The sequence below is a fragment of the Lates calcarifer genome, linkage group LG9, assembly GCF_001640805.2.
Source record: "Lates calcarifer isolate ASB-BC8 linkage group LG9, TLL_Latcal_v3, whole genome shotgun sequence".
NCBI classification, from domain to species: Eukaryota; Metazoa; Chordata; class Actinopteri; family Centropomidae; genus Lates; species Lates calcarifer.
Genome location: NC_066841.1, coordinates 3,170,053 through 3,662,282, shown reverse-complemented (window position 1 = coordinate 3,662,282; position 492,230 = coordinate 3,170,053). Strand labels below are relative to the sequence as shown.

The following is a 492,230-nucleotide window of genomic DNA, read 5'->3' as shown; positions in this document are numbered from 1 at the left end:
AAAATGTCAAAAATGTCATAGTATAGTAAGGTATGAAAATGGTCAAAAAATGTCATAGTATAGTATGGAAAAAATGTCTAGTATAGTAAGGTGGTCAAAAAATGTCATCAAAAAATGTCATAGTATAGTAAGGTATGAAAAGTCAAAAAATGTCATAGTATAGTAAGGTGTCAAAAAATGTCAAAAAATGTCATAGTATAGTAAGGTAAAAATGGTCAAAAAAATGTCATAGTATAGTAAGGTGTCAAAAAATGTCAAAAATGTCATAGTATAGTAAGGTGAAAAGTCAAAAAATGTCATAGTAAGGTGTCAAAAATGGTCAAAAATGTCATAGTATAGTAAGGTAAAAAATGGTCAAAAAATGTCATAGTATAGTAAGGTAAAAATGGTCAAAAAATGTCATAGTATAGTAAGGTGTCAAAAATGGTCAAAAAATGTCATAGTATAGTAAGGTGTCAAAAATGGTCAAAAATGTCATAGTATAGTATCAAAAATGTCATAGTATAGTAAAAAAATGTCATAGTATAGTAAGGGAAAATGTCAAAAAATGTCATAGTATAGTAAGTCAAAAATGGTCAAAAAATGTCATAGTATAGTAAGGTATGAAAATGGTCAAAAAATGTCATAGTATAGTAAAAAAGTCAAAAAATGTCAAAAACAAAAATGTCATAGTATAGTAAGGTAAAATGGTCAAAAAATGTCATAGTATAGTAAGGTGTCAAAATGGTCAAAAATGTCATAGTATAGTTGTCAAAAACCAAAAAATGTCATAGTATAGTAAGGTTGTGGTCAAAAAATGTCATAGTATAGTAAGGTGTCAAAAATCAAAAAATGTCATAGTATAGTAAGGTATGAAAATTGGTCAAAAAATGTCATAGTATAGTAAGGTGTCAAAAATGGAAAAATGTCATAGTATAGTAAGGTATGAAAATGGTCAAAAATGTCATAGTATAGTAGGGTCAAAAACCATGAAAAAATGTCATAGTATAGTAAGGTGAAAATGAAAAATAGTATAGTAACAAAAAAAAAATGTCATAGTATAGTAAGGTGTCAAAAATGGTCAAAAAAATGTCATAGTATAGTAAAAAAATGGTCAAAAAATGTCATAGTATAGTAAGGTGTCAAAAATGGTCAAAAAATGTCATAGTATAGTAAGTATGAAAAGTCAAAAAAATGTCATAGTATAGTAAGGTATGAAAATTGGTCAAAAAATGTCATAGTATAGTAAGGTGTCAAAAATGAAAAATGTCATAGTAGTAAGGTGTCAAAAAGGTCAAAAATGTCATAGTATAATGTCAAAAATGTCAGTATAGTAAGGTGTAAAAATGTCATAGTATAGTCGATGTCTTGTCAAATAGTATAATGTCATGTGTCATAGTATAGTAAGGTGTCAAAAATGGTCAAAAAATGTCATAGTATAGTAAGTCAAAAATGGTCAAAAAAATGTCAAAATGTCAAAAACATGTCAAAAATGTCATAGTATAGTAAGGTGTCAAAATGGTCAAAAAATGTCATAGTATAGTAAGGGAAAATGGTCAAAAAATGTCATAGTATAGTAATGTCAAAAATGTCAAAAAATGTCATAGTATAGTAAGGTGTCAAAAATCAAAATGTCATAGTAGTAAGGTATGAAAATTGGTCAAAAAATGTCATAGTATAGTAATGTCAAAAATGTCAAAAATGTCATAGTATAGTAAGGTGTCAAAAATGGTCAAAAATGTCATAGTATAGTAGGGGTCAAAAAATGAAAAAATGTCATAGTATAGTAAGGTGTCAAAATGAAAAAATGTCATAGTATAGTAAGGTGTCAAAAATGGTCAAAAAATGTCATAGTATAGTAAGGTATGAAAATTGGTCAAAAAATGTCATAGTATAGTATCAAAAAAAAAAAATGTCATAGTATAGTAAGGTGTCAAAAATGGTCAAAAAATGTCATAGTATAGTAAGGTTGAAAATGGTCAAAAAATGTCATAGTATAGTAAGGTGTCAAAAATGGTCAAAAAATGTCATAGTATAGTAAGTGTCAAAAATGGTCAAAATGTCATAGTATAGTAAGGTGAAAAAAAAAATGTCATAGTATAGTAAGGAAAAGTCAAAAAATGTCATAGTATAGTAAGGGTCAAAAATGGTCAAAAATGTCATGTCATAGTATAGTAAAAAGTCATAGTATAGTAAATGAAAATTGTCAAAAAATGTCATAGTATAGTAAGGGTCAAAAACCAAAAATGTCATAGTATAAAGGTGTCAAAAATGGAAAAATGTCATAGTATAGTAAGGTGTCAAAAATCAAAAAATGTCAAAAGTAATGTCAAAAAATGGTCAAAAAATGTCATAGTATAGGGGTCAAAAACCAAAAAAATGTCATAGTATAGTAAGGTGTCAAAAATGGTCAAAAAATGTCATAGTAGAGTAAGGTAAAAAATGGTCAAAAAATGTCATAGTATAGTAAGGGTCAAAAATGGTCAAAAAATGTCATAGTATAGTAAGGTGTCAAAAATGGTCAAAAAATGTCAAGTAAAAAAATTGGTCAAAAAATGTCATAGTATAGTAAGGTATGAAAATCAAAAATGTCATAGTATAGTAAGGTGTCAAAAATGGTCAAAAAATGTCATAGTATAGTAAGGTGTCAAAAATGGTCTAGTATAGTAAGGTATGAAAATTGGTCAAAAAAATGTCTGTCAAAAATGGTCCAAAAATGTCATAGTATAGTAAGGTGTCAAAAATGGTCAAAAAATGTCATAGTATAGTAGGTCAAAAACCAAAAATGTCATAGTATAGTAAGGTGTCAAAATGGTCAAAAATGTCATAGTATAGTAAGGTGTCAAAAATGGTCAAAAATGTCATAGTAGTAAGGGTGTCAAAAAAAGTATAAGTCAAAAAATGTCAATAGTAAGGTGTCAAAAATGTCAAAAATGTCATAGTATAGTAAGGTATGAAAATTGGTCAAAAAAATGTCATAGTATAGTAAAGGTTCAAAAATGGTCAAAAAATGTCATAGTATAGTAAGGTGTCAAAAAAAAATGTCATAGTATAGTAAAAAAAAGTCAAAAAATGTCATAGTATAGTAAGGTGTCAAAAGGTCAAAAAATGTCATAGTATAGTAAGGTGTCGTCAAAAAATGTCTATATGTCATAGTATAGTAACAAAAAAAAAAATGTCAAAATCAAAAATGTCATAGTATAGTATGGGGTCAAAACCATGAAAAAATGTCATAGTATAGAGGTGTCAAAAATGGTCAAAAATGTCGTCAAACAAAAAATGTCATAGTATAGTAAGGTGTCAAAAATGGTCAAAAAATGTCATAGTAGTAAAAAAAGTCAAAAAATGTCATAGTATAGTAAGGTGTCAAAAATGGTCCAAAAAATGTCATAGTTATAGTAAGGTGTCAAAAATGGTCAAAAAATGTCATAGTATAGTAAGGTGTCAAAAATGGTAAAATTGGTCAAAAATGTCATAGTATAGTTTATGTAAAAAAAATTGGTCAAAAAAATGTCATAGTATAGTAAGGGTCAGAAAATGTCAAAAAATTCATATAGTATTAGTGTCAAGGTCATGAAAATTTGTGTCAAAAATGTATTAGTTATAGTAAGGTGTCATGAAAATGGTCCAAAAAATGTCATAGTTATAGTAAGGTGGTCAAATATAGTGTCAAAAAATGTCATAGTATAGTAATGGTATGAAAATTGGTCAGAAAAATGTCATAGTATAGTAATGGGGTCATAAAAACATGGTAAAAATTCATTAGTATAGTAAGGTGTCAAAAATTGTCAATAAATGTCATTAGTTATAGTAAGGTTGTCAAAAATTGGTCAAAAAATGTCATAGTATAGTAAGTAGTGTCAAAATTGGTCAAAAATTCATAGTATAGTAAGGTAAAAATGGTCAAAAAATGTCATAGTATAGTAAGGTGGTCAAAAAATGGTCAAAAATGTCATAGTATGGTAAGGAGTTCAAAAATTGTCAAAAAATGTCATAGTATAGTAAGGATGTCAAAAATTGGTCAAAAAATGTCATAGTATAGTAAGGTGTCAAAAATGGTCAAAAAATGTCATAGTATAGTAATGGGGTCAAAAAAATGCAAAAAATGTCATAGTATAGTAAGCATGAAAAATTTGGTCAAAAAATGTCATAGTATAGTAAGGGGTCATGAAAATGTCAAAAAATGTCATAGTATAGTAAGGTGTCAAAAATGGTCAAAAAATGTCATAGTATAGTAAGGTGTCAAAAATGGTCAAAAAATGTCAATAGTATAGTAAGGTGAAAAATGTCAAAAAATGTCATAGTATAGTAATGGGGTCAAAAACATGGTTCAAAAAAAATGTCAAAAATGTCATAGTATAGTAAGGTGTCAAAAATGGTCAAAAAATGTCATAGTATAGTAAGGTATGAAAATGGTCAAAAAATGTCATAGTATAGTAAGGGTCAAAAATGGTCAAAAAATGTCATAGTATAGTAAGGTATGAAAATGGTCAAAAAATGTCATAGTATAGTATGGGTCAAAAACATGAAAAAATGTCATAGTATAGTAAGGTGTCAAAAATGGTCAAAAAATGTCATAGTATAGTAAGGTGTCAAAAATGGTCAAAAAATGTCATAGTATAGTAAGGTATGAAAATTGGTCAAAAAATGTCATAGTATAGTAAGGTGTCAAAAATGGTCAAAAATGTCATAGTATAGTATAGGTGTCAAAAACATGGTCAAAAAATGTCATAGTATAGTAAGGTGTCAAAAATGGTCAAAAAATGTCATAGTATAGTAAGGTGTCAAAAATGGTCAAAAAATGTCATAGTATAGTAAGGTATGTCAAAAATTGGTCAAAAAATGTCATAGTATAGTAAGGTATGGTCAAAAAATGGTCAAAAAATGTCATAGTATAGTAGTTAAATGGTCAAATGTCAAAAATTATGGTCAAAAAATGTCATAGTATAGTAAGGTGTCATGAAAATTGGTCAAAAAATGTCATAGTATAGTAAGGTGAATGGTCAAAAAGTCATGTTATGGTCAAAAATGAAAAATGTCATAGTATAGTAAGGTCATGAAAATTTGGTCAAAAAATGTCATAGTATAGTAAGGGGTCAAAAACCATGAAAAAATGTCAGGGTCAACTGTTGTACTTGTGTTTTTCAGGTCTAGTCTTTGAACTGCTGCAGCCTGGAGAGAAATAGCAGCTCTCACCTTACTGACCAAAGAGGTACGTGTCCTGAAGATTGTCCCAGTGTGAAACACTTCTAACCTGTGGGAAAAACAGAACATTTGCTATCTTCTTCTGTCTTAAATTGTTACAATTCAGTATCAAAGAAAAACTGAGAAATATCTTCAGTTCAATCTTTTCAACTGTTGACGTGTATTTATCTTTAATTTCCTCCAGGTGTCGCCACTTTGTCCACGACTGCAGAGACCAGACCAGGATCATGACAGAGCGGCCTCCAGGTAATTTACAAACATTAAATCGTTTATGTTCAATAACTGGCTTCAGTCTGAATCAAAAAGAGACTCGACTCATCAACTAATTCATTAAGTTTATTTACATTTTATGTATGAAGAGTTCAAAGAAAAGGAAAAATGTAAACATCAGACAAAATGAGAGAAACACAAACTAATCTTTTTCCTTAGAATCTTAAAAAGTAGTTATGACTTGTTAGAAGCGTCTCAATGTTTTAAATGAATGTTCTGTGTTTTTCAGGTGGATTCTCAGAAACAACTGGTTCACCAAAGGTGAAGGTAAGAAAATATTTTTATTTAATTAGAACTGTCCCTATTCCTTTTTGATAGTTAATTACAACATTTTAGTAGGAGTGCTGCTACTGCTGCAGTCTTGTTAAAAAATTAATCAGCTATTTCTCTTAACTATTTACATTAGTTTGTTTTTCTAATTATTACAGTCACATTAGAGACAATGACTGTGTCCCTGTCTGAAGATTAAAATAGCCCCAAAACTATTTATTAAAAATAATGTGTAATGTTTACAGTAATGTGTTAATGTTATACATAATTTCTACTCTTAGAAATTAGAGGTAATGCAATATTGTAGTATTAATAGAAGTAACTTGTAATATTCAGACATGGACACAGTCATAGTCATTGCTGTAATAATTAGAACCAAACAATGTAAATAGTTTAGAAAAATAGTTGATTAATTTCTTCAACAAGACTGTAGTAGCAGCACTCCTACTAAAATGTTGTAATTAACTATCAAAAAAGGACTGAGGACAGTTTGGAGCAGGAAGATTAGATTTATTGATCAGTTGATTAACGTGTTCTGTCTCTGCAGGAGGAGGAGAACAAGACAGCAGCTGAACTTCTGGACCTGGAGTGGATCACAAAAAACAACAGAGAGATGGAGTTGTTAGCCAAACATATACACTCTATACATCACAGACCTCCAGCATCTTGCTGCTCATCCCCTTGTTCAGGAGGGCCCCCCTTACCCTACCCTACCCTCCCTGTAATGTTGTTATGAGCTCATTTTAAAAAGATGAACATGTCTCTATGATGCTTCTTTAAGATGCATCATAGAGACATGTTAGTCTAGGTGCTCATAACAACATTACAGTCTTTGCTTTAGCTCCCACCTGCTGAATAATAACATGTAATGTAGTTAGAACTACATCATCCAAACACTAACATGTCTCCATCAAACATCTTCAAGAACATTTAACTGCTATAATGACATAAAGCAGTTAAATGCTCTTAAAGAAGCTTTAAAAGACATGTTAGTCTTTGGAAAGTGTGCTCACAACTACATTGTGTGTTGGGTGGGAGAATAAAGCAGAGCACCTCCTAGTGGTCAAACATCTGTCATTATCTTTGCTGTAGTTTAACTGTTGTCTGGAACAAAATAAACTATTCTTAAAAATGTTTTGAGTTGAGTTTATGTTTTGTCAAACATGTAATTTTATTGAGCTAAATGATTCTGAATTAAACATGCACCTCTATTATGGGTTATAATTACAGATGATTTATATTAATGATTACTTCTTTTATTATGGGTTATTATTTAATGTTATCCATTACTTCTATTATTATGGACTATAACATTACTTAAAATATTAATCATTACTTCTACAACTACAAATATATTATAGATTACTTTTAATATTAATTACCTGTAGTATTTAAAAAATACTTCTATAATAACTCCATTGTCATGGACTATTCAGTTATTAGAAAATTACTTAACAGATTACTTGTAATATTAAATACTGATACACAAGTCATTACCTCTATTATTAAAAATTACTTAAAGTATTACTCATTATTTCCATTACAGCAGCTAAAATGTATTAACACATGTTCCAGACAGCAGGTTTAAAAGTGTAACTACAGCTGAGATAATGACAGAGCCCGAATGAAAACAATAAACTAACACTGACCTGTAAACCTTCGTGTCTGTCTCTTCTCTGCAATTTCCAGGGTGAAGTTTGAGTCCTGGGAAGAAAAATCAGACACAACATACATTAATATAAAAGCTCCAACTGTTCCAACCATCAATAAGAGAAAACACCAATGAAGTTCAAACTATCAAAAGATTAAAAAATAATAATAATAAATCCAGAAAGAAACCAGCGTAAATCATTTGGTTTTTTCTTCTTTCCCATTAATCATCTGGTGACACTGTGTATAAACCTACTTCCAGCAGCTACAACAGTATCATGCTGCTGACACACTGATGCTTCAGTATTAATCATGTAATGATGTCATTTATAATAACACATCACTCAGACGGACCAAACCAGTACTTTTACTTAAATGCCTTAACTACATTTTGCTGTTAATACTTATATACTTTTGCTTAAGTGGGATTTTTCAGAATCAGAATCCTTTATTAATCCCTTGCGGGATATTGATTAATTGACTTCAGGAATTCATGCAGGACTTGTAGTGCATTATTTTTACATTGCTATATTGGTACTTTAAGTGAACTGAATTCATTTACCTTGTTGATTATGTAACATGTCACTGATGTCCTCTGGCTCTGGGTTCCTGGCTGACTCATGGAGATCCAGCGAGGCCTCTGCACCTTCTGTGTGTCTTTGTCTCTGGACTTCATTCTCTCCTCTCGTAGACGTGATGCTTGAGCACGGGCTCACCAGGAGTCTGGTCTACAGACACAGTGTTGTTTAAACCCTGAGGAGAACAACAAACCACAATTAAACACTTGTGACAAAAGGGTTGTGTTGCACACATGAATCACACAGAACTCAGGATGAACAGATTCTATGAAACAGGATGGTTTTAATCTTAAAGAATAAGAAGGCAGAGCAATAATGTGGCTAGTCTTCAGTGGCTTTACTAATACTAGGTCCAACTACTGACTCATCGGCCTTAAAACAGAGTAGGCCTACAATATATTCAGCAGCGATCATGGTGTTATATAAAAAAACACAGTAGCCCAACATCATCAAGTAATTCTAAATAACTTTCTTTAAAATCGTCAAACTCCAGAATTCAAAGCAATTTAAAATAAACTTATAAAAAGCTTTAAGACTTATTAATTCTAATCTATCAAAGTATGACAACACATTCTCTGATTTTTATTGAAATTCATCACTGTCTACAGGTTCACTGACAAAACTAACATCATGTGCTATGGATGACCCGGACTGGACTCAAAACTAAAATGAAATACAAAATGACCAGAGAGAGACAAAAAACTGAGACGCTAAACCGCTACAATGAAACAAAAAATAATCACAACGAAATGTAAAATGACCACGAACCAACACAAAACTATAAACACAAACAGAAACGTAAGGAGACACAATCTAATGCAAAACAACTACAAAAAAAATATTGCCTATAAACAGATGTACAGCCAGGCAGAGACGGAAAACAATGCAAAATGACCACAAACGTTAAAGATAACAAGAAGATATTAGGCCGCCACGATCGGACTCTAAATGCTCAGGATAGGACACAAAATGACGGCAAGCAGAAGCAAAATGGCGACGAAAATTCTAGCAAACCACCAAGAAATGCACATTATATTATTACCAGTCTACCTGAAGAGCCCACAACTCAAGGCAATGACGCTTTAGCCACAGAAACACAAACACACTGTTATCCACGCAGTAAACACGACTGAAATGAAACAAGGCCAAATTCTATCGTTCGAAGAGACAGCTACAGCTAAAGCTAAAGCTAACGCTAGTGCTAGCGCTAACGCTCACCGCTATTAGTTAGCTCGTTAGCCTTACCTTCACGCAGGTGTGTTTCAGCGTCATTCGACAAAACTGCTCCAAACTGTTGTTTCGGCGTCCAAACTTCTTCGGTAATGTAATATCTCAAATCGTTAACAAACCAAAGCGCCGAAGCGACGACTCAAACATTTGTTTTACTCGGTGTTTTCACTCGTTCTTCCAACTTTGCTTCCCCGCCGCCTTGCTGCCCAGCCGTGGCTCACGTTCAATGACGACACACGTCAGCCAACGTCCACGAACGTCAGCCAACGTCTGCAGGTAAACGCTGATTGGTGGAGTGATTCTGCTCCGCCTCCTAACAGCTTCTGAATTAAACAAACAAAAAACTTAATACAACACATGATACAGTTTCTTAAATAACATAAAACATTCACACATTCCAGAGACATAAAATTCACCGCACATTTAAAATGAATCAATGTGTGTTCATAGTGTTTAGTTTTTATGTATGGCTCTTTGAACTGGCTTCATATGAGATGGTGAAGTGAATAAATCCAACCTGTGCAAGTTGGCCTACCTTATCCAAGGGTTTAATTCTGGGCCCCACCATCCTCCTGATTCTTGTATTCCAGACTTTTGTTTTGCATCTTGTCTTCATCAGTTTGTAACACATTAGCATAACGCCCACATATCTGCAGGGCCTGTGTCCACAGGCAGCTGCTGTTTTTGTGCACTTGTTCCAGACTATGACAAAAGACACACACCTGACATCAGGACAGACATGAAAAATATCAAATATCACCATTTTTTGATGCCTGTGTTTTACTATTTCAATGCCAATATTTCCTTTTTCAGTTCAGGTTTTGTGTAGAAAACAAGTATCAGTATCTAAATTTTACTGCCAGTGTTCTAGCCCCATCAAGGAAGACCTTGTTTTTAACCCTTCAGTGAATCAATGTCCAGGCAAATATTCACTGTTGGGGGAGGTTCCCATTTAATCAAGAATTCAACTTAGACCAAGTTACTTTCACATTGTAAACAGAACCTGTATGATGATATGATGGCTGACTTGGCTTTCTGGTGTGGCTGCCCAGTGTCCAAGTGGTAAAATTTGTGACATCTCCCTGTCACCTCTTCATGATCAGCATGTATGCCCAACATGAACTTCACCTGCCACATTACTCTACACTGTCACTCATGGGAAACTTGACAGAGACTACAAATATAAACAGCTGAAATACACAGACATACATGTACATTATCATTAAAAAATATAATCACATGATCAATAAATAGCTCAAAATAACTGAGTATTCACTCACGACAACTGCCATATCAAGACAGCTGTAATTTATCATGTCAGGTTAAGTAAAGAAACTGATGTCTTTACCTCATGGGTTTAAAAATCAATATGATCATTACATTTTCAACCAAACTGATCTACAGTACTATATAATTTCAAAAAGTCATTTCAATGTATGCCAACGCATCTTTTGAAATAAATATGTCTACTTAAGAAACATATTCATGTTTGGCTACCTGAGACTAAAAGGGATCGTTTGGATTATTTGATGTGGGCTTGTATGAGGCTTGACTACGTTTTTGCCCCAGGCAGCGTCCACAGCAGTGCATGGCTCAGCTTCTGTACCTGTACTCCTGCACGCTTCTCTAAAGTGGGAAAACACTGATCCAAATCTACTGCGGACAATAAACTGACTATGGCTAAATACCTCATAAAACCCCACTTCAAATAATCCAAACTATCCCCCTAAATGTTGCCATAAAGTAACATTTAAAAATATAACAAAAGAAGCTTCAGTAACAGTTTTTCTCCAAATGTAGGAACCAAAGAAAAGTTACAATGAGGAGGATTTTAGATTTTTTTTTAATTCACTTTGGTCCCGTCTTCAGTGCTTTGGACTGCTGGTGATGTCGATAGCCTCATTCTGCAGCTGAACCGAGGCTGGTGGGTTACTGCTGCTCAGTCTAGGCTGTCTGTGAGGTGAGTTCAGTCTAGTAGGACTGAGTGAGCAGCTCCTGGTACTGCAGTCCAGTAGCCAGAGAGCGAGCCATGTGTCTAGAGGTGTGTTTCATGTGTCTGGCTGCTCTGATGGCTCTGTTCAGAGAGGAGTCCAAGGAGTACTGCTTATCAGCAGACAGGGAGCGTCTCCTCCTCCCCCTCACCTCCCCGTGACCTCTGACCCCTGACGATGTGCCAGTGCTGTTGCCAGGAGCCACATAGAGGTGCGGTGAATACATCCTGAAGAGAGGGTAAGGTTGATGACAAAAAACAAAATTAGTGTGACGGTTTAGGTGGAACTCAAAGTGTGAAACAAAATGTACTACATGTTATGGAGGTGCAGGTGGTGACAATGGCCACTGATGGCATCTGACCAGCACTACTTGTTCAGGGCAGTCTGGACACTGCAGTGAGTCACTATCGGCCGATGGGGTCAGGGTTAGTTGGTTACAATGCTAACTTCAGTAAAAGTGACGGAAATCTGAAGTTGATGGCCTAAGGTAGAAGGAGATGAGTTCAACCCTCTGAGTGACTGGTATTGGTTTTGGATAATTGGAAATTGCAAGTCACCTGGTCAGGTTAGAATTAGCTTAGGATAAGGGGCTAGGGGAATTAATTATGCCAATAAGTGTTCTCACACACAAAGAGAGAAGTACAAGTGTGTGTGAGAGAGGTTACTTACAGGAGTGGTGGTGGGCACACTGGCATGCACTGCAGCAGTGCAGGAGGAGCGTCAGTGAATCTGCTCCTCATTGCTCTGTCAGGGGACTCAGCTGGTTGGTAGCTTGTGTGTGTGGGGGAGTCTGAGTCTGTGAATCACAGCAAGTCAGGAGCTCCATTAACACTTTAGATAATTAAACTTATTTCATTTACTGGAGACTGAAATAATTTATGTGCTGAGCTCAGACTGACTTATGAATTTTGTGTTCCTCATACTGAACAACAAATTCAAATTTTGCAGTGGAAGTTGAACACAGTTCTTTAAAACAATGTGTCTGTGCAGCATTGCATCAGACAAACCTGGCTTAGTGCCTCTGTGTGCTTCAGGGCGTCCACAGAGAGGACAGTGACGACAGCGAGATGAGGAATGGGTCGGCTCTCTGTTGCCACCAGCTGGCCCTAACAGCACAAGACAGACAGACGCACAAAAACTGATGAGGACAAAATAGCAACACTGGTTTCAAATGCATTAAAAAAAAGAGATTTTATTCGCTTTGCCTGAATATAAATTAAGTCAAACTTCCTGATGAGGGTGAAAGGAGCCTTCTTACGTTCAGATCGCTGATGTGAGAAACAGTGGAGACAAACAGGAGCTTGATGATTTCTGCTGTCATGTTCATCTGTTTTAGACACATGTATAGACCCGGCAGGATGCTGCCCTGCAACACAGACAGACACACACAAGGCTTAAGAAAAGCTTGGGGAGCAAATACAAGAATAACAGAAGGGAAAACACTGAATTGTGATTAAATTAATTTTAATTCCACAGTCTTTGGTCAAATTTGCTGAGCTCTCATTTAGTGTTCAATCAATTTGCTCAATGTGTGAGCAAGACACTAAACTCCAACGTGCTAAGTCACCACACCTCAGTCAGCTAAAATATCTGAAGTTACCTAAAACATTGACTGGATCTCTGATTGGTGTGAGGAAGTTGATAAATCAAATTGTCTGCAGTAGAGGGATAGACATACTTACTCGCTCTGTGGACAGTATGTGTGTGTGAAGAGTAGCTGTCAGGTGGTACAGTGGATGTTTGAGTAAATCTGGACACCTGAGGCTGGGACTGAGGTGTAGGGGGCTCCAGCTCTGAACCCGTCACTGAAAACAAAAATATTCTATGCATTAAATGTGATGTGTCACTGTGCAAATGGTGGATGTGTTTTCTACTAGCTGGGTTCTTATTATTTATCTTATGATAAAATGTAAGGCGATAACATTTAGGGCAACACATTTATGTATGTCAGTTAATAAACTGTTTCTTCACAATGTCTTTCAATAAAAGACCTTCTATACGTATGCTAGTAGTAACATGATGTTAAGGGTAAAATGTAAATTCAGATCAACTTACAGAGGTCACGTGGGTTTTGTTTGTCTGCACAAGACAATGTCGTTCTGTTTTTCTGTCTTTCTCTTCCTCCCCTGCTGACATCACTCTGACATCTCTCCTCAAGCCTAAACAATGGGAGGGGATCAAATTAAGTACATGTTAGAAAACAACATAGAAAAGTAGGTAAGTATAAATGTATAGTGTTAAACCCTTAACTGCAGGGTTCCTTGTTAAATTTATAAGCTTTGTCCTATTGCTTTGTTCTGCAGAGAAACTGTTTTGGACAAAGACAAGCCTGGAGTTGTCTGAGCTTTGTTTCTGTAGAACAGATGGACTGTGAGGTTACACCTGAAAGATAAAAACCAACCTGACGTGAGGTGTTGAGGTGTGGGGAGCGTGGCGCTCCTGAGCTGATGGAGTGGCTCTCGTGGCGCTGAGAGATTTCTTATTCCCCAGACAGCTTTCTATTCTCTCCCTCAGCCTGGTGACCTCAGCCTGCAGTGTCTGGATTGTATCACTAAAAATACAAACACAAAAGCATTAAAACAAAATGCTTAAAATCAAATGAAACAGTGCAATTGTAGTAACTTTTGCATTTAATACCTATGACTTGGTTTTTCATCACCACACACATTCAAGGTCAAACCATTTAAAGTCCAGGAAATGAGAGTGCTGAAGTGCTGCACAGGTGATTTAAGCTATCTATGCAGGTGTCAGTCCAAATGTACATACACACACACTCTGAGTACTCATGCAGCACCACACCATGCAGAAAAAAATACCTCCTAATACGCAACCACATTCAATAGCAGCAGATTCTGTAATAAAATACATAAAAGAATATGATAACAGAAACATTAAGGATATTCAGCATTTCAGTTTCAGGTTACAGTAGCTTGTAGCTCTAACAGTGTATTTTCTGGAACTCTTTGCTCACACAGGTTTTGTTCACTTCATGCTCCATCCAGGAGTCTCTGCAGGGAGACATAAACCTCGCCTTGTTTACACAATTATTACCATGGCAGCTGCTGCTACACACACACGCACACACTCACTTGCGATTTGCCACCTGTCTGGAGCCCAGTGCTCTGAGGGAATCGTCATGGTGATACCGTGCAGTGGGGGAGGAGCTTAGATGGGAACTGTGGAGGGAATGAATGGATTCTGCATACTGGTCACTCTGTCTGTCCTCAGACACAGTGTGAGCTGCAGAAACAAGAGAATAATAACATAGTAAGCATTAGTATTGATTTCATAGATTTAAAAGACATAATATTCTTTATTTTTAGGCTAGCACTAAGTGCTTTAAATGTTGCGAGAACTTGGAGACTCACTGTTGTCACTCTCCAGCCCAAACTCACTGGTTCCACTGTCGGCCCTGGTTTGTTCTGTCTGACTGACCCAGCGCTGCGGAGAGCAGGAGAAGGTGCGTCTCCTCTGCTTCTGTCTGCTTCTGTCTGGCTGGTCGGGGCTGATCTTGGAGGCCCCTCTGGACTCTGTGGCTGTGTGACTGTGTGACAGTGAGGAAGCAGGAGATGGTGCTGAGACATGGCCTGTCTGAGGTTTCCCTGTGTTACCTTCCTGATGGACTGAAACACTGAAACAAGGAAGAATATTCCATCATACAAAGACAGGAAACAAATGAATAACAAAATGAGTCAGGATTTAGAGTTGTAGGATCAGACATCATGGTGCTCTGTATGTGAGTCACAGGGGTGGGGGTGGGACATAAGGTAAAATTTATGGTGCAGTAAATGTGTGTGGATGCAGAGAAGCAGTGTTGGACCTCCTCACCTCTGCGATGCCCTCTGGTGGAGAGGACTAGGAGCTGCAGGAGTCAGACGGCTGCTCTCTGAACCAACAAACCCACTGTCTGTCTCTGGAGAGATGATCCCATCCTGGTCAACACAACACAGAGCAAAGATAATGCAAGATTTATCTATGCACAGGCTATTAAACCATATGACACAGCTTTCTTAGAGGAATCAAAACTAAAGCTAAAATACTGTTTTATTAATCACCAGTGACCTTTCTTACAAATCTTTGGTGGATTGTTGCTGTGTTATAAAAGCTACAAAAAGAGTGACTGTTACAGTGATTTCAAGAAGGAACTACTAAACATACAGAAAGTGCTTTCTGGGCAATCTAATCATGAGGTGATGTAAGTGTGCACAGACTGAGCTGAATGTTTAGTGGCTTAAAGGTACAAGCTCAGTTTTGTTTTTTAAAACAATCATATTCTTTATATGCTAATGCTGTTTTAATTAAGTTATATCTAATCAAAATCAAAATTAATCAAAAAAAAAAAAATCTCTATCACATCTCTAAAAATTTAATGAAATGTTTTGATATTTATGAAAGCTCAGATCAGACACTGCAGAAAATGTTTCTACATTTTAAAAGCATATTACATTTTGAAGCTCTAGACTTGCACCTTACAAAAGCCTGAAATAAAATATTCTGATGCCTAAACTGTGCACATATGGAAATGCTGAGGGACTGCCCCATCTCCCCATGCCACATTTGTGAGTGGAATCAGTGTCGAATCAGTGACAGACTGTTATCTTACTCTGACAATCCACAATATAAACTCACCTGAGAAAGTACTCTTCGGCTCCCAGTTTGGAGTTTGGAGTTCCTCCTCTCAGATGCAGTGATCTCACCCAGGCTGCTCAGGCTGCTACTGTGAGACTTTCCCCTGTCTAAGCTCCCGCGGTTAATGGGAGGATGAACGGGGAGTGAGGTGGACTGACTGGAGGCCCTGCACAAAGGTGGACTGGACCTGCTGGTTCGCTGTTTGCTGATGCCAACAAGAGACTCCTGATGGTCTGATTTGGCTTTCCTGTCAACACAGAAGTAGAAACAAATAAGACCAGTGGAGCTGCTGAAATTAGCTTCCTCTCAAAAATGCCTTTGTATGTATATGTTTGGGGGTTTTTTGTATGGATTTTTTCATGTCTAATTTCTAGTTTCAAGAAAGTGGATGAAACAGCAGTAAGCTTTTAACAGTAAGGATATAAAAAAACAGAACAATCATTACTGTTCAGCTGATGAAACTGTCTCTCTGACTCTGAGGACTAACCTCTGTGGAAGACTTTTCTGGACTTCTATGTTTCCAGTTCTTTGACCCTGTCTCTCGGTCTCCTCATCCCCAGACTCTATGTCAGTTCCTAAAGAGAGGAGAGCTTCTTCCCTAAGTCTGTGGTCAAACACTTTGGGAAGTTCCTTGAAGCTTTGGTAGCTAAACAGTAGGAGGAAAACAGTGAAGGTGAAATAATGAAACATTGATAAAAATCCCATAGCAAAGATTTTTTACCAAATGAACATCGTAACAACAGAAACATCACTCACTGATCCATTAATGTGGCAAAGTCTTGTTCAACACGTCTGTGTTTGCCATTCAGAGGTTTGAGATACAGAGAATCCAGACTGTCCTCATGATCCATCTCTGCCTCCTCTTCATCCCTCTCTTCACTGGCTGAGCTCACCTCCACCTCCACTGCCCTTCCTGGATCAACCAGCAAAGGCACAGGTGGGCTCTGGAAGGAATTGAAATTCAACTGTGTTTATGAACCAGTGAAGGTCAAATGATGTGAAATGCCAGTGGGCTGGCAGCTGCACAGCTACTGTTTGTTGAGCTGAAGCCATTATCTTTCATTGATATAAGGTTTACCAATCAGACTGCATATAAAACTAGATGATTAGTGACCAGCACCAGAGCAAACATTGTATCATTTTACATCTACAGCAGTTCTAGCATTAAGGTTAAAAGTTAAAGATACAATTCACTAACTGACAAATCTTCTAAGCATTCCTCATTTCTGAAGTTGATCTTGAGCAAAGTGCAAATCAAAATTCAAGGTCCACTATATCTTACATGGTTCTTATCAGGAAAACAAACAGTACACAGTAATGTTTTTTCTACAGGTTTTTCTCCATGGGTGGACATAACACTAACAAATGTGGATGTTCTCTACCCTGTGGCATGACATGCTGATAACCTACAAGGTTTCACACTTCTGAATGTGCATAGGTACAGAGCACAGAGTGATGGTGGTACCTGTGGATGAGTCAGAGTTTCTGCCCCCTCAGAGGGAACAGATGAAGGGGTGGGTTGAAGGAGGTGGAGAAGGACGAGTCTCACAGGTGGGCTGTTCCTGTCGCATCTGTTCCACCCGCTCCTTCAGCTCATCCATATGCAAACCACACTGATAAATCAGCCCCTCCAGCTCCCTGAGACATACCCATGCATGCACAAACATGTAGACAAACATTATTAAAAACAAAATTGACTGAATGCACATGAGTACAAAATATAAATATATGGCAAATTTATCTTTGACATAACTCACCGTTCAGGGTCAAAGTGGCTGATTTCTGCCCCTCGCTGCTGCAGGACTTTGTGCTCATCCTTTGCCAACAGGTAGCCCCTTTCTAAAGAGTTGAGCCCCTCAGCAAGCTGTGACAGACCCTGAAGGACAGCATTGCTTCATTAGTTTGGATATGAGGTGACCATTAGAAGTAACTCTTGGATAAACTGTTTGTCGCTTTTACCTTCATCTGTTCAGAAGGTTGGAGTTTTTCTTTCTTTAGGAGATCCTCAAAAGTCTGCAGCTGAAAGAAAAACAGCAAAACCGTGATCTCTCGATTACTTTCCTTAATTACATCATCCAGCACATCTGTCAGGAGCTTCACTCCCATTGATAGTTGTAATAGCTCAGTTACCTGCTGGAGGAACTTGTCAGCCTGATTGTAGAGAATCTTAGCCAGCTGCTGTCCCACCTGATGGCCTGTTCATTTGACAGGTGCAGAGCAAAGAAGAGCTATATGATGCAACGCTTGCAGCAGCAGCTGAATGAATGATGAAAGCTTGGTTGTTTGCATGTAGATGAAAGGATTCTGTGACAATACTGAATTATACAGCAATAAGTCAGAGGAGCAGTAGTGACTCAGACAGCTGAGGGAAAGTATAATATGTGGCATATAAAATGACAAATTTGACAGCAGAGGTAGATATTGGATAGGATGAACATACTCTGATGAGCGCTGTGTCCATTTGGATGAAGAGAAGCAGAGTTGATCTCTGCTCTCTGAGCCTGAGGAAAGTCCAGGGTCATGAACCTTGAAGCATTGTGGCTCTGTACTGACTGCACCGAGCGGCCAGGCTTTGGAGGGTCAGAGTACAGGTTCACCTGGTGGAAATGTAAAAAGTATGTTACATATCTAAAACATATCACGCTATACTGTATGTCATCTATAATAATTAGCCCACCTGCTTACAGTTGAACTTCTAAACTTGCGGACACCGAGCAGAAATCTTTCTCCTCTACCAGAGAGGTGAAATCAGTGACTTTAACTACTTTCACATATCATGACTTTAACATTTCTGGGTCAGTGATTAAGTTCTTATTCTAGAAATGGGATTTTGGATCAGGTTTAAGTACAGCCTGCACAATGCACATTTGATACTGATGACTAGAATACTTTAAAACATGTTAGATTATCTTATAAAACCTGAATGTCTTTGCAGAAAAAAAGATAATTGTACCACTTGAGAAAACTAGTAAAAAAGATTCAGATTCAGTCAGATTAACTTAATGTTTTGTGAAAAAGAAATGTATCAAATTCCCTCAGACAATTAATTCACTGCAACATACAGGTGTAGCAGTGAAGGCTAACATCTCCACCTACTGCCCTAAAGTTGTATGTTTTCACTTAATCTTTTTTTGCCTCTTCAGTGTGACTGACTCTGTGAAGCCACAACAACTATTCAGCTCAACACATTGGGAAGCTATAAAAGTCATTTCAGTGTAGGAAAGACAAACTGACTGTGAGCTGGACTGTAAATAAGGGGTTAAACATACACTGAGTGGTTGCCTGCCCACTCCTTGATAGCACACACACAGAATTAATGAAAATGAGAATGAGTGGATGCCCCTCCCCAATCAGCATTCAAAGCAGTAAATTATAATGACCTTAAACTGACCTCAACAGTCCTTAACACACACAACACACACACACAGGGTGCAGCATACATAAAAGCTTGAGATGTATTTCACCCACTGAGCCACTTAGGCTGCTTTTTTCCCTACCATTATTTTCAGGTTGCTTCCAATTTACTAGGTAGTTAAGAGGCAAGACACTGAAAAAATGGGTCAGAAAGATAGATTGAACTAAATTAACTGCATGTACACTGAGCCATAGAAAGAAACTGAAGGAGTGCAGATGAAACCTACAAGATTTTATTTATGATTTGTGAGACTAAAATGTTTTGTTGAGTAATTTTTAATCCAAATGATCAAGAAAACACAGTTCTGTGTCAGTTACATGAGCTTGTAATGAAAATGATGGCATACGTTGATTCAGGACTCACAACAACATAAAAAAACAGGAAAGCCTCTTATTTTGAAAATAATCTCACAGTACACCCCAGCCTGTTTGATGCTCTACGTGCTGACAGAGGGAGGTGGAGACAGATGGTAGTTCAGCGTTGTAGTGACAGAGATGGAGGAGAGGTGGGGAACTCGGTAAGCTGATTTTAATTGGTGCTGATTGTGGAGCACTGCTGCTCAAACAGAAATGGGCCAATAATTCTTTAAAGGAGCTCCTTCATAACACTTCTTCAGCACTCCTCCTTCATTTCTTTCTCATCCCACTTTTCTGAGACTTCATTCGTTCTGACATACTGCCCTGTCTGTGATGTGCAGACAGACAGATGTGCAGAGAGAACTGAATGAAATGATCAATGGGCGTTTTAAAAGCCACACAATGATAGTTTGTCTGTTCAGTCAATAGATAATGTTTGAGCTACATATTTACAGCAGCAGACAAACATGTTAAAGCTTTAACACTGAATGCTAAACCTCACAAAGCAGAGCAGGCTAAAATAGCACTGACCACAAGCTGAAACACATTTCATGTGGACTGGAGTCTTTCTGTCAATTACTAGTCTCCTGAACTTTCTGTAACCTCCTGGTTTTTACCGTACAGGATTTACACACCAACACTCTAAATACCTTTGGCTCCTAAATATGACTGTACAGATAATACACAAGCACCCACCGCTTTTCACTTCCTTTTTTTTGTGCAACCAGAGTTTGCACATTAAACAGTATCTACAGTACCTGACGCCCCTCACTGAAACATAAGGGACAAAATGAAGTGTTTAATCTCATTATATATAAATAATTTAATATATATAATTTAATCTTAAATCGTAAAAACGCAGAGGAAGAAGTTCTGACTGGCATTGTTTCTTATTTTGAAATCAATAGTGTTTTCACTGTTGCTGTTCAGTGCTGTACCTTTATTTAATCAAAGCACCAATGATGAATGTAGTAGTGCCAGTAATAATCCATCAACGCTATCTCAATTTTAAAAATTAATTAAATAGTAAAAAATGCACATAATTGAAGAATATAACCATCCATCATTTTAAGGTTTTCTCATAACTTGGAGGTGACTTAAAACACCACAAATAAATCTCTTATGGCACTGATATGTACTGTTTTTTAAAACCCAGATCCACTGCACTGCTCGCCTTTAAATCGTGATAAATTGAAGCTTTATCTCTACATCGACTACCTTAGCTTCCAGACGCAGACGATCAATGGTGTTCTCTGCCTCAGCGTACTTAGTCAGCAGTCTGTTGTAGTCCTCCTGCAGCAAGAGGAGAGAGAAATAAGAAAGTAAGAGGAATGAAAAAACAAACAAAACAAAGTGCAAAAGAAGCATGTGAAGAAAGAACAAAAAGACAAGAACAAAGTTGGGGAGGCAAGGGCAAAGTCAGAGAGGATGGAGCATGGTTTAGGTACAGTCTAATTCACAAGTCTGAGACAGTACATTAAGTGAACACCCAATCCTTACACTTCTATTTACTTTTGGTCTGGAGCTGTTTTTCAAGGTCCCCTTCGTTTAAAAGAAGTGAAATCTTAATGCTACAACAAAAAAATCTGTTTAGACAATATATTGTTCTGCAGTGTGGAGAACATTTACAAAAAAGTCACCCTGAAAAGTGAGGCCTATCCATCCTGGGAGGGTAATTCATACATTACTGACTGAAAAAAAGTCATTTGTGTTGTCTCAAGGTCTCGGTGATCTGTAGACCTTATTCTACTTTATATCTACTAATATAAAGTCTTTGTAATTGCCTGGGTGCAGTAGACTGATGAACAATAAAGGGGCAAAATACACAAGACCAGGGTTATGCCGATAACCTTGTACAATACAAGACCTCAACACAAAGAAATTTCACTGGAATCTGGTTACCATAGTGACTGTTTCTGGTTGATGTTTCCTCTTCTACTTCTATGAAAACAGGCATCAGAATTTCATTTGGAAAATGTCCACTAAGACTTTTTAGGAAATTCTTTTTAGCTTTTTAGGGAGATGCAGGATTTCTCAGTGTTATCCTGGAGGCCATTAACACCTTGCACTGGTCCTCAGACAAGTAGTGAGAGAATATATTTTATTAACAAGACCTAAGATGTCGAATTAATGGTATATCAAAATTGTAGCACTGAGTCTGTGCCAGGGTGTCACAAGTTCCTTGTTTCTAAATCCCACTGTAGTTTACCTGCTAAACCAGTTTACTGCTTTTCAGAATACATCCACGCTATGCTGGCTAATTTTTAAAACGGTCTCAATGCATGAAAAAATCCTGCATGCTAGTATTTAAAGGTTGTTTTTGTCAGGATCTCATCCAGAGTAACACCTCTCATCTGTAAGTCTCTACCTGTAGCTGTTCGAGCAGCGTGGTGGCCTGCTGGCGGCATCTGAACTCCTGAGGCACGATGGAGTTGGGGGCACTGATTGGTGGTCTATTAGAGTCTGATGGCACAGTAGATCCATCGGTGGTGTTCAGTAGGACTTCTTTAACAATGTCAGCAGGGGACTTAAACACTATCGGAGGCTCAGGGGACAGGGAATCCCTCTTATAAGAGCGTCTGCTCTTGGGGGGCTTGTAACCATCTTTGGGGAAACGGACCCTGGGCTCCACCTTAGAGAAGTCTGGTGTGGGGTAACTCAGAGACCCGTTTCTGGAAATACAATAAAATTCATGGTTAATACTTTTTATGAAAAAACTACAATCATTACATATGTATGAAACAGCCACAACATAAGGAGAGGTCAAAACAGAAGGTAATGGGAATGTCCCCCACCTGGAATCATTTACTTCAGCAGTCCTGGCTCTGGGTGTCCTCAGCTCTCTGTCTGGACTCTGTCTGGATGTGAGGGAGTCTGCCCTGACAGTGCTGTGGGAGTGAATCCTCAAATGTGTAGCTCCAGGAGAGGGCTGGCTCATTTTCCTCTGCTTGTCTGACTTCACTGATCCCTTTAAAGGCCCATTACAAACTCCACTACAATTTGCCATCACTTGCTCAGAAGAGACAGCTGCTGTCTGAAGCCCCCTCAGCTCCTGTGTTTCAGATTTTCGAGGACAACGAGGACTGGACTTTAGGTGTATGTGACTGCTGTGTGATTCTGGAAGACTTTCCATGGAGCCCATCTCTGGAAAGATTTCAGCTTCAATCCCTGGAGCAGCAGCTATTTCCTCAGCAGTAAAGTGGAGAGGGTAAGGGAAAGTAGGGGCTGTGACAGCCAAGGCAGACTGGGATACTGGGCAGTGATGGTTGGACATTTTCATAGCTCCAAACTCTCCTAATGTGCTAGATTTATCATGTTTCTTTCTCTTGTTTTCACTCTTCTTCCCTTCTTTCTTTCCATCTTTCTCATCTTCTGTCATGTCCAGGTATTTGTCCCTCTTTAAGAGATGCTCTTTTTTCTGCTGTATCTTTCTGTGCCTGACCTCCTCACCCTCTATCTGTGTCTGTCTTAAGCTACTCATCCTGCCATCACCTGCCAAAGACAAAAAGGTAGAAAGAAATGGGAAGAAAATGATACACAGCCATGAATTGTCTAACATGACCATATGAGTTTGCATGTTGTAGCTCCATGACTACAAAAATATTTTTCAAAACATCCTGTACAATTGGTAGATTTTGTGATGCATTTAAATGCTGTTCCAGGCAGAAATAGATTTCCACTCATTTCCATATTGCATGAAATCAATTTACAAATCTCTTGAAACTGTATTAGTCTCATCACAATGAACAAGTCTGAAATTATTTTTATATCTGTTACATCACTGTGGTATGGTAGTACATGTTATCTGAGAAAATCTGAGGAATATCTTTTTTTTTTTTATCTTTCTTTTGTTTCTACCATATATACTGTGTGTGAATGTTTGTGTTGCACTGATGAGTTTATGTTTTCTTATGTCTCTGCCGTGACAAACTATAACTGCAAACACACATTGCAACAATCAAAAAAAAATATGCCAATTGTCAATAGATTTTCACATTGCACAAATATGTATGGAAACCAATTGCTGTCTGGAATTGTGGGAAAAAACTACAATCAATAATAAAAGTTGCTAAAACAGGCAGGTGTAAAGAAGTGAAAAAAGATAATAATCAAAGACTCACAGGGTGACAGTATTTGTACATCCTCTCCTGGTGTCTGAGTGTGGGATAGATGTTCACTCAGTTGGTAACTATGCTCCTCAGGTGGTGTGTCCCTCTCGGCCCCAGTAAGATCTGCCTCCTCTGGGGTAACAGGTGTAGGATTACATTCTGTACCTGCATCACCACAAGTTTGCTCCAGCTCCACAATCTCCAGTGCCTCTGAAAGTCCAATGATGCCATTGTCATCCATCTGGCTGACGAAGTCATCCTCTCTCCCGGCCTGTTCTCCATCCTCATCCTCCCACACGTCCTCAGATATTACAGAGCTGGCAGGTGAAGCTCGGTTGGGGGCAGGGGTCCAGAACAGAACCCCTGCTGTGGTATTTTTTCTTGTCTCCATTCACCCTTCAGCCAACTGTTGCCACGCCCCGGTCTCCGCTCTGACCTCAGTTACTGTCTCAGCCGGGTACAGGAGCCCTCTGCATCTTATCCTGTTGATCTGGCTCTGCAGTGAGGTCCACTTTCAAAGCCATGGCTACAGAGGTTCACAGGTCATGTCGGTAAGCTGTTGGCAGTCCAGAGGTGCAGCTAAGGAGGACTCATCTGTCAGTCTTCAGTATTAAGGAAGAGGCGATCTCTTTGACTCTTGTTGATGCAGTTCCTGAAAAAACAACAGAACCAGTTATTAAGTATTAATACCCCTCTAAAGCATGAAACTGATGGACAGAGGTCTCCACTAGTAATCAATTAAAGAAGAAAAACAGGTACATGGGCAAGTTAATAAAAGAAAACACTCAAAGTCTATAATGAAATATACCAAAATCCAAAAGACTGTCACAACATAGTTTTGAATGAGATGAACTGCTTTAATTTAGTGCTTTGAAACCACACAATAAAACCTGAACTGATTAGTTCATTAATTTGTCAAAAAGGCAAACAATTGATGTTTAATCAAGCAATATATTTTTGTTTAGTCAGACAAAACAAGCAGTCTGAAGAAATCACAAGGAAAACTGATTAACTGAGAAAGAAAATTATCTTTGATTGCAGCCCTAAAGCAGATAATAGGAATTTGCTGCAGAAAACACTTATTTGTGATTTCAAACTGACTTTGCAGTGCTTCTTTTTATCAGTCAAAAATAACAGCAGCCTGGTAGATCAGATAGCACCCACATATCTAAAACAAGCCAAAGTTTAATGGAGTGATTTAAGAGCTGAGGAAGGCATCAGTCTGTCTTTTTACTCGCACACAGCTGCTCTCCTCTGTTAACATCTATACTCCATATATCAGTATTTTAACTGTGTCCCACTGCACACACTGCATTTCCCATAAATACTTTGTGTATCATTCTCTAACAGGAGGAACTGTTGCTGTGTGAAGTCCTGGGGGAACAATGAACAGGATTAATGCTGTAATAAGGCAAAGCAATGATTTTAAACAAAAATTAAATGAATAAAAAATAACTTTGATCTTGTAGTAATAAAAAACAAAAATAATTCACAGAACATCACAGTAGTGCTTTAACTTTTCAAGACAGGTTGAGGCCCAGGCTATTAAAAACAAAACAGATTTCCATTTAAAAGCATTTAGGTCAGCTCTACCCTGAAGCCATTCATTTTCATTGACAGACTTGACTGCAATATTTCCAAGCACTGCGCAGTCAATGCATTTCATCTGAGGTATCATTAAAAATACATAAGAATTTGTGATTTTTACAAACCAGTATGACAGGTGTCGAGACAGAGCTGTAGAAGTGGATCAAATGGACTGTAAAAAACAGTAAATCCAGCAATATAACACTTTAACAATGTTTAAACTTGACACTGTATATTGGGATTTGTTTAACTTGTTCTGTTAGATAATTTATCAGAGATGACGCAGATAAAAATGGGTCACTGATTCATTAAAAGTTTTTACTTGTGTAGTATTTCTTAATTTCTTTCACTGTAGTAATGTGCAGTTGTTTTCAGTGTCTATGTAATAGTTTCCACAGTGTTTTGTTTGGCTGTTCAGGATGGGTTGCTGATTTCATGTTTTGTTAAAACGTAGCAATCATGAAATAATGAGCGTTATGGATTTTTTTAACAACTAACTCGACATGACAAGCAACTTAAAGATGTTACCTTGGGCTCTGGAAAACTGGAAGGACATTCTTCACAGTTTTCTGGCATTTTATGGACTAACAATTGATTAAACAAATAAACACAGATGAATTGATGATGAATAAGAATTAGTAACAAAAGAAAATAAAATTAAGGATTACTTCACATATCTCTTGAATACATTGATGTGGGTTAATTTATTCATCATTATACATCCTGCGCGTGCTGGCGATGTTGATGGGATGTGTTTCATTTTGTCTAACATCTAATGACAGGTGTGCCACTTAAGGACTTGTTTCCAAGGTGACATGAAGTCTGTGTTAGTCTGCACCACAGATAGGCATTCACTTTTATTGCCCACTACTCAAATCCTGTGCTATCAGGTCAGACCATTCAGCATTTACTAACATCACATAATTCACCTTTATACTTTTATCTCACGTGTCCTCACCATTGGTTTTAGACAACCATATCATACATGTAACAGACCTCAGATTAGACTATTAGTTCCCAACATCACATCATGTTCCCCAAGTATTTGCCTGGAGTTGCAACACTCACTATGGCAACTCCACAACATGAACTCTGGCTGTGCTTTCAGCGTCTGCAATAAAACATCTCTGACAAGTCTTAACATACTGTGGGCCGGCTATACTCCCATTGCCACAGAGAGAAGCATCACTAATGAATTCATACATGATTATAGCATCTAACTTATCATAAAAAGACATAAAGCCTGTCTATATTTAAACATTACTTAACAATACATTACAATTATTTAACACAGCATGCATTAGACACATGATTATAAATTGCATTGCTTTTTTAAATCAGCACTGGCACCCGGCAGGTAAAAAACAACAACCGCACAGCACCTAGTCGAAGATCTAAACAAGAGTTATCAGATAAACATGCTGTCAACTTAATGCAAGGGATTCAGCATTAAAAATAGCAGAGTGAAGTACAAGACATACTACACAGTACTGCAGTACTGCACTCTCATTATGAAAAGTGGTCACCATGTGTTGCGGCTTCTTTCATCAACATCCCAGATTACCAAAAGAAGATTATTAGCCGAGGTACTTCTTACATTGTCTCTTGTCCAACACACAAACCTCTCTCACACACACACACACCCGTCAGGGGAGTATGTTTTTTTTTGTCCAGAAATCCAGACACGCTCATATGCATGCACAGACGCTTGTTTTGATTGTGTTTGAAGTAAACACAAGCCTCAACAGATTTGCGTCGTGCTCCCTCTACAACCTTTTCATACACAAATCCACAGCGAGTCTCCATGCTGACCAACATGGCAAACTCACCATGCATTTAAAGTAGACCACAAGGAATGAGAGCGTGCAACTCTGTGGATAAAAAACTTAAGAGGGAGATTTAGAAAAACAATAACTCCAGAATAGAAAGAGTGAGAGATCACAGTCTACACTCTTTTCCTACTCTAACACACAAGAGACTCAAGGCAAGGAGCAAATTCCTAGCACAAAACAAGCAAGAAATTATGAGCTGTTGTTCCCCAAGTCTTTGGGGAAGTAAAACCAAAGCCCAAATTCTAAATAACTGTTAAAATTCTGAGCTATAAAGCAAAAAAACAACTCACCTGTTGCTCTGCCCACACTGCCTGTTCATTCCCAGGGGAACTAAGGGTTAATCTCAGCTGCCAGATGGGTTGAATTAAGCTGCTCTAAAGCCCTTACAGGGGGGTTTCACCAAATGTAAACAGACACTGATCATCAGTATACACACAGGACATGAAGCTAGCCCAGCTCCTCATAGACAGACAGACAGACAGCAGGGCTCTAATCTCCTGACTGTCAGGCGAGCTCAGGCTGCATCCAGGACAGGTGGAGATGTAGAAACAAGAGACAGAGAGGAGCGGGAAAGCAGGGGAGAGAGAAGGAATGACAGAATGAGAGAGAGGAAGAAAAGACAAGGACAGACAGAGGAGAGGAGGAGAGGGAGAACTTCTACCCGGCTCTACTTTCATTCTCAGACCCACCAAAGCTGTCACAGAAACAGTCAGCCTGGCCATCAGGGACACCACATGAATTTTCACACGGTGACACCAGCTGAATTTTGAGCACAGTGAACACAAGTGTAGCTGGAGCTGCCCCAGAGGCTGGCAGAGCTACTGCAGGCTGTTTAGGATGGCCTAGTGACTAAGATATGACAGCTAATCTCTTTAGGAGAAGGCAGAGGGAGGACTGAGGACACAGGATACACTATGCAGAGGTGACTGGTGAAGAATTAGAATTTGAAGACATCACTTCAAGTCTGGGAAATTGATTGGAGATTTTTCACCATTCTCTTACATTAAACAATTAACTGATCAATCAAAATAAGTAACTGACATCATAATCAATGAAATAAAAGTGTTAGTTGCAGCTCTGACTGAAAAAATGAAAATGAAAATATTACATCACTAAGCTACACTTATAATAAAATAAAGTTTATTAATATTATTACTTGCAGGAGCCTGCATTTCCTCGTCAACTACCATTTAATCAGACTGAAATTTTGTCCTAACCTTGGATGTTTTTAAAAGTACTGACAGTTGTGTGGTCTGATCTTTTCATTACTGTTTCTTTCATCAGATATTTCCTGACTATTAAATATTTTAAATATCAGACTGTGTTTTATTCATACACAGTTCCTGTAGAGCTGCTTTCTGTTTTTATCAAGTAAAATGAAACATTACATTTGTGAAGTCTGGCTTATGAAATGGTTTGTGAAATGGGAACACAAAATTTTGAGGAAAATAATTCTTACAACCCTGTGTGAAAAATTGAAAAAAGAATGACTTTGGTATCAGTGCCAAAAGTCAGGTATCATATTGGTACCTGGATTGTTCTGCCATGAGGGGAATTCAGCTCCACTCACTCATAAAATCCTGTTAAATTTTGGCTGCAGACACCAAGTTTTCTCTCCAGTTACTTTATCCATCAGAGGTCACATTGTATTCTAAAAATCTGTGCAGCCAGTTGGAGTAGAGCAGCTGTGTCTGGTTTACAAAAAATCCGTTTCCTGCCCAGACCATGTGAAAACATGTTGTCTTGCCATGTGAGTCTCTTACACTGAAGCCAGATACACGGTTTCATGCAACACCAGAGTAGAAGAGAAGCTACAGCAACAGTACCCTTTTAAAATATATATATTGTATCCAAGTTGGCTGCATTCAAACATGTCCCATGCTTTGAAACAACAAGAAGCTCCAGTGACTTGACCAGCTTAACAACATCCAAGCACCAACTGTTAACCAAGTCCAACCAGTCGGGCTGGTGGGCTGAGGATCACAGAGCAAGCCTTTTCTGAACATGATGCACATAAACAAAACCCACTGAAATCCAAACACAAAGCAGCTGTAAAGGGAAAGTAACTTTGATAACTCATGAATCAACAGCATTGCAGCTGCAAACTCACCCTATACAGTACACAGATCAATTTATTCCGTCGACACAGCAGGCTTGGTTTTTTGCAGAGGTTTCACTGGCAGCACCAGGGGTCGGTTGCCTTGAAAACCGCAAAACTAAAAAGACTGAAAAGACCCACCCCTGTGTCACCATGGCACACACACCACAACAAACCACCACCGACACTTTCAACAGGTTACTGAGGTTTTCCTAAAACACGCTCAAGCACTATACATTAGTTAAACACTCGAAATTAGCAACTTATTTGTGTTTTATCAACTGCGGAGTAACGTTAGAGACAACGGTTGTTAACTGAAAGCTAGCTAACGTTACAGCGGTCGGTGCCAGTTTTCAAAGTTCGTTATCGTTACCATCACTTACTCACACAACTTAGACATCAAAACCGAGCACAAACAAACCACATTAAGACGACTTTCAATCATGTCATGTTTGTACCTTAATTTTGAAGGTGTACCTCGTGTTAATTTATCCCCAAAACCAGGGTTTCTGATTTTTATGAGGCTAATTACCAGTCCTGTGGAGTGTGGCACTGATTTAACTGGCAGAGTAGTTACCCGAGGCAAAATAAGTGAGAATTTCCTAGTCCTGCGTTTAGCCTTTCAGGCATTTTTCCCTGCTTAACAAACCGCGAACGAATCCCGCTTTTCACCCCATAGTGTCCTCCCACGCTAACGTTAACCTCTCATAAGCTTAGTCTAAACATTATCATTTAATTTGTGTAGCTTACTGCGGGTGCTGTTACCTGACAGGCAATATTCCGGATAAAATTTTAAAAAATATTCTAGAGAGCTTGGAGCCAAAAACTGCATTGTGATTGGTTATGAGGCTGCCCAGGGGCGGGACTTAGCCCAGATTGGGAATACAACACTGGGGGATGCAGTCCATCAAAGTAGCCACAAGAGGGCACCATTTTACAACTTTTCGGTGTCATACGACTGTTAGGGCTGTAACTCATCTTTTCTTTCCTGTGTAAAAAACAAACAAACAAACAACCCCCCCCCCTAAATTTAGAGGCAAATGGTCATCAGTTAAATATTTTAATATTTTTAAGCTTTTTCATTGCATTCATTCAGTAGTTCTAAGATACATTTTTAAAACATTCTTAAATGTATTAACATTATGTAACAGCAAAAATATCATTTGCCCCTTTCTGTTTGAGCATGACAGTGCTCCTGATTACAAAGCCACATACATAAAGAAACTGTTCTCTCACTTTTGGTGTGGAAGAACTTCACTGGCTAACGCAGAACCCCAACCTCACCCCCAATCAATACCTTTAGGGTGAAAGCCAACAGGGAACTAGGCCTTATCACACACATACAACATCAGTGGCCAACATCACTAATGCTCTTGAGGCGAATAGAAGCAATCTGAGGGAAAGCTTAGAGAAGAGAGGCTGTTACAGCAGAACAGTGGCTGTGGTTTTGAATGGTATGTTCACATCACGTAGGGTGTGATGTTTGTCTGTCTGCATGTAGTGTATTGTGTGAAGCATGTATAGAGCTTCTCCATGAGGTTTTTGCATATCATGCAGTGTCAGTAAGGCTGAGAGACAGAACTGAGGGAAACAGAGAGACAGATAACTATAAGGCTGACATCAATCAGCCTGCCTTCTCATATCTCAGAGAACTCCTACAGCAGTCTGTCTCATTCAACCTTTACCTCCACAAAAGGAAAACAGTATCCCATCCTGGTAAGAGGCAACAACAAAAGTCAAAGTTAAACTACAGAAGATTTCTTTTTGGCATTATGGCAGAGTTTCATATGATCTCTGGCACTGAATCAAGCTATCGTAAGCAGATCTGGCAGAGGTAGTCTGTCTGTTTATAGCTTTCAGGAAAATAAAAAGACAGAGCTGCAGACTCTGCTGCACCAGGTAAAAAGATGTCAGAGCTGTTTTCTGATTTGGGAAAACCAAAATATGGCAAACAAATTCAACAGCAAATTAATAATCATAACTCAAGTGCTGTCACCACAAGACAAAGCTGATGACATGATGATTTTTAATCATGGTATTTTTCAGAAGAAATGGTCCAGTCCAGCCACATGCAGGTTAGGTGAACTCCAAAGTAGAGTTGCAATCAACTGATATGCTCATTACAATTTCCCAGAATCCAGGGGCATGTCTTCAAGTTGCTTGTTGTTGTGCAGGCCAGTCAAGTTCTTCCACACCAAACTGGGAAAAGCATTTCTTTATGTAAAGCTGGAGGCACAGTGTTGTCTAAAAAATCATTGCATGCTGTATCAGCATCCTTCATTGGTAAATGAAGGAGATGCTAACCCTAACCCTAACCCTTTGGCCTGACAGTACAGTACATCTATCTACACTGCCATGTATCCTTCAAAATAAAGGACAGCTCGCTAGTTTTTGTGCAGTTATCTTTATTGAAAAATTAAACACACTTTCTGTATAAACAGCATGTCATTGTACAACACTCCTCATTAAAATGTGCAGGAAGCAGGCAAAAATGATGGATGGACTGACTGACAGGCAAACAAGAGCAAAAGGAGGCAGCTGAAGAGCGTTGCAGGGCAGGAGAATGAACACTAACCAAATGAACTTGTGCAGCTAATAAAGCAGGAGGCACACTCAGTGAAACAGAAAAACATTATTAATAGAGTCAACAGGTGGTGTTGGCTGGTTTGAGCCTGACCTTTGCAGGAAAGCAGTTGTTTTTGTTGGTATCGTGCCCTGTTGCAGCATGAGCAACAAGTCAATGTCTGAGCTGTCGTGTCTCATGTTGGAGCCAAGGCCAACACCTCCCTGTCATGGCGTCTGATTAATGAGACTGTCAGCAGCTTCTATCGCTTCCCTCCATCATCCCTCCCTCCTGGACGGCCCTTTAATATCAGGTCAAAGAGAGGGCCGAGCCGCTATCGACACATGTCTATAAGACGGGGTCATTAGGGAGTGAAGTCACGAAAAGTTTTCAATGAGGATTCTGCAGTTAAAATATGTTTATGTGTCTAAAATCAATAAATGCAGGGTTAATATAATAATGTGACGTTTCCTGAAGAGCTTCGTTCATCAGTTTTCACATTTGACTTCTTCTGAGACATGTTTGCATTTATCTACATTTCACCTGAGCAGGGAGCCAGAAGCAGGGAGAAGTTCAGTCTTACTTAAGGGAACTTTGGCATTGATGGACATGGATTGGAATGAATTAATTGATTCACAGGTCACTATGTGACATCAATAAATAAACATAATGATAAAACGGGTAAGAATACCGCAACTGTACTCGCTCTCCATTACTGCAGCAGTTCTGGGGAAATCATCTCAACTTTTCATTAAACATATTTAAATTTTGAGATTTATAAGGGCTTGGTATCGAACCTTAAGCTAGCCTAGCCCTTACTCTTTGATGAGATAATAAATCATAGTTCTCCCAATTTTTATAGTCACTGTCTCACGCAAAACACTGGACATCCCTCAACAAGTTGTAAATATTCCCCAGAATATAGTCCCCTGATAAATGCACTATTTGCTCCGGTTTGAATAAAGTTTGCTAAAAACTACAGCTCCCAGCTGTTTTAGGAAATGACTGAGCCTTCACACAGCCAGTCACTGTATATTTGTTAACATCATCCTTAACATTTAAAGGTAAAAAACCACAACCATACAATACGTTTTCACTGGACAGATTTACCATCACAAGGTTGGCCGCCGCAGTGTGCGACGGTGACATTCTTCTCCTCTCCTCTTTCCTTGTCTCGTCTCCTCTCTCTGAAGGGAGGTGTAATGTGCGATGCATAAATGCTGGATTCAGAGAACAAAAGCCTGTGATTCTTTCCAGATTAGATTGTTTAACAGAGTAATTCCAGTGAGAGGACGCACTCCAGCTTCATCTGCCTCAGTGTCTTTCTCTGTCTCTCTCTCTGTCTTTCTATCCATCTCATTCTGTCTCTCAACAACACACTCCATGTACACACACACATACTGTAGATGCATCCTGAATTTTAAGTTTGTTAATGGCTGAAGAGAGTACATTCTCTTCCAGAGATTGTTTGTACTGTGTCCTGACTGTGCATACAATTAACATTTATCTTAATCATATTAATAGATGCACTCAAAAGCCTCAGAAAACTTAGAGATGGAAACTATTTGCATATATAAATGAGCTTTTCCATGTTTCCCTTCATTATAAGCGGCTGCTGGAGTTTAATACAGAAGCTGACGGTGTATTCATCAGCCTTTTCACTCATTAATGGATGTCACCCACAAAAATGTTCTATAAATCCTGCAGCAGGATTCACAGTGTTGCTGTTAAAACCTTATCTGTTACAATTTTGTTTTGATTTACAGGTTCAGGTCCATTTATCTTATCTTGCTTCACTTTTTCAGTTTTATCAAGTCACTGCTTTTATGGCGACTGTCTCCCACCTCCTCGTTCTGTGAGGCAGGAGGAAATTTATGAAACTCTGCAGCCACCTTAAAATACTTTTTTTTCTGTGGTGAAAGTTCACCTTTCCTGATCCTGTGCTCAAACTTTTTCATTTTCTGACAAGTCTGAATGCCAGAGAGTGAGGTGTACAAACCCCACCACCTTAAACCTGCTTGGGAATTACATGGTTGTCTACAGTTAGACAGGATGTTTGTTAGGGATGCACTGAAATTTCTAGGTTCTTTCAGCTTTTGGTTTTGAGGTTTGTTTAGGCAGAAAGCGAAGTGAATTTTTGCCTCACATTATTCGCCCTAAACAGCCAGTGTACCAAATGTACAGTATATTGGCTGTAAGTTAGCTAGCACCGGACACACCAACCATGTGAGTGGCAGTGTGCCTCTGTGTGTTTGTGTTCAGTTCAGCTTCTGACTGATCTGAGAACTCACCAGAAACTCTGGCTATTTCTGATATTCCCCCCAGTCTCTCTCCTTTTTCCTTTTGTCTTTGTATGTTTATGAAGCAGTTTCATAGACCCTTGGGATACACACAAAGTTTTTGTTTTCAACTTGGAATGTTGAATTTTTGTTTTGCATTCTGTCTGAACAGACAGTTACTCTCAGCCCTCTCATCAATCCCATTGCCAGCAGCAGCAGGCAGCTGTTTTCAGTAAACAAGCTATGATAAACTCACTGTACACTAACTGCCTGGCACCAAACAACAGACAAGTAAAAATGTTCACGTTGTAACTAGTTGGTAAAAAAAAGTAGAACATCTAGCAGCTAAAGAGACAGATATGTTTCACACAAGCTGGTGGAGACCAAAGCCGAGGTAAAAGGAGGGAAAATATTCATCAGTTTGAAAGAAAGACGAGTCAAATGAATCAAAGACTGAATGAACAACATAATACAGACAAAAATAACAGCTTCAAAAAGTTTTTTTCTCTTCTTACTTGTCACTTGTAAAAATGGCAACAGAACAAAATGTGGCCTTTTGCCTGTCAAGAAATCATAGATTTCTATATATATTCTTAATTGGACGTTATGGGTACAGACATACTGGACATGGGTGTGACCTTTGAAAAAGGCCTACCAGTGCATCCCTAACATTGTTTTTTATTCATTAGAGGGTGACATTTTGGAGGTACACAGCAGGGATATGCTGCAAAAACAGCTTGTTCTTCTCTCAGTTGTCACCAGAAAGATTCAGGAGTGTTTGATAGCAGTTTCTCACAGAGCTGCCCTGTTGGCATTCTTCAAAAAGCCCAGACTACCAGACTACCGCTTCACTTCCTTGTGTGTGTCTCATACAGCAGTTCCACTGATGACATTTACATTTGTCTTTATTTGCTGTCTCCTTGTTTTGAGGGTATTTTTTCTCTGTTCATCCATTAACTTGCAGACAGATGCACGCCACTCGCATTAAACACATACATAACCCACATCCATGCACAGAACACTTAGATTAATTACCCCAATTACTCCATATTTCTACCTGCAGCCTAATGTGAGTCTCTGGAGTGACACAGAGGATATTTGCTGTACATTCTCTCCATGCTTGCACTCTTCCTGAGATGAAGCAAATCATCTGCACAACAACAATCACTTCTCATTTGTTACTTGAGTCACTCTCTCATTTTCATTCTCTGTCTTCCTCTCTCTCGCTCCATCTCTCACTCTACCTGATTGCTTATCTCCTAATTGCTTTTCTATAAATGGATAAAATGTGTGCATGTGCAGACTCACGTTCTATGTGTGAGCATGTGCGGAGGAGTGTTTCTTAAATCTTTGGCAGTGTCGTCCTCTAAATGTCTCATTACTCCCCTCTTCGGCGTAATTGCTGCACCGAGCGTGGCTTCAGCAAACCCCCCAGGGTGAATATAATTAAAACTATGAAATTACAAAATAAAATCATCAATTGCTATTCAGCAGGGGCAGCAGCAGGAGAAAAGCTGAGTGGTCTAAGTGAAAAACTGAGGATGGAGTTTCTCCACATAAACTGGCCAAATCTGGAAACATATCTATCTTATCCAGTTTGTGACACATGAAAACTGTTTCAGAATTGCTCTCCAGAGTGAATGAATCTGAACATGACAACCTTGTGTTTTAGAGTGCACTTGGAAACATGACTGCAGTAGAGGTGTTACAGTTATAAACCTTCCTTTGATTTTCATGACATCAAATCGAATTTGATTCTATTTTTGGTTGGCAACAGCCAATCAATGTATTTACTTCTTCAAATTGTCATAATACATAAGTAAGTGGCGGGGTCCGCCATTCATGCATTGGCTTCACATTCTCAGAGCCGCATTAAGTTACTGCTAATGCAAACTGAATATTATCTGCTGCTGTTTCACAATAATAGTATTCAATTAGCAAAACACAAGGTGTCTTTTCCTATGAAACAGTCAGAAAGATGCATATTATGAATAATAATGTAAGAAGAAGGAGTTTAGATGAAGAGCTGCAGGTGACAGGCTAACCACCTCCAACTCCTCCACAAGCTAAACTACTCTTTTTACTGTGCCCTCCTGTTGTCTAGAAAATGATGATGCTGATTTTTTTTGCCAGTGGAAATAGAAAAAAAGAATGACATTGTCGAGTTTAGCTGTCTCAGTGTGGATGTAGTCTCAAATGATACAGATACACATGGAGAAGGGAAAAGGAAACAGGAAATGTTGTACATTTGTGGGATACCCAAATGAAAATTTCAGTCATTCACATGTACAGGTTTTTTTGTCCGATTGTACAAATATGAGCATGTAATGTGTATTTTGTTATGTTTGTCACTTCCTTGTTGTGAAAAGGTGGTAATATGCTGACGGGCCAGTAGCATCGCTGTGAAATTTGTAGATTTCTGTTTCTCCATGAATGTCTGAATTACTATAATCTTTGAAATATATTACTACCAGTTGATGATGCAACAGAGGTTACGGGTTTTATAATTTATATAGGAGTATCTTTATGTGTACAGTATATATGCATCTGTATCTACATTTGTTCATTTTTACATATACAAATCCAGGCTTGCAATGAGCTTGAATCAGTCTTAGATGTGTAGTTGTCTCTCAGATAGAAGCAAAATATAAATAAAATGAACTGACCATGGGACGTGGGAGTGCTACAAGAAGTTCCAGTGGTTTTCAAATGGTTGTAAATCCACTAGTTTTAACACGGAGAGAACAAACGAAAGGTATGGGTTTCACTATTTTCCATTGTAGTGCATAAGGTCTCACAGTGGGGAGGTAACACGTTGAGGAGAATCCTGAACAAAGTCCACAGTGGAAATAATATCTTATAAATTTGAGCATCATGTGTCCAGATTCAGGGGTTAAATGGGAAAGAAGAAGGGCTCAGAGATCAGGTGGTGGTTTGTTTACGTCTCTCTAAAAGAATTGTGCCATTTAAATCAATAGACGCTTGAATATCTCCCCATTATCTTCTCCTTGAACTGCTCTTGACTTGGTGCTGCTGCTCTCGTAATCGTCCTCTCTCCTCCTCCTCTCAGCTATAGCGCCACATTGAACTCGGTCACCAGGAAGTCCACGTAGTCCCTCTCTTTGGTCTTGAAGGCCTCGGCGATGAGGCGTGCAGCGTCCCTGTGCTCGCGGCCCCTCAGGGAAACCCCGTTCACCTCCAGGATCACCTGACCCACCTTCAGCTGGCCGCAGTTATGAGCTGAGCCACCCCTCTGAGGGAGAGAGACAGACAAAGAAGGATAAGAGAACATTGTCGTTTTAATTCAAAACGCTAAGTGGTAAAATACACTGTAAATGGGCCACATGTGGGAACATCTCAAACAATACAAACAGATTTCATTAAGTGACACATTCAAGTGGTTTAAGAGAACTTGCTCAGTTCACCAGTATTTTAAATAAAGTTAAGTCAGTCAAAGTTTTCCTCTGCTGCTTTTCGACAGCAGAACTTGCAGTGATTCTGCATTCTGCTCTTTACACTCAGGTGATATTTTTAGTGAATGCAGCTTGCCCACACATGGAGCAGAACAGGAAGCCTGACAGTATATAGAAATTTGGGGGTGTTGTTTATACTAACAATCACATCTCACAAATGTGCACCTACTCATGAACAGGTGGCATTCATCAAGTCGAAATGAGCAACTTTCTAAATCTGTCTTGGAACACCCGTCCAAGCCTCAGGAACAGGTTTGGCATGAGAATGTTAAAAAGTCCCTGCATGCATAAATCTATTGTAATGATCAGCAATTCAAAGCCCTATCACCACCACCAGCAGCAGAATAACAAAAACCTCCAAAAAACTTCCCCATCTCAAACAGCACCAGGAACATATAAACACAATATTATATCTGGAAACATCAAATAAATAAGTAAATAAGATTAACATAGATTAACTCACCTGATAAAAGTTTCAGCTTTAATGAAATGTATGACATAAAACGGAGCATGGATATATGTCATTTTGGCTTGGTTTAAGAGATATGGTCACAGTTGAGATAGTTGTGATGTGTTGTGAGATAAATTGGCAGCATAAAGAATATTTTTCATACCAGCAGGACAGAGCAGTCTTTGATCAGTGTCATCAAAAAAGTGGTTAATGTTGTCAAAGTTTGGTTTGTGTTTCTCTCAGAGGAAAAAAACTTGTGTCTGTGATCAAATGCAGTCATCATTGCAAAAGTCTCCAAGGTAAAAACAATCATTACATCCAAGAACTGTGAGTAACTGCAGCTCAGGTCCAGGCCAGGCTGCCAGAAAGAAGTCCACTTGTTACCTCTGTAGCTCAGAGAGCCTACAAAGAGTTTTTACAAGCGTTTGAGATCCCTACTTTTGTTCTATTACACCAAGGTAAATGAAGTCCTCTCAGTGCCCGAGTTAGAATTTAAACATTGTGCCATAAATGTGACAGGGACTTCATTAGCATACAGAAAGAGAGACACCCTGTCACAGAAATACACACTCACAACCACACAGGCACATTAATACACACACACACACACACACCTCTGCAGTCTGGCCCTCACACACACTGAAGGCTCAGCAGTAAATGTATGCAGCCTCATGCCTTTAGCAAGAAAGTGTGTGATCAACAAAATGAAATGCTTTCTCCTGACCTGCAACACTCCGACTGTCACAGTTACATCCTCACACATCTCATCTGTGATTAGAAAACTGTTGTCTGTTGACACCCTGAGCCTGTTCAGAAACACACACAAGTCTCAGCTCCTTGGCAGTAACATGAGAAGACACATGAAAGAACCAGCAAACCTCTGCCCAATAAGTCCCAGATGGATCTATGAATCCTTGGCCACAGTCTGAACTGCTGAACTGAAGGGGTTAGTTTCTGACAACTCACTTCACAAAGTAGGTCTGCTGCATACTTGATTGTTTCTGTAATAAAAAATCATATCTGCTCACATCCCTAGAGGACAGCTGTAAGTGAAGAAGTCATGACTGCTGTGGCTGTGGCTCAGGAGATAGAGCAGGTCGGCCACTAATCAGAGCCATGAGTGCACATCATGTATGTATGATAGAGAAGTGGTGTGTATATATAGAAGTGCTGTGTGAATGGGTGAATGTGACTCTTGGTGTAAAGTGCTTTGAGTGGTCATTAACACTAGGAAAGCACTATATAAATGCAGTCCATTTACCATTATCTTTCCTCCCCCTCCAGTCTGAAGTGGAAGCACCGCATTCTTAATCACAGTCAAGTCTGCCTGTACCAGTCTTCATCAACATCACTTTCACTGTACATTTATTCTGGATGTCTTTCGGTTTATGTGATAAAATAGTGTGCTTTTAATGTTAAGACACACCAAATAAGATACAAAATCATGTTTCCTTTTGTGCCAGATTAATGTTTTCCTCCCTGCAACTCAGACAGCTGACAGCTGACCTCATTATGTGCAAATATGATGCTAAAATCACTGGCAGTGTTTTTCACACCAGGACTGCATCGTCACCCCTCTTATTTACAGAACCTACAACAATTACCCTGAGCTAGTGGAGCAGTCGCTCGTCGTGATGGGAAGATGGCTGTGATAACTGGCTGTCGCCTCAGGAGGGGTGATGGGGACTGATAACAGCTGGCTGGCTAGCAGTGGCTTACTCATCTGTACTTCATCCTCTGCAGCTGTGATTGAGGCGACCTGAGGTGAGAGCCCTTGTGCCCACAGAGATAGGAAATACAGAAGCCAGTACCACTGTGCTCACTTCCAATGGAGCAGAGACACAGTATTGTTCAGGGCTTTGGCTTTGATGTGATGCCATCATCTGTCCCCCGGATAGAATCGATTCCCGTCGGAAAGCCAGAAACAAAACCAACCTTTTTTTTTTTCCAAAGCAAATTTATCATTCTGATGCTCGGTCCTGACTGGGAGAAGTACAGAGGTTGTGTGCCTTGCTCAAGGGCCTAATAACATTGAGTTAGCTCTCCCCAGGTGACAGAGCAAAGTTTTAACAACTCACTTTTTCACACCTTGAAAACTGAATGTGCAGAAACTCTCCCCTCCTTTTCTATAACAAGTGACCTCGAGGCTGCCATGTTATTAATGTCTTTAAATAACTGTGAAGCCATACAGTGTTATTGTTAAGGGATGTAGCAGCGGTGTCTTGTAACTCGTGGCTTTGTCTCACTTGTGATCGATAGAGTTTGGATCGCAACAAATAAAGTTTGGATGAAATCTGTGCAATAATTTAACCTGATTAACATTTCAGTCAGCTTGCCTGAATGGTTTAAATGAACCTTATCGCTGAGCTTATGAAATCAGTTTTAACCTTGTCTCAAGCTTTGTCCCTAAAAAACAGTGACAGCGGACGAGAAGAGCACTAATTTCTCCTGCTATTATCCACTGCAATCAGCTGCCTTTTTAATTTTTATTAGTCCTCTCAGAGACAGTGACACTGACAGGGGCTGGTTAGGGGTTTCAGTGGCTGTATCTCTTAAACATAAGATTGCTCTCTGTACTTGAAGTGAGGTTTCCTAACATGGATATCAAATGAATGTACACAAAGCTGCAGTGCTGGTCCTCTTGAAAAAGGACAAGCCGTTGGTGTGTGCTCTTTTGTTTCAGTGTTTCGGTGGCTTGGTATATTTTTTGCACAACAGGATATGTCTCTCAATTTTAGCTGGCTATCTCTTGAAAAGCTGAGCTTCAAGAGGCTATACCGGGCCACTGCTAACGTATACAGCTTTGTTTTTGTCAGAATGTTCCACTCAAGTCAAAGAGACACTATCTGATAATACCACAAGATTTGAAAATGCCACTTCCTTTGAGTGTTTTCTATCTTATCTTCAAGGTTGTGATTTTCCTCTTCATGAAAGAGCCGCTGCTTTGTTATCACTGAGTGAATGGAGCTAAGAAACATTGTCCACTGAGGCCAATATAATTATGTAGCAAAGAAGCAGCTCTCATACAAAATTAGCCAAGCTGTGTCCTCATTTAAAGAGACAAAAACAGAAACACGTACACATATAGAGAGAAGTTTAAAAGGGAGAGACACTGGGGGCCTCCATGTGTTTGGGGATTTGCATTACAAGCACTGGTGGGAACAGCAGTTTGGGATTAAAAACACATTTGTTTACATGGTCTCGATGCAAGCCTTCCCACAACTACACAGCCACCAAACACTCAAGTACTGCACCTATCCAAAACCCCATCCCTCCTCCCCTTAGTAACAATGCTCTCACCTCTTTTGCATCCTTCACTCACACTTGCCGTCCTTTCTTCCAGTGCACTCTTTGATTTTGAATGTGCTGATTTCCAATCCTTTTATCCCTCCCCTTGCAATCAGCAACTCCTTTTTATTTCAATCACCACCTCTGTGGAGTCGGAGGCTGGGAGACAGCTTTGAACACGGTGTGGACTGTAGTCTGTTGCTGCCCACTGCTCTGATCTTTAAATTGTAAATCCCTGGTTCTCTGTGGTTAGGAAATGATTAGTGCGACAGATAGTACTGAGCTATTGTGAGGCTTTGTTGACTTGCAAATTACCATGGCAAATAGATAAATGCACACGCAGTAAAGGCAATAGCTTTCTTCAGGGGTGACTAAACTGTCAGATCTAGCTGAGCATTCAGTATTTGGATTTCACTCTGCACAGCCAGGAGATATGAATTTACAGTATTTTTGTAAAAATCTCCATTCAGCCTCATCTTTAAATTAAACATTAACATACCTGAACTGAGCCTAATCTTTAGCTTTTATATAAAAAGTGCTATATAATCTGCTGATAGTGCCTTCTGCCTTATCCTAATATCAACACACATCACGACAACTGCCTCACACTGAAAAAATAACTGCAGTGAACTGCCTGCAGTCTCCAGGCAGTCAAGCCTATTCATGGAGGCCATTAATGCTGTAATCATCTTTGTGAGAGCCCCAGCGAGGACAAAATTAGCAAGAATCTCAGCGTGGGTTTGGCTGCAGTGTGACTCCATATAAAGCCTTAAAGGACATCAAATCCCACCTGGAAGGTGCACATGGTTCCATCACAGCAGAGAATCAAAAAGACACAAACACACAGCTGACAGTATAAGCCAGACTTAATAGGGATGCTGTGTTAAACAGAGGGGAGCCTGGTGGTGGTATTATTTCATGTTATTTTGTTTTTCTACCTAACTCACCTGTATTGTGACGATTCGTGGCAGCGGCTGGCGAGTATTGGCTCCACCTTCAATGGCAATACCCAGGGTGCTGGCACTCTTTGCCACCCTCACTAGTGTAGAGGTGGGCTCCAACAGACCCGGCTAACGGGACAAGACAAGTTAGAATATAAGAAGAACATATTTATGCATGTTTATAAACCAAATTTATTCATAACATTACACAGCCTCCCTCCATCTGCCTCCCCTTTGTGCCACTATGGATACATATGTCTTTCTGCACTTGTTTGTCCAAGTAAGAGCTTTGTTTTCTCTGAGGACACATACCCAAGAGTCTTCATAAAGGCCATGACTCTATATTAACATATACATTTTCAGTCCTGATGGCATATTCATGAAGAATGAGCAATCTTGTTAAAGAGCTTCACAAGTCAGAGGACAAAAGAAATACATCTCTAACAAAGCATCTATGTAATTGTTTTCCATTATTTAGTTGCCTTTCTGTTCCACTGGCTTCTGTATCTCAGTGGGGTTTTCTCCTTTTTTCATCTGTATGTTAATTTGAACCACGTTAGTCCATTTTCTAAGATAAATGCCCGTGGTGGTCTTGTGGTTAAGATGCATACCATATAACTGCAGCATCCCCAGTGCGACTGCAGCTGTGGGCCTTCTTTGTTCCATGTCATAACGCCACCCCCTCTCTGTGCCCCATGTTTTCTGTCACTATCTATTCTAACTTTATCTGTTTGTCATTTGGAGTTGGCAGGTAGTACACAGGGGATTTATGAGAGCATGTTTGCTGCAAACAGCTGCCCTCTGGCTCCTGAAATTGGTTGTGATACTGTACCATGCAGAAGGTGTGCTGTAAAACTAAAACTACGTCCTACAGCCTCCTATGTTGATTCTTCTTTCTCTGCAAACATATCTGTAGTTTCGTGAATGCAGTATAATATTAATTAGAGAAGCTTCAGTTAAGATAAATTGTGGACACACTGCTATAGCCTCATGTGAGATGTAGTTGTTGAATGTCTCCATTTATCTTGGACAGAAAACCCCAGAAACACATTCAGTTTTCCAGGAAAGACGATGAGAAAACACAACTAAAGGCTACAGAAGCTGGTGGAAGCTAGCTACCAGAGGAGTCTGCTCTGTAACACAGACATTTCCTAGTTCACCTTCGCTTCAGCATTCAATAAAATGTGATGTGTAGTTTGCAATATTGCCTTTCATGACTCTGGGCCGCATTTACATACTTGCCCACAGCAGCCTATAATTCTGCACCAGCTAACCTGTTGTGTGTTTTTACTGACACAAGAATGAGTAGGCTGTAAAAAAGATTAAACAAACGTCTTCTTTAAGTTTATTTGGGGAAGTTTTTATGAGCACATCACTTTGCTCTTTTCAGCACCCTCTTGCTTGACACTCCAGAACAAACAGAAGGTAAATGCTTTGCTCCTTAGCAGTAAAATGCAGCTTATTTTACGATACAAAGTCCATTCAGCCCTCACTACTCCTGCCTGATAATTCTGATCTAAAACAGACATTGAACTTAACAGCCCTTTCATCATAAACGACTTGGCCTCTCCCATCCTTACTAGTTTTTTTTTTCCATCAGTCAATAACAATCAGAGAGAGATTTGAGAGTTTCATTACGCTACACTGCAGTGAGTGATGAAATAAATGATGGAGCATGTGACTGAATGAATGTCATGAGTGAGAAATAAACAAATGGAGTGAAACAAAGGAAACCGTCTGTGTGAGCAAACAGAGGGAGGAGAGAAGAGATCACAGTTAGGATTTAGGACAGATTCTGGAGGAGGATTAGCAATAAAGCACATTGATTGATTGAACCTGTAACTAATGGTTTATTTTCAGCTCCCACACACGCACACACACATGCCTGTACTTCTACATTTGTGAGGACATATGGCAACATAACAATGCATTCCCTATGCCCTAACTCCAACTTCAATTTTCAACTTAAATCTAATTTTACTTTTAACATTAAAACCAGGTCCAAACCCTCAGAGAGCTTTTTGAAGAAGTAAGGATCAGACATCACTGACTCTGGGCTGCATGTACATACTTGCCCACAGCAGCCTATAAGAAAACTGCAATTACAAATGCAAAACAGGAAGATGAGGACTGAACTGAATCATGGTTTTGGAGAATCATTACACCCCTGGACATCACTTTACAAATGTGTCCTAACTTTCAAAAGTCTCTTCATTCTCAAAAAAATGTCCTAAATCTCAAAAAAAATTCTAAAAATGTCCTCAAGTTCCAAATATGGGTGTCTACTTTCTAAAAATGTCTTCATTTTTCAGAATTTCAGTCACTCTTAAGGTCTAAAACTCTACTTAGTCCTCACAAAGACAGAAATACAACACTGACACCTGGGTTACTTCTATTCCCCACAGTGTAACAAGTAATCCACTCATCCTTCACAGCTGTTCTGATAACGCCCCCTCACCGGTTTGGAGGGGTTGTCCCCCCCACCTCCCTGGGTGTCGCGGGGGAGGCGTGTGCGTGAGGAATGGGGGCTGCTGTCTTTGCTGATGTGTCCTGACTCAGCTATGTCCACGCCACTGTCCTCACTGAGGGTCTGGCCGCTGTCTGACAGCTGAGACAGGGCACCACCTGAGGAGGGGAGCAGGCAGACATGATGTCAGGGAATCTCAACGATGTAAGGAATCCAACACTTTCATTTTGATTGGTTTGACCCTTTCTCAAACGGCACTAGTAGCATTTTAGATTAGTTCTGAAATTTAAAAAATCTTATTTCAAGATTTAATACAAGATTAAAATGTTATTAAGATTAGTGCATTCAGTGGAAATCGTAGAAAGTGTTCTGGATAATTGCTCATTTAAGCACATTACGCACAAGTAAATACATATCTGATCTATCATAATCATCTTCTTCATAACTGAAACTGCACATGTCCTCATTTAGAGCAGGGAGTGACAATCAGCCAGTGACTAGTCCCAACTACAGTGTTTAATGTCAGGATTGTATCAAGAGGGAGAAAGATCAGGTGACAAATACTAGATTTAGTGCTTCAAAGCTTTGATGTATGAACATTTCTTGTGTGTGTTTCTTGGAAACAGTGGAGTTGGTTGTTTATCAACATAACTAAAAGAGGATCCTGATCTATCGTGATATCAAATTTACTGAGGGCAAAGGTTTTGGAAATCTTCTCAGTTTTTCACTCTTTTTTGGCATTTTATAAACTAAAGGACAATGTCAGAATTATTGAATTTACAGATTAATCAATGACCTAAACATTTCATTAGTTGCAGCCCTAAATGTTAATAATTTGAAGACACAAATGACAAAAGCTGAACCCTTGAAACACGTTAGGTTTGTACATTTGATCTCCTGAGCTCTATGTTCCTCACCTCGAGCTTGCGGCAGTGGCCGCACTTCATTGACATCAGGTTCTGCGTTGGGCCTGTGAACCTCCACTGTAACAAACTGTTGTTTAGAGCCAGGAGAGGAGGCAGGGGAGGCTTTGGACATGGACACTGGTTTAAGGGGCAGAGATGGGGGTGGATGAGGTGCAGGGAGTGGAGGTGGAGGTGGAGGTGAAGGGGACGGGGGAGTGGGTTTGGTGCCTCGGTTTGGGGACTGGACCCTGGGAAAAGGGCCGATGTTGTGCTGGGTGACCATAGACAACTGAGCAGCTGCTATTTGTTCTTTCTTGGACGGTACCGAAGGATCTCTCTTTCTGATGGCCACATAGTCCCGAGACGGGTCCCTGGGATGTTCTCGTTTGTGGTGTAGTGAGGGTGAGGCAGGGGCGTGTCCTGGATCTTTGCTTTGGTTGTGGGAAGTCGGGGCTGTGAAGTACAAGCCTGAGTGGGAGGATTCGGACGAGGGGCATTTGTTGAGCTGATCTCGTCTACTCGGGCGCCTCTGCACCCCTGGTGGGGGCGGAGGCTTGAAGGAGGGGGGAGATTCAGCAGTGGTGGACTGTACATCATCCTGAAGTGAGAGGATATATTCATCATCATCGATTAGGGGTGTAACAAAATCTTGTAGCACAATATACTGCAACATAAAATGTATGTATGCATCATAAAGCTGAAATCTTCAATGTCATAAATCTGATCAGTTCTGACTAATTTTAGTTTAGTAGCAAAAATTACATTTGTAAGAGCATATTGAACATTAACCTTATATTGTACCAACACAAGATTGTTACAACCCTATTATGTAGCATGCAGAGGAAACACTTAAAAACAAAGTTTAAACCCAGTGTTCATATTATTTCCTCATCATTCTCACCAATTTTCACTCACACAACTGCATTAGACACCTGTTTAACCACTCCACCACTTTTAGTGACAGTGATAGTTGACTTGAAGGTGTTTAACACTTCCAAACCATGTTGAACACGTCGCTGCTTGTTCGTTTGATAGCGCTGGTATCCTGCGTTTCCAGGTAAGAGTGCTCAAACTCAAACAGTGGAATGAACGACACTGAGACATGAGGGGCTTACCAGTGTATGGAGACATAAAATGAGTGTGAAAGACAGTTTACAAAAGAAAAGTAAGGTATGACTGGGGTGGCAGGTAGCCTTGGACGTCAGCAGACTACAAGTTTTCTCCTGACCTTTCTCTCATCTGCTGTGGTTCAGAATAAACAAATGATAGCTCCTGTTGCTTTGGAAACTGAGGTCACCAAGCATTTTTTTTCTTTTGTGTAATCTATGGTGCAACCATAAGCTCTTCTTTCTCACAGAGCTGAAGAGGTAGCAGGTGAATTGGACAGGCCAGGTGGCATATCAGCCTCTCCACTCCCCTTTCCACACAACAAAGAAAAGATGACGAAAGGCTACACCAGCTCTTAATCTCACCAAGCTCAACTTTTCCTTCTTTCTCTTTTCTTATTTGGTGCAAACACTTGTTACACTCCTCATCAGTCTACAATACAAAGCCTGCAGGTCAGCCATGTCTCAAGTACCTCCATCCACCCCCGCTTCCACTCCCCTCCCATCTTTAAAAAAAACAAAACATTTTCTTCCCACCCCTCCTCACTTCTCCCCTGTGTCGTATCCATCTTTATCAGGCTAAAGCCGGGGCCTGCCGGCCCACCAGGCTCACCAGAGAGATGTCGGTCAGCAGCGTGTTCAGACTCTCAGGAGGATCCTCCTCATTACTCTCCACCACGCCGTCGTTCTGGGAGATGAAGTGCAGAGGGGAAAGAGGAGAGGGGTGATGAAAGATAGCAAAGACAGAAAAACAGATGGGGGGGGAGAAAGTGATTAAAGTGTGAGGGAGAAAGCTAGTGAGCAGATGCTAAACACAGATGTGTGTTTATCACAAAACAAATGCCAAATTAGATTTGGTGGATGTTCCACATTTCCCAGAAAAGAGGAAAGACGTCAATATCTGTTTGCATTTGCTTGCCAGTCTCGAAGTCTGTAAGGAAGACAAGCCATGCACACGCACACACATACACACAGCCGTCATGTTTTCTACAAGCAAAACACACATGCTGTGAAATCGATAAAGAACCATCAGCTCAGTTCAAAGCAGGATTTGGCAGCTCAATCCCACCGGTGTGGTGGAGAGGAGGTAATTTGTGGCAGATCTGTGAGGACTTTCAGAGCAGGGGAGCTGAGTTCAGAGGAACATTGCCCTTCATTTAACTCTGCCACTAAACCAAAACAAAAGCCCCATCAATTCAGCTTAATTACCCCTCGTTGCTGCATGGGGAGCACTTAGAGGACAATTTATTTATCACAAGAGTCTATCAGCTTTTTACATGTGGAGACACTGCTCTGCACTGTAAGCAATCAGAGCGTGTGGTGCTTGTGTGTGTGTATGATCGTGTTCACCCACAGTCACCCTCCACAGTGTGTGTATGTGTGTGTGTCTGTGTGGATGTGTGTGTGGCTCCCTCTTCCCAGGAATAATATTAGACAATTCTGCAAAACACGGCTCACACCCTGTGGCGGGTGCATCGTTCGGTGCAAATGCAGGAAGCAGTGTCATCTTTATGTAGGATGGTGGTTTGTTATCATGTAAGACAACTGATCCTGCGTTCACCTCATGAGGCTCAGACAGAAAGACAACCATGTCAGAATTTTTTCCCCTTCTCTTGCCTAGTTTGACAAGACATGCTCCGTGACACTTAGTACGCCATGTTGTGTTAACATTCCTGATCCTGGAGGTCTGACCCTGTCTGTCCCTGTTGGCCCTGCTCACAGACTACAAGCTATAATTGGTTCTACATGTAGTCTGACAGTGTTTTGGCTGAGACACAGCAGGAGTTTAAGGCGCCATGATGACCTAAAGTGGCGTAACACCTGACTTTAAAGACAAATGTGCCATGTAGGTTGAACACAGTGAACTAGGCTGAACTCTTCGGCTCTGATTCACTTCCTATTCTAATGACTTAGGCATATTATAGGATCATAATCTGCGGAGGCTTATTAATTTATTGTGAAAATAAAACTGACCCTAAATCTGACCCAAGACTCTTTATCTGCCCACAGATTCATCATTGTTGAAGTTGTTTTGTGGCCCTGGCAGCTTGGCCGTGTTTGGACTCGGCAGGGTTACATTCAGATCTAAAATACGACAAGATGACGCACTAGTGTTGGCATGTGGCTACAGTAATCGATGAAAAGATGAAGTATAATCCAGGAGGGACAGTTTGAGTAATACTGTACATCCATGAGCTTTAAAGAATATTAAAGGCTGCACAGTGCCAAAACACTCCACTGTGACTTACAGTGCAATGAGACAGAGTTTTAGGACTCTGAAAAGTTATCACAGCAGGAAACAGTTTCACTCTTCATCATAACAACTGAAAGGTAAACAGCAGAATTACTACATTCATGTTGCCAGGTACTTGACCTGTAATGTGTTCTTGGATGTGTTTAATCTAATTTGGTCTGTCTGAACACAGTCTGAGACACCAGAGCCTTGTGTTCACAATCTGTTTCAGACCAGTTATTAATGTTGGCTGAAATTGCTGAAAAAACGAAAAACGACACAAAACATTGCCATCGAGAAAAAAATGTGTTTTGCAGAATCATCCTACAGCAACATTGTGTTTGGCCAGGACGTTAGTACTCTTCAAACAGCTGCTGTGTTTGTGTGTCTATTTTCACAATGTGTGTATGTGTGTGCGTGTGTGTGAGCACATGCATTGGTATGCAGTTGACTACATACCTGGCTTTGACTGCGGTTCAGAAATCCTGTATTTTTATCCTCCCAAACCCACCCAGCTCTCTAATCTGCTTTACACAGCAGTGGTAGCAGTCACACATGGGTCCAAAACACCACAAATAGACACAAACAGGCACACACAGACACACGGGAAGAATACAGACCAGCACACACACACACACACACACACACACACGTAAATGTCGCTTCTCGAAGGGGAAAGCAGAAAGGCAGGCGAAGCCCATCTGAGACATCTGAATGAGAATGACTGTTTGGTGGAAAAATCTGCAGACAGTCAACAGCTTATCTCTATTGTCAGCTTAGACACTGTGTGTGTGTTTCTGTGTGTGTGTGTGTGTGTGTATGTGTGTGTGTGTGTAAATCAGCTCTTCATCCACAACCAAACACTTGCATGCGGACACATTTACTTCATATTAACACATCTGTGTTGGAGCTGAGCATATCCGTATCTAAAACAAACTAAACTACAGTTTTTTAAAAGGCACCTTTGATGGGCTGAGTAACGAAAGCCAAGCAGTGAGAAATATGGCTTCTTTCCCGTCTCTCCCTGGGCTATGGCGTTGAATAATGGCCAGAAAAGTGGTTTTGCAGAACTTTATGTCACAGTGTAGTTGACCTTTGACATTTCAGATATAAAATTTCATCACTTCATCATTTTATCCTTCACATTTGTGTGAAATCTTGTCATAATTAGCACATGAATTCTCAAGTTATGGCCAAAAATGTGTTCTGTGAAGTCACAGTGATCTTGACCTTTGACCTTTAACCACCGAATCCAGATCAAAGTGAATGTTTGTGTCAAATTTGAAGAAATTCCCTCCAGGCGACAGTGAGATATCACGTTCAGAAAGAGACAGATGGACAGATGGGACAACCTAAAAACATAATGTCTCCGACCACAACCATCGCAAGTGTAGAAGCATAAAAATGGTGGGAGGCTGTGCAAATGAATCCCAAGTTAAATTATTTTCTTAGCAAGTATCTGATGCTATTTACAGACAGGGTATGTACATTCATAAACCTGTTTACCCCAGCTGTTATTTTTGCATTTCTGTAGCTGTGATCTCATCCTCACAAAAACAGCCAGATGAGGAGCGACAGTCTCACAGTCACAACATGAACTGAACTCTTAACACCTCTGAGTGCATCACTCGCTGCGCTACAGTTCCTTTCAAATTAAGGTAGAGAGAGAAATAATGAGAGAGAAAAAAACACTCCAAGCAAACTCACTGCAAGACCACAAACCAAGGACAGAGTTAGAGTGTGTGTCTGATACACACAGTTAACTTTGGTCTAGTGTGTATCCTGTGTGTGAGATTTCCTACCTCCATCATATCTATGAGCCAGAGAAGTCTTTCCTACAAAGGGGTGAGATGGGGGAGGGATTTTGGGTGTGAGGTGGAAGACAAACACAGCCTATCAAACATCAGCAAAAGGACTTCTCAATCTCAACAGGGAGGCAGTGAAACGTGTCATTGTTCAGCCTGACAAAGTCCACACCAGAAACAGATCTTTTCCACAGCAGAATCTGTTATAACCCATGGAGATACATCACACTGCTCTCGCTCCCTCACACACACACACACACACACAGCTGAGGAATGGAAAGAAAGTGAGAGCAGACAGCCAAATAGAGAAGGAGCCTATCACAATCGGAACGCAGACAGTGAGGCAGACCAGAATACGGCCACTCTCAAGTCTATCTATCAACATTTTTTGTGCTGGGCTGAACCTTCAAAACATGGAAGAAAAACCTCAGATGACTGCAGCAGGAATATTAATTCAAAAGTAAAGAGAGATATTTTCACCCAGACATATCAAATAAACTAGAAAAAACTATCTCAAAGCCAGTACATACTGCAAGAGAGAGAGAGTCAACAAGAGCTAGATGGTTATTCCACTAAAAAACCCAGCCTACCCGTGCAGAGCTGAGGGTGGTGTTGGTCATGAAACTGGCCGAAGATGAGGTCAGGGTATCTGGGTACGACACCATAGACAGGGTATCTGGCTGCAGGGCTGTGGCTCCAGCTGTGCCCTGCCGTGCTTTGAGAGCCTGAATTTCACGTCGCAGTACCATCCCATCAAAACACTCCAGATCCTGCGGGGTGACCAGGCCTCGCACCTCTGACAGCAGAGAGAACTGAGGAGAGGAAGGTATAGAGGGGAGAAACAAGAGGGGAGGCATAGGTATGATGTAACAGACTTCAGTGGGTTTCACTAATTAAAGGACAACTCCGTTTAACCAGAAACATTGCATAATTGCTACCAGACTCCATTGACAAAAACAGTCATTTTACAGAGCAGAACACAGGAGCTGCTCGAACACCACCGCCTTGATTGATTGGTTTGTTTGTGTTATTGTGTGACTTTCAGTGGTGGAAGAAGTGTTCAGATCCTGTATGTAAGTTAAAAAAAACAACAAAAAAAAACAACACAATAAGACAATCAAGTCAAGGTTGGTGTCTGGGTTGGAACAAAATCAGAGCACCTAATCCCACTGAATTTTCAGATTTTTTGTTGACCATAAGTCTCAAGAGAAATGTGGACCAGTTAATGCTCATTATTGTATTGAACTTGTTTGTGTGTTTTATTTTTAAAACAAATGTGGTTATTAAAAGAAGAAAAGGGGATGGGTGTATAAATGTAGAGCACCATTCATTCATTTTATAACTTGTATATTTTATGGTGATTTAAACAAACAAACTTTAACTCATTAAACTATGCTTTACTCTTTTATGCGTAATGCTGGTGGGATTAAACTGAAATTCTCCAACTAAATTTAAATGATGATTTGAATGATCATCATCAAACCCTACTCTTATTGAGATTAATTCTTCTTGTACTCTTGTAAAAAATAAACCAAAAACAACCCATCCAGTAAGAAAGTTGTATAGCAGCTCTAAATGCAGTACAAGGCAGCTGCAAAAGCTCTCTGTGGGAGTATGATACAGCAGTGTACTGGAGAAATTTGGAAATAAAATGCCTTTGATTTATTCTGTCTTTTATAAGGTGAACTATTGCAGACTGTGAGAAAACCAAGAGACTTTTAAGAGCTGGGGTAGAAGGAAAAACAAAACAGAACTGTAAGCATCGGCAAAAAGCCTGGGCATAAATCTCAGAAGGGCTCAGAAACTTCAATACAAAGCTCACAGCAATCACACACACAAACTGTACATGAGTACAGATTCCTGCAAAAAGAAAATTGATTCTCTTTTGATCTTTTTCTTTCCTTTCTCAGACTGATACAAGCCTCCTTTATCTTCACCTTTGCATGCGTGTTGAGCAGCTCAAACAACGCCATGACCAGCTGCTCCACGCCGATGTGTCCGTCCCGATACTCCTCCACGTAGTAACCCATGGTCTGCCGCTCCACCTCCGTCAGCAGGTGGCGCGCCTGCTCCTCCAGCATGGCCCGGGATTGGTTCACCAGGCTGGACAGGGTCACCTGTGAGCCCGCCACGCCCTTATAAAACCCAGGCTGGTGTAGATGGAGGAAGGAAAAAGACAAGAGATGGAGAATGGACAATTACCACCTTGGTTATTGCACTTTTACAATTCTCATTTATTACATTTTTGGGAGGTGATGGAGAGAGGAAAAAAAGTCGAAATGAAGAGGTCGAGAACAGGTCAGGGAGAGGAGCAGTGACGGCAGTAAAGTGGGATTAGATGATGTTTTAGACCAAGAGAAGGGAAGGACAAAAGAAGACAAGGGTGAGGGTGGAAAGGAGGAATGAAAAATGGGAAAAGACTGAGGAGAACAACATGAAAAGAAAAGGAGGAGGAAAATATTGATTGTGGGTGGAAGAAATGCAATGATAAGATTGAGGAGGAATGGTAGAAAAAAGGAAGAGAGATGTGAGGAAACAAGAGGAATTGGGAGGACAGGGAAGTGAAACTGGGAGAGCAAGGGGAAAAAGGGATGGAAAAGCATTGGATGGAAGAAATGGGGAGAGGAGGAGGACAGGCAGATGTGAACGAGACAACTACAGGGAGGAAGGCGGTTAATGGAGGAGGAGAGCACACGAAAAGAAGAGGGAAGAAGTGATGAATAGAGAGGAAAGAGGGGAGATATCGGGAAATAACCCCAAAGACCCAGAGGTGATGGGGGAGCAGGAGGAGGGTCAGGAGACAAAGGAAACCGATGAGGGTGGACAGAAAAAGAACAAGAACATAAATTACACCCACATACACTGAACTAACCATCAGTCTTTTCATCCCAAATGTATAAATTATCATCCTTCTTCCTGCTGTCCTACCATTGGCCATTATCATTAATGCTTTGTGGTGCTAACACCACAGCTTGGAGCAGGACAGAAATTGTGCTGTTCACACATGTGGGTGGCAGGTTTTTGTTTTTTTCTCTTACAGCTTTTATATCCATCTCCTGTGTGCCAGCTGGCTCCTCTGCCAATCAGAAAGACGACACGCTGACACTTGAGAAACTGATGAGCTGCCAATATCCCTTCTCCACTCCATATCTGCTCCTTCTTTTTCTCACTGCCTGTTCCTTTTCTTTCCTCGGTTATCTGCTCACTAGCATGCAGCTTTTCTTTAATTAACTCCTTAATCAAAGAAACCACTTCAAAGTCACAGCTTCGGGGTCTGCGTCTGCCTGCGTTCATATGAGACGGAAACAGGAGGAAGAAACAGGCCCGCCGCCGTCTTCCCCTCCTCCGCCTCCACTCTTTGCCTTCACCTCATCCTCAACTCTTGCCCGCACTCGTCCGTCTGTATTATCAGCAGTTGTTCTAGTGTCCTGGACTGAGCAGAGCCAACAACTGTTTAATGCCCAAGGTGAACTCTGATGCTACTCAGCCTGAATCTTAATCACGTCAATGCTTACTACGAGAATTTCTCCAAAGCATCCGCGTCCTGGTTACTTAACTCAAGGGCGCCATGGAGTGAACCGACAGGACCACACGACGCATGTGAGCAGTCAGTCTGTCTCTTGCTGTCGTATTAGAGGGCAGATTGCCACTTGAGGGAGCTAATGAAATCGGTCGTCACTCAACTGGAGTGGAACACCTGCAGTTTCCTGCTAACGAGGTCTGCTCGAGAAAGGCGATACATGAGGATGTGGGGGGGGGCTTTTACTGTAAGACGACGATTCTACAGTTAATGGACATCCTGTAATGCTGGTCTGTTTGATGGACCCGGTCCATCTCTGAGGTCATTCTCTGGCTGGGTTTGTCAAATACCAGATAAGCTGATTGGCCCTTTTATCACAGTGACCAACAACAACAATGACCACCATCGACATCCAATCGATAAAGAGAAAATCAGATAAAGCCAGATCAAAAATTGGCTGCGTGAAGACCTGGAAATGTCACAAGCTTTATCTCTGCCACAGCTTGACTCAGTTTAACAAAACAAGAAGTAAAAAAAACTGAGATAAAGTTTAAAAAAAAAAAAAAGACAGAGAGGCATTTTTCCAACAGTTATGAGACTTTATTCTCCTCTGTGTTTTCTTGAAGCACACCTCCATTAGTCTCAACATTAACTCCAGGAACACAAAACCCTCTCTTTCCCTGCATTCTGCTGCCCTCAGGGTCACACTGTACAGCACACTGAGCTTCCACTGTGTCTTACTCGTCTGTAAACACCGCTCAGAGTATCTCAGACTTGTATGCAAACGCTTCCTAATAAACAAGCAAATGGCTGGCTGAGCCTCTGAGTTGAATAGGCCCACATGGTGGGTCAACAACCAAAAAGAAACAGGATGATAAATCCTGCCAGGGTTGAAAATACTGGTACAGTGTGTATAGACATACATATGTATATACATGCACTGATCAGCCATAACAACCCCAAGAGGTCCTGTGTCCATGCCCTGACAGATCAGAGCTGATTTGGCAGCATGAAGGGGAACCTAGACCCCATTAGTCATGTCATTTTAATGTTGTGGCTGATCCACGTATTAACATGTTTATATGTATATATACATAAGTAAAGTGGCAGGAATTATCACCGAGTAAACACAGACCAAGAAAAGCCAAAGCAAAGATACTGCCAGTTCAGGGTGTGTGTTTTTAAGTTTCTTTACCGCACAGTAACAAAACTAGATTTGAATTAGATTACTGAATATAATAAACAGTGGGTAAACAGATGTGGAAAATCACTGGGAAGAAAGAAAATGAAAGATTGCCAAACCAATGTTATGAAAATCAATTGCACATGGTGGTGGCACAAATTGGATCTAACCTCACAGGGCAGATCTTGGTATTAAAACCTGAGCAACAAGTGTACCTCTGCCATGTTGTAATTTTACAACCTCAGAAACACTTACACACTTAAATTAGCTTCTCAATTCCATCGCTGATCACTGACAGAACTGTAAGGTAAAAACTTTACAAGGGTTTCTGCAAAGCCAGAAAGTTATAACAGACATATTTACTGCATCACTGGCACTGTGCACAGTGAAGCTGACAGACACCTACATTCTCAGGGTGACTGTGCTCTGATTTAATCACATTACGAGATATAATGCTGCTCCATCAGATGGAGAAATAAGAGTCAATCTCTGATAACAATAACCATAAAAGAATATGTTCAAGTCATTGAGTCAGATCTCATCCGTTGCTCAATGACGAGGCTCAAACCAGTCTCGATCTCATTCTGCACACATCACCATGATGTGAAATTGACCCTGTTCTTATCACAATTTAAGACTGCTAATCAGCCTCAACAAGGTGACAGATAGTGGTCACTTATCACTGCAACAGTCTCTCAACCCTCTGTGCTTTAATCCTGCGTGTGTATTATTTTGCTCAGAGCAGCCACATCACAAATTCTTTCATAAATCAGAAAATAAATCATTAGTGAATTAATCAATATCTGTGACTGGATGAGGATTTAGTGCTTTAGGAAATCACCTGATGTTCTTAGAAGACATGGCTGATTTACAGTGTGTCATAAAATACATGACCTTTTGGTTACCTCGAATCACAACATCGCTGCTGCCAGTGACTGATGACATTTATTATACACTGGACTGATAAACAGAAATGGAGATAATGTGTGCACAAGTAAAATTAGTATTGACAGATGTTACTTGGCATTCACATTCAGGCACTTTCATGCCATTCATGTCTAATGAGTCAAATGATTTGATTAGAGATCTTTACAAACTGTCCTGACTTTGCTGAAAGATATGTTTAGCAGGCTGCACATTTCAAGTACCTCTCAGCAGACCAGTTTACAGCAGGTTAGATATGTAATAAGTGAATCCGTCTTCATTACAGAAACAGTGTGCATTACAGCTTTACACTGTACACTCATTTATTATTTGAACACAACAACCAAAACAGTTATATAAGTACAGGCTCTAAAGTGCTGACTTAACAGACACAACATCCATCTACTGCAATAAATTCTGATTCAGTCATCGTGTTTTTACATCCTGTTTGCTCTCCTGACACAGGACAATACAATGCCTCCAACAGCTGTAGATCAACTGATGATTTAATAAACAAAATACTAAACTAAAACATGACTTGATCCTGTGAACCAGCTCCTTTCATCTTCAACAGGATGCACGAGTAAACACAGACACAAACACAACTCAATAATCCAAATTTAATACAGAGCACTGCTTTGAGCTACATGCTAACATGCTTTTTTTTTTTTTTAGCAGGTATAGCATTATAGCAGGTTATAATGTTTATGAATGTTACCTCTTAGTTAAGCATGCAAACATTTTGCTGCTAATTATCAATAAAATAGAGCTGAGGCTTATGGGAATGTCTTAAGTTTTTAAGGTGTGATAAAACAAAATATTGGTTGAAAAGTGAGTATGAGTATGAATCTCTGTACAAAATTTCTTGGCAATCCATCTAAAAGCTGTGGAGTCGTTTCAGTCTGGACAGTGGTGGGTCATGCCACTAAAATGGCTAAGACTGGTTAGAATGCACAACATGACTTTTATAGATGATAAACATGTCAAGGACATGTAGAGGACTGCCATAAAACTTGTGATAAATGTTCTCACTGAGGTGGTACAGCACGTATAAGTGGAAAGAAAAGAAATTTTTACTGTGACACTAGTGTAATTTGGACAAATGTGAGACACTTGTGTTGAAACTATTTACAATTTTTCCAAAATATGAAATGAAACGCACCTTAGAGCTTAAGATTCAGACAACTCCCTCTGAAAAAGACAAGAAACTCGGCTTGTTATAGGCACAGACCTGCTGCCAAGATGGCGCTCAAATAGCGCCCAAATGATTCAACATCTCGTAAGAGAGACGTAACTTTTACAGGCTCTTAAAATCCTCATAAGACTCGCTGTCAAAGTATTTATAAAGTATTCATATTGCTCCTGAGCTCTCTCCAACAGTTGATGTGCTTTCTGCTCTTTGGTTCAGTCTGAGAAGCTGTGTGTAGATGTATTTCAGCTGCAGGCTTTGGATTGTTGCTGCAGTCATATTGGATGTATCAGTGTGCATCAGTGCAGAGGAAGTGCTGCTTGGCTGACAGGTATGATCTGATGGTTTTGAAATCACACTTGTACAAGCTTCACTGCAACAGCAGCAGCTCATGGCCGGCAGAGATGAAATCTGGACTGCATGTACTTGATATTATTTGTATTAATACAGCAAACAGACTGTAGATATCCCTGTGTGTTCTTAAGCAACAATTGCCTCAGTAGTTTGTCAACAGAGAGGCTGTCCAAACATTTCCTTAGCATGTCATGGTTGCTGTGTTGCCAAAATGGCAATGGTTTAACAAATGACACTTGTAGTATGACTCTCTTTCTACTTTATCCTCATAATTGCTATTTTCCACGTTATAACAAGAGCTAACTGTCTTGCCTGTATTGATTTTATTTGTCAGACTATTCGCTATATTTTCACATTTATTCATTAAAATCAAATCTTAAATGTGTTTAAATGTTTCACAACAGACAACTACCATAAAGTTGTTCTTGTATGCCATTACAATGTAGAGAATACATTTCTGAATGCACCCATGACAGGTGGTTTTGGTACAAAGTGCTGTTCATACTGACAAGCACCATGCCAACAATCTGTGTACAAATAATCCATTGTTTACCTCTCAAAAAATCTATGCTTCGTGATTCTCAGAAAATTGGAATAGTCTTAAAGTGCACAAGCCATGATCTGTCCAATTAACCCCCTTAATTACCCATAAATGGCAAATTAAATTACAACAGCAAATATTGACAAGAACATAAGTCGGTCTGTCATTCAATTATCTGTAAAAGAAAATGGAAAAGTCAGAAAAGAATTTAACTTAACTGTGTGTGAAATAGAGCCGCCCTGTTTGGTCTAATGATCTTAATTTGTGTGAGGAGCAGCAGGATTACATCGTTCATAGGCAGCAAAACAAACAAAAACAAAACCACCACTAACATAAAGACGTTGCTGTTAATGATTACAAGTGTAACCTCCTACCACCTCTGATTAAGCTGCCATATTTTAGTGTAATACTTTCCACTGCTGCGACACGCTATGTTCTGTACTTTTAATTTTCAAATCTGAAAGAAACTCATTTTTAAGAGCTGGATTTGGATTTGTGCGGCACAATTTACACCCCACCTCAATGTGTTTATCATCCCATTCAAGCCAGAAGATTTCACTGAGCCATTACTCACAAGATCTTTTAATGCAGCCTCAACCTTTCTTTTCCTTTCAAGTGGTGGGAATCCAGCGTAATCACACCTTTTTTGTTTACTGCCCATGTCGCTTTGTAAAACTCTTAAAAACCCTCTGAAAAATACAATGAATCCATCATGAATTCTGGGCGCTAGCAGGCAGAGTGGTCAAAAGTACCTTGCTGTTGCAAAACAAGAGCGCTCTGAGAATTACATTTGTCGTTTGCCAGATAGCTTTGGGAACCATCAGTTCTCAAAGTTCAGTTTTCAAAGGATTTATCTTGATGATAAATCTTGAGGTTCAGCTTGAAGCTTTCAGTTTTGCGTAGCAGCAGTTTTTGAAATCAAGGAGTTTATCTTTGAATGTTTACAGGTTTCAGAACGACCACTTCAAGGACTTCAGTTTTGGCTGTATGTGCAGTCATTCTAACATTTATGTTGTTATTTTTCTTGAACTGTTTCCTATCACAACCTCTAAATTTAAGTGATCACAAGCAAACTGTGTTTGACAGGACAAAAGCAATATTTGCCCTGGTTATTTGCTGTAATACATTTTGTTGTCTCTCAAACAACATTCATTTGTTGTAGATCGGGGCCCAAATGGGGTCAGAGCAGAATTAATGATTGAGAATTGCTGTGTGACCTATCCTTAATTAATTAGCTTATCGGTCTGGTTTGGCCTTTGGGCTGCAATTACAGGATGGAGAGAGAGAAGGACGGGTGTGTACGTGTGTGTGGAAGGACAGATGATGTGACCGTGGAGATGTCCTGAATCTACAGGCACCAGCTGGGAAAGAGATGAGAGCAGGATGCAGAGAAATTATATGATGAACACAAACCTCTTTGCTTGTTTAAGCAACACAATCACTGGCAGATCATTCGATGAGAGATTAATATTTATGCCGGGGATGTGTTGACACAGTGTGAGGTCGACTCTAACAGAGGATCTCTGGCTCACATGGAGAAGCCGCAGAGCTGTGAATTATCACCTCCCCCTAACTGAAGAGCTCTAAAGCCCTGCTGCTACATATCTTTCCAATTTAATGCCCTCTCTCTCCTTTTCTTTCATTGTGTGTGTGTGTGTGTGTCTCTCTCTCTCTCTCTCACGCAGAGATACACACTGTAATAGAGTACATACACGTTTGAACACAAGCACAGAGCAGCAGTCGATCCACCTACGTGTCCTTTAGTTGTTTTGGTGTATCCTGACTCTCATAATAAAAACTGTAGTTTTATTCTCAACATTTCCAAAAAGCACTTGGTTCTTAAAAATTTCTTGGAGATTTCCTCTGATAGCTGCTGGTACATAGATCATAGTTATGACAAAGCATATATATACATATAGAAAAGCATCTGGAAACTTAAATACCATTGCGCTCAATGCCAATTGTGTTGGATGGGGTTGAGCCCTGATCTCAACCCCATCCCAGAGCGAGAAGACGATTAAGCAATTAGGGTCAATAACTATGGAGGCAGGAGAAAATAAGCAAAATGGCCTCCACAATGGAGATACAACAAGCCAGCCAAGCATTAAAGCACTGCCTCTCATGCACAAACATGTGGAAATGCATGCAAACATACAGTGCACAGCTAGAAGATCAAAAGGTAACTCTTTCAACAAATAACATGAACTTGAACAAGGTCAGTCCATAGGATGAGGGTCTGAAAAGGACACAGCATGGTTCCAATAATATCGTACTGTTGACACTTTAATAACAGTCAGCATCAAAAACACTACATGACCATGAGGAGTAGTTGTAAAGGGATTGCAGAGGACAACTGAGCAGGTAAAAACTGCTGGCTTACAGACATTGACACAGCCACACGTGGAGAGGGGAGGACAGGACACCACTGTACCAACGGAGAGCTGCTGACAAACCATTTACAGTATAAGTCAGGTTATTCTGCTCCTTTATGTCATGGTGTTTGGATAGATATTTAATGCTAGGAATCCAAAGAAAGATGAACAGTCAGGTTTCACTTATTCTATGAAATATCTCGACTCTGTTTACTAAATGGATTAGTACAAATGTTTTTACAGACATCCATGGTCCCCGGAGGATGATTTCTAATGATTCTGGTGATCCCCTGACTTTTCCTTGTTGCACCACAATGAGGTTGACATCTGTGGTTTTGTCTCAACAACTGCTGGATGGATCACCATTAAAATTTGTTGTACCCCTTGGGATAAATTCTAATTGTTTTGGTTGTTGGAAAGGCCCGTGAATTGCATCCATATGAGCTGCTGCCTTGCTCGGCTTCAGCAGCACTATTGAGAGTCAGCTTATCAGGCAATTAACAGGACAATTAATCATGCTCTGCATATCTAAATGGTTGTTTGTTTGATTTGACTAATGCCTTTGATGTGTGCTCTGTTACAAACCACACACACAAGTGTGCACTCCCCACTGCCTCTACTAAAATAGACAATAAACAAAGGACATCCCTTCTCTGAAGCCTGATTCTCTAACTGAGTCCATTTCACTACCACCTCAACCAACAGTATTCAGAGCACAAGAGTGAGAACTGACTCCACATTGGTGGTAGTTTACAGCTAATGCCATCATCGGGTCAACTTTTAATTTGTCCTATCCTTTGTTTATGAGCAAACTGTTTATGACTAAATTAGCAACAGCTGAGGCTGTACTTTGTGTTTAGTGCTAATGAGAAAATGATAGTTGCTAACAAACTAAGATGCTGAACATGCTAAATCCTCTTGGCATCAACATAATAGCACTGTCACTGTGACTGTTAACGTGCTGATGTGAGCACCCACTACCCTGCTCTGCTGTGAACAGGAAAAATAATGGCTACAGAATGGAGTGAAATTAATTAGGTAAGCATTCGTATTGTCATGATGCTTCTTTGACAGCCACAATGGAAAAGAGAGGAGAAGACCTTACAAATATGGGCAATGAATCCCATGACAATGATTTTGTTTCCTTTTCTGTTCTCTCCTCATTCCAGAGATTTCTAAATGAACTGTCAGTGTAACGTCTCACACCTGATGAGCCTTTTATATGAGGGTCTGCTTCTAAATCTGTGTGGATTGCACAGTGTCTTATAAAGGTTATTGATCTTCTACATCACCTCAACTGGGACATCAGGATGGACAAACTGTATCAGCATGCATGTGTTTTTCTGAATTAGATTAATGAAAGGATATTTTCCAGTATCACAAATCAGAAATGTCACAGTATGTTTGCATCTGTGGATGTGAAAGGAAATCTCTTCAACAGATTTTAGTATCAAATCGCATCAGATCTCATTGTATATGTGTGTGACTGTGATACACAGACTCTAAGAGGGCAGATGCACTGGGGCAGTTTTGAGGTATTTTGCCTTATTCAATTTGCAAAGACACCAGTCATGTAACTACAACATCAAAGACTCAGATTGAACTTGGGACTTTTGTCACCTCAATTTCACAGTGAGCTGTGAATTAAGCAGCAATGCCGAACAAACAATCTAAAAAGCATTTCTGCAAAAATATTACAGGTCCCACGCATGATACTCTCCAGAGGAGAAGTTTTAAAAAACATTGCTGAAGGTAGTATGGTACAAGGACAGCTTTTCAAGGTAGAGAACACAGTAAACATGTATTTCTGACCTTCTTTACAATACAATCTTTAGTTTCTTTACACGGTTAGTCCCAGCTCAACAGCTGCAGTGAGGCACCTCTCACAGTTCTGATGGTTTTTCATCACATGGAACTTGACTTATTTCTCTGCACACACTGGATAGGAGACTGGGATGGGAAGGCAAGTGTCCTGTAAATTCCTGGAGAGGATGAAGGCAACCAAGTGGTCATAAATTCTCCAGGCTGACTAGAGGAGGCTGCTGGAGAGCAGAAATGCTTTTTCACACACGACCCTGTAACACTCCAGCTACTGCACACAGGAAATCCACAGATCATATTAGTTGTACAGATGCTGTTGTAGCTGCAATGCTCTTACTGGCACTACTAATATAGTATCATAGTGTAAGTGTTCATCGTAAGCGTTAATGGTGGAAACTGTCCTCACAAAAAAAATGACTTTGGTCATTCTGGTCTTTAGTTTAAATGCTTTTAAATGAGCTATACTTATATTTCCTTCTTGATTATCTGCTAATCTTTAAGTTGTACTGTGAAGAGAGAAAACATAGAAAATAACAGAAAGAACTGAGAGGGTTTCTAGTAGTTTTACTTGTGACTAAAACACCAGAGTGTGCAGTTGCATGCTAGATTCTTTTAACCATGAGGACACGCTTGACCAAGCAGTTCAAATTACATAATTCCACCAGATCTTATCCATACAATTGAGAGGCACTGATAAACAACCTATTTTTCTTATTAGGTACATACCAATCTGTTGGTTTGGTGAGTAAATGGATTCAGCAACCTCTGTGTAGTGGGAATACTGCAACACTTATTAATGTATATGTATATTCCTGCAGAATTACTCAGGTAGAAGTTCCCCAGATACAATCTAATCTAGGTTCTTCTGTCTGAAAAGGGCACCTTTGACAAAAAGGCCACTGCTGTGCACACCAGTGCTTGTGTTAAAAGGCTAACAGTTTTAAAGCCGCATCTATAATTTACTTTTAAACCCTCTTTGGACCCCAGCCTGGAGGAAATGTATTTCTTGTATTCTCAAAAATACCCCCAACCTCCATCTTAACTCACTCTAATCTCTCTTACGGTGTTTCTACGTGGCGTCAGGCGAAGACTGTCCAACAGAGCCTCCTTAATGAAAAGTGAGCTCTCTCTTTCACCTTCCTACCCTCACTCTCACCTCCCCTTTTCCCCTTCCATCAGCTGCTGTCTCTTCCAACTTTCTTCCTCTTATTTCTCCATTCCAGCACACTCCCTCTTGCTTTACAAAGTCACAGTCAAAGTCAACAGTAAAGGCAATGGAAGTACACTGTGTGATGAGTGAGTTAAGGACACTTCATGGTATAGGGTAATAACAAGCCTGGTTTTGCTGATGGGGTGTGTTTGAAAGCCTTGGGGGAATTATAGGGGCTATTTGTAAGAGCAAGAGCCTCAGCCATTGTTCTGTTTACAATTCACGAGGTTAGAGTACGCCCTCCTAGCAACACTACGTCTTCGGGGCAGACTGGACGCTACACTGAGTCATTATCGGAAAGTGACGAGACTAGACTGGTAAGTGAAGCTGTTAATGCTACTGTTGGCTGTTTAGACTTATTTTTTATGTGCTGATGATTTTAGATTTTTATTTTGAATTGTGATCACTGTGCTCGTTATTCAAACATTTAAAAAGTTGGAACCAACAAATGTTTGACCTCTTTGCTTGATAAACAACTTAAATAAACACATATGTGCTGTGCTGTGTTCAGTGCTGGAACAATTTCTGTGTTTTTTTATTTTGCTTGATCAGGTTTTTTGATTGAATGAAACTTCAATTTGGGTTATATTTAATAAAAATAACATTTAAAAAATAAGGTATGTTAAGTGATACTGTGAGAATATGGGAGGTTTTCTTAGCCAAGACTTCAAAATGTGTGTTGGACAGGTAAAAGGTAAGACTTGACAGATACTGCTCAAACAGCGGTGTCAACGACCGCTGCATCACTGCAACTCTTAAATACCATTTTCCAGGCCAAAGGTGGTGTTAACAGACAATCCGACATACAGATAGATAATTATATCCCAAGAGAAAAGACTCATCACGCTGAAACATACACACACAAAAAGCAAATTACTCACCTTTCCTGGTGCAGAAGCTCCTTGGTCTAATGAGAAGCTGCACAGAAGCAGAGGAAGAAGACAAATTAATCACTGAAGGACAGCGAAGTCCTCATTCATATATGCACATATAAATAATAATGTCACTGGTCTATTGATTAAAATGTAATCACTATTATGGAAAGACAAAGAACTAGCACAGCTGGATGAAAAAATATAAAGGTAATAAAATTATTAAAATGTAAACTCTGTAATAATACATAACCTGACTACAAACTGCAGCTTCATTATTATACTGTGTTAATGATAGATATGCTTTTCTATTATTTACAACCTGCATCTGACCTGTGACATCATGTTTTTTTAGTGCCGAGTAAGGGATAATTTATTGGACTGAAGGTATCTTTACACTGCTTTTACATACACTCATACACACATGCACAATGTGAAGTTATTTATATTTTGATTTTTTTTTTTTTATATATCTTGGAGCTAGGAATGGAAAAGAGGATTTGAAATATCTTGACTGACAGCTTTTCATCTTTTTGAATATATTTCTCATTTATCACAGGCTGATAAATGCAGAGTAGCACAGATTTTTAAATCTCTCGTCATGGCTCCCATGTTCCTTAGAGAGAATGCTGAGCAGAAAAGGCATTTTTACAGGAAACGTTAAATGTGCATGTCCTCCAGTCAGGCTTTTCAATAAAATTAAAGTGCAGACATTGAAATGCATGTCACAGACACACACCAATACACTCACTCTCTCTCTGAGTACAGTATTTTGAAAAGTGTGTAATTTTTTCAGCACCAGTCTTTACATCCTCAAGTGCCCACGAAGTAATAGGCTCTAAATCCACGAGTAAACGTGACAACTCAAAGTGCTGCCCTCAGGGCCAGAAATAATGAAAATATATAATTAAACCAGAGTTCGAAGAATACTGCAATCCCACCTGCAACGGCACATTAAACTCAGCGTGGAGACCTGTTTTGGGATTCAAATTCAATTAGCCCAGTTGACTTCTGAGACCAAAACAGCCAGTTATTCTCTTTTCTTACTGATTTTTAAAATGTCTCCTCCCTGGCCGCTCCTCCCTGTACTGTCAGATAATTGGCACTTTTTAAGGATTAGATGCTAAACCAAATACTGTGAATGTGCGCAGCACTATAATCTCACTGAAATATATGCAAATTAAAATATGCAACATGGCAACCCAGGCAGTACAGAACAAATTCTTCAGTAAAACTTTATTCCTAGCTGCAACATTACCCAAAGTTTCAACTCTTAACTTAATTACCTGCTCTTGGCACAATTTTTCTTATTCAAAACTGTGAAAAAATGTGAAATAAATCCATAAATAATGAAAATTTATTCATGGAGTTTCTCTAAGTTTATGTATGCAACATAGTAAAGACAAAAAATGATTAGTAAAACAGAGAATACATTTTTTTTTCCTGCCCTCTGGTGAGTATTTTATATCATTACTTAAAATTTGATGAAAAGTGAAACAGTTTCTGAAGCTAGAGACAAGCTAAAGACACAAAATTCTTAATAACACATTGTTTCAAGCACCTAGTCTTTCAAGGAGGCAACTGTTTTACTTGCATTTTCCAATTCTTCCTTTTTAAATTATTAAAATTTTCAAATTAAACTTCAATACTCTGTAGGAATTATGTAAATGTATTCATGACATTCACGTAAATTCATTCATAGTTTTGAATGACATTTTAACTCCAGATGAAACAAACAAAAAAAAAAACCATGCTGTTGTTTCAGGTATGTCTTATTAGTTTTTGTGCAGAGACACCAGAGTGGAAAAAAAGAGTACACACAGAGAACAACATCTGTCTCAACTGTGCTGCCTCTGCAAGAAACACTGTAATAACCATTGCGAGACGTCTCTGGGGGGGGGAATTTGACAGAAATTAATTGTCGATGTAAACGTTAAATGCATTTTAAAGCTGTGTTTGTTTTGGAGAATTACAAGTTCTGACTTGTTGGGCTGTCGTGTTGGGTGTTACGGAGTTGATGAGAAAATTAGTCTGGCATTTACATCAGACTTTAATTTGGTTGTTGGGGATCACATTTATTCCAGGTCATGAGCTGCAGATGAGTCGCTCAGGTGTGGCATTTTTAGAGGAGCTCTGGCATTTTTCAAACAAAGCTGCATGTTTTTTTTTTCCGCAAACGGTTGTGAGTGAGAGTCCCGCCATCACCGAGACAGACGTCTGATCACAACAGTCCGGTAAAGACTGTGGAGTCTACTTTACTCTAAGGCAGGGGGGATGTTTTTCAGTCTTTTTCCTGCTGGACTGTAAACAGGAAAAAGATAAGCTTTTCATCAGTGAAACTATCGTAGTTTCAAATTTGTTTTAAATAATCAGGAAAGAATAAAATCTTCTGTGATGTCTTCAGTGATCTGTGGTTTTAAATCCAAGCTAGCAGCCCATACACTGTGAAAATAAAATGTGAAACTTCCCTCTGTTGTGTTAACAATGTGACAGTTCTTGATAGTTCCTTACTCGTTGGTAAATCCCTTAACATCTGAAAGTCTCTGTGCTACGTGCAAAGAGACAGGCTTAGTAAATGACAGAGTTACTAACCTGACGAAAATGATCTGTGTTGAAAAGCCTAACAAACAGTTAAAAGAATGACTCAGGTAAATGAATTTACATTGACAGGTTATTGTCTTGCTCATATGCAGTTGTTTTAATCATCTTATGTGTGGCAAATGATACAATAGAATTATTTTGTATTACAAAGGTTTCAGAGATGATTCTGATCTCTGATTTACAGCCCAAAATGAAATGTTCTGGACAAGACCTGACTTAAAGGATTACTTCATCATAAGAAATATGCTTATTTGCTTTTTTGCTGACAGTTAGATGAGAAGATCGATACCACTCTAATGTCTGTGGCCTTAACAGAATCTGGAAACAGGGGGAGTCTTGTCATCATTGTGAAGCTGCCAATTTCACACTTTGGATTCTGCACAGATTAAACAAAAGAAATTTAATGTGTTAAATATTAAGCGTCAGAGGTGCTGGGAGGTGGATTTTGTTAGCACTGGACAAAGCTGGGCTAGCTTTCAGTCTTGTGCTAAACTAAGCTAACCATCTCCTGGCTGTAGCTTCATATTCAATGGACAGACACAAGAGTGGTATCAATCTACTTGTCTAACTCCGGGCAAGAAAGCAAATTAGAGTTCTGTCCTAAAATGGCAAACTATTCCTTTAAATTTCCTCTGGCTTGAACTGTGTTAGGGTTGATATTATCAGTTAACTTGTTTTTATCTCTCACAAGAGAGCATTTTGAAAAACAAAAACCATTTTATTTTTACTACCACTGTGTTATTTTATTACCTTCATTTTGTTTTATGTGCTTTAATGTGTTTTTTTCTCTGTGGGTGGCTGAGTTCAAGAGGAAACTGAAGTTTATTTATTATTTTAACAGGATTTATCTTCATTCATTCAGTTATTCATCATTCATTCAGCACTGAATTTCTGTGTTGACGATGATTAATAATTCACCTGAATGAACCAACATTTTCCACTTGATGTTTTAATTTCTCAAAATGTAACTTTGTTGCTTGTTACCTTAGAAATTAATACAACGTAAAAACGGATTAGTGAGTGGAACTCTTGAATCACATTTTCTAAGCGGGTTTAGAAACTCACCCTGCCACGCTGCTGTTGGCAGAGCTCTCTGCGATCTGCGAGCTGGCAATCCACTTGGTCTCACCCACCACCGTCCTGGCATGCGGCAGGCGGCCCACGTCTTTCACCGTCATCATCAGGTGCCGCGACGACTTCAGGACCCTGACGGCTTCATCGTGCGGGATGCTCAGGAAGCTGCGGCCGTTCACCTCCAAGATCTGGTCGCCAACCTGCACGGACGGGAGGGAAGAGAGAGGCGTGGCGGGAGGGGCTGAGCAAGGCGGCGAGGATGGACCAGGTAGAGACTGTCACATGCACAGGTTCATAGATCAAGGGTCAGAGAGAGGTGATGTAAAAGATGGAGGTGGTGGAGGTGTGTAAAATGTTTAATGGATCAGAGTGGGATAATAAGGCTGTAGGTTTCTTGTTAAAAGTTGTGGCTCTCTCAGGTTAGGCAGCGAACAGAAATAATTACACAAAGATAAAAGTATTCTCTTCTCGCTGACAGGTTCAAGACCAGACCTGTTAAATATGTGATTGAAAACGCTCATATGTAATTTCACATTCTATCAAGGGGCTGAGCCTGGAGGCAGTGGCAGAAGGAGTATAATCATGTCCATACTAATGGTTGAGGTCAACTCACTGAGGTGTATCAGAGATCCTCATCTGTGCGAAAGCAAAAGCACCATCTCAGCCTCACACTGCTCGTTTCTGGCGCTCTGAATCTGTACATCTGCCTCGCTTGGCTTAATCTCTGCAGTATCAGTTGTGACTCAGATGCAATCTGTCCATAATATTATCTCTGTGATAGAGGTGTGCACCACTGCAAATGTTTCTGTAAACATGGAAAAATTTCTGAGCATGTTCTCCACGTTTGTCATATATAATATCATATAATAATAATATCATCACCTTACATAAATATTGTGTAAACTGCAATATAAGTGCAAATAATTCTTTCATTTCAACATCTTATATTAAGTGACCATTAGTATGAAAGTCACAGTGCAGAAACTGTGGTAACAAATCATCCTGTGTCCAAATGTAAAGAAAGATTGTGGGTTAAGAAATTAACGTCAGGTAGTTTGGTCATCCTCGTGCCTTACACTGACTATTAACTTTATCTGTCACTATAATAGTGTCATAAATTAGCTACAGGGGATGAGCTCGCCACTCCCACTTTACAAAACAGCAAAGAGTCACTGGTCTTGTAAATTACATTGTTTGGCATTTAGACTTGATGTAGTGCTTAGCATTTTACAAAATTCCCCAAATGTCACTTTCTGCCTTTTTGTTTTATTCCCATTTTACTCTGGTCAACCAACCGAGCCTCATAGTCATTTCAATGTTCTCTCTGAGCTGCAGCAAATGCAAACTAGAGATTAAAGACATTCAGAATCTCATACGTTTTAGTTTTTTGGGTGTTTTCCAACAAGTGGAGGTGACCCAACAGCAAATCTGTCACTGCTAATGCACAGCAGCACCTCTACAGCACAGGGGTAGCTGAGGACACCCTCCATATAAACTGCCGCCTTCATCAGCCCCTACAATGGCACAATGTGTATTAATTTGTAGTATGGCCATTTGATTGCAAATAAGGGACACATAATCAAAACTGTAGTTACAAATGCAATCAATCAATCAACCCTAACAAGCGCCACTGCAGTGAGGACACACGTCTGCCACAGCAAACACTTCTTATTCATGCTGTCAGGCTGAGCTGAATCCTCAGGGATGAGACACAGATTTTAAGACAGATTACAAGCTGTTTGTTCCAGCTGTTTGCTTTACAAAAAAGAGTCAATAATGTGTTTCTTATGGACTTTTCACAGTATTTGACAAACTCAAAGCTTAGTTTACTTTAGTGTGAGTTCCACTTGGTTTATCTCAGTTTCATTGGGCACTGACAAAGCTAGAGAACAAACATGGCTGTGAAATGTACACAAAAGAAGCACAGACAAACACAACAGTCATTATCCTCTCTCTAGTATCTCTGTCAATTGAAGAAAAATGAAACTCAGACTTCAGAGTGGTCGTGAGTGGTAAAAAAAATCAGATGTTTCAGTGTTTTCGGAGCCGTAGCCATTATTCTACACTAGTTTTTGGCAAAATGGGTCCCATTTTATAGATCTCATTTTCTACAGTTGTGTGACACTTCACTTCAGTGATAAATGTCCAAAAGCTAAATTTTCTGCTCACTATTGCGTATACTACTGAGCGTCTATTATATACAGGGCAGTGAAAGAGTGCACGAGGGAGTGACACAGCCCATGACCCAAGTCAGCAGCTGGCAAGAGGGTCCCTGTACCTCCAGCAGAGATGGCAGAACCAGAGGCACTCCATCAATCAAACCTTTATGGAATAGTGGCTACTGAAGCCTCTCCTAAGTAAAAAGCAACAGTACAACCGTGTATTTAGAGTTTGCCAAAAGCAGCAGGGTCAGGGAAACTGTCAGATTTGATGGAACGATAACTGCAGCTAAATACTGACAGGTCACAGAAGGGCACCTGCTAACATCCTCAGATGGGGGTGAAGGTTCACCTTTCAGTGACAAAGACGTGAGGTACACAGTCGAGAAAATGCTGGTGTGGCCTTGGGATATATCTCTACTGCATGTGTCCTTGAATGGCCCACCAAAAGTCCAGGTGTCCAGGTGCATAAGGTTTGTAAAGAGTTACCAGAGAGGACTTGGGTCAGTAACTGCTGATGGTCTCACTGTAACACTATCATATCTTACTGGGACACTTTAATGTAACAGAGCCATTGTTAGAAACTGTGCCTTTCCTCCTATGACAAGTCAAAACAAGGTATTTACATCTGTTTGTATGTTCAGCCCAGATAACATTTTGGCCTGCGCTGCTGTTATCAGCCCTGTACTTCGCACCACCGCAGTGTGTCAGCAGCAGTTAAGTCGAGTCAGATTACTGCACCTATTGTATTTGACAAATGAATGGAACTTTGATTCTGACTCTAATTACGCGCTGATTGAGTTTTATGACCCTGCACGCCTCATTCAAAACCACACTGTTAATTACAGAGGAACGGAACAGAGAACGCCAATATACAGCATTAATCTTGTTCTAAATTTCATTATTATTCTAATGGTTCAGGATGGATTATTCAATATTTGGAATGTGAACTCCTTCACAAGTTATTTGTCGTGTTCTCTTCCATAGGAACAAGAAAAAAATAAAGCAAAAACAACCACATTGTGTAAATAAAGACAGTAGATATCTGCACACACTCACTCATGTGGTTAAAGTTGAGTCACTTGACTGTGCTGCTGCATCTCCTACCGCCATCACATCGCCACTAACATCTTTCCTTCCCTCTCACTCACTCTCTCTCTCTCTCCATCTCTTTCTCTCTTCTCATTATTCTGCTCCTCTGTGCTCTCCTCCTCTCCCTCATTATACTTCTATTTGAGAGTAGATGGGCCCTGTCCTGAGTCACAAGCACTTCATTTTTCATGATCAATCTCTGCACCACACCAGAGGCGCAGTCGCAGCGCTGCATTGTGGGCAATTAAACAACAACCAATAGCAATGATGTTTACGATTAAAGTGCTAATCAATGGTGCTATGTAACAATAACACATTCTTCATACAGAGAGGAAAACAACTCAGGCGGCAGAGTGTAGTTCGATTGGCCGTGGTGACACGCCTCACAAAGTTTTACAAAAACTCTCCCAATTATAAACTCTGCGTGTCCAAACTGATTCTCCCTGCAGCTGTGAACACACATCTGGATGTGACAGAGGATTCACCAGGACCACGCAGGAGAAAAAAATCTTATTGTTAGAAAATCACATAAAAAGTCCAAAAATAATGTAATGCCATGTATTCTCTGTGAGTCACACCGTTGCATCATACATTCCCACTAGAGTAACAAATGTTTATTACTCCGCAGCTGAAAATAACTCCCAGCACATGTACTGCTATTTGAATAGTGTTTGCTACAGACTACAGTACCCAGTTGTTTTAGGAAATTAATTAGCCTTTTTTTAAACAAGGAGACTATCATCTTGTTTTTAAAGATTTACATCTGTACCAGCATCCAGGGGTTAAATACAAAGTCAGAATTCATTTCAGGCTAATGTTTTGAGACTGAGCTAACATCCACAGTCACATACTGACTCTCATTCATCAGAGGGGGCAGTGACTGACTGACTCAAGCAGCTTCACTAGAGAGAGCAACACTTTAATCAGCCAGCAGATAAGTCTATAAGCTCTACAACATAATCCACAATAATAATACTAATAAGTTTGCTAATTCTGAAGTTACAGAGTGACTAAAAAAAAAGTAATCATCAAGTGACTAGTAAAAAGATTAAGCCAAAAAACTACAGAACCACTAACAATTATTGTCTCTCTCCACTGTGCTGCCTTACAAATAATCCTTAAAAGAAAAGGATTCTCTCCATTTGTAGACAGATTTAAATGCAAATTAAAGTGCATCACTTGGCAAGTGGTAAGTGATGAATCATATCCCCTGCCTTCTTCTGCTCAGACTAATTGCGCCTAAAAAATCTATTCTGGCTCCTTCCTCCGCTCGCTTTTCTTTGTGCCTTCACAAGATGACTTTGTGATCGCAGTGACATGGTGGTCCTGATGCCTGTTCTCCTTAACAATGATTCACTTTGTACAGAATTACAGATTTTTCTCTAATTCTTTTTTTAAATAATGGTATAGTCTATAACTTAACCACTGTACTCCTGCAGCAAGAATGAACAGAGAGACCTGTTTATTAGGATTAGTCATCTCAGTATTTGGAATTTTTTCTATGTAGTGAAACAACACAACAACATAGGTTTTGTTTTCAATAGAAAAAGCCAACCAAACTTTCTAAATGGTGGAATACTGAGAGCAACCCCCACTGATAACTGTGCAGATTCTTGTGTTCGTATATGTGAAGTACTATCATGTTTTGATCTGTATTCCATAAAAGAAGACCCTACAGTACAGCCATGTGTTTATGCATCCACAACAGTATTTTATAAATGTCAAAAAGGATCTCAGACGGTGCAAATGTGGACTGTGACGTCTGTTTGAAACACTGCCGCAGAGCAGTGACAGCAGACAGTCGAGATGAGCAGACAGACTGTTACACTCCCTTTGAATTGTCTCACTTGAGCCATTTGATCAGGACAATTGTCAAAGATTCCTCTGACATTATCAGCGCTGTGTGATGAACAGTCTGGGTCAGACGGCTCAGGGTTGAATGGTGGTGAACACACAGAGGGGAGATAGAGGGATAAAGTGTCAGCTCCATACCACTGATCCCTAAAGCTACATTAAGAACAGTGAATTGGTTTTATCTGGCCTTTTGGAGCCTCGTTCACCTAAATGCTTCCTTTTCTAGCATTCCATCTCTTTGTCCTGGAGAGTGTTGTATTCAGACATATCCAGACTCCAGATCCAGAAAAAAATCATGGCAATGCAATCAACCTCTGTACAATACCTGGCAAAATGCTTAGTTTGTTAATGATAAACAGTTTTCAAGCAGGAAAGAAACCTTTAACTCTTGTTTTTAGCATAAAAAGCTGTTTTAATCAGACACAAGCCATCTATTTGGAGTAATCCAGAGAACTTTGCAGAGTAAAACCCTGAAACTCCTCCAATATACAACACTGCCTAATTTCTGGCTCTTAATCAGCAGAGTTATCCAGATCACTCATTAAACCTGCCTCCTGGAACAGACCAATGAAGTCTGACTACTTATTAGTTTGAAGCCAGACTCTGTCGTTGTCGATTCAGTCCTAGGGGTGAAAACTGCGACCACTGCTAAGGAGAAAAAGTGTGCTTGATCACACAGCAAAGCTAGTGAAGAGCGCTGCAGTGGGTGCTTATGGATATTTCAAGCATAAAGCGACATAAACAAAAACATCTATTAAAAGGGTTGAATTTGGTTAAAATTCTGCAGTATTACCAGCTGTATCCTTAGCAGTCTAGAGGAGAAGTTGTGCATCAAACTTTAGTTTCGCCAAAAGCTGTCTCTGGCAGGAAAGCACTTTTTTGCTACTGAAGTTAGCATGCTAACCTGCTAGCCCCCGTTCATCACTGTAGCTTCCAGTCTGCCCTCAGTCCAACATGAGAGGATGAAGATGTAGCGGTGTCCAGAGGGCGTATTCTAACCTGGTAACAATGGTACGTAAACAGCTGTTCATGCTAATGCTGGCTGTGTAGTGATAGCAAAAACGTACATATAGCATCTTTAAGTTTAACCTAAATGACTAAAAAACTTTCACCTTTAATCCATACATCTAGGTACCTCAGACTGTGTTTAGGAGCTTTGTTCTGGATGCTTCCTCAACACAGTCAGGGACATTCTCACAATAATAAAACTGTGGTCAAATGTGTCTCTAACCAGCTGAGAATCTGTCTCGAGTGATGATACTGTATCTCAATCACAGTAGTTCGATCATCATAGACACTTTTTTTTTCCTAGAGGAAGTGAGAATCAGTGTGTGGGCTGCCTGTCTCCAGTACATGCCTCTCATACTTCAGCTCTCCTGACATTTCCTCCTCCTTGCTCCTGTCTCCTGGCAGAGTGAGGAGAACAGTGGAGAGATTAGATATCGACTAGTATGCATCCGTCCAAATCCTTTATACCTTTGTCTTCTTAAATGGGCAGAATTTGTAATAGATTAGAGTTTTAGATGAACTGTAGCTTCTCCCAGAACGAGAGGGGATGAATACGTGGAGTTTGCCAAAGTCCAGACAACACATTTATCTTCAGTTTGAGACCTTCCCTGGAAATGATTAAACTTTAATTGGACCCCTTGGCTCCTGTACCTTTCTGTGTATCGCTCGTTATAATCTGTGCAGCTTTTAACAAGTCATTTCTTGATTTATTTTACTATTTTAGCAGTCTGCTGTGCCTTTCATTAAATATGATTCTCCCCCTCCTGTTATCCCTTCTTCGTGTTTAATTTCTCCTCTCTACTCGGTTTCCTCTTTCCGTCCTCCTTTGTCTTTCCTTCCTCCTCACCCTCTATATCTCCCTCACACTCTCTTCCCTTCCACAATTTTTTTCCTTCCTCTAATTATATCTCTTCAGCTTTGTCCTTTCTATGCCCAGCTCCCACTGCAGCTATTGACTATCAGGGTCAATCTGATAACTTACTAAATTCATGAACTCTAACCATGCAGCCTTTTTGCATTGTGTCACATCTGAATAAAGCAGGCAAGGCTCACAAATCACAGAGATACTGTTGTCAGTGGCTCAGTTCATCCTCATACACCAGAATGAGAGCTGATATTGATTGTTTTCTGGTGTACGGATTCACAGCAATGAACTATGATACTTTACTCAAAAGGTCACCACATTTTTTCCAGCTGACAGAAACACTCCAGAAAGCAGATAATTGTAACATAGTGGAGGACTCTTAAGTCACATTGTATTCTTATAACTTTTATTTATTAGAAATAAATATGAAATATGCAGAAATAAATAAATAAGAGCTACATGTGTCAGTTTTTGTCTTTGCACCAAATAAACAAAGAAATGTAATCTTGTAACCTTGTCCCATAGTATCGTACTTTCAGAGGTATATACGCTTACACACTATACCACCATCCTTGCAGATGTGCATAATGCACACTTACATTAACTGGGCATGATCTTCAGCAAAAACAATAAAGTAGAATTATAACTGAATTTGTCCTGAAACCACAAAACCAATCACTACAAGTATACCTCTCAACGTAAACACAGGAAGCTTTAAATCTTTAAATTTAACAACCAGTGTCCTTATGACTGATATAAGACCACACTGAAGAGCAGTAGTAACATTTAAGGTGCTTTGCTCTATACATATATTTAACCTAAATGTCAATATGAAACATTAAGGAGGCTTTTAGGGAAGCCGACTGGCGAGTTATGTTCACTAGACATCAGTGATAACTGTTAAATGTTTGTATTGAAGTCTTTGTGTATGCTTTTGTACACAGGGAAATAAAATACTGACAATATATACATTTATACACTGATAAATCTCTTTGGAAAACCTTTCACCACTGCTCCTCTTTAAAAACAAGCTGATCTGCGAAGCAGGAAGAACATCTTAATGATGCAACTCTGACAGCAGTGAAGCGAGACACACTGAGTGAAATCTGAGTGTGTAAGCCTGACTGACTGATCCTGCATGAGCATACTAATGACTCACACATCCAGACTGCTTCAAATAATCCCTATGCCACACACTGATGTGTTAAACTGCATCATATGGAGTGGCCCAAAGCTAAGATTGGTGTGAAGAGCCAGACCGTGTGCATCAGACCAGCAGGGAACTCTTTCTGCTGCTTGTCACCGGGTCTTAACAAAGAGTTCAAGCTGGTAGGAGGATGGTGGCTCACAAAAACAGATCCATTAAATGAGCCTCAGTCTGTGGAGCCTCTTGTAGAGTTTGGAAAAGAGCTACTCAGAAATGTTTGGATAACATCTGCTCTGAAACAGTGCTCTTCTGGTGAGCCTGCTGATGTAACACAGGAACACAGAAAATCCTCACATCTCACTTTCACTGGAAACAGGGACATTAATGTTTGACAAACTGCTTAAACGAGTAATTGATTATTGAACTGAAACGTTTTCATTACCACTTATAACTATTAAACAGCACCTAGTGAAATAACCTTTAATATTGAGCTAATTATTTTCTCAGATGTTCACTCAGTAGTCTGCATGTTAAATGCTCCATGTTTCCTTTGACCAACCATGTAAGTTCAACTTTATAGAGGTCTGTGGCGACTTCCTGAACTGGTGTGGGTTCACTGTATGTCTAGACACCCTGAGGAAAGCAAGTGTGCGTTGGTGTATTTTTAGCCATGTTAGCAGCATGGCTCCAGGTAAAGGCCTGTCCACCACTTTGGACCAGTTTGAAATATCTCAAGAGCTATTACATGAATTGCCATGAAATTTTGTACACACATTTCATAGTTTACAGAGGCTGATTCCTACTGACTTTGGTGATGCCCTGACTGTTCCTCAGATTTTCATGGTCCCCAAGATATGAACTGTAATAACTTTGATCCTGAACATAATCTTTTTAAAATGTAAATTGTTCCATATTCTTGTTTACGATCTAATACTTCTTAAAAAACATGTTAGTATGTTGATGTCAGCATTGAGCTCAAAGTAACAACCTCACTGAGCTGCTAGCATGACTGTAGACTCTTAGTCTTGTTATGATAGATGGAATTAGATTTTATGCAAAACTCTACCCATTTATTTAAAATTCCAAATGTCAAAATGATTTACTGTGAATCAGATAAATCACTGAACTAATTATTTCAGAGACAGAAAGCTTAGCTTTAGTTTTCACAGTTCCTCTGAACATTTAGTTCTGTTTAAACTGAAGTGTCTGCAGATTTAATTAATTTAATTTAATTTTATAATCGTGTTCATGGCAATTGGAACTGAGACTAAGATTTACATCACTGTTTTTAAAAAATTAGAAAATGAAAGCTGTCCCCTGGTGAATTTAAAGATAGTGTGTATGATTTTGAATGTTTCACAGGAAGGTCAGTACATAAACAAGACTAAGACTTCATTTGCATATAAGACAAAATATTTTAAAAACAGAACTCAACACTATATAAGGGCTTTGAAATCAGATAACATGCCTTACAGACACCCAGTTATACAGCCTGCAGATCATATATCTTTTCTCTTTGGTTGTTCATGGAGACCTGACAGCCTGCTCTCTCAAAAGTTTCCTGAAATGAGCACAAAGCCTTAGAGAAATACATTTCCTTGCTAGAAAGTATTTCAGAGAGGAGACAGGTCTAGAAACAGTGGTTTGACATTAAAATAGAGCAGTGAGCGAGGAGGTTTTGGCCTTCAGCTCTGACAACTCTCAACTGTCATCTTGTTTAAACAAGTTCATGACTCTGAATGAAGTCTTATTTTTAGCATAATTTTTCATTTTTTAACGCATGACTAAAACCTTAGACCCCAAACCAAATTCTTAATGAGAGTTTTAGGAGTTTAGACCTCATGTAATACGATCACAGACGAGTATGCTGATCACCTACTTTGACCAATAATCCTGTTAAACATTTAAGGGGATTCAGTTCTTGGTTCATTGGAAGCTGTGGCAAAGAAAGTCATGACATCATTTTAATTTCTGAGGGTTGTTTTCCTTCCACTGGCTACAGGCCCTGTAAATCTTTAGAGAACAACAAACCTCTCCAGGATTATAAAGAGGGAAAACAGCTGACAGAACATTTTTCTGTATTTGGTTGAAAAGCAACAATAGACATACAAACAGCAAAATTAAAGACACAGCATCGGTGCAACACAATATTTATGGATAAAAGAATAATGTCCATGTTAGACCGTCTGTGTCTTATAGGTCTTAGTGTCTTATACGCAGGACAAATTACACATGAGATCTGTAGGCTGCTTTCTGTCAGAGCCTCTGGGTGATTTACTGAATCACAGTGTTTACCTCCCAAATCGTCTGTTCGTTCAAGTAAACCAGCGGTAAACTTTCATTATCTGTTCACTATTCTGCTCTACTCTTGTTTCATACAATGGTTTCAACAAAAGGCCAGTGTGTACGACAAAGGTTCTTTACGATCCAGTGAACAGTGCGCTCAGTGCTGCTGAGAGCTCAGTTCAGTCACACTCGCTGCTCAGTCTGACAAACTACCGTACCCAGAACAACCCAAGGTTTCTCTTTCTAAGAATGAGCTATAACACAGTGGAGTGATAGAGACAAATGTGGGTCAGCTATAACCAATCAGTCTAATCTCATTTCATAAGAAATATGAGCTTTCTGGAAACATCTGTTGAGGTTAATTCAGGCCCTGAAAATCAATTTTCTTAATCAGCTTCTTAGGAGAAGTGATGGTGTTCCACATGAACGCACCACTGTCTGTCAAAAGTTCTTTTTTTAAGTGACAAAATCACCAGACACATACAGTTATAGACAATTGCTGTGCTGTGATTCAGGCTGTATTAACTTGTTAAATGACTCACTCAGTGTAGCTAAAGGTTTGTCCAAAAACTTTTCAGAAAAAAATTGCTAAAGGAGTCTGACATTCAGGCTGACCAATGGTCCGATAGTTTATAAGGCTGGTCCCCCTGCTGCAGCCCAGCAAATAATAAACATATTCACACATATCCATAGCTAGGTACCTTAATCAAGCTGGTATCACTTTATTGAAAGTGCAGCAGATAGTTGATTTACAATTAAAATATGTTTTCACTGCACTCCTCTGTTTCGTCCTTTTTCATATGGATCTTGGGAACCACAAGTCAAATGCATTTCCCATGGCAAAGCACAGGAGTCCTATATTCAGTGATAAGGTCTGATAGTCCCTTTAGTGAAATATTAGCCTTGACAGGGTCCAGTAAAGGAATGCTTTCTCCTTTCATTAAATACTGGCACTGGACCAAAGTGTGCAGGGCCATCTTTTGTCCATATTTGAAATTTTGGTCTTCTCACACCTCAGCATTGTGTCATGACTGTAGTAATCTTTCCAAAAATATTCACTTGTTGTGAGAAAACTATGCACTAAAATCAAATGAATCCCCTGGAAAAGAAAACATGCATTTTCCAGTTAATGTTATTGGAAATGAGAAAGCATGCCACATTAACTGGCAAGTCTGTGGTCTGATATCGGTGAGAGGTACTCATGCATTTCAAATAAATATTTTCTCCAAGATAAACATAAAAAAACACGTGTGCACTGTCCAGAAATACCAAAAACGGTCTCAAAGGAGAAAAAAATGGAATTCAGTAAGTATTTGTTCCATCGGTGTTATTGGATATTTCAGTGTGACACATGTGCGTATATTGCAGTTCAGTTGGCAAACATGACCATCAGAATACAGTAACTAACAGTCACTTCCAGGGAAAATGTGCAGTTTGCATTTATAAACTGTACCTTCTCAAAACCCTCAGAGCCTTTTCCATTTGTCCTCTGTGCCAACTGCATGACGGAGCAGTTGCGGTGACTTTGTAGTCTGTGCCAACAGATACGAATACAATTACTAGAATTTGGCTCAGTGGGGCGATTGATAATGTGGAGAGCGCTCTGCAGGAGCCACATCACAGAGAAACAGATGGGCTGTATTCTTGCTTGCTCCCTTATCCTGACTCCTAATGTGAGACAACATCTGAGCGTGTGTTCATATCACCCAGAGCAGGTCTCAATGTGTGTGTGGTGGAGAGACAGTTCACATAAAACTTATTTGAACTGGCTTATAAGTTATGTACAGCAATGCCTCAAAGATTTCAGTGTTTTTATGATTATCCACGTTGTGCAGAAGGAGTGAATTAGGCTGTGACTTTTCACTATATTCAACTAAACCTAATCAATAGGTTGAGCAACATTTTACTCAACATTTGTAAAGAGGGTTTTCACTGTGTTGATCCTCAGTGCTCAGAACAAAAGGGTGATATAGAGTTCTTTCTGATAACACAGCAAATTTACAGTGGGTGCTAACTCCTGATCATTAAGCACACAGCGTGAAGAATGTGATGATGTAAACCAAGCTAGAAGTTCAATGAGTTATACATTTTTTGAATGGGCACCTTTCCTTTTTATTATCATACTTCTTTTAGTATTTTTCTATCGATGTTTGTGTCCTTATGGTACAGTATAGTTCACGTTGTGTCACGATTCTCCATACTGTAAATCAACTTTGTTGTCTATTCTCAGAGGGACAGAGAAATTTGACTTCACTTTATTTGTTGAGTATAAAATAGAATTAAACAAAATTAAAATGTTTCATTGCTGAGTTATAATTATGTTAAGTGCATTAAAGCAGATAAGAACCAAACAAAAACAGAGTAAAAAGCCTAAAACAGCAATAGTGAGAAGAAGAGAGAGAGAAATGAAACAGCAGAGTGGGCAAACTGGCATGGTTTTTCATGTGAAGAGCAGCAGTTATTTACTCCTCAATGGTCCCTGGCGATTTGGGAAATGAGGAAGCCCAGGTGCCTGTCAACAGGCCAGACTTTGATCAATGAGCCTCTGGGTAGCAATCACACTTTTCTGTTGTGTGTGGTCCACAGTTGGTCCATTTTGTATTTGAATTTCATGTTTATTAAAGCTGGAAACAAGGAACTGCCTCCTCTTTTCTTCCGACACAGCAGGGTCTTTCTACTGGTGCGGGCACACAGTCATATATCTATAATAAGTAGAAATAAATGGCTTGCTTTGCCTTTTAAGTGCTTTCCAGCTGTGCAGCCAGAAATAGTGTAATGTGGAGCCCATTTCCACTTCACACAGCAGAAGCACAGAAGCAGGGTATATACTGTACGTGGACCTGCAGCCTGGATGTACCTGCAAAGCACAAGGCCTTGATACTTTATACAGGCTTTGTGGTGGATCAGCAGGTTTTTATGGTGTGAAAATTAGTTTGTGAATTGTTTATTTTACAAGGACAAATACAAACACAAGGACGGTGCCTATTGCATTGTGTTTTAAATCTTTTTTAGCTAATGTCGGCTAGTTGCTAATACGTGTCCTTGGAGCAGGCAGGTGCACAAACACTTGAAGTTTGATGCTCAGCAGTGTTTGTTGTTCTTTTTACCAGGGATTTAATCAGCACTGTTTATTCTTTACCAGCCTTCAGGATCATTGCCACATACGTACGTATGTTTAGCTACCACAGCTTATATAACGTGGATGTTATTATGTACTTTGCTTTCTATTTTTACATGATATTTATCTAACATTCTCTATTATTAATAACAACCAAGATAGATAGACTGCAATGAAAAAACAGAGCCCAAAGTACAACCTTAATGCAACAAAAGTAATTTTTTTACCTACGACCACTGGTATAAATTTAATTATCCGTGTTTTCCAGTTAAGGCTAATTGCATGAACAAGGCTATAAAAGAACCTGTGAACACCACAGCTTTCTCAATTTAGGCCTGAATTGTGTCTAATGCAGCATTATTCACATGGTAAATAATAAGTAAGAAACCAGACTTTGAGAGGGTACAAGAGCATCAATAGGCAACTGAACATAAGGCACAGTTGGAACAAGGATTATCTATAAAAAGTGATGTTTCAGTGAGTGATCATACAATGTGAAAGACACTGAATGGAGTCAGTTTCTACAGACAGAATCCAAGAAGAAAATGATTTCTCTCAAAACTGCAAGAATAAAATTTGCCAAATAATATGAAAAGAAGCTTGATGAATACTTCCATGGTCAGATGAAACCAAAATAAATTATCTGGATCAGTGCAAATACAGTGCCGAGTGTGAAACATGGAGGTGGGAGTGTGCTGATATGGGGCTGCACTGTGAATATAAGTTTGTGTACTCAAACACTGAATGAAAAGATGATTCCTGGTGTCGAGAAACTTGACAGAAGAGGGATTTTCCAACGTGATCAAACCAAACACAAAAATCACACAGCTTTTACAGAAGAAGGATCTGGAACTCCTCTGCATTGTATTTGTATTTACACTTGTACAATGTAAAAGGATCAGAGGTGCATGATCCTTTTTCTGTTTTAATAATAATTTTATAAAGTTTGTTTGTTGTATTAACTGTGCTTATTTGAACCCTGAATTAAATCAACATTTAAAAGAAATCATTAATGTCATGAGGAGCTAAAACGCTGCAGGTAACATTTGAACTGTGAATATCTGCCCTGTCTGCATGTTTAATATTGATGATGTTTGTGCTCTTGGATTTTCATAATTCTGTCTGCATTTGTTAAATCCTGTTTTGATGTTTCCTTCAACAGCAGCAGCACAGAGGGAAGAAAAATTCCCCTCGAGGGACAATAAATCTCTTTTCCTCTGCTTTGGCTACATTACATTAGTCTAAGTTGTTCTTATCAGCAGCTCTTTGACACATAATTTCAGACAGATCTTGTTCTAAGGTTTTTTCCCTCTTTTCCTGCCCTTTTATTGTAAAACACACTATGTACAGTACTGTAGGAAATTCCCTTTATCAGCTATACCATCACCGAAAATTACCATTATACCCTTGCATTCTACAATCACAGCAATTGAGAGAGAGATGTTGAATCTGTACAGGTCACTGCTCCAGGTATCACTATATTTGAACCCAATGATTAACACTTAAAATAATCAGGTGTGTATGCAGAAAACACAGAATAACTGAGATGTGAGAGGAGATGGTGGCCTTTTGGCCCATATGATAAAACAGAAACAGACAACACAGAACAGGTTGTTTGATTTCAACTATTGACTCTTTGACAACATTTCTGCTTTACACTTGATGTTATCCAGCAGGACTCATCTTTTCTTACCAGCAGATTAAAGCTCAACATGCTAAGCCACTTAAGTTTTGCATGTATCTGAGAAATTTTTCAGTCTGTTACTTCTCTTACAACTGTTGTAAAAGTCGAGATGAAAGGAGCACAAAGTCTGACTGGAGGATAAAACTGGCTTAATTTTGATATGGCAATGCAAGGGAGCAGAGGGTGGGAAAAGATAGTACAAATTAGAGTTATATTGAATGTTTCCTCGCTGTTAAACATCTTGGTACTTTTTACTTTTGTATCCCTATAGATCAGATTGCCGACTATCTTTGATGGGAGCTCAGACATGTAGCTCTATATTTCCCCACTGAATAGAGTATGTGGATAGCAGAAATAATCAGGGGAAGCATCCTGCCTCAGATATTCAATACTATTTAAGGAGAAATGCTCTTTTAAAGATTACTTTCATGGCATTTCTGCTTTATTAGACCGCTCAGAGTGAAAAGAGGCAGAGAGGAAATGTAACAAAACAACAAAAGGATCCAGGTCAATTCTAAACCTATTATGGCAGAGCCACCAGGACAGCCCAGAAGCTGCCTTTTCAGATTTTATTTCATATCCTTTTATCTTTTTCTATGAACTGGAGGTGAAATGAATCAAAGTAAATTTTGATTTCAGTACTTTAACATGCTTGCCGTGTTTGGAAATGCTTTTTGTCATGAGTAAAAGAAAAGTGCACAACTCCCTCTAACATCAAAAGCTGGTCATCATCAAACATGATCGAAGATGGCTTTTCTCTCTCTGACGTCTTTTTATAAGATGACAGAAGTCAAAATTTGTTTTGAATCACTAGTTAGTATTATTCCACACATGATGTGGACTAATAAAGAACTGAATAAAAAAGGGAGCCTAAAATCAATCCCTGAGGGACTCCAGGGAGTTTTTAACTTAAAAAAAAAAAAATTTCAGTTCTTCATTAAATTTCTCACTGCTGGGCCAAGAATCCAGGCAATCACTGGAGATGTGTGATCTTCAGAACTGAACTTTTACTCTGTCATCAATTTAAGCATTCTTAAAAACCATTATATTGCAATAATGCTTCTTTGTTGTCTAGAACAAAATGTTTAAAGCTTTTTTTTAATATGCATGCACACACCCAGAGCTTGTATCTCGCCAAGTGTTTTCTTTGTACAGATTTGTTTTGTGCTCTTTCAGCAGGATTGCTTCATCATCAGAGTGGATGGAAAAATCACCTCTGTGCAAATTGAAAATACTTGGCCTTAATCCATCTACGTGTTTGGTACTCTCTTTGGTCCATGTGCATACACAGCTTATATATGAGTGTTTGGATTTGAGTGAAAGAGAAAAAAAGCTAGAAGAGGTTTATTCTAACTAAATCTCCTTAATTATGAGTTTACCAAATGCTTGATGAACCAACAACAACAGGAAAGGGAAGCAGTTAAATACATCCTACAAAATTTGAATAGTGTCCACTTGCCTTTCTGATTAGCTTCATGTGTTGGAACCACAGCTCGGCATGACCTTTTCCCCTCGGCTTTAATTAAATTAAACTGAATCAGGCAGATGTCAACAAAAGGGCACTGGGCAGGACTGACCTTTCTCCTCCCTTAAACCACAGTCAGCAGGCCAAGGTGCAATATGGGAGCTTTCAGTGACTAGACATAGTCTGTCCCTGGAGTCAACCAAATTCACATACATATATTCAAATGCTCACATTTGCATGTGGACCTTAACTTCATGAATTCCTGCAACTGTTTTTTATCAACGTCCTTTCTCGCTGCAAGCACTCGCCAAAATTAACAACAAAGGTTTTCACATGACTTCCTGTTGAAATATAGTGCGGCAGGAGAGCAAAGCAACGTGGTAACATTTACACAGCCTAGTTTTCATTTTCTCTGAGAATGAAGGGCGAGGCAGTGACATCTTGGTGCTGTGATGATTATAGAAGCCTGGAGTGATATAAGCCATCCATCACAGTCACACTGGCCAGATGAAAACCGGCATATAGACACAGACAGTGAAGGCAGTCAGCTGCAGGGTAAGGAGCTGAAGCATAAGCACCAGTGTCATGGACAGTTATGAGGAAGCATCTCCTCCCGTTGAGCACTGATAATCAGAGGCATCTTTAGCTTGTACGAGTCTGTGCCCTGAGGATGTTTGCAACACTATTTAGGATGCACAATGGATCCCTCTGAAGTATCACACAAAGAGGACTCAAATTCAAAGTCAGCTTCTTGGCTCTTTTTGTGATTGGAGAAAGGTTTGCTCAGAATAGGAACAAAGTGGTTTATACTAAAGGTGAATATCTCGATCACAGTTATCGATTTTATGGTAATTATGATGTCCAAGACCTGGTTCACTTTGATCCTGTTCTCAACAGTCACGTAATAACTAAACAATCCGTTTATCTAGAAATAAAGATTCATTCCATGTAACATGTTAAACAACGAAGAACTTGTTGCTGATTCTGAATAACATAACTTAACAATCCAGCTCTCTTTAATCCAAACTATTTAAGACTTATGTGTCTCATGAGTGACAAACAGTTGGCTGCAGGGTGAGCGATAAACTTAAAAATAACAGGATGAGAGAACAAATCAACAAATCACAAGGTTACAGTACTCCATCATGCCAGTATACTCAGCCAATACCACTGCATTAATCAAATTCCACTTTAACACATAACCACCATGATGACCACCTTTATTCATAACAATGAAGCAAAGCCAAGCCAGGGTAACGCAGAAGCCAAAGCACCTGTCTGTTGGCTCCTACATCATTTGCTGTTTCACAAATTAACTGTTGCAACATATGTAAAAGGACATGGTCTACCATCAAAATGTTTTTATAGCAGCTTACACTCACACAGGTCTGCAGGGTCAAAACTGGGCCTCACACTCATCCAGCTCAGTTAGAAGTTCAGAATGTGTCATTATAATTAGAAAGAAAACTACACGAAGGAGAATGTATTTCTATTAAGAGGCAGATCAGCCAGACGTGTTGTTTTTAGTAAATTATCCATTATAGCAATACACTTTAAGTAATTGTGTCAGAAATATATCTATCTATCTATCTATCTATATATATATATATATATATATATATACACAGACATTTCCAAGGCTGGGACCAATTATTGTTTGGAGTTTTTGCTTGATAAATGTCCTGAATGATTAATCAATTGATTTATCAATTCATCATTTCAGCTCTAATGTTCAGCTTCACAGCAAATCAAATTTCTTTTAAAAGGTTTTCAAATGGTACCAGTTTTGTTTTGATAAAATTGTATCCAGACATCCATGAGCCCGATTTTCTGAGAATCCTTTCTCACTCTGCAAAAAAGTCTCAATAAAGGCCTAATTTTTACTTCTGATGATGTTTGTATTCACAACATATGAAACCTACTTTTGATTTGTTTTTACACTTTTCTTTGTTCTGGGAAGCCGCCTGAAAGCAGCATCAGAGTCCACCACAGATTTCCCTTGGGAGAGTAAAGGAAACTCTTACTCTTATTTATCCCTCTGAAACAACACTCTGTCTGGTGAGGGTGCAGCTCAACCAGGCTGTGCTGCTGACACTAAGGAGGGTGCTATAGGATGCTTTCATATATATGACCACACAGGGATCCTGCTGTACAGGATCACACTGTTACACACAATCTGGTGTCCTTTTAGAAGAGGATGTATCTGATCTGAGAGCAGTGCAGCTTTGCCTCCCTGCTGGGAGCTGAACTCTGGTCTCTGGAGACAGCAGCATCTACAGTGCTGCCATTTGCCCTGTGCAAATATAGAAACACTGACAGCAAGGCATGAATAAATCAACATTAGCACCATTTTATGGTTACACATTTGTAGTTTTGATTTCATCAAATGGAAGGGTAAAGAGAGTTGTTTCAACTCTCCAGGTTCTCCATCAACTATTTCAGAAACAGGCAAACGGACAGCTCAAAGTATTCCTTTCACTATATGTCAGAGACAGATTCAATTTGTTCCGCTTCAGACATATAACATACTTCTACTTGTACCCAGTTATTTATCATTTACAGTTAGATATAAAATGATAAGGCTGAAGTGTGAATTATAGTTCACTCGGCTACAAACATTTCAACCTGTGAAATTTACAAATACAATCTCCTGCGGCACCCAGTGTGTATCACCTCAGTCTTCCCCCTATATAGCGATAGAGAAGTGTTTGTATTTTGAGTTGTGACACAGGATTAATGCTTTGTTTAAATGAAGAACGTCTCACTCCGACTCAGAACTTCACACAAAAAACTAAATGCCACATCAACAAATTCATATATGTAGCATGCACTGAGACATCATCTTGCAACAGTGACTTACATCAACAATTCAGTTTCACATTGTTTGTGTCTGGTAAAAGCAAAATGATATTAATTCACACAGCTGCTGTTCATGTCACATCTCTAAAACAAACACGCTGGCCGAGCAGCACATGAAGGCAACCTCTGGTGAGTGGGATGAGTTCAGTTAATTACAGACTATAATTTTGTTTCATACTTGGTTTAACAATAGCAGGCATTTAGTTACACATTTCCATTGGACCTAAAGCAGGCAGCTAGATTTTGTTTTTTATATTCCATACACTTACATACACTGAATATAAATTCCTGTGTAACTGAACATTGTTTACAGAACAGATATTTTAATGATCTCGCCTAGGGCACTAACAATCCCAGAAACTCCAGTGACTGTGCTGCTGATGTCAACAGGAGGGTTATCTTGTATAATTATCTCCTTGGAGATATGATATCTTCTACAGATATGCTCCTGACCCATTTAAAACACTAATTTCTGTGTATTATTTTTCAGTATTAGTGTGTCTCACCTACTTCCTGCCAACCCAAGTGAGTGAGTGCACACACACACACACACACAAACAAACCAAACTGTGTCTGAATGTGGGAGGTTGTCTATGGCTGTGAACTTTCTCCTTCACTTACTCTTTCTCTGGCCTGCCCCCTCATTCTGTCAAGACAGCACCCAGCATTTGGCCCTGCAGGTAAAGCCACGCGTCCACTGGAGCATCCAAATCAACAAAAGCCTGGGTGAAACACATCGCGCCAGACAGGACGATGTGCTTTATTTAGATTTTTTTTTTCCTCCACTGAACCAAGTGTGAATGTTCTTGGTCAGTATTTCTACTCCAAATACCCAGCTACCAGGCACCAAACCACAAGGGGGGAGGGAATTAGGGCAAAACAAACAAACAAAAAAGCGATCTAAGCTTTAGAAACTCAGGTTCAATAGCTTTTACAACAAATTCCTTAAAATGCACAGCACAGCACAAGATGCAGCATTAAGCATTTCATACATACGAAATAAAGAACAGAAAAAACCTGTGTCATATCACGGTCTATTAAAACCTTTTCTGCCTCCTGTCCTTCCTTTCAGCTCTTTTTAATAATACGCCTCTCTACTTGCAAACACTCTACATCAAGATGCCATGCCGAGTGTGTGTGTGTGTGTGTGTGTGAGCCCTTTAATAGGTGTCTGTGTAATTGGCTGGTTGATGGGCTGATCACTAACAGGCATGAGATGAAGGGCTCAGAGGAGACGTCCATCTTCACTCTCCTCTGTTGCCATGTCACCATGACAAACACACCAGTAAGCAAACCAACCAAAGCTTGAAAGATCAGCATGTATCCAGATTTTATCTGTACATCATTCTTTCATTTTGAAAGAAGCCTCTACAAAGTCAGCTAATTCCCTTATCACTATAACAACAGCAAAAGATTGTTTTTGAATGTAGAGCGCTCTACACATTCTGTGATTATACTATAATATCTAACAGCCCTTTCTTAAAACATCTCCCCCTGCTCAGTACTGACGTTTTGAAAATCAATCATTCATTCATTAATTTCTTCAACACCAACTGCCACTTCCCACAGGAAACACTCCCTTTATTCTGAGGTATCCAAATTCAACTCTTTTAACTTTTAAGTGCACAAGCTGTTTCAATAAAACACTGTTTATTTTTCAGGATCTGATGCTAAATTTAAAGGGAGTATAGTCGCAGCATGGCATATCCAACAAATACCACAGGTTCTTTTTAATTTGTTCACATCTTAAAGCAATTATTTTTGACAGCCCATATGGTGAGGAGGAAGGAGGAGAGTAATTTGTTAAAGAATAGTCTAAAGTAATGGAAATGTAATTGTGTAAAGAAAGTGGCTTTTTGCAAAAACTCTCTCACTGTTGTCATGTCATTGTTACAGAATCTCTGAGAAAGTCTCTTTAAAGGAAATTCCACCACTGGTCAGAGATGCCTGTTTTCTAGACAGAGTGAACAGTAGATGTGAGGAGCAAATCTGATCCAAGAATACAGGTCTTCCCCTCTCTGCTCTAATCTGATTCTATCTAATCGTTGACAGGCCTGGTGCTGATACACCCTGATCCCTGATGGCTCCTTGGCACTTTTAATGTATTGCATTAACTCTCCACCAGCTGCTCTGCACCTGACCCTGAGGTCAGACTTCTTTGTAAGGACAGCAGGTGAACAGAACCATTTCCCTCTCAGGAATCAATGTTTTTGTAATGTGAAAAACTTTTCTTCTTCTTTCTGAAAATAATAACCATGATGATAATTCTGTATGGATGCTTAATTAGCACAAGTTCCCACTTTATTGCTAATAACTTGCTAATGATATGTTCCAAGAGGCACCAGGGATTGTTACTGAGTTACTAGGATCCTCTGGGTTGTTGCTAAGATTGTACCAGATGACTGCTTGGGCATTAGAGTGTTATCTGGTGCCCAAGGCCTTCAGTAGTATTTCTAAGTAAACTCTAGGTTCTTAGGTGTTTTTTAATTGGTTGCTAAATGGTTGCTTGGATGTTACTGTGCATCTCTACATGTATGCACATGTTTCCATCTATGGCCATCAACTTCAAGCTTTTGTCCAGCACATACAGTATTCTGGACTCGACTGAATGTATGTAGGGTGACATAAATAATGCAATACAACTGTTTAGAGAACCATGGTACACAGTTGACATGACATGAAGTAATATGGCCAGGCTCAGATTTTAATATACCATACATGTATTAAACGCCAACACTGTGTGAGAAGAGACTGAGAAGAGGCTGGGCATGAGTGAGAGAGAGCGTTATCGTGTATTCCTCAGTAAGATCACCAACGAAGATCTTTCTAATCTAAACTGTCGCAGATTTTATATGATGTTAGATCAAAGTGAGACAGTGAGTCAAAGTGATACCTTGAGTCCTCCACACTCTGCTGCTGATCCCTGGTCCACACCAGTGATGTAAATACCCAAAGCATATTCTGCTCCCCCCCGGATCATCAGTCCGAGAGACCGTCCGTCATCCAAAACCAAGTTGACCTATTAAAGACAGACACAGAAACAAGGGCAGAAGCAGGGGTTAAATATTTGAGATAGTGTGAACCAGACACTCATTAAATATCAACATTTTAAAATGATATTTGCAGCCTCAATTGTGTTGCTTGACGTGCTGCCAGATTTGCCCATGGTGTCGAGCTGTTCACAGTGAAATGGAGATGCGAAACACAATGCAGGGAGGAAATGACAGCCCTGCTCTGAGCTGGGATTTGCGGGCAGAAAATAAAGAGCCTCAAGAGCTACTTAGATGTGGTGACTCACAGCCAATAATGAGGAGGCTGAATCTGCTCTGATTGGAGGAACGACGGTTTGAATTGGTCAATCAGTTTGTTTACGAGGCTCATATGCAATCTGAAAAATGCATTCGTCTATTTATTCATAACATTTTTGCCATTGCTAATTACAACTACTACAATACTCTTAACACTACTATTATGTGTTTCATTGCTAGTCACCTCCACAAGGACTCAGTAATGAGGCAGAAGAAATTTGCTCATAATCCATCTCTTAGATTAAGGAGTGAAGATATTATAACTCATACCCATATGGATTAATGACATCGTCCACTCCCACTATTCTGCTTTCTGCACAAAATCAGACATAACTTTACAAAGTAAAATATGATGCATTTCACGGCAGAGTGGACCTGACACATCCCTCTGAGAATCACTCCAGCAAAGACCTGGAGCAGCACTTGACATACAAAGGAGGAAATTACCTAGACTAAAAGCATCAATGAAGAATTCTTCTCAGACTTTTAGGGTCCTCTAGACACATTATTGCTCGGTTTACAGTCAGCATGCAGCTATCTCTCTCTAAAGAGGGATCTGAAGGATTGCAACAGGTACAAAAATCCAGCCTAAAATCTACACAAATGTAACGTAAACCAGCCAACGTTTTTAGCCAGAGCTGTGTCTTTGTGTTTCTTGTATTAATGATGTTTTGAACTGCATGATTTGTTGCAATCATGCCAGTTTTACCAAAGGTACATTTTTCAGATAATGTGGCAGATAATCTGCTCCCACACACAGTATATAATGGAGTGGCTATAGATATTAAACTCCCTCCCATACCTTGATCTATGAAGGCTTTTAAAATACTTATTTGTGCACTGTTCTGGAGGCTATAGAGTTTGACAAAGGGTTTGTTTGTTTGATAAAACTGCTTATTTTAACCCACTGGCAGTGACTCTGGCAGGTATTATCTGCTCATCTTTGTTTGATGCCTCTGGGTCATAACATCAGCAGTGTCCCTTTACTCTGAAGACATTTGCTTTGGCCCTGGAGCCTATAGCTCTCTTAATTCACTAATCTATTAATGTCAGAGCCATTTTTGTTCGTGGCACACAAGATAACATGCTGATGATTCTTAAATCTTTAGTTACAATAATTAACTTTACTTTTTTCGGGCTCAATAATATCTTAGGATTTTTCCTGTTTTCCACACTTGGTGCCCAAGTGTCTTCACCTGTTTCACACCGAAGCGGTTGTCATTTTCCCATTGAGTGCTGGCAAATCCACCACTATGTTAGCTATCTGCAAAGATGCAAGTACACCTGGCTTTTAATGGGAATGGGAGACAGCACTCTCATTAGTTTATTGCATGTTATGCCCAAAATACACCCATGATTAATTAAGAGACCAAGTACAACCCTTCAGAATCATGTGCCTGGTGCTGTGACCTTGTTTTCCACCATTAAACCAGCAAAAGTAGATTTGTACACACCTTAAGTGCACTTGCTCCATGTGCTTTAGATCACAGCCTTAGACTGTTAAAATGGAGTCCTTAATCTTGGAGAACTGAATAATAGCTCTCAATGACATTAACAGGTGGTCTTGCCTACCTAGCCTCAAGTAGAAATGAATATATTCAATTCTTCAATTTAAAAGCTTCTCCTCCATCTTTCACTAATGGCTACTTGGATGAACTCAACTCAGCATTTCCAAAATATGTACATTTGGAAAGCAAAGAAACCACATTAAAATTTACATTGTCCCCTGGGGAAGGCTCAGCAGTGTGCCAAAATGTAAATTGTACTTCTCCATCACAATGAAGCCCTTCATTACTTGGTTTGATCCTAATGCAGCCGCCTCTTGCCAAGACTGAAAAGGGGAATACATATATCTCATATCTTTATTAAAGAATGTCTGTTTTGTCCCTCTTATTTTCCTGCTGCTGTAGGTTTGGCATCTGGCACAGAAATCTCACTTTCATTCAGTGCATATGGCGCTGCAGTCCCTTTTTTAATAAGTGTCTGCCTACTGGAGGTGAGCCAGCCACCTTTACTCAGTGGGAATATGGAGGCATTCATGTTCTCTTTGACATTTATGCAGGACATGGAGAAGAGTTTTAATTACCATCTCATCCCTTACTCATCCTTCTTTTATTGGCACCACAAAGCAGCTCTTAAGGCTCATAGTGTTCCCTGGCATCAGCTGTTATCATGGAATCAGTTCAGGATGATCTCTCTGTCTAAGGAGTCCCAGTGGTCCACTGTCTGTGAATTCTACCTCAGATTGCATTGCTTACAAAACAGAGAGCCTTTGTTTGGGATAGATAAGTGCATTTAATCACAGACAGGATTCCTGATTATATTGTACATGTTATAATAAGAAAAAAATAGCACTGTGTGTTTGAAAAGAGAAACTGAGTCATTTCCCCTTGTTAATGTCATGAGAGAAGAGCAGCACCTGTAACTATAATGACATGTAGTGCATGCCCAGGAGGCAACTGTGGCAGCTTTGGACAGTGTTTCTAGGAATCAGAACACCAAAGGAATAAATGTAGTTTGAGCCTGTTACTAACTGACATGACAGGACTCTGAATGCTTTTGTTACAGATCCCTCGTGGGACTGGGTTCTCCAGATTCACAAACTAATTTGAGTTTAGCAGACTGCGAATTCTCCACAAGCTGTTCTGTCACTGTAAGACGAGTTTGACACATGCCAGCCAACATCACTCGCAGCATAGGAAAGTAATAGCAGTAGTAGCTCTGACCTTCACATGCTATATATCAAAGACACTGTGTTCTGGTTTGTTTAATGCAGAGCTGCTGGTGATTCTGAAAGAAAGTGGATTGAAAATGTTCAGATGACACAGGTTAAGACTGACTTATCACATATTCACTGAAAATACCTGAGTATCAGAAATGGATATTGATTTATTTTTGAACAGTAGTGGGAGGAATAAAGAAGCTATAATAGCCAAACTAAATTCAGGATTAATATTTTCACAATGTTATCTGCATGGTATTAACTACAGCCTGTATTAATGCAACTGAAGCAGTTAAGATTAATGTGTGGCTCTCAGCTGCTGAAAAATTGAAAGTTCTGGTGTAATAAATCTTTTAAACAGCTCTGACAGCTCCCTCCCTGCAGGTCATGAGGTGGTGACAGGGTGGAGTTTTGTGGGTGGGTGGGTGAAGGTCCAATTACTAGTTATTGTTTTTGCAGTGTCCATCATTTTCTGTCCATCACTTAGTCTAACTATATAATTTACTTTTACTCTTGAGACTACTTTTACTCCAACCAGAGCAGTCTTTAAAAGCCATTAAAACTGTGGTTTGAAAGACGATTCTGCAAATGTGAGACCTATTTGTCATCTCAAATATGCAGACACTCAGTTTTGGTGGCAAGTTTATTGGACATTTCACGTTTCCAAAACAAATGCAGCGTTTTCCCGGAATACAAATGGTTATTCAGTCATGCACAAAAACATGGTGCTGCAGTTATGGGGTCAGAGAGTGAATAGCTACATGACACAGCTGAGTAGAGATTAGAGTCCAGAGACACGGTGCCTCATCAGCAGAGGGGGAAAAAAAAACTCTCCTTAACTAGGCTGAACATGAACAGACACAGTAAAAAGACTTAAAATCCTTGTCTCAGTTTTAAGGTCGGTTCACAGCATGATGCCTCATACAGAGGCAAAATTTTAGTTGATGCCTTCAGAAAAAGTTTTTAGGATATTTGTTACTGTATTTATGATTTATGGATGAAACACTTCTAGACTCTGTTGCTTACTTTAGCTTAATTTAGCTTGCCTTTTCACATTCGTCATGAATATTTGATTTTACATTTTTCTTTTCTAGCACTAACTTCTGAAGTTTTAAGAAATTATCCATGCAAGTAACATGTTGGTTACAGAAAATGTTAAAAGTGCCTAATGGATGTAAGGGAGTGCAAATGTTTTGAATGAATTAATGTCATGGCTGACTCTGAAAGATTTTAAATCATGACTCATCATACACAATCCTGGGTACATGTTATTCAAACTTTGAATATTTTTACTTCTCCCCTGATAATATTATTCCTTTGAATGTGCAGCTGAGATTTTTTTTTTTTTAAAGGAGAAACTCCACACATTATTCCAACACTCCAGTGTTTAGCTGCCCACATGAAGTCTCACCTTCTTCTCGTCTCCCTCCTGCAGTAGCTGCATGTTGCTGCGTCGCTGGCTGTCAGTTCTTCTCAGTGTGGCACTGCGATGCTCAGGCAGGTCTGGAGGTGGAGACACACTTCGGCCCTGAGGGTCAACCCACGTATAAACATGATTGGTGACGTAGCCGCCAGGAATCCGCCCGACTGAACGCACAGAGAGGTTAAGCTTTTTACTGCCCTTCAGCACCTGAGGAGAAGAGGAGAGGAGGAGAGGAGAGGAGGAGAGGAGGAGAGGAGAGGAGGAGGAGGAGAGGAATTCAGGCCACATTATAAACACAACTCAAAAATGTATATTTCCCAGAACAACATACATGAGTTCAGGTTTAGGGAGCAAAGACTACAAACAAATCAACGAATCTAATTTTAGAAGGCCACATACATACTTGCATGAGATTATATCAGTGTAGCTGTGTTTCTCTTTAATAGTGAATATTAAAGAAAATGGGCCAAAAGGAATATGTGGCAGAAAATTAAAGATCACAGAGAAACAGGCAAATTTTGCAGTGCTTCTCCACCTCCCAAAAACCCCCAAATGACCAGACTCTCTCTCTCTCTCTCACACACACACACACACAATAACAAACACATTTCTAACACATTCCTACTGAAAATTGCTGTTAGCTGTGCCTCATTGCCTTCTGATAGCCTGCTGTATGTGCAGTCCCTCTGCAGATCAATGTATTCCCGTGTGCCCGCTGGTCTGGAGAAATCAAACTGAATGGGGTTGAAAGTCTAACTGATCAAACAATCTGTGTGCACCACCAACACGGCCTTCATCTCAGACCAAAAACTGTCACAGACGTTTCTGATTTACTGATATTACTCCAAGACAGTGCACTCACGTCATGGGTGTGACGCTTTAACTGGTCAGTTTAGGAGTTTTAAAAGGAACAGGAAGTTCTCAGTGTGGAGGTGTTTCATATACAGTATTATGCTATTACATCCTCCAGCTTCTACTGGGGTAACTTCAAGTGTTTCCACATGTTAAACAGGTTCATGAAGCACATAATCAAAGGTTTAGAGCTAAATGTAGTTGGGTACAAAGCCTTCATTACTGCAGCCTAAGGTTCACGTCGTCATTTTATCGTCATACATAGTACAACAATGACGACACATCAGACATCATACTTATTATTTCTGTACTGTGTGGAAAATCAAAGTAAGCAGGTATCAATCTACTTCGTGAATCACATAAGATAATTATTACTTGAGTGCTGTCTGGATATTGCAGGACTGAAGGCCCATCTCCCATGATCCAATACAGTGGATGCAGTGAGATCCATGACCAACACATGAGCATTCCTGCCACTCGTAGCCTTTACTCACAGACAGAGGGGATAAAACTACTTGTATACAGAAAACCACAAACAGTGTGAAGTCCAAAAAGATAATTATCTTTTTAATTTTATTACTCTGGAAAAATTTTAGTGTTGATGACAAAAGTGTCACATCTCTCTGAGCCACCAGACATCACCAGGAGGTGGTGGGACACTAAATTATGAAAAAGCAAAAAGGAGGTGAAATTTCCAAGAAAAAAAGAAAACAAACAAACAAGAGAATCTAAATAAAATGTGAAAGGCAGAGAGACAGTTCTGGGAAGATAGCAGAATACAAAAGTTTAAGTAATAAATATTTCAAAAGTTTAGCTGGTGGTCTGACATCCATCAACGCTTGGCTTGATTTCCTGATAGTACAAAGTGGTAAAGTATATTGAATTCTTGTATACTAACTGCAAAAACGGCACAATGTGAAATATGTGGGACGTACTGCACACTATTATTATGAAACTAGGACAGAGCTATACACAGCCAGTTTCTCTCTTAGCCACTTTGCCAGCCAGCTAAAGAGCATCTCTTTGATTTATAGTCCTAAACAGGCTGTATCATGGCGCGTGCTGGTCTGAGAAATTTAACTGCATTTAGAGGAAATGGAGGAAGAAGGCAAAATGAGCAGTGTTTAGATGCAATGAGAAGCAGGGGGGCCAGGAGTTAGAGCAACATGACACACAAGAAGAGAAGGAAAGATGGAGGGTAATGGAGGCAGCGGAGGGAGGGCAGCAGGTTTAACAGGCTGCTCCATCCTGTGAATAAGAAACAGTGGTAATTGACGAAGCAGCTGTGGTACAGTGGTCCTAATACATCGTCCCTGGAGGAAAGTGCTGATTGTGACACTGGGCTGATGAAGCTCAGCCCTGCTTGCAATCAGAACAAACAGCACCGGGAAAGTAATGGAATATATATAGCGGCGCATAATGGGAAATGGCAATGGCAGGTAAACTGCTTTCAGACGATGCTGCGGAAAAAAACAATACGCTCTCATGAGAGTCCAGGCAATCCATTTCATACACAAAAGCTGACTGCACAAAGCTCAGCTGTAGAGGCCATCCAATTCCATCACTTAGAAATGTGGGAGGTTTAAAGGTAGCCAGTGTCAGGGAAATTATAGTGTAGGAAAATACTTGACATGAGGCATGAGGGATTACAGCAAAAAGCCTGTTTATGTAAGGAGTCTGCATTAAATGGCCCCAATGGTACTTTACTACTTTAATACTTTTTCTGTATTAAACCAGACAACAATCTTTCCTTAACCTGTGCTTTGAGTGCCCAAACATAAATATGGAAATGTTTAATGATAGTAATTGTGTAGTGCAAGATCAATTATTTAAAAAAAAAATTGTGATCATAACCCCGTAATCTGGTAACAATTACATTACCTACAGAATGTATTTGCTGCAGTCTAGTTGTATACAAAAGTAATTTATTTATTACAAATTGAGTATCTAAACCTCTAATGAAAGTCAATGAGATGTATGTAGACTGCTGTACAAACTGAACATGAATTACTGTAATAATATCTGACAAAAAGAAAAATAAAGATCAATTTTTTTGTTAACAATGGGGCTAATTAGATGTGACACAAAGATATCTTTCACGTTTTTCAACAGTGAAAAAACTGAAGAGTTACTGATTGCAAATTCACTATTTATTCGAGGGGAAGCAGTCAATGCATGTCCCACAGTGTTCACAGTCTTCTCTATTTAAAAGCTATTTAAGAAAAGTAGGATTTGTTATCCAGCTCCGTTTTTTTCACAAAAAGAAAGAACTCACTAAATGTGTCTCAACCTACCTGATGTCCTTTTCAAGAACACAAAGTCTCATCTTTCATGAGGACTCAGTTGAGGTTTTGGTTTGGACAGGTGGATTTATGAGAGTTTAAGAAAATGCTCCACCAGTCCTCTGTTAAAAGCATTTCTTCTTTTGCTGCTGGCAGATGATTTGGCTGCAGAGTTGAAACCACTCAACGCTAATTGTTCTTGCTAATTGCACATTTGATAAGTTGTCAAGAACACAGATAACAAACAAGCGCATCAAGACGTGCAAACTCAGTACACACAGTCACACACAAACAAACACATCAACCTGCTAAGACACAGATCAGATGTATGAAAGTGATACAGACTTGGAAAAGTACGAGAAACCAAAAAAGCAGCCGGGCAAATCGCCTTTTACCCTGGTTTATTTACTGCTGTCAGAAAAGATCTGTCAACCACAGGAGATCTGTTTTACACACACAAAAACACACACTGGTGATATTTGTAAGAAAAATCCACTGTTACGAATTCACTTCCACAGTACTACACAAACACAACTTCATGCTAAAATGCTCCATATAAAATATGTCGTACATCACACATGCTTGTAAAGAATGAGGGAAAAAAGTCTCACATTGCATCAATGTGAAAATAACTGCACTAATGCATTTCCTTTATCAAAATGTTATCAAGTAAAGTGGAAGAAAACCCTGATTGTTCTAAATCCAATCAATTACGAACCAATTAACGAACAAACACGCCCACAGGTAAATATACTCAGTCGAACACGTAGGCATGTGAAAAAGGGGCTTTAACAAACATAATCTTAACTCATATTGTTGTTACCACCATTAAACTGATCAGTTAACTGGAAAAGAAACCTGGGAATGTTTCTTCCTGTATCGACTGAGTGACCAAACGCTTACAATAAGTCACATACCAGTCACATAAACACACACACAAAAGGACCCAGGACCCAAAAGGAGCAGCTATCATGGCTGAATGCTGAAACCAATTGCAGAAGTGCTGTAAGATGCATCTTCTCTAATGCCCTGTTCGCACATACAGACTCAAACACCCGAGACGCGACAGCATGCCGTTCATTGTGAATTCAACCTTGAAAACATACTGGCACCACCCAGCACTACTCAAGGACGGAGAAGTGCTTCTTCGCTGCTTCTCTGTGCTGTATTGGCTCTGTTGCTGCCAGACACAGCTCATACTGATTGTTGACTGTTGACTGACTGTTGATGTGCAATATTTATCTTACTGGTTGATCTATTTTTACCTTATTTACTGTTTTCATAGCATCAAGTTCAGATGTTAAAGACGTAATCGCAATGTATTTGTGCAATGTGTGCAAAGAAAGATATTCTCTTATAAAAGCAGCACAACATGACAAAGGTTCAATTTGATGTGCAGTAAATGTCCTCTGATGGGCGAGAGCAACTATCTGGCAACAGGCAATTTAGCTCTTTGTGATTCTTTTATAAAACAGGATGGATGAAACAGAGCTGAGTACGGAGATGATATGCTCAACGCAAGCATGCAAGCTAATGACAAAAGACAAGAGAGAGCCTGCCACTTTAAATTCGTATGTGTGAAAGAGGTATAATGGCGATGAGATGCTGCTTCCAAAAATTTTAAAAGACTGCAGTGATGTGTAAAAATAAATAATGCAATCTTAAATACAAACACAGCAGAAAGCAAAAAGACACCAAACAAAATTAGGAGTACATCTCAGTTTAAAAAGGGTTAGGAGATTAAAGTGACTGGTTACTTTTCTCGCACTGCTACATTGTGGGTTGGGCATAGTGTGTTTGTTCAATTACCACAGCCAGCAGTGACGGCAGGCCTAGTGAGCTCTGGAGAACAAGCGAGCTGTAACAAAAGTGGAATGTGTTTGTTTGATGGCTTGTTGGAAACGTGAGTGCGGCTGGGAGGAAAGCGGATCTGTCAGTGGTGTGAATGGATCATAGCCATCGATGCTGTGCAGCGTTGGCACAATTTTCAAAGTCCGATCCATCTATCAGCTGCGTATGTTTGTGCCTTTGGGGGGAAGTCAAAGCGTGTAACCGGCAGCGAGCGTGCCTGTGAGCCTGTCGATGAAGTGTTTCCCTGACGCTGAGCGAGAGCAAAGAATAAACGCAGGAATCTCGTGTTCTTGTTTCCACATTGGTTCAGTTTGCACGTGTTACTCTGACAAGCAGACCCACAACGTGCCCGTTTCACAGCACACATTGCAGTCACAATACAGCAACAATATGTTTTTACTGTTGGAGGCTAAAGCGCATTAGATATGAAATGTCATTACGAGGTTTAGTTAACAAGCAAGCAGTAAAGGTGGCTACAGTTCAGGTCTGGTGGAACATCAGCAGACAACACACCAGATGTCTCCAGATGCTGTCTGGGTAAGACACAAACTGCAAATGCTTTAACAGCAAATATCAAATAGGATCTTTATTCAGTTTTTTGCCAGCTACTAGCATTTGTCAACCTGCATCTTACTCTCTTATTTTTAGCCCAACTGGAGCCTCTCTTTATCACACCATTGTTTGTTTAACATGAAAACTTAGAAGTATTTCTCATGTTGCATGAGAGCTGCCCAGTTCTCAAGGCACTACTTTCCATGTTTTATTTCGGTTAGACTTAGACTACAGATTGATTTTTGATGATTTGTATTGAGTTCAAGTTCGTTTGCTTGTGCTCACTTTCCTAATCAATGCCATTCTTGCCAGAGTCTGTGTTTCCCAAAACTCCACAACAGATAAAGTGAGTGAACAACCAATAGTCAATAAAGACAAAAATATGACAGTAACACCCTGGTTGACAAATACCAGAAGTTTCATTTCGACTACCTTCTGTATACTGACTGACACACTCGTGACTTGGTGTGTACTGTTTTACCACGTGTGTGAGCCTGCACATGGTCGTTTGTTGGCCATAAAGAAGCAGTTAGGCCCCAGATGAAGTAAACACTTAGAAGGATTAATGAGTAATTGACAAGGCCGCCAACATAGAGACTTAATGGAGCCAAGTCATCAATCACAGGGATTAGCCAGAGGAAAACATCCACAATGCTCTGCCCAAGCCATCTCCGCTAATCCTCCCATTCCCCAATCCATCTCTCACTCTCTGTTTCTCTCGTTAATTTGAATAAATGCCCTGGACCACCTGTACACACACACACTCACACACACATACACACATCACTGCAGGACGCACACAAGATACAAACGACAATGTGACAAGAGTAAATGTGCAGAGTCAAAATGTAGTGATTAACAGATCAGTATAATGTCCACTGCAGTTTTTCCATCTCTCTTTCATTTCAATATTTTCTGCTGTTGAACCCATCCTCCCACCACACTTTAGGAAGTCACTCCCTGAGATATGCATCATAATGCCTACGGTGCTGCTATACTATTGCTATTCATCATTTTCACTGTGAACAGAGAGAGAGATTGATGCTGACTTTCTCCAAATGACAGGGTGGATGCAACAAGAGAGTATAGCTGTTATCACTGTGACTGTGCTGGAGGGAAGGTAACAAAGCAAAATCTAATGAAAGACTTCAAAAAAAGAACTGTCAACACTTACATTTGTAGGAAAGAAAAGGTGGAAAATTACAAATAAAAGGCACAAAACCAGAAAGGTGAGACAGTGGTGAAGACCTGTTGATTGTTTATTGGACCTTTTCCTTTACAGGACCTTGACAGTCCTATATTAGATGGCTACATTAGTACTAGGCATATTTAAATCTATTTAAATGTTGTTAATTGTTTTTTGTATTGTACTTAGCATCACACATTTTCTATTAATCTTTTATAATTGCCTTTTCCCACCCGGCTCCTAATGCATAGGCCATCTGAGAACAGGGTGCTCTCTCTTTCTCTCTTCCATTTTCCTCTTCTTTCTTTTTTTTTACTTGCAGGCCTGGGATGTCTTTTCTGGAGGAGTTTTTCATTGTTTCAGGCTTTGGTGGGACCATGTGCTGTAGTGGGCCTTATGATATTATACTGTATGTAATAATGGGTTATATAAGTAAACCCGATTTGACTTGAGATAATCTGGATTTCTGGAGAAAGCGAAAAGGGTTTTATAATTTTAACATATATCATAGCACATACAGTATCTGTTGGTGAGTTGTGAGTGAAAAGCCATTAAAAAGCAAACTCCAAACAAAAGGAACAGAGGATGAGATTTCAGCGTCTCCCTGCTGTGAGACGACACTGCTACAAAAGTTTCAAAGGGACACACACAGATGGCTAATAAGTCCTAATTGCACGGTCATCAACTGGGACACCGAAGTGCTTGAAATTGTTCAAAAAGAAACAGTGTGTCAGGATGGCTGGCGTGGCCATGGATCAATCTACCCCCCACTCATTCCTTTAGACCAGCTCGTTAATCAAACCTCGCCTCCTATAGCTCCTCTCCTCCCTCTCATATCTCCTGTATTGAACGCCATATCTCTCAGTGGCTGTTATTTACGACGCCTCCTCCCGGACACAGATGCCCGACGTCTCTCAGTGATATTTACTCAAACAGAGAGAGAGAGCAAGAGAAAGAGAGAGGACAGATAATGAGAGCAGCAACAGCAGATTCATTGCTCAGCCTCCGCTTAAGTTACTGACATCTCCTTTGCTGTTCTTTGCATCTTGAAGTAAAAAGAAATCTTTCACTGTTCCACATTGTATGACTGGGAACAACAATAAGAAGAGTGACCCAACTCAGACTCTTTATATTCAGAATCCCGTTGGAGCCCTTTTATTGTGCATGTGTGTTTTTGCTTTGTTATCTGAGTGGTCATAACTCTTTGTATCAACCTCATCATTATATTAATGGGCCCTCTCTTGTTCTGAACTGTACAAAAATGGATTCTTTGCCTGCAGGTAATCGAGGCTGCCAATGTCGTCTGTTTCCGTAGCTCGCACTGAATCAATTAAAGCGCTCCTCCGCTTGTAGTCGCATTGATGTACCTCCGCATTCTGACGAGAGCTCCGCCTGAAGCCATCGGAAAAGTGTCTGAGATATCAAATGGGATAGTTTTAAGTAATTATCAATGCTTGGGCTAGGAGCTTTGCTAAAGGATATTTCCGGACAAACTGAATTACAACAGTTACAACAATTCAGGGAGGGGTAAAGAAGTGAGGGTGCTTAACTTAGAGTGAAAATGTAAATCAGGCAAAATGTGTTCTTTTATGAAGCATAATGGAGCCAGACGCATGCCTCATTTTCTAATTTTAAGATTTCAGGCAGAAGAAAAATTATACGATATCAGATTAGGTCTTAAAAATGCTTACATCATTACCTCTGTGTTTCTGGTCCTCTTCTATTTCTTTGTTTTTGGTTTGCTCTGCAGAAAAAATGTCCACCATCTACCATGAAAAAACTTTACTCTGAACTTATCTGTCACACAATTATGGCATAATTTGTCACCAAATACTTACAAGGGAATAGCCTTTGTAACATAAACTGCCATAATGATTAAACTCATTGTGTAATTGTGTAATTGAAATGGCTGTAACTCAGTGGTCATGAAATGTTTAACAATTCACCCTTGTTAAACCTGAATATTCCCAGACAGGATTAAGGTGCTCTGCAAAACACACAGCTGCCAGCACTGCCGGTACGGTTTGTAGAGGTATGTGCTTTGTAGTCTATATTGTACATGTGCATTTGTGGAATCCTAAAGGAGACAGAAGACAAAAGTAATGTTTTATAATGATATAAATTGTTCTGATGGGTTTACGGAGGATGTGGATGGCTGTGGTTCATTTGTGGCATTTACCAGCTGTAACCAGTACAACACACTGCAACTGAACAAGTAGAGGATACAGTGTGTCGCTGAAGGACATTTTCCACAAACAGAACATATGCATTCACAGCTGAAGATAATCACACATTAGAGGTCAAACAAGTGATTATTCTGCTTTTCAAACCAACTGGCCATCTTCACTGCCCACGAATGTACCAATAGTTTCTCCATCTGAAGGCTTTATTCATCTGCCCTCATTTCCTTAAGAGACACGTCTGCAGGCAAGAGACACAAATTATGGAAAACAGGAACTACAGCACCTAGGCAGGATCTAGTGCATGTCTGAATAGTGCATAAGACGGTCTTATTACGCACTGCTAAACTGTGAGTGTCTGCAAGTGTGTGAGTATTTACTGTATGTCTGTGTGTGTTTTTCTGTGTCTGCAGGTGTGTGTGTGTTTATCTTTGTTTTCAGGCAAGTTTGTTTGTGTGTGGGAAGATCACAAAACTGCGGAGGTTGTAAAGTTTTTACTGTGCTACCTGGGTAAAAACTTTTTCATGCCTGAAGAGCTGCTGCATGACTAACAAGTGTAGATAATCACATTATGCATCACTATACATGCATGTACACTGTAAATATGAAAACCTTTTCTGAATTTCTGTTTCACTAAAATTAATCTGCATTACTCTTTTCCATTACAACATATAAATCCAGAGCTGACGGTTCAAATACCTTCATGCTACTGACAAATATGATAAGTGGGCTATCGTTAGGTACCATATACACCACATATCTAATCAGTGTCAAGTCATTAAGTTAATAAGCATGCTAATTTACAAAGCAAAGCTTCTCCAGAGAGGGTTTATAAGTTCAGAGTAGAGACACAGCTTTATATGATCAAAGTAGATCAGGGAGGCTGATCAAGAGATGAGAAGTGTGGCTTAATTTTAGCTCAACATATAATAGTTGTGGCAAGAAACAGTTCAATTTTAATGAACTATTAAAGATCCATACACATTTTTCCACAAAACGTTCATGACAAATTCTCTGAATTACAAGTGATCCTTGTCCCTCATTAAAGAAATTCCAGAGTCATGGATATGCTAATTTAACTAGAAGCAACCAGACTTCACTGTAAAGTCTGTTCTCCGTGGATGTGCACAATAGATTTCATGTTTCCGCATCACATTTTGATAACTTTCATACTGGATCATGATTGGCTTCCAGATTAGATGTGACGTCACAAAACTTTCCCTTTCAGAAGATAAATGAAACCAGTGAAACATATTTCTGAGTGATGGGGGACTTCAAACATTCATGGCATAAATTCAAGAGTCAAGTCAAGTCCTCTGGCTTCATCGTGCAACAATCAAACACACTCTAGTCTTTCAAATCTAAACTCATAGAAGACAGTGTGACTGTGAGTGTTGGTGGTAACCATGGCGTTAAGAGTTGGCTAACGAGCTAGCTGGTTAACTAGCTAACACTAATGTTAACTAAGTAAAAAAATACTGACAAGAAGTTTTGTTAGGAACAGTATCAGAAATCAACTATCAACTAAACAGCACTGGTTTCCCTCAGAGGCTTAGACACTAAAGGAGCTTTGTGTTTCTATACTATAAATATTAACATTTACATTTGCATGATTTCTAACTATACAAAGGGATTACTTTTGCAATTTCAGTTGGAATACACATCTAAAATGAGAAGTATCATTTAAAAAATTTCAAATAGGTCTGATCTACAGTTGCTTTTATCCCAGAGAGCAGAGAGGAAATAAGAGGCTGCAGGCTTCTCATCAACATGCCAGTCAAACAGCAAGCTGAGTCCACAAGAGGTACCTGGGGTCTAACATCACTGGGGAGGATGGCATATACCACACACACACACACACACACACTTCAGGTACAAAGGCCCACACAAAAAGAAAAAAAGAAAAGGTCTGCTTCACAATGTTCTTTTATGCAAGCGGACACACACATGAATATACACATATACACCACTCCAACACATGCATAATTTATGCAGCCTTTGTCATAGGTCACCTTTGATGTTGCACACAGCACTGTTGCCATGTGACACTGAAAACAAATAAAGCAACAAATAATTACACAATAATGCAAGCCAGTGAACGATGAAATAACCAAAGGGTCCTGTGTATGGAGTTTTATTATGTGCATAATTTTAAGGAGGTTTGGTTAAGAGTGGGTGTGTTTTTACCAAATGAAATTAGCCCAAAAAATTGGTACTTTTAAAAAGAGCACTTGCTCCAGTGTTTGATAATGACAACATTTTCACAGAAGGCATGAAATAATGAATAATGAACCTCAAGTGTATACAATTTAAAACACTCACTATTTATTTTCCATTAATAAAACATGAATTCATTGATACTTATTTAGAAAAGAAATTTGCATGCTAACATCAGCATGCTAACAACGACAATGTTAATATGCTGATATTTATCAGGTATAACGTTCAAGATGTTTACTATCTTAGATACAGTTAGCATGCTAAGAATTGCTACTTAGCATCAGTGCAATGGGATTATCAGTTCTACAGGAATCTGTCAGTCATAAACAAAAGTATTGGAGAATATAAAATTTTGACCTGGTAATGTCACTTGAGTATAAGTGAAAGGATCACCAAAGTCAGTGGAATTCATGTCTGCACAAAATGTTCTGACAGTCCATTCAATAGTGGTTAAGAAGTGGTGGGCTGACTGACTAAAAGACCAGTAGACTGGCAGTGCCAGTGTGGTTACAAAATACAATTTGTAGGTGAACCTTAAAAAAATCTGATTGTTTTTCTGTTCAAATAGAAAACGACAGACCTATGAAAGAACATATGAAATGACTGGATTCCTATCACACTGAACAAACATGATTTCCCACAGCACATAATAGAAAGCATACCATAACACGAGGGCATCTGGACCTCTGTAGCTTCAACAGTATTTGATTTACTGTGTGTTTGATTTAGGTTCATACAGCAGAGAGGAGTGTGGAGACAGAAAAGATGGAAGGGCATGCAAATGAGTATGAGGGAGGAAGAGAGGAGACAGATTCATTTTTTACTCCCCTGAAGTCTTACATGTCTTTTGTTAGAGAAAATGACGAAGCACATGAAGGACTCACAGCAGTAAAACTGTAAGAGCTCTGCATTATCCTGCATTAACATTGCATCATTTACCAAACATGTGCTGTTAGAGGGAAAGTAACTGCAGCAGAAAAGCTTTCTTGCATCTATAAGCTGCTGCACCAAACCATCATCATCAGTCAATCATAAATAGATTACACTTTTGTTTTTCTATAGAATATTGATTTAATCTGTTAAATAAAATCATCCTTGCGTGGTGGGCATTTCCCAAGCAAATATGATATTTACTATGAAATATTGGAAACCTAGTCAGCCATGCTGTAAATTAATCAGTACTGATGACTGACAGGAGACCAAGAGCCTCTGCTAAACCCACAGATTCAGCACCAGTCGGTTTATCTTCCATATTTTTTCACTCTCATTTTTCCTCCAGTTCTTCCTTCCTGTCAGCCATAGTAAAGGCAGAGAGCGAGAGCCCTGAAGTTGTTCCAGAGGAATAATGGTGAGGCTTTCAGCTCCCCTCAAAACCCAGGATAAAGAGAGGCAGGTACAGCCAAACATTACACAAGCATTCAGGTAATAAACATGCCTGATCATCCTCTGCCAAGAATGACATCAAAGTCAACTTGATCTACTCTCTGCTGAACATTTTTGACAGGGATGTCTTTCTGAGACATGAAGAGCTGTGACAGGGCAAAGCTGCATCGTCAAAACAAAACACTGAGAACGAGAACAAGTGCCTGTTCTAAGAAATCCTTGAAAAACACTTTCTTTATGGGCTCCCTGTTCCCCATGTGCCAAGCAAGTTAAAAGCCATTTAGTGCTTTTATTCAATATGAGTTTATGAACATGCTGAGGCTTTTTATGGGGCCAGTAGTAGGCTGGGTGAGTAGTCAGAATCCTGCAGTCAGCACTAATAAATAACCACGGCTCAGGACCAAGTAGGAGTCGATGCCATCCAGGTCCGTGGAGGACACTTAAGGGTCGCAGCCAATTAAAATATACAGCTGAGTGGGACAGGTGGTCATGAATAATGCTGCACAAACCACTGCATTCCTTAGCTTCTTTAAGCAGGTTTACCACCTGTGTCCGCCCACCATCATCAAGCTGCTGCAGCAGTAATAAATAAACAATAATAAGAATAAGAATAATAAATTGAACACTGAGGAAAATGTCTGTGACATCGTAGATTACACCCTCATCTTAATAAAGTCACTCTTGCTTTTACTATACTATCTAAAAAATAACCAATAACCATTTTCATTGCATCTGCACAGTTTTATTGATGGTGTGGAATTAGCTAGATGTAACTCAGTCACTAGGCTGAACACCAGACCACCAGACCTACAGGATTTAAATAACTGAGCAAATTAGGGATGTGGGTGGTGAATCAGATGTCTGGACCCAGGCGATCGTGGCATCAAGTCCAAATTAACAAAATGCCATCCAGAACAACAGTGTTTTAAGCATTTTCTGATCTGGTGCCTGGCGTTGCAGGACAGCATCATTTGTCTGTGCCTCCTAAAACTGCTGCAAATCATTGTTTAGAAATTAAATCTGTTATATAACCTAACAGTGCTGTAGTTAAGGTTTGCTTAGGCTTAACTAGGGAAACCACTTGATTAGCAAAAGATTGTGATTTGGGTTAAAATTAATTACACCTGCAGTACAGAACTTTTGTCTCCCCCTTCTGGCAGTGTGAGTAATTACTTAAGTCCCACACTCCAGCTTTACAGTGGTCTGCGGTAAAATTACCACTTAAAGTCAGGTTCTGTTTCTGAAGGTGGGTGTTTTAAAACTCACACATGATTCATGCCAACCTGCTCCACAGATGTTTATGAATGAGTTGCATAATAACAAGAACAACAAGGTAGTGGTGCAATTAATTGGAAAATAACATTCAATCTATCATTGTGGTAAATGTCTTTGCAGAGGACAATACATAGAGTTCTTGAGATTTGATCTTTGCGTTCTTCAATCTCATTTGTCACTGTGAGGTAATTAGCTTCTCTGCCCTGCCATTAGGAGATGTTTAAGCTCTCAGTGATTTCAAATGCTCAACTCAACTGCTACATCTAAACTGTAAGTCTTCTATCTTACAGCCAATCAAGCAATGCAGAGAGAGCGATGTTCCACACCACCGACACAGGTTCTCAAATCAGAAATGCGTCATTATCATGTCTGTCTCATTTCCTGTTCCATTCCTGGGCCTGGTTTTATCAGCTGAAGTCACTCTTAGCAGAAATAAACATCTTAATAGTCAGACTATGACACGAGAAAAGAGCCTCTTTACTGTAGATGTTTTTGTTCATTTTCTCTCATTCGACAACAATATAAAAAGCTCATCCATTAGGAGGCTGTACTGCTGTTCATATACAGACATTTTGACACGTCATAAAAGCAGACTAATGACAATAACCGTGGCTTCGCTCTTTTTAAGAGTCCCAGTAAGTCATGACAGTGAACTGCATGCACAATACCAGGACCTTGTAACTTAAGCAGCTAAACAGCCATCACTCATTTTATTATTTTCTCACTGTAACTTGTCAAAATGTCTTCTGTGAAGAAAGCCCATTGTCATACTTCCTCTGAATAATGGAGCGGCAGCTTTTTCCTTTGCAACTATTTCCAGGTGTGTGACGTATTTTAGCTTAAAATAAGTTTATTCAAGCAGAACTTCTGTTACTTCTAAAACATACTTTGGAGAGACTGAACAAGTTTATGTAAAGCCCCATTCGGACTGGATTTATTTCTCTAGGGAATATTACCTGTACTGCTCAGTGATTATTTTAATCCTGTCTCAAGGATGTATGTGGGTAAATTTTTACTGGAAATAAGTATTTTAAAGTGCAGTTTTCTCCACAGGCTAATAGCTGTTTTTCTTATCATTTTATATGCTCACTGTGAGATTTGACTTTTTCTGTCTATAATGTTAACGCCAACATAGAGGTCTATTTAGGAACCAGTAATACAACAGAAGAAATTAAAGCCATCAGGAGCAAAAATGTTTTGTTGTAATGTCAGCTGCAAGTAGGTGCTGGTGTTCTCTTTTGGTTAGTACTGCAGAGTGTCAACATCTGCTGCAGATCACATCCTGTAAATTCACAATAGTTAAAATACCACCCGGAACAATGAGCTAAATTACCGAGGAGCACAGTGAATATTTGATTCCCCATCTCCCCCCGTACTGTCACAGTGTTTCGGTCCGAATGGAGCTGAGCTAAAGCTATTAGATCATTTTTTTGTGTAATGACACCATTAAAACTTAGATTCATGCAATATACTACCTCAACCCTGCAGATCAGCAGTTTGTGACAAAGACGCATCACAACCAAGACAAACCCACAAACAAATATAATCACTTCTCAGGTGTTTTTAACACTAATCATACATGATCATTACAGTTAATAACTGCATATGGCATAATCAGAAATATGGTGAAAAGTGCCCCTTGACAATCAGTATATTTCATAAAATTAGACCATTAGTATCAAGGCTAATTATTTAGAGGCTTGCCTGACTCTATTAATGGAGCAAAGCCTGTGAGCTGGTTCATGCAGATACCTTAAGTGCACTGCCTATCACACATGACAGTTTCTACTCACTGCATTATTCATCCACTCAATGGGGCAGTGTACTGTATTTAAGCCTTGAGTTCTCTGCTCACTACTTTCCTATGCAACGCACTGCTCACCAGAACACTCACTGCAGTTGGTACCGCTGTTCATCTAGCTTTTCATTAGCGCCACCTCCTCCCCAGCCTCCACCTGTAGGCTTTAAGACCAGCTTACCCAGAACTGTCAGACCCCAGTCTCTGCTGTGCTGAGCTTGGTGTATTGTGGGAAGTGACAAGGTCAGAGTCTTATATCAACTCTGTACATATTCTGCATTCACGTAACAATCCATTGACTGACTGAAATACCCTTGACACAGTATTTTTACTAGATTACAAAGATAGTGCTGTACTATGGCAATCCCCCTCAAGCCATTTTTTGTGTATTATATATCTAATGCCATGTGTAATCGGGAGGGAGCAGGATACAAATAATTTCCAGTGTTCTCAGCACCACTGGCACAAATATTTTATGTGTGTGAAAAATAAATCTGTCAAATTCCCTCTCTGACCCTGTTTGACATGTATCTCTGCGCACTCCACTGCGCACTGTCCTGGGAATTCAAAGGCCTCTGAGAAGGCTGCACTGCAGTAACCTCCTCAGGGCGTCCAGATCCTGTCAAACAACCCCTCCAGCATCCTGCGGTTCTGCTCTGTCTTACAAGCGGCTATCTCCCCGCAATGCACAGCTGTTTTTCATGCTTTCAGTGCTCAGCTATGCAGAAAATTAACTCCAGCGGCTACAGCACATGCACACAGGCCAATCAAAACACAATCTCCATTTCTATCCATTTCCTCTCTAGCCATCTCTCTTCCTCTCTCCCCCTCTTTCTCTCCTGTCCTTCCGTCCTTTCTCCATCAAACATCCATGTACACCTCCGCATCAGCAGCAGTCAATCACCTGTACTGTACACTATTTCATTTGCAGACATGCATTGGCTCCTCTACACTTCATTACATATCAAGTCTCTCACACTGTGTAGCCACTCTAAACTGCTCAATATTCACCAGGTTTGCTCCGTGAAAATCGTTGATCTTTGTCATCAGTCAAGGATGTCAGCTGAAGTATGGGACTTTTTTTGTTGTTGTTTTTCGTCTTTATTTGCTGCATCATTGTGCACAGAACAACAAAACAGCATACCAGGCTACAAAGTTGGACAAAAGTGATGACAGGTAGATTTTAGGACTTAAGTATGGGTCAGCTGCTCTTGTGGATACCCATTATCAAAAAACCAGGTGCTTAAGCACCTGACCATGTACTGTAATTGCAATGCTCCCAATTCAAATCCTGCTGGGGGTATTTGCTGCATGTCATAGTAGACTATTTTAGCAGTCTGGTCTGCTATGGACCCGTGTGCAACACACTGCAGTGTGATGAGGAGGAGGCCAGGTACAGCATATTCATTAAATGAACAATATTAAAAAAAAATAATTAAAGAAAGGAACCACTAGCACATCACACTGATTCAACTTGGTAAAATTCCAATTGGGGAACAGCCTCTGTATCCACTCCACTGTTTAGCATCATCTCTCAAACATTTTGCCTCAGAAGTGCAAGTGATGCCAGGTGGGTCTTCACCAGTGCACACACACAAACACACATATACACAGGGTGTTTCATTCTGTCGTCAGCTGTCTCTGTCTTCCTCCACACACACTCATGCCAGTGGCAGTTCTAAAAAGACGTGGGAGGACAGGGGATGTAGAAACAGATGGGTGCTGGCACCAGCTGAAACCAGGAGTCTGACACTAATGGGCCCGAAGAGACACAGAGAGGGACGGCCCCATATGGGCCTGATACCACTCAACCAACCAGCAGCAAAACACAGATTTAGAAGCAACACAGTCAGGCTGCCGAAACTGTTCCACACCTCTGATCTGATTTACAGAAAAGTCTTGGCCCAAAATTTGATTTCACAAGTGTGTGAGTGTGTGTGAGTTTATAAAACTGGAGGTGGTTGTGTGAATGATTCCACCTCTAATGCAGTTCCATACATAGTTTAAGGAGCTGTGTTAAAGGGCCATACCCGTGTTTTTGCAGATTTCACCCCATTTGTTATAAATCCCATATACAATACATTACAGCTGACCATTTTCCAAAGTGTGTTTTTAGTCATTTTGTGTTATTCTTTCCTTCCAGGCTGACATTAGGTACCACTCTTTTCGGTGCAGTGGTAAAATCAACTTGTACAGACTTGAATATTGTTTTAGACTACTATTAGCCTGCATTAAATCCAATTGTTGTATATGTAAATCTATATTTAGGTATGGATTTCTTCCCTTTAAAAGTAACAGTTGTTTTTAAAGTATTTACAACTGGAGTTCACAGAATGACATCAAGTGAGGTTACATATTTGTTATTTATCATAATTAATCTGGGTATTTTGCCAACCTGCAACTGGCTCCAAAAACAAATCAGCTATTGGAACCCAACCACCATAACCCATCAAAAGTTTCTGCATTAATTACTGTAAAACTCAGCTTATGTTAAGTTTGACAACAGAAGCAGACATGAAGTACAGTACATTGGGATTGATTAACTAGGGTCAGGAAGGAGACTGTGGTGCATCGTGAATTGATTTGAGTTTTTCATTTGAGAAAGAAACCAAACAAATTATCCATTAAAATATCAGTAATATGTTTAATAAACCTAAATGTTGAGTGTGGAGTTTACTAATAATACAAGGTCATTATCAGCATAGATACTGACCCAGTTTATTAGATTGTGCAGCCATAATATTTTTTGACCGACTGACCGATGAATTAATCTATCCAAATGTTTTCCAAAGTTTTACCATCCTTTAGCAGAAGAATGTAGGCATGCAAAAGGAACTCTTGAAATCTTGTGCTGACCAAGAAAGACCATGATGTATTTGTGAATATTACTATGATGCCAGATGTGCCTTTCATTTCTCACTCTGTCAGTTTCCATTCATTCCCCGTAAAAATAAACCAAACAACGTGAAAATCTCTGAGTCTGCCAAGACCTCAAGGATCAATTATTCATACCAATTCTTGGTATTAAATATTTCTAATGTACCAAAGCTGTGTTTTCCAGCAATACAGCAACACTAACATAGCTTCCAAAGACGAATACACACAAACCACAAATACCAAATATATATATTCTACATGTATATACTCATCAAATACCATAAGTATGTAGAGCTGTATGTTAAATATGAAGAGCAACCTTGAAACTGATTCATTAGCTCGACGGATGCTATCCAATGAGGAGACTTAATTAACCAAAACATAATTAAAAGAACAATTGAAGCATATTATTGCTCAGATTGCTTCGCCAACAGCTATTTTGCTCAGAAGGTGTGAGAGAAAGATGCAGAGTGGGAAAGGAACCAAACCTTGATATGAAATTCATTTGAAATTTGATATAATAAAGATATCCTGATAACTCTCCTCATTAACACACAAAGAAAACTGCTGTTCTCCAGGGTTGGCAGTGATTAAACAGGATAATGTGAACACTGTGTACTCAGGGGTTTGATCATAAGAAGTCTGATTGCACTTCATAATTGGAACACTTTCTGATTTGTGTAATATCTATCAACACTGACCCCACACAGTAGGGATGAGAATTAGCTGAGGGTTTTTCTTCCACCCATCATTTGTATCTAGGCAACCTCACACAGCGTGAATCATGTGATCATCGATTTAGAGGGAAAAACTCATTTCCCCTTTAAATCTGTGAATCAGCTATGGGGCAGAGCACATGGGGAAAGTGATGAGAGAGTTGAGTCAAAAACAGTTCTGCTAAGTCAGGTGATTTCATCATGGCAAAGATGTCATCAGTCTAGAGGAAGATACATTAAAAGTTTGATTTTAATAGTTTCAAGTATAAGGTTGTAGTCAAAACCTTCACCATGAGAAAAGATGAATTTTTGAAAAATGTTTTTGTTTATTGACCTTTATGATTGATGTTTATGATTTCAATTTAGGCTCAGCTCACTCAAATCTACATAGATATTCTAGTAAACACATTACATATGATTACACTCTGATACCGCAGTTAAAGAGGACTTTTTCACAGAAGACATTTTGAGATGTCACGTAGGAATTACAAATGTAAATAAATAAATTAATGATGACTGAATTACATTTAACTGCTTTAGTCTCAAAGTCCTGGTATTGTTCTAGGACATAGGACTCAGTGTTTTTAGTAATACCTGTGCCAGTGGGTATAACTTGCTTGTCCAATTCAAAATATTTACAGTAATTTCAAAAAATACTGTTAAATGACATTATAAATATTGGTACAGTTGGAACATATGTTTTCATAAATCTCAAAGCTGTTAAATGATTAAGTTACTGAAGAGCAAACTAAAAACAAACTTAACTTAAACCAAGTGTGTGTAGTGTGTAAAATAATGCTGCCCTGTCTCAGAGAATATGATTTTCAGTATGATATTAAATCAGTATTTACAGTACTGTCTGTATGACTAAAGGTCAGTGACAGTACAAATTAAGCAATTACAATAAAATCTGATGATGTAACGTGGAGGCAACATCTTTAGCCATTAATCACACTAAGCTCTGCAAAATGGAAGGAATATTATGGGACTAATGCTATAAACAAAGGTGAATGTCAGACTAATGCCCTACTTAGATTATTGGTCATAATTACACTATTATATATAAGCAAATGTAACCACTCAAAAGACTTCCTGTTTAATTTGAAATAATTCTTTCAGATCTCTGGACCAGACTTTCTGTATTTCTAATCTTAGAAAATCTGCACTGCACAGATCTTGCAGAGAGAAAGCTTTCTGTTCTAGAGCAACTTGGAAAATTTGTGCACAGAAGCTTTCCAGAGAAGCCAGAAAGACACAGAGACCTTACCATCATAACAGTGTGGTCGGTGGTGACCTTTTGAAGTAAGGTTAGTGTCTATGTCCACAGATGTGACTCAACAGGACACACGTCATCCGGCGTGACTCACCACAGGGTGATCACAGCCAGTCAAATAACACACAGCTACCTCTGCAAGCCCAATTACTCTCCGAGGTAATCTGCTAAATATAAATCACAGTACACCGAAACAGACATGCTGCATGGGATAGGCACACAAAGAAACATTACCACACATACAGGACACACGTCCTCCAGCCTAAATGATAAACCAGGTCTTTTGTCTGTGCCTTCCAAAACTGTTACAACAATGATTCATGTGCACTTTCTGATCTGGCACCTCTAGGGTTTATGTTTGTTTGTTTAAGTTTACCCAACTAAGACAGCAAGGTCAGGGTTATGGAAAGATCACGATCATGGTTAAAAGACACCAAGGCTGACTGACTGAGCAGATGTCAGTACAGAGGTAAATAATCTCCAGAATAATGGAGATTAATGGAAACTGAAAGTTGAACATTGAAGTTTTGTGTTAAAGACTTCCATGTACGCTCTATCTGACTATTCTCAAAGACCTAGGAAGAGAAAGAACAGAGCTACATCATCTGAAAACAGATGTCACTAAGTTTGATAGATAAGCCCTAAACTAAGCAATAAGAGTGAAGAAGAAAGAAAAGGAGCAGCTGGATATTTTTGAGACAAACAGAAGAGAAAATGGCTAAGAGGGAAATTGCTTTAAGAGAAATGTAATGCTTCAAGTCAAGGAGGAAAAGAATTTCAAAACATGACAGTTTGTAAAAAAATGACGCTGTCTATAAATTTAATTGTCCTGACAACAGAATCGTCAATAAAACACAATAGTCAATTAAATATGAAGCATAAGGAACACAAAGTCAGTTCAAAGCTGCTTTTTATGTCCTGTGGGATTGCCGAAGGTCTCTTTCAGACATTTCAATTTAATTCATGACATCTCCTAAAATGCTTATTCCAGCTCTAGATCACTGGAGGGAGAAAAATGGGCATCATCCAGCCTGCAGAGCACTGTGATGTTGTGGAAAATCGATGTCTGAATATGTCACTTTGATTTCTAGTTATGAGAATATTAGACCAGTGTACTGCGAACATTTGAAATAATTGGTCCAAAGAGCTCCTGACAGTGTTTTTAATGAGAGACTGAGCCACGCTGCTTCACTTCACAACTAACCAGGCGATACAGAATCTCAGGTGGGAGTCCAGAACAAATCATTTTTACCCGAAACGTAGCCTGAAATTAGCCACAGATTCGCCTGCCTGCCTCAAACTACCTTAACGTTTGATTATTTCATTCTTGGTCTTCTGACTCGCCATATGTGCTTTACTCTGCAGAAGAAATGAGGTCTAAGGTTAGTGTCTACTCCAGCAAAGCACATATTCTATTTGTGAGTAATAAAAGAATGAGCTGAGCAGAAAACAAGTCAAAAGAAAGTGAGCCATTTCTAGATGTGGGTTGGGAATATGAATTAATCCCATATCATGGTATTCATTGATCATGAATGACTGAGGACCAAAATGTTATACCTGTTTGAGCTGAGGCTATAACTGGAACAACATGAAATGACTCCATGCTGGGGATACAATGGCTTGACCATTTTAATTGGGTCTGATTCAAATGGTGGATTGAAAAAGGCCAGAGAAGAATGAGCGCCTCCCAGCAGCCAGTCACCATCAGCTACACTTGCACAACTTTTTTTTTTTTTTTTTATAAAGGATGGAACTGGTCCTGTTTTAACAATGATGATTAATGTGACACCTTTTGGGAAATTCACTTTTCATTCGCCTTCTTCCACAGGGAGGTCAGAGTGCAGGAGCAGAGCCAGAACAATTTTCCTGAAGGCTTCTTTAGCTGCTTTACCTGTGCTGATTCACAGGCTTTAAATAAGCCCTGCTAATTCTGTGGTTCCCCACCCACAGTAAGGGTCTGAGCCAACAAACAAGTTGCAAAATAAATCTGATTAATGAAGTGTAGTTTACAGTTCATCTTTACATTATATATCTTCATATTTTTTTGTGTTACTGACTGAATATCTTGTAACCAAAGAATGCACACAGACCCTTTAGATAAAGATAAAATAGCCCACATTATTCGGGTTTCTGATGAGTACTTTAGTTAGAATATTCAGGGTTCACAAAACCCAGGGTGAATAAAAGTATATCCAGGTTTCTGATACCAGGGTGTGGTGTTAACCTGCATAAACACAACCAAGAAACTCTAAAAACCTGATCGTAATGGGGACCCTCCTGTGCATCTGACACTACCAATCCAAAGAAATCAAAGGCAGACAGCAGCAGATACTCTGTTTGCTTTCTCTGCATCCTGATGTCAAGACAACTCACATGAATGTTGTGGATCATTTCTCCCACCAGGAAACTGCTAGCCGGCTGTACTGTTGTCTGTCATGCTGTGTGATGAGGTGTGTTAATGTGCTGCTTTTGTTGGTAGACTCTGTGTGTGTGTGTGTGTGTGTGTGTGTGTGTGTGTGTGTGTGTGTGTGTGTGTGCTGGTATCTGTGTCTTTGCTGGTGAACAGATCTCTCTATATGAAAGGCAACTAATTAACATAACTCATTAAGTCTTTTAAGTTGATAAGAGAGCAGCGGTACAACACACACTAACACACTTCAGAGAACTACATTTGATAACCCACTGAGAATGTCAATGTTGTTTCCACCTTTCAGCAGTTTGATCTGAAGAGGAAATAAAATGTCTCATTTTACATGCAAGCTGCTTTACAAATGAGATGAGCAGCTTCTGGTATACCCACCTTCCAGCCAGCACAGCTAGCACCTCTATTAGCCTAGCCGGTCTGTCCATTATTGCATCACTAGCCTTGGAATCATTCCTCATTTGATCAGATTATAATTTTGATGATTTACGAGTTCAGGAAAACTTGCACTATTTTATCTTGAGTCAGCATTTGATTATAACCGACCACCACCCCCGGACTCTTCTTTTTATATTTTTTCTTCTAGGCTGCTGAATCTTGTATAGTATCATCAAGAGTCAGCAGAATAAACTACTTACTGTATATTTTCCTGTGTGATTTAGTGGGATTCTACTTGAGGAATCTTTTTTAAATCTTCTCGCCAACTTTATCTTTTGTTGTACTTTTTGTTGTAACTGCCATGTTTGATATAAATAAATGACACATCATCTGAAGTCAGAGGAGTCCTTGGTGTTTTGAGGTATCAGCTCTGCTGGACTCCAGAAAAACAAGTTTGCGCCGAGTCTGCGTCGTCCATCATCATGCTGCCCTGTGGCTCGGACTGATTGTGAGGTGTCTTGTGGCAGCCTGTAGCCTGTGTGTCTGACTTCACCTTTTTCTGCAGGCAGGTGGGAGGAGGTGCAAAGTAAAGCAACAGTCAAGAGGCAAGATAATGGTTTGCAATAAACCAACTCATCACTGTGTGTGATCCCACGTGAGTCCTGTCCTGGAATACAGTTGAGTCAAACAGCAAAACACATGCAGTCCTAAGGGACAGGAAACACCCTCAAACGTCCTTGAACATGGAACACACACAACCAAGCTCTAATGGTACACGCACATTAGGTGGAGGTAAGCCATGCTTTCATATAAGTGCCACTGCAACACAATGTATTCTATATATGAAGCAACAGATGTGCATTTCCCACATCTTTCTGGTGTTAAATAACAACGCTTCAGACACTGCAGAGCACCCCAGAAAAACACTCATCTAACATATCTGTACCAACTTAAATGACTGTAATTGAAATGAAAAAAGTGTGGTAGGTATTACATCACTTAGCTCATTTTAGAGTCTATCTCATTTTTATCTCTATCTGTCTATCTCATGTGTTGACACATTGATTCCTTCAGTTAAAAATGGAGGCATGTTTCCTGACCCCTGAGCTTGGCCCCTCTTCTGCCAGGCAGGAAAACATGGAGTGGGATCAAGAGGAGCACAGCAGAATTAGTCCAGCAGAAAGAAAGAAAGGACAAAAGAACAACAGAAAAAAAATCCAAACTGTTTTTCTACAACACACCTGAGACCAGATTGCACACTGGGATCAGGTAAACAAAGTTACAAAGAGAAAGAGCAAAACAAAAACATTTGAGATGCTGAATGAGAGGCAGAGGGGAAAGAGTCCTCAGAGAAGCATCTAATAGTACTATAGGTGGTGCACTTAGTGCTGAAATGACTGATTGATTAGTTGAGCAACATAATCTTACTAATCATTTAAGTCCCCTTGGTTGTGGGAACTTGTGATTCAACTATACTTTGACAATCCTTAAATCAAGTGATTAAATAAAAAAAAAAAAAAGTCATATTTTCATTTATAGTGAACACAATCATGGGTTGCAGCCCTACATTCAACATCTGCAATAAAAAAAACATGCAGGAAGATGTCCCACAGATCTGATCTGATTAACTGTGGACAATTGATCTCTGTTTCTCCCTCTCAGCTGCCCTCCCTTTCATTCTGTTTGGTAATGGTGATTATCTAAAGCTAATTAAGCTTGGACCACACTCCACTGGCTGACACTACTACACAGACCAATATAACACCTTGTTGCTTTCCTGCAGAAAAACAAAGCCTCAGACTGAGTAATTTAGGGACTGTGATTCACATGTTTTTGTGGAAACACACGTGTCTTCTTCATGTTGTGTGCCTTTGTGTGCATGTGAGTGTTTGTCTGTATTGATGACTGGTGCTGGCTTCAGTGAGGTGATGATGATTTTATGGGCCACAGGGCCACAGCCTAATCCATTTCTCACCATGCTGGTGGATCCTAATGGCCCGACTCGGGCTGGTCGGTGTGGAGGGGATGTTCTGCCCTGGCACAGATATCGATTTCATCGACAAACAGTGTCCTGAGAGCCTGGCCTACTTCTCCTGGGTGCATTTAGAGAGACACCACACAGCTCAGAGAGCAAGCCAATAAAAAAAAAAACAAAGCATGTGACTGACTCTGCTAAACAAACAGCAGAGTCATATAAATATTCATACACACATGTGCATCTGCACATGGATGTGCATCTAAGGACATGTGTACCAACAAGTTGTTTTCAAGTCCTTGTATTCACTGGATGGTAACATCTACAACATGCTTACTGTTTTGACTTCTATAACACACACACATTAGATGACAACTGTCCAGAATATATATATATATATATATATATATATATATATATATATATACACACACACATACAAGAGTGAAGTGAGGCCCTGATGAACGTCTATAGGGGAAGTGCAGCAGTACAAAGAGGAAAGAAGCTACATAATTGCAGCTATTCAGTTCATTGTGAGGGTTATAAAGACACAATGTAAGATACAGTAGACACCATGCTACTGCTAACGACACACGACTCTGTGTTCTATTTACAAGCCTACTTCCTGACAGAACTTTGTAATTGGACAATTCTACAAAAGTGCCTGATTAAACTCAATTTATCTCTATGATCAATTTAATGTGAGTGTTTTTTTTTTGTTTTTTTTATTATCATGATGGGTGTTAAAAAATCATATATTGCCCCATTCCTACTACAGACATAAACTGAGCCCTGCAGAATAATATGAATGTATCACCTACAATACTAAACTGACTAACAACCAGACTATTTACATATTAGGAACGTATGGACCAACATTAGTTTGAGCATCAGGAAACTGTAAGGTTAATATTCACTTTATATCAGCTCTGATTTTAGTCTCCACTAATTCCTGGGAATAAGACCAAGCTCTTTAGCTGCTAAAAGCTACACTGTGTCAGCCATTAACTGTGTCTGTTTGCTGTTTGGTGCTGGGCAGGCAGTGCACAGTGTGTTAATCTAAACTCTGAGTCAGGTCATAATTCTCTGTGTCATGTTCTTTCTTTGTTGTGACGCAGTCCATTGGTGATACAGAAATATTGATCATGGTCTCTTCAGTAGTGTAGATGCTTATTGTAGTAAGAACCAGCTGAAGAACATTAGCAGAGGATGTTTTATCGAAGCATAATGTTTTCCTTCAAGTTGCTTCATATGCACAGCATGAGAGATGGTTAAAAGCCCCATGAAATGGCACCTTCTCTTCTTTAATGTGATGTTTGTACTGATGAAACAGGATAACGTTGTGAGGAGTCATTATAAACTGCGAGCCAACAAGAGAATGGCTGTTTGATTTGACAGAGGGGACACACTTCTGTGTGATGGCTTTATTGTTCTAAGGCTTGTTTCTTGTGCAGGATGAGGTCAGCATTAAAGATTCTCTGTTTTCCCGGAGGTGACAGTTTTCCCAGAATTCTCTGTTTCATGAGATCTTTAATATGTGTATGAGCATATGCATGTCAGATGAAAAGGTTTAACACTCATCTTCTTAATCCCTCTCTCTCAGTTTGCTTACATAATCACAAATACCAGCCTGTTAAATAAAAACTAACTAAAACTGTTGTCAACTTCAGACTTATAATTCTTACAAGAGGAAAGAGATCATGTAGAGAGGAAATCTCACATTCTCAACCACTCATACACAAACAAACATTAAAAACTGTTCCAGACAGAGCTCTTTCCAGCCAGTTTTTCAAGAGTTAAGCTGATTAGCTGCCGGCTGTTACTAGTGTGTGTGTGTGTGTGGTGTGGGGTGGGGGGTGTGGTGTGTGTGTGTGTGTGTGTGTATGTCAGTAGATCTTATGATTAGTAAGATTAGTAATCCCTCACATAGTTACAAATAGCCCTTATTATCACTACTGAAGTCTCTACCTCAAACTATACAGTCAAAATATAATAATTACAGATTACAAATTACAGAGAGAAAAAAGAAGAAATCAAAAAAACAAATCTACAGGATGAACTGTGCCTTTTAAAAGTAAGAATTTATAAATGCAACTGAAAAAGAACACAGAGGAAATGAGATGTGAGGTAGGTGTGTGACTGACAGTAAAGGTAGAAATAGAGAAATAACGAAGCAGCCTGTTCCCTGGTTTTTGTTCCTAATCCTGTTTGATTAACGTAAAATCCTCCAACATGTCATCACAGCAGATGCAGTGAAAAAGGCAGACAGATGTGTGGGTTGTCATCTCTAAAAAAAACACTCTCTTCCTCTGCCTCTATCCAACACAGATGTACATCTTTTTGCTTCTGACACTTATACAGCCCTATTTTGTCTGTGTGCGCCTCTTAGAGATAGCTAGGCAAAAGAGGACCAGCTGCGTGCTGTTTGTGCATGAGACAGATAGAGACAGGGATAGAGGGAGAGGCAGAGGGTCGCTCCACAGGTTCTTCATACTGCACCACTTAACTTTGAGTGGCTCTTAAACCAAAAGCACTAAAAGCACACACACACACACACAGACACACCGAGACTTTGAGATCACACTAGGTAAGCCTTACTCAGCTGGACTGTATATAGAGCCCGTGGGCAACATTTTCATCATTAAATCATTCCTTCCGGTCTACTTATTTCAGTTTCAGAACTTACCTCCTTCAAACTGAAAGTCAATGAGACGTATGGGAACTTTTTTCCAGAATTGCACTTTGCTCCAGCAACAACTGTTGAGGCATTAAATGCAGATCAGTGACATCCAGTCCAAAAAGTATGCAGTCTGTACTGTACTACATTGTATGAAGCACATATAGTGGACATTAAACTAAATGTATCATATGGGCCTTTTTCACAGCAGATATTATGACTTGTCACAGAGCACAGGTGTTACTAATGACATTACCACTAACACTGTTCGAGCGTCACAGCAGCATTGTGCCTGCACAGGAGGTGTAGCATGGAGCAGCACGTTAGTAAAGCAGCAGCAGCAGCAGTTTCTGTGTCTACAAAAGATGTGCTGAGGCACAGTACTGAGTGCAGGTTACCTGTGTTCTGGCAGCAGCCAACAAACAATCACTGTAGTTAGACATGTAAAGGAAAGAATAAAGGAAGGGAGAAAATAAACCTGGAGCATAAAAATACATTTCAGGTTGTATTTACTCACACAATAAAACACAAGCAATTACACAGCTTATGTAAACCGCTGGAGTGATTAAAATCTGTTCTGTCAGACATGCATGAGACAGACAACTGAAACATGTGGCTGAAATGACTGCTTAGTGAGCCAGCCTGCACCAATACCAAGACCCTGACACTGAAGCTGTTGAATGAAGCACAGCCGTCAGCACCATTAGCATTATTTACACCTGTAGTGACGAAAATGTCCTGTAGTAAAGATCCAGAGAAGGTAAAGGCGGGGATTTTCATACAATGCATAACTAACATACTCCTGCTGTCTATCTCAACCACTTCATTTCAAAATATGTTACCTCTGAACATAATCAAGCCAGTGACTACATTTCTTTGAGAACATATTTGCTGCTGCAGTTTAGCTGTATAGAAACTGAATTTCTAAGAAATAAGGTCACCTCAGATGGCCTTCTCAGCAAAAACACACTTAACTATGAACCAGCTGTAGCTCATGATTTTACCTTGAAACTCCCCACTTTCTTGTATGACAGAAATACACCCACAACTTCCAGTCTCCATGACTCACATGACAAGCACTCAGTGAAAGCTAAACGGTGATAGTGTTACATGATAGCAGAGACACAGACTGACACCGTGAGTCAGTGCTGGGAGTGGGTGACAACAGTGCTGAGTGCCAACAAGGAGCTTTTATGATATAATGAACCTGACGACTGCATCACTTTGCATTTATTACATGCCTCAGGTACATACCAACTACTGCTCTGTATTACTGCAGACCTGTACAGTGTTTATTATTTAACCAGTAATGTCCAAACCTCACTTATAGGTTGGATCTTTGATCTAAAACAGCCTTTAGTTATTATATTTTTATTCCATATTCTGGACATTTTTGCTTTAAACTCAGCTCTTCCTGCCTGACAGTGTGAGAGATGCAGGAGTGACTATCTAAATTGGCTCTCAAGGGTCAACTTCCTGTCGCCCAGCAATCTCCACCACCTGTCAGTAAGCACTGATTTGGTGACAAGCAGGTCTAAAGACATCTAGACATATAGGTTAAAAGTGAACTAGCTCTAAAAGTGAGTTTTTAAACGTCTAGTGTATGTATAACTGTGGCTTATTCACTTTTTTTTTGATAGACACAAGTGTAAAAGTTGTCGCCTTAATTGCCTGAGGTCCAGATCTCATTTCCAAGGAAACTTTACAGTAAGATTTCACATACAGTATAACCACACAACCAGCACACATGAAACAATGACCACAATAAGTCCTCATAAGCAAGTCTTGCCACTCTGCAGCCATCTAAGAAAATCCCTGGAGCAGTTTGTTTGGGCAAAAAAAGATCAGACTGCTATCTAAGCGAACGGGAAAAGAGCCATAACTTTGCTTTCAGTGATCACCTGAACGTACTACTACATAGAATCACTCATCAAATCTGATAAAAAACTGCAAGACAAGATATACTTCTTCTAAGCACATGCACATGTTGATGCATGTTGCATCACCGCAGCAGCATGATTGGCTTGATATGTTTTCTGGTTCGGCAGACAAGGAAGAGTGGAACATCTGCATCTGAACATACAACCGTCACCTCTGGTATTTTGAACTATTCTATTCAGGATTCTCAAAGTGGTTTGTCTCCTCCCGTATAATGTCTCTAGTTTCCCTACCTCTCTCATCCCTTCCATCTCTTTTCATCTTTTACCCTCCCTGTCAATTCATCCCTTTTTGAAGCCCTTATCTGTCAAGCAGTTGTTGCCATATAACATAAGGTTTGTGTGTATGTGTGTGTGTCTGTATTTGCATGAGTGAGAGAAAGGGAAAGGGAGAGAGAAGGAGATTGTAATCAGGGTCAGATAACAGGAATGAGTCAAGAAAAGCCACCCAGAGCAGTCACAGAGAAACTGACTAAATGTTTCCTAATCCATCCCGTTGGATACCCAAACAGCCGCCTGGTCATCCTGCCTCGCAGCTGTCTCTGCTCTCCTTCAGGTCCACTGTGACGGAGGCATCCAGTCAGAAAGGAAACCACACCCACAGCGACACAGCAAAAGGTTAGCAGCATCCCTCTAAGCCACACAACACAGGACTCCAGAGCCTGTGAAACAGCAGTACATATAGCATGTGGCTACAGCATCCCCAGTTCAAATCTACCAAGGGACCACAGCTGATGTCATTTCCTGCCCATGTCTCTACTGTCACTTTCAAATCTAGTGACAGCAGAGATTAAAAAAAAGAAAATGAAAATGTCAAAAAAAAAAAAACCAGCAAAATGAGCTGTAGTGACAGGTACAAAGAACGCTAACACAGCTGGTAGACTTTTATTTGCCTCCTGCAACCTTTTTCCCCCTAAGTGACAAGACAGACAAGGGTGATGCATTTGCTCTGTTTACGTTCTGTGGCCTCTAATTATGGTAGATAGGTTAAAACACTCAGTGTGGGCTCACATTAGCACATGACTTGTGCTTCACTTGTATATACAGTCACTGCAATCTGAAGCATCTTTGCAGCTTCAGGTCTATTTCTTTCAAATAACAGATCCAGAGTATGTTTATGACATTATACACCTACACTGGGACAGTGCACAGTAGTATATTAGTGAATAAAGATGGAGAATCAATAATAAAATGGCACAAACTGGTGTTTGGCTGACACAAATATGACTGAACCAGGTGTATTTCAGTATATCTTCAAGGAGAAATCTGTGTGGATTCCCACATCTGTGTGTATGACCAAAGTTTACACAGGGTCAGGGCAGAAAGGGTATAATAGGTGGTGAATAGTGTAATTGCCCCACTGGGGGACGATGATCAGAGGACCACTGAGCTATTATCAGAGCCTTTGTGAGAGCAATTGCTCCCATGAAACCTCCTCTCCTGCCCATACAGAGAATGAGAGCTGACAGAAGGCCCCGGCCTCTCACAGTGTGATGGGCTCTCCACACAAGTAGGCACTAATGGCAGATGGCGGAGGTCAAAGCAGAATATCAAGCATTGATGTATTAAAACCACAGGCAAAGGCGAAATCCAGCTGCTTTCATAATGCTCCAACTGAACGCACAAAACACAAATGAGAAAATATCCCACAGAGACACAAGCAGAATGACCAGAAATGGAGATTTTGGGGGCTGTCTGCAGAAGTGTAGTGTTTCACAGCACTGCGTATTATAAGTCTGGTGTCTTTTCATGTGTATGTGCGCTCGCCTGAGCAAGGTGTAATAACTCTGGGGGAGCTGATAGCCTTGGGCTTGGAGAATGAAGGTAATAAAGCATAAGACTACTCACCCAGTTCTGACAGAGGCACCACAAAGACTGTTACATCTCCACAACGCTTGACTTGTCCTGAACCTGAACCTTACAGTACAAAAAATCTGCACAAACATACAGCTCCAGGGCTGCAGGTACACTCCAACATGCTGACTAGGCTTGATCTCTCTCTCACTCACACACACACTTTTGGTTAATTGGGGGGAGAGCTGAGGTCAAGGCCTGCATTACAACCTGGGCTCCACGCCATGTTAGCATCATGCACATTCAAACTTTGTTATTCTGTATGAAAGTACTAAAGGCAGAGACAATTTCTGCCACCCCCAAAATAGAAGCAATATGAGCCAAGGATTGTTTAAAAAAAAGGACCTTGTGTGAGGAACACAGTGTGATATCTATGGGTTTGCTCAACCGGGGGGGAACAATGAGAGCTTTCCTTTTTGCTAAGAGATAAATTAGAGCTGCATCATGTTAAAGGTTCACTTCCAGAATACATGGACTTTTCTAATTTTCACCTGGGTTTTCTGTCCCTGCACGCCCAAATGTTGTTTCCTGCTGATAATAATAATTAAATAGATAGAAGGCCACATACTGTGAACAAGCTTAAGAGGATCAAACTTGCATCTTTTTGCAGTTTAGTCAGTTTAGTTTAGTTCTGATTATTTTATCCACAGTGTGTACAAGTTTCTTTATATCCTCTAAATTTAATTTGGACTGACATGACATGGTAAATTAATTGATAGACAAAGAAAATGACAATAATTTTGAGGACTGATCAGTTTTGTCATTACTCAGAAAAGACACCTAACATTCTCAGGTTCCAGCCTCTCTAATTTTCCATCAAATATTTGGGATTTTAGCTCTGGGAGCTTGTGATGGGCTTTTTAAACTATTTTCTAACACTGAATCGACTGAACAAATCAACAGAATAACTGATAATCATAGCAAATAATTGGTGGTTGCTAGGTTAAAAGAAAAACCAAAGTATACACCTTACACAAAATACCCAACAGCTTCATGAAAGTTTTGAGTGATGTATTGGCCTATATATGTTGCATGCTCAGTAACACACAGCCTTCTATCATCGCTCTCTCTTTCACTTAATTTTCTCTTCTTCAGAGATCAAATGGATCACATCAGCAGAGGACACACAGAGGACTGAACAGGACACTGGTGATAATTGTGTATTGGATTCTGACAAAACACACCAGCTGTGGACGAATGAAAGGGTCCAGCTCAATCTACTATCTCTCCCTCTCCCCTCCTTCTCATCTCCCTCATTTCACTTTTTCTACTTGTCTGCTCAAATCCATCGTTACAATCCGTTAATACAAATGCATCTCAAGCAGAAACAATCCAGAGATGAAATAATCATCTCCTCTCCACATGGAGTCAATTATCCATCTGCGGTTGGTTTTAAGTCTTTAAACATGCCACCTTGTCAGGCACTATAATCTGTGCAGAACCAGCATTTATCATGACCACGGCAGCTTAGTTTGACCCTGGGAATATCAGAGGAGAATTAATGCTCCATGTATTCCTGCTGCCACCATGAACCAATCAAAACAGAGCTTTGATGTCTGATAGTCATAGAGGACATGTTAGAGATATTACATGGGCCCTCACCCTAGATAGTGTTACAGCATGTGGGCGAATTATGTGATGTCACCCGAATTGTCCTTCAGTCTTCCATTTTCCAAAGACCCTGCAGTCATCCTCTACTCTCAGGGTAATTGTCTCTGTGGAGGCAGAGATCAGTCTCAACTACAATGATTTAAAAGGGAGAAAAAAAGATGGATTTTGGATGAATAACTACCTGAAATGGAAGTTCAGCAATATTACGTAAGACTTTAATTTACACAAAATCTAATTACATAAGGGTAGGTCACAGCAATATGTCAACACTGTGTCTACGCTAATGGAAATAAAACAAGAAGAAGAGGAGGGTATTCATTCAGAAATTCTGTTTCTTTTACCCTTTATTTACACTGCAATGTCTTTTTTTAAGCAGTATTCCACTTGTTTTTTTTAAACCTCAGGCAAGCATAGAAAACATTTTGCTGCATTTTGAAGTTATTAAGAATTTCTTGCATTTTCAATTTTATACACATAAAAGGAGGTGAGCAGAAAGATGGTTACTCCCCTCTTATAAATCATTTCAAGGCTTTTTTCATTCATTTTTCTCATTACCTAATACAGCGTATGATACAGTCTGGGTGGAGTGGTTCAAAGGTTGTCCAAAGAAAGAGAGAGATTTAACAGCACTGGAAATGAGACCAAAGGAGTGAATTATACACCCTGTCAGGTAGGGATGTAGTGACTCGGAAACCGAAACTGAAACTGCAATACAAACAATCACGATACAGAAAGACAGAGGCGTGACTGGACCGGACTCTTCTCTGTTGGTCGAGAAAGCCAGTCAAAATAATAAGATTCAAAATTAGGCAGGACCACCCTTCCCTTTTGCCTTGCTCTCCATAAGAAGGTTTTGCAGACTCTTGGGGGCTTATTGTTCCAAGTAAACTTCGTGATGAGTCTGTCTAATTCAATAATGAATGTTTTCCTGACCAGAATTGGAATGCACTGAAAAAGGCACAAGAACATAAGATATTCATCTAGACTGAGCTGACCCAACCCACCAAGGACACATTTTCCTCAAGTGCAGTTCTCAACAGACCTTTGTACTGAGTCTCTATTCAGACTTTAATACATCATCATTACTATTAAAACTACTTTTACCATTCAGATTCCTGGTTAGAAAGCTGGCCCACCACCCAAAAGTGAATATGTTTTAATGGGCAGAGCAGATTTGTACTATTGTATGCAGGGTAAAGCGTCTTTTATTATATAAGTAGTAGTAGTTATAGTATTAATGGCAGTATTTTTATGTGCAGTATTTATGGTTTTGAGGCTGCATAAATACCTATCACAGACAGACAAAATGAGTTACCGTTCGCATAAAAGACACCTGTTTAACACAGAGACACTGAAGGTTGTTCACATTACAAACAGAGCATTTGCACAGTTATACACTCATTTTGTTCTGGCTGCCTCTGGAACAGTTAGATCTACTTCAGTTCCAGCTGCACTGATATGAACAATGCAGCCACAGGGAGAGCAAAAACATCTTCGCCAGACATCAACCCTCACACTAATGGATCTCCACTGTTTGTATTCTGTAGGTCCACGTGCAGGTTTATATGTTTGGATCACTGGCAGTGAGTGACAGAGAAAAGTGGGTGGGGAGAGAGAGAGTGAGCAGTGCAGAAGCCAGAGAGGGAGAGCGACAGCAATTTGTTAAAATGGCTGCAGAGAATAGGTGGAAATGGTGAAAGAAAGTACAGTCTGCCTACAAAAGGCTTTGCCCCCTCTCTTCCTTTTTTCTTTGATCATTTCCCACAACTCCAGTTTTAATGGATTTCTATCCTCTAAGGGAAGTCAAAGGCTTTAAGGTCTGACAGTGTAATTTTTAAAAAAAGACACATGTCAGGATTTGAGCCAATGTCAAATGTCTGACTACTGGAGTAATAGAATTGCGCAGTGGAAGGAAACACTGGTAACAGAGGCATTTTCCCCTGTAAAATCCTGTTTTTTTAGTTTTCTTTTAAAGACATCATAAGTGGATATTTAACCAAACATTAGGGTTATATTATGTTGATACATTCCAAATATTTCTACTTAATTACTATATGGGATGGAAGATGGCTCTAACCACTATGAAACTCAGGAGCCTCAGCTGCTATTGCTACAGAGAAGAAGCCAGTCACAGGTGTGAATCAGAGCTGTAAAAACCCTCGTCCAAACTCTTCGCTGTTGCAACTGGGAACAAAACATGGCACCAATAGACACTGCGCTGACCCAGAATTGACCTACACACAGAAAGTGATTGGAATTTAATCTAAAGATCAGCTTTCTACAAACCATAACACTTCAGCCCGAGGTGACTGGGTGATTTTTACCAAAACAGCATATTTGGATCAGTCATAACTTCTCTCAACAAGCTCCTGTGTACACAGGCTTTGACTATTCAACATAGAAAAAATATTTTGTAACACAGTAGTTTATCTCTTGTACTGATAATTCAACCAGGAGAGTTTCATGTCCATCTAAACCTTGAAGGGCTCCAACCTAAAACTGTGTATAAATGATAAGCAGGACATTAACGTCTGTGTGGACTCCCAAAAAACACCCGCTCACTTTGCAACTCTATTAGATTCCTGAAGGTCAGAGGTTGTAATGTCCAGGTCTATGTATGAATTCTGAACTCTTTCATTGAGTGCTACGCAACAATGTGACTCTTGAGGCTGAAAACCACATCAATAAAACAGACATCAATCGACAGTGCTCACAACAAGGTGACAACGCTCCTCGTTAAATTATTCAAGTCAGGAACCCTCGCCAGGTTCGGCTGCTGATCACATACCTCCAGCAGACAAGAGTACATGTTGAATGCCCATTATATGTGTCACTTGTACTTGGAATCAACACCTTATCAAATAATTACATGCATCACTTAAAATGTACCACAGCGCTCGAGCTGACTGTCATCGTTTCCTTCACACCTCCTCCCGCATTCTCCATTTTTCTTATTATTCCTCAGGTTTATGTGCCTCTTTCAAGGTGTTCAAAGAATGGCAGACAGCAGATGGTATGGAGGAAGGAGGCGTTTGTGTGTGTGTGTGTGTGTGTGTGTGGTGTGTGTGGTGTGTGTGTGTGTGTGTGTGTGTGTGTGTGCGTGGGCAGTTGATAGGTAAGGCAGCTCCATGGTATCGGATGACCGGCAGGGCTCCTCTCCGGTTGTCCCAATCATAAAAGAGACATCTGGGCCGGCGGACAGATCACCGTTGGCCCTTCGCTGTGTGTGTTGCGAAAGAAATAATGTAATCTGACAGACACACAAAAGAGGATTTAGGGTTCTGCTGGTGGTCGCTAGCCCAATATGTTAGTGATTAAAATGAGGCAATTATAAAGATCTTCACTAGACCTGTGTGATTTACACAACCCCCGTCACTGTCCTCTGAGGGTTCCCAGTGTTTTTACTCCCCTCCTGTTCTGATAACTCACACATCAGAGAAATTCACAACATCCCAGGAAGGTGTTTTCCCAGGAGGAGATTATTTAAATCGCCCTCTCCTGTGCTTACGTAACTCTCTTAAATTCCCCTTCTTCCACCTCCTCCAGTAAAGCAATCATTGAATGGCTGCTTGCATCAGACAGTGAAGGAGAATTTGCTTGAATGCATGTAATTCTGAGTGTGCAGGTCTCTCTAGTGCAGTACAACTTGCAAACCACTGAGAAAACGACTGAGCTTCAATCACAGGGAAGCAACAAGTTTCCAACAGCTCTTAGAATAACTAAGCCTCTTAAGATAAGGGTTATCTCATTAATGCCGGATTTTAAAGAAATATCCTGCTTTTTCATAACTTAATTAAATTTGCCAACACTAAACATCTCAATAAATGATTACATGATAAGGATCACTTTAAATATCAGTTAAAACAGTTACAAACTGTGATCAGGGATGTAGCCATACAATGTTTCCTGCTGAATTTTATTTAAGTGTCATGCTACCTTGCCTGAAAAAAAGAGCTTACTCACTCACTTGTCAGAAAATATATTAAACTTTTATGAAATATAACCGTCCAAGAAAATATTAACGTCAGCAAAGGTCATTCATCAGATGAGTGATGTTTCTGTTTGGGCCATCATTTAGTAACTAAATTGACAATAAGATGGGACACGTCAGGATCTGTCTGAATCAGCTCAGGATGTGACAATGACTGATCGATCGCACGTCGAGAAAAGTAAAGGTAACAGCTCAGTCAGGTGTGAGAGGAACCTCACCGGACAGGCAGAGGGGTGTTGACAGTGCTATATAAAAAATAGTAATAATAACTGAGAACAAATATTTTGTGCCCTTTGTATTTATTTGACCTCTGTGTCTCTTTGAAGTGTGAAAACCTCAACTGCACTGAGGTGAAAAGAAGAAATATAACTGTACATAGTTTCCTTTGTGGGATAGCTAGTGAGTGAAGTGAGTCAAGGTGTCTTCATTTCATATCTAAATAAGCCCTGATACCCTGTGGAAAGTTGGCCAAAACGTATTAATAATAGAGCCCAGTTGTAAAAAAAAAGACAGAGAAAAAATACTATGTGTCATGTAACTGTCACCCCACAAAGGTCTCTGTGCCTCTCAAACAACTCCTCTCTTTCACTCTCTGAGCAGGATAATAATCACCAATGAGCTTGTATGTATGCGTAGGGGTGTGTGTATGCGTAGGGGTGTGTGGGTGTGTGTGTGTATGTGTGTGTGTGGCAGCTACATACACACCTTTCCCAGTTCATAATTATACCTGTCAAGGAGTAACAGAGAAAACCAAAGTAACAATGAACCCTCCAAATCCTCATTGATATTCAAAGCAGACCTCCTGCAGTCTCATGACTCCCACAATGGTTGAGCAGAGCCTCAGAGAAAAACACCCAACAAGTTCAATTCAACCATAAATTCCTATCAGAGGTTATGACAGCTGTACACTAGTGGTACTTCTCTGATTCAAAGTTATCAGCTAACACTGTAAAAAAGCGGAGTCTGGGGGGATCACTGAGAAAGCTCCATCAGTCATCACCTACTGACAAAGCTCTACTTAAAAGAACACATTACTTTACTTAACACAATTCCTCACCCATGTTTCAACTGTCTTCATTCACACTTCCCATTTTTTACTGCAAATACAAATTCATAAGTTCTTAAATCAGGTTCAACACCTACGCCATATAACAGATATTACACATCTGAAGGATCAGGATGTGCCCAATCTGGACATTTTTAATGAATCAGAAATGGCTATTTAAATCCTAACCCATTATCAGTCCTTGCTTGTTTGCTCGGGGTTGAAATGAGCGGTAAAATGGTTGTGAGGCTCAGTGTGCCAGAGAAAAGTTGACTCTGTCCAATTTTTGTAGCAGCGCTATGTGGTACTGTTATATTGCTTTATACAGTGTATAAACTATATGTTAATATATCTGCATGTGATGATTATCAGGTACACCTTGTTTAAATGAACAGTCTGATACAACAGTCCTATATCAGTGAGAGCAGACTAAATTGCAATAACAGCACAATCTCCACAACGACCATAAAGTTGAATCAGCACCTCTGTACTACAGAAACCCAATACTATAACCTTCATGAAGGCTGGTTTTACTACAGGGTCGTTGTTTCAGAGTGCATTAGTAATAATGCTAAAACTAATAAACTGGCAATTGGATATGTATATCCTTAGGCATTTCAGTTTACTACACATTCAAACAACTTTATTTTCACGAGGTGCGACTGTGGTATCACCGCAGGCCTTAAATAATAAAATCTGATGTCTGTTAAATTCAGGGCACCCCAGGGACTAATAGAATAAGTCATTTCCTGCCTGCAGACAGAACTGACCAGAAATGGAGGGATTCAGCTCATTGACCGGATATTAATGGCTGCTTCCGGTGATTTAGTGCTGAGGAGACCAGGTGATGGATTGAGGACACCTTCACTGTGAACTGAAGCATTTGTCGGCTCCATTGTAAAGCAATTAGACCGTTACAATAGAGTCACTTTGGCAGGGAATCAGTCTGACGGACCCCAGGTGGGCCAACCAGGGGAGAATGAAAATGCTGCCTTAAGATGGAAAAAATGATGAGATATTTGACATCGAAGGAGGGAAAAGAGGAGATACTCCTGATTTAGTGCAAAGAACAGCTCACAGGGACAAACCTGCACATGTGTGTTTATGTACATCATCTCCTGCCCTGACTGAGACAACATATAAATTACAGTAAGAGCTCCTCTCAGTGGGTTTCCATCATTTCCTCTCTCTTCACCGTCAAGCCTCCAACACCAGTAAACATTTCAAAATTAATCAGTACAGCATGGCTCAATTCAAAGCCAATGAGAATTGGCACCCGCCTACTTAATTAAAGCAATTCATAGATATTTCACATCATAATTACAGAGAGGAATAGACCTGAGGAGGAGCTACACTAAACCTTGATTAAAATCAATATTGTGAAATAAATAATATTTTCCATTATCAATATCCATCACAATATGGCCTATGTAAGCAAAAATCACATGTAAATGATGGATCAGTTTGATGTTTCATGCAGTGCTGTGTTCCACTGTTACAGACAAAACTTCATTATTCATCCTTCCATCCATCCATTATGTTTCTGCCTCCTTTCCCTCCATTTTCATTTCACTCTGCCAGCTCTTTATACAACAGCCAAGCACCTAACCAACACTCAATCTCCCCTACTTCCCTCCTGATTAAAAGCTTGAGAGACTTCCACTTTTCTACTTTAAGTAGTTGCTGACTATCTACCTGAACTGAACAAAACACTTTTCTGTTCATTTTTGAAAGAAGAAAATGTCACCTTAAATGAAGAGGTACTGATGTGGTCGAGAAAAGACTCCAGGTTTTAAAGGAAAAAAGTGAACAACTGTGGGTAAAGGAGGAAAAAAACGCTGCTCTTTGCTAACAGTTATTCACTGTGGGTTGAGTAAATGTTGTAAGATGGTCCAACATGTTATTTTAAACTAAATTCAGGGATTTCTTTCTGCTTTTAAAACTTTCAGCCAACATGAGAACTGGTGGAAAAGGTAAATGTCTCACACTGTGGGACTGGCTCTGCACAGCTGATGGAAATTTTCTTCCGTCCTTGAGGCAGAGAGTTCAAGCTGCCAAAAAATTCAAGCAGAATGAGAAGAAGTGCTGATCCTCCAAACATCAGCCATGACTCGTTTCATACTCATACAGCCATACACTCCAGTCACGACTGGACGCTGGCCAGTACAACCTGGTGGCCAAATAACTGTTGGCGAGTGGAGCAGTTAGGTGCTAAGTGTCTTACTCAAGGGCACCACAAGGGTAGTTTTTGGTAGCGCCCGTGAGTCCACACTTTGTTTAATCAGAGTTTCCCAGCTGGTCCAACACTTCAATCTGTCCCCCTCTATTATAAACAGCTGTTGCACAAATAGAAAAATCAGCATTTTAATAGCCTCATTTTACAGTCATGTATAGAATATATAAAAGATACAGTGCTTGATTTTGTTATAGCGCCACCAAATTAACACTGTTCATTGTTCCAAATCACCTAGGAGGCAATGAGATTTGGAGAGAGACTTTATTTTTGTAGGACCTGTTAGTAAAAATCATCTCACTAAAAATCATAACGTAGTCACTAGCCTCAGCCACATAAAGGACACTGGCAATATCATCTTTGTACTGGAAATCTCCGAGCACTGGCTAAAAAGGCCTAAAATGTAGCAGTTACCTTATAGTTATCCATAAATTCATAATGTAACGGAAAAACTGTAGAGTCAGTCTTAATGCCAGTTTGGATGGTGGTCCTGTTCTGTGCACAAATATATTCTTAGAAGTAATAAATTAGGAAAACTAGAAAACCAATTCAGGAAAATTAAATAACACTGAAAACTAATTAGCAGATCAAACAAATGAAAATTGCCTTCTTGAGATTCCACTAAACTGTGATTATGTACTGCAGTGAAAATAAACAAACTGCCATTGAATTATTTATGACAGATGAATGAAATGCAAAAGTTCTTAAATTATACTGCCAAACTCCCTTGACTAATTCATACAGAAAACACAGTATATTGAATTATTGGCTTTTTGTTGTTGCTGGAGTAATTTTTCCCTTTCAGAGAGGAATTACTAAGCCTTGACTTTTTTGCAGTTGTGGTTTTTTGTTTGTTTTCATTAATCTTGACCAAGTTAAAACAAATAAATCAACCCTGTGTGGCTAAAGCATCAAGTTCTGAAATAGAAAAAGGTCACATAACCCCACAAATATTTACAACATGAAACATTTGAGTGCCAACCAAAGGTTCCATTCCATTATGCACACAGACTGTTTGTACAGGTTATATAGAGCACTTCAATGTAATGTATTCACTACAAGACAGAGGTGATGTTCTCTAATAGCTACTGCATTATTCTAGTCACTTCCAGGGTGCACCTCTCATACAAATCAAAGCATAGCAAGCACAACATGATTTGTATACACATGAATTATTTGTATGAGTGCACACTTTCACCAAAATGAGCCTCCTATGATCTAAAATGCCATTTGAAACTGTGGAGGAGTGGTTACGTAAACCAATGGGCTTTCAGACACTGTAATAAATGGAACTATGGCAGAAAGAGGCCAAAAAACAAGTTATCAACTTGTTTAGTCTATTTAGTAAGCTTTTGGTGTATCCAGGGAGGTTTGTTGAGCATGCATGATATTTCACCGACACACACTACAGCAGGAAACTCACCAGAAGACAGCAAATCCTCCGGTGTTTGCCACTAGATCAGTTAAGGGGTTAAGTGTCTTGCTCAGGGGCATGTTAGCTGCTGAGGACTGGGAATACAAAGAGAAGAGAAATAATTCATCCTTGCTGTGATTTCACCAGCGCTACATTTGTGCTGTTTGCTGTGGAGTTGTCTAACCTTCAGGGCGCCTTCAGGCGACAATCAGCCGCATGTTTACCAGAAGATGCACTCCAAACTTATTTAGAGACTTGGTAGACAAATCTGCTGCTCATACCAACATAAGTGTGTAAACAAAAGCCCAGAGGTCAAGCCTGAAGGCACTGTACCTCATTTATTCCAGGCTGCTCACCACAGTGCTTAATCAGCTGCAGCAGCCTAAGTTCAGTGTGTCTTCACCCCCCCAAAACCTTCAGATCCACAAGTGATGCATGAGTGGTAACCTCTGCTGCATTGGATGCAAAATCAGAGCTGAGAATTCAAAACCAATTTGCCATCATATAATATAGAATTAATCAACTTATGCTCAAGAAAAGCCAAAAGACCCCAACGCCTCCAGCAGCACCACAAGTATCAAACACACTCCTTAACAGATATTTGTCTCCTACATCCACAAAAGGAATCACATCACATTATTGGAAGTAAACATGCCAATTTACGGGGTCCTTAAAGTTCAAACAATGTGCACTGGGGAGGTTTAACCAGTCCATTGTGACCAGTGCATAACAACATGTAAAGTGGGCTAAGTGATTGCAAACACTCCACGGCAAACGCTCTGGTGCAGGTCTGCATGTTGACAACATGGAGCAAGACGAACCACAACCGCAGAATCAGCTCCAGGCTCAATCAATTAATACTGTTCTAAAGTTTAACGAGATTTCTATCTGCCTCCCGCAATCTAATCAACACACCGACCATTAGCTGTGTGCAGAGCTGCTCCAGGGCACTCAGCTCCCATTCCTCTGACTTGTGGCCAAGTCTCTGCATGTCAATGTGCCTGGCAGCAGCCCAGGTGTCGACCCAGTGAATTCAGACCAGCTAAGTCTTCATCTTTTTTTTAATCCCCTCACCCTCTGGTTCCTTCATAGGGCAGCCATTGCACCAACTGTCCCAAAAAGATGCCACTAGAGGATCTCTTTGAATTACTGTAAACAGCATTCTGAGACAATAAGGATGATAGGGAAACATGTTGACCAACAGGGTCATCCACAGTTATCTTGCCTTGTATCTTCTCTGTCTCTCTAGGTGTCTGTCTTCATGGCTCTATGCCATCATTCTAGCCTTTGTTTCTTCCTCTCACACTCCCTCCGAGTTGAAAACAATCGGATTGAAAAGTCAGAGAGACAGGCAGCCTGTGGCTGATGGTGAGACAAGACTGCTTGTCTTGTTGCTGTTGTGGCTCTGGCTCTGAAACAACAGGATTTATGTCCCTACCCCTAGCCCGTCACATCTCCTGGCTGTCCAGCACATCACAGGGGAGATGATAAAGAAACAGTCTAAATGCTGACTGGGTAGCTAACCTTGGCAGTGACTCTAGGGACCAGGGCCAAAGCAGGCTCTTAGGAATGGAAGAGTCAGAGACAGAGAGAAATACAACTATAAGCCCTTGACTCATCCCCTGGGCCAAACAACAATCTACTGCTTTCATAGGCCATCCCTGAATTCATCAGGCAACGCAGGTTTGCTAAAGTGAAGCGGATTAAGCCTAAGTAGAGGTATACAGCAGGGACAAAAAATAGTGTGAATGAATAATGTGCTGGAAAGAAAATAAGTTGCAAAGACTTATTTAGAACCAAGCTTGTTGTTTGTGTGGGATTAGTGGTTTCTTATTTGTGTATGTGGTAAACATAAGTGACTTTCACATAACATTCTGGCAGAGCCAATGAACAATATTGTAACTGCTGACAAAATCAAAAAACACTTTTTCAAAACTAGTGCAGTGCCCATCAAGCAGAGTATGACCTCTTATGATGTATCAGGTCGGCTTGTACGGGTTGTTTTTGTCTATTATGATTTGATCCAAATCATCAAATGCACAGTAAAACCAAAACTGAGGCTAAAAAAACCAAACAAAAAAAGAGGCTAAAAAGCTTTGTGGAGCTGAGGAGTTGGGTGATGACTCTCTTTTGGTTCATCACGCAATCTTTTGATTGGAGGTTAATATAAAAATACTGATAAGTGGAGCTTTGAAGTTGCATACTCTGTGGGAGCAGAGTTCAGCTCGAGGTGAGGAGACTGGATGAGATGTGAATGTTGCTGTCACAACTGGATTCATCAAGAGTGTCCAGACAGCAGCATTTCAGAGGTGACGTTTCATCTGTCAAATGTGCCAGAATTTCAACTGTAAATAATGTTATAACGTGCTAAGATCATTTTAGCATGAGACTATCATAAATAAAGTTACTGCAGAAATCAAATGTGTTCAAAATGCACAATTTCATTATTTATCTGTTAAAGAAATGGATGTTTATTTACCGTGTTGTGGTTTGTTGTCTATGGACTGGGTACAAGAAGTAAGTGCTTTTAGAATCAATCAACAGCTCAATAATCTCTCTACAGCTCCCTAAAGCCAAAAAACGTTGTATAACATGGTGAAAATTGAATTGCTTTAAACCTCTTCCTTAAATGTAGAGAAACATTTCACACTATAGAGAGCATCACATACTCTGCTTGTTCCAGCACATCACTGAAAGAACATGATGCTCAGACTATGGCAGGTAGAAATACTGTCTGTATCTGCAACAGAATATATAAAGGTAATTCTGAGCCAGACCAAACAAGTTAGGCTGCACAACACAAGTTTGTAATGATGAACTCATTAGTAGGTCTGGCAGAGTTTAAAAGGTTAAAATGATTACGGATCTAAAAGCCTGTAATAACATTTAGGCTAAACCTAGAAGACATAAAAATAACTGAACTCAAGCATTAATGACCTCCAGGGGGATTTTATCTCAGACAAGGCTTCTCTCCTGCTGGCTGGGTGCCTGCCCTGTCAGGCTAATAACAGCAGCAGGCCAAGTGGCACTAACAACAGCGTAACTAGTGGTCATAGTTATAGACATACCATCGTCATTATGAAAACAGGGTTTACTGACAGTGACACAAGTGGGAATAGAGAAAATGAAGGACTACTATATCACAGAGAGATGTAGACATCACACAAAAGCAGAATACCTTTCCTCCATATTTGGTTTTATTCTTTCACATAATCGTTCTCTAATGGTTCATTTACAGTAGCAGGAATCAATAGCCTTTGCTCCACAGATGAGAAACAACTTTAAATGTGGAGAAAACTGATTGGAAAAATGTGGATGGTTAATCCTGTCATTAGTATTCTATGCAACACAGTTTGTGATCACGTTCAATATGAGCTGCAGAGACGTTATGCTGCAGTCTTGTGCAAGAATTTAGTCTGAGGCGCAGATTTAGAGAAACGGCTAAGGCAAAAGTAGGACAATGACCGCTTCATTTCATCACACAAAAAACTACACATCAACACACTGGGGCTATGAGAACAGACTAAGCTAACACATTTACCAAGTGTTTTACACCACAAAATAAAACAGCGTACCATGAAATTGCATTCATTTTAAAGTTTGGACCAACTTGAGGACAGGGCAGAAGAGACACACATCCAGAGGATCCAATAGATAGGATGACGTTTAAGTATCAGGACTCTAACCCTGTATAAAACCTGAAACTTTACCTGAAAAAGTAGTGAAAAAATGTTCTCATCTCCTGGCATCAGTTAAAAGCCGATGTGGGGAGTATTTTGGATTTACTGTAGGTAGAGGATTGCCTTGCCTTGCCGAACCCTGCATAAAGTGAATTACAAAAGTCCACCCGGGAAGAGATAAAAGCGTGGATGACTTTTCCAAGATCAGAGAAGGTTAGAAAGGACTTAATTTGAGCCATAATCCATTGGCTGTCTGAGGGAACAAACCACTGACCTTTCAGCTGCAGACAATCACTACTCAAAAAAGCAGCTTATAGATAACTAGCAATTTGATTATCATTATTTCTTTGACTAAGTAGTTTTGTTGCCTTTTTTTTTACCAATATGTAAGTACCCATGTAGATTAAAATCACAGTGGTGTACCTTTTTCTTTTCCTTTAATTTGACAACATTAAAATCTGTTCAAGAGAGACATGACCAAGAGAAGACTGCCACAACAATAAATACAATATGGATATAAAACATTGACAAGTATGAATTTTAAATCATTATCTATCTAACGTTAATTAAAAACAGTAAATGAGGCTCAAAAGCACTGAGTGGGTGTTTTTTTCTGATCCTTTACAAGTTGTAAAGGAAAAAATCACTTGTAAAATTACAACTGACTTGAACTTTATTTAAAACATAAAAACAACTATGAATCCCTGTGATCGCAGTTTAGAAAAAGGTGTGAATACAAAGTGCAAGGTAAAAACAGTCCGGGCAAAGAGAAGAAAACACTACGATTAATTTTCAGCACAATACACAGCTCACAGGACTCATAAAACCAAGGACCTTGCAAGGCTTCCTCCTAAATCAATCTTCACTGTACACAAATCAGACATGCTCTTTTATCACCTCATTTGCTAATAGGCTTTTCTTTACACTCAGTGACATTAACAATAGTGCAAAGGGCGGAAGCAGTCCCAGTCTTAATTCTTAGTTTATAGTCTCAGAGCAGAGGCCAACCTCTCTCCACACATTCACACACACAAACACACACCGATCTCTGGTTACCAGCTGCTTTGAAGGTGTCTAGTTACCTGCATGCTGCCTAGAAGTACAGTTGTACAGTTTACACAACAGTGCTGCTGCAACACACTGCTCACTGATATTACAAATAGCCAAAGCTGCTTCCAGCCAATACAATTAATACCCATCAACAAATCGGGGCTTGTTGGCTCCCACAGGTCAGTTTTAGACACCGAGGGCAAACACATAATTAATACAGGGCAGAGCTTATTATACACAAGAGATGTAGGTTTAGAGTACAAGGCCAGTGCAAATAGTCCCCTTGACTCTGATATTCGTGCCAGTTCACTGAACCGCTGCGAGCTACTGATTTATACCCTTTATTGAACGGATGAATGTGCACTCTGTAATAGCTGTGTAGGTGTAGGTGCAGGTGAAATAAAAGAAAAAGAAACTTACCTTCACTGCTTCGGCGTGAGTGACTTTGTCGAAGACTTTGTCGTTGACTTTCATGATCTGGTCACCGATCCGAAGACCCTCTTTCTCCGCCAGGCTCCCCGGCTCCACCAGGGACACGTAGATGCCGACCCCGTGCTCAGACCCACCGCGGATGCTGAAGCCCAGGCCCTCGTTGCTCTTGTGCCGCTTCATGGTGACCTGCCGCAGCTCGCCCGGCGGCTCGTGGATAAAGTTCCTCCCGAGCAGAGGCACCAGGGGAGCTGTCCCGTCGCTGCTGGTGCTGAAGCTGTCCGGCGAACCCCGTAACGCCACTTGAAACTCGGGCGGGTTGTTTGGCGAGAAATGCCCCGGGGGAGTCGGGCTGGCGCTGGGGAAGTCGCCCGGCGGGGTTTCGGCGTTGCCATTGCTTGCAACTAAATCCGATTTTAAGTAGAGGCCCTCCGAGGTGTACTGTTCGAAGAGAAGCTGGTCAGAGCGGGGGATGACCAGCCGCAGCATGGGCAGAAGTTGCCGCTTGCTGGGTGCGTTCAGGATTACATTGAGGGTCTGCACCAGGTCGTACACGTTGCGTTTGGAGTGGTAGACGTTGAGACAGTGGATGAACTGCTCCCTCTCGAAGTCGTTGAGGAGGAGGTTGAGCGCGTTGTGCAGCTTTCTCACGTTGGCCGACAGCGTCCGCGCGCTGGAGGCCACCGAGTTGGCCGAGGAGCTGAGCGACATGCGCTCCAGGTCGGTGCTGCTCATCCTAGCGGTGTGACCGGGACACGGCGCCACACTGGTGCGGGTTAGAGAGCAGGCATTACGGGTAGGCGGCGCGGGTTTAGTCCGGCCCTTGGCATCACGACCGCTGGGGGACGCGCACTCCGGTTATATCCATGCTGTCTGGCTCTGACAGATGATCCACTTATTACTTGCAATTTGCTGGATAGAGCGAAGAGAGGGCCAACTTCAACAGGCAATTAAGTCCCACTAATTCAATTTCACAGTTGACACAAATTAATTAGCACTTACCATAATTTAGATATCAGTAATTGGATTCTGCAAACTTCATGCGTGAAACGGTGCGTCAAAACTGGACGTGCAACAGCCTCGCAGGAAAGTCGTCCCGCTCCGCCAGAGAGCTTAGTAATGAGCCACGTAAGGATCTCAGCCTGCGTGTCATTAGCTGCGGTCTTATTTTCCAGGAGGTCAGGTGGCTGCCGAGCCGCCGCTTCTCTGGTGTCCGCCTCACCGTCAACAGCCCCACTACAAGGTGGAACAAACAACACCAGGACTGAAAACTACTCGTATTTGGTCCACTGTTGCGCGACAAATTCAACTAGAAAAACCAACTATGTCCTCGACGAAGAAAAAGAAAAGGGAAAAAGTTATTTTTATGCTCCTGCTCAGCGTCTCGAGGAGTTCGTAATATCCCGCTCCGGTCAAGGTTTTACTTCCAAACGACGGCAAGTTCACAAAAACGTCAACATCCAGAAGTGTTTCAAGAAACAAGCGACATTTGTTCGTTTGTCGTGTTGTTACTATCCGTTCGTTCGCAGCGTGGAGGTGACCTGCTGCTCGGCGTGTTACTACAGCGACTGAGTAAAGACTGGCGGCTTCCTCGCCTCAGACCGTCCTCTGTCAGGAAATGACGCAGTCGCGTGCAGCCAATGCGTTGCTCCTGATCAGTAACATGCGCTCGTGGCACTGGCACAACAGCACCTAATATGCTACTAAACAGTGGGCTGCGTTTGATTAGTTAGTTTCAGATTCTCCACTTTTTTCTCTTATAATCCCTATGTACAACTGCATGTCCTATAAAAGCAATAAATTGAAGTTTCAAGTGTTTTAATTTATTGCACTTTTGTCACCAGTTTGTCATTATGCCGATTTCTTGTAAACAATTATACGTTTAAAGTTTTTTTTTATTGTTGAATATTCCAGTATTGACCACTCATTGTTAGTCAATTCTTCAAAATTGTTTTGTTTACAGAATTTAGAGAGCGAATCTCCACAGGTTTTGTCCAAGGGAAACACATGCACAAAAACATTGTCAATAGTTCTTTTCCACAGCAGACATTTTGACCCAACACAATAGAAACAGGTGTTACTGATAACACAAATGCATCACAGTGACAGTAAGTCACCATGGAGCTATCATTACTCTTATTTGTGTTTTTCCACCCAGGCAAACAGGACAAAAGCACAGGATGCAGCAACTAAAGAAAACAGACAAATGAGGAAATCATGCATGGCCAAAGTCTACAGTGCATTAGATCTGAAATAGATCATTCTCTGTGGAGCAGTTTTCAAAGGTCAGCTATTTGTGTTCATTCAGAGGGATGATACATTTGAGATATTTTAAGGCCCTTTTGTTTAAAAAACCAAACACATCTAATAGGAAAATTAGCAATTAGATGTAATCAGTTCTACAGAGTATGACTGTTTGATTAGATGTGAGGGTGTGTTGGAGGTACTGGGACTGACTAATTACCAGTTGACCACAGAGTGGCACCAGTGAGTGATATGATGTTACGTTGCAAAATTATCATAATAATTGTGTATGAAAAGCACCAACAGTCATCACCAACAGTCATCTGATGATAGAGGTTCACCTCACCATGAGGAAGAAAACCTTTCCATTCATATGGAATAAAAAGACAATGAGGCTGAAAGAGGTCAAATAGTTTCATCTTTTTTGGTCTTCTGCTCCCCAGCTTGCACTAGAAAGTTTCACTGCACAAGATAATTGTTCTCCAATTTACTTTTTATGCTAAATTATTCTTGTGCTGTTTAGTGCATTTGTTGCTGTTTTTTTTCCTTTTTCTGTTTTTTCTGGACAGAAGTTGAACTTTTTGTGCTCGTGCACCTTTTGGAGTTTAACTAGCTGCTGTAGCCAAAAGGAGCAAAGTGGAGTTGAACTCAGTCACCCAAGTGATCAGTCATAAGTGCTAAATGGTGACAATATCAGCTGCAAATGAAGCCTTGTGCTCTGAGGTCACTGTGTTGACAAATGGCACTGTGTGGATTTGGCAGACATTCAGAGCTGAGCCTTCCTTAAAGTCTGCAGCCACTAAGAGCCAAATATTCCTTCTGCTTTAATAACCAGTAACTGAAGCATTTGAAAGGCTGAGACCAGGGCAAACTGAGGACAATCTGCTCCCACAGAAGAAACCATTGTGTCATCTTAATATGAAATTGTGACCAAGTGTGCGCTGGGTGATGAAATTTCTGACATCAAAGTAATTAATGTGGTTGAAAACACACCAGTGGACTTGGAAAATGAAAACAGACTTGGAAAATGAAAATTGTCTCTGAAAATGAATCAGTAAGATGGAGAATGCCCTGAACATCAGAGGAGCAAATGAGGATAAAGCAGAGCTGGCTGAAATCACAGATGAAGTCAGCACTCTGCCTGCTGAAAGTGACACAGCAGAACTGTCAGCAAAGCAGCAACCCGGGCAACTGAGATAAAAGCAAGAGCATCTGATAGCGTATGCACAGTTTCAGAGGAGAAGGTTTATCAGTTAATGATTCTTTTATTTTTAACCTTCCTCCTCTAAGTAAGCATCCCAAACTTTTCCATAATGGTGACAGTTCAGTTTATGGTAAAACAAAATGGTATAATGATAAAGGCAGCAAATACCAGCTATTCTCATTATTGATTAATATGAAAAACTCTGATTCATCTGTCATTTAAGAAAAAGAAAAATGCTCATTTTGTCCAAATAACAGCTCAAATCCCGCTAAAATTCAATAAAAGACACTAATACTCACATGTCCTGAGCTTTATGAATCAGGTTCATAAAGAAATTGTTTCGCAGGTTAGTGAGTCCTCACCTCAACACCATCCAACATGTCCAACCCCTTCAGTGGAGATTGGTTGCTGTTGTAGCTGTATATATGTTAAACAATCACATATATGGTGATGTTTTGGTGTATAGTACAGCCATGCAAGTGGTTCAGTGGAGAAAAAATATGCAAAACCCCAAGTGATGAAGAGTTGTTTCACAGCACAATAAAGACTTAGATGAAAACTTTTTTAATTTAAAGAAATTTACTTATAACACCAAAGAGAATCATTCTGTATGAGTGCAGCGGTAATTTTAGCCTAATTTCAGCCCAAAGGGCAAATCAGAACAAATAGAATTAAATCAATGTGCATTCTCACTGAACACAGTCTTAATGAAATTACACACAAGGCATGACAGCACAGATCAGTTAGGGGTAATCTGTTGGAAAGTTTCAAGTTTTAATAAACACTGAAAACTCCGTGTCTAATACCACAAACCAGAACAGATCTTAACAAGCTCTTTGTGTCAGACAGGAGTTGGCTCTGGAAGCCTGCGGGGTCAAGTCTGCTTAAATTACCGGCATAGCTGAAAAGTGCCTTTGGCCAATAATCCTGTCTAGTTGAGATGACAGGCTGCAGTCTACAATAACTTAAAATGACAATTTTCAGAGTGACACACAATAAAAGGTGAATATGAACCTGGTTTTCACTGTGCAATTACAATGACATTTGGAAAGCAGTAATTTCAGGGTATGAGACAAAAATCCCACCAGTTTTTCTGTGTTCGGTTTAGTTTTATTTAGCTCTAATGGCTCTTTTTAAGACTGCTGTTAATGACACAATAACAGCTGATGTTCTGCAGCCTTTATGGTTGTTCTGTGGGGGGTGAGATTAAAATCAGCCCATTACAGTTTCCACCAAATGATTGTTTATTACTTTATACACAGTGTTTAAAGGGTAATTTCACCCTCCAAATATATTTTCTTGCTTACCTGGAGTGGTGTGTATTCATCGAGATCGTTTCTGTCTCTGAGATTTCTGCTTCTGCACCAATAAAAGACACAAACTGAATTTAGAGCAGTCAACAAATTGCAACATACCTCTATTTACTGTACACAAACAACCTACTGTGTAACTTTAAGAAGATCAGCAACTGTATTATGATGGTGCTGCTGCTGGTCTGCTCCATACAGCCCTGTGAGGTACTCAGAAGTATAGAGATAACACAGAGAGATTGTGTTCAGCTCTGCTACCAGTGAATGAAAAATGGTGAAACAGCAAACATTTGGACAGTATTTTTTGTCTGTGTGGCTGAACAGGAGGTCAAAGAGAGATACTGTGTACATGTGTGTGCACGTGCATGAGTGTGTGTTTGAAGTTGATCGATGGCAGCAATTAGGAGAGTTCACCAGTGGGAAGAACTGAAAAGCCAAACAGTATTATCGCCCACTGGACACAGTGCACAACAGGCAGAGCAGCAGAGAAGAGGAAGATACAGAAAGTTCAGCGTGTGAGACAGAAAGTGAAGACAAACAATAGAGGGAATGAACACAATGAGTTGAACACCCACAGAGCTAATGATTTCAGCTATTATCGCAGTATTCAATTTAAACTGCTGAATGCCCTGCGACGCAGTCCCAGGGACGTGGAGAGATGATTCTCTCATAGTGGCAGAACAATTAATGTGTTAATGAAGAGATGACCGCTCTGAGCTGAGCCACTGCACTGTCATAACAGCTCTGTGTGTCACCCTGTGTCTGTGTGTGCATGACAGAAATGCAGCTGCACCGTGAGGCCTGTAGCTCCTCCCTTTAGCTGATCGGTGTGACCAGAGCACTCTGCCTTCAGGAAAGATTCCCCAAAATAAAGTAGGCTACCTACTCACATTTCAATTACCACATTTCATGGTTAAATGTAATCATTTTGAGAGCTTAACAAGGCTTTCAATACTTCACTTAATAGGCTTAACTGCTCATGACTAAAAGCTTAAAAGAGTCATCGGTTTTCATCGAATAGAAGATAAATACGCTCTAAACAGGTGGGCATTAAAAAAAAAACACAAACCAATTATATTTAAAGCTGCACTAATCAATCTTTCTATATGAGCAATGAGTCCAGTGGCAGTGGAATGGCTGTTATCTTTATGGGATCTTTTTTTTTTTTTTTGTTGCATATTTTAACTCATTGTTTTGGTTTTAGCTCACAACTTCACCGCTTTAATTCAGCTTCACTGCTCTCGTCTACCACAAAACACACAGAGGAAGTTACATGGTACATGGTGAACAGAGTGGAGACCAAAACTACAGCTGAAAGAAGAGTGCATTAATATCAACAAGCAATTTGAATGATTTGAATTAGCATTTCTGTTACAGAGATAATTGAAGCTTTTCTTTCTCTTTTTTAGGGTGAACAGAGGTTTTTAATTACAGCCTGCAGGTTTAACTGTGTCCCCTGCTCTTCTGAAGCCAAACCCTGTATCTGTGGGCTACCTCATATATAAACCATTTCATCGTACTTGTGTTGCTAGGAAACAGCTTAGGTCCAAGTTCACATCCTTTCAGATGTTGACGTGGGAAACACCTTAAAATTATAATTGATTCTATTTAAATTTGTTTTTTTTATACACCTCCAAGCACAGCACCAGGAAACAAACCTATTCAGACAATTCCAACATGGACTCACATGCTGGCAGTAGAATAAACCACTGCTCAGCTTGAAGAGAAAATATCATCACAGCCCACAGCTTGGATACATATTGGATATACAAGAAACTTGTGTATAGATGTGGCCCTTATCTGTGAGTGTGAGAGGATTCGAGGCCAGCAGGAAACAGCAGAGCAGTCTGTATGAGCAGACAGACTGCAGAGAGGTGAATGAGTGTCTGAAAACATTATCACTCAGACTGGAGTTGCAACTTAATGAGTCCAGAATTGAACTTTTTTCACTGAGTGACTTTAAAATACAACTCCTGCTATTAACCTGAGGGGAAGAGAGTTTCATTTAGTTTTACTGTTTGTAAGAGTCCCAGTGCACCTCTGTGACATTCAACTGATAAGGATGTAAGTATAATTACTGTCTCTTTGAATGGGAGGAGGTATCAACTGAAGTTTAAAAACCTGTTCGAAGTTTTAACTTCAAATATGACGTATAACTGAAATGCCTAAAACAGCTCCTTCCAACCATTTCCCATCAGCCTCCATGGGGGAAAATGATTTATCACAAGTCTTGTGATCCCTACAGATGCACAGTAAAGAGCCACGCTAACAGCTCTGTAACAGTGTGCTAGATGTGAACATCAGCTTGCTCACAGTGACAGTGGTAACATGTATAATGCAGGTATAATATTTACCAGGTTCAGTGTCTTAGTTTCCTTCTTATTGCAGCTGAGGTTGATGGGAATGTCATACGTTTACAGGTTTTTAGTCTTAAAGCAACATACTGGACAAATTAAAAATGATGACAGGAAAAGTCAAGTTGTATAAAATCTCATGGCTACTCATCAAACAATATTCACAATATTGTTTCCATGTTTATCAACATCTATAATAGTCAACATATATATATTCAATACTATGAATGAGTATAGAAATGCAGCATGTTTAGTGCTAGCAGTTTGGGACTTTCTGTGTACTCTCCATCAGCCATTCCCAAACCATTAATGTTGAAAAATCACTTTTTTCCACCTGTGCTGTTTCTCATTTTTACAAGAGGGAAGTTCAATCTCACTGTCAGAAATAAGCTGATGTGGATGAGACATGTCTCCTTGACAGACACTGAAATAAAGATAGGTGGTTTGATAAGAAAAGAAAAAAAGGCTTGTGCCTTCTGACCTGATTATAAAAATATAAATTGATTTTTCACACATATTAGACATTAATTATGATTTAAATTTCTGTAAACAGATCTGGAGATAAAAACAGCAGCACTTGTGTGAATTCGCTGTCTAGTCTATCCAATTTTCTACGTGAGCAGCTCCCCTGTGGAGAAACTTTCATGGTGTTTACAGAGGAACCCCCACAGACTGTGTGGAGAAGTGAACATTTTAACAAGGCGGGTTGCAGACATAGAAACACATACAAACCAAAGAGCAGGAATAAAGAAAAGATGCATATCAATCCAGTATTGAGAAACAATTTCAAATGCTTTCTTTGAAAATATTCTATAAGGAATCTAATGCATTTGTATTTTTATTTACTGAGGTCTGGGGTGGCATCAAAGATACAGAAGCTTCATTAAACTTTTGTCGAAAGAAAACTTTTTGCTGCTAAAGTCTGAAGATGTAACTTGTTTTCTATTGACAATAATCACTGAGGACGTCTAAGTAACTAAAGCAATTTCATTTCATTTCTAATGAGACCATCGTGATATTAAAATGTCAAGTAATATGATTTACTGTAAAAGATTATGGTAGGGCCCCTTTTACTTGTCAGTCCACTCCTGATCCATCTCACTTGACAACACATCATTGATCTGCATCTAAAAATAGCCCCACCGTGTTTGTTTGTGATTGATTATTTGATCTGACGAAGGATCACAGTTAGCTGAAGCTGCTGCAGTAATGGCAGCTGTGGACGCATTGGATGACACAGTTTTAGACAATTTACACACACACACACACATACACAGAGGCAGTATACAGGCCTATCATTTAGCTCACTGCAAATGACGAGTCAGATAATCTGCAGGGATAAGCTGGACATCAATCATGAATGGCTGTGACGTTGAACGTGTGCTATAAAAATCTGCACATTCAGACCACTGCTGGTCTCCCTGCATGTTGGCGAGCAGAAACAGCCAATCTGCCTAAACAGAAACCAGGCACTAAAGCTCTGCAGCACCATATGTACCCAGAAAAACCTGCAGACTCTATTGACTGTGATGAAGTTTCTGGAAAATGTATGAAAACTTCTCTCAAAGCTCAAACTTCTCTACTGAACACACAAATAAAATGTATCTTGTTTTCTTCATTAATAATGAGCAATAAGAAACAATGAAATATGAATGCAGTGTACACCTGGTCTGGGTCTTGCTAATCTGAGGTAGAACAGCTCCTGAGGTAATTTGTGTGGAACAGATTTAACTAACAAATATGATTTTTGGCCAACAGCCCACTGGAGCTGCTCCCATCTCTCCATCTTCCTTCATTCCCCCTGCCTTTCTTTTAATTTCTCATCTGAGAGACCACAGGGTTGTGGCTGACATTTCGCTGATAGATAACAGCTCGCAGCACAGGCTGGTGCCAAGGTCTCCGGCTGCTCAGATGAATTCAACTCTCAGTGATCAGAGGAGTCACACTGCTCCTGTGAGTTTACACCGTCTATGGATCAACCTATACCCTGAGGTGGAGGAGAGAAGAGACCTGAGGAAAGGAAGACGGAAAGATAATCATCTTTACCGTTTCAGACACCTACAGAGAAAAGAGACTAAGCAAACTGTCACACTGTCTCTGCCTTTTAAACATTTGAATGTGAAGTTATTTTAGTTACTTAATGAGTCCAGGTTTATTATAAGACATATGCAAATCAAATATTTTTGTGATCTAAAAAGCTTCTTTGGTTCTGAGTGACTGGTGATGGAGTCTCAGGCACCACCAAGAGTAACTTATAGGAGCCCTGAGGAGTCTTCTTGTAAACAACAGTTTTGTTTACATTCAAGGTTTCTCATTGAAATGCATCATGCCACAGTGTACTGACATACCCTGTAGTGCACTTCTACATCCCAGCAGCTAGGTGGGATGATAAAGCACTGAGGCTGAGCAAAAACTGGATTTTCAGCTCTGTTTAGGAGAGTGTACGTGTAAACTGCTGCATCATCTGATGATAACGCTGCATTTGTCTTATGTGCAATTCATCTTTTATCAAATGAAGACACTTCAGGATGACTATAACACAGTTAGCTGTACTGTAAAGAGAGAACAGTGGTGCTGCCTCACGTCATACCTGTCCTAACAAGCGTTCATCACCTCTCCAACCAACAACAGTGTGTAATCTTAGAATTAAATGCCTCTTAATATTATCATAAACCGTCCAGATTTCCAGAACTATTACCAAGGATATGACCTCTGTGTCCTCAGTGGAAGTTATGGCCATGAGGCCTCCTGGGTTTTTTCCCTTTATTGTAGAGTCAGACAGGAAATAAGGAGAGAGGGAAGGTGTATGACATGAAACAGGGATATTAGGATTACGTGGTCAGTTTCTTAAACAGAACCTCTTCCCTTCCCCTGGGTTAATGACAAGATTAACAATCACAGTGACAGAATGGCAATGGCAATGTCACATAATTCCTTCTGGATCACTACAAGCAACATGTCATTTCCCATTTCTGGAAGTACAAATCACTAAAAACACAAAACATTTGGAGATCTACCCAGACAGGGTAGATCAGCTTCACATCAAACCATCTACTCAGACACATCCCCTATAGGCGGGGAGAACACCTACAGAGGACGGTGTGTAAAATACTGAATCATTAAGGCAACACTCACTCTCACTATTTAAATACAGTGCAGGGAAACTGAAACATTCATAAGACTCTTTCGACCCAATTTGTTGGCAAAAACCTAACTAACAGCTGGTGGATTCTGGGTGAAAATCTCTCTAAACTCCCCCTGGGCAACAATTAGTTACTGAAAACGTATTCTTCATGTTGTTTCAGGAGATGCAGCTTTAACCCTCAAGCTAAGTCTCAGAGCCTGACCATGGACTACTATGGTACTAACACACAGCATCCCTCAAGTCAACAACAGCAATATAAACCTGAGAAACACCCAAATCTAATTATGCACTGAAGATTTAAAGAATGCTGGATTATATCTGGAGTCTAAACCATCTGGCTGTAGCAGTAAATCCCACACTGGTAGCAGCTGAAAACTAATGGGATCAATGCAAAATCATTCTGTGTGGGTGTGCAGTTTGCACAGAATCAGGGGTTATATTGACACCTAGCTTTTCTGCTGGTTGGTCAGCATTACATTTGATCAAATCCACCAGTATATGAAAGATACAAATCTGTCATCCTAAATGAAAACCACCCCACCTCACCAAACCAAAACACAACACACTGGATACGGTCTGTCTGTCTGCACCTTTAAAACATTATTTAGGAAGGTAAAATGTACACATACTATAATTTCACAGATAACTGAATAAAGTTTAAGTGCTCAAAATTCTCATCAGAGCTTTCCATGTAGGATTTGGACTGTCAGGAGTCTGGAAATCACCTTTGTTATTGTTGTTTTTTGACTGTGAACCCTGTGGAATTCAGGGTTTTAGACTGTCACACATTTCACCTGCAGCCTCAACTGTTATTTTGGCTTCCCATGTTATTACGTGGATCTGTCAGTTTTCTTTTTGTTCCGCAGCAGTGACTTCACCACCTGACCCTGACTCATCTTGTCTATATGAATCTGAGTTTGAGAATTAACACCACATTATAAAGGGTTAAATGCACATGGAATCAAGGAAAAAACTCTCCACTCATCAACTGTCTGAGGATGTGTCAACTGAGTTGCTGGACAAGAGAGCAACCTGCAAACCCTTCGGGCATTTGAGTGAAAGCAGGTGCTGAATAGAGCGATGACAAATGTCAACACTGTCCTGTGGAGATTGTTTTACTGTTACAAGCACTAACCCACAGGTTAGGACGTCTGTTCACTCCTAATGGTACGTCAGTCAAACAGGCAAACAGGAGCCACTTGCAAGAGTGCAGGAGTTCTCATGAACAAAGAATGAAAAAGAAAAAGAACAGGAAATTACTAATACATTTTTAAAATGAAAGAAAAAATTAAGAGATGGCTCATGCAGATGCTGCTGTTGTAATACAGTGCACCATGTTGCAACAGCAGCATATGCATGAGTCCTCTGTTTCTATCGCTCATCATCATCATCCTTTTGGACCTGCTACAAAGACAATGTGTGCAGACACTCTGCTACTGTGTTAGAGCAGCTGTAAGCCATGCATTCATTAGGATCATTAGGAGGTGTTTGTAGTTTAGACAGTGATGGATGGTTACTACTGCCCCCTGCTGTTGTAGAACTGAAAATATCAACATAGTGTATTTAGTCAAAAGCAGCTGAAATTGATGTTTTAGTGGGAAAATCTGAACATCTCATTTGAAAACCATGGCCACTGATCTGCTGTTATAACAGCCTCCACTCCTTCTGGAGGGGCACTGAAGCCTACACGATGAAACCTTGAATCTTCTTTGGGCTTTTCTAAGAAAAGAAAACATCAATTTAGAACAAGATACAGTACAAAACCTTCACTGAAAATCTTTATTTAAAAACTCAGTTGGCAGGAAAATAGTCTGAATTTAGGCGAACATTGCAGTGAGCCACAACTTGACTTAACAAAGTGCTCAATCAGTCATCTATACAGTGAAGGTGGGTTTAACAGATATGTGAATAATGCACCATGAAAAGTACAAACTTAAATGAGAAACCGCTAAAACTGTAAGCTCTCAAAACTGAAGTCATTAGTTTGTACAAGAAAGTGCAAAATCAATAATTATCGATTTAAAATAAATACTTTGCACGTCTCCCAAATATGCAAATGAGTTATTGACTTTTGGGCCAACAGAGCGGCTCATAGTCATCATAGAGAAGTGACCGCTGTGTCAAGATGTGTTTTTTCTAGCATTAAAACATTATTGATCTGTGTCTTTGGTCCCTGACACAGGGTCACAGTCAGTGAAACATGAACCTCTGCAGGCGAAAAACAACGAACACTGATATTCTGTAGCCTACATCCATTTAAACAGTGGAGCTGTCATTTTGTTATGGCTTGGATTCATTTGTAATTATATTACGAATAATTAGCACTCTCATCACAAGAGGGGGATTTGGCCAATCAGCTAACAAAAGAGAGAAGGACAAATACTGTACATTAAACCCTCCACCCTCCATTTGTTAAAAAAGAAAAACCTTAAAATTCTAGACAGGTTTAATGCAAAACCTCTGCAGAATTATTTTTACTACTCTTACAATTTTATAAAAAAGTGGGATTAGACTGCCCAATTTCCTTTAAAAAATGTATTTAAGGTGGACGAATCAGATGTGAAAACCATTAGAATATGAAATGCCTTAGCAGAGTGAATTTAAATAGGTTCTGCAGGAGCTCACTGTGGAGCTAAATGAGTCATTTCTGGTCTTTCATCTTTTCTGTTACCATCAGTTTTTTAACACAAAATAGTGATTATGAATATCTGACCTAAAGGTTATTTCTGACAGAGATAAGAGGGGCAGTTATATGAAGAGAGCAGAATATGTATCAACGTGAAGAACCTGACATGTTTGTGACAGGATTACTGGTTAATATCAGCAGAATTAAAAATAAAGCTGCTTTTCTTGCATCATAACAATGGTCATTTGAGGAGATAAAACCTGTGACCTTCTTGTTATGACACAATGAAATCACATTGATGTACTGTGGCTTTGACTATACCTCATTTTTCCATTGCTTTGTACAGAAGCATGAATAAACGTAAATGCAAAAAAAATGTAAATATGTTTCCCATAAAGGCACAGCCTGTTTACAAAAGCCAAATATAGCTTATTCCTCTGTGCCACAGAGCCCAACTGTTGTCCAAAAACTATTGAAAACACATCAGTGAGCCACACTGTTGCTGTGGGTGACCTCATTAATACACACAGTCATTTATTTGGACTCAAACCTGCATGTTGCTGGTGCTCACTCGAGCACCAAATGCATATTAATCCATAGCTAAAAATCTTCCCCAACAAATGCACTCTCTACTCCTGTTTGCTAAAAACCACCATGCCCAGCTGTTTCAGGAATTTACTGAGACTTTTAAAAAATGAAACCATATAATTTTGGGCCATTTTTGAAGAATTACAATTTTAGTAGAAACCAATGTGCTCCAGACAAACTGAGGCAAGTCAAAGTACTGAGACGCTGACTAACACATTGTTGGTTTTGGGCTTTTCATGGAATTTGATGACAATTAGGAAAATGATAGAATAACTCCAGCCCTATCCTGTCAAGTGTGGAAGGTTGCTGGCAGATTTAGTCATATAATTACACTGCGAATATTACACTCATCAAAACCATATTAGAAATGGCTATGAGTCATGGAGTTATAGCATCTGTAGCCCCCTTTCAGATGTGGAATTTACTCTGTAAACAAAAGACAAAACACACCTAAATTATCAGTCTTCATAAATGCTACAACATCATTACTGTCAGCAGCATGTCTTTTAGCTTATCATTCAAAACCATAACAGAAACCTTAATGAACAGGACAGGTGAATGGACAGGTGAAGGCAGCAATGTTACAAATACCATGTCTGAGAGAGGCTTTTAAACAAACATTAGAACATTCCTGAAGGAGATCAAGGAGAAAAGACTAGAAGAAGAGTAGAAGGAAGAAGAGTCCTGCACAAAGCAGAACTTTTTTGACATGATGGCACAGAAAGACCAGAAACAGCTCACAAATCAGCAGACACAGGTTTGATTCAGTAGACGAGTTAGAAACAATTTACACAAAATATGTACACCCATATTATTTTGTCACCCACCCATCCAGAGTAAAAATACGAGCCATAAATCGAACTTTCACACACAGCACTTCACAAATAAACACCACTGATGCAGCAGCAATAAAAAACAGAACCAAACCACCATAGCACAATATACATTTCAACAGGCACAATAGCACGTTGGCAAATGTAGTGCACATTCAAAGATGTGGGTTAGTATATGGCTCTCTGTTGGACGGAGTTCAGGAACAAGAAGAGATGGTTAAAACTGGAGAACGACTGTCTCATCATGACTGTGAAAAAATGAGCCAAAACGGAAACTCAAGATCCTTTTTATGGTGACGAGGTGAAGGTGATGGTAGAATAACGGAGCGCAGGTTCAACCATCTTCTCAGCAGCACATACACTTCACTACACTGGATAGATCCTTCAAATTGATTTGTCAACATTACCATATGGAGAACAGGAGCTTCCACACTGCTCTACATCACATTTGACGGGAAGTCAGGGATTGCTAAACAGCAATGAATCAAACTCCTTCAAGTATGAAGAAAACAATTCAACAAACTTCACTTCTTCAGCAAGTTGCCTGAGAGGAGGATGACGGAACGGCTGCATGTACATTGTCCCTGACGCAGGAAATGATAATGTACAGAGTTTGTTTGTTTTGATCTTAACTTCACAGCAACTGCAATTTGAAGGCTGCATGGCAGCCTTAAATAATTCCCCTCCATTTAATTTAAAACAAGCATGAATGTAATTAAAACCGGGGTGCAGGAGTGCACGTGAGCGTTCCTCTGACAAAAACACAAAATAAAGAAAAAAAGAAATCACAGAACAAATGTTTACATTCATTAATGAAACAAGGTGTCATTATATGAACAGCTCTGACTGAAAATCATTCAGGACTGATTCATTCATCACACCTCTATTTACATTTTACTTTTAGGTCATACAAACATGACCTAAAAACTGCGACTACTTTGCTCTGTTGCACTGAATGTAAAGATCAGACAACAACCAGATTTCCCTTCAAACACACAACAAGGTGTGAATGTGCAGTGAGCTTCACCGTATTATTTTTCAGTATCAAAACTATTTTTGCTACATGTGCAAAGGTGATCCAATAAGTAATCAATCTGAAGTGCAATGCTTTCTGGGGCTTCACAGTTCTTTAACTGTTCAGTCCTAGTAAAAATAACCATTATTAGCTAGTGTTTTAATGAGGTGGCCTCAAACTTTGGTCTTTATCCAATTAAAGACATGCACGATTGGTATTAGGAATACTCTGACTTTGCTTTTCAGAATGGCACTAGCCTCAGAACTGAAACTGGTCCCTGGATGCTGCACTTTAACTGCCCACTGCTCCAAACACTTAGGACAAGACAAACAGGGAAAGAACATCCTGAGACCGATTAAAAAGTACTAACTAGTCACAACTTGAATTATCTTATGTCATTTAAATACAGGAGCAAGTGCACTTAATATTGCTGAAATAAAGACCAACAATATGTGCAATCTGTTTAAATACAGATTTAGCTGAACCTGCTCCATTCATTGGTTACTGCACCTTCAAACATCAAAGTTGTAGAACTAAAGAGGGTTTTCACCTCACATGGCAAATGAGGGGGGGAATGATTGCTGTAATCACATACTTGTAAGAACTCTGCCAGTCATGAAAGTAATAAAGCACTCCAACTTTGTTCTTTCATGTTTCCTGTTAGCTCCTGATTTTAAAAAGGTTTTTTTCACATTAGAGACCAGCTCTAACACAAACCTTTTCCTTAGTAAAAACAAAGAAAAGGGGAAAAATCCAAAATAAACTCCTCCACATGGAAATGTGTCAGGTGGACAGCACAGATCTGCCTATACTGCTCAACACAGCAGTCCAGCTGTGGGTGGTCATTTAGAGATGTGTCTGACTGAGCGGCAATAACAGTCTTTGACTCATACTGGACTCTGTGGGCCTGATCTTTACAGACGTGTCCTGTATGGTAACATCACTTAGGCGGAGAGGGCCATATGGGGAGAGGATGGGCCTCTGTGTTGAAGACATACTTGTCCAAACTGAGCAGCTCCATGTCATCGGAGAAGAGCAGGTACAAGTACTTCAGCGTCTCACCCAGGAAGAAACTCTCCATCTTGTCCCGGGGCCCGGGGTTAACAGGGTCACGGACATTGTTAATGGATGTGTAGCCACCACCAGAGACCTGCACAAGTGGAGGTATGTTAGTGCATGTGGTTCCCTCCCATTGGCTGAAGAGACAATGGAGGCGTGGCTGACGATGCATTGGTTTTGGTCTCAGATAGTGGTGCTCTAGTGTAGCAGTGAATGTTACACATTTATAACCTTTAACTTTCTCTAGGATCCCTACACAGATGGTTTACACATAAAAACACACTTGGCTTTCCTGCCAGCAGTGTCAGTGAACCCAAGAGCAAGTTTGATTTTGTTATATTTTCTTATCTTTAGTTTTAACTGTTGTTATTCTTCTAACTTGTCAAAAATCTGTCCCAGTGATTTTAGGTTTCATTTTGCTGCTGGAATAAGTCTGTCTTACCTGAATGTTAATTTTTAGTGCACCTTTAATAACTGACAACCTAACCTCACCTGGACAGTATTCATAAATACAAGAACATTCATAAATACAAGCCAAAACAAAACTATATTAAAATAAACATTTTACTGACCGTGGGAAATTTATGTTGTAATATAATTTGCTGGATAGTTAAAAGTGGTGATTAAACTAAAGCTGCTCTCAGCTGTCTCTACCTTAGTGTAGTTATTGAAGCTCTGCAGTATTTGCCATCCCCAGTCTCTGTACTTTGTGTCTTTAGTGAATCTGTACATGTAGAACAGACTTTCCACAGTCTCTGGTCTCAGCAGGTTGTGTCTGTCTGCAGGCTAGAGGACACAGAAGAAGTCACTGATAAATATCTCAATAAATAAAAGTGATCAGATGAAGATCAGTCTTTTAGTTTGACACACATTCAATCAGGGAAAGCCACTGAAACTGAAAATGCCTCAGATCAAGGATAATCAAGGATATGTAATCACAGGAAAACATATTTTTGTGCAGAATGGCTGTTTAACAAATGTTCCCCATTTCCAGCAGTGGTTAGTTCACAGTGAATTACTCAACCAAAATAAATTAATAAAGCCTGTCTAATCTGACATTCATTTCCTTAGTTTTTAATCCTGGAATTAGAATGAGCTCCGAAAACGTTTAAAACGTTTCATACTTGTATTTGAAGTTAATGAAGGCAGCAGAGGAGACAAGTATAAAAATACTGGATGCTTTGATAAACCTGAAGCTGTTAATGAAAAATTAAATGAGCACTGAGAAGGGTTAGGAAGGTTATGGTCATAACTCCCAAGACAAATTTAGACTACCTTATTAAAACTTTATTCAGGAGGCTCACTCAAGAAACAGTAGCAGGTTTTAGCTTTTAATGACAATTAGAAAAATGAAAAAGAAGATAATCAAATGCCACCAGTCTGCTCTTAGACTCACCTTGACAATAACATCACGTCCATCACTGGCCTGTAGGCTGAAGTGTGCAATCTCTGGGCTCAGCCCCGTCTCCATCTGTGTGTACATCTGGTGACAGGTCTCCATTAGCTGCACTGCCAGATCCATGTGATCCCCTGGGAGGTTGTTGTGGGCCCCCAGCGCCAAGGTTCCTGGCAGGAAACACACCAGGTGATCCTGCAGAGCAGTGACACGGGGGAAGAGGTACAATCATGAAGTAAAGGACTGAGAGATGGTGAGAGGTAATGATGAGAGCTGAAACTGACTAAACTGGCTGACAGAGAGAAAGACTGACAGCACATCAGTCTGTGCAGCTACTGATTCAACAAGGCAGGCATTTACTGTACATGTTGCATTCTGCCAAGTTCTGGCAGAGGTACTTCCAAAACACAGTAGGCCTATACATTAGGATCTTAATTAAGGGGTCTGTAACCCCTCCTGTATTTCTCGACTTCTGTAAGCATGTCTACCATCTTAGGGTTGAAGCGGTTGTGGGACAGCTCTCCAACAAAGGTCAACCTGCTGGGCCCCGTCTGTTTCACAAGGTGTTTTTTCACTCCCTCCACAGCCTGCAGGTAATCCTCCAGCAGACTGGACAAAACACACACAGACAAGAAACATTAGTTATGCAAATAATAGTCAGTATCATAATACACATTAGTTAGTCTGATGTGACTTGATTTGGGGCTGGCATGTCTTTCTAATGTTGACGTATATCACAATACAGCAAACAGTGTACATGAGTGATCACACATAAAATATTAAATAAAATATTAATGCAAGAGTCATTTGGATTTTGTGAATATGTAAGTTTTCTTTTCTATGGCTCCGTTGTTCCAGCTTTCACAAATGTTTCTCAACATCAGCTCAGAAATGTAAAGCTGGACTTACTCGTCTTCCGTCTTGCCTCCCTGGAGCCACTGTTTAAGCAGGTATTCATAGTAGCTGTCTGCCCTGGCGCCGAGTGTGAAGACTCCTTTGTGGGTAAACTGGCCACTGTTGGTGTTGATGAACATGGGCACCAGGCCGTCTTGTTTGCCTGGCAGCTTGTGGACCAGCTTCATTATCTCATTCACAACATCCTGAAGAAGGTAAAAAAAATCAAAAATAAAAAAAACACGGAAGAGTTGACATTAATATCTAGACATGAGATAATGAACCCACCAGCCTCACTTCACTTCCTGCTCTTGTGTGCAGCCAATATGTTTGAATAAGACTTTTTAAAGCTATTTATCATTGGAAAATTATTAGCAATTTCACACTTTGATGAAATTGGGCTCATCAAAGGCTACGTCTCAGAGGGCTGGCTCAGGTTATGACAGATATTATTCAAGTTCCTGTCAGGCTGGGCTGCAAATCTTCAGGCGCAAGCTGTCGTTTCTGGAATCACTCATAAACTGACAACATGATGGATTTTAAGCAAATCCTGGTTCATGCTTGTCACTTCAATCATACAAGTGTTTGTGAGCGGTACTTAATGTCTGATTTTAACTGAACTGAAACCCTCTATCTGAACCCAGGAAATATTTATATAAACGGCCTCCAATCCTTTTTCAGTCCATCTCAGAGAATTGAAAGCAATGCCAAATCTAATTTTAAAAACACACACACACACACAGAGCACATTTTCTATTTTGGAGACCCTCATGTTGTCCTGACCTGGTACTGTGGGTCTTGGGTGAGGCGGCTCAGTTCTCTGAATTCCAGCTGAATGCTCGTGACCTCGGCCAGCGTGCTGTCTGACGTCCATCGAGGGGGGTGGGCTGTTCCCTTCCCGATGTTGACGTCTGAAAAAGGGATCTTTGACGGAGTTTTGAAGGCAGGCATCAGCCTGGACCCCAGATCTTTCTTTAAGTGGACAGAGAGAACAGCCAGAACAGAATTATATGGACAGCACTGTAAGTGAATTGAGGCAGAGGAGGCACTGTGAATTAAAGGAAATTCATCAACTCTACAGTGTAGTTTACAGATAAGCTACAAGGGTTACGTGCTCGTTCATGATGAACTTGATGTCTCAAAAAACTTACAGCTCTAGACTGCACGATCATTTCAACTGCACTGCATTAAAAAACAGGCACTAATGATGTCTGTTATGGGCTGACTCACTGCTTTCTCTAGAAAGAGTTGGTCTCCTGTGAGATGGTAGGAACTCAGCAGACCCCCGAGGATGCGGATGGTTGTCTCAAAAAGATTCACATCCACATTCTTGTTGAAGGAAAGCTCTTTCTCTACCCAGTTCTTAGCCTCCTCAAACTCTGTGTGGAGAGAGGCAGAGTACAAGAGTGAGAAGGAGAAATAAAGGACACATTTGATTAATTTAACATGGTGGTTCAAAGATGTTCTATTGAGAGTTTCTGCCTCAAGTGAGGTCATCAAGTGGACTATTAACAAACTCCAGAGACTAACACTTTGTCTAATTTAGCATTGTACTCCTATAACAGACACAATCGACGAGTGACATATGATACCTTCTTTTAGGCCCATAATCCACATAGTGTCCAGAGAATCAATGAGGGTCAAACCCAGTCCGAACCACTCGCCAAAAGACTTGGAAATGGGCTTGAGCTCATCGTGGCCCCAGGCATGGTCCTTATAGCCTTTCCATCGCATGTCTGAAGGCATCACGTACTGCCTCCAGTCTGTCCACTTTACCAGCTGAAACTACAAACAAAGGCGCACAAAGGAATGAATAAGAAATGAAAGCATAATCTTAAAAGTCTGTGTTTTTCCACTAGGAAACTCTCTCAACAGTGCACGTCTCATTGTCTGATTACTTTCAGCAGATGGAATACTGTATTCTGTGCCATGTGTTGATGCTGCTGCTTTGAGAGCAGCAGGGCTTTATCCTGCAAGTTAGAAATGTTCAAACATTAAGTCAGAAAAAGGTGCAGGGCTTTAAACAGCATATACCAGTAGAGCTGGCCAACACTATGTTAAAGAATCTGTTTGAGGGGAAATACAAAAACTTCAGTGGATCCAAAAAGAATGAAAAGTCTGAACTTTTCTCTACCCCTCAATACCCTACACAACATCATGACTTTTCTCATTTACATCATTGTTCTCTCTGGGTTTCAGACTCTTGGTCACACAAATCAAGACATTTGAGGACATGACCTTGGGCTATGAGAATTTGCAATGGACATTTATTGTTGCAGTTACAGACCTAATAAATTTTATTTATCATGTTCACTTGGAAGCTCTAGGTAAGAGTTACAGCAGTATAGTACTGACCTTCCAGGGGAACACTGTCACCAGGGTTGGCTGGAGGTGCAGCAGCTTCTTTCTCATTGGCCGAAGGTGGAGGCTCTGTGGCCTGGTCGGCTTCAATCATTGCTCCTCTCCAGCTGCATGACAAAAGTAAAAACCTGAATTATTTATAACTACTTCTCTCATATATGTACTACAAAAACAATCACTACAGGGCCTGGGCGCAGCTGGAAAATGTTTGATTCTGATCTTCTGAGCGATACTGTGTAAACATGTCAGCTACTGTTCTCAGCAGTTCCAAAAGTGCTGCTTTCTTCAGTTGTTTATAGGAGAAAAAAGGCTAAATAAAAGATCACCTGACAATCTTCTTTTCTTTGGCCTCATCTTCTCCCCCTTCATCTTGAGCCACCTCTTGCTCTTGCTTTTCCCCACCAACCGTGTCTGAAACATTTCCATCTTTCTGCAGGCTGGGTGGACCTCTCTTGTTTGGAAATGTCTTTTTCTGTGGATAAACAAACAGCTAGAGCTAGAAACAGGGAATAACATGAACACCTCATGGCAAAGGACTAAAAACTGTGTAGATGTGTGGGCCACACCGTGAATTACAGCATCAAGAGTGATCTTTTAGAAACTAGTAAGTAAACTAAATCACTAAGGAATGTTCCAGACTCCTAACTATAAACCCAGTCTAATGTCATGGCAACTTGTGAACAATTGTTGATTAATGTCCCTGAAATAAATAAATACAAACACCACTCTAACCTTAGTGGGAGGTTTAGGCAAAATGGGGACGTTTGGTCCTCTGGGCTCTTCCACAGCATCTGGACCCACAGCTGGTCCCACATGTGGCCCTGCCACAGGAGCCGGAGCTTTGCCTGCAGCTGGACCCAATACAGGTTTCACACCTGGAGGAACAGCATTCACCTCTCTGTCATTCAGCTCCAACCAGTCCTCCTTGTCAGATAACCCTACACAACAGGAACAGGAAAGAAAGCTAAGACAATGTCCACACTTTACCAGCTCACCATTAAGTATTGTAGCTATCACTGTATTATGATTCTAAAGCTGTGTGATCAAAAACACAACATAAAGTTTTCAGATTTCTCCATTTTATTGTGGATGTGGTCTGAGAATCAAATACAGTACATGCAGAAGTATATAAGAATGGAAGCTAGCAGCTGTGCACAAAGACTAAATAACAAAAACTATCACAACATCTCATGTGGTGTTTTAGTAACTGCAATTTATCATCATCACCCAACACAGCAAAACAGGCAATCCAACTCTTCAGCTTCAACTAGTCATGGAGTAAGACCATTAGAGTTAATGACAGACCTGTCTCTGCCTGTGAATGTACGAGCATTGCATTGTTTACCTCCCCATTGCTCTGTGATGCTTGGATAGGAGAGTAGTCCAAATATGAGCAGCAGAGCCAGCAGGAACAGGATGAGGCTTCGCTGGAGCCGAGACAGCTGCTTCCATTTCTGTAGGCAGATAAACAAAGAGAACTTACTACACTGAAACGCATTTAACAGCTCTGAATTCAAATCCCAAGCATTTGTCGGCAGATTGTATCACCCTCCCCCTCTTTAAACATCTCACAAATCTGTTTATGCTTCCTTTAGAAACAGCAGAGTGAAAACCTGATAGACTTCCTTGTCTGGCTTACCCTGTATAAACTAAACATCTCTCTCCACCTGATGCTTTAAGCCCAGTGACAGCTCACAAACAATCTAACCAGTTCAGCCCAGCAGTGCTGAGGGAGGGACAAAGTCAGGGTCTCTCAGGAGAGAGGACTGACTAACAGGCTGGTACCACTCTGTTACCTACTCTAATTAACACCTGTGCAACACCATGAAACTATTGAGCCATTGTCTGCGAGCTGTGACAGAACACACAACAGACTTTATCTCAGGGGACATTTTCTTTTTACTCTGCCATAGTTCTTTTGAAATAACAGTATGAGAACACTCTGTACAGCCCAGTGGAACACCTTCAAAAATATTGTCTTTTTTTGGTTCTGGGTTTGGAATCACCAGAGGACTCAAGGTCCAATGTTGTACTTTTTGACAAGGTGTGATATACTCAGTACATTACACTAGGACGTACAGCCAAAAAGCTCTTAAGCTGGAAAACCCTGAGTTTAGAATATGTTATTACAGGAAACATTTTATCAACCAGGCGTTTGTGGTATATTGTGTCAACATGACTGTGTCTTTCCCTCAACACCAGCTGAATATGCGATAAGCAAATAAGTTATGCAGTTATATTTCCTTGTTTAAAGTTGACAGTGCAGAATGAAGACGACACAATTATTCATTTCCTCCATCTGGCCTGGCCTGGGGGTAGGAAGACTCACCCAGCATGCTGCCTGTCAAAACATAGACTCACTCACAGTCACATACATACCAATGAGTATTCCAGTGCTTCCACCTGACATGTACGTCTTTGGAAATGTTGAAGGAAACCAATGTAAACAGTGGGAAAGCACCAAGTGAAGTCTTTTTCTCTGTGTGAGGAGCAAACACTGAGCCAACAAGCCACTCAAATGAACATGATTTGCAGAGAAAGGTTTTCTCAGGAACTATAAACCGTCATCAAATTTGATGACCACAGGTACAGGCGAGTGCTGAGCCAGATCGACGTCTTAGCTTTATAAAGCTGGATTTATAGAAGAAATGTCTGTTGATATACTGCCCAAATAAAATGTTATAGATCAGTCGATGAGAGCACTGGTTTGCCTTTTCAGTTCATGTAGAATTAATTCCCCTCATGAGAGCTGACCATGCTGTTTTTGGTTTTTAAAAAAGACGATTGTTGTTGTTGATTACAGAAATACTTTCCCTTATAATCAGGGTATTTGCAAAGTTTTTGAGAGTCAAATAATACTAATAAAAACAAATATTACCTCAAGTTTTATACCAGTTTTAAAATCACAAATGCACAGATGCAAAAAGGGTGCAAAGCAGTACAATAAAGGAAAGTTATATCTAAATAACATAACCTTTTCTTTTTAAATACTAAGGTGGAGACTGATTTGAAAATTAATTGTAGACAGATTGTCCAACAGTGTTTAAATAAAGCAGATGTGTTGGGGAAAAACATGTTTAGGCCATTGTTTCTCTGGAAGTCCACATGCCTGTGGCATCTTGATATGCATCATTACTGGTTGTTGTGCATCAGTATACACCACTTTTGATTTCTTAGTATCGACACATTTTGCACTCTCCCGAGATTTGCACGTTCCAGCTACTGTTCCCTGACAACTACTTCTGTTTGTATGGTGCGTTTGGTGTGTAATTGATATGCATTAAATGCGAGATGGTAAATGACAACAAAGAAATCTCTCATTGCTTGGTGAAACAATAAAGCTACTAATCTTTGCACTTGAAGTATTTTCCATCTGAGACCACTGACCTGATTAAACTGTGCTACTCAGAAGTAATCAGTGAACAACCATGGTAGTCTCATTATGAGCAAGGTTGTAAGACCAGTTCAACAAGGATGACAGAGGAAACCCGTGAACAAAGCAGCAGTATTTCAAACCCCTGAAGAAGGATCAGCAAACAAAAGCACGGGATGTGATGTGGTGAGTGCAACATAATATACCTGTAAAACCTCATTATCACAACCAACAAACAAGACAAGGGGCTCTCATAGTTAGAGGGCGAAAGGAGGAGAGAGAGGTAAGAAATTTGAAAGTAAAGAAAACAAGATTAAAGAAAATGTGTGGGGAGGCATAAGAGACAGTAAGATGAATAGAATTTGTTTCATCTCACTGTTGAGATCAGACACTTAACATGCTTTTATCTGAAGAGTTTGAAAGTTCATGCTTTTCCACTACAAAGGAGATGAAATTTAGGAAGACTGAAACCCAGGAATTGATTTGTCACAAACACAGATACATTTCATAAAGACAGAGATACTCTATCTCAGTGAAGTCATCAGAAACATAATCAGATGCTTATAGCTGAAGCCTCTGCAGCGCTCACTGTCAGTCAGAACCAATCAACTAGGACCCGACCATTTAAAATATACACAGTGAGATGTTTTTATATCCTGTTTATATCAAGTGCACTTATCCCTTTAACACCTCTAGCTGTATTATATTAGACAATTATGGACAAGGCTGCAGATCAATGAGCAGGACTGCTTTATGGCAATGTGATTAACAGAATTACTGCATCAATAAGATGAACTTGACTTCTCAAGCATTTAATTCCATGGATTTACTAATTACACAGTTGTACCTAGTTATTTGAACAATTTCTCAATTAATTTTATACAATAAACCATAACTCTGTGGCTTAGCAGTGATATGTATGAATGCACATAAGAGCCCGGTGAAGCATTCTTATGCCATTTGGTCAAACACAAGCTCTTTATCTTGCGTCAAACACAAAGTTTGTGAGTCAAAGTGGTAAAACTGAGCTCTGTCTGAAGCTGTGATCTACACACTGTACTATAGGACCACTCACCCTCCAGCAGGACTGTCTCCGGTGCTTGCCGTTGTTGTAGGAGTGACTGTGTGGATCACTGAGTGTCAGAGAGATGAAGTCCTTTCTGGAGGGCGGATACATTCTCTAATCGGGGAAGACAGTCGTAGGTCATAGAAGCTGCACAGATCAACATGAAATTAACGGATGACTATCTCTATGATCAATCAGTCACATTAGCCATTTAACTAGTAAAAATACCACACATTAAACTGCTTGAATTTTTCAAATCTGAGAATTTGCTACTACGGGTGTTTGGAGGCCAGTGGTTACAGAGGTACAGTAATCCTGACTAATCTGAGTTGATTGGGTTTGGAGTCTATGCATGATGGTGCAAAGACTCAGTGACCAATTTTGTACACAGAGTGCCAGAAACAAAGATGTCAGGATATCTGAGCTGAAAACAGGCTACATCTGCAGGAAAGTGGAGGAATATACACTGATTTTTTAGTCAGATTATGGTTATACTGACTGTGTGTACCAGCTTTATTAAATCTGTCATCACAAGTAAAAAGAAAAGAATTAAATTGTTGATTTGCAGCAAACCAGCCATGTTCATTGTATCCTTTGACTGATTTACATATTCAATTAGCTATCACAGAGATATCTGTTTGACTTATTGCCTATAACTTGATTATTATCTTTACTTTATCTGTCCAGTCTACATCAGGACAGAAAGTTGGTCATAAGTGATCAGTCAGAACAAATTTGTATTGATTTGCTGTGACCCTTCTCTCTACGGAGACAAGTGGACCCAAAATAAAACCCCCAGAGCTTAAAAAAAGCCCCTGAATCCCCACACTGTAGGGGTCAAGCATTCAGGTCTGTCCCGTCCTCTTGGTGTATGCCACACATGCAGTAGTGAAGGATGACTCATCTGACCATGTCACCTTTTTCCACATCCCTGTAGAGCAGTGCCTGTGGTTTATGTGCTAATGAACTCTCCAATGTGCATTCACTTATGTAATGAGGGGTTTATGCATTGCATCATCATGTCATCAAATGTGCACATTTTGGAGTTTATTTACTGATGTCTTTCCCATAGATTGAAACGCAGGTGTCACTTCAGTCACTGTTCCTATTGAAACACGAGCCTGGTGGACTGTCTTTGTGACTGAGGCTCCTGCCATCCACACCCCAACAATGAACCTTCTTACAAAGTCACTTAGATGTCTTCCTTTCACCTGACAGAGCATGACTGGACGTTAACTGCTTGATTGCACCATGCAGTGCACCTGTGCATCTGCATTCAGTAGGTTTCTCCACTCGGTCAGGTTTTGCCTTTAATTTGTCAGTCTGTATATATAAATACTTCTGCTGAGTATATTCCATCTCTCTCATTTTCAGTTTAAAATGTATTCATCATAATTCCTTTCAGCACCATGGACAGCTGATGATAAGAAGCCCTTAACTCTGTGTGATGTTTTGGGAAACGGGTGTAAAAACTTAGAAGGCTCTTAAATAACACTCTTTAACTTCTAATATCGATTATTATCGGGACAGAGGCCTTAATTCAACGTACGGGATGTTTAAGTGCTCGCGTAGTCTCTGTAGAGCCTGAGCACTGCTTGAAAGTAAATAGAGGAAACCTAAAGGGAGTATAATGGTGATAACACAGTGACATGGGCTGCTAAATCGTACGGCTACTCCAGAAGACGTTCTAGTATAGCTGACATTTTCAGAATGTACTCAAAAACTGCAACTAAGTGACTATTAAAGTCATTTACAGCAAAGAGCTATTTAAGCTAAATGGGCTAGCCTTTAACCTTCCACCCTTTTCCACACATCACTGACATGTTGTTCATCAAATCACACACACACACACACACACACAGACCAAAAAAAAAAAAAAAAAAGAGAGAGAGAGAGAGAGAGAGAGAGAGAGAGAGAGAGAAAGTCAGACATTCAGCAGCCTCCCCCTCACCTTTGTGCGTGGTTGGCTGCCACACAGCGACGTTACTCTCCTGGAAGCTACACAGCTGTTAGCTAGCTGCGAGACGCTTAGCTCGCTTCCTCGGCTTGTTTCTGAATGGAAAGTGACACTGTTCGGCCTGTCAGAAACACAAACATGTAACGCTGCAGCTCGTCCGACTGTCTGACAAAACGGACGGCGGCTACATGAGATGTCAAGCGAAGTAAACTGGGACAAACATAGCTAAAGTTAGCGTGTGTGGGAAGTCACTGACAGATGCGGAAAAGTAAGAGCTAGCGAGAGACGATGCTTTACGTCATGTGACGTGATCACGTGCTCTGACGGTCTGAGCGCTCATTGGTTAACCCTTTACAACACTCAACACCAGCTGAGAAGCTGAGATAACATGACTTCTGCTAAAACTTTTTTGGTGCTTCACGTTAAGTCTATTCCATGTCTATCTGTGGGTTTAATTCAAAACTTCCCCTCTGCATAGACATTTTCTTTAATGATATGTTTTGTACACACAAGTAGATATTCAGTTTTTATTGATTTCGAATTGGAAACCATTCTCTATATAGCTGAATTTTATGCTTGCCTGTAGATACATTTTTACATTTTGCCATGTTCAACCAACTAAAAAACTATATTAAATGGATGAATTAATTGAAGGTGACTTGAACACTCTCCTTTCTCCTACACTTCAAGCCACTTCACACACATATTTTCCAAGTGTCCTCCTAAGATTAAGTTTTATATCAGTTACAGATATATCAGTTAGCACTAGAGGTCGTCTAGCCAAACAGCAGCTATACACTGGCCATAACTGGAGCAAAGGAGGTAGTCTAGGTCTAGTGGGGAATGGAGAAAGGTGAGTCCTACTTTGGGTACAGCCATCTCTGAGCAGACACCTTCAGAGGCTCAGAAACCTCAGTGACGGCTCTCTTGCTTCTTGCTCAGGATGAATAACTTTGATGACCGGTGACTCTTCATGTAGTGCCCTCATCCTGCCAAAAAGTAATTTTGTCCTGCAGAACAAATGAGAATTTACAGAGTTAACATTTGATTATGTTTTTTTTTAATTCAGCTGACAGAATTCTTTGAACGAGCTGATGGAGGGATCACACAAGACAGATGTCCAGCATGTCATTTCATTTTTTTAAAATTGCAATTTGTACAAAACAAGCAAAGTAACAATGATCAGTCTCAGCCAGCTAAGGCAATCATGTGGAATCATGATATGACAAATCTAAATAGAGAAATAAAACATTTAAAAAATGAACTGTAGGACAGAATTTGCAGACCTGTGGCTACGATGCTTAAACTTTAATCTAATTCATCTGGTTGACATTAAGATCATGTAAATTTCCTCTCTGTTTGATACCAGTGGCACGCCTAAGCTTTGTGAAAACCTTTGGCAATTTAGTATAAGCAAGAAAATTATACTTTGGTGTTTCCCAGCTTCAGAGCTGCTGTTTTGGCTAGGCTGGTAAACTATGCTCTCACCACAAACTCCCTGAGATCTTATTCAAATGTATCCTGTGCTCCCTGCAGACTGTGCACCACACCACTCATCACTCATTGCTGACCAGCTGTAGGACACAAACACCAAATCCTGATTCTGCTGAGAAGCTACAAGGCTTGCTCCTTTTCTCTGGACCCAAGCACTTCTCAAATTGAATGAAGCAGAAATTCAGAGTGACACCAATTACTCAATGCTAAGTGGGTAGTAATAGGCACTTCTTTTTCCACCAGGGGCCAAAGAAGCTATGCAGGGCTAGGCTACTACTATAGCACTTAATATATGGCCAAACTGATGCATGATCTTTACAGTACAGTGAAAGAAATTACAGCATTGTTCTGTGAGGAAACAGATGGATCTGTAAGCTCTGGCTGCTTAACTTCAGTCTTTGGTTTACATAAGAATAACAAAAAAGAGAGAATCTCCTTAACAGACTTTGTATTGTTAAAATGGTATATAATGTAATGTAAACCGGTTGCATAGGTGCTTGAGAATGCGATCTAATGAAAAAGTGGTAAACCCTCAAACACTGCCAGCACAAAAAAGCAGCTGCTACATTTTTTTCAGAGACTTTCAGGAAAATGGGAGGAAGTAGTACATTAATAACCAGACTGAAATTCCATTTTTGTTCACTTCAATTTTCAGTCTGACATTGTGTTCATGTTAGCCAATTATTATATTGTTTTCTTATTGTCAACAAATCACAAGGAAAGACCAAAACCAACATTGTGCTGGTCCATCTCTGAAAACTTTCTGCTCTGTTGGTGGCATGCTTTCCCAAGCCCATTAGTTCCTCCTGAAAAAGTAAATCATTAAAAACATTATTGCTAAGTTTTTTTAAAGTCTCAGTAATTTCCTAAATCAGCTGGGTACTGTACTGTAGTTACCGTAGTTTGTAACAAACTTTACAAGCAGAACTAAGCAGTGCCTTTGCTGGGGACTATTTTCAGCTGTGCATTAATACACAATTGGTACTCTGCTGCCTATTTCCAGAGGCATGACTGTATATGTGGGACAGTCAAAAGAAACTAGTGTGTATGTTTATTGTAATGCAGGAATATGTCACTGAGTGCAAGTGTGACTCACTGATGTGTTTATAATGGTGTTCAGACAACAATGGTGCTCTATGGTACAAAGGAATAAGCTATAGACTATACCTGATCATTGTTGGTTTTGGTCCTTGGATTTATCCTTTAACATTTTTAATCATAATAATGTTTTTTAAGTCTTCTTCTAATGCTTAACTACAAAACTGCAGTGGCAACAACAGCGTCAGTGCCTGTGTATACTGCATGTAATTAAAGTATTATACCTGAGATGTGAAAAAACATACAATTATATGAAACTGTAAAAACAATAAGGCTGTTTTGTATTTTAACAAATGAGGAAATTTGGTCTTACTGTTAACAACAGACATCATCAAGTATATATGAGATGATATGACTGGCCTCTTGTATTGTTTTTGGAATTAAATACATGTTGTTCTTTCAAATAAACCTTAATCAGCACCTTGAGAAAAGTGACATTGAGTTCACTTGCAGTACTAAAGCAGTGGATGGACAGTCAGAGAATTTACTGGCCTGGTCACATATGGCCAATGGGACGACAGTAGCTGTGTCCCCATCCAGAACACATTGTTAAGAGGTCAGTTGAGACAGTCTGACGTTTATATACAGGATGGGCAGGCTATAACAGAAGCCCTAAATACATAACAAAAACAAAACAGAAAAAACATTGTATATAAAGGATAAAAACATACATTTTTAAATTATTCAATACAAGATAAATGTCTCTGTAAACAAAATTGACTTCTCCGTGAAAGAAAAGGCTGGAGGCCTCCTTTTGCCCTCTCAAATTCATTAATATGGAGTCATTCAACTTGAGAGATCAAATCCCCAAATGTCAGAGGAAAATGTGACGTCCTCAGAAATTGGAGGATATGTTCCAGTTGTCCTCTTGGTGTCCAATATTTTGAACAGAGGTTTGTGTGTCCTGGACCTATGAGTCCTCCGGTGACAGCACAGGTGTCTAGCACCTCTAGCTGAAACACACAGGTCCGACAGTGAAGCCAAACTCGTATGTGAAGTTACCGCCTCCCATTAGTGCCAAGTCTCTCAGAGGAAGCAGCTGGAGGTCCTCAAACTCGAACACAGACTCGCGAGGTCTGGAAAGAGTCTCCTCTCCAGGCTGATACACAGGAAACAGAATAAATATGTTTCAATTCAATTCAAGACTCATTACCATGTTTTTATGAGACAGTAATGCTTCAGCGCGTTCCTCTTTTTTGTATCAATTAGAGCTGCAACTAATGATTATTTCTCTACAAGTTACATCCAGGATTTTCTATCTGGATCAAATTTCCATAAATATGACGTCTTGGACCTCAAACCATTATCAGAGCTTCAACAACAAACAGCATCAACAAACACGACTACTGTTAACAATAACAAGCTAATAATAATACTAAAGACCTTAGGGCTGGGTGATACGGCCCAAAATATTACCATGATAAACATTTTCATATCAGCCGATACTGATAATTAACACAACAAAACTAAAATAAAATAATGATAATTATCATTATCATTTTATTGCCCGGACCTAAAGGAACCTAATGTCTTTGCAATAACTTTACTGCCTTTACTATCTGGCATATTATAACCGGATATATTTTGACAGTTTGTACTTTTTTCTAATATTTTCTGGTTAAATATTCTCCAAATCATCTTAATGTGGAGGTGCTGTCAAAAGCTTCTCTGACCCAGAAAGTTTTATCAGTGAGTCAGAGGAGGGAGCTCACAGCTGTCAGTCAATACTTGATCAATACTCCTCTCATCATGTAAAAGAGATTTGACTTGACAACATCAGCAGTGCGACTAGCGCTTCCTCAAAGCTCTGAAGAGGAGAGCTGCACCAGGAAGGAATGTTTTACATACCACACAGTCTTTAAGTGCTCCAAGGTAACTTTGCTTCCTTGTGTCAGCGAGAAACTTGATGTCTCTGTCTGTCTGACCCAGTCTGTGTCCTGGTTGGCAGGAGTAGGTCACCGTCTGGATGGCAGTGCTGCTGTGTAACCTCAGAAAACGCATCTGGACCACATTAGCATCTGGATAGTAAAACTGAACAGAAGAACAATGATTTCATAGACAATCATAACATTAACAAGTAAAAAACAAGTACTAATTGGATGATGAATGAACAAAATGTCATTATATCAAATCATAGATTATAGAAAATAATACTGGAAAAATTACTGATAGTGTCTCCTAATGTGACAGAGTTACAAAGTATTTAGCAGCAAAAAAGCAGGAGTTGGAGGAGACAGAACTAGAGCTAAAAGGAGAGAATAGACTGATGTGGATTTCTACTGCCCCCTAGTGCCCAATAACAGCACTGATGTTCCAGAGGCATTCACGCACCTGAAAGCCCTGCTCCAGCCTGCTGAGCCACTCAAAAGATCCTTCTTCAGAAAATTCTTTCAGCCATGCTTTCATGGGCAGCTGCAGGCAGAGGAAGGAAGGCACACGTTTACAAATTTGAATGCAAGTCCTGCTTTCCTATAAGAGACCTGTGAAGGTTAATGATGTTCACACAGCTGCTGATGGACTCTGGATTAGCATGCAGCTCAAGCATGAACCCGAAGTAAATTGGCTACCTCTGCAATAGATGCATCCACTTCACACTCCCCATGACCAATTCTTATTATTCTTTGGATGAGCGAGTCAATGTTTTGTAGTATTGACTGTTTTAGAGTAGGAAAGGTGAGAGGTGAATGTGTGTGTTTTCATACACACTGCAGTACAGAAAAGGATGATAATAATGAGAATAATGATCCTGATACCCTCTGAATGAATGTAGTGTCTCATTCAGCCGGGCATTGCTCCCCTCGCTCCCACAGGGAGGCATGCACAAAGCTTAAATTGTTGAATACTGTCTCTTTTAAAGGATTTTTTTCATAACAATACAGCAAAGTTCAAGTTCAAGTCATCTCTGCAGATGTCTAAGTCAACACTGTGAAAGTGTGAGCGGACTGAAAATTTATCAGATTGAGATTCAGGTCATACGACACAGCTAAGTGAAAATAGCAGGTTTGTCATTGATCCAGAGGAGCAATTTCCTGCAGCTCCTCTCTGGTGATGTCTTCATACCTGAGAGTCACGAGGATGAAGACAAGTCTGTTTTGATGTGGAAGAGAAGCTGCAGTAGGCCAGCAGAGCATCAGCTGGGCTGCCCTGGTTGGGGTCGATGTAATACATACCTGTAGAGAAAGGTTAGTGAGAGCTCAGTGTGATCTGCAGGGATCAAAGTATTATTCTCCACACAGGAAGACAAGAGCAATACTGGCAACCGGCCGCTCTAACATGCTGGACTCTGCTCTCTAAATACAGAGGTAGCTGCTGCTGATCACTGATGTGATGTGATGACAGTCACAAGCATTAGCTTTTAACGATTCATGTATTTTAATGTCAAATAAGAATTACCTTTTTAATAGGTTTTATCTTTCTAAACATAACAAACAATAAAACTACAATTATATACTGCCAGAATATACATAATATTTAGAATACAGTATTTAAGATCAAAAATCAGAAATGTTATTTATTATGTTACAGAAGCTTTCATGGAGGATGATGCATACATGCAACAGAGGGCAGAGTTCAGGACTTCAACTACAGTAACTCAGTGATTTCTAAAATATAATATATACTGTAAGTGTGGATTAGTGCGATTTCATAGTTTCGGTGACTGACCACTGCTGTATTCAGGATGACAGAGCCAGAGTTCCAGACAGGTGGTGGCAGGATGCTCCTTGCTGCCATCAGGAGGATCCACCAGCAGCCGAAGCTCCTGCTGCAGAGAGTCCAGCACAGTCTGGATCAGGGGATAGTTGGGCTTGTCGGACACATACATCAGGTCCTGGACATGGAAAGAGAATCAGAAAAATGGTAGGGTTTTTTTTTTTTACTTGAATAGCTAAGAATAATTTTCAGCATGCCATAACAATTGAAATCCTGTATTTCTTAATTCAACATATTGCACATGCTCTTAAGATAAATGCTTTTGTGATTGTAATCCTACATTGAATACTTTAGATGGACATTAAAGATATGAATAACTTGCCTTGAGTTGAGTCAAGGTCAGGTTTAGTGACTGTCCTGGAGGTCCAGGAACACCAGGTGGACCCTAAAACACAAGGTTGGTGCACAAATGACTACATCATCACATGAGAAATACAGAAAATATAAACTGTGTTGTCTAACTCTGGTATAAACCTACAGGGAGGCCCCTCCTGCCAGGCAGACCAGGCAAACCTTGGTATCCTTTCAAACCCTGCAGGGAGGAGATCATATGATGAGCACAACATGCAATTCTGCTCTGTTCTGCTTAGTAATACCACACCACCGACTATAAAACACACTGATATTAAAATAAAGACTCCCATTATATTCTAACACCAACTCCAAAGTGTGACAGCTTTATGATCCTAATGTAAAACATCCTCCGAGGCGTTTGCTTCAGGTAATGGTGAGTAAGAGCTTAAGTGTGAGGACAAGGGTGCTTGACTTGATGATTTCATACCTTAGATCCAAACAAACCCTGAAACACAGGAGGGAACAGGAGAAGAAAAGGCCATTAGTATGATGTTCCACTGTGAAGTGGATTTATCAACATAGAGCTTTCGAGTCCTTTTATCTACTGCATTATGAACCCATCAGCCACGGCCAGATTAACAGATTTTATGACCCAAGTCAATGGATTTTTTTCCCCTTAAGGCACAGTGGGTTGAACATAGTCATCATGTGCTACTGAACTGTGAAGGATTCAACAGACTGGCATCTGATTAGTTGGCTGACAGATAGCAGTCTGTACTTTACAGGAACGACTGGGTTTATTATAAAACAATAACATTTCCATCACACGTTCCTCTTCTGCGCTATCTCCATTCTTCAGACACTGTCTGGAAAAACAGTATCTGAGTGACAGATGAACTGCTTGAATTTAAAATACTGAATATCCCAGAGAAAAAAAAAAGAATGTGTAAAAATGCATTGCCTGAATAAACTTTGTATGTCCAAAGGGAATTTCTCAGTTTCACAGTTGTTCTGCTTGAAACAAAGCAGCAAAATCTAAAAACCAAGCTGAAAAAGCAAAGTACTGGTTAAAAACAAAGGAACAGAGGGATAGGGCAGGTGGCAGCAATAAATAGTGGATATTAAATAACCAAAATGTGCTGCACAAGTTTGTAAAAATCTATTTTACAAAGTGAATTAAAAACTTACAGGCATCCCTGGCATCCCTAGTACACCCCTCGGCCCTGGAGGACCAATATTCCCCTTAAAAAAGAGATCAATTAAACTGGAGATCATTAAAACGTATTTACATCTCATCAGAATTCAAGCTTCAAAACACAAGGGCTAAACTAACATGACAAACTACAAACCTGCTCTCCTTTCAGACCCACTGGACCTGGAAACCCAACGGGACCACGGATTCCCTTAGGAGAAAAAAAAGGTAGCAAGATTGTATTGATTATCTGTTGACCTGGTAAACAGATACATAAACAAACAGCACCTGTTTTTAGGTCTTGTGCTCTTGATTATGACACACTTTTCAGACAGAGGCTGTGATCATTGCTTACTACTTCACCATCACACCCACAGACAAAGTTACCACCTAAACTATTATCATTATTACTTGCTTTGCAGACATTATGTTTACCGCCTTATTAACATATTACACCCTGACAGCTCCTACCTTCGTGCCATCAACTCCAGGTGGTCCAGTCAGTCCCATCTCTCCTTTCTCCCCCTGAGGACACAGACACTGCAGTTTAAACTCCTCAATAAAAAACTGTGCTGATCTGCTGAAGCTGAACTGAACCCTGCAGGTAAACACATTTTAAGAGGCGAAGCAACAACAACAGCTCAGTATTAATGGTATTTCTCACTTCCTCGCATGTTGCTATGACAATCAGAGCAACATGAAAGTTGTTTGTCACTTGTTGCAAAGAAGTTATCACTGCTTTGGAAATGATTTGCCTATGTTGTTTATTGGTTATGATACTGTTGTGAGCCCACATATTTCCCTGATTAGTGGAATTACAGCTCTGTAATGCCATATTATACTTGTCATCTACAATTCCCTGTTTCATTGATTTGATTTATTTTTGTTTCATTTTATATTATTTTTTATTAGTACTTTTTTAAGTAATCTTTTTCTCAGGGTATGTATGGATATACATATTTTACATACATATATATTTCCTGATTTTACTTGAAAGATAAAAGGTACACTACATCTCTACCTGAAGCTGGTGAGTGTTTTTCACAGATATACTGTGTAAATGGAGGAAATACAAATCACAATGTTTTACTGGATCTAAGTTAAACCACTAGCTAGCCTTGTTTTAACAAACTGAATCCAGTGAGATCCAGTGGTCCTGAATGGAAAGCTTTCACTCAGTCTGTGGCAGGGTTATTAATTATTGTTTACCTCTTTTCCCTTTTCACCTTGATCGCCCTGGTCTCCACGTAACCCAGGGATTCCCTTAGTGACAAAAATACAAGACAAGACATTGAGTGGATGACAATTCACCGTCTATTAAAATGCATTTTAACTGCAAAATTGATTACTTTGTGGATCTCATCACATTGAACAGGACAGGTTGCTGAGCAGACCGTCTCAGAGGTAATGTTCAGCTATGACATAAAAACGGATGAAAGGACATGAACAAATAAATTGACTTACGATGAGACCTGGCCACCCAGAGAGGCCCTCCGGTCCCGTGTCTCCCTTCTCGCCCTGAACGACACAACAAAATCTACTGTCAGCTCATGAATCATAATTAAACTAGGTGTACAGAAAGCCTGAGGTCTTGTTTCAATATATCTCACCTTTGGTCCTCTGTCTCCCCTGGTCCCCCTGAGTCCAGCCTTGCCTCGTTTCCCCTGAGGACGAGTTCGCCATGTTTTACAATGAGGCAACCGAAAGCAAGAGGACACACACACACACACACACACACGAAACAAGCTAATATTTTATGTATGAATCTGTTCATGCAGTATCTGTCAGAATGGCTGTTTCCATTTTCCTTTTTATCCCATGTGGACCTGCCACAGTGTCTGTATGAAAGTTCCATTATAAACAGAGATAATGACTGAATATGTCTTGCTACTTCCTTACATTATTGAGAGCTGCATTTCACCTGCAAAACCTTCACAGCACTGAGGAGGAAAGTTCTTACCCTCTTGCCAGCCTGACCGGTCTTCCCTGGTGATCCAGTCTTGCCATCGTCTCCCTGTAGGAGTAAAACAAAAACTCATCAGTATCTTTAGCCACTTCCGGGACAAATTCCAAATGTAAGTGGTGATGTGTGGCAGCTGCAGTGATGTTATCTGTCTAAACATTCGTGCATACTGTACATGTTCCTGGTGGGGAAATGAACTGCTCCTTCTCCTGTCTGTAGAATAAATATGAAGCTGCAGCCACTAACTGGTTAGCTTAGCTTAGCTTAGCTGGAATCAGAGGGGAATCGTCTTACCTTCTCCCCTTTCAAGCCTTGTTTCCCCTCAGGTCCTGGTCTTCCTTGCGCCCCCTGCACAGCAGTAATAGTTTATTCTCACTTTGATGTTCAGATAATTGGCTTTCACACAGACACCACATTACAAACACATTATTTTTGAATGTTAATTCTCAATAATTAATCGCTACCAAACGACTGGTATAATTAGAGACCAGCTGCTGAAGGCAAAAATGTGATTTCATCATCTGCAGTGTTTCTGTGCTGTACACAACCACAGACTTACAGGAGCTCCTGTGGGACCTGGGGGACCTTGGGGTCCCACCTCTCCAGGTGGCCCCTGAAAAAGAAACAGAAGAAGCACAAATAACATCGCTAGTGTTGTTGAGGGCAAAGAGGTAACATCAGACAAAGTGCTTATGCTGCTTAACAGTGTTTAGTTTTCACCTCAAACCCTGGGAGAGCTGGAGGACCTCGGATTCCTGGCAGACCGTCCTCACCCTGCACAGATAATCAGTATTAATGAGGTAGATTTATGGATATTTCCACACAAGCCAGGCATCACAAATCCATCTTAACAGATAAACATACAGATATACACATACATATTCTTTAAGAAGATGCAGACCCATGCAGGCACACTGAGATCATATTTAGTTGAATTATAACCGTCATACAGTAGGTACATGAAAACCCCACCAACCTGTTCCCCTGGTGGACCTGGAAGTCCTGGCTCTCCCTTCAGTCCCTGTGGCCCCGGCTCCCCTTTAGCTCCCTGGTCTCCGTGAGGTCCAAATGATCCCACTGCACCCTGCCATGCAAACATCATGAAAATGCATTTGCAATACAATACAATCACCTTGACAAGTTATCTGGTATTTTTTGTGACAGATGAAATATTGATTTGAGTGTAACGTGCATCGAAGACAAATCAAATAAAGTGAACAACTTCCTGATACTCAAGGACACTTACAGGTGGTCCCAGCCTCCCTGTGTCTCCTCTGACACCACGTGCTCCAATTATTCCCTATGGACGAGACAAAGAGAGAGCAAAATTAACTGCTCTCCACATATATACTCTATACAGTGCTGTACAAAATGTTAAATGGAATCAGAGTTTACCTGAGGGCCTTGTGACCCAGGAGGTCCAGTAATTCCTAAGGCCCCAGACTCCCCCTGGAGAGACGAATGAAAATGAATCATTAATGTTTCTCCTTTGACATTTCTTCTAATTTAACAGATTAGATTCAAGCAGAGCTCTGTGGGTGATCCACTGTACAGTGAAAAAAGGTTTATCAGAAGCAGTACAGTATGTGCCTGGCAAGGCTGGGGGTCCCTCTCAATCAAGTGAAGAGGACCAGCACTGACACATCAAAATGACCAGTTCACATTCATGAACTTAAGCACAGTTTCTCTGGGTGAGGTAAACTCTAAGATGCTTCCTTTTTTCACTCTACACAAGAATGAAACATGCACTGAGGCCCAGCAGGTAACAATAGCAGTTTTGCTGCAGCATGCTGTTGTCAAGCAAGCCTGAAAAACATTTGTTTTAAATTGTGACTGTGATGATGGGTTGTTCTTGTTACCAGGAATCTCATCAGTTCAGTTCAGCTTTGTCCTGTTTTCATATAGTTAAGTGAAGCAGTTATTAAGAGCACTGTGGGTGTCTGACAGCAGCTTGTTAGTGAAACTTTTTATTACCTTCTGTCCCTGAGGTCCATCCGGCCCCACAGGTCCACGAGGGCCTGTGATTCCCTAAAATGAGCACAAACACATCACAGACAAAGAATGTGTGTGTGGAAACAGGAAGAACAATTAAAAACAAGACATACCAGTCAGATAGATCAATAAATGTCAATCACAGCTGTGAACTGTTCAGTAAAGGTTAATTTAAAGGTCACTCTTAACAACACGTCATCAATACATGCTAATAACAAACTGACCTTTAATCCTGCCAGACCTGCAGGTCCCACTTCACCCATGAGCCCCGGTTCACCCTGTTGAAGAGAATGAATATGACATCAGGAACACTCTCTGCTGGTTTCCATCTGATCAATTCTAAACATATTGCCTCTTGAGACTCTTGAGATTTTAGGGATATTACATGGTTGCTATTGCCACCAATGTGTGAGGAGGAATATTCACCATTAGTCCAATGTGGCCCTTGTCTCCCTTTGGACCCCTTTCTCCATTTTCTCCAAGGGCTCCCCAGGGGCCTTCTCGACCAGACAAACCTAGAGGTCCCACCTCGCCCTGTCGAGAGCAAACATCACCCGGAGAGTCAAACAAACACAATCATCCTCCTACATAAGATCAGAGATGTGAACACGACAAGCTTTAACTTATCCATTCACCTGAAACTGAAGTAAAGTAGTAGTAAAGTTTACCTTCTCCCCTTTAGGACCAGGATCTCCAGCTTCACCAGGAAGCCCGACATCACCCTGCAGAGGAGTTAACACACGTTAGATGTGCAGTTGTTTTGTTTCACATTTGATCTAGTTTGTTACTGTATATTGTATCTTGGTGCTTGGGTTCATCTCTGAAGCATGCATGACAGAAGAACCAGCAGCACATTTTACTGTTTTTCAAGACAGCCTTTTACATTCCATGAAAAATGTGTTTAAATATGCCAATATGAAAAAATCAATTAAACACTCTACTAGCTTTCCGTAGGACTTAATAAATGTTTTGCTGACAATATAAAGATCAGCAGTTTGTGCAACACACATTTCATCAAACTGAGTGAAGACCCATCGAAAGTATCACAGAAATTACAAGCCATGCCAGTTCTCTCTGCTGATTTGTTATATAATCAACATCTGACAACCCTCAGAAGAATCCGAGGTAAGCACTGCCGCCAACACATCATCAGGAAAATGTAATTTCACAGCTTACGTAACAGTGGTGGTGGTTTGATGCTCTTCAGACTGTTCTTATACCTATTTCATGGAGCATCTGAAATATTTTTAGACATAATAGGCTGATAACAATCTAATCCTACCAATAAACAACACACAAAACAAGCACATCTGTTCAACACACTTTGAACACTGTTCGTGTGATGTTATGAAGTAAACATGGTGGAGGCGATGGTGATCTGATGAGGTCCTTAAATTCTTCTTCTTCACTGAATTGGAAAATCACCCCCTGTGGAGCTGCTCTGTCATTTATGGACAGCAGCTCAACATGTGTGTCAACATCTGTAATCGTTTGTGAAGAACATCTTCGTATAAATGCAACCTACCTCTTTACCCACTGGTCCAGGTGGTCCCTGAAGGCCTTTTGGGCCCTCATATCCTCTCTCTCCAGGAGGCCCTGGGGGACCAAGTTTCCCACAGGGCCCTAGGTCCCCCTGTGAAATACATGTTACATGTTGAGAATACATGTTTTGGTTTTCTGCAGACTGACACAACAAAGTCAATATAGCTTCACGCTGTATGAAACAAATGCACTTTAACTAATTTGTTAAGTTACTTATGGTGTGTGCAAACAGTGATGCAAAGACTGGTGCTGCTGCAATTACTGACCTGGTCTCCTTTCCGTCCAGGTGGGCCCTCAATTCCTGTTTGGCCAGGGAGACCCTGATGAGTCAAAGATCAAAACAATAATCAACTGAGGCCATGCTGCAGCCTGTGATCATCAAAAAGCTTAACTTCCAAACTTCAGGCTAAAACTGCAGAGGGAAAATTGCTTGTTTAGACAAGATTAGCTGTAGACTGGATCACAGGTTAGTGAATGCACTTAAATTTAGATGTCCTCTGTTAGTTCTGTTAGTTCTTCACTATAAAACTTTACCAACCTGTTCTCCATCTTGTCCTGTTGGGCCGGCATCACCAGGTGAACCAGGTAAGCCCTGGTAATCATAGTATGAGTTCAGTAACATACATCACGTAACATAAATTAATGTTACACAGATAAAAATATCACACAACAACATTCTCTCATGTACTGTAGTTTACCTTGGGTCCTCGTCTCCCTGCTGCTCCTAATAACCCATCAGCACCCTGTGGTCCCTGAGGAGCCCAACAAACAAGCTGTTAAACAACTGTTTCTATAATACGACAGGTCAATCGGATGTTCAGACAGTTGTATTTAATTAAAAGTATAGATGGGTGGTCATCTTTCCAGACTACAAGTGACATAAGGAAAAACAGCAGTCGATGGTAGGTACCCACTCACTGGGATTCCTGCTGGCCCCTGTGGCCCCTGAGGTCCTGGGGGACCTATGCTTCCCCTGGGTCCAGGTTTTCCTGGTGCCCCATCTGCACCTGGAACACCTGGAGGGCCCTGGAAATCACAGAACAGCTGTTAGAACAGAGATCAACCCTAAAACCTTTGTGTTGAAATAATCCAATCTGAGAGTTTGAAAGTCTCACCCTGTGATTTAATCTATAATCTGTTGCACTTTTTGCATTTGTTGTTGCTTCAGCGTGTCAGTGCTATGTAAAGTTTATCAATAACAGTCAGTCAGTTGTGACTCTGCTTCAGTCGAATCAGTCAAATCTCATTTGAAAAGACAACTGACGGAAGCATTAAGAGATCCAAGTAAGTACACACAACAAATGCAAACATATGTTCTGGTTTAATGAATCAGTGGCGCACATCAGTGAGCACAGTCATAAAGTGACAGCTGACATTTTTCTAGTTCTGTGACGACTGGTTCATTGACTGTAAGACATTATCAGCAGCTGTTACAGGGACTTCACTGATAAACAATCAATTAAAATCAACATTTTTCACTCAATTTAAGAGCAGTGAACTCAATTTCACGATGGATTGAATTCCTCCTCAATGAAAAGGATGTCTCTGCTTTATTCTATCTTTATCTCTATTCATTACTGTATTGATGTTGCACAAATAATGATGTTATGCAGTTTTGCTTTCTATCTCTAACTCTGTGGGGGGCATGTGCACAGCAATTCTGATCAAAGGAAGCTTCATGAATATGTTAAGTCTGATTTGTTGATGAGGGAACATACACAACCTTGTATATAATTGTTTTGTTTTTTTTGGTGCAGAACTCAACTGCAACTTGTGACAGGTTTCTTCCTCTGGACAGGCAGCAGCATCAGTATACATGTTTTTGATGTCTGACACCAAACCTGAGCTTGGCTGGTTAATAATTACAGACACACCACCCTGCTGTGCAGTGTGCACATCCTCTCTCTTCATGATGAGTCAAATTATCAAACCAAAATAAAAATAAAAAGCTCTGTGCCCCCATCTAAAATGCAATTTAAATGCAAACACAAAGCCTCACAACACAGAATAAATACAGTCCTACAAAACTTGATGCAATGCTCATCTTCACTACGAACTGAAACTCACTGCTGGGCCTTGTATCCCTTTGGGGCCTTCATCTCCAGGTCGACCCTGTGAGAAACAGCAGAAGTTCCAGGTAAGCCACTGGCTGATAAGGAAACAGAAAACTGAAAGACATGGTCTGTTGGTTCTGAAAGTTTCCCTACAAATGTAACTCTGTCTGTCCCAAGGAAATGTAGATGGCACAATTTTTAAATCCCAAACAGTCCCAAAAACACCAATAGTAACAGCAGCCTCCATGTCCCCCAAACTTTTCACTGTCTGTGTCAGAGTCTGGCAAGCACCACAACAAAATCCATTAGAATCCCAATAAGCAGCTTCAGTGAGTGTGAAGCTCATGCTAATGTTATCCTGTTAGTCTTCATGTGAATATCACTGTGTATCCACTTTTCCACGATGAATAGATTTAAATCTGTAAATCTGTCTGACATGTTTTTTTTTCTGAGCAGTATTAGAGGATTATGTACATTATGTTTGCTGCACTAATTTTACAAACCAAATTTCCTTAAGAACAGTAAGTTTAAATGATTAAAAAACACTGGCATCACAGTTTAAATCCATCAACAAGATGTGGGGCAGGCAACATATCTAGTTCTCTGATTTAGGGCCCAGACTCTCTTATTAAAGGTTTCTCTCACCTGAGGTCCCGGGGGTCCCTTCTCTCCAGGCGGACCTGGCAGACCCTGATAAAGAAAAACAGACAAGGCAAGTCAGAACATGTTCATCCCACCCATGATTCACATTTCTATCTGAGCACTGTTATGAGAAATAAGACAGAGAACATCTGGGTTTATTGCGTCAGCTCATAAATTGATAGAGGACATTTTCTCAGCCACAATCTGACCTCAAACTGTAAAAGAATGTTTCTATTGTTGGCCAAGGAACACAGTGACACAATAACACACATAAAATATCATACAACAAACATTGATTGTAGTGCTTCTTTTTGTCCATGGTTAGCATAGTGTAAGAGTTGGATGGATTGAATCTTGCCATTTACTCTATAATTACCTTTATACTTTTTGACATATGAAAGCTGATTAACAGAAACAGTTAGGCCTGACTGCAGTCAGCCAGTTTGTGGAACATGGGGGAAAGTGGGCATCAGTCTGTTAGCCACCTGTAACAGGGAAACTTTCTGAAGTTAGCCTTTTAGTGATATATTAATCCAGTCAGTCAACTAACTGTGCCAAATGTCCCATCTGCACTGAGGGCCAGTATTTCAGTCCATTCAGTGCAGTGAACACAGTTCACCCCTGTATTTAGTGTTCAAGCCCACAGCTGATGAGTCCAGCTCCACAGTGCTGTAGGACTTTTCTCTCTGTCAGATTGATGGATTTCACTACAGCTGTGGGCAACCGAGTGAGTGAGCAAAACGTGTGTCCTGTGACACTGCAGGAAGGACTGTGGAGACAAAGTGAGCTTCAGGAAACAGTCCATTACTGAAACTAACTCTTTCCATGCAAGAGGGACTTTCTTATTCCCAAATCTAACCAACCAAAAGAGAGGAGGACTGATTTATAGGGTGCAGAAACTTTGACGGGTTTCAAGAGCCAAGTTTGACCTTCCAGCCTCACTCACAACTTTAACAGAAACAGAGGAAACAACATCAGTTTCAGAGAAAGAGAGACTTTGTCTAATTATAGAAACAAAAACAAAACTATTTCAGTTCCTGCCATTTCCCTGTGTGAGTACAGTTTATGCTTGTATAGAGTCTGGTGTGTGTTCGTAGACATTTACATGTTAGGAACACCTGTACACCTCATTATTTATGCAATAATCCGATCATGTGGCAGTAGGGCCTTACATACAATCACGTAAATACAGGACAGGAGGTTTGGTTAATGTTTACAATGTTCCTCAAAAGTCAGAATGGGGGAAAATATGATCTCAATGACTTCGTAGCTAAGTAACACAGTAAATACAATTAGGTGATTTGTAGGTGAGTCACACATCAAGTTGTCTCTTTGGTAACTGTGCTGCTGTTTTATTCTTTTTGTATCTGTTGTTTTGTACTGTATTTTCTTTTGTCATTTTTTTTGACACATTCTGACATTTTGGCCAAAACTCTGAAAAAAGGGATTTGACCCTGAGAGATATGAAATGACCCTGATCCCAACAGACAGTCCCAATGTGTAAAATAAAAAATACATGATAGTCTTTTTCATTGTTATACAGCATTTCAACCTGTAGCAGGTTCCAGGACAAATGTGCCACACAGTAAAATACAGTTAAATCCCCTAGAGGCTTCTCTTTGTAAAGTTGTATAGATGGCAGCCATTCAGCTCTACTTTTTCTACTTCGCTGCCAAAGTCTGTACAGTTGAACTGGGCTGTTACATGTGGAAAAAAACGCTTTATCGTTGAGGATTTCTCCTGGTGCTCAGTTGTTTGTCGTCCATCAGCTGGACGTGCCATCTCACTCTGCCATTAGACTTGCCACCAATGCCCCCCACAAAATCAATCACTGTGACCTGTGAGCCTCCATAAACTGGCAGCCCGGCACCCCAGCTGCACACTTCAATGGTTTATTTTCCAAACCTTCCTTGGTGTGACCCCATCATTGCTTCTGTCTTAATCGAATCCTCTGAACAACACTCCAGTACAGTTCCCAGGGGTCCACTGATAGGAAATAAAAGGCAAAAATAAACTGTACACACTTACTGGAGGTCCTGACTTCCCGACAGGTCCAGGGTAAACCTCGTAAACCTGGCTCACCCTGGTGGAGAAGAAAAGAAGAGACTGTTATTGTGATCACTGCCAGGGATTATATTATTTCCTAAACTTTTTAACATCCTTTACTATTGTCACGTACAATAACATGTGAAGTTCCACTCCTGGTCCTCTCCTATCTCCTTTTACAAGGCTTTAACATGAGAGATATATGAGACAGAGATAACCATACCCTTTCTCCTATGAAACCTGGAGGCCCTCGCATGCCCACATTCCCCTGGATACCCTGATGAGAGGGAGCAAACAGATGGAAGAACTGAATTATCAATTGATGTTACAAATCCAGCTAATCCAGCACCACACAACCAGATCTATATGTATTATTAGCTTATGGAGTATTTTGAAAAATAACTTTTTTGTATCTATGTCTAATAGTTTGTAGAATATACAGACTATGGGTAAGGGCTCATTACCCTCAGTAACCTTCTGTTTTTGGGAAATAAACTTAATTACTTTCTTGCCAAGATTTAGATCAATGCCACTCTCATATATACACTAAATATGAAGTAACAAATTAATGTATTTCCTATAACTCCTTTCACAGTCTAGTCTTTTATTTTAGGAAAAACACTGTCTTTATAACTTGGAATAATTTCTTATTATTCTTATTCCACAATTTCCCCCTCACTTTCTATTGGTGGAAGATTTTTTTGAGCTGAAGACGACATCATTTACTATAAATTCAACGAACCATGTCATTTTTTAACAGTGAAAACACCATGGGTGTATGGGGCTGTAAAAATCTCTTGTGAAAATCAATTACAGCCATTCTGAAAAATTACCATTATTATTATTATTATTACAAAAACTGAAATGCTCATCAGAACATGCCACACACAAAACATCTTGCTGTGTAAAATGCTCATTTCTTTCATAGGAACACATTATGACCTGTAATTCTGAATAACAAACCTCTTCTCTAAAATATCTTACACTTCAGTTACAGGCCAGTTTCACATTGTTGTTTGCATTAAATAGGTTTAAGCAGCAAAACAATAATTTTACTGCACATTAAGCATTACATTGGTGAAAACTGAATCTATGAACTACAGAAATACACTTATATATATCAAATTTAAGTCTCTCTTCTTGGAGCTTTTGGGATTTCTGTGCTCGACATCTTGATCATTTTGTCAAGGATCCATAACCAATGCTTTTATAATGCTTTCACAGATGTTAAGTCTTAATGTGTAACAATACACTACTGTTCATCTTCTGTATATTCTGCACACAGTGTGTATTTGCTATAAAAAGGTAGTGCAGGTGCATTCCTTGTATCTGCCCTGCTGAGGAATCACTTACATACATGCCTACTGGGCCCTGAGGTCCCTCCATGCCTGGCTTCCCTGTGAAACCCTGAGAAAACACACACATAAAACACACATCTACATAACACATAACTGACAAAATACACACATATTATAAGTATCTGTGTGCCTGCGGACCCACCCTCTCTCCTGGGGGTCCCGGTAAGCCTGGAGGTCCGGTCTTTCCTGGATGGCCCCTATAAGATGAAAACACAAGAGCCAAAGCACCAGTCAATGTTTTAACAATGATGCTGCCCATCAAACGTATTTAAAGAAACCTCAGACATATTTTGAAGAAATGCTTGTTTGCCACTGACCAGAGATTGGATTAAAGAACTAGTATCACAGTGATGTTTTAGCTAAACTTAGTTACTCTTAAGTCCTTAGTTGCTCAACTTTGAACAAAACACTGTTGGCTGTTGGCTTACATATTTACTTTACAGGAAACAAACCAGCTGCTCTTTCTCTAGCTATATGCCTCAATGGATATGTTCATCTCCAAACTTCCAGCCTGGCAGTAGTAACAGTAGTTACAGTCTTCAGGTGCTCCTTCTATTCAAATGACAAAGAAACACAATGACAACTTAGCGTACCGGAGAACCTGGTGGCCCATCTGCTCCTCTCTCTCCAACAATTCCTTGAAAACCCTAGAAAAGCAACAGTAATAAAATATTTGTAAAAAAAACAACAACAACAACAAAAAGAAATGTCAAAAGTGAAAAGGGACAGAGACGAATGAGAGAAAACATTCTGAGAACTGCAAAGCTGACCAAAAACGGTTTAAATTAGTTGATTTGGTTTTTCATTAATGGATGCTTAATCTACCATTTAATTGCTCCTTGGCCATTCATTTGATGGAATTCATGAAGCTACCCCCAAATGTCATTATGGATAATGTATTGGTAATTAAGAGTTTAATTTAATATCTTTAACAGGCCACATTTGTCTTTGTTAACTGTTAAATCCAGTTTTCTTATGAGATTAAAAGTTTTAACACAGATTATTGAAAACAAAATATTTATTCTGGGGCTGTTTTTTATTGTTTTGGCTCTTCAGTTTGACATTCAATGATATTTTGCCCACGGTTTTGGAATGATATATTCATAAAGTTGCAATATTAAGGTGTCCACAGTATGTGCCACTCCACAAACTTTTAGTAGACACACCTGATATGTTTAATAGCTGGTAGCAGGTTCTGTTGTGTCCTGTTAAAACTTTTTTTCCTGGAGGTGTTTGTTGTGTTTGCCTGCGCTCAAATCTATAAAATCCTCCATAATTTGACCCTGCGATGTCTTGTAAAGTGTAATAATGTGCCTGTATGCAGCTGAACCCTGCAGCCTGTGGCAAAGAGCCAGAAAACCCGAGCTGTAGGGATGATGTCATGAACTGAACGTTGAGGTCATTCTGCGGCTAAACAGTCCTACCGTCAGTCCTTTACTGCCGGCACTCCCAGCTGCACCCGAGGGACCCTGAAACAGAGAGAGGGACAAAAAAAATATCAACAGTGTAATTTTTCCCAGCAGTGGAGGTCATTCAGAGTGCAAATAGTACATATCATCACTTTAAAGAATTAAGGTATAAAGTCAGCACATTAATTGTCATCTTACTGAGTTATTTGATTCATTTTCATTCAAACCTTTGTCATTTGTTACAACACATTTTCCCACAAAATAAGTTTTCAAACTAAAAACAGAAATATGATAAAATCGAGTGCAGAGATGGAAAGTTTCTGTGGCGTATACCTCTGTTCTCACGGTCAAGTAAAGTGCTTTCTGTCAGTAGTGGATAAAATACAGTGATGATTAAATGAGACTCTTGCTCTGCACCACGTACTGTTCTCTAGAGCTAAAAATGTACAGCAGCTCACCACAGAGCTGTACAAAGACTGCCTCCTACTGTCTCAACCAACAATTACTACTCAACAGATACCTCAACTGAACTTGGAAGTCAGTTTTGACATTTTTAGGACATTTCCATCTTAGCAGTCTTTCGGTATGTCACTCCTTAAAACTGTCACCCAACAGCTGTACTGTATAATCCTGTATTCAGCGAAGCTTTTATTTTTTGAAAGAAGTGTGTGATAATGTGCAGTGCAGTGTGTCTTCCCCCCTGTGTCATCACCCTACAAGCTCTCGCTTTTCTAAAAGACAAAGCTGAGAGTAACACCATGCAACAAAGTGTGTGTATATCTATACAAAATAATTCATAGAATAATAAACACTCATCCAGTATGTGTCAAAAAGGAGAGGGAACACAGACAGACACACACACAGCATTTACAGATGATGGGATTGAAATATGATAGAGAATGGGAACCTGTGTACCAGGCTTTCCTTCTGCTCCCTCTGGTCCAGGTGGCCCCAGCAAACCCTGAGAGGAATCAACCACAAACACACACAGACACACACATGCAAACTGTTCATCCTGTAAACCTCTTTTGTTGTTTGTTTACATACAACGTATGACAATTTTTTGAAGTATCAATATTCAGATCGTTTAAAGACCCGTATTTTGAATGCATGACCCGAGCTACAGAGAGTTTAGCATTGACTACAATATGAATCAATTCTGACAGGCTTTGTATGAAAGTTTACCGATGGGCCTGGTTGGCCAGTGTGGCCTCTCTGTCCAGGCCGACCCTGGAGAAGAGAGCAGAAAGAGGACTACATTAGTATTGGTGGAAAAAGTGGAAAACAAACACAGCAGGTTTGCAGGTCATACCTTGCTCCCTCTGGGTCCTGGTTTTCCATTACGCCCATCTGGTCCCCTGTTCCCCTTCAAGGAGGTTCACATATTAGTGTCTGTTGCTATGCATCAATATCCAGTTTGTCATCATATTCAAAATACTTCCAGATGCATTTTTTACCCATAACAACAATTAAATAAAAATATGTGATTTTGCAGTTCTGTTTTTAAAATGAGTGGAAAAGAATATTCCTGTGGAGTGACGAAATGTGTTAAATTCATGTTGTTGTGGTTAAACTGGATTGTTAAATTTAGATGCATTAAACCACTGGAACCTCTAATGTTACATAGTTAAATCTTGTGTTTGGATCAACATATGAAGTCATCTGACATTTCTTAGTGTTCAGACGCACAAATCATGACTGACCTTTAGCCCACGGCTGCCCTGTTTTCCCTGAGGGCCAGTTTCTCCATTTGTGCCCTGAATGAAGAAATATAAAATCAGTCAAGCTTATTGTTTTTCACTTTCACAAGACAGCCTCTCTCTCCTGGTTAAAGGAGCATGTCATTCAATATTATGCTGCAGAAAAAAGTCTACAGACTGTAGTGGTTTAATAACCTGGTAATGATATGCATTTCATTTGTTTCCAGTGTAAATCTGAATGAAGTGGCATGTGTCTGATAACAGGCAGGAGAGCCACCCTCAGAACTGTGTAAGTATATGCAAAACCTACATACAAACAGAGAAACAATAAGTAGTGTACCTCAGTGCCTTTGGGGCCAGGACGGCCCTTGATCCCTGGGAAACCTGGGAAGCCGGTGGGGCCCCTCTCTCCCTGAGGACCCCTAATGCCAGCTGCCCCTTGAAAACCCTGAGAGAAAACAGAGACTTTCTAAGGCACAGAGACCTTTCTGAACCATACAGTACATGAGATGTTAACAAGAAGTTTGAGCTCGACGACACAGCCAGTGTCAAACAGAAAACTCCTGCTTCCTACTTTGTTGCCTTTAGGACCTGGATCCCCCTTGTCTCCATCTGGTCCCCTGTTACCCTGTAAAGAAGGAAATGGTGAAAACCAGTTCAGTCAATTACAATTGCAGGAAATATGTTTGTAAATATATACTGGGCATTTACCGTTACACCAGGAAAACCCATAGGACCCTGTTGTCCTGGAGCACCCTGAAAATAAAGTTAAAAATAAGGTATTACGTCATCACTAAGGATAAAATAATAAAGCATCAAAAAGCAAAGTTATTAGCAAATGACTACAATACAGTACTACTTAGCACATAACATGTCATGAGCCACTGAGACCCTACAGCCAGTAGATGGCACTGTGAGGCTGCACAGATCAATGAGAAAACATACTTTACTGTACAGTCTGTCAGTGAGAACAGAGATACAGCTATTTTTGTAACCAGTTATGGGAACCCTGGTGAAAACGTCTTCCTAGACTACAACTAAGTCCAGTTGCTTTCGATTAAACTTCCTTGAGAGTACCTTTACACTCTTTGCTGTAGACCAACAAGAAAACATCATCTCAATGGTGAAGGACAGTGAAGGGAGCATCGTAGTTTGGGGCTTTGCCGCCACTGGGCCTGAACAGTTAACCCTCATCAAGAGGAAAATGAATCCCCAAGTTTATCAAGGTATCTTACAGGATAATGTCGGGGGGGCAGTTCGAAAGCTGAGGAGCAGGAGAAGCTGGGTGACGCAGCAGGACAGTGACCCTAAACGTCAAAGTAAATCTACTGCAGAATGACTTCAAACAAAGAAAATCCCAAGAATATGTCTGAGCAGAAGCTGTTCTGTGAGGAGGAATAGTCCAAAATTCCTCCTGAATGTTCTGCAGGTATAATCACAATCTACCGAAGAGCTTGTTTGAGGTTATTGCTGCCAATTCCACAGGGATCACACACTTTTTCTCGCCATTGCAGTGTGTATCTGAATGTGTATGACTGTAATGATGTAATATCCTGGTGAATATGTTCAAATGTAACTCACCATGGGCCCCTCAAAGCCAGGATCCCCCCTGGCACCCATGGGCCCCGTAGGCCCCTGATATGAAAATAAACGAAAAATAAACAACACAAAAACAGTAAAATACAGAGATACTGGGTATTGTGTTCTTAAACAGTGCAACAATTTCTGCAAAGTTGCATTTAAATGTGCAGAGCTCTGTGGCACCTCAATCAAGTTGAGAGGACAAAATAACAGACTTACAGGGTCTCCTCTAGGCCCGGGATCGCCAATCTGTCCTGGATGTCCCTGTCAAGATGCACGGTTTGACTTTAATCCCCTGCACTGACTACAAAGTGAATGAAGCAGCACCACAATGAATCACAAGTCTCTATCAATGGTCTTGCTTTGAACTTTACTTACCTGGGGCCCTCTGAGTCCTGGAGGCCCAATCTGTCCCTCTAGACCTGGAGGCCCCTAATTGGAGGAAACAGAAGGTAACACATTTTATGCCCAGAAACAGTGGAACACCTGCAGCATAATTAGAACCAAACAAAGGGGATACCTGTGGGCCTTTGGGGCCAGCACTGCCAGCAGGTCCCATGTCCCCCTGAAAGACATTTTATTATAAAGTTACCTGAAATCTATGTTTGAACATTTCATTTGAGACCAATGACACTGGTGATCTGAAGACATCACCTCAATTTAACCAATCAGCATTTAGCTGAAAAAAGACACAGAGCTAAAAGAAAGCATCTTTAACCTGCAGACTACGTTATAATACATGTGGTGTAATCTTACCCTTGAACCATTAACTCCTTGAGCACCAACACGCCCTGTAAAACCTGGTGCACCCTGTGACACCAAACAAAAAATATTGCATATATTCAGAATTGGCACTAACAGACAAATATTTAATCACCTAATCCTTGTGTCTGCTTACCGTTGGCCCTGGCAGACCTGGAGCCCCATCCAGTCCGCTCTCCCCCTGGTAACAGCAAGGACATAACAGCATGAATGATACACTGTCCTACACCTCCTCAGTGTTCGTCAGTTTACATTTACAGCTCAGATCTCTCACAATGAATAAAAGTGTATAATAAATCTAAGAAGATAATTCACCTAAAATATAAACAGTCAGGAAGTCGAGGCAGATGGCCGCCCACCTAGAGCCCAGTTCTACTAAAGGTTTCTACCTTTTTTTCTTGCCACTGTTGCCAGGTGCTTGATCATGGGGGAGAGCTGGGTCTCTGTAATCTCTGTTATATTTGCTGCTATATAAATAAAACTGACTTGACATAACAGACTTGACTCATCTCTAATTTAGTCTTAACTATACTGACGTTTGTATGCCAAAAATAACCTGTACAAGTCACATCCCTGACACAAAATGCTACACCTGCACAAATTATCAAACTTTTTTTGTGTGGGTGTAGGCCTCCTCTGCCCCAAAGCATTCTGGGATAGATCTGAGCCATGAACAAATTACTAATGCTGTAAAATCTACGACTCCTAAGGCCACATGAATGACACTGTGGTTTCAGAGTGTGGTTATATATAAAGCTTAATATCAACATCTCAACCAACTAGTCAGGTTGGCACATCACTCACATCAGGCCCACGAGGCCCCTCTGGCCCGTAGCCACCTCGGATCCCTTGAGGCCCCTGCAGAGAAGATTAAAGATGAATTCAGTGTCAGTTTAATAAAATACATACCATTAAAATACACAGACAACACTGTATTCAAAGTGAGGATTAATGACACAGATTACTGCCTACTGGTCAGAGTGCCTGTTCTAATACTGTGAGGCAGAGTCTGACTTCATGCCAAGTAGAATCAAAGTAAAGCTGAGAATAGACTGAAGAGAAAAATGGGAGTCAGTGCCTCACTGCTTGGAACTCAAAGTTCAAAGAGGGACTGGACCGGGGATTAAAAGGGATTTAGAAGTGCACGTCTTTCTTTCACAAAAGCTGATTGTTTGTTTTGTTCCTTGTATATTACACCAGTTGGGTGTGTGTGTGTAATGCATCACACAAAGACAGCTGTTACGCTCATTCTTATTGTTTCAAACAGATTCTGTAATGTGCTGGTATCTTGTCCAGCAAATTCTACTTGGAAATGAAATGTTTTTAATACATAAGCTGCTTTATGTCACAGTTTATCTGAGCAATGCTCATGGCTTATGAACTTTCTTCACAAAGGTTATGAACATAATGTGAATTCCCCAGTGAAATTCCTGGTTTGTTGCACATATAAAAGATGCAAGAGACACTCACTCGTGGTCCAACAGAACCAGGTGGGCCAGGTAAACCAGTTGAGCCCTATATAAAGACAGAACACAGCACATGATCAACATGTTGTATTGTTTAAAAATGGACATCATAAGAGCTTCGGGCTGTATGGTCTGTCTGCTTTAAAGCAATCCACATCTTCATACTCAGTGAAAGCAAGCCACCAAGGACCACAGGGTTTTCATTAATAACACAGGTACATATTCTAATTTAAAAGACGATTAATAAATAAATAGATCAGAGTACCTTCTCACCAGGTTCACCAGTTTCTCCTCTTGGACCCTTGAGGCCAATGAGACCCTGAGGGGGTGGAGAAAAATGACTGACTACAGTGTTGAGATAATATTTTATTACCTTATCCTGTACACAGGAGCATCAGTTTCATGTAAGTGACACCTCTAAATTGTTTCCATTTCTGAGAATAGTTTTTATGCTACAAGGACCTTATCAAGTATAGATTCAAAGTGACTAGAATTAGACCAATCAGTTAAAAAAAATACTCCTAAATACAGTACAATCAAAAAGGTACGCACTAAATAAATACTCAATGTTTGAGAGGTGACTGAAAGACAGTGTGTGCAAGTTGCTGCTCAAACTGTATGCAGCACAGCCATGCGTTCTTGGCTCCACGTATCAGTAAATCAGATGTTTAAATTGTCTTGACTTTTCTTCTTTACAAAAGCAGCTGTGCTGTTTTATTCCTTACCTCATCACCCTCTTCCCCTTTGGACCCTCGTTCTCCCCTGTATCCCCAGGGGCCCTGATGTCAATTAGAGACAAAACAGAAAGATGTCAACAGGTGAAACAAGCAACAACCAAAAAAAAAAAAAAAAAAAAAAAAAACACATAATCTACCAGCTTTAACACAATCAGCCTAGACATGTAGTGTTCTGCGTGCCCACCGGTAATCCTGGAGCACCAGGTGACCCGGGCTGACCATCTTCTCCATTTTCGCCGTCTCTCCCTGGGGTCCCGACTCGTCCTGGAGGGCCCCAGGGACCCCGCTCACCCTGTCAGGCAACATAAATCATCAGAGGCAGGCCACTGTTGATATTGACTGCTTCTTTATCAGCCTGTTAGTCAACATAAACAAAAAACCAACAAAGTAAAGCAAAAAATATTAAATAAACAAAAAGTGAAGCCAGAGAAATTACAAAACTCCACAGCTGTGGTGAGCTTCACACCGGGACAGTTACATTATAAATTACAAGTCTTTACTGTGACGACACCGACACTCTCCACCACTCTGCAGAGCCATTCATCACACAGACAGGGCATCACCTGAACAACAACACACTATCTAAAAGGCCGTGGTCTGCTGTAACTCTGCCTGAAAACAGGTGGAAAAACATGCACAGGTTCACACTGAATGGTTAAACCACCTGTGCTGGCAGTGGATAACGTTTTATTTTAAGCTGCGGAGGATGATGGATACAGTGTTATACACGCAGGGACTGGCATGATGAATGAGTGATTATTTTTTTAAACCGCTATTTAACCAGAGCCACTCTTTTTCGGTGCTACACACTCATACAGTTACACACAACTAGTGATTACTTTCATTAGTAATTAACTGAGTAATAATTCAATTTATAGAATATCACAAAGATATTCAACTTCCAATTATCTAAAGCAGTCATTGTTCACATTAGAAATGCTGGAACCAAACTGTTAATCAAAATTAGGAAAACTGATGCTGGTTAACTACACACATTCACAGCTGGAAGCTGCCAATACAAATAATAAATAATATAAATATCTAAACTTTGGACACTGGCTTCAGAAAGTATTCAGACCCATTCACTTTTTGCACAATTTGTGTTGTGGTTTTAATTTGAACTTTGTCCTTCAATCTACACTCAGTAACACATAAGTGAAAACATGTTTTTAGAAATTATACAGGGCATCACGTCAGTAACAACACACTCTACATTCTCTCCTCTTCTTTGCTCATGCCCTTAAAGGCTGCTGTACAGGCGACTGGGTGTTTTCAGCTTCCCAAACCACAATATTTGGTCCTCAGTACCAACTCATTACCCAACTGAGACCTCACACCATACTTGGCAACTTGGTTTCAGTTTCCATACAGTCACAGTGAACTTCTAGGACTCATGTTTATGTATTTTGAGATGGATGTAACAAAGTTTAAATTACCTCTACATTTACAAGCTGCTCACCCAAACAAATTATGTCAGTGGTTTTTCAAAACTTATGTAATTCAACACTACATGACAAGAAGGGAGGCCTCACCGAGAGAATGTGAAACTTATGAAATTACACAATATAAATTTAGAAACTTTGATCAACTACGCCTCAGTGTATTCAAATTTAGAAAGAAATATGGAACTTCTTAATTTTGCAATAAAACCTTCATTGCTTATTCTCTCAAAGTGAAAATGGTTACATCATAGGGAGTTTCATTCACAGACAACACCCACTCCTTTTAACCACACTCCACCAACTATATTACACTTAATTTAACCTGTCACTCAAATGTAATACTTAATTTAGCTTGATACTCAACTGGATCCACTGGTGGTGGGTCCATCTTTTAACTTGTGTTGTGTGGACAAACATTGGTCAATCCCACAAAAATGTATTTCAACATCTCGAAGTTTCCACTCACACCACATATATCAGATTGTTTTCTAAGGAGTAGAATATAATATTTCTATTTGAAGGAATGATGTAGCCATAAAAATGTGACATTTTTATTTTGACTTTTTCATATTTATTTATTTCACATTTATGAAGCTTCACTGAAGTGTTAGAGGAGTTAGATGTAGACACACAATAAGCTTACGATTTTGTCTTTTTGTGAGGAAACAATCTTAGTTTAGCATGTTTAAAATATGGACTGATTTTGGTGAGGTGAGACCAAGTTTGAGACGCTGACACATCTTTATTTTTTAACACTGCATTGATTAATAACTTGTTACTTTTGGACAGGAATTGATGGTTTGGGTGCTTACCATCTCTCCTGGCATCCCTGGTCGTCCACGGTCCCCAGGTTCACCAGGTGGGCCCTGAGAAAAAAGATCAAAATACAAGTTGTTCACCACTTCAAGATGAATCAACCCAGAATTTTCTAAATGCAATCAAAACTGTGTATGGAGTCCATCTCTAACCTGTAAGCCGGGCTTGCCCATCTCTCCAGGTGGTCCAGCAGGACCTTCTTTAGTCTGCAAGCTCACAAAGAAGAAACCGGACTCAGGTCAACACGAACCAACAAAACAGCTAAATCCCAACAAAGAAAGGCTACTAATCGTCACAGCATACTTACAGGCCAACCAGCACGAAGTAACTGGTAAAAATTGGTTTGCTACAGGAAAAAAGGAAACACACAAGATAAGTTACAGATGCAGGGATAAAAATACAGAAAGAAATCAAAAGTGGATATGGTTAAAATGTTAACACGTTTTAGTAATTTAGTTATTTCCAGTTTAACAATATTCTCCTTCTTCACAATGTAATGTTTAATGGTTGTGGTTGATCATTAGCCAGAACCCCCAGTATAGCTGTGCAAACATTTGTGCTTTGGAGAGATCATCAAAAATACTTTCCCCACAGATAAGAGCAGGTCCAGAACATGTGAGTCAAGTCTGCTGGAGCCCCATGATATCTATTCAAGTTTTATTCTCATCTATTGTCTAAACTTCCTTTAGTCTGACTTTTGAATAGCTTTTGATATGATGGAGAACTTTAAATTGAAGGAAGGCGCCTCTGTTTATTCTTTCCACAGCAGCATCTCAAGTTCCCAGTTCCATTTCCCAGTCTACTTTGGTCTTAATTAAGCAGGATCTTTAAAAGACACAATAATGTTAAAATGCAGAACGTAAGACCCTGGAGGTCAAGGGAGGCATTTAGAATAGATACAAGCCTCAACTTTGAAGGCATAACGGGACATTTTCTGTAGGCCTGAGTAAAGTTATGCACCTCAAAATATCAAAATGGGTTTGAATGATGGAGGTTGGATTATATGAACACATAACTTATAACGAAACACATGATCATCTCTCAAATTCCATAGTTTCTGGAGTTAAAAAAGTCTTTGCTTTACCACAGGCCCTCGTTCAGAGTGAGTAAAGATATGTGAATGACCTCTGTAGTCTGTCCACCTGAGGTTCAAAGCACATACAGTAACAAATCGCCATCACAAACTGCTAGCAGGCTTTTATTTTCATCATCTTTTTTCAATAACAGACAGTTCTCCATCATGCTGACATAGTGGACGACAAACAGCTGTGGCCACGGAGGGGAGATTAAACAGACGAGGACAGAGCATCAGCTTGCACGCATGACAACTGCAGGGTCAAAGGTTCTACATATAGTCTGGGGATGTTATGGGTCTGAGAAAAGATGGCTTGGCCTCAAAGAACATTTGATGTCCAGTGTTTCTTTTAGGTGACTGACAATGAATTACACAAGAGCCTAGGGAGAGAAAGAGCAAGGAAATCTCATCTTCACTGGGACACTGGGAAATGTGGTAGCTTACCAGGATTTAGATGAAACAGCTGTTCAGAGTTACAAAAGTGTACAGAGCTGGTAACTTCTCTCTGAGAGGAAAGGAACTTTAAAGATCTCATGTGTGGCATCAGCACCCGCTTGTCGTTGGTCAGTAAAGATGGGTACATTCACTATTTGATAAAGCACTGTTTGATAGCTCTGCAACCAATGCAGAGAGTGGCTAAAAATGTTAATGACATAAAAAACACTGTCTAATGCTTCTGAGCTTATGAAGTAGTATCTTTCCATTTACTGTCTGAGAGGAGCCACATTTTTGTTGTTAAACTGTAAGAAGTCATGGAGGTTCAGCTGTGAGAGCTATCAGGTTTAGGGAGGAAGCTCTGGCACACAATTTGTCAAACATGCTGGACTGACAGCACACAGATTCTAAGTTACCAGTGGGAATATGACCCCTTAGAGGATCCGTTTCTTCAGAACTTAACCCTAACACGTTAAGCCTAATTAGGGTTAATTTCATACGAGGATGACAGTTTGCTACGAGGTTGGACCCGACTGCCTGTATGGAAACACTTAAGCTATACTGTAATAATAACTGCTGATCATTCAAACAAAAAAAAAGGCGCTCTAACTGATTTTTTTAGGTTGACACAAAGAAATAAATTAGGATCTGTTACAACAGAGAACCTGTTTAAAGGAAGGAAACAACAGACAGTAAACTAATTATAAAGAATACGTTATGGTTACCATCTTACCTGGAAGGCAGCCCATTCCTCAGCAGTGTTCCTCCACAGGTAGAGGGTTGGTAAACCTGCTGGTCCAGGAGGTCCTGGCTCCCCCCTTTTTCCTGGATTGCCTGGAGGGCCCATTTTACCCTGAAAGAGATGAAAAGTGATATGTTTATGCAAGACAAATTGATTTATGTGGGACACTTCACATTATAGCACAGCACTGTGTTACATTACATCATAGAGGTAATAAGCTGCAACACTGCAGCTCTGGCATAAATAATATACACACAGGAATAATAGAGGAAGGGACAGGGGTTTATAGCAGTAGGTATTAAAATGTCTGCAGTGAAATTGAGCTTTAAAACATGATATGGTCCGGTGTTTTTTCTGAGGGACACAGAACAGCACTGCACTTAAATGAGTCAGGTGGACTAACTTAACACATCATCAGAGGCTATTATGTTGTAAACAAGGTTATTTTACCTGATCACCTTTAAACCCAGGCAGGCCAGGCTCACCAGGACAGCCCTGTGGAAACAGTAACACCCCTCAATAAAACTGCTAAAAAAAACACCATGACACCAAGACACAAAGTATTATTTATCAACTACTAACTAAAAACAAGTAACCCATTGGCTACACTAGAAAAGTATTGTGTCTTAGACAATTTGCTTTTAAAATAAAACTAATAACTTTTCTACTGCAAAAAACTGTGACCTGAGAGACAAGCAAAACACTGGATCCTTGTAGAAACTCAGTTTGTGGCTTGTTGAAAAGCAAAAGCCGTTCACTTTAAGGTCTTGCTCCCAAAACCTATGCTAATAAAACACAGTAAGATTTTATAGCTTTGAGTACTGGGACACTATATGTAATTGGTATAGATATAGTAAATCTCCTGCATCTTTACTGTGGCATTTGATAATCGTCTGAAAACCCTGCTGCTGGATTGCTGATTACTAATTTTGCAAGAGAATGGAGGAGCAATACTACTAACATCTTACTAAATGATTTTTAATACACCTGCTAACCAGTCAGAAAAGAGTATTTTCTGGATCCATGTCATAGAAATATTATTTTTGTATTTGTAAATAAGTACATTTTATTCAAATAAACTGAGTTTGTCAACACACTTGTAGAGGATAATGCTGCAGGCTAACCAAGCAAGACCTGATACGTTGTACATGAGGAGAGAAGCCTACAGGACGTCCTCATTCGTGTTGCCTACAGCCGGCTCCAATCACAGTAATCGTGCTGAGTGATCCTGTGCATTTTATGGCAGCGTGACTCCAGAGTGCAGCACAGACGTGACCAAATGTGCAGTCTGGTTCTGGTTCTGTTTGCCCTGGAGTTCCTGCGATGACCCACCTCTTATAACAGGTAAACCCTCTGATTGGAAATCACAAAACTATTTTTACTTATTGGCACCAATCAGATAACTTGGCGGCCAGAGGATAAGACTGTCACATTGAGTAACGCTATGACAAACTGCTGAGACTCGATAACCATGCTGTTCTCTGAGGGCTCGGATCGCGGCATCAAAGACATGTGGATCTACATGTGTTTGAGCAGCGTAACCTCCCCTGATCAGATTCAGATGTCAGCTGATGGAGAACAGCTCTTGTAAGCTGTAAAGCATGAACAGACGTTGCACTTTCTTCAGTCACTAGGCTCGTCCTACCTTTTTTTTCAGTCATCCAACAACAGATAGATCTGATATAAAACATAAAATGTACTGTTAAATCAGAGGGGAACATGTCTTTGTTTGGGTATCAATATCTATAAAACTGCAATAAAAAATATGCAAAAACTATAATTTCTCATTGAACAGTTTACACCAGGCTGAACAACCTAAAGAAGACCTCTTGCTTTCTTGCATTGTCTCTTGAATACTTTTAGAGCACCATAAAACCACTCACTTCTTGTCCCGGAGGACCCATCCAGCCTGCTGGTCCTCTCTGGAGCCGGTACATTTTGCCATCTGAGCTCTGGACCAGGTCTCCATTTATGGATACAATGGTCACAGTTCCGGGACGCTCCCTGTCTGGCTGTTTACCATTGTGCTCAACTCTGTGAACAGGATGTGTGGTGCTCTGTGTGGTGATGGGTCCCTCCTCCACAACTACCACCTTTGCAGATGAGTCAGAGGTGATGACATGAGGTGTAGGTAAGACCATCGTGGTCCAATTATCTGTTTCCTCCCTTAGTTTGCTGGAGTCTGTGGATGTTCTAGGATCTGAAGGGACCCTCGAAGGTACAGGAAACCCTACCGACGGCTTCTTGGGTGTGGTTCCCGTGTCCAGGTCAATTATGTCATCGGACGGTTTTCCGGGGAACAGCGATGAAGTCCTCCCACTCGAATCTGTCTTCTTCTCTGTGGTAATGTTCTCCTCCACATCTTTAGAGGACATTTCAGGTTTCCCCTTCTGGTTTCCTTTAAGGCCATTTCTGGAGGGCTTCCACTGAGGGTTCACTTGGCCGCCATTTTGGAAGAGTGGATCCAACAAGTCAGTGTCCTCGTCAACCACAAAGACATCTCCACGAATTACTGAACCTTTCCGATCAGGTCCTGAAAGCACTGTCCCGTCCCCTCGAGAGCTCGCTCGGTGCAGGAACACATTCTGTTAAGAAACAAAGCAGGCATTGGAACAAATGTCACTACAGCGGTTTTCTGTTTTTTATCATGTTGTGATGTTATTAGCTGAATGGGGAATGGATGTCTTATTGTGTGGCTCTGTGTTTTTGTGGTGGACTTGGAGGTCTCTGAGGACCAATAAAGATTACAGACCAACTTGTTCCAGTTTATAATTTCCCAGCCACAACAGACAAACTGACTGTGAACAAACAGTATTTGTCTTCTTATTAAAATATAGACTTTGTACCTGTAGAACAGAAATCAAGTAACTATTCACAATAGGTAAGTAAGAAGAATGACCATCCTATCCATGGATAGGATAGGATTATATAGGATTATATTATTACACCTCCCACAATAGACCTCAACTTGTCTCGTACAGCAGACCATAAACCTCAGGGAAAAACACTGGTGCAGACCTTCTTCCCTTCTTGAGAACTGTCATCAACTCTTCACTGACATCTGGCATCATTTCATCTGCCTTCAAGTCGATTAGTTTCTCAGCTACTCAAACCAGTTACCCCTGACCCGTCTACCATCAACAACTGCACACCACGAATGATTGTGTCTCATTTCTTTCCAAACACTTGAATGAGCTGTCTCTAATTAACATTTCAGTGGTTTGCACTGAGCTCCCTATTGCAACCAAATTGGTAAGAACTTCTATTTGCCCATGTTTGTCCATGTTACAGTGAGGTCAGGATACCACTGCCGTTTTGTGGGAGACGATGACAATAAAGCTCTTTTCTCTTAAATTAAACTCAGATTCCACTGTAGTACCTGAAACTGTGTATGTACCTTTGCCATCTGATACTTAGGTTAAAGCATGGCCCTTCTTCTGCAAATTTAACATCAATCTTGACAAGACTGAGCTGTATTTTCTTACAAGCTCCTCTGTAGTTTACAGCCTCATATCTAGAGCCTTGATGTGGTTTAAGACCGCTCAGACCAACTACATGCAAGACTCACATTGCAGATCCTGCAGGTTTACTCTTACAACAAATCCTCCTTTATCATGGACTCATCCATGCTTTCTAGTTTACTTAAATCACCTCCAATCGGGATTACTGGCACTCCCCACTATCCAACCCTCGTCAATCTCAGCAAACTGTCTAGTAGCTCTCCCCTCCTGGCAGCAGCTGAGTAATCACATCAAAGGTTGTGCAGATACAGAATTCCCAAATATCAGGCCCTAATGCAGCCCCTCATATCATTCCCTTTTCTGGCATAGTGGACAGCTTTGATCTCAGTCTTCTCCAAAGCTCCAAATACCTGTCTTTGACCCTTCTATCTCGTCTCCACTCAGGTGGACGGTGTTTTCCTCTGATGCCGGACAACAGAGTTGTCTGTTGTGCAAGTTTCTCTCACAGGAATAAAACTTACTAATAATGAAACTATTCTATAATTGTTCTCACTGTAAATCAACATCAGCTGTCAGAATGTAAACCTATTATTATTTGCTCTCATGAAGCCTCGGCCACTTTAAAAAACATCTTTCCAACACACACAGCAGTTTAAAGGGCTGTGGTGTCCAGAGGTGACAGGAAAATACTCCAAAATTAACAACATGCAAAACACTATGACCCAGGCATTTTTTCCTTGCTTGTCATGCTGCATCACACACACACACACACACACACACAGCAAAACACATCAAAATGTTGGCCCTCAGGGAACAGTGGCACAGTGAGAGAGGCCTTTCAGGGGAAGGGACCAAAGGGCTGTAAATTTTGTTTGATGACCCTAATGGGCTGAAATGGAGAGCACTAAAGTGGAGCTGAGAGGCATATGGAGAGCAGGAGGACAGGAGGAGGAGAGGGAGGCACTGTGTATACTCAGAGATTTTAGTAGAGCAGACTTGTACCTTTTAGAAAACATACAGTTATACAGGTGACATATGACACTGCACTGGGGAAAAAACACCTTTTAGTTTGTGTCTTATTTTCCCCTTCTCTCATCTTAAAGAACAAAAGTTCAAACTTTGCACTACGTCATCAAAGCATGATTCAGTGCCAAATAGTCATAACAGTCAGTTATTGATAACCCACTATAATACTTACTGCCCGTAAGAATACTTTATAGTGGATCAAAGGCTAACATCAGGTCTCCAGAGGGCCTATTATTCACCTGTTATTATGGCACATCTGTGAGAATTTTACTTTTTTCTTCTTTTTATACCACTCTACCCACACAAATAGCAAGGCGCTAGGGCTCAAGCATTGTCAGTCTGTGTGTCAGTTGGTCTACCACTTTGGTTCAGACTAAAATATCTCAACAGCCACTTGTAATGAAATTTGGCACATTTATCCATGGTATCCAGAAGAGGAATCCTAATTTGACGAGTCCCCTGATCCCAATTTTTCCTCTAGCACCACCATGATATATTTGTGGTTTTGAAAGAAATACAGAGGCTGCTACTGGATGGACCAACATGAAATTTAATGGACACATCTAGCACTATTTAGCCAGTATTTGGGTTTACGATGAAATACCCTAAAAACTGTACTTTGTGTTTAGTGTTAATTAGCAAACACGCTAAACTAAGTTCAAAGTATTATCATTCCTAAAGCCACTCAGAGGTTCTACTGAGGCGGTGGACTCTTGCTTGTGTCTTGTCTAGTTTTATAAATGATACTAAATGTATGGGGACAAGAAAAATCAATTTTCTATTATTCTGTAATGTACAGCTGCTTAATAGATGTTAGGACTTACTTTGCCTCACGAAACAGCCTGAATCTTTTGAGGCATAAACTCACAAGTATTGTAGGACTAAAGAAAAGTTGCCATTGGAAAAGCAAAGAGAGCTGGAAGTAGGGGTGCATATTAAATATACGGAGTGAAATGATATCATACAGATTTTATGAATTAGCATAATTATCACAGAAGAGAATCTCAGGTTTCCTATTTGGTTACAGACATTTGTTAAGGCAAAAATCAATTGAGCATGGTCTGACTGTGTTATCAGAGAGAGTGATATGCCCAAACATAACCCAGAAATAATCAGCTGAACCTGGCTTTCATTCATTAAATCTGAAATATTAGAATAGTCTGTCTTAAATACTGTATCTGAAATGAAACCCAGCCCTTGATGGCGGGCTGCCTGAGTATAACGAGGGCCAGTGAGGGAATGAGACAGGCAAGAGACCAAACAAGGTGCCCCAGTTGAAGACAAAGGCCCTTTCTCTCCCTCTTATCGTAGGCCGCAGTCAGGCAGCCAGCCCTGGTTGATAAGCTGACACTGGATCTCCTCTGTTCAACACCGTCCCCTCAGCTTATCTCCCCTCCAGTCTGTGAGATATCCCTATGAACGCCAGCCCAGGCCACACTTAGCTGGAGTATGACTATCACATGTTGGCTGGTCAGTCAGGAGCAGGAACACTGCAGGTTTTCACCAAGACATACTGTATGAAATATCTCCATATGATATTATATTTTGAACATTGGACACATGAACCTACAGCGGTGTTGTTTCCAGAATCCTGGCCATATTCTATATATTTCTTATTGTCAACAGAGCTCATGAAAAGAACAAACCACCCCACCACTGTTGTTTAAAAACTGAATTATTTAATTAAATCCACCTCCTGCTTTAGTAATGTTGACGAAGATCTACAGTGGCCAGCTGTTGAAACTCAAATGAAACTACACGCTCACTGAGAACTTTATTAGGAACACCAGACTAATACTGGGTAAGGCTTCCCTTTGTTCTCAAAATAGTCTCAGTTCTTCGTGGCATGAATTCCACAAGATGTTGGAAACTGATTCTGCTTCCATGTTGACATGATTCATCACATCATTTCTGCAGATTTCAGCTGCACATTCATGCTGCCAAACACCTGTTCTACCACATCTCAAAGGTGCTCTGCTGGGTTCAGATCTGGTGAAGAACTGAAGTACACTGAACTCCCTGTCATGTTCATGAAACCAGTTTGAGATGACTTTTGCTTTGTGACATGGTTCATTACTAAGATGTTAATTTGTAGGGATGAACATGGGCAGTGACAATACTCAGATAGGATGTGGTATTCAAACCATGATTGATTGGTATTAAGACGGCTCAAAGTGTGTCATGAAAATATTCCACACGCCATTACACCACCATCAGCAGCCTGTACTGTTGACACATGGCAGACTGGGTCCATGGATTCATGCTGTTGATGCCAAACTCTAATCGTACCATCTGCATGCCTCAGCAGAAATTTGAGATCTTTAGGTCACAAGCTCTCTGACCAAGACTGGATCTGAGTGGATGGTTTGCCAATAAGAAATTCAGCTGACAGGTTGATTTTAGGATCAGATCTACTCTCTCTCAGTCATCAACATGACCTTAAATATCATTACATGACACCACAGGGTCTAATGACAGATGTGGCAGAACATTAACTCAACATTTGGATGGAGAATAGGGGCAACTCTGTGAATTGTCTTCAGCATTCAGGCCAGTGTCAAGAGTCAATATCTTTGTGACATTATGAATATGTCCTCTATAGATCAGTTTAAAATACATCAGCCCCAAGGACAATCTGCAGAACAGATGCTACATAGCATGAATCTGAGTAGTTATCCTGTCAAACAAAACTAATAATCTCAGCAAGTAACTCTCTGAGCCTTTATATCATCTGCCAAGACAATGTTTACACTTGCTGTCTTTGTAAGGGTTCTGTAGGAGCAGGCTCAAGCAAGCAAGGACACTATATCTATTCAAAGTGTGTGTGTGAGTGTGTGTGTGTGTGTTTATGCCTTTGTATCCTAACAACACTGACATCGTTGAAGGAAATGTGTAGCGGAGGCACACTGTGTACGGCTTCTACTCTTCCCTATCTATAGGTGAATGTATGACAGTCAGGGTATCAAGTGGTTCACGGTGTGTTAGTATGCATGACTCCAGGCTGACGAACAGACAGAACTATTTTACAGGAAGCCATAATGCTTCCTTAATGGTCCTGTCAAACGATAAGCTTTGTCAGTTTTCAACCCTCAGGCTCCTGAAATCCAAATGTACAATGACGTATAAAACATTTCTCTTCTTATTCTTCGCTATTTACACTACGTGGCCAAAATAATGTGGACAACATGTCCACATTTCTTTAAACAACAGTGTGCTTCCAACTTTGTGACAACAAGGGAAAGCCCTTTCTCGTTTCAACAGTGCCCACACACACAAAGCCAGGTCCATAATGAAAGGGTTTTCCCAGTTTGTGTCTGACCTGCACAGGAGCTCTAACATCAACTCCATCCAACAGCTATGGGATCAACTGGAACACCGACTGTGAGCCGGGCCGTGTCGCCCAACATCGGTGTTAGATCTCACTAGTTCTGTTGTGGCTGAATGAGAGCAAGTCTCTGCAACCAGGTTGAAAAATCATATGGAAAGTCTTCTCAGAAGACTGGAGGCATGTGTAACATTCACAAGTGGGTATAATCATTTTAAGGTGTCTGCCCATGTGGTGTAGTTCTTAGAAACATCGTGGATGTTAAAATACACAAAAAATAGACAAAAAGATAACTTTAGTTTGTCTTCTTTTGTCTGAATAGTGCCTCTTTGTTTTCATAGGCATTGGAAGACAATAAATATTTTAAATCAGAAGCCACATGGACTGACAAGTTACTCATTCATTAGACAGTGATAGTGAGATGTCACACTGAATTGAATGGATTAGCTAATGCACTAAAAGTATTATGGCCATACTAGTGTTTCTGTATTTTCCCCAGTTTGTTTTTCCAACTCTTATGTCAGCCAAGGTTCAACTTGTTAGGACATGAAACTTCTTTCTAACCCATCACACTGTCACATGGTCTTGTCTTATTATTCTCACAGAAACAGTATCATTGCATGATCAGGCAGTTGAAAGTGATTAGAGAGTTATTGGTATGGTGGTGCTGGATAAATTTGACTGAAAATGAAAAACTGTCTGCTTTAGACTTTGATTCAATGAAAATATATCTTAAAATACCTACTTCCTATTATCACCTGCATATGATAATGGACAGCACAAATACAGTTCTATTAAAATGAAGCATTTCTGAACATCATCCACCCATGCTGAGCGAACATGGGGATCATGACTCAACTTCTCTGCAACTCTCAACAAATATTTGTGGGAAAACACAAGAAATAGGGCAGATGTTGACAGGGCACACCTGGACTAGATTAATGTTTATCAGTAATCACTATGTCCTTCCATCAGCACAAGTCTTCGCAGGAGTCTGTCTGCATGTGGGACTGAGAAATCCTCTGTTATGAGTAATGAGAAATCTGTGAAGGCCTCACAGCCTGTCACAAGCGCTGCGGGCAAGAGCACTATCATCAGCACGCTCACTCTCTCTCTCTCTCTTTCTCTCTCTCTCACACACACACACACACACACACACAAACAATGAACACTTGCTCCTACAAAGGGCTAATCAAATGGCAAGGTCCGTAAATCTAGCCAAGACACAGGTATGCAGACGCTCTCCGACTGGCTGGGTCTTGCAAGCAGCAGTAGGCAATTTGGCCTGGAAAAATGCACGATGGCAACAGTAGGCTGATGGTTCAGGAATAAGGATGGGAACACTGCACACGGCAGAACTTGTCATTATTTGCCATGATTATTAAAATATACTAAATAAAAAGGAAAGAGTAAACACTGCAGTTATGGCCATAGACGTGAAATAAACACAAAGAAAAGTAGCGACAGAGTGATGAAACAAACAGGCAGAGGGGTCAAAGTTTTCAGCTGTGTGTGTGTGTGTGTTTCTACTTTTGAATTTCAACAACACTCGCACTGTCTGGCACACAAGGGACACTACAAGACAAGGCGATCGCTGTAAGCATGCACATTAATACTTGCATGTGTATCTAAATGTCTGTATGTGTGTGTGTGTTCATCAGCTTCGGCATGTGCACACGAGTGAGCATGTGACTTTGTATTGTGGCTGTGTTGTTCAGTAGCTAAGGAGGTTGAGCATGGTATTAACACCGTCATGGTTGGGGATTGTATTCCCAGCAGGACCACCCATGTTAGAAAAGCCACTGTTGGTTGGGATCAAAGCGTCCACCAAATCAGCAGTGGTGGTCCTGGGATATATAATAAGATCATGAAGCATGTAGGAGGGGGAGAGACCCTGACATTTCTTGCACACTCTGTATACTTGGTGCAGCAGCTCATACTGCCTGTGCAGGCTTCACATTCTTTACTAGTTAGCAACCAAAACCAAAAAGTCAACTGGCAAAGGCTCAATCTGGAGCGCTGTATCTGTCTCCTGTATCAGTCAATGATCCAATGAATTTTATATGATGAAGGTCTGAGGACCAAGACCCTGAGTGAACGTGACCGACACCTGTTGATGGTGTTAGTGGAAAAGTGGAATTAAAGTGCTGGTAAAAAATGACAAGCCTGCCACGGTCACTGATAGTGACACATGCTAAATGTTAACCAGGTATTATGCTAACAAACAGCCAAGTGCAAATATATTATATCTTGCTGTAAATACATGCTAACTGCTAGTGAGCCAGCCAGCTGTGGGCCACAAATTGGCTGCTCTTAACCACATTTAGCATGCATGTAAACATTGTCAACAATGTACAACACCATAATCAATGTCCTGTGAGACGAATGTATATCCAACATATCCCTTGTCTTAAGCTGTGTGATGATGTGGTTTTGAGATAATCCAATTGTTTATGAAGTGGTTTTATTCGCCTAAGAAGTATGGATTAATACCAATCATTTTGACATTCCTGGCCATGACATCACCTACAAATCATTGGTCTGATTGCTTGTAAACTGAAAACAACAACAGATGCAACCTTGTACTTCAAGCCAAAATCAAATGTCAACACTTCAAGAGATGCAAGGTGTGTAAGAGTGTTAATCACACAAATAAGGTGCAAGCTGAAAAAACAAAAACATTCTCACCCAGTCAAATTAACAAAGCACCACTACACCGAGTGTACTGAAATGGTCCACAAAGTATTTCACCCAAAAGAGAAGGGAAAGTGTGTCTATGAGTACAACAGAGAGTACCTTTGCATTCCGTCGCCTTTGACCTTTCACATGCAATCCATCTAAATCCAACACAAGGCATCCCAAGAGCAAGTACCATCCAACATGGTAGAGCATGACTGCAGGAGACACGGTAGGTCTGTCCGCACTTCAACTCTGTTCACATTGTATCCACAGGCAGACCTCTGCACAGGAGGCTGATCCAACTCCCTGCAGACACACCCACACACCTACTGGGTACACACCCTTTCACTCTCACCAGCCATACATCTTGTACAACAATACATCTGAGCTGGTGGGAGATGTAGCCAATAGGGTGCCCTCTGTGAACACTGAGGAAGAGTGAACAACTGTAATGTTGTCAAATCTGGGACAATTTTAACTTCAAAACAACCCAAAGTCTTTTAAATAATAAATAAATTCAATCGATTTTCTCACCCACAAAAAGTCTGTGCATGAATCAGATGTTCTAAACACACTAAATCCACAATGACCAAATAGTTTGTCAGCACTCAGCTAACCAAACTAGATTGAGGGTGAGAGTGAACATCTGATCGCAGCGAGCTATTGGAACAATGCTAACCGCAACATCACGGGCAACTAAAAATCTGCTCGAGTGAATAACTGCTCCTTCCCATCGAGGGAAGCAGAACAAAGGCAAACAGGGATGGGGGATGATGTGAGGGAATCCCCACTGCTTCCACACATGGATGGATTTTGGTTGGAGGGAGCCTGCACACCAGAGGAAAAAAAATCTCTGGAGGGGAATTAGGGGAGAGGAAAGCCGCAGTGCCCATACTCAGCGAAATAACCACAGCTGAGGGAACATCTGAGGGGAAATATTCACCATGGGCTCTCTGAAACTGGCTTGATTTACACCATTGGGTTTGACGCAGAGGAGACCACCTCTGCATGAAAGTCAGGATCAGTGGGGCAGCTCACTGTCACAGGAAGTGTTACTTCATGTCTGTTAGGAACAAGAGGAGAGGTGGTCTGACATAAACAGCAATATAAAAAAACAAAAGCAGAGAAAAGGTTGATTCAGGGTGAACAGAACCTCTGGGGGCACTTTAAAACTGAGGGGCAGATGTGCAGGGGGAAATCAATGATCCCTTTTTAATTCTAAACAACTTCCCGGCACATCTATGTCCTCCACGCCACATAATGAATTCCAGAGATGTCTGCTGTCTGCACTGAAAATGTAATCGGGCTCTAAAGTTAAGAGTCAGGGTCAGAGCCTGCAGTGTAAGGATTATGGTCCTCGTGAAGGTGGGATAGCACAGAGGAGAGTGTCATGTTGCTAATGCATGTTGCTGATGTAGCACTCTTGTGACAACTTTCCATCAGCTAGCATTTAACCATGTCTGATTTATCTTCACAGCACAGATACCCCATACTAAATTACAGTCTTGGAGAGGAAAATTATTAGTTGAGCGTGCTGGGACTTGGGAATTAATTCTGCACTGCTTAGCGACAAAAAGAGAGAAACAACTAGACACAAATTCATTTCCATCCATTCTTTCCAAATCCTTGATCTCCTCCTCTTTCTCTTTTATGCACACATCCCCTCTTTCAACAAGCCACCTCCTCTTGCGCTCCATGATTTGAGGGCCTCCTGGCTTGTCTGTAATTACTTTATTTTATATTGGTTGCAGTTAGAAACCTTGCCACGCAGATGAAAAGTTACTGCTCATCTATTGTAATGCGCATAAAAGAAAAGCTCAACAGTGTCCAGAGCTTTCCTGTTGATTAAAAAACAAAGGCATGACATTCACATGTCCTTTCACTTTTTTACAGCAAACACAAAGCATGTTTCCTCGTCCTTGTGTTTTCATTTAGCAGAGTCCACCACACCACATGGATTTTAGGGTGCTGTTTTAATATCAGTGTTTTCTTCATTACGCTGTCTTGGGGAATGAGAGCTCTGTATCCTGCTGTCTCCTTTCTGTTGCTGCTCTGACATGTTCATGTTGCAGTGTGTCATCTCCCTGCAATGCCAACAGCTTGGTTCAGCAGCTCCCAGCGTGAACAGGCCTCAGACTGTTTCTTGAGACAATTAATTGATTGTGTTGACCTTTTAAAATAACACACTCAACTCCCTCCAGAGCTGTAACACAAAGGCTGAAAAATATTATGGGGGCTACAATGTGAGGGCACATGTGGAACTAAGCTTTATTTCTCTAAATACATATCCTATTCCTGTACACTATATATTATTCATGTTCTTCATTGGGAGGGAGAGACATCCATAAAAAACAGCATATCACAAAATCATCAAGACTGCTTAAAATGATCTACTTTGCTGTTGTGATCATAAAGCATGACATGCACTAATCAGAGAGCTCTGCAGACACAGTAGGAGAGCTGTGAGAAAACTTCAGCGATCCTTTCAGCGAGGCAAACTCTCCAGGAACTCAATTTTGCATGCTGGAAGAATATCCTGTAATATCCCAAATAAAAACTGACGACATGACATAGGTCACTCATCTCCTGCTGGGCCTTGCTGAAGTTTTTCTGTTTCTTTTCTACAGCAGATATTTAGAGAAGTCTTGAGTGTGTAAGTTGAGGAGGTTGGTCAGGACATCTACCTGCTTTCACTGCTCTCTGTTGCCAGGAAACCTGGCAAATTTGTCTTTGTTGAACAACCTCATTCTTCAACATAGAACAAGAGCAGAATTAAGTGAGCAGTTTAGTGAAGACGTGACGTTTGCTGGCATGAGAACATGTTATTTTTGGCTAACGATGTTACAGTTAAGCAATGATATCAACTTTTCATGCACACACCAGTGCACAGTTTGCACTGGTTCAGCTCTCCTGACAAGCACATGATGCAACAGAGTTCAGTGATGACAAACTATAATCAAAGCTTTGTAGGAGCAGCTCATCTTGCCCTCATAGTCTGGATGAGTGGTGAATGCAGGATAACCTGCCTGTCTGACTCTCTATACAACCCAGCTGGATGACTCCGACCTGACCCTGACCTCTGACCTCAGCCTTGGCCAGCTGCTGCCTCTGGCCAAGGAAGAAGCACAGCCAGAAAGTGAGAGTAAAGACGTGAGAGAAAAACAGTTCACAGATGGAGAAAAAAATGGGGTCACTCTTAAAAGACTGTAACAAAAACCAACCTTAATACATCTATAAACAATATTAACATTGAATTGAATTTTGCCATATAAAGTAAAAGGCGTTGGTTGCAGAGATGAACCTACAGATTTCATACCCAGATCTGCATCACTTGAGGGAATTTATCTGATTTTGTGCTCCTTCCTCTGGAGCCACAAAAAACTTCATAAAACTTTTATCACATATGCAGCAGTGCTCCCCCAAGACCTGTAAATGGACTTCAATGTGGCAGCTGTTTTCAGCAAATTAGCTGAAAAAAAATCTACTGCACAATACCTACTCAGCATCAAACAGCTCGGGAACACAGTGAAGCATTTAGCGGCTTAAAAAACAGACACTTAACTCACAAATTAGTGAAGACGAAAACAGAAGTAGAATATTGGACTTAATAAACATGACTGCAAATGAAGCTGCACTGTGTTTGCTCAATGTCTTAATAAGCAATACTCAACACTTTGCTTGGACATGAAAATTCCTCCTAGGATCGGGCCATTTAAAAAGGACTTGTTGCCAGACTTTACATAAAACACTACATGAACCTTGGTGGATTGACAGTCACGGAAAAATATAAAAATAATGGATCATTTTTTTTCCACCTCCTTGTTTTGTCTCAGCTTGCCAGTTAAAAGCTATTGTTTGACAAGTTTTATGAAAGAGGCCTCTCTAGAGATTCGAGTGGAAACACTTGGTTGTGATAGGATATGGAACAGGGAATATTACGACCACAGGCATGCGTATGTGTCTGCTTCTCTCTCTGACAGATGCAGCTTTAGGGATCAAGTGAATATAACCATTTCTAAAACTGAAACCCCTCTGACAAACTGGATTCACTCTTGTGGTGACGTTCAGTGAAGAAAAGCAAACAAACACAGGCTCTGTCATGCTCAGTCTGACTAGTAAAGGACATGTCGATGGTGAAGGTTCAAAGCCATCAAGATACTCTGAGGTTCCATAGCTCTGGCTTTGCAATTACATGTTTAGCTAAGGTCCCTGACCTCCAGGAGTGTTTAACAACTTAGTGCACATTGGAGGAGTTGTAGATTAACTGGTCTGGAGTGCCACGTCTCTAAAGAGAGCACCTGTCAAGGGAGCTGGTGGCCCCAGACAGGACATGCATCAAAGTCAGGAAACTCCAGCAACGTGACCCCACAGTTAGAAATGTTATGCTTCAGAGACGACAGCAGCAGACCTTATCAAAAGAGGAATAGGTGTTGTTAATGAAGTGCCCTGAATGGATTTGATTAGAAACTGTGTCCAAAATCACCTAATTCATTCATTCGCTATTTCCTCTATGACAAAATAGGGCTGCAATTAGCGAGTATTTTTATTGTATCTGTTGACTATTTGTTGGATTAGTTGTTTAGTCCAGAAAATGTCAGAAAATGCCCACAAGTTGCCAGAACCTGAGGTGATGTCCTCAAATTACTTGTTTTGTCCGATCAGTTTGCATTTGAGAAGCTGTGAATGTCATTTTTACTCGGTGAAAGGAATAGTCTGACACTCCACCATTTCGCTGTTTTACTGGTGGGTTATGTACTAGACTCTTTCTTGGCTTTAATTCAAGTGGACCACAAAAGGGGATGGATGGAAGACAGACAGAAAGTAAGACCGACAGTCCAACAGACAGAGATACAGAGACATGGAAACATAAAGAGACAGACATACAGACACAGAGACAAACAGCCAGAGGAGAAAGATTCAGACACAATAAAAAATACACAGAAAAACTGAAACAGATGAATGGAGAGACGGGTAATGAGAGAGAGATGCAGCCAGCTGAGGAAGATTTCACTAACTATTAAGACAGATCTGGAGCAGCTTGTTCCTGCTTGTTCTCCACAACACAAAACAGCAGGAGAGGTTCCCATCGTCTACATCATCACAAAGGCATCCCAATGCCATCCTAATGGAGAAACTCTGTGCCTGGTGGGGCTGGCATGGCACGGCATGGTCTGCTATGTTTTATATTCAGGACTGTGGCCACTCCTCTGGCTGCGCACTACTGTAAACTGTAAAGAGAACCAGACGCTCGCTGATTATTTCAGACATTTTTCTACGGACGTGAAAATGTAAATTCAAACCAGCTTTGCTTTTCCTTCATTTCCAAACATTTCAGGAACTGCAGTGTGTTTTGTTTGGTCTGAGATATTAAACTACAGTGTGTTTAGTCATAACAAATGGATTTATAAATTTACAAGCTAGCTCATTGTGGATTTGTATGTACAGATCAGTTTAAAATATTCATCATCATCAACACAAGTTTTAAATGTCGAATGAAATGTTATGACTTCCTGGATGAGATATATTTCCTTTTGGGTGGGATATTAAACATTGAGGATCCTCAAAACTGTTCTCAAAGAAGAGAGAGGCAGCGCGACGTTGTGCAATTCTACTTTGAACAGAAAGTCAAAAGAAGAATGTGGACATCATGGAATTTCTGAGCTAAAATCAGTTTTTATCTTTATCACAGCACAGGCTTAATCAGCACTACAGTCAGGTACAGCATGTAAAGTACAACTCCAATAATATTTAAACATGTTCACTTCCATCAAACTTGCTAGAAAGCTGAAGGACCAGCAGCTGATTGTTGATCATTTGGGTGAATAATCAGGCATCACAGCTCTCCACAGAGTGAACATCAAAGGACAGCTAATCTGGCCTGATTGTAAAATTAGTCAGGGTGTCTTCTTTGGTTTTAAGATTTGGCTTAATCCATACAGTGTCTGCCTGCCCAGCTTTAGTTGGACTGAGTTTCACCCACTGATGCATCAAGAAATCCCCACTGAAGATCCAGTGTTCGCCAAGAAGCAGCAGCTTTCCAAGAACCCATCATGCTCATTGTGAGGACACGATGCTTCTCACAGCAGCTCCACCCAGCTCACCACGTGTGGTATGTTCCTGTTTTAGTTTAATATAGATTTAGGGCCTCAACTTAATTTCACCATTGATTAATCTGACAATTATCTTCTTGATTAGTTGATTAATTTGTCCATAAGATGCCAATAAAATAGAATTTCAATTCCCTTCACAATTTACCACACCTCGAGGTGATGCCTTCAAATGTCTTGAACCTACAGTCCATACCAAAAGACAATTTACTATCTGACAAAGGAAAGCATAAAATCCTCATATTTCAGAGGCTGGAAATAACTAAAACGCTGCAATTATGAAAATAGCTCATCAGTTTCTCACAAAACTTCATTTTCTGTCAGTCACCTTCAATTAATCAAGTAATGGCTGGAGCACTATACTGATTATCGTAGGGAAATAGCTTGACGTTTTTTAGTTTTTACCCTGAGTTCTTGTCCCATATAACTCCAAAAGTTAACAAAGAAAGAAACTAAGGGACTACAAGAGACGGGTACATCTTAGCAATTCTGGTTCTGATTATGGAAAATGAAGATGGACTGCTGATCATACAGAGTATGAATAAGTGAACCAAAAAATTAAATGACATGGTGGATGAGCTGCAGAAGTTGTTTATAACATCCTTTCTTTATGCTGATTTTCTTCTTGGTTTTTGGTTATTATGGTTTTTCCCCCTATTTTTCAAATATTCAAAATAAAAACACCAATAAATTTCCATATTGTTTGTGGTAAAGATGAAAAGAAATGAGCCCATTTATAATTAATCAAAGCAGACTTTTAGCTTCAGAGCCCAGATGAACCATTCTGACAGGCCACAACAAAGACCAGTGAGCAGACACAGACTGATGGGCTAAAGGCAGACAGGTCATGTACACAGGCATCTCACGGGACACACACACACACACACACACACACACATATATATAAATATATATAAAGTGGGCCAGTCAGCCAAGGATAAGAGGTGGGACTGCTGGTTGGGGCCTCTGACGCCTGAGGCTCAGTACCACAGCACTAATTAATTACAGACGCTGAACTGGTGGTTTTACAGACAGAGACCGATGAAAAAAATGAAGCCAGTGAAACCAGACCAGCGGTTGGTATACACGGCTGTAGCTGCTTGCCTGTCCACAGCTGGATATAATCCCTATGATGGCTGGTCAGCTGCCCACACTCTCAAACTAGAGCTTTGGGACACAGCTGTGAAACCAGGCAACTGTGTGTGTTTTTTTCTTTTTAAACACCTAAATGAACAGGGGATTTTCAGCACAGTTTTAAAGAGCATTGCAATGTCTCTCAGCAATGTAGGCACCAAAGTAATCTACTCACACTGTTGCCAAGGCTCAGAAATGACTCGTCCATGGGATCCCCCAGCAGGTCCTCCAGGTCATTTGAGGACAGCAGTATATTCTGTGAGGAAACAGAGGGAAAAATGTCTAAATTTAAAAACCACAAACAAAGACAGTTCAGGGCTAAACCGATGAACAACCAAACACCCAGAGTTGTTAAAATCACCAGACTGGAGCAAAACCACAAGTCATGCAGTTTTTGTTTTAAATCCTCTGATGACCTTTTATCATGCTTCATAGTATATAACATGTTCTGCTGCCAAAGTATTAACTGCAGGAGTCTGAAGTGTCTGGGATGTGGGGCTTCAAAAGACTTCTGGCTTCACCTTAAACACCTCAGTGACATGTCAGAGCCTCGCTGTTTACATAAGTCAAAGCAACCATAGTAAAAGTTAATTTCACTTGTGAAGATGATGTAAATTTTCCTGATCTCTTTTTCTTTTCCATCAGTCTTTCCTCACCTCCAGGACGCTGTCGGTGCCTGTGGAGCGGGGAGGCTTGGGGGCCGCCTCGCTGCAGCGGGGCGGGTGGTGGCTGCAGTGTTGCTGGGCGGCGTCTGGATCGTCCATCAGGAAGGTCAGCTGTCTGAGATGACCCTGCAGAGACAGACACATAAAATACTGTGTGAGCAGTCAACACACGACATGAACACACTACATCACCTTTATGGGAAAAATAAATGTAAATTTCTTCTGATATACAGACAGATACTGAGGTATATTTGTATTTGTACATCCTTAAAGTTTGACTCTACACCAGATCTCTAAGCTTTCTTATTCAGTAAACATGTTCTCAGGTTCTATGCTAAAACAAGACTAAATCTGCCCAGGAGATCTGGTGGAACCACTTAGATGCTCAAACTATATTCATGAAATGCCACTAAAATGTACAGTTAGAATCGACAAAACACAATCCTTTTGAAAAGTTAACAAACTGCCAGATGTATTTTCTGGGCTGTGTTGATATCAGTTGCTCCAATAAACTTCAATTCTAGAATAAACAGAGAGAAAAGCCACAAGTCACTGCTCTATAAAATCAATTTTACTTTCATGAAACTCCATTAAATCCTCATGTTTCAATTACACTGTGAACAGCATGCTGTCAAAGGATCGACCAAGGATTGCTAAAAGCTGAAAATCTGCTTTTACAGTATCACGTGTTTACAATTTTCTATCAGTTCTTCTGATTATAATGCAAGAAATCATGGAATTTCTTGATTTAAACCATAAACTAGCAAATAATCCAAAAAGGACGATGATGATGGAGGTCACAGTAAATATGTTCTAATCCTCTCTGAAAACTGGAAACATACCGAATCAGAGCGAACCCCTTCAGCCATATCCTGCAGTCGACGTATACTTTATATTGTATTGCATGCACCTACACATACTGTATATATAAAGAATGGAAAGACAAGTTTCAACACACACAGAGGTTACTACAGGTCATACATTTCACTGCAGTTCCCAGGGTTCCTTCACTTTATCAGTGACTCTGACATCAGACCAGACATGACAAACAAAACATTAGCAGACATTCAAAAACCTGTCCTCAGGCTGGTGTTTATAAAAATGTGATGTGTGTGTGCCGTGTGACCTGAAATGCTTTGTTTAAAGACCAATAAGAATCACTTTAAGAGTGAAACCACACATTTTTACAGTTAATTATATCTGTACTATTAAAATGCTAATTTCTTTTTGCTTTGCCAAACTCTCACATGCTGGCAAATATTACACTAATATGCACAAATTAGACCCATTAGGAAAAACTGAAAATTAATTTAACAAGCTGTTTGATCTCACATACTTAAATCAAATCCGCAGACAGGTGGAAAGTGGGGGACGTACATAATAAGTTTCAAGAAACTACATCTGAGAAGAGTTGTTTCTTGTTTCATGCAGATCTGCATAGGAAGATGATGTTTCACATTGTCTGCAGAACCACAGAACATGGGAACAAATAACATGTGTCTGCTAAACAGACATCTGCTGGACACTTTGATGTGGGAAAAGTTTCTCTACAGATTTTACTGGTGATTGCTTTTGAGGTATTATTTCAGCTCAGTCGAGTACAATACATTCAATGCATGTTAACACTATTCACCATCTGCAGGGAGATTGAATGAAGTAAACAAATTATGTAGTCACTGGTAGACAAAAATAAGTGTGGACAGATAAGGAGCATTCTGTAATTACATCTCTGGCAACTATTAAGTGGGAGATTAAATGCAGAAAGACATGCAGCATCTAGTTATCTTCACACACGTTTAACTCCTAATGAGAAACCTAATGTGAAATGGATCAAACCATTATTACTTAATAAGTTTCTAAAGGCCTAAAGCAAGAAGATAAAAGTGATGGGAAAAGAGTTACAGCATATTGAAGACAGTGAAGATTTGCATTCAAGCTCAAATGACTGAAAATACACAGTATCAACCTGAGGCCTTTAAAACACATGGATCCAATATATAACCTGCTTAATTTCTACAATATATTTTCATTTTAAATCATAACAACGAAGCAGAACACATACCTCCCAGCCATGCTACAGTGGAGGGGATGACAGAAAGAGTTATAGATAAAAGCAGAGTACTGTAATGTATGGTTTAACACCTGCCTTAAACAAAGGAAAGCCCAGGGACAGGACTGTCACCACCTTTGAGTGTGGAAGTGCTGTGTCCTTGGAGCTCAGTAAAAAGCTGTCATCAGGGGAAACAAGTCAATGGAGAATCCATTTTATATGGTGCTAAGGACAAATCCAGATGCTCCTCCTCACCCCCCATTGTGATACAGTCAGCAGTGCCCGCTCTGATCCTCAGGCTACATGAGTGCTTGTTGTAACTAGGACAGAATGTCCATAATGCAAAGCCAGAGTCGTCAAAATCAGCCTTTAATGGAAGACTTTCAGTTTCTTCCCTTAAGATGAAAACTTAAAAGGACCATACAAGGTAATACAATACAGACACTTCAACTGAATCTGAATGGAGATTAAGTTCCAAGAGTCTACCAATAGATGAGATATGGATGAGAATGGACTTCAAAAATACACACAAAAATCTAAAACTGAACTTAATGCATTTGGAAATTGTCAGTAAAAATGTGTTCACGTTCTTCTCCCAGGTTTTCTCCCAACAGTTCAAAGACATGCAGGTTTGGTTAATGATGAAGTAAAATGAAACGAGAGGTCTTCACGTCGACTGGAGAACAGGCTGAGGATACAGAACTCATCCTCTGTCCAAACACTCATCAGTGTTTCCTCTGTAATTTTCTGAAACACTGGTGCTTGGGAGGTAACTGAAGTTGTGGTTAGAGCAGGTTACAGGGATTTCTATGCATACTTTGTAAAAACAAACACATGGTTTCTAAGCATCACGGGCTACGCGTCTTTGTGTCTACGATGAAAAGGGAATGGGGTGGGATTGAGCCACGGGGCTGGAATATCTACTTGTGTGTTCTTTCCTGTGTGAGTGTGAGCGTGAGTGTAAAGATGAGCAGACATGCATGTCTTTTCAGAGAAAAATCAAATGAACTGGACTTCACACATGTGGCTTATTATCCCAAAACAGTTTTTTTAAATATCATCTGGCTGTTGCATAACCATCCGGTCATAAAATCTGTATTATTACACACACACACAATATAGAACGACATTTCATAACTCTGAGGGCTTTTCAGACACCCTGAAGTTCATCGTTTAGTGAGCTGAGGGTTTGACCTGAGGTTAGTCAGATACAAATTCAGCTTCTGGGCATCTTGTAAATGTTTGAAAAGAAGAAATGGACAGGCTAACAGAATAGGTGATTGGAGACGGGTTTATTTTTCTTTCTTTTTATGATCAGTGGGGAAAAGTTGCAGAGCTGGATATACAGATAAAACAGGATGAAAACCACTCACTTCAAATGGAGTCTCAAAGCCCTCGATGATGCCTCCAACCACGAGCAGCCCATCTGTGCGGATCCCCATGCTGTGGTACACCCAGTCCACACTTTCCAGCAGGGAGCAGTCGACATACAGCGCCAGCCGCTTGGCAGACACACTGACGGCCACATGGTGCCACTTTTCATCAGACAGACCGCTGAATGGGAACCTGACAGAAACATACATGTGTCATTATGTAATCATGTCTTTAGTTTTGTTTGTCTTAAGATGCATGTCTGCATGAATTAATCTAGGAGATAAATTCAAATCGTGCTGTTGCCCTTTGACTGTTGAAAGGCAATTAAAATACAGATGTCAGGAGAGGTTAAAAACATTTCTGTTCCTCTTAACTAAACACTTCACTAAGCAGTCAGAAAGACAGTTTGAACCGATTATTTTGGGGCAAATATTTTCCCTGACTAAGTGTCTGAAACAGTGTCCCTGCCAGCTCAGGGGTGCTGTTGTGAAGCATCTGATGTTGTTAGTCTGGTAGAAATAAATCTCTGTATGAAACACTGATGACACTCTGTAGCAAGGCGAAATAAGACTCATCCGACAAAAGCGGAAAAGTGGGGGTGGAGGTGCAGAGCAGAAACACACTCCTGACTTATTATCATTGTCATCATATGAAGTTGTTGTGGCTAAGATGTTAACCTATTTACACATAGAGCAGACACAAAACAACATAAGTAACTCACTGGAGCCCAAATTTACTTTTTAGCCACACATTCCTCTTTTCAAAACCTGCCACCTAATGTACCTACAATGAAACTAGACCACCAACAGATCAGTTGGATATTGCTGGTTGTGGCTTATCAGATGTTTATCAGATTTGGCAGAGCTGCCTGAGCTGCTACAAAATGCTTTATACAACTGTTTTTCAAATATGCAGTTGGACTCCCCAAGACTTATAAATTGACTTTGATATATAAAACTGGGGAAGTTCCCCCTGAGTATAGAAAATATTAATCAAAGATTTACTGAAAACCACTAGCGTCCTCCAGAGGTCAAGCTATTGACTCTAGACTCTAGATCCAGCCAAACCTTGCAAGTGGAAGCTGCCATGACATTGACAGACAAGTAGCATTAAAATAAAAACTAGTTTAAAATAAAATCGACCGTGTGCCGTATCACAGTACAGTACAGTATCTGTGTGTCTATCTCTTGGCCCTGTTCTGTCTGCTGTCTTATAGTGATGTATTGCTTCGAGCTTTGTGGTTCTTGAAGAGGAGAAACCTGCCAAGAGACGCCTAATAAATCATCTCAGCAGAGAGACAGCCAAACGCAATTCACAGTCAAACAAATGCACACAGGCTGCAAACAAAATACACTTCCACAGAACTTTCCCTCATCTTACAGACACATTTGCATACGATTTTGCCTGGAAGCAGGAACGGGCATGAGTCTTCCTTCAATTACCTGAGATGGATGTTGTAATCACATTCTGACATCTGCATTTTTTGGGTAATGGGTAATGCATTAAAGTAAACATGAATAAAAGGTTCTTAAATCTATCAAAGAGGTTTCACAGCACGCAATACACACATAAGTTCACTCGATTTGTGTTAATCTGGGGCTGGAAAGTCAAAGGAAAAACTGAAATAAAGCAGTGGGCTTACTCATAGTGTCGTTGCTGTGTTCCTATGAAGGTGATGGCGTGAGCACTGATCCGCAGTTGCAGCATAACGTGGCTGTCAGGGCTGAGCATGGTGAAGACACTGCGCTCCTCTCTCTGAGGACTCCGCAGCTGCACCAGTAAACTGAACTCATCTGAAAACCTGAACACAATCACAGACACACACCTTTCAGCCATATAACTACTATGCAAAGCATAAAGGATACCAATGGGCCTTCTTAATAAGTTTTATTTGTAGAAAACCAACAGCTTCCATCTTGGTAATGCAGTAGTAATTAAGAGTTGAGAAGAAACCGTTACCCATCAGTGAAGAGCTGTCGTAGGGGAAGAGCCAAGGTGGAGTACTGTCCCACCTGTAGGACTGGACACCTGCTGTCCTCCATGGACATAGAGCTGTTACTGCTGTTTGACACCTGTTGAGAAAGCTCCTGCTAGAACGTTCACCTCATCTGTAATGAGAGAAAAATATACATCAGTAAACATACTGCGCTCCCTCCTCCAATCCTCCTTTTTCCCCTTGTGCAAAATAGCACAATTAAAGTATGCTGAATTTATTATTAGGAGTTCTGTTTATAATATACCAATGGCTGTACAGACAGCTATCACTATATGACTATTTCACGCCACGAAGTATCTTTCCTCACCTCTTTCTCTCTGTCTTCCAAACTCTTATCAGAAAACCTTAAGAGTGGATCAGGCGACCAAGGCGGCAGCCATCTGCAGCAACCAAACCAAATCATTCATCTGTTGGCACTTAGGAAAAACCTTAACATTCTGTGAACAGACCACTCGCTGATGGCATTACTAAAAAGCGGAAAACCACTTACAGGGCCTTTGCCTTTCAAATCTGCAGAGGGCTGCTACAAATTCCACCCTATTTTAAGTTTGTTTTTTGTTTCTTTACCTGTTTTTGGTGACCTACAGTGCAGATCATTGTTCTACCCCTCACCCACTGACTTACTTCCCATCATTAGATGTAAGCTCTCAGAGTCTTTTATTTTTTTACCCCATGTGAGCAGGTAAAGTGCCATTTGTCATATCCTGCCCACAGGTGGGTTTTGTTGATTACCCTGTGCTTGAACAACTCCTCCAGGGGATTAAGAATACAGCTCTTCATCATATTTGGAGAAAATGAGTCACCACTCAAAGACTGGTATTGTTGTACGTTGATCAACGTGGAAACAGACTGAGATCATTCCCAACTTAATTCTCAATCACATTAAGAGGTGGTACTGAGACTAATTATGCACACAGAGAGGGTGCATTCGTGTAACGTGCAGGAAACAAAAATCAATTTAGCTAAAGAACATTCATTAGTTATCAGTTAGAGCGATCTACATGAGCAGCAGGGTGCCTAAAGATTACAATAGCAGCAACCAGACATGAATCCCTGGGATTTAACCACTATGAACATGTTCAACACTGCCTGGGGACTTTTTCCAGAGACACAAGATTGCACAAGCAGATTAAACCCCACTCCTCTTGAGCTATTTTACAAATGAGTCCATGTCTGTTGGCCCTTCAGAGACCCATTTGCTCTTTACGTTCATCTGGACAGCAGAGCCATACAAATCATTGGTCTACAGGGCACTGTGTGGTCACACTCTGCTGCCCCAAGGAATGGCACTAGGGGGACATATCTGGTGTCGCACTAAAAATTCCAACATACCAGCCTTCCAGGATTCCTCAAAGATATATGACGAGAACCACTTAGAGAGAAAGAAAACATGATCTGAATGATGGTTTGAACTGCACTTTTAACCTTAAGTTAACAGCTGTGAGGGACACGAGGTCAAATAGCTTACTAATCAGGTAAACAAGACATCGGCTTTCAGATTTAAAAAGGGAGGAACATTTAGCATGTATGACTGAGATTTTATTCTTTCATCTCAAGGCACAAGGAACCAGCTGATGAACAGAACATCTGGTATTTTCTTTAATCTCACAATTTGCTCCTAATGTTGTTTTCTAAACAGAGACATACAACATGAGGTCAATGAATTCTGCTCAGTAATGAGGCGAAGATCAAATATGTCAACCACGGCTGCAGATGCTAGTGTTAAAGGGGATCTCAGCCTGTAAAGCAGTTCTATGTCTTCGACAGCTCTTGAGGGAGCTTCCCAAACTTTAAGAGAACATGTACTTTTTACATTTTTCACACAAATCCTGAGTCACAAAGTTTAGGGTAAGAGTTTGAAAAAAATAAAAGAAATAACCTCCCTTTCATAACAAGAAGAGTCAGTTCATGATCACTCTCCTGTCTGACGATTTCACAGCTCAAGTTACGTGGGATGAGAACATGTTCTACTTTGCAGGAGATGGAGAACAGTGACTTCCCACAGCTGCAGTAAAGTAAGTCATCTATTATATCAAAAGGCACACAGATCAAAAACTATCATTAGTGCTTGTTCCTCTAATGACAAATTCATATTGGCTTTATGTTTTAGGACCTTCTCTAAGATGACTGCAGACACGTCATGTCTGCTTTGTCCCTGAGACTCTTGTAGGTCAATTTACTGTGAACTGAAAATAAATGATGGGGTGTAAGGGAGAGTCCACAATGTGACTAACATTAGATCTATAAAATGTTTTAAAAAAAAAAAAAGTAAGGGAAAATGCCCATCACATGTTTCCAGAGCGCAGGGTGGTGTCAAACCAACTGTTATTAAACGTGATATTAAACAGAAAAACACACCAAATCCTCCCAGTGGATAATCTAAATTGTTGATTGTAGGTTTTTTGACTACTTGCTTCATCACTAAAGGATGTAATAACACAAGACAATTCTGAGAAACAAACAGTGTTAATGTGGAAACAGTGACCTCAAAGGTAGAAACATCCAACAGGTCCAGAATATTCTGAGACCAAGGCCATGATATTAACATTACATGGATTTTCTGCCACAGTCACTTGCTCAATCTCCAGAAATGTATGTTTATGTATGTATCAGGTGTCCATCCTGTACAGTTTACTGGAAAGGCTCTCATTTATCAGCTGTTGTTTTGACCTGCAATTACATACGTTACGAACTATTTACAAATTGCACTGAACCATAATAACAACATTAACATAAATCACACAATCCACAAACTCCTCTGTCATACAGAAGGGTGTGTGGGATTGCTGATGCTACAATATCTAAATGAGCTGTAATTTATAGCCCCTGGAACTGGAAAATGTTCTCACACACTTACTGATCTAATACTCTGATGGTCTTTATTAAGCCCCACTTGTGCGGGAATATTCATGAAAGAACATTTCCTGTGCCAACGATGTACCCTGAAGGGAAACCTAGGAACATACTCGTGCTTTTCTCCCAACACTATAATCAAAAGATCAAGCCATTAAGATGGGAAGAGGGTAAGGAAGGAGGGAGGGTTGCCAGTCATGCCTGTTCTGTTTTCTGCAAAAGTAAAACAGATGTTTGAGTCCTGCATCAGGGGAAATGTGTGAACAGTAAGGACTTTCAGGTTTGGCTCTGTCATTGGGTAATTTGGCTGTTTGTCTTGTTCACCCACAGCCACACTAACTCACAATTTTATATATGTCTATGTGGAGTTCTGCTTGTGTAAATGACCAGGCCTGCCTCCAGGTTAACTAAACTAGTACTGAACAGCTTGTTCAGATTGTCCATCAGTTCTTTTTAAGGAAAATCCCCTTAGTTAACTGAACTGAACATGTGACATAATGTGTAATAAAGCTGAATCCCCTGAACGTGCCCACGGGTGGTTTGGATTGTGTACAACTGAATTTGACCCAAAACCGAGCTCAAACCAAGTGGGTGCAGTAAAATACAAACACACACCAGTTCAAATCTTTGTTGCAACTCCTACTGGTCGCTAAAGCACCTACACAGAGGTTTCTGGACCAGGTTGGGTTTGAGCCCAGAACCTTGCCACCTGGGTACTATTGTTGCTAAGTATTTTTCTGGCAATGCAGGACAATAGGTCCGTGATGAGTATAATATCACCATATGTCACATGGGGTCACAACTGTTTCAACACAAACTCTAGGAGATAATTATTAATACGATTATAAGTTATAAACATAAGGAACAGCTGTGTATGATTTTACTTAAAGTCACTGTAAAGCATCTCATCTTTTTTGTTTGCATTCCTTGTTTTGATCCTTTCCATAAATCCTCCTGTCGCCTTCTGATGAAGGAAAGTGAAAATCTGTGTAATAAATAAAGGCCTTCATGATGATCCACCATTGTCACAGAAAAGAATACAAAAGCCTCCAGAGAGACATACAGCCACTGCAACTACTATTTGCCAGAACAACTTTGATTTACAGTACTTCAGAGTTTAACAATTGAGATAATTCAGCGAGTGCTGACAATGGCTGTTTAACAATGACAAAAAAGTCACTTCCAGAAAACCATGAGTTAACATTTTCCCCATTGATGATGGTCCAGAAAATGTACATGCTTATAGTTTAAACACAATGCAGAGTTAATAATCTGGGAAAAACTTTTTGGCAGGATGATCATACGTATCTCATCAGTGATCTTTTTGAAACTGGTTCTGTGTTTATGAGACACACATATGGTTCCCATGCATTCTGCACTGTAATGTTATATAAATACCATCATCCACCATGATTTCTCCACATGTCAGAGGCAGCGCCCACATGTTGACGGTTCTGAATGTGACTATCATGATTATTGTCTTGCATGGTGTATTACAGGCTCAAAGCAGCGCTGCTTGATTGAAAAGGCATCAACATGCATGCATTTTTGTTTCACATGACATGTCGTTTTTGTTGTTAAACTCAATATCTTTAGGTTTTGGACGGTTGATCAGAAAAAATAAGCAATGTGAGGATGTAACCTTGGGCTTTAAGAAACAGATTAATCAGTAAGTAAAATAACTATTAATTTCATCCCTAACAGAAAGTCTAATTAACTTATGACCTTGTTTGAAGTACACATCAGCTCCTGCCAGGATCCCATAACATCCTTCTCTGTGTCTTGCATGTTTTCCTATTAGTGGAAGTGCCCAGTTATCTTGCTCTAGCTAAGCCATTTCTACTGCAAACCTGCTCTCTGCGATCGTCTTTCTCTACCTTACAGTGAATAGAACAAGACTTTGGCTGTTTTTGATTGCAACCAGTCGTTTCCTTCCGAGTAGCGAAACAGGGGAAACATTCCCATCATTTATCAATGTCACAAAGTGAATGAGAGAACATAATTACTTTGCGATAAATGATGACATGACAACCTGATACATCCAGTAAGTGTTAAAGTGGTGCTATCAATGCATGAGATCCGACACTAAACCGTTCATCAGTTCTTTTGCCGGAGGCATCGACGGTAGGGCAGCAGTAGCATTCAGTGAATCCACCTTAAAGTCTCATCCACACATCCTGCAGAGCTGTGAGCTGTTAAGGTGCAGCATCTTAACAGCTGTATAGTGAAATCTCATATATACACATATGGCAGACTAATGCAAACAAGATCTATATCCACAAACCAAAAACAACAAGTGTGTTGGCAAAGCAGCTGCATATTTGTTTGTTTTTGGATGAAGTCCACTGTGAAAGGCTCTCACTGACACACTGCACGCTGTCTAGCTGGTGGCTATACACAGTATCCATCCAATCGTTCCTCAGTAACCACGGCATCTAAATCACTCAGGGACTGTACCCACCTAATTAGCCTCAAGAAAAGAATACTATCCCACAATGCTGTCATACATTCCTTTATAAAAATATCTTTGACAGCAATGAAAAATGATTTGTTGAAACTTTACACAGATGGAGCAAGTTTAAAACAAGTGGAAAAAACAAAACCTTTGAGCATGCGACTGGATTTTCCCAAGTGAAAGACTTCAAAAAACCATTTAAATATTCTCATTCCAGAGGGGTAATGCTGCAGTGTGAACATGAACACCAGCACTTGGAACAGGATTTTTTTCCTCCAACTTACAAGTTGTGGAGTAAAGTGAGGTCAAACAGAGTCACACACACACACTCCACTTCAGCCCACATTCATAATTCCCGAGCGTCAGGCCCTGGACACACCTCTCTTGATTGCACTAATTTCTTTTGGCGCAGACATCAGTGGAGCAGGTAAGTAGCTTACAGACTTTATGTCAGACTATTACAGTGGCTATGGTGGGCTCTGGTCCACCACGAGCCAACAAAGGAGAATAGCAGGAGGCCAGAATAAAGCCAGTCTACACTTCCTCTACTTTTGTAAGTCTCTGGAGTGGCAGCAATTATCGGGCTTGGCTGATGCCCAGCTCTGAGTCAGTCCACTACAGTCAGTTAGAGAGGAGAAAAGACTCGCCTGTAGAAGTTGTCAGGCTCTGCCTTAGAGACAGGGGTTGAAATAAAGACATAACTGATCATTTAGCAATTAGTCATAATTGACTAAAAGACACAGTAAAGAGGTCACCACTTATTTCACAAATTACATGCTGTCATTGACTGATTGTGGACTTTCCAAATATATACAGTACTTGTGTTTTAACAGAGGACTTTGCTCTGTAATAAACATTAATTCAAAATTACAAGAAGCAGCAGCAGCCTTGTCGCCCTCCAGCAAACAATGCATCTCTACATCCATCCATCCAGACGCTGTTGTTTCACATCCTCTTTCACATTCACAGCACATGAAAGTTTTATAGCATAAAACTAAACCTTCAGTTTGGGGATTTTCCACATACTGATCCTCTAGTGGGATCACTGATAGTGATGAATGTGAGGCATCTGTCAGCAAGGGTCGGACCTGGCAGGGACCACTCAGGGTCACTGACGCAGGACACAAACACTGAATGTTCTCCCACCTCGGGCCAGAGGTTCAAACTTTCTCTACGGCACATTGACTTTGTGAGCTGATCAGCGGGGCCCGTTTCCTTCTTAAACACAGACAGGCACGTTTCTACTGTTTATACTTTACTCTACACAGTGTGCACTGTGACGAACCCCGAGGGAGACTGAGAGAACAGAGTGCCTAGTAAATCCTGCCAACTAATTTAGAGCAGGCCAAGCAAACTGATTCTTGCAAACTGAAGGCTGCTGAATATCATAGTTGTAGTAAAGTCTGATTTATATGAACCTTTCTACCACTGTAGAATACGTCAGGGCTGAGAGTCTGGAAACTTCTTGTAGACTTCTGTAGCCCACCCATGTGATCTAGAAAAATCAATACATGCAATTTAGTCATGTATTGTTCTTCAAAGATGAATATAAATAACTGTGCTCAGTCATTTTGAAGTAATTTCCCTTTGTGCTTGAAGAGCCAGTGGATAATGGTGGCTGGTTACCGTGGCGATAACCACAGGGACATGATAAGACATTCTCTTGCCAATCTAAATCAAACCCTCCCTGTCCACCGCTACCTCCCGGTCTGGCCGACCTCCAGCAGCCGTAATCAGGGGAATCGGAGCCGGCTGCCATGCCGTCCTGTGGTGGGATCACATTACTCTAATAAGCTGGGACGGACCAACAGATAGCTCAATTACTGCGCTGGTACAATTACCGTCCTCTGCTGTGGTAGCCCAAATAGGCAGAAGATTAAAGACTTCCACCTGCTCTGGTGGAAAACGAGGGTGGAATCACCGGGTCAGATATGTAGGAAATGAGAGATGGAAAGTTGGAGAGAACACAGGAAACATAAGAAACTCTGTGTTCCTAAACATCTCAATCAGTCGGTCATCAACAAAGCTTTGAGTGATGAGCACACCTACTGCCCCACTGAGCTTTAACTGAACAGCAGATTGTGAAATGCTCACAGATGCAGCTCTCTAATGGAAATACCTTCTGTCAGATGCTGGGATATTATTTCTAGAAGTGTCCCTTACAGAGGATACAGTGAGCTTAAGTAAAATCTGTGCTTACAGCCCAATGGAGGACACAGGGGGAGTTAAGTGGACTGAATGACTATAACAGCCATGCTGTTAGCCTGAACGTAACAAGGCCCAGGAACTGACACAGAGCACAGTAGATATGAGCCCATGTCGTGAAAATCTAGAACATTTCCTCGACAGGAAAACCAAGAAATAAGTTCACTCAGGAGAGGGGAATTACAGTGCCACTGGGGGTATGTTTAGGAGGAATGACGTTAGAGAGGTTAGAGAGATGGGAGGGATCTGGACACAGATTGAAAACAGAGTTGTAACAGTAGCAAGAAAAACACATTCAACATGTAGACAATAATCTGAACTTCTGGACACAGTAAATTTTGAATTCATTGCATTGTTTTCTATATAAATCTTAAAGAACCTTTGTCCATCGTTGAATGGACACATTAGCCTGCAGGACTGGTTCACTTCCTCCATGTATTCAGAGTGGTTATCCAGAGCGACTAATCACTCAGTCCTGGAGGGTAGAGAGAGAGACATAAAAACTTCCTGTGCTGTTTTTCTCTCGCTTAACTGCAGTTGTAATCCCCTCAAAGAGGGCCTTAAGAACACTGGAGCCAGTCATCAGCAAAGTAAATTAAACATTATGGTGGCATAAGTTATGAGAGAGGGAGAGTCCCTGTGTGGTGCTTAATACCTAAAGTTGCATTACATCTGTAACTTCTTGTATTAAATGTAAAAACTGCAAAACATGCCACAGTAAAAGATTTAACTGACACACAGATGTACTTATAGACCAGGTGTTTTCAAAGTCTGACACTGTGGGCCCCAGTTTCCCCCTTTTTTATTACTTGTTTATATTTTGGCAGCACTAGAAGTCTGCAGTGTGTTCATTGATGCACAGACAGTGACCATCAGATTACTTTGATACACAAGAAAATGTACAACTACCACCATGGAGCGTCTTTTTTTCTTTGACCCAAGTGGACTTCTGAATGTTTCATTGTGAGGGACACTGCAGCAATGTTAATACTATTATTGTGAGTATTACTGCAGCTAAGTACGGCTTCACAGAGCCACTAGCTATTTTATTTGTGGTTTAAAGCAAAACATATAAAATTTCATTGACCTACATTGTATTGGGTGGAGGCAACACCTCAGCAAGGCCAGACACCAATAAGGATAAGGTTTTTTTGTCCTCTGGGTGACCTCACTGAATCACAGTTTGTTACCCTTATTTAGAATGAGTATTAGGTCACTGGGTTCACTTGTTTCATATTAAAAAACACTAAAACACAAGACAAAACTTAGATTTTTTTAAAAGCAGGAAACACATGAAATCCATCACAAACCTATTGGACAGATCCAAAATGAGAATAATAAACTTCTTCTTCAAGACTATACCGAGCCCCCTTGAACTTTTTCTCATTTCCCCTCCTGGGATGAATAATATTTAAGTATGACCCATGGGTGCGGGTAATCCAAATATTTTTTTGTTAACATCTGAATGCCATTTTGGAATGGATTCACGGTGAAAACGACCATGCTTACGGACTTGCTAAAGCTTTCAACACACAACAGCTTCCCCAAGACAATGCTGTAGTTTCCCCAGGACTACTTTGCTTTGGGGAGAGGAAACACAGGAGAGCACCAGTCAACACTTGCCCTGGTCTGCTTCTAAACCTGTCTGTTTGGAAATTCATCAGAGGACACCAAAGGAAGTGGATGGAGTGATGAACGTGCCCTCGGGTCAAATTCCCTGTTGTTGGTGCAGGAGTGAATTGCGCTAATGATATGGTTATGGCGCTGTAGAGTTTGAAAGTATTTCTGCACATCAAAACAATGCAGACTGCGGGGGTGAGCTATGTCAAAAATTCATCTCAATTTAGCTGTTTGAGCTGACAGCACAGGAGTGAAATACATACACCAGATTCCTGCTGGTCTCATATTATACTGACAGCAACAGGCAGCATGTATTTAAACCAAGCTCAGTGAGTGATTAGCTAATTTTCCTCCCTTTCTTTAATGTACTGACAGGTACTGAACTTGAGATGTTCAACAGCCAAATGAGATAGCTCAGAGCAGCGTAACATTAGCCTCGCAGGTTTAGTGGATGACATGAGGGCAGAGGCCAGGAGGGAGAGTCAGTCTGACTGCGGGGAATCCAGGCCATCCATCAAGGCTTTGTTCCATTGTTTGACACGCTCCCCCCAAAGCATGGAGACCCGCAGGTCGCTTTGGTTAAGGTCAATGTTAGTGTGACTAGACAGACAACCAAAGTAGATTTTTGATTTAATGTAAAAACCTCAAATGGCACGATCGGTTTAAATACAGCAGCATGAAAACTATTCCTGCTCCTGACCCTGGATTTTAAAGCCAGCCCTGAAACAATGTTCAAAGTGTTTAATTTACTGTATAGTCAGATATTTGTCGCATTTTTTGCAGTGTCTTCCATGTCAGATCTGGCGGTGATAACTCACAATGCAGCCTAGAACGTATTGCACAGTATGTAAGCAGTAAACAGTGATTTGATGATTTGTCAGCAGGCTACATTGGTTGAGCCTGCTGACAAATGAACATTTAAATGATTCTATTTCAATGTAAGAAAGACCCTTACTTAAAGTTACATACAAACGTAAACCTCATTGTTTCTAGAAGGGGATCACAATGTATGTCTGTATTTTCATTTCATGGTGATCCATCCAATTGCTGTTGAGATACTTCAGTCTTTTTTTTTAAATTACTGACCAGCCAATCAAAAGAAAACTAAATGCATCAGTATGGAAAGTTACCAGGCTGCAGAGCATTAACACATGTATGACAACTGAAATTATTCTAATTACCAGACCTTAATGTTCAAAACCACATTGAACTCTTTGTAGATTCAGAGATTTCAGCAAAAGTAAATAAGCAGCATGTTTTCACAGATGTGAGCCTGACAGTTGGCTTTGCATGAGCGACGTTTCATTTCTCACTGAGTGGACACATAGGCACAATGCACTTTCAGCTCCTGGGACAGAATACATCCCTGGACCCCACCTACGGAGGCAACAAAACAGATGAAAGAGGTGAAAGGGTCTTAACAGACAAACTCCAAGTACATCTGGAGAAGTAGACTTTGCAGCAGCCAGTCCCCAAAGCTGGACTCTGACCAGGCACATAAACAGCACCTGTGGTAATCCACTGGCCTGTGTCCTACAGGCAACATGAGAAGTTCTTTAACCATGTCAAGTCAGGTATTTAGTGAGATTTATTCAAAGGCTTCAGCTTCAGAACCACAGAAATTACTGGAATATGAGGCAGTTATTTGTGATTACATGCTCATTAACACTATCAAAATTACTGCGTCTTTCCTGCCATGTTCTGACCGCCCTTTTTGCAATTCCAAGAACCACACAGCCAGATGAGGAATGTGATGGCTGAACATGCAAACAGATGGGGGGGCTTTGTGCTACATGTGTCTTACATACCAGTTAGAAAAATAAAGCTGCAGAGGGCGGGGAGGGCAGAACAGCCTGTAAATTAGTATTTTACATGAGATGAGGAAAGCAGAGAAGGGGCTTTTGGACGTCTGAGGGAGTTGGTGAGTCAGGTAATGAGCCTGCTGGAACACTGAAGGAGAAATACATCTCAACTGGAGTGGAAATGCAAGGGGTAAAACAGGGCGTGTGTTGGACAGTGGACAAACCACCAGATCCCAGCACCCGCCGAGAGATGATCAGGGGATGGGGGAAAAAATCTTTTCCAACTAAAAGAGGCCACACTATTTCCACAGAAAACACACTGAAATTAAATTTTAATTTACAGCTCCCTTAAGTTTGTTGATATTTTCAGGGATATTGTTGTTACCTGTGAAACATATAACCACGGGCTGCAGCAGAAAAACAGATTAGAGTTTCCCAATTACATAACTGATACAGTATCTACTCTATGTTTCATGTTACATGTCTGAGTAAGCAACCTGATATAGACTCCTTCTTTTCAAGCTGGAACATGACTATGTTTTCAGACTGACAAATTAAATAGGATCCAGGCCTATCAGCGTTTGGGAACGACTCCATTATACTGGCAGAGCGCCACCCAGAGTGCTGCTGCTGTCACCTCTGCACAAACAGTACATGTCTACTGTGCTACATCTGTCTTCATGTGGCAAACATTTCAGATTTAAGTTAAACATTGTGCGAAACAGACCTGCTCTGCATCAAATACTCATAATACTGTTTGTCATGTGAAAACTCTGTATCTCCAACATGTCAGCCTTTTGGAAAATAAGAGTTAACAACCTTGTTAAAGGGTTACAGAAAATGCTTCTTTAAATATGAAGTGTGTTCAATCAGACCAAAGGCTGCTGAACCTGCTCACAATGAGAATAATGCTCTGCAGGCCCATGAGAAACTATGGAAACTTTTGAGACAAAACATTGCTAATCAGCAATCAGCATCATCCATCATTTGCATGTTGGCATGCCAATGTTAGCATTTAGCACAAAGCCTCACACAGCCACTGACATAGCTTTTAATTTGTAAATTAAGTTTCAATAAACAGCATGGAAATCTAGACTTCAACATACAAAAGATAATATGACAAAAGCTACTGGTGCTGAGTCAACTGGTTGATTAACCACTCAAAAAACTTGTTTTGTAACCAATTAACCATCAAGTTAAAAGTCAAGAGTTACCAGGGAAAAAAGCCAAACACTCTTACAGACAAACAGGCCCTGTCTTGTTAACATCATCATCGTGACGGCCACAGTGGATCAGGAAAGATAACACCATTGTTACATTGACAAAGTCATTAAACTACTTGTAAAAAACTCTTGTAAAAACCTTTACAAGACCTGCTCAGCTCTGGCAAGTGGTCCTGTGACGTATAAATCCTGACCCTGAGAGTCAGGTTCAGTTGAGCCGGTTACTCTTCAGGATCTCCAGTAAACTACAGACTGGCTGAGAGGTCACACCAGTAGAGGGCAAACTCATCAGAGGACGTAAGAAAAAGAAGATGGAGATCTCTTAAATTCTTCTTCAAGTAACTGTGGCAGAAGACAAAGCCACAGAGCCAATGTGTGTATTTACACATACAAGTGACAAATGGCCTTTACAGTCACTAGATTTTAACCTACCCATGAGAGATTTTGGAATCATCAATATCATAAGTGCTTTAATATCTTCACTATATATTAACCTGACAAAGGGCAGAGGAGCTGACTGAGACAAACACTCTCCCTGCAGGGGCCACAATGACCATTTGCAAGTCAAGTCAATTTGGAAGAAAATGACAAATGAAAAGTTATTGGAATAAAGTCTGAGCAATAAGCAGATGCTTTGGCGAGAGGCTGTATTTCAGTTACTGCCAATTTGAGATTTCCATGTGTTTCCATAATGTGGTTTTTGCTCTTTACAGCTATTGCAACGGCTGTTTGGTCAATTAAAAGACACCGCTTACATATGAAGTTTATAAACTGATTTCACAACCACTACAACAACAACAACAACAACAAACTGTCTGCAATTTCTATGCAGCTTCTCTCATTTTTAGTAAGCCATCATATAAGCCAAGAGATTCTTACCTTAAGGCAAGCAGGCAGTCAAAAACTGACCTCCCAGAGTCAGCCCTCCTCAGTCTTCACTCTTCTCAGATGTGTTGCACATGCCAAGCAGGGAAGCCATTAATTTTTTTTCTTTAAATTATTGCCTTTGAAAGGATGTCATGGTGTTAATTTCATTCCATGTGACACAGTCCCCACCTACTTTGGAATCAAAACGAGTTCTTATCACCAAATGGTGACAAGTTTGCTCCACTGATTGTATTCATGAACTCAGTCCAGCTCTGAAATGTCCCAAAATCTAATCTAGCTGTAAAAACTACTGCTCTGCTAACTGTATGTTAGTTAAACTGTGTGAAACTGATGGTAATGAGAGACCACAGTAAATGTTATTGCCATCTCTCGCAGCTACAGTCAATTACCAGGGACTGCGCCTAATAAGCCCTGGTGGCTGGAAATCAATGCCACACTATTAAACCACAACACACTGCTGCATTAAAAAAAGAATACCACAAAGATGACTGTTTTCCAGAATGACAGACTGAACACAGTGTAACATGTAATGGGCTGTCATTCTCACAGAGACTCATGAATACTGGGGAATGGGTTCTAACTGCAGTATGTCCTCAAACTGACCTGTTTTGCATATGCTGATGGAAACTCAACCTACATCGAGTCTCAGGCCTGCAACACAGTAATGACAACCACACTCAGACATCCTGACAGGCGTGTGTCTGTGTGTAAGGGCGCCAGCAGGACAGATACCGGTGGTTTTCTCTTCATGTCTGTCAGCAGCACAGACCACAGTCGATTACGTCACTCCCACCTAATCAGCAGAGATGAGAACACAGCTGGGTCACGAGAACCAGGTTATCCTCGCTTAACATAAGAGGGAGAGAAACCAAAAAAAAGAGGAAGAAGACAAAGGCAGTGACATGATGATGAACGACGACTGATGTTCACAGCTAGGCTTTTATCCAATTGGGCATCCATCTCTAATATCTGTGGTTGTCCTAAGTATTCAACAGGACTGGGGGACTTCCATCTGCAGGCGTGGAGGTGCGTGAGTTCCTAAAGTCCAAGCTAACAGCTGCTCTATTCTACATTCCTAAAAATCTCCACCGACTGATGCATTGTAAGCCACAACCTTCAACATAAATTTGACATAAACAACGTGGTTCATTCATCCTATGCATGATTACTGCAGACGGACACAATGAACATGAAAATGACAGTCAGTGCTGTGATTCAAAGCTCCGCTCTCCTGGACCTGAGACACGCGTTGATGCTAACAGAGACCACATCACATACACAGATTCAAAGGTACTTTGCTGAGTATGTATTTTCCATACTGTGCTCTGACTGGGCAGTTATTTTCCAATGATACCACAACAAAGCACAACAAAATGGTTTGCTTCCCCCTGATGTCTGTGATCTGTTTGACGCACTGCAGGAGTCAAAATGAGTTCTAATGGTTGCCTCTCCTGGGTATCTGAGAACAGTCTTTGAGTCTCTGCAGCCTGCACAAGCATGTACAGTATACAGGGTTCAGTTAAAAATGAATGGCATCCTGTCGCTTCTACAGTCTTTGAGTCTGTATGTGCCAGAGGAGTTCATATGTATGCAAATCGAGCTTATAAAAAGTGTGACAGGAATGTAGCCGGCTGAGCCTTTATCTGTAACATGTCAGTCCACAGGTACAATCTCATGTCTCTTGGGTATGCGCTGCAGACTCAGAGGCTGAAAGACGTACAATCAGTTGCATTGTGTGCATCTGACCTGTCCTCCCATTCTTCATTGTTCACAGGGTATTCTGTAAGCATGTGCAGCATACTGCTCTGTCTACAGTGTCTTTACAGTTACACCTAGACTTTGCAGACTCTGACAGCGCCTTTATATGAGCTCATCGCAAAGACGCATGACAAAGAATCTTGCATTCAATCTGGCACTGAACAGGATGCAAATGACTGTTACTGTGACATGTACATGTCCATGAAAGTTTTAAGCCTCCTGCAAAAAATCCCCTTATCAAGTTACTGTTATCTTGAGTCCTTGAAGTATTATATTTTCTTTTTTTTTTTTAAAATCTGGCATAGCAGTAAGATAACTTCATTTTGTTTCCAAAGCCAATCAAATACATAAGTATTCTGTTGCAGCGACCTTCAGGTTTGCTTATGATGTTGACATTGATCTGTATCCAGCCCAGGCTGATTATCACCTTCATCCTTACAGTATAGCCCCATGTGGCCAACAAACCTGTACACAGGCACACTCAGTCATACACAAAGCACAAAAAAGATGCTTAATGTCTCTGTTTGGGGGAACTGTTCTGATTAGAGCGGCACAGCGCCATGCAGCCGATGAATAGAGAGAGAAAGGCCTGTGATCCTCCAGGGCTGATAAACCTCGTGCAGTCTGGACTAAAACATGAGCGTTGAAGGCGACACACCGCACTGAGCTGAGACTTCAAAACAAATCAATCACGTTAAAAGAAACAAAAGCTTAACAGGTCGAACAGGTCCTGACAGACAGCAGCTGATAGGAGTTTGAAAGCGAGGGCACGGTTCACCCACCAAAAAGTAAAGGAAAAAAAACAAAATAAAACAGAGCTAATTTTGAGTCTTTCCCTCTGGCTGTCCCATGTAAGAGCTGCTCGAGTTCTGTTAGTCATAACAGAGTTGTCACCTCAGGTCCTTCATCAGTCAAGTTGAGCCAAACCAATAAAGATAAGCATCTGCACATGTTCATCACAATGGGGGGACGTTTATGAACATGTCAAGGACTATTCATTTCAGCCTATCAAGCCATTCACTGAACCTAAAGACCTGCTCATTTCATCAGGCTGGTTTGCAAGTTCATTACCTGATTTTAAAATGAGGGATGGTCTCCAACTGTCAGGCATATCTGAATAGAAATGGAAAAGAGCCAAGACAAAATGGCGGTGCCATTTAGCAGGTAAGCTGAAGGAATCGTAACTTTTTTATTCTTCTACACTGCTCGGTGAACATTCAAGAGCAACACTGGTGTTATTTGATTTGTAACATATCAAAAAGTCCCCTCTAGAGACAAGACTAAAACCTATGTGGCAAAAATATGGCAAAAATTATTTAGAGTAGCCTATGCCTCTGTGCAACAGAACTGTATTGCCATCTCAAAAATAAAAAAACTACATAAAGAGTCAGCCCAGAAAATGACTTTTTGAACAATATGTTCAACACCGGTGGGGCAGTCATGGTTTATTTTACCATGCAGCACACCTTGCTGATGTCACACAGGGGTCAATGAAAATGCAGGTGGTTAACAGGAGGGTATGTCTGTGTGTCAGGGAGTCCGTGCAGGAGCCCAGGTATCACAAAAAGGCGTGCCAAGAATCTCTGATGATTGATGAACTGTCAGCATGTTTAAAATCTGTTCAATTTTTGACGTGTAAAAAGTTCCCGCGCTATGAGGTAAAACAGGAAGGTGTGTGGCAAGGACCAGATTTAAGTGTGTCTGTGTGGGTGCATGTGTGTCTCACTGGTATGAAACAACATTGCATCACCTGGCATCTATTTTGTGGAACACAAGCGTATTAAGGCAGTTACACATGTCACAGCTGCGGCAGTTAAAAATGGCCTCCTGGCTCCACCTTGACTGTTTTTTATGACGAATTACAATAATATGATAGTTTAAATGTGTCCCACAGGGCAAATGGCTGCCAAATAAAGTCAGGCCCTGCTATTAGACACCAATCAGCACCAGATTTAAGTCTGCACACCAGCCAAGACTGAAGATACTGAGCCAAATTCATGCCAAGTGCTGTTACTGAGCCCTCTGCTCATAACCATTGTAGGCAGAGCGACCGTGTGGTTTTACCTTGGCAAGATGAGCAGTACATGACAAAACAGCACACAACAGATCATACAGCTGAAGGAAACAAAAGCAAGAACGCGACTTTCAAGACACAGGTACCTCTAACAAAACTGCACCATGGCAATGAGTTATCAGCTGAATCTGTAGCTCCCACTGGCTTTACGAAGCTTTATAGTGAGTTTCTGCTCATTGTTTAACACAAATTCACTGTTTCGGTTCGCTCTCACCAAACAAAAAGAAACACTACAGTCCGGCAGCTTGGGCAGGTACTCCCTACAACACCAGGTGCACTCTGTCACTATTCGCTCTCTTATTCAACACCACAAGGCAGGTGTTTAACATCTGCGAGCTACAAAGAAACTTATAAGTGATGCACAGGGAAGGGACATGATTATCTGTGTCAACACTTCAGTCGAAGCAGAACCACAAAGAGCATGGTACCAGATCATTAAACTGACCTTTTCCACATAAATCTTTGTGTCTGTGTCCGACAGGCTGCACTGTGTCTGCAGGCTCTTTGTGGTGACTGAGCACATTGAGAAATGACACTACTGAGGTAACTTTGTAAATGTTAAAAAAATAAAAAATAAAAAGCCCTTTCTTCTATTCATTGCTAACACCAAACATTTGAGGAGCTTTGTCTGAACACTATCATCCCACTCTATCTGCCATCTGGTTCCAGTTGGCTTGAGCAGAGATTACAGACAAGAAAGGAGACTCTGGTCCAACATGTGGTTTGCACCTAGCCCTCTTCACCCGCTTTTGTTCACACAAAGCTAACCACAAACTGCGACCTATTCCACACCCACAACCAGACCAATGACCCAGTCTGTGTATATTGCAGGGAATATACACCACACACGCCACAGCACATGGGCCTCCGCCTGGTTACGGCTGGCTAATGGGCTCCAGATCAGGGCTCACCAAGCACTAAGGCCCAGGATCACGTTTCATTGGATGCAGATGCCTGGTTATGGATCTGGCATTATATTGGCAATGACATCATGAGCTCAACTTGCTGGAGGAGCATTAGTGTCTCTGCGACACTGCTGGTGCTGTGCTTTTGATCTGGTTTGACTCAAGGGCTTGGTGATGTGACGCAAGTGTTACAGAGTGTAATGAGATGAATTTGAATGACGAAGGTTCTCCATGTAGGGGAAGTTCGAGAGAAAAAACAAAACAACCGTCTTCATTAGATGTTATCATAGTCTCACACATTTGTTAATACAAAAACGCCTTCTTAACCTACTGTTTCAAATTCCATTTAATGGGTTCATTAGCATGCAAAAAAGAAAAAAATAAGCATTTAAGGTCTGACCAGCAGTTCACAGAGCCTGCAATGTTCATCACACTCAACAATATAAACGTCTAATGGAGCAACCGAAATGTCACAGCTGTTTTTACACCCTGACTGATAATGGAGCTAAAAATATCAAGTCCGTCCTGAGGGTGACCCTGGAGGAAAGGTTACAGGGTCACTAAAATATCAAAGGTCCATCCTTGGGAGCATGACTGTGCTGAGCACCTTTAATAGTAATCTGCTGCAGTAGTGGAAAAATTTCAATCAAGAGGAAAAATCAGAGTCACTAGAAACATTACATCTTCATCCTCTTGGGACTATGAATACATAAAATTTAAACATAAACTTAAACAAAATTGTTGCTGGTTAATTTTCTGTTAATCACCTAATTGGCTAATTGTTACAACTTCAGTCAAGATCCCACCTAAACATAACCAGGAATCATCCTCTGGGGATCAGGAGTCGAATCAAAGTTCATGGAAATCTGCCTGGTAGTTCTGGAGATATCTTCTGCAGGGTTTCAAAGTGCCAGACAGACACACATTCTTTGGCCTCACTGTAAGTGGGGCAGAGAGTTTTTGAAGTTGGATAATCAAAAACACATTTATGTCATCTGTGGTATATATGATTGAAAATATTAGAAAAAGGTTTACAGCTATGTCTGTGAAATGATGCCCTCCCAAATTCCCAAAGTGTGCACTTCAGGCACATGAAAAGACCACTCAGTGCCTCTCACTGCTGGAGCCCCACTGATACTCACACAGAAGGTCAGCAGGGTTAGTCAGCGATTTCCACTTCTGAGGAAAGTGTGTTAGTGCTGGGGCAGTGGTTAGGTGAGTGGATGGGTGATGCTGAGCGGTATGGAGACACTCAGACATAGGCACACCTCTTCTAAGCATCACAAAACTCTTCTCAACAGCTGTTTTGCATACTCCACCGATACCTATCTCACAGGGTCAGAGGCTACAGTGAGCTTTTCCAGACATATGGGAGTCACATGGCACAGCTGGATACAGCGGACTGGAAGGACGGATGGATGGATGGATGCACGAAGGAACGGATGGATGGATGGATTGGAAATGACAGAAATGCCTGATATAAATTCAGAAAACACCGAACATTTTATTTATGTTTCTGAAAACATCCTCCCTCCACCATGAATGTCCACTGCAGGTTTCAACGAAATCTGATAATACCTCCATGTCCTTATCTTAACTATACAGTTGGATAGAAAAAATCACCATTCTTATGTCTCATATATGGTGGGACAGGAAACTATATGGAACCTTGGAACCTGGGATTAAAGGTCTGTACAGAGTTTTCTGTTCTCTGCAGTCCTATAGGTGAATAGTGCCCTCAGCACACAAAGCCGGAGGCTTCAAAGTCAAATCAGAGCTGGTTTGACAATGACACCTTTGTAGAACAGATAAATCACCTGCACAGGAGAATGAAAGCAATTCATCAAACCTGAGGGAGAGGAATGCTTCATGTACAGTATATGTGATTCATTGCTCTCTTAAAAGGTTCAAATACGAAGGTGAGTGACTGTTGCGCAACAGAGCACAGGCTGATTCTGCCATTCCCTGTTTATTCTGCTCTCTTCCTTAAAGTCAGAGTCATTACAATAGGCATTATTAAAATGCTGGAGGATGAATTTCTTTCCAAGTCGCCTGGAATCGCTTCATCTTGGAGTCAAAATTGGTTTATCTCGCCAATATCGAAATAAGTGCCCAGACTCCACAACATAAAGCAGGCATCTAACCAAAGAGCTGACTCGCATGCATGTACACCTCCCAGCAGGCCTTCTGTAGACCTCCATCAGGTTAAGGCTACGTCCACATAAATAACATCCACCACATCCACGCCTGAGAACACATATCACGTTCACGTACATTGGGCATGCAGGAGCCATTGTAAACAGAAAGCTGACTGTCTGTGCTGAAGCTGATTTTTACAGAGAACACAACGAACAAAGAGCAATAACAAAAAGTAAGATTCCTTTGTTTGGACCAACAATGAGGTGGAACTGTTACTGGAGGTAACACGAATGTCAGGGAAGGACGCTATGACTGATAAGACCCAATCAGGAAGTCGACGCCAGTCTCTGCATCATGGTTTCCAAACGTTGCCGTTTCTGCCCATCCAACTAAAACACAACTAAATTGGGTTCAGAAGTGTCAGGTGTTGATTCACTGTATCTGCAGAAATCACAAACTCCCACATGAGCTCAGTTACATGTGGAGAAGGGAGAGATTTAACTGAGGAAACCTGTATTACATAACCATCAGTCTACTCAGTAATATCCAGCTGAGGTTTACACAAGCCTTTCACACTCTGCCATCTACAGTAACTCAGTGAAAACACACACAGTGAAAACATTCAACATACTGGATTCAATCAACGCGCCGCAGGATTTGTCTGTCACCTCATCGGTCTAATCCAAACTCTCGGCTGCTCTCAGACATCTCTGTTAATGTGTGGTTCTAACATACAGATGATAGCAGCGAGGAGATGTGGAGTATAAACAATGTGCGGCGTGATGCTGTGGAATCCAGACGTGACACACGGGTTCCTGGCAGACCTCCAATCTAAGAACAATTTCAACAGATCAAGTCCAACATGGCTCAGAGGGACAATGTAAAGCTACAGCATGTCACTGTATCAACAGTCCTGATAAAACAAAGGAGAACCAGACACTGAAAACACTGATGAGACGACAGAGCTGGCTGTGGAGGACGATGTTGTCATTAACCAAGTCTGCTTGGAACAATAAAGGCATTCCATGTGATTTAATAACTCTGGATGAGTTTTGGCTTCAGTTTTCCACATGTGTTTTACACAAACTAAAAACATTTTGTGTGGATGATGTATCCAGCAAATCCCAACATCTTTTGAGGCATGTAAGGGGAAACTTATCAATCAAACATGTTCTTCCATAGACGCCAGGACTGGTTGGTTATAATTTAATGCAATACCAGATGTGAGATAAAGCTTAGGTTTTAACAGTTACATGCACACAGAGGAGCAAAATGGCAACAATAATACAAATTAAAGGCTTTGGTTGCAATATCAATGATGCATTTTACAGCATGAGTAGTACATTGCTGATCAAATTTATTAGACTTACGGATGTTAATAAATATCAGCAGGCTCCTCTTTGAGAAGCTGTTGTAGTCATTGGAAAAGTCATTAAATGCAACTGAAAAAAAGGTAAAGCCTCGTTGTTTCATTGTGGTCTGAGTCTACAAGTGTTCGGGGTTCACTCTCACACTGCAGAGCAACATAAACCCAGTTCAGCATCAAAGTTGGAGGCTGCTGAGTGTCAGAGGAAGGTGGAAGGTTTTCATCAGGAGTGGACATGTCAGGTTTTAAAAAGTTAATATATATGTTGCACAAGTATTTAAATTAAAGATATTTTTGATTGTGAATCTCAAACCCCTGCACAGAGAAGCATTGAAGGAAACCAGCCAACACATACAATTTAGTCAAGTAAGATGTTAATGCTGACTTGCTAATGAAGATTACAGCAGCTAAAATTCATTTGTTGGCCAGTCATTCTATAAAAGTTAAGCTGGGGGACTTCACTTTCAGTCTTCTTCGCGGTAAAAATGTGAAGAAACTCAATTAAACTCAAATAAATTGGACTGGACTTGGTGATTTAGGACGGTTTCCACCACGAGAGCAAATGTGTAAATCTAAAACTAGCAAGAAAGGCTTCAGTGCTACGCTTACTCTGCTCTGGTGTTTTACTCCGACCGTTAGGAGGCTCCACAGGTGTCCCAGCACTCTTACCTGCCTGCAGCATCCCAGAGCCGGACTCGCCACCTCCGAAATCCCCCGCTGTATCGTCAGGAGAGGCCTTGCTCGTCGTTATAAGCCAGAAAAGGCAAAATGTCCACTTTAACCACCAGCGGAACATCTTCTCTCGGTTTCACCACCTTTGTAATTTGTAACGAGACAGGTGTCAGAGCGCGTGCTCGACTTCAAACGAGCTCCAGTTAAAGAAAAATAAACGTGAGGAACATTTTTTGAACTTTTTTCCCTCCAGGAGAGTGAGGCTTCAGCAGGAGTGGGATACAGAGTAACTAACTTCTCATCCTCTTCACCTCTTCTCCTCCTCCTCCTCTTCTCCAGTGAGCAGCAGCTTCTCTCCTCCAGCAGCTGCACTGAGGCGCCAACCGAGCCAACAGCGGCCCCGCCCCTTCCCCTCTAATGTGGACCAATTAAAATCCTGCACGGCCTCCACCCAGTCTGTTTTAAAGCCTGTCTGCAACTTGTTAGCAAATTGCTCTGTTTTATTGATCAGTTCTCTAAGTCTCTGAAAGATGTGTGGACCTTTCATGATACTGCAGCAGGACAGGACAGATAAACTCAAGGTGCAAACAAGACCCAACCCTAATCATGTGCAAATACTCAGAACTCTACATCATGCAATTTCATAATCATACCTCTTTATTCAAGGACTTATATTCATACAAAATCTATAGGTACAGTCAAAGTGACTGTGGGAGAGACAGTCAAGTAACAGATCAGGCAGCGAAGGATTCAGCCACTCCAGAACCTCTTTTCTGAGAAAGAGCCTTGTTTCCACTTTGGTGGTTTTGTGATAAAATGTTATTCAAGCTCATGTTTTTTTTGTTTTTGTTTTTTGTTTTTTTCATTACCTGAAACAGATACATGTACGTGTATTTAGATAATCAGAAAATACAACAAATTGTACAAATTGTGGACTTAATGAAGTCAAACAATGCCTCATTTCTTTTTTGACATGCACATTTTCTTTTCAGAACATGCAAACAGGACATGTCCAGAGGGGGCACTGTAAAACTGTAAGAGGAAAACTGGATTAATGTGGGGCTCGATGGAGGTCTGAAAATGTAGGATCATTTTTTAAAATCCACTGCAGAGATTAACACAAATCTCTGTTCCAATATGGCAACTTACAGAAAAGACAATAAGATGACAAGCAATCTATTATGTTACCTCTGCTATTAAAGTCTCCTTTTAGATGATCCAGCAAATAGATTGCACAAATATGAGACCACGGAAAGTAAATTAAAACACAAGGAAATAATCAGACTTGGATCAAATAATATTTGCAAATAATTTTCATGCTTTTTAACCTGTTTAGAGATGAGCCAGGAGTATACAATGAGCACCAAGAGACGCAGCCACATAGAAGACTGTTATTTTAAAAATACATGTAATGATAGATAGTCCTTGGAAAGATGTGACATCTCTGTTAAAAAGGCCCCAACTCACAATTAAAAAATCCTCCATCCACGTATGGCAGAAAAACCTAAGACGCATCCAAGAAAAGTTGTGATGCAGTGTAGTAACTCTCACTGCCAGAAAGAGGAGACAAAAGTTCCACACTGTAGCTTTAAAATAGTAACTTGGCCAAAATTAATTGAGATATGTTGCCAAGTTATAAATAATAAAAATGACTGAGCCTTTTTAAGACATAAAACTATATAGTTGTGACCTGTTGACATCGTCAGTAGGAACTAATGGGTTTGGGGATTTGTTGGAATTTGTTAACAGTAACAAAAATACTGAATATTGTCAACATAAGAAGATAAGTTACACCCAATGGGAAGAGTATGGTTAGCGTTAGTGTGGCAGGCTAATGCTCAGTAACAGATGAAATATGGCACAAGCACAGCCTTGGGTGTCTGATCTGGCAGCATGGTTTAGCTGGTTCAGGGCTGAAGGAGGTCAGTGCAGGTCTTAGTTTAAGGCCTGTGCAGAACTCGAGCGATGACAGAAAAATGTTTAACAGTGACTGACACAATACCTGACATCTGGTTCTCCAAACAAGCTTAAAAAACACAAACAATTATGTAGAAATACAACTTGATCCAAGTCTGGAAAAAACAGTTTTATAATTTTGGGTGGTTCTCTCTGGGTAGGCGTCATGCAGTCAACTTCCCAACCTCAAAAATGCCCTGTGATTCACATATATCAGCTTTGTTAATACGATTTGTGCCTCAGTGTGTTTTCAGTTAACTGTACATCATATAATATTATTTACAATTTACAACGTTTTCACACGTAAATGTAAAATTTGGTCGCAGTCACACTAAAGCCTGAACCTGGAGATTCCAGAGGGTAAAGCTACAGGGCAGATGAAGTGTCGTCTTGTTGCATAGCCCTACTTTAAGTCAACAGTCAGCAGCAACAACACAACTCTTTATTGTACCTGTGAATATACACACAGGTAACCTCGCCTACAAACCCTCACACAATACTGCTCTCAGTGGAAAGAGGTGAGAAGAAAGGAAACCCGGATGAGACATATACTGTATGCTTTAGGAGGCAGGTGTTTCTGAATATGAGAAATATTTCTTGATAGTTGATAATTAATTAAAAAAATGGCACTTTTCTCCATCTAGAGACCATTTCTACCAACCGACTGGCAGTATATTTGAAAGAGAAAGGCAAATGCTTACCACACATCCTTAAGCAAAAGTACAGACACTATTTTTTGACAAGTTCAAGACCCTGGCATGCACTACATTGCATCTGTAATTCTGATTTACCTACCACAAGATTCAGTACAAAAAAGTCTCTTTTTTTGCATTCTGTCCTTTATACCAGATTCAAGCAAGAGCTTTGTTCTGTCCATTTTCTCCGCTGTGTACATACTTACATCAGTTCATGTCCGTCTGACACAAAGCGGGGCTGCATCTCAATACATCTTGGAAAACGAGGCACTTAGTATTCAGCCACATAACGTCAGAAAAGAGTTGATCGAGTCCCTATGTGCACTCCAGAAATTTACATCTGGTACAATTTACAAAAACGTGATCATTAAAACTCAGCTGTAGTTCCATGCTAGTCAATCCCATTGTTAGGTTTTAATCACATTATTTACTGTGTCTGTTAAGTGTCATGGCAGAATTTTAAATTAATTTGTTTTCCTAATATCTCTTGTCGTCAGAATTCGGTGATAACCCCGAAAAACTGATTTAAAAAACAATCAAAAGAGAGGAAAATAATTTGGTGGGAGCATCAATATGATCAAATTATAACTCTTCTCCAACCTACATGACAAACATAAACAAAATGAAACACACACTAATAAAAACAGTGTTGCGAGCAGCCATGTTAATACCAGGAATGAGGCATTCACATCAGTCCTGGAACAGTTCAAAGTTTGACTCAGAGAATGAGGGGGTTTTGGCTTTTGTCTTCTGCTCCAACACTGATTTTACTGGCCAAGGCAAGATACTTAAGGGTCTTCACATGTGCTATAATTTCAGTGCAAGTAAAGGGGGTACAAAAAGTCATCAGTGTCTTTTTTCCTTAAAGAGTTTGTTGTATAAAAAAGGAGAGTAACACTACAAAGCTGGAATGATTTCTGATCCCCTTTTACAGCACTTTTCCACTGTTTTTCTTCAATACCTTTCCTTCTGTATCAGTCGTCTGGTTTCCTATCAGCTCACTGGACCTGACACGAGCGCTGTACAACACTGATAAGCTGCCCCGTTCTCAGCTAACGTCACAATCCTTCCATATTGTACTCTGCCATGTTAGCACCAGTCCTCTTCATCCCTCTCCCTGAGACTCCCTGTACCTCTGCTCCCAGGCCCAGACACAGAGTTGACCCCGAGGGTGAAGTGGTACCCGTTCGGCACCACCCCTGCCCGGCCCTGTGTGACGGGTGCTGTGACGGGTGTGGCAGCAGTTCCGTGTGAAGCTGAGGCTGTAGTTGAGGCAGTGGTTCTGGCTGAGCGTCCCCCTCCGTGGCTGCTCACAGCATCCTGGAAGTCCTCTGTCTCTTCGAGCAGGGCCTGTTGAGAAGCGTCCTGCAGCTGCCGGTTTAAATTAGGGTCCGAACTTATGCGGGTGACCGGTATCTGGGACTCGGTGTGGCCCCCGACTAAGCGATCGTGCTCTGAAAGGCCACGGCTGAAGCGAGTCTGGTGCCCTGTCGTAGCGATGCTGGCACTGGACGGGAGAGGAGAGGAGTTGGCGGTCTTGTAGGCCACGGCAGGACGAGGGGTGAGGGGCGTCTGCGGCAGCTGCCTGCGACCACGGCCCGGCGTGCTCGAACCAGAGGGGAGCGTTACAGGGCCAGCTTTACCAACACTGCTACCATGCTGAGGAAACAAAGTATACAAGTTTGAGCAGGTCAGTGTGATAGCTTCGGTGCTAAGTCACTCATCCTGCTACCGTGCCGAACCTGAAGCAAGTCCACTAACTCACCTGTTTGAGCAAACCAGCATCCTGTCCCTCTCCGGGAGACGTGGATCTGCTGGGACCGGCTGACTTGGCGTGACACTGCTCCCTGCTGCCGTAACGCTCGCAGGAGTAGTAGCGCTGCTTCTCTCCTGCCGAGGAGTGGTGCCTCCTCTCGTGAGGCCGGCTGCGGTCCCGCTCCCTCGCTCGTTCTCTGGACAGACCTTCAGCTGAAGGGTCGGTGAAGGAACCTGGATGACCACACCAGAGGTAAATGACCTATCTACTGTATATGTAAATATATATATATGTGTGTGTGTGTACGTGTTTCTCTCCAGACGTTGTGTGTCTGGCATAAAGCGAAGCACTGTGGTGGAATTACTTTCCTCAGCGCTGGAATAATTCCAGTTTTCCGATTAAAACTGCGATGACAGAAACACAGAAGCCTATTCATCATCCTGATGTGTCAGATCTACACCGAGAATGACAAGCTTTGAGGACTGGATGCTTTTCTCTCTTTCTTTCTCTCTCTTGCTGTTTCTCTCTGTTTAATAGATGTAGAGAGGGCTGCTGGATGTTCTGCTATCTCACCAAGAAGTACCCATAAATCTGCTGTGGCCTTTTATCTCAGCAATAAAGCCCAGCTGCTGCCCTCCAGTGTTAACACAAAAAGACACCCTGCCATCAGCTCTCAAGACTCTAATCGCTCTTGCAGACAATCCCCTGATGGCAAACAAAGATTGTGACCACGAGTGTTTATACTCAAAACTCTGATAACTATACACTATGAAAATCAACATGCCAAGACTTGACTTGGTAATTATCAAATTTCTGCCTTTGTTTTATGTCAAACAAAAGTCATTCTTGGTGGTAACTTTATGGACACTGTGACATCTAAGATTTAAAGGACAGCTCTGGTATTTTTGAACCTGGTCAGTGTCAACAACTCCAGTGTTCTGCTCAGTAAAATTACTGTTGCCAATGGAGTCATGTACAATAATCCATAAATCTCAAAGATTTTTGTTCCTATCAATCATTTACACCCAAAAACATGGGAAAATAAGGGTCAGGCTGATTAGTGTGAGTTATCCTTTACGAGCCAGCTAAGGGAAAATTGCTGTAAAATCTTACCTGGAAGAAAAACCAGCCAACACAGACAGTATTACTGTTGCTGCTCTGCTGACCGAAAACTGAGCATGCTAGAATGCACCAGCACAAGCACTCAGTTTGAATGGTTTTGCTCAGAACTGATTTCATGCATATTTATGTGATAGAGGCACTCTGAACTGATGGCCTCCAAACAAACTCCCTCAAGATATTTCAGGGCGTACCACAAGGTTCTGTGCTGGGTCCTTTACTGTTTGCACTCTCTCTACATTGTTAACTGCCAAACAAAGGCAAAATGAAAAATCTACCTTAAATCAAGTGATGTAATCTGTAAAATTCAATTATTTATGGTCCATCTCAGCAGCAAATGATCTAACTCTCACATGAAACAGGAGATACTCATTTTATTTCTATGAATTTCACAGATGACTCAAGTTCAGCTAGTGTCAGACGTGACCTCATTCGTGGCAAACAGTCGAGGACTGCTGCCGCACCCTGTTTCTGTGTCGAGAGTATTTAAGGAAGGGAATTCAGATGTTCTGTAAAATATGTGCTTGAGATCTCAGTCTACACAGTATAAATGTGACTATCGAGGTCAGAGGGAACAAAGGGAACAACCGAGATAAAGAAGAAAAAAAATCTCCAGCAAAGCAGATTTTCCTCTGAGAGCTCACAACTCTCTCTCTGTTAATCAGATGAAAAGCCTGACATGTAAAATCCCTGGTTGGAGTGCAGCAGAAACCCCTTCACCTTCAGTACATAACCTGATCATGGAGCTCTAATCCGATAAAGAATTTCTGCAGCTATGTTAAGACATCCGGGTGATCTGCAGGGAAAGCCTGAGCTGCCGTCTCAGTCTCTCCATGAAAGTGTCCTCACTGTTTTAAATGAATTAATTTTGCAGGGTTATGTGAACTGATCTCTCAACGAGCTGAAATATTCTCAATTAATGGACGTTTTTAAATCCTTTGTTCATGAATTTTAATCTCAATGTGGTGTTAAGTGTTATCAAATCACTGATTACATCAGTAACGTTTACTTTTTAGGTATTTATTTATTTTTGCCTCACCGACTGTGCTGGAGGGTTGCACTGATGCAGCTCTATCCAGGGACTTTTGCTTCTTGTCTTTGTCCTTGTCCCTGCGTCGATGGCAGCGGTGGTGATGGTGATGGTGGTGGGTTCTATCCTGGCCCTGGATTTGCCCCGGTCCTGCTGAGGACTGGGCCATGCCAGGCCGTTCCAGGTCGTACTCCTTCAGCCCAGCCTCCTGGTGGTGCTGCGGCGTCAGCGAGGATGCCGAGCGTCTTATAGGACTGAGGTCGACAATCGGCTGTGAGGGGAGGAGAAACGTGGACAGGGGTGATGAGAAAGTAGAGCGGCGGAGCAGCTGTGGTGGTTTTACCCAAACCACTCGTACTGGATCACCAAAATATCCACGACACACAAATGACACAACCGGTGGATGGCAACCTTTAGTCTAAAGACCGACGTTCAACCCGTTCTTCTCCAGGCAAAGATGTTGTAAAAGTTTGAGAAGAATGAACACAAATCTGTGACAAAACTTGAATACTTACTGTTACAGAACTTACATAATTTGTAAGCTAGCAGGCGTCTCTGCTAGTGAACAAAGAAGAGGTGGGGTGTTGCCATTGGCCTTTGTGGCATTTTTTGCTCTTTCAACATGCCTCTTCTAACCTTAGAGAGAAGTGCAGTCTTTCTATAAATAGCTAATACCTGCTAATCACCACATTCTGTTTTATTTAAAGGAATATTTCACTGAAAAAAATATGTTCAAACACACGGCTTGAGAGAGCTCTGTTTCTGGTCTTAATGTTAAAAATAACTGACTGCAGCACCTTTAAGCATACACCTTTAAGTTACATATTCCTTTAATGTCAAACATTCACCCTTTTTTCTCAGGATTAATATTTTGACTAAGTCGTTAAAAGGACATTGACATTCACCCCACCTAATTCTTATGTTACTGACCAGTACAGCTACCAGCTAACAAACTGGTGTGATAGGGAACTGGAACAGCAGCTAAGAACCACCCCACCTAATTTATGTTATGTTAGTTAATAGTTTTTGGAGATGCTAAGTTTCCAAATATAAAACAAGAAGCAAGTGCTAGGGGTTCTTCATCCCCAACACTTATCTCTAGTGCTGAAAATGTACTTAATCATACATTGTAAGTTTTTGGATATCCACTAGATAACAATTAATAGAACTTTTTTAGGGGCAGATTTGGGGTGTTTGTGCTGTTCCTCTTGTTCCTACCTCACAGTCTGACCTGTAGCTACAGTCAGAGAGAACAATATCACAACACTGCAAAAAATATTCATATTACTAAGTCATTTTAGCTAGTGTGCAGTCTTAAAATCTTACCTTTTATATATATATGGCATATGTTGTGCTATTAATACCAAAAAAGTTATCATAATTTCCCCTAACTCTTTTATATTACTGAGAGAGTCTTGATGTGAGGGGGAGTTAAAGTTTCAAGAGATAAATCAGACTTGTTCCGTTTGCTTTTGTATTTAATGTGTGTGAAAAATAAGATTTTAAGACTGAAAACATCAAATGACAGATAAGGTTGGACGGGTTTTTAGTGGAGTAATCGAAAGAAAAAAGTTATTTCAAAGCAGGAAAGCAGCAGCACTGTCCCTGCCTTGTTTCACAATCACACACTGACTCACAAAGTAACTACACACTACTTCACTACTACAAAACAACACACACATACACACAACTACATCTTATCAAGGTGTTGTGCTGTACTGCTGTAGCAGGACAGAGTGTTTGTCCTTCCCCCAGATACACGTATGAATAGTTTTCCAGGGGTGGAGTCTGGGTATGATTTGTGTACAGTGTAAATTTGTGCGTTACATGTAATGTGTCTATCAACAATTGCATGGAATGACCAGTGTATGCTGTATATGTAGGAGGGTCACTTTGTCCATGGTGGTGGGAGGGTGTGAGCTCTGCACCGACATGAGAAGAGCACATGGAGCCAAACACAGACATGAGAGAAGAAGAAGAAGAAAGGGAGGGGGAGGACGAGAGGAGGTGGAGGAGGAGAAAGAAAAAGAGAGGTGGCACAACAGGTGGTACATACTGCCAGGTGGGTCCCAGGGGCGTGGCGAGGGTGGCTCCGCTATCAGACAGCACACACAAGAGGGAGGTGGGCAAAACATTAGCAGTGGGCATTGAAATTAGGAGAAAGGGAAGACAGAAGAGGAGAAAAAGAGACTCGAGAAGGGTAACACTGGTGATATCCTATTGCCAACAAATCACATGAAAAGACCAAAACTTTTGTAACCAAAGTTTGATATATCTCCACAGCTCCATCATTGTCTAAACCTATTAAAAACACATCAGCAAGCCAGTGTTGAACCGGTCGACCTGTTCCTTCATTATCATGAACACACACAGTAGTTTATTTTGTCTCAGTCCCACATCCACCGTCCTGCTGCTGGAAATATTCACCAGAAAAGCAAATGTGTATTAATCCGCCACTGAAAATAATCCCATAAAAATGCACTAATTACTTCAGATTGAGTAACATTTGCTAAAAGCCACAGTGCCCAGCTGTTTTGAGAAAACCACAAGCCTGATTTAAAATAATGAAACTATATATTTCAGACCTATTCTTAAAAGATTTACACATGGTTGGTTTTGATCTTTTTCATGGGATTTGCTGACAACAACAAAAATATAGAATACCGCCAGTATCATCCTTTAAAGAGAAAGAGAGAGTGAGAGATCAAAATGCAACATAAACATACATAAACACAAGGAAAGCACGTGTTAAGTGTTGTGGGACAGAGCAGGTTGACAGAGAGAGAGACAAAGACACATAGGCAGATAAAGAGTGAAGCGAAACAGACAAGATCAGAGGTGAAACAATCCAGGAAACACAGAAACGATGGACAGAAAAATCATTTGACGCAACATCGATACGCAGCAGACAAGAGCAGCTACTGTAACTCACAAAATGACAGTAAAAAAGTGAGAAATGAATGACAAGTGAAGTTCATAAAAATAAAAGGATTCATCTGAAGGTGGTAAAACAGCACTGATGGCAGGGTTTAATCACTGAGACTTACATGTTCATCTACTAGACTTTTCTGCAAATAAGATACACTGTGTATCTGTCTCTTTGGATTAAAACATGCTTGTCAGTCCAGCACATCTGCTGCTGCTCAACTGGTTTATCAGTTATTCAATATTCTTTTGTAACATGCTAAAAATGGTCTGTTTTAACCAGCACCATCTCTATCCTGATCTACCTCCTCAGTAAAAGATTCAAGATTCAAGAAACTTTATTGAAATGAATGTCAGACTGGAGAGGTCAGCGTCAGCAGGATGAACTGATGTGGACTGACAGAGAGCGACTCTGCCTCTGTTAGCTCACGGCTGCTTTCACTAACTGGCTACCACTCAGCATCCCATCAGCCTTTTTCAGCCCTTTGCACTGTTTCCTACCTCAGCCACTGGAGTATGAATTTCATCAAATCTCAGGTAGGTGCTGTGTTTGTATTTTTCTAATTATCACAAGAATGCAGCAAAAGAAACAAGGAGATCTTTATCTGCGAGCTGTGAAGCAAAAAGCGTGGCGTCGTGAACACTGAAGAGCTTACGTAGTACTCAGCATTGAGTCGTGGCAGAGAAGCTGCTCTGAAGTGGCCTTCCAGGATGGGATATCCCTCTGTATCTGAAATGTTCTCCACCTGTTTCAGCTCAACCAATTCCTGAAAGAAAAAGAAGATGAGGCATGTACGGAGGCAACATGGGATGACACAGACTTCACATAAAGTTAGATGATGGGACTTTTCGCAGTGTTTTTGTACCTGAGGTCTGGTGGAATATGGCACATCTTCTGACTGGCCCCTCTGTAGTTTCCTCCGGCCTTTGGGCCTCTGTGCTGCCTGAGAAACATCTCCGGACTGGGAATGTTTTATGGCACTCCTCTGGTTTACTCTGTGTACAGACAGTGTTTAGTGTTGTTCTTGTTCTTACATTAGTCTAAGGCTTATAGGACAGTTTGACAAACACAACATGCAGCTGTGTACAGTTGGGTGTAGACACTGTACAACTCCTCACTGAAGTCAGGACAGCAGTCACTGCCCATCTCCCATCACAGGCTGAAAACCACCAGACTGTGCTGTGGACTCACCACCTTTACTTAGCTCTTGCTCTTAGCTTTAGCTGTGAAAGGGATGAACATACATTTTGTTATGACACATAAGCATGTTTTTACTGTATAATACTCACATTGTGTCCCTGTTTATTGAGGTGGAAGCTGTGATGGTGGTGGTGGGTGGGGCTTCTGGTTCAGGGTGGGGAGGGAGGGGCTGTTTGGGGCTGCAGATTGGCAGTTCTACTTCCTGTATGTGAGTGAGGGGCAGCACGGGACGGAACAACGCCCCCAGTTTACTCTGCAGAACAGATCAACAGCAGTCGTCAGAAATGGAGTCATTAAACTGACACTGAACAAATCAGTTTATCCCTCATATCCCTAATGGCTATATTTGAGTTTGGTGTCTAAACAACAAAGGAGCACATGACATCGATATTTTGTCAACACACTGTACCTGAGGTCCTCCTGAAGGATGCTGCTGCTGCTGGAGTCGCTTGGCACGATTCTGCTTGTAGTAGTCAAAGATCATGAGAGCTGCGTAGACTTTCCCCACAGTCAGCTCGTTGTCTGGAGGAGGAGGGAGCAGAGTGAGACACAGTTCCTCCATCACAGCAGCAGATGGTGCCAGATGAGCAACAAAATACAACTCAGAGAAGGAGGCATGAACAGTATGTGCCTGGTCAGTGTGGGTGTGAACTGAGCTGTGCTGTCATGTTTACTAGAGAAACAGGAACGCAAGGGACCACGCTGCAAGAAATCTACATCTTATCAAGAAAGTGGTGCATGTTTATTATTGCTTATCTATTCTCGACCAGTTAAATGTTTAATCTGTTTCATCTTTTTTAATTTTAGTGCATATCACTGCACTAGCATTAAGACAACTGACAGATCTCTAGAATCTGGAAAATTAGTGAAATGTGTTTTTTATCAGACACAAGCTGAAATGATCTCACCGCACTGGCAGACTTTTTGACTTGTTTTGAGAAACTAAGACTTTTAGGACTTAATAACATGTAAAAAGAGCAACAACAGAGAAAATAATCTCCATCTTGCCAAGAAATTTTAGTCTGTTATTGAGTCCTAAAAGTATATCTTTACTTTTACTATTTTTCCTTCTTAATCTGCCAGTGTAATATAATTATTTCAACTAGTTTCCAATGCAATTCAACTTGTTTCAAGAATCATTCATAAATGAGTTTCTGTATCTTAAAACAAGGCGAAAATGACCAGCAAAGAAAGACACATTTGCAGTACAGAGGAGAGAGAGAAAAAAATTAAAAGATAATTTTTAGAAAAGCAAACAGGAAGAAGTGAAGTGACAAGCAGACAACTTGTCTTTAGTAGAGTTCGGTAAAACCCAAACAGAAACTGTGGCTCACATTTATGTGGCGTCACCAGCAGGTCAACAGTCTTCTGCGACAGGCTGGGCCAAACTCGACTTATCTCCCTCTTCAGGTCAGCGTCACACAAACGCTGCTGCCAGGACGCCTGCGGATGCGCCCACAAACATGTCACATCAAATCTGCACCACAGTGATCACCAGTATTCACATTAACATCAGGGCCGTCAGTGCGGCCATAAGGGATTCTGGATTTTGGAGTTTTAGTTTCTCACCAGATGCCAGTTTGATCTCCAGGGCTGTGCGAATCAGGGCCATCAGCGTGGAGGTGAAATGCACCGAGTTGTCATCTGCAATGGGCATGTTCATCTTCACCAATCGCTGAGAGGAACGGAAGCAAGAGAGGAGGGGCCATGAACCAGGAACAAATAATCAAGAGCTCAGAGAAATGGGGCTGGATTTAAGATGTAATTTTTTTATTGTTCTAATCACCTCATCAATCATTTTAGTTTTGTCAGCAATAAACAAAAGCATCAAATCCTCACATTTGAAGAAGCTGGAATCATTCAATATTTGGCATTCTTGTTTGATAAATGACCTAATAGATGAATAGTGTTGTCAATTTTCTGCCAAAGATTAACTGATCAGCCAACTACTTGTTTGAGTCCAAGCCTCTGTGTCCACCACAGTCTCTCTGTCCTGTTTTCTTTAAGCTAACAGCACTAAACAGATGAATGCAGGAGAGTCTGTGCTGTTGCTGCAAATCTTGTGATGCTCAGCACTATGTTCTCTGTGAACATGCTAAGCTCTCACTGCTGCTGGAAACATACAGCAGCACAAAATAAGTACTTAAAAGCACCTGAGGAGAAAAGACACGCAGCTGTGGCTGTTACTAACAACTGTTAGTAAAGGTAAGGTCAGTCATATATCAAGCAAAAATAGCCAACATTGCATCGTTTTAGCTTCTCCAGTACTGCCTTGTCTGTTTTATATCACAGTAAACTGAATGTCTTCCATCAGTCGGATAAAACAAGCTATTTAAAAACGTCTCCATGAGCTCAGTTACTGGCCTCACATTTCTGCAGTAATTATTAGTAACAAACACTTCATCATCATTAATTAATCGCTGCTTTTACAGTATGTTATGAAACTTAAATATTCATCAGGCATTGACTGTAATGAGCAGAAACTGATAGACCAATGCTGAAATTAAGTGATTCATACACACATACATGCTTAAATTAGTACAACACATTCACAGTGAAGCCAGAGGAAGGCACAGACATGTACTGGATGTTTTAAAAAAATCATGAGCTAAAAAGAAACATTTGTGAACAAAGGAAGACTGTGGCTGATGGTTCCCATTTTCTTCAAAATGAGCAGAGATAAGGGAAAAGAGAGAGTATATTCACTCTGGGATCATAACAATACAGATGAAGAGATGGAGAGATGAGAGGCGAGGAACAGTAGGAGAAAGAGGGGGAGTTAGTGCCTTCACTGGAAAGCAGATATGCCTGTAAAGTCTTGCAGAAAGAGAGGCAGAGTGCAGACATGAGGAACGAACAAATAAAGAAACAGAAAGACACCTTCAAAGCACATATGCAGAGGACACATGCTTGAAGACAAAGACGTGGCATGCACACACACAGACACAGGTACACACAGTGAAGTTAAAGTAAGGGGAAGAGAGGATAGAAATCCCTAGACAGGGTGAAAGAAAGATCATTCAAAAGAGCGAGTGAAGCTTAGCCTGAAGACAGAACATAAAACTGGAAAGTAGAGGGTGACAGGGACAGTTGTGACTATCAGGGGAAGATGCGTTCGTTAGGAAGGGAGGTTAACAAGAAGCGTGATCAATGACAAAGTAGTGGGAGGGAGAAAAAAAAGAAAAACAGGGATGAGGGGAAAATGCCAGCCTTGCTCTCAAGTGCACTGCTGCTCTCTCTGTGTCTTTGTTCATGTCTTTCCCTGTCGATTCACAAAAACAGGAGTTATATTTGGAGACGCCACCACGTCAGACCCAGACATTTTTAACTGGGGCAAGGGCAGGGCTGTTTTAAATGTGATTCATTTCGACAGCTGTGCATGCACTGGAACCACTCACGTTAAGCCTGCATGCTAAGAGGTAAGCAGCTGGCAGAAGGACTACCTGAGGATTGTTGAACTGTATACTTCACTCCCACTTCACTAGTACACACGTCTAACATATAATCACAGCACATGTGCCAGGGTATTTTTGATTCAAGTCACTGAATGAGCTGAAGGGAAAATGGTGAAAATGTCTTTAAGTGCCCGAACCTGCAGGGTTGAGAAATCCCTCAGTAAAGATTAAAATCTGAAACCACATGTGATCCTGCTGTAAATCACTTGATACTCGGTCAAATCTGACACCAAATTTAGCTGAAATCTGATTTTGCCACAGCCCTGCTCAGAGTGCAGCAGAAAAGCAAAATGATATTTTTTTACTAGTTATCCAGCCAGTTGCATCTTCAAAGATATTTTCTTGATGTCTGCAGTCAGATCAGAATAATAAAATAAGTGCCTGGGGTAGGACCAGTGTCTGAAATCCACCTTTTCTTCTTCTTCTTCTTTGCTGGATGTATGTTAAGTCCACTGCATGAGGCCATAGCAGGGCAGAGCAGAGCATGGAACAGTCTGTGGAAACATTGGTTTCACCCCAGGCAAATATTTTATCATTTCAGGCAGACTGCAGACATCAGTGAGATCACAAAAAGTATTTGAAGATGCAACCTGGTGCTGATAACAGGAAAAAAAAAAAAAAAATTATCTCTAAGGTTTGCAGTGAGAAAGCTACACATACACTCCTGAAGTTGTAAATTAAGCTAGTTCTTTACTAACTCCTGAAAACACTAGCATCTAGGTACACTAAGTGTTGATGAGAGCACTAAAACCAAAACTATTAGACAGATTAACTGGATTTATAGAGTGTACAACAAGAGCAGGAAAAAGCCACAGAGCTTCACAGATAAAAAGAAAGAACAACACATCAGCAGGCCAGAAGATACTGACTGTGACACACTGACAGAAGCCTAAAGATGCTTGACAGGTAAAAGCAGGGAACCAGCGATGACTGCAGGAGGGAGGGGAAGGAGGAGGAAGGAGTGATTCTACCTTATAGGCGACTCTGGGTGGACATTTCTTTCCCAAACCTAGTGGAGGGGACATGTCGCGAAGCATCTTGTACATATCTCGGTAAGTCATGCGGCCGCTTCCCGGGGGGAAAAGACGATGGGAGGCCATGGGAGGAGGGATGAAGATTTCCCAGATGAGGAGGTTAAGGGATTAGAGGGGGGTAGGGGAAGTTGTATCATAACAGAAAGTGGTAAAAATCCAAAAGAGAGAATGGGAGGGGGAAGAAGGGGGAGACACAGAAATCCTTGTTAATAAGATTTCCAGGATATGATGATCTGGAATGCCATCCTCAGCTGGATTTACAGATTCAGGAATGGATCCCAGAGGAAGAAGGAGGGGAGGGTTATGCTCCGGAGGATTCCCTGTACAGAGATGCTAGATGGAGGGATCATGGCGGAAGATATGCACTTAGTAATGAGAGTGCATGTTATATTAAAAGAAATACTCCACCGAAAATCTGTCTGTTTGAGTATCAAACGCTCGACACCTGTGGGCTCGAAAGTTGACTCTGAAAGGTTTGTAGTTTGGTTTCACAGTAGTTACAATGGATTCAACTGCAAACTTTTCAGAGCCACCATCTAAAGTTGGGTTTGTATTCCAGACTCAAATGATAGACTGACAGTTTTTGGTGGAGTATTCCTTTAAGATGCCCTGCGTTTCTGCATGCTAAGAGACATCAGCAGTAACCAAAGTGGAAACAAAGCACACAATGCTCTCTCTTCACTGCTCACTCTTCTTTCACTCATTTGTTTAGAAGCAGGAAAATTTCAGACATCGCATGCGATGCCGTTTGTTTGAGGCTGACTTGAGGCATTGTTTCCCACACTCGCCATGGTTACCTGCCAGTTGGTTAGTGGAGGTTCGATGTGTGTTTGTATGCATGTGTGGTCGGGTCATTCTCTGGCACCGCAGGGAATGAGAACAGACATTCAGAGTCCGAAACCATCACGGTCCCTTTGAAAACAAAAGGACTGTGTGGGAGTGCAAACCTTATAAGCCACCCTGTTAGGGCACTTCTTCCCCAGGCCCAGAGGAGGCGAGATAAAACGCAACAATTTGTACATATCCTGATAGCATATCCTCCCACTGAAAAAGATGAGACATGTTCAAGAGGTTAGGTGACAGGTTATTACATTATACCTATCTATAATAATCTGTTATCCATTAGAGGGCAATTGCTTTCAGGGAAATACCAAGAAGTAGCAGCATAAAGAATACGATATACTCAGGGTTTTTATTTTTCTGACTAAATTAGTGAATTTGTTTCTGCTCACTTTGATATTAAACAATTTCATTCTCAAGTCATCGTTGGCATAAAATCACCAGCTCTTAATTTCCCAACATCAAGGTTTAAAAGCATTTTTCCAAGCTCTCTTTAGAATGTCAGGAATAAAATTCTGGTGGAGAAATACTGAATCCTTTATTTGTGACTTTTGTTTTGGCCCAGAAGTATGTGTGGTTAACTGTGGGATATAAACTTCCCCCTAAAACATCCAAATCCCCAGAAAAGATTAGGACATGGCTACAGCCTAGTGTTTACTGTGAAGTTAAGAGGTCATAGTGTACGGGACATAAAATGCAGGAGGAAATTAGTTTAAACCAATCTGCTCCTTTTATAAAAAATCTGTGAAAACCAATAAAAACTGAAAAGGATGAACTCCTTGCTGCAATCTGATGTAATGATGAGTTAAGGCACTTGAAAATATGCTGAATGTTACTGTAGGCACTTCTGAGAGCAGCTCATTTATATTCAAAGGAATAAATAATATTTCCTCCCCCATTATATCTGTTAGGTGATGGCAATTTCATATCTCACACCTCTCCTGGAGTCCTGACTCATTGACAGGGCTCCTGTGAAGCCTTCGTTAAAACGTAATGAGCCTTACATAATCTACGGCAGATTACGCCTCACACTGTCTCCCTCAAAACTTGTATTGTGCTTTCACCAAGTTAAACAGTGTGGGTGTAAAGGGCAGAGAGGGCGCTGACATGATCCTGTATTCCCTTGTCGGAGGCATAGAAATAGTTTCTCTTCAAACCACAGTGACAGGCTGAAGAGCTTTGGAGCCTGCCAGCTTAGCAACGAGGAGGGCTGAGTGGACGCCGAGCGGAACGCTGGATTTACATGCATCAGTCCAGCCGACAGGGGGCTCGTCACCAGCCTCAGCCAACACTCTGGGCTCAGGCTTAATGTCATTCACCCACTGCCGCTAAGACGGGATTTTTCCACTTCCACGTCACAGAGTCATCCTGCCGGAACTCAGAAGCCACTCGGAGAGTTTCCCGTTGCCTCGCCTCCGACTCTTCAAAACACAACCCCTCTCCTCTTTAACACAGACACGGAGAGATCACACGCAGCACCTACCAGGCAGCAGGGTCGTACTCCGCCCACACACGGATAAATTCATCAAGGTGATGAGGCCCCAAAATGGAGGCGTCTCTGGTCAGGTACTCAAAGTTGTCCATGATGACAGCGACAAAGAGGTTCAACATCTGGAGAATGAAAACACAAGTGTATAAAATAAATTAATAATAGATAGAATAGTGAAGAAGATCTCCATTAACTGACGATGTCACTTAATACTTGTATTATTTAGATTTAGATTATTTAGAAGTTTTTGCATACATAACACATTGCTGTTCCTGGTAATCATTCATCAATCATTGTTCTTCTTAATCTTGTGGGTTTAATTCAAAACCAAAAACAAATGTATTTGTTTATTTTGTTTTTTAATGTGTGGAAATTGTATTAAAAAATCAGTGACACAAAAATCTAGGTGAAAGTCTGATTAAAAATTCCATTTGCAGTGCAAACACTCTGAGGTTACTTAGAGGATTTTGTGACATTATCAAAAGCTCATTTGCATTTTCCTCTTTACTAGCAGCAATTTCTGAGTCATGTTTGGTGCAATATGTCCTTGTTTACTCTAAACTGCAAACAAACAGGGTCTTCTCACAGCAGGAAACAAAACTTTAGGGTTCATGGGGACTCTCTGGGTGAAAGTAAGTTTAAACCAGTTTGCTCCTTAAAAAAAAAAAAAAGTGGGTTGTTACAGATCACTGGAAAAAGCTAAAGTAACTTTGACCAAGTTAAGTTCCAGTAGTTGATAGGCTGAAACATGAAAAACCACCAAACTTCTGCATAATTTATGTCAGTCAGAGCACACAGTGTGAAAACTGGATGGGATGACTCTCAGTTTTCCTTCATACTGACCAGGAAGGAGCAGAGGAAGATGAAGGAGACAAAGTAGAAGTAGGCGAAGTCACTTCCACATTCCTTCCCCACAGTTCCAGAGAGCTTATCACACGGTCGGTTACTGAGACACGCCAGCATGATCTCATGCCACGCCTCGCCTGTCGCACTCCTGAAAGACACACAAGTCACAGTGAAGATACACCACACATACACTGAGTGAATGTAAACAGTAAACACTGCTCAGCAGTGATGGGAGCGGCAGTGAGCTTCATCAGCAGTCACTGGATTATTTGTGATACAAGGATTTTTGGAGTATGGAAGCAAAGTTACCTGAAGAGAAGGGTCAAGGCCTGGAAAAAAGTCTGGAAGTTGTTGTGGTGATTTATGGCAGTCTCCTCATTTAGTTCAATGTTTCCAAACACCTGAGACAGCAGGAGAGTGGGCAGTGTTTACTGAAAGCAAACTCCCAAATGTAAAGATGTACAGAGTCTACAGCAGAGTCCTGCCTGCTCCTCAAACATGTGTCTCATACCCAAGTCTTAAAAACCTTGTTACCTACTGTGCTGCTTACTTTGAGTGTTAAACTCTTAATAAATAAGGATAGTTTTTTTTCCTAACTTTAATTTTTATCGTTGTTTATTTTGCCCTGACTAATGTTATACAGGCTTTTTCATCAAGTTTTTATTGGTTTAAGTCCCAACCCAACCCAAGACATGAATGCTTTTGTACAAGCTTTGTCAAAATGCTCTTATTCCAAATGTCATTCAAACAAATCTTCACTGATTTGAACTGAAATTGAAGAGACAGACAGAGAGAGGATAACTGCCACAACTTCTGATGTCCGACTGGGAATCTAGTAAAGAAAAACCCAGAGGCCACTTTTTAAATATTTATTTTCCCCTTGGCGTGTCCATCCTGCCAGCCTGTAAACACAGGCCCAGGAGACCTCACAGCAGTCAAATATGTATGTAGCATCTTGACCCTGTACAGGAACAGCAACTGATTATTTCTTCAGCACAAACACTGTGAGGGGAACAAAGATTTATATATACTGCCTATAAGAAAATCCACTAAATCAAATACATGTGCAGTATTAATCAATCCAAGGACGAACCATGAACATATACTTGGTTTGTGAAGCTTATCGTATTAAATTTTTATTGACTCTGTCAGAGATGTGTCGATTCAGCTCTATGGTAATGTGAAAAGCAGATGTTCGTAGTGTTGTGCAGGACACAATAGAAAACAGCTAACAATAAATGAAAGCTGACACAGCAACAGCACAAACTAGGACTGCAGACTGGATCAACCCCTGACTGACAAAAAGCCCAGAGATATGCACATTATATGGTTTATAAAGGTTTACAGCAGAGTGTGTTGTGTTGGATCAGTACTGTACAGATGTGATTCCTCTTTTGTGTCTCTGCAGGTGAGATGGGCTCATTTTGTGTACGCTGCTAATGTCTGAGCCCATCCATAGACTGTCAGCCTCTAATCTAACTTCCAAAAGTCTTACTGCTCATTACTGCTAGATGCTGAGAACTATGCACGACCACTACTAATGATAAAGAGGTCTGTGTTGTCTTGCATTAGGTGTAACAAAAACAACAGGAGTCAGTGGTGATTTCTGGGAGGCATCTATTGTAGATTATTACATTCAGACTTGCTTCAGTGCAGCTGGTCAACTCACCTGCATTCCAATGATGGCGTAGATGAAGAACAGCATGGCAATGAGCAGGCAGACGTACGGCAGAGCCTGAAAGCAAACACATAAATACAGCTTAAAGAAACTCAGAGCACATTACCACAAATTCCCACACATTCACTCCTCTCTCTCTCATGCACACACACGCACAGTTCCTGTAAGTATTGGACATACACAAAACCCGATGAGCACTTTGCCTCTCTTCTGATCTCCCTCTCTTTCTCACACACACACACACACACTCACAAAGCTGATTCTCCACAGAGGACTAGTGTCTGTGTAAGATTTTACAGTCTTATTTAAGAAACGGAGCAGTCAACCTGACCTGCAGGGTCGATTCTTTTAACCAGCTATTTATATCTCTGCGAGGAAGAGGTGAACATTGGTTGTAATTAAATAGCCACCTTTTAACACTCTGCAGCTACTGTCCATTTTCATTGGGCTTAAAAGCTCTCACCACTGACATTAAAGCTGCTATAAATTCCCCCGGCTGCGGCCCGGCGCTCTGCATTTAACTCAACTTGTCCCAGGGGATTTAGAGAGCAAAGCGGCACTGTGTGAAAATCCAAACTGCTGCCTGCTGTGAGCTATTTAGTCTGATTTTAACAGTAACACAGGAATTCTGCAGCGTGTCTCTGCCTGCTTTTGAGCCCTCTATCCCACCATTTGTATTCTGTGTGACATCCATTTATTCAACTATAACTCAACCTAACCAACATGGTCAAGGCTAAAATCTCTGCTGAATGAAGCACCTGCATTCTTATTCACTTGTGTCAATTTCTTTTATGTCTTTCTGTTAAAAATTTGCAACGTAAATACTTATCCAGAGGCACGTTTAGATTACTGTGTGTGTGTGTTTCCTCACCTTGAAGGACTGGACGAAGGTCCACAGCAGGATGCGGATGGTGTAGCCCTGCCGCAGCAGCTTGATGAGACGAGCAGCTCTGAAGAGCCTCAGAAAACTCAGGTTGATCAGCTTGTCCTGGGGAAAGAAAACATGGACTCTGTGAGGTACTGTAGTATATCAATATAAAAAATGTTGCAGCTACAGCCCTTCTTGGTTTACTATGACCATGTATAGATGCTGCTGTACTCTCCTGTACATGTGTGACTGTTACTTGCTCTTGCAGCAGTAACATGGCTACTGCTCAGCAAAAGTTACACAGGCTTCCTATAAAGTTTTCTCTGCTGCCAAATGTGGTTTGTTTCCAGGAGCAGGTGGTGGTGATGGTTGGACGCCAAGAGCTTCAGGAAATGTTGCGTTTACAATACAAGAGGGTAGAATACGCACTTTAATGCAAACACCTCCTTTAAATTAACCTTATTTAAATTAACTTTATCTGTATATCATGGTGGATTCAAGGGCTAAGATGGTAACAATTTTAGGCGTCAAAAAACAAAATACAACAGGATTGAAATTGGCTAAAATAAGCCTGTTCACACAAAATGCCTAACAATTCAAAACATGACTCAGATTTGTTTTATCTGACTCTCCTCAGTTTCCTGACTGGAAATGACTGGATCACTGGTGTAAAACTGCTGTTTTCACTCTCCTTTAATCATTTAATTGAAGTTGACTTGAATTGTAAAAGCACAAAAAACATGCCATGGAATGAAATAACGTAAATTAGTTGAACCATACCAACCAAAGTGCAGATGCTTTACAGTCTAAAGCACTTGTGAAGATGAACATTTTTTGCAGCGTACATCTCAGATCTTATGCTACTGAAATTGTGCTGGGTGATCGTGTCATTGTTAAACATACATTTCTAACAGTTTAATAGGACCTCTTCTTTTATATCATGTCACACTGAGGGTTCAGTGGCTAGACACTTTAAAACTAAAACTGTGGGAGAGAACAACACACACTGACAGGGGAAATGACAAAATCAGCGGCCAACAAGAAAAGCCACTTACCGTCTAGAGGTGTCAGATGTGACAGAGTGAGGGCACAGGCGCCAGGAAAGACACAGCAGAAGATGGAAACAGCAAAAGTGGAAAAAAACAGATAAGGAAAGCGAGAGAGAAGAGACAGAAAAGAAGACTAATGATCACACGAAGAGAGAGAGAGACTTTGCCACACAGAAAGCTGCAGTACCCAGCCTCAGTCCTCTGTCTCCATAATCAAATGCTTTTGTCTATTTGTCTTCTGCTGTAATTCAGCAGAGGAAACTGTAACAGCAGCAATAGTCCTCCTGTTGCCCTGTGTCTGCCTTTGTTTTATGTATTGATTTTCATGATTCTGCTCTTGGTTCACTTGGCTGAGCTTTTGATTTGGGGACAGAGTATGAGAGCACAGCAAAGGATAACTTCTACATCCATGATTCTGAAGTTGAAACATATATAAAAAAGACCCATCTGTAATGAGGACAACTACATATAAATAAGTGTGGAAATAATTAGTCAAATAATTGATTTGTCAATAGACAAAAAAAAATTAATTGAATTAATTAATAATTAAAATTCAATGAATTTGAATATTTTAGGTTTTTAAACTGTAAACAAGGAATCTGAAGATCTCAGCTTGGACTGGTGATGGGTATTTTTCTGACAATTTTAAACAATTCATCAATCAATCCAAAAAAATACAGATTCAATAATAAATAATTATTACTTGCATGTGATGGAAATTATGTTGACTGAGTAAAAAACTACTGCATATGAACTACTCTCCAACTTCACACTTCCAGCATCACAGTCCTCCTCAGTCTACTTCCTGTATCACAGCATGCTGCCCTGCTGCTGAGAGCTGAGAGCTGAGAGCATGCTCTGAAATGTTCAAAGTAACCCATGCGAGGCTGGTTGGCTGAGGACACCAACCAGGGGGGCCATGACGATCACTTACCTTAATCTCTGTGACCAAGATGTCTGTGATGCTTCCAAGCACAGTCACAAAGTCAAACACATTCCACGGTGATTTCGGGTAGTTCTACAAGAAAAGGAAAGTGATAGAAACAGAAGCAAAACGAGAGTTAACATTGGCGTTGCTTTGCACCACTGAAGTCTGATCGTTTCTGGTAAATGAGTACAACAAAAAGAACAAACATAAACAGTGCAAACACACAAACAGACACAGAAATCTAGACATCCTCTTGGGCACAAAAACCTTTATGTGCATATATAAACACACACAAATGCTGACACAATCTCCTGCGTAAACTAACTGCTGCCTGCAGCCTGGATCCCCTCAGACTGGTCAACCACCCAGTTCCTGAGGGCAGAGGCTGTTGCCAGGCCCTGCAGCTGCAGTCTGAAGAGATGCAGCAGCCGAGCGTTTACACCGGCAGATGCGAACTCATCCGTCTGGGCTTAACAGCTAAACAGGTGGAGGTAAGTGGTGTGTGAGAAAAGCTATTTAATAAATGGGCCTCGTAAATGGAACGGAGCCAGAGATGAAATGCCTCGCTGCAGGCCAGACAGCTCCATGTTGAGAGAAGATTTATTATTTTTGCGCACTCTTCTGTTCATCCCCTCTTTTTCACCCTCCTCATTCTTGAATTTGAGACTTTAAACATTACTTTGCACCTTTTATTTACCGTTTTTAAATAAAAACAATATTCTTTTTATGTATTTACAACTAAAATCACAATCCTTCAAGAAGCACTCATTAAAGTTTCTCTTATCTGTTTCTAAATGCTAACACTAAAGACCACATTTCAAAAAAATCTTGTAAATCACTTCACGAGGTTTTAATTAAGTGAAGAGTGTGAGCACAGTTAATGCAGTCACCCTCAGCTTGATTTTTCAGGCTGTTTTGCATATCCAAGGAGAGATGTTCCTTCATTTGTGTAAACAGAAACACAACAGTGAATAATTGACTAGTGTTTGCACAGAGCAGCGCAGCATATGGTCTTGACAGCTCACCAGTGGACCGAAGGCAATAATCTTGAGGATGCACTCCAGTGCGAAGAGCAATGTGAAGATGATGTTTAAGTATTTCAGCATGGACTCGTAGTTGTCTGAAGCTCCGTAGAACTGACGACAAAGGGAAAAACATACACTGAATATATATGTTGAACAAAATGAGGGGAGAACTTAGCCACTTCATCTGTATGCAGATCAGAAAGCTATATTATAATGAAACTATAAGTGTAAATGCAACCAAGAGGCTTGACAGACAACTTCTCTTTTACTGCTCAGACACACTCCAGCTAGACATTTATTAAAAGGTGTGAATGCATTTCTCAATTCCAGCTGTGTACACAAATTTTAATCCCCTTGATATCAGTAGGGGCTGTGTATTGCCACTGTGATAATGGCAGGTGATTGTGATGCTAAAATTGTCTGGACAAATACTGATTCAGGGCCATAGACTGTTGTAATAAAGCTTCTAGGTAACAGGGGCAGCACACCGATACTGAGCAGCACTCCAGCTGGCAGGTGAGGATGAAAATTTAATGGTAGTCATGTATTCCTTTTACTTCACACTGACATCTGATACTGATATTGAATGTTCTCATCACAGTCCTAGATATGAGCTTGTTAGCTAGCTGTTAGTTATCTAAATATTTTCAGCACAAGTTTTAGTTCCGTTTTGCTTCAAATGGTAAATTTAAAAGCTATGGTGAAAGAGTCTGCAAGAGCTGGAGTTTTTCCTACAGATTTAACAAATGAGATCTAACCACTGAGCACAGCCAGGCTAGCTGTTTCCTTCTGTTTCCAGTCTCCAGCAGCCTTACAGTGTATTTAAAGGATCTGTATGAGAGTGGCATTGATGTTCTGATCCAACTCTGGATCCCCAAAAAGACAAACTTCATTCAAACAGTATATCTTGAACAGCCTTTCAAAGTGTTAACAGACAGACATAAATACAGTAGACAAAGGTCTATGGATCACAGCACCATGCTGCTTTTAATTTAATGCTGGTCATGTAACAGTGCACTAAGTCCTTAAACTTAAGTCACCTAATAGTACTGCATGAATAAATGACTCCAATCTTGTCTTGATTTAAAGCAACATATGATTCTTCAAAGAAGTTTCTGGTCATAATCTGACAAAGAAGCAAACCTGGACAATGTAAAAGGCGTTTTCATTCACAGAGCTCCTCCCTGGCACCAGCCTGCTTTACTAACACTGGCTGTTTCATTCCCTCAGAGATTTTCTCCTCAGAGTAGATGAATAAAGAAACTGCCAAGACACGATCACTTCTCTCTGAGAGCAGCAAGCAGTGTTTGGCAGAAGTGTCACTATGGTGTTCTGGCAGTGATGCTGTTTGAGTTTTAATTGTTGACCATGTCTCAAGGCCAGAGCCAGTGCTGTTGTTGTAATTGCAGCTAAATTATTAAATGGTTCAGATTTATGGAAACAGTTTCTGCAAAGCTTTTTTAATATTTCATCAGTGCGTTGTTTCATATTAGGATCTAAATAATATCATTGAGCTGATACATGACTTTTTCTAGCTGAGAATTATCTAAGAGGAGGTGGTGTTTTGCCTCATTAGCAGGGGAATCACTGACCTTCATCATCAGCACGACTGTGTTGAGGGCAATTAAAGCCATGATGGCGTACTCGAACGGAGGCGACACCACAAACTTCCACATCTTGTACTGGTAGGTCTGCTTGTTTTCGGGCATGTATCTCGTCAGGGGTTTGGCGTTGATGGCAAAGTCAATACAAGCTCTCTGTTTGACAAAAAAGGCAAAAACAAAAACAGGCTGCGTATGAATCCGCTGTGACGCAGGAACTTCACACCTTTCATCACAGAAGAGCAAAGTGCTGGAAATTAAATCTAATAACATGAAAGAAAGCTGGCAAGCCACTAGAGGATTGTCTAAACATTTTGTAATATCAAAAGATGAGATGCTCTTTGATCACAAGCCAATATTTTACAGACACAAAACAGCACGATTTTAACAAGGTCCCTGTGAAGTGGAGATGAAGAGAGCAGAGAAGATAAACCCCACTGCTTTCTTTTTTTAGCGCTTTATTCTGTTTGAGGGAATTGTACGTCATGTTAGATACAATTTGCCTTGAAGTGATATTTAGAAGTGGATCAGCATGTGCTCAGTTTTCTAATGAAGAAAATATTTGTGATGGAGGAGACAAACATTTTCAGAAGCTGGTGCTTCTGCAGAGATGATCAGCGTGTGTTCTCGTTGCATGTGGGAGAGACGGGGTGTGGGGGGGGGACTTCATTATTTTCCAGGAAAAAAACCAAGAAAAATACATCTTTTTCCACTCTCCCACCTCATTCTTCTCCAGGCTGCACTCCGACATGGCCTTGTCTCCCTGCTCCTGAAAGGTGATGATGATCAAAGCCACGAATATATTGACGAAGAAGAAGGGGAACACCACGAAGTAGACCACATAGAAGATGGATGTCTCCATGCGAAAGCCTGGGCTGGGGCCCTGATCCTCGTAGGTAGCATCCACAGAGTGCTTCAGGACCCTGAAAAGAAGGAGACAAGGAGACGGTGAACTGTCTGAGAGTTTTATACACAGCCAACACTGCAGAAATACACACCACGGCTGAGTAATACCTTGAAAATATCTGCAGAGCTTCAGTGAATTCACATCCTTATTGCTGGAGCGGACATGTCCTTCAGCCTTTATTCTGTCAGACTTTTACAAAAAACTTCCATAATTTGTCAGTTCTGTGGAGCTCAATATTTTCCATTTCTAGGCACAGTTGGAGCCCTGTGTGCCTTGAACAGAAGATATGCTGGTGCATTTATGGGCCCACTCGCAAAGTCTCTTACAGACTCACAGATTATCTCAGGTGTCAACGAGAGGCAGTGGAGAGAGAAGTCTCCTGCTGTGAAATCAGTGAGTGCCTCATGGTACAGACTTGTTGAGCACTGTCTGCTCACTTTCCATATGTTGGTTTATAAGTTGTTGCTGTGTATGAAGTACGTTGTAGCTTTTGGAAAGTGCTGTGCAAAATGAATACAATGATGATAATGAGGAGGAGGAGGATGATGATGACAATGATAATAATAAAAATGATGATGATAATTATTAGTGTTACATGTTTTTAATGTTAAAAATGGGAAAACTGGAAATGTGAACTCATCCAAAAAAACACAAAACACACAAACAAAAAAATGTAATACATAAACACACAAAATAAATACGATGAATAAATAAAAACAAAAAAAAGAACTGCCATTATTGTCATTGACATTTAAGATTTTTACGATACAATACGATACGATGACGATCGATATATGATTCGATCGCCTAATTGGGAAATTTGTTTTGGTCTCAAGTGCTGTCCACATGAAGCCACCTTCACAGCAGCAAATGTGGATTTAGATTTATGTAATTTGATGTTTAAGAATAAGTACTTGTCTCTAGTTAGAGAAAAGTTGTGAGTCCTCTCTTGTGGTCATTGTGTTGTTGTACTGTCACAACTGTTTTAAAGTGTGTGATTTTAGATGATAATGACAAGCTCAGTCAGCTTCAATTTACTTACAATGCAGAGATGATAATGTTGATGAATATGCTCATGGTGCTTTAGCTCAGCCACTGAAAGAGTGGCAGACTGAAACCATCTATGCACCGAGCCTTGATTGCATCTTTAGAGGATGCACTGTAATTAAGCCTGGCTGAAATCGGTTGGGTTTAATCTGGACTGTACTGTCTACCTCCAGGTGTCCTGAGTGCATTTAATGCTTCAAATAGCCCAGCATTGATTATCAGGTATATATTCTTTACTTTCTAAACTGATTCATTCCCTATATCTGTCTGATTTATCAGTTTCACACTCAGGGTACAAACCATTGTGCATTCTGCTGACATAATGTGGTATTTTATGTGTGACATGTGCTGCCCAAATAAAGTGATAAAAGGAAGTTCTCCTGACTTACACTGGCCAGCCTTCTCCGGTGGAGACGGTGAAGAGCGTTAGGAAGGCCCAGAGAACGTTATCGTAGTGGAACTCGTACTTCTTCCACTCTCTGGGCTTAGCTGCTACGTCATCTCTGTCATAGTCCAGAAACTGACCCCTGAGAGAGAGAACAGTCAAATTAGAAGAGGAAAGAAAGCACTTAATTCAGGTATTAACAAGGGTAAGTCTGGATGCTGTACCTGCAGTCTATCTCCAGACCCTTGGACTCGTCTGTGCAGTAGAAGAATTTGCCCTTAAAGAGCTGCACAGCGATAACAGCGAAGATGAACATGAAGAGGATGTAGACGATGAGGATGTTGAGAACGTTCTTCAGAGAGTTTACCACACAGTCAAACACAGCCTGAAAATACACACACAAGCAAACACATACACTCAGATCAATACATTTGCTAGATCCATGGAGGCCCCACCCCGCAACCCACGAGACCCAAAGGATCTGCTGCCAATGTCCAGGACCCTGACACTGCAGAACACCCCCAGTATTCCTGTGTCCATGCCCTGACAGGTCAGAGCGAAAGGGGACCTCCACAATATCAGTCATGTGGTTTTAATGTTGTAGCTCTTCTGTGTACATTACGTAATGTAGATGTCTAAAAACTGTTTTAATGTATACATCTAGACGCCTTATGGGCTGCAAAGTAACTGCTTTCTGAGACACGAACATGCAGGTTTGCATGAGGTCAGTCTTTGTGTCTCCCCACCTGTCATTCTTTCTCTCTCCAGCAATTTCCCCTCTGTCAGTTTGTGCTGTGATCTGTCTGTGAGATGAAGTGCTTTGTCTATCTATCCTGACATGTATGCAATCTAACCAACAAATACGCTGCTGCATGAATGACCGCCATCAAGGCTTTTGTCTTCCGAGTGAGGGCAAAGCATAAGTCTCCGTCAAACTCCTCCGTCCAAGTATCCGAGAAGTCGTGGATGAGCGTCTGACTGCCAGCTCTGATCTGTCTCAATCATCTCACTTCTATTACTCCAATCAGATCTTTCATCTTTTGTCAGGTCCATTACGTTTGGACGATCAGCTGCCTTCACGCACCAGAGGGAAGCTGTCATCTCAGCGTCAGAGGAAACAGTTGAGGGTCTTGCCTTGATGAGGGTCACAACAGCATCTTCTCATTAATACAGACGCTTCACTTCATACACTCTTCATTCTGCTCAAGATTCTTCCTCACATGGTAGAATTTGAAAATTTCCACCTTTGGCAACCCTCAGTGGTCGCATCAAAAACCTTTTTTACAACACCAGACAGAAATAAACTTCATCCCTGTAGGAACCTATTCAGTTACTAAACACTACAAAGATGGGTCATACTTAATTCAATACCAACTTATCAGCTATAAGAGGCAAATGCCAGTCAACACATTGTAATATGACGGCTAACTGAGCAGTATTAATCGAGTCCAAACTGTGGGTTTCACGATTACACAGTTTCTTAATATATCAAGAACAGTCACAAAAATCATGACAGCATCTGCCAAACGCAGACTGAGAGGACTGATTTTCACATGCCAGAGGTAAACCACATCACAGACATATACACTATAAATGGCACTGACTGGCACACATGCACAACAGTGTTTCCAAGGGGCCTATGTTCTTTAGGTCCTATGCTCCCCAGCTCTATACAGCACATGATGAGAACCTAAAAAAGATGTTCCCCAGCTTGTGGGAATTCATCAAAGCAGTTCCTGTTCCACAGCACTGCAGTATGGCTCTCAATATAACAGGCTGTTTATAATTATTATATTAATATAATTATATTAATATAATTTAAAATATCTGATTTAAATCACATATACCCATTCCGTCTTGATATACAGTACTATAAATGCATCTGATTCCTAATAGTGTGAGTGACTGCTGCACCAGCTGCTCTCGTTTTTTTCTCTCCCTCTGAATGGACTGGGTGGGTGACAGATTGGATTACTGTACCTTCAGCTTGGGCAGCCGTTTAATGGTCTTGAGTGGCCGCAGGACTCGGAGGACCCTGAGGGACTTGATGGTGTTGATGTCCTTGCCTTTCGTCCCCCTGTGCAGATTGAGAGTAGAATTAGCGCGGGTGATGTTGTGTAACCGATAATCATGTAAACCCTCTCATCCCGTCCCCCAGTAACAAAGCTCACTGTACTACATCAGGTATACTGTGTATGAGGAATACCTGTTTATATTTTGTTAGTAGAGAACATGCATGTGGGTAATGTTATTCTACAGAAACATGCTGCAATAGAGGATGTATGTGTAATCAAAGTACATTTACTTAAATACTGTCACTGCTATACTACATTTATTCTCTTTCCCTCTGTCCATTCTGTACTTTTCTTTTAATTTCTTATTTTTTCATTCTTTGCATCCACCTCCTTTATTTTTTCTTTTCTTCCTTTTCTATCTCTTTTTTCTTCACTTCCTTCTGTCCTTTTTTCTTTCCTTTTTCTCATTTTCTCTTTTTCTGCAGCTTTCTTCCATTCCCTCCCTTCCATCTGACCTTTCTTTCTTACTCTCCTTCTCTTATTTACTTCTGTCTCTCCTTATTCCTCCCTTTACTCTCTGTTCAGTCACCCATCCTTTTCTTCTACCTGCCTGTTTCTTTCCCTCGTGTCTTTTGGCTTTCCCCCGTATCGTACATGCCAGTCACTCAGAGCTGTTTCTGTAGAATAACATCAAACATTTTTTACTTTTAGGAGTAAATGCACAAAGAATCAGCCCCTGGTGCAGGAGGCAGCTTCTTTGCAGGAACCACTGCTGTCAGTCATTGCTGATGCTGCATGTTTTGTTTACTGGTCACAGAGTGGGAGGTGGGTGTGGGGTGGGGGTTTAAAAACTAGCAGTTATGCTAATAACATACAGCTGAGCCATCATTCACTCAGAGACTGACATTGGCCAAGGACAGTGGGAGAGGGATTTTTAATTAATTAGTCACACAAACACACAATGTGGCTGTCACTCTCGATAAAAAAGGGTTCCCTCGTTTGTTGACTTGAAAGAATTCTGAGGAGCAGAAAGTGAGAGTGTGTGAAATATCTATGGATGTGCAACAGCAACGGTTTCATGTGTGAAGGATGTGGAAAAGGACAAAAGCATAAAAGGGAAAAAAGTAAAGTCTAAAAGCCCTGTAAGTGGCCCCTGGAGGCACCACAGCTCCTTACACCAGCATGTCACTGGGGTAGAGATAGTGACGAAGCAATGTTTTCACCCACTGGGGACACACACTACTCCAACTGTAAAAAGGTTCTACTTAATAATGCATTAGAATAACACATGCAGCCTTTATCCAATGTGTTTTACGATTACTCGTCATAGAACGACTAAATAGGTTTGCCCCAACATCACAGTCATTCAAATGGGAGTTCAATAAAAAGTCACGGTGCTTTAAGTAACACTTTGTTTTACAGGGCCGTTTACAAGAGAGTAATTAATATCTGACTCGTAGTAATAAACATGAAGGAACTTTTATTTTCTGCAATGAAACTGTAACATTATTTTTAAAATGCTTTTTCTACTTTTCTGCTGTCTTTGACAGGTGCTATATGTACTTGCAAGGGATCTGTAAAATAAAGCACGATGACTTAACATTAAGCACCGTCTTCTCTAATCTCTCTTGCCCTGTAAAGCCAATTGCTCTAAATTTCCCCAAACTCACACACTCTCTCACACAGGCCCCGATCAATCAGTCAGTGCTGCAGACACTCTCATTTAGGGACTGAGGGATTCATGAAAACTACCTGTTAAAGTTGTGTCTTTTTTGGCATTACAATTAAATTAATGAATTCTATCTTCACTTCATGTGTGTAAAAAAGTGGTGGTAGGTTCAAACAGGAGAGAAGCATGGTTCCATACATTTCAGGCCTGTGGGGCCTTTTCCTCTCTCAGTGGAAAACTCTAGTCTAACAAAATGGCATGCAGCTCTCATGCTCAGATGACTTGGTTACCCTGGCATGCAATCTGCAAAGTCAATGCCAGTCCTCGCTATTCAAGGACCTCAACACATTGAGACGGCAAGAACAGTCTCCCAATAGCTTTCAGAAGCGCCACGGGCAAGGAAGATATAACGTGTGTGTGCATGTGTGTGTGTACAAGGTCGTGTGTTCACATCAATGAGGCACAGATCAGCACTGATTGCCTAACGTGCTCGGCAGCCAGGCACATGAGGTCATCCTCAAACATCATGACTGGTCCTCTCAGCTGCCCCCTCCTGAGAGCAAGGGAGCGTTTCCTGTTCAGGGATGCAAGAGCTGACGTCCAATCAGAAGCACTTTACTGCCTCTGAAAACAGGATGTACGGCGCTCCTTCTGTCGTGCATTACAGAGGATTAAATTACATGGTGAATTTTAACTAATGTATATTTTAGTTCAATTGCCACTGACCATTAGGGCATATTTTCATCCTCCTCTTCCCCTGCCTTCCATACAATATTTTTTTTTGTCTAGTATTATTCTCCTTACACAGGATGAAAGGATTTCAATGAAAATAAACAGCCAAGGTGAATCCAGGTAAGAAGCTTTAATCCTTCATCGATTTTCCCTCTAAGTCCACTGCGTAAAGAAGGAGAGATGTAGGTGAAGGGCAGGGAGGTGAGTCGAGCTGCAGGCTTTAATCTCTTGGCAATTTGACCAATTAAGCCCACTTTAGACGTGATTAAAGGAGATTTAAATGAAGATGAAACGACAGATAAAGACTTTTCAGCTTTGATGCAACTGATTCCCAAGTTTGCAAGTGGAAAGATCAGTGCAGGTTCATACTGGTGCATGTCCTAAAATATATGTTGGTCTTCTGAAAGCTATGAGGCGGACTTCCCAATATTGTCTTCTTGTTTCGTTGTCCCAATATTGGGACAGGACGTTACTTTTCTGAGAGGGAGGAGAGGGAGGAGGGAAGGAAATCATGGTCATATCCCAAGCGCCTTGGGATGGAGTTATTTTGGAAAAGGTTGATAAGAGGAGCGTTCTCTGTTTGACATGTTGGGAAAGAGGGGAGAAGGGGGTCAATAAGCAAAAGTTAGATAGGGACAATTCCCACCTGGCCACGCTTTGTTGCGATCTGATGAGAAAAAGCAATGATAGGCACACGCACACAGACACACACAGACATACACAAACACAAACACCACCCACACAAACAGAGCAAACGAGCATATAAAAAAGACAGAGCAAAATAAACATATTAAGCAGATATCACACAGGCATGAAGGTACAGTGACATTATTCAGTTTTTCAAATTGACAACATCAAAGCACGATGAGAAGAAAACAAAGACAGGAGATAAATAGAAGCACTCAAACTGATTACTCTGTGAGAGAGCAAAGCAATAGACGAGTCAGATGAAATATTCAAATGAAATAGTGATTACGTGTACTGAACATGTGGATTAATCAAATTTATAGCAAGAAGTTGATCAAGACGCCAGTGTGAGGGAAGCAAAAACAAGAGGACACTGTTAATGAGAACAATAAACTGTGTGACTACGTTCACACTGCAGCTGAGAAAGTGAAACTCAAAATTTTAGTCCGTGTGAGGCTCAGATCTGTTTATATGAATCAGACTTTTAAGTCCTGATGTAAGCCACTTTCTAATACTACAGAGCAGCCATAGTTTCAGTCGTTTATGTAACTCAATATCATCTTGGACTTTGTCAATCTATAACATCACTTTCTCCTTTTTCTCCTGTCATTAGTACTATGGCCACTAGAGGACTTTATCACTCTAATTGGAAAATCTAGAATGAGATCGCCACACAAACAATTACCACAAAAATGTCGTTGGCAGGTCATCCACCATAATTTAGCCTAACTATTCGTATTATCCGTAATTTAGTAACTATTTACAGGAAACATCAGCCAGTGTGGTAAATCAGAGCTGAAGCAGGAAGCTGTTCAGGTAATAATGTTTGCTTAATAAATTTTTTGTTAACTGAAAATGAGATTCACATCCAAATAAGAACCAAGTAAAAAACCATAATTATCATTCAAGCCTTTAAGCAAAGTGAACGTAGCCTGTTACTCACTGATGAGCCATGAATGTGAGCTGATGGGGGAGATGTTGGGAGGGACCAAATGCTGGACAGGGAGTGAACGTGGGAGGGAGGGATGAAGGGGAAATGATTAAATCTGATAACCCCTGTATGAGTGAATCTCACTCTTCTACATATATCAAAACAGGGCTACAGCATATTGGACCAAGCCTGCTTAACAGGATGATGCTATTATACTTTAAAGTATCATTTATGTTTAGAAATGAACAAGATACCGACAGAATGCTGAAAGTTATATGTATTATGCTTGCTTCTAAAAATGAAAATGGTTTATAGCTACCATTCACTCTGTTTAATAGTTTTCTATAAGCATGTTTTTATTTGTGCGCCTTTTACAGACAGCAGCACTCAGATCCTTTGTGTTCATGAACATACTGCAGCACCTTTCACTCTCATGAAAGCTTGAACCTTTGAAACAGTTCAAGATTTTTCTTATTCACTGCGCTGCCTCTCTGTGCATTTTGTATATTGTTCCTCCTAACCCACATAAAATCCATCAGATAAATGGAAAACAGGTAATTGCACTTATGCAACCTGAATGCAGATGTAACACAAACACAGTTATATAACACAAACAGAGTAAATGCCAGTATCTTTGATTGTGACTGTGGCGGTGATGATAAGAATAGCAAATAACAAAATATGACATTTGTTCAAAACATTTAGCTGTGATAGGAAGGACGCTGCAGACACTTCTATAAACACTGCAAATGACACTGGCTAAGATGGACAGGAAGGAAAGCAGAGGACACAAACAGGAAGACAAGCACGTGGACAGAGAGATGCACAGGCAGAGAGAGCAGGCATTACCCCATAAGGCTCCTGAAAGCAATCCAAGCCAGAAAACAAGAAAGGAAGGAAAAAAAGTGAAAGAAAGAAGACAGAGAAAGAGTCAACAACAGATAAAAGACAGAGAGAAGCACCGATCTACAGCTGGCGAAAGGGAAGAAATCAGAACGACACAAAGTGTTAGAAAGAAAAATACACAGGTGACAAACTGTGGAGAGTCTCAGGACGGAGTCGGTATGTGAAATAGTGGTGGATGCGAAATAACTGACGGCGCTGGTTGAAACAGAATATGTGATCACTAGAGACCCAGAATGCAGACCTGTAAGCTTCAAGGGACTCATTACCTCCATTTCTACAGTGGCTACAGATAACATTCATTTCCAATAAGCTGGAATGTGTCTGTTAAAATCATCTAACTTTTCTTCTTTAATAATAATGATTCTCTATATCTGTGTGTGTGGTATATTGAACTGCACTGGTACCACTACAACTTTTACTTATGTAAAGAATTTGAATACACACAATAACACAAACTAACTAACAGCATAGAGGCAGTAGTATTCAAGCAGCTCCTGTGTTCTGCTCAGTAAAATATACAGTGATGTTTCTGGCTAAACAAAAAGGATTTTACTCCTCATTAAGAATGTCTAATGTTCTGAGACACTTCTAACAACAAAAACACTCAAAAACGTGGAAAAGTAAGTTTCAAAAATACCAGAATTATCCTTCAGTGCTTGAACTGGGTCACCACTCACTCACTTCTGTTCAAGATGAGACGGCAAAAATGTGTAACTGTGTGAGGTACGACACTCTTTCAGAGTGTGGTAAGTAGGTACAGCACTGTATAAGCATGGTTAAACATCTCATCTCATCTCCCAGTATAAAAACTGATGACACTGACAGAGGAACCTCCACTTCATCCGTTATTTTCAATTATCTGGTTAACAAAATTTCACAAAGTCATTCTGTTACTATTATAGCACTTGTGATTTAAAACAATACAAAACTTGACAGGAAAAATGTAATTTGTTAAACTACTCCCGTCATAGAACAATTATTTCAGCAGGGTACTGAGCTGCAGCAGTTACATTCATGTGCCAGCTTAGAGACTTGCACTTAAAAAAAAAGAATCTCTCTTCTTCTGTTCCTAATGTCCCCCCCTGAACCTTAAACCAATCAGCCAAACTGTGCATGGCCCATTAGCAGACAGGCAGGGAGGGGCTGCGGAGACTTTATGCAACAATGAAAGATGAGTTTGACATAGTCATGTCTGTAAAATAACCCCAGGCAGCACAAAAGCCCGAGTTCACAGGGAGTAATTGGATGAAAACAACAGATTTCTTTGTTAGAGCAACAAACAGGAGCAAGGTTACCTAGCCCCAGTGTGTTGGCATGTTACCCTGAACAGGGACAGACACTGGAGAGAAGGTAGCATTAGCTAAAAATACTGGAATACAACAGAACTGCTGACCTGTTTAAACATGTTCCTGTGGTTATATCCATCTTTGGAATACATTATCCATCATATCCACTGGATAGAAAAACAATGGGCAACATGGTAGTAATAAAAAAAAACAGACTTACGTGCAGGCAAAGGCCACCAGAGCTCCACTGACCACAATGAAGTCCAGAATATTCCACAGGTCACGAAAATAAGAGCCAGGGTGGAGGAGCAGTCCCAAGTCAATCATCTAGAGTCACAGAGCAAAGATTGATAGAATAAAATCTTACAGGCTGTCACTGAGATTTTCTTTACTTTCTCTAGAGACTCTCCTTTCTTCTTAGCTTGTGCAAATCTTTAAAAGACCTCTGTTTTTTATATGTAGCAGTTTTTATGCAGTTATGGCATTGGTCATAACGACTGACAAGAGAAACTGAGAAGAGAAAAGCCACAAAGCTATTAGTAACAGCAGTGCTGCTGTTCACTGTGTGCTATAGCCTTCTCAGTACAGCACAGATTTGATGATTAGAAGGTCAAAACACAGCCAGACATCGAGCTGAAACCAAGCCAAGTTATGTTGAAAATAATATATCTCAACATGAAGCGAGCCCTAACTGCTTGAGGAAACATAGTTTTGAATGAAATTCTAAGAATCCTAGATGTGTTTTGACCTGCAAATTACCAAAAGTTTACTTAGTGGGTTTTTTCAGAGCTCAAATCAAAGTCTTCTCACCTTAATCACCATTTCAAAAGTGAAAACTCCGGTAAAGACGTAATCCAGATACTTCAGAACCTGCAAAAGGAGAAAATATGCTGTGAGATGACTCATCTACAGATCCAGTGACAGATGCTTTCAGTTTAAGACACTTTGAAAGTGCGTGTGTGTGTTTGTGAACGGACCAGATATGCACAACATGTTCCTCTGCCCCGTCAGAGGTCTCAGACTCTGTCAGCTTTGTACTCTCCTGCACAAACACACATCGCCCGAGCACCCACACAAGCACACACACACACAAATAAACAACACTCAAACACACACGCACACACATCACCTCAGATTCCCTCTGTGCCCCTGACTGGAATATTAATTAGTTGTGCTTGTCTGTCAAAATGCAAAAAGTCAAGTCTCGTGTCTATGTGCATATATTACTTTCTTATTACCAACACGAGCTAACATGTCAGTCAGTGATATAAAGAGTATGGAAACATTTTGCCAAAATGAATATGCACTGCTTTCGCATTTTAATTTCGAATTTCTCCACTCAGTGTCATTATTTCAGAAAGATTTACCAAAAAGCTTGTTTTTGTGCTTCCTCCTTAGCATGAGCAAACTGTCAAGCCCTGTTAGCACAGACTCCTCAATCAGTCTGAATGAATCAACCACTCAGCCCAAATGAGACGCGTTTGTGTGCGAGTCCTCATGCGCCCGTGTGACCACGCACATTCTCATGCAAACATACTTCCAGATGTTTATTTATGAAGTCTTGATGTCAGTCCGACTCACGTTGTTGCGTGGTGCGTTGGCTTGCACGGGGTCCTCGGCTGCCAGGGCGATGCTGCTCATGGTAATGACCATCAGGATGCACATTTCAAAGTAGCGTAGGTTGACCACATAGTGACACAGCCGCCGCACCCTGCACACGCATAAGCACAGACATACGCCAAAGTAAAAGTACACACACGGAGCAGTGACAGCTCACTTGGTATATTTACGTGAGGTCCTCAGACAACACACATATCCCTCCTTTGTCAAAATAAAGGTAGAGTCATAAAAGGCAAAGGAGGACATGCATCAGCCTCAGTGATGCCACGTGACTCAGGGCTGTTTGGGTTCACAGAAGAAGAAAGAAATATTTCTGTCTGAAAAACATCTAAAAATACAGCTCTTTTTTAAACCAAGGTGAACAGAATCCTTTTCTGGTATTGATAACAGAGAGCTTTTGAAAGGTGACTCATGAAGAAGATCTTGGGATCATCAGAAGGAGCAATCCACCATTTTCCAGCAGAGTATCATGGCCTCAGTGTGAAGTATTGACACTCTTAACAGCTTTACACTCTGCTACAAGGCAGTGTGAGGTCACGGTCTGCTGAAGCCAACAGAACTAAACCACCCGTATAAAGGAGAGGATACTGCATCTCTTTGGTATCACTCAATGTCCTGCACCAGCTCTGGCTCGTTCCCTCCTAGAGTCCAGACTCTGCAGTAATTTTTAAACATATCCCAAAATAAAAGGACTCAGCAGGCTGAGTAATGCAAGTATGACTGATATGTTTCTTGTGGAAATCATGATGAATAGATGGGGCTGCAGGTTTTAAGGTAAGACAAGGTAAGCAAATTTACTAATTTAGTCAGAAAAATGTCTATAGCTTTCAAGTGAATATGCACCTTCTTGTAAAATACCATTAATATGTGGGTTTAACCAACTTGTTGTTGGTCTTAATTCAACCCAAACTATCAATCTAATTCCACATCACTCCTTTCAGTCACCTCCCAGCTGTGACTCACGGATTTGTTTGCCCGAAGATGAACATGGAGCTGTAGGGAAGGATCTGCCGAGGCCCATTAGCTGCCTCCTCCTCCTCCAGATCTTTCTTCTCCTCACTGAGTCGGAAGTTGCCGCAGTCGATGTTGTTCACTGGTGTGGAAAAAATAAATATATTCATTTAGCTGAAAGAGGCACAAATATGAGTAACAAGTGAGATATTTTCTGTGGAATCCAAAGGCAGGCTTTCTGGTCTGTGTAGCTGTTGTATGACTGTATTTACTCTATTACTAATTAGACATGAAATGGTTGGTTGTGGGATCAAGACTAAGGCTGAGACGTGTGATATGGAAATCTTAGTTGCTTATCTTTGTGCAAATATGAATAAGGAGTAAATATGAAATAAATAAAGCTGCTGTCACACAGATACCATAAACAGCTGTAGTGTTTCCACATTTATCTTCAAAAATGGACAGAATGTTACATTTTTTATTCATTTTCTTTGTCAGATTACAAAACATAGCACCTGGAGTTACTGCAGAAAAGTTATCCAAACGTCACTGTATGTGAGGCTCTGTTAGTTGGTTATTGTTCAGTGAGGCAGAGGCTTATATGGCAGTTAAAGGGACTTTCAGTTCTTGACAACGTGGTCCTTGTTTTGGTACATTTGGGCATCACTGATTTTGTTTACAGTGACATTTTACTCACCAGCTTCTTTGCTGAGATCGAGGGATGAGGTGTCTTTCTTAATCATTCTTAATTACCTTTAATAATTCTGTTTTAAAGTGATGACTCTGAATAATGACTAAAACTTTTCCTTCAACCTTCCCTATTCCTCCACATCTGACATGACCATGACGTGCTGTACTCACTGGGTATAATTGTGGTTTCTCCAGGCGGGGCAGTGATAGTGACAGGGATGTGGATGGCGTTGCTGTTGAGGCCAGCCTGGCTGGCCCTGGTGGAGTTCTTCTGGTTGTCAGCATCCTCTTGCTTTTCTCCAAGACTCAGGCTACTGTGCATCGGCTGCAGAGGACTGGAGGCGAGGCCGTTGTCCTCAGCATCTGGCTGCCTCTCCCTGGGGACAGAGATGTGGATCTTATCACAGGCATCATTACACTCTGCTCTCAGGGTGCTTCAAGCTTTTTCTGCCAAATGAGATCCATGTGAGAAAAGTTTGTCTGCCCTCTTGGGAGACAGACCACAACTTATATGACAACAAGCTAGAAGGAAACTTTGACTGCCACGCTATCCAAACACACAATTACATGGCGTTTATGTAGAAAATTCACCGGAGAGTTAATTAAGCTAAGTCAGATGTTTACCAGGCCAATCAGAGAGCTGCAGGGAGGGTTTACATGATGCTATGATGTTATGCCACTGTTACACCAGAGTCTCATGAACAAATATTTAAACCAGGCGGTGAAGATATAATATGATGCAACCAACTGTAAGGCTGTTTTCTCACCTCAGACTTATTCAGAAACTGAGAAATTAGATGATTCCAGATCAGCCAGCACATGTAAATCACAAGGCCACAGATTGCTTTGTTTGTCCAATCAGACGGACTAAAGGTGCAGCCACATTAGATGTCTGCTCAACAAAATTGCCTGCATTCAGCCCCGAAATAGGATGTAAATAAATGTTGAGCAGAGTGATCACAGCTGTGAGAGCTGCGGTTTGTAGTCTGGCAGTGTAAATGATGTGCTTTACATGGTAATGAAAAACTCTCAAATAATAACTTCCTCCATTTCCAAGTGGACCACAGTGCATCAGTGACCTGACCTGACTGGCATGTCCACAGCAGCTGGCACCAAAACAGGAAATGCGAGCTTGAATTTTACCATTTTGAGAGCTACAGTAGAAGTGAATTGGAGCCAGAACGAATACTGACACAAGTGTAATGTGATCGTACCTTAAACCAGCAATTTTATTTAAATTTTTAATCCACCTGGGGCAGCTGAAACAAGCTGTAATTTAAATGCTTCACTGTGTCTATCTGCCGTTCAGTGCCGAGCAGACAGTGTTTTTTGTTTTCTTCTGAAAACAGCTGCTGCAGTGTCTGGAAATGATGCTGATGAGTGAGCCAAAACAATGAGCTGAAAGATGCTATAAAGCTCTATGGAGCTGATGGAAAACGTTGCGTGGTAATTCTCTGTGGGTTTTTAAAAAGTAGTCATGTGACCTATTGGTAATATAAAAATATTAATTATAGCTGTTTAAAGGTGCTATATGCAAGTTTTTGTTATCATGACATAGATAGACAAGGCTGCTTCAGCCAAGATAAAAGGTTAGAATACATCCTCTGAGTAATACACCTTCTCCATCCTCTCACGTTGAACTGAAGGCGGACTGGACGCTACAGTGAATCACTAAAGTGAACAGCCCATGGCTAGCATGCTGACTTAGGTAGAAGAAAAGCAATAGAAATAGAAGCAAAACAAGAGTTAACACTGGCTTTGCTTTCCACAACCAGAGACAGCTGGTGAGTAAAGGAATGAGGTTTAATGCTGAACCCTCAAGGTTTCTTCTAGACTGGCAGGTAAACAGTTGTTAATACTAACATTGGCGATGTAGAAACTAAACTCATCACTGTCAACGTTTCTCTGATTTTCTTGTCCTGAAAATCTGAAGAGTGAATGGTGTAATATGTAGGTATAACATGAGGCCACATTAAAGTTATTAATTATGAAAAACATCTGATATCATCAACAGTATTAGCATCACAATCACATCTTGAATTATAGAATATAATATCTGCAGCCTTACCTGTGACCTCTGGTTCCGTTCTTATTCCTCTTACAGTCGTCTCCATCCAGAGTAGACTGAGCTCTGACCATGCGAGAGCAGCGTCCCTTCCTCTCTCCATTACTATCCCCTCCTCCCCCCCTCCCCTTGCGCTCTCCCTGTGCACCATTCGCTATCATCCCGTTCCCCTCTTTTGGTGGACGATGTGAGTGGTGATGCCGATGCCCCCTTTCTTCCCCTCCTCCTCCTCCTTGCATATCATTGGTCTCCTCCTCAGGGGAGCCAGCCTGGTGGTGGTGCCTGTGTCCCTGCCCTCCGTCGCGGCTCTGGCTCCTGTCCCCTCTCCTTTCTTTCGTCTGGGCACCGTCAGTGTTGTGATCCCTGCTCCTGCTATGATGGGTGTGGTGCCTTCCTCCCCTGCCGTCCCCTCCTTCTCTGGTCTCCCCGTTTCTGTCTCGGTGGCGGTGATGCTTTCCTGGAGTGGGTGTGGAGGTTGTCTCCCACCCCCGGATCCCCTGCGTCCTCCCATCCTCCTTCGGGAGGCCTGCTGGGTTTGTCGCCATTCCTAGCCTCCACCACGAGCGGCCGGTCAAGGTGAGTCTTCATGTCGGGATGCAGGTGGAGGGCAGAGGACACCCGGAGGCGCTCCTCAGGGTCGAGCTCATTGAACAGGGCCTCGCTGCTCGCCCTCAAGTTGTGTCTTCTCAGCTGGTTGGTCCTTTGCTCCCACACTGACATGGTTTTTGCTGACCGCTGCTGCTCCTTACTGCACACAGGAATCAAAGCCACAAGAAAAGATCATGTGATGATGAAAAACAAAGACAAAAAATCATTTTTCTGTCTTGTTTATCTTGACTTTATGAGATCTTTTTCATATGGGTTTTGGGTGAACATCACCATCCACAGTTCCATCCATAGCCACACAATTTACTGCTAACGATGCTACATTTTCTTTATTTAAATCTAGTCATCAGGCCTCTAATAAAATAAAATAAGTAAAAAAAAAAGAACAAGATATGAGGTGGTCTATGGATGCTTCAACAAATGCTCACCATGGTGAAGCTTTCACTTACCATGCTTGAGTGTTAAATGGAGAAAGTAGTTTAAATCCTCAATTTCAAAATACAATTCTTTTTACTTTCACACCACCTAAGATGGTAAATTTTGCCTCAAGCTGTTGATTTTTACTTTCAGTTGTCCTGACTTTACCTGATGATGGAAGGACTGTCACTGATACAGCAGAGAAACAATTAAATCCCACTCTCTTGGCATTAAGTTTTCTCCGGGCGCTCAGGTCGAAGGACATATTAAGGTTATAGGTATAAGTGAGGTAATTTTATTTAGCATGTTTTTAATTGGTTTAACCTGCTCTAACTAACAGGTGTGTAAATATCTGTAGCGTGGTGATTTCTAAGTTTATCTTCTCCTAAATGACTTACAGCTGCTTTCTTTGTGTGAGAAAAAGGCAAAGGATGAATCGTCTTGGCAGTGTTTTCATACATTGCTTTTCAAGGATTCTGCCTTGCACTTCAAATGACTAGGAGCTGACGCAAAGCAGGCTTTTCAGGGACTAACGCAGATGCATGTCACAACTGAAATAAAAGACTGATGGAAGAAAAAGTTTAACGCAGCCACTAATTCATGTTTTTTAAAGAGATTCCTCATGACTGAAAATATCCTGAATATCAATTCACACTCTAGAGCCAATCAAAAGTTGGAGGTGCCGTATGTTTATCTTCTTAATAGTTTGTGAATATCATATTTTGTTGTATGCAGCAAATCTCTGATCTAATGTAACATGCAAGTAAACTGAAACAGAAATAATCTTTCAAATTCTGTCTCGTGTGTAAATGGTGCAGGCAGGACCAACATGCTGTGGGTGATTGCCGTTGCTGATGTGTATTTGGTATGGGATTTTTGATCATGGGATTTTCCACAGAGGTGAAAAGAATCAAAAACACAATCAAAAAATTCTTTGATGTGTTCATATTTTTCATCTAACATGTGTGAAGGCATTTGCATACTGTTTCTGCTTTGGCACAGTATGATTTTGTTTACATGGGGCTTTATGGGTTAGTTAAGTTTGTTCCATTTGGTCACCTGTACCTCAAGATTCGTCGGGCAGGGGAGGAGTAGACAGTATAACTCCTAAAAGACAGAGGACACAGACAGACAGAAAACACAGAGGACACGGGACAGGTATCCACAGACAGGTGAGCAACAGACGTACAGGTAGTGTTTATACAGAAAGGAAAGTGAGAGATGAAACGCTGAGGTTGAAAGGAGAATTATTTTGTGAGATATATTAAAAGAGCACATGCACACACTGAAAAATACTCAAGAGGGTGATGTCAGAGAAATCAAAGTTAGCTGTAGTAATGAATTTGTGCTATCTCAACAAGGTGAGATGTCAAATAAGCATCTCCGGCCTTCCATCTGCATTTTTAATCGATTTAGACAGCAGATCGCCGGGCAGGAAAGCAAACTCCCAGCTGGCTGTTGCGTTTAATTTTGGCCTTGGGTCAAATTGTCTTTTAAAGTGATGGCCTGGGGTCTACGATAACAAACAGACTGGAAATGCCAAACTGCCTTCGGTGATAGCAACGCTCGGAGAAATTAAGTATTTCTACACAAATTATTCACATCAGAGAGCACAGAGCGCAAGATGAATTACTGTAGGCGCCAACACAGAGAATCTGCAGCCATCAACAAAGTACATAATGGTTAGTTAAGGCCAGAGGGTGGAATAACTGTGTTTATGTATCAGTGATTTACACAGGCCACATAAGCGAAAAATGCGTTTATGCTATTTACATGTTATTGTGTTTTTCTCGTCAGAGAGGCCCTTTGTGATGGCTCTGTTTTTCATAAGAATCATAAATACATTTCACTTTACCAGCAATGAAGACACGACAGACTATAATTTAGTTTTATGGAGGTCCGGAGGAGAGGAGAAGGGAGAGGAGACAGGAGAAGAGGAGGAGAAGAAACAGAGGGAAGAAGGAAAAAGAGAGGTGGGAGAAGAAGGGAGAGGAAACGAGAAGAGAAGAGGAGACATGAGAGGAAGAAAGGAAAAATGAGAAGGGGAACAAGGAGGGGAGGATATAGGAGAGGACACAAGGCAGACTGGAGAGGAGAGGAGAGGAGAAGAGACAGGAAAAGAAGTAAAGAGAGGAAGAAAGGAGAGGACAAAAGGAAAGAAGAGAGGAAACAAGAAGAGGAGAGGAGACAAGGAGGGGAGAGTAAAAGAGCGGACACAAGGAAAATGGGGAGAACAGCAGATGATAACCAGAGAGGAGAGGAAACAACAACAGGAGCATTAGAGGAAAGGAGAGAAAGAGATGAAGAGAGAAAAGGAGAGGAGGAATATTGTAACAGAGAGTGATAACTCACGGTGACTGAATGCTGTTGATGGACGACCTGCGAGAGAGTGCATCTCGATTTTGCTTTACAAAACTGTACATGCAACAAAAACAAAAGAAAAAATGAGACACAAATCTGAAGGGGACAGGTGGACTGTCTGTCAGTCTGTGTGTCCACCTGTCCCCTCCTGTTTCACAGTAAAGGACTAATCTGTGCAACTACTTCAATAACACAACAGCAACAAAGCGTGTCTAACAGCAAATACATTTTTATAATAACAAAAACTGAAACTAAAAAAAAAAAAACTCAGGGGTTTCATTCCAAAACCTTAATAGTAAAAATTTTAACCTTTTAAAGTCTGTATTCATTTTGTAATGAAACCCTGAGTTTCTCTGAAACAGCACAACAGAATCCACATAAAACAGTTCATTTAAAATAAAAGGCTCACTCACCAATGTTACCACACTCTTCAATGTTCAAATTAAAATATTCTGAGAACACGAAAACAATGTACAGGATCACATAATAACAGTAATGACGGTGAAAAGGGGAAAGATCGTAAGAGGAGCTGATCATTTTCTACAGTCTGACTGACCCATTTCCCAGTGAGGAGGATGGCAATTAAGGAACGAGTGTGAATCAAAGATGATCACTTTGTCAAATGAATAAAGGGCTGTGTGAAACTGCACGTCACCCAGAGGACTGTGTAGAATTATACAACACACAGTTGTAAGAGCAAAATGCACAGACAGTGTGCATTATTGATTTTATAGAGAAGATGGGTATCAAAGAAAAAGGCACATTTTAACCTCAAGTATAAGATCTTGTTGCTATAAATCGCTGATAAGAAGGAAAATGTGTTCACAGCCTTCTCTTGACAGACTCTCATAATTTCAGCGTTCATCAAAGATCTAAAAATAAGTAGAATTTGGAGGCGCAATTAATTTCCTCGTTGACACAAGACCCCGGACCTGTCAATCAGAGGCTTGTGGTGGAGAGGGGGCGGGTCAAAAGTTTTAGCATGACAGGAGATATCTGCGTTCACAAAGACATCCCTGTTATTATCATATTAGAGAAAATGGGGACTTCTGACAGTGAAGATTAGATTGTATCTTGTTCATAAGCTTCTCCTGCTCGTCTGTTTTAATAGCTCTCATCTCCTGAACTTTCAAAATAAGTCCAGGGGATGAAAAAATAACTATATAATGGCATTCATATGAAGTAGATACATAGATTCATCTGCAGTACAATGACTTGCTTGTTCAGAGATGGGACAGTCGTTTAAAAATGAAATGCTGTTTTTGCAGCATGTAACAAGGCTTTAGATGTTCAATGGAACAATTAAATATCATATTTTCATCCGGTCATGTGTATTTTGAAATTTTGTACTCAGGTTCCACAAAAGCTTCCAAAACTAAACGTAAACCTGTAACATTATTTTAATAACTATGCTACAAACGAGGGCAAAATATGCATCAAGATTGGTGAAGGGCAAACAGGCTCAAAATGAGGAGTGTGCGGAGGAAACTGAAATGTATCGTTGTTTGAAACTTCCTTAATTGCGTCTCCTGGTGAAGAAGGTGTGTGGTGTAATAAACAAGGCAACACTACAGGAGCACTCTCACAGTGGGAGTGAATGAGGAGAAATCCAGAACGTACACAGATCCAACACAGTTTGCACAAACACAGACATTTCCAGAGGGAGGAACATAGAGAGGGACAACACACTGACTGACAAAGGCACATTTATCTCCAGTGTGGGACTGAACAGAGCTGCAGTCAGGAGGAAGGAGATTCTCTGAAACTTACGCAGCGATTGAGATGTTGGCTGCTGACATCGGGCTTACTTCCTTCACCTCCAAAGCCTTCTGCAGGGCAAGCTTCTTATTGGCTGCCTCCTCCTGCTCCTCTTCATCCTTTAGCCAGCGACAACCAACACATTAACTATCTTCAGTGAAAAATAAGTTCCTATTACAGGGCTTTTCTCAGGTCCTGGTTTGACATGTTTTACTATGAAGTAGAAAAATGTGTTATTAATGTCCTCAAATAAAAACATCTGGACTGTTTGACTCAGCCCACCTTAGTCAGCTCCTGTGCATTAGCGAGGTTATCGACAGCGATGGCCAAGAAGACATTCAGGAGGGTGTCTGAATAAGAACTGGACTCAGGAGAAAATACAGGTGGACAGTATATTCCCTGTGATCAAACAATAAACCATTTATCCAGCTTTTAGAACTGGGCTAAAAGCCTTTTATCTAACTTAAGAAGCATCTCCTATCTTGGCTAATATTTAGGAGAGCTCCAGAACTGTCCGTAATACGCTTGCCAAAGAATGAACCCTCTTCATTTTGGATGCTAAATAAATACCCTGCTGCCAAAATGTCAGCCTTGCACAACAGATACTGCATCCTGTACTCTAAAGGGAAGACTGATTGATTTTGAGTGTGTTGTTCATGGACATTATTTTCACTCGATGCAAGCCAAAAGAGAAATGGATGAGCTGATCACACCCCAGAAAAATTAAAACCATTTTCAACCTAAAACCATTTTCACATTTTGACCTACTCCTTTTGACTCTCGCACATAAATTAGCAGTTTTAATTACGAGATGTCAAAGAGGATACAGTTTCCAAAGAGCGTGAGGACGATGAAGTAGACCGAGGAGAACATGCCGCGGTGAACGCCTCCTTGAGACTCGATCCCATGGTACATCACGGCATTCCAGTCCTCGCCAGTCAGAATCTGAGGAAGACAAGAGAGTCAGAACAATGCCAGGGACAGACGGGTTGTAACGCATCATGCAAATCTCACAGAGTATAGAATTAAATTACTTTACAGAGTGAAGGGTTATGAGCACAGACTAATTGAAGGATTATCATTGTGCTCATTAGGGGACAGAGGGTACACAGACCAGTCATTCCCTTTAATTAAAATGACTGATAACAATCGTTCTTTTTCCAGAAAGTCTCTCATTTATTCAAAAACCGTGAAGTGCCAGGGCCTTACCTGGAACACAGTGAGGATGGCTGCTGGGAAGGTATCAAAGTTTGTTGTTGGGGTCTCATCTTCAAAGTTAAACCTAAAACAACATCATGAACAACATCATTACAAAGAGTGGAAAAACTAAAACATAAATAAAATGTAGTCCCAGTCAGATCATAATGGCATCTACCTGCAGCTCAGGAGAGGGTACAGAAATGCAATTATTTTAAAGATCAAGGATTAAAATTTAAATACTTGGGTTAATAATGTTAGGAGCTTATTTGTGAACTGTTAAAGCAACAATACGTCATGTTTCTGTTCGAGAGAAACATGACACGACATGGAAACAGGCACATTCACACCTTGAGTCACAGCTGCTCCATTTCTTCTTTCTCTCCTTGTTTATAACATATTCCTTTTATATCACACAAACACATTTGCACTTGTATACTTGTGAGGACCTTCAGTGGCATAATGCATTTCCTCGTCTGACTTCAAACTGACTTCAGACTTTGAGGGTGTATTGCTGAGGACCCAAGAAAGTGCAGCGAAGATTGTGAAGGTTTTTGGATGAGCAGTTCTTCAGAAGTTTCAAACATTACTTTTCTACATGTTACTTGAAGAAAAAGGTTTTGTTTGGATGATGCTCTTAAGAAAGCTGCAAGATAGATTTTGAACAGGCACTGCACTAGTTAAAACCAATATATGATGGTAAAAACCATAAAATGATTGAATGATTGAAGTAAGAACCAGACAAAATGTCTACAACACACATCGGTCCTCACAAAGACAAAAGTACAACACAAGTGTATAGTGTATTTCTTCACAGCTCCAGGTAGAGAATTGCATATTCATAGATGAAGGGAGTCGTCTTGTATTGATAATGCATGAGACAGAAGGAGAGGGAGAGAGACATGCAGCAGCAGGAAACACCAGTCACCAGGGAGCCACGCCTCCAACTTTCAAGTCCAAAACACACTGCCTCTGCAGCGCAGGGCTGCATCTTTTCACACACGTTATACGAACAAATAAGAGGAGCTGCGATGCAGAATGTCAACAAATCCACACAGCATATTAACCATCTAATGTGATGCAAATACAGTAAAAGTGGAGTGATGCCTAGATTCAGGAATTTTCTCCTTTTGATTTGATTCAACATCTGTTCACCAGGAATGATCTGTTTTAAAACTACCTTTACATAATACTGAGACTGTCAGCTGTAAGGATGTGGATATTTGAGTTTCTCTTTGTCCACTGTGACAGCTACAACACCACAGAAGAAGACGTGCTATCAGCTGACAAGATAGTCTGGATATGCCAAACAGGGGAGAGTGTCTGGAAAAAGAAAAGGTGCTTTTCTGGGGCGTTGATGATTCAGCATCTCATAACTACAGCTGTGTGAAGCCGGTTTAAAACACGCATCCCTACAGTGCCAGTATGTTTTGGGCTCAACACAACAGCACTTGTGAATGGAAACACACTTCAACACGGGGAAAATGACAGAAAACACAAACAATATTGGAAAAAACAGACTAAGAGTAAATAAAGGGAGATTTTGTTTTTACAATTTAAAATGTTTGCCACCTTTTCATCTCTCTTGTTTGACAAAAACAGTTTTCACACAACTTCTAAAACTGTTCTATGGTAACAAAAGTCAATAGAAGTCAATAGAGATTTGTTAGTCTCAAAGAATCAGAGTATTCTACTTTGGGTATTAAGCCCACAACAGTTACCTTACCACAGATGTATGGGATTATTTTTGTATTAACATGTTGTGATTTTTACTGAAAGTAAACAGTTAGGGTCCAGCTTAATTCACACATGCACAATTTCTACACAGAGGATCTAAGTCTTTGCAGAAAGCCCCCAAATGACCCAACAAACCTGCCAAAACCTGTATCCGTGGTCTTGAAACTGAAGAAGACAATGAGAGAATGACACAGAGATGCATAAGGATGGGTTGGTCATTCAACTGAAAATAACCTACTACTGCTGATCAGTCATCATTTCAAGTGTCTAATGTGATGCAAATACAGCAAAACTGGAGTGATGCCTAGATTCAGGAATTTTCTCCTTTTGATTTGATTTACTATTTGAACACTCTGGCTTGGACAGAAGAAGAAGGACACATAGGCAACACTGAAGACAAGTCTGAGTGCAATTGTACAAGGTATTTTAAATGGGTTTTGTTGTAACAGATGAAGAAAATCCAGGCGAACAACATTACAGACACTTACATTATGATAATGTTAACATTTCACCACAAATTTAAAGATTAAACATGTAAAACCTTGTTTTTAGATGTTAAACAAGGATTTTCCAAACAGTAAAACTTATTTTTAAATTTCAAATTTATGTCTAATTGACTATGGCAACACTGTGTATTGTCACGCTGGCCCGTCATCACTTCAATCCAGTCTGTTACCGTACTGTGGAAATGTTTATATTCATCAGTGCTTTCTAATCCAGAGTTACTAAGTTAAGTTACCTGAAGCACCATTCTGTGAGTTATGGCACTTCAGCTATTTCACAATAGAGGAAATGAGCAATAACAAATAACAAAGGGACAGAATGCCCACCACTGAATCCTTAACAAACAAGGACAGACATGAGTGTTTGCATGTTTGAGTCTCTTAGTGTCTCAGAATACATCACATTTTAACATCTAATTCCTTATTGAATATCTTTTGACATCAAGGTATATGAAAGTAGCTCAACAGAGAAAATAATCACAATACAGCTGCTGTTAGCCAACATAATTAGAGAGGATGCATGCAAGAGTTTATGAACTATACAGCAACGACCCACTGAATGTGTTTCCAAAAAGCATGGTACATAAAAGACTTTATAGGAGTTCAAAGATTGGAAATTCAAATTGAAATATCATTATTTCTGATATATAGAATGAAGAAAATGTCTTTCACAGCCATATAATTCAAAGCATGTGATGTGTGAAGAGGGGAGAAGAGATAGGGTGAAGGAAGAAGAAGGGTCTGTAAAAATGAGGAGAGGATGTGGAGCACATTGTTACCACAGTGAAATGAATGACAGCTGGTTTCTCCTTCTCAGAGCAGATCCTCTGATATGTTTGTGTGTCTGCCAATAATATATTCAGTGCTGCTCTGCCATTGATTTTGCATACCTGCCAACATGTTTGCTGATACCAATATACATTATATGGCCAAAAATATCTGGACACCTAGGATTGGATTGTTTTTCATGCTGATGGTTAAGGGAAATCTTAATGGTGTGCTTCCAGTAGCTTGAGTTTTGGCCTGTCTCAACATGACAATAACCCTGTGCACAAAGTTGACTGGCCTGCACAGAGCCCTGACCTCAGCCCCTTCCGCAACCTTTGGGATGAACTGGAATGCTTACCAATCACAATGAGTGACTGTCCACATACTTTTGGCCATGTTGTGAATCTGCGTAAACCTTTTATCGGCTGATAATATCGGTCAGCATGTATCAGTCTGGCTCTAATATGTACAGTGCATGCATGAGGGAGATGGGGTGGGAGGGAGTGAGGGATGGAGGGAAGAGGGCTGGAGGAGAGGGGGGAGGAGCAACTAATTCAATAAGCCTTCTCTCCCTTGGTATGTCATCATAGTCTCTCTCCCCGTGCTCCTCTCCTTCTACCTTTGTCCTTCTCTGTCTCATTACTGCATCCTCGATCACCCACCCCTCTCTCCACCCATTGCTCATCCCTCCATCACTTTCTCCATTACACCTTCCTTTCCTCTTTCCCATCCCGTGCCTGCTCCCCACCCTCTCCTCCTCTCTCCCTCCACCCTCCCCTCCTTCCTTGAGGATTAGCGGGCCCTGTGCAGGGAGCGGCGGTGGCGGTTTGCTGCTGCGGCTGTGTGTGCCGACCTCTGTTTACTCTGATAATAGGGATTGGGAGCGTGCTGCTTAGCTTCCGCACGGCATCCGCAGGGACTTCATTAAAACAATCCTGAAAACAAGAGTCATGTGAGGCTAAACTCCCCCCACAAGCTCCTGCCCTCACCCCCGCATCCTTCTGGCAATAGCAGCAGGTCTACATTGTATAGGTGACTGCAACACATATCTCTGAGAACACACAGACATGTACAAGTCGATTGAAGATAACAGCTGGCTGTTATTGGAAAAAAAAAACCTGCAGAGCATTGGGAATGTGACATGAATCAGGACAACCACAGCATCCTGCAGGCTTATGAGAAGGCAAGAAATGAAACTGGCTTTTACTATCTGAATACAAAGAGGGAGCCCACAGTGTGTGCAAGAGCTGCAGCTATTCCACCACTCCTGGATTTCACAGATGTTTTTGTTATTATGACAAATTTGCAAACATTTCTGCATTATTTTGCAATAAATTGTGGCGATATTGCCTGTGCAGTTAGCTAGCCAGGAAATGTAATAAGATTTTTTTATCTGTATTTTGTTTATAAGGTCAACTTAAGTAAATTAGAGTGACACATAGCCTGAGATAAACTACTGCCTGAGAAGACAAGTTCTGGGGACGCAAAGGGGGACCAATTCAGATGAACAGATTTGAAACAACTGCAAGACACAAAAATTACAGGGGGTTGTTGAATTAAATGTATTATAGCAATTTCCTGGATACTGATTGTATCTATTAAAGATTAATCTCTCAACTAAACTCTTTTTGATGAAATGTGAAGTATTTAAAATGTCATGAACAGTTAAAAACTGCAGTATCAAAATAGGAGGTATGGCTGGTATTTAGAGGAAAAAAACATTTTCTTTTGAAGTGGTTGTCACTTTCAAACCAAGAGGTTGTACAACCACTGAGCACAACACACTAAAGAAGGCCTGTGCTGCAAATATAAAATGCCATCTCTCCTGTGTCCTGAGTTAATCAACAAAGACGGTCTGCACTTTTAAAACCAAAAGCTGCAAAGCAGAAACCAGTAAAATTCCTTATTCTGTTACAGTAAATCCTGCACACTTCCTTTGAGCTTATCACATATTTTTTCCCCAAATAGTCGGTGATGTCCTGTGAGTCTCAGCAGGGAAACGGTCTTCTCCCTCAAGCTGTTTATCTTTCAATTCTCACAATTTTACCAGGAGATTACTTTAGGTGTTTTGAGAGAATGAACATAATTTCTGAGCCAGAAATAAAGTCTGGATATAACAGAGCATTTCTTCCTCTCCTTAACAAGCCACTTAATCTTCTATTTAAGGGTGACAGCCTATTTTTCATTAAACAATTGAAATCATCTGCCTGAGGAATGGCTGTGTTTTCTTTGGTTTTGATATAACTCAACACTTAAAGTGACATTATCTGTAGCCAGAAGAATGGCAGAATGCCTGTTATTCTTGATTTTTGTCTGAACGTATTTGACAGCTTGAGTACATTTATAGACTTTAAGATTAAAATATAGGACTTGAACTTGAACATTACAACAGACATTATTTGCAGAGAACATTGTGCTGGGCCCTGATGTGCTCGATTGGCTGGAAGCACCATGTGGACGTCAGACTCATCTCACACTTGTCCATCACCGAAGACGCTAATGGTGGCTGCACACTTATGCAAGGCTTGGTGCCATGGCAACAGCCTGCTGCTTCAAAGACATCAAGTTGGTACGTTTATGGTTCAGAACATAAACTACTTGGTTAGGGTTGAGGAAGGATCAGGATGAGTGTTGATAGGAGATGGGATGAAGAGGAGAGAAGTCAGACACTCAACTTCGACATCCACCCTAAGAGGTTTTGCAATGTTCCAACAATGCTGAACCACTTCCTCCTTTGCTTCTGACGCAACCACAAGAGGTCACTTGTGAGCGACATGGAAACACAGGTCAAAGGTCAGTGTTGTACTTTTTCTCTTCTGTTCAATATCAAATTATTCCGCAAACTTTCCACTCTGCTAAGTTAGATTTATTACAATTTAGATCTGTGACCCATTAAACACAGGAAACTGATGAAGGGAGAGACACTGTCAGCAGACATGTCGTAAAAAAACAAAACAAGCTGGTGAAACTTCTTTGGAAGCAAAGACAAAGACAAACTGAAAGACTGTTACCCAGATGGTTCATTGTAAACATCCATCAGTCTACAAACCGACTTTCTGCTTCAGCTTTGACTTGGTTTACTCATTGTGGTTTTTCTTTGTAATTAAGGATTATTACTTCCTATGACATTCAACGGTGCATGCTTCCAAATTAAAATGGAGCAGATATTGTGGATAAACTCTTGCCTTGTTCATGACACCTAATCATGATTCTTTCTGTCATTGTGGCAACGTCTCAGCTTTACACTTTGAGAGTTTAAGGTTCTTGCGTTAAATTAAAGAACAGCTCAGATATAACAGCTAATATATGTAATATCATAAAAACAAAACTCTTAGTCAGCCTGCATGGCTGCGCAGTGTCTGTGTGATGTGAGGTGATATTGTATGTGAGGAGAGAGAAAGTAAAATGTGTGCATATGAGCTGAGTCAGACGGGCTGGATGCCAGGCCTTTGATTAACTGCAGCCAGCCCGGACTCATGAGGTGTTCCTGTCATTAGAAGACATGGAGCTCCTGCTGAGAGTGATATCAAAGGGCTGCAGTCGGTGCGGCTCGCTCTGCCAGCTACCTGCTGCGTAAACACGTCTGTCACCGCCGCCACGCCGGGCCAGGGATCACACACAGAGAGGAGAGGTTGTGTGTGTACATGTGTGTCTGTGTTGACTTGTGGACGGAAAGGAGGAGGACACAGAGAGCGGTCAGACAGTGGGACAGGTTAGAGAGATTACTCACTGTCCTCCAAAGAGCTGCATGCCCAGCAGAGCAAAGACCACGATGAAGAGGAAGAGGAGGAAGAGCAAGCTGATGATGGACTTCATGGAATTGAGGAGGGAAACAACGAGGTTCCTCAACGAGTTCCAGTATCTGAGAGAAAGCAGCAAACAAACACATAAAAAGAGTCTTAGAGGAATGATGGATGAGGACACAGAGTAACTTTTGTTAAACGCTGAGAACAAAAAGAAGAGAATAACATAACAAAGCTTGAGAAAGGAGCCAGAAACAAGCAAACAGAGGAGGAACAGAGGCCCACACTGGCAGTAACAGCTGTAGGTGGCATAAAACAAATCAATGTGTCAGGGTCTACAGCTGCCAGTTTCACTGAATCACAGGATTACAGCTAATCTAATGCAATAAAAGGACTGCCATCAAACTCTAACAGGATTGTCACTTCATAGAGAAGAGAATTAAGAAACAAGTGCAGCTCCTGTAACATGAAAACCTAGCATCTCCAAAATGTAAAACAATTCACACCGATTTTGAACATTTTAAAGAACACAATGGGTTTTAGATGTGCTGAGTTTATTCAGGACAGTGACTGCTGAATGACAATAGATATGATTTAGCTTTAACCCTTTGAACCAGAGGCTGTTTTTGCATGGTTTTCACTTGTCGCTCTGATTGCAGCAGTGTGTGAATCATGCGTCTGTGTGTTCCTGTCTGACTGATTTATGTCACTGAGAAGAAGGCAATTTTTGCGACAAGCAGATATAATCAAGAGAAAAATCTGATATTATCTTTAAACGCTGACAGTTATGGTCATGCAAAAAATGAAAACCAAATGTGTGCGTGTGTTTTCTGACATTAACTCACTTGGTGACTTTGAATATCCTGAGCAGACGCAGGGCTCTCAACACACTGATACCAAATGATGCTCCTGGTTTAATCATGTCCCAGATGACCTCAAAAATACTTCCCACAATCACCTGGAGAGGAGAGCAGAGGTTAAGGTTATCAGTTACTGTATCTGACTCTGTTTCAACAAGCTTCTTATCTTGCCTTAAACTAAAGGGTGACGTGATTTGCATCCAAATAGAGCAGGCACTGCTGGTTAGTATCTACCTGTGTGTCACAGCTGACAGTAACTTACCCCAAAATCAAAGCAGTTAAAGGAGGAATGGAAATAATTCCGTGCTCCGAGGCCGTACATCTTCAAGGTCATCTCAGTCAGAAACAAACCCAGGAACACAAACTCTGCTGTGTCTGTTAGCCACACGAGCAGGGTAACAAAACCAAGAGAAGTTAGTTTTATAAGCCAATAGCATCAATAACTGTGTGCGAGGATGAGTGTGTATTTGTATGTGAGACTTTGAGACTTACAGAGGGCCCTTGTAAGCCACTCCGGTTGGTCATAGTGAACTATGGCCACACACAGAGTGTTGAGGCCCACCAGACACAGAACGATCCAGTAGAAGCTCTGAGCTTTCACCATGCGTCGGATGAAGAAGCGGATCCTCTTCTCCTTACGACGGAAGTAAGACGAGCTGTCCATCTTGCTGCCGCTTTTCACACTGGCGCGGCCGAACGGAGAGCCAGGAGGAGCTGGAGGCGATGACGAAGAGGTGAGAGAGGAAATGCGTGAGTGGGGAGGTTAAATATTTGCCACCGTTTCCCAGTTTACACAGTGAATCACTGTGTGTGTTTTCTTTGTTGAGCCACATCCCCCACCATGGCCCTTCTCATTGAGATCTTGAAATTACACTTGCTGTTCTGCTTGCTCAGACTACCTTTTATTGCAGTTGGCAGGCACAAAAAAGCAATTTGCAGTGTTGGTTAGTTCAACCTGCTCAAACCCCTTCATGCATGTCAATTTAGGCTTTTTCACACACTGTATGTTTAAAATTTTAAAGCTTGTTTCACCTTTGATCACACCCAGCATCACTGATGGATGTAGCTGGGTATGGTCAGAAGTGCACATGTGCTGTCAGAGCAACTCTAAACAGAAATTATAGTTATAATAATACTTAAATCTGTTTTTTGAATCACAAAATGTGAAAGTAAGAAGCTGTTGTTTTACAGGGAGTTACATGCTAAGTATTTCTCACTGGCATGGCGACTTTCTGTCATCTCCAGCCAGGAAATGTTATTCCCTGTAAAATCAGTTTGAGCTGGATTCGATTGATGTTTTTCTTTTCTTTTTTTTTTTTTTTACCAGTAATGTCATCCACAGCTGCTTGTATAATGTATCTAATCCTTTCCTTTCAGTTAATGTTTGGAGTGCTGTGCATTAACATTCAGTCTGCTGTATCTTGGTGTTTTGGGACTTGTTGCCTCATAGAAATGAACAGTTTTACCCATCACCACCTGCTGTGGCTGTATTCCTCCTAACAATGATGTTATTCATCTTGCTCCAGACTCTTTTTATTTCAGTTTCCCAGAATTGCACAAGGATTGCACTTGTGCCTCAGGTCACCAAAATTGCAAAAATTAGCTGGGAGCACACATCTATTTGTGTCTGGTGTTGCCACTCCAGCTGCACTACCACCCAGTTACAGGAAAATGGAGGTTTTTGAGACTGTGTAGTTGGGTAGGAATCTGTTCCACTTTACATTCGCTAACACGTACTGAAAGACGTTTGTGATTGAGATTATAAACCGCTAAAAGTGACAATATGTACCCAAGGGACAGAAATAGAAGCATGAAATTGCCGGAAAATCCTTGAATTTTTCTTGCAGCTGCTCATTAAAAAATATGCTCCTAATATCTTTAAGAACTGCAGGCATAATGTGTGAAACAAGTGAGATGAGACTAAATTTGATTGTGCACTGCACCTATTCCCCTGGCACTTAATTTTATGCAAAACAGTCATGGGATGAGACAGCAGGTAGAAAAAAGTAGCATTTTTAAATTGAAGGCAACAAAATTTGTTTCAATTATTTTGCTTATGTTTATTTCCAACCCACAGACAAGCAATTACATGTTGTCTTTGTGTGGGACTATTAATATTAAAAAGTCCAATTTTAATTCGCTGCAGGTGATTCTCTTGCTATTTTAATTTAACAGTCTAATTAGGGAAAGTTAATTATACTTCTATTCCCTCAAGGCTTCTACAGCCAGGAGAAAGAGTTTTAGGTCTCCAGATCCACCTGGTGCTGAATCCGCCCCTGTGATGTACATGTGTGAAGTTTGTGTGAGGTATTCAACATGTTTTATAGTGCTGAGGTGACATGACTCACTCAACACTTCAACGATAGAGGACAGGCTTTTACTGCACAGCACAGCAGGTTTTATTGTAAAGGTCGACTCTGCTGGTGTCTGTGGTTAGAAAGATGTAGCATTTACCAACAGAGGAGATGTCAGCGAAAGGATCCTCTCCCTCCTCGGCTCCGATCAGGTCGTTTTTACCTTTCTTGGCTTTGCCTCGTTTCAGGACTGTAAAGAGAAGGGAAAACATTTATAACATATTAGTCTTAAAATACAATATAGGAGAAGTAATGAACAGTAATGTAGAAATGGTTCTGTGCTGTCATGCAAAACTGCACTCTTTATGAGAAAGTCATAGCAGAAAAAACAAGCATTTTCAAATTGCAGTTCAATGGAGTAACCCTCCTCCCAGCACAGGATATATAAATAATTATATGTATGTGTGTGTGTGTGTGTGTGTGTGTGTGAGTGAATGGCGAAGTGGAGTGGTGAGCTAATTGGAAACTATGAATAGCAGACATCAATCATGTTTTTCATTTGGAGATTTTCTGCCTTCCTGCTTGAAGCCAGCCTTGGAATGAAAAACTGCCAGCATGACATGAATGTGATCGTCACATGACCAGCCTCACGTCACCAGAGCTGCAGGCTTGTTTCCAAGATCTACAACCACCGGTTCTCCACTCAAGAAGGCTGCTGGGAGGAGCAGAAGCATGGCTGCAAAATGAACGAGGCTCTGGGACACATCTAAACATTTCTATGTAGAAATGACTAAAACAAGTGAAACAACCTGTCTGTGCAGTGAGAAAATCTCAACTTGTTTCTGATAGAAACCAAACAGAAATTTCTAGATTTGAGTTGGAACAAGGCAAGATGCTCCACTAGAATTAAAGAAAGGTAAAACGGTTCATTTGAAATCATTTTGCTGCATTGGCAGATTTTTTTTACTTGTTTAAAGATTAAAACGTCAATCAACTCAACGCAGATTTTGCTTAGCAACAGCGGCCGAGTGGTAAGTAAATCTGTTGGGTTCTGTGTCACAGCGTTTAAGCTTTAGCTAAGTTTTCATGTACAGAAAGCAAAGCCCAGCGATCACTTGACTCACTGAACTGAAACACAGCTGAATGCTGTATATTACCCATGATCCCTGGCTTGCAACACACCAAAATCTGTTGATAATTCTTGATATTTTTAGTTTCCTAGCTGGATATCAGAGATGGAACGCTGGTTTTTAATGACCTCTAAGTCTTTTTAACTGATCTACAGTTCAGCATTATCATCAAAATGTTCTTGAAGCTGTTAAATTTAAGGTGAAATTGCATTGCTTAGTTAATCCATCTTTAAAGGAATAATTTCTTCAATTTCTTATCATCAACAGACTTGGTAAACGCTGGATAAATTGTTTTAGAACAAAGCAATTTCAAACCATCTCCACTGAGTCAGTCGGCTATGACTGACACTGTGCTCCACTACTCACAACTGTCATTCATCTGACGAAGACCAACTCCATATTTTCTGCTCTAACAACATCAGAATGGATTTTTCTACGTCTGTGGATTCAGACATTTTAATCCCTCATATGTAACTAATTGGAGAAATAAGGCCGCTGGCTGCTGTCACTTCACTGGGACCATCAGCATGGATTTGTCTGCAGTGTGTGTCCAGTTACTGGCGAATGTATTTCCTCTAGTGTTTGTGTTGGGTGCATCGTACAGTGAATTTAACAAATCCATTAAGACTACAGCTCTCCAGTAACAGGCCGATCATAAGTGCTGATTATATGATTGCACTTATTGTATATATAACTGGCTACAAACAGCACAGTGTGCGGTTACACAACAGAGGTTACTGTACAGGTGGAACCACTGTACACGTCATGTACATGCAATGTTTGCTCGATTAAAAGTAAACATTTAAGTTTGAAGAAAATATTATGTCAAAACCAAATTCAGGGACATATATTAATATTCAAGTTTGACCCTGAATCATGTGTTACATCTTATTTATCTAGAAGCCAAACAACGTTCTGGGCGTTCTTCCTCTGACCTTCATGGCTGGCAGATCCAAAACTATTCACAAAGAAAACATATTGTCTGGGACTGAACTGAGTTTCATTTTCTGTTTTGTGATGTCAACATTATGGTAATTTGAGAGTTTACAGTTTCCAGGAAATGGCTTGACAAAGATTTGATTGTGAGAGCTGTTTGAATTGGACTTAAAATTATAATAAAATCATACAATAATATGATCTCTAAAAAAGTATATGTCACTTTCTTGCCGAGAGTCAGATGAGAAAATCAATACCACTCTCATATCTGTCCATTTAATATAAGACTGTACAGCCAGCAGACAGTTAGCTTAGCTTAGCATAAAGACTGGAAACAGAGGGGAACAGGCTAGCCTGGCTCTGTCCAGAGGTAACAAAATTCATATTGTATCTTGTTTGTTTAATTCACACAAAAGAAGTGCACAAATGAACAGTCAGACATGGTGACATATATACTGTATATACACAGAGGTTATACACTCCACAAGTAAGAGATCACATGACTGACTGACTGATGAGTTTGTGGAATGATTTATGTACAGCACATGGATGCCACACAAAATCGACCTTGGGATTGAAATGATGAACTGTACCTCTTTGTTCCTGGTTTACCATCGGCCTCTTGTGGTGGCGGCCCATGGTAAAGCAGGAAACAGATACTCAGCCCTATTTTCACCTGGAAGGTTTTGTTTCCTCTTGTACCACGCACCGTCCAGTGGGGACTTCTCCTCTGCAATCTCATCCTCCTCCTCCAGCAACACCTCCTCTGCAGCGGGAGACAGAGAGGAAAAAGGCTGACTTTCTAACAATTTGTCATATTTTTCTAACACAACAAACACATAAACGCCAGCTCACACTGTTGCAGAGATGAATCTAACCTGCTTTGCAGATCCACTCCAAGTATCCGGTGAGCTCTCTCTCTATCTGCTGCTGCCTCCGAAGCTTCAGGAACTCCTGCCTCTTCTCCACACGCTCTCTTTCTTTGGCAAATTCTCTGTTGAATCATACACACAAATGTTCTTTCATGCACAGAAAGAATAAATAGATTTCACATTTTATTGTACGTGTACGTTTGTTTTTTCCATGTAGATATAGCTAATAGATGTTATGTTTCAGGGATTTCTGAACACTGAAATGTGTGGAGGAAAAACAGTGTATGATGTACTGGCATGCACCATACAGTTTCAGGCCAGCCTACTGGGGATGTATCAGATGTAGTACCTATTACAGCATATTTATGTAATATTTATAATATATCATAAGAACACATTGTGTTTTAATATTTATGAATAGAGCTGACTTACCCTGAAAGAACACCGAGCACCAGGTTGAGCATGAAGAAGGACCCGATGATGATGAGGGGGATGAAGTAGAGCCAGTTCCAGGTGTTTCCTGCCACATCATTGGTCTGCAGGAAAACCAAAATACAAAAGGTCAGTCATGCAAATAAATACGTGGACTGTCAGTTTAATTTCCTTGGAATCACACTTTGAGTTAGACAGAGTCATTTTCGACAGAGATGGTGAATGAACATCTCAAAAATAAAAAGTAAATGGAACAATGTTTTGTTCTGAATGAAAAAGCTTGAGATGACAGTGCATGAATGTGTTTCATCATCCCACTTTCCCATTTCTCATTCACAGCTGTGAATAACAATGTATTTTTTACCAACTTGGCTGACTGAACCAAAAAAAAAAAAAACTTTTACCAACTCGCGTCATTAGACAAATACTCACAACTTTTCAATTTTAAAAAAGTCTCCCTCCTCTCTGTGAGCTTCCTACCACACAAACGCATCAACTAATGCTCAGTCCTCTATCACGGCAAAACAACTGTTTAATTCAGCACGAGTTACAGCTCAGAAACATCTATTTCGAATGAATTGTCCACAGACAAATAGGTGTGACAATTCAGTCTTCCAATACGAGTCTGTCATGGCTGGGCTGATTAAATGACTTTTCACACCCACACATGCAGATATTTGACGGATGCTGATTCACTGACTATCAGCTTATTCCTTGTTTCTATCCCTGGTCTGGCTCTGAGTCAAGTTCTTCCACACAACCTGGGAAAATTCGATTCTTTGACTAACAGAAAGGTGTTGGGCTTCAAAAAGTACTGAAGTTACAATAATCTACATTTTTATTTTAACAATGGATATGATGACTATCTGAAAGAGAAATGGGTCACTCACAGTGACAAATCAAAGCCAGGTAGTTCTCTCTAAAGGAGCTAAATGTATGTTGGACAATATATTAACATGTTTTTATCTGATTTCCCTGTTTTGTGATACTCAAACAAGCACTGCTTATGTTTTCCTGAATAGTGCAACCCCAAAACAAGTGAGGCTTTGATTCTATCCAAGTACTTTGACACTTGATGATATCAGGTGATGGCTAAATCTGACTGTGCACTTCTGTATTGCCTGAGCTACAACAGTACAGCAGGCCTGATATTCATGCTTGTTTCCCTCAGGAGGTTGTGGGAGTCAGCACCCTCCGTGTCTGAGAGCGCTCCCACACAGCGGCCTGTTAGCAGGGGACCGACCCGCGGACTGATGGGCTGTGTGAAGCACAGTGACATTTTGCAGACGCCAGTATTGAGGCGCTGCCACATGCTGGTTGTAATTGTGATGGGAGGTTCAGGGCGGCTGAATAAGCAGGCTGGAGATCTATATTATACACCCAAATATGTGAGATGAACACACACACACAGTAGCACACCCTCTGTCTCAGCTGTCAGAGGAGCAGCAGCCCACACACTAGGATAAATGGATGGTAGAAGCTTCACTTTGTTGCTCTGCGTCGTATTTTTTTCCTCCATGTCGAACATCTCATCACTGTCTCATCATTTCATCACTCGGGCTTTATGTTTTCCTCCTTCTATGACGTTTGCTCTCCACGTTTTGTTAAATTCTCTTGGGATAAATCTTACATGAATGCCCTCTCTTCTCTCCATCTCACTTCAGTTCAATTCAATGTAGCTTTAAGTGATAGTTGATCATCTTGAAATAAATGATTATTTGTTTTCTTTCCAAAGAGTTGATGAGAAGCTAAGTACCAGTGTGACATCTGTGTGTTGAGTACAAAGCTGAAGACAGGATGCTGTTAGCTTAGCTTAGCATAAAGACTGGCAGCAGAGGGAAACAACTAGCCTGGCTGTGTCCAAAGTTGTCACTCTGACAAACAAACTGAATGCTGCTTGTCCAGTGCCAAGTGACAGACAAAATTTAGTTAGCATTTAGTCGATAAAGAGCGAGACATTTCTTTCAGTCGGGTGAGACCAAAACAGAGCTAAAAGGAGGATGAATATTAGACCTAAATTCACTAGAAGAACAGAAACACAACTCTAACTAAATGTTAATGTTACTCTGTGTAAATTAAAACCCAACTCTTTGCTATATGTTATGTTTATCAGTTAACGTTATGTCATTGTTGTGTTAACAGCTTATTATGCTGCCCTCAGATGGTTGAAGAAAGCACTTAATGCAGGTTTATGGTTTTTCTCTTCTCCCAATGAGTAAATAAGATATTTAACTTATTTGTCTTGGTTCAGAGTTTGATAACATGCAGCTCTCTTCTGTTTGCGGTAGCAGCAGATATCTTAATGCTTCTCTCTCTGGGGAACCCGGGATATCTGGCAGAAAGAAAATGAAGTAGAAATGCACTCTGTTGCGTCAGCTTTCAGTCCCAGAGTCAGCTGGTAAGGAGGGAAGACTTCTCTCCCGTTGACACGGCCTTAATTCTTCAGCTGACAGCTCAGGCAGACGAGCTGAGCTCAGTTGAGCTTGTGCAAATGTTTCTCAGATTCTGAAACACAGCGAGGTCTCGCGGTGGAAGCCTAAGAGCTGCTGCTTTTCTCAGATTTAAGAGATTGAACTAGCTAAACGCAACTGAGCACACACAATCTTATTTTGTACAACTTGTGAGGATATTTAGGATTCAGTGTGTTTTTGGCTGTTGCAAAAAGAAGTTTGGGAATTTATCAGAGGTTATTTTAAATATTAATTTAACACTGAATTGTCTGTATTATCATGTATGTTTTTCTCCTTTCGACTGCTTTACAAGTTAATATAAGAAAAAAGACAAAGTATCTCAATCTCAGTACAGTCAGCTGAAGTAGGGAACTGGAAAGAGATCCCAATGTACAGACCAGCATGTATGATATAGTCTAGTTTGACATCTACACCGTGCAGCATCACAGGACGGACGCCTTGTATGACAACACTCCTGATCCTCACACCTCTCTCTGGTCCCTCCTGGACAATAACCTTTGCACATCACTCAGGTTGTGAAATGCCACACGCTGTGAATATGTTGCGCAGTCTAATTCAGGAAAAGAGCAAGAAGACCAGACCTGTGCTATGGCCCATGGGCAGCATGGAAGGACATCCATCACATCATTTTATCATACCGTATGTCATCTGTGGATGGGTGTGAACCAATATTGTATATTACAAACAGCCATGGGCACTGTCAAGCAGACACATCTGTGGTTCCATCAACATTTAATTCATATATTTAGGCTGAGATGTGTGTGTTGTGAGACTTGTGTGTGTTTCTTCACAGCCCGTCTCCATTTTGTTTCAAGTCTACAGATTTGAATTTTGATCAAATATTAATATCTTCTACTTTATAATCTACTTTAAAAACAGCATAAAAACAATAATGACATTTGTGTATAATTTATTCTACATTCAAACATCTTCTGAACAACTGTCTTCACAGAACGTTGCCTTGGTTTTGAATATTTCCCCTGTTCTGATCGTTAGAGTGTTTAGTATGCACTATGTATGTGTCATTTATATGCATGGGCTGATTACTTCACCCCATCTTTAAGTACACTGGGTATGGAGCCATGCAAAGAGATTAAAACACACTGGGTGCACTGCAGGAGAGGAAATGCAGGGCATATGGCAATCAAGGCCACTGGCTATACTAATTTAGTTCATTACAAAACTGCTGATGCACGATGATGCCTTTGGCAAGGTACTTCTAATGACCCCATATGTTCTTTAAGTATAATGTGATGACAGAAGAAAACAAATAAAATGATAGTTGAACTAAAATATCTGTCAAGAACAAGTTTATTCAAAAAACTTGACAAAAACATAAATGACTCGCACCAATCTTGCAAAATTACTGGTGCGTAAAAGCTAATTATAATAAACTAAAATTTAACATGTCTGAAAGGCACTTGGGAAAACATACTACTGCCAATTATCATTATTATTATTATTATTTTATTTATTTATTTATTTTTTTATTAACTTTATTATGTTTCTGCTACACCCTGTGGCTAACCACACCTAAAGTCAGACTTTGAGGAAACTCCATCACCTCATGAAGGATCTTCAAATAATTTGGCAGCTGCAGCAACTTCCTCTGTTACTGACTTCACTTACAGCTACAGGTGGTATATGTGGTACTGATATAGCTATGGCTGTATTGGAAAAAGTGTTCACAAAATAACAATAAGTTCACATGTAAAGAGGTGTGTCATTTTGAGAGACTGCTAAAACACATCATGTCCAAACAAAGAGAAAACTGAGCTTCTGTACTTGTGGTAAAATCTACAAACAAACTTGAGGTAATAACTTGTATAAACTGCTTGATGTTTTTATACAAGTTCACTTCATATCTTTATTCCACCTCTGTTATTCCCATGAGTCATCTCCGGCTGACTGCTCTGAATGATCAGCGAGGAGAAAAGCAAAAAAGCTGCCACATAATTTGGAGTCATGCATCATGCAGTTGCAGTGTGACAGTGTACTCCCACTCTCAGCTTACAGTGCTGCTGCCACCACACACACACACACACACACAAACACTCATTTTCTCTGATGGCAAGGAAAGCCTGCTGTGATGAAGACAGCCACTCTGAATCAATTCTGCAGCTCCTTACAGTCCTGAAACATTTACAACGAGCAAACGGCGCTCAGCAGCTCCGGTGGCACAGAGAGCAAAAGGTCTTCAGAGAGCTGCTTGAAGACGAAGAACATATCAAAACAGTTTCCTGGTTAAATTGAATTTCAGGCTCTTATCATCTCTGTCAGAGTCGACTATTTTTCTCTTTTGACACTGAATTAATGAGCTAATGGGCTAATTTTAGGGATATTTAATCATCAGTTTGGGTTCAAAAGGCTGACCACTTAAATGTGGACACAAAGTTCCTTTCACGTCAAAGTACCTGAGTATGAGTCTCACTGGCTCAGAGGAAGTCTGGCATCCAGACCAGCTAAATTTGAGCCTGAGTGGTAAGAGTTCTACTTAAAGGATGACTAAGATATTTTTGAACCTGTTTTTTGGGGGAGTAGTAATCCAATGGGCAATTGTCCACGTGAAAGTACGCCCACTTAAGTGCTTATGTTTGCCACTGATGTGTCTGACAACATTATGGACAGGATTCCTACAGAGACTTTTTATTAGAGTTAGATTCTTTTTTTAATCCAGAAACATTGTTATAAATCACTACCAGACCTGAACAACTGCTGCCTTGATCCATTAGTTTGTTTGTGTATAAGTTTGTTGTGTGATACTTGATCAGATCATCTGCCCCTTAGTGGCCAAAATATCTTTAATATTTTTAATTATTCATTTCACCCTGTATTCTAATTTCTTTGCGCTGTAAACCCCTGCAGGTGCTCATGGGATGAACTGTGTTAACTTTCTTTGATATTGTTACTCTACTGGCACTTAGCTACAGTACATACACTTACATTCAAGAATTCACACACTGCCATGATTGAATGTTCACACATATATAACTGTCCCTCTGCGCTGCTCTATTTTTACAAGGATTTGACGAGCACCATGACAGCACAAGACATCGCTGCCCTGACAAGATCAAGGTGCACCTGCCTCAGAGGCTCACACGGCTCTAATGAAGTGAGAGGGAAAGGTGCCTGTGACCCCAAAGCATCACACACACACACACACACAAATTAAACCACACAAACACACATACAGAGCTCAATGAAGGGATGCCACAATGCAAGATGTCACAACAATTAATGACTTCCCAATCCGCTTCCAACCAGTCAGAAGTGCACAGACCAAAAACAACACAAACCTCACGCCTTCATGTACTTCTATATTTAAACTACAAGTTTAAAAGAAAAGCAAAAATAATACAGAGCGATGCGTACAATTATTTTAATGTGAAACCAGAACATGACACAGTAGAAGGAATTAAGGCCGCTTCCAATTTGATGGCGGTCACTGGGTCACCAGGAGAGACAGAAGGAATGTAATAAAATCACGGGGCATGAAATGAAGATTGCCACATTAGCAACGCTGAGAAACCACCCACTCACCCTGCTGCTGCTACAACAAGACTCACTTCCCCGCTGACGGGCTCAGAGCTAAAGCAGCACTCACAGTGTGAATCCACGCGAGGCTTTGCTGTCTTTTGTAGATCGCTGTCATGGCATTACTGCTAAAAGAGTGTGTATAGTCTTGTGTTCTGAATGTCTGTCAATGCATGAAATTGTAGAAGGAGAGAGCTGATTTTATTTTCGTTGTTAAGTAGTCTTGAAGACTGTCACCCGGCTCTGCCAGAGAGGGAGTCTGATGTTCCCTCTAGAGGTTCAAAAGAGTAGAAACCTGAAGAACCTTTCATTTTATGTGCTCAGTAACATTCATAGAAAGGAATGAGCCGGCTCTCAAAACATGAGCTGTGTTGACAAATATGAAGAACCAGAGCGGCTGCTGCTGCTCTGCCGACATGCCGCTGCCTCTACACCCTCTGTGTAGACATGGCATTAGGAAGTATGCCAGAGTAGATGGTTGGGTCAACAAAACTTTGACATGGGGGACTGCTGCTGTTGGTGTCCGACCATAATGATCTTTCCTAACCTTAACCAAGCAGTTGACTCCAACTGTTTCATAACCATAACCAAAACAGAGAGACTACAGTAAGAGAATAATGTCAGAATCAACAAGTCAAATCTGATCTAGTTGCTGCTGGATGGTGATAACATGGTAACGATATCTAACATGACATATAAGATGTGCTGGAGAGAGGCAAGAGGCAACTCAGATCATTTACTGTGAGCACAGGAGAAGCAATACTGCACAAATAAACATGATACAGGGGAGGACTGAATGCTCATACCTTCAGTAATTTGTCCTCATATTAATATCCAGTTTTCACCTTGAGAGCTGACTGTTATTATCACAGCAGGAGAAATTTAGGGGATATAGAGGGAGGGAGGAAATATGAAGGAAAAGCCAGCAGATGACAGAGTAATTTGGAAGGATAATGCTTATTATTTTTCTCTGCGTGCATGGTTTGAACTTCTGGATGCATACTCCACTGTAATCTGGCCTTCAACGTTCTAAAGTTGCATATCAGTAACATCCACCATGCGGTTTAGCCGCTAAAGACGACACTGATGGGAGGATATTTTGCTCAAGTCAAAAGCACAGCTCTGCAGCGGCTGGCAACATTACGATCATTAGCATAAGCTCAAATCTCTCTTCATTTGCACTCGCTTCCCTTTTCCTCTGCTCTGTTCATGATTAAAACATCAAGAAGGAGAGTTGACTCAGTCTGGTGACATTCTGTCCTTGCAAGACTCCCTCATAGGGTGTAAAGACTTCACTGAATACCTACCCATTCATTTCAACCAGATGACTGCACTGTTAGAAAAAGATGTGTTTTCTGATCTGCCACCTCCTTAATTACTGCTAAAACTACTTGCTTACATTTGGGGAAAGATTTTAGTCACAATTCAAGCAAACACATGTTGACTCAGGACATAGCAGCCTATGTGACACCATGGCCACCGATCGCCACCTCCTCCTCAAGAGGTGCTGCTTCCGGCCTTTGTTTGTGAGAACTGTTTTTATGACCGCAACAGGTCGCTCGTCAGAAAAATGTAAACATAAGTCGTCATATTTATTTGGACAATAACCAGTAAGGAGAGTTCACAATCAGAGACAATCAGCACTGCTTCTTTTAACCATCACACGACTGTTTTATAACCTTAACCAAATGGTTATTATTGTAGCTGTGACGACTGAAGGTCCTCTAACCGTAACAAGGTACTTATTTTAAATCGAACCGCCATCTTTCCCTACACCGAACCAAGTTGGGTCACTCGGGTTGGATGTTACATGCTAATCTAGGAATGGATGCTTGAATGTATCAGTTTACCCAAAGCAAAAGCAAGTTAAAAACTGACAAAAGTTGAATGAGGTTCCATTTTTTTGCTCGACCTTTTTGCTTCTTCTTCAGGACCCTCGTGTACATAATGCAGTGGTCTAATTGAAATGTACAAAGTGCTACTCTTGGTCTGAGAGCCTATTTTTGTGCCTTTACACTCAGTTTGCATCATGCACATAAAAGTAGCTTTTAACTAGCTTTCTAAAATATTAAATCTTTGTGGTTAAAAAATGTAAGCGTCTTCCTGTCTGAGCTGCCTTCAAACCAAACCTCCAGGTTTGTATTTCATCTTCTCTCTGGTACCTGTAACAACATGTTTACACAATCATACTCTGTGTTATTGTCAGTCTCAATGCCCTATCATTGCCACCACTCCAATCAGCTGAAGAGTAACATGGCAGACAGCACTGTTTCATTTCACTACATCAGCTGACACGAGACCACAGGATTCTGGCATGTGGCCTCGCCGGGGGAGGTGAAGATATGAGGTGAGTGGGGGGATGGACGGCAGAGGACGCGATGAGGAAAAGAAGGAGGAGAAGAGGAAGCAGGATGGGGGGAGAAGCACTCTGCCTTTTCTTTTGCACCATTAGAGAGGAGGGTCTGAGCGATCCCCCTCAGGGCAGAGGTAGCAGCACAGTCATCAATCTGCGAGGTTAATGCTGGGTTACGGGAAAGTATATAATCCATAGAACAGAACCCCCGCCGGATGCTATTCTAGCTTCATGATGGTAGAGACTTCACCCTCCCCCCACCTTGCATCTGTACCAAGAGTGCATCTACATTTGTGACTCAGGATAGTAATGCATACATGACATGCATGCATGCTCTACTGCATTCACACAAATACACCAAGGACTCTTTTCCACTGCATAATTGTCATGATCTCTCCTTTTATTTCCTTTGTCTGTCACATGCTTTGGGGAAAACTTTGTGGAGCTACGGTCAATGTCAGCCCTGGTTAGATGCTAAGTTACAGGTGAGTACAGTGCTGTCTATCAAGATCAGTTTAAGATATGTGTAAACTATCATTTACTACCTCATCTGCAAATGCTGTATTCTTTCTTCTTCCGGCCAGTCTGTATTTCTGTTCCGAGTTAGCTAGAAAGGACTAAAAATGCAGGTTATGAGACATTTCATGTCAGGGGTGCTCATGCAAGCAATATTATATTGCTGACGTGTCCTGATATAGAAAGAAACAGACAAGGAGAAGGCAGAGTCTGTTCCAGTGTCATCTTCCCTAATGGCTAACCACCTCACTATGTTCAGAAAACATAGCCACAAGGTTGTTTCAATCAACTCACAAAAATAACAGCTCTTAAAACTGGCATTCAGATATGTCCTGTCCTTCTCACACCTTGCACACTGACTTAAGAATGTTAGTTATAGTGGTGAATGGATTTTAGTTTGAGGTGTTGTTGAGTTAAAGTATGCTAATGCACACCTGCCAGGTATGCACATAAAAGTCTTTCCACAGCCCTGATTCTTGTAATGGATAACTGGCATTTACTATTCACCCAGGCCAACAGGCTGATGTTCCATTGGCACAGCGAATGAGTCACCAAAGGCTTCAACAGACAGATGGAGTATAGGTGTGAGGAAGGTGTCAGAAAGGTATGAAACTTCAGTGAAGCTCTTCAAAGACTGTAAAAACACGCTCCAGTGAGCTTAACAACGTCTGCATGTGGCGCAGTAAAAGCTCAAGAGCAGCAATCAAACCAATCGAAACACTCCTAAAATGAGCCTTGTCAGCTTCAACGAGATGTGTGAATGGTCTCTATAACCCACCTAAGTTAAACACCCGTTGTTGCATGTGAATCTGTCTTATCATGGACAGGAAAAGGCTGAAAAGAAGAAGGAAAGGAGAATAAAGTAGAGAGGACTAGAAAGTAAAATTCAGCAGAATAAAGAGAAAGATCGAGATAGGTGGGCTGGAAAGAATATGGTACAGACATACACAAAAAAAAGCTGAAATAAAAATAACTAGAAGGATCAAAAGAAATGACTGTGAGCAGAAGGAAAAGGAAAAGACCAAAACACAAAGAGAAAGTACCAACAGAGAGAAAAGGCATTCTCGGATCACAGCAGCGTGGGTCTGCAGCGCTTAGGATAATGAGCCAGAAAAAGCTACGGGAGATGTTTGGAGTGAAACAAGGAGGAAAAGAGAGAAGAAGGAGAAGAAGATGAAGAGGAAGGAGAAAACATGGCTCTGTAAGAGGCTCACAATGTAGTGCCAGTTAGCTGCTGTCTCCTGGGAGAGGGAGCGATGGAGCAGAGGGGAAGAGGACGAAACCAGGAAAAGCTAAATGAGATAAAGATAAAGGTAGAGGATGGGAGAGCGAAGGGAAAAATTAAAGACAGAAAAAGAGAAAGATGCATAAGATAAAGAAGCATGTGTGCAAATAATTTTTTACAAAACTTTGACCGTTATTGTAACTGATTCCTCTTTACAATTAAATCTATAAAATAATAAAAGTGTACAAAAAGATGAGGGGTCTCAACACTTCCTGATGCCACTGTATCCTCTAATTTGGCAGGTATTTCTGGTTTAATACATGAGGCTTATGTTTGATTTTGCATACATCATTTAGTTTAAAAAAAAAAAAACATGAAGCTCTGAGTCAGACAGCCATTGTGGGACTGGACTAGACACTTCGCAATTTTTTAGTTCTGCTTGGCTGGACGTCCCTCATCCTTTAGGGATTCTTATTTCTTTTAAAGTGTTCTGGGATTGTGTGTTTTTAAAAGGCGCTGTCATGCTTTTGGCTGCCCTGAAAAACCAGAGAGGTGCCGGCATTTAGATAACAAAACTGTTTGGGCTGGTGACAGAGAGAAAAAGTACTAAAAACTTGAACAGCTGCAGGGGGTTTGTCCCAGTGACCCAGTTGCCTAAGACACAAGCCACGGCGGCGTTACTATCTCTGCTAGTACTATCTCTGCAGACCGTCACATATTGTGAATTGTAGTATATGTACGTATTTGTCATAATATTATATTAGTTTAAGGAAAGGTGTTATTAAATTATAAGGACTGTTATTTTTTAACAGTGCCTCATAATCAGATTTTTAGGACACAAAAAGATAGACAAGGCAACAACATTTTCATCTCTGCCATGTTTGTGCCTCTTTAACTTTGTCCAGTATCTTTTATATTCATTCTGACTTTTATTTTCTAGTTCAAAATAAACTTATGTGCTTATATTCTTTGCATGCATCCAAAGACACTGGGCAGGTACAGTGTGTCCACTGTGCCACTGTTGCTGCCTCACCGTCCATGCAGAACCCAAACTGACAACCTGAAGTGGGCCTCTGCTTTACCTGTTCACCATCTCTGCTTCAGGTTGCTGGCTCACACACACACACACACACACACAATTGAGAGAGAGATCAAAGGTGAGGCAGTCTAATGTTCGCAGGTTTACGAGTGGAAGATGTCATGTTTAAATCCACCAGAGGAAGTATAGAAAATCTGCGAGGGTAAAATGAATGAATAAATCTCTCCACTCCATTACCAACTACCTTCAAGGTGCCCTTCAGCAACAAACCAATCCTCTACATGCTCCAGGGGAGCTACTGCACGGTCAGAGATTTGTGGTTGGCAGCTCCCATGTGTGGATGTGTTTCTCTACATGAATGTAAATAGTATGCGAAGAGGAAAAGTGTGTATGCTAAATAAAACCATTCTCTGAATGAATTATTCATAGTCTTACAAGATCCCAAGTGGTTCCTGGAGGCTGAAATCATCATTACCCACAGACATATAAATGGTTCTGTTTAGTCTAGACTAACCACCAGTGGTTGGGTTAATGTTGTAAAGATTGTCTTGAAGATGGTTATTAAAATCAACATGGTTTATCCATGAGAACATATGTATGAATGATCATACCAAATTCCATGGAGGTCCAGACTGTAGTTGTTATGATATTCTGGACCAAAGTATGACCAACAAACACAGCAACTAAAACAAAATCCTCTTGCCCTGCCACTGAGTGAGAAATAGCTGAACAAAGATGACACAATGGGTAGTGGTGATGTGAGGAAAAACGGACCGAGCTCATAGTAGTGCACACAGACTCACGCTGTAGAGGATGTCCACCCAGCCCTCCATGGTGATGCACTGGAACACAGTGAGCACTGCAAACAGGATGTTGTCGAAGTTGGTGATACCAAAGTTGGGTCCAGTCCAATACTCTCTGCACTCTGTCCCGTTGGGACACGTCCTGGCCGGGGGCTCCAGACCACAAGGCCAATCAACTGCTTTCTCACCTGAACAAAAGAGAAATAAAGGAAGACAGAAGAGAGTGAGTTTAGATTTGCATATATCTATATATATATTTTCAACGAGTGAATCCAAAGCCCCCTAATGCTCACACATTTTTTCAATGCATATGTTTTTTGTTATGTGGGTCATAACTGCAGCCGGGACAGCAGAGTGGCCAAATGTCACTTTCCCCTGCACCCTCCTCCAGCCCGTCCCGTTATCTCCTAACAATCAGTCATCAGCCATGATTATACGACTTCTAAAGGGAAACTCACGGGCACTTGATGCTGCTTAGGTCTTGTATGGACAGGTTTAAGTTACCATAACAACCAAAGTGCTTCTCCCCTGGGTCAAACAAACTGACATCTTGGTCATGGTCACAGTTTATCTTACATCTCTCATTCAAACCGGTGGAGCATACAGCCACCAACACAACATACACCACACTGAGTCAGAACATGATTTCAGTGATGCATAGTGGTCTTTACGTACACACCTGACTGTGATGACATCTAGTGCCAGTGTTACTCACACAGATACGCAGCATCACAGAGGATGTGCACGTCACATAAAGATGTGTTCTGTGACTGTGTCTGACAAAAGTGAAGTGAAATACAACTATTTATTACATTTGAAAAACACCACAGGGCAACAGTGTGGGGACCAGTCCAGACAATATATATACAGCAGTTGTGATGACACTCCTCACAGGTGCAGGACAATGATTATCTAATCTCTCAGTCAAGATTTACTCTCAACTTTTGACTAATGCACGATGGAAATGAAAATGTATAAAAGGGATGGGCCTGATGCAACTGATAAAATAAATAATACTGTCATCCAAAATTTACAGGTGCTATGCTTGGGTTTGTCAGTAAAGGAGATGCTGGATCATCATCCAGCACTAACACAACAAGGTACAGCCGTCGTCAGCAGGTAGTGAGGTGTCAGGTGTGACTGTGTGGCAGTGGTAAATGGTTTGCGTGGCTCAAGGGTCAGGCAGGAGGGCCCCTTGGCAGAACTTTTGCTGAGGGCCCCAGGGAGGTCAGGACCGGCTCTGTTGTGAAGTGACAGCGAGATGACTAGAGGTACGAGAGTACACTGAGGCTGCTGAGAGTTTGTTTAGGGATGTGCTGGCACATATGTCAGCAGATGGGGCTCAGAATAAAGAATAAATGTGCTGAGTATAACAGATGCCTTGTGCACCCAGCGTCCCATAAGGGATAGAGCCTTGATCACAGGCTGTGCCAAGTTTTAACGATGATTTGCAGAGCCAGATTGCACAGCCAACATCTCTCCGGTGTCACTCCAGTAAGATGCATCCTTTCCTTCCCACTGACAGGTGCTGTGTCAGCCGGACTCTGTCAGGATGATATGGGAACATCTTTCTGTTTTCTTTTACTGAGTGCAGTTCCTAAACAAAATAATCAGGGCTCATCAATCATATTCTACCTTTTTCAAATTTCAATTCCAAAGTTTATTTTGATTTAAAATGTGTGAAAACTGAGGTGACAATTTTAAAATACCACTTGCAGTGATCACACACTGTTTCTTTTAAACTTCTTCTTGCTTCTACTTCCTCTTATGTATGTTGAAAATTGGTTTAAATTATGCAGCTTTTTATCTTTGGGACATTTTTTAGAATGAAAATAAAAAAACAAACCAATTGAATAAACATAAATATGTTACAGTTGAGAACATATTTGACTGTGCTGTGCGGTCTTAAACATGCTGCCATTAAGTTTCATGTGCATGTGAACAATTTTAAAAGAACAGTCATGAATATTTTAGAGAACCATTATCAGTATCGGCACAGAATTTCAATGGTATGAGCAGTGGAAATGGGATGTCGTTAAGTTAGAAGCAGTTGTCATTTAAATACTCACCTGTTAACATGAACCTATAAACAACTACAGAAAATGTTAAATCATTTCAGACTTTGTTTATAATTTAGTTAATGCCACAATCAAAACTAAACAAAAACTAAATGTCATTAATGACTCACAGCAATATGTTTATTATTTATCTAAAGTCAAAGTCTCAGCAGACAGGATGAAAATATTAATTAGTCTGCGCTCAAGTGGAGAAACACCCAATGAGTATACGTAACATGCCAACATGCTCAGACATATGGCACAGGTGGTCCTCGTGGCGTTATCGAGCATTGCCTGCTCATGACTCACGCATTCATACACGTAGACATACATACACATAGATACACAAACGAACAACAACACAGCAACGCACGTGTACAAAGTTGTTACCATCGCTGCTCAGTTTAATCGAACCCTGCTGCGTCTCTGTGACTAAAATAACTCAATAACACATGTACTGTACATTAGCAGGCTGTCACAAATGCTCACACCACTACAAGCACCCTGACTGGGTTCACACACACACACACACACACACACACACATTTTACAGCTGGCCCAGCCAATAACCCTCAAGTCAAGCCTTCACACTCTATCTGACACCAGCAGTGGGGAAATAAAGCCTTCGCATAATTTTCATCACCGTGTTACACAATGGGTAATTTCAGCCAAGCAGTCTGACTGTTTTCTACAATTACTATAATGCTGTATTATAATAACAACACTAATAGTTGCCTGGCTGTGATTACAGGGGAGGAGGCTTATCTGTCTTGCTCTCCCCCTCCCTTTTAATTTCCACAAATTAAAGGACCAGTGACTTTGGTAGCTCATGTATAGAAGACTTTACATTAAAGCTGACAATTTCACTAATGGTGCTGTTGTGTGTCAGATTGCTGCCTTTACAGGCAACCGTTGCTTTTTATTCATTTCCATATGTTGCAACAATCCCTTTGCTGCTCATCCTCACCAATTGATGATCCATGTAGAAGACACAGGAATAAAAAATGCATTGTTTTCATATTGCTGTGTAGAGCTAGTCAGCCTAGTCATCTACAGAAATCCTCCTTGTGCTTGGAGGAAATGTTGGGTTAGGTTACTGCATTAGGTGCTAAGTCAATTAGCTGGGTATGCTAACATCTGTAGCTTATGTTAAAGCAGATACACACTATTTATGTCCTGTAGTTTTGGTTTTTGAAAGTAAAATAAAGAGACACCATCCTCAAAACTCATACTACAGCTCCATGTGCACTATTCAAGCATAAGGAGAAATTCCAATCTGATATGGTTAAGGCTGCTAGGCTATGATTGGACAATCATGTTTATGGTAGGAACAATGAATGTTTCCATGTAGTTTATACTGTTTATATCTTAAAAGGAGGTTATGCTCATTCACCCCTCCCCCCAATCAGTGTAAACTTGTTTTGCTTCTGTTTCTATCACTTTTCTTCTGCTGAAGTTAGCATGCTAGTCAGCTAGCCCCAGCCTGTCCACTCGCCTGATACCACCTTGCCATAGTGAGTCACTGTAGCATCTAGTCTGCCTTCAGTCCAACATGAGAGGATGAAGAAGAGAGAGTGTATTCTAACCTCTTGTCCTGTAAACTCAACAGCTGCTAATAAAAAACGTACATATAGCACCTTTAAGGACATAAAACCTGCAAAAGTGTAAGTTACTCACTGCAAAGAATGCCCTGTCAGGTTTTATTGCCACAATATCCTCACTAGCACACACTTCTAATGTAGGAGAAAGATGGAGCTAGTGAGCTGAAACCTCATTAACACCATCTGAGTTAGCATTCGATCAGGAGGCCAAGTACATAAGAGTCCCTATTGAGTTACAGCAGAAACTATCAATCAAAACCTGAAGACTGTGAAAACGCCATTTATCAAAATCAAGATGTGAAAAACGGCTGTCAAAAATTCTGCTGTTCACTTGTTTGTTATGTTGATATAGGCACACTGGCTGCCAACACTGTGAATGTGCAGCTACTCATAAGCCACATGTACATACAGAAGTTATGAATCATTTATGTACGCCTCCATAAATATGCGATGCAATATATGTCCTCATCCGAAACAAATACAGAAACACGGCCGAGAGAGAAAAAAAAAAGTTTTGCTGGCTTGGACTCAGCTGATAATGAGTGTTGTCGCACAAACACGCGTCGCGGCCAAGCTGTTGCTCACCAGTGTCGAGCTTGAAGCAGGTGGTGTGGAATTTGCCCATGTAAAACTCCAACCCAATGATGGCAAACATGACAATGGCGAAGAAGAGCAGCAGGCCGATCTGAAGCAGAGGAACCATGGCTTTCATTATGGACTTCAACACCACCTGGAGACCTGGGACACAGGAAGAGATGGTGGAGGGGGGGTGGAAGCACTTATTTTTTTCATCATTTATATTAGTTATAATAACACACACCAGAATAATTGTTTTGATAAAACTCCACTGTGCATGTTCTTCATTTCAATATTTTATTGAAAACAATTTCAAATACAAAATGAAAACTTTGTAAGACAATAAAAGATCTGTTTACTATAGTAATAAAAATTAATTGATAAAAAAGGAGGTGATGAAAATGGATGTGAAGCGAAAAATGGAGTGATGAATAATCAAGTGATTTGATTAATTTAAAGTCAATTTGATTGAAACAGTCATGATACAATGAAAACACAGCCATGATCCATATCCTCTCACCCTTGAAGCCACTTTCCTGAAATGATAAAGCAGCAGTTTTGTGTTGTGAATGATGAATGTAAGACAGGGAAAAATGATGAGACATGACTGCTTTCATCATATCGTGACTGTTTCAATCAAATCTGCTTTAAATGAATCAAATCACTTGATAATTTATTACTGCAGTTTTCATTCCACATCCATTTTCACTGCACCATTTGTGCATGTGATTAAACATTTAAAAACAAATTCAAAAATAAAAATGAAATATGTTAAAATGTTGGTAGAGTGACTTACTGGGGATTCCTGACACAAGTTTCAGGGGTCTCAGCACTCTCACCGCCCTCAGTGTTCTCAGGTCGAAGTCTGAACCCACCGTGGCCAAAATTCTGTAAATAAACACAGACACAAACATTAAAACTCATTTATATCTACACTGATATAATATTTCACATTTGAGAGATTGTAACTAGAGGCTGTGCAATAATTTTGTTTGATAAATAACTGAAAGACGTCAATGATTAATAGTGATGAAATGATCACTATTTCATTTTCATTACTGCTTCTTCTTCTTGATTATCTTGTCAATTTGTCAATTAATCTCTGACTCTATACAATGTCTGAAGGCTTTTTCAAACTGATTGTTTTGTCTGACCAACAGTCCAAAAATAAAACAATGATATTCAATTTACAGTAACCAAAATCACTGTTGATTGCTTTTCTATAAATGGCCAAATTGATGATTTAATCACTGCAGCACAAACTGAAACAGTAATAAGATTGTGAGGCGCTGTACTTTTCCAGGGAGCCAGAGAAACATTAGCCTTTTAGGGGCTTTTATTAATTTCGTGTAAATTAAGCATAATTTGCACTGCTGCAGCTAACAATCATCTTCACTAATGTTTATTTCTAATGGTTTTTCCTCTTCCAACACAAATGCATTCAATTCATGAAGGTATAAAGCAGAGAAACTACAAACACACACACACACACACACACACAGCCTATAGGTTGGTCACATATGTAGCTGATTACATCATGTGCTGTTTATATCTGCTTTTACCTAGAAGTGGAAGACCGACTGTGGCTGGTTCTTGTGCATGTGCATGTGTGTGTGTGTGTGTGTGTGTGTGTGTGTGTGTGTGTGCTCTGGCCATTGTGCCACAGCTGGCAACCCTCATTACAGGCTGTACACAGAGGGGGAGACTTAAGTGCTCCACTGAAACACACAGAAAAAAAAACATGCTTTAGGCTAAGAAGAGAGGGTGAGAGAGAGAGGGTGAGAGAGAGTGAGAGAGAGAGATGCACTACATGCAGAAGGGAGGTCAACGAGAAAGATAGAGGAGGAATATGAAAGTAAAAATTACTGTAAAGACATTGAAGTAGGTGAACCGTGACCAGGAATGACATTAATTTGATGTGGAATCTGAGAGAGAGAGAGAGAAATACCTATACAGTCCCCAGTTTGAGACCTTGTTTCATGGCTGTAGATTTAAATAGAGATGAAGGAAGCTACAATATTTCCACCAACATGCCAACATGCTGTCTTGCAAATACAAGACCATTCAGAGGTCTGGAACAAAGTTAAGACTCAAATAATAAACTGTACATTATTAATGGTATTTCTATGAAAACTGCAAGTCAGAACGGTCTGAGAAAATGTACAGCTTTGGTCTCCGTGCAGCCATTTGCCAAATTAGATTTGAACTCATCCAGCATAGACCCTGTTCACCTGATCTGTCAACCTCAGACTACTGCCTCCTGTTATTAACTTTAAACTTTCTGCACAGTCACTCAAAGAGCGGAACTACACATGCTCATAATGCGAGCTGAATAACTCATCTCCTTCTACCTTAGGCCACAAATGTATTGATCACCCCTTGTAAATAGCTGCTATTTGTAACTCCAAATATCCTACAGCCATGCACAGGTTATGGGCCCCAGAACAAAGGCATGTAAAAAGCCTCCCACTGGTTGTATAGCCTATATGAGCAAGACACAAGACTGAAACATATGGACTACATATGATGCCGTGTTCCTCTTTCCACTCTGCAGCAAGCAGGTTCCACCTTACCCTTGTGTTCATACGAGCTTAGAAAGGAAACCTGTACCGTTGCCTTGTTTACTGGAAACTGGAATCATGATGTTTTTTTTAACTCATTAGAGTATAAATGATATTATTTATAACATCCCAAATGGGCCTGTTTTTTAAACCTCTCAGTTAAGTACTACGGGGAGCCCCAAGGCAGGCAGAAAATCCTCAAGGGGACAATAGCTTTTATGTAGAGGGAAGCGTACACTGATGACTAACTGAAAGAGATTCTTCAAATAAGTGCACACACAGAAACACACACTGAACGCACACACCGAAAGAAGAGGCAGAAAACAAGAAAGGTCGCTTATTGCTCCCTGCTTACCAGTTGGCATGGTAACCCATAAAGCACATCTGCGCTTTATGGGAATTATTGTTATGGGTGAAATCAGTCTGCTGGGATGAAAGTGTCTGTTTAGTAATAAAGAATATATTGTTTTATACATATTACATGCACAGGCTTTGCAGCTGATCAACTTCTCTGATAGTGATGGATTTCCCAAAGCGCCTTTTTATCATTTTCTCATTACTTTTCCACATACAATTTATGATTTTTATTCATCATACTGTTCTATAGCATTTTCATCTTTATGTAGGAAGCCCAGATTTAAAAAAAAAAATGCAGTGAGAAGGGGGAACCACAAAGTGAGAGATCAGAGCTGAGGGGTGATGCAGGAGGCGACATATTGATGAGGCCTGCGAAACAGTGTGTAGAGGAAAAGCTCTTAATACCACCTATCTGCAGTAATACCTGCATCAGCCTGCACATGAACCCTGCATTCAAACTTTCAGTAACTTTACTCTGAAAAATCAGATGAACATTCAAACATTCAAACCCAGGCTCTCTCTGTCTCTCTCCATGGTGCTGAACATCCAAACCCAAAGAGAAGAGCAAATGTTACACTGATGCAGCCTCAATAACCTGACTATCGATCAGTCCATTCAACAATCCAAAAATGATGTAACAAGCTCCCTACACTATACTCTGTGTGTACCAGAGCAGAAGAGAGAGAGAGGGGATGCAACAAGCTGTTAAATCTTAAATGTGTGCTTCCAACAGCTTTGAACAAGCAAGTATTTGATCCTCCTCAAAGCTGTGCCTATTAATAAAGGTGTTATACTCAAATAAATGACGCATAAAATTTACATTTTATAGGCATTTTCATGAAATGACTATAAAGTAAGCCTCATATCCATAAAATTAGAGTCAGGTGTTGCAGACTCTTCAGAGGTGCAGGTGGAATATGTCTTATTTAAACCTGACAGTCTGGTGTTGCCTTTGCTATTAAAGTAGTTGGTGTCATCATGCCAAGATCTAAAGAGCCCTCTAAAGCCCCTCAGAAAAAAAAGCCTGTTGAGGCCTATGAGTCATACGAGGCAAGGGATTTTAATAGATCTCCAAATGATTTGCAGCAAGTCTCAAAGAACCCCTGAAATTTCTTTACTGGACTTTTTTAACTGTTAGACCGTCAGAGAGAGATGGCACAAATTTGACCTGCATGAGGGGCGTACGAGGAAAACCAGCGACCACATCCTGCCTAGAAACCCACCAAAACACTGGAAAACCTGCTCTAAACACCTGGCTACACTTTGGAATCTTTAGCTTTTGTGGCTGCTTTACAACATCTAAATCTTTCCGAATTATCAATGCACACTAAATGGGGAATTAGTCTTTATTTATTTATAACTCGCTGTTATCGTGCAAGGCTAACAATTCATGCACTGTGTCAGCTGACAAACGATTTGCAGCCCAAATTTCCAGCTCAGAGTTCCACACGCATTATATTATAAAACTCTGAAAGGTGAGTCAAGCCATTGATTAAAAGAAATGTTAGTGTTCTGTGTATGACGTTAATGGACAAATGAGAGGCAAGCAAAAATAGTCTGTTCACAGTAAATAAAGCCACTGTGACCTGGAGACACAGAATGAAAAGAGGATATAAAAACATGAATCATCCCTCTGTGCTGTTTTTATGTCCTCCACAATCAATAACTCACTTTGTTCTGCTAAGTGCACACATGTATGTGTGTCTGCGTGTGTGCATTTGACTGTGAAGGGATGATTTGATGACTGTGTAAACAGACAGTCGGGCAGGGAGCGGGCACAAGAAGAAGCTATGAGTTTTAATATCCCTTTATCATCACTACAATATATCCATGTGGGCGCCAGACACTGGCACAGGAAATACGCAGGGTGATGCTATCGTCTGTCACTTGCTCACACATACTGCACACACACACTCAGGGCAGTATTGTCACACACAGGTATCACCGAAGTGTGTTCATGCAGGAGTCAGACCACTCAAATAACAAAAGAAAATCGACAAATACAAAGACACATTCATACAAAAGCAAAAAAGAAACATATGTGATTTCTACTATACACAGGTGCGCACAGTCACACATTCACAATAAAGGCCCCACGTTCTGTGTGGTTCCTCAATTCTATCTCTACATCCTGTGATTCAGCCTTTATCACTGGAATATAAATAGAACCTGAACTAATTTAACCTTGAAGAAACAATGGCAGAACAAGACAGAGAGATAAGAGTGAATCATGCTGTCCATCAAAACCCATGGAGAAGAACACACACTTCTATTCATTTTTGTTCTTTATGCGCAAAATAAATAAATAAATAAATCATGTAAGAAATGTGTCTGTGTGACTGATAATCATGGTCATTCTCTGGGAGATGGACAAGCTTTTAGAACTGAATTACACTTCCCTCCTCGTGGATGGGAAGAATGGATGAGGTTTCATAAACATGAATGGAAGTGTGAAGTGGCCAGTGAGTCAACACAACTTTACACCCATTTAGCAGACATAAAAGCTCCACTAATCAACAAACATCAACAAATTATCAAATTGGTACATGTGTGAGAAGTCACTTGTCATGATGAAACCACAGTTATCCACAACTCTGCAGGTCTGTGGAGCTTTTAATCCTTTTTCTAAACTTATTCTTTAGGTTCAGCTGTTCATTTCAGTCTGGTTCAATCTCACTGCTCCCCTTAAAGGAGCTGTGAGATTGAATGTTAGCATCAACAGCTGTTTACTTACTTGTCTAGAAGAAATTTGTTGATTCAAACTTCATTCCTTTACTCACCAAGAGCTGTCTCCAGTGGTGGACAGTAACAGCAATGTTTTGCTTCTAGTTCTGTCTCTTCTTTTTCTTTTGCTTAAGTTAGCATGCTAAACAGCTAGCCCCAGCCCGTCTCCACACTTTCCACCCTGAAACTTGCCCTGAACCACTGGTGCAGCTCAGACAACTCAACATTGGCTGAAGGTTTTGGCAAACAACTATCACCACCAACACACACAAAAAATAATAATAATAATACATTTGGAGCAGAGAAAATTTACAAATAGCATCTTTAAACCTTCATTTCCTCACTGACTCCTAATTAATGTTAATGTTGCTATAGGATGAGTAAATAGGCAACTGTATGCTGACAGGTTAGCCATAACAACTTTCAAAGCCAAAGACAGTGCTGTTTGAGCTTTAAACATGATTAATTCAGCTTGACAGAATTGTTTGACATTTTGGGAAAAGCACTTATTCACTTTTCCGACAAGTTACATCTTGTTTAAAGCAAGAGATAGATGGAGAAACAGAAAACGTTCAGACTGAAAAAAAGGGTGGCCTCAGGCAGAAAGACGTCGGCTAAGAGAAAGAGAAGGAAAATGGAGAAACACATCATTCTCGTGAGGCTGAGTGATGTAGTTTAATTACTGCGACCCTCCCCAGCTGGGGGCCGGGGGCTGAGATTGAGTTTTTCACACATCCTGGTAAGAGGAGACTGGGGCTCCCAGAGGACAGACAAGAGAACATGGTGCTGACAACCTGACTGAATAACTGCCCACCTGCCTGTCTGTCTGAACATTACCAGCTGGTCACGGACTGCCTGTCTGTTTCACCACCTGTCTCTCTGCTCGCTTTACTGCATCACATTTGAACAGAACCAGCTGGTGAATATTTTAATTCAGTACCCTCTTGCTGAACTGGTACTGTTGTATCAAGTATGTCCACCTGCTCCTCTGCCATTTCTACAGGAATGAGAATGAGGGGTGAGAATTAACCCTGAACCAACCCCCGTCTGTGTCTCTTTTTAAACCTTTTGTCTGTATAATAAATCTTTCTGCACCCACTGGATTATCATCAATGATTACAAACTGTACTGATCTGATGTATATTTCAGATTCAAAACCTACTGTTTTTGCACCAGAGCCGAGGATGGCACTGTCAGCTGGTTGGGCAAACATCTTGACAACTACTGACCACATTTACTGTGTATTTGTGGTCATTCATTTTCCAAGAGGATGACTCCTAATGATTATTATAAACAAACCTTTTTCTAGCACCACAACTGCATCAATATTCTTCTTTATGAGACACGGATTTTGAAAACGACGTAGGAGATTTTAACTAAATACTGGAGGTTACAGTTGGTGATCTGACAATGCACATCACTGAATGTGATGAAATATTCAAAATACATGACTTTTCATGTGTTAAGATTTTCATCTACTGGATTTGTGAGAACTGAATGAAATTAATGTCCAGAAAATGTACTATTTGACACTGTAAGGTGATATGCTGGTATAAAATTACAGAAACGATACAGATGGTTTTATCTGAATCACACACCTGTAGAATCTAGTCAGTGTCTGTCTGTATGTCTGCACTTCTACGTGTCTCTCACACTGCATCCTAATAAAAAAGGGAAAATTCTATTCCTTTTTCTATTTCTATTCTATTCTATTTAATATACTGGATGTACTGGACACACACACACAACATAAAATGGGCCTCATCATAACACAAAGACCATTTCTTGCCAATTACACCTCATTTCTACCATCTCATCTAATAGGAAATGAGCTAACCAATCATGAAACAGGCTTTAGTGTGTCACATCCTGTTTTGTGGCACCAAAAATGGAGTGTGTGTGTGTGTGTGTGTGTGTGTGTGCATGTGTGTGTGAATGGTGGTGGGCTGTATTGCCGTGACGTTATGCGATGTGAGTGTACAGCTGTGACAGAGTCGGGAGACCAAGCATTCCCCACAATGCACATGAGGACAGAAGGGGGTACTCATGAACTCATCGTGGCTGCCAAAGCCGCTCGTCGTCAAACATGGCTGCTGTTGTAGCGCTGTGGTTCTAAATTAACACTGCATGCATGCATGCGCGTACATGCACACGTTCACATACACACACACACACGGGCTTACTCCTTATTAGACTCATAAACAAGTCATAGGCAAGGGACTGAAAAAGCAAACTGGCTCACATCCCCAGGCTAGGTAACACAGCTCTGATTTTCCTGATCACGCTATCAGCTCAGGTCTGACAATCTCCTATTTTCTTTACAACCAAGAATAACTGAAAGAATCTTGAGATATTGTTTCAGTAAATGTTGTTAGATTTCCACATGTTAATACTGTAGTGAAGATGGCGAACCATGTGCAGACAGGAAGCCCAGGAAATAAACAGATCACAGCAGAGTGCTCTTCAGTGCAATGACCACCTTAGTTAAAGTGGAAACACAAGATCCACGTGTTCTTCCTCACACGTACTGTAGGTGCCTGGAGTGAGTAATGAGAGAAACAGAAAGAGGAAATGGAGTGAGAGAGGGAGGGGGAAGGAGAGGCTGTTGCAGTAGTGTGCACAGAGGTCCCCTCAGCTCAGCCATGTGTCTCTCCGCTCGGCCCATTTTTAATTTTCACCAATGCCCCTCACAGGGTCTGTGCATGCCACTGGGTAACCACTTAACCCGAGCTTCACCTGATGATTAATGACCACACAAAACGCCTTTGCAAAGCTTCCTGTTATAACCCTCAACAATAGCAGTCCAAGCTGTGTCCCAATCTATTGCTATGTGCTAATTCTTTGATTTTACAAGAGCAGGTAATTATAACAGTGAGGAGTGAAACAATCAAAGCTGGAAAAAAGTCTGATTTGAAAAAACACTGTAACCTGACAAGCATTAATTAATTCTGAGAAAGATTTTGAGAGACAGTATCTGAAAGGGAACCACAGACAGCCAGACCTGAGGAGCTCACTTTACATTCACCATCTGCCTCAAAAAGCACAGTCTGCTCCTGTGAAGACAGAACGTTGCTTACATCCACTCTACTATTGGACATATTGACGCACAGAGCCAAGACCCTACCCAAGCCAATCAGACTGAATTTCTTTCTTGGCTCTGTAGTCACTGCACCACATACTTAAGTTTGTCTGGCTTTGGCTCAGGTGGGATGAATCAATGTTACTGCTGCTCTCTGACGTGGATTCTTGTCATGAACATCACTCTATACATCTTTAGGTTCAGTCTGTTTATTGAACACTGATGTGATTATTATCTCTGTTTTTGTTCTTATCCATTTCCACAGGTTTTTAAAGGAGTTTATCCCAAAAAAAAAACACCCAGCCATCATCAGCCTGTGTCACAGTCAAGAGATGAACTGACACTTTCTCACTTTCAGAGCTCTTATTGATATAATGATTATTTGTAAATCACAGCTGTGACTAACACCATTGATGTACTGTAATATTGACAGCTTCACTGTTGCTGCTAAAAGATGCTGAATGGTCAGAAGTTGAATGTCCCCTCCTCTCCCTCTTACAGACTGTGTGATTTACTTACAAAGCTCTGCTTACAAAACAATGTTTTTATGTGTCAGAAGTCATATGGACACACACCAATGCAAGTTTTTTGGTTTTTATTTTTGCCTCACAGCTTGTGAAGTAGTTGCACAACCTGCAGGCAGACACTAAATAAACAATCTTATAAAATCATGTTTACAGAATAAAACTTAAATGTACAAGCAGTATTCCAGTATCACAGTTTGATCTGTCATCATGTCTTGAAATATTTCTTATTAGAACAGTAAAAATACACTGAATCCTTGTGTACTAACTTAAAGAACGGAGCACACCAGTGTCCAGTGAATTCTGCATAGTATTACTGTGTGCTATCAAACTGGGACCAGAGTTTCCACAAATTGGTATCCCAGGAGATGAGATTGTGTTTGGAAAACTTAACACACATGCAGTCCCAGGTGTTCCAATAAAAGCGCAGCAGATCAGATAACCTATCATCACACATGGATCCAAACAGGAAGCAGATGCGCAACATGCAGGCAGCAGGAAGCTGGGAAAGGTGTCAAATTAGTCAAAAATGTTTCTTGTTTTTGGATCAGGAATTCAGCCACAAGTTACTGTAGATTCATTTCAATATCACAGGCAGTGACAAGCCTGACAATCTGTGTTTTGATGTAAGATAAAATATTAGAAATAGATTTACTGTTAGTGGTAGTACTAGTGGTGTAACAGCAGACATGGATGACAGTATTCTCCCTGTATGGGAGCTAGTGTTAGAGGACACTTTCCCCAAAGGAGACGTCCTGACAAGATGTGCTGTGATTTATGTTTGGGAATGCAATCAAGCCTGGCCTCCTCAGCTGAATCCTTTGTGGAAAGCTGCATGGACATGACATTATGGCACACATTCATTGCATGGGTAGACAGTCACTGTATAGATCTTGAGGTATATCTCTGGAATTGTAGCCTTAGGGGTTTGATGAATCTAGACCTCCATGTAAAACAATGTTTTCTGTCTGACTCTATTCAGTCTGTACAGTCTGTTAAAGACGAAGTAAGCAAACCTTCCCTGCTTCCCAAAAACAGGGTGCTTAACCAAAAATCTAATAAAGAACAACAGAGGGAAAGAGAGAGAACAACAGCAGACACAAACACACACATAAACATTAATAAAGAGTAAGATTAATATAAAGCCAGACAGTAAAGATATTGCTTGAAATATTCAACAGAATTTGTTTTTCTCTGTCAGAGGAAGGCCTATAAGAAATGATCTGCAACATAAGGTCAGTAAATACTGCATGTCTCATTTCTTCTCCACAAAACTTTTGTAGCTTTGAGGCTATCATTATATTCCACAGTGTCTGCCAGTATCATATCATATATCAGTCTAAATATCATATCTGCTCATAGCTTCAAGATGTGCTGTGCGTCTTTTCATATAGCTACAGATATGTATCAGTGACTGATTCACCTCAGTTTAGCCTGGCATGTTTGGTATTTTTGGGCACTTTGGGATCTCCACTAGAATTTAAAATAACAGCTGTAATAGCTGACGCACTGGTGGGTCAGCGGGGTCTTCCTCCTGATTAACAGCAATAAACCGTACTTCATGCAGTTACTGCTCTGATCCAAAATAAATCAAGTCAAATTTATATAGAGAGCACATTTAAAAACAACAGGCCTCCACCAAAGTGCTCCACAGACAGAAATACAAGTCACAAATAATTAAAACATGTAATTAACAATTAAATAATTAAAACAAAAATAAAAGGGCACTTACTGTGACAGACAATTCAGAACAATTATATTGTTAAGCTGATAATTATGGGGACTTGAAAGCAACTGTGTAAATGTAGGTCTTTAGCTGGGATTTAAAATTAGCAACAGACGGGGGAAGATCTGACACTGAGGGGTAAACTGCTCCACAGCCTGAACAGTTCACCCACTTTTCTTCTTCTTCTTCTTCTTATCTAAAATAAGCCATACCTGACTGACTGAGCTACACTACAAAGGGCCACAGCTTTTACAAACATCCTTTTATTAACATATAGGATTATCATATATTTACGCTGCACACCAGATAAAAGCATTGAGACCGGACAATTCTGCAAAATACTGCATTATGTTTAAAAGATTCTCACTTTCTTTCATTTCTGCACACGGTAACTGCAGCAAGGTCAGGAGCATATAGAGAGAAGCAACTATTCACACTCACATTCACACCTACAGGCAACTTTACTAACCTAACCTGCATGTCTTTGGACTGTGGGAGGAAGCCGGAGGACCAGGAGGAAAGCCACACATGCTGTGAGGCAACAACCACTGCACCACAGTGTACATGAATTATAAGACAAAATATCTTCTAATATGATCCTAGCCATGACTTCATTATTGTAATCAATATGTAGTATTGACTGAATGAATTACAGTTTCTAATGACAGCCTCAAAGTGATTGATTTACTGTCTGTCCTCTGTCATAAACAGGTCTCACATGTGAGTTAGGCCCTCGCTGTGGCACAGATGATTTTGTTTTCTGAGTGTTATGATTGCCATATTGATTGCAATATATTTGGACTCAGTTGGTTTTTTTTTTCAGCTTAATTTCTTTTTGGGCTTAATTTGTTTTTCATCACGCGCTGGCCCCTGTGGTTACAGAGACAGTCTCAAAGGCTGTTTCATCCAAACAGTAATCATCGTCTGTCTCAGCAAAGTATCTGACCAAGACACTCAAACTCCTCGCTGCCTCGTCACAGCATCAGCTAAAATGTTCACAGTACAAATGATGGGTCTGTTGTAAACACCATTTCTCATTTTTACCATCTTAGTGTGAACAAACTGTCCTTTATTTTTATGTCTTTGTTGCAGTTTTGTTTTTTTTTTGTGCCGCTTGTGGTGAAAAGAAACTCCCGGCCTGTTGACATGCTAACAGCCAGGCTGTCGTTCACAGAAGAGTAATCAGCGGGGAGATCTGTCTTTCTCTGAAGAAAAATTCCCTAATGTGAAGCCACCACTTGCTGAATTTGGATCACTGTCAGACTCTGTCAGACACAGATTCCCAGTCTCTCTTCTTCTATAAACTTCTATAAACGATAAAGAGTTTGTTTTTGACTGTAACATATGTGGGTTCTTTCGTCATGCAGCTGGAAAGGTGTGTGCAACAATTAAGCAGCAGACAGATAAATATTCACTACGACTGAGCATAACAAAATTAATCAGAACAATTAAACCGTATTAATGTTTTTAGCAGAACAGCTGGGTGCAAATGCTTGTATAAGATGAGGGAGGATAGATATGGAAATGTATTCCCTGCAGCAATCCACAGTTGATGCATGTAATAAAAAAGGTAGATAAGGAAGAATAGATATTAAAATTAAACAAAGTGACTTGAATTAATTAAAACATCCTGATATGTAGGGATAATAAGAGAAATATTCAACCAAATAAAGGTGAAGGCGACTGATTAAATCTATCATACACAGCATATCACATAGCACTATTTACCTGCTGTTTATTTTAACTGATGTTGAGATGAGGCGCCTGTGGACGAACAGGCAAACCAGTCTAAAACAAATAGTTTGAGAAGTTTAAGGAACCTCAGCTTCAGCTGGATCAATTTTCTGGCCCCTATGCACGTGTTCACGTTAACTTTTAACAGTTTTTTAAACAACAGCAGTAGAAACAAACATCTTATCAGACACTGAGGCTCGAATGTTGAGGGCATCTGATTGTAAATCAGTCTTTATAGTCTTTTATCCAAAGATATGATAACGTAAGGATCTCATTTCTGAACATAAACAGCTCAGAGTTTCAGTTACTGACCAGCCGAGATTCAGGTTTCCTGGTAACCAGACATCGGACAGACTCAGTCTCAATGGGATCTGACTGAGGAAAAAAAGAATTAAGTGTAGTGAAGCTAAATGAAATCTGCTGTGCTGCAGGCGCCCGGGGTTTTTATGGGTGACAGAGGATCTAATCTATGCTAATCAATTTAGTCTCTGTTGACAAATTAAATTTTTAAGCAAACATAACGATCGGTGCATTGTGGCCAAGCACAACAGATATAAAGGTAATAAAATCTGTCCGAATGTAAAATAATGTTCAATACTTTCTTAGTTTATTATGTATATAAAACTATGTTGTGTTGCATTAAACAGCCAAAGACTGCTGTATACCAGAGCTTCCAAAACTCTTTAAGAAGCACCAAAAGATCACAACTAGACGACAGATATTTTGACTTGTCATTGCAGTAAATGCTCAGGTTCTTGCTAACAACAATGACGAGTACACATCATCTCAAATTACAGTCATTCCAATCATCCCTGCAACTGAATTTAGCCCCAGTCTGCTCCTGCATACATCTTCAAGGCCTCCATTTTACTGCCATTAACTAAATCACATGTCATTAACAGCTAATCTGTTAACTACATCACTCACTCTCAGTAACATTACCAGGAACAAATAGTGAATCATCTTTTCCTTTCCTCTCTTCCTGTTCCATCCCTAATCTGTTTACATGCTTTGAACTGTTTATTTTAACACACAGATGTATTTTTATTATCATTCAACCACCCCCAGAAGAAAAAGACCACATTTTAAATGGAGAGCTGTGGCAGAAAATCAAATGTGTGGCATTATTAAGTCGAGTCAGTAGAAGATGAAAACATGGTCTCAGCATCAAAACACGTCTTTGTGTAGTGTCGGTGCTCAGCATGCCTTAGCTTTGCGGCGCATGTGCAGCCCTTTGCTGCTTAAATTAAACCTCTCTCACAAAGTGAGATTTAAAAATCATTGAATTATTGACTCCATGAAAGGCCGGCTCACTGTTATGGGTCTGCTGCATATTACCCATTAACACTCACGCCTGAGTAGAGAAGATGATTATTTTCTCCATCCTCTGTTGGATGTGAGAGAGGAGAACTAGAATTTTTAAAATCTGATTTTTCATGTCTGTCTTAATGAGAGACATGCATAGATTAGCTGCTGCATTACAGGCTGCACTCTACTGTACTTGAATATCCTCCATGGAGTCATATCATGCCAGCTGACAGTAAAAGTCAGTACCTAATGCACCTGTTTTATTGTAATTACTTTGCTCTGTGATGGTAAAATTATGTAAAACTGAAGAAAAATAGTCATAAATCGTGCTTTGCTTGTTGACTGGTGCTAAAGAAATGGAATAAATTGGATAAACATTTTTAAATGCCAATTTCAGCAGCACTAAACAGTAAAAGATCTCATCATCTTAGCCCTTTACTCACAATCCTTGATTATAATCCTTTATAATCAAACTTCTTCATTGGGTTTTAAAAACCTTCCATGGCAGATTCTGCAAATCTACCACCCCTCCTTTACCCCAAAAAACATTTATTTCCATCGGCACTAATTTTGATTGTCATGCAAAGTGGCATACACATTCATGTTCTCCTCAGGATGAATTGAAATAACTTTCACGATCACTTAACTTTCCATCTAGTGCCATCATCAGGTCAACACTTCATACCAGTCAGTTTTAGAATTGATTAGTGGGCTGTGTCCTGGTTAAACTGCTGAATTATTGCTCCCCTCAAATCTTCAGACAGAGCCCATCTGGCTGTTTCTAAGTCCTGGTTCAAGACTAAAGGAGATCAGGCTTTTGTCCGATGAAACCCCCCACCCCACCCCCTCTTTACACACACACACACACAAAGCTAAATAAAATTATGGATGCAGGCTATAGCTAATCAATGTTGAAAATGAACCTGTGTGGCCAGTTCTGTTCTGAACACCATCAGCCATAAATCACCGTGTCTATACGAGGCCATTACTGAGCGCTATTAAACTACACAGTAATCAGCCTTCAACTCATTAGCAACAAGAAGATAAATCAACACAGTGGCTGTTGCGTAATGGCAGGCTTATCACTCCAGTCAAAGATGGGGCAGCAGCTTCTTTTGGAAAGAGAAGGTGAAAATTACAGTTACACACTTTTCTGAAAAGTCTCTTTTGCAAGATCAAGGAGGAATCTGGGTGAATGTTGGGTAGATAAGGCCTCGAGAACGTGAATGCTAGACTGTCCTCAAAATTTTAAAGGAAGTGTTTAAATAATGAGGGCAGAGGAAAACACTTGCTGCAAGCAAGTTGTCAACCCACTAATCATCATATACATTGGCTATTTATAGTTTTATTCATGCATTGTTACTTCATTTTCATACAGACATGTAATGGAGGAGAAAATTACAGTTCAACCACCTGAAGTCAAAGCTTTTAATGACAGGCTACGGTCACATTGTTATGAACTACTTTTCACTCATAATGTGTACAATGAAATGACTGCAACCTGCCACAAAGGCCGATTCTAAGCTTCCAATAAAAGAGAATATTTACAAGTACGTCTGTGTGAAACAACCTTTCACACAGCAAATCTATGACAACTAAGCAAACTCCACTCAGTGATGAAGATAATCAAAACATTTAAGTATTTAAGATGCAGTTTAGGGCCAGGGAGCATAGCTGTGTTTAGAGACATATGACATATGAAATGTAAGATATCACATGAAAAAAAAAATCTATTTCACACATGCATACAGTAGCAGAAAAGACAAAATAGAAGCAAAACAAAGGTTAACATTGCTCCACCACTGGAGACGGCTTTTAGCCAGTAAAGAAGTTTGATGCTGCACATTCTTAGACTGATAAGGGAACTATTGCTATGCTAATGCTGGATATATAGCAATGGAAAATATTTACATACTGCTCCTTTAAAGCAGGTGCAAGGTGCAAAACCACCCCAGACTAAAGAGGGGTGGTGTGAATTCATAAGTATTCACAAAATGTCATGCATGCATGTTTGTGCATTTGCCTCCAATAGAACAAGGAGGTCAAAAATGTTGTCTGCACTTACATCAACATTTAAAAAATATGAGTCAGACGGCAGTTTCACTAAAAGAGTCTGGAGTCTGAGGTCATAAAAACAGAGAAACGGGTGCTGGTGGCATCAGGAGGGTTTTGAATTGAGGTTGTGATAAATGAGGTGGAAAATGAGATGGTTATGTTTAGGAGAGACCTGGGAGGTTCACACCTGTGCCACCTCTACGTTCAACACACAGGTCCGGACAGGTGCCGCCAAGCCAGAGGCCCGGGGACCAGCTCCAGGATCCATGCACAACATACACAGTGACTGCTGCATGTCATAATGTTTTCTGTACAAACTGACTGCAGTCCCCTTGTGATTAATTACATTCAATATCTGTCTATTATTTACACACCAGCAGCAGCACTGTGGCAATACATCATCCATCTTGACATAGCCATGAGGACTTTGTGTCATTAATACACAAGGACGACAAGCAAACATGAGCTTAAGCACATAAGAACATTATCCACACGTGCACAAAAAACAACTTGTCGGTGGCTGCACCAACCAACCAACCCTCCCTCCATCCCTCCCCCTCTTACACTCTTGAAGTCTCACTATTATGTTGGTGAATTGGAGCTGAAGAGAAAGCGGGAAGCCTTGACACAGAGCTGCTAATGCAGAGCCGCTACACTAACACGTAGTGTGAACGGTCAGGGAGCACATCTTCAGGACAGTGAGGGATAGACGACACTACAACACTGCATTCAGTGTATACTCTAATCCCCCTGAGTGATCTTACAAGTACAACACAACAGTGCTGATACAAACACAACAAAAATACAGTTCATGGAGTCAGGTGAAATATGGAATGTCTAAAGAATATCTAATAAAGGATTTTGCAGCTAAAGAACCTGTTATTCTTCTCAGGAGTTGGTGGAAAATGCTCAATATTATATTTTTGCTGTGTCTGCTGGATAGAACAGTTTTGCACCTTTGGCTGGTGGCCAAATCTCTGTCCACTTTGTATGAGTGGTTCAGCTGCAGGGATGGAGGATGGAGGTGGAGTTTAACAGGTAGCTTGTTAATTAAAAGGCTCTAAAATTTAAAGATTTGGTCATTTTTAAAAAACATCAAACTATATTATTATCAGTATCAGTATCCAGAAAAAAAGAGAGAAAGTCTATATGATGTGAGAGGAATTTATACTATATGAAGATGGATTATCAGAAAAAATATGTAAGTTGTGGAATTGTCGATTTTATGATTACAGAATTCAAAATTCCAGGTAGTTCTGATCTCCATGTTATTACCAGGTGACTGATCAGACAAGGCACAGGTAAGAATGGTGCATGGTAAAGATTTATAGCTATGTTCATATAGCCTGAAGCTCAAATATAGTAATATATGCTTTCATGGCATTATTAAGCTCTATACGTTAATAACGTTTGTTTCTATCCTCCCCACCTATGGAACAAACTTCCTGAATACCTGAGGTCTGCAAAAAATGGCAGCTCATTTAAATCAGGGCTTAAAACATTATATCATTACGATTACGTTTTGTTTCTGTTTAAATTTGAATTTCATTTGTGCCTGTCTAAAATTATTATTCATTTAGACATACATCAATCCTGCCAAAAATCAACTGGAGTACACTGTAGGCAAAGGAGAAGTAGACATGATGAGTCAAAATCGACTGACAGAGACAAAGGTGAAGGAAGAGCAACACTTTTAAACAGAGAGGAGGAGAGACGAGACATAAGTTGAGAAGAATGAATCAAATCAATCAGTTGGACCTGTTTACCAGCTGGCACTGTGCCTGAGAGCCAATGTGAGTGAGTGTTTGTTTCAATCTGTTTGACAGGCTGCCGGTCACGCTGTTGTGAAAACACACAGAATCATAAAATCTGAAATGTATACACGAAGACTTTCACTGCAAAATGAGATATTATCACGAGGAAAAACAAAATGACTAACGGCAAAAAAAATCAACAAACATGACACTTGAAAAATGAAAAACATGAAAATGCTGTTACTTTTCTACTGATGCTGTATTTTCAAGATAATAATGGACTTCATTCACAAAGAAAGTGAACTCTTGGTATGTGCAGTGATACGTATGTTTCAAGCATATCTTTTTCAACTGGCTTTTGGTTTTTTTTTCCCAATCTCTTTAAGAGCATTGCCGCTCAACAATTTCTCTGTGGAGTCGTATACCACACAGGAGCCTGTTGTAGGGCCATTTGTGGGAAGAGGACTCACCAGTTTCATGGTCACATCATGTTTAGATTTAAAGCATGCTGCTGTAAATCAATTTAAGTGTCTTTTTCTAAATGAATCACAAGAGTTACAGGACTGTTACTGTGAAGGATTCACTGTAATATTTCAGACCAAAACATTTGTGGTATCTTCAGGATTGGGTTCCTAATCCAGTATAAAATCCTCTGATCAAATCTAAATCTCTTCAAATTCATTATCAAATCTCATTAAGTTTACCTTTCATGATTTCATAAGCAACCAGACACAATAGCTTCTGGTTATTGCTAAATTTAACATTAATGAAGCTAACATTAATTAATTTTCACAACCTGTACCTCCAACCTGAAAACGAGCTGAGCAGCAGACGATATAAAATGCTGTCTGCTGACTGATTTCTTTATTGTCCAAGTGTGTTTACACACACAGAGGACATTTAACCCTAGACTTAGACACTAGACAAATTGTAGCTCAGTTAAAAAGACTCTGAAGTCGTTAAAAGCCAGTGTTCATCTCTGGTATTCAATGAGGAAACGTTGAAAATATCAAGAATTATAAACAGAGTTTGGCATGTTTGTTACAGCGACAGCACTTTCAGCTCCAGAAGCCAGGGACTATAGGTAATGTACACCGTTCGTTTCAGTTCAGTGAGTGGGGTTACACAGTTGAAGCTCCAATTCTGTACATAAAAACCGCTTAACCATTCATCAACAGAATTTATTCAACAGAATCTAATGCACCAGCATCCTGTAATTACCACCTGTGGCTGCAGAAGCAGCTGTTGCTGAGCAAAAGTTACATAATGTTGCTTTAATCTGTCATTTTAACCTGCAAAACTTGACAAGCCTGCTAAATTTACTGGTCTTTACAGATAAAAAAAAAGTAATGAGGAAAGGTAAAAGGTTTGATAAGAGAGATAAGAGTTAGCAGTGGACCTTAACAAATCTGGGTATTTATAGACCGAGAGCTGGATCTAAAATGGAGCCTGCTATCCAACCAGAACCCAACCCTGTCCTCAGTTCCCCCAGTTTTTTAAGCATGGACCATCTCACACTCCCAGAGCTCATATTCTATTTATGATATACTGTAAACACACTCATATCTTCTCATCTACAAACAAATCTGTCCATTAGTAGATAAACTGGATGATGTATCTGTGTGCTGGCTGTGTCTGTGATGACTGAAGTGTGCATGTGTAAGCATGGGTAATTTATCATGGTGTGATAGCTCCTCAGGCTCTGTCTGAGACTTCCTGCATGTGTGTGTGTTTGCACACGTGCATGGTGCTATACTAACATGTATGTACGTATATGTTGGTGCCAATTATGCCCGCTCACAGCTGCCTGAGGTTCAGTATCAGATGGACAAGTGACAACGTAACATGCTCCAAAGTCATTTCACAGCTTCCTGTCTGGGAGGGAGAGCAGGTGTGTGTTTGGCTCATACCTTCAGCTAAAGAGACGCCTGTTAGGACATGAGGTCCTATATGGCATCATTGTAATGGGCAGAGAGAAGGAAAGACCGAGAGAAAATAGACAGGGAAAACCAAGCTGAGAGAGAGAGATAAAAAACATATCTATACATATCTAATACTAAAAAATACAGGCAGTGTAGGGTTGAGCTCAGAGGAAAAGGAAGGACTTTCTGTGCCTTCCAGAAGATATAGATTTTTTTGTCTTTGACCGGGTCTGACCAAATTATAGCAGAAGAACAGAGACAAACCTGGCAACCCAGAGAAAACAGACAGTCAGTTCTGCCAATAACAAGAGGTGGAGAAAGAGCAACACTCCTACTAAGCTGCAGCCCGAAGATAAAAACAACATCTTCACCAAAATCAAACCCAAATAGCAGGAATTCGACAAACTATCAGATCAAAACAGAAGTGACACTGCAATGAAAGCAGCAAAATATGTCAAAACATGTCACAGCCTGAGGGAAAACCAGCAGAATGACACATGGAACTGTAACCTCTTTTCTTCTAGAGTTCTCAGTTATTACACTGTTAAAATCTGTCTCATCCTGCCATATACATACATTATTTTTTATGATAATTGAAAACAATCAGCTCCTATTTGAATTTATACAATGTAATGTAGTAATGTAGTTATAGAGTTGTATAGTACGTGGTGCTAATGTGTATCAGCAACGTTTTGGCAGCCTCTTTCAACTGCATGTTAGTGCTACACAGCACAATGTCTCTATCTAAACTTAAAAGGCAAGTTGATCTGCAGGATACAGTGCCTTCAGCCAAGCAAATCTTTAGAGAGGGCTGCGTACAAAGTCAGTGGACATTCACCCAGAGTGAATGATGCACAGATGCGTTTGCGTGAATTGAAAATGTTTCAATTTGTGCAAAAAAAAATAATGCAAATCCTTCATGAATTTGGATCAGTCAGAAGCTAAACCAAGCACAAACACACTCACACAGACGAGGTTGGTGCATCCGTTGCTAGCTAGCTTACAGCTAACCGCCAGTTGGTGCATTTACTGAAACCAAATATGCTAGTAGCAGCAGTACAGGCGAGGAGAGATCAGCTGGCAGAAGAAGCTGGCAAATCTGCTAAAGGTGCAAGCGCACCTGACTTTTAAAGGCAGCAGAGATGGCACTCTGATTGGTTTATTGCATGTTACACCTAAAACACACCCATGATTAATTAAGAAACCAACTACAACTGTTTTGAACCACGTGCCTTGTGCTGCAACCATTTTTTCTGCAGTTTGAACTAGCAAAAGTGGATTTGGATACACCCTAAATGTACTTGCTTCATGCATTTAGCCTGTTAAAACAGAGCCCTGAGTGTGTGCGCGCATGAAAGCTTAAGAGCATGTGAGCCTGGTGGATCCATTTATGAGAAAGTGGACATGCTTGAAAGTCACTGGGGCAAGTGAGGAGCACCGAGGCGAGAGACTCGCTGGCGACAGATCGCACCTCGTCACCATAGAAACAGGAAGGCAACATGACAATGGCTCTATTGGGCTCGTGGAAGATACACACAGCGGCAGTGGGGGAATGAGTACGAGAGTCAGAGTCAAAAAGAGATGTGGGTGGGAGAGAGGAGAGGCGGTGGATGAATCATATATTTCTGTTTGTTTTCTTAATTCGCCTCTGTGGTTTCCGGACATATGGATTCATTTAATGACCGTATGAGACATGTAAAAATTAATGATATTGCAGGGCTCTGTTTACATTCAGGCAGTCTCTGTCCAGATGTTGGTAATGAAATTAAGTGGAGAGATAACATTAATTTTAATACAGAAGCAGGTTCAGTAACGGATTCTTCCATATGTCTGATAAAATATCCAGAATGATAATAGCAAGAGAGAAACAATTTTACATAATACTCAGTGCAATCACAAACAAACCAGATTGAAAATAGCGTGTTTTTTCCAATCAGACAAGCTGTTCACAATCAACTGGTTTAACCCAAACATTTGTCCCTGGATGTGGTTTAATTCAGAAACACACACATGCTCTCACTTTCTCTCAAATCTCAAGCATTGATGCTTCCTGGTAACCATGTGTGTTGACAGTGACGGAGCAGAAAAAGGTAGAGAGACAGGAAAACACAGAGAGAAACTAAGGACAGGTGCGTATGTGGCAAGATATAACATATATAAAGAGAGATTTATATTGCATTTTATGTGTTGTTAAGGGATTCCCAGTAGCTTAAATCATAGCGGCTGCGTCCTGAGCTGATCTACCTCTGCCTTTAAGAGTGGGTTTTGTCAGGATTAGGCTGTCTTCCCTGTATTTTCCCTTTGCCCTCCCCTCCCCTGTGTTATTTGTTTGTCTCTTTTCCTGTGTGTGTGTGTGTGTGTGTGTGTGTCTGGGCGTGGCTCTTTGGCTTCTTCTCCCGCCAGGTCATCACCTAATCACACTACAATCGACCTCAGCATATAAACCGTGGCTCACCCCTCCAGTTTTGACCAGATTGCTGGTAGATCTCCTGTGTTCGCTACCTCAGTGCTAAGTCTGTTTACCTGTACCTGACACGCTGCAGCCAGCTTCTCCTGCTGCTTCACCACGTTCAGCCTACATGAAGGAGCTATTACTTAAGACTTGAAAAGGCTATATTCTCACCAACTGATGCAACATGTCTGCACACCAGTATGTTAACGCACAGAAACCATGATACAGGCCACAGTGGAGATGGTGGTGGGGGGGAGCAGAGGCGGTGTTAACATTTAAATGTCATTTGCCGGGATGGGAGGACTTGTTGGCAGCGCGTGACCCCGGGTTGATCGTCAGAGAAAGAAATGAGAGAGAAACAGAGATGGAAAGAAACGGACGAAAACATAAAAGAGACCAACTGCAAGAAATAACCAGAAATAACATGCAGCAGGAGCGAAAGAACGACTTATTGTCAAACAATAGACAGAAAGAAATTTCATGACTTGCACTGACGTCAATGTTTTATTGTTTTATGTAGCGTCTAATACACTGTCTCCCAAAGCAACAACAAAGACAGCCTCTCTATAACACCAGACGCAGCGAGTAACAATGAAGAAGCAATAATTTAAAATGAAGACTCTACAGCCATGTTAGCAGCTCGTAAAGGTTCTACAGTGCTTTGAGCTAAATGCTAAAGTTGGCGTGCTAACGGGCTCACAAGGATAATATTATAATATTGTTGATTGGCAGGTATAATGTTTACCACGATCAAAATATTAGTTTAGCGTGTTAGCATGCTAATAATTTCTTATTAACACTAAACACAAAGTTCACCTGAGGTAAGTGGTAATTTTATTCATTTTGGAGGAGGAGTATTTAAGTAATAGTCTGTTGTTACATAATATTTAATCTGCTGTATTTCCTTATTTAAAGGTTAGGCGTATACATAACAACCCACTGATCTCATTTTTAAAGACAAACATCATAAGACTGTCTTTCTTTGAGACAATGAAGGAGACCAGGTCAGGTTACAAATTGTTGCTTCTTGTGATCAAAGTTGGAAAATTCATCCATTCTATTCAAACAAGATCAGTTGAACCGATGAACAGAAATGTCACAGGCAACTTCTCTCGCTAACTTGCTAACTTTTTTTGGAGTGGACAGGACCACAGACAGAGGCTGATGAAAACAGCGACACAGTTTACTGTATATAATCCAGCCTTTGAGTATGGCAGAAGACAATAACCTCAATGTTACAGAGCAATAAAGACTGATTCCCCACAGGAGCCATTCTGACAACATGTGCTGTGATTTATGCCTGAGAATGTAATCAAGTCGAGGCAATAAAGTTCTCAACAACAACATTTCTACAAAGCAACGTTGACATCACACAACACCATACATTTATATAAGAGAGAACACTCACTGTATAGACTGTAGCCTTCAGCATGATAAATACAGACAGAAAATCATGCTTCTATCTGTTATGTTTACATTACAAACCTGCTTTGTTGAGTAAAGTTTAAGTTCCCTGCTATTCATTAAAACACCACAATCTTATCTATAAAAATATTCTGTTTTTTTATATTAACATATTATTTTGCAAGACTTGATGCCAAGTAGAAAGGAAGTGTAATGAAGTCCTGACAGTGAAGCTCAAAATACATCAAAAGTGAATCTGATGCATGTCATACTTAATTAACTAACACCCCCTTTGGTGTCAGTTACTTGCTGTGAACTGGCAGCAAATCACACCACCTTGACACCTTAACTCTGGAAATGTTTTTAAAGTAAAAGTACAGAATCATACAGCAAAGTGTAAGCATCAGATATATTTTATATTATTATTATTTTTACATATATAACGTGCATGCAAGCCAGAGTGAGTGAGACTTTTATAAAATTAAGTCTATCAGCACCAGGTAAATATCTCTGTACTTCGCAGTATACTGGAGTTTTAAATGTGGAGTCTGTGGTGACATTCCCATGCTGGCACACCAGTACTGATGTTTATTACGTCAACCAGTACCAGATTGGTTTTGCAGCAAAGGAGAGTGAGTAGACTACTAGAGTATGGTGGAAAAACCTAAGAAGGAGAACTGGATCATACATGACAACGTTGGTGCCAAAAAGAGTGTGGTGTCCTGTCAATAAAAATCTTCACATCTCCAACCACAGAATCTGTGGATGTGAATGTCCATCAGTAGGACTGTAGCTCTGAGTCTGTGCTGAATCTGACATCCTTTTTACTTGATGTTCTGGTCTAAATCTGGCAACTGAGTCAGACTCATCTCTAGATCATTACTGACCATTCTCCTTTTTCTGTCTACTGCTGATCACTGCCATAAGTGAAAATAATGCAGGGCTCTATTTGGTTCATTCTTTTCACACACACACTCTGTGTCTGGATGTGTCTCTACCTTCATCTCTCCCTCTCTCACTCTCCCTCATTACTGCCTCCCCCCCTCTCCCATCTGTCTCCTTGCAGCCTTTTTTGATGTAGTGTGGCCACACAGCGGTAAATCAGTTGTTGTGGTGACTAAAAGCCCCCCTTACAATCTCAGAGCCTATTCCTAAATATCTGCATTCACACAAATACAGGCAGATATTGTGGTGAAGGAGTGGGAAGTGGGTGGAAATGGGAGGCAGGAAAGAAAGATATTGATTAAAAGGCGCACACACTGTGGTCAGAAGCACGCTGTGTGAGCTGCCTTGCCTTCCAAGAAGGACTGCTTTAAGAAAAACATTGTGCAAGAGGTAAATAAAACATAACAGCCACACCCGTTGGCATGGTGATGAGGTAAATGCATCTCAATAATCACAAGTTTACAGCGGTCTGTCTGCCTCACCTACTGGGAGAGGGTTTTAAGGATGCCAAGTTTAATACCTTATCTATCTAAATGATAGGTGTTGAGTCTTTGTTTTCTTTGACTTTATTCAAAGGCGACTAGTCTTTTATGGCTTTCTTTTATTGGCCACCCTAACCCAATATATCGAAAACACAAGTGAAGTCAAGTAGACTCACTTTAAGTTCTGAGCTCTGTTCTTGATGCATCATAATCATCACAGAGGGAAAATGATAATCTTACTATGACTCAGTTAAAGCTACAGAATGTGTTGATATTGGAGATTAGTTGGAAGTAGTTTCTATGACCCTACACTGATTATTGGAAGACGTGGATTGTTGCTCTTTTCTCTGCATTGCTTGTTAATTGGTGGCTCATCGTGCAGCTGCCAGTGTTCTCTCCCTATTAGGGTATATTGGGGTTGACCACATTTTGATTGTGTCTAGTTATCCTCAGACTTAAATCCTTGTGTCCCTTTTGGATCAGGTCTCTTTTCTTGAAAATTAATTTATGCATGTCATGTTTGGGTAGGACTTTATGAATAATTAAATAAAACGGTGGTTGTAGTTAATATCTGTCCTCCTTATGTGCTAGTTTCTGTTGTGGTACTGACGGCATGTTTTCACCTTTAGGTAATGATGTGTTTGTGTTTTTTAAGTGACTCAGTAAAGATATTCAAGGGTAGACTGCAGTAATAATGATGCAGACAGCTGTGGTGCTGGTTCTTTGGTGATGAGGATAAAAGACCTTGACGGCGCAACTTGAAGGACAAACATCCAGCCTGCCTTTGTATGGGGGAGGGTGGGACGCCACTTCCTCTCCCATTTACACTCCAGTATTAGCTGAGGCTCTCCAGAGATGGCCTTGGAGTCACACGCACAACACACAGCTCACCTGCTTCTCTCGGGACTTTCAGTCTCAGCGCACAAAAGCAAAGACCGTCTGCTAGTTTTTCCTTCTTTTATTCTGTGTTCTATCTTTGGAACAGAGGTAGCACAGGTCAGGGATGGTCAGGATTAGGATAGGAGAGGTGTGGGGATGGTGATAATAGCAGTTACCATTTTAGGTTAGCTCATGTGTCTCTGTGTTGTGTCTTTTGTCTCACCTGCAGGAGGGCCTAAGGACTGAAATATTGATTGGTTGGTTGGTTCATCCACCATCCACCATTTTGATGTTTTTACATCTGCAGCCAGATTTACCCATGGCCTCCAGCGGATGCTTTCTAATTACTTTGGTGACCTTCCGACCTTTCGTGCAGGGCTAACATCAGTTCAGAAATTTAGATTAGCTTTAGATTAGCATATTTACTCTGTGTAGGAGTAAATACGAGTCACATTCCAGTCATTAAAAACGGCTTATTGCAAAGTTTGAATGGCCAGTTTTTCATGAACTTTCCAACATAAAATCACACCCATGAATTCCCAGTTCCACCAATCTTTGCACTATATCTTTAGAAAGTTTTCAAACTGGAAGAATGCTTGCCAAAGTCAAATCAAAATCAAGTATCTCCACAAACTTGCCCCTAACTACAGATGTTCCCCTTGGACTTGGCTTCTCTCCAAGCTTCTCTAAATGATCACTTTTAAAGTTACCAAAATGATTCATTTCTATTGCTACCAAGTCCATACCCAAAGTAAACTAGTCGTACAGAGAAAGACAAAGTTACAAAAGCACATACAGTCCTGTCCACAGGTGACCTGCAGTGACCCTGACTGAACTTAATTCATATCGTAATTGGCAGGAAGGTCTTTAAATTGATGTAATTCGGTACCAAAGAACACAAAAATGGTACATTTTTTTTACATTTTTTGTAAAAGCTGCTGCACTCAGTCATTTCAGCCTGCAGTAATCAAAAAAGACAAACTTTTGGTGACCCACTGACCTTTCCTCTTCTCCAACATCAGGCTATGAGACCTCTCCATAGAGAGTTTTCCTCTTGCAACACCAAAACATCAACTTTGCACACAAGATTTCAAATGAGCAGTTTGCCCTGCAGCTTGCTGAGCACATTCAAAGAATTAAACCCTGTAAACCTTTCCTTGACACCACCAGCAAACTTAACATTTTGGCCCTATGTTTGGTAAGGCTCTTAGAATATCAAAACTGTCTTTGTGCTTAAGAATCCAAAGTGATTCAGATTGTCAGATGTACAGCCAGCTTTGGTGATGTGTTTTAGGGGTTCCAGCTGTGCAAGGCCCCGAACTGTGAAGGTCAAATGAGGTCTGGGATGTGATCAATCCTTAACATCACCACTCTCAGAGTGTTAACAGGCTTGTTCAGTCGCCCACACTGCTGAGTAGACATTTAGCCTGAAGGCCTGCCTGATCACATGGACCAATAAAGGGAAAGAGATACTCAGCCAGCAGATTACTCAGAAGATATCACTAATTCTCTGCTCCCACCTGACCTAACCCAGTCTCCACATCTCTCTAGAGTCAATATTGACTTGCTGTAAATTGGCGAATTGTCAGATAACCATGCATGTTGTCAAATGGGTTTGGCTACAGCGTCGAAACGTTGTGTTTTGCTAAAAAGATACAAGCTTTCCTTATTTGTTCAATTTGCTTAGATAAGATATGGGATAATTATAGTGTTACAGAACATCGAATTAGCAGCAGGAAAACATTAGCACTCAAACTGCAATAATGGCTGTTCAAAGCTGAAAACGCCCACTGAATTAATGAGTCTAAGGAAAACATGCTTGAGAAGATAATTTACACCGGTGCCATCTAAAATAACATCTCTGCTCGTTAATGGTAACACATTTTAGAGGTTAGATTTTAATTATTTGCACAAATAAAACTGACAAAGCGAAAAAAGAAATTCAAGAGAGCAAACTGTTCTTCTTACAATGTCTCATCCTCAGGCTCAGCGGGTTAACAAACACACCTACTACAACACAATGTGATGCTGCTCAAACAGTTGAAGAAGCCAAAGCAAAAACTAAATATTCACACATACACACTAACACCAAGCATCCCCCGAGTCAATCATGTGGTCCCTGAAGCATGGATAACAAGGATTCTTCCGAGGAAGCACAAGCTGGTCATCATATCAATAGACTCCACCGCTGTGATCAATGGCTCAAGAGCATAACAAGCCGACAAAGAAAGGAGGAAAGGACAGATCAGTACAGACACTAAACCTCTTTACAGGTACACCTACACAGACACACTAACAGCCTTCTCTGCTATTTTTCCTTCTCTGCATCTCTAGTCAGTCAGATACCATTGAGCCTGCACTGAGATCTACAGTATACTACAATCTGTGCTCAGGATGCCAGCACTGATAGACTGCTCTTAATTTAAAGTTCCATCTAAAGCACAAACTGTTGTTTTTGCAAAAGCAACATAAGGTTTTCTTTGTGTACAGATTCAACTGATTAGAAACAATGTGTTAATTAGTAAGCTTAAGCAGGTTTAGCTGCCTCCAGCCGTCATGCTAAGGCCAACCACGTCCTGACTCCATCAGCGTTATACCTGCACAGACACTAGATGGTACAGTACACTCTGTTCCCTCTCTGGACAATATAGACCATACAGTACAGCTGACATGTAGAGAGTTGTGTATTGAGTGTCTAGTCCACTTTACTGTGAGAGGGTTATACAAATACGCAGAAAATAGAAAATAAAAATGTAGAAACGATGCACACTGAGGCTCAAATGTAATAACGTTGACAAAGAATGCAGTACACAAGGTTATGTATACTGTTTATTGTGGTGGCTAATACCTCAGCACTTTGATCTCAGTCTCTCTTATCTCCCTCATTTTCCCTCCTCTCTGTGGTGCCCTACACCTCTCTGTGTGTGACTCTGTCACAGTGAGAGAGCCGGGGGGGCGAACAAACAGAGCACCTCTCCACTGAGGCGAGACGGAGAGAAGACGAGGTGGAGAGGAGGAGGCGGCGGCGGCAGCGAGCGCTCTAGCAGCGGCAGCAGCATCCTCCTGGTCGGTCTAATGAGACAGAAGGGAAGAAAAACCGGAGGAGGAATGCTGTTTCTCTCGCTGCACGGCGCAAACAAAACTCCCCACGCCCTCTACTTGGGCCTGAAGCCGGAGACAGCAGGCAGTGAGGAGGAGATGCTCTCTGTGCCAGAATTCGCTCCATTACGCAGATGTTTGGGAACAGGAGGGGACGCCGCAAAAAGCCACTTTCCAGTCCTTTTAGGGGCTGGTGATATGGCTCAGAAGAAAACAAGGGGAGCCAATCCATCCATTACATCGGCAATATGACCAAGTGGGGCCCATTTTGTGGTGCAGCTACTGGCCTTCCAGGTGAACTGGGAGAGACTGAGGAGAGGGACGCTCACTGGCTGACTAAAGCAAGATGCAGTTAGATAATTCAATACTCAGGCTATTTCGGTTTTCTTGCATTTGGATTTGAGAGGTCCTGAGGGTCAGTGCTGTAAAAGACACCAATAAGAACAAAGTCACTTGCCTTAAATTTTGGCAAATTAAATGAAATGTCAATCAAATTAAATCAAAAGCTCTGATGGAAGACGTCTTGCCTCAATGGTACCATAAGTTCATTCTGTCAGATTCAGAATGACGGAAACTTTATTGCTGATCACATGAGAAAATAAAGAACATACAGTACACACTGTATGAAAACATACTGGATAAAACAAGATATATATGATACATATCACTGTGTGTGAATGAACAAGTCAAGCAGGATCATTAGTCAGGATGGAAAAGTGCAGTGAATACTCACTTAACAATGCTGACATTTAAAACTTAATCATTTTATTCACAGTTATAGGTTCCATATAAATGAAACGGTTTCACACTGTGACTCTTCCTGACCCTGACTGCCTGGTTACAGAACAGGGCAGCTTCTCCACTTTTTCTTTTACATTTATAAGAAACTATGTCACTGTGTCTGCCTGTGTCACAGGTGACAGTCACGTCAACATCCTGCAGGCTGACATGTCACTCTTTCTTCTTCCGAGAGCTCAACACGTTCATCACCATGATAAACGCTGACATTCTCTTTAGTGCGGCTGACTGCAGGATCAAGGATTCAAAGGTCTCTGTTATTTACCCTGAGCTGTGTGATCCTGGCTAACCTGGCATCAAGGTTGAAAGCTGACCCTCTCCCTGCTGGAGGGCCACTAACCACAAGGCCTTTTAAAGCTTGGCTTGGGTTGGTTCCCTGCGCACATCATTTAGCCAATTCAAGACCAAAGTGACTGGGTTGTTGGTGTCCAAGCCTCTGAAGTTTGGACTGCCCTGTCTTTGGATTTGTCAGCATCTTATCTGATGATCTTTTGGCATCAGTTATACATTTAGAAATAAAGATATGTAGCTGTACAATAAGAAAAACAACATACTCCATGGCTGTCACTCTCTCTTTTGTCTCTTTCCTACAAAATGCAGCTGGATTACCTGTAAAATTACTGATGTCTGCCAGACAACAACGCATTGTTTTTAATTAGCTCTGGGCTGAGTCATGTGTGAAGAGGGAAACCTGCCAGTCTGCCACATCAGCTGTGGTGTAGTGCACTTCCTCTGCCTACAGGAAATGACAAGCATGACTTTCAGACACGCTTGACTGGAACCCTGGCAGCCAAAGCCAACAGAGACACTAAGTTGTGTGTACGATTGTGTGTGTTTGTGTGTAAGAGAAACAGCAAGAGAGCAATTACTCATGTTTTTTGTGTGTGGGTTTTTTCATGTGTCTAGCCACGTATGAGTGCTTGTGTGTATTTCACTCGCACGTGTGTGCACATCAATTAGACCAACAAATCTGTGATTAATGTGTGCTATATGTGTGCACTTGCCAACTTCCTACTGAGACAAATGAAGTCACATTATTCTTAGAAAGCCTCTATATCATAAGCTGTGCTTTCCTACCAGAGGCTGTGTCCCACAACTGGAGCAGATGATGTAGAATGTGTCTGACTTGCCAAGAACCTGCCAGATATATGTTATTGTGGTAATTGGTTGAGCCACTGCAAGTGAAGCCATCTAGCTAGCAGCCATTTTAGTCAGACATAAATAGGCATGGTGGCAAAGGGACAGATGCGAGCCGGATTTGTTAGATCCACAGTGTTATACTGAGTCACCTTGGCTTACTGTACTGTTCTCATAAATATTCATGAACAAGGGTTTGCCTGCTCGTTGGCGTGAGCTGCCATTAGTCAGTTGTCATGTCAAAACATGCTAATGCTAATGTTATAAGTGTCACATCCACATCAAAATATAAGTCACAATTGACAATAAGCTGGGCGCCCTGGTGTGTGAGGGACCATGAACCGATATGTCTGTCAGGGGACCTACAGCTGCATGTCATTCGCCATCTCTCTCTCCCCTAATATCCTGTCACCTCTCTACAATTAACTGTATAATAAAGGCATAAAAAATTCACTTCACTTTGTCCAAACATTTCATAGACTCTGTGATTAATCCAATAATGATAATTCATCAGTTATGAGAAGAATCACTGGTTGCAGCTCTACATTAGTTTTGTATTCTTGACCACATCCCTGTGTGAGCGTGAGGAGGAAGGAGAAGGAGCTGACTGGGTTCTCACCCGCCGCTCAGAGCTCTTGTGTGGCTGTGGACAGACGGCACAGAGCTGGTATCAGTCTGCTACGATGTGGACAACATGGCATCAGCATCAGCAGCACTCAGCCGGTCCGACAGAGCACACAGTGTTCACTCACTGAAGAGACTGCTAACTGGCTAGAAGACATTAAGCAGAACAGCCTGTACCAAGAGCACAACCACCACACGCACAAAAGCAACACAACCTCACAGCTGTCAGGTTGCTGACTTCATCTATAACTACAGCACATACTGAGAAAAGGATTGATAACATCAGTGAGAGAAAGTGAGTTGGTTAACATGTCTGTAAATCTGCATATCTTACTTACAGGACCACAAAAACCTTTCACATTCATAAATACCAGGTGGACAAGTTTGGGCACATATGTGAATCAGCACTGTTTGTCGGTCCTTGGTTGCAATTTGTACTGGAAAAGCCTGGTCTGACTACTTTCCTGATTTATCGCCACAGAATTTTTTGATTGTACTGTACAACTACTGTCTGTATCTGGTGGCATAAAATTGTGCATTAACTCAAAGATCCAAATGATCACTAAACAAATGAACATGGTGCTTTAGACTTTATAAAAGTTGATGAAGAGACTACTAAATGCAATCTTTTTGGAAAGGTATTCACCAAAAATCATCAGTTCCTCGCTTAAAACATTTATTCACCACAAGATGTAAAGACAAAGATATCATGTTTACAATTTTCAGTATTTTGGTTTAGCATGTTACCATGCTAACATCTGCTAATTAGCACAAAACACAGAGAATTTTTGCAGGTATTTGGCCATAAACCAAAAATTGGGATGAATTAAAATTCAAGCTAGAGGATCACCAAAGATATTCCAGCTCATCCTGAGAGGGACATGAATGTCAGTCCTTCGAATAGTATAAAACTACAAATGTCTAACTCATGAGAAGGGTGGAGGATCACCAGCACCAGTAGGATTCATCATCTGGGAACCATGAGCATCTGTACAAAGTTTTGTGCCAGTCCATCCAGTAAATCCTGAGATATTTTATAGGATCAGTGAATCCTTTAACATGCTGGTGGTGCTATTGGAAAGGTCAGGAGATCACTAAAGTCATTAGGATTCGTCCTCTGAGAACATGAATCTCGGTACAAAGGATATTTCTAGGTGGTAGACCGACTGACAGAGCAAATATGATGAAGTGATATTTAATCCTTACACTCTCCTCAGGCCTCAGGAGTGATAATGCACAGCAGATATAAAGACACACACATAGGCTCGGACACAAACGACGCTCATATCAAGCGACGACTGTCAGACCAACACGATCAGACAGCAGCACTTTGTCAGACGTTCAAAGGAAGCATTTATTCATGCTGCCCGGGCGCGAGCATAAGCTAAAGTGACCCAACCTCTGTGGTCTCTGCAACCATACTTTGAAGCCTCCTATTGTGTTAGCCCCGTTGCCTGAGAGGGACATGAAAGGAAATCACAACTTTGAAGTAGACACAAGCACCGACCGACTCTTGCCCCGACCTCTTTCGGCCGGGACTCGTGAATCAAACATGCAGATAAATAAATAACAACAACTGCCCTGGCTTTGTTTCCCTGGTGCTGACAGTGGGATTATTGCTTTCAGTGAGCCTCAGATTGCCGTTGCCATAGTGTTTGCACGGGCAGTAAAAGGCCGTGTGAAGCTCTGGGTCAATAAAAGCAGTATCAAAGACCAAGAGGCAGAGGTGGTTAACTGGAGAACCACTGAACCATTCACGTTACTGACACATAAACATCCATATGTACACAGTCTCTTTTGTCTGTTTGTTTGTTTAGTTGCTTTACTCTAGAAATACCCAACACTAATTAGTTTCAGCCCTACACCCTATATACACTACATCTGCTGCATTTCTTTTTCTTATGTAACAGACTTTTATCTGCAATGCGCCTGTTAAATAACTAAACAAACAAAGCAAATAAGTATAATCTCCACAGACAAACTGTTTATTGACATTACAGGAAGATGCTCACAAGCTGTTACCCCAACACACACGTGAGAAGCCTGTTTAGTGCAGTGTTTTAAAAAACAGGAGTACTCAAACCATCTGAACTGCACTTCTATGAAGTTCTATAAACTGGATCCTACACTTCCCATAATGCAACACAAGAGTGTCTTTCATCATGCTGAGTTCACATGATGGAATGGCTGGAAATGGAAAAGATCCTTACGACCACTGACGTCATCTAGCGACTCAAGATGATTGTATGATTGTAAAGTTAGTTGTCTGAGGTTTACAATGAATAATGTATTTTAGCCTGACGTTAAGCATTCGTGTCCCATCCATATTTTTACACATTCTTAAGCTAAATCTCAAAAGGAGTCCTAATTACAATGACGTGTTTCCAGTTCTGAAAACTTGAGTATTTTCTCCTCAGACTTCACAACGCTCCTCCACAGCCTCGGAAAACACAGGAAACCTCATGAGTAGTAAACTAATCACATGTAAAATTGATGGACTGCCCCTTTAATTTGGGGACAGGCATCAAGAGATTGTTATCCAGTGGGATCTGGTGCAGTTATCAGAAAAACAACACACACCCTGCAGTCAATCAGAGCTTAGTACTCTCTGTGGTCATGGTAGAAAGTATGTACACCACTTTCTTGGCTTTCAGAATAATGGCTACACTTCAAAACACAAGACAGCACTTTTCTACACTCTCCTTGCCTTTAAAATGATGTACTTGAGCTGATTCTGCCAGTCTGTGCTCTAAAGGAGGAAAAACCCGGTGGTTACAGACTGCAGAATAAATGGACACCTACTAGGTTTTGCCTGTGTCATTTAATCCCTGTCATCTTGGATTTTTTCCCCCGTGTTTCCATGAGCATGATGCTTCACACTGGCATATGATATAAACGCTTTTTCTAGGCAGAGCAGACTCGTCGCCCTTTCTCCTCACGTCACCGGCGCTGTCATGCTCGGCGTGTGTTTGGCTGCGTCGAGCACCTCATCAGGGCTCAGTGTTCCTGGGCTGGGTGGCTCAGTGTTGTATTGATTAGGCCTTTGGCAACCGGGGCAGATTTATTCTCTTATTAGGGGGCTCCTAATGCCTGATCAGGACAGATTAAAGGTCTGCCACTGCCTCCAGCTACACTATCATTTAGACAATTTCATTAGGACTGGATGGCTGTATCGATATAATTAGCCTAAGGACTGAGCACTGCCACTGCACAGCATGCAGAGAGCTAAATACTGATTTTTAGCAAAGTGGAAAAAAAGTAAAGATACATTATTGACTTGTGTAATATAAGATTGATAGAGCAGAACTGAATATGTTTTAATTTCAAACAAAGCAGGATGATTTCCCTACTCTCATAACTGAGCCTCAATTACATCCTCTCAGTGTGGACTCTAAATTAGATTTCTAACCAGTGAGATCAATAAAAAAAAAAATCATCGGCCTCTTCTGATTGATTACAAAGCATTTCTATCAATCATTCATGCACTGATTGATAACACGCAATGGCTGCAGCATCTGTGGGTTTCTCGCTTACTGGCTTTTTATTCTCTTGCCACTCAAAGTATTTTCACTGTGTTATCACTTCATCATTTATACTATACTAAGCTCTAATTATGATCACTAATTCTTGTCTGCAGGCTGCTCACTCTCTCTGCGGACGACACAGGACAAAGCAGAAATAGATTTTAACACCCAGGTGTGCGGTAAAGTCTGTTTAATCCTCTTCACTTCACTTAGGGAGGCTGAACATCTAAGGACACGGTTAAATGTATTTTTTCACCTTTTTTTTTTTTTCATTCTTTAACATCAGGACAAAACCTCCCAGGGTCAGGATTTTGCTCCAGTGAGCCGTACCCAGAGGTGATCTGATTGATTTCGGATTGATGTGGTCTCGGTCCGGACACCTTTAGACCCCCAATCCCGCAGGAGCATGTTGAGCACAAAGCAAACAGAACATCTCACACACACACACACACACACACACACACACACACACAGAAACCCCCGATCACGCCAAGGCACATTACCTACTGTGGTTGCTCGGCAACCAACCAGAGACACACACATACACAACATAATGGTTCATTTGTATCCAGCTGTGTCAGCAATGGGTAGCCAAAACTGAAAAGCTATTTCTCTACCTTTAGTTTTTGAAGACAAGAAAAACACTGAGACAAAAACCTGATTCTACATACATGACATCATGTAACCAAGCAAATATTGATATAGTCCTTTGAATTAATTCTCTGCTTTTTTTTAAAGATACTGGCACTTATTTATGCTTAAAGATGAAATAACATGCCTCTTCTTTTTACCCTGTAAAGCATCCAAAACACAAAGCAAAATGCTAACTGCCACAGCTATTTGGTAATTTATTTGCTTGGTACATCACACTTAAAGCCTCTTGCAACACACAAGCTGTATCACATGACTCTGAAAGCAGCTGGTGCGTCCCTCCACATGAGGATAGTGGAATTCCGGCGTTTTGCTTGGAGCGACGCGCCTCTGTGTGATCTCAGTCTTACATTTTAAAGAACGCCGTCTTTCATCTTCCAACACACATCGGTTCTTCCTCTGTGTACGCGTTTCAGGGTGACATTAAATCCAATCACAGCTCCAAACACAAATTTCTTACTCACAGTATGAGCCGAGTGAAAGGACAAGAAAAGGCATCTCTTAAGTGTTAATCACGTCCTAATGTGTAATTTCATATTCTAATATTTCTTTACAAAAGGAGTCCAAATGAAAATGAGTAATTTGGCCCTTGTTTACCTTCTTCCCTCCCTTTATTTTGACTGCTCTGCTTTTCTCATCACCTCAAAATACTCATGGTCACAGCCTCTCTGAAATCTTTGTTCTGTTCCTCTCTCTGCTCGTGAATTTCACCAAGAAAAGACAGCATTTATCAAGCGTCAACTCAACTGGGCTGAAACAGACACATTTCTAACACTGCAGATATTTTATTTTTCACACTGTAAAAAGTGAGACTGGGAAATTTTCTGCTCTTACAGTATCATATTTCTGCTTTTATCTTAAGGAAAAAATAAAACGCTTCTTCCACCAGCGGGAGTTTGTAGTGAGCTGATCATCATTCATCACTACTGATGGAGCTTTCCAAGCTTTGACAAGGTTTCTCAGGAGGTGATGGTTCTTGTGGAAGTCTCTCTTTGTGCTTTCACCCTGCACTCAGAGGAGTGAACAGACACTAAGGCAAGGGAGAACCTAATATGGACTGCTTCCTCTGCCTACAGTAACATATGACCAACATACATTTCTGTTCTTTTTTCCACCCTATTTATGTCACTGCTAGTTGGCTAAATAATACAAACACCTCTCTGTATAATGCAATACAGTCAGTGGCCTAGTCTAATTTATTGTAGCAGGTATACTCAGCTCTGGACATCTGCTGGGACTAGGGGAATAATGAGGAGTACACATGCACACTGTATACAACACAGTCCTGGAACGTACACACAACATGCTCATGTGCACCCCCGAATGACAGGCACTGTGATGATCCCCTCCCAGCCTCCCATACACCCCTTCTGGAGTGACATTCGCACCACCACACTCACTAACGCATACAGTGCATGCATCCAAACGTGCATTCTATGGGAATAAAAATAGGATTTATGCAGGGATGTTGCATTCCTTAGGTGTACCTAATAAACTGCTACAAAGATAAAAATGGGGTGAGTCATTATCAATAGGACAAACATCAATGTTTCTCTAGCCACAATAAATGTGTACATTTGTGTGTTTTACAATACTCTACAATGGATACCACATTTAAGAAGCCCTGCTCAAGGACAATGTGATGTCTGTCTCTTTGAATAATTGAAGGACAAGTCCTAGAAGTAGAAGAAAAGTAGCACCTGCAGTTAGAACAGCACAGGAGGTAACCATAAAGTGGAGGACAAAACACTCTTGAAAAGCTCACTTACAATATAATATCTTGCATCCAACAAGAGCATAACCAGCACCAGCTTCTGGACGTATTATTATCCCTCCTCTTCCAACTTTCAACCCTCTGATTGCCATCGATGGTTAAAAGCAGAGAAGGAGTCCCATACCGCCTTCCAGACAAATCTTCAGTGCTGGCTAAGTTGAAATCCCAGCAGTAATTACTCAGACCCACTGACCTGACCGTTGCTCTGTCATTCATGACTCCTTTCTGATAATAAGAAACACAGGCCATTACATGTCTCAAAAGCCCCAGAGTCTGACAGCTTCGCTGCCATGCAGCCGCTCCTGTCCAAGCTCCACAAAGAGCTGCTCAAAAAGAGAAAAAAAACTACAGCTTTCAACTATAAAGGAATCTGTCACAAAACTCTGTAGTCCACTTAGCTAATAACTTGCACTACTGACATGTACTTATTTCTGGACCATATATGAAATATGAAACCTGTATTTATCGTACCATTCATTTGCCTTGCAGACACTCTGGGGGAAAACTGACCAGTATGAAAGTTTCTGAATCTCTTGAATACATAATTAAATTGTAAGATTACCATCAACTACATACTGTGCCTGACACTACATGGCCAAAAGTATGTGGACACCCAAACATGACACTTATAGCTCAGCATTTATATCAATCTATACAGGAAAGGGTCTTCCCCAAACTATTGGTTGCCCCACTGTTACAATCAAGGCCAGAAACTGAAAGGCTGAAGCAATAAACGTGCATAGTGACAGTCTTTTTACATCTTTTACGGGCTTGTGTTACTTGTTAAATAACATATAGATGCTTTTAGGCAGATGCTCTGACTGGAGGAGGGTTGATTCCACTACACTCACTCTCTCAGGGCGGTCACAGATACACACAAAAGAAACCACTCTCTCACTTATGACTTCCATCTGCAGCTGACACCCAGCGGGCGAGGGACTCACCCCGTGAGGACGACCACAAAGTCCATTACATTCCACCCGTTGCGGAGGTAGGAGCCTTTGTGAAATGCAAAGCCCAGGGCGATGATCTTAATGGCAGCCTCGAAACAGAATATTCCAATAAAGTAGGGCTCTGTGTCATCCTACAGAGAGACAGAGAGAATCAGAGAGACGATGAGAATGACAGAGGAAGATCTTTTTGTCAGAGGTAATAGAGTGGTTAATGAAGCGTTCAGTGAAAGAGAGCGGGGGGGGGGGGTAAAAGATAGAAAGAAAGATGGCTCCTTTTACTTCTTGTACCAGCATGAACACAAGTGTAGGAAGTGGGGCCCCTTTTCTTTGGATGAAAAGAAAATAAATACAGTGAAAACAAATATTCACACACACATCATGATCTTAAGGGCTACAGTCAATCAGTGCAGTCTCAGGCCTGCTCATTTCATCTGTTCAAAAACTAAAATAACAATCTGCCTTCAACTGATAGCAGACCATACATGTGCAGACTAAAAATATTCCTCCAGGAATGTAGTCAGGGCACTTTGATGCAGAGTGTCAACCAGAGGGCTACTCATGTCCGCCAGAAGGATGCTCGGGCCAACCAGAAAAATATTTGGACCAACTAGTGGAGAACATTGGCCAGAGAGATGGTGATTTGGGCCAATCGGAGGGGCATTTCAGGGGTGTTTGAGCTAACCAGTGGGGCATCTTTTTGGACCTCTCTTGCATGACATGAGGGCCAAATTAAGCATGGAAGTGGAAGGGAGTCAGAAGGAAACCTAGTAGACTTTTGGGCCAACCAAAAGGGCATGGGGCTTCTTGGGCACTAGGAAGTCACATTGGCCACTGCTCAATGACTCTCTGGTGTAACATTAGCACAGACATAAAGCATGAAAGTGGGAGGTCAACCAGAACTTGGGCTAACCAGAGAGGTATTTGGATCAACCAGAGAGGTACTTCAAGTTCAAGTGTCCTTTTGGGATGTTTTTGGGGATGAAAACGAAGGATCAAACTCACAAGCACTCAAGAACGAGGGCAGTCGGGCCAAGTAAAAGGGCATATACATAAACCAGAGGAGCACTTAGGCCATTCAAGTCCCCCTCTGGTGTGATTTTAGAACATAAATGAAGCATGGAATAATGAAATTAGGGGGGCACCTGGAGTGATCAGAATGACATTTGGGCCACTCAAGTGCTCCTCTAGTGTGCCACCAGGGCAAATCAAAAGTATAGCATTATCCAACTTTCTTGTTTGAAAGGGCACTCAGACCATATGCACAACACACATGACTGGACATAATTGATTTGGGCACTGTGCATCATTCCCTAAAAGTGTCAATCAATCAACAGTGTGCCACAGTTTAATCATTTGCACTGTGTGGCTGTGTTAACCCTGGGTCTTGCTGTAAGCAAGGGAGTTGGATCAGGCGCGTATGACATGACTCTTTTTCCTTTGCCTCCATTAATATCTGCAAGAGCCTGGGGCGATGCACGGGGCATGAGCAGTGGATATCTCATGCCTACACTAACCTCTCTCTCCCCCTCAGTTTTTCTCTCTCATTCCCAGCATACTACAACCTGACAGCATCACCCAGCCTCCAACATAAATAATCACGTAAAAGCAGTGTGACAGGCCTGAGCACTATAAAGAAATGTGACCTTTTCTATAGCACTGGCTGACTACAGTCAACATCCAGTGATAATGGATATGTTGGATGAGAGTTACTGTAGCGCGCGTGAAAGCTGTGCTGGTAAAATCATGACAGCAAAGCAAATAAGCTGTCTCTGGCCAATAGGAGTAGCGGTAGGACTCTGTGTTGTTTATCATAAGAACAGGCGTTCAATGTGGCATACAGTATATTCAATTTGGTATGCTATAAAAAGACAAGATTCAGACAAAACAACTGAACGTCTTATGTAATGACAGGGCTGGAGGGCTGTTTGGATAAATGTCTGTACAAGTAGTGTATTAACATCTATTATACATACATCTTAAAGATTGCTGATTTGTAAATACACTATTGCAAGACAGCTGGGGAAATCCCCAAGGCTCATAGCGCTAAAGACCTGCAATGGATCTGAAATACTCTTACTGAATAGCTTCTATCATCGCCTCCACTTACAGCACGCCTCCTACTCTGTTGACAGAGCTTCATAAATAAAAGCCGATCCCTTGTTCTAATTAAAAGGCTTCTTGTTGTATTACATCCTGAAGGTGGAGGAGGCAAGGAGAGGGTGCTTGTTTTCTGCTTTGTGTAACCACTCCAATCACTTTCTCAGGTGCTGAACGCTACTTTTTTTTGTTCTCCTAGTAGTAACATCTTCACTGCTGAATTTGCATCACAGCCGCTGAGATTCAAAACAGGAGCAGGTGGTACAACATGAGAGGAATTAATTGACTTTTTCACATAAAGCTTTTGCTCTTTGTAAAACTCTCTGGCTCTCTATTTTAAGACAAACTCCCCTGAGCTACAACACCCTCAAAAACAAGAAGAGCAAAGTGCTGAACCATGAAGCTGCGTGTTAGCCTTTTTTTTTCCTAGTACACAGGGCAGAATATGCCACTTGACCTCCATGTGCAACAGTCTCTTTGGTTTTTCTCTGAGACTTCTTAGCTGCGCAACACGACTGCCACAGAGTTCAAACGTTGGTTTAAACTGAACGCATATGTGAGCAGCTGGGGGGGCCTGGGCAGGTGATCAAAGCGAGCTCACTGAGAGGCCCTGATGACTTACAAGATAGGAGCTGGAGGAAAAAAAAATCAGAGACAAACACAGTTAAACACACAGGGTGTCCCACAGCCTAATGAGGGAAAGGTGCAGCTGCCATTAAGCTCTGAGATGCTGGTGCTTCTGACTAGGCTTAGGAAATCAAAGCTGGGGCACTAGCTTTAATTTCCCTCCATATCTGTTTACTGTTGTTTAAAAGGGAGTGACCTCAAAGAAATGCACTTACCAGGCGTGCGGACATGGGCGTCTTGTCGCTGGCAGGTAGATGCTGCTCCAGGGCCAGGACGATGCAGTTGGCGATAATCGTAGCCAGGATCATGTACTCAAACGGAGTGTGGAGGGTTAAGGAGCAGTTGGAAGTGAGGTTGCATTCATTATATTTCACAGCTTAATTATAACTGTTATGTATGTGTATCGGGATGTATGACTTACATGGAGTACATAAGAACATTAGGATGGCCTCCCATGGCAGACAACATTAAATCTGCTTGTTGCTGTGTGTATGCCATTACACTTAAATTTGGACACATTCCCTCCACTAAACCATGAACCTTCCATCATGCTGTGGTTCAAGGTTTTCTACAGAGAAAGCATCCTATACATTTGCTTATGATGCTTCCAGATGGTTGACCATTTGCAACCATTATCAATGGTTGGCTCATTCTGCAATCTATTTTCTCTGGGTCAATGTCCGCGGGTCAGGGCCCACTGAGGGCCTGTGAATCGTGAGGGAAAAGCTTATGATCATTAAAGCCAAGATGTAGAATTGTTATCGCACTGTTTTCCTGACAGTGAATTTTCAAAGGAAATGGGTGTAATGGCTACTTTTACTTAATTTCAACCATGGTTTTTAGATTTATGTGAGGTTTATACTTTTTGTTTTGGCCCTGTGGAGTGGAAATTCAATTCATATCAGCTCAGAAGGCACGGATAAATTGATAACCGTTGTTATTCAATTAAAGCTAATGCTGCTCTCATGTCGCCCCTCAGAGCAGATCCAGTTTTCTTCATGTGTTTGTCACAAAGCTGAGGCTTTTAAGGCCTGGATATGACCAGAGGAAATGTCTTTAATCATAATCTTTCAACTTAACCATCATATTTCATCATATTCGCACCAATTCTTCAATTTAAAAAACAATTTGAGAGAGAAAATGCTTCAACACTTGAGATTATTTGACTTGTTTTCAGTGTGAATCACGGGTTTCAAGACCTTCTTGTATTTAATGTGATTTTCCTCGTGGGTTGACTTTTTTCCCTCTTGAAATGAGTGAATCAGACTCAGAAACACACTGAATAATGTCACCCCCTTGAGCACAATCTATCACTTATTTTAAAGAGAGATAATACTAAGATTTGAAGGGTGACCATGACTCGCTGAAGTGAACTTTTTTTTTGCAGTGTTGAAAGAGTGGCGTGGAGCAGGCGAGCGTGGGCGACTTCAGCACCATGGAGAGGGCTCCCAACTAAGACAACGAGGCGGTGCTGCAACCTTCGACCAACGGGTCCCTCATACCAAAATAAACTGCGCTTTTTCTTAATAATAATAATACGAGTTTGCAGGAGAACATGGGCAGTGGAGGCAGCGACAGCACTGACTTAACCACTGCCCTTTTTACGCACGCAGCTTTTTATTGACTTCTAGCTGCGTGAATCGATAGCGATGTTTGATCACTATTAACTACAACGCCGGAATTGCTGTCCAAGCCCGGAAGACAGTTGACAGCTGACATTTTGACAAAAGAACTTATCTGTCGATATGGACGCCCAGAGGCTCCATATTCAGCTGGGAATGGAAAAAGGCAACGCAATCTGCGGATGTGAAGTCTTTTCACTGTCCGCACCTATTGAGAAAATATCTTTGTGTCGTGTTTAACAGAAATAAGAAGCAGAGCGACAGGTGCAGCCAGCGTTACGCGGAGAGGAATAATGGGAGAGACTGGTGGCTGTACTCCACAGGCAGAAACAGCTGCTCACTCTATAGCAAGGGGGGTTTTCACACCCTAAAGCGGAAAACACTGAATGTAATCCACATCAGCACCTAAACTTAACAGCCTGACAAATAGGCCTGCGGGCGGTTTACGTGTTTCTGCTTTTCAACCGTCTGTGCGTGGCTGCCACGCAAGGACAGACAGGTTACAGGCTCCAGATGCACCTGCTCTGAGCGTGGTGCTGTACTGGGCAGGAAGGATATGGCCACTCTGTTATTCGCTTTGCGTACTTCCTGATGAGATTGTCCTCGCGGAAGATGAAGAGGGAGCGGTTGACAGTGAAGCAGTTTTGTTTGACAGGGTTCGGGTTGTAAATGGCCATTGTCCGGGCTCTCTGGGCCATCGACTGCTTGTACATCCTCTGGCCGCCCGGAGCGCCACCACCCCGGGCTCCCCCTCTCCCAGCGCCCGGTCCACCTCTCCCTCCTCCTCCTCCTCCTCCGCCGCCGCCGCCGCCTGCGCTTCCTCCATAGCGGGTGGGTAGATCTTCTGCGAAGCGAGCCATTCTGGAAACGCACAGATCCAAAAGGGAAAATCCAAACTGGTGTCAGTGGAAATGGAGGGGAGGCGCATCACAACAAACACACTTCATCCAAACACAGCTTTAGCGTTAAGAGTGTAGAGAAGGAAAAAACAAGGTGGCCTCATTGAAAACCATGTTCTCTTGATCCTTTCCATTCATTCATCTTCAGTGACATTTAAAGCATTAAAGTTTTAGGCAACAAAGCACTTCAGCTGTAAAGAAAAAAATATTCACTTCACGGAGGCTGTTGCGTCCATGTCAGCCGGACTGTGAGTGCAGAAAAACCAGACTGAAATCAATTCCGATCACCCTGTCTCTGTCAAAAATCCTGACAACATCGTGTCAGTCGTGTCCAAACACCAGTTGAAACGCTCAGGGTGTCTGAGTCAAAAACGAGCAGGAGCGTCAGAAAACACTGAAATCCCTTCTGCTGTCTTTTTTTCCAGCTGAGCGCAACAGTAAAACAAGCCAATCCAACACGAGCAGTTATCCTTTGATTTCTGTTTGATCGCTGTTATGGGGGCTGAAGGCTATATAGCAAGTCCTCAGTGGAATAAGGAGGAGCGCATGTGACCAGAACGAGCCTATCGGTGACTGGAGCGCACAGACGCGCTCCCCGTCTGTTTGCTGGTTATAAGAGACTGTAAAACTAATGAAGTTCAGGAAAGCCCTGCGGGTCAAAACATGAGCGTTAATCAATTTTTCTTTTAGCATCGACAAGTGGAAAACATGTCTTTTTACACAGATGGAAACAGCTTATAAAACAGGTCTTGTGCTGCAATAGATCTCCATCAAGTGACCACATTCAGACTGTGTTAAACAGTGAACTCACTCAATGTTAATAAAATGGCACTTCATGTAAAAAAGATTTAAACCTACCTTGTTGGGAGAATCAGTCTTTGAAAATATGCATAAAGCAAATTCAAACAATGTGTTTGCTTATGATTTTAACCTCTTTGTTTTGTTGAAATTTGCTTTCTTTGCTCGATGTTTGGTGTCTATATGTGTAAAATACTGATAATAAATGCAAAATCAACCAAATTGTCTAACAAACTAAACTCTTAGATGGGTGAAAATCAGTGAGACAACGTGTCGATTCTTAGGTCTTTACCAGTTTATCAGTCCTGTGGTTTGCTAAAAGTCATTCACAGATAAAGAAACGTGCAGTTACATTACTTGAAAGATGTTTAACAAAACAACAACGAAACAAATTCACAACATATCAAGATGATAAAAGCAGTTTTATTCTGTGTTGTTAAAGACGGCCCCGGGTCTTCAGAACCTCACTCAGCACATTAAGGTTATTCTTATTATTGACAACAGCAAGTGCAGTCCAACAGAGTTTAACACAGACGTTCCTCAGCTCAGCGTTTTGTCTCATTTGGTGTATTCACTACTGAGACTGTGATTCAAGATAAAAATGCAGAAATATGTAAATATGCGTTTGCTGTGACCTTTGCTGGCCTGACTCCTCTTCAGGCTTGTGTACTGGAGCAGACCGACTATGAAACATATGCAGTTGGCTTGCTCAGTCCTTAGAGGCTTGTTCTGTGTTTACTTAATGTCTGTGTATTGTCTTTAATCACTTACACTATTAACCTGTTCCAGCATATGCTGTGTGTGTGTGTGTGTATGTTTTAATGAACTATGCTATTGCCGTTTACGTGAATAGTTAATTAGCCTGTTAGTATCATAGGAAGGAAATAAATAAGCCATGTTTATGGTGGCTTCAGGGATTCACAGACCACTATAAATTTAGGTAATAGCCTGTTTATACGAACATTAATTACCACTGGGAATGTCTTGTGTGTGGCGTTTACTGGAGATGATCGTTTTGCTTTTCAAATTAGACCTAGAAAACAGATTAAAATGCAGCATCAAAATTTTTACTTCAATCTAAAGCTTAAATTTGTTTTCACTCCTCTGCAGCTTCTCTCCCTTCTTTCTCTTTCTTTTCTTTTTGTTCCAGGAGTCACAATATAAAAATAGTCTGAAACCAGTGTCCTTACTGCAGGGCATAACTTGAGCTTCATCTAGTTGTGAGTCACCACCTGTTAGTATTCAGAGATTCCAAAAATGCTGTTTTGCAGATAAACAAACAGATAATAGGCTACTTCTCTGCAACTTTTTTTTGGTATGTAAACGCCCAAACATTACATCCATAAGTACGTACATTATCAAATACGCTCTGATAGTGTGTTGTCAGTGATTTTGAGAAGGAAAGTGTTGCTTTTTCTCACGGCAGATATTTCAGTTTTGGGCAAAATGATATCATTTATTCATGGATGTTTGTGTGTGTGTCGCCTCCAATATCTGACTCACCTTTCTCACTTCACACTTTGCTTACCTTCTCAAATTTAATGCATTCACTGTTTGGTCTCCACTCAATATAATTAACTAACTGCACACCAGTCGAGACCATTTGTTAACAAACTCACATCTAGAGGTCATTTATAATCTGACTCAGTCTTGTGTTATTTTGCTCATTATTAATTTAGCATCTATAAATCATCCTCATCTGCAGCCTCTCATTTTACAAGTGCTCTAGATACAACAGAAGAGCCATCTAGTGGTTCAATTTATGTACTGCAATAAGAAGTGAAGAATAGCTGCACTACAGGTCAATTTTTTTGACCAAATAGCCATAGTATTATTTATCTTGTGCTGATACAGCAGCAGCTGTTGTGGAGATAAAAATATTCCCTTTAAAATAAAATCCCCAATGATAAATGTCCAGAGAACTGAATGGATTATGGTATTATTTTGTAAACTGTGTCAGTGCGTTGAAAGTGGTGCCTGCTTTTACAAAAAGTTTAACATCCTGCAGTAAGAGGCTTAATTACTTACTGGACACATTGGGCAGCTGTCCCAGGGTCTGAGAACTACAGGGGCCCTGAAAGCTCTGGCCTTACTCCATCAGTGTCAAACACTAATTAAATTGAAAGGGTTTTGGGGGAAATATACACCAATCAAGCAAAATATACAATATACCGACATTGGTTTCTGATTGAACAGTGAGATGAGAAGGGAATCAGACATTGGTTCTTTATTACCTTATCTTGGGGCCCTGTCTTGAAGAGGCTCCCTGTGTCAAAATCTTGATTAATTACCTTCATTATTTAACTTTTGTCCTTGTGTTAGCCTAAATGTTCCTAAATTCTTATATTTGTGTGTAAAATCAAATTACTACACAACAAATATGGGACCAGGTGGTATTACAGCACAAAATAACATTATATGAGAGAGGAAAGAGCAGTGCCTGGTGGTCCTTTTTAGGTAGACAAACAAAATATCAGCACTTACAGATAAATAAGCTTCTTGTTTATTGTGAAGCAAGAAATTGGGTTTTTTGGTACCCATGGCGGTTTAATCTGGACATGACAGGTTAATCTCACCATGTATGTGTGTTTTTCCCAAAGGAAATTTAAATGCAGGATTTTTACTTGTTAATAAGCTTTGTGTGTCTCACCTGTGAGGCCATGCCACGCTGTTCAGGGTCTCGTGCTTCTTGACAATCTGACATACACCATCACTCTTTCCCATTCTGCTCAGTCCATCTAGGTGTAAAACTGTGTCATACTTCTGCCCAGTGTGGGTGTCACTGTCAGCAGCTCTCCATGATGGCTCTTCTGGCTCTCTGGCACAGGAGTCTGTCTCCTCTGCGGACTCCCCCTCTTCTTGCTGCCCAGGACGGCGCTTCTTGTCAGGTGATAGAGCCCAGGTATCCTCGTACTCTGCCCCCAGGGTGAGCATCCTCCAGGACCCAAATGTGGCTGAGCGCACCGCTGGTGGGTGAAAGTAATGAATACACAAGTAGCAGAAATCATGGCCACTGATCTGGTAAAAGTAACTATTAATCAGTGTATCTGTGTTCCCAGGGTCCTATGTTCCCCGGTTCAGTAGCCTATTCCATTAATACACATCTCCTAATATGTCCAGATCAACCCCTTTCATGCTAAAATAGCTGTCAAATATTAAGAAAAATAGTTGTAACCCTCCCCCAACTCTAAGAAGCTCATTAAGTTCGATCAAGTGTGGGCAATTCAGCATAGCTAGGGAACAGAAAACTCCTTGGACTTGTTCCCAATGTCATATAAAGCAAATACAGAGAAAGAGAGCTGGGGAACATAGGACACTGGGAACATAAGAATGACTCCTTAATCAGCATCTGTATCAAAATATTGCTACAAGATAGTAACATAACCTGTTTTTAGCTTAAACACTCACCTCGAAAGACGGCTCTGAAAAGTATATTAGTCCTTTGAAGATTTAAGGTCATTAGCTAGTCGGGTTCACAACAGTTACAATAAAATTGTGCCTCATTTTCGCGCTGGGAAGAAGTACTACAATATACATCCATTCAGGAGCTCTGCAGGCTACCAACGCCGCCATTTTATGTCAAAATGTAGCTACTTCTTTGGTTGGGCTAGCGAGGTTAGCTGCCACCGTTTCAGTGAGCTAACTAGCTGTGTTAGCTATACTAATATATTAGTATCTGGAACATATTAAAAACATGAATGAACAGAGGATAATTGTATTTTAGAACTGCGAAAAGTGAAACGTTTCTACTGAAGTTTTCAACGTTTTTTTGTCCGAATTGTGTTGGAATATGTTAATGCTAACCACCCAGGTTACCTGCCATAATTGGATTCTGTGGAGGGCGTATCTGTTGCTGCATTCAGGACACATAGAAAAGTCGGAATTTTTAAACTACAATTCGGAAAAAATATTTGAACTGTCAACAGGTCGGACTTATTGCTCGCAAACTCATTCTTAGATATTTTTAGTCTTGCTTAGCAATAGAAAGCACCTGCAATAACTTGTTTGTGTGTTTCTTGGAAAGACAAAATAACACATTGCGACAGTTTTATCGTGGGAATACATATTGTTTTCGGAACCGATCACGTGAACGTATTTTTTTCGGAACTTAACTGTAGAATTGAACGCAGCATATGTTCCCATGGTCCCCAATGTTCCCAAGGTTCCAAGTACTCAAGGTCTTATGTTCCCACAAGCCTATGTAAATGCTAGTGTTTAATTCTAAAAACGTAGGTTATTTAAATAAACATAGCTACATAAGTACTACTTAAATTTGCCAGTTTTATTCTATTAGTCCATGCAGGGCCAGACCCCTGACGCCTGAGATAAGGCCATAATCCTAAATCTGGGAACCACTGGCTTAGCATACCAGTAAACCAAGGGGCCTCTTCTCAGGATTTACTACCCCGGTGGTTATTAATACAATAATGAGTTGTAAACAAATTCAAACAAAGATTATAAGAACTAGAATGAACATACCATAAACCAAAGTGGATCGTCTCTCTGCCCATCTTGAGTGGTTAGGAACTGCTCTCCTCATAACTGCTCTCCAGGTTAAGTAAGATACAGCCAACCGAACAGTGCAGTAAAGCAACAGTTCACGTATGACTGCCTGCAGGAGGCTCCCCTGTGAGGCGTCAGGGCAAGGGCACCAAATACCAAAAAAAAAAAAAAAAAAAGTTTCTCCCACCTTGGAATGCGGAAAGGCTGCTTCCTGTCCTGCCAGTTAAGAACCTTGTTATCAGACCAACCATCTTTGATGCTCGAGGAGAAATTTCTCTGATTCAATTATCGACTCCGTTTTCGCTGTCCGCCCTGGTAATCAGGAAGGGAGCAATCATCAGCCAGACCTAAAAGGCCTGCAGATGCACAGTCAGTCACTTCCCACTGTTTTTATTCTCCTGTCTGGTGCTACGGGGGACATTTTGAATTCAAATCCACAGTGTTTTTTGTAACTATAACAGCTGGTTAGACAGTTGCAGAGGTGGGAAATAACTCAGTATATTTACTCAGGTAGTGTACTGAAGTACACTGTCAAAGTATTTTTATATTGCTTTATTATATTGACTTTATCTGCAGCTTCAGAGGGATCATAATCTGGCATTGCCATTCCTGCACATGAGGCGCTCACAGTCCAGACTTTTCTCGTTTGTGATTCCCGATGGTGGAACAAGCTTCCAGATGCTATCAGAGTCGGAGCATCCCTCTCTGTCTTCATGAACCTCTTGAAGACTCGCCTCTCTTTACTCCTACTGCTCTAAAGGTTTAGTGTTGTCTTTCACTTGTGAATTGCTTTGGATGAGAGCATCTGCTGAATGAGTAAATGTAAATGCATATTAACATGTGCTCTGCATACGTACACAGGTGTTTTTAGTTAACCTGGTTGATTAAACCTCTGTGTTAAGATGGGAATTATGTGAGGTCACCTAAACATAATAATAGACCTTTCTAAAGAGCAGACATTTTGACTTGTCATGGCAGGAAAAGCACAGGTAAAATAAATCTTGTTAATGATGGTTCCTTTAAGTGTCCCAGTGAGCCATCACAGTGAGCCAGCATGCGTAATACCAGGACCCTGCAGTTGTTTTAAGTAACACCTGCGCTTTTCCTGCCAAATAGCAAACCAAAATGTCTGCTATGAAGGGCCTGTAGGAATAATAAAAGTGCAAATAATCCCACTTTAAAAGGTGCAGCTAGAGAGTGAGGGATAATCAGACATACAGGCAGACAGGCTAATCAGGGACATAAATGAGATCACCTGTGTAGGGCCTTTAACAACAATTATGTTAACTTACTTGTTTAAATTTCACTCTTTTATTTCTTTAATTCTTTGTATGTAAAGACCTGTGGATCTTCCTGTGTACACTTTGTGCTCTGCTTTTCCTTCTGATAGCCTTCTGATAGTGGAGTGCCTTTGAGTGTTAAAGCCTGTAGTTTGTTAATACATGACTTTGTTTGTGCTGCTCTGTTTAACTGTGGCTTCTATCAGTTCAAAATGAGCTCTTCTCTTCAGCAGCTTTCTCCAAAAATCCCGGCACAAACGAGAGGCTCTGAAAATCTAAACTCATTAAAGCAAACGGAGTGTGGGAAGTGTCAGCCGCTCTGATGCCACAGCTGCTCAAATATTTCATCGCCAGGCCCTGAGCCCGTCTGTCAGAACTGAGCTGCCGCTCGGTTCCTGCAGGGTCAAACTGACTGCAGGCTTTGGTTGACGAGATAATGAGCTAAAAGGAAATATCTCCCTGGACCTGGAAAAAGCTGAAGAAAACATGAGAAAATGCAGCAGCAAAATTTTCAGGTAACAAGAGAAACTGCAACAAGTAAAGTATATCAGAATAAATGCATTAGTAGTAAATTTATTGAAAAAGATACAACCAATTAGATGGATGGTTCACGGTCCAGAAATATGTAACAGAACGTAATGGAAGTGCATTTTTATAACCTTTTTTTTCCATTTAAACCTTTCAAAACTTTGCACAACAGTCACTGCTTTACTAACAACATTTAAAAAGACGGGTTGGCCTCTGTCGGCAAAATCATGAAACAAAATTAAAAACAGGCTAACTACTGTAACTACGATTAGAAAACTGGAGATAAAATTAAACATAAAAAACTTAAAATGTTCTCTTATTTTACAAACTATGTTCACTTGGGTAATACAAATGAAAAGTAAAAACCTTTGTCAGCACCATGTTATTATTATTTCTTTTAACTCACTTATCTCAGTTTAATCAATTCCTCCACAACTCTGGCAAAGTATGTGACACATTAAGATCCTCATGCTTAATAAAAAGATCAGCCAATTTATTCAGACTAGAAACACCTCAACATTTTTGAGGAATGGTACAGCATCTTTCTATCAAACAATCTATACTTACTTGAGTAGCAAATTAAAAAAAACTGTCCACTTTTTCACATCATTTCAGTTAATTCATCAATTTATAATCAATCGTGTGGAGGCAAATGTAGGACATCCATTCAAACACAGCAACAAGGATGAAGTGACACAAATAAGTGGCAACATAATTCAATATTTATCAGCTAAATTTTGCTGGAATGGTTCATGATAAATGACCACAAAGGTCAAACAAGTTAAGCCCAGCCGTATGCTGAGGTTGTCTTTGCAAAAGACAACGAGACGCTCATCCCGGACCCCAAATTTCCTTGATCATGACTCTAAGAAAAGCCATTTCACAACGTCAACCAATCATCTGTTAAAAAAAAAAAAGACAAAATGCACAGTTGTCCTTCCCAGTAAAGTTATGTATGAAATGTAACAAGTGTTTTAACTGTCACTGTGATGTTTGCTGTGCGTGACGTCGCTGCCCCCTGCTGTTCATTTTACACAAGGTGGAATAACAGAGCAGTGACTTCTTCCAGGATTTGATTGTGCATCTGATTCTGTGTGTCTGTGTGTGCATGTGTGTGTGTGTTGACTATGGTCCACGGTCATTTATTTAGAAGTGGAGATACAGTACATGTTCACTGATAAAAGTTTCAAAGTTCATGGAGAATGGACGCAGGTCCAGTCCTGTACGTGTAGCGAAGCTTAGTGTGAGGAGGGTTTTATGAAGGACTGGGGGGACTGTTGGAAGAGCTGGTGTCAGGTGACGCGCTGGGCTGCTGCTGGTCCTCTGGCGTGCTGTCGGCCTGCAGCGAGGCCATGGCCGCCGCCGAGTACTTGCACTTTGAAGAGCCGCATTCGCAGCTGAACAGCTTGCTTTTGACTTCCCAGAAGTGGTCACCATAGTTAAATCTGAGAGGGGAGGGTGAGACAGGATACGATTGTAGAAAAGTACCAGACTGTTTCATAAAATCTGTGTCAGGCTGTAGGGTCTGAGGCTGTCACCAAAGCTCTGAGTTGTCTGTAGATGTGTCTTAGTCTGATGTAGAATCACTGTTTTGAATTGACGAATGAGGATTTCTCTATGCTTCTCTCACAATTGCCCTGCACAGGGGTTTTTACTCAGGACGACTGAATCTGATTTTTTCCCGCTTGCCAACAGTTTGTGGAGATGACTGAGAGAAACTGGCAGATTGTAGTCGGATCGCTATTTGTGAACCGTTCATAGACGCAATCATAGCGACAAGATGCTGTAATTTCACCTCCTGTTGCTTCAAGATTCCAGATTACAAGATAACAAGTCATGTTCTGTGAACATGGCCTTAAAACTATCAAATACAGAAACTGATATCAGACTCAACAACTCTGTATCTGTCAGTCTCTATACATCACACTGGGGATTCTCAACAACGTGAGGCGTGATGAACAAGAGCAAAGACATGTCGTAGTGTCAACAAAAACAAACAAACAGAAAACTGTCTTACCCGAGCTCCTCTCCAGCCTTGATGTTTTCACTGGCAAAGAAGGCAATGTGTGGGAAACGAAGGTCCTGGTGCGTTGTGAACACTCGACAGGCAAACAAGTTGGGCTCGCACATGTGATTGAGGAAGCGGCTGATGTTTCCATAGAAACGGGCATCGATGCAGTACAAGTCTTGTGGCTGCGAGGGAAAATAAATGAAAAGGCTCAAGCTAAAAAAAAAGCTGTTAAGTAGACAGCTGAAAGGAGAATTATACACAGGGGGAATCTCAGGTTGTTATATAAAGAGCATTTACAGTTATGGATGGAAAACAGAACCTAAATGAAATCACAGTTTCCCATCCACACCTGAGGCTGTTTTACTTTTCAGTGTAACAGTGCTTCTCCATACTTTACCTTATCATCCAGACTGAACAGGTAAGCGTCATTTTGCCTCATCTCTGCTTCTGCTTCAGAGATGATCTCACCTACGTACCTGTTTGAAAGCAGATGACCCGTCAGCAGCTGTAGGAACGCTTTAACTCTGACGCTGTTTACAGCACGTCAAGCTTGTTATGAGCCTGGAATTCATTTTTATACATTTATTTGAAAAGACTGCAGCTCTGAGATACCGAGCTTCAAAGAGTTTTACATCCCTGCTGGTTAACCTCTTTAACTGGACAATCATGAGTGAGCTGATGATTTTAATTTAAATAATCCAGAGCTAACTGTCAGTTTATCTAAAGATCACTTCAAGTTTATTAACTCCCAGTGCATCTTGGTGGTTGTTTATATGCTTGTATTTAGCACTGTCTACTTGTGATTTGATCACCTAAACCGCACGTTAACGCCAGGTGTAAACAGAGATGACTGTCAAAGGAAACTGAAGCCACCCAACACGGCACACAGAACCTAAAACATTTTTAAGAAAAGCTGTCGAAAACAGTCACAATCCATTAGCAGGATAGTGACTGGCACCACAGCGAAACACCTCAGTGACATCGACAGCGTTTCTGAACACGAGGAAAGCAGAAATGATAATTAACGTCTCTCGTCTGCTGCGCTCACAGTCTGAGCTGCTACCATCTGGCAGCAGTTAGACACTCGAGAGTAACAGGGGGAAAAGTGACACAACACACCTATTCCAGGTCGTTACCCAGATTTCTAAATAAATTAAACAGATCTTCAGGCATGCACACTGTGGCTGTGTTGTACTATGATCTTTTGAGGATAGCACATATGAAGAAAGTGGGAAGTCATTATCTTTTTTTCCTGGTGAATGACTCTGCTGAGAGACACTGAATCGTGGGACCAATGAAATCCACCAACAAAGAGGTTTAAAAATGCACAAATACAAGCAGTGTTTTATTTGTAAATAAGACTTACTCGCATACAAAGGTCCCCTGTGGTATGTCCTGCAGGGCCCGAACACCCCAGCCCTTCTTACTGGTCCTGAAGAGCTGAAGCCTGGTCCTGGAAGATCCAGAACATCTTTTAATTGTAAGTAATCAAATCAAAATTGCTTTTTAAACAGAGCTTTAATCACGTACACTGAGACAACGTCACACAGTTCTACCTTTTATTTTGAGATGAATTAAAATACCTGAGTCCATTTTGCACTACACGGTTCTTGCAGGTCCTCCAACAGGAGCATGCATGGTTGCACTCAAAGATTAGAGGCGGCTCCTCGTGGCAGAATTCAGGGAGAAGACGACCGCTCTGTACATGACAAAGGACATACATGTCCTTAATGGATGACTAGACCAAATGATTTATAACATTGCCCACATACTTTCAGGTACATCTTTTTAAGAGAAGACTGCGTGGTCCATCTGTGCAGTCACTTGTCCTTACCTTGTCGTACCAGCAGCGCAGACTGAGCTGTCCACACATGCAGATACTTGCCGAACAATCCTCCTTACAAACGCAGTACTGTTAGCAAAGAGAGAAGAATAATAAAGGTCACTTCACACAGCCCAAGATTTAATTATTTTCTCTCAAAAATACCAGGTGAAATGGTTTCTGGCTTACCTGTAGGTGTGTTATGTTTCTGTCGATGTTCATGGGGGAGGTGACACAGTTTTCGGGGATGTATTTGTAGTTGTCTGGGTAAGGTTCGCTGTCGACTGAGTTGACGCAAGGAATGGGAACGCTCTCCTGCCCCAGAGCTATGTCACTGTGAACAGGGCAGACGCACAGGTTAGGAGGGACTGTCAAAAATTTCAAAGTCAAGAAAATCTGACACATGAAACGGGTTCAAAAGTGCAGTGTTTTGCCATTTGATAAGCCTTTAAAGTCACGGATGACTCAAACCAGCCTTCCAGTATAATCCTGTATAATTTCAACCTGTGAAGGATTTTCTCCTCTCGACTGTGCCTGGTGTTCTTGGCGTCCCTCTCCCTCCTGTTGGCCTGCAGGGCTGCCCAGGCCTTTGAGTTGTGGCTGCAGCAGTCCGGAGGAGTTTCTCCCTCGCGGTTTTTCAGAAACACATCTGCTCCTCGAGACAGGAAAAGCCTGAGGAGACAAAAACCACGTTTAACCGATCACCAACAGAAAGTCAGTTCTCCTCTGTTTTCTACTACACTTCAAAGAGAGAGCTATTAACGTTTGCTCGCCAAGAGAGTAATTGTTTTTGTTTCCTTGTGCTGGTAACTCACGTGACACAATCCAGGCGATTCTCTCGAGCAGCGATGTGTAGAGGAGAGTCTCCGTGGATGTTGACGGCCTGCAGATCACAGTTGGCGTTCAGGAGCAGCTCTGCGATCTCCACACTGCCAGAGAACGCTGCCCAGTGAAGGCAGATGTTTTCTTCCTAAAAAAGGAAACAACATAAACCCACAATTAAATTCTATTTTACTCTTCTGTGCAGCATGTCAAACACAGGGAGGACAGACGTCTCAGCCAACCTTGTCCCTGATGCTGATGTCGGCTCCTTTGGACAGAAGCAGCTTCACCTGGTCGACGTGTTTGTACTCTGTCGCCCAGATCATGGCTGTCCAACCTCCATCATCCTGAGGACAAATAATGATCACTGTTCAGCAGAGCAGCAAAGTTAAAAGAACTTAAGCCTCCTGAGAGAAAAACAAACCCTTTAATCTTCAGTGACGACTATTTTTGAATTTGAAACAGCACCATGTGTTTCCCACTTGGTGCAAAGGTTCATCTGAGGAGAGAGTTACTGACTTGCAGCAAGGTCAGACGTTTCAAAGACACATCCGATGTACTGCAGTCATTTCTGAACTCTGCATTAACTCTCACAACTGACTGTGTCTTGATACAGATAAATCACTAACTGTAAGAATAATTCTACCCACCAGCCTTGTGTCCCTAAAGAAAGGGAAGAGTGCCTTCTTGGTGACTCCTCTTGTTCTCCTGTTACTAGAAATCCCCATCATAAATATGCCTGGCTCAGAAGTTCAAAACTACAATTCAATACATAATAACATGTTGTTTCTTGTTTGTTTTATCTGTACACAAAGTGAAACGTAACTATGAAAGGTGGTGGTTTTACAGGGAGTTAAGAGCTGGAACTATTTATCTCTTTAGTGCTGTGACTTCCTGGAGTCCCTAAACATGGTTATGTTGGCTCTGTGGGTTCATGCTCACTTTGCAAAAGCTCATCATGCCTTGACAGGTGAATCAAGACTTAACTAACCCCCTCACATTCAATCAGCTGTGCTGTCTGAGGCCTGACGGTCAAATGTCAAGAACTGAATAATCTTGAGGCTTAAATAGCAAACTACTGTTATGCTTCATACTGAATGATTGAGTGACATCCCAAAGCAGAACTGAATGACAAAAGAGAGGTCTGGTATTGAAATTTCTTGAAAATGTTCAAACCTGACAGTTGATGTTGATCAGTCCTGTGGACAGAAGGTGCTCAACAATGTTGTAATGGCCCGACTTTGCCGCTAGGTGGAGACACGTGAATCCTTCAACATCCTGAGAGGAGGGGAGAGTTCAGTTACTGACTGTCTCCAATGTCGTACGTCAAAATATTGTCAAAAATATAAATATGCACACAATGGAATGATTTGTCAATTTTGAAAGCCATGTTTCTTGTCATCTCAAATAACTTTGCTTTTGTTTGAACAAACAGGAAACAGTTTCAGTTTTCAGCAGCTGCCAAAACACCTGGTCAAATTACAGCCTGATTTTCCCTGGCTGATTTAAAAGCCTCTCATACTCCAGGTGAAACTTGGCGCAGGTTTACCTTGTGCGTGGCGCTGGCTCCAGCTCTCAGCAGGTACAGTACTGTCTCCATGTGGTTGTTCTCACAGGCCTCCATCAGTGGTGTCCGCTGGTCCTCATCACACATGTCCAAGTTTGCACCAGCCTGAAGCAGAACACATCGTCATATTCAGAGGTTTTTAATTTTAAAAGCTGATATTTTTCATTACCACAGGAGTGACTACAGGGCAGAGCTGAAATATGAATCAGTAAGAGAGTCTTACTTGTACGAGCATGTGGCAGATGTCTTTGTATCCTCCCTCAGCAGCAGCATGAAGCGGTGTGCGTTTGTTCTGAGACTCCATCTTGAAGTTAGGGTCAATGCCGTCCACTGGACAACGAATGAAGGAAAATATTTCATTAAAAACATCCGAATAAAAACAGCAGGGGCACAAAGAACCATCAGAGGAAAAGAGGTACAGGAGGTTTTATTAAAAACAGGATTTCTAAACGGCCCGGGTGGAGCTAACATACCCAACATGAGCAAGACCCTCTTGAGCTCTCCCTGTTTGGCTGAGAGGTAAAGTTGCTTGGGGTGAAAACGCAGCTTCTTGGGCCTGATCAAAACAAACACAAGAAAAAACTGAGTTCATTTCCACAGGTTTTTTTTTTTCGTTTAGATAAATTAAGCTGTCGCTCTTGTGGTGCGACTCACTTCTCTGTGTCCAGAGCTACCAGGATGCTCTCTAGAGTTTCTCTCGGTGGTCCTTGAGGAACTGTTGGTGAAGCTGTTATTCCCATACTGGCCTGCAGAGTCGCAGTCCTTGACGAGCCAGGAATGGCAGAGGTGTCGAGTCCGTGTGCAGAGCGAACAGACAGAGAGCTGTCGGCCCGACCGCTGGCCTCAGCCCCGACAGCCAGACGAGAAGAGCTGGAAAACAAACAAGAAAACACCTTTAGTTGTGGGGAGACATTTTTCTAAAAAGGCTCCAATCATCACGACACCACAGTTGGTAGTTTACCTGCCAGTGGTGGTGTCTGCTCTGCCCTCGGGGGCCCCAGGTGTGGCAGGTCCGTGTGCCAGCGCGGTGGGCACAGTGGAGGTGGTGTCAGCCTTGGCGATGGTGACCTCCTTGGCCTTGCTGGCCTCCTCTCCGCAGTGGGGACAGAAGCTTTGACCTTTCAGCATCGAGGCACAAGCGCGGTGGAAACGGTGAGAGATGCTGACGTCTGGTTGGCACTCCATGAAGGTCCCCTGCACAATCACAAAACAAAAAGCAAGTAAGCAAACACACTCAAAACAGAAGTATACACACGACACCAGATTACAGTGAGAAGTCAGGAAGTCACACATTAACCTCTAATATTTTTTCTTTCTGTTTAAAGGCATTTTAAAGGAAGTGCTTGCATTTTTTTTCTTTCATTTATTCACCAAGGTCATGGTTATATTCTCCAAACACTTGATGTTCCTTCATTAGTTTCTTCAGTGAGAGTTTTGCTATATTCCACAGATTGTTTTAGTCCAGAAACATCAGATTTTAAATCAGCCTCTGATGTTGATCTGAGATGTCCTATCCTCAAAAAGCTGCAGCTTTAACTTTACACTGTAAAAATCAAAGTTCTTTTCTTTTGAATCAACAACTCGTGTGTTTCTAACGACACACAATCAACCAGCTCTAGATGATTGTGTGTTGTGAGAAAAGTTTAGTAAGTTTGGGACAAGCTGCTCCTCCTTTCTTTGTCAGAGCAGCCATCTTCCCCTAAATTCTTTGCATTTTTCCATCACTCTATAATTCAGAGTGAAGGAAACATGGAAGGAAAAGAGTTTCCAAGCCTGATTCAAACTGTTTTTGCCCCAAAGCGTTTAGTGCAGCCTCATTCCCCCAGAGTAATTTACATAATGTGTTGAAGTGTAGAGTAATGTCTTGTATAAAATGTCTTAGACTAGACTCAGCTGTTGAATCAAACGCACAGATATTCCAGTGAGACGTGATCTAACTGCAGCTGGAGGCCTGAATCTAATCCAGCGACTGTACTCACAGCCCTGCAGAAGAAGCCGCAGCCCGGGCAGCACTGGTGCTTCACCATGCCGTTGCGGTGGTCCTCGCACAGTACCAGCAGCTGAACGGAGTTGGAGGGACGCATCATTTCGTGTTTCAGCACAGCGCTCTGGCAGCGGGTCAGCTGTCCGTCAACACTCTCCGTGGCCATGCACTTCCTGTCTGCCAGGATGAGAATCTCTCGACTCTTGGGCGTCTCCATGCGGCAGCTGCAGAGAGGGAGCTCCTGAGCCTCCTCCACTGCTGACTCTGAAACGTCTGCAAAGACCCAATTCATAGGTTAGCTGGAAAATGTAGGAGCAGTCACGCAGAGATGCAGTAATGTCACTGTTTCAGTTGAAAAAAACTAATTTCTTGATACCTGAGCCTGAGGAATATGTTTCTACAAAAACATATTTTTCATTTAACAAAAGACGCCACATTCCTTTTGTTCTAAATGTTGTCTTAACATAAGCTACAGCAGAAGAACTAGTCTAAATTTCTGGTGGGTAAAACACAGGTTCCTGCTTTCCTCTGTGCTCACCTTTGTTCTGTGAGGGAACCACCTGCTCCTCCGGCTTGTTGAGGTCGACGGACTCTGTGTGAGGTGGGAGAATCTGTGTGTACTCCTTCCGATCACCTGTCGGGGTTTGAGCTGAAGCCTGAGGCTGAACCACCACCTCCAGTTCTGAGCAGAGCAACAGTAAAAGACAAAGAAAATCTGAATATATAGCCTAAAGCAACAATGTTATATTTGTGAGACGCTATGAGATGTAAGAAAAAAAAACAACGGTGGTCACCTTTTGCTTTTATCCTCCTCTTTCGTTTCCTGGACGGCCTGAGCCACGCGCTGTCTCCTTTTGTTTTCTTTTTCAACTTCTTCTTCAGACCAGACTCCGTGCTCTGAGGCGGAGAGATGGAGTTCATTCACAGAGATGATTTCAATAACAGAAAGTAATTTAATAACACTGCACTCGCCTCTCATCTTCTTCTGTCAAAAGAGGTGGGATGAGATGGTATCTAACACTCGGGTGTAGTTAGGTGGAGTAATGGTGGTGAGTGGGTCTTACCATGTCGGACTCTGTGCCCTCCTCCTCTCCTTCCTCATCTCCAGACTCGTCAGACTCCTGCTCGTCTCCCACCTCCACCACGAAAAACACAAATTACTAACATTCAAGACAGAACCTGGGAAACTCACGTGCATGTGAACATGTTGCTTAATGTTGGTCAATACTGATGATGTTTAAGATGCTAATTAATCACTGATTTAACACTTTCACTGTTACGGCTGTTAAGACCAGAGAAGTGTTTCTGCTAAGCTGAAGGTGAAGTTGACCTTTGACCTTTTGAATACAAACGTCATCGCTTCATCCATTTATCCTGTTTGTGACATTTGTGTGAAATGTCTGTCATAATAAGTGAATTAATTCTCGAGTAATGGTCAAAGGTGAGGTAACAGTCACCTTGACCTTTGAATAAGGAAAGAAGTGTGTGATGTTCCAACCTGAGAGACTGGTTCAGATGTTGCTTCCTGAGCAGCGCTGACAGGTTCCTCCGCTGGCTGCTGACCTTCCTCCTCCTCAGACTCCACCTCCTCCGACTCGTCCTCCTCAGATGCATTTTCCACCTTCTCCCCATTAATGTTTGCTACCTCTTTAGCCTGTAAGACAAGAAAGGAAGTGAGATGATCACAGGAATCTGTGAATATACTGTGACATATACATTACTGTAACGCATCTTTTGAACAGAGCATCAAAAATGGTTTCTATTGAAGGTTTACTTTGATGAGATATATCCTGTTGGTTTCAGGCTGTATTTTCTTTAGGAAACATCCACAACCTGTTGCTTTTTGTTGGCCTAGTCATTACAGAGGCAGGCTGCATACTTGGATAAATAAATCTTCTTGTTTTCTTTGTTTTATGAACAGTTTGTTTCTTTTTTTTTAGGGATCAGAATCAACGCAGCAGAAGCAGAAATATCATCTTTTTATTCCACACATTCTTCTCCCAAATTGATCACCAACAGTTCGGTCAGAGACAGAAAGGTGGTAGCCTAATAATGAGATTTATATGTTAACTTTTGACTAAACATGTGCCAGAGTGCACTTTTGGTTTGTTGATTTTTCCAAAATGAGATGTCGGCCATGTGAGGAGCAGAGACCTGTGGGCTCTTGGCAGAATGTTGTAGTTCCTTAAACATTTCAAGCACAGTTCTCTGCTTAAGCACTTTGGTTTTCTTCTTGGGAACCAGGCTGTACGTTCCCATCCTCCTCTTCTTCTTACGGGATGACAACCCTCCTGAGTAAGGGCCTACAGCGTGAGACGAGAACAACACATTTTACACTGTGCCTGGAGACGACGCTCCGTTTCAATCAACTGATTACTTTTCTCCGCAAATCTGAAACATTCTGTCATGTGTCACTGGAATCTGTCTGACCTATTTGGAGCTTGGCTGGGGTTGGAGCTGGAGCTGGAGAAGCCGGAGGAGCTGGAGGAGCCGCTGGTGCTGGTGAGGTGGATGACGCTGTTTGTGCTGAAGCTGGCGTGTCTGGTGGACTCTGAGGTAGATGGTTCTGAGAGGAGGACTGCTGCGAGGATTTCTGTGCGTCAGGCGCGACGGGAGTCTCCATTTTCTCCATTTTGGCACTTTTTGCTTCTCTTAATTCCCTGTTAAGAAGCTGTGGGTGACAAGAACGAAATGTTTTTAGGATGACTGGGTTAGATTTGCCGCCCACACAGATTTTATATACACGATTGTCTACTCTGCTGCAAGACACATAACCACTGTGATTTACATTAGACAAAGTCCAAAGTCGTTTTAGAAAATTCTGTTATCCACATTAATTCAGTGCAAATTACTTATTTAAGTTTGTTTTACACATTCAAAGAGAACTGTCTGATGTAAGAGAACACAGGTCACCACACTGAACAACAATTTGATCATCTTCTCTGTTAATTTGACCTCATCTGGACAAAGATACATGGACATAGCTGTAGTAGTTCATTGTTTGGGTAATGCTACACTACACAATGATATTTTAGACAATAGTTGTCTTCCCACTGTGTCAACACTTTGCTGAAGGCCTCTTCCTGTTTCAGCATGATAAAGCCCTTCTGCAAAAAACCCCAGTCCTTAAATTAACGGTTTCTCCAGTTTGGTGTGGAAGAACTTGACCGGTCTACACAGAGCTCTGACCTCAACTCCATTAAAGCCAGGCCTTAATACCCAAGATCAGCACTGGACCTCACTAATGCTGTTATGACCTAATGGGATCAAATTCCTGCAGCCAGGTCCCAAAATCTTGTAAAAAGTCTTCCAGAGGAGAGGAGGCTGTTAGAGCTTCCTAACTATGGCTGTAATGACTCCTGTGTCCTCATACTTTGTTTGGACATCCATACATTTTTGTCATTTACAGATATTTGAACAATATTCTTATTATATATTTCAAAGATATCACTAGAAGTAATGAGAGCAGGGAGCAGAGAAAACCAATGAGCTGCTGATAATGCTCCAGAGTCTGACTGTTTACCTTCTGTGCCGGGCTGACGGCAGGTCTGGACATGGTCTTGCGCGCTCTGTGTATCGTAACGGGTGCTGGAGTCGTAGCAGGAGACGGGGCTGTGCCATTTTTAGTGTCTGATATACCCAACGTAGTTCCTGTACTGGGGTCAGTCCTTAATGCACCCGAGGGCTGCGCACACCCTGACGCCGAGGCAGGGAGGGGTTTGACAACGTGCCCCCCTGTTGATGTGCCCGAAGGCAACCAGTTAGTCCTGTGAGGAGAAACTCCCAAACCTGGCGTCGCCGCAGAGCTGCCTTCCTGCTGCTGCTGCTGCTTAGTGAGAATGAATCCATTGCTTCCAGTGACGGAGCCGTGCGGTGGCTCCGTGTCGGGCACGCCATTTTCATTTACCAACAGTAAAGTCTTGTTGCTGCCTGTTGTGGAGCCGTGCGTCGGGCTCATGTGCCTCGTGTCGTCACATTCAGTGCCGTTGAGCATTGCCTCAGCTGCGGGGGAAGAGGCCAGTCTGGCTGCTACCTCTTTGTCTCCATCTGTGGACCAACACCAAGGACATTATGCAAATTACAATGTCATTCCCATAAATAACAAAGAAATTTCAGGTTTACTTTTGACCAATACCTGGCTTCTCCTCTCCGTTGCTTGCTGGATCGAGTCCCTCTTTCTTTGCAGATGCACCCTTATCCACGCTGCCCTTGGCTAGACCAGCCGGCTGATGAAAACAGACCACATATATCATATCATATCATATTTATTATCAGTTAATCTGTGGATAACTTTTTCAATTACCCGCTTTGTCTGTAAAATGTCTAAATATAGTTAAAAGCACTCATCATTAGCTCAGGGTAGCCTCTCTTCAATCCAATACCCAAAGATATTAGATCTACAATATCAGTGTTGAAACAATTACTCAACTGATCGATTAGTTCATTAATGCTGTAGTCAAGCAAGAATGCCAAACATTCTCTGGTTTTATGGCTCTCAAATGAGAGGATCTGCTGATTTTCTCAGTTTTATTTCTTTGTAAACTGAACATTTTTGGGTTTTAAGCAGCAGCTCTAAGTTAAATAAAACAGGCAAAAGGAGCAAATCCTCACATTTGAGAAGCTGAAAGCAGAGAATGTTTGGCATTTTTGCTTGTAAAATGGATGTTGATTCATTTTCTGGCGACTGACTAACCAATTCTAAACTTACTTTTATCCATATAAAGGCAAAAAAACACCCCTCTTTGTTTGTGCTTTTCAACAGTATGTCTTTGTCACAATCAAAGATTACAGAGTAAGCCCAGGGAATGAAGGCGACCCCCATGCACTCTCATTGTCTGACTCTCTTTGTTAACAGCCAACCAGAAGAGCAGTAGGTGCCTGCTGCAGCTTCAGAAAAAGAAATCTCAAACACCCACAGACCGTCTTTACATCTCAAAGGAGGAAGCAGTTGAGTAGGCAACACCAGGAAATGCAGAACAGTCTCTTCCTCCAGAGCAGACCAGCAACCTCATGCTCAGTCTGAGAAAATGGGCCCAAAAGGAGACCAAGGAAACATAATGAATCCTTTAGGAATCATTGCTTTCTTTTGGGGTCCAACTTTACATGTAGAAACCACTCCCTTTTGTTCCAAGATTGTAGATTAAGTGGGCCTAGGATAGTTTGCCCTTGAAGAGCAGCATAACCAGCACTGAAGGGAGAGATTTACACTCATACCCAGCAGAGTAAAGGTAGATATGCAGACACATGCTGACTGGTAAAACACAGGTACTGAGCATGATTGTCCTGGGAAAGCAGGGGAGGCATTATTCCTACAAACTAACCCAATCAAAGGACCTGCCAGAGACAGAGCCCACTGACAGCTTTGCTCTAACAAACTGAATCAGACACTTAAATTCTCTTCTCCAAGGGCTCTGACAGTCAAATCCCCAGATTTGACAGAGAGCGTGTGTCCTGAAGCCTGCATACGACTGAGATGCCAACTAAATGAGCCATCGGGACAGATTTCCCAAATCATTCTCCGAACACGTGCTCCTGAGTCCCTGAGCCGAACTCGAACGTGCACCTTTGTCAAACAGCAACAAGGTCAGGCCAAGAACCGGTCTGTGAGCACAATGACTGAGGGTGTTTCGCAAAGAACATCTAGTCTGGGGAGAGTCCTCTGTGGTGTATGATCTTAAGGAGTCTAGTGAGCACACGTGAGGATGAAGAGAAGAAGAATCACTTAGTTCCTTGTTTTTATATATTGAGGAAAACCCAGTTACCATAAAGAAAAAAAACACCAGCCTCATCCCTCCCCCTAGTGGTGGAAAGTGGAACATACACTGGAGACAGAAAGGAGAGGGGGGGAAGGGAGGCAGAGAAGGCTGTCTGCAGATCTCCGCCATTTCGCAACCAGATTGTTTACTGACACAACGCGGCCATTGCAGCAGTTTTCCACTAGATGGAGAACGTAGGGGTCTGGAAGCTTGTGGATGGGGATATGGTTGCTGCTGAAAGAAGCTCCAAATATGAAGCCAAGGGTTATGAGTGCTGATCAGGAGCCTCAAGTAGCACATTAAAAACATTTAAATAGACCAAAGCTTCAACCACGGCTGTGAAAATAAAGCTCCAATGGGTCAGAGTTTTCAATCCAGATTGGACCTTTTTTTAAACTGCAAATAAGCTTGGTAATTATTATAATTAAGTACATTAGATTACATCTGGCATTTCTAATGCTATAAAAAATTCAAATGAGTCAATCATTCACTGTCCCTACAACATAATGTGAACCTGATATGTAACAAAGCGTGGACGTTCACACTGATGTGACCTATCTTTAGATCTATTGCAAAAGGCCTGAAAACAAGTCAGAGCTCCCCAAACACAAAGCACAAAACACTTTACACAATCAGCTGTTACAACACCCCAATGAGATGAGACGATAAAGTACAAGAGAGCATTTCACACAGCCTAAGAAAACAAAGGACGAGTTGCCTTCCTGGCCTTCTAAAGCAATGGTTCTCATATTTTATTTTTGCGAATGATCTCAGCAGCCACTTGTTAGCTCTCGTATATGGGCTGTGGAGCTGTTTGACCTTGTCAGATTGCTTTGTGAATTCAAATTTCAAGAGGCCTGAAGAGGCGAAACTATCCAGTGTCTAACAAGAAAAAAAACAAAGATTGGAAGCAAGTCAGAAAAAGAACAGATTTTGCGCAACAGAAACGTTTTTTATTTGTTTTAATTAAGTAAATCTTTATTTTGCAAAAACCAGAGTTAGAGTGCTTCATAAGTTGAAAATTATCTCACAAACCACTCAAACCCCCTCCACTGTCACAAACTCAGGTTTGGGAACCACTGCTCTAGAGTAATGTGGTAAAAAAATCTTGGTTCTGCATATTCTGAAAGCAAAAATCACACATATGAGGCTTCCTAACAGTCTGACACTCTGATCGTGCAATCACAAAACAACCTCAGTTTGAGAGCGGAATGCCATCCTTCCTCTTCCCCTTCATTTCCTGTAACTTCCCTACTGTCCACAATCTGAATAAAGGAAAAAAAAAAAAAACAAACATTTCACAGAAACGTGAGACTGCTTTGCATAGAGTTTCAAATAATCTCTAAGAATATGCAAATGATTTACACGCCCAGTGACTAACTGTGCAAACTGATAAAGACATGCAAAGTCTGACCCTGAGCCAGAGTCAGCTGCTCAGTAGACCTGCAGACCTAAACATGGAAGCTCACACTGCAGCCTAACATGCATCATTTAGACTGATAAAAAGTCACTGCAGCCTTATGTTCCAGTATATTCCTGGTCACAAACACCCAGTCCCTGGGAACGTCATTACATAGTAACCATGAGGGATGCACTGAGAGCACAGAGGAGGAGGGATAACAGAACAAAGGGAGACTGGATCTGAACAGTTTCCAGATCTTCCAAGAGGTCAGACTTCCATCTTCCCATATCGAGAATGACATCATATTTCCTGTGCCGTGACTGCTCTAAATACAGCAGTTGTGCTAATCCATGACACCACACTCAAATCTCTCTCAGATGCAGCAGCACTGCTACCAAAAAAATGCTCCTCGAGACTATGTCCTCGATTTCAGGAATCAAGAGAAATCAGTTGCTGATAAAGCAGCAGCAGCAGCAGCAACAGCAACAGCAGCAGCAGCTGTCTGTCTTGAGAAGCACATCTTACAAACTGAGAAACCATCTCAACGAGAAGACAGCAAGAGCTCAAACCAACTTTTATAGAAAATGGCTAAAAGGAGCTGGGAAGCAAAACTATGCATCTCCTCAGACCTTTCAAACCCAACCAAGGGTGAAGAGTATAAAGCTAACATGTCTTTTCCCTTGTGTGCCTACAGGAAGCATCATACCTGCTTTCTTCTCATGGCCTCCATTGAGAAGAAGAAGGCGTCAGAGAGGGAGTGAGTGTTTGAGAGAGAGAGAGAGAGAGAGAGAGAGAGTGTGTGCGTTTGAGAGAGAGAGAGGGAGAGAGGGAGGGGGGGGGACAGAGAGAGGGAGAGAGAGCGAGAATGTCTCGAACAGATTGTTCCTCTTTTCCTTTTCTTTCCCCGCATGCACATTCACCTCGCCGGTCATGTGACCTGGTGGCTCCCTCTGTCGGCCCTCTTCTTCAGAGGGTCTCCACAGAGCATGCTCAGTCAGTTCAAACAGCAACACCACTCCATTTCTTTAAACTGGAAGACCTCATTGCCATTGAAGAGATCCACTGGAACAGACTCACCACGCAAATGCTGCACAGCCAATAAGACCAGAGAAATACATTTATATTAATCCTACTGCTGCTTCTGTTTGTTATTTTGTTGTTGTTTCTTTGTTTTTGCTATGGTCTGTTTCTTTTTAATGAAAAATAGAAACATGCACAGCCACTTTGGGAGCACCTAGGGAAGAAAAAAAATGGTAAAAGTACAAGGATAAAAGCACCAGAAGCAAATTGCATGTCAGTGAGGAGCCAGATGAGCCAAACATTTTCCATCGCAGACATCAGGCCACATCCATACCCTCTCAACAGGAGAGTCTTTTGTCTCCACTGAGCCTCAGGCCAATGGAGGCAGCAAAACACAACGGTGCCAGGCCATGCAACACATATTAAGTCACAGAAATGAAGTAGCAGACCGAGCTCCCGCTGGGGGAAAATCCTGAAACAAAAGAACCAAAGGGAACCACAAAGAGACCAGAAGAGATAACCTGAAGCTGAATATAAACGTAATATCAACTCTGCATAATGCATTAAGATTCAAAGATTTTGTATTGTTGTCAGGTTTTTGTGCTTCATGTGGTCTATTTTCAAATTCTTTTCACCCTGATTTTTTATTTCTCAATCGTTTAGTCTGTAAAATGTCATTAAAATAGTGGGAATGAACATAGAAAGTTCCCTGGACTCATTGTGATGTCTCAAATGACTTTCATGGTCTAACCATCAGTCCAAAATAAGCAGCAGAAAGCTGCAAATCTTCACATTTGAGGAGCTGGGAACAGCAAATGTCTGGCATTTTTGCTTAATTAACAATCTATTGATGATCAGAACAGCAGAGGTTTGTCACTTTGCAAAGTACAATGAGTTTTCTCTTCAGGGAACAACTCAGAGGAATGCAGATATAGAGATATTGGTGGCCTCTCCTGTTTCACAAACAATCTTGTCTTGACATACGAGCTCAGGTTTATGAACTTTCTGGAACCAACAAACAAAAAAAAGAAGGGAAATTAGGTTCTTCCCTCCAACAATGACTGTGTTGTAAGAAAGAAAAAATACAGAAAAATGTCAGATATTGTTCACAGGGTAAGTAAAGGAATGTTTAACTTTAGTGCAGTTTAACAGGAACAGTTAATTTGTTGTGAGCTATGCAACACCCACAGAACACAAAGGGACACCACCCATAAGCAAAGAACAATTTCACTACAGAAGAGCTTGTGGCTGACTGACAATGACAAAGCCTTGTTCTGTACACAAGAAAACCTGGAGTCTGCGACACTGTAATGTGAAACTCAGACCAGATGCCTTATTTCATGGCAACAGGGCCAAAATGTTGAAGCAAAGCAGGAGACTATTACAAGGCCTAGCCTGTAGCTATGCAAACAGACCTGCAGCCTCGAGTTTTTTTAGCCACACCAGTGGCATGGCACTAGGAATAGCAATGTCGGTCTGTTGGTCTGTCCACCACTTAGGTCCAGACTGAAATATCCCAACAACTACCACATGGATTCCCATGACATTCTGCTAAAGACAGTCTTGTCCCAAGAGGATGAAGTCTGTTGATTTTGGTGATCCCCTGACTTTTCCCCTGGCACCTCATTGAGATTAGGATTTCTGGGTTAGAATGAAATATCTACTCGATGGCTTGCCGTGAAATATGGTACGAGGATGAATCCTAATGACTTTGGTGATCCCCTGAATTTCCTCTCACGTGACCATGAAGTTGACAGTGTCTCAACTGTTGGATGGATGACCATGAAATGTGATACAGACATTAAAGACCCCTAAAAGACTGTAATAAGCTTTAATGATCACAGTGATCTTCATTCATCACAGACGCGGTGGCAGCAGCTACTAGGAGCAGTCAACATTTTTCATATGAATAAAGTTGTTTTTTCGGTAGGTAAACTCAAAACAATTTTGGCACTATTTTCCAAAGACTTAGAAAAGAAGCTAGTTAGCTATGCAGGAAAATAATGAACCAAAGCTACAATAGAACCTACAAAGCTCAGATTGGTTTAATGTTTTTCTTTAAATGAATGGAACACCACGAGACCTGTTTGGACTGCAGAACAAATCAGGGATGTGAAGATCGGTTCAGAGGTCTGGAACCAGTACAGAAACCAATATAATACTTTCTTTTGATGCCTTACCTTGGGAATAAACTTGTTTTCCTACAAAACCATTTTTTCATTTAACAAAAGGGCGAAATGTAAAAAGGATTAAATGTCTTTAAACCAGCTGGTCAAGAAGAATTTCAAAGAGTCTAAAATTAGCAAAACACTGATTAACATTTGAAACCATCTGACAAAGGACAAGCAAAGAATGAATGAGGCCCTAGCCAGTTAGTTCTGAAGAATAAGGAAGATGTTCTTGGGTATTCCCTCACGTCACACACTGGCCACAAACTTTGGTTTTGGTTTCATTCACAGTCCTTCATGACTTTTTCTCTTGTTCCACCATCAGGTCAAATCCTCCCATTGGTCAACACTTTCAATTTGTCAATGACAAAGGTGTCTGAGTGCAGTCGAACCTTCTCCTCTGAGCTCTGACAGGTGCTTACTGGCCCTAATATTATTTATGATTATTTGTTTAATATGAAGGCAAGTCATAGTCACCTAAGAATGAAACCCACTGTATCTGATGACCTGGTAACTTCGTGTGGTTTCTCTCAGATAGATATAATCCAGGCAGGCTGCCATAAAATCTAAGAGATTAGAATTTCCTGTAGCACTACCATCAGGACCAGGTCTGAATTTTAATCCCTGGTACTGGTAAAGCTCTAGAAAAGCAAAATCATCTGAATACTTGTTCTGAACAAAGAGTTTCCCCTGCAGTGTTGGGTGGTAACAAAATTCTTAGCAGAGCAAAAGTACATTTTTCAGTAAGAAGCAGTGTAAGGGATTACAATTTGAAATGGAGTAATTACATTACAGTGACACCTTGTAACTTTGACATTTGGGGGTCAGCTTGCTTGCTGTCTGACTGGGATTTTGGAAGTTTTGATATGGAAGACTGGTCTCTAACTGAGGTGGTAAGAAAATGCATTTCCAGATCTGAACCTGTCTTTTTTTTTAATATCGTGTGTTCTTAAATGTTAGCCATAGGTGTGCGTACAAATCAGGAGTCACCTCTTGTTTAAAGTTGGAGGGTATGTAACTATGCCTCTGTGGTGAGGATTATGTGGTGGGGGGGCATCACGGTCCGAGATTGTGGACATCTGTATTGCATTTCAGTCTCAGTTTCATAATCGTTACACCCTCAGTAATTGATTGCAGTTTTCAACACTGATCAGGGCTCTGCTTAATGATTGACACATGGTCTTCTACATGCCTGTTTTTCTGCAATTATTACAAAATATTTGTGATAATTGTTTGTTATGCACAGTCATGTGGCAGCATAATCATACCCTGGAATTAAAAGAGACATGGAAACAACATCAGGTGAGTGGAATCTTTCACAAGACCAATAATATACTTCAACTTCAGGGGCCCCAAGCGCTGCTTGATATTCAACTAAGCCTCTTCTCCTGCTGTGTCTCCTGTCTGAATGAAGACAATAACTGAATGCTGAATGAAACGCATACATACACACTGTACTCTCTGACTGACCAGGATATTAGAAACACCTGTAAAATCTGATTCAAAGCAAGAGCCCAGCAGTTAACACAACCTTACATCAAACTGAAATATGATAATTGTCAGTACAGTAAATCATTCGCATGGTGGAGTGTTGTTTAACACTTAGGCTGGTACTGTACATTTCCTGTGAAAGGACTTTCCGCTAATGTGCTGTTGTTCATGCCACTGGGCAGCCAGTTTCTATCTGTCTGCACGATATAAACAAAGTCTTTCAAAACTAATGTATTGTATTGTAGAAAGTAATGTGCTTCCAATATCCTCAGTAATCTTAACCAGCAAAATCAACAATAAAGCCTCTGTAGCTGGCACTCATTTCTACTTTTGCAATGGCTGATTCAAATAAACTGCAGGGTTTGTGCACCAGATGTAGAGAAAGCAGCTTTTGTCAGCAAGACACTGCAACAAAGAAGTGGATCGCTCAAAGATGAGGACGAATATCTACAGGTAGAGAGATAAACAAACTGAGTGTATATCTTTTCACCTGTGCCTAGTGGTGTTTGGCCAATAGGGCTGCAAGCAACAGCTTTTTTCTATCAATTTATCATTTCTTTTACAATAAAACAATTAATCTAGGGATGCAAATAACAATTATTGACATTATTGATTGGCACATGATTTTCTTGATTATTTTGGCTTTAAAATAACCAAAAATATTCCATTATATTATATTTTCCAAGAGCCCAAAGAAAATCTTGAAATTGCTTGTTTTGTGTTTATGTTTAGGCTGAAACAGCTGATCCATAACCAACACAGCTACTGATTAAGTGTCTATCATAACTAATGTGTGCTAGAGTCATCATTTAGATTGATCAGTTAATATATAAAATGTCCAATCAAGAGTCCAAAACCCAAAAACTTTCCAAGTACATTAGCAGATAACGCCAAAACTACCTGCACAACCAGAAACCACTGAGGAGAAATGTGAGGGTTCTTCTTGTAATTTTGGGTGAACTGACCCTTTAAGTCCATCCATCCTGTCTGTGCCAAATGCATCAACACACCATACAGGACAAAGTTGTGAGTGCAACCGGAAGTGGCTGCAGAGCTCAGTGCCCCCCCCCACACACACATACACACACCTTCCTCTGCTCAGATATACTCCCAGCACTGCTGACTGAGGAGACACCATCATCACAGCGCTGTTTGAGCGACCTCTGCCGAACGAGACTGGATCATATCACTCGAGAAAAAAGACAGAAACAAAGACTGAAGCCTTGCTACATTTGCACAACTCTGTGCTTTAACTGTAACTGCAGCGACCAGTTTAATCTAGTCCACCTTTACTGTTTAAACCCTGCAAAACAATGCAACTTCTTACAGCCAGTCCTGCTCTGCTCCACGCCGACTGAAACCCGTGACAATAACAGCAAATACCTAACAAAGACAAGGCTGCACCGGGAGCATAATTCGCGATAAAGGTTTAAGGTGGAAATAAGCATGAAAGCCGGTGTATGAGCTGGCAACATATGTTTACAGTGGGAGGTTTCTGAGCAGCACTTGTGCCAATGTTGGCTTCATTTGACTGCATCATTTATCATGGAGCTAACAGACAACACAGCACAGAGGAGGATAACACTGTCAGCCCAGCATTTAGCTTTCTAGCTCTAAATCACACAGAGACCAGCCTCCTGTCGGTTAAAGGAGATGATAACGTCCAGAATCTGATTTTGTGTCGATTTGAGAAAGTGTGCACAGAGCTAGCTAGCACGGTTGCTAGCAGCTAGCTAAACAGCAGTGTACAAATTAGCCATCAGTGAGCCGGTGTCAGGCAGCACAGCTAACACCGTGAATAATGTCGGCCCGAAAACAACGCGTGCTTATCAATGTGAGGTTTATTTTGAACCGCTAACGCTGGACAGAAGCAGGACAGTGACATGAACCGGGACCATGTATGATAAAACCCCGGAGAGGAGACCCCCAACGCGCCCGCACGGACCATTCAGGTTCCGGGGCGCAGCATCTTCCTGCACATTCAGTTGCCCTCCGGTCCAAGCACAAAAGCAAGAGACTCCAGGCTGGCCGCGGGAAATTCACGACAAACCGGCACCTTCGACAACCGACAATCCGCCCGGTTACGAGTCCGGGTCAGGCCGCCGGGGCGCAACACATTTCCCCGAAGGCGCGGAAAACAGTGTGAAAGTAAAACAAGCTTGGCGTAGATAAGGCTCACACACTCACCTCGGTCCCTACCGAAGCCATGGTGCCTGGACGTAAACCCCGCCCACCCGCGATTACGTCACATTTATCGATTCGCAAGCGGTGTAATACCGCACCTGGGAGCGTGATGATCAATAATACTGCCAATAATTATGATGATAATATTAATAACCATTAGATATTAAGCGCACAGGAAAGTGGATTATGTAGTAATAGAAAATAATTCAAGACAGCATCAAACATACTGAAAAGTATTGATTAAAAACTTCCACATCCATCTTTTATAGATTTTAATGAGTGATCACCAAATTCAAAACACAAACTGACTGAGAGATCTTTCAGTCCAAGGATAACTGGTGCTCTGAGCTGTGTCTTTTCTTTGTACCAAAGTCATGAAACTGGATGATACCAATGTGATCAGAACAGAACCTTTAAAATATTTCTTTAGGCCTGTTTATTTCTGTCTGGATTGGGGACAGGTCACTCAAATTCCTCAACATCAAACATTTCTTTAAGTGTGTGTGTTTCATGCTGAAACCCAAATTCTTGCCACCGAGTTGGAGCCATACTATACTAAGGTTTCACACTGGAACCAAGGTTACTAACTTATGACCCGGACCATGTCTCTACTGATGTGCTGAAGAGGGAGCTTGACTGTGCATCAGAAACTTGGATCTAATCTGCCCACTTTCAGTCCACTGGAAGGTTTCTGATTTCACCAAAAACATGAAATCAGAAACGACTCCAGTGCTTCCCTGAGCTTCCTCCAGACAACAGCACCTGGGTCAAACTAAAAATCCAGGAAGTGTAATCCTTTTCTTACTGAATCACCATATCAACTTCACAAGGGAGGACGTCAGGCCTGGCCTTCTTGGACTCTGCAGCGCACATCGAAGACAAAGCTTCTACATGAAAGTCTCTCTCAACACCCACTCCAACACGAGCTGGTGGTTTTCAGAAGCCTCTGCTACCAGCCTGAGAATGTGTGGTCAGCCAAACGGGACTTTTGTTAAAGCAGCAACAGGGATCTGTTCAGAACAGCTCAACAACAGACAGAGAGGAAGAGAAGAAATGTAGTAAAGAAAAAACAGCAATCATTAGAAAAAAACTACTACTATACAGGCCTTCCAGTTCATGCTGTCAGGACAGACAGTTTGCAGGAAGTGGCCTTTATAATATCTCTAGTGTGCTCTATGAAATATCAATGCATATGGGCAAATTGAAAAAAGGGTGAAGAATAACACTGGTTCACGTCCATGTAAGATAACCAGTAGCCGAGGAATGTTTGTATATAGCATCCAATAAGCAACTGCTACATCATATTTTATTTTGAAGTGAATGAATACAGTGGAAATAAAAGAAAAAGAAGAAAAAGAAGCAAGTGCGCCCTGTAACTAACTATAATGTATTATAGCAACCGCCGGTAGAGGGCGCAAGCGCCACGGATCCGATGTGACGCACCTGAATTCCGAAGACGAAGAAGCCTCTTGCACTGTCCGTAGGCCGGTAACGTATCCGGTAGTTGAGTTGTCCGGGAAACCCGCCATGTACGATTACTTGCCTTAAACGAACCTGCTGAGGAAAGACGCCTGTATTTTTGATTTAATGTCTGACCTCCGGCTCGACTAGCGCAGCGAGACAGATGACCAGCTAGCCGAGGACCAGTAACGTTAGCTAGCCGCGGGGTTCATCTTTAACAGTCAAACGGACGTTAGCTAAACTCCGACATGACCCAACAAGCTGCTGCTCTGCAGACCTACAACAATGAACTTGTCAAATGTAAGTGGCTCAGATTTTTTCTTGTATAAGCGAATGTAACGAATTACTAGTGTATAAAACACTGGGAAGCGTATTATTGACTGCAAGTGACTCTTTGTTAGAGGGGTGTGCTGCAAAATTCAGTATTCCTTTGAATATTTTGCTGCGATTTAACTGGAATTAAAGGACTTCTCTTTTTTAATGTCTCTCATGTGATGTTAACTTTGGTTAGTCACTTTCTGGTACTTTCTACGCAGATTCTGACAGGGAAATGTATGAGTTCTTTGCTCTGCTTTAGTTTTTGACCTACCTGCTGCTTAGTACCGTGCAATCTGATTATACAGATTATACAGTCTATCACCTGGAAATCAGCCTTTAACTCTCAGCAGACCACACTGTGCAGCTGAGGGCCATCAGTGGAGGAAGAGGGATTCAGATGAAGCAAAATTACCAATACTGCAAAGTAAAAATACTTCATAACAAGTACTAATCCTGCATGGAAAAGTGAAAGTACACAAGAATCTGCAGCAAGATTAAGTTAAGGTTTTGGGTCTGAGGGATATATTATTACATGACATCAATAGATAAGTGTCAGTGTGTCAGCAGCATGTTACTGTTGTAGCTGCTGCAGGTGGAGCTAGTTTGAGTTACTTTAAATGCAGTTTTAATTTATACAGGGACACCAGATACATCTGAGGGGCTGTGAGATGATTAATGTGAGAGGAACTGCTGGAGCTAGACTGTTTTTGTTGTAGTAGCTTGCTAAGTAACTTAACACAACCAATTATCCAAATTGTAGTTGTTAAACTTTCTGTTAGAAACGTATAACTAATTATATGTAACAGCCTCGTCACTCTTTGTGTCCGTCAGGTATTGAGGACCTGTGCTCCAAGCGGGACGAGCTGAACCGTCAGATCAAGCAGGAGGAAGAGGAGAAGGAACGACTGCAGCACGACATCCGCGTCCTCTCAGAGAAGCTGAGCAGAGTCAACGAGAGCCTGGCGCAACGACTCGCCGCCCGCGCCACCTTCGACCGCACCATCGCTGAAACCGAGGCTGCATACACCAAGGTGTGTGTCGAGGGATATGATTCTTGCATGGAGAAAGTTTGGGGTGGCTCCTTTATGTTATCTTGATGGGTTGTAGTTTGCTGTAGCATCATGTCCTCCTGCAGCAGTTTCATCTCGCACAGGCACACCCCCACTTACTGATGCTACCCTCCCTGAGTGCTCACACTAATCACTGCAAACACACTCCTAAGCTGCTCTTATTAAAAAACAACAATGCAGTCAGCAGTGCCTGGATCCCCTTTTTAAAATGACTTTTCCAGCACACACCATACTGTCAGCCTTTTAGTATCTGCACAGTGTATTCAATGTGATTTCTTTTGTTTTTGTTCCTCCTACAGATCCTGGAGAGTTCCCAGTCTCTTCTAAATGTCTTGAAGCAGGAGGCAGGAAACCTCAGTAAAGCCACAGAGCCACGGAGGAAGGAGCACTAATGGCAAATGAAAGGTTGCTCGTTTTGACCTCACACGTGACTCTGCACTTTCTATGCAGTTTATCCTCCACTCTGGACTATTTATAATATATATGACTGATTTGTTGTAAATTCTTTACTCCAATAAACATGTTTCTTATCTTCAGTGCCCGTTTTATCTATTTTTATCTCAGACTTTCAACATTACCAGGGTGAAAACCACACATATACAACATTTCCGTTTGTTCAAGTCTTCTATTTATTGAGCTTTCATTTGTACAAGTATGACATCACTTCATTTTTTATTTTTTTTAACTTGCCCAAATCATTGACGATAACTTTACAGTAAGCACATCTGCTGCGATGTAGATTTACAGACGAGGGGGAATGGGGGGGGGGGCATAATGGAGCTTCTACCACAGAGTCGCTACAGTGTGACCAACACAAACTGCTCACTTCGCAACAGGAGGAGACAGATGGGAAAACGGTGCAGTGAGAGGATGTGTCTCTTATGTGCCGGTAAATTGTTCAGAAAAGTTCTTGCTGGTGTCAATTAAGACGACATCAGTGAAGTTTCCCATAATTCATTCTGCCTCTTTTGTCTTTCAGTTTACAAGAAGGACAGAGAGGGTTGGGGTTTTGGTTTTTGAAGGCAGCAGTTACCACAGATGGAACCACAGGTGTGTCATGTGACCACGGCTGCACAGCAGGTCCAGGTGGGGCCTTCTATCGACCGATTCAAACTTAAAGAACACCATTGCATTTGGAGGCTTCAGCTCCATAAATACATGTCACATGTAATTCACATTTTTGCTGAATATTTCCTAATGCATGCTGCGCAGGTTTGTGTTTTTTCTACTCAGATATCACGGCGAACATCAAGTCAGATCAATCAAAAAGTCTGCACTTCATTAGAAGGCTGGGTATTGATACTTAATATTTAGACTAAACTGTGTACACAGTGTCAACTAGACAGAACAGAAATAATTCTGATTTAATTTCAAATTTAGCCAGTTTTTACACTGTAAAACTGTTGCTCAGCTGCTTATGTTTAGAAAAGTTTAGAGTTTTCAGTGGTTTAAGTATGGAGACATAATTACTCCACCCATCCACTGCACTATAATGCAGTGACAGTGAGTTGTAATGCTTGCCATGATGGACTACACAAGTCAACTGAGTTGTCTAGTAGATTTTCAAATCACTAAAATGAAGCAGAATCTAATGGACACCTGGAGTGGTTATGAGAAATACATTCAAACTCCCAAAACACATTAGCATGGTTTGCAAATACTTAGCAGTGCTGTTAAAATATATGCACTTAGATCAGATGAACTGGCCAAAAACAGCAACTTCAGGACAAACATGAAGCCTGGACCTGGTGTGGAAAACTCCACGTGGACTACTGTTGTGTTTGTGGTCACAGCAGCAAGGCCGACAATCATAAGACTTCTGATGCAAGGCCGTGGCAAAGAGTAAAAAAAAAGGACATGGCATTCATCGGCAGTGCATTCATCATGAACAGTTGAAGAGTTCTATTCCAAAATGCTAACAAGAAGAGTCAATGCTTGTATAATAACAGGTGTGAATAGAGGCTGTTGTTTGGAAACAAAACTCTTCAGCTAGTCTTCTTGTTCTTTTAAGTGCACATTCCCTCTGTCGCCTACTCTGCTCCTTCTCATGAGGTGCAAAACAAAGCTAAAAGCATGACAGTGCAAAGACACTTAACATCCAAGACTCCAGACAAAACACATAATTCCTAAATTCATCAAAGACAAAAAAAAATCTCCTAACAGCAAAACTCCAAACTTCATCTGACTGGAGAACTTAAAAAAAAAAAAAGAACAAGTCAGAAATAAATCTTCATATTTATGAAAATATGGTGGAAACTGTACAACAATACTGGCCTTTGGGGTTGATCCTGGGAGTGTAAAAGAATGAGTGTGAGGCCGTTACAGCAACACTTTAATCAGTTGGCATTATGAGTTTAAAAAAAATCATCTGGAAACTTGGTGCATTCTTGTATATAAAAAAATCTTAATTAAAAAAATCATTACATAGTCTCTCAAACACACACACACAAGCTTGCATTCACGCTCACAAACTCACCATATCATGAATGATCATAATCACTGTTGCCTTCGTTAACTTCAATGGACCGGCTTCTTTCTATGTGGAATGTGAAAGTACATGAGGTCCGACTGGAAACAAAAACAAAAGAAAATGTCCGACAGGGCAGTGTTGGACCCGTCCGGTTCCTTCCATCCCAGCAAAGTTTTCTTTACAAAAATGTTTTTTGTTTTTTAGTTTTTTTGAACATGAACAGGTCTCAGACATGCAAACTTCAACTTGAAGCAGGAATAAATACACAAGAAGCCAGAGAAAGGTGTCAGGAGGTCGAACAGCTTTTGTGACACAGATTTGATAAGAAGATATACAGAAACATTCTACAGTATGATGTTTGTTTGTCACCAGCGATACGCACATACAGACATTATTGGCCAAGGTCACTTTTTTTTTCAAGCATTTGAGTTGCTACTGATTTGACAGAAATCTTCTGCATATGTTTCCTCCCTCGTCAGCAAAGAAGGGGAAGTGTGTTGAAGTTTGCTTGCCGTTAAGACTCTTCTAACCAAACGTCCAGCAGCTTCGTTACAGCATAGTTTGTGCCAGAAAACATACAAAACTAAAAAGGCATACAGAAGCTTTTACAGTAAAAGAGAACCAACAGAGGCGTTGGCTGAAATCAAAACATGCAGGTACAAAAACAAAACAGAGACAGAAAACTACAATTGTGGCACCCTTTAACCATTTTTTTATTTTTGTGTGTGTTTGTCTGCCGTCGATCTACTGCTGTACGCAAAGCGGACTTGTCCTCCAGGTCCTACATGTCTGGAGAGCGTCCTAATGTCATGTTTCCATGCTAACACTGAACTCTTGTCACTGTGGCGATAACCTACACGTGGGCACTGGCGGCTTCCTGTTCTTTTAAAGGAGTTTGGTCGCTCCTTTCTCCAAAACAAACAAACAAACAAAAAAAAACACCTGAAACCTGCAAACAGTTGAAGCTGAGACGCAGATTTGGAAGCAGGAGAGACACGCGAAGCCAGCGGACTTCTTCCAGAGTCCAGAGAGAAAGACAGACAAACATCTCTCCCAGGTTCTGACATTTTGATATTCTGGTTAGCGCAAAAATGGAGGAAGAGGGAGGGAGGCCGACAGATCAACTGTCCAGGATCAGAGCGGGGAAAGACAGTCCAGCTGCTTTTGGATTTTGTTGCGTCGGGTCAAAAAGAAGGTGGGAGTCAAACATCAGCCACCTGGTGAAAAAGCTGCTCTGCTGTGATATGCTGTTGAGAACGTGGCGTGTAGTGGTACCGTGGCAGGAAATCAGCCCCAGAAACAAACACAAAAAACCCCACCATGTTTCCTTTCTGGTCAGGACGATGTGCTTAGAGATGGCTGGGGTGTAGAGAGCTGGAAGCAGGTCAGGGCCCAGGTGCGAAAGACTTCCTCTGGGCTCCGGCTGCAGTCTGGTCCCACAGGTGTGATGCTGTAATGCTACTGTACAGCTGATTGGTCCGACTGATCAGAAGTAAAGAGCGGGTTCGCTGCTGTAGTCAGACAGGGAGGAGCTGTCTGCCGGTGTGAGCTGAGGGGAAAAGGGAAAGTTAAAATCCACATCCTGATCTCATCATAAAGCAGATATCTTCCTCTTATTGTTCTGTTTTTTCCTACACAATCACTTACTGTCACTGTGACTAGTTGAACTACACAGATTTTTCTCTTATCAGTCTTTTTTTTGTCTGTTTCAATTTGTTAAAACTGTCTTATAAACCTGGGCCACATCATGTTCTGAGGGTAAAACAGGATAATTTGTCCTTCCTGCAGTCCTGCTGTCCTCATGTGTTTATAGAGGAAATATGAAATTTGTTGTCTTTCATAGCAGCTGTGTCTTATTTTAGTCTTTAGCCTGTTTAGTTTTTCCTCATGCAAGGAGCTGGCAGGACCCACCGCTTAACTTTGAACTATTTTAAGGCCTTTTAATGTTAATTTGCATGGAAAATAAGACCAATATAATAACTGGAAAATATTATAAAAACCATTTCCTGAGCATTGCTCCAAGAAAAGTCATTTTTGAAGAGCCCTGTGTCTGAATCTAAGGTACAAATCACCACATTAAAAAGACACGATCCAAACAATCTCCATCAAAAATCACAGCACGGAATCTGATCTAGCCGATCAATGGATTTATCAATTGACAACTGGTGACAACTGCCAAACGTTCTCTGGTTCTGACTCCTCAAATGTGACACACTGCACATATCACAGAAAAACATCCATAATGTGTGAGTAAACTGAAGTGAAGCACACACAGTCAACACCAGGAGATCATGTAAACCCCACAGTGATGAGTGGAAATTTGAACTGGGACCTCGGTGTAGCTGTAGACTGTGTGCACAGCTTTAAACGGAGCAGTTTGCTCTCACCATAACTTCCTCTGTCATCTGCGTCTGCTGGGAAGCGGCTTCTTCCTGGTAAACACTCTCCTCGTGTTTGTGCTCCTGCCAGGCGCTGAAGTCCACCGAGTGCTTGGGAATGTAACTGGAAAGGTCTGCGGGTAATAAAGCGACATAACACAGCACATTATCTCCATGTTAATAATTCTTTTCTACATGGCTGCCACTGTATCATGCACATATATCAGTGACTTATAAGGTGCTTTTTATTATTGAGCAAATAATGTTGAATAGTAAGTGAGCTGAAGCATTGAAAACCACATATTCTCTTAAGTGTAGTTCACAGTTTGTCCACTAGGGGTCTCAGTCGTCATACACACTGGGTTACACTTGCACCATTCAAATGAGGGTGGTGATGCTGATATAATAAAAAAGCAGTGATCTGATCGGTGTAAGTTCAGTTCTCTCTCCTTAAAATCAGTTTTTTATTTTCAGCACAACCCTTTGCACGGCAGCTACTACATAACTATTCACAAATTCTCCAGATATTTCTTTTCATGACACAAAATTTGATTATTACACAAGGTAAATCAACAGTTTTATGTGTATTTTCTATGCCGAGCGCAGACTGGGAAAGAGGAACCATGGCTAAATGAGAAGAGATGGCGGACACATTGAAAATACCACAAAACTACAAACGTAAAATGACCTCTGTGGTTCAGTTTCAGCTAGCTGCTTCACAGGGCGGCAAGTGAACGTGAAAGTTGTCTCAGACTTTTGGACCTCACTGCATACTGTAAAGCAATTTCAGAGTGGTGTCATTTACACCAAGGTGAATTCAAAGCAGCTTCTAATGCCTGGCTAATCTTTTTATTTGGCCATCAATGATCCGTTATGGGAAAGTGCTGACACATAAAAAGTGAAAAGGAGATTTTCACTTCCTTCTTCCCTCAAAGAACTGGAGGATTTCTTAACTGAAGGCTTGTAAAGTGTGAGTACATGTCATCCTTCCAATCTCTCCTTCAAAAAACACACTTTTTTAGACATTATATAATCACTGTTGATTCTACTCTCACTGCTGGATAAATGTGTCCTACTTTTAATGTTTTGTCTCCAGCTAATTCCTGTAGTTTCATTTCCTTGTTTTTTTTTTTTATTGATCTCCTGTGTTCCTACAAAAGCAACAACTTCCACTTCATGATATGATTCCTGATCCGATCCGATCAAAGGGGTTCACTCTCTGAGGGGCAGGAATGTGCTTTGTAAAATTTAATGACTATATCGCCAGCAATTTTTGATTTTTCTGGGGTATAAGTAGACATTTTGAGCTAAAGAAAGTCCCTGAAATGTTAGGATTCATCCTCTGGGAACCATGAATATTAACAGACACTGGGCCATTACTTTTCAAGATGCTTCGTTGTGGACCATCATGTTGGACAAGTAGAGATTTTGACATGTTGGTGCACCATATGAAAGGTCAGAAGGCTTTTAGAAATCATCTGGGGACCATGAATATCAACAAGAAGTGAAGACTTTTTTAGGCTGCCCTGGACATCTATCCTGCACATTTAACACAAAAAAATCAATCACATTGTCTCACCGTTGCTGTTGTTCATGTGTGTGGGCGAGGTGGTGAAACTGGGTCGTGGGATGTGGATGCGTCCCACCATGCTCGGCTGTTCGTCCGCCATCTTCCCGTCTTGTTTCTCCTCCTCGTCCTCCTCCCCGCTGTCCCACACGCTGCTCTCAGACGGATACTCGTACGTACTCTGGAGACTCGACTCGTTGAATGAGATTTTGAGCTGGAGGAGACAAAAAGAAAAAATATCTGTGTTAATGATTACTTATTATCTTTGACATGTTTTCAAACTGCTTTGATTTGGTGATATTGTTACGTTTTTTTGCTAATTAATAAAAAACAACACAAATAAATGACATCATTTGTTCCACTCATGTTGTAAATGCATGGTGACACTGATTTCCCCAGGCTCCATACTTTATTTTCTCTTTACTGGCACTATACTAAGGATAACAACACCGATCGAGAGCCAAGTGGCAGTGAATTTTGGCCGTGGTTGGTCAGCTTGGGCAGGTGCCTGTTCTTGATTTGGAATTGATATTTTATTTATAAAAATCGAGCTGGACAGCGACAAAGAGAAGGAGAGAATAAATCACAGTAGTTTCCAACTTTAACTGTTTCTTTACACAGGGACGACTCAAGAATTCTGGCGTCCAACACAGGATTTGACCCCCGCTGACTAAACTGTACCAACAAGTAACAACAACTCAGGCCCTCACATCCCCAAATTTGGTGTAGGAACCTCAAAAGTAGTTGCCTGACAAAATAATCCCTAACTCTATTCCATTTACGTGGGTAAAGTTCACTGATGTGGACCATAAGATGCAGCCGATAACTCCAGAGAAACATAGTAAGTGGATCTCTAAGGGATGTATTTGGGATACAATAAATCCTAAAAGCTGTTATAATGCCTCAACATGTTTTGGGATTTGGTGACACAGCGTCTATCTTTAAAGGCTTAAATGATATATTTCCTTTCATAACAGAGGAAGAATGGGTGAAAAATGAGAATGAGTGACTTTTGGCTCTTGTAACTGAAAGGGCCTAAGCAGCCATTTATGGCCTCTGCAGACCAGCTCTTTGTTTAAAAGCCAGATTTGTTTACAAAGAAAACAAACCACCCGCTGTTGACTGTTTGACTGTTTGCTTGCTGAATTGGCTGAGGCAAACTTTCCAGCCATCAGCCAAGATTTCAAAGTGTCAGACTTCTTGTTTTGAAGCACATATGTTAACAAAATCCTGACATGGCTCTCTCGCCTTCAAGACTGTAGCATTTTATGAGGAGGGTAAACATTAACAGGTTATTACTTCCTTATTGCCGTCTAATTATACCTTCTATACTGAACATCATGTGTCTCAGCCCTTTGCTCACACTGCAGTAATCCAAGTTTAGCTCGACGCGAATCAACTGCCTCATAACTTATTCAACAGGCCTTTTAATTGGGATTCTTGGAGAGCCAGCTGCAGTTTGTTTAGACTCGTCAGCGGCAGCGTGTACTGTACTTTTGTGTGTCCTCTAAGTGGGACAGGTGGCAGCCTCGCAGGAACTCGGGGAGGGGAGCCTGTGATTGATCGTCTTGGAGCGTTTGCTGTTAAGACATGTCTGTTTGGCATCGCTTCAGTGGTCTGCAAACATGGATCCGCCGGGTGAGACGGGCTCTTGCACTTTGCTGCACCGTGTAATCCAGCATGAATAGCAACCGTGCAGCCAGAGACCTAGAGTGGTTTTATCTGTCAGTGCCCGCACACTGACTGACAGTTATTCTCAAAGGACGTGACAGTTTCTCTGAGAAGTTACTGCTTCAATAAAGTTTATTTGGAACTTTCTGTCTTAACATTTGTGGGAATGTAATCCTGGTGTTTTCCTTCATGTCCTCATCTGTTTCTACGTTTTTTTTTTATACTTTTCGACTGTTTCTTAACTTTTCCCGAGCACCAAAAACATATGTCTTCCATCAGTCCATTTTGTAGTGCAGTCTTCTGTTCTCTCGTGGCACTAACAAACCCGATTACCCGGGTTACAGTTTTAAGATGACAGAAGGACCATAAATGGTTTCTAAAAGCATAGGCGCTGCAAACGCAAATAGGTTTTATTTTTTCCCTCCTGGGTTGCCATGGAGATGACAGCCAACACACACTCACGCATACAACATAACAGCAGGTTTGTCCATGTCTTCCCCCGAGGCCGTCAGCTGACTGCTCTTAACATACTGTACCTGGCTCCATCCACTCTGTAGGGCCGTGATCTAAATCTGCTGCCCTAATCTGCGTCACAAGGCCACGAGCTTATGATCACTTATGATCAGTATGTTGAGGTCTGTGAGGGCGGGCAGGTATTTTAGTTTTTTAATCTCTCTCATTATTGGGTTAACACTCAATACCTATACCCATAAATTAATCAGCAATGTCTGGTATTTAAGGCAAAGTGTATAAAAATATTGAATTTTCTGACTGTTATTTGCATGATATAATGTATTTCTATTTAATCCAAAAAGGAAAGTGGCATGGCTAAAGCACTGAAGCACTTAGCATACACATTTAAGGTTCTGATACAATGACTGACTAAAGGTTTGGAAGCTTAAAACAGCAGCCTATAGGTTCAAAACTAGGGTCGTTCTACAGATTAAGGATGAGACTTTATAGATTGCAGACTAATGGCCTATAAATCTGACAGACCAAGGGTTTATAGATTCAGGTGAGGAGTCAGTCAAAGACGAGAGCTGATAGATTATGGATCACTAGAGTTTACAGGTTGAGCACAAGACTCTGAAGAGGATCTATAGGTTGAAGATGAGGGTCTAAAGATTTAGGACGAAGGTCTATAGATTAAAGATGACAGCTATACATTCTGCACGAGGTCTATAGATTAAAGATGATAGTCTATGGAGCCAGGACTAGGTTTTTAGGGGTTAGGTTAGGACTATAGATTCAGGTCTGCCTATCTACTGATTGAGGGCAGGGGTCCACAGAATACAGACAAAGGACTGAAAAGAAGGAGCCACAGATTCAGAACAAGAGTCTATAGATACAAAACGACTCCAGCCTCAGTCGGTCGCAGGTTTCTCTCAATAAAACGACTAGAACATTCAAGGTTTAATGCCAGACGACGTTCGAATTGTTTAAAGTGTCCGGAAATAAATCCTGCTGAGCAGCTCCTCACTTATCTCCCCTGGATGTTCACAATCAGGCTTTGATGATTTAACTGTTGCTAAAATCTGATTAGGGCTGATAAAAAAAAACACATAAATTAATTACATCTGTAGAGATAATGATACCAGTAAGGAAGCAGTATGGTTTTGCTTTTCTTATTGATATTCATGTCAGGTGGCAGCGTGGAGAAGGACGAGGGTTCACAGATCAGTCTGTGAACCCTGTGATCTTAACAAAGAGCTCTTACAACTGTAACCTTTCATCCAGCTAGGCATTTATCTGATGTTAAGTACTTTAATATTTAGTCTGTGTTTTGGTTTTTACCCACAATGTCATAATGTTCAGCTACATCAAGTTAAATAAGGTTTCAAGGTAAGAAGATGTTAATAAAAATGTAGAAATGGGCAAAATATTCGAAGACTAGACGAGAAGTAACACCCCTGACCTTTCGATACTGAATGAATTCTGTTTCAGCCCTGACTGATCTCACTTTTCAGTCCCTGGATTTGCAATATAACATCAGTGTCTTTTTTTCTTCTGACAAACCAGGAAAAAACATTAGTATTCAGCCATAGTAACAGCACAAATCAAATCAGACACAGGCTCTGGCGCTACGTTACCATCTTTAAAAGAGCCCTCTATCCCAGACATCGCCTATTTTTAGCCCCAAACTTTCTTCTTTTTTTTTTTTTAGTTCCTGTGTTAAATCTTACACCACAGAAAACGTTTCCTTGCTAAACTGGCATCCTGTCTTGGAGGAAGTCTCTGGATGCCAAATGCGAGTCTATCAATAAATCAGGCTGGCCGCTGGGCTCGCTTCCCCTTTCACTGTCTTTCACTTTTCTTTCTGTCTGGTCGACCAAACCTCTTCTCACACGAGACTCTTTGTCAGATGAGACTCCTGTGCTCTGTCTCTGACCTGATGCTTTAGCTGTTTAGCTGCAGAATTGATCCAAGAATAAAAGGAGGGGGTAACAGCTCTGTGATCTTTATATGTGGTGTACGTCTCCCAGCCTGCTGGTGCTCATTTTGGGGCCTGGGTTGTGAGTGTTTTTCATCTGTACGAGATGAAAAGCCTGCATCATGGAGGCAGAAGTGATTTGTCTTCTGTCCTCAGGCTATGGGACGAGCCAACAGGGGCTCAACTGAGGCCAACAGGGGCCCGACTCAGGCCTGCTGTCCCTCTCACACACCACAGGGAGTTCAGACATGACGCTATGGCATCAACTGACTAATTAGGACTGACTGTGTGTTGCAGTGTGAGAGGCTGATGCTCTGCATCTGCCTTAAAATGAAATGGAAAACACTTTTTTTCTTTTAGTTTTTATAGAAACTGCATTGTCTTAGCAGCGTATTCTTAGCTTCTCATTATCAAAACTGGTGATTTAATGCAGCAATTCTTTAAACATGACTGGTGTCCATATCACTATGTATGTTGTCATATAAGTAAAGGAAATCCTGTGTGTGTGTGCGTGATAAGATAAGAGCTTTGGACGGAACGTATTCACCAGAATTAAAGGTACTTCTCCTCCTTCTTCTTTCAGATCGTAAGTTGAGAGTAAAAGAGTTCATTGTCGTGTATAATTACAGCTTATTTATTGACCTGAACTGGCTGGATTAAAACTATAGCACATACCTACACTTTGAGAGTGTCTATAAGGAAATCTGTTTAATCATTATCCAAGATTCAGAGACGCTGGGAATCTTCTCATGTGTGAAGAACTGGGTGAAGTGAATCTGCAAAAAAACTGTGATGGAAAAGATGGCATATATAATTTTTTGTTTTCTTGTTTTTGTGGAAAATGTTGCCCCATTTACTCCACTTCACCCTTTACTTTTCATATAAAATATTCATATATTTTAAAGGAAACATGGGTTAACAGTAAGAGAGAAACTGAGGACATGGGAGTGACACAAGCAGAATTATTTCAGCTCTGGCAGATTTTTTTTTGCCTGCTCTAAAAAAAAAAAAAGGGAGTTTTGAAGCTGAACAGAAAATGAAAACGACTTGTCAGGGCTGTGGTTGTGTCTGCGGAGTCGACACATCAGGCGAAGGGGAAGACGCCGAGCCGAGTTAATGATATTTCCTGCTGAAATTTATACCACAAGTTCCTCTCGCATAATTTTCATCAGCTGTTGTTTGCATGTTGTGCATGAGGCACACAGGGACACGAGGAGGACAGACAAAAGAAAGAAGCGAGTGAGAGAGGAAGAAGAAATCTTCATGAATGTGGCTCGGCCAATGGGCGAGATGGGAGCAGTGCCAGGAATTTTTTCCAGGCCACCCAGCATGGCATGTCCTCGTTTGGTGAAAAGTGGTTCTTACTGAATGCACACACACACACACACACACACACACACACACACACTGATTGAGTTGAAAGCAGTTACAGTGACGCTATGGCACAATAGCGCAGTTCTTGCTAACAACTGTGGGTGTAGCAGCATGAGAGCGTTTACGTTTACATGATGTGCGTCTGACTGGGTGTGCATCTCTTCAAAACACAATTCCATATTTATCTCAGTATCGGCAGGTGCCACAGGGCGTGGCGTGTACAGTCATGTTGGTATTGGTACACCTGCTCGGATACAGTATGTGTAGAAAAGCATCTGATGCATGGAAAAACCAGAGTCAGGAAATGCACTACAGGTGTGCAGGAGCCTGAGCAGGTGCCTGATTAAAGCTAATCTGCAGCCAGGTAGATAATATTAGAACAGCATCACGATGAACCGGCTGAGGAGTTTAGCTGCAGCTGCATTAGCGCCTGAAGAGAGGATAAAGATAATAAAGCCCACATGTACTCACACAAAGCATGCAGTGTACCTCTGCATTGTGCTGGCAAATTAGGATTACGAGTGTGAACCAGAGGATCTCATATAGAGAAACAAAGCAGTGGATACACTAATGATCATATGGAGAAAATATTCACGTCACACCTCAAAAATCTGCTCTTTCTTCTGTCTGTTTTTTTTTTATTGTGTCCTATATTCAAGACATAAATAGAAACTGAACAACAGCCGTACCAGTAAAATACAAAACATGATGATGGCTGATCAGAGTGGTGATCTATCATCTGTTCTGCATAGTAGCATAAAAATAAAAATCATAATTGTATTAAAAATGGCATTTTAGGGAAGAGGACAAACACACATCCCCACGCAATTACATCAAGATGGAGAGCATGTGCAGAAATAATGCATGGAACAATTTTTCCTTTGATTGGTTTATGAAAAGGTTTAAAGTACCCTCTGCAACCGACAGTAATTTGAGTTGGTTTGGGACTTTGATTGAGCTGTTTATATGGAGCATTTTTATTCTGTTAGAATCAGAATTTTAGGCTCCATGTAAAAGTAGCTACTGTGACGTGGATTATTCAGTCACAGAGACGTTCCTGGAAAAGAGATTTCACTGCAGATGACGACAGGTATATTGGAGGAATGAAGCAACAGCTACAGTAACTCACTTCTCAATAAGATGAGCTTTCATCACAGATTAGACTGGAGACTCCTCTGTGTACCAACACTACAAACACACACCACAAATGAAGTGCTACTTGACAGAAATAGATTTTTTTTAATCATTGACTTGTGTTAGTTGGTGCAGCATAGTGATCACACCTGTAAGCACATTCCTCACAGTGATTAAGAGTAATTTGCTGAATGCCAACAGCACCCTGCTCCAAATGAGACACACCTCACCTCAGCCCATCTCTGTTTGTAAGCTCATGGAAACAGACAGACACAAAATGCACTCGTCGGACGCAGGGATTCAATCCTGCGATGTCCACCTCCAACCCCAAACACAGAACCTTTAGGCCATCAGCGACCGGAAACATTTCAATAAAATGTCAGTGCACAGCAGAGCTAAAACTACACCTGCTGAAATCCCCTGTAGCTGTAATCTATGGTGTAGATCCAGGTCAAAAAACTACACACTCTTGTGTGGGTGTTGTCAAATCTCTCATCACGCATGAGGCTGAAAATGGAAACTCTTCCAGTGATACAACCATTAATGAGCGAGTATCACAACACTGATAAACTGACAAAACTCTGCACTTGTGTAGGTGGTTGGTGCTCGCAGCTCGGGCTGGTGGTGTGGGCAGCGAGCAGTGCCAAATGTGAAAATGTGTGTTTACACTGCCGTGTCTCAAGATTGTGAGTCACTGCTGTAATAGTATGCTCTTTGTAGCCGTGCGTGGATACGAGCGTATGTGTTGTGAGCCTCCCTGCACTGTGCTCGGGTGTATTATCTGACTGATAAGAGGTGGATGGGAGAGGAGACACATTTCCCAACAAGTCCTCAAACAGATCTGCCTGAGATCAGTGGAGCCGTTTTAATATTTTCCCCCATCTGAGAACATTCTTGTTGATAAGAGCGACCTGGCACAGGCTAATATAGCTACACACACTGTACATGTGAGGTGAGACCAGCAGGGTGGAGATCGAAACCTATCAGCAATCCTACGCACACTGTCATTGTGGGAACATTTAGGGCGTTAAATACATAAAAGTTCACTGCTGGACTCTTGTGTGAAAAGCGTGGATGGTCGGGCGTGTCTGAAAAACAACAATCAGGACAAAGGACAGCACAGGATCCCGCACACTGGACCAGGATATTTCCTGGGAAGATCTTTGTAGGATAAAGTCTCATTCTTAATAAAATGTTTTCCATTTTCGATGTTTTTCCTCCCAGCTTTTAGGGAGTAAAATCAAAAGAACCAAATCAATCGATCAGTGGCTTTTTCAGGCACCGTCTACAGTTACAAAAGCCAAAGCATGGACATAAAGCAGTGGGTGTGTCTCACACTGAGTCTGCAGAGAGCGGCCAGTGCAGGCAATTGGATTTCAAAGCTTCAGTGAAGTCTGGGTCAAAGATGACACAGTGATTGACACAGTTTCTCAGGATGATGCACAAAGGATGAAAAGAAAGAGATACGTCTGATTTATGTAAGCGAACGAGGAAAGATGAAACTTGCTAAATGATAAACTTAGAAAAAGGTTTTTTAAAATCAAAAGTAGGTGCTGACATCTGGGGAAATACATGTTTTTAAGCAGGTTTACTTGTGTCTAAAATCCACGTATACATGCTATTTTTAGTGTGAAAAAGGGTATTAAGGGGGATCTACAAGGCAGAACTGGTCATTTAGAAACTGAACTGAGCAGAGAGCACTCACAAGTTGACTTTACTGTAACTGTAAAACGTCCCGCTCAGTATTTAAGGGATCCTCAGGAATGTTTGTTTCTAACGAGGAAAGATGAGATGACGCGCAGACGAGTGAAGAAATGAAAACAGAAACATGTCTGAGGGATTTTTTTCAACCCTGTACTGAAATAACTGACCTTGGCTTCACACTGGGCCTCATGAAAACACACTGGTCCTGCCTTAAACATCAGAGATGTTTTGGTCTCCACCCACAGTAACACTGATTTAGGTTTGCTGATTACAGAATACACTCACCAGAAAACCCATCTTTATTAGACCATGTTTAAATTTTCTGCGGCTCTTTGTGAGGACAAAACGCTCCTCATAACAGCTACAACATCAACACTGACGTCGTAAAATGTGTGTGTGTGTGAGAGAGAGAGCAGTGTGTGTCCTTATCCCGGAGTGACGGGATAGAATGGCCGCGGCTCGTGTTGCCCTGGCGACAGGCGCCATGGATATGTGACAGAGGGAAACGGGAGAGTAGAGGTGGAGACAGACAGTCAGACAGAAAGCAGCATGGCTGTTAAGACGCACGGCTTTTTAAATAGTGAGCAGAAAATCTAATTGTTAAGGAGTATCGATGATTCGCATGACGACCGGCTGCACAACAAAAACAACAGAAACACAAAAATGTCATTTACATACTGCACATCTCAGGCCCGGGGGTGAGGACTTGTTCACAACAAAAACATTCAGGTGGATCACACACAGACTCCATGGAGGGCATTTGAATATAATTTACATTATGCATAAAAAGCAGCACATACAGCCCTAGATTCCCAAGAGTGTTTTGCATTTAGAAACTGTTTGGGTAGGAGCACTTCATGGACTCAAATTGAGTTTGAGGTGCTCTTTGGATGGGAAACATGTAGACATCAACATCAAAAAGAACTAAGATACCTTTATTATCACGGTATGATCATATTAAACCAGGTTTACACCAGGTTTAAGGCTCTAATTATAACCAATAAAGCCATTTTAATAATCAATTTTTGAAAAAGAGAATGCTTCTGAGTCTTCTTGGATTTTAGTGATTTGCGTTTTTCAAAGCAAATGGCGGAAAAAGAACAGTGCAGGTATTAAAAGTCAGTGGCTTCTACCTGCCACCTCTCACTCGCCCACTCGGTTTCTTTTTATAAACTTTCAAAAAGCCCCGTTTTTTAACGTCCTCTGCTCTTAGTCCCTTCATCTTCTTGCTCACACACACACACACACACACTGAATTAAACATGACTATGATAGTGGGGCTTTGCTGGCTGAATTCTAATTACACCGACGTTGCAGGGTTGCACATGTGCCTGAGGGCTGTGTGGGGAAACCTGTGTTCTCATGTGTGGGTGTTTATGCTGAACTTAGGCATGGCTGTGTGTGTGTGTGTGTGTGTGTGTGTGTGTGTGCGCGCGAGAGAGACAGCGTTTGTGCAACCGCATCCTACAGCCCCACCACAAAGCCCCCCCCAGAAGAAATGACAAGCTTGTTCAGAGGAAACCATATTTGCACCGCCACTGACATCAATAATGAAAACAGAAGTAGCACCTCTCTCCTGTGACAAACAGGGACAAAGACATTTTTTGGTGTTTCTCTAAAGTTGCTGGTGGGATTGTTGACTCACTGTGACTAAATGTTAAGTCTAGTCAAGTGGAAGAGGCAAAACCTTCAGAGAATTACCCAACTTTACAGTCCCCCTCACTCCTACACAACATTTTAGCCTCTTTAAGCTCACTGTTTTGGTTCTGGCTCAGTCTCAGCGGTTTCTAAACTTGTTTTCAGCCAAAGCAAAGACCCGTCCAGCACCAAACAACAGGCGGACACAGTCAGCAACCAGCTGGTGAACATGCAGGCAGCTCAGGAGTTGGTGGAGACCAAAAATAGAGCTAAAAGAGAGCAAATAATCCCAGAAAAGCTAAAAACATGCCCTCAAAATGAATGCTAATGTTGCTCAGTGTCTGCAGGGTGACTAAATAAGGAACTATTTGCTCACACATTATCCTGAACAACTTCATAAGAGGATTATATGTCAGTATTAAACCAGTACCACACATCTTAAATCTTTTCCAGGTGCCTGATAATGTTGAAGAGCATTCGTGCCTTCTGTGAGCTTAAACACAACCTCTTCACTTATTAAAAAACATTACTGTGGGGATGTAGAGCAGATCTTAAACTTTATGGACTGGAGACAGAATCAATTTATATTTTTTAAAGTATAATAACGTGACTATAGAAGAGGATTTAGTGGCACAGTAAAAATGTACTGTTGCTTGGTTTCTAGGAAGTAAATAATTACCACTTCACTTTCTCTTGTCGCTTTACCTCAGCCTTAATAAAGGAAAAAACAGCAGACAGGATAGTGGCTGGCTGGCTGTTATTTTGAAAGGAAACTTAATTTTAAAAAGCGAGGGGAGGGGGTGGGGTGGAAGGTTTCAGGAAGTGTAAGGGAGGAGAGATGGGGAATGTCTGCTGGGTGGTAAATAATTAAACACAATGGACTTTCACACCTGTAGCCCAGGCGCACAATGTAAATGTAGGAGTGTGCCCTTTCTCTGGCCTTCCTGTGTTACCCAGAGCTTTTAACCATTTAGGTTTGGGGTATTTTTAACCAGCTGTATCCATGACATTTAACCACGAGTTTCAAAAAAAAAAAACCAAAGATGAAGGAAACATCTTTCACATTCGTGCTCAGAGGCAGAGGAATGTAGTCAGTGCTGCAAAAACATGACTTTGATATGACTGGTATAGAGGGAGAGAAGTCATACTAGGTGTCATTTATTTATAAAGCAAGTAGTATTCATGTAGGAGCAGATCAGTGTACAGTGTATTTTAAAGTTTAAAGGTGTTTTCACGTTTCTAATTCAGTTAATTTAGTCCACACGAAAGAAAAGAACGCTTTTTGCTCACTCACACTTAAGTAAAAATGAATGAGGAACGCCATTCAATGGACAGTTTTTGATGATGTCGTCGTGCATCATAAGAACTACCTGAACCCACAGGGGGACCTGACTTTACTGCAGTCCCTTCTGTGTTTATCTGTCTTCTCTGGTGTCATAAAGATCTCAGATAGTAATACCTGACTATCAGCATTAGTCAAGACCGAAACCTGGCTCGCTGTCTGACTTAGCGGGGAAAATCCTGACACACATATGTGTTGACGTGGTCAGTGAATTGTTTGTTATGCATCATTATCATCATACAACAGCACCCTGTTTGTATATGTAATCCTACAGGCCGAGGACACAGAACAGAGGGATCCCACAAAGAGCAATAATCATCCTCTCCACCAGAGACATTCATCCACTGAAGATAAAGATTAACCTGATTCTTACCCAACGCTGACTTGTGTCTTTGTTGCTAGTTTTTTGGGGCAAAAACTAGCTGCAATTTGAAGTCCAGAGTCACCTGGAATCCCACAATGTCAACCTTTTATCCTGTAGCTTTAGCTAAATATTTGGACTTTTCTGCTAGTTTTTCTAAAATCTCAGCTGCAACACTGATTAACCCCAATTAAAGCCTTAAATATACTAAAAATTAGCATCACACTATTTTGTAATCATACTTGTGAGTCCATTTTTGTCTTATAAACAGACTTCATTCACAGTGGCTGATATGAAGGGACAAAAACTGAAGGCACATGAAAGCACCATTAGCTCATTTAGTTCAATGACAGGCTTATACTGATTCAAGATAAACAGGAACCAAACGCATCGATATCTAACCCAATCACAACGTCCCATTAGAATCACTCATCTGAATGATCATCACTTTCAGTAACAAACACACGATCCTCTTCAGTAAACCTCATCATTAACGTGTGATCATAATTACACATAAATATGCTGCAGCAATTTAAAAAGGAGTAATCTGAGTGGTTCCTTTGTGCAAATACACAGAAACTATGAACACTGGAAAAAGGCGGGGTGCACCATATAATCTCTCTCTCTCTCTGTGGATGTTGTGCTGACAAACACATGGGTCCGTCTCCCTTTTCCCATAATAACCGGTCATGGGGAGCAGAGACTTCAAAAACAAACCACTCCGCCCCCTCCCGTGTCCCATTGCCAGCTGCACCTCTCCTCCACAAAGAGTGGCAGCATCTACCACAAGGAAATAAAAAAAAAAATCTGCCAATTCTGCCTGCGCTAAGTCAAGACAACCCAATCCAATCAAACTGCAGATGGAAACTGAGTCAGTCCTGGCCTGTGTATTTCACTAGAAAGCCCGAGTCAATTTTATGCAAATGCAGGACTGATGCGGTACAAGAAGCTGCACTTGACCTACATAGCTCTTCCTCAATTCCTTCCCCAATACAGAGGAGGAGATCACAGGAAGCTGGAAGCAAGGGGACAGGCCTTATTAACCACCACCGCACAGGAATAAAGCAGCGCGCTGTGGGCAGAGGGAAAAAAAACAAAGCAGAGTGGTGCTTGTGGAGCGATAAAGATGAGGAGAAATTGTGCTGGATGTGGGCCAATGTTCAGCACTCAAACACAGTCCTGAGAGTGCTCAGAAATCAGAACATGCAGCAAGAGAGCGTGGACAGTGTGAATATTTTTTTGGAAAATCTAGAGGAAGAGTTGATGATGTGCGTTGGTTCTCAGGTCCTGACGTGCATATGGAACATTCTTTTCCTCGTAAAAAATGGTTTGGGTTTGTTGGAAAAAAAAAGAAAAGAGAGAGAGAGTGCCCAAAAACCAGAACCCCAGACCAGAGCGCTGAGCCGAGGCCATTCTCGGAGGCTGCTCTCACACAGAAGCGGCACTGAACAAAAATTCCACACAAATTATACAGGCCAGGCCGAGCCTCGGTGCTTTTGTAATTGCTTGTGCAGCCCTGCCCAGAAAATAAAAGAAGAAAAAAATCTGGGGCCTTGATGATGACCAAGAGGAGCAGACAGACAACAAAAGGAGAAAATGTTTGGTTTGTGAGCAACAAGGACAAAAGACAGGATGTGTTCATGTCTCATGGCCTCGCTCGCTGCTAGTCTACATGCACATGTACACACACAATAAAAACACGTAAACCACAACCAGGTCACATCAGCCCGAGGATCCATCATTATAAAGTCATGATGTGCAGGCGAGCATCGCTCCAACCCACAGAACTTTATTTTAAAATCTACAGAAGTTGAAATCTCACTTTCCATTGATACTAAATATACAGCATGATGCTGGAGAAGAAGCCATTAAGAATTTCCCATTTAAAAGGAATTATGCAACAATTACAAATTCTGGCATCCTGGGCATGTGCCAAAACCAAAACTGCACACTTTTACAAAATATAAGCATGTTTAATCCACAGGCCTTATTTTCATTTAATAAAAGAAGACTGTGGTCAATTTTTGAAGGTATTTCAGGAGAACTTAAAGGGAAATATTGAGAATAGTCTGTGTAGGAGTGCCACTGAAGTGAATGGGGCTGTGTAAATCTTGGTGGCTGCAGAGTTTCCACTTGATAAAATCATGAGTGGGCTGAGTTTCTTGCCCTGGCTGTAAGAGGTAGTTGGATTTACTTGGAGAGCAGAGGATTACAGCAGACCAGGTCAAGGAAACAGGACTGCAGGACCAACGCCTGAGAGGCTGAGACACCGGCCTAGATCGAACAACTGCCAAGGGGCTCAAAATATTCAGCTTTAAAAAGGTGATGTGATGGGGAAGAGCTGTGATGTAACTGAATGCATCATAAAACTTTAATATTTCCACTTTGGCGGACAGAGTGCAGTAGGCTAGGAGGACTCAAACCCAGGATGCTGTGGTTGCTCGCTCCACACCCTGAACATCCTAAACCAGCTCCATAAAACGCATGTAAGGTAAAAAAACATTCAAGCCACAGGCTGCAATCACCGGCTCTCTCTTCACTACAGAAACATAAACACCAACATGCTGAAAATAATGCTCAGCACACAGGCTGATCCAGAGCCTGTAGCACTCGCAGAATTAATTAAAACATTCTCTGATATTTAATTAATCCCTGATAGAGATGAAACAGGAGCAATTTAAAGCTAAACCTTCGCCAAGCAAGCCACCAGATCGCTGATAACTGTGATAACTGTGAAGCCCAAAACACTCACTTTTCCATCATTTAATTAAGGTTTAGGACCAGGCTCAGCTGTATACACAAGCACAGATGAATTTAACAGTGGGACAGGTCAGACCTGGCCCCAATCCCTCCCCATCCCACCTCCGAGCCAGATCCTGAGAACTGAATACAGCCTTGATGAGATTGCTCAGTCAATAGGCTTGGAGGGCCACCTAACCCAATAATGTGCTCTGCGACAAATAACCTGCTTTTGTGGGACGGCAAAAAGGCGCTGCACCGTCGTTCCAAGTGGCTGTGTAAACACACGCTTTTAATCCACTTAGGCATCGAGGTCTGAGAGCAGGTCAAGTGATGGGACGTGGGGATTTACAGCAGCACACACCACACACACGAGAACAAACCGTGAGGATTAACCATAAGGTGGAAAACGGCACAGGTGACAGGAGTGCACCGGTTTGGTTAAAGAACAGTGACAGATGCACAGAGATGAAAAGAAAACAAAAACAGAGCCTTTTCCTGTGCGATGCTGCTCGACGGCTAAATTTAGATCAAGGGAAACTTTAATGATCCCCCTGAGAAGATTTGGCACATGGTCTGATTAAGAAGGACACAATAATATTACTACTTCCTGAGTGCTGCAGCGCTGACGTGTTTGTTTTTAGCTGTAGGATGATGATCTACATATGAGGGATGCAAATAATGGTTATTTTCATTGATGAGTAGTGTCTCGAATGTGTTTTTGTGTCTTTTAAATGTCAGAAAATATCTAAAAATGTCCCAAATATATTCAGTTAACAGCATTTGAGAAGCAGGGACAAGCTCTTTTTTGGTATTTTGGCTCTATTGTGACATTACAATCAAAATTGTTTGACTAATCAGTCAATCAATGAATCAATCAATCAACACTGGTACGATTGTCAACCTGTCAAAGTCTGATTCAGTTTTTGCTCTCACCTTCTTGCCCGTGGAGCCTGTCTTGGAGAGGCAGGACTTGGCGAGGGACAGGTACCCGCCGATGACTTCAATCTCCTCCACAGCGGGGTAGCGCTTCTTCAGCAGGGAGCCCAGCTGAGCGTAGGGGGCCTGCGGAGGCGTGGACCCCGCTGGGGCCTCTGTCGAGGCTTCCTGCTGGGGCTCAGGTGAACTCGGCTGAGGCTCTGGCTCCACCCTACGTTTAGGCACCACAGTGAAGGTGTTCCCCTTTCTCCTCTGCACCATGGGGCTGGGGACGGGGACACGCTGCGGGGGCTCCACCTCGATGTCGTCTATGTTTGTGACTGGCAGCTGATCCGCGGGAGGTTGCTCTGGAGCCGGGGAAGGGGTGGAGGGGGCAGGAGACGGGGCAGGAGAAACTGAGGCGACGGGAGACGGGGCAGGTGGAGAGAAAATGGGTGAGGATGGGACAGCTGGAGAAGAGGAGGGTGAAGACAGAGCAGGTGGAGAGGAGGGAGGTGGAGACAAGGGTACTGTGGTTGGAGGAGGTGCAGGACTTGTGGCAACAGAAGGAGATGGTTCAGGCTTGGATGGCTGGACTACCCTCTCCACCTCCTTCTCTTCCTGCTCCTTCTCCTCCTTCCTCTTTGATGGGGTCAGAGTGGGTGTAGGGGTGTGGGAGGTTGGCACTCCTGGCGTGGGCACCTCTGCCACTCTGTGGGACGGGGAAGACTTGACGGGGCCAGACGGGGCCGGGCTGCTTGTTGCAGACGAGGCAGCGAGACGGCGCTTGGGGATCACTGTGAAGGAGTTTCGGGACTGCAGACGCAGGTTTGCGAGGGCCCGTGCCTGGGCGTCCCCATCAGGGATTCGGTCCAGGTCTGGTTTTGGAGAGGGACGGATCTCAAAGTCAGGCGAGGAGCGTGCCACCTTGGATGAGATGGGGCTCAAGGGGGGCTCGGCACGGGCACGACGGGTCTCCGGAGAGCATGGCACCTTGGGTTTGGGTGGCACCTCAGTGCCCTCCCAGTCTCTCTCTCTGGTGGGCTTGGTTAGCCCCCTGTCTGGCTCATCTCTGGGGGCGACAGCCACGCCACGACCCCCACTCTCCTCAAACCGATGACGGAAGGAAGACACAGACTGTGGGGACCCGGTGGGGCGTTGAGGGCTGCCAGGCTCAGAGACAGCGGGCTGTGGCTTTGGTTTGGAAGACCAGGGACTCTGGAAGACGGGCGATGATGGGTGGCTGCTGCTTGGGCTGCTGACTGACGGGCCTGGCCTGGGCTTTGGCACCAGATCTGGCTGTGGCTTGGGCCAGAGTCTTGGCCTGCTGCTGGCACTACAATCCAGGTCCAGCAGGTTCTCTGTGCTGTGGGACTTCTTCTGCAGCTTCCCATAGTTGCTGTCAAACTTCTGCAGCATCCGGCTGACCCTGCCCTGACCCTCACCTGTCTCATATGATGGGACCTCATGATCAGGGCGGCCCAGGGTGCTCAGGTTCTCCTCGCTCTTGCTTAACGTGGTGTCATAAATAACCACTTCCTTGGCTCTTATCTCGGTAACAGCACTCCCTCTCCGGTCCAGGAGGTCGTTCAGAGAGCTATAACTACTGACACCGTTTTGTTGCCACTTGGACCCGGTTTTTACCCCTCCAGCTTCCGGAAAGTAATCTGGGTCCGATTCAATTATGATAATATTCTCTGCACGGATAGTCCGTATACCGGGTACGCTGCCGTACAGCTCCAGGATATGCTGGACCGGACGAGCGGCGTTTTCTCGGTCCTGTCGCCTCCTCCGCTCCTTCTCCAGCTTGATGAACGGGTTCTCCTCCAGCGGGCCCAGGCTTTCCTGTAGCACCAGGCTCTCATGTCTGTCGTCCTCCCTGGGTGTCGTCCTCTCGGCGGCCACCGGTCGTGTCTCTTTGTTGCTCGCGAAGTGCTGGTTGGCCGTGGTGATGGTGTAGTTCCGCCCGGACCCGCCGCTCGTTCCGCTGTCTCTCTTGGGTCCGCCGCCGCCGCCGCCGCCGGGGCTGCTGCTGCCGCCGTTCACATTTCCCGTCATCTCGCCGTTAACCCGCTGCGGGCCCGCACCGCCGGGGCTCGTCTCCGCGGCACCGGCTCCTCCAGACCCGCCGCCCTTCGCCTTCCTCCTCTCCAAGATCTCTCGCTTCCAGGCCGGCATCCTCGGGCTCTCTTGCCCGGCCTCTTGACGGAGGACGCGTACCTCTCCTCCGCCAGACATTGCGGAGGGTCGTTAGGAGGGGATGAAGAGGAACAGAGGCAGGCTCCGAGGCGGTCTTGCCGCGGTCCGGTGCGGCTATAAAACCTGTATCCGGCTCTGACTGTACCTGCACCACCGATCACCGCACACTCACACACATCCCTACCGTCTCTTTTTTCTCTCTCCTCTGCCTCTGCTTTCTCACTTGTGCCCTCTCCCCCACTGCCCCTGGACGCGGCCCCGCCCCTCCGCAGCAGCACGAGCGGCCTCGGTAGTCCCATCCGCTTTCTGATTGGTCACTATGGTTTACAGACACGCCCACTCCCTTTCTGTAGAACGCCGCACGTTGACGTAAGCCACACCCGTTTCTATTGTTGACTGGGCAGGGACGGCCTGTCAATCAAAAGTGTTGCGTTCAGGTTCAAACCGCCCCTCCACATTTTGGATTACATCTAACGCTGTTACTGGATGTACCTTATATTAAACGATTAAACATAGATTTGTTGTGAATTTTGTTTGAACTTATACTGCTTAATCTAATATTTCATTAGAAGAGGCTCTAATTATCTAATTACAATCATAACCATAGAGTGAACCTCGAAAAAAATTAGAAATTTACTAGCATAGATATTATTATTGTTGCTAAAATCCCATAAGAACCTATTTATCTCTGCTGTTTCCAAGTAGTCTGCTGAATAGTGACTTCACTGTGCTTCTGTTGTTACTTTACTACTTTAGGCTGCCCAATATTCCCCAATATTTCTGCAAATGTATTGTTGTTTGTGATATTTGTACAGTTTCCCCTAAAAAACCGCATACAGTATGTATGTATGTAGCCAATGTTACAGTATATGGATACGGTAACTTGTATTTGCACGTGTGATGTAACGTGTGATGAGTAGGGAATATCCACTACACTGTTCATTCAGCATTTGCCGGTGATGCCACCTGTCGATAATCCGGCTGCAGTAAACACATGAGCTGAGGAGCGGCCTGCTGCACATGAATCAGCACTTAGAGGGCTATTCTTCGAGTACTACAAGAGATTACTGTACCTCATCAAACATTTATCACCGAGCCATAATTAAGAACAGTGAGACTAAGGAGCGCACAGGAGCAAAACGCATAAATAAATAGGTCTAATGTACCGTGTTTCCTCTTTGAACCTGGCTTGATAGATGGAAATTCACATTATATTTCTGGAAATTAAAGGGAAGCTTTAGATGACATGTAAGGAGTTTAGATTCTGCTGTTACACAAATATATTCAAGGCTTATTTTGATATTTATTAGTGTGTTATATGTTAAAATGTAACTGTTTCAGGCAAAAAATAAAAGCAAAAACCTAAATGATGTGTGCTGAATTTAATGTCCACCACCAAAACTAATACATGAATAAAGACTGACATTTTCTGAAGTGGATTTCACATCATCTCGACTGAAAAAAACAAGCAGGAAACATTAACACCACAAAGGCAGAAGGTATAATTTGGAAACTGGTGGCTGATACTGGTACGGAAAACACCGGTATGGTCCTTTACATTGTGGCTTCCCACGCCCTTATAACAAAGTAGTGGCGCCTCCTTGTGGCCGAGGAGGCCAAGCCCCAGCAACAGACCCAATACAAGACTTAATGATTGGATATTCATTAAACAACCTTGGTAAAATGTTGATGGTTTATTTACATATATATACACATGACAGTAACGGTGCCATAACAAGAACATAAATAATATTTTTGGTGGATTTCGTCCCAGAATCAACATATACATATTACACAGAATTTCACGTCTGGAATTACCTTAAAATGAGGCACACGTACGTAATATAATACATAATACATGCGGCACATACACAAGGTAAGATAGAAAAAAAATATTGTAGAAATAAACAGCAATATTCAGGGAAGATGTGTGGTCACAATTGACTGCCAGTGGAAATCACATTCACGTCTTCTGCATTGGAGTGAGACTGTGAGGTGACAACAAGTTTCAGAACCAGCGTCTTGCTGTCCAGACCAGTCTCACTGATGGAGCTGACAAACTAGGCAGTTCAAGGGTAAAATGCATGAGTAACACTCTGATTAACAGGCAACAAAGTGAGACATAAGATAATAAATCTAATAAAATTTGCCAACAACCATCTGCCTCCTCTGGGGAAAAAAGAATCAATGCTGCAGCTGTTGCCCATGAAAGTTGCCAAAAAAATTGCCTGTGGTATTACTGCCTTAAGGTTTCACCAGTTTATTTAATCTATATGTGTTGTGTGCATATGTGCATTAAAACATAACTCTGGTATAGATTTCCCTCATGGCTCATTGTCCACCATAAATTCTACTTCCATTCAGTCTTTTTAAAACTTCAATGTAGCACTAGTTAACTAGGTATTAAATATGTTTACACTACATGGCCAAAAGTATGTGGTCATGCTGCTACTCTTTTCATTTCCAAACCATATGGTAATATAAGAGCCTCCACTATTCTGATTCAAGCCACTCCAGGTGAATGAAGTCAGTCACTGATGGCCTGGGCCACATTCAGCATTCCAGTCCATCTTAAAGGTCCATCATTTTAGCATTTAGTAACACACAACAGTCTGCTCTTTTCTTAAAATACTACATTATCACTCAAGTAAGCGTTGAAAACATTTGTTAATTTTGATGTTATTAGAAAAACAAATGATAAGAAATTGGATTTTGGTGTGACCTGGAACATGTGGGTGAAAAGGTGCCAATGAGCCAAAAGAAAAATACACTATTGTTATGCTTTAAATCTCTAATGGCAGATGAAGACTGCTATCTGCTCTGTGATGTGAAAGCACAGCCACCGACTGCCTCCTCTCAGTTGACACGGCATGCTCGTATCATCAGCAGCTGCAGCAGGATGAACAGCGGTGAGACGATGAGGCCAAACCACAGGTCTCTGGCTTGTTCCTGCTCCGCCAGCTTCTGACACAGCAGCACCTCACACACCAGCTTCAGGCTGAGCACCGTCAGCACCCAGAGGAGCCGCAGGACCGCCAGACGCTTCTCATTCTCCTGGTAAAGACGGATGGACACGATGGCCGTGAAGTAGGTGCTGAGGCCGTCGGCAGCAAACAGCGGGACGAAGACCAGCCACCAGCTCAGTGTGGGTGTGAACATGTCAGCTCGCAGAGCAACCAGCATGCTGAAGACCAGCAAAGCTAACAGGTGGAGGAACAGTTCAAAGGTGGCGAAGCCCAGCCACTGGACCAGCTCCCTCAGGGAGAACAGCATGGCTGAGTACAGTGGGGTCTTCAACCAGGGACGGACTGACTGAGTCACGCACTGGGGAGCCCTGGGTGGGGGTCAAAGTGCTCCAGAGTTAGGATGGCAGAGGGTGGAGGTGAGGAGTCACTGATTACGTCTGGGCACGAATGTTGAAGTACTGCAGAGATGACAATCTTCTGTCTTGGCTACATCTTCAAATCCACCCTGAGGAGGTTGTTTGCGGTTGGTGAAGGCAGGAAGTTGTTCCGATCTCAGCCTCTTTGGAGACCTGGAAACCCTTCCTTCCTATGATTTCATAAAGAAAATATAACATTAAAAGAGGTGATACAATGTGCCGCTTGTGACAGAGCTGATGAAGAAAACAAAACCCACACACTGTCTATAACTCAGAGTAGACGGGCCTCAGATCACAGCTAGAGAATCCAGCTGCCTTTCTCCATTATTTCACCCCAGTGTCAGTTCAATATCTAGCCAGATTAAAGTCCCAAAGATACCTGCTGATACTGGAAGATTGAGTTTAAACTCACACACTGTGTAATATCAATCTTATAGGTCAAGATGAGCTAGATGACACAGACTGTAGTCGATCCTTGTAGTACAATGTAAGCTAACCACAGACAGTTAGACGTGATACAGCGCCTATTAATTAAAACACAACACATGTATACGTGTATAAAAAATATATTTTACTGCAGCAACACGTTAAATTACCTTAGCAACAGTCGGGCGTCTTCTCCCCCATCTAGCTGAACGACAAACGTCTTAACACAGAGCTAATCAGCCGTTAGCATCGTACTACCTTTGGCTTTTTTCTCGCGCAGGAGATTATCGCGAGAAGACAAAGCTGGGTTGTACGGTGGCCGATTTGCAAATCTTGTATATATATATTTTTAAAAGGGTTATACCTAAACTGATCATCATACGATGTATTTTCTCTGTTAGGTAAAGATGTAACAATAATACAACCATGTACATTTAGATTGTTTTATTTTTTATCTTTCAGGCTTACGGAAACTGAAGTCTCCGGTCAGTAGGTGGCGGTAGCGCGCCGCCATGTTGCCCGCTAACCGTCGATTTTGAAAAAAAGAAGGAGAAACATTGAGTTGACTGAAGTGTGTGGAGAAGTCGCAGGCACTCACACTCACAGGTAAGTACACTTTGTTCATTTAGCATTTATGTACATTTTGGACATGTCCTTGGAGTGTAATCTCACAGATTTAAGACAATAGTTGCTGTAGGTTGTGGTTTTAAAATTCCACGCGCGTGACTACATAGTTAGCAACCAAGGTGACAGAATGACAAGCACTAAAACTGAACTCCCCGCTAAGCTAACTGGTACAGTTTATTCAAAGGTAGCATGTATGCTGGAGAGGATCACGGTGATGTTATAAATGTATTTGTACTGTATTGTATCACAATAATCAAGCTGAGTTCTGCCATTAGTTATATGAGACCAAATTCCTGATATATTCTGATTAGTTTGTACAACAGAAATGTGCAAAATCATAACAAGATGTCTGATTCTGCTACTCAAGTCAGGAGGAATGGGATATGCATCAGAAAAGGCATGTGCATTGTGAAACACCACTAAGATGAAAGGTTGTTGTTAAATTTAAGTTTGAAAACCTGCAGCTTGTTTACTCTGCAGTGAGGCAGAGCCAAGGTGCTGTTTGGAGCAGCAGTGTCACGCATGCTTGGTCAGTGTTAACGGTGACTGAGCTGTGAGAGCAGTGTTTTTGCTCTGCTCATTAACTAAGGACAAAAGAAAACCTGCCCTCCTCCCTTTGTGTTGTCACTGATCGTCTTTCTGTTTCAGGGTAAAGATGCAGACACCGGCAGAGTCAGTCATCCACAGCGGCTATTTCCACCCAACACTCCGATACTGGCAGACCTGCGCTGCAGATTTAAGACCTGACAATCTCATCTACCCAATCTTCATCACGTAAATGGAAATTCTCTTTCTTCTATTATTGGATCGACGTCACAGTTACATAAAATGGCAAATAAAACAGGTGTACAGGAGCTTGATTGATGTGATATTGGCCAACTACACTTGAGTGGACCTCCACCCTCTCACCTCTGGTTCTTTGTCACTCTCCAACAGAGACAGTGAGGATGCAGTGGAGCCCATCGGCAGCCTGCCAGGACAGGCCAGGTAAGAGTGCCATCCACGAATACTATCATAGCCATCTCAGAACTACAAACTATCAGGGTCACACTTGTAGAACCTGTTCCTGATAATTAGCAAAGTCTCTAATTGCATTGTGTTAACTGGGGTTATTAAAGTGTTCATTTAAACACAAATCACATTGGACACACAGTGTCACCCTGCAACTGTGAACGCACTGAGGGTGTTGTCCTCAGATAAAGGCAGTCAGGCAGGGTGGACCCAGAGCCAAACACTAGACCTGGACCAAGATAAGAAAAGAATCCGTTAGACCCTTTATTCCTCACAGAACAAAACCAAACTGCAAACCAGCTTTCACATTTTGTGTGCTTCTGAATTACGGGAGACAAGCTTTGACATTTCTCAATTCAAATAATTAAACTTCACATCCTTGAGATTTTTTGTTACTTTTTCCTTCTATAAAACCAGGAAAGGAGGATGATTTTCACTGCGATTTCAGGCCTTGTTGAAAGGCCCTTACACTCATATTATATATATTCTCATTAATAGATATGGGGTGAACAAGCTGGAGGGAATGTTACAGCCACACGTGAAGAACGGCTTGAAATGTGTGCTGATTTTTGGTGTTCCGGCAAAAATAGCAAAGGTATGTCAAACTAAAAGAGGAGGAAAAAAGACACGTCCTACTCAAAATGGTTGCTCTGCCATAAGATTAATTTTTAGTTAGATGAAACATGTATGTACGTAGTCTTGTGTTTACCTTTAGTACGACACTCATGCTTTCTTTCTGTGAATTCAACTCACAGTGATAGTATCAAACTTGTAAATAATTCATTTATAAGACACAACCTGGCCAAACGTATGTGGACTTTGGTCTCAGGCTGTTTGTCATGGTTTTTGCTCGAGATGTCAAAGAACTTCTCTAGCCTGCACAGAGCCCTGACGTCAGTTCCATCCAACACCTTTGGGATGAACTGAAACGCCGACTGTGAGCCAGACCTTATCAGTCAACATCAGTGCTGGTTCTCCCTAATGCTCTTGTGGCTGAATGGGAGCAAATCCGTGCAGCAAATCTTGTGTAAAGCCTGAAACCAGATGAGTAGAGGCTGATAGCAGCAGAGTAATACCCATGGTTTTGGAATGACCGGTTCTGTGAACATACTGTGAACTTGTCTCTTAAGGATGAAAGGGGTTCGGGTGCCGACACAGACGACACGCCGGCCGTACTGGCAGTGAAGAAAATCAGATCTTTGTTCCCAGAGCTGCTGGTGGCGTGCGACGTCTGCTTGTGTCCCTACACGTCACATGGACACTGTGGTCAGTGCCTCCTCTGTTGATTTACTTTCTGTTCATTCCCATAAAAAGCAGCGTGTAAAGTCAGAGATAATGTCATCACTTTTTTTTCTTCTCAGGTATCTTGAATGATGATGGTACTCTGAACAATGACGCCAGCTGCTTGCGGTTGGCAGAAGTGGCGCTGGCCTACGCCCGGGCTGGTAATTCATGTTTCTCATTTTGATTTCAATTCCTCTTTTAAAATTAGGGATGCATCATACCAGAATATTGGACTTTGAAACAACATCTGGAGATTTACAGAAAATATAATATTATAACAATTAACTGAAGAAATACAGAATAAAGCAATGTCAGCTCCACATTTACCCAGATATTGAAGATGAAGTTAAACTGGATTAATCAGTGTTTCCCTAATTGTGTTTTCTTGGTCATCTCTTCTACAGGCTGTCACATCATTGCCCCTTCGGACATGATGGATGGAAGAATCAGAGCTATAAAACAAGCACTGTTGTCCAATGGTTTGGGAAACAAGGTAAACAAATGAAATAATGCAGCCATTATTCTTATTGTATTTTCTTATTGTGAGTAAATCCCATGGAAAACCAAAAGCTACAGGATGTTAGTCCTCTTCTCAATACTGGCACTCAGACCTAAAACTACTGGTTCCTAATGAGGACAAATATACATTAATATATTTTTATTTGTCTGAAACAGCTGGGCTCTGTAGTTTACTATTTTCAGCTGATTTCTCCACATTTGGTGCTTTAGAGAGGCAGCAGGATGGTGTATGTTTAAATGAGTAAAAATAAAGTACAGTGTGAGTTCATGGTGAGTTTGTAGAATCAGTTCATTGTTGGTGCTGATCTTCTTCTTCTTTCATGTGGATTTAAATTGAGCAGGAAGTTTTTTGTTGTAGTTTGTGTTCATTTTCTCTTCTCCTCCTCCAGGTGTCAGTGCTGAGCTACAGTGCAAAGTTTGCCTCTTGTTATTACGGGCCTTTCAGGTAAGTAAGCGGCGCTGTTGGATCAGGTGTAAACAGATCAGTGAGACAGTGTGTGAGTGAGTGAGAATAGACTGAAGCTCTGTGCTGTGTTTGTACACAGAGATGCTGCACAGTCCAAACCTGCGTTTGGGGACAGACGCTGCTATCAGCTGCCTCCTGGAGCCAGGGGACTCGCCATTCGCGCTGTGGTAAGTTCATTTGTGTGTGTACATTCGAGGTTATGAGTGTTGTGTTGATGCAGTTGTGGGAGATCTTGCTGTCGTTCTGCGCTGCAGGAGCGAGATGTGAGAGAAGGAGCTGATATGCTGATGGTGAAACCAGGTCTGCCATATCTGGACATCGTGAGAGAGGTCAAAGACAAGGTCTGTGACTAAACCAGAAACATGCTCGGTAGCTATGAAACACAGATGAGAAAATCCCAGCAGCACAGTTTGCAAAATGTCAGAGAGATTTCCTTCACGTGTCCCCCTTCAGTTCCCCTCTCACCCCTTGGCGGTGTACAACGTGTCCGGGGAGTTTGCCATGATGTGGCACGGAGCGCAGGCTGGAGCGTTTGACCTGCGGGCTGCTGTGATGGAGGCCATGACCGCCTTCCGCAGGGCAGGTGAGAGGGCGAGGAGAGGAATTATTTGAACTTTTGTGCACTTAATGTTGAAAAAAAATGTGGGTGGTTTTTCTTGATTTAAAACGATGCAGCGCGATTAAAATAGAATTTAAGTTGGAGATGTAATCACACTAATCCTTTTTTCCCTGCTCTGTGGTGCAGGTGCTGACATCATCATCACCTACTACACACCTCAGCTGCTCACCTGGCTGAAGGAGTAAAGGCCAGAGATCTGAAGCCAAAGGATGAATGGACCTAAAACCGGACCAACACACAGACCCCCTTTAAAACTACAAACCTGCTGTTAGACTTAATCAAATAACAAAGAAAGAAATACAAGTATGAAAAGAAAACAAGCCATCTGTTTATGTTTTAGGCCTTTATTTTACTGTTTCTGTTTATTCTGATAATGGGCTGCACATGTTTGTGTCTTGGTTGATTAGCTGCAGTGATAATTCTTATAAAGGGAGTCCAGTATCCAGCTGGATCCTGCTTAAGCTTCTGAAGGGCTACTAATGAGCTGAGCACTGAGAATGTGAAACCTGATCATCTTGTTGGTGTTTTATAGCAGGAAATGTCTCCTGTGTGTCACTGAAATCTGCATTAAACAAAGTCAATCATCTCTTTTAACTCAGGTGATTATGGAATGTATATTTGTTTGAATCTTGGCCACACAAATGTCTGATTTTGCCCCCCCCTCCCAAACCTAACACAGTGTTGAGTGACAGCTCTGTCAGACTGACGCTGAGGACTGGATGTCAGGTGTTAATGAGCTGCTGCAGAGATCAGATGACACATTCTCCAGGTGAATCACACCTCTGAGCCATAATCCAAGGCAGAGGATGGATTTCAGACACTTTAATTAATATGCTGCCGTGCGTACTAATGAAATTAATCAGTCAATCTACAGCACCATCAACAGGCAGCTGCTTTTCCACTGTAGCACCTAAAACTCTGTTATAAACCTATAAAAACAAACGTGTTAATACACAGTGACACCGCATTAAGACCCATTAAAAGCTGCTCGTGCTTCGTTCCCCAAAACAATCCAGAATTGCTCAGTGGTAAGTACGCACCAGAGACCAGTACTGAGCCAAGACCCTGTATGATTTCTACCTGACCGCCAGGGGGCGACACACACCTGTATTTAGATGATTTATTAATGCGCTGCAAAAAGTGTCACATATTTCACCACTTATTAACACGATTACTATAAAGTCTGTTTTTCTCATTTAACACGAGCAACTTTTTGTCCCTGGTGTGTGTGGTGCAGTTTAATGTGTGTGTGTTTCATCTAAACACAGATCTACTTTAATTTGTAAGGAGTAAGACTGAGACTGATCTTTGAGGAAACGTTGCATTAAATCCAAACTAACGTGACCTGCGCCGAAATCACGTCAAATCACAAAAAAACATTTATTTATCTGAGTAAAGAAAAACATAATACTTCGGTATTCACCGGTGATTTATTGACACGCAAAGCAGCGCGCATTTCTTGCAGTGTGTGACGTGCGGGGGCAGAGCAGAGGGCTGCTGTGATTTAAGTTGCAGTCATCTGGATGGATGTTATCACTCTCAGAGAGACTACCGGCGTGTGGGCCGCGCTGCGCCGGGAAACTCGCCTTGGGAAGTACAAGAACTTCATTTACCGAGGATTTACGCAGCAGAGACGCATGGCACCGCCGGGCTGGCACGACAGGATGATGCGTTCACCGACTTTGTTTGAGTTTTGAGAGAGAGAGTGAGAGTGAAGGAGGCAGAAAGTGAGGGAGACGGATACTTATGGTTTGGTGTAAGGGTGCCACAGCCGGCCGTGTCTCCTCTCCAAACGGTGCGCTCTCCGTGGCCGTACTCGCTCTCTGGGACTTCCAAGCGGCTGGGACGTGAAATGGGATGCCGAGGCGCGCTGGGATGCTGCCTGCTCGCGGCGTTGTTCTGCTGCGTGTTCCCCGGCTGCAGAGGTAACATAACCGTGGCTGTGATGCTCCCGGACAACCACCACAAGTACCCGTGGGCTCTGCCGCGCGTCTTCCCGGCCATCCTCATGGCGCACGAGGACCTGCACGGCAAACACGGGCTGCTGCTCGGCCGCTACATCAACATCCTCAACTACAGCACCGAGGACCCCGCCGCGGGCTCGTGCGCCGAGAGCCGGGCGCAGGTGGTGGCCGTGGACGCGAAGCTCTACATCCGCCCGGACGCTTTCTTCGGACCCGGGTGCGTGTACCCGCTCGCGTCCGTGGGGCGATTCGCGTCCCACTGGAAACTCCCGTTGATCACAGCCGGAGGTCCCGCGTACGGCTTCGACAAGCGCGAGGAGTACAGGACCATCGTGCGCAGCGGGCCGTCCACCACCAAGCTGGGGGACTTCGCCAACGTCCTGCACACGCACTTCAACTGGACGTCCCGGGCCGTGGTGATCTTCCACGACCTGCGGCAGGACGACCGGCCGCACTACTTCCTCTCGGAGGGGATCTACCTGAACCTGAAGGAGGAGATGAACATCACGGTGGAGGCCCGGCCGTACGAGGACGACTACAAGTACGACAAGGATCTCATTACTTTTATGAAGGACCGCGGGAGAAGTAAGTTCCTGCTGAAAGTTCATGTTTTAAATCCGGGGAGTAGCACCTGAAACATTCAGGCCTACAACAACTGCTAGTCGTGTTTAAGATGAAATGAACATCTCTTCTAGTTTTCTGCATGAGCTGCTTTTTTTGCAACTTGTCTTTGAGGCATGTGGTGTTATCTCACAGTGAAGCAGGTCACCAGCTGGATACGTAGAAGATAAGAGAAACAGTTCAGTAAAATTGTCTCACGCCTGTCGCCTGCAGTCAGATTTATAGCCTGTGTCCTGTTTGAGAAGGAAAAATGATTAAATGACCTAACTGCATCAAAGGGAGGAGAGAAATATGTATTTAATCTGGTTTCATTTGGTGTATTTATATGAGGTATTTTACAATGGGAGATCCCAGTTTCACAGAATGAGGTCAGGGTGAAGGTTTTCCCAGCAGATTCAAACTGAGGTGGGCTGGAATAGGTGTAGGAAAAGCCTGTTTATTCCGGAGTTATTACAGAGGAATGTTTAGGCTGTGGGCAGTCTGCTGCTGCTGCTGCTGGTTTACAGCCTGTGGAGGACCACCACCTGTGTTTCTTAAAGAGAGAGGGAGACAGAGGTCGTGATCAAATGACTGCCCTCTCAGCCCAGACCAGGCTTTGTATGTGTGGGTCTCTGCATGAGAGTCCAGAATCAAAACAGAGGTTCAGTCAAACTTTATTCAAATCCACAGATATGTATTTTAAAGCCTAAAGTGGAGACACAGACGTTTCCAAAGATACCAAATGTGTCATGAAGAGTATTTCCATGTGTGATGCTCTCAGCGCTGCGGAACAAGATGATTTTTTGCTGCTTAAAAGGTGATAATAATTCATCTCTGAATGTTTTCTCAGGTTGCAAATCAATGAGTTGGTTTTTCCCAAATGAAAACAACAGATTTGATTGATTTATTAAGTTATTTTTTTTGATGAAGCATAAAACACACTTATATGTTTAATTAAGTGGAAACACTGTGAGGCCGACTTACTCATTACTGCTGCTGTGAAAAGTTAATTGTGAGTCTGGATGATGGCTCGTGCATGGGCATATTCTTCTATCTCCTGGTTGCTTTATTAATAGTAAATAAATCATTTAGCCTGGAGGTGACTCTGAGATTAGTCATAACCCATTTAATAGGAGACATTTTGGGGTTGCCAGGTTGTGAAAAATCCCCTTAACTTATTATTTTTTATGGTAAATGCATTTGTTCCTGAGTTACATGAGACTGATATCAGTCTCATCATGTATTGATCTGAAGTCAGGATGTGGTTAGCTTAGCTTAGCATGAACATATATGAGTTGGGGCGAAACAACTACAAAAAACCACAGCACTACAACACAACCTGTCTGTGCTACAGCCACATGGATAAACTGTAGTTTGTCAGGAGGTAGTTCCAGCAGGTAACTCCCCTTTGAACTACAAATTCTCCTCATGTACAAATGAATCAAACAAGATTTAAAGTATTAATTAAGCCCCTTTTAAACGGGAGAAAAACCCCTCTAACATCTGGCCTTTGTCCTCAGTGTGAAAGGGTACAATCAGCATTCACTCCCGGATCAAATGACTCTCCAGTAATCACTGGTATTTATCAGCTCCAGCTCTGTGACGCCTGAACCCAAACGTCGTCTGTATCAGTGGCCTATCTCTTATAAAAAGCTGCAATAGGTCATTTATTTATTATTATTTATTTATCATTTATCAGTCTGATTTTCTGATTTCAGTGGCGCCTTTCGCAGTGTTTCTAAAACCAGAGCAGAAGACAATGAATGAATCAAATCTTTGGGCGAAAAGAAAAACAAGTTTCCAATTCTGGGTGATTTTCATGCTTTCAGAGCAGTTTGAGGGATGACTCCTCTCACCAGTCTTGTGCCTGACTGAACCTTAACTGCAGCAGCATCAGATCAGAAAACACGAGTACGACTGTTTCCATGTTGTTGTAACGGTGAGTTATGGTGGTTTTGGGTGGTGCTGACAAAGTCCTGCAGATAAGAAAACACTTCTATGAACTGTTTTGGAAGGCAATCGCTAATGACTCCTCCTCCCACCTCTGCTTGTTTGCTATAAATCCAACACACAGTTATGTCAATCTGATGTTTTTCTCGCTCTGGAATCTATGTGGTCTTTGGATTCAGTTTTCAAGAAATGCATATCTGATCCTGATATGTGCATGGGTGTGTTACAAATATTTATCTGCCGATACTCCAGGGAACGTTTGGAGGGAATCGTTGTTTGGAACCAGCTCAACATCTTAGAGCAAAATCTGCCTCTAACCAGTAAATCTTGGGAGTATTATGGTTTCTGGCAGTGTGAAAGAAAACAGAGTTTTAAACATCTTAATCTGTTGTTACAGTAACAGCATCAACAAATAATGGAATGGATGCACTGTAAAGGTGATTAAAGGGTGGTACAGCAGTAAGGGAAAGAGGTGAAAGGTGCAAGCCGCCAAAACACCCCCACCCCCCAACACACACACACACCCTCCCTCCTTTTCCCGGATGAATTATGGAGCTGCTGCAGTGAGCTGGAGGTCACGGAAGCTAATGGTTTTGTCAGGGCTTGTCCTGGCTCGGCACTCAGCTCACTTTTCTCCCGGCAGATAACCTCCGGGCTATCAGCTCTGTAAAGTCACACGATTGCTGGCGAGAGGCCGAGCCGAGGTGAGAAAGGCAAACCGGGGCTTTTAACGCGAGGCCACACATTGTTGGAGCTTTGACAGGTGATCGAGTGAATTGCGTGCTGTAGCCGTGTTGAACACCCCTTTTACGGCCGCAACTAATTCCACAAATTCTGCATTTTAATACCCGGAAAGTGCCGGTGTGGGAAGCAACCAAGTGCACTCACTCAGGTTTTGAGGAAACTGTACTTTACTTGGGTGTTTTTCATTTTGTGGGACCTTTTTGTAGTCCTCCAGGAAGACTCCGGGGCCACAAAAGTCCCAGATGTCAGTGCGTTTTGGTTTGATTAATTGCTAATTCTTTGCAATGAAGGGGGGATTAAGGATGAAGATGCGATCTAGTGCATGAATTTCGACAAAGTAGCATTGTCTCAAATCAAACATGGCTGTTCTGCAGTTTGGTAATCTGTTAGAGGTCCCTCCCCATCTGCTATGTAGCCAAGATGGCGACCATTAAAGTGTGCCTCATTCCTCACTAAACTTTTTGACCATTTTGAGTGCAACATCCTGGGACTTATAGCGCACTGCATGTCTCTATAGTTGTCAGAGTCAGTGTGGACAAACTTATGCACTCAGAGCAGCAGGTGTGAGTACTTAAACTGACAGTTCATCCAAATATGAAAATGTTTCATGTTTCATCAGAGTGACTTTGTTCCCAAAGATCGTTCCTATCCACAGAAACAGGGTCACAGCTGCTGGAAAGACACGTTACTGTTGACATTTTTAATGAGACATTTTCAGTGCTCTGTGCACCACAACATGCAATTCCATTGCATTTTATCTGATGTGGAGGCAGTAATCTGGATATCTAAAAACCTGGACAGATAATTTTTTTTTGTAATTGGGGAGAACTGACCCTTCAAGTAAAGGTTTCAAGCCTTTCTTCCAGCTCTAGCGTGGTGTGAGATTGAAGCAGTACTCTGAACACCGTGAATATATTCAAGCTCGCATCACATTGCCCATTGACACTCTCGCCTTGATGCTTTTCAGTCCATTAATGGCTCACAAGAGAGAAAAATTCAGCTGTGTGAGTGGAAGAACACATCAGGCTGTGTTGCTTTTTTTCCCCCCTCTCCCTTTTTTCAAGCTCATATGCCAGCTCCCAGTGAGTGATGAAAAGTGTGTCTCTTCACAATGAAGCCCAGGTAGTAGTAGTAGCCTCGGCCTAATTACAGAAATCCTGTCTCCTATGAAAACACTTCCCAGGATGCAACAGTAGTGACAGGAACTGGATGTTGCTTTCATGGATTTAGTTTTGCTAAATTTTCCACACAAAGGAATTCTGCAGAGGCAAAGCTACAAGTCATCTATTTTACAACAGAGTCGCAAAAGCCCCCAGACAGATTAGAACATGAAAACAAAACAGAGCTGGAGGATAATCTTCTCTTAAAAAGATTCAGCTACATGACAAACATGACACAAAGTCATGTTGGAAAATCCAGCATAATCCAATTGAGAAGGCGACGAAAACGCAGATTGCAGTAATTGGCTTGCTTTCTGTTTGTGCACTTGTATGTGATTATCTATGGAGCCATCCAAACCAGTGAAATGTCCCAATTTGCAAACCAAACCAAACACAGTGTAATTAAGAATCTAAATCGCTTAAATTATGAAACGAATGTCACAAATGTGCAGGAATATGACTTGCTGGAGAGAGTTTGTAACGCACGCCAAACAAATCATCTTTACCAGCACATGACAGTATCTCTCCTGCAACCTGATTGTTTTTGGGTTTTGCTGAAACTGTTTGGAGGCTGTAGTCTGAGCTGCTGTTGGTTTCTCCATCCTCTCTTTCCAACCTGTATCTGGAACAGGTGTTTCTAATATTTTGTCCGCTCTGTGTTTATCAGTGAGGGTAAATTTCAGTCCTGAATTGTTTGGCAACACCTGCAGTAACAGCAAACCTTTTAATAATACAAGTCCCAGAGTTCCACTCACAACAACACCTATATGAACCTCTGAGGAAGTGCACGCGCCGATAAGATCTTCTCTGTTTGAAACGCAACAGATGAAGAGCAACGGTTGTATCTGTTTACAGCAGATCTAAAGAAGCTGACTGCGGGCTGAGAGGAATTATCACGTCATATTGCTGTGATAAAGAGGAGTTAGATAGAAAGATAGTCGACAGTGTTGAAACACCTGTGTGCACCAGCTGGAATCTAATGCATCACATCTAACGCCTGCATGTGTTGTTTCCTGTGAAGCCCTCATGTGTGGGTCTGCAATTTGAACTGTGTTGAAGAAAGGCTGAATGGCATTGAATAGCAACAGCTGAAAGTATTTAAAACAGCACGTTTGATACAGTGAAAATCATAAGGGTTATCACGTTAACAACCGCCAGCCAATCAAACACAAGTATTTACAAGTAAAAGTGTTACACAAGGGCAGTATGGAGTGTAAGAAAACATCTCTCATCACCTCTCAGGAGTCACTTCTCTCATGAGGTGAAATACTTCTGTGTTTTATCACATCTTCTGTGTTTTTCTTGGTACATTTTTGTTGGTTTAGGTCTTTTTTTTTTTAAACGAGTGTCATTATCTCGAAATAGCAGACTGTACTTTTATGGAGGAGAAAGCACCCAAAGAGTTCATACATAATTACACTCACTGCAACAACTCATACCCCTAAAATATGAGTTTCAAGACATGGAGTGACATGTTTTTCAAATGTTTTTATGTGTATTTATACCAGCTGCTCTTGGAAAATGTTTTAATAACACATATATTCTCTGAAATATATTCAGCATCACTTGTTATACTATTGATGCATGGTGTTAATTCTTCAAAAACTATGTTATTGACATGGTTTTTCACTTCTTTAAAAGTAAAAAACATTAAAAATTCTTACTTTGTGACTTAATAATTCATACTTGAAAGGGTTAATAATGACAAATGTTTAGAAATGTATATCCACCCTCTGGGTCAGATCCTAAGTACCCACAGAAAACAGAATAAGATAGTTTTTAAAAGTGCAGTAGTTCATGAGGGCAGAGCTAATATGTTATCTTGCAGTGTTGAGAAATCCTGGAACAACATCAAACATGAATCACTTGCTCTTTGGCTCAACTTTAAATCAAATCGGTCAACAAGTTTTTGAGCTGTCCTGCTAACTATCAGACTAAAAACAACCAGTGCTGAAAACACCACCTCCCTGGCAGAGGTAAAAATGAGACTTGATTATAGAAAAATCTGAATTTAGGATTTAATAACAGGCTGAATTATATAAGGAGATTTTCTGCGGGGTGTAGAGAGCAGAGCAGAGCTGATTACCATCCTGGAGTCTGTGAAGTGGAACAACTTGTACCAAACAATTTAATGCATTTTGTGTAAAGCCTCAGCAGGTCCATATACTGTACGACTGCTACAACACAGGAGGACATTTTCCCCCGGCTGTGTAGCGCATTTATTTTGGGAGTGGTCCAGGAGACAGCAGGACTACTTGGCATGGTGAACCATGTTGGAAGAGATGAGGGTTGGGGTCTAAGCAGCAGCAGCAGCAGCGGCCGACTTTGGTCTAACACATGAGGAAATGTCTGCTAACTGGGAGCACTGCCTCGGAGCTGGCAGCAGCCGCTCTGACTTACGCTACAAATGGAAATAATGCTACGTTTTTTATTCATGACTCAACTGCAGGAGGGTGTAGGTGGCAGGGTGAAGGCGGTGGGTAGAGACGCTGTCAGAGACTGTAACAGAGCAGAGGTCTCGAGTTTGATTCCCTGCAGCAGCAAACAATGAAGTGCTGGAGTGTCTTTGAGCAAGATAGTGAACGTCTACCAGGTCACAAAGTTCAAAGTTAAATCACAAACTTTCCATTCATGTTTAAAACCCAGCACTTTTTTTTTGACAAAGACCAAACTGTTGCTGTAACACTGAATATCAAAGACTGTCGGTGCTGGATAATTCTTAATTTTTGTTTAGTTTTAGATCAGATTGTTTCATTTAAATCAAAAAATGCACATTTTCAATTGTACTTTTGAATCTCTCTCCTTTTATCTGGTTGTTTCCACTGTATGAAGTCCTCCTCCCAACATTCACCCTCGTCTCTGAATGTATTCTGTCTCCATTTTGACCTTTTTTCATTTGTACAGACGAATGTAAAGCCTGACATGTATCACAAGAAGACATATATAAATCCTATATATATGCCAGTTAAAGTGTATTATCCATTGCTCACATTATGCTGCTTATTTCATTCATGTGCAGCTACAAAATTACGGTGGAAAATGTGTCTGGCAGCTCAGTTTTAACAGGTATCATTGGTGTTGTCAGCCAGACTGATAGTGAGTTGTGAGCTAGATCAATTAAGCACATAGATGCTCAGCCAACTAAAATAAGTTACAGATTTTTCTGCTTCAAAAGTGTTTTGTTTACCCGCAGTATCTCGCCCAGCTTTCCTTCCAGCTCACTGATGTTGTGAAACTCAACACGGGTCGCAGCTGAGGTTCGAAACATCAACACTCTGCTCGCTGAAAGGAAATTAGAGGATTTGGGCAAGCTACAACAAAATCAAGGAGTGTATCTACTAGCAGAGGGGCTAGTAAAACCCTGCCCACTTGCTGTAGTCCCCTCCCATCGCTATGGTCAACCCTCCAGCCTCAGACCAGCAGGTTTCCAGGCTCTCAGCCTCCCTCCTGCTCTCCAGCCTGCTCTCAGTTGTTATGCCTGACTTGTTTGTGCCTGTTGCAGATGGTAATCTGGCTCTGCATGTATGTGCAGCCTTACATCTGGTGTTTATTCATGCATGCACACCTCTTGTTTTGAGTGTAAATAATCAAATATGGCTGTCTAGGTGGCCAGAAAGTCAGAACTGTGCAGCACGTCCTGTAACATAAATGCAGCCTTTGACTTCACATCGAGAGCAAGGGAAATGAATCCACCAGCTCTTTAATGTTCAGCTGTTATACTGCAAAAAGATCTCCACCTTATCAAGCATTTGTTGTCTATTACTGTGCCTAAAAGTCTCGTAGCCTCCAGTCAGTGATGTGTGATGTTGGATCTTTGGACAAGACAAGTATTATTTATTCATTTGCGTTCTTTGTTGCTGTTGTTCTGTCTGCAGTCGTATATATCTGCGGCCCCCTGGAGACCTTCCTGAACATCATGAAACTGTTTCAGAGCGAGATCCAGGACCCAGAAAACTACGCCATCTTCTATCTGGACGTGTTCGCCGAGAGCTTGACGGATCGCAAACCGTGGCAGAGCCCTGACTCTGACTGGGCCAATCCCATCCAGGTCTTTAAGGTACAATCAACACTACAGGACACACTTACTCATGTACTGTGTGTGTGTGTGTGTGTGTGTGTGTGTGCAGGGAGCTGTAAAGGCTGATTTACAGTAGTTGGGTCATTACTCTTCATAAGATGAGATTGTGTTCAGATTCTTTGTAGATTTATTGAATGTGAACTGTCACTGATTCATCCGCTTTGTAATTGGAGGCAGGAAATACTACAAGACCAAACCCACAATTTGGCATGGGTAATGGATGTCAGTGAGAATGGATATTTAATTCGCTGTGTCTAGTCGTTTTCTCTCTAAATCTTACTCACTGAGTTACACAGAACCAAGAACTTAAGTCCTGATGAAAACCAACAAGTACTTGTCAATGGTTTTTGATTCAAGTATAAGTAATAAATCACAGTATCTTGAAAGCAAGCATATTTCTATTGGTTTCTTTCAAATGGAGCTGTCATCTTGTTCAAGAAAATGCCAGAAATTAAGGTCTGTATCTTAAGGCAACAGAGAATGAGACGCGTCCCACAGCACAACAATCAAGAAAAATGAAGCAGGATTTTATAACTGGAAAAAAAAAAAACAGCTTTCTGTATTTCTGTTCAGTTCAAAACAATACAGGCCGGAGAAGCCAACAAATTGGATCCAATGGAATAGCTCCAACTTAACCTTATAATTAGACTGAATTGCCAATTTGATTCCACTTCATTATTCTGACATTGTTTTTATGATAGCATTGTTATTACTGACATTAGTGTCAGGCAGGCCTTTTCTAATCGCAGCAAACATCTGAAATACGGGCAGTAATTTGAGGTTCTGGAGTGACCGTGTTTCAATTAACATGTCCGTTGAGTCGAGTGACAATTAGTCAAAGCCTGGAGTTGGAAAGTAAAATCAGGGGGAAGCTTTTATGGTAATGACAGCCATGTGTATATGTGCACAGCACTCTGATGATCTTTGGAAGCTGAATCATTTTTTCCAATGGGTGGGCAAACTGAAGTCTCCCAGAGGACATATATCCCACTCCCCAACTCCAACTCCAACCCCTTCAGCCACTTTAAGGGAAGTGAAATTCTTGCATGACATTAATGAATTAGTGGATGTGTTTTCACAGGAAGCCATTTAGCCCTACAAATTAGTGCACTGAGACATAACAGAGTGGGCACAGATGTGTCGCACGTCTCATTTATCTCCCTAAATGTCACACTGGCTTTTCTTAATTCTCTTAATTCAGTGTTCACCAAGTTTTAAAGGAGAGAGGCTTTCTGAATTTAAATCTAGCATAGTATTGAATTGATTACAGCAGATTCTGTCATAAAAGACTCAGCACATGTTTGCTTAAAATGTTTAAGATGGATATGAAGTATTAATTTAAAATAGTGGGGGAATTAATGTCATCCATTGACACGCCATTTGTGGAGTGATTTAGTGTTGAGCCTGTATTCACATATCCACATTTTATCTCAGCACATTTGAAAATACACTCCCATCTGTTCCTCTGAAACATGCTAACAGCTAACAGCATTGCAAAAGTCAAGTTTAATAATAGTGAAGTGATTTTTGTTCTGTCAAAGCTGAGGAAACAGCCATTAAGGATGGACATGTTAATGAAGAAATTTGTGTCATAATACTTATGCCTGGATTTATTTTGTGACGAAAGCAATTTTATGATTGGAGACAAGATTTAACAACTTTTTACAGTGTTGAGAGTTGCTATTAAACAGTTTTTGCATGATCTCAATATCTGTTCATCTGAATATGAACTGTTCCTAACCTTGGCTGAAGAATGAAATTTTGGCTCCCATTTTGCTGATGTTGCAAAGCCTTAATTTGTCTGCAAGCCATAACAGGGCTCATTATGGCAATATGATCATTCAGAGCGATAATTGCTTGTGGAAGTGTGTGGTGGGGTTCCAATAACTGTTGTAACATGAAAAATGATCCTTTTCCAGTTAAGAGAGAAGATTTTATAGAACTGTCTAAAACATGTTTTTGGGGACAGCAGGAAAGTATACAGAACAATCATGAGTCAGTTGAGGCAAATATTTGAACTGAAAGGTCTGACTGAAATGTGCATTTCTTTATACAAGCACTTGATTAAACATTAAACATCTTTGTAATTATGTAGTGCTACAGCATTTATATTTATACAGAATTTATATTTGGACCATTTTATTTTTTGAGTCAAATAATGGCATTAGTTTGATTTTATTAGCTTTTTTAATCTTGAACATTATGTATTTTGTGGGAGTTTCCTCCTCCTCCTTCTCTTCCTACAACCTAATGAGATAGTATACTGACAAAATAATCTTCATCATAATGAGTTATTTCAAGTAACACCGCGTGTGAAAATCATAGATCTAATCTTAGAAGGGTTGAAAAATAGTTTCCCAGCGGAGTTGTTTAATACAAATCAACTTATTAAAAAATCATTACAAATTAAATGTTTTTTTTCTTGATAGAATAATGCATTACACTGTCTTAAGATAGCAACACTTGACAATTTGAGAGCACAAACTGCTGGAATAGATGATGACAAGGTGGTTTCACAGTGGCTGATTTGATATTCATCTGTACAGATCGTATCACACAGCACCAGTGTTATCATTAACTGACAGTACGGTCCGCTTTGGTGTCAAAACTAAGGCTCCAACTGGCTTATGTTCTCATCTTAGGTAAACACAATCCGTACAACGTGCCGGCATCCGTACCTACGCAACGTCATCAATGACTTCTGACCTCTGCCCGCGAATACCTCACAGAAGTTAGCAAAACTGACCAAAATTTAAACGGTTATAGTGACTGGTAGAGATGGAAAGTTCACGTACCTGAAGCCATCAGGAAACGAGATGCTTACTTGCTTTTGGGGTTACAGCGCAGCCCTAGTAAAACCGAACAGTTACTGCAGAAATAGGTAAATTTACGGAGACATTTCTGACACCTGCAGCTCAGTTACCTCCACCTAATATTCACGGGCAAGTTTCCCTCCGGAGGAGGCTGGACCATGACTGCATTTAAAAAGGGGTTGGCTGACCCTCAACCTGAAAAAAAAATATATATATATATTAATAAAACAATTAATCAGTAACACCAGTACAAAGTGCTTTGGGTCACTAAAATACAATCTCTTTGTTGTCCGGTTGTGACGCTCAATTTATATTTATGTTTTAGCATGCTAAACGTTCGGTGACCGTTAGCCCTCGCTAGCATGCTAAAAGCTTAATGAGCGTTACCTTTGGTTTGACCGATAGCATGCTAAAAGCTCAATGAGCGTTAGCCTTGGTTTGACCGTTAGCATGCTAAAAGCTCAATGAGCGTTAGCCTTGGTTTGACTGTTAGCATGCTTACGACTCAGTGACCGCTAGGCTTGGTTTGACCGTTAGGTAGCTACAAGCTCAATCACCGTTAGCAAGCTAAAAACTTAATAACCGTTAGCCTTGGTTTAACCATTAGCATGCTAAAAGCCCATTGACCGTTAGCCTTGGTTTGACCGTTAGCCGCTATGCAAGTTTGCCATTTAATTGGTAAACAGTTGGCGGCCCTCAACCAGAAACAACAAAAATATGTCACGGGCAGGTGTATAGTTTTGGATTTGCCATGCTGAAATACAAAATAGTATTAGACTACTAGGTGTGAAAATGAAATGTAATAACATATTAGATAACATTTAAACATTACAGTCAGTATATGAAACTCATAAAATGTGTTTTCACAAGATTTTTACAAGCTACTCTGTGACCTACTCAGTCTGAGACAGACAGACTTGTTAGACTTTTCATGGCTCGACCCTCAGCTCCCATTTCTCAAGCTGTGTCTGTGTCTCCTCCAGTCTGTCTTTGTCATAACCTACCGGCCTCCTGATAATCCAGAGTACAAAGACTTCCAGAGGAGACTCCATGCCAGAGCTCAGAGGGATTTCGGTGTACACTTGGAACCATCGTTGGTAAGTTATAGCTCATGAAAACCCTGTGCGTTCTGCTTAGCGTCGTGACCTCTTTAATCTTTTATAGGATATTCTTTGCAGAAAAATCCCCACTGTGCCGTGTAATTGTCAACATTTAATGAGGAATGATGTTTACAGTTATGTTAGCAATCACTACTCTTACTTTTATGATAGCTTTCATCTGAGCCAGTAAGTATGTGAGCTTCATAAAAGTGAATTCGATTGTAGTTTTTAAAGAATTCATAATTTATTACGTTTGTTGGTATTTGGCACTTTCATTAGGCCAAATTGTATCATTTCACAGAAGCTGGCTCTTGAGCCCTGCCTGAAGGGCATGTATTCCTTCCCATAAAATGTTAAGTATGTTTTTATTCAATCATTAAGGCCCTGAGTCAAAACCCCGTGTTTTGCATCAATTACTGCTCAAAAAGATGTCTCTGTTCTTGCAGATGGACTACATTGCTGGCAGCTTCTATGACGGTTTTGTGCTGTATGCAAAGGCGTTGGAGGAGACACTGGCCGAGGGTGGAGCCCAGAATGACGGCATTAACATCACCATGAGGACACAGAACCGCCGATTCTGGGGTAAGAAAACGTCATAAGAACCTTTTAGAAGTTTTCATGAAATTAATATTTGATTGTAGCAATCTGGGTTTGCATATACTTACAGATTACAAACTTGTCAGCTACACCTGGGTATGTGACTTTATGCAAAATGTGAACTTGGTGTTGATGATTATGTAAATGCAGGAGGCTCCACCTGCACTGAAAATGAGTGTAAATCAGCACAGGGAACAGTGCTCTCCAGTAAACATTCAGCGAGGCCAAGTGACCGGCCCAGCTGCACAATATTGGAAAGCACCGTTGAACCCAAAATGTGATTAAAATATGCCCTTTCAACACAATAATTACAGTGTTATTGAACAGTTATCACACAACACTCCAGTTAATAGTCCATTTGATGCTTGATGTGGGTGCTCATACACTTCCTTGTTTATATTGCTGCTTGCCAGATCTGTTTTCACATCATACTGGAAGAAGCAGAACAATGGGATTTTGTTGCTTCTGCTTAAAAGGCTTGATGAGGGTTGTTTTGCTTCACATGATGGGAGACAAAACAAGGAACACAGAGCTCATGTTGGAGAATAAAAGTGGAAACTTGGAATTCATTAAGGTGGATCTTTTGATAACGTTTCATGCATTAGAAACTTCAGTATATGTGTGAGCAAAGAAAATAAATTTGTGAGTGTCTTGTGTTTAAACAAACCTGAAGGATGACTTGCAAAATCCTGCACATATTCTTGCTGTGACATACTGAAAGTCTTGTTGGATGTTGTAGAAACTTCTCTGGTGTCTGCTTCTTATTATTAACACACATAAAATCAGTATAGGATAGGACGGGACTAAGAATCTAAGTTCATGATGCAAATCTTGATGACACATAACTCCTCTGTGCTCACTGAATCATCTAAACTTGAATGGGAGCAGATGAACTGAGCACATCTTAGGGTCTGTATGTGACATTACACACTGAATCGCACCCTTGATGTGCACATTGTTTGTGTTTTCAGGAGTGACGGGACTTGTTCACACAGACCACAAAAATGCCAGAGACATAGACGTCAACCTGTGGGCGATGACTGACCAGGAGACAGGAGAGTACGGGGTAAGTAACACATTTACTGTTACTGTTGATGATTTGCTTTATGTTTAATGTGTTTGACTGATGATTGATCAAACTCTTCTGATTTGATTATCAGAAGAGTTTGATCTGTGGAGTAGGTGAACTGACATTTTGGCTTCAAAGGAATGGCTTTTTGCTGTTGTGGTCTCACCCATGAGAGAGGTGATACTGTTATTGCTCAGTTTTAGATCTAAGGTAGAGAGCAAAGAGGTTGGCACCTAGGGGCACACAGATTGTCACAGAGATTTGGGGCAGATTATAAGCAGAAATGGCAGAGACGTTGTTGGGCATGGACTTGACTGAAATGAGAGGGACAGACCCAGCAGACCCTTTTCCAACTTGCCTTGTTATTCTAACGGAATCTTCTAGTACTGACACTGGACTTACCATGAGTTTCACCACCAACAACCACATATTTATCTACAAAACCCTTCACTGTGGTGCCCAGTGGACAAAGGGTTAAGGCGGAAACCATGCACCACAACATCCCTGGTTTGCATCTGGAGACATTTGTTGCATGTCATTTCCCATCTTTCGCTACCCTCATTTCTTGTTATCTCTCTGCTGTTGGCTATCTAATTAAGACATAAATGCTTCCAGAAACAGCTAACAAACCAAGCCATAATTCTTACAAGATCCTTTCCTTGCTGGTCTTTGGGCTTGGTAAACCAAATGTTGTATATGTAGATGAGGAAAATCAACTACTGATGAACTCTGTCAAAATAAAATAGTCTAAAACTTTGATCAGACATTAGTTGCCACATTTCAGTACTTGACAGTTTTTTATACTTAGTGCTATAAATTTGTTTGGTATGATTTAAGTACTATGGTCTGATACTAAGCCCTAATAGATTAGCAGAAAGATACATAGAGGTTTTGTAGGGAATGAACTGGTCTGATAGTCTTTCATATATAATTCTATTCTTTCTGTCTGCACTGTAATGATTTCATGTGATGTAAAATATAATTTCACACTATGTAGGCCATTACTGGTGAAAAGTTAAAGAGTGCTGCTTTTAAAAATGTTGGTTAGTGTTAATAATAGTGGTTTGTTCCTGAAAGCAAAGAGTTACAAGCATGTTAGTGCCTATAAATTCTGTAATGATTAGAAAAGCCTGAATAATATGTGACACTATTGTGTAAAACATGTCTTACAAAACAGTCTTTGTTGTCAGCTATCCCACCAGACACCTTTTTGATAAACACTTGGAGCTTTTTAATAAATATTTTTTAGTCTCAGTGTGTAAGGGTGTTGACATAAAATAATGATACATGTTGAAAACAATGCAGGACTAATTCACTTCATGTGTCTCTAATTGTTGTAACAAGAATTTATTAAAATTTGTTTTCAGCATAATTAGCTATGTGTAGTCTAAAACCTCAGCCTTTGCCTCTGTGTGGCTTTTTATGCAATGAAGACAAACGAGTATTACTACTTTATTCTGCAGTCCTGACTTTTCTAATGATAAGATGCATAAAACCTCAAATTTCCCTCACAGTCCGATGAAAATATTTGTGCATGTTGTGCTCTGCAAACATGCTGCTGTGAACTGCCCCAGTGTTTTTCTTTTTTTTTTTTCTCCTATGTGAGGCTAGAAGAAGTGGGTTAGCAACATTTGACTTCAGTTAGAATTTCATAGCGGTCCTCAGAGGCTGTCAGCGTGACTTCCTCATTTCTCATCTCATTTATCCTTGGCTTTTAATTGGTCGATTCGTGTGGCCGATTGACCCGAGTAGCCAGCAGCCTGGTTGGAGATGGTTTCAGCTTTCAGAGCCTCAGACTGCTGAATATGTCAATGTCAGTATCATAATAATAACAGTGCTGGTGAAAATCAGCTTTGAAGATTGATCACACACCATCTGTTGTTCTAAATCATCCTGAACAACCATTTGGGACTTACTGATGTCTTTAGATTTATATAAAAAGAAATAAAAAAGAATGATAACGCCCTCTAATCTGACAAAGCTTTACAACATCTGCTAACGTGAATCTTCTCACTAACATTACGTTACCACTCAGAGACTGCCACCATCCTCTCTTGCATTGAATTTGCCTCGGCTCCGAGAGCTCCAGCTTTGGACATTTCTACCTTCTGATGTACTGGAGCTGGAGCCAATGGCTTGAATTGATGCGACTCGGGACCACCATGGTCCTCCACTACACTAATGTCTGCCTCAGGGGATTCTGAAGGGGAAAAGCCCTCCACCTCCAAAGAGCCCTCTGTGTCGTTCTCCATTCTTCTCTGACCTGAGGGTGTCACTGAGCAACTCCTGCCTCGCATTTCCAAAGAGAGTGTCAAAATCGATGCACCAGAACCAGATATCGTCTTTTTTATTCCACACATTCATGCTGTATTACTCCCCAACACTGGTTAACAGACTTTGATGGATTAAAATGGCAGAGTTTCCCCTTTAAAAACAAAAGCTCATTGATATTTTAGACAACAGTGTGCTTCCAATTCCTGTTTCCATGTGTCAGTGCCCCCCTCCACCATAAAGAAATCATCATCACATGTGGGTGTAGTGTGTGGCTACTGACTTTTCTCTTAGCTGCACTAAAACTGAGCTAAATCGTCCTGCTTGCAGCCTAAAAGGTAATCGAGGTTTCAAGAGTGAACGCGAGATGAAGTGAATTGTTGGAAGGGATTTTCTGGCAGCATAGAGCAGTAAACACAGCCCCTGAACTGAAATACTGGGAGCTATTTCAGACTGTGCAGCCTCTGCCCCTTCACCCGACACATTCTGCATTGTTTTGATGACCCTCTGTAGGGGTGACGGCCTTCAAGGTTTTAGCAGAGAGGACACAACATGCTGGGAGCAAGGGTGGAAAACATAAAAACTCCTCCAGCTAGTTAGAAACACAAGAGTCGTGTTTCACAGCAGGACAACAGATGCTGCTCGTGAAGTCTTGTACCTTCAAAATAAAGCTCACGCAAACTTTGCTCTTGTATTTGTATTTCCTGATTAGCTTGTATGTTTTATTGTAAGATCACAATTGAAGCATCTTGTTATCTTTAGATAGCAAAATGACTGTGGGTTAATTGTCTGATTACACTGACATCTTTTAAGTATCACATATATGATTTTTACCTTCTGATGTAGACCTCTGGCGTAGTTCAGACATGACTGTAACTGCAGCAGGAGGGCCAAATGGTGTAGATGTTTTTAGACAGAAGCTATTACAGCTAAAGAATCAGGAACAGTCAGACATGCTAGCTGCTCATTGACGTACTACAGCAGTGCTTTGAGCTAAATGCTAACATCAGCTTGCTAACATGATTCCAAGCTGTTGTTTAGCATGTTCACCATCTTAGTGTAACCTGTTTTCATTTGTGTCCATTTTAATCAGTGTGTTCTTCTGTGTTTGCAGCTTGTTGCGTACTACAATGGAACCACCAAAGAGATCATTTGGTCCCAGACAGAGAAGATCCACTGGCCCAGCGGGGGCCCACCGCTGGATAACCCCCCCTGTGTGTTCTCCACAGACGACCCCTCCTGCAATGACGGTATGACAACTCTGTCTCATCCATCACAGAGTTAGATGAGCCTGCAGATGACCTGTTTTTGAAAGAAGTATTTTCTAGAAACAAGCAACGTGATGTTGACTAACTCGCTGATGGTTGATTGATTTTCAGGAAATTGCATGAAAAGAGCCGTGACAAGAAGGTCCATGCACAGCACTGACATCAAGTGAAATTATCACACATTTAATGTTTTTATTTTTTTCTTAGAGTAAGATTGAATCGCTCGTCAGATGGATATTACAGAGCACTAATGCTCTGTTTACATTATCACAGCAATCTCTGCAGGGACTGTGATATTTTCATGTTGATAAATGTGTTGTTTTTCTTCATTTTAAAGCCAACTCTTTGCCTCAATGAGGTGAAGGAGCAAATCTAGAAGTGTAATATTTGCTCCAATAATAAGCAGTGTGAAAGATAAGTGCTGTCGTTGGTGAATGAGAAGAGTGACAGTTTCAGAGGGACGTGTCACAGATGATAAATTGCTGGGAAGGAAAACCACTGCAATTATAAATGAATTTTGGCATGAAGGAGTGAGCAATAAATCTGACTCTGTTCAAAAGTCTGAAACCATACGCAAATAATTTACAGAGTTCAGAGCCTGAATGTCGCCTTCTCCAGTGTAGCTTTCAGCACCAAGGACAATGAATGCTCTGGAATTTCCAGAAACATATTGATGACTTGTAATTTCACACCATGTGTGGACACACAAAGCGCAATGACAACAGCATCTAATCGACAGAGTTAAGACATAGAAAAGGCCAGTATACTGTACATTGTTCCACTGTTTGAATAGAGTGAGAAAGTGCACGTACTGCACGTAAAATAAACCTACAAGCTACAAACAAATGAAAAAAAGTGGATCATGCTATTTGTGTACATTATTTTCTCACTGCTGGTGCCTTATAGTAGCCTCAGATGCTGCTCAGAAGTGATGGGTGGATGGATAAACTGTTGTTTAGTCAAGAAATAGTTCCAGCATGTACCCTCACTTAAAACCACAAATTATATTTATATTTTTGATCGGTCGGTCCGCTAGTTTGGTCCTGACTCAAATATCTTGATATATCTGCTCGGTGCATTGATTATGATGAATCCTGCTATGAAATATGGTTAAAGGAGCTACTAGTTAGTGAGTTCTGCTATCGTTATATAGCCAGCTTTAGCCTTAACAGCGTCACAGAGCCGCTAACTTGCTGTAGAGTCTTGTTTCACCTTGGACAGAGCCAGGCTAGCATTTTCCATCTGCCTCCAGTCTTTATGCTAAGCTAAGCTAAACATGTCCAGCTATCCAAATACTGCAGGTGATACCAGTCTTCTCATCTCATTCTTGGAATGAAAACAAAGAAGCAAATGTTGGACTGTTCTTTTAATTGTTTCCACTTAACTGTATTTGCAGGTAAGAGAGCACAATGATAAAGTAGAAACCATATTATTCCTGAACAGCACGATTACAAGCCTGAAATCCTCAGTTTACTGAAGTTTCATGAATGCAGCAGAAGTGAAACATCTTCTGGTGTTGATGAGTGTTAGAAATTAAATTTCTCTAATGATGATGAGTATCAGCTTGTCCTGTGATTACACCAGGTGGTACAATTAGTCTCCATTAGGGTTTTAAGATAAAAATCAGTGCAACTGTGTGAATGTGTTGCTGGTGTTTGCAGCTGACAGATTGCTAAAGCAGTGCAGCTGTATTCCAGGAAGTCACAGCTGCACTTTTCACAGCTCACACTTTTTTCCTTTCTTTTAGAAAGATAGTAATGTGGACATCTGTTGAACATACGAGAGACAAGACTGAGTGTGGAATCCTTCTCCTGTTGTTTCCAGGTCATCTGCCAGTTCTGGGTATTGTAGCGGTGGGATCTGGCTTAGCGCTCATCATTTTTGGAATCTCCAGTTTCCTCATTTACAGGTGAGTTTGATGTCATCGAGCTGTCGCTTCCTGTCTGTGCTGCTTGTAGCTCAAACAGTAGACACTTTTTTAATTTCTTGCGATGACAGACAGAAAGAGAGAGTGAGACAGACACAGAGAGAGACGTGTTTTAAAAGGATTTATGGGTCGTGCAGCTATAGGTGCCAGTGTGGTATTTACACAATTGTTGCCACAGCAACAGCTCAGCAGGTGACAGCGTTAAAGCAGCGGTGAAGTGTGTTTAAGCTGCCAAGTGAGCTCATACACTGGCCTCAGACAGCCTTTACTGCTATAGTGATCATTAGTGTGTTTATTTTCTTTGCTCTGGATTAAAGCTAAATGCCACCTATGTTAATAATTCACACACTGCTGATGTCAGGTGGAAAACAGCAGTCTTGGTGATTTTTGTACTTCACTTTCAGAGGATTAAGTGTTTGTTTGTTGGTTGTCGTAGGTCTCTTGGCTTATAAAACCCTTTAAAATCCTGTTAGAGGTTTTTAGCTTACAAAACAAACCTGTGTTTCTTATAAAGCAAAACTTTACACAGCAAAAATCTCAGTCCAGTGAAGTCATTTTTGTCTAAAATTGAGCACTAAATTGTACAATTGAAAACATCTGCCACTGTGGTAAGATCATTTTTAATGTGCTTTCAGTGTAGATCAACTCCCTAGAATCAAGTTTTCTTTTCTGTATTATATGAGGGGAGTTTTCCTTTATGCAAACTAAAGGTTGAGGACAGTGGGTGTTGTACGTTGTATGGACTGTAAAGATGTGATTTTAGACCATAATAGACTTGAGTTGACTGTGGTTACGGACTGTGTGGCTGAGATCTTGTTCTCAGCATTGTTTCTGGGATTTTAACGACGTCATGTTTACATTCTACAATTACAAAAATATGTATTTTCTTTAATATGTTTCAATGTGACTGTTAATATACCTAGTTGTATTTCTCCTACTAGTAGGACCGAAACAGCATTTGGAGACCATCATGTTGTGAAATAAAACTGACCCAAAACCCTACCAAACAGTTCAAAGAACATACATAATGTGGTGAAAATATAAAAGTCAATGAGCTTCTTAACATTTTGTGGGGGGGGGGTAGAGGTTGGGGTCATGCTGGAGGAATTTGCACTCATGACCTTGGTATTTCTAAAATCCTGGCCACGGCCTCACAACGAGCTCAATGATATTCAAAACAGGTTGAATAACCTACTGCTGTGGCAGATTTTTTCACTTGACGTTTGATTTTTGATACTTTTATGACAAAAATAACATATTGTAATACATTCTGTGGTGTGTCGTCTAAAAAAACTTGAGATAATCGGTGAAATCTGCAAAACAGATGAGATTATTGGACTTTATTTCAACTTATTTCAAGAAATGAACAGGACAGTATCAGGTACAGCAAACTGTGGGTGGCATTAGAAATCCTACTGCGTGTGTGAGAAGTTTATGATATGTAATTAAGTATTTAAATAAGGCATTCAGGTATAAAAATCAGTTCAAATGAAACTTTGCACAACTGCACAGTCTACATTCTTGTGGAAATCATGTGTTAGATTAAGCCTTATTTAATTACAGAAGAAGTTAATCATGCATGCCCTAAGCAATAAAGCTACTGGGAGCTTGCCTAAATTCTGGTCAATGTCATGGGTAAAAATCTGCAAATTAATGTTTCTATTTTTCCCTTTTTCATCACTTCTTCAAAGTTGTCTTCTATTTATGTTCACGACCAATAAGCACAAAGATTTTCAAGTAAAGAAGAGCTGATTTGTATGTCACCACTCAGCTCTAACTAACAAATCAGACCGGTAATCTGATCACTTTTCTAATACTAACTATTAACACAAACGAGTGTTAATCACCAGCCAATCAGAATGGATTTTGATCAGAGGAATGGTGGAAGAAAGACGGAGGAGCAGCTGTCCACCTGAGGTAAATCCCCTAAACCTGAATTTGAGTTAATCATTGTTTAATATTAGATGCAGAGCGTGCACTTCATTCTGAAAACATTAAGATTTTCCTCTGTTTTTTCCACAGCAAGCGCAGCATGGTTACCTAACCAGCTAGCTAGTTTTCCTGGACTTAACTGGCCGGTAAGTTTTGTGAAGTATGCTCCTCTTCTTTTCGTGGAGTTCTTTTTTTAAAAATCTGGGATCCAAGTGTAACATTTGTTGACTTAAAGCAACAGGTATCTATTTCTGTCCCAACAGGGAAACTCTGTGTTGCATTTTTTTGGTCCTGACCCACAGTTTTACACTCTCTGCCCCAGGCAGACTATATTTAGATTCATCATTTACATCAATGACAGTTTTATATATGTAAAGGCATCTCTCACAGGCCTAAACATGTTGTCTTTTCGTGGATTTTGAGTCGACATAGACCTAGAAGCTGGAGGGTTTTTTCTGTGACAGCTCTGTTTGATACTGAAAGCTAACAAATCGCTTCCTGTTTTTGCAGACACCAGTGGAACTTTGCTGATGGACAGCGAGGCAGACAGCAGAGCTTTTTTACAGCCGTCTTTAAGATCAACCAGCTGCTGAAAGGCCTCCATGTTCAGTACTTGACCTACAAAAACACCACTAAAACGCTTAAAACACTTTGGAGTTTTGTCACTGTTCATAGTTACTCTCAGATCAATCAATAAGTTTCTTAAGCTCGGGGGTCGCTTGATTTGCGTGAAGGGTTGCAGTTTATAAGACAGATATTCTATTTTTTTAATAAGAGGGAATAATATGGAAAATATATTATGATTTCTATTAATTATATTTTTGCTGCTGCTTACATGTTTCTTTTTTAATACATTTTAATACATATATAAAAAAGATTTTATACTATTAATTAAATCTCTTTGGGATACATTTTGGGATTTAACTCTAAAATTTCACAGGGAAGAAAAGGATTAGAAATTACTGGTGTATTTTGTATAAGAAATGGGTGGCTGGTTAGGTCAGATATTTTTGTAATAGATTGCTCCTTTGACATAATATAACTCACAACTGTTCTAATAGTAAAATCTGGTGAATATGGGATTTAATAAAAAAGCAACCTGTGTATTGAGTCTGTTTCTTTGTGTTGCTTCGTGGTAAAACACATGTACTGCAACAAAATATTTGAACATTTTACTAATGCACCTCAAAGTTGCATTTTTCCTAAAAACAAGAAAAATAATGTATTCTATTTGTTTGGAATAGAAATTAGCGTCAATACCTGAAATAAGATGGAAGAAGGTAGATCAAACTGATTTCTCTCTCAATTTACTGGCAGATTTTTCCACTTTTTAAACTTTTTAAAAAGCTTAATGCTCACCAGGTTATACATTTTATCGAGCTGCTGTTAAATATTATCCCACAGCACTCAGTAGATTTAACCAGGTGGACGGCTGGCTGTTCTTTTGGAGTCTGGCGTGCAGCAGCAGCAGCAGCAGTAGTAGTGTGAAGGGATGTTGAGCAGAGCAGCAGTGGCTCTGTTGTTTTAATGGAAAGGTTGGTCCAGCAGAGGTATTCACATATGGGACTTATGAAACAATAGGCCCAGTGTGGAGCCCCACGCTTTGCCCCTCTGGCTGCCAGAGGTCTCTAAACGAGGCTCTTTAAATAGAAAAATACCTTTTTCTTTTTTTTTTCTTTTTTTTTTTTTTTTGGGTGGTGGTGGATATGGCTGGAGGGCAATGGTGGTTTAATGGTGTTTCCTGTTCTGAAAATGGTTGCACATAGGCACGGTCTGGAGTATTTGTAGACACAAACAAGCATCAGAATCCCCTTTAAGGTTCTGGGTCCACCAATACAGTTTGTTCTGGTGAAAAAGAGGTGAAAAGAAGAACTGGGATGGTTTGGGGAAAGGCTAAAACACGGTGATATGCAAACGCTGCAATAATTTCCTGCAGCCATCTGGAAGTGTTTTACACCTTTTAGATGGGATTGGAATGTGTGGGCTCTGCTCGTTTTTCATTTTAAAGTGTTTCAAACTGAAAATGAATTTCCTCCACCCTACCAAACGTAAAAGATTAAAAAAATAAAACCTCTCCAGATTTCACAACTCTGGACTAATAGTTTTATTTTTGAATGTGTTTTCATTGTAAATCATTAAGTGTCAAGAAACAGCAGCTCCTCTGAGATTTGCCCCAGATGTGTTGATTCGCTGGAATGCCTCTTCCCCTCTGTGGTTTTTGGTGTGTGCCAGTCAGACTAATGCTCAAAAATAACACTCAAAACATGTCAAAAATATCACTGACATGTAAATTACTACATTGATTAATTTGGTCCAGCTCTGCAGATATCTGGAGGGTATTAAAGACTATAAAACAGTTTATATCCTTTCCTACTTAAACTATTTGCCCATCTCACACCATAGAGGAGACAGAAGTGATGGAGGCAAAACTGAGTGAATGATGGATAGAATAATCATGTTGCATCACTGCCTGGGCCAAAGAAGACGTCTTTATTAACCAGTCCAAAACAGTTTAACTCATCGCTCTGTTTACGCTGTAAAAACACTAAGAATAACATAAACTAACTTGACCTGATGCAACACAACATAACATAACGTAGGCTAGTATAAACTAACAATGTAACATAACACGACAATGTAAATTAACATCATGTAACACAACATAACCTAACGTAACAACTATAAAATAACATTGTAACATAAAGTAAGAGATTGTAACTTAGTATAAGTTAACGTAACGTAATGTAGGTTAATTTAATGTAACAAAAAATATGTTATACTGTAACCTAACCTAATAACATAACATAATGTTACATAAGGTCATGTCATGTTTCCACTAAAACGCGACAACAGTGTAACGCAACAACACAGCACAAGTCAACAAAATGACATAAAAACATAATAATGGAGCAGTGATTAAAACTCACAGATGTAATGCTGTAATGCTCGGATAAACATGTTTCATGATGCATCACTTGCTGTTTTCAGTCGCAAATTAATGTGAAATTTTAAGCCCAAAATAAGGATTGCAGCATCTTGTGTTAACAGCTTTGCAGATTGGAAAAGACATTAAGTCCAATCCACAGCTCTTAAATCATACAGATGTAAGTTTTAGTGGTTCGGTTACATTCCCTCTTGAAGTTTTAATGCGTACAGTTTTTGAGTTGGGAGGTTTTTTTTTGTGCCAGTGTTAGTATGAGGTTAGAACATCTGAGTCCGCTCTGAGTGAGTGCGTTAAAAATAAAGAGTGTGGGAGTAAGAATTGAAGTGAATTCTAATCTTCATCATGGTTATTGTTGTTGTTTTTTTTTTTTTTTTGTTTAAAAGACCCGTGAGTCATCAGAACAAGTCTCCATCATGTATCTTTATTTAAAGTAGAAGAGAAAAGGCTTTCTGTAGCTTTACATCAAATACAGTGCAGGCAGGGGGATATGAGAAACTTCATTTAACAACTTTAGTGACAAATAATGAGTAAAGATTTTCTTTTTACATTAACTAATTAGAAATGAATTGATTTCACTAAATTCCAGTATGGACTTCTCGTCAGCATTTTTGTACGAAAGAGTTCTTTGTCCAGGGCTTTTAAAATATTCACCTAAAAAATGTTTTTTTCGCATCACCGAAGTTCAATAAGCAGAGCATAGGCACTTGTGAAGTTAAAATGTAATAACATACAAACACACAAGCCTGCATGCATCGACATTTGCACATAACTTGTGAGACCACTATCTCAGGAAATACCACCAGGAAAGATGGAGATCAGATGCAACTGCACAAATGGAGCAATTAGCTCTTTGTTTAAGGTGACTGGCCAGATTAAATCTATGATATCATAAACTAATTCCTCAAAGACCACCTTGTCTCTGAAGAGGGTTTTTTTTTAAGTCCCAGATTCCAACCTTTGTGGTAAAAACATCAGCTCCCATCCTCCACACCATCCCCAACCCATCGCCTCTTTATGTGAGATTGTTCCTCTGTTCTTTGTGCGTTTGTCCTTGTTGATTTCACCACCTGGTTTTTTGTCTTTTTGCAGGAAACTGAAGCTGGAGAAAGAGTTGGCTGGAATGCTGTGGAGGATTCGGTGGGAGGACCTTCAGTTCGAGAGCCCCAATAAATACCACAAACGAGCCGGTAGCCGACTCACCCTCTCACAGGTAGATCATCCTCTCAAACAGTGCTGCTGGAACCACAAATGTACGTACTTGTACTTGTTACAAAAAGGGAAAATTATACAAAATATGCAGGTGAGGAGACCGAAAAGAAATGTGCCAGCATTAAAAACTAAACCCACGCCCACATGATCTCATATTAAAGCTAGCAGCCCTGAATATTTCTTAATAATTTGGAGCTTTATATCACTTTTTGTTCTGTCAGTGTTGCTGGCACAGCCTCCACTGTGTGATTAACAAGTTGTTGTTCCTCTGGCAGGGTACACTACCATGTTTGCCAGCGGGAAAGACTCAGCATTGGGTCCACAGCTTTCATTCATACAGGATTGATGATCAGTCTTGAGATGTTGCTGCTGTAAAATTGGACCCACCAGGAATCAAAAATGCTAATTTGACATGTTTGAAGTTTAGAGCTTCACCCTGTTTACACACTGTGCGCTGTGTATTAAAATGCAGTTTGTGGTTTTTCTCAGAAAAAGCAAAGCTTCAGCCCCTGAGAGAGTCCAAAATCCTTTGTTAGTTTACACATTCCTGAAAGCTTTCCCAGCGGTTTATTGAAGGTGGCTGGGTTTGCGGTGGCAGACGCATATTAAATGATTGTTAAAATAAGCTCTCGTCTGGCCCCGGTCCTTACATATATAATACCTCATCACGTTTTTCAAGTATCAGGTTCTGTTGTCTGAGCGCTAATGCATCTCCTCTGGGTTGCGTTTCATCCCACACGTGCAAGCGTTCATGAAAAGCACATGCACACACCTTTTTCATTACTGGTCTTCGGTCCAATTCCTGGGATAATGTGTGTGTGTGTGTGTGTGTGTGTGTGTGTGGAAAACACAGTAATTTTCCAGACCAATGTATTTTCCAGTGTGCCATGTGTTGCCAATATTTGCATTCTATACAAATGTGTAGTCGGCTGTGCTGGCTGTTTGTATGCTGTGCGCCCACTTGATTTTTATTCACTCTGTGTGCACTGCAGACATTCGCCCAAGGACTCCAGTTGGTGTTGTAAAAACTGAAAGCACTTTATTTTCTCAAATATAAGTGAACGGCAATTTCATGTTGCACAGAGGAAAGTGTTTTGGATATGAATGTGAGTGGATGAGCCCTTTTTCGGTATCTGTGTTGCAGTGAAGTGGAAGCACAGTCTTAAATGACCAAGATTTAATCCTCTTTTCTCTAATCTACAAACGCTAACAGACTGTTTTTTTTTTTTCTCTTCTCACCACCCTTTTCCACCTTCTCAGAGAGGCTCCAGCTACGGCTCCTTGATAACTGCCCATGGAAAATATCAGCTATTTGCAAAAACTGGCTATTTTAAGGTAAGGCTTAGTGAGTTCTGACATTTTCAACTCCTGCGCACTCCTTTCCCACCCACATATGTGCACACTCGCGGAGAAAGCTGGAGAGCTGGAGAGGAGAGAGAAAGAGAGAGTGTGGGCGAATTTAGGTAGTTGGTTTTAATGTGAGCTGCAGAATGTGTCAATTTTCTTCTTCTTCATCTTCTTTTTTTTCCCTTTCTTTCTGTGTTTCTACACTCCCGCCTCGCAGTCTGGACATGGCCATCAAGTTGTTGCTGCTGTTAATTTATCCGTTTGAGATGGAGGAGGTGTGAGGAAATGTGACAAACAGAGGCTGCTGAATGATGAGATAACTGTCTTTGTTTTAAGCTGCATGATGCTGGTTTTATATAAATGCTGATGTCATGGTACAGCTTGAACGTCTCATGCACTGATACACTTCTCAAATTTCGATCCAGGCCAGAGGTGATTAAATCTGACACCAGAGAACCTCGACAACCTGCAGATACTGTAAAATAAACTCTGAAATTAATTCACTTTTTCATTCTGTAATCAGACACCAAATGTATCTGCTTTCAAACATTCAGCCATCATCAGCTCCTGAATAAAACTTAAAGCTCCAACGAGGACTCAGACTCGAACTATCGGCCGTGTCTCTCAGATGCTATCGACAGCGTTTTTTTGCGGCGCCTGTCACATCTGTGGCGTCTGAGGAATTCACCTCGCTTCCTTCGTTTAACTGATCCTCACATATCAAAGCGACAGATAGAGTTCTTCTCCTGCAGCAGACTGACACAGGCCCCAGATGTACCTGTAGGCTACACTGCAAGATGCTGCTGGATTTCCTCTCTCTATTTCATGGTCCTTGTTTGTTCTTTTTATTAGAATCTGCTGTCTGCTGCTCTTATTTACATCTAGTCCAAAATGCAACCTTGTTATAGCCTGTTGTCTCCTAATATAACAAAAGGCTGCATATAAACTGAGCTCTCCATCAGTGCTGTCTCTCATGCTCGATTGATTTCTCTGTCTCTTCTTGTGTTGCTCTCAGGGGAACCTGGTGGCCATCAAGCACGTCAACAAGAAGAGGATAGAGCTGACCAGACAAGTTTTACTGGAGCTCAAACATGTAAGTGCACACTTTCTCCTTAGACTAATGATTTGTATTTTTTTTTAAATTAAGGAGGATTTTAACACAGTCGTTTTTTTTATGTCTTTTCTAGTATATTAAGCACTTAGCGAAAAAGCACTAAATCATCTGCAGTTGGTCCAAAATGCAGCTGCTGGGCTTTTAATCGGAATTTAGAGAAGAGAACTCATAACCCCAATTTTAGTATCGCTTCACTGGTCTCTAATTACTTCAGTAATACAGTTGAAAATTCCTCATAAGGAAATAAGTGGATTGGCTCCACGCTATATTTCTGACCTACTAAAGCCATCCTGTGTAAGGGCAGCAGAAAAATCACTTCTCACAGTTCCTAAGTCGAGATTTCCTGCCAAGGGTGACCATACATTTGCTGTCATGGCAGCTTAAGTACCGTTCACACTCAACGTATTTTCCTTTAAACATTTATTTTAAACTGTCTCTTATGTTCTTTTTTTAACTATTTTTTTGTAACTATGTTAAGGGAAGTGCTATACAAATTAAGGTGCTATGTTGTTAGTGCCACTTTTACAGAAGAAACATGAAAATGTAACGGGGAGATTTCAGTTACATTTGCTAATTTAAAGGAGCTATTTGTTAGTTTTCTATTGTTACATAGCAAACTGTGTCTCTGTGTCTACTGGCTGTGTAAATAAGCTTTGCTACCAAGTTTGCTAAACCAGCTTAAAAGTTGATAATACATCAGTGTTGTCATCTCATTTCCGCTGCCTGTGCAAAGAAATATCAACGCTTAATAGGAATACTGCAAGTAATTTACTGAGTTTATTCATGCTCTACAGAGGATAAACACCTGCCCTGAATGATCTTTCCCTCAGTGGCACCTTAGGACAAATATTATATTTTTAGTACCACTACTGACTTGCTGGCCACAGAGGCTTTAAAAACAGTAAGATCCTCTTTGTCCCGACACTTTTGTATTTTGGGATGTAATGATCCAGACTCTAGATGCTACTCACAGTTTCATTCTTAGCCTTTTTTTCCTTCTTCTTATTCCTCAGAAAAGGAATTCAGAATTCTTGCGTTTGGCCGTGAAATCAGTCCGTTGGCTCATGCTGTTTCTAAGTGCTGTCAGTGGCCTCGTTTTGAAGAAAGCCATGCACTGAGACCTTGGGGTGCATTAGAGAAAAAAGAAAACCATCTCAACGAGTTGTATTCATCAAATCTTTATCCTCTCGCTAAAATAAAACAACCATGAACCAACGTTATTGTACTTGTTACCGCTGCAGGGGAAAGACCTTCATTTGAGGTTCAGTCGTTCCACCTGCTTTACAGAACAGCCTCCTGAAAAGTGGAACTATTTCACCATATTGGCTTTGAATATTTCTCTCTGACTCACACAGTAAAAGCTTTATTTTTTTGGAGCTGCAGAAGAAGAAGAAGTGGAATCTGGCTCCTTGTTAGCACGCTCAAATGGAGGCTGTGACCAAGTTCCACTTCAGGATGTCACTTGTTACTCAGCCGCTTTCAGCAAAGAATTAACATTAAACTGTCTCTTCAACATCAGCGACAGCAGCTGCTGATGAAGAGGTCCCTTTGGCTGGAAAATATTTACGAGAGAGCAATAAGGAAGCCATGGGACAAAAAAGAAAATTCCACAGAATTTATGTGGTTTGGTGATGGAAACACAGTGTGGCACAAGGAAACCCATAACTCGGAAATTACACGGGCGCTCATGAACAAGATGGATGCTCATGGGGAAGATTTTTGGCCATTTACCAACGTCTTTTCAACTTTCTTTGCTCAAATTCTCTCCGTCTCAGCTCTGTATTTTTTTTATTTTTTTTTTGGGAGTTAGTCGCAGCCTGTTGGAGGAGAGGAGTTTGGGCTTCTTGGATGCCTCTGTGGCCTCTCGGTCAGTCAGCAGGCACACATGGGAGAGAGGCTGCTGTCTGAGCTGGCAGCTTCTCAGATGCCCCGGGGGCCTGATCGGCTGTCAAACCTCAGCTCATGAAAAAGCCAACCAGATGGGGGAAGAGACGGATCTGCCAGTGGAAACTTAACCACTTGTCTTCCAGAGCTCTCTCCTCCTCCTCCTCCTCCCTTTCGCGGTTCTCCTCCCCCCTCATCCTCACCAGTGTGCAGCAGGGGAAATTATATAGGCCAAAGGGTAGGCTAACATCTCTCAAGCTGTGAAACAGGAGCGACTAACTCCCTGATTTTGGTGTGAGAGCGGCTGTCACTCACTGCGCTCAGAGAAGAAAAGTACACTGTTGAAATTATGAACACTGTTTTTGAAGTTTCACACTGGCTGTAGAAAGATTTTCTCCTTCTTTTTTTTTAGTTCTGCTTCTGTCAGCACTCACACAGGCTGGAATGAAAGAGGATGTCCATGTAGCTTGTTTCTATAAAAGAAAAATCACTGGGCTTTTTCACACTTTCTCATAAAAGGAATCTGCCAGAAACTGTTCTCCAAGTTCCCCCTTAATCACTTAACCTCAAACATCTCTGTTTTCATACTTTTTTATATCTAAAGTGATTCATGTTTTGGAGGATATTTTGTATCAGTAAACCCAGTGTGTGATTAGTGATTATTTTCCATGTAGAGCAGTTTTACACGTTCTGCCCGCTCCGCTCTCATATTCCTGTTCGTACATCCTCTCAACACCTCAACACTTTTTTTTTTCATCATCCTCAGCACACTGGCTCATTCATAACCTCCAAGGGCAATTTATGCACATGCACATGTTTCAACCGGGTGCCCTGAGCAGGAATGCGTCTCAACACGTAGAAAAAGACACGGTGCCAGCTAGCCAACTGCAAATAGACTATTTTGATGAACTGCTGGCAGCAGTTATTCTAAAAAACTTTGTATATAAATGAACCGTCAGTCCTCTCCCCCGTCCTCTGTTTCCATGGGGTTTGGGAATGTGATGTTTGGAAAGAGTTACACTCACAGTTGCAGTTGTGTTTGTGTGGTTATTTTCAGATGAGAGACGTTCAGTTCAACCATCTAACCAGGTTCATCGGGGCCTGCATTGACCCTCCCAACATCTGCATCGTAACAGAGTACTGTCCCAGAGGCAGCCTGCAGGTAATGTCTCCTCCTCCTATACTTTTATTTACATACATGACCTGCTCCAATGCTAAACAGGGTTATGACAAGACTTTATTCAGCTTCCAGCTAGTAATATGCAGCTTACACAAGTGTGATGTGGGAACTAGAGCTTGTCCGTCAGTTAAACTTTTGAAATAAATAATATTTGTAGAGCCACTGAGTCAGAGAGCAAGAAGGAGTGGGTGCAATTTTTTATTTTTAATAAGGTAATTGAAGTTTTTGTGAGAAAAAAAAACACAAGACTATATTATTATTCAAAGCAGAGTATTTACATGTCTTGAAAAATGCCTGATGGGGATTCGAAGATCAAATCAATGCTTCCTCGAAAATTGAGCAGTTTAGAAAGCAAATGAAAAAGCCTTGAGAGAGCCAAACCTCTGCTGAGGCTAGCTGATCAAGAAAAAATGGAGTAGTCTGACATTTTGGGAAAGACACTAGCTGCTGATCTTATTTGTTTTATCACTGTAAACGCACTATCTTTAGTTTTTGGATTGTTGGTCAGACAGAGTAAGCCTTCTGAAGACGTCACGTTGGGTGTTTTTTCACTATTTCTTGACGTTTTACAGACTAAACTTGAGAAATTTGATGAATCAGCGATGAAAATAACTGCTACCTGCAGCCCTATACATGTGCCATTTTTAATACATTGAAGTAAGTGGTTTATAAAAAAAAAAGCCAGAATGACTCTTTGGATGGACTTTTAAAATGCTTTTAATCATTTAACAAACTCCTGGATCCACACCAAAAAAAAAAAAAAAATCCCTTGAGTGTTCGTCATGACTCGCCAGATGTTAGATATATCTCCGAACAAACAAACATTAACAAATCAAACACAGTTTTAACGTGGACAGTCTATTCCTGTCTCTCTACAGGGTCGACTAAAATCATCTTATTTAGTTCACAGAGATCATACACTATGCTTGCCTCTGTTTGACATATTTTATCATTGTCTAATATTCAATCTGTTATTTGTCTTGAGAAATATTCGATGCTTCACGTGAAGTTGCTCTTGGCCTGCGCTCAGTGTTCCCCGGAGGCCAGCAGCTTCCTTAAAATGGACGAGCTGGAAATGATAGGAAACTCAGCCATGGACTTCATCACTCACACTCGTAGACAAGGACTTCTGCGTTAAAGACAAATAGTTACAGCTGATGTGATGTGGCTGAATGTCAAAACTGGACCCAGATTCCAGTAACTGGCTGGCCGCAGGGCCTTTGAGGGTTATTCATTAACATCCTGTGCTGCTAAATTCATGACCCTGAGAATGAAAAAGAATATACTGCTATCTGGTCTGAAGCTGGTTCTGTATTTAGTCCCAAAATAAACTTTTGGGCTGAAATGGCTGCAGAGACGCCCTTGGGAGTTCAAAAAGATGAAGCAGAAACTAGATTTTTTTCTCATCTGTGAAAGCTTTCTTCTCTATTTTTGATTTGTTATTGTTTCTCCAGGACATTTTGGAGAATGAGAGCATCAACCTGGACTGGATGTTCCGCTACTCACTGATCAATGACATTGTGAAGGTACGTGATGGTCAGACTGCACTGTAAACAAAAACCAGGAGTCAGAGGCAGGACAGAGGCATCGATTTAGCTGATGTTTTCATATAATTGTTGGCAAAAAAAGGCTGCTTTTCGGTGTTAAATAAGTTGCTTTGTGTGCACAAAAAATGTCTGGGTTGCCATGGTTTCACATGGACAGGGAAAGTGTGAGTGAGGCAGAGACACATGCACAGAAATGTATTTTTGGCACAGTGCGGCGTACGAAACTCCAGTAAATATTGCCATTATAGTAGTGTAAAATGGGACAGAAACATAATCATAAACTTTGCAAAAATTTCCCTCCAGCTCAATCAAAACTAATCAGGGACGTACTTTTGGAAGATTATTTTTAATCCTGTCCTAATACAGAAGCTTTTTGTCAGGAGATCACCGGCCCCTCGGTCGGATTTGATATTGAACTATGTGCGTGATGAAGCGCTGCGGCTGAATTGCTCCACACAGATAGCAGCGCTCTGCAGCAGAAGAGGCGCTGGGGAAGCTTTGAGGGATGGTTGACTCACCGTTTCCACAAAATATTGAACATGAGTACAGTCAGTACCCGCCGTCCCCTTCCCAGAGGAATTAACAGTAATTTCACAGAAATTCCCCCGTGACTGTGCCGTCCTTGAAACACAGCATCTTTTCAGAACCCTCAGCATACATCCACTTGTCAAAGCATATTATTTCCATATGTCTGGATTTGTGTGTTTTCATGTATGATTTGCTGTGGAAGAAAAAAAAAAGAAAGAGAGAGAGACAGAGTGAACACCCCTTAATGCTTGACTTAACGCTCCTCTCCACCAGGGAATGAACTATCTCCACAACAGCTACATTGGCTGCCATGGAAATCTGAAGTCATCTAATTGCGTGGTGGACAGTCGATTTGTTTTGAAAATCACGGATTATGGCTTGGCCAGCTTCCGCTCATCCTGCGAAAACGATGACTCGCACGCACTCTATGCAAGTAAGTCGAGTCGGGGGGAGTTCGTTCGGGCCACAGCACTTAATCTCTTCATTCACAAAAAAACATTAGTTCTGTTGTATTTCATAGTGTTACTCGTTTTCTTTTCTTTTCAGAGAAGCTTTGGACGGCCCCTGAGCTGCTCATATACGACCGCCATCCTCCTCAAGGGACTCAGAAGGGTGATGTGTACAGTTTTGGAATCATACTGCAGGAAATCGCCCTGAGGAACGGGCCTTTCTACGTAGAGGGGATGGATCTCAGCCCTAAAGGTAAACACAGCTGTCTTTATAGGCCCGATGGAGGTCAGCTGACCCCTGTGGCATCAAATAATCTTTAAATCAGCAAGTCTTGTCTCACAAATTCACCAACAAAACCATATTTCTGCAGTGTTTTTATAAGAAACTAGTCTAGAGAACACTGTATTTCTGAAGACTCAGTCTCAAGGACGAGGACAGAAGAGGAACATCATTCGCTGGCTTTTCACTGACATTTTCAAAATGGACCTCTGCAAGGTCAGACTGTTATATCGTGGCTCTGCAGCCGTGAACACAAACAAAGAACACATGTTGGCCAGATGTCAGAGGCAGGTGAAGTCACAAAAACCAACACATCTCTTATCTCAGACACGAAAATCTGATCATTCCTAAGAAACAAACCAAAAAAAGCACAGATAACGAAAATGCTTATTGCATTTTCTGCTTGTTCTATTGACACTAATTACAAATTCAAAACAATATATGAAAGGATGGGTTCACATTTTTCCACAATCCTCACATGCCCCGCAAAGAAATCCTCTCCAAAGGGATTTCTCTGTAAGTGATGGAGGTGGAGAAGGTGTGGGGATCAAATCCACAGTTAATTTCTGTGGGAAAATTAAGTTCAAATGTTAACCAAAGTTGACATGAGGCCTCAGTAGTCTGAGTTGCACAAGTATCTGTGTTTTTAGTAGCAAAAATTTCCTCTTTTTGTCACCGTCCCTCCACTGCAGCTCACGATGCTCTAAGACACACACAGAGTAAATTTGGTACCAAAAACACTGTAACTTTGAAGGATTTCCACTTCATTTGTCCAGCTCTTCACTGCTTAAGCCTATTAGCTTCAGATGTACTTTTGGAATAAATTTGCAGTAGCCTTCCCTCACTGGAAAACTCAAACACATTATTGCTATCTTCTTAAGTTAACTTTAAAAAATCTGAGCTCAATCACTGCGGATGCTTTGGCTCGTCACCTTCCCGCACACATGTCGGCGATTGTGATTTTTGACCCGTTTCTTCACCACTTTTACCTCAGTGGGAAAAAACGTAAACTTCAGGATCTTAACTTCAACCTCTCGTCCAAAGTAGATGTGTAAAACTCTCCTGGGGTACTTCCTCCGTTACTTTCATTAACCTTTTATTCACGGTCACGCTTGATGCTGATTGAACAAGTGCTTGATACTTACCCATTAACAGGCGGAGAGCAGTGAAAGCCGTCACCTGCTCTCTAGTGTCTGAGTGTGTTCAGCCAGCACTGTGATTGTAATTTTGTCTTTTATGACGATAATAATAACAGAAAGGAGAGGATGTGGATGAATAATTGTGGGAAGGATGTCTCTTACAAACCTTTAAATTGATATGATTAATGTTTCAAAGAGGGGAAATCAGCATCTGCAGTGTGGAATATATTAAGGCTCATGCAGCAGAAAATAGCACATTAACAGAAATACTATGAAAAGAATATCAATATTCCTGAAATAGTAATCTGTTTAGCAGTCACTGAGTGCAGCATCTCCCTCTCTTAAAAATAAAACAGGGAAATTCAGAAACCTGTGCTCAAGTCCCTGAAGAGAAATAAGTTACACTGCAGCAGCATTATGATAGCAGTCAGGAGTTATTAGTTAAATACAAACTCAGTAAATGATGTTCAGCTGCAGAAGTGTAAATCTAGAAAATTAAGTTCACACTCACATGGGAAAAAACTGTGTTGGTGGTGAGAAATATCAAAGAGGCCTGAGAGTTATTTTGATTTGGTTTCAGCTGGCCCCACATATCCATCCATCCGTGTGTTTTTATGCACGTTTTGTTGTTTTTTTGTTTGCTAATGTGCTTAATGGGAGTTGGAACGACCTTAGTTAACATTAAATCGCATGACTGATCAGCTGTTAAGGCATCTAGAGAAGAAGAGGGAAGAGAGGGACAGCATCAAACACAGCAAACACTGGCTGATATGAAAGAATAATTAAAACTTTACTAATTGACAACAAAATTCCTGAAGCCGTCTTTTCATTTCACTTGTGTAGATGGTCAAGGCGACTGGTTTTGGTTTTAATTCTTCTACTTTTATTTTTACTACTTTTTTTTTTTTTTTCAACATTTCATAAGTTCATTTCAACTTTGCTTGACAGTTACGGAAACATGACTTGTGCTAACTCGCAGGTATAAAATGTACAATGTTTATGCGGCTGGTTAGCTTAGCTTAGCAGAAAGACTGCAAACTGCTAGCCTCACTCAGTCTGGAGGCAACAACATGAAGTAACTCTCATATTCCTGAGAGATATGAGAGTGGTATCAATCTTCTTAGTTAGAAAATAAAAATAGAAAGAAAATAAGCACACAAAAATTAGTGCTTGAAATGGGTAATTAATGCTGATTTTGAGCTGAGTTGGTCCCTCGGTTTTAACAAAAGCTGCTTTTTTAACTTCCCTGACTGAGTGCAGGGCTGTTGTATCCTTTGTCCACCCCCATGTACGTTCACCTAATGCACTGAACAGAATGAAATGCCTGAGCTGACTGATGGTTATAACAGCCTGCTCATCCAGACACACACAGTTTATTTCTCACTCTAAACCACACACTCTCTGTCCTCTCCACTGCAGAGATCGTACAGAAGGTGAGGAACGGGCAGAAGCCCTACTTTCGCCCGACGACGGACAACAGATGTCACTCAGAGGAGCTGACCATCCTGATGGAGGGCTGCTGGGCAGAGGACCCCGCAGAGAGGCCCGACTTCGGCCACATCAAGATCTACATGGCTAAACTCAACAAGTAGGACCCACGCTTCACTTCTTTTCAGTCTGATAGTGCTCCTGCATGGCTAGGTGTGATAAGTGAGATGTTTTTTATTTTTTTCGTTAGGCGAAGCAGCCCTTTAACTGACAGAATTAAATTATACCAAAGCACTGGGAGATAGAAGCACTCTTGATTAATTTAACATTTTCTACACTTCCATCCTTTTTTTCAAAACAGAGATAATTTAACAAATTGAAATCGACAGGCTGTTTTTTTCCCCCTACACTGTTCACATCATCCCTGCCAAGACTCAACAAGTGAACACCGTGCTGACGACCCCGTGTCGCCCCCACCTGCCGTGAAAGCTGATATGTTGAAGAGATTCAAAAAGGCAAAGAGGAAAAAAGAATCATGTCCTGGAAATCACCAAGACAATTTCAGATAAAAGGCTGCTTGTGATTCCTGACAGGCAGCTCTTGACAGGAAGTGCTCTTTGTTGCCTTTCCATCTCTGTTTTCAATGATCCCATGAATCATTCATATGCATATTTGGTTCTGAGTTTTATGTCGACGCAGGAAGGGAGGGACGCGTGTTTTCCCTCGAGTAGGGCAGCTCTGTCAGAAAGAGTTACTGTATGAAGCATCCCTGCTGACACAAAGTGACTCTGGAGCACGCACGAAAAACTCACATGGAAATAGACAATTTATTGCACATTTTTGGATTTGAACAAGAGGGAGAGGGATCTGTTTGGGAGAGTGTACAATACGAGTATACAGATGCGCGTTGGGTGGCTAATGTTATTGTTCAAGAACTGCACTAAAAGCCTTCAAATCATTAGAATTTATTTGTAGGTGTTTTCAGACCAAATAGTTCTGGGAAGAACCTTCCTCTTTCTGTTTGCATTAATACCACATACTAGGAACGCTGTAACGTAAGCTGGTCGGCGGTTTGTCCGTATTTTGTTCCAATTTTTACGAGTTATGAGCTGTTGTTTACACGGTTAACCTTTTCACAGGTTTTTAAAAATGGCTCCTGTTCAACCTCCACCTTTTAACGCTTCTATTTATAATATTCATATTAAATACATGACCCTGTTCTTGTAACCATCACTGACTGTGTCTGGTTGTGCTGTGGAGTTCCCCAGGGGTCTATTCTGGGGCCTGTTTCACTCTCTATTCACACGCGTTCGATTTGTTGACATTTCTTGACCTTTTTGTCGGCCGTGTCTCGTGTGTGTAACACTGCAATGCAAACTAACGTCTTTAAAATTCTAGAGATCCCAAATATGCTGCTGAACTATGGAGGAAAAGGAAGCTAAAACTGAGGACGAGGACATCTTGAATAATTAATATGATGTAACATTACAGCCATAATAAACATGGCATCTTGGGTTTGAGTACTTCACTCAGTAGGAGCGTCTTACAGCTTTGATAAAACGTTGGAACAAGTGGATAGAGGTTTATAATACGCACTATTTGTGTAATATTGTCATATAATATGAAAAAATGTTGTTTTTAAGCTTCACTGGTGTTAAAGGAAGATTTAGATGTAGAGTCACCATTCAGGAGGCTAAGCAGAGAGCCTGAGTGAATTCAGTTTGTAGCTGCCAGAGGTTGTAACGTTCTGCCTGCCAGCTGCAGTCGATCTTCCCGTCTCGGAAGTTGTGACAGGGAGATCAAAACACAGGTCATGGTTCATTACACTGAATGGCAGCTTGGAGCTTTCTGCCTCTAACGTGGTCATGCTGTGTGGTATCTAGCTTAGCTTCAGATACAGTTATACTTGTGTGTTACAACAGTTGTGATTTATAGCTCAGTGCTGGTTTTCACCTGTTGACACCACTGGACTGATGTTGCCCATATGATCAGGGTGTAATTATATCCCCCATAGTTAATCTGTTTACATTCTTTCATTCACTCTGTGATAGAGAGCAACAATGGGAACGTTTACCTCGTCTCAGCTGTTGAATAGGACACTACTGCCTTGCAATCAATAGCCAAAGTAATCATGTTTACATTCTTTCATTCACTGTAATGGAGCAGCAGTCACAATGAGCAGGAGGTTTAAATGTGTGTTAGTGAAAAGGAGAAAATCACAGAGCTTCCCTTCACTTCACCGCCACTGTCAACAGTTTCCATCAACGTCGGAAACTCAGGAGAAAACACGAGCGGCTCAGGCTGCAGAGATACTGCCCTAAAAAATGAATAAATAAAATATTCTTTTTATATTTTAGTAAATCCAGCCCATGCTGTCATGAAAATAAATCCAGTTTTAGTCCATTAATCTTAAATATAATCTTTCAATTTGATTTGAAAATCTTGCTTGAAACAAGTAATCCATCACAGTAACCATTTCATCGCCCTTTTCCATCAAAGCATATTACCATCACCTGCTGTGAGCATGAACGTCCTTGTTTGTTGAGTTCAAGGCCGTCAGACATTTGAGAACTGGATGCCAGAGATCTGTTCTATACATTGTTGTGAGATAAAATCCATAAGGCTGCAGCTGCATTTCTTTGTGCAGCCCCTGTATAAAGACTGAGCTGAGCTTTGAACCTTGAGCACAAACAACATTCACACACTGAGACGTGACGAGAAGGACAGATACCGTGTCATTTCTTCCATTTAGATGCTCGCTGCTCGCAAGCCTCCGTCTTTTACGTCACCGGGAGAAATGAAATTGTAAAATATGTAGAAGGCAGAACTGGTGTGACAGATACACATGCTGATTTGAGTAGCAATCTGAAAACAGGTGGTTTTGAGGGGAGTCTATAAACAGATCTGTGCGGTCGGTGTGTTTTCCTCTCTGCTTGACCTCTCCTCTGTTAGCTCTGTAAGTCAGTGCAGGATGAGCCCAGTGATGTATAGCTATCCATTCGGAGTGGCTCGGAGTAGAGAGCTCTATATGATTTATACCCTCACAAGCACTCAAGGATGCTCTTGACAGCCACATGCTAAGTCCCTGCTTATGTGCACAAAACCCTTCGCCTCAGAGACCTCCCGTGCGTTAATGCACTGTTTGCCGGTTATTTTCATTAGGTAAATGTATGTTGTTGACATGATGTGATGGATGGGCTGTTATTTTTGGTGGTAGGCATGGGCTCGGGCTTGAAGGGCGCGGTAACAAGAGGGGTGTTCAGCAGTAAACGGTCCGGTTTAACCCACACAGGGAGCTGACACTCGCCATGAATAGCCGACCTCTCACCATGCACATCAAGTCTCTCACTGTGTACTTATACTGCAAAAAAGTACTCATTTCACCTTGTGTTTTGCTCTGAAATGTTCTATTCTTTTATTCTGTGACACAGCTGACAAAAATGCAAATGTCAGACACATCAGTTGACATATTTTAGGAAAATGTAACTTCTTGAAGCATGTTTAGTCGCTTTGTAAACACAAAAGCACTCAGAGAGCCTGCACCTCAGTCAAGACTGCACAGTCCTGCATTTGTTTTTTAAATAGTACAAACTGTTTTAAATTTTTAATCCGCATCTGGATCCAGATCTGCGTCAAAATACACTATGATAGACAAACTGGGCGATGACTGGTCACAATTTCCTGAGAAATGCGTAGATCCTGTCTGAGGAAATTACAGTTTTGTGCAAGTGCCTCAGGCTCAAATTTAGCAGCATCACTCACTCTATTTTCATGTAAATATGCATGTTTTTTTCTCGTACATTTACCAAGCTGCTTTTAAATAATGTTGCACATTTTACAAGAGCAGCAGCTGTCCTCTCTCCACCTCAGTGACACAGCTGCTGCTGTTTTTACACTGGAAACAATGGAGGTGACGAGTGGTAGCTGCTCGCTGTCTGAAATTCAGTTCAGTTCACTTCATTTTTATTTATATATTTTCATGTAGAGCAGGTCCAGACTGAACTCTTTATAATATTTACAAAGAGAGGCAGAAACCTTGAGCGGAACCAGACTCAAAGTTGCCTCAAGTGGTTGCACTGAGAGGGAGCAGGATCGTAGGAGCAGCAGGAGGCTTGTCATCACAGACTCTAGCAGAGAGTGACAGAAGAGGAGCACCTGTGTGATTGGCCAAACTCTTCACTTTCTAAATATCCTTCTATCAACAGACAAACACACAGTCGAGGTCCGTTTGACACTCGCTTTAAGAAGAGGTTTGAAGACACTCGCTGAAATGAAAAGCATCACACTCACCAAACAGACTCCCTCTCTCAGTCTTCTCCATCGCTAATAGTTTGGATGAATGGTGGAAAAACATGGATGTGCGGTGCAGTAAACAGTGCGTGGCCTGTGTGATTGCACTCGGTGCGTCGATACTCATCACTTGTCTTTTCACGTCTCCCTCTGATGTTTTGTTCTTTAAACTTAAACAACGCGTGGGCGTGTGTAGGATCTGTGACCCAGTAGAAACGTGGCAGGATGCCAGGCATTGATGCTTTTAGCCGCCATGGTTGGTGTGGATGACTCACCTGCTTGCTCCGTCGCAGTTAAACGCGTGTGTGTGCGTAAGCATATGAATGTAGAAGTCTCCTGAGACACACATTATATAATACATGTATTATATAATTATAAAATATATGTGAAATTCTACGACAGCAGCAGCAGCAGAGAGCTTCACAGGATGTTTGTAGTGTCTGTTTTTCCTCCATGTTGAAAGATAACAACAGCTGCTTTGTGTTCATACACAAACAAATATCTTACTGCTGGATGTGTTGATGTATATTATACATTTAGGTGTTTTACCTCTGCATAGAAAGTGAGTTTCTTTTATGAACAACTGCTTTACTAACTGGGACTTATCATGCCTTCATGCCAGCAACCGACATGGCCAGAGTTATGATGTTTTCAATTCTGTCCATCACATACTTATAATATCTCAGTAACGCCTTGAGGGAATTTCTTCAGTGCTAAATGAGGTGGTAATTCTAGTTACTAACTGTGGAAAACTGTGGAAAATAAAACCCAAGCTGTAGAAAATCAGAATTATCCTTTAAATAAACTAAAGCTTCCTGAGCTCAGGTGTGCTCTGTAAATACAGCAGACATTTCAGGAGGGACCTGAGCTCTCTACTGACCAGGAGCTTGTGTGGATGTTGCCTCATTATACTCTGTTTTTTTCTGCAGGGAGGGCAGCACCAGTATTCTTAACAACCTGCTGTCCAGGATGGAGCAGTACGCCAATAATCTGGAGAACCTGGTGGAGGAGCGGACACAAGCCTACCTGGAGGAGAAAAGAAAAGCTGAAAACCTCCTCTATCAAATTTTACCACAGTAAGAAATAAATTACAATCGCATTCACACATTTCTCCTTCCAGCCAAAAGCTTAAAACTCCAATTAACTTCAACCCAGCAAACAAGGGGAATGTTACCAGCCTGGCTCAATGACACTTTGTCAATTTTGTTAAATCCCTGTATTAATTAAAGACTGGAAATCCTTCCCAACACCATTTTTATTAACAGATATGCATTTCCCTGCGGTGCGATCTCACTGTAGATGAAAGGGAAAAGAGAGAGCTGTCAGGCAAACCGCTCATTAAGGCAAAACAGAAGAACCGACGTTCGGATAACACCGTGGCGGCAAATCCCATCTTTCTCACCCGTTTATCCTCTTTCCCTGCTGAAAAACCTTCCCTCCTTCAAAGCCATCCCAGACAGCCAGGCTGAGAGGAGCTTGAGAGAAAGGACAGATATCATTTCTCACCACGCTTGTGAGTTTAGATGAGCCGACTTCTGCTGCAGTGTTTTTGCCTTTGGTGTTATTTGATTAAGAGAAAGGGAACGTGAGCAGAATTAGCTGTGTGTGATTGTGTTTTAGAAAGACAAATCTTCAAGGATTTTTACTTAAACCTGACAACAAAACAAACATCATCTCATCACCTCAAAAGACTTGTCTTTTTATTTTTTTAAAGCAACATTATGTGGCTATTTTGGATCAGTTGAACAGACTTAGAAGTCATTAAAAACCAGCGTTCATCTCTGATATCCAGTCGGAGAAACTTATAAAATATCAAGAATTGTGAATGGAGTTTGGCGTGTTTGTTAGAGTGACAGCACTTCCTGCTCCCTTAGCCGGGGATCGTGGGTAATATACACTCGTGGCTGCAGAGGGCGCCACTGTTGCTCAGCAAAGTTACATTTTGTTGCTTTAAACCTGACGACGTGACGTCAACAAAACAATCATCTCATTATCTGCAGCTGCTTCTTTGGTGTTGATCTTTGTTTCCTCGGACGCTGCTTTGCGGCTTGATTTTTCCGTCGTTTATGGCTTCACAGCGTGAATGTTTTGACCTCATGTTTCTCTCTCTGTGTGCAGCTCAGTAGCAGAGCAGCTAAAACGAGGGGAGACGGTGCAGGCGGAGGCATTCGACAGCGTCACGATCTACTTCAGCGACATCGTGGGCTTCACGTCGATGTCTGCAGAGAGTACGCCACTACAGGTACCCAGCTACTGCAATCCTCCAGCGAACTTCCCCCTTCGCAACTTACTGTCTCTGAAACATGTACCTTGAAGTAACAGATACTCCTTCCCTGACTTTTCTTGACATCTCCCTCAGCGTTTCTAAAAAGCTTTTTGAAATCACCGGTCGTGATCGCAGTCGCGCTGGATTCTCTTTTTTCTCTATTCATGCATAAAAGCTCTCACCAGTGTGAGGTCTCTTCCTACAGTGTGTCTCATAGTTCCCCCACACACACACACCGGGCTACAACTCAAAATAGTACAGTTGTTAGATGGAAGAGTGTGTTGACGCAGAGTTGAGTCACATTATGCCACCACGTACTGTATCTTTCTCTCACTTAAATACCAAAGGGAGGTTTCTAGACGAGATATTATCATGATGCTGGATGTAGGAGGGTCTGAGGTGTTGATGGACAATCTAACACCTTCAGAAAGACAGGAAGCTGTTCCTCGCGTCGTCTCCTTGTCTTTGTTCTCAAGTTGTGTGGATGAGTTTTGCTTCTTGACAAGGCCAGAAACTCATGTTCGGTGCCATCAAAACAAGATAACATGTCACTCAGGAGGCAATAAATAAAAAACTGAAGCGTGTGAATACTGTTCCCACCCAGAAAAAAGTACAGTATGATAAAATAATAAATAATGAATGAAAGTTGTTGAATTATTAATGAATTATACCTGCTTAAAATCACATTTAGTACGTTTAGTTTTATTGGCAGATGATGTAACTTAAGATAGGGAAGTTAAAGCAAAGTGTTCATGCATCTTCAGAATATTAACTGTAAGTCAACACAAAGGATAGCAGATAATCTTAGACTATATACAGGAATAAAGTTACACACCCCAGACATGGCATGTCAGCGCCAGTATTGCAGGTTTTTTGTTCAGTTACTCAAATCTAATACATTGAAATGAAACCAGTGGTGCTACAGAGTGAGATGAGTTCTTGCAATTCACCAGCAAATAGCAGGAAAAAAGTGTAAACATGGATTTAAATAATGGAGGCTTAATAAATCAGCTTAAACCTTTAAAGGCCCGGTCACCACTCAGTTCATTCATATACTGTAAATTACAGGTGTACTCATTTATTGCATGTTCCTGAAAGATGATGAAAACTAGAATTTGAATGTGTCTCCTAATTTATCACAGTAGAAAATACACTAAAGGCCTTTTTTAGAGTTTTAGAAGATAAACAGCATGAGAAAGCACTGATAACTGAGATTATGTTGTTGTTTAGTTGATTTTCTCTGTTTTAAAAAGTCTGGTGATCAATCTGGGAGTGATTGGAACAGGTTCTAATCCTGTGTTTTGAATTGTTATCATTATTATTATTAAAATTATTATTAAATCACTTAAAAGTATTCAGTATGATTAATGATTACTTAAGTTTCTCACAGTTCTGATGCCGGTTCGTCACAGGAGTACAGATCCTACGGCACAAAATGTCCCAGCTTGATAAAGACCCAGCTGGGTTTTATTTGAGTTTCAGACACTTAACATTAAAGATGAAGACTAAATAAATAATTTCTCTTTGAATAAAAAGCCAACCTCTGACATTACAAATACATTACAGCCATTACACCCCAACACAGTTTAGTAAATTTAATACAGATTGTGTTTGTAATGTTCCATCTGTGGATTTGATTTACGATCCTGTAAATATGTTTGTCAGTGCGCCTTGGCAGGCAAACGTCCAGCGACAGACTGAGATAATGTGATAGACTGTGAGGTTTAGCAGGCATGTTGGCCCTCCAGTCTGGCAGCCTTTTAAGAAAAGAAAACACAGCTGAATGTTTGATTTAGAGTCGGCCTGTTTTTACAATCAGAACTCTTCTGTCTGTCTCTGCAGGTTGTCACATTGCTCAACGATCTGTACACATGTTTTGATGCCATCATCGATAACTTCGATGTATATAAGGTGAGTCAGGATGATCAGCATCGCCTCGTCTTGGTGAATAATTACAGGATTGTAGAGAAAAAGGTAAGAGCTGGGTTTTATTTTTTACTTCAGGTGGAGACCATCGGTGACGCCTACATGGTGGTGTCTGGGCTGCCGGTGCGAAACGGGAAACTCCACGCCAGAGAGATCGCCGGGATGTCGCTGGCTTTGTTAGAGCAGGTCAAAACGTTCAAGATCCGACACAGACCCAACGACCAGCTGAGACTCAGGATAGGTATACACACAGGTGAGTCAAAGCACAGATTGGTCTTTATAGATGCAGAGACTTTTTCTTCATACTTTTCACATCGATGAGTAATTACAGCAAGTCCACTTAACAACAAACGTCGATCTCCTCCACACTCGTCTCTATTGTTGTGCCCATTTTTCTGTCTCTATACCTCATCAACGTAGCTATTTTTCTCGCTCCGGCACATGAAGATGACTCCAGCTCTTAATTCTGCCTCGTGTCCCAGTCAACAATTGATTGGCTGCAGACCGGACGACTGCCGGTAATGAGCTCAGCTCCAGACCCTCTTTGAATTGTTGAACAAATCGAAGCTGCGGGCGGAGATTCAGAGGTCCGGACCAGTCGTAATTATGAGAACGTTTTCAGTTCCTCCTGCCATTACTGTTCAGAAAATACAGTTAGCTGTCCAAGCATGTTTTCTGTGGGAATATTGATCAGGAATTCACCTGCGTGACCTCTCTGATCTACTGTAATAATACATTTAGAAACTTCAACCATTAAGAGCATTAATTTCCAACCACAAACTCCGCTCTCCTCTATCTCAAATAAATAATAATAATGTGTAATGTGACAACTAATGTGCTTTAAAACTAGATTAATAGAAATAATAGAACATTCTGTACTTCAGATAAGAAATCTGAACCCAAAGAGTAGAAACAACATTTTTAATAACTGGTGAAAGACTCTACGTGCTTATCGCCACGACAGACTGTTTCAGGATCAGAAATTATTTCATGATTATGTAACAGTGTCTGTGTTGTGTCTCTGTTGAGAAATCTCAGCAACTTAATTAACTGTACTTGAGCAAACACCCCTCATCGTAGTAATAATAAGTCAAAATAATAAACTGTCTCATGTTATTTAGTTTATTTTGACAAGTTAATCTCAACTGAACGTCCAGTCACTAGGGAGATAAAACCACTTCAGTCGCCACTCACAAGCCGAGTCGACATAGATTTCACATTGTCCTCTAAATACTGATTCAGTTATAAACTGCATCTGTTTGTCTTTAATAGTTGACAATGCAACAACTCGAGCAGCTAATGTGACAAAGAAAAAAAACTGCTGCAGTTAAAACACTGGTGCCCTCACTGTGGTAATTGTATTATAACAACCTGACACAGTTTCCCTCCAAAGCTGTAAGGCGGCTCTGCAGCTGTCAGACTCAGAGGATTAGCAGTGTTCACTAATCAGCCTTAAACACACAGTCACAGTGTGAGCTGCCGAACCTTAAAACTGACGTTTAATTCCTGCAGTTTCTGTGTAAAACCTTCCACACGCTTGATAAAATCTGACCACAGCTCACAGCTCTGACCTGGAACTCAGTCTCCGTTTTTAAGATTCGCACAGTTTTAGACGCAAAAACAACTTTTCATTTCCATCTCGTCATACATGTCACTCAGAAACCCCATTTATACACTGTAGACTGGGTTTATATTAACGTGGGTGGACAAAATATTAGAAACACTTCTCAGTGTAATACATCACAACACCCCCACAAACCACAGCCTCCAAATTAAATCAAAAAAGTCTCTAAAAAAAACAAAAACTGAACTTTATAACCTCCACAAAGGGAGGATTTACTCAGGCATTGCTTTTATTCAGGTATATCTAAGAGTGTACATCAAGTGTAGCAGCAGCTGTGATTTTTAACTTCCCACCCCTGGATACCGGCGTACCAAGCGAACATGACAACGTTTAATCTCGGCCTGTTATCTCTGCAACATTTTGGGTCCGATGTAATTTGTGAGAAGCCTCTGACACAGTATTTAGACTGCACCAGCTCATGGCAAAACTGTTTATATTCTTATTCAGACACTTGACTCGCAGCAGAGACGGACCAGCGTGCGTAGGCTGGTACTTAGCATTGTCAGAGTAATTTACAGCATCCTGAGCGCAGTTTCAATTCACTCACACCTCTGTCATCCTATTTTAAAAACAGTTTCACCGAGGTGGTTGTGAGATAATGTGTGACAGCAGCTCCCCAGCATTATTGTTTTTTTCTGTTGTAAAAATGTAACGTGACTATATTTTTCTCGTGTTTTATAGGTCCGGTGTGTGCCGGCGTGGTCGGGCTGAAAATGCCCAGATACTGTTTGTTTGGAGATACTGTCAACACAGCGTCTCGGATGGAGTCCAACGGAGAGGGTGAGTGTCACTGTTGTTTTTTTACTCCGGTGTCTGTTGTTTTATACAACATGTCTGACACAGATGTATGTTCTGGTGACAGTGTCCTCATTATTTCCTGTTTGTTGGACGTCCAGCTTGTCGTTATTTTCCTGCAGAAGACTTTTTATTCTCCACCAAACTTCACTTCTGTCACTGATGAAATTATTTTTAAACCATAATAACTCATGCCAGATTTAACTGATGTTTAAATGATGTAACTATTTTACCTCAAAACAACAGCTTCACAATCATTTTGATGGAGTGATAGTCAGCGGCTTAAACTGCTGGAATCAGGCCCAGCAAGTTCAAGAATAATCGCTGAGAGTTTAACATAAAACAGGAGTAAACTGTGCATTTATTGGGAACTATTTTCAGCTGCGGATTGATACACATTCCTGTGCAGCAGAGTCGTACACTGCAGTGGTGGCTCATTGATTTGTTGTTAACACAGCTGTTTATTTACACTGATCCGGTGTTAATTTATTTGCTGCTGCTCACTTGTTTAGTTCTGATGTGAGATGTTGTGTAGATGTTGATATGGACCAACAGGAGAAGAGAAGGAAACAACTAATAAACAAAAAATAAGCACATGAAGATTTTTATTCTTCACATAAACAACTATCGGTCTCAAACCGTCTACGCTGACATTTCTGCTCTAACTGCCAGTGACAGGAACTAGTGTTATGAAACTGTGGTTGGATATTTTGCGAATGGATCATTAGATGTATTGATTAACTACTGAGCCGCTTCCTGTACTGTGCCTCCACTGGTAAATAATTGATAGCACTTACAGCTGAGGGCCCTTAGCGCAGCGATAAACCGTGCAGCCTGAAGCTTCACAGGCAGGAATCACGTCTCATATCTCCGCACCGTGTGCATTAATTGGACAGAACAATGCAGGTTTTCATCTGCGTTCGCATTTCAGCTGCTGGCAGCTCAGTTTTTTCCTCGTCCACCGAACGTCCTGAGATAAAAAGCAGCGTGTTGTTCATGTGTTTTTGCAGCCTTGAAAATCCACGTATCCTCAGCCACCAAAGAAGTTCTGGATGAGTTCGGCTACTTCGATCTCCAGTTACGAGGAGACGTAGAAATGAAGGTAAGAACCGTTTTTCCTCGTCACGCCAAACAGAGCTGCACCAGAGAAACACTGAATCTGAATCTCTGCTCTTCAGAGTTTCTTTGTTCCTGTTCTTCCGTCTAATAAATTTTAGCGTCACTGCTCCTCCAGAGGAAACTATAACTGGCCGTGTGGTGGCAGGTGGGGTGGCCAGACTGTAGAGTTTTTCTACAGTTACAAACCTTTAAAGGCCAATTCTGATATTCTTCAGTATGAATACTTAAGTTTGAACTCTGATCTTGTTAATTTCTTACATATAATGCTTCATTTGTCCAGTGCTGGAGGTGTAATCTGAGCTGCAGGAAGCATCAGGGTCACCCTTAAAGAAGGGCAGCCTAATGGAGGATATCAGTCCCCGCCCACCTCCCGCCCCCTGACTTCATCTCCACTGATGAACCTATTGATTTCTGTGTTTTTTTTCTTTTCCAGGGCAAAGGCAAAATGAGAACGTACTGGCTTCTTGGGGAGAAGACTGATGTGTATGTTATCTGAGAGGCCTGCTGATAATGTGCAGCAGCAGCATTGGAGACGACAGCAGAAGCTCCGGTGGCCGAGCCACTACTTTATTTGTTCTAGAATAAGTCCTTTATTGGTGATTTCCGTGCAGAGGAAAAGCGAAACGACACCATTAAGACAAAAACAGAGAGAATTCCAGGTATATTTATTACCTGCATACTGTAACTGAAAAAAAAGAAGAAAAACAAAAAACAAAACAAAAAAAAGTTCAAGTTGTTTTTGTATGAAGAACCTTTCTGTCCTGAGAGTGAGTACTTTTCACTGATAAATTCTTATTTTTTGTGCTTTCTATATTAAGATTTGTATAATGTGTTTGGAAGTCAATGATGTATTAATATTTCCTTGAAACATCCATTGAAGTTTGGAGGCACAGCGTTACAATCAATGTCACTGCAGGGGTTCATCAGCCGTGTTACACAGTATAAAATAATATGTATATATGTATATCCAAGATACTGTAAGATATTTTGTTCAATAAACTGAGTAAAATACTCGTTTTTTCCATTTATGCACCAGGCAGTATTTCTATACTTTCGCTTTACTTACTTGATATTTGCTAATGAGTCTTTTTATTTTTAGGATTTATGCATTGACAGTGTATCTGGGCCATATCCTCCCGACAATACTCGCCCACATGTTTTCATCCAAGTTTAACCCAGAAAGAATTTATAAATGACCTTGTGCTGTCTCCCCCTCAGAAATACTGGATGTCCTGCTAGAATTGCACATTTTAAAAGGCAGGCAGCTCAGCCGGGGACTGGTCCAGCCGGTGTAACCTGTGGGGAATGAATGTTAAAATTAAGCTGCACCTTGGAAGACTTTATTTTCTATTTTTATCTTCTATTAAAAATGAGCTGTGTGCTTTTTTCCCCCCTCCTCACGAGCCGGTTTTACCCGACGTGTATTGTCTCCTTACATGTTACAGTACTGCCAGGGCTGTTATATCATTATCGCCTTAGAACAACAGAGCATCAAGTATCTGCAGCTCTAATTAACTGCAAGCAGTTTGTGGACAGATAAAGGGAAGGAAAGCGAGTCAGTAACAGGCAGCTGTGTGTTTGCTGTAATGACATCACCGCTCATTAGATGCTCATTATCAGTGTGTGGAGCGGGGGCATGGGCGCTGTGTGTGGTTCTGTGTTTGTGCGTTTTCTTGATCTCTGCAGGAGAACATCTTCCCCTCCCGCACGCCTGTAATTACCACCCACTTCCTCGCAGCGACACGCGAGGAAGCAGAGTGAAAGGTCTCTGCTGAACCCGACGCCGACCCACTGACTTCAACTCAACTGACCAGGCTGTGTCTGCCGTCGTTCGTCTTTTGTGGGTATGTGTCTTTTTTGCTGCCTTTTCCACAGCCCAGACCTTGAGGAACAAAGCCTCCAGGAGTGCTGACTGCAAAAGAGGGAAAATAATTCTCTAACTAAAATAGCTCCATCTGTCTCTCCCCACACCGGCCATTGTCCATCCACCCATCAGATGTCCTCCAGTCTTTTGTCCTGTCTCTATACCAGCCTACTCACCTGTGCTTCCCTGCCCACTCACACACCTGTTCCCAGTTACGTCACCACTCCAGCCAACATTTAAACCTGCCTCTGATGTGCCTGCCACCTGCTTGTAAACCCATCTACCTGTATGCTTTATTTCAAATATTAAACACACATCTTTGAGTCTGCATTTGGGATTTGGCTCCTGTCTGATCCTGACCCTGAAGACTTTGAGCAGTCCCCTGTCATTAGGACTCATCTTGCTTTTGCCTTGGATGGAAACACGGGTCTTGGAGATGTCGAGCTGCCCAGTGCCACGACTGATGCCCAGCTGAACCCTAAGTCAACCGAGTCCCTGCTGACGTCAAGCCTGTCCCTGGTCCTTTGTCCTGTGTTTTTCTCTCCCCAAAAAAAGACCAACTTTATACACAGACACACACCAAACAGAAAGACACAAAAACGAAAATTGCTGTATCTTATTTCATTTGAAATGTTAAGTACAAATTCGCTCCAATGCCTTGTGTTTCAGAGGCAAATTGGTTTTCCTGTATCATCCCATGAGATAATGAAATGTTTGGAGAGAAAAGCTGCATAAATATAAGCTAAAATTACTTGTCGCCATAGCTACCGCCTACTAATCCCCGCTGAAAGCTCAGAAAGGCTCAGCAGCGCCTGGAATTGTCCTCTGATTGACAGGAGACATATGTGAAATCTGTAGCATACGCTGTGTGATTCCCGACAATGTATGGTGTTTCACACCTCTGTACTGTGGGCCTGTGTCTTTGTAAAGGTGAAGGAGCACTCTCTCTCTGGTTTTCTTGTCATTTTGTTCAAGGACAGTGGCGAGATATTTGCCTAGTGTAGGAGGAAAGTGCGGCTTTTTGTTGCACTGTCGGATTGCAATAATTAGAGGTTGCAAAAGGCAAAGGAGAATTGATAGAGAAAGGCGAGAATGGAGCCTGTAAACAAGCCGAGCTCCCTGGTCAGACACAGGCGGCGAGAGGAAACAACAGTGCAGCCGCACAAAATACTACATCTGCTGTTTTTCAACACGAGAGGAAGCTATTTTTAAGTCTAAGTACGTGTTTGACTACCAATCACTGATTATTGTTCTATGAGAATCAGACGCCAGTAAACTGCAAATCAGAAAACACAAAACAACCTGTCGAAAACGCTTGAACTACCATTTAAATCATTCTTCAAACAGCATCTCCATCCGAATGTCAAACATACTCGCTCTAAGCTGCTCATATATTCTGTTTCTGTAGCAGGATAGTTTTGTTTTTACACCTAGATGTTAGTGTGATGCAACCTGTTTAAATCTGATTATACACGAATATGTCTGAGCGGAGAACAGCTGGTGCATCTGGCTGCTGATGCTGATGCAATAGTAACTGTATATATTCAACACTTTCTATATAATCTGTGGTGCTTATGGAGAAGATGACAACAAATACTGCATTTCTGGTCGATGTGGTTAATATTTCCAGAGGCAGCTTGGCTGAACAGAGAAAAGACACATGGCACAGCTACATGCAGTGCTGACAGATACAATGCAGCATTATTTTTAGAAAGGCAAACACGCAGGGGAATGTTTCTCAGGAAATCTGTACAGCTGAAACCTGTTAGTGTGTTTTTATTAAGGTTTACAGATAGTTTGTTTGGCAGGTTTAAAGTCCATATGTCAGTGTACTTCTGTCTCTTGTCAACATGACATCAGCTGGGTGTCTGCTATTGATCTACATGTTTTTCCAGGCAGTAATATTTCTGATGAACATTTATATTTATGTGTGGTGTAGATATCTGAGACTTTTCCACTGACTTGACTTTTCTCCACTGCAGGAAATCAGGTTTGACGGCGGCAGCTAATTATCAGAGGTGTCTCCGTCACTGAGGATAACAGTGACCTTTGAAGTGGATTACCGCTTTATTATTGACTGGTAATGAAGTGATGTAATGTGAAGCGCTGACATAACCGTCTCAGTTGTCAGGTGGGGGTTCGATTTCATCCAGCCGCTCGCCGATAGTTGTGCTGAAGAGGGCCGACTTCCTGAAAGGTGCGTTCAGGTTCTGCACGGCCGTAACACCCTGTGTTACACAAAGAATTACGCAGGTTGTTTTCTCAGTACAATACTTTATTCCATAAATAAATCACTTTCAAAGGAGCTGAAATTATTTAACGTGGTTTTAGTGGCAACCTGACACTGCCTGAGAAGAGGAATAATGAGACGCACCTGTATCTTCTGGTAGTTTTCACTCCAAAATGTCACGGCCTCGTCACTTTTATAATCATGAACCTAAAAAAGCGACAGGAACATACAGTTTAATCATCCTCTTTCTGCCTCTGTGTTACTCAGTATTTAAAGACCATTAAGAACAGAAAATCCAAGGATTACTTTACTGATTAAAGTACCTTTTTTTGGGTTAAATAAGTGTTTGTCTATATAATAAAAACACAACATGTAGAAGTCCAGACAAAAATTCAATTTACACTGATTTGAGACACAGAAAAAAAGCCAATCACCACATTTTAAAAAGCTGGAGGCAGAAAATCTTATCTTACTTCTCCTGACCCACAGTTGACAATGCACCATTATCCAGGGTCAAGCTTAATTAATGAAGCCTTGCAGCTCTGATAGAGAAACTAAGCCAAATCTGCTTTGTGAAACAGGCTCTATTTTAATCATTTAAATGTAAAACAGGCGACTAATCTGAAGCTGCATACACATACTTGTGTTGTTTCAGGGGTAAGAGGCACGTATCCCTCCACACAGAAATCCTTCTGGGTTGTGGAGCAGAAGACGGTTTTGCGAGTCGGTGGGTTCAGCTCAGCGTGAACCTTGTCACTGTGAAAACAGGAAGGTATCAGCCTCTATCAGTGTTTGGTCAGAGTCCCTGAGTGCCAAGCAGCAGCACTGGTCTGGCTCTCTCTTCGTGGTCCAGTACATTTTGATGAATGATTAGGTAAATAAACATGTATAAATCAAATGTTTTCCTGTTCCCATTCTGCCTGAACGCAGCGCAAAATGTGAGGAAATAAGGACACGGTTACGTATCCAGAGACATGGTGAAGTGTTGAGGCCCAACAGGTGCATCGAACACCACCAGGAGAGCGAGGCAGACACCACTCATCACACACAATCTGCACCCACACAGTCCTGAGAAGAGATCTAATCAGTGCGAACGACTGTGTGGTTGAAGCAGCGGCATGCAGGGCCTTTAAGACTGGTGCTGTAAGACACGAATTATCCTTAAACACATCATTTAAAGCCAGTCAGTGGATCGGTGGTCGTATACGTTGGGGGGAGAGTTTCTGTGTCAAAAGAGACTGATGTGATATTAAAGCCATGAAAAACAAACCTCTCGTGTGGCTGACTCTGCAAATTCATTTATCCAAAATGGCACTGTGTTTAACATAACAACCGATCGGCCTAGAAAAACCCTCTGAGCTCTTTGCTGGACAGGAACCCGGCAGCGTTGGTGTGCACTTATAAAGTCCAGGAAATTCAGCGTACGGCTTAAGACCGACTGATGAGACACTGTCTACTACTGGACAAACTGATTTCATCGAAGACACCACGGTTTGGTTTGCTTTCTTTATGAGCAGCTAACTTGTGCGGGATGTTCGCGACCACATCTGTGGGGAAAGACTCTATAAACCCCCATTAGGATGACGGGCCTCCGCGTAAAATAACATCATAAAATCTGATTTAAAAGGTATTGCAGCTGCGATTGGACGGTAAAACAAACCCAGACGTGTAAATATTACATCACTCTGCTCCGACATGTTCCCCTCAAAGACACGGTCGGGCACAGTTCTCCGTTTCCATAAACAAACCACTTTCAACAGTCATTCATTTAGCATCAAAAAGACTTGTTTCATAGTTGATTTACCTTATCATCTGAGCGATACGTTTCTCCAAAAGCTCACTTCTGATGCCTGAGCGATGGAAATATAAAAGAGGAGATGAACTGAGCATGCATAACAAGTCATCTGTGAAAGATTTATTTGAACAGAAACCAAAAAAGGTCACAGTGTCTAAGATTCCTTTACTTGAATAAAATCTTTTCAGCTCCTACTCTATACATTTGGAGATGAAATAAGTTTCTGTCTGTGCCAGTTTCTGACAAAGACACGTACCCTGCAGCCTCACCCCTGGACTCTTTGGGGGGACGAACGCTGCCTTCACCGTGGTGACATTCTCCATTTTAGACTCCAGATCCATAGTGAGGATCCCTTTGTGTCCATGTCTTTGGTTGTGTGTCTTTGTCTCCTCGTTGTCGAGAGCTGCAACAGCCCTCTGGATACATGGACATGTACGCAGGGTTTACATGAAAAGAAAACACATTAATAAACTGAATATCTTTGTGTTAACATGAGTTCTGGGAACTTGTGATTGACGTTTTTTACTAGGATATCTGTGGTATTTGTATATTGTGTTAAAGTGTCAGACTTTTATGAGTCTGACACTCTTTTATTTATATAACTCAGTTTTCAGGCATAGAAACCTCACAGTTGTGACGTGAAAAAATACAGAAAAAAGAAAAAGTGTGCACACAATCAGTGTCTGAAAGACAACTTAAACAAACATAACTTTAGCTGTAGCATCAGACTTTTCACACTCAGTTTAACCTGTCAAACACAGGTGTAGCTAATAACATTAATCATGAGTGAACTCCAGGTGTCAGCGCGTTGCATGCTGGTTCTCTGACATGGATTACTTACACACCTGTGCCACCATGCCGGGAAAAAGGTCTGTATAACTTTTAAATGGCTCCACAGAACTCAGCATTAACACACTGATCCTAAAGTTAAGGGATATGGAGTTAGCATATGGTGCTAGCTGCTAGCTTTAGCACATAATTCGCTGTTTACGCTTTGATACCCAGTCTTGAGTGAGGTTTAGCTGCTAGCTAACTTTACTAGCCCTACACTCACCTCCTCTGCCCAGTTATGCAGCAGACATTTTCCTACTTTATTTTCCCGCGTGGTTTTCTGTTCGGTCATTGTTTGTCTACTAAACTGGACCGCAGAGACCAAACGTGGCCCTAAACCACCGAGGCTGTGACTTAAAATCCTCCGTCGTCCTTCTGAGTTAAATGATAAGGTCCCTCACCTAGCAACAGGACTTGGTTGACGGAAGTGTCGCCATGGCAACGGCAGAATGGAGAAAGTATGGAAGCCTTTTTCTGCCAGTATGATTCAAAAATATATCCTGTAAGTAATTTTAATGTCCAAATAATGACTTAGTATCTCAAAATATAGAGACATTTTTTCGAAATAATGGCTCAGTATCTTAAAATAATGAATATCTATCCAAAAATATTTTCCCAAAATAATGAGTTTCTCAAACTATGGAGTTAGTATCTCAAAATAATGAGAAGTTTCCTCAAAATAATGACTTAGTATCTCTAAATAATGACTTTGTATCTCATAATAACGAGTTAGTATCTCAAAATAATGACCTAGTATCTCAAAATACTGAATTACAATCTCAAAATAATGACTTAGTATCTCAAAATAATTGCTAGTACCCCCCCAAAAATTAGCCATTTTCTCAAAAATAATGAGTTTATCTCAAAATAATGTGTTTCATCTCAAGATTGAACTTTCTCCCTCCATTTGGTCCATTTTGGTGTTTTTACACTTTTCTATATTTTATGTTTTGGTACTTTCTCTGTACATACTCTTGTTTCTTCGTAGTCTAATGTAATGTGCTGTGAGATTACCTGCAGAAAATAGGATAGTCTGCTTTTAAGTTATTCTAAAAGACCACATGGCACACATATCACTGGCTTCCATCAGTATGATTCTGTCTATTTAAAAAAAAAAATCTCTTTTCTGACTTTGTAAAAGTAACTGGCCACCTGGGAAATACCAGTCATGATTATAAGCGTTAAAAGGTTTCCACAGAATGGAAGGTGAGGGGATGAATAATCTTCATCAAATTCTTTCAGGTGAGCACAGAAGCACATCGTCTGGTCTCCGGGAGACAGCTGTGGGTGAAGGCATTGTCCCCTGAGGTGCAATTAAAATGAACCAAGATGATGCTCCTGCCATTTGATCACCTACTAAAATGTCTTTACATCCATCCACTGATTGATTCATCCAATCATCAGCTATTGTAGCATCCATCTTGCTGTGCCAGGGCTGTGGTGGCAATTGGAGGAAGTCACATACTATTTACCTTTGTAGAACAGCAGAGCTTAACTCACATTTGGGGGGAGAAGGCTAAATATGAGCTGTAAAATAACTACGAACTTGGAGACTTGGAATATTGTTCATTTATTTATGCTTTCACACTAGATGACCATTGAAGTGGTTTTGTCATCTCTTCCATGTTGTTTTGGGTTAAAATGACTTGGATTAGGCACAAAAAACACTTAGTTATGGTTAGGGGAAGATCCTTGTTTTTACTTAAAACAGTAAAATTAAAATAAAGTTTTGAAAAAAAAACCTAAACTGCATGACATGACAGTAAAAATGTCTGGTTACTGGTCTCAAACTGCTCTCCTGTTGTTCCTAGCCGTCCAGTCAACACCCACCTCTTCTTAATAAGCCAAAAAAATAATTAACTTATATAATGAAAAGAAATTAAATGCATCACAATTTGGGCTTTGGTGTATGCTCTGGTGTTGTGTTATTTGTACTCAGATTGAAGTTGGTCGAGTGCTTGATTGGGTTATTGTTCTCTGTTCTCCCCTCACCTACAAGCTGCAAAGGCTTTCTTAAGTGGAATCTCACCACACATTTTCACTGAGTTTGTGCTGCAGCTCTTTTGTTAAACAATTTGCTGCCAAACCAAAGAACAACATCAACATCAAGAACAACAATCTATTTATTTTCTCAGTAACCTTGTCGAATGACTTGTTCATTGAGAATCACACGAAACCGATTCATATCAATGCAAACCCTGCTAAATTTAACACTTGTTACCGTGGATATGAGACACAGAAACAAACCGCCGAGTCTGTTGCTGAGAAACAGCAGAGGAGTTTTCACTGTCAGAATGTCTGGAACAGTCGACCGCCTCAGCATGAAGCACAGTCAGAAATCTAATCAATGTTTTATGGATGCTAGACTTGTCAAACTGTGCC

The 492,230-nt window shown here is 40.9% G+C and overlaps 13 protein-coding genes and 2 long non-coding RNA genes across 18 annotated transcripts; 4 read left to right on the top strand and 11 right to left on the bottom strand.

Annotated features, from left to right (window-relative positions):
• Positions 1–5,056: 5,056 nt before the first annotated feature.
• Positions 5,057–7,367, top strand: LOC127142790 (uncharacterized). The gene is made up of 4 exons (XR_007813844.1): positions 5,057–5,191; positions 5,369–5,430; positions 5,684–5,721; positions 6,272–7,367. It is a non-coding gene; the product is annotated as an uncharacterized LOC127142790 (long non-coding RNA).
• LOC127142789 (uncharacterized) lies at positions 5,739–9,562 on the bottom strand. The gene is made up of 4 exons (XR_007813843.1): positions 9,198–9,562; positions 7,937–8,127; positions 7,374–7,428; positions 5,739–6,307 (listed from the first exon to the last, which is right to left on the bottom strand). It is a non-coding gene; the product is annotated as an uncharacterized LOC127142789 (long non-coding RNA).
• Positions 9,563–10,110: 548 nt separating this feature from the next.
• akna (AT-hook transcription factor) lies at positions 10,111–29,925 on the bottom strand. Its single transcript, XM_051072802.1, has 23 exons — positions 29,658–29,925; positions 23,695–24,334; positions 22,369–23,065; positions 21,942–22,245; positions 20,792–20,866; positions 18,243–18,399; positions 17,933–17,997; positions 17,762–17,821; positions 17,560–17,678; positions 17,302–17,440; positions 16,559–16,746; positions 16,290–16,448; positions 15,803–16,049; positions 15,002–15,105; positions 14,542–14,804; positions 14,263–14,413; positions 13,575–13,724; positions 13,229–13,332; positions 12,856–12,978; positions 12,432–12,539; positions 12,181–12,279; positions 11,843–11,969; positions 10,111–11,400 (listed from the first exon to the last, which is right to left on the bottom strand). The coding sequence occupies exons 2-23, from the start codon at positions 24,071–24,073 to the stop codon at positions 11,154–11,156; spliced, it is 4,065 nt and encodes a 1,354-aa protein (XP_050928759.1). The 5' UTR covers positions 24,074–24,334; positions 29,658–29,925; the 3' UTR covers positions 10,111–11,153.
• A 1,667-nt stretch (positions 29,926–31,592) lies between these two features.
• Positions 31,593–144,302, bottom strand: whrna (whirlin a). Of its 2 annotated transcripts, XM_018685278.2 has the most exons (13): positions 143,505–144,302; positions 142,494–143,414; positions 95,350–95,568; positions 90,802–90,927; positions 68,363–68,571; positions 64,706–64,742; positions 52,648–52,860; positions 51,301–51,522; positions 47,286–47,360; positions 45,579–46,164; positions 44,653–44,819; positions 42,201–42,323; positions 31,593–37,294 (listed from the first exon to the last, which is right to left on the bottom strand). In XM_018685278.2, the coding sequence occupies exons 2-13, from the start codon at positions 143,235–143,237 to the stop codon at positions 37,112–37,114; spliced, it is 2,904 nt and encodes a 967-aa protein (XP_018540794.1). In that variant the 5' UTR covers positions 143,238–143,414; positions 143,505–144,302; the 3' UTR covers positions 31,593–37,111. The 2 variants fall into 2 exon arrangements, with proteins under 2 accessions (XP_018540794.1, XP_018540792.1); XM_018685276.2 differs by having other exon boundaries at positions 142,494–144,302.
• Positions 144,303–154,510: 10,208 nt separating this feature from the next.
• Positions 154,511–170,221, bottom strand: man1b1a (mannosidase, alpha, class 1B, member 1a). The gene is given in 15 exon segments (XM_051072783.1): positions 154,511–158,971; positions 159,535–159,666; positions 160,277–160,471; positions 160,765–160,885; positions 161,186–161,376; positions 161,954–162,142; positions 162,401–162,549; positions 162,763–162,898; positions 162,900–162,955; positions 163,526–163,638; positions 163,858–164,003; positions 164,264–164,469; positions 164,877–164,985; positions 167,980–168,117; positions 169,922–170,221. Coding segments are annotated over 14 exon segments (2,055 nt in total). The 5' UTR covers positions 168,082–168,117; positions 169,922–170,221; the 3' UTR covers positions 154,511–158,761.
• Positions 170,222–170,956: 735 nt separating this feature from the next.
• On the bottom strand, positions 170,957–189,510 carry si:ch211-196i2.1 (collagen alpha-1(II) chain). The gene is made up of 36 exons (XM_051072781.1): positions 189,456–189,510; positions 189,309–189,362; positions 188,179–188,232; positions 187,938–187,992; positions 185,913–185,957; positions 185,281–185,325; positions 184,132–184,239; positions 183,912–183,965; positions 183,752–183,805; positions 183,480–183,533; positions 183,197–183,304; positions 182,340–182,393; positions 182,098–182,205; positions 181,896–181,949; positions 181,654–181,707; positions 181,075–181,128; positions 180,926–180,979; positions 180,656–180,763; positions 180,400–180,453; positions 180,239–180,292; positions 179,974–180,027; positions 179,677–179,730; positions 179,327–179,380; positions 179,181–179,234; positions 178,926–178,979; positions 178,188–178,241; positions 177,874–177,927; positions 177,713–177,766; positions 177,012–177,029; positions 176,709–176,762; positions 176,553–176,615; positions 176,183–176,348; positions 175,580–175,689; positions 174,851–174,931; positions 174,368–174,550; positions 170,957–173,618 (listed from the first exon to the last, which is right to left on the bottom strand). Exons 13-36 carry the CDS (start codon positions 182,098–182,100, stop codon positions 173,469–173,471), a joined length of 1,692 nt encoding a protein of 563 aa, XP_050928738.1. The 5' UTR covers positions 182,101–182,205; positions 182,340–182,393; positions 183,197–183,304; positions 183,480–183,533; positions 183,752–183,805; positions 183,912–183,965; positions 184,132–184,239; positions 185,281–185,325; positions 185,913–185,957; positions 187,938–187,992; positions 188,179–188,232; positions 189,309–189,362; positions 189,456–189,510; the 3' UTR covers positions 170,957–173,468.
• LOC108889012 (collagen alpha-2(I) chain) lies at positions 182,187–247,611 on the bottom strand. Its single transcript, XM_051072801.1, has 43 exons — positions 247,253–247,611; positions 225,259–225,407; positions 224,942–225,100; positions 223,299–223,491; positions 219,867–220,001; positions 219,386–219,466; positions 203,362–204,063; positions 201,929–201,973; positions 201,470–201,589; positions 199,534–199,572; positions 199,379–199,432; positions 199,223–199,276; positions 197,153–197,260; positions 196,957–197,010; positions 196,497–196,550; positions 196,236–196,280; positions 195,570–195,623; positions 194,902–194,946; positions 194,760–194,813; positions 194,524–194,568; positions 194,382–194,435; positions 194,223–194,267; positions 194,004–194,057; positions 193,134–193,178; positions 192,997–193,050; positions 192,763–192,870; positions 192,426–192,479; positions 192,035–192,088; positions 191,908–191,952; positions 191,630–191,683; positions 190,738–190,782; positions 189,907–189,960; positions 189,309–189,362; positions 188,174–188,232; positions 187,938–187,992; positions 185,913–185,957; positions 184,132–184,239; positions 183,912–183,965; positions 183,752–183,805; positions 183,480–183,533; positions 183,197–183,267; positions 182,340–182,393; positions 182,187–182,205 (listed from the first exon to the last, which is right to left on the bottom strand). The coding sequence occupies exons 2-43, from the start codon at positions 225,345–225,347 to the stop codon at positions 182,187–182,189; spliced, it is 3,423 nt and encodes a 1,140-aa protein (XP_050928758.1). The 5' UTR covers positions 225,348–225,407; positions 247,253–247,611.
• Positions 247,612–250,028: 2,417 nt separating this feature from the next.
• Positions 250,029–373,524, bottom strand: cacna1bb (calcium channel, voltage-dependent, N type, alpha 1B subunit, b). The gene is given in 51 exon segments (XM_051072782.1): positions 250,029–251,565; positions 251,672–251,895; positions 253,821–254,082; positions 255,868–255,906; positions 257,393–257,503; positions 257,603–257,732; positions 258,027–258,190; positions 258,347–258,459; positions 259,272–259,368; positions 259,466–259,612; positions 263,374–263,470; positions 264,750–264,877; positions 265,599–265,749; positions 265,911–266,002; positions 267,271–267,336; positions 268,151–268,267; positions 270,131–270,214; positions 271,150–271,260; positions 272,742–272,906; positions 273,472–273,673; positions 275,094–275,231; positions 275,314–275,474; positions 277,070–277,166; positions 283,536–283,642; positions 284,126–284,185; positions 284,897–285,026; positions 285,899–286,028; positions 286,748–286,953; positions 288,645–289,096; positions 289,098–289,389; positions 292,017–292,079; positions 293,796–293,902; positions 294,066–294,133; positions 294,611–294,728; positions 294,993–295,065; positions 301,719–301,850; positions 302,577–302,689; positions 302,854–302,966; positions 303,084–303,305; positions 305,046–305,135; positions 307,628–307,717; positions 307,830–307,945; positions 308,256–308,359; positions 320,197–320,384; positions 324,440–324,592; positions 325,227–325,318; positions 362,888–363,027; positions 365,836–365,941; positions 367,801–368,103; positions 371,590–371,905; positions 373,419–373,524. Coding segments are annotated over 51 exon segments (7,611 nt in total). The 5' UTR covers positions 373,480–373,524; the 3' UTR covers positions 250,029–250,995.
• Positions 373,525–375,279: 1,755 nt separating this feature from the next.
• ehmt1b (euchromatic histone-lysine N-methyltransferase 1b) lies at positions 375,280–397,555 on the bottom strand. 2 transcript variants are annotated; one of them, XM_018685289.2, is made up of 26 exons: positions 397,481–397,555; positions 387,592–387,682; positions 386,980–387,503; positions 385,887–386,127; positions 385,611–385,759; positions 384,955–385,110; positions 384,521–384,592; positions 384,251–384,353; positions 383,995–384,138; positions 383,452–383,729; positions 382,434–382,666; positions 382,127–382,342; positions 381,946–382,028; positions 381,696–381,802; positions 381,455–381,577; positions 381,082–381,183; positions 380,148–380,252; positions 379,899–380,053; positions 379,588–379,755; positions 379,273–379,417; positions 379,096–379,173; positions 378,845–378,960; positions 378,628–378,714; positions 377,659–377,737; positions 377,268–377,443; positions 375,280–376,695 (listed from the first exon to the last, which is right to left on the bottom strand). In XM_018685289.2, the coding sequence occupies exons 1-26, from the start codon at positions 397,499–397,501 to the stop codon at positions 376,506–376,508; spliced, it is 3,942 nt and encodes a 1,313-aa protein (XP_018540805.1). In that variant the 5' UTR covers positions 397,502–397,555; the 3' UTR covers positions 375,280–376,505. The 2 variants fall into 2 exon arrangements, with proteins under 2 accessions (XP_018540805.1, XP_018540804.2); XM_018685288.2 differs by lacking the exon at positions 397,481–397,555 and adding an exon at positions 391,321–391,542.
• A 1,370-nt stretch (positions 397,556–398,925) lies between these two features.
• On the top strand, positions 398,926–400,862 carry ssna1 (Sjogren syndrome nuclear autoantigen 1). The gene is made up of 3 exons (XM_018685290.2): positions 398,926–399,238; positions 400,088–400,287; positions 400,626–400,862. The coding sequence occupies exons 1-3, from the start codon at positions 399,187–399,189 to the stop codon at positions 400,716–400,718; spliced, it is 345 nt and encodes a 114-aa protein (XP_018540806.1). The 5' UTR covers positions 398,926–399,186; the 3' UTR covers positions 400,719–400,862.
• Positions 400,863–400,931: 69 nt separating this feature from the next.
• On the bottom strand, positions 400,932–424,510 carry tprn (taperin). Its single transcript, XM_018685305.2, has 4 exons — positions 422,072–424,510; positions 406,754–406,955; positions 405,184–405,308; positions 400,932–404,345 (listed from the first exon to the last, which is right to left on the bottom strand). The coding sequence occupies exons 1-4, from the start codon at positions 424,289–424,291 to the stop codon at positions 404,283–404,285; spliced, it is 2,610 nt and encodes an 869-aa protein (XP_018540821.1). The 5' UTR covers positions 424,292–424,510; the 3' UTR covers positions 400,932–404,282.
• Positions 424,511–425,927: 1,417 nt separating this feature from the next.
• On the bottom strand, positions 425,928–428,362 carry tmem203 (transmembrane protein 203). The gene is made up of 2 exons (XM_018685293.2): positions 428,231–428,362; positions 425,928–427,804 (listed from the first exon to the last, which is right to left on the bottom strand). The coding sequence occupies exon 2, from the start codon at positions 427,523–427,525 to the stop codon at positions 427,109–427,111; it is 417 nt and encodes a 138-aa protein (XP_018540809.1). The 5' UTR covers positions 427,526–427,804; positions 428,231–428,362; the 3' UTR covers positions 425,928–427,108.
• A 189-nt stretch (positions 428,363–428,551) lies between these two features.
• Positions 428,552–433,180, top strand: alad (aminolevulinate dehydratase). The gene is made up of 12 exons (XM_018685292.2): positions 428,552–428,666; positions 429,336–429,461; positions 429,624–429,674; positions 430,197–430,293; positions 430,829–430,964; positions 431,060–431,143; positions 431,387–431,475; positions 431,891–431,946; positions 432,047–432,134; positions 432,222–432,308; positions 432,421–432,550; positions 432,713–433,180. Exons 2-12 carry the CDS (start codon positions 429,343–429,345, stop codon positions 432,769–432,771), a joined length of 996 nt encoding a protein of 331 aa, XP_018540808.1. The 5' UTR covers positions 428,552–428,666; positions 429,336–429,342; the 3' UTR covers positions 432,772–433,180.
• A 928-nt stretch (positions 433,181–434,108) lies between these two features.
• Positions 434,109–484,156, top strand: npr2 (natriuretic peptide receptor 2). Its single transcript, XM_018685291.2, is given in 23 exon segments — positions 434,109–435,135; positions 442,880–443,061; positions 446,879–446,992; positions 447,442–447,577; positions 448,564–448,658; positions 452,047–452,182; positions 454,025–454,109; positions 460,093–460,213; positions 461,473–461,547; positions 462,575–462,652; positions 465,615–465,719; positions 467,192–467,263; positions 468,086–468,245; positions 468,359–468,514; positions 471,100–471,268; positions 476,328–476,474; positions 477,517–477,640; positions 479,507–479,575; positions 479,669–479,843; positions 481,896–481,994; positions 483,020–483,111; positions 483,562–483,612; positions 483,614–484,156. Coding segments are annotated over 23 exon segments (3,342 nt in total). The 5' UTR covers positions 434,109–434,438; the 3' UTR covers positions 483,818–484,156.
• A 126-nt stretch (positions 484,157–484,282) lies between these two features.
• Positions 484,283–490,277, bottom strand: spag8 (sperm associated antigen 8). 2 transcript variants are annotated; one of them, XM_018685310.2, is made up of 7 exons: positions 490,072–490,157; positions 489,863–489,938; positions 489,274–489,433; positions 489,027–489,072; positions 487,864–487,978; positions 487,367–487,429; positions 484,283–487,220 (listed from the first exon to the last, which is right to left on the bottom strand). In XM_018685310.2, exons 2-7 carry the CDS (start codon positions 489,923–489,925, stop codon positions 487,113–487,115), a joined length of 555 nt encoding a protein of 184 aa, XP_018540826.1. In that variant the 5' UTR covers positions 489,926–489,938; positions 490,072–490,157; the 3' UTR covers positions 484,283–487,112. The 2 variants fall into 2 exon arrangements, with proteins under 2 accessions (XP_018540826.1, XP_018540825.1); XM_018685309.2 differs by lacking the exon at positions 489,863–489,938 and having other exon boundaries at positions 490,072–490,277.
• Between the last annotated feature and the right edge of the window lie 1,953 nt (positions 490,278–492,230).

Coding starts and splice junctions, on each gene's coding strand:
- akna (XM_051072802.1), bottom strand. CDS start 24,073: ATGGAGACAAGAAAAAATACCACAGCAGGGGTTCTGTTCTGGACCCCT. Junction 23,066..23,694: donor TGTACAAATACTGTCACCCT/GTGAGTCTTTGA, acceptor TGTCTTTGGCAG/GTGATGGCAGGATGAGTAGC. Junction 14,414..14,541: donor TGGGCTGGAGAGTGACAACA/GTGAGTCTCCAA, acceptor TTGTTTCTGCAG/CTCACACTGTGTCTGAGGAC.
- whrna (XM_018685276.2), bottom strand. CDS start 143,237: ATGAGCAGCACCGACCTGGAGCGCATGTCGCTCAGCTCCTCGGCCAAC. Junction 47,361..51,300: donor CCACCCTCAGCTCTGCACGG/GTAGGCTGGGTT, acceptor TTCATCTCCCAG/AACGACGGCGTGGTGGAGAG. Junction 46,165..47,285: donor TGCTGACCGACATCTCTCTG/GTGAGCCTGGTG, acceptor CTCTCACTTCAG/GATGATGTACAGTCCACCAC.
- si:ch211-196i2.1 (XM_051072781.1), bottom strand. Junction 178,980..179,180: donor CTGGGTGGCCAGGTCTCATC/GTAAGTCAATTT, acceptor TTTGTCACTAAG/GGAATCCCTGGGTTACGTGG. Junction 177,928..178,187: donor CTGGAGTTGATGGCACGAAG/GTAGGAGCTGTC, acceptor TTTTCTCCTAAG/GGAATCCGTGGTCCCGTTGG.
- LOC108889012 (XM_051072801.1), bottom strand. CDS start 225,347: ATGTCCATGGAGGACAGCAGGTGTCCAGTCCTACAGGTGGGACAGTAC. Junction 196,551..196,956: donor AAGGGGAAGAGGGTGATGAG/GTAAGGAATAAA, acceptor CCACCCCCTCAG/GGTCTCATTGGCCTCAAGGG. Junction 194,436..194,523: donor CTGGCCCCAAAGGCCCACAG/GTATCCCCTTTG, acceptor TCCTCCAATTAG/GGGCCTCCAGGTCTAGAGGG.
- ehmt1b (XM_018685288.2), bottom strand. CDS start 391,530: ATGTGCATGCGGGGAAAGAAAAGGAAAAGAGGAACAATCTGTTCGAGA. Junction 382,343..382,433: donor GCAGACACCACCACTGGCAG/GTAAACTACCAA, acceptor TTTGTTTTCCAG/CTCTTCTCGTCTGGCTGTCG. Junction 382,029..382,126: donor GTAGCTCTGGACACAGAGAA/GTGAGTCGCACC, acceptor TGTTTTGATCAG/GCCCAAGAAGCTGCGTTTTC.
- ssna1 (XM_018685290.2), top strand. CDS start 399,187: ATGACCCAACAAGCTGCTGCTCTGCAGACCTACAACAATGAACTTGTC. Junction 399,239..400,087: donor CAACAATGAACTTGTCAAAT/GTAAGTGGCTCA, acceptor TGTGTCCGTCAG/GTATTGAGGACCTGTGCTCC. Junction 400,288..400,625: donor CCGAGGCTGCATACACCAAG/GTGTGTGTCGAG, acceptor TTCCTCCTACAG/ATCCTGGAGAGTTCCCAGTC.
- tprn (XM_018685305.2), bottom strand. CDS start 424,291: ATGTCTGGCGGAGGAGAGGTACGCGTCCTCCGTCAAGAGGCCGGGCAA. Junction 406,956..422,071: donor CAGGCTCCACGGGCAAGAAG/GTGAGAGCAAAA, acceptor TGTCTCCTCCAG/CTCAAAATCTCATTCAACGA. Junction 405,309..406,753: donor ACACATGAACAACAGCAACG/GTGAGACAATGT, acceptor TATTACCCGCAG/ACCTTTCCAGTTACATTCCC.
- tmem203 (XM_018685293.2), bottom strand. CDS start 427,525: ATGCTGTTCTCCCTGAGGGAGCTGGTCCAGTGGCTGGGCTTCGCCACC.
- alad (XM_018685292.2), top strand. CDS start 429,343: ATGCAGACACCGGCAGAGTCAGTCATCCACAGCGGCTATTTCCACCCA. Junction 430,294..430,828: donor TTCCGGCAAAAATAGCAAAG/GTATGTCAAACT, acceptor TTGTCTCTTAAG/GATGAAAGGGGTTCGGGTGC. Junction 432,309..432,420: donor TGAGAGAGGTCAAAGACAAG/GTCTGTGACTAA, acceptor GTCCCCCTTCAG/TTCCCCTCTCACCCCTTGGC.
- spag8 (XM_018685309.2), bottom strand. CDS start 490,140: ATGACCGAACAGAAAACCACGCGGGAAAATAAAGTAGGAAAATGTCTG. Junction 489,434..490,071: donor TGCATAACTGGGCAGAGGAG/GTGAGTGTAGGG, acceptor CCATGTATCCAG/AGGGCTGTTGCAGCTCTCGA. Junction 487,430..487,863: donor TTACCCCTGAAACAACACAA/GTATGTGTATGC, acceptor TCGCTTTTTTAG/GTTCATGATTATAAAAGTGA.